The sequence below is a fragment of the Ictidomys tridecemlineatus genome, chromosome 3 (genome assembly GCF_052094955.1).
Source record: "Ictidomys tridecemlineatus isolate mIctTri1 chromosome 3, mIctTri1.hap1, whole genome shotgun sequence".
NCBI lineage: Eukaryota > Metazoa > Chordata > Mammalia > Rodentia > Sciuridae > Ictidomys > Ictidomys tridecemlineatus.
This window is the reverse complement of record NC_135479.1, coordinates 42,997,920-43,486,365: the sequence shown is the minus strand read 5'-3', so window position 1 is coordinate 43,486,365 and position 488,446 is coordinate 42,997,920. Positions and strand designations below refer to the sequence as shown.

The window sequence follows — 488,446 nt, the reverse complement described above, 5'->3', positions numbered from 1 at the left end:
AGGTCCACCACAGACTTCCCAAGTCTTGGTCCCTTGAGCAGGACCAAATGTGTCACCAGTGGCTCTCAACTGGGACAACTTCGTTGCCTCAATGGACAAATAACAATACGAGCATTCTTAGCTGTCATGACTTGGCATGTGGGTGGTGTGGAGGGGCTGCTACTGGCATTCTGCTACCTATCCTAACACACAGCAAATGACCCTGGGGTCCTATGGAGGGCAAGAGGCTGAGAAGCCTGTGCTGGAACGAGGAAGCAGAAGCAGGCAGCCTCTGTAAGGCTCAGGCCCAACTTCCAGCCATCTCATTCCTCAAACTGGGATCCAGGGGATCATGGGTTTTAGTGACCCAATGTCTGGCCCTAAGCAAAACAAAACAACAAATAACCAGGCAATGAGGAAGATAAAAACAACATGAAGGAAAATAAGAGAAACAACCTACCATAGAAACAAACAAGCAGGGTTTTCAAAGATGAAGTTATCAAGTAGAGACTTCAAAGTAACTGCTCAATATGTTCAAGGACAAAAGAATGAAAGTCTGGCAGGGAACTGGATACAATCAAAGAGGAAGTCATAGTTATCCTAATCTAAAAACCAATTCTTGGGCTTGAGATGTGGCTCAAGTGGTAGGCTCACCTGGCATGTGTGGGGCCCTGGGTTCATCCTCAGCACCACATAAAAATAAAGATGTTGTGGCCACCAAAAATTTAAAAATAAATATTAAAAAAATTCTCTCTTATATTTCTTTCTTATAATTAAAAAAACCATTATTCAAGATTCAGGGATGTGGCTCAAGCGGTGGTGTGCTCACCTGGCATGCGCGGGGCGCTGGGTTCGATTCTTGGCGCCACATAAAAATAAAATAAAGATGTGTCCACTGCAAACTAAAAAAATAAATAAATAAAAATGTTTTAAAAAAGATTCAAGGATGAAAAAGATCAATCAGGGTAATAATAAAGTATTTATAAAGGTAAGGGCAAGATCGAGGGAAACCAATAAATTTTGTGAAGCACCTTTTTTTCCCATAGACTTGTAGAGGTAGGAGGTGAAAAAAAGAGAGAGCCATTATGTAAAACCTTGTAGGAGAAGGCAAACTAACTGAGTTATTCTCACCCAAAGCATGAAGAAACCAACTCACAGTCTGAGTCTTATAGGGAGGAATAAAGCAACTTGCTCTACTTGTTTATTCTAAGCTCATCTCTTTGGTGTTCCTTTCTGACAGACCTCAACAAGAAATCACATAACAAGGGGACTTATCATGCAGCCTACAGCATATGTCTCACCAAAAGGTGAAAGATTGAGAAAAAAGTCAATATGGCAGCTACTGGTTACATGAGGCTACTAAGTATTTGAAATGTGTCTAGTCTGAGTTGAGTGTGCTATGTTTAAATAGGCATTATATTCCAAAAAATTACTAGGACAAACAAAATGAACATGAAATATCTTATTAACAATATTTTCTTTGCAAATTATGTTGGTTATAAATTGGGTTAAATAAAAATATATTAAAATTAATTTCTCTATTTTTTAAAAAATAACAAGGTAATATTCTATATCTTGAATATCCATATATATGTTGTCATTTTTTATATTTGTGTTGTCAAAATTCATATAACTATAAAACTAAATAGGCAAATTGTACCATATATAAATTATATCTCAACAAACATGACTTGAAAAAGAAATCTAGTTCATGAAATATTTTAACAGTATTGAGCACATACTAACTACCTAATAAATAATGACTATTATTTTTTTTTTTTTAGAGAGAGAGTGAGAGAGAGAGGGGGACAGAGAGAGAGAGAGAGAGAGAATTTTAACATTTATTTATTTTTTTCTTAGTTCTCAGCGGACACATCTTTGTATATGGTGCTGAGGATTGAACCCGGGCCGCACACACGCTAGGCGAGCGCGATACCGCTTGAGCCACATCCCCAGCCCCAATAATGACTATTATTATGATTCATTAAAACAACCAGCATCAGCCTGTTTCATAGTAGGGTGGGGAGGGGTAGCATATAGACAAACTTTAGCTTAGGGCAAAGGGGTGGGAGGCGATGGGAGAGGGCATGGGGTTAGAAATTATGGTGGAATGAGATGGACATCATTATCCAAAGTACATGTATGAAGACATGAATGGTATGAATATACTCTGTATATAACCAAAGATATGAAAAGTTGTGCTCTATATGTAATATGAATTATAATTCATTTTACTGTCATATATAACAAATTAGAATTAAAAAAAAAAAAAGCAAGCAAGGTGCTAAGCAGCTCAGTGAGACCCTGTCTCTAATAATACAAATAAGAAGAGTCAGGCAGTAGCACAGGTCTGTAATCCTAGTGACTCAGGAGGCTAAGACCAAAGGATTTGAAGTTTAAGGCCATCTTTGGCAACTTAGATCCAAAATAAAAAATAAAAAGGGTTGGGGATATAGTTCAGTGGCAGAGGGCTCCTGGGTTCAATCCCCAGGACCACCAAAACAAATAAACACCTCACAGACACAATACAAAAAAATGCAAATAACAATAAATACTGGCAAGGATGTAGGGAAAGACACTTGGAATACGCATGAATATTTTTGGTGAGATTGCAACCATTTTGGAAAATAGTATGGAGATTCCTTAAAAGACTAGAAATGGAACCACCATATGACCTGGCTAACCCACTCCTTAGTATTTACCCAAAATAACTAAAATCAGTGTATTAACAGTGATACATGCATACCAATGTTTATAGCAGCACAATTCACAATAGCCAAGTTATAGAAGTAACCTGGGTATCTATTAACATACAAATGGATAAAGAAAATGTGGTGTATATATATACATAATGGAGTTTTACTCAGCCATAAAGAATGAAACTGCATTTGTTGGTAAATGGAACTGGAGAACATCATACCAAGTGAAATAAGCCAGGAAAGTCAAGTGTTAGATTTTTATGACAAATGTTGAAGCTAGAGAAGAAAGAAATAATAATTTTAAAAATGGAGGGCCTGGGGTTGTAGCTCAGTGGTAAAGCACTTGTCTAACACAAATAAGGCACTGGGTTTGATCCTTAGCACCACATAAAAATAAAGTTGCTTAAAAAAAAAAAAAGAGTCCAATGTGTGGATGGATCACGTTAAAAAAAAAAAATGAGAGAGGAGTACTGGGGCTGTAGCTCCATGATAAGAGTGCTTGCCTTGCACATGTGAGGCACTGGGTTCCATCCTCAGCACCACATAAAAATAATAGCATCCAGCTACAACCAAAAAAAAGTTTAAAAATTAAAAAATACTTAAAAAGTGGAGAGGAATCTTATGAAAACAGAAGGGAAACCAATGAAGAGGGGAGAGAAGGGGAAAGTACTGGGGAAACAAAATATACCAAACTATGCTATGTCCACATATGATTACAATTAATTCTATTTATATAATTATAATGCATTCATTGAAATAATAGGAGATCCATAGAATAGAGCAAGTAGATTGGGAAGGATAGAGCAGAAAGTGAAGGTCCTGGGGAATGAGAGTGATCTATTATGCCATGTATGAAGGTGGCATAATGAATCCTGGTATTATGTATAATCATAATCACTGATGTAAAAGATACAACAGTATTTCACTAAGTATTCCTTTTGGCAGGGTGGGGGTACAAAGCATTGAACTATAAACCTAGTACTTCTATTTTTTCAGATGATCTCAATAAGTTGCTGAGGGTCTTGTTAAATTGCTGGGGCTGGCCTTGAAACTGTAGTCCTCCTGCCTCAGCTTCTTGGGATTACAGGAATGTGCTACCACACCTGGCATATTCTGATAATTTTGGGCATGGAGTTTCATGAGTGGGACCTTCTATCAAATAAGATTTTTGTAGTTGTTGTTGCAGTCCCAGAAATCTAATTCAAATCAGATCAAGAGAAAAAGAAAAGCATTTAATTATCTTTAAAAAACCCCACAAAATACAAAACCTATACCCACTAGAGCCAGAGATTCAAATCAGTCATCAGGTCTTGGTCCTTCTAACCATCTCTCATTTCCTTTTTAATATGAATTTTTTCAGTTATAGGTGGACACAGTACCTTTGATTATTATTTTTATAATTGTTGATGGATCTTTATTTATATGTAGTGCTGAGAATCGAACCCAGTACCTCATGCATGCCAGGTGAGCACTCTACCACTGAGATACAACCCCGGCCTTCATTTCTGCTTTTTTTTTTTTTTTGTATCAAGTTTATTCTGTTAGGCAGCCAGCTACTCTCACATATAACTCCAGACTTACCTCATCTTTGAAGGTAATGCTAGTAGAAAATATGTCTGTAAATTTTAACAATTTCCAGAATTGGCAGGACTTGATTCACATATCCATTCTGGAGGCTATTCTGCCTCATTTGAATTCCATAGTGAAAGGGTGCTTTCCCCAAGAGAAAACCAAGGTTTTGCTACCAGAAAAGGGAGGAATGAATGGCAGAGGCAAAAACATCAGTATATTTGGGAAAAGGAGATAGGAAAAAACTCTTTAATTTGCAGTTTCTCACTGATATCATCCAACTAGGTTAATAAAAGTTATCTGTAGCTTATTCTATCTAAAATGTCCAAGTTGTTTGGTGAAAGTTTCTGAAGTTCTGGGAGAGGAAACCATATTGTCAATACCAAAGTTGAAGATTCTTATCATTTGTGGCTTTCCATTATCTCACCCTAACCTATTTTTTTTCCCATACTTAATGCTGCTTCCCTCTTGTGTGTTTGGTGTTGCTAAGGATTGAACCAAGGGCCTTGTACATGCTAGGCAACAGCTCTACCACTTAGTATGACCTTATCCTCAAAATCTGGGCATTGGCTCTCTTGTTGTTTTTCCTTCCTGAATTTTTTTAAAAATATTTTTTTAGCTGTTGATGGGCCTTTATTTTGTTAATTTATTTATATGAGTTGCTGAGAATCAAACCCAGTGCCTCACATAGCTAAGCAAGCGTTCTACCACTGAGCATCAACCCCAGCTCCTCCTTCCTGGTTTTAAAGGTATAATAAAATCTAAAAAAGCAGCATCAGAGATATAAACAGACTTTTCTTAATGAGAAGACCTATTAAAGAACTATTTTCTCCAAAGCATTCATTCTTTCTCCATGAATACTTTACATGTACAATTTCCAATGCTAAAAAGTCTCAAAACTTAGGATAGAAATCGCAGTTTTATTTGGCAAACTTGTAATAAGATGCACTTAAAAAAAAAAAAGAGTATGTAAGATATGTTCAGAAATAGGTCACTTGGTTTTTGTTTTTGTTTTTTTTTTGGTACTGAGGATTAAACCCAGCTGTGCTTTATCACTGAGCTATACCCATACTCCTTTTTCAATTTTAAAAAAATTTTGAGGTGCTGGGGTTGTGGCTCAGTGGTAGAGCATTCGCCTCACACTTAGCACCACATAAAAATAAATAAAATAAAGGTATTACATCTAACTACAACTAAAAAGTAAATATTAAACAAAAAACTAAAAATATTAAAAAATACATTTTTGAGATAAGATCTTGCAAAGTTGCTGAAGCTGGCCTTGAACCTGTGATCCTCCTGCCTTAGTCTCCTGAGATGTAGGATTATAGGCATGCACCACTGCACCTTGCCATCTGGATTTTAGGCTAAATGTCTCCATCTTTTCACTCTTAGATGGATATAATATATACATATATAATTTATTAACTTCCAAGGTTTCAGAATTACAAAGTAAAGTGATTTTTACTAAACAAAAACAGGAATTGTGACATAAATGAAATTAAAAAATTAAACATAAAAGCATGAATTAAAAGTACAGGCATATCATTATTTTTATTTGCATTTAGTCAAGTATGTTGTAGGTCAAGAAGTTACTTAAACAAGATGCATGATACATATTTTATACTTTTTTTACAAATTTCAAAACATAAAAAGTTACAATTTTCTCTATTATACTTATCAAACTCACATATTTTTATCTGAAATACAATATTTATAAAACAAAACATATCCTGCAACAAAAGCAACATTATTAGGAGAGTTGTTTATTTTTTAATAGTTGATATAGAGCCAATTTTCCTCTCTAAGAACCTACGGCGGAGGGGGGGCGTTGGCGCACACTCATAGTTCTTGCATACAATCAAGAATGTGCTATTAACAAGGAAATATATACATATAAATTCAGCTAAACATTCAAGATAAAAAGACTTACTTCTAATTTAAACCTAAATAAAAAAGTGAATTTTGGATTATGTTTAAAATCCACTCCTAATATATTTCTTTATGCCTTTACAAGGCAAATTCCAGGAGTTATAATGTTTTGTTCTTCCACAGATCTTCCTGTTGGGAGCAGCCATCAATCATCTTCTTTTTCAATATAGGTCTTTGCATTAACCCGTGCCATTTGCCTGGCCAAGTACCTGTCTCTAGCTGACATTACAGTTTCCTCATTGTTCCGCTTTGCAAACTTGCTCATTGCCTCAGGTGGTCTCTCTTGTTCGTTGTCCTGTTCTTGCCTTTCCTCTGTGAGTCTGTGTTTTGCTCCCAGTGATGTTTCAGAACTAGAAGGTTTGTCTTTTCTTCTTTCTTTGTCCTTTTCCATGTTTCTTATTTTGCTGAATCTTTCAGGGTCAAGAAACTCATCTTTTGCCTTAGAATTTGGGCTGCCTTCTCGTCTGTCTCGATTTCTTTCTGAAGGCTGAACACTTACCTCTTGTTTTTCCCTATCTCTGTACTTATCATTATTTTCATATCTTTCCTTCCTTATTTTCATGTGTTCCTTCTTTGTTTTGCTTTTCTCTTCCTTCTCTCCTCCTCTCTCAATGTATCGGTCATGATCATTTTGTTGTTTATCTCTTTCTTGTTCTCTAGAGGAATATTTCTCCCTATCTCTCCCCCTTTTCCATTCTCTATCGTCTCTTTCTCTCTGATCTCTTCCCCTTGATGCATCTTTTTGTTCATGCCTCTTCCAGTGGGAATCTCTATGACTGGCCTCTCTGTGCCTATGAGAATCCTTTTGTTTTTGGTGGTCACGGTCAGTATAATAATTCTCTTGGTCTCTGGACTGCCTCTCTTGGTGTGGATCTTCCCTCTTCTCATGCCCTCTTGACTTGGAACTTTTGGTGTGGTGTCTGGAACCATGTCCTCTTTCTTCACTAGGTGACGGTGAGTGGGATTTATTCCTGTGGTGCTTGGAGTAATTCCTAGAGATCTCTGTGACCTTTGGCCTTCGGCAGTTCATTTTGTTTTCTTCAATTTCATCATCCTCACTGCTCTTGGTATCAAAGTCACTGTCTGCATCTGGGTTTTCCTCCTTCTTTACACCAGTTTGGATAATGCATTTCTCCTGTAGTACTCTGTTCTCTGAATTTACTTCATCAGAGTAACCTCTTGATTTCTCTTCCTTTATTCCAGTCCTTTCAAAACTATGTAAAAAAAAATAATAAAAAAATAAGGTGCACATTACAGAAAGCAAACGAAGCATTCATATTATTTTTCTCAATATTTAAATCATACCTATTTATTTTATAAACTAGCATGTTCAAACAATTCAGAGTATTTTTAATATTTGTAGAAATGAAATAAGAGAAAATCAGCCGTTCTCTCTTGGACTACTAGAATGTTCATAGACAGGGATCTATACAAGTTTTTCATTTTTTTTTTTTGCTAAGCCAAGACAAAGACTAATTGGGAAAACTGTTTTGGATCAAAGCCCTATTTTCACAGCATGAAATTAAAAGTTGTGATTTTTGTTAGATTTTTTCATTTTCTTTCTTTCAAAAAAAATAAAGAATAATCCTAGAAGTACATGAAGATAATCTTTTCAAAGCAAATTAGTGGCAAGTCCAATTTATTTTTTATACAGGGTCTCACTATGTTGCTCAGGTTGGTCTAGAACTTCTGGACTCAAGGGATCCTCCTACCTTTCAGTCTCCCATGTGATGGGACTATTTACATACATACCACATCTGGTTCCTAAATAATACTAATTAATCTTCCCTGTGCACCAGCAATCTTCACACTGATCATAATAAAATAGAAATATATGAATCTGTTAAGTCAATACTAAAATTACTTGAATCATCTACATTTTTCCAGCTGATCAGTTAGTTAACTTAGTGACAGTACTCACACATTCTGTTTTGTTTTGTTTTTTTCTCTTCTCTCAAAGTGCTAGGCATCAAACCCAAATACTCTTCCACTGAGCTACATCTTCAGCCCTAGAAAGTGCTCTTCTACTAAGCTATATCCCCAATCCTATTTTTAAAATTTTGAGACAGTGTCTCACTAAGTTGCCTTGCAATCCTCCTGCTTCAGTTGCTGGGATTATAATCGTGTGCTACCTTGCCCAGTTGATTTATTCTTATCACACACACTAACAACAACTTTAGTTCTCTTGGAACTCTAATAGAACTACCTTGGCTAAAGAAACTACTACTAGTTAGAAATTCAGTTATTAAACTCAGAAGTGTACTATATAAATGACTCAAAACTACACCAGATGAAACGGAGAAGTCATAATACATTATAACTTCCATTCAAAAGCTAATTCTGCATATATACTTTATTAGACTCATGAACCTCATTTTTTTTTTGGTACTGGGGATTGAACCCAGGAGTGCTTAACCACTGAGTCACATCCCCAGACTTTTTTTTTTTATATACTTTATTAGAGATAGGGTCTCATTGAGTTGTAAGTGATGAGTTGCTGAGACTTGCTTTGAACTTGCAATCCTTCTGCCTCAGCCTCTCAAGCTGCCAGGATTTCAGGAGCGTGCCACCATAACCGGATTCTCATAAATTTTATAATCAAAACCTAGCAGTTTGGGGATGACTGGGGATAAATATAATTCTAGCAACACAGACACAGATCTTCTAAATAGAATGTTTCTTTTCAAGAAAGTCTGCTTATTTACATGTTTAGGACAAATTCTCCTTTTTACCTTCAGCTATATATTTATAGCATAATTACCTTACTATCCCATAATAATACCTTATAATTTTATTTTAAATCCTCCAATCCTTTGCTTTTTAGACTAGCACTGTTTAAAAGAAATGTCTGCAGAAATAGCAGTCTGTGAGCTATCCAGGATGATAATCATTAGCCAAATATGGCATCTCAATACTTGAAATATGGCCACTGTTGATTAAAAGCTTAGATTTCATTTATTTTTAGTTTAAATAGCTACATGTGACTAGTGGTTACGTAATGGACAGTGAAGTGTTAGCTGCTGGCATGTGAATCTTCTGTTTTATGAAGATTGGGTTCTAGTTAAGAAAATAAACCACTGTCCTTTTGTGAACTGCTTTACATTTAAATACTATATAAACAGCACATAGAGTGTTGCATGATACCTCATTCATTCCAAATTTCTCCTTAATTCTCACATCAGTCCTTGTAAGGCACCAGGGCCATGAGAGAAATCTATATTTTGAGTTTAAAACAAAGAAAACAAAACACCATAACTTGACTTTGCTTATCCTTTAAAATTATTCATAAAACCCATAAAACAGATAATTAAGAAATTTGTACATTAGAAGTTTAATATGTCTTTGGTTTTTATAGAAGCTATAACCACTGCTGCTCCAGTTCTAAGATTAGAACCCAGGGGCACTCTACCTCTCAGCCCATTTTCTTTTGAGACAGGGTCTTGCTAAGTTGCTGAGGCTGGCCTCAAACTTGAGATACTCTTGCCTCAGCCTCCTGAGTAGTTAGGATTACACACATACACTATTGCATCTGACATGGTTTTATGATAATATTAAATTCAATGACAGAGAATGTTCTGACATAAATTGTAATTATTTTTGTGAACTGCAGAATAAAAATGATCTTGAAATAAATCTATAGATATTTATATCAAGAAACTGCAAATTCTTAGCTATTCAGTTAGGTCAGTTTGGTGGACAGTATAACATGCAATGCTGTGATACTCTGAGTGTTAAAATGACCCCATAAACCAAGATTATTATCAGTATATTCTAATATTCCATTTGCCACCTCTCACCTAGCTTCACGAAAGCTGCATTTAGGTACTTCCTCTTCTCCAACTGCTTGATTTAATAGGTGCCTATAAAATCCACTGAGGTCTTTCTGTTTGGTTACATCCAAACGTGCTAAGGGAAAGCAAAAGACAGAATATAATATTCAACAAGGCATAATGCATTTTCATTTTACATGTATAGAGTAAATATCACACTGAGATGTGTATGTATTCTGTTCTTCTACATTTGGAGTTGGCAAACTATAGTCTACAGGTCAGATTTGGTCTGTTGCCTATTATTGTTTTTTAGGTACTGGAAACAGAATCCATGGGTATTTAAGAACTGAGCCATGTCCCCTCAGTCCATTTTTATTTGGAAACAGGGTCTTACAATGTTGCCAAGCGTTTCATTAAGTTGCTGAGGCTGGCCTCGAACTTCCGATCCTTCCAAGGTACTGGGATTTTACTGCGTGTACCATTCTACTGGCTGATACCTATTTTTATGTTTTTATTGGAACACAGCCTTCCTATTTGTTTTTGTCCACAGCTACTTGGGCAGAGAGAAAAAGAGTTGTAATAGAGATCAGATAGACAATAAGTCTAAAATAAAATATTTACTATTTGATCCTTTATAGAAAGTGTGCTGCCTTGTGGTCTAAATGAACACATAGTACATGCCTAGACAGAATTTTATAGATTTGTTTTTTTTCCACTTAAGAGTTGAAGAGCACTTACCAAATACATTATTTGTAAGTATATGTTATACTTAGTTCTTGAGAAATGACCATGAGTAAAAAGCACTAAGGTAGAATACTAAGATATTCTTTAGTCCCTGTACATATCTTCTGTCTTTGATCACTATTCTTTTTCTAGCTGCTCAGTTGATGCTTCTTAAGTGGTTACTCTAGGTTCTCATCTCAGCAAGTATTAGAGTTCAAAGTTATATTGTTTCTGACAAATGTTATGGTGTTACATATACCTAGTAATAAGTGTTTTTGGATTCATGTTCTACTGCAATGACTTATGATGATTACAGTGAGATCAAAATGAGAACTAAGTGAAAAGTCCAGTAGAAATAACAGTTACTAAAGTAGAATTCAACTGTTCTTAGTTAAAAACCTCACGTTTTTTGTTTTTTTTAAAAATATATATATTTTTTGTAGTTGTAGATGGACAGAATGCCTTTATTTTATTTGTTTATTTTTATGTGGTGCTGCGGATCGAACCCAATGCCTCAAGCATGCTAGGCAAGCATTTTGCCACTGAGCTACAGCCCCAGGACCCCAAAATCTCATGTTTTATACTACAATACTATATATCTTGAACCTTGAATTCATATACATACATTATGAATACATTATTAAGTCCAAAGTTTGGTGACAGAGCAAATGGCTAACCATAAGGCAGAAATTCTGTTTCCCTCTACCTTTCCCTTTTCCCATTTTACCTTCAAGTGCAGCAGCCCTCTTTTCTCTTTCTTCCTCTTCAGCTCTCTCTTGCAATTTTTTTTTATAAGCAGATGTCACAAATGCCTCTTTATCATCAAATTCTCCCTTTTCCATTTCTCGTTCTCTTTGTATTTTCTTTTCCATTCTTTTTTCCTGTTCCTTTTTTCGGATTTCAACTGCTTTTAGTAAGTTATGAATATATTTTGGCTAATAGAAAAAAAACAAGATTACTTAGGAAGGAGTAAAAAATAATTGTAATTATTCTATAGCTTTTATCATGAATTCACTAACATTGAAACTGTTAGTCCAAACAGGAGTGTCATGTCAAAATTCAATAAAAATCAAGTGCAGCAGAAATAGAAATTTATGTGATTGTGCTTTCAAAACAACAAAACAAACTAAATAAAATACTTTCCCAGTGGTATTTTTTCCATGATAAACTGGTATTCTCTTAATTCAACATATAAATTAATCAGGAAAATTTCTGAGTTTTTTATATTTACTGGAAAATTATTTAAAATAGCAGCTCCAATATAATTTGATATCTCATTCTACTAATAGATATATTATAAGATGTGAAGATCAATACCCTCTCTACCCCCAATTTTTTCATACTAAAATTATGATCAGGATATGTGTAAGCAGATGATTCAATTACCAGCTAGGAAGCAAAACAAAATTAAGAAGACAATAAAACATGAGTAAACATGAACAAGGGAATAGCAGCATAATTTTGGTACACAGACTTTTCTCAGGAAAAAAAATTCAAAAAAGTATTTGCAGAGGTCATTAAAGCAAAACACAGAATTTACAAAACTGTTAGATAATCCACTCTTAGGATCCTGTTAATAATACTATATATAAAGCTTTCAGGGTTCTAAATTCAAATCTATAATCTAAAAATAGGGGTTCTTCACATACTTCAGATATCAACCTTTGGACTCTAAAATATTACTGCACATACTTTTAATCATCTCTCAGATGATTTTCATCTTAAGATTAAGATACAAAATGCTGGCTGAGGTCAAAGAAAGTTTGATTTCGCTACCAACCTTCCGATCTTTTCCCAAAAGCAATTTGGGATTATTTTCCTCCTTTTTTTTCTGCATTTCATCATAAATACTATCATATTCATATACAGTAGAATCTTCTGCAAGGGCCTTCTGAATTTCCAGTTTGGTCTTAAAACAAACAAATAAATAAAATTGAATGTTTCAAAAATACAACCCAGCTGATACTTACTGCCAAAATCCTATGGTTTTTAAAAAAATTATCTGAGAAATTAAAAAGATTCATAAATTGAAAATAAATCATAAAAACTCCTTCAATCACAGAAAATATGAATGTAAATTCTGGAGTCAGGCTGAATTTGAATTCTGGCTCTATGCTTATCATTAGGCAAGTATTCTACTACTGAGCTGCATTCCCCATCCTTTTTTAAAAATTCTGAGACAAAGTGTTGCTAAGTTGCCCAGGCTGGCCATGAACTTTGCCCAGCCTGTTTAACCTTTTCCTCAATCAAGGAGAGGATAATAATTATACTAACTTCCCAAGTTGTGATAACTTAAATAACATGACAACTAAAATAGAGTCTAACAGAATATTATCCACATCAAAAGGTACAGTAGTCTGGCATGGTGGCGCACACATATAATTGAACCTGGGGCCTTCTGCATGCTAAGCAAGTACTATACCACTGAAGTATACCCTCAGCCAAGCTAGTCTTGAACTTGTGTTACTCTTGACACAGCCTTCTGAGTTGCTGGGATTACAGGTGTGCCCCCCCCACACCTGACTTCATATCACTTTAAAAAAAAGTTTGAGCTGCAAAACAAAATGTTTATAGAGTTTTAAAATATATAATGATAGGAAATATTTTATTAGAAGTTCCTAACATTTAAAAAAGTTTCCAAATATAATATTAAAATGGAGGACATTTATAATTTATTAATTAGAATATTACTTATAAATAACTTTTTAGAGTATCAGTTATATAAAATCCTCTGCCTTTGCTTATCATGGTCCCTTCTATCTTTAATGTTCTACATATACTTTCAGGCCACTAAAATCTTACCTAGTTTCAGGGCCAGCTCAACACTACATCTTAAATAAAGGCTTCTTTGAGGACCTTAATCCCCAATGATATGATCTCTTTCTTTTAAAGTTTGTGGAACATTCTATCTATACTGTAGTGTTCAACTCTGCCTCACACATGCTAGGCAAGCACTCTAACACTGAGCTACAACTCTAACCCTTAATACTACACTTAATGTTATTATTTTCTAGTTGTTTCACAAGTCTGAGCCTTTTGCCCAGTTTATAAATTTCTGAGATAGATTTTACATATTTTAACCTACATTAAAATTTTTTGCAATATGGAACAAAAGAAAAATTCTTTAAAGTGTAAGAGTGATATGGTAGTTATTCAAAAGAATCCACCTAACATTCTTAGGTTTTTACATATCTACATTTGCTTTATTACATGTGCTAACTGAAAACCTTTGTTTTCTGGAACACTATTTAAAATATTAAAAAATTAATGTCTTTCCCACTTCTCAATTTTAGAAAAGGAATGATTTTCCTATTCAGATGGTAAACTGGCACTGCTCCATCCTCAAAACAGCCAGGAGAATCCAAAGAAGAAAACATGAAATCTAAAAAATAATCACCACCACCCTTAAAAAAAAAAAAGCAGCCAGGCATGGTGGCACACACCTGTAATCCCAGCACTCAGGAGGCTGAAACAGGAGGATTTCAAGTTCAAAGGCAGCCTCAGCATAAAGAAAGGTGCTAATAAGCAACTCAGCAAAACCCTGTCTCTAAATAAAACACAAAACAGGGCTGGGGATGTGGCTCATTGGTAAGGTGCCCCTGAGTTCAATCCCCAATACCAAACAAACAAACACCCCCCCCCCAAAAAAAAACCCCAAAACCAAAATAACAACAACAACAAATCCAGAAAGTCAGGGAAAAGAGAGACTAAGTTGGTTGTTTAAACTGTCATGTCTTTGTATATGTGATGAAAAGAGCTGCTAAGGTAGTACTTGAGTAGTTATGTTATTAATTTATGTATCAAAGCAAAATATGAAGAGAAAGCAGAAAAACCCATAATTATAGTGGAAGAATTTAGCATATGCCTCTCAGTAGAAGAACAGACAAAAAAAAATCAGTATAAATAAATATAGATTAATATAACTGGCCCAATGTATTCATGAACATTTTTCAAACATAAAAGGAATATTTATTAAAAAAAAACAAAAAACAAACAGGATAGGGGCTGGGGATGAAGTTTTGTAGTAGAACACTTCACTAGCATGTGTGAAGCTGAGTTCAATCTCCCAGGACCACCAAAAAACAAACTATGAAGAAGAAAGATGGCTGGGCACAGTGGTGCACACTTATAATCCCAGAAGATAGGGAAGCTGAGGCAGGAAGATTATGAGTTCAAACCCAGCCTCAACAACTTGGTAAGACTCTGCCTCTAAATTAAATACCAAAAAAAAGGGTTGGGTTGGAGATATAGCTCAGTAGTTAAGTGCCCCTGGGTTCAGTTCAATCCCCAGTACCGAGGGGGGAAAAAAAAAAGAAAGAAAGAGAAAGGTTATCTTGCCACTGTTTAAATTAGTAAACCTTCAGGTCTATTTCTATGATTAGTTGTATCATGATAAGGGAGATTTTTTTCCCTTTTGAGTTTCAGATTTCTTAATCAGGAACGTGGGTAGGTTTGTGAGAATTTTAAAAGATAATTCTAATTCTTCATTGTGTTTTTCTTTTAAAAATCTACAGAGGACATCTGTAATCTATATGAAGCAAACATTTTTATACATTAGAAAAAATGACTCAGCATAAAATTATTTCATTATACACACACAGTGTTTTAGTCTGAGCATCTATGTATCAAAACTGGTCCTTATAAGCTGAAACACACTTCACCAAATGCACTTATTTTACTCATCCACCTTACCTGTTTCATGGCTTGCTTTTTAGCAGCTTCTCTCTGAAGGCTTTCACTCACGGAGGTCTACAAAATAGAAAAATGCTGTCACTGGTTAAACCAATTAAAAAATTCTTATCCAACATTCTTGTTGGCAACTGGTTTCTTATTTATAGTTAAAAAAGGGAAAGATAGCTGGGTACAGCATGCCTGCAATCCCACCTATTTGGGAGGCTGAGGCTTTTGAGGCTATCGTAGGCAACTAAGTGAGATCCTGAAAAAAGGGATATGGATATAGCTCAGTGGTGAATTTATTTTTTTTGGTATTGTTTTTTAATTTGTTCTAATTAGTTATACATGATGGAGTTTTTGACTAGCATTTGTAAAGTCCTGGATTAAATCCCCAGCATTGGGGATTTAATAATAATAATTCCCCCATCCCAAAGTAATGTGAGATAATGAATATGCTAATTTGTTTTACTATAGTTAAGTTTTTAAAAAAATTATCTATATATCCCCTAACAATTTGTTGTTACACCATTAATATACACAATAAAATTTACTTCCTGGGTTCCATCCTTAGCACCACATAAAAATAAATAAATAAAAATAAAGGTATTGTGTTTAACTACAACTAAAAATATATACATTTTTTTTTTTTTAAGTATCACTGTGACCAGGAGTGGAAGTATACAACTGTTATTCTCAGCTACCAGGAAGGCAAGGCAGGTGGACTATAAGTTTGTGGCCAGCTGGTCAAGATAAAAAGTAAAGAGGACTGGGGATGTAGTTCAATCCCTAGCAGTGCCAAAAAAGAAGTATCATCATGTATATAATGTGAATATATTCATTAACACCATATAATGTAAATTTATTAATGAAAACTGAACTACACACTTTCATTGTGTATGAATTGTGAATATATTAATGAACACTAAACCACATACTTAAAGCGAATTTATGGCATGTGAAATTAATCTAAAATATAAAACTACTGATTAATCTATACCTTCCTCTCAATTTTGCTGTGAATCTAAAACTGCTATAACGCACCCCCCCACACACACACTCTCTCAGCCCTAGGTCATAGGTTTTAGCCTACTGGTTATTTTCAGTTGTATAGTATCAATAATTGGTGCTCTCCCTGCCATGGCAACAAACAACAAAATACATGTAATTCCAGTTCCCTATAATCACAGAGACAAACTTAATACCCAAAGGCCATACAAGTATTAGGACACATATTTAATAAATTAAAAAGGCAAAGAACTAAAGACATTTTAGGTGACTGCAAAGTGACTGCAACTGGGAGATGCCGATAACAAACAATAGCAACTAATGCTTACTGAGCTAACTGCTGTGCTAAGTGTATTACTTGCATATTACATGTATTACTCACTTAATCCAAATTTCCCTGTTAAGTGATACAATGTTTTCATTCCTTAGAATATCAATTTAAACATGAAAACTGATGATAATAATAAATATTTCCAATGTATTTTATGACTCAAATTAACATAAATGAGATATATTTTTCTTGATTCTCCTGCGTAAGTCAGGGAAAACAAGGAACTGAGCAAGAAAAGAAACATATTTCATATATGTGCCTGACAAATAAAAGAAAACTAAGATATAAGTGTGATCATATTATTAACTTCTAACTTCAGAGTTTCTACACTGTATACTATAAGAAGTAAGTACAAAATAATGGTCACAAGGCAGACCTGGGGATCTTGGCTGACTTTTAGTCTAACTCTGTTATTCCAGGTATTTTAACTTTTTTCTTGTTCAGTTTCTTCATCTAGTCAAGAGTATTTATCTCACAAGGTCCCCCCTGTCACCCACCTCTTGGTACTGGGCAATGAACTTAGGGCCTTGCCCATGGGTTCATCCCTAGCCCAAGGTTGTTTTGAGGATGAAATGAAATAACATGTAGAAAGCACTTAGTAGCTGACTCAAAAGAGTTAGCTATCATTTATATTGCTATTACTACGTTCATGTTTAAGAACATGGGGCTTGGGCTGGGATGTAGCTCTCTGGCAGAGCTCTTGGTCCCCAGCACCACAAAAATCAACAAAAGAAACAAAAACTAAGAATTTTAAAATGACATAGGGTTTCAGAAATGTTCATATTAAATTTGAAATAAAAAAAAGAAATACATTAAATTAAGGTTTTTTTTTCCCTTGGAGTATGATTGTTAAAACAAACTGTTCACTGTGAGAAGCCATTCTCGAATGTGATTTGAGTTACCTCCCTGGCTGGGTGAGAGGCACTCAGGCAAGCTTTGTCAGAGCCTTCCCCACCCTGTCTCAGGTGCGAGGGCTTGTCCATGTGGGGGTGTGCCTGACCACTGACCTGAAGACCAATCACTGACCCTGACCTTGGAATGCTGCCCCCTTCCATCTTCATTGGATGGAATTTTCCCTTGAATTATTTTGTTCTCCAATAAAAGCTCACTCCTTGGCGTGTCCCCCCCCCCCCCCCCCCCGCGCCTCTTGTGTTAACCTCACTACTGCATTAGGTAGCTGGAGGCAGGAGCTAGGAGGAGCCCTCTCTAAGCTGGGCAAATAAGGTAACTGAGAGTCATGTCTCTTTAATTTAAACTCATTAGTTAATTTCTATGCTTCGAACCTCTATTATAAAGCTAGCGTGCAGGTTGCGTGGCTGAGTTCACCAGAAAAGCATGCAACTACATTCCACTTTGAAATATATTTTTCAGTGTGCTTAATAAAACACAAGGTCCATATCTACTTGAAGTTACATGATATGATCACATTTGCACCTATAAAAATAGGAAAATCTATTTTGTTGACTATTTAAAAGGCTGCCATGTTTCATGTTAAGATTCTTTAAAGTTTTATGTTCAGTATATCAATAAATAGGAAATGAGAGATACATACATTACCATAGGAGCTGTGATTTAACTAGAAATGACTTTCTAGAATTGACAAAGAGATTTACTTGGAACTACTCATAAGTAAAAATACATCACCCCCAAAGCATTAGATTAGAAAGAACTCTCCTTTGAGGGAGTCTTCTACTTTGCTGCTCTAATAACTACAAGCTAGAATCTGACAGTAAGAACAGGCCAACTGAACAGATATCTATCTGCCTTTAATAGTCACCCTGTGGTTTGGGGTGAGAGGGGAGTACTCATTAAAGCAGTTTTATTTTTTCTAACTTTATTTTAAAATAATTATAAATTTGAAAGAAGTTGCCAAGAAACATATAGGAGGTACTATACTCCCTTTGCCCAACCTCCCCCAGTGTTGACAACATGCTTAAATAAAACAGAACATCAATACCAGGAAATTATGTAGCTTCATGAATCTATGGCCACAATCAAGACACATATAACTGAACCATTATTGACATGAACGCTTTGTGCTACCGCTTTACAACCATACCCATCCTTCTTCCACCCTCCCTAATCCCTGGCAACCACTAATCTGTTATCTTTGTAATTACATTTCATGAACATTCAACAAATGGAATCATGCAGTATACACCCATTTGAGATTGGCTTTTACAGCGTTATTTTCAAGGAATGCATTTTGATTAGTTTAGAAATCACAAAAATATCTAAGGTACTACCACCAAATACCCTAGCCTACAAAACCTAAGGCAAAATAGCTGTTAAAAAACAAAAACAAAAACAAAAACAAAAACAAAAAACACCTATGGAATGTGACCACACCACACAATATGATCACTGATTCCAAAATTAGCACACAATTATTTTTATTTTGTCTGAAGACTAGTTCACTGAAAAACTTAAGATGGTAAATGTTCACTAATGGTGCTTTCTCATAAAACCACAAATTATTAGTTTTAAATTCAGAAAGACAAAAACTACTTTCTTTAAGGGTCTTTAATTTTTTGTTTTTTTATAAACAGGTTCAAAAAGTTCAGTTGTTCACTGAAAGTGCAAAATCTACACATATATTTTGAAATAGATTTCCTACCAAAAACCTCAGGAAATTACGTTTTCAAAACTCTGGAAATTGCTTGTAAATGTTTTCTGAATCTACTATGTGTACAGTATTTAGATTAAGTGCTACACAAAGCTTAAAATCTAGGGCTGAGGGTTTATGTAGCTCAGTGGTAGAGTACTTGCCTACTCTTCAACACCCCACGCCACCCCGTTTAAAAAAAAGTTTACAATCTAGTGGAAAAGAAGGCATTTGGTCAACATTTTAAATTTTGAAAAGTTGGTAGTTTCTACTCATTTTAACTTCCAAGAAGAAATGAATACAAAAAAGAAAACACCTAGCCTATAACACACATGATTATAAAAGAGTAAAGATGTGGTCATGTATAGGCCCCATAAATTATAAAATTAAGAAAAAATGTTGCATGCTGGGGATATAGCTTAGTTGGTAGAGTGCTTGCCTCACATGCACAGAGGTCCTGTGTTCAACCCCTAGCATCCCCCCCCCCCAAAACCAAACCAAACCAAAACAAAACACCCCACTGCAACTGGATTTTCTTGTCTTCCATTGTTCACTATAGAGAATAAAATTAACCAATGTAATGTTTGTTTCACTGAACTATAGTTAGATTTGGCTTGACTAGATGGAAGACCTTTTTATCTAAAAGGGAGAAAATAAAACCTTTATAATTAGCTCAGACAAATGGAAGGGAAAGTACTTGATTGTGTACCTTTCTTATGTCATCCTACATGTTTAAATGGGTTGTCTTCTGGGTTGTGATGACTACTAAAGAGAAGTAGCCCTGTAATATTATTAGAACTCCTTCACCAAGAAACAGAATAAAATTACAGATACTAGTCCACTATTTATATTATTAAATTACCTTTTTAAGTACTAACTTTTTAACACTGAACAAATATTTAGAAAAAGATTCTGAATTTTTTTTTCAGATATCAATCTATCATTCCAAAGCTAATAAAGCACAATAAAAAGATTGCTCATGGGTTTCTTTCTAAAATAAGAGGCTTACCTATCCACTTGTCCAAAATAGCTCTTAGCTAAAGAAAAACAGTTCAAGAATCAATCTTTCTGCAAATGGGTTACAGCTACAATTTTCTGTTGTGCTGAGAACTCAGAGATGAGAACTTCCTGTTCTTTTTTTAATTTAAACTTAGGAACAGATCATTTATTAAAAGTCTTAAAACTCAACAATATTTACTATTGGTTTTACTTGCTCCCATTCACAGAACTCCTGTAAATACAAAGCCTGTTTAAGAGTTGTGAAGAGAGGGCTGGGGTTGTAGCTCATTGGTAGAGCACTTGCCTAGCATGTGTGAGGAGTCACTGGATTCAATTCTCACATATAAATAAATGAAGTAAAGAAAAGAGGTTCATCAACATCTAAAAAAATAAATATTAAGGGGCTAGGGCTGTGGCTCAGCGATCGCACACCTGCCTGGCATGTGTAAGGCACTGGGTTAGATTCTCAGCACTGCATATAAATAAATGAATAAAATAAAGGCCTATCAACAACTAAAAGAAAAAATTAAAAAGAGTTATGAAAAGTTATTTTTAATTACATAAGCTCAGACCTAAAACAAACAGGGGAAAATTAAAAAAAAAATGGCTATGAACAAAATTTGGAAAAGAAAATATACATCACTATTAACGATATGAAAACTTAAATTTGATAATGATTTAAAAAATGATATTACCCAATATGGCAAGGTATAATGGAAAGCAAGGATACACTGTGAAGATGTGATAGAGTGCTTCAGAATTATTGTAATTATGAAAATTATACTATCCAATTATACTTACACCAAAAGATTTTAATGTGAGGTTTTGAAAAGTTTTAATAGTTCTCCCACTGATAACTCAATTAAGTCCCACATATATTACTGGGTCCTCATATAAAAGGTAACACCTGGTTTGTTCCACTTTCCTCCAATATCCAAAATTTGAGGTGTTTTGTTTTGGGGTGGTAGTAGGGATCAAACCCAAGGCCTTATGTATGCTAGGCAAACATTCTACCACTGAGCCCCAAACATTTAGGTTTTGAAGAATATACAAATAACCTAAAACATATTCATTTAAAATAATTCCATAGGAAAAAAACAGGTTGACAATTTCTTCCCAATATAATTATATCAAAGAGTATATAGTACTAATACACTATATAGTATTTTCATGGAAAAGAAAAATGTACAGATGCACATATAGAAAACTACTATAAAAGTGACAAATCACTTAGAAAAATTATGAACTATTTAATAATATGTGTCTAGCTTGGAGACAAGGGTTTAGCCTTCTGAATAAAAAAATCAAAACCAATTTCTTACTTTTTTTTTTTTTTGGTGGTGGTACCAGGGATGAATTGAGGAATACTTAACCACTAAGCTACATCCTCAGACCTTTTTTTTTTTTGGAGACCGGATCTCCCTAGGTGCTTAGGACATTGCTAAATTGCCTCAAACTTGTGATCCTCTTGCCTCAGCCTCCTGAGTTGCTGGGATTATGGGCTTGTGCTACTAAGCCCAGCTCAAAGCTAATTTCTAAACTTCACCTCATTCCATACAACAAACACTAAAATATATTTCAGTTGTTATTAAATACCTCAATGCAAACACAAATTGAGAATAATTAAGAAGAAAATGTTTCTTTTTAAAGTAGTAGTATAACCATACCAAGCTACAGAGCAACTAGAATTCTCAGTGAATTAGTGGAAATGTAAAATGGTATGACTTTGGAAAAGAAATTATTAGTTTCTTAAAAAGTTAAATATAGGGGCTGGGGATATAGCTCAGTTGATAGAGTGCTTTCCTCACATGCACAAGGCCCTGGGTTCAATCCTCAGCAACACACACACACACAAAAAGTTAAATACAAGCCAGGCACAGTGGAGCACACCTGTAATCCCAACAGCTCAGGAGGCTGAGACAGGAGGATTAAGAGTTCAAAGCCAGCCTCAGCAAGAGCAAGACACTGAGCAACTCTAAATAAAATACAAAATAGGGCTGGGAATGTGACTCAGTGGCCAAGTGCCCTCAATTCAATCCCTGGTACCCCCCACCCCACCCCCCACCGCCACAAAAGTTAAATATAAGTTTGAGGCCTGTCTCAGCAACACAAGACTCACAGTTAAGACTCGGCAAGACCTTGTCTCAAAATAAGAGATGTGGTTCAGTGGTAAAATACAATCCATGCATATGAATTAACCCAAGAGAAATGAAAACCTATGTCCACAGAAATACTTTAATACAAAAATGTACATAGTTGTTATTATTACTGGTTCCGGGGATTGAACTCAGGAGTACTCAACCACTGAGCTACATCCCAGCCCTATTTTGTATTTTAATTAGAGACAGGGTCTCACTGAGTTGTTTAGCGCCTTGCTTTTGCTGAGGTTGGCTTTGAACTCATGATCCTCCTGTCTCCACCTCCTGAGCAGCTGAGATTACAGGTATTGGCCACAATCATCATTTTTTTGAGGCGTCAGAGATGAAATCCAGGGCCTTATTCACTAGGCAAATGCTCTGCCTCTGACCTATGCATCTATAGTCCTTCCATTTGACTTTAAAAAGTCAAAAACACAATCCAAGTTACCACCAACATCCTATTGATATACATGATATGAATTAATCACAAAATAATTATGCTGAAGAAGTAAAAAACATCACTTCCATCTCAAGTATATATTGCATAATTCCATTTACATAAACTGAACAAAATGAATAGTATTAAAGAAAGCATACCAGTAGCTGTCTAAAGATTAGAAAAGGAATGAAAAAGGGCAGGAGGGAAGAATTATAATTAGGGATAAAGAAATTTTGGGGTGTGATGGCCATGTTCATTATCTTTATTGTGACAATGGTTTCATGGTATAAGCTGACATCAAAACTTAGCCAACAGGGGCTGGGGTTGTGGCTCAGCAGTAGACTGCTTACCTAGCATGGGTGTGGCACTGGGTTTGATCCCTAGCACCATATTAAAAAAAAAACAAATAAACAAAATAAAGGTCCATCTACAACTAAAAATATTTTAAAAAACACAGCTAAATATAATTTTAATAGCAGTATATATATGTCAATTACATTTCAATAAAACTTACTTTTTTAAAGTAAAATAGGCGAGATCTTTCAGGTAGGACTGTGCGTGGCTCCCAGGGTCCTGTGTTCCTTAGGCTGGAATTGTAATTCTGTGGCCTCATATGTCATGCACTAGGATACTAGTGAGGCTCTTCACCCAATCTGGGATCCACTGTTCTAGGCAGTTGGGTCCACATCCTGTTACTCCTGCCAGACAGGGAGCAACCAGTACTGTGTAGGGCCTGGATGGTGGGCTGTGTACCCAACTGCGGTGCCCTGTTCCTGCACTGGGGGTTTGGGACCAGGTGGCCTGATGCTTTTCCAACTCCTTCCTATCTAACTTTGATGGTAATTTGCCAAAATGACAAACACAAAGGGAAAGAGGAGAGGAACCCGATGTATGTTCTCTAGGTCTTTTGGAAAACATGGAGTTGTTCTTTGGCCACATATACGCGAATCTACAAGAAGGGTGATATTGTAGACATTAAGGGAATGGGTACTGTTCAAAAAAGAATGCCCCACAAATGTTATCATGGCAAAATTGGGAAAGTCTACAATGTAACCCAGCATGCTGTTGACAGTGTTGTGAATAAGCTAAGGGCAAGGTTCTTGCCAAGAGTATTGAGCATATTAAGCACTCCAGAGTCAAGATAGCTTCCTGAAATGTGTGAAGAAAAATTATCAGAAAAAGAAGGAAGCCAAAGAGAAAGCACTGGGTTCAGCTGAAGCGCCAGCCTGTTCTACCCCAAAAAGCACATTTTGTGAGAACAAATGGAAAGGAGCCTGAGCTGCTGGAACCTTTTCCCTATGAATTCAAGGCACAATAAATGTTAAAAAAGAAAAAAAAGTAAAATAGGCAAGTGCAGTGGCACACACCTATATAATTCCAGTAATTTCGGAAGGAGAAGTGGGAGTTCAAAGCCAGCTACCTGGTCTCAAAATAAAATATAAAAAGGGTTGGGGATGTGACTCAGTGGTTAAGCACCCCAGGCTGAAAATGAAAAAATGATACCAAAATTAAAAAATAATAATATTATGTCAGGTCCTACACTAAAAATTGTAGAGAAAAATATACCAAACTACTGCTGATAGGCAATCTCAAGTAGTTATTCATATACTTGGAAGGGGAAAAGAAGATTCAACTAGTGACAGACTGACCAACACTGTGGAAAATCAGTTGCAAGGGAGCCTCAATGAATTAAACTCAGGAAGACCAGAAGTATGGACACATTCAAAAATAAGCGAAGAGCCAGAATGTGTTAAGCCAAGTAAATATAGAACACAGGTTTAGAGCAAATTCTGAGGTAGGAAGATGATAGCAAATATAAATTTACAGTACAACAGATAAAGAGATTGTGACAGCTAAACAGCAGGGTGTAAATTCTGTATATAGAGCAAATTATATATGGAGTGCATATACACTACAGTATAAGGATGATTTTAAGAATAGAAAGCAGGTACCCAAAAATAGGTAAAGCTAGAGTTTGTAGCCAAAAATAGGTCAAAATCAAGGAGACTAGAGAATGAACAAAAGAAGCGAAGCTGTGTACAAGAATAGGGGCCCATATACAATTCTTATCAAAGGAAAGCTGGCTGATCAATCTGTCTTTTTTCCTGGTTGCTCAATAAGAAATGGCTTTAATCCTAACAAAGCACCCTTTCTGAAAATTTTAACCTGTCTCAGTTGATAATATTTAGTGACTTGCTTTACCTATATATTCATTTTAATGTTATAGACCAAAATTCTTGAGAGCAGAGATCTGTCTTATCAGTCTTTTCTTTATATATATATATTTATTTTTTAGTTGTAGTTGGACACAATACCTTTATCTCACTGTTTAATTTTATGTGGTTCTGAGGATCGAACCCAGGGTCTTGTACATGTGAGGCAAGCGCTCTACCACTGAGCCACAACCCCAGCCCCAGTCTTTTATTTTCTATTGGTAAAATCTAGTATATCATCTTCTAATCATCAGATGCTTGCATGATAACTAAAAATGTTAAACAACATTAAAAATTATGTTCATTGAAAATCAAATTCTCCATTTTCTGATAACATTTCTGGACCAGTTTACTTCCATTGCCCAGGAACTTTTTGTGTTACCACCTTTCTTCCAAGAAAACATATAATCCCTAAATACAAAACAACTGGTAAATGTTTAAGTTAAATATAATTAGAGCCGGGGCCAGAGGCTGAGATAGGAAGATCACAAGTTCAAAAGCCAGCCTCAGCTACAGTGAGGCGCCAAACAACTCAGTGAGACCCTATCTCTAAAAAAAGAAACACAAAATGTTAGGTTGATGGAGGCGGCTGAGGAACTGAGCATGCAAGAACTACCAATCAGGCCCTGACAGAGCTGCCTGTCAATCAGCCGGCTCTCCTGGCCAATCCTGGATCTTAGCCAGCTCCCTGGCCCCCACCAACCCCAGTAGGAGAAGGGACTCTAAAAACCCCTTTTCCTGTCCCCAGCCCTCCCTTCCTGCCCTAACCCAATAAATTCCAGTTCCACTCAGCTCTGGTGCACTTCTCCTTGGACCTACCCTGTTGGTCTGAGAGTCTCGCGGGGAGCGAAATCTCAATAAAGCCTCCTTCAGCAAGCAGCCTTTTAAATCTGTCTCCTTTTGTTCACCACTGCCTGACCTTACACAAAATAGGGCTGGGGATGTGTTTCAGTGGTTGAGAGTGCTCAGAGTTCAGTCTCTGGTCCTGCCACCCCCCCAAAAAAACATATATTAGAAAAGTAACGTATGCCTCCCAGCCAATTTCATGCATTCAAAGGTCAAATAAATAATTCTTAAAATTAGCCATGTTGAGCTTTCAATTCTTTGGGAATCTTAAGCCAGGTTCCTTCCTCCTAAGATGTTCAATAAGCCAGCAAAGGTGGATTTGCTAAGGAAACACAATAACTGTTTCAAAAAAAGAAAAAGAAAAAAAACCCCTGTGTAGACAGAAGCTGGCTTGTGTAGACGGAGGGAAAGCAGGATAGCAACCCAAAGCTAAAGAACACTGGGCACACTACTTGGGGGGCAGGATGAGAGCACTTCAGAGATATCTTTCCCCAGTTTCTTCCAAGGCAAGAAAGCAATACCAACCTATCATTGGAGGCAATGTCAGAACAGCTTTCTAACATGGGTGGGGTGACAGCCCTAATCTATTTGCTCAACAAACTTCCACAGCAAGAACAAACTCCTAATGAAGTGTCCTGAGGGACAAGGTAGATGGAACAATGGGAAGCCCAGATTGACATTACAGGTTCTCAGCCTTGAGACATTCACCACCATGCCAACACCTAGTTTATTTTATGAGGCTAATATACTTCTAACAGGGGCTGGGGATATAGCTCCACAGTAGAATGCATGCCTAGCATGTGTGAAGTCCTGGGTTCCATCCTCAGCACTACATAAAAATAAATAAATAAGGTATTGTGAAAAAAAAATTTACACACACACACACACACACACACTTTTAACAGTGGTCTACTTCACCTTATTTTTAAAAGGGACTTGTTTTCCTTTTCTTTTTTTTTTTTTAAGAGAGAGTGAGAGAGGGGGACAGAGAGAGAGAGAGAGAGAGAGAGAGAGAGAGAGAGAGAGAGAGAGAGAGAATTTTAACATTTATTTATTTTTTCTTAGTTCTCGGCGGACACAACATCTTTGTTGGTATGTGGTGCTGCTGAGGATGGAACCCGGGCCGCACGCATGCTAGGCGAGCGCGCTACTGCTTGAGCCACATCCCCAGCCCTTGTTTTCCTTTTCCTCTTCACCCTCTCCCCTCAACAAAATTACATTGAGTTATCCAGTGCTCTAAGGGAAGATTATATCTGCCAGAGGATCTAGGAAGTGATTGTCTCCCAAATTAAAAAGTGAATCCTAACACACCTTCAGGGTACACCTGGAATGCAGCCTTTGAAGAGCTTCTTTAAAATCCCCCTATTCTTCCGGATAGGCAGAATCACAGCCTCCAGGACAGGAATCTCCAGTGTTTCTCCTTTGCCAGAAAAGCAAAACTTCTTTTTCCTTTTTCTCCAAACTGTGTTCTTGTTACTGAATTGGCATCAGGGACAAGGACTGAGCTTTTGGTTACATTTTGACTTCAAACTGTTTTGTTTGCCTATTTGGCATCCATTCATTCATCCCAGGCCTAATAATATTAACTATATGTTCTTTAGACTGGAGGCCCTGGTTTGCACTTTGAAGACAGGGAAAGATAGGTCTCCAAGCTAGCCCAAGAGTCTGCCTTTCATATGTAATTAACCAACCCAGAAACCATTCCCCTTACCACCACCTCCAGGCTTTTAAATTCAAGAAGCAAATTCCTCTGCTCTAATTGCCCAGGGCCAGGTATCAAACAACTAGTGGCTACCTTTAACTCCCAGAGCTCATTGACATTATTCAAATTTGCCAATCCTACAGTTTCTTCTGCTCTGCCCTGACTTTCCCCTGGAAAACACAATAAATTAAATAATAATCCTTTTTTCAATGGTATTGAACTCAGCACGTCGCCAATCACCTCCATGTATTAAAATCCCATAGACACATTAAGACAATAAAGCTCATTTCATTTAGGAACATAGACATATTTGAAAATTCTACAGCAAGTATTACCAAACTGAATAACTTGATATGTTAAAAATAATACACCCCACTCAAAAATTACTTAAGCCAGAAACGTAGGAATAGTTTAACATTTGAAAATGCATCAATTTGGGGCTGGGGTTGTGGCTCAGTGGTAGAGTGCTTGCCTAGCACATTCGAGGCGCTGGGTTCAATCCTCAGCACCACATAAAAATATATAAATAAAATAAAGGTATTGTGTCCAACTACAACTAAAAAATATTTTTTAAAAAAGAAAATGAATCAATTTAATAAACTGCATTAATGGACTACAGGAGAAAAAGACACAACTATCTCAACAGACTGAGTAAAGGCTTTTGATACCTTTTTATGATTTATTTTAAAATTGTGAGAAAACTACGAACAGAAGAAAATTTCCTTAACAAACCTACATACTGAAAGTTAAAAACAAATACCAAACTTAATAGAAAAACTTTAGAAGCATTCCATTTTACAAAGACAAGACAGGATACACATGAAGGTTTTGTAACATTATTTGAGGACTTCGCTAATAAATGAGTAAAAGAAAAGAGGAGGTATAAATATTAGAAGAGATGGAGACAGATAAACTGTTGTAGTAACTGAGATTAGAAAGACTGTCAGACACAGAATCAACTTTAACTCTAAAGATAAAGCATAAGATCTTAAAGAGGTAAAAAATTATCTTATAAAAAATTCTAACTGGAAAAAGGTACATTTGTGACTTCTTAAAGATTAATCTAATGTATAAATTCAAGGCAATTCCAATACAAATTTTAGTTAAAAAAAAAAAACTTTAGCAGTTTATTTTTGTTTCTTTTATTTTAACCAAGTTTTATCTCCCCTGGAGGGAAATACTGCAATACCAGGTTGATGTGTGGAGTGGTCAGAGCAAGCTCCATTTAATGTATTGTTCTCAGATTGAGGATGTTATCAGATATTAAATGATAAGAACAGATTATTACACTTGATCTTAGCCAAAAGGCTGAGAAGTGATTAGGAGTTTTAATTTTCAAGTTGTTTCTAAACTTACTCTAAAATGTATATGTAACAAAAAAGATCTACAAATACTTCAATCAAGTTTCAAAACAAATATATAGTAAGGGACTCACACAACTAGATAAGATCTACAACTAAGCAGTAATTTTAAAAAACTGGTATTGGCACAGCAACACATAATCCAATAAAAGCTTGGCAGCAAATTCATGGATATATGGGGAAAAGATGAGCCACAAACAAGTAGAGAAAGTATGTAATAGGAAACCCGGTCTAAGAAAAATATTGAATCCCTACCTCACAAACTATATAAAAGTAAACAACCCGGATGAAAGACTTCCATGTAAAAGTTATTTTAAACCTAACAGTAAAACAAAGTATGTACATACTCCATGATCCAGAAATCCCACTCATATATATATGCTCAAAGAAAATCTTGCATAGGTTTATATTTGGATATGCATGAGAATGTTTTTTCATAGCACTGCTGTGGTAGAAGGAACCTGAAGGTAATTTAAGTGTTTCTCTCAGGGTAAAGAGAGAAAATAGAGTGGATGCATATACCACAGTTAAGAAATCAACTAGGTATGTATATTGTAATGCAGTGTTCACTGAAAAAATGTTATCTATAATAGTATTTACATATATAAAAGCATACACTTAAAAAACATACCTTTTCTAAATGAGATTAAAACAAACTAATATTTGTCAATTTTATAAAGTTAATAAAACACAAAGAAATTTAAAAAAGAAAAAATATATAAAAACCCACTTGAATCAAATGTATGAAATATGATGTCAAGAACTATGTAATGTTTTGAACAACTAATAATAAAAAATAAAATAAAATAAAAGGATACATATATATCAAGCACATATATCAAACATATCATGTTTAAAAGAGATGAAAAAGGGGATCACAGATGAAGAGGAAAATTATTAAAAATTAGCCTGTACAAGCTAATGATTTGTGGGGCTTTTTTTCAGGGGAGGGTGGGTACTGGAGGGTTGAACTCAGGAGTGCTTAACCACTGAACCACATCCTCAGCCCTTTTTGAGATAGGGTCTTGCCAAGTTGCTTAGGCCTTGCTAAATTGCTGAGATTACAGGCATGCACTATCTCTCCCTGGCCTACAAGATAATGATTTGAATATGTCTCGAAATGAAAAGTATGACTGACATCTCTGCACATTATTTCAGAAGTTTACTGCATGAATAGTAGCTCTTTCCTTTATTAAAGCAATACCATAATTTAAGAAAGACAGGTATTTCTATAGACATATAGAAAACAGTGCGTATACGTGAACATTTGTATATAAATGTCATGAAGAATGCAGTTCTGAAATAATAATCTTACCTGTTTTGTGTGATAATTTCTCTAAAATGAAGACATAGCAAAAAATGGGAGAAGCATAAAGGGGAGGTACAAAAGACAACGTGTATTGCTCATAGAAGAATACAGTTCTTTAGCACTCAAATATAGTGTAAGACATAAACAGAAGAAAAAAAATCAGCACATAGTTTCAATATTCTATGTTACATCAGCCAAAAACTGGTAGAAAATGTTTTTAAAGCTTTAGCAAAAATATATGTATTCGAATTAATGTTATCATTCTAATTATTCTTTAATTCACCAATAAAAGAAAAATCATTAGTTTATTTCAATTAAAAACAAAAACTTAATTTCAAAAGGAACAACATTAACCATGTTGGTAATAACTGGTACACTTAGAATGAAAAATCAAAGGTTTTCCTTTGATTCCTCCCTACATCAGGCAAATTTTAATGAAATACACTTGGTTAATGTCCCCCTACCCGCCCCCCCAATTAAAAAAAAAAAAAAAAAGGAAAGAAAAGCACTAGTTTGGCACCTAATATATATTCACAATGACCAAGTCAGGTGTGCAGCATCCCGAGTACAGACTTTATTAGAGTTCAGTTATAAATACACAATCTCTTGACACTGAAGATGTAGTTCTTACAGATAAAAGCCCAGAGGCAGGAAATGAATCTCCTCCCAAATACTGCTTCTTATCTTTAAAGTAACCTTAAATTATTACTAAAGTAATAAAGTAATTTTCTTTCAGAAAGTGATCTGATCTATTTTATTTTGAGCTTTTGATATATCCAAGAGTAAGATGGGGTATTATTGCATTTTGTCTGGCTACCCACACTAAAGCACAACACACACACACACAAAAAGACTTTTTAAAAATGACTTTTATGGTAAAATTGAAAAGGCAATAACAAATCTGTCAGATAAAAATGTATATTGTTTTGGAAAAATAGAAAACTAATTTACTATTTAATAAATCTGGAAGTAAAGCTTTTACTACCTTCTAATTAGAAAGTTTCTGTTACATAGGATAAGTAAAAAGAGTACAAAGAGATTGTATATAAATTGAATAAAATCATAAATAAAAATATAATTATGGATATTAGTGTTTTATTTATGTAATTTTTCTAATATATGGTTCCTAGATAATGGCTACAACCCAAGTTGGAAACCAAGATTCTATTAAAAGGTCACAAAAAGGCCAGGCTGGCAACATGACTATCAAATATAGAGTGGGATGATGACAGCACAGGAAACTTTCATACAATTAACGATTAATAAGGGTAATTACTAAACACAGAGAAGATACCATTATTATTATAGCAATACAGGTACCATTTATTGCACTTCCACTATGTATCATGCTCTATACTAGAAACTTAAGACATAGGGCTAGGGTTGTGGCTCAGAGGTAGAGTGCTTGCCTAGCATGCGTGGGGCACTGAATTCAATCCTCAGCACCACATTAAAAAAACAGTAATAAAATAAAGATTGTGTCCACCTATAAATAAAAAATAAATATTAAAAAAAGAAACTTAATTTTTAAAATAAACTATAAGTAATTGGGTGCAGAGGCCCACACTAGTAATCTCAGCCAACTTGGGAGGATGATGCAAGAGGATCTGAAGTTCAAAGCCAGCCTTAGTAACTCAGTGAGACTCTAAGCAACTTAGTAAGACTATGTCTCAAAATAAAAATAAAAGGGGTGTGGCTCACTAATTAAGTGCCCCTGGGCTCAATACTCCGTACAAAAAACAACCAACAAAACTTTAATAATATTAGAGTTGTTTGTTTTTTTAATGTGGGAGCTGAGACTAATAAGATTTAAACAACTAAACTAGGAAAGCAATATAAAGTTCAAGCTGACAAACTAACACATGCTACAGCTTCCTTCTTCCTAATCTAAACTCTTGAAATGACAGATACATTCATAATCATCCTAGAAAACATGAAGGGATACTCTCAGTGAACTGGATACCTGAAGAAGATAGAAAGCAAGAAATCAAAGTACCTACAGAGGATGAGTGACAGAAAAGTTAAGAATGGTTTCTAGGGTACATGTTCTGACTTAAAAAGAAAGATTAATTGGCCTCTCACAGTAGCATCCCTATGGGGATCATTACATATTGTCTTTTAAAAAAAATATTTATTTACTTATTTATTTTTAGTTATCGGCGGGCACAACATCTTTGTATGTGGCGCTGAGGATCGAACCTGGGCCGCACGCATGCCAGGCGAGCGCGCTACCGCTTGAGCCACATCCCCAGCCCCTACATATTGTCTTCTTTGGAGAAAGCAAGTAACAAATTTAGTTTCTGCCCTTTGTTCAAAGGTGTGAATAAGAAAAATGCTTCAGGGACTGGAGCTGTAGCTCAGTGGTAGAGCAATTGCCTACATGTGAGGCATGTGAGGCACTAGGTTCGATACTCAGCACTACATAAAAATAAATAAAATAAAGGTGAGAGAGAGAGAGAGAGAGAGAGAGAGAGAGAGAGAGAGAGAGAGAGACCTCAGATGATAGGCTTGGGAACACCCAAGAACTGGAACTTTGTTAAGGCTGCAGTATTACATTAACCAACAATAAATTCCAAGCCTTTCCTATAAGTAGGCAATAAATAGTAACAAATAGAGCTGGCCATAAAATCTTCATCAATGTAAGAACAACAAAATGTGGGATAAAAACTCAAAAACTTGAAGAACTCACACTGTGGAGATAAAACTGTACTGAGATAATATTTAAAGATAGAATTTTGTATCCATAAAAATAACGAATTAGAGCTTTAAAAAGATTATGAAAATAAACAAAAGTCAAAGAATTCTTCCAGATGCACTGAACAAATAAAAAAAGGTCAAAACACACACACATATAAACATTTGCTATTCTTTAAAAAAAAATCTTTTAATTATAGATGGTCACAATATCTTTATTTTGTTTATTTTATTTTTTTAATGTGGTGCTGAGGATCGAACTCAGTGCCTTACAGGTGGGAAGTGCTCTGCCACTGAGCCATACCCCCAGCCCACGGTTGCTATTCTTATATATCAGCAATAAATGTTTAGGAAATCTAATAATTTTAAGTGATTCCAAGCATTTGAGCTACTAAGTAGATTAGTTGTATGATTTCCATCGAATTTTACAACTCTACATCTGCCCATTTCTTCAATTGTAAAGTAAGGTTAATGACACTGTATTTCACTGATTCAAGGGCTAGAGGTATATAGCTCAGTGGCAGAGCACTTGCCTACAATATATGAGTCCAATCCCCAGCACCACAACACCCAAAAATAACCGAACAAAAAACCCTAGCATCTTTCACCATTTCTAAAACATGCATTTTTCACATTTAATCTCCAGAAATCAATGATTTCTCCAAACAAACAAAAAAATCTGTCATCCAGGAAACAATAACGATGTACTACTATAGGAAAACTTTCCACTGACATAAAGCATTAGTATGAAAACATCCTAGATTTGAAATTTTGACAAAAAATAGCAAATTAAGATGATTATATGACATAATCCATATAAAACATGTAGAGCAATGCCTAACATACAACGAGTACTCAACAAACATTAGCTTTTCTTATTTTGTCCTACCTTACATCAAAACAGGTTACAATGCCAGAGCAATTGAAATAAGAATACCTCTCAATCTTATATTGCTGTATACCCCTTTTTGAAAGAGGTATTTGTTGGAGTTGGGGATGTGGTTCAGTGGTAGAGCCTAGCAATGTGTGAGGCACGGGATTTGATTCTCAGCACCACATAAAAATAAATAAAATAAAGGTATTATGTCCATCTACAACTAAAAAACATGTTTTTAAAGAGTTATTTGTTTATGTCCCTTATCTACAATGAAATAAAACCCACTCATACAGATCTTCTACATATAATTAAGAAAATTATATATACACAAACACAATAAAAGACAGTAAGTCACCAATAGCTTCTACTTTTATGCAAAATCACTATAATCACCAATGCTATAAATACAAATGCTGAGTGCAGAATTGGTGACTGAAAAAAAACAGAAGTAAGACTGATGACAATGATAAGTTTTCTTATTGGTTATCAACTCTTGGTAAAGTTCTGAACAAAACAAGATAGAATCCTTCCTCAATCTACAAAACATCTTTTAGCATATGTTTTATCATGAAAAAATATTACTTTTAGGGTTGGGGATATAGCTCAGTTGGTAGAGTGCTTGCCTCACATGCACAAGGCCCTGAGTTCAGTCCCCAGCACCATACACACACATTAAAAAAAAAAAAAAAAAAGAAAGAAAGAAAAAATATTAATTAAACAAAGTATTTATTAAACAAAGTATTTATTTTATTAAAAATTTCACTTAATACAAATAAAACACAAAATATACTATGTTATGTGTAAAAAGAATTTGGGTCTTAGGTTCATGGTTCATAAATTATAAACAGCTTTTCATCTATATGCACATTCGCAGAGATTTTACCTATATGAATGGAGGGTCATGAGATTCAGAATATCTACCATCTCTGGCCCACATCAAAAATTGGTGCCAATGGCATACTACCCTTAGTGTTTGTAATAAGCAAAAGCCATTCCACAAATTTCTTAATGTCCTTTGGATATAGTAACAACCCCTTTGGAAACTCTTAAGATAAATTTTTAAAAAACAAAAAACAAATTCTGACCAACTGATGAAAATTAAATAAAGTCCCAACTCCTCAAATAGGAAGTGTTGTGTAATTTTGCATAATAAAAAACACCCTTCCAGAGACTTCTGGTTTCTTTTTCCAACTAATAAACAAGATTGCCTCTTTGAAGTCTGTCTGATCTTTGCCAATTGCCCAACTAGTCCTTTTTCTATTTCTTCTTAGATTCATTCTTTGAAACTCTTAAAATTCCATTATGAACAAACTGCCCCTTCAAAGGAAGCATAATATACTGTTTATAAGCATGGACTTCAGAATCAGGCAGATCTAGACTCAAAATTTAGCTCCACTAATTTAGTATTCTTTGTATAATATGTTCCAATTAACTCCTTAATACCTTAGTTTCCTTAACTAGAAAATTTCTCCTTTCCCTTTAGTTTCTTCCCTTTTAGTGTAAACATAAACAAAACACCTCTATCCTAAGATAATAACAAAAAGGAAAATTCCAGCAATTCTACCATTCTTTCTTTTTTTTTTTGGGGGGGGGGGTCACCAGGGATTGAATTCATGGGTGTTTAACCACTGAGCAACTTCCCCAGCCCTTTTTATTTATTTATTTTTTATTTTGAGACAGGATCTTGCTTAGTTGCTGAGGCTGGTCTCAAACTTGCAATACTCCTGCCTCAGCCTCCCAACTCACTGGGATTACAGGCATGCACCACAGTGCCTGTCATTACCATTATTTCTTAAACCATCATTTCATCTCCTCCTCTCCCTTTCATGTCCAATTTTCAAAATGTGACCATTAATAAAATCCAAAAGTTAATGACCAAATAATAAGAAACAAGAAAGGAAGATTATAGAGCTCAAGAAACATTTAGGACTAAAGTAATACCAATAGAACTATTAAATAAATTAGAAACAGCAAGAAACAGAAGACAGAACTTAAATAGTAACAAAGGTTTAAGATAATAATGGTTAACGTAGAAGAAAAAAATATACATATATATTAATTTTCCAAACAGCTCTCGTTTACCTTGTTCTACTTTTCCATGGCCCTTGTCATCTTTCACACTAACCCCTAATTTATTATTTATCATCTTTCCTTGCTCTAGTGGAATAAGCCCCACAAAGGCAGTGGCTTTTGTGTGTTTCACTGGCACAGAGAAGCGGATCAATAAATAACTGCTGATAGCTGAGAAAGATGGCACACACCTGTAATCAAAGCTACCACACTGAGGGAGGAGGACTGCTAATTTGAGCTTAGTCTCAGCAAGTTAGAAAGACCTAGTCTCAAAGTAAACAGAAAGGGTTGGGGATACAGCTCAATGGTAAAACACCTGTATTCAATCCCTAAGCACCATTAAATAAATATCTGTTGAATGAAAGAATGAATAAATGCATAATGATACAGGAAGACAAAAATGATCCTCCAAAAAGAAAACCCAGCAAACAAACCATAAAAAGTATTCTGATGTAAGTCAATTTCTATGAAGTTAAGGAAAAGCTAATAGATAAAAAATGACAATGTATTCCAGGAAAAAGTAATACAAAATTACTAAATCAAAACATCATATTTAACTTAAATGATACAAAGAAAATACATACTCTAGTTGCCCAAGTCAGTAAGTAGAAAAAAAGAAACCATTATTTTCATTTCTTCAAGAGAATACTCATGCCAGACAAAATGACTAACACCTACTAAGATTTTAAAATAAATTGTTATTCTAGAAATACCATACCCATTCAAGTAGGTATTTAAATGATAAAAAGCAACATACAAGGGCTTAGTGGTACAGCAGTTGCCTAGCATGTATGAGGCTCTGGTTTTGATACTAAACATCACATAAAAACAAAATAAAGGTACAATGTCCACCTACAACTAAAAGAAAAAAAGAAAAAAAAGAAAGAAAAAAAGAAACAGATAAGCATTCTTTAACAAATGAGAACCGAGGAAATAATACCCCATAAGCACATGTTGTAAAACTATGAAATTAAGCCCAAGATCTCAGAAACTAAAAGAAATGGCAAAATGACTATATAGTGAATCAAATTAAATTAAAAAGTAAATTATCACAATAGATGCTAAAAACCATTAATACTCATTTGTGACTTAAGAAATTCCTAGCAAGTTAGAAAATGTAGCAAAAACAGCAAATATCACATTTAATTATGAAACTTTATAAGAAATTACCATTAAAAGAACATGATAAGAATGTTTGTATCACTGCTTCTATTTATTTCTGTATTATAATTTCCAGCCAACACAATATAATACACACATAAAAGAGGCAAAAGATGGGCTGGGGTTGCGGCTTAGCGGTAGAGTGCTCGCCTCAAACGTGAGGGACCCTGGGTTCGATCCTCAGCACCACATAAAAAAGTGAAATAAAGGTATTGTGTTCATCTACAACTAAAATAAATAAATAAATATTTTTTTTTAAAAAAGAAGCAAAATAAAGAAATAGGAGTATGAGGTAAGAATTGAAAAAAAGGACAAAAATACCTTATTTGTAGACAATGACTGTCATAAGAAATTTTTTTTAAAAATTAAAGTATTAAAACCATAGATGCTACAATTACCAACACAATATTCATATTCATCAGTAATAATAAGCTAGAAAATCCCCTCATACAATAGCAACAAAAGCTGAGTACACATAAGTAAAACTAACAAAGAGTATGTGTTATTTTTATGGAAGAAATTATAAAATTTACTAAAAGGTATTTAAAACGTCTTAAAGAAATAAATCATCTTTATAAATGGAAATACTAAATTATTTCAGAAACGTATAAATTACCTCTGTAATTAATGTATAAATTCAATACAATTCCAATTGAAATACCAGAGTTTTCCACTATGAAACTGAAAGTGACCCAAAATTCATTTACATAGTAGCCAGGTGTGGCAGAGCATGCCTAAAACCCCAACAACTTGGGAAGCTGAGTCAGAACAATCATAAGCCAGCCTCAGAAACTCAGCAAGGCCCTAAGCCTTGCTAAAACAAAATAAAAAATAATTTACTTAAATATTCCAAGGCAATCTTTATTTGTAATACTGGGGATTGAACCCAGGGACACTCTTCCACTGAGTTACATCTCCAGCCCTTTTTTGTTTTTTGATACAGTCTTCAATTAGGTTGCTGAAGTTTGTCTTGAATTTGCAATCCTCCTGCCTCAGCCTCCAGAGTATCTGGGATTACAGTTGTGTACCACTCTGTGTGGCTGACTCAAGGTAATTTTAAAGAATAAAGATAAGGCACTACAGTGAAGAGGTCAAGAGAAAACAAGGCAACAGATGGCTTTGTAGGCTAAAATTAAGAATTCTGGCCTTGAGTTGGGTATACAGCTCAATGGTAGAGCCCTTTACCAGAAATGTGTAAAGCCCTATGTGAGACCCTGAATTCAAATCCCTGCCAAAAAAAAAAAAAAAAAAAGATTTTGGTTTTTATCCTAATAATACTGGGGAGTCAATAGTGATTTTTAAAACCAACAAGATCAGGGCTGGGGAATGTGGCTCAAGTGGTAGCATGCTCGCCTAACATGTGTGAAGAACTGGGTTCGATTCTCAGCACCACATAAAATAAAGATTAAAAAAAAAAACAAACCAACAAGATCACTTGAAAGTATGCAAAAAGGTATAATAGAGGCTTAAAGACAACCTGAAAGTTACTGAAACTAGCAGAGCATTGGACTCTGAAAATTTCCTTCCATAAAAGCAACGACAACAATAACAAAAAGTTAGATTCAATTTTTTTAGAACTCTTGAAAATTAACCAAAGGCTTACAGTAGTCCATGGGGTACTTATTCAAGAAAAACCACCTGGGGGCTGGGGATATAGCTCAGTTAGTAGAGTGCTTGCTTCCCATGCACAAGGCCCTGGGTTCAATCACCAGCATCGACCTCCCCACCCAAACCAGCTGGACTTTAGTCAGAACAGTGAGTTTTCTGGTGTTCTAATTTGCTCTAGTTCCTAGTTCCATCATCCCTACACCCCACCCAGTGACATGGTAGCCTATAAAACATCTACCATCATGAAGAAAAACCAGCAGTCTGGCAGCCAGTGCCAAACAGCCTTTTTATTTTTTAGTTTTAGGTGGACATAATATCTTTTATTTATTTATTTATTTTTATATGGTGCTGAGGATCGAACCCAGTGCCTCATGTATGCTAGGTGAGTACTCTACCACTGAGCCACAACCTCAGCCCCAAACAGCCTTTTTTTCCTGAATGTGTCTGTCAAAACCCAAAAACAACTGGCTAAAGATGTAGCTCCGTGTAGAGCTCATGTGCAGCATTAACAAGGTCCTGGGTTCGATCCCCAGCACCAAAATAAACAACATACACAAGGGCTGCTTAATGTTGTGAATAACAGTTACAGTAGTTGGGCAAACTACAAGTTATTTAAAAGTTGGGGACTAGAGTGTATTATACAGGGGTCTTTAAAAACTCCAACATATTCCTGAGAATCTTGATGGTCACATGCATACACAGGCCAATGAATATGACTAGGAAAGACCTAAGAGATCTTAAGTTCTCGAGGCTGACCTTCAGGATCTGCAAGAAGTGTAGGCTAAGGCAGAATAGTAAAATGCTCAGCTGGGAACTGAAGGCATGCTACAACATGTATATTGTCCATCTCCTGGAAAAGGCCAGGAGACTTATTAGTTCCATGTGTTTAAAGAAATCTCTGTCAACTTGTTAGACAAGCACTGATAGAGCAGAGACTTGAATGGCTGCAGGAAACAAAGAATACAGACTTTACAGATTAGTTTTTAAAAAGTTACTAAACAAAAATGGCCTAAAAATATAGGCCAGTGACAGAAGTGTTTGATTTGCATGTATAGCCCTGGGTTTGATCCCCAGCACTCTGAAAATGTAACAAACCCTGAATAGAGGGGAAAATTTCCAGAGTTGTCACATTATATAACTTTAAACTTCAAATTAAAAAAAAGACTTAAAAAAAATCTGACCACGTCAATATAAGTAAATTTGGCCAAAAGCATACAGATATAATCAAGACTCATAAAGCAACTTTACGTATCTAAAAGGACCCAAAATTAATACCACTTCCTTCCTGGGAAATAATAAGAATTTCCACCTCATCTCATCTTCACAATCTGGGTTTTCTCAGGTATTTCTGTAATGCCGTTATCTACTGGGAGAAAAAAATAAGAGGAAAAGAATTCTCTTGCCATCTCTCCCACTCATAAAAGAATTTTATCATTTAGTGCATCCCTTTCTCTCCTTTTGCTTTTTCACTCCTAGACAGCGGGTTAAAAGAATTAATTTTTAGCAAAACTGCAAAATTACTTTAAATCCTTTACTGCTTAAGCTGCAATTTAGATTTATTCAGTAGGAATACAGTTTAGTAGCATGAGAAAAGTTAAAAAATTCTTAGCCATCATTATAATAACCTAAATTTCCTGACATTTTCAAAAGTAATATGCTTTGTCATGTCTATGTAAAATTGTCATTTTATTTGAACTATACCAGACTATCCAGAAAAATAGGAAATTATTTGATTATAACTGATGAAAAACCACAACTAAAACACTTTATTGATTCAGATGTATTATAATGTTCAGACAGATTAAAATTTAAACTTTTTCTTACCATTAGCAAGCCAACAAGCTTCCAGCTAAAATAAAATTAGCTTTTCATTAGGAAAAACAAACCTATAAAGACCACTTTCTCAAAGGAAAAAAAAATTAATTTTTTTGCTTTTGGTAGTACTGGGAATTGAACCCAGGAAGACTTTACCACTGAGCTACACCAAGACCTTTTTATTCTTTGAGACAGGGCCTTGCTAAATTACTAAGGCTGGTCTTGAACTTGTGATCCTCCTGCCTCAGACTCCCAAGTTACCGGTATTACAGGAGTACACCACCATGTCTGGCTCAAGAAATTTTTCCAAAGATTGGACTTAAAGTGGAGAAAGATTAAGAAACAGTGAAAACAATAAAAGTACACTATGTAATCCCATAACTTATTAATTCTTCTTAGGGAATATACAATTATGGTTATCTTTTTTAAAAGCAGTCACTCCCTTCTATTGTGTAATCCTATAACTTGTTATTGCTTCTTACTTAGGGAATATACAATTATGGTTATTTTTTTAAAGCAACATTCTCTGCTATTTTCAAAATTATAATCATAAAATAATAAACACAATTTTGAAAAACAAAACTCATACTGCCACTCTAAAGAGAAAATCATTTTCATTTATTATTTTCTACTTACCTATGCATATAATTTTATACAACTATTCATATTCAATTTTTCATTCTGCTTATTCCATTTTGTTTTTAAATAGTTTTTTTTTTTTAAAGACAGAAGAGAGAGAATTTTAATATTTATTTTTTTTTAGTTTTCGGCAGACACAACATCTTTGTTTGTATGTGGTGCTGAGGATCCAACCCGGGCCGCACGCATGCCAGGCAAGCATGCTACCACTTCAGCCACATCCCCAGTCCCGTTTTTAAATAGTTACCAACATTCTCTTAGTATGTTTTATGTTAAATAAATATATTATTCCTGCTTGTATTTTAATATGATTTGAAAACTAAATCCTCCTACTGAAAATCCTTAAAAGTCACCTGAGTTTTTCCTTAAAAAATAATTTGGATGGGTTGGGGCTCTAGCTCAGTGGTAGAGCGCCTGCCTAGCACATGTGAGGCACTGGGTTCAATCCTCAGCATTACAATATCTTTATATCCTTCTACAACTAAAAAAATATATATATATTTTTAAAAAATGGAGCCAGGTGTAGTGATACAGATCTATAATCCCATGCTGAGACAGTAGGCTTCCAAGTTCAAGGCCAGCCTGGGCAACTTAATGATATCCTGTTTCAAAATAAAAATTAAAAAGGACTTGGGGGTGGTAGAACACTTGCCTACTGTGTGCAAGGTTCTAGATTCAACTCCTAGAACAAAACAAACAAAATAAATAATAACAATAATGATAATTTGGGAAATAAAGTATAAAAAAGTAACTGCTTATAGTTTACTGTCTACTATCCTTACATTTTGTTTTTGTTTGGGGACAAGGTCTCCTAGTTGCCTAGGCTGGCCTCAAATTCCCAGGTTCAAGAGAGCCTCTCATTTCAGCTTCCCAGGTAGACTGGAATTATAGACATGTACCACTGTACCTGGCTACCTATGAAAAAAATTTTGTTATTTCACGATGAATTTAACAGCTATACATAATAGTTGATATCTGTACTGCTTTACTTAGCCATGCTTTCACTGTTGAAAGTGGATTGATTTAAAATTTTGCAATCATAAAGAACTCTGAGATACGTTTGAGCATGTATAAATTTTTATATAGATTTCAAAATCTATTTTTGAAAGTATTATTATTATTATTATTAAAAGTATTATTATTATTTTTAAAAGTATTTGCTATAGCATACAATGCAAAAAATGACAGTGCATGCTGTCTTGGTTTACATTTCTTAAACAGTAAGATTAAATATTTGTAATGGTCAGCTGGGCATGGTGACACACACCTAAAGTTCCAGCTACTCAGGAGGATTCAAATTTGAGGCCAGCGGGCTGGGGATGTGGCTCAAGCGGTAGCGTGCTCGCCTGGCGTGCGTGCGGCCCGGGTTCGATCCTCAGCACCACATACCAAAGATGTTGTGTCCGCCGAGAACTAAAAAATAAATATTAAAAATTCTCTCTATCTCTCTCTCTCCTCTCTCACTCTCTCTTTAAAAAAAAAAAAAAAAAAAAAAAAAATTTGAGGCCAGCCCAGGCAACTTAGACTTTGCTTCAGAAATAAAGTGAAAAGGGCTGGGGATGTTCAGTGATAGAGCCTTCAATCACCAGTACAGAAAAAGAATAGACAGGGATTTTAGTGTTATTCTTCTAGTATTTAGTGCTTTACATCTTATGAAAATGCTGAAGTTGTAAAAGGACTATACTACAGCTTCTGAGTAAATTCACACATGATTTATGTATGTGTGTGCATAAATATACACACACAAATACACATAAAACTAAGTTCATAAATTTTAGCTGTCCTATTTAACTTATATTAATAGTCTCTCTTAAAAAGGTCAGTTTTCTCTGAGAGCAATAATTTTCAGGTTCTCACACATCATATCTTTACAAAGAACATGAATTATTTTGCATAACTGAATCTCAAAAAGTATACTGCTGCCTAGAAATAAACATTTTAATTGGCAAGATTAAAGGGAAAATTCATTATTTTGTCTGAAAAATAAACAAGCATTTATCATAAAATTAACATCAAAAACAAAGTTTCATGTTTAATCTTTCACCCAACATCTAACTATATTTGTCACTAATTACCTTATAATACTTGTAAAATATCTTTTATCACAAGTACTTTTGAGAATAATCATATTCAAGGGCTCAGCAAATTATAGGCCACTGGACAAATCAAACCCACTCATTTTTTTGTTATTAGGGGTTTTTTTCTTTCTTTCTTTTTTTTTATATGGTAGTGGGGACTGAACCTAGGGGCCCCTGAGCTACATTCCTAGCCCTTTATTTTTTGAGGGTCTAAGTCACTGAAGTTGGCCTCAAACTTTTGATTCTCCAGCCTCTGTCTCTAGGCTGTGCCCAACTCCACCTGTTTTTGTAAATAATTTTTTTTAAAAAAATGTTTGTTTTGTATTTTTAGTTGTAGATGGACATAAGACCTTTATTTTATTTTTATGTGGTGCTGAGGATCACCAGGGCCTCACGCATGCTAGGTGAGCACTCTCTATATCCCCAGCCCTGTAAATAAAATTTTATTAGAATGTATTTATTACTCATTTTTCAAAGTTTACATGTACCTGCCTTTTGATTGTAATCCTACACATGACTTATGGTGTGAAATTTTAACTGGCAGTATTATGTGGACACTCAGAAAGTTTCAGAGTTTAGAGCATTCTGAATTTCAGATTAGGGATGTTCAACCTACTTATCTGGCTCTATACAATAAAGACAATTAAACCACCTGAGTAAATAACTTTCCCGATTTTTGGAAGCCAGTCTAGATATCCAGATCCCAGCTCACACTCTAGTATGGTGAAAAAATGTACGCATAGATTTTTAACACAAAATTTAAAATGCTAAGAGCTGTAAGAAAAGGAAAGAGTGTCAAAGAAAGGAAAAATTATTTTCAGTGGGGAAAATGAAAGCTTACAGGAAGTAACTTTTGAATCAGGTTTTGAAGGATGGCTATAATATGGACATACAGAATGTAAAAAATTATGCTGTGAAAAAAAGCAATCTGACAAAAATTACCACCAGACAGTATACTTTGCACGGAGAAGCAAAAGAAATTGCTATTAAGTATTTTAGGGCTAAAGCATTAAATACAATTAAGTTCAGGAGCTGGGGAATAAGAGTGATTAGAAGTATTTTAGGAAGATCAATCAGACAATAATATTTAAAATGAATGAGAAATAAGTAATAAAGAAACCATTTATAAAGGTGTTAAAATAATCCGAGAAGTAATAAAGATGATAATCATGGGATTGGAAAAGAAAAGACAGTATGGAAAAACTGGAATAAATACATTAGTATGATAGCAAAACCACTCAAACATTAAAGTATCAAAATATTCTTTCTTATTCAGCAGGGGAAAAAATTTTAATTTCCCTTGCCTTTGAACAAAGTGATAATTATTTTTAATTAGTTCTGATTATTTTAAAGGGAACTACTTAATAATTAAAAGACTACCATTTTCCCATTTCAAACTAACCCTGAATATAAACATTTAACAAAAAACAATTCATGTGCTAGGGCCCCCTCTGCTGGACCACTGGAGATAAAATGTGATCTTAAATTGGATCGTTGAGGCTGCTGGGGTTGTATAGCTTGGCGGTAGAGCACTTGGCTCACAAGTGTGGGACCTGGGTTGGATCCTCAGCACCAAATAAAAATAAGTGAAATAAAAGGTATTGTGTCCAACTACAACTAAGAAATAAATATTCTTTAAAAATTGGGTATCTTAATTGTTTCTGCTGAATTGATGAAAATAACAACAGTTTTGCTTCATAGCAGTTCCTTTCTAGGGATATCAAATATTTTCCTAAAGAAAAAACATTATTTTCCCAATTCCTAGGGAAACCATAAAGAACCTTTCTCTGTATTTTCCAAAGCACTCCTAACTTTATTATTGCTTAAACTGTTGGATTAGTCATGAAAAAATGATTTTAACATACATTCAAACCACAATAATAAAACTTACTCAACTAAGCAATTTACTTCTCAGCATGAGAATAAGCTGGAATTCATTAAATTGATTTTTTAAAAAATTTAGTATCAATGGACCTTAATTTTTAAAAATTTATTTATATGCAGTGCTGAGAATTGAACCCAGTGCCTCACACATACAAGCAAGCACTCTATCACTGAGCTACAACCTCAGCCCCCAAAATGATTTTTTATAGGTAAGTAAAACTATGTAAAACAAGTTTCATAGTAGTTCATTAAGAACTAAGCTCCCATTTTATGATACTTCTAGTTTGTTAATCTCTATTCTATAAATTGTAGTTACCTATAAATATGTAAATATATTTTTAGTTTAGGAAGTCTTCCAAAATACATGCACTCCTAGTTAAGAGTTTGAGTTAATGATAAATATTTTTGTGGATATTAAAAACAAAAACAAAAAAAAAACTAAGCTCCCTTGTTGGCTGGTTTCTGACTAGGCTCCACCAGGAGGAGTGTAGTGGAGGGTAGGAGAATGCCAGGGTACTTTTTCCTCTTTTTCTCTACATAAAACTCAAATTTTCCCATGAGCCTCAGTTATTTCTAGATAAGTCTAGTTCCCATCTGGTAATGTTCTTTCTTGGCCTCCAACACCCATTTACCTTCTTGCATCCCTCCATTTACCACTACTTGCTTCTTACTATTGCTAATCCCTGGATTGCCTAGTCATCTTCTATTTGGCATCTCAACTCTTCTATCACCTGTGTAATGCTTTCTCTGCATTAAAGTCCCTCTAGGGGAGGGAAGAAAAAAGCTACAACAAATGGCTTAGGTCCTTCTTTTTTGGCTAGCGTACCCCACTCACTGTTCAGCTACCATCACCTTCATTTCACAATTCAAAAGAAATAATAATAACATGAGTAAACACTTTTTAGACCATGTAATCCTGTTCTTCTCAAACTGGGGTACACTGTAATTTGTATTACACAGTATACCAGGTTGAATAAATGTGAAACTACAGGATAAACATGTTCTATCTTTCTGTCATATCCTTGGTAAGTGATTTAAAAATGAATCAAAGACCTAACTTAAGAGCTAACATTACAAAACGACAGAAGGAAACATACTTGTAAATCTCTGTGACTTTCAATCAGGCAATGGTTTCTTAGATATACTAAAGCACTAGCAACCAAAGAGGGGGGAATAAATTGGACTTACTCAAAATTTAAATTTTGTCCTTCAAAGTGCATTATCAAGAAATGAAAAGACAGTTCACAGAATGGAGCACATATACTTGCAAATCTTGTGTTTAATAAGGTACTTGTATCTAGAATACATAAAGAACTCTTATAATAAAATAACAACCCAATTTAAAAATAGGTAAATGATACAAACAGACATTTCTTTAAAAAAAATTTTTTTATTTTTAACTGTAGACAGACACAATACCTTTATTTATCTTTTCTTTTGGTGGGGGGTAGTAGTGGGGATTGAACTCACGGGCACTCAACCACTAAGCCACATCCCCAGCCCTATTTTGTGTTTTATTTAGAGACACGGTCTCACTGAGTTGCTAAACGCACTGCCAAGTTGCGAAGGCTCCTTTGGATTTGTGATCCTGCTGTCTCAGACTCCCAAGCCACTGGAATTACAGGTGTGCAGTCACCGTACTCAGCTTATTTATCTATTTTTACATAGTGCCAAAGATCAAACCCAGTGCCTCACACATGCTAGGCAAGTGCTCTACCACTAAGTCACAACCCCAGCCCCAGACATTTCTAAAGAACCAAAAATTTCATCAGGAAAAAGGAAATTGAAACCATAATGAGATACCATTTTACAGCCACTAGAAGGCTATTAAAAAAGGGGGGGGGGTTGGGGAAGATGTGAAAATGCTGGAACCCTCAATGCTGTTTGATGGAAAAGTGAATGGCGTAGCTACTTCGGAAAACAGTCTGGCAATTCTTTAAAAGATAAAATGGTTATCATATAAATTAACAATTCCACATACATACCTGATTACACGATATAAAGGAAAACACATGTCCACCCAAAAACCTATATACAAACTGCTATACAAATATATATAGCAAATTATTTATTTATAATACCCAGATACTGGAAACAATTCGCATGTCTACCAACTGCTGAATGGATTAAAAAATTGTGGTATATACATACAGTGGAGCATTATTCAGTAATTAAAAAAAAAAAAAAGTTGCCTGCATGAGGCCCTGGCTTCCACGCCCACCACTGGGGGGGCGGGGGGAGAGTAAAGAAGAGGAAAAGAAATAAAGTTGTGATACATGGTACAACTTTGAAAACATTATCCTAAGTGGAAGAAGCTGGCCACAAAAGGTGCATAATCCTATTTATATGAAATTTCCAGAATAGGCAAATCCATGGTCATAGAAAGTTGATTAGTAGTGGCCAGGGTTTGGGGGTAGGGAGAATGAGGAGTGATCTCAATGGGTCCAAGTTTATTTCTGGGTGATGAAGTATGTTCCAAAATTAGATGGTGGTGGTTGTACAACTTTTAAACACCAGTGAATTGCAGAATTAAAAGGGTGAAGTATATGGTTTGTGGATTTTATCTCAATGATTTTTTCAGGGGTTGGGGGCAGAAATTGAACTCAGGGGAACTTAACCACTGAGCCACATCTCCAGCCCTTTTAATATTTTGCTTTTGAGACAAGGTCAAAGCTAAGTTGCTTAAGGCCTCACTAAATTGCTGAGGCTGGCTTTGAAGTCTTTTGATCCTCCAGCCTCAGCCTCCCAAGACACTGGGATTACAGGTGTGCACAATCACGCCAGGCTTAATGATATTTCAAAGGGGGAAAAAGACCAGAAAAATCTTGTATAAAGATAAAAAATACAATAAAGGATAAAATGTCTTTCTTATTTTTTAAAAAATATTTTATTTTTTTTTTTTTAGTTGTACACAATACCTTTATTTTGTTTGTTTTTATGTGGTGCTGAGGATCGAACCCAGGGCCTCGAACATGCTAGGTGAATGCTCTACCGCTGAGCCACAACCCCAGCCCCAAAATGTGTTTCTTATTAAACTACAAATTGGCTAAACACAACACTATGCAGATGTGCCACAATTTATAGTGTGGCTATCCTGATATTTTCAGCTTACGGATTTAAGTAAAAAATATATTTATACACCTAACTTGAACATCATAGCTCAGTAACACAGTATACTGTAGATGGGTTGTTTACTCTCATGATAGTATAGTTGACTGACACCTGTGGATTAACATCTTTGCCCACCATCACACAAGAAAGCACTGAACAGCTGGCCCAAGGAAAAGATCACAATTCAATGTATGATTTCTACTGAATGTTTGTTGCTTCTGAATTTACGATTCATAAAGTCAAAAAATTCTAAGCCAGTGTATATTAACCTCCTCCAAGAAAAAGTTATAAAGATGGCACAAAGAATAAAGCACACAGGCTACAACTACAAAACTAATCAATTCTTAACCTATATTAAATATTTATTGAAAAAATAAAGTATCTTGAAACAAAAAATTCAAGTTGTAATTAATAACTTTCTAAATATGCTATTTGAAAATAATCTAGCTACCTACACATATTCAACTAGAAATCTTGACTCATTTCTTATACTCAACTATTCTTAAAGTGTATGAGGAAATAAAAACAGAAAAATAGTAGAAAAACTTACATAACTATTAAAGGGAAAAAATCTATTTTCAGTACAATGTGATTCTATGACTGCATGGATAATCTCACTGACATACTTAGGAAAAAGAAACCAGACATAAAAAGAGTACACACTGAATGATTTCCTTTATATGAGATTCTCCAACAGGGAAAACTAGTGATAGAACTCATATAAGCAGTTTCCTGGGGCAAAATGTGGGAAGGTAAACTGACTGAAGAGGGGGCATGGAATTATGTACAAAAAAGAAGCTCTACATCTTGATTAGGGCAAAAACATTTATCAAAATCATTTACCTATGTATTTAAAAATCTACAGATTTTTATTACGTGTAAGTTCAACCTCAATTTTTAAAAGTATGATTCAAATATAGCCAATTTCTTCAAAAAGAAGAAAATATCAAATATCTATCTATGCTACTATATAGTTAGTAAAAACTGAAAGAGAAGCTATTTTTCTGCCACAGCAAAAGGGGTACCAGATGAACTGATGCAAAGGTCTTTGTTTTAAGAATTATAAAAAATACAGTATTAGGAAAAACAGACATGTAACTGTTTCTGCTAAAAACTAGGTTTCTCAGAAAAATATTGTTACGGATGCTACAACATAAAATTTTCATATGCTATTATTATTGTAGTACATCAACAATAACTGTATTCACTACTGTAATTTTAACTGTGCAATTAGCTTTAGCAGACACTGAAGTAATAACCACAAAAATAATACCAGAAAGAACTGTTACTCAGTCATGCTAGCTAGAGCATGGTTAACAAATTAAAAATGACTTTGCTAATAAACTTTCCAGGAAATGGTAACATGTTAACAACTCATTCCTAGGCTGCCTGCCCTGCCATTACTAGGGATTGAACCTGGGGTCACCACCTGCATGCTAAGCTAAGGAAGCATTCTACCTACCACTGAGCTACAGCCCCAGTACCACCTTCTTTTTTTTTTTTTTTTTTTTAATTTTGAGACAGAGTCTAAGTTGCCCAGGCTAGCTTCAAACTTGCAAGCCTCCTGCCTCAGCTTCCCCAGTAGCTTGGATATAAGTAGATGCCTCTGCACCCAGCTCCTAGGGATTTTAATAGCAATAAGTTTGTTACCTCAATTTTAGTTATCAAAAAAAATTTTTTTTATTAACTCTTAGAGCAAATGAAGTTCACAGCTTTAGGTTATAAAGAAAAAAAAACCTATTAGGTTATAAAAAAAAATGAGTGGAGCTTTCCCTTTAAACATTCCTTTTGATAATTCCGTAAATTATATTCTAAAATACTATTTACAAATAACAAACGCAAAAACATCTATATCACAACTTAAGATTTTATAAAATTTCTATTTCCGATATAGGAGTAAAACATAGGTTCCCTTACCTCATCATCATCATCAGAATCATTCCCAAACACTGAAGGTTTTTGCAAAACCGGGCGCAACTGCTGTGTTTTCTTTGGCAAAATAAGCCCATACCTGCATTTTTTTTTTTTTGAAATAGAAATTACACCATTATCTTTAAATGTCAAAAAATAATACATCCACTACCTCTTCCAGATGAAGTTATCAGGTCAAAATATGTCAAATAGTCTACAAAAACACACACACTTTTTGATTTTCAGTAACCTCAAAATTCTAATATGCATTAAGATTTTACAATTTCTATTCCGATTATCTGTAGACCAGGGCCAAAGTCAAATATCATTTTTGTCAAGGAAGAGAAATAAATGAAAAGTTTAGAAATGCTTCAGATGGTGAAGTGAAAGTAACATTAAAAAAAAAAAACCTATACACACACATATATTAGTGGAAAGCTCAGTTCATGTCTGCTAAAAATTAAAAAAAGCTAAATTAGCCTTGTGATCTAACAGGAGTCAAGAAAACAACCAGACTTTTTTTCTCCTGCGTACTTCAACAGCTTTTAAGATGTTATTAAATAATGTAACGCACGAAAAAAATTAAAAATTATTCAACTTAGAAATCCAAATAGCCACGAGCCAAGTTCCCATTACACTTTATTAAGCTCACTTGCTTTGTCTTGGAGCATCTAAGAGAACCATCCCATCAGATTCAACTCATTTAGTTTCTCACGTGTTGGCCTCTAAGATGCGGAGATCATGGAAACCGCATCGAAAGTTAAGGATTACACATCAAAGGTAAAAACTTTTAAGTACGTACAATATTTCTCTTTTGCGGCAATGTATACACCAATTCCCTATATGCCTACCCTTTTCTGTGGCTTCTCAGCACAACATTCCTAAAACAAGAAGGGAGGGCGGGAATCAGGACTTGAGCTTCTGCCAAGGAGAACAAGGCCCTCTAAGGAAACCAGGAATTGTCTCTTCTTAGTGCTCCTGAGAGAGCATCCAACCGGGGAGAAACTCAAGCGCGGGGTAGGAAGCAAGACTGAGGGGCCTCAGACCGAGCTTTTGGAAAATAGAAAAGTCTCGCTCTCTGCCCCTCAGCCTAACTTCCTTTATTTCCTCACAAGTTTCTCCCTCAAACTTCGGGCTTCCATCCTGCAAAATGTATGGGGGTGGGGAATCTAGGTTGCAGAGGATTTCTCGCTTTTCCCCGTCTCTATCCCTGACGCCACGGCCCCTTCACTTCCAGCACACTTTAAGTCCTCAGCCAAAGACAAAGTCGCCGTAGCTTTTCTTTCCCCAGCCTGACCCTAACTCCCGGATCACTCACTGCCTGCCCGGAATCGCCATCTTGCTCCTGTCTCCGCTGAACGTGGCCGGCGACGACGTGACGCTGACGCCGACGCCGTCACGTAAACTCTCGCGCGGTTTTGGGCCGCCCGGAAACGGCTTTGCGGTTGAGAATATTGAGTCACTTTCGCATTCCTGGGAACTGGACTCAAAACTGCCTGTTTCCTTTTGGGGCCGACGGCTGCCTTGAAATCAGTGGGAAGAAAGGAAGGACAAAATTCTAGCCCAGTGATTCTCAGCGTGATCATGGAACCAGCAGTATCCACATCACCAAAGATATTGTTAGAATTACAATTCTCGGTTCCCATCCCAAACAGTGAATCAGAAACTCTGGGGTGGAGCTAAGCATCCAAATTTCCATGAGAGCGCTGGGTAATTCTAAAACTCGAATTTGAAATCCGCTACTCTAGCCCGTGTGTGTGTGTGTGTGTGTGTGTGTGTGTGTGTGTGTGTTTTGGTTGGTGTTTTTTTCCCCTGTGTGTTTTGTGTGTGTGTGTGTGTGTGTGTTTTGGTTGGTGTTTTTTTTTTTTTCCCCCTTTCTGGGTGTTAAGATTTAAATATAACTGGCTAAGGATAATTAGGCAGAAAATTAAAATATGTATGCTGATAACAGTATTGTTTGTGGTGCCCCTGGGTATAGGCATCAAGATCATATGATACTTTTTGTTTTATTTGTCAAGGAAGAGAAATAAATGAAAAGTTTAGAAATGCTTCAGATGGTGAAATTAAAGTAACATTAAAAAAAAAAACTATACCCACACATATATTAGTGGAAAGCTCAGTTCATGTCTGCTAAAAATAAAATTAAAAAAAGGCTAAATTAGCTTCGTGATCTAATAGGAGTCAAGAAAACAACCTCCACAGTCCATCTGTATCCACGCAATTCTGGCTTGTTCCAAACTAGTTTTAAGAGGAGCCGAAGAGATAGATCTCAATTACAGAAAGATTGATTTTGAAATCTCCAATCATGGATTTGTATGCTTCCTCTTTTAATTCTGTCAGAAGTTAGGTTAATATTGTGATGTCCTCTTGTGTTAAATTTTACTAAGTGACCCTCAGAGCTAGATTGTAACTCAGTGGCAGAATGCTTTCTTAGCATGCCTGAGGTCCTGGATTCCATCCCTGTCATTGGGGGGGGAAAGTAAGTTTTTATTTATTACTCTCTTAAGTCTGCTTTGATATATAACTAGCTTTTCTTTTTTTTTTTTTTTTTAAAGAGAAAGTGAGAGAGGGGGACAGAGAGAGAGAGAGAGAGAGAGAGAGAGAGAATTTTAACATTTATTTATTTTTTCTTAGTTCTCGGCGGACACAACATCTTTGTTGGTATGTGGTGCTGCTGAGGATGGAACCCGGGCCGCACGCATGCTAGGCGAGCGCGCTACCGCCTGAGCCACATCCCAGCCCCTATAACTAGCTTTTCTTTCTTTCCTTTTTATTTTCTTTTGACTGGTGATTGAACCCAAGGGTGCTTTACCATTGAGCTACATTCCCACCCCTTTCTATATATATTTATTTATTTTATTTTTAAAAATTTTTTAGTTGTAGTTGGACGCAATACCTTGATTTTATTTATTTATTTTTTATATGGTGCTGAGGGTCGAATCCAGGGCCTTGCACAAGCTAGGTGAGCGTTATACCACTGAGCCACAAACCCCAGCCCTCCTCTTTCTATATTTTGAGATGGGGTCTCACCACGTTTTTGGTTTTGTTTAATTTTTTTTTTTTCACCACGTTTTTGAGGACCTTGCTAAATTGCTGAGACTGGCCTCAAACTCTTGATTCTCCTACCTCAGCCTCCTTAGTGGGATTATAGGAGTGTGGCACTGCACTTGGCTTGCTAGCTTTCTTTTTAAATTATTTTTATTTATTTATATTTTGCTGTGCTGGGGATCAAATCCAGGGCCTCATGCATTCTAGGCAAGCACTTTACCGTGGAGCCATATCCCTACGCCCACTAACTTTCTTTTGATTAAAGTTAAAATGCCATATTGTTTTCCATCCTTTTACTTTTAACCTATTTTAATGTATTTATATGGTACTTGTATTAAAATTGTATTTTAATCTGTTTATATGGTATTTATATTAAAATTGGATCTCTTGTTGTTATCATATAGTTGAGCCTTCCCTTTTTTAATCCATTCTGATAGTTTCTTCCTTTTAAAAGGTGTTTCCAGGCACAGTGGTAGACACTGTAATCTCAGTGACTAGGGAGACTGAGGCAGGAGAACCACAAATTTGAGGCCAGCCTCTGCAATTTAACTAGACCTGTCTCAAAATAATACAGAGGGGTTAGGGATCTGGACAGTGGTAAAGAGCTTCTGGGTTCAATCCCCATTACCCCAGCCCCCCAAAGAGGTGTTTAAAACATTTTCATTGAAGTGATTATTAGTATGGTTGCTATTGTTTGTATTTTATTTTTCCCATCTTTTTTCTTTTCTATCCTCCTCTCTCCTCTATTTTGGCCTTCTTTTTGGCTTAATAGATAAATTTTTATGATTCAGTTTATGATCCAATTTCGTTTGTTAGTTTATTAGACATAATTCTTTGCTTGTCATTTTTATAAAGTGTTGTTTAAGGGCTTCTGAGAGACATCTCAAATTTGTAACAGTCTACTTTCAAGTAAGAACATGCTACTTCAGAGGATGTAGCTCAGTGGTAGAGCACTTGCCTAGCATGTTGGGGAGCCTCTGAGTTCCATACCCAGCACCAAAAAAAAAAGTAAAGAAAAATCACTTTATGTACAGTGTAACAAGCTTACAAAAATATATACTTGTAGTGGACCCAGTGGAGCATGTGACTCAGGAAGCTGATCAAAAGTTTGAGGCTAGCATCAGCAACTTAGCAAGACTCTGTCTCAAAAAATAAAAAGGATTGGGGATGTAGCTCAGTGGTAAAGCCCCTCTGGGTTCAATCCCCAGTATCCCCCCCAATTTATTTATTTATTTATTTATGGCTCCTTTGTGCTATTGTTCCACATTTTCTTCTGTTATGAATTGCAAAATAAATTCTTATTTTTTAAAAATAGTCAATTACTTAATTAATTTTAGTACTGGGAATTGAACCCAGTACTACTGAGTTTTATCTCCAGGCCTTTTTATTTTTTATTTTGGAACAATGTCTTGCTAAGTTGCTAAGGCTGGCCTTGAACCTAGATTCAGTCTTCTCACCTCAGCCTCCCAAGTCCCTGGGATTTTAAGTGTGAACCACCATACTGACTCTTTAAAAAATCTTTTTTAAAAGCAACTTTACTGAGATATAATTCACATACAGTTTACCCATTTAAAGTGTATAAATCAATGGCACATATTCAAGGACTTGTACTGACATCACCACAATCAATTTTAGAATACTTTCAATACCCCCCAAAAGCAAACATGTGCCTGCTGGTCACTTACATTTTCTCCCAAATCCTTCAGCCCTAAACAACCACTAATCTGCTTTATTTCCATAGACTTGAAGTTCTATCAGTTTTTGTATTTTGAAGTTCCATTACTAGATGTATAAATGCTTAAGATTGTCATGTCTTCTTAATTAATTGACCCTTTTCACTATGAAATAATCTTCTTTATCATATTAATATTCTTTGCTCTGAAATCTACTTGTGTGATATTATTTTAGCTGCTCCAATTTTCTTTTGATCTTAACTCCAGGAAAAGTGAAAATATGTACAGGAGTGAAAAATTATTGCAATTTACTACATGGCTAAACCCTAAATAGTTTATATAATCATGTTAATGTAAATACTGAATATTGATCTATTTTAACTTAAATGACAATGTAATAATGGAAAAATGAAGGGAAGTTATGTGTGTGTGCACGTATGCTAATAGGAAAACACTAAGAAAGGAGCTAAATCTTTATATTGCATACTGGGAGGCTAATAAATATTTCCTAATTTGGTGGGAAAACAATAGCCACACAGCATGTTATTTAGCAATATGGAGGTCAATGTCAAAACTACAGCCCAAATAGGGATTGGCAAACTTTCTGCATGTAGTCAGATAATAAATATCTAGGGCTTTGTTTGTCATATGGTCTTGTAAACTGCTCAACTCTGCCCTTAAAGTAGGAAAGTATAGACAATATGGGCAAGGCTATTCCAATAGAACTTCATTTGCCATAACAGGCAGCTGGCCAGATTTGGCTATTTACTAACACCTACGCTAAAATAATTGAAAGTAGTTGAACTTAGAAGAAAAGAAAATAGGGATGAGGTGGGACTAGGAAATGCTCTGGTCTCAACAGATCTTTGCATAATAGGATGCCTCTTTAAACTGTGAACATGTGTTACTTTGCTTAAAATAAAAAGAATCAATAAAGAGTAAAAAAAAAAAAAAAAAAAAAAAAAAAAAAAAAAAAAAGCCCCTGACAGGACTGTCTGCCTCTTATGTGAAAAGAATGGAGAACTGATTATACAAAATTACTCAGTAGGGAGCCCAATATCCTGGATAATGTGAATTTTTGAATTGCTGTATTGAGTGTATTCTCCCATTGCCTTAGGGATACTGTAATGAACAGCCACTCAGGAACCTCAGCAATTTAGTGAGGCCCTGTTTCAAAATGACTAAAGGGCTGAGGATACAGTTCTGTGGTGGAGCACTCCCTGGATTTAATTCCTAGTACTGAAAAAAAGAGTTGTTGTTCTTCTTTGGCCATGGAAAGCCATGAGTATAAAAGAAAGTGATCTGGAGAGCTCATACTACACAGTGTCATTTTACTGATGTTCTCTGGGTGAAGAGCCAGTACAAAATCCAATTAACCTGCAGCAATGGGGGGTGGGGGTTTGTTCCCCCAAATTATAAAAACAAGAAAACTCAAGACAAGGAAACCCAATAAGACCAGTGATTTCAATGGTAGGGCAAACTGGCCAATACCAGGAGAGTTAGTGAGCACTGGATCTCAAAAGTGATGATCTACTGATGCCCTGGGTGTCATCTGATGGGAATGTTCAGTGGAACAGGTGACTCACTGAAATGCATTGTAAATACTGGAGCAAACCGTGCTGCAGAGATATAAGCCACCAGATGGCCTTCTATGTGCTCCAGAGCAGCATGGCAGTGGAGATGACCACCTCTGCCACAATGGGAGACAGAGCCAGGGACGGCTGCTGGCATTCCAGGAGCTACCTGCCTTTTTCTTTGTGACTAAGGCCACGTGGCTACTTTTACTTGCAGGGGAAGCTAATTATTATCACTGTGGAAATACTGCAAGATTCTGTCTTTTGTTTCCAGATGTATGTACTTGTGTCTAGGTCAATAATCATAGAAAGAGAGGATTATGTAGCATTTCCCAGCTTGCCAGGCCCTTGGCTCTTGATCTGCCCTTTGCCATGAACATTTCATAACATGTGTTAAGATGTTTTACACAAATGATAAGATTTATTAATGTGGACATTTAAGGGGTAAGAAATTGAAGAAATAAACAAGGGTATTTTTTTCCATTATACATCAGTATAAGTCCTGTCCATCAGAAGAACATTAATGATGGACAGTTTCACAGAAATTTTTATCCATATTTCTTTGTCAGCCCTGTACTTCTAATCCCAACAAGCAACTTGGGAAAGTGTTTTAAAGGTTGAAGAAATGTGACATTGATTGTTTGCTTGTTTTTTAAAGATATAATGGGTGATTGCAAAAGTTAGATTTATTTATTGTATAAACTTGGGTCCAAGATGAAATTTTTAATCAGCTTATGAACAATCATTGGTAAGTTGGATAATATAGAAAATACTTTTTTCCACACAATAGTTGCTGATGCCTGTCAATCCATTAACCATTTATGTATTATTAATAAAATTACTGAGGCTAGCCTCAGTTTCCCGAGTTGCTGGGATTTGGGGCATACACCAACGTCCTGGCTCTTTTTAGCTTCTTAACCCACTTCTAAGAATACTAGCTGTTGAGAACTGGGCAACTCACTCATTCTTTGAGCCTGTTTTCTCATTTATAAGTTGGAGATAATATCATGATACCAACTTTACAGATTGAGAGGATCAAGTGAGCTAATATGTGAAAATACTTCAAACAGGTTCATGCACCAAAATTTTTATGATATTTGTTACCATTAAGCCAGAGGTCATTTAGTTAATTACCATGATAATGGTTAAAAACAGTATTCTGCAAAATCTTCCCTTCCTCACTGCCTAAAATGCCATTTGTATTCACAGTGAACTCTTAATAAGCTTGTTCTGAAACCATTTGGATATGTGCTATCAGTTTAATATCTTCAAGAACACTGTTCCTAGAAATGTTGCAAATCTCTCAAAATGCCCTCCTCCAAATATGAAATAGGCTGACAGGTTAAAACAGGGCATGAGATCATCCAAGAGATGAGAACTGGTAATAACGCTGCCATCTTATCAGAAAAGGTTAAAAAGAGACCTCCAATCTCCAATTATAAGATGTTTAGAACATATTACATTTTGTCAACCTAATAAAGAAAATAAAATTTAATTTCCCAAAATTTTATTAAAAATGGAATCTTTCATCAGATATCTTATTGCAAAGATGAAATCTCACAGCATAGCAGTAAAGTTTGCTTTAATAACAAACTTTAAGCAAATACAAATTCTTTTTGTAGTTTTCAAACTTGAGAGGTTTATGTCATTTAAAAAGAAATGCTGTTTTCTTTTTTGCCATGAGTCATGGACAAACATTTTTCCACAAGAATTTTTGCTCATTAAAAAAGAAAAGGGGAGGGGGAAGGGGTAGCATTCAATTAAGTCTTTGAAAAATTAGAAAAACAATTTCAAGTCCATTTCTTAAAATCTTTATTTGGTTCCCTTTTGATGTAAAAACTGCCATTTTTTTCCTAAGTTTTCCCTTAAAACATATTAAAAGTAACCACCCAATCATCTATAGTAGTTTCATGGTATACACAAAGTTCAAATGAAAAGGGAACTTTCAGATATATTCTATGATGTACTAAAATACTTTTGATTATGGCTACATTAACTGGATATTTTTTAGTTAAATTTTCTCCTTAGGTAGTACTTCTGGATTTAGAAAATGCTGAGGTAAATGTCTAGGAGCAGAATATGTCTATGTGGCACTTCTTTCCCAGTTGAAAATATTTTATAGTTACACTGAACATGAATGACCAATATATTCTAAATCCAGTACCATTTCCATTAACATTATTTCTTTGGCAAAGGTTCCCCAGGCATTTTTGCATACCTACTGCTGTCAGACTTGGAGGGTAATGGAGGTATAATAGCATTATTAACTTTTTTGCTTAGTTGCATAAGAGCTAAACAGACGTGTATCCAGTGATACAGAAGTTCAATGACAGTATTACCAAATTTCCATACTTCAATTCGGGAATGACCTGCATCAAGGAAAAAAAAAAAACAAACCCAAGTTAGTGTGACTAGGTTTGAAATTTTATAATTAAAATGATTAAATTCCAATACTATGATTAAAGTTCATTAGATACATTTGGAGTCAAAACCATAGCAAAATCTTACTTAAATATGTAATTACAAGAATATGGATAGATAACATTTTGATATATACAGACAAAGGAATACTGCACAGCAACAGTTAACAATTAAACATTAATAGACAGCTCAATCTCAAAAACATATTGAGCCCAAAAAGTCATAGAATATTATATTTGTATATAATTTAAGAAGTTTAAAAATCTGTAAAATAGTTCACAAGGATGTAGAAAAAAAGAAATCATGCATGAAACTGATAAATACCAAATTCATAATAGTGTAATGAGAAAAGAACAAGATCAGGGAGAGATAGAGAGCATCAACTGTTCTCTATGTTTTCTATCTTTAAAACTGTCTGACTCAAAACATGGCATAAAGTTAAGGTTGGGTATAGAATATAGCTTTGTAATAATCACACAGGTATTAGTCCCTAATTAAAAATTATTTTTAAATATACAGTTACTCTTCACAGATTTTTAAAGTTGTTAAATTGAAAATTATTAAACTGCCATTCATAAAAAATATTTTTTCTAGGAGTCAGTAACTAATATTCAGACAGAATGGTCCAGTGGAAAGAGTATGTACTTTAGACTTGAGCAAATCTGGATTCCAATTTTGATACTACTCCAACTAATTCTGTGACCCTAAGCAGGTCATTTAATTGTTCTAAACCTAAGTTTCTTTTTCTGAAAAATTGTGGTAGTACCTCAGGATTTTTATAGGATTAATAAGAAAATATATACAAAGATCTATCACAGAGGTATCTCCCGCTCCCAGGTCTGTTTTATTTTCATTATTCATAGTTAACTCAGTGTCTAAACCAATAAAGAATTGCTTATTGAATTGAATAAACCATTAAATGTACTTCTAATTAAGAGCTTTAAATATAAGGTCTTCTATCTCATAACTTATCTATAATAATGACAATTACCCATTAGGATTTAAAAACAGAACACTTTATTTCCCTGTCTTCTACCAATACAAGGAACAAGTTTCCCTAAATTAGGTTTAGCTTTCCTATAGTTTTGAAGGTACTATTACAACAAAAGTTACAATATTTGAAAAGAAAGGGACATAAAATGTGGAAAACATTCACAAGTCTCCATTTTTATCTGAAGCTGACTTAAAACGTGAGTTCAATTAATTTTCAAAGATTCCTTTTTCACACACACATGCAGGCACTGTCTTTCCTCATTCAACTGTAAGTGTTCAATAAATGTTGAGTTGAAATAACATTAAAGAATAATTTAATTTGGTTTTTCAAATACTAAAAATTTTTCCAGATTAGAGCTCAATAACATTAATGACAATTATGAATAAAAACAAAACCAGATGCTAGTCATGAAAACACATTAAAAATATCTGATACATTTCATTTAATGGGCAATATTAGACCAATCAAAATACATACTTGAAATATTTAGGGTGCATTTGTAATAACTGATCTTTCTTTGTACTAATTAGCTTCCTGGAAACTTTATAAGGTAATGCTACTTTGATCACCTTAATGTTTGAATGTTATGATTAAAGTTCACCGTTTGGCACTCCTAAAACCAGTCCTGATTTTCCAGATAAAACAGCTCTGCTGCTCCCCACAGCTTTATTCTACCTTTCCCGAATCCATATTAAGAGCTTTGTTCCACCCATGCAGGCCTCAGTGTTCTTAGTTCAACATCCAAATGAACAGATCCCTGTCTACAGCCATTATGAAGCTTTTTGCCATCTCCATGGTGATTTAAGGACATGCTGATGGGGAGAGAGGTCGCTCCCTTTCACAAGCCCCGGTTGCTTATTTCCTGTCTTATTGTTACCAGAGACAAAGCTCTGAACCCATTGGGAGGTGGTTCTTGTTTCCTGTCTTTTCCAGAGATTGATGCCCTAACAGCTGGCTCTAATGATTCTCTAAGGATGTCTCCTTCGCGCTGCTCGGTTCCCCGTTGACGGTTGAGCGCTATTGCCCTCTGGTGGTGATTAGGTGACAGCTCTTTGCATGTTGGCAGAGACAGCTTATTCGTACAAACTTAGAAATTTTCACGCAGAGGTATTACTTTTATTTCTTTTATAATCATAAAAGATTAAGGGAGTTTTTGCTTTTCCTTGGCAAAGATTATAGTAAGTATTTTAAAAAATAATTATCTTTTAATTATAGGCAGACACATATCTTTATTTTATTTTTATGTGGTGCTGATGATCAAACCCAGTGCCTCATGAGTGCTAGGCAGGCGCTCTAGCCACAATCCCAGCCCCTATAGTAAATATTTTAATACATCCAAGCTATAAAGATTTCTAGGTCAAACCTTTGAATCTGTTCAGGGATCCATTCAGAAAACTTTTATTATAGTATTTTTGCAGGTTTTAGTTTAATCAAAGTTTTAATTGCATAGGGAATTTATTATGCTGGAAACACTAGGTTATAAAAAGGATGTTTTAAAATTAAAACTCCATTTATGAATTACTGCATTAACACTGGATTAATTAATTTAAATCCTTTGGGGATTATAGACAATTAGCAAAAATGGGCAAAGCAAAAAGAATGAAGTATGTAAGCTTCAGGTTTGAAAGCTAGTTTGTAACTGCTCCTTTCAACTACCAACTAACTCATCAGCAGCAGCTTTTCTTGAATGCTCCTCTCCTTCATCATTAGTTCTTTTAGTTTTAGTTCTTTTATTTCTATTGATTTACATGCCATAAATCACTCAACATTAATGCTGCACTCAATGAAGGGAAGGTCCATACAATAATATATGTGTATGCAAATTTCAATAGTTTTTATGTAGGCAAGGAACTTATGTTTGCCAAGAAGCTGACCACTTAATCTGTTTCTGTTAATTTAATGTGGTCCCAAACCCACTGTATGGTGCTGCCTCCCAGGCATATCAGGAAAAGAATCAAAGTTAAATGGAGGAGGTAAAAACACCTTATTTCTTGAGTTTATCAAAGTTTGGGTGGAAGTTTTTTCCAAGATGAATACTGAGCTCTTGCAGAGTACATTAGTTTCATTCCTATTGTAGGCATAATTTCAGTAATATCACATGTACTGGCTTTTTTCCTGATGTAGCTATAAATCAAAAGTGTCACTTGAAATCAGGGTAATTTATCTTTACAAAAATTCACAGTTTAGCCAGGCACAGTGGTGCATACCCGTGTAACTCCAGCAACTTGGGAGGTTGAGGCAGGAGGATAATAGGTTCAAGACCAACCTGGGCAACTTAGCAAGATCCTCTCTCAAAACAAAACAAAACAAACAAACAAAAAATAGAAAGGGCTGGGTTATCTCAGTGGTAGAATTCCCCCAGGTTCAATCCCAGTACCACATGCACACACAAAAAATTTATAGTTTAATGCAGTAACCTTCAAATTTTTGATGATGTACTTTAATTCTTCAAGTAACAAATGTTGACCACATACCCCAAAATATGATTTTTTTAAAAAAAATTGTAGATGGACAGACTGCCTTTATTTTATTTATTTTTATTTTTATGTGGTGCTGGGGATCAAATCCAGTGCCTCACACACTCTAGGCAAGTACTCTGCCAGCAAGCTATAGCCCCAGCTCCTCACATATATGTTTGTTTGTTTATTTATTTATTTTAATTTGGAGGGAGTACTGGGAATTGAACCTAGGTGTGCTTAGCCATTGAGCCACATCCCCAGCCATTTTAAAAAATTTGCATTTTGAGACAGTTTTTCAGTAAGTTGCTTAGGGTCTCACTAAGTTGTTGAAGCTGGCCTTGAACTTGCAATCCTCCTGCCTCAGCCCTGAGTTACTAGGATTTCAGGAAAAGAGGAACACCAATATTTTGCTCCTACTCCTGTCTTCTCAGAGCCACAACCACCTCCTCTCCCATCCTCACACTGTCAGATAATCCTGCTTCCAACTTCATTGTAAAAGCTGAAGCAATAGAAGACAACCTCCCCAGTCTCACCAGCACATTTACCCACTTATTCCCTTCTGCACCACTTACTATATCCTGATCCTGTAATCATAAACCAACTCCTCAATTGGTGCACCAGATGTAAGGTAGTTGTACAATTTATTGTCCAAGCCACTACACATTTGTTTTTTTTTTTTTTGGGGGGGGTGACCAGGGATTGAACCCAGGGTGCTTAGCCACTGAACTTCATCCCCGGCCCTTTTAAAAATATTTTACTTAGAGGCAGGGTCTTGCTGAGTTACTTAGGGCCTCACTAAGTTGCTGAGGCTGGCTTTGAATTTGTAATCCTCCTGTCTCAGCCTCCTGAGCTACTTGGATTACAGGCATGTGCCACTGCACCTGTCCCAAACTGGTACTAAATGAATAAGTCACCAGAACAATAAGCAAGAATTGAAACCGTCTGAAGGTAACCAGATTCCTTCCTCCCTCATCTGCTTGAAGACATTGCTTCAGGAGTTCTCTATCTCCAACATGGTCAACTTTTTGCTTTCCATAGGATTATTCCCAACAGAATCAAACCTGCTGTTATCTCTCTCGTTTTCAGAACAAAACTTCTTTGACCCCATTTCTCTTTCCAGTTACTGCACCATTTATTTGTTCCTTTTTGTGGAAAGACATTTAAAAAAGTTGTCTCTACTTAGTCTTCTCTCCTCCTTTTGCAAACCATCTATTTACCAATGAATCTGAATTTCAGCCTAGAACTTTCTCCAAAATCCCAGATTTATTTATATTCACATTTCTACTTGAATATCCAATAGACACCTTAAACTCTGCATGTCAAAATCTGCATACTGCCAGGCATGGTGGCACATGCCTGTAATCTTAGTGGCTTGGGAGGCTGAAGCAGGAGGATCAAAAGTTCAAAGCCAGCCTCAGCAAAAGTGAGGTGCTAAGCAACTCAGTGAGACCCTGTCTCAATAAAATACAAAATAGGGCTGGGGATGTGGCTCAGTGGTTAAGTGACCTTGAGTTCAATGCAGTAACCCCCCATTCCCATGCAAAAAAATATTTGTATACATCATTCTCCCCCACCAAAGCCTGCCTCACCTACAGTGTTCTCCATCACAGTTGATGGCAACTCCTTTCTTCCAAACCATGGAGTCAAGCTTGGCCCTCTGTTTCTTTCTCATTCCACATCCAAACTGTCAAGATATATTTTGGCTTGACTTCTCATAGACACTGTTTAAAATATGATCTTTTCATCATCTCCATTGGTACCATTGTCATCTGAATTCCTACAACAACTCCTCTAATTGTTCTCTCTGACCCCCAAAGTACCTTTTCATCATAGCAGCAGAGTGATCCTTTTGAAACATAGGTCAAGTTATGACATTCCTCTCCTTAAAACCCTACAATGATTCCACTTCTCAATTAAAGTAAAAGACAAGACATTGTGGTAGTTTTTGAGGCCCTAATTGATTCAGCCCCCAATTACCTTCTGACCTCATCTCCTATTTACCTCCTTCTTTTCATTCTGCTCCGGATACAATGACATCCTTCCTAAGATTTGAACACACTCCTTATTCCTACCTGAGGGCCTTTGCATTGGCTGTGTTCTCTGTCTGGATTATTCTTTCCACAAGTATCTCTATCTGGCTGATTCCCTTACTTTCTTCAAATCTCTGCTTAAATCTCACCTTCCCCTTATACCCAGTCCCAGGAATAGAACACAGGGATGCTCTACCACTGAGCTACATCCTCAGCCCTTTTTATTTTTCATTTTGAGATAGAGTCTTGCTAAGTTGCCGAGGCTGGCCTCAAACTTGTGAACCTCCTGCCTCGGCCTCCAGAGTTGCTATGATTATAGGTGTCACCATCGTGCCTGGTTAAATCTTGCCTTCTCGATAAGGTCTATATGACTACTCAAGTTTGCACTGCCTAGCATGCACAAAGTCATATAGGGTTGGTTACCAGTAGCACAAAAAAATTTTTAAAAACTTTCCTGCTCATGCCTCTTCCCTGCCTTCCACCCATGCACTCCACTGCCTTGCCCTGCCTTTTTTCATCAGCACTTATTTTCTACCTTAGAATATAACTTATTTATCTATTATGTTGATTATGTATTCTCTACTCTCCTTTTTCAGAATGTAAGTTTCTTGTGAGCAGGGAGGTTGATCTGTTTTGTTTATTACTATACCTCAAGAGCCTAAAATAGGACTGGCACATAGTTAGCATTAAAGACTTTTTGTTGAGTAAAGGAGGCAGCAACAAAATTTTGGAAGTGAAAAGCAGAGGAAGGGATGATATCTGGTAGCATTCAGGAGAAAAACAGGATTTTATTTTATTTTTTATTTAATTATTTAAGCACTGGGGATTGAACCCAGGGGTGCTCTATCACTGAGCTAGATCCCCAAGTTTCTTAGGGCCTTGATAAGTTGCTGAGGCTAACCTCCTACCTGAGCTTCCCAAGGCACTGGGATTACAGGCATGTGCCACCATGCCTGGCAAAACAGGATTTTTAAATCAGCACTATAAAAAAGCTTAGATCCAAACCTGACCCATAATTCTTAAATGGTCAGGAGGGTTTGTTGAAGTTGTCTAGGAAAGAGTTACATCCTTAAAAAATCCTCCCCAAATCACCCCTTCCCAACTCTAGAAATTTATTTCTCAGAGGGGATAACATAGAAAGCCTATGAACTGGGGGATACCAGACACAGATAAGAGAGAGAGGACAAGACTAAAAATGGGGAGAGTATGAGTATGTATACTGAATACTAAGGTCCTGTAGACTTCCACATTGTGACAGATTTCCTCTCCAGGCAGCGTACTGTAAGAATCTTCTCAGGAGGCTGATTGCCCAAGATAAAGAACCCAGAGATAAAGATGCTGGAGGTTCCCCACAAGGTCCCCTGGATAATCCCAGTGAAACTTGATTAACAACCCCCCACCCTCCACCATCAGAGCTTTCAGCTTTTTCTTTAGTCTCTTCACTCTAAAATATAAACAACACCTGAAGGAAAACCTCTAGCAAGAGACACACAGACCTCAACACTAAAGCAGAAAGAAAGAGGAGGAATGACAGGGAGAAGATAACTTCAAGAATAAATTATCATTCAGTCCTGAGAAAGATAAGATGAAGCATAAACAAGATGCTGTAGAAACCAATTATATAGAGCGCAACCACCTAAGGTAGGGGTGTATCTCAGTGGTAGAGCACTTGCCTAGCACACTTCAGATACTGGAAGCACTGAAAAAAAAAAAAAACACTGAAATTAAAACTTGCAGAAACAGTCTCTTTTCATCATCTTGGAGCCTGTGGAGGCCACTGGGAACAGGACTTCTAAAAGGCAAATATATCTGGAAGGCTGGTTTGAGGCCATGTTTTCTGGCTATCAGCAGTGTCTCTAGAATCAAAGGAAGTATACAACTCTTCTTAAAATTGAAGGTGTTTATCCCTGAGATGAAACTGAATTCTACTTGGACATGAAATATTCTTATGTGTACAAAACAAACAGTGATTCTTGGCAGCAAACCAAACCAGAGTAATCTGGATAAAGGGAACTTGTACCATTGGAGTATGGAGTATGGTTAGTGCCCAATTCTGAAGTTACCTTCCTGCTAAAGTCATTAGACACAATCTGTGTGAAGCTGTACCATTCAAGGATTTAAACTAATGAAAAGTAAATAAAAGTGGATTTGTGTGCTCTTTCTCTCTCTCTCTCATATATATATATATATATATATATATATATATATATATATAATTTTTTTAGTTGTAGTTGGACACAACACCTTTATTTCACTTTTTTATTTTTATGTGGTGCTGAGGATCGAACCCAGGGTCTCACACGTGCAAGGCAAGCGCTCTACCGCTGACCCACAACCCCAGCCCCTGGATTTGTGCTCCTGTAAACAAAAAATGCAGAAACAAACAAACGAACAAAAATCAATAGAGAGAACAGGACCAGAGGCCTGCCAGTGTGGTAGACACATCGCCCCGGTTGGGGGAGGAGCAGAGCCGCCATGCGCCTGCAAGGTAGGCAGACCTGCGACCCACTGGCAGAACAGGCCCAGCAGCCTGCGGAGGGGCAGAGCCGCTCCCCGTGCCTGCAAGGTAGGCGGAACTGCGACCACCGACAGAACAGGCCCAGTGGTCCGCGGAGAGGCAGAGCTGGCACCCGCGCCTGCAAGGTAGGCGGACCTGCTACCGACTGGCAGTACAGGCCCAGCAGACTGCCGGTGTGGTAGGCACATTGCCCCAATTGGAGGAAGGGTAGAGCCACTGCCTGCGCCTTCGAGGGAGACTTTGCAACTATACAAGAGCAAAATAAATATATAGGGGGAAAATTCAATAACACAACAGTTTCACCAAGTAGAAAGAAACGCGAACAGTATGAAAAGACAAGGAAAGAAAGGACCACAAGCAATGCAGGTAAACTCAACATTAGAAGAGATAATATCTGCAGCAGGTGGAATGTCAGATAAAGCATTCAGGATATACATGCTTCAGATGATCTGGAGTCTCAAGGAAGACATTAGACAGCAAAAAAAAATCACTTCGACAATGAATTACATAAACAAATCCAAGAAGCAAAAGATCAACTATACAGGGAGATAGAGGTTATAAAAAACAAACAAACAGAAATCCTAGAAATGCAGGAAGCAATAAACCAACTTAAAAACTCAATTGAGAATACTATCAGCAGAATAGAACACTTAGAAGATAGAACATCAGACAATGAAGACAAAGTATTTCATCTTGAAAAGAACATAGACAGTTCAGCAAGACTGTTAAGAAACCATGAGCAGAACATCCAAGAAATATGGGATAACATAAAGAGACCAAACTTAAGAGTCATTGGGATACAGGAAGGTATAGAGGTCCAAACCAAAGGAATGAGCAATCTAATCAACAAAATAATATGAGAAAACTTCCCAGACTTGAAGAATGAGACAGAATCCCCAATCCTAGAAGCCTACAGGACGCCAAATGTGCAAAATTATAAGAGATCCACACCTAGACACATTATAATGAAGATGCCCAACATACAGAATAAGGAAAGAATTTTAAAAGCTACAAGAGAAAGGAAGCAGATTACATTTAGGGGTAAACCAATCAGGATAATAGCTGATCTTTCAACACAGACTCTGAAAGCTAGAAGATCCTGAAATAACATATTTCAAACACTGAAAGAAAATGGGTTCCAACCAAGAATTGTGTATCCAGCGAAATTAAGCTTCAGGATGGAAGATGAAATTAAAACCTTCCATGATAAACAAAAGTTAAAATAATTTGCAGCTAGAAAACCATCTCTCCAAAAAATCCTTGGCAAAACATTACAGGAAGAGGAATGGAAAATAACAATGAAAACCAACAGTGGGAGGTAGTACAGTAAAGGGGGGAAAATAATCAAAGAGGAAAACAAACCATGTTTAGTAACATAAATAAACAAATATGGCTGGAAGAACAACCCATATCTCAATAATAACCCTAAATTTTAATGGCTTAAACTCACCAATTAAGAGACACAGGCAAGTAGAATGGATCACAAAACAAGATCCAACAATATGCTGCCTACAGGAGACACATTTGAAAAGACATACATAGACTGAAGGTGAAAGGTTGGGAAAAATCATATCACTCATATGGACTTCGGAAACAAGCAGGAGTGTCCATACTCATATCAAATAAAATAGATTTCAAGCAAAAGTTAATCAAAAGGGATAAAGAGGGACACTACAAACTGCTCAAGGGAACCATACACCAACAAGACATAACAATCATAAATATATATGCCCCAAACAATGGTGCAGCTATGTTCATCAAGCAAACTCTTCTCACATTCAAGAGTCTAATAGACCACCATACAATAATCATGGGAGACTTCAACACACCTCTCTCATCACTGGACAGATCTTCCAAACAAAAGTTGAATAAGGAAACTATAGAACTCAATAACACGATTAATAACCTAGACTTAATTGACATATATAGAATATACCACCCAACATTAAGCAGTTACACTTTTTTCTCAGCAGCGCATGGATCCTTCTCAAAAACAGATCATATATTATGTCACAGGGCAACTCTTAGACAATATAAAGGAGTAGAGATAATACCATGCATCTTATCTGATCATAATGGAATGAAACTGAAAATCAACAATAAAAGAAGGAAGGAAAAATCATGCATCACTTGGAGAATGAACAATAGGTTACTGAATGATCAATGGGTTATAGAAGACATCAAGGAGGAAATTAAAAAATTCTTAGAGATAAATGAAAACACAGACACAACATATCGGAATCTATGGGACACATTGAAAGCAGTTCTAAGAGGAAAATTCATTGGTTCGAGTTCATTCCTTAAAAAAAGAAGAAAACAACAAACAAATGATCTCATGCTTCATCTCAAAATCCTAGAAAAAGAAGAGCAAAACAACAGCAAAAGAAGTAGAAGGCAAGAAATAATTAAAATCAGAGCTGAAATTAATGAAATCGAAACAAAAGAAACAATTGAAAAAATTGACAAAACTAAAAGTTGGTTCTTTGAAAAAATAAATAAAATCAACAGACCCTTAGCCATGCTAACGAAGAGAAGAAGAGAGAGAACTCAAATTACTAGCATATGGGATGAAAAAGGCAATATCACAACAGACACTTCAGAAATACAGAAGATAATCAGAAATTATTTTGAATCCTTATGCTCCAATAAAATAGAAGATAGTGAAGGCATCGATAAATTTCTTAAGTCATATGATCTGCCTAGATTGAGTCAGGAGGATATAGACAACCTAAACAGACCAATATCAATTGAGGAAACAACCATCAAAAGACTACCAACTAAGAAAAGCCCAGGACTGGATGGGTATACAGCAGAGTTTTACAAAACCTTTAAAGAGGAACTAACACCAATACTTTTCAAGCTATTCCAGGGAAATAGAAAAAGAGGGAGAACTTCCGAATTCATTCTACGAGGCCAACATCACCCTGATTCCTAAACCAGACAAAGACACTTCAAAGAAAGAAAACTACAGACCAATATCTCTAATGAACCTAGATGCAAAAATCCTCAATAAAATCCTGGCAAATTGGATACAAAAACATATCAAAAAAATTGTGCCACCATGATCAAGTAGGATTCATCCCTGGGATGCAAGGCTGGTTCAATATATGGAAATCAATAAATGTTATTCACCACATCAATAGACTTAAAAATAAGAACCATATGATCATCTCGATAGTTGCAGAAAAAGCTTTCGACAAAGTGCAGCATCCCTTTATGTTCAAAACTCTAGAAAAACTAGGGATAACAGGAACATACCTCAATATTGTAAAAGCAATCTATGCTAAGCCTCAGGCTAGCATCATTCTGAATGGAGAAAAATTGAAGGCATTCCCTCTAAAATCTGGAACAAGACAGGGATGCCCTCTTTCACCACTTCTGTTCAACATAGTTCTCGAAACACTGGCCAGAGCAATTAGACAAAAGAAATTAAAGGCATAAAAATAGGAAAAGAACTTAAATTATCACTATTTGCAGATGACATGATTCTATACCTAGCAGACCCAAAAGGGTCTACAAAGAAACTATTAGAGCTAATAAATGAATTCAGCAAAGTAGCAGGATATAAAATCAACACGCATAAATCAAAGGCATTCCTGTATATCAGCGACAAATCCTCTGAAATGGAAATGAGGACAACTACTCCATTCACAATATCCTAAAAAAAAATTAAAATACTTGGGAATCAACCTAACAAAAGAGGTGAAAGACTTATACAATGAAAACTAAAGAACCCTAAAGAGAGAAATAGAAGAAGATCTTAGAAGATGGAAAAATATACCCTGTTCATGGATAGGCAGAACTAACATCATCAAAATGGCGATATTACCAAAAGTTCTCTATAGGTTTAATGCAATGCCAATCAAAATCCCAAAGGCATTTCTTGTAGAAATAGATAAAGCAATTATGAAATTCATATGGAAAAATAAAAGACTCAGAATAGCAAAAACAACCCTAAGCAGGAAGTGTGAATCAGGTGGAATAGCGATACCAGACCTCAAACTATGCTACAGAGCAATAGTAAAAAAAACCAGCATGGTACTGGTACCAAAACAGGCAGGTGGACCAATGGTACAGAATAGAGGACACAGAAACCAATCCACAAAACTACAACTATCTTATATTTGATAAAGGGGCTAAAAGCATGCAATGGAGGAAGGATAGCATCTTCAACAAATGGTGTTGGGAAAACTGGAAATCCATATGCAACAAAATGAAACTGAATCCCTTTCTCTCGCCATGCACAAAAGTTAACTCAAAATGGATCAAGGAGCTTGATATCAAATCAGAGACACGGCATCTGATACAAGAAAAAGTTGGCTACGATCTACATACTGTGGGGTCGGGCTCCAAATTCCTAAATAGGACACCCATAGCACAAGAGTTAAAAACTAGAATCAACAAATGGGACTTACTCAAACTAAAAAGTTTTTTCTCAGCAAAAGAAACAATAAGAGAGGTAAATAGGGAGCCTACATCCTGGGAACAAATCTTTACTCCTCACACTTCAGATAGAGCCCTAATATCCAGAGTATACAAAGAACTCAAAAAATTAAACAATAAGAAAACGAATAATCCAATCAACAAATGGGCCAAGGACCTGAACAGACACTCCTCAGAGGAGGACATACAATCAATCAATAAGTACATGAAAAAATGCTCACCATCTCTAGCAGTCAGAGAAATGCAAATCAAAACCACCCTAAGATACCATTTCACTCCAGTAAGATTGGCAGCCATTATGAAGTCAAACAACAACAAGTGCTGGCGAGGATGTGGGGAAAAGGGTACACTTGTACATTGCTGATGGGACTGCAAATTGGTGCAGCCAATTTGGAAAGCAGTATGGAGATTTCTTGGAAAGCTGGGAATGGAACCACCATTTGACCCAGCTATTCCCCTTCTCGGTCTATTCCCTAAAGACCTAAAAAGAGCATGCTACAGGGACACTGCTACATTGATATTCATAGCAGCACAATTCACAATAGCAAGACTGTGGAACCAACCTAGATGCCCTTCAATAGACGAATGGATAAAAAAAATGTGGCATTTATACACAATGGAGTACTACTCTGCATTAAAAAATGACAAAATCATAGAATTTGCAGGGAAATGGATGGCATTAGAACAAGATTATGCTAAGTGAAGCTAGCCAATCCCTAAAAAACAAATGCCAAATGTTTTCTTTGATATAAGGAGAGTAAGAACAGAGTTGGGAGGAAGAGCATGAGAAGAAGATTAACATTAAACAGGGGTGAGAGGTGGGAGGGAAAAGGAAAGAGAAGGGAAATTGCATGGAAATGAAAGGAGACCCTCATGGTTATACAAAATTACATACAAGAGGAAGTGAGGGGAAAGGGAAAAAAAATAAGGGGGAGAAATGAATTACAGTAGATGGGGTAGAGAGAGAAGATGGGAGGGGAGGGGATGGGGGATAGTAGAGGATAGGAAAGACAGCAGAATACAACAGACACTAGTATAGCAATATGTAAAACAGTGGATATGTAACTGATGTGATGCTGCAATCTGTATATGGGGTAAAAATGGGAGTTCATAACCCATTTGAATCAAAGTGTGAAATATGATATGTCAAGAACTATATAATGTTTTGAACAACCAACAGTAAAAATTAAAGGAAAAAAATTTAAAAAAAATAAAAAAAATTTAAAAAATCAATAGAATTAGAAAACAAGAATATCTTAGGAATTGAATCAAAAAGACAAAAAGATGGAAAGGTGTGTGTGTGTGTGCTGCACGCACTTATTTATTTATTTATTTATTTATTTATTTATTTTGCAGTGCTAGGGATAGAACTTAGGGTCTTATGCATGATAAATTAGTGCTCTACCATTGAACTACACCCTAGACAAGAAAGTAGAATTTTTAAGACTGAATCTAGGAAATTTAATGGCCAAATAATAAGAATTGCAAAGAAGGCAGGACAGGGCCACCATCATCCCATAGGTTGCCTTTGTGTACGTAAGAGAAAGGCACCTATCTTCAGTGAATGCACTCTGGGCACAGCTTGGTGAGCAGAAAAAGATGTGTGAAGGAAAGGATGCCGCTCCTTCAAGCAGACATAGCTTCAGGCAATGGCACATTGTTTATTGAGTGTGAAGATACTCATCCAGGACTTCAGAATCTGAATTTCATGATTGAAAAGACCCAGCAGCAAGATCAACAGATGGAAATAGACAAAAACCAAGTCATATCATTATGAAATTTCACAACCTTAGGGATTAAGTTTGGGGGGGAAAAAAAGACCACGTGCACAGAATCAGAAATCAGAAAGGCTACAGATTTCTAAACAATAATCTTGAAAGTTAGAAGATAATGGAGCTATTTCTACAAAACATTAAAAGAGTTACTATGTGACCCAACAATTCCACTCCTCACGTATATGCCCAAGAGAACTGAATACATATCCTTACATAAAATTTGTAAACAAATGTTCATAGCAGCATATTCATAGTAGCCCCAAAATGAAAACAACCTACAGATCTATCAACTGAATAATAGATAAACAGTATATAGTATATCCATATAAGAGATAATTAAGGGCTGGGGTTGTGGGTCAGTGGTAGAGCACTTGCCTAGCACGTGTGAGGCACTGGGTTCAATTCTCAGCACTGTATAATAAAATAAATAAAATAAAGGTCCATTGACAACTAAAAAAAGTTCAAAAAAGAGATAATCAAGCCATAAGTAAGAAATGAAGTACTGATATGAGCTAGAACAGAAATAGACTTTGAAAACGTACTAAGTGAAAGAAGCCAGACTCAAAAGGCCAAATGTATGATTCCATTTATACAAAATGTTCAGAAGAAGCAAATCCAGAAGACACAGAAGACAGATTAGTGGTTGCCAGGGAACAGAGGGAGAGGAGAAGGGAATGAGCACTACTGGGTATTGAGTTTCTTTTTGGAGTGATGAAAATGTCATAGAATTAGATAGTGGTGATGATTGTGCAACTTTGGGTCTATATTCAAAACCACAAAATTGCATACTTCAAAATGGTGAAATTTATGTTATGTGACTTATATCTCAATTTTTAAAAATGAAAATGGAGTAACGACTTCAAAACGATATTCCCCAGAAAAATGCAAATCATGTATAAGGGTTGAATAAAAACATTTCAGACATAAAATGTCTCAAAAATTTACCATGCATGTACTCTTTCTCAGGAAACAACTGTTGGAGATGAACTACTTCAAAACAAAGGAATAAATAAAAAATGATCTAAGAGAATAGCAAAGTAAATTCCTCTGATAGTTTCACAATGAATCTCAGGAAGGTCGCTAACAGCTGATCTAATGGTAAGGGAAAGACTTCAGATAGAAAAAGAAGTGAGCTCTCTGGAAGAGGTGGCTTTGGGAAAAAAATTAAATTGAAACTAAAAATTACCTGCTTAACTGTCCTTATAGAAAATCATATAAATAAAATAAGAAAAGTGGTGGAAATTATCAAGAAGTACAGGTCAGGTTCAGTAATCACTCATGTAATTCCAATGACTTGGGAAGCTGAGGCAGGATGATCACAAGTTTGAGACTAGCCTAGGCAATTTAGCAAGATCTTGTCTCAAAAAATAAATAAATTAATTAAAAGTGGCTGGAGATGTAGCTAAGTGGTAGAGCACCCTTGAGTTCAGTCCCTAGTACTGTAAAAACAAAATAAGACACAGAAACACAAAGAAATCTAAGACATTTAAAAATAAAATTATTGGGGCTGGAGTTATGGCTCAGTGGTAGAGCAAGGCCCTGAGTTCGATTCTCAGCACCACATATAAATAAATAAATAAACAAACAAATAAATAAGTAAAGGTATTGTGTACAATTACCAAAAAATAAATATTAAAAAATAATAAAAATAAAATTATTTACTTCAGGAAAAATCAACAGTAAAAAATGATCAAAATATAGTACAATTGGGCTCAGTGATGCACACCTGTAATCCCAGGGGCTCAGGAGGCTGAGGCAGGAAGACTGCAAGTTCAAGATCAGTCTCAGCAATTTTGTGAGGCCCTGAGCAACTTAGTGAGACTCTGTCTCAAAAAATATAATAAAATAAAAGGTTAGGGATAGGGAGCACCTCTGGGTTTAATCCTCAGTACAAAAAGACAAAACAAGATATAGTACAATGCTCAGCTGTAGATAACACTTGCACAAGGAAAATCATACAAACATTGCATTTTAATTTAATCCCAAATTAAATGGTACATTGGGAAGATGGGGTAAGAGAATGATGGTATACCAGAAGGAAACCCTCATCTGGGACAACAGGAAATGAATTAGTAGGGTTTAAAATTGGTGACTCAAAAGATAACACTGTGTGCATAATATTAGAAATAGACTTGCAAATACCAGAATAAGCAATAATACCAAAAAGGATTGCCTCTTGGGAGGGGATCTGAGGAGAGTGAGAAGTGATGGACTAGTTGCTTTTAAAATGTTTTACTTTTAAAATGTTTATTTGAACTTTTGAAGTATTTTAATAAAAATATACAATTTAAAAATAGTTTTGCTATAAAAGATTGTTTTAACATCCACTAAAGTGAAAAAAAAAGAGGGTTACGTTAAGTAGAAAAATGTTCTCATTAAACTAATTTTAAAAGCTTTTAATCAGATGTCCAAGCAGCAGTGATATTACCTAGACAATTAAAACCATTTTCCGTTGTTCCTCTTAACTTAAAAACTACTGTTGGAAAGCTTTGGAATTTAAAATCAAAAGGAGTGATAAGGAATAGAAAGGTATTTGCTGCTTTAATTGTCTTTCTTTTTTCCTCTGAATAATTTTGAACTGAAAATGGAAGGGCTCTGCATCCATGGGAAATGTGTCAGATAGCTGGGCCCCAGCTCTTTTCCAAACCCTCAAAACTCTTCCTGAATAGTGTATAAGTACATGTTTAATATCTTAGCTAAAAGAACTCTAGAAGAGATTTTGTCCAGGACAAAGGGAATCTTTTATTCCTAGTAAAGAACCAAGCTACATCTCCAGACCTTTTTTTTTTTTTTTTTTTTTTTTGAGTCAGGATCTTGCTAAGTTGCTGAGAGGCTGGTCTCAAATTTATAATCCTCCTGCCTCAGCCTCTCAAGTCACTGGGATTACAGGAGTGCACCACTATGCCCAGCAAAGGGAATCTTTTCTAAAACTGAACTGATATTTCCTCTTCCACAGCCTGCAACCCATGAGCAGCCTATAGAGGGCATACCCTGGGCTCTCTGTTAAATCCAGGTCTAGCTGTGATGGCAGCTCTATTCTAACAAGGAAGAGTCAACAATTCCCAAAAGATGCTACCACCCATGATGGTTAGGTTCAAAGAGATGACAGAGAACTATGATTGAATGTAAGCCAGCATTAGTATATGTTCAAGTTAATAGTGTTAAGAACAATATTGATATCTTGTCCATTTCACTCTCACCCAGTTTAAAGTATCAGGCACGTCCTCGGAGTTCCAGATTGGGGTTCAGTGCTGTATTTCTATTTGTTATTCCTCAATTATTGGTAAGCTGTTGTAAAAAGTTCCTGTCTAATCCTCAGCAGTACAGTGAAAACGAAGGAAAGAGTTGTGTCCGACTTTGAAATGGAGGGGGAGGGAACTAGAACCACCTAATTGCAGTTAGCAATTACGGAAAGATCTCCTGGGGAAGGGGAATCTTGGACAAGAGTTAACTAGGACTGGGGGTCCAGCACTCCTTTCCCTAATGGCAAGGAATCCCCCTCCATTGTCCCTTTGGGAGGATCACAGTAGTGTTTTGTTGAAGAAGCCAGTGGGTTTCTTCATAGATGATGACTGCGCTGAGGCCTTAGCAGAGGAGGACCCTTGGGACTCCTGTACAAGGGGCAGAGGGCCTGGGAAGCTTCTGGCAAGACCAGTGTTGACATGAGAGTGATTCTAGGCATAATTGCAATGAGGGCTAGTTCTAGGGATAGCCTGTAGGTCTGAGAATATTTCCTGTCAGGCTATAGTACTCCAAACCTCCTGGAGTGGGGATAGAGGACAGGTCTGGGGCACCCTACAGAAAGACCAGGTGAGGCTGGCAGCAGAGGTCCAAAATGGAATGACCTTTGAGAAGGTGGTCAGGTCTTTTACCTGGGACTCCAGGTAAAAGAGATCAACTACTAGAAGTCCCTGAGGCAGAGTGACAGAGGATAGCAGGTTATTAATGTGCTCCTAAATGCACAGATGCCCGGAAGTGGCCACTGGAGTCACAGGGTACCCCTCGGGGAAGTCAGCAGCATTCATATCCAATGATTTAACCTTGGGAAGCCAGGATTGCTGAACAAATTGCCCACTGCTCCTTCATAGATGACTGCCTCAATCTAAAGTCAGGGCACAACTGCCTAGAGTTTCACCAGAATACCAAATATCCGCTTCTCCAACTAGGGTGAAGTGGATTAGAGCTGGCTACAGAAACCCTTAGACAGTAAGAGTGTACCACCAGCTTTAATTCTATGCTTTGGATAAAAATCATTAGTTTAGAAAGCTTGGTGGGTGGGTTAGGAGCTCTGCTATGTAGTCTATAGAAAGGAAGCAGTTCCTTCCTTTCCAGGCAGAAACCTACATATACTGTTGGTGGCATTTCATGCTGGGCGGGGTCTAAAAGCTGCTAGAAGGCCATGTAAAAGTTGTGCAATAACAGATTGCCCTTCTAAAAGACTGCTCTCCTGGCACAAACAGAAAGACACTCCAGAGCTCCTCTCCCTTCCCCCAAACAGGAAGCTTAGATTTTCCTGATATAATTGCATCTGAAGCAGAGGAACTGGAATGGAGGGGGGGGGCTATGAACTTTCTCACTGCTGCTGGACTGCGTGATAACACTACAGGCTGGATGGTGGTGGAGCCTATCAGCTGTTGGCTTCTGGGTGAGTGCTGTTCTGTTAACTGCAGTAATTCCTACCACCTGAGGGCACTGTTGGAACACAGAAAGTGGTGGAGAAAGTTGGTACCAAGGCTTCTCAGAATCAGCTAGGATAGTTCAAAGTGGGAGCAAACAGAGAAACAGAAATTTGCATGTGTTCTGAGTCAAAGGAATAGTATAAGAAAACGCAAGGTAGTTCTTGTAGGCGAATCAGCGGCAGGGCTCAAGGAGATTCTCTTGAGGCGTTGGTACATTGCATAAAAGGTGCCCTTGAGCTCTCCTATAGCTAGCTGGAGGTGGGCATATTAAGGGCTGAGAGACTACTCCTGTTAACACCTCTAAAGTGGAGACTGGAGAGGTCTGCTCCTCTCTGACAGAGGAAATGGATTGGACATTGGTGGGTGCCTGAGTCCTTGCCCAAGGAGGGGAACATTACTCTCAAAGGACACAAGGAACCTTAGCAGCAGAAGCTGGCTCTAGATCAAGGGGCTGGCAGGTTAGTGGGAACCAAATTGGAGTAGGGACCAGGGAGAATATAAACTAGACAAGCTGGTTACACCTGGTGCTAAATGCATTCCAAAAAGAAGAGCTCAACTAGGTGGGGCTGAGTCTGGGATTTAGACAGGCCAGAATCACGGACATAGAAAACATTTCTTCTAGACTTGCCTCTGTGAATAGTAAACAAGTACAGAATGAATATATAGAAGTATACAATGAATAAGCATTCATTTTTTTAATATTTATTTTTTAGCCATAGTTAGACACAGCACCTTTATTATATTTATTTATTTTTATGTGGTGTTGAGGATCGAACCCAGTGCCTCACACATGCTAGGCAAGCACTGTACCACTGAGACACAATCCCAGCCCTCCCCCAGTGTCATTTTGACAATATTCAAGTGGGAAGAGACTCCTCATAGGCATGAATAGTAGGTAATGAGAAGAGCAGGGTCCTCTTGGAGGCTAGTTATTACATTTAATTTTTTAAAAATATTTTTTTAGTTGTAGATGGACACAATGTCTTTGTTTTTATGTGGTGCTGAGGGCCTCTCATAGGCTAGGTGAGTGCTCCAAACCTGAACCACAACCCCAGACCCTAAATCTTCATTTTTGTTGATGTTGTTGTTATGGATTCCTGTGACTAGCATTTTAGAAGTTATACATGTAACACCTATGAAATCAGAAGCTCCCATGAATGAATTGAATTACAGTGGTAGCACCATTTCAAATAGTAATTCTAAACTTGACTCACATCACTCATGGTCACATTACTTCATGTTAATTTTTATGTGAATCTCAAGTTCTCTCCTATTCTCTTGCACTCCTGAACTGCTAGAAGCATCTCACCTTCCCATGCTAGATGATATCCCTCACATCCATCCACCTGGTTCACTACTCTACCACCCATGTGCTGTGGATGCCCACAGCCTGAGGAGTGTGGCCATCCTTCCTGGATTGCCTTTTCCCTCCTCTTCTCCTAGGAATCTCTCTGGTTTTGAGCCTCTGAGCCTAATAAATACATTACAGAAACCTCTGATGTGGTCTGGAGTCTACACAGAGAGAAGGAGAAGGGGAGGAGGTGGAGAAGGACAGGGTTAGGCAGTGATTTCTACAGAGCCATTTTCCCAATTAATGATTAACTTTTTATAAGTAACAAAGAGGAAGAAAACTTTACATGCATTTGTGACTGGTTCACTCACATCCATGGCCTGAGTTGTCTGGTGAGGTAATACATATCACTGGAGGAACAGCATGTATTTACACATTTACTTAGATGTGGCCAAAGAGGTTGTCATCTTCTCCAACCTGAAAGTCTTGCTATTCTGCAGTCCTGCTGATTCTCTTCCTCAATACAACTAGTGATCTAATATTTTATTCAATTCTTTACTAAAGATACTAACTAGCCTTTTAATTAAATGTTCCTGTCCTCACTGCAGCTCCTATTAATTTTCTTTTTTTTAATTTTTAGCTGTATATGGACACAATATCTTTCCTCACATGTGCTAGGCAAGTGCTCTACCACTGAGCTACAACTCCAGCCCATCTTTTCTTTCTTTCATTTCATTTCTTTTCTTTTTTAAGACAGAGTCTTATCATGTTGCCCAGGCTGGTCTTTACTTCTGGATTCAAGTGACCCTCCTGCCTCAGCCTCCTACATAGTTGGGATGCCTGGCTTTGCTTTTTTTTTTTTTGAATGAACAATACACATGTAGTCAATAAGAGAGATAGATGCACTTTTGAATTCTCATATATGTGGAATAGACAGTCTTTGGGAGGGAATATAGTAGATTATAAACAGTATCCCTCCTATTAGAAAACTTATAGTCATAACTTTTCTCCTAAAAATTTAATTTATGAACTACTTGCTTTACTCTAATAAAAACTGTTAATTACAATATGGTTTATTATTCTTGGCATAGATTTTAAACTGATTAAGTGGAAATTTACCTTTGATATATTTATTAATGAGCTGTACGTTGACTTCCACATGGCTAGCAGTTGGATCAAAGGAACAAATACTCTCCACTAAATATTTGTTAACAAACTGTGAACAAAGAACAAAAGAAAAAGAATGGGATCAACAGCAAGTAGAAATACGATGCCCAGTTCACCAGTTTACATAATTCTATTTACAAAGAATTTAAAATGGGTACAACTAATCTATGGTGTTAGAAGTCAAGATCATGGTTACCTTTCCTAGGGTGTATGGGTTGGTGGGTAGAGATTATGGGAAAGGATTCAAAGGAGAGTTTAGGGGATGTCAGTAATGTTCTGTTTCTTTCTCTCATTCATTTTTTTTTTCAATCAGGGATTGAACCCAGGGGTGATTTACCACTGAGCCACATCCCCAGCACTTTTTAGTTTTTATTTTGAGACACGGTCTCACTGAGTTGCTTAGAGTCTCACTAAATTTCTGAGGCTGGCTTTGAACTCACAATCCTCCTGCCTTAGTCTTCCAAGCTGATGGGATTACAGGTGTGGGCCATGGCACTCGGCATATTCTGTTTCTTGATGCATCTATTACATGGATGTGTTCATTATGTGAATAATCTTGCATTTGTATACTTATAAGTTGTGTTATTATGATTTGTACACCCAAATCTGTGCAGGTTATTATTCAATAAAAATAGTGATTTTAAGAAAACGTACAAGTTTATCCTTATCCCAATCTTCTGATTCAGATTCAGATTCAGATTCACTTGCAGGTTCAGATTCCAAATCTGTATGAAAGAATAAAATAACTCCCTTCAGGATGTCATGCACTAGGTTTACGTGGGCTTTCAACTCCTTGGCCTTGCTGTCTTTAGAAGATGTTGTCTCTATCTGAGTATTATGATCGTAGAGCAACAGTGTCACAAAGTCCATGGAACTAAGTAGTTTGAGGCATGCCTGCAGTTCCTGCAGCATGATTCGAAAGAAGATAATTCCTGCTCGTTGGACTTCCCCAACTTTTTCCATCTCTGAAAGAACAGAATGACATTGATGACATCACACATTGATGTTGAGTCCCATACATTGCTTTTCCCTAGGATTATAAGCCTATTTCAGGGCTGGGGTTGTGGCTCAGCGGTAGAGCACTTGCCTAATATGTGTGAAGCCCTGGGTTCGAGCCTCAGCACCATATATAAATAAATAAAGATATTGTGTCCAACTACAACTAAGAAAAAAAAGCCTATTTCAGTAAACATCATTTTCCTCAGGAAAAAGACCATGTCCCATGTTTTATTTTATTTTATTTTATTTTTGCAGAACTGGAGATTAAACCCAAGGACTCATGCATGCTAGCATGCTAGGCAAGTCCTTTATCACTGTATATCCCCAGATCTTTTTATTTTTAATTTTGAGACAGGGTCTCACTGAGTTGCAGAGGCTAGCCTTGAACTTGTGATCTTTCTGCCTCAGCCTCCTGAGTCTCTGGGATTAAAGGTATGCATCACCTGGCTCATGTCATATGATTTTAAACTATCTTAGTCTCTCTGTACATGAAATCAAAAGAAATATGGAATTATGCCTGGAAGGAGGCTTTGAGAAAAGGCAAAAACTTGGGTTTCAGAGTTAGACGCTTAGTTATTTAAAAAATATTTTTTAGTTGTCAATGGACATTTATTTAATTTATTTATATGTGTTGCTGAGGATCAAACCCAGTGCTTCATACATGCTAGGCAAGCGCTCTACCACTGAGCCACAATCACAGCCCCTAGACCCTTAGTTTTAATGCATTCTTTCTCTCTACTAGTACCATTGTCTCTTTGAGTATCCTTTTCCTCTTTTGTGAGAATGAAGCTAATCCTATTTCCCTGGTGAGCTGTGGGGATTAAATGAAATAATATACAGAAAAATGCTCAGTCTCACTCTTTACACAGAGTAAACACTCAAAGACCCGAGTTTTCTTTCTTCTTCTTCTCCTCCTCCTTTTAAGATGGGGTCTCACTGTTTCTCAGTCTGGTCTTGAATCTAGGCTCAAATGATCCTTCTGCCTCAGCCTCCCAATTGGCTGGGATTACAAGTGTTTGCCACCACACTTGGCTTTCTTCTCTTTTCTTAGCATACTATGTAATGGCTAACAACCTTTCCACTTAATCCCACATAGTGTTATACTAATTCATTCTTGCCGAAGGTTTCCATGCCTCTTTCTTGCTCTCCTCTCTAACCTAGTATTATGCTCAGATAGTGTGAAGCCACAAGAAATGGGTCTAGTCTTGGCTCTGCCACTAGCTTATAATTGGACTTTAGGCAATCTATTTTTGTGAGCTTTAGATCCTGCATCTGTCAAATGAGATGTTCTGATTGGTTAATGCTGTGTAATGTCTTGGAAAGAGCACCCAAACCTGGGTTCCAATCCAGCCTTTCCCATTTATTGTTTCCTTTCTTTGAACTTCATTTCCCTCACCTGTAAAATGGGTTATCACCATTTAATTTATAAGATTATGGTAAGGATTAAATGAAAAAACACATTTAAAGTGTCAACACAATGACAGGGCATTTGATAAAGCTAGTTCCATCTTTCCTTTATGAGTCCTTCCAGTTTTAAAACTGTATACTTCTAACCAAAGATAATGTGATTCCATTCCTTTTGCTTTAACTTATAAACACTACTCTTCAGGCTAAGACTGCATAAGGGAATTCATTTCACCTGGAAAAACCTACATATTGAAACAATTCATTTTAGAAACTGCATCCTTCATCACATTGCCTGTGATTTCCCCCAAACCTAAGATTGCCTGTGATTTCCCCCATGAATCCAGACCTTCATAATACCTAAGACAATGTTTTTCTTTATCTCTCCGGAGAATTCTCCTAGTATTTCATAGCAGGCAGCTTGGATCACCTTCATCATTTTCTGTAGATCTTTATATTCTTGATAGAACAACATCCTGGTCTGGCCAATGTTAACATCAAGGGCTCCCAGAGCCTCTCCTGTTCTCTCACGAAGGGGAATTACTATATGGGTTTCTCCACGGGCAGAGGCCAGAACAACTTCTGAACTGTCTGTACACTTGAAGAGGAAATCTCTGAAGCTAAATCCAAAGAAGTACAAGGATGTTAAAATCAACCTATTCACATCATTCCGCTCAAACATACTGAATTACTCTCTTGTATCCACCTCACTGCCACAATACCAGTCCTGGTTGCTGTTTCATTTGCATAGAATGCTGCATCCCTCAATTTCACATTGTTCTGTCCTTCAGTTCAACTCAGCTCAAACGTCCTCTCAGCATGAAAGCCTTCCTTGATTATCTGATCTAACTAAAGTAGTAGCACCGGGACACTCTGCATCATGATGCTCTGCTTCATTATCTTTTGCCTTGTACATGCGAGGCAAGCACTCTACCAACTGAGCTATATCCCCAGCCCCATCTGCTTCATTATCTTTATCATATAGGAAATTAGTCTTATCTGAGGGTGTACAGTGTTTTGTTTACTTATCTTGGCCAATATGTGTTAGTTGAATGCAGGAAGGAAAGATGAGTGAGTTAGGTCAGGTTCCCTAGAAGCAAAACCTGTGACAAGGATGCTAATGCAAGTAATTTACCAAGGGAGTGCTTTTGGGTAAAACCCATGAGGGACTGAGGGAAGCAGCATAGGGAAGTGGCAGAGGCTAAGTACCAATGTGATTTCAGGTGAAGTCTAGCCTCAGTCTGATCCAAAGGGGTAAGATCTGGGAGGTGAATGTAGTAAAGAACTTGTCCCACCTTGAGGCAAGGAAAGGGTCTCTTGCATCTTTGTGCTCATCAGTCATTGGTTCTAAGCTGCTCTGGGGGTGAGGTAGCAGTTTGTGGTGGAAGAGTTTTCACAAAACTTTTTTTTTTTTTAAATATTTTTAGATGGAGATGGACCCAATACTTTTATTTTATTTATTTATTTTTATGTGGTGCTGAGGATTGAATCCAGTACCTTTCACATATGAGGCAAGTGCTCCACCATTAAGCTACAACCTCAGCCCTTCACAGAATTCATGAGAATACCTCTGGGCAGGTGCTCCAATCACTGGAGGGCACTCCTCCAGGGAAAGTTATAATGTCAAGTGTCGCTCCCTGCAGCAGTATCCACAGAAGCTGGCAAAAGGCATATTGGGCATCTGGGCAGGGTATTCTTTAGCATCTATTTCAGTGAGAGACTGAGATTTTCATGGAAATACAGTGACTGCTTCTTTCTCTAGTGAATCATAGACACATTTTTCCCCATCTGTATTTGATGTTGGGCTTCCATTCCTTTAAATCATTTGTAAAAATGTTAGTTCTTTGTCTAGCCTCAAAAATCACATTTAATAGTTCAGAATATGAATCCAATAATGACAGGTAAGATTAGTCCTTCTGCCAGGTGCTGTGATGTATGCCTCTAATCCCAGCAGCTTGGGAGGCTGAGATAGGAGTATTGCGAGTTCAAGGCCAGCCCCAGCAATTTAGCGAGGCATTAAGCAACTCAGTGAGGCCCTGTCTCTAAATAAAAATACAAAATTGGGCTGGGGATGTGGTTCACTGGTTGAGTGCCCCTGAGTTCAATTCCCAGTACCAATAAATAGATAGATAGATAGATAGATAGATAGATAGATAGATAAATAAGAAAGAAAAAAATTAGTCCTTCTGCTATTCCCATTCCTTGCTACTATTAAGCCATCACTTTTTATATTTGTGAAGACCACAGTAACGATGCATCTATCAAACTTTCCAGGCATATTAAGAAAGGCTATATAGGTCAATAGCATTCCTCCAAAGGCATATGCTCTGAGTTCTACACAGAATCCAGAATATGAGTCTAGGTGTTAAAAGGAATCCAGCAAAATGCTTGACTAACATAGGAATAACCAAGTGGAAAAAAGCTTGAGACTAAATGAACATTCTGGCATGAGGCCAAATGAAAATTTAATTAACATGTATTTAAATATCAAATTAGCCTACTAGTCTGAGATGGGTTAATGCAGTCAGTCCCTTTTGTAATACACGTGTTCTCAGTTAAGATCTGTTTTGTATCTGTATAGATGAATAATGTTCCTTCCCTTCCATAGGTGACAGTCATTCTAAGTAATGTACAACCGGGGACCTATCTAATTTTCTAACTTTCCCTCTCTTCCCTTTCCTTCTTCCTGTTTTCTTTGAATAAAAAAATGCACATTAAAAAAATATACATTCACAATCTAGCTAACATTAACAGATGAGCTCTATTAAGTGATATGGAGGGATTATTCATAATCATGGGGGATATTGGATACAGTTATTATTCATAATCATTTTTTGTTGAATTCCATACTTATAAGAAAATCAGAAAATAAAATACTGTCCTGCTTTAAAATACACAAGTTTGCAAATTTAATCTAGAATACCAACGAAATCTGTTTTAAAAAGCAGTTGAAAGAAAAGGAGTTACTATGTCCCAGGGAGTCAAATGTTCTAAAAAAGTTTTTGTTTAAAAGCCAACTGATGGAGAATAGATCAGTGGTTTCCAGGTTTAGGAATGGGTTGAAAGACTGATTTAGAAGTGTTAGAGTTGTTCTGTATCCTTTTGTGCTAATGATTATAAGAAAATGTGCATTATTAAAACTTGCAGGTCTGTAAACAAACAAAACAAATGATTTTTGGTGTATATAAATTTTAAAATAATAAATAATGAATGTAATAATAAAGAGTAATAATTTTATAATAATGAGGAATGAGTATGCACTAATAAAGGGCAGAAGCTATGTCTTTCAGATCTACTATCATACCACTAGATTGTATTCTGGCAATCAAAGAAAACAGACACATTTCATACCTGAAGACACATGTTTTCCTGAAGGTAATAGGGGGATTTGTGTGGATTTTTGTTAGACCCAGCTTCCCTGTAACCATCATATTGCGTAAAACATAGTCTGAATCCTTAAAAAGAGGAAGAGATTTCATTAGAGTAGTAATTAGACCTCATATTCTCTTTAAAGCTTTTGGGGACCAATAAATGGAGAAAAATTAGGAATGTGTAGATGACCTCTAGCTTTAAGGGCAGTGACATTTTATTTATTCAGTACCATTAAAGAACAAAGTATTGCATAAGAGAAAATTTTCAAAAGAATAATATTAAATGCACCAACTTATTTTTTGTAATTATGATAAAACTGTGTGTTTATATTATTTTTCTGATTTTAAAAATGCATTATAGGGGCTGGAGTTGTAGCTCAGCGGTAGAGCGGTTGTCTGCATGTGTGAGGCACTGGGTTTGATCCTCAGCACCACATAAAAAAATAAACAAACAAAATAAAGGTATTGTGTCCATCTACAACTAAAAAAGAAATTCTTAAAGAAAATGCATTGTATGCTGGATGTGGTGGCGTATGCCTGTACTCCCAGAAGCTGGGGAGGTTGAGGCAGGAAGATAGAGAGTTCAAAGCCAGCCTCAGCAAAAGTGAGGTACTAAGCAACTCAGTGAGAACCTGTGTCTAAATAAAATACAAATAGGGCTGGGGAGTGGCTCAGTGGTGAGTGCCCCAGAGGTCAATCCCTGGTACCTACTCCCAAAAAAAGGTTGGATCTCTGTCATATGTCTGTAATCCCAGCTACTTGGGAGGCTGAATCAGGAGGATCACAAGTTCAAAGCAAGCCAGGGTAATTTAGAGATTCTTTATCAAAATATAATTTTTTTAAAGGCTGGGGATTTAGCTTAGTGGTAGAACTTTGCTATTATGCAGAAGGCTCTGGGCTCAATCCCCAGAACTGCAAAAAAAAAAAAAAAATGCATTGTAGAATATTTGGAAAACATAGAAAAGCTCAAACAAAATAAATACATTTTTTAGAAGAGCTTCTGAAATATATTTATTTTATTTGTTTATTATTTATATGTGATCCTGACAATTGAATCGAGTGCCTCACATGCGTTAGGTAAGTGGTGTACCACTGACTTACAACTCCAGTTCCAATAGATACAATTTTTTAAAAAAATCTCCAGTGAGGTCTTTCTCCCTACCAGTTCACTGAAACTGTAAAACTGTTCTTGCCAAGGGGCTACAAGTGACTCTTTCATTTTCAAACCCATTGATTATGGATTTGATTTATCATTTTCATCTACCTCTTGACAGCATTTGATTCAGTGAACAATCCCCCTCCCTACCACCTCTTTTTTTTGGGTACTGGGAATTGAAGCAGGGGTATTTACCCACTGAACCACATCCCCAGACCTTCCTCTTCTTCTTTTTAAAATTTTTTTTAGTTGTAGATGGACACAATATCTTTCTTTCTTGATTTATTTTTATGTGGTGCTGAGAATCAAACTCAGTGCCTCATACATGCTAGCAAGTGCTCTACCACTGAGCTATAGCCCCAGCTCCCCCAGCCCTTCTTTATATTTTATTTAGACACAGGTTCTCGCTGAGTTGCTTATGACCTTGACAAGTTGCTGAGGCTGGCTTTGAACTCTCGATCCTCCTGCCTCAGCCTCCCCAGCTGCTGGGATTACAGTTGTGCAACAACATGCCTGGTTTCTCTTCCTGACATACTTTTCTTCACTAGGCTTTTGAGACATCATCTTCTCTTGGTTCTTCTCCTACCTCACTAAACACTCCTTCTATTCTCCTTGCTTCTTCTTTATCTCCTTTACCCCTAAGAGATTTTCAGGGGCTGGGATTGTGGCTCAGTGGTAGAGCATACGCCTTACACGTGTGAGGGTTTGATCCTCAGCACCACATAAAAAATAAAGGTATTGTGTCCATCTACAACCAAAAAAAAAATTTTTTTAAAAGAGGTTTTCAACCTGTAGGTCAAAACCTTTGAAAATATTTTTGAGTCTTGATGAATATTTTTTTTGTAGAAACTAGTTATTTAAAAATAGACATTATTATTGCTGTGGGTATATACGTGACTGCATGACCAATGTAATTCTGCAACCTGTACACTCGGAAAAATGAGAAATTATATCCCATATGATTCAAATGTATGATATATCAAGATCATTGTACTGTCATGTGTAACTAATTAAAACAAATTTAAAAAATGGAAAAAAAGAAACTATTTATAAGGAAGCAATATTAATATATTTAGTAAAATACACTAAACCGTAGGAAAGAACAATTCAATTAAAGGAAATAAAATGAAGTTCTTATATGCCCCCTTTAAAAAAATAACTCTTGGAATAAAAGAGAAACTCTAATAAGGGGATCCATAGTGGCTGTATGCTGAATTGTTCTTGGAAGATGAACAACAGCTTTGTGAAGTGAAACTTTTTCTTGATTCCACACTCCCTGACCTCAAATGTTCTACCAAACTCTAGATGAAAAATGTTTTCTACATTATACTTGGTGTCTTGGTTTGATTTGCACTGCCAAAACAGAATATCCCAGACTGGGTAATTTATAAAGAAGAGAATTTTATTTTTTATAGTTTTGGAGGTTGACATCCAGTATCAAGGTGTCAGCATTTAGTTAAGTTTTTCTTCTGATGGAAGGCTTAGGGTGAGAAAGGGCTAGAGATCAAACTTGCAGTCTCCAGTCCTTTTATAATCAGAATTAATCCATTTATGAGGGTGGAGAATCATGACCTAAACACCTTTCATTAAGCCTCACCTCCCTGCACAACTGGAACTTGTGATCCTCCTGCTTCAGCCTCCTGAGAAGCTGAGATTACAGGTCTGCACTAATATACCCAGAATCCTCTTTTTCTTTCTTTCTTTCTTTCTTTCTTTCTTTCTTTCTTTCTTTCTTTCTTTCTTTCTTTCTTTCTTTCTTTTAAAATTTATTTCTTACATACATGACAATAGTGGAGTGCATTACATTCATAATTACCCATTCTACAGCACAATTTTTTGTAACTCTGTATATAAATTATGCTCACACCAAATTATGCCATTATATATAAGCTCTCTTTTTTTGCATAAAATTCTTAATATATCTTTGTACCACCATTTATCATATCTCTGTTTGTATATAAGGTATGTTGACACCAAATTCACATCTTCAAACAGGTTTTTTGTATAATGATGACCCTCTTCTTCCACCATCCTAGCTATTCCCCTTCTCCCTCCTTTTCCCTCCCAATCCTATTCCCTACCTAGAGGTAATTTTCCTCCCATGCTCTCCCTCCCTATCTCACTTTGAGACTCCCCTCTTATATCAGAGAAAACATTCGGCATTTGTTTTTTTGGGATTGGCTAACTTCACTTAGCATAATCTTCTCTAATGCTATCCATTTCCCTGCAAATGCCATGATCTTATTCTTTTTTAATGCTGAATAATACAGAATCTTCTTTTAAATTAAACAAACAACTCTCATTAAAGGGGCTGGAGTGGGGGTACAATACTTACCTAGCCCATTATGGATTTGATCCCCAGCACTGCAAAACAAACAAATAAACAAACAACCCCAAACCCCCTAGATTCACATGTAACTGTTAGTCCTTTGCCAAATAGGTGGCAATTTCCCCCCAGTTTATCATTAATAGCTTAATTTTATTTACTTATTTTGCAGCTCTGGGGATTGAAGCCAGGGCTTCAAGCATACCAGGCAAGTGCTCTACCATGAGATACATCCTCAGCCCTTTTTATTTATTTATTCTTTCTTTTGAGGCTGGGTTTCTCTAAATTGCTCACGTTGGTCTAAAATCTGTGATCTCTCTGCCTCAGTTTCCTGAGTAGCTGGGATCGTAGGTGTGTACCACCCTGCCTGGCAACAGCTCAGCTTTTTTTTTTTATACTGGGGATTAAATCTATGGGCACTTTATCACTGAACCATTTTTATTTTTTATTTATCTCACTTAGTAAGTCGCTTAGAGCCTTACTAAATTGTTGAGGTTGGCCTGGAATCTTCAATTTTCCTGCCTCAGTCTCCACAGTTTCTGGGGCTGCAGGTGTCCATGCCTCCATACCTGGCAGCTCTCAGCTATTTTTAACATCAAAATCTAACCATAGCATCTTGTACCTAGGAGAAAATCCTAACTAGAGGCCTAGATAGGCTGTTCTGGTCTCGGCCCCACTGTGACTTCACTCAAACCCTGATTGCTGATGGACCTCCTCTCACCTCACCTTTCAACATGGTCTTCTCTGTTAACATGAAACAGCCCTGGGGATATACCATGACCTTTGAGACTTTGTCCATGTTGTCATGATTCTGAGATTATACACCATGGAAGCCAAGTTTCTTGATGATTGCTCTGGGCCATTTTGGCCTTTTCCATGGTACCTACATATTATTTTCCTTAAGGTCCTGAATAGGAAATTCTGAATCCTCCCCAGACCTCCATACACTTTGGCCTCACTGGGGAAGTAGCCCATAAGATGGGGTAGACTACTCCAGACACAAGGACACTTCAAGTCTCCCACTTCCACTCCAAATCATCCCCCTCACAAGAGCAGTTCCAACAATGAGGTATTCTCCACCTCATGGCATGGCTACCCTACCAAGAGCTATGTGATTCTACTTTTCTATGGCCAAGGCTTCATTAGTTCGCCCCAGCCACTGAAGGAGGAAGCCCAGACCTGGTAGGAAGGAAAGGAAAAAAGAAGCCAGGAGGGAAGGACGATGACTGTGGTAGGCGAGGCAAAGAACTGGGAGACAACCAAGATGAGGCCACCACGTGATCAGGCACACTGCAGAATCATTTAGCTTTTCTGAAAGGAAGATTCCTTTCCATTCATTCTCATCATATAAAAAAATCCTTATGTTAACTGTAAAAATGTAAAGCAAACATCAAGAATTCATCATATTATAGATGGGGAATGTAGCTCAGTATAAAGCACCTCTGGATTCAATCCCCATCTCCACAATTCTGGTGGATATTGCCAATTTGGCCACCAGGACATATCTCAGGATGAGTCAAAAAGTTTTCTTTCTTGGGTTTTCCAAATTGGAGTTTTTTACTAAGGCATCTGAGCCTTATGGAGAAAGCCCATCTTTTTCCAGAATGACAAAGCTAACATGCGGAGGGAAGCAAACAAATGTGAGAAGTGGAAAGATAAAGAACATGATTGAGCCCTAATACTATTGAATGACCTGGATCTGGACATGGTGGAAGCCACCTTGATGCCTACCTTTTCTTCATTTGGGTCACAGTCAATTCTCTCTTTTGTCCAAGGCAGTTTGAGATAGATTTCTGACACTCATAACTAAGGGTCTTGAGTTGGAGTCATAAGAAACAACTCTAGTTAGTCTTAATGACTGACTAATATGGTTTTTAGATATTAGTAAAACATCAACATCTAGTAACTCTGTTACATTGAAGGAGTCTAACACTGCCAAGGCTTGCCTACCTGGTGTGGGCTAGGCTCAACAAAGTATGTAGTGATGGAGATGATGTTGGATGTGACATTGAAGAGCCAGCCAATGCCAGTGATCACAATATGAAGGATGTGCTCCCGGCTGTGAACGTAGTGATAGGCAGTGCTAAAGACATTGGCAACACCCTGAAAGGTAGAAAATTCAAATGACCTTTTCTTTTTTAAAAGAGTAAAATAAATAATTATTAATGCATCAATTTGATTATCTTAAATTAATGATAATCTACTTTCTACAAATTATTCATCAGTTCTCCAAAGGTAGTGCTCCTGATTCTACTTATAAAAAAAAAAAGATCACAAAGAAATCAAAGATGTATGGGCTGGAGATGTTAGTTCAGTGGTAGAGCACTTGCCTAGCATGCATGAGGCCCTTAGTCTGATTACCAACATCACACACACACACACACACACACACACACACACACACACACACACATATAAATACACACACACACACAGTATAAAGAGAGATCTACTTAATTTTTTATGCTTTGCTTTCTGATAATTACCCAGTGAAATTTATGATATGTACTAGTGGAGAACAGAGTCAGAAGACTCTAAATTAAGAAAAAAATATTTAAAAGACAAGATTCTAGCCCTGGGCAGATGGGTAGGAAGGAACTGTCCTGATCCAATGCCAATACTAATGTTTGCACATGCCTACTGCCATCAAAGCAGCAGTGTAGGATATGCTTGGTTCCAGGGTTTGCAATATGCTACATGACGTTTTCCTATAGGTATAAAGAGACTTTGATCCACAGAGAAGGGAGGGAAATCTACCAAATCCATCTGTGGTCTTGTTGTTGTAGAAAACTCTTAAGAACCACAAAATCTTCAAAGTTATATGCATTTACAAGTTAGGACTTAAGGCATCTAAAAGTAACCCAGGACCCTTTATCTCCAAGGGCTAGAGAGTCTACTTATAATTTGTAATTCATTTGTATATGTTCACTAATAATATGGCTCACCTACTGATAACTTCACAATCCTCCATGTCATTCTCATGTCAGATGAGAATGACTCTTATTATTAAAAAAGATGTCCAGAGAAAAAAATTCTACCACTTTCTTCAGTTATCCACCTCATAAAGTGGAAAGAGAAAATGAAAAATAATGGTAAATGAACAGAGAGCCAAGGGCTTATAGGGCAACAAATGACAAGGGCAAAGTAAGTTCTTGACTTGCTGCTACATTCTACGGTCCTTGCTTCTATAAAGGCTTTGAATTTTCCTTTATTGTAATTTCTATCCCTAAAATTATATCAAAATGCTTTAGAGGACTGCGGTTATGGCTCAGAGGCAGAGTGCTCGCCTGGCATGTGTGAGTTTCTGGGTTTGATCCTCAGCACCACAGTGGTAGAGTGTTTGCCTAGCATGCATGAGGCACTGGGTTTAATCCCCACTACCACCAGCAAAAAAAAAAAAAAAAAAAAAGATTTCTAGCCTCACTTGCACAAGGCCCTGGGTTCAATCCCCATGCAACCCCTACACACACACACACACACACACACACACACACACACACACACATATACATATAATATATAGTGTCTACCTATAACTAAAAAAATAAATATTTTAAAAAAATGCTGTAGTATGCTCCAGTTATTCCATTGTCTTAAAAATGACTTTGTGTGTGTGTGTGTGTGAGTGTGTGTGTGGGTGGGTGGGTGTGTGTGGTCTAATTTGAAAACATGAATATTTAAGAAATATTTTCTTTATTCTTTGTCCTCAAAAATTGTAACACTGAAATCAAGAGCTATTTGGATGCATGTCATATTTAGCACATTTTGTAGAAAGAACAAAGGATTAGTTAATAAAACACAAATATACTCCTTTTAAAGTTTTATTCCTATTTTATGGGGTCTTAGTCGGTGATTTAATTGTTGGATTTCTGTTCCACAGCATCAAACTCTATTCCTATGATTAATGCATATAGTCCCCAAAAGGCTGAAGCATAGATGTACAACTGAGACTGAGAGTCCTTTTATAAGTAATGGGGGACCTTTCCAAAGTCTGACAAATATAGGGAACAGGAGCAAGCATGATAATATTGTTAACAAGGCTTTACTCTAGTAAAGATTTTCAGGTTTCACTTTTTAAGAAGTATAAAACAAGAGGCCTTTTTAAATATAAGAGAGGCAATCCTACCACTGTTCTTGAAGACTTCTGTGACTTACCTGATAGAATCTGATCTCATGAGGTAAGAAGATGTTTATTTTGTGGGGATCTCTAAGTGTGTCAACTGCCAGGACCCCAAAGATCCTCATATATGCATCATGCAGAGGCAGAGCCAGTAATGACCCATTTCGATCATTCTTATTGCGGGAATGGTTCCAGAAGATGATGTTCCCATGGTACTGTACTTGGGGGACATGGACTGGCTTCCCTTCATCCACTACTGAAAAGCTTAAGAAAAGGGACATCAAGATAGGAATAAGATAGGAGGAGGATTTAGTAAATCACTGAGGTAACTAGATCAATTCTCTTCCATAATTATGGGCATTTATATGTAAGAGCACTGGATTCAAATAAGATTACCAGTTTAGAGGGTCTGATTTGAGGGAAGGACTTAAAAGACAATCTTAGATCTTGCCAGAGAAAATATATATAAACTGAATTAAGGAGACATAATTTATTGAGCTGATACCGTGAAACAGAGCCCCTAGGTGGGGAATCATTGCCAAAGAGTAAGCTCTAGAATTAATCAACCGAAACCATTCAAAACTGGAAACATTAGGGTCTGGGGCTGGGGCTCAGCGGTAGCGTACTTGTCTGGTATGTGTGAGGCACTGGGTTCGATTCTCAGCACCACATATTAATAAATAAAATAAAGGTCTATCAACAATTAAAAAAATATTTTAAAAAAACCTGGAAACATCAGTTCCCACTCTAGAAGCCTGGTAACTTGAGACATTTCTCTCTGGAGCAACTCACTAGGATTTGGAGGTGCTAGTTTGTTGTTGTTGTTTAGGAAGATTAAAACCAATCACTTCAAGGAGTTCTCACCTGATTCCTTCCATGTCCCGGTAAAGTACTCTGTTCAGTACGAATGAAGCGTCATCTAGGGTACAAGCCACATTTCTCAGTAGAACAGACCCTCGATCAGGCAATAGTTCATTTTCTTCTAAGAGGGAAATGTGAGCACTAATCTTCTTATTTCCATGAGCTTCAGCATCCTGTGGCACAACATTTCTGAAAATGTATTTACCAACAGCCATAGAACTCCCCTAATCCCTCCACCACCCAGTTTGTGAACATGGCACCAATAATTTCAATTTATTGAGTACATGATGCAGGCACTACCATTCATGGGCAGTGAGGAAAAGGCTAACACCACAAATGACCTCCAAAACTGAGTTTTCATGTGTGGAATAGATTTTTTTCTAAAGCCAACTAAACTGCTTTACTGAAAACAAAATCAAAACAAAACCAAACCTCTCAAGTCTAATCAAATTAAAGGTTTAAAACTTAAATTCTTTCAAACTATTGTCATGTTTTCTGAGCTTCAGTTAAAAGTACTGGTTTTAGAGAGCTGCATCAAGAAGATGCCTTCATTTCACTCATATCTCTTGGCCATCTAAATATGTGAAATTGAAAAAAAATGCTTCCAAGGAATTATTAACACAATTTACATATTTGATCTATGCCACTTCAGGAAAAGGTTTCTTGGAGCCTGAGGGTTCAGACTTTCTGCATTTACTATTTCTAATTAAAATAATTAAAAATCTCTATATCAAAAAATTAAATTATTAACAGTATTATGTGATAACACACATTGAATATATTCATAAAGTAGGGACATAAGAGACACTTGATATTTGTCTCTTCTTACTATTTATTTAGGTTTGTTTTTCAAACTTTCTTTTTCTTCTGCTTTTATTCCTTTTTTCCACATATAAGTTATATGGAGTAACTAACAAATATAAAATAACATTTTTCTTAGGGTAACACAGATCTCTAAAGCAAGTTGGAGCAATGCCTCCTTTTCTTGAGTGGACTCCTAGTCCTAATTTCACCATTGCCAACAACATGGGAAAATTCGGCTATTCAGGAGATGATTCCAATTTGTGTGTGTGTGTGTGTGTGTGTGTGTGTGTGTGTGTGTGTGTGTGTGTAATGTATAAAATTATGATGATGACTGGCCCAGGTCTCCTGTATCACTGGAATCTGGGATATATGTAAAAAATAGCTGTGATGTTTCTGCTTAAGAAAAGTAGCAATCTGGGAGTTTCTGAAGAGGTGCAAGGCTGTGGGCAATGGCTCTACAGGGCCATGTATTTTAAGTGACAGGATTCTAAAAGTCTCAACTTGCTGCTAGGCAGTACTATGAAATATTGTGTAATGTTGGAATCTACCATAAAGTAGATGAGTTTATGGTGTAAATAGTTCTTTTTTTAATGGTTATATAGTTCCCTGGACATCATGTAAGGAAAATATAGCTTGAACTGTTTGCACATCTCTTTTCTGGTGTTTTTTTCAGTATCAGTCCATTGTCTATTCTTGGCTTATTAGACTCTTAGCACAAATGAAATTAGAAATCCCAAGACTTCTTTTTCATATCTTTTTTATTTAAAGAGAGAGTGAGAGAGGAGAGAGAGAGAGAGAGAGAGAGAGAGAGAGAGAGAGAGAGAGATTTTTTAATATTTATTTATTTTTTTTAGTTCTCGGCGGACACAACATCTTTGTTTGTATGTGGTGCTGAGGATCGAACCCGGGCTGCACACATGCCAGGCGAGCGCGCTACCGTTTGAGCCACATCCCCAGCCCATATCTTTTCTTTACACTTTTCTTCTCTGCTTCTTTCTTACCCACCAGCCATAATCTCAGTGGCATCTCATCTGGGCTTTGGGTCATTTGTAATGTATTAGAATCAAGTGCTCCTTCCACACAACCATTGGATATCACCCACTGTGAGAAAATTCTTTTCCTCTCCTTTCCCTTTTTTTTTAGTACTAGGGATGGGACACAAGGTTACTCTACCACTGAGCACATCCCCTCCCTCCTTTTCTTTTTACATTTTGAGACAGGATCTTGCTAAATTGCCCAGGCTGGCCTTGAACTTGCAATCCTCCTGCCTCAGCCTCGCAAATCGCTGGGATTACAGGAATGCACCACTGTGCCCAGCTCAGAATTTTTTTCTCTTTTAGATCATTTTAGAAAACATACCTGGAATTAGATAGAGGGGAGTGAAGGACGGGGAGGGGTACAGGGGTAGAAACGATAGTAGAGTGTTGCATATATGATTACTACCTGTGTAACTGTATATCATGTACACCCAGAAGAATGAGAGATTATACTCCATTTATGTATGATGTGTCAGAATGCATTCTACTGTTACGAATAACTGATTAGAACAAATAAAAATAAATAAATATAAAAAAAGAAAACATACCTGGGTGAGGGTCTTAAAGGTCTCAGTGTATACTGGCTCCACAGACACTCCACTTGTCTCTGCAGCATGTTGGATTTGGTGCAGCCATTTTCGTCTTGCACAATTCCTAAGACCCTCAATATGGCTCCTCTTTAAAGAATTCATCAGAAATTCCACAATACTTTCCATAACTTGATCTTCATTGCCCCTGAGTTCAGATACTACCAATTCTATGTATTTCTGAAATTGTTTTGAAGACAACTTTACTTCATGTCCATGGTATGACTTTGGAAACTGGAAGTGTAGTTTAGCTAAAAGACACAAACGCAAAACCAAGAACTAATCAACAGTACATTCATCTACTGGGAAAATTTTCTTTCTCCTCTTCAAGCCCAAGCCCTTAACAACTACTGGTCTGTGGAAAGTCAAGTATATCAAAGGCATCTCTGAGATCAGAGGAATATTTCTCAAGCATTTCCTATAATAAATTCAGTAAGACATCTATATCATCTTCTCTTGGTTTTGGTTTGTTTTGATTCTACTCCTTAGCTGGAAAACTCCCAGAGTCTACTTTGACTCCTCCCTACATTTATAAGAAACAGCTTAATTTTATCCATTAAAATTATTAAAATTATAATAATTTTACTCTTTGGCAACATATCTTGTGGCCACTCCTTTCATTTCTATTTTCGTACCCCCACACCAGCTTTTATCACTTTATAATTGACTGGTCAGTACTAAAATACTCAATATGCATTTGTAAAATTAAATTAAAATGGAGTATGCATTATTTAATTCTCTGTTTCAAAGTTCTGTCATATTTCAAATCTATTTCCAATCAAATCTGCTCCTAATACCATATAGTAGTTATTTGCTCTAGTACCTTCATTCTATTCATGGTCCCTAACCATGCTTTGCATACTTCTGTATCCATACTCTTTAATTTTTTTAATTGTGCAATGATGAATCTACTATCAAACTTGAATATGACCAGTTACTTACATTTTCCACTCTGTTCTGCCCTATTCCATCCTCTCCCTTCACCGTTACCAATCCAAAATTTGGTTTTATCATTTCCTTCCCTTTTGTTTTTCCAATAGTGTTAGAGTTATACAATAATATATGTATTACATGAATACTTCTAAACAATATGTAGTTTAGGTTTGACTTTTTAAACTTTAGAAAGAGGTTATCAAGTCATATGCAGATTTCTGAGACTTGCTTTTTTATCCAACATTATGCAACTGTACCAATCTACTGTAGCTGTGATTCATTCATTTTCATCATTGTACGCCATCATGTGAGTGTATTATCCTTGATTATTTTTTCTCCTGGAAATGGATGTTTAGGTTGTTTTCAATATTTTGTTCTTGGTACTAGCACTTCGAGCATTTTTATTCATGTCTTCTGGTTTGTGTTTGCAATTTTTTTGACATTTCTTATAAGTTAACATTATAAGGTAGCTACCCCTTCCTTTTAAAGTATGGTCCTAAGTCTCTCCTTCCTTGTAAAGTCTTCTACTGTGATTTCTCCTTCCCATGAAAGACAATAGCATTTATTCTATGTCATTTATTTGACAATTAACAAATACTACTGGGAACTTATAGTCATTTTATCATGTGCAGTGAGCTTCTCATTTCTGTAGTTGGACACTCATTGATTTTTGTTTTTTAGCTTCCACTCATCTTTGTCTTGGTAGTTCTCTCCAGTTTTGCCACCATTCTACTCCCATCTCAGTTTATGTGTTTGAATTGGATTCCACTCATAGTTCTACAGATTAAGCATGCGTCTTAGACTTATGCCTGAGTGGTTGATTTAGTACAAGATTTATGCAGAATCATTAGGAAGAGGACACTTTCTATTTTATTTCTACTGAGTTTGAATGAATATGTGAGGATGGACCTGGTCACCACAAATGGAGAGGCTTTATAACAATGGAGATAAAACAGAAGAGAGCAGGGGCTGGGCTGAAAACAAGAGAAAGAGAAAGAACCAGATACCTATCCTAATGTCATTATTTGAACTCCCAAACCTAGTTGTGTCCTGAAGTAGTTCTGAACTTTACCATTGCATGAACAAATTTCTTTTTTTCATTGATGCATTATAATTATACTATTTTGGGATTCTTTATGCCATGTTCATACATGCAAATAACATAGTTTGATTACATTTCTTTTTTTTCTTATGTTTTTTGGATTGTATTTTCTATTATTTGAACCCAAAGGATCCTAAGTGACAGCCTCCTATTAGGCTTAAAGTGCTTTATGGTTTCCTCCTCCTCCTCATTATTACTATTATTATTATTATTATTATATTCCTTTCTTTACTTGAGCCTTTTGGTTCTAAAGCCATTATTATTATTATTATTATTATTATTATTATTATTATTATTATTATTATTATTATTATATTCCTTTCTTTTCTTGAGCATTTTGGTTCTAAAGCCACTGGTGGGCCAGAGCAAGGTAAGTAACCCCTCCCGGTCAAGAAGCAGGTCAGGGTATTGGAGTCCAAATGTGTTGAGGAGGTCATCTGTGCAGAGGTGGCTTAGCATGGATTGTCAGAGTGTGAGCAGGGTGCAAAAGGCATGCATATGGAAGGGCAACTTACAACCAATGTGGGTGAAGAGGTTAGTTCAACAGAGAGGTGGTTTAGGTTGGAGAACCAAAGCCCCATGTGGATGTTTAATCCTGACCAGAAAGAAAAGGATATGCAAATAGAGGGGCCAGTGTTAATATAAAATGACCAAGCCAGTGGGTGTAAATTTCACAGATCAGCAAAGCCTTTATTCAGCAGTGGAATCATGCATCTGGTGGACCCTCTTTCCTGATGGAACATGAGCCACCAGCCCAGGGAGGAATCGGTGCTTAATATATGTTACACTGAGAGATGATTTAATTATTGACAAAGTGTGTCAGTTCAGGCACTCAGGGAATAAGTTGTAAGAATTTGAAATTTGCTTTTACTGGGCAATATTTTTATTTGGGGGAAGAATAGAAGGTCTGGGGTCAGCATTCAGTACTTATCTTTTTCCCTTCAGGGTCCCATTGTACTGTCACTAGGAAAGGATTTATTTGGGGAAGGATCAATGCTTTGGCTTCTCCCCAGAGACTGCCATTTTAGGCTTGATAGATATCTCCTTCCCAGGGATTGTCTTATCACTGGATGATGTTTGCTTCCTTCCCAGGGATTGTCCTGTCACTGGGAAAGGATCCTTGTTATCAGTGTGTTGCCTTCTTCCTCACTCCCTCTTCCCAGGCCACACTATTTTGGGGTTTATCATTTTTCCATATCTTACAGACAGCTTGGCCTGGGGAAATCATAATCTAAATAGGATGAAGCAGATGTCAGTGTGGAAGAGAAGTCCAACATGCAAAACTGGCCCAAGTCCAGCATTGGGAGTCAGAATCTGAATACACTAAATGGACTGAGGAAGGTTTGAAAACTGCCTTGTCATAGAGCATCAGAATCTAAGGAATATCCACATTCCAAGATCAGCACTTGGAGAAGGAAATCTCATGTGGAATGTCAACACCCCGAGTAAAGCATGAGGGAAGGGTAGTGTAGTATAGTGTCCTTAAGTGATATAAGAAAGAAGACATAAAGGGGCTGGGGTTGTAGCTCAGTGGTAGAGTACTTGCTAGCACCTGTGAGACACTGTATTCGATCCTCAGCACCACAAAAAAAATAATCGAAGATATTGTGTCCATCTATAATTTTAAAAATATTTTTAAAATGATTTCAAATATACAAGGACATAAGAGTGGGAGAGAGGACAGCAGCAGTGATTGAAGATTTGTTCCATGTAGAACTAATAGACTGATGGGTCAAATAAATAAATATACCCAGGATAACATGAGCCAAAGCAGGGAGCTTCAAAAATGGAAAGGGAGAAAATTAGAATGAATCCTGTTGTGTTAGATTAGACTTGGAGGTATTGGTATGAACTCATGATTTTTAATATTAATAGATGAAATAGAAGCACAGGTGTGAATGTTTTTGTACACAAATGCATGTGCATGTGCAAACACACAAACAAACAAATCCCCTCCTTCTGTTCACTAAGAAACCTGGGAGCAGAGACTTCTGAACAATGAGCATATGTAGAATCCAGATCTTGGCTTTTAAATACTACTTCCCATTAAAAGAAACCAGGATTTTCTGAGGAAATGGATTATCCCTCAGTATAAGAGGGATCTAGAAGATGTCAGTATAGTAGAAATCAAGGTAGTGTGCTAAGAATGATGGAAACAATATTGGCAAATGTATACTGTTACATTGTGTACATGTACAAATACATAACAACAAATCCCACAATTATGTACAACTATAAGGCACCAATAAAAACATGGAAACACATTAAAAGAACAGAGGAGCCAGGCATGGTGGTACACTTCTGTAATCCCTGCAACTCAGGAGCCTGAGGCAGGAGGATCCCGAGTTCAAAGCCAGTTAGCGAGGCCCTAAGTAACTCAGCAAGATCCTGTCTTAAAAGGATTGGGGTTGGGGGAAGCGCTGGGTTGTGGCTCAGTGGTAGAGTACTTGCTTATCACCTGCAAGGCACTGGGTTCAATCTTCAGCACCACATAAAAATAAATAAATAAAATAAAGGTATTATGCCCAACTATGACTTAAAAAATTATATATATATAAAGGGGGGGTTGATGTTGTGTGGCTCAGTGGTTAAGTGCCCCTGAGTTCAATCCCCAGTACCAAAAAAAAAAACCAAAACAAACAAACAAAAAAAAAACAACAGAGGAAACTATATGACAGCTCCTTATAAAACTAAAAATATGGGGGCTGGGGATGTGGCTCAAGCGGTAGCGTGCTCGCCTGGCATGCGTGCGGCCCAGGTTCGATCCTCAGCACCACATACAAACAAAGATGTTGTGTCCGCCGAAAACTAAGAAATAAATATTAAAAAAAAAAAACTAAAAATATGTACCCTATGGTCCATAAATTCTACTCCTGTATATTTATTAATAAGAAATAAACACATATATCCACATAAAGATTAGTATAATAAGATTGTTTGGAGCAGCTTTATTCATAATAGTCAAGAACAAGAAACAACCCAGGTGTTTACAGACCAGATAAACAAACATGGTATATTCATACAGTGGAATACTATTCAGCAATAAATAGAAGCAAAATTCTAATATATGCAACAACCTGTAACCATCTCAAGGAAAATTATGCTGAGTGAAGGAAACCTTACAAAAAAGAGTATATATTGTATGACTTCATTTTTATGTAGTTTTAGAAGAGTTAAAACTATGGTAGAAAAAAACAGAAGAGGGGTTGTCTTGGGGATTAGATGGTGGGATTGAATGGGAAAGTTTTTTTGTTCTTGATGCAAGCATGGAGTACTCAGGTCATGTATTTGCCAAAACTCATTGTACACTTAAAATTTATGCATCTAATTTTATGAAAATTTTACCTTAAAAGAAAAAAAGCTTTTAACAAACACTCCAATTAATGATATGCATGCTGGAGTAATTAGTGAGAAGTATATAATATACTTTGAAATGTGTAAAAATAACAGAGATAGATGGAAAAATAGATGGAGGCAGATAGATAATAAGAAAGGGTAGTAAAATGGTAATGGTAGAATCCAGGTGGTCTACAGATGCCTCGCCATAAAATTCCTCAGTTTTGCTGAATGTTTGAAATTTTTCCTTATAAAATTTTGGGAGTGGGAAAGGGAAGACACAGGAGTCAGATAAAAGGACTTCCCTTTGTTTAAATTTGGGACAATAGACAAACTCTAGACAGGGCAGAGGGGTTGGAGAGGAAGGGTAGGGAGGCATGGGTTTAGAAATAATGATTGAACATGATGATCATTATTATCCAAAGTACATGTATGAAGACATAAATTGCTGTAAATATACTTTGTATACAACCAGAGATATGAAAATTGTGTTCTATATGTATAATAAGAACTGTAATGCATTTTGCTGTCATAAATAAATAAATAAATAAATAAATGATTTTTAAAAACTGTATTATGTAAGCCTGAAAAAAAAATATGTTCACCAAGGAGATTCTGCAGAAATAAAGTAACTGTGCACATAACTGAAAAAATAAATAAATTTGGGACAATATTAGCATCAAAACAAATAATGATAGTTTTGGATTATAACCCATTGAATAAAATAGGAAGACACCATATACTGCTATAAATGAAAAGTTTGACCAAAAATGGAAGGACTACTTACATAGTTTCAAAGCACATTCATAAAATACTTGTTAGATTCAAAGGGAAAAAGAGTGATTTTAGAGAGGAGGGACCTGTCAGATAGCATCAAAGGGAAAAAGAGTGACTTTAGAGTGGAGGGACCTGTTAGATAGCATCTTAATAAACTGGTCAAAGTTATCAGGGGACTTCTGATATCATTCAACAAGAACAGCATTGATTACACAATATATTTCTGCTGAAGATCAATAACCTGAATTTAAGCAAGAAGAAACATTAGACAAATGTAAATAAAGGACTTCCTAAAAACAAGTCTACAATCTTTCAAAGTGTCAAGGTCATGAAAATCAAGGAACAACGGAGGAGTTTCCTATTGATTCCTTATTCTAGAGTTCTAAAGCAAAGAAATTGTCATTTTACAACACCTACTTGCCCAGTTTTTAGTTTCTTTAAAAAAAAACACTTTGTGTGTTTTTTAATGAGACTTTTAAATAATGTTCAAGATTTCGGGATAGAGTAGAGGAAAGGGACTACTGGGAGGGAGAAGAGGGAAAGGGGAAATATTGGGAAAGGATACTGGCCAAATTAAATTATTTCATTGTGTGTTTGTAACAATATATAACAATGAATCCCACCATTGCATACAAGTATAATGCACCCATAAAAATATGGGGAAAAAAGATTTCTGGAATTTGGTAACAGAATGTATTACCAAAATGTTTTAGTTTAACCAGTTGTTATGGCACATGTGCCTGTAGTTCCAGTTACTCAGGACATTGAGGTAAGCTGGGCACAGTAGTACACTCCTGTAATCCCAGTAACTAAGGATCAAAAGTTCAAAGCCAGCCTTGGCAACTTAGCAAGACCCTGTCTCAAAATAAAAATTAAAAAGGGATGGGATATGGCTCAGTGGTAACGTCTCTGGGTTCAATACTTAGTATCAAAAGAGAGAGAGAGAATAAAATTCATGTCTTTGGAGTGTTGTAAACCTGATAATAAGTATTTCTACATATATCATCTTTAATTCCTACAGTTCACCAGGGAAGTAGGAATTAGCCTCATTCTCTAAAAAGAGGAAAAGGCTACTGAAAGAGACAATAGCACTAATTAGGAAGAGAATGTATTCAAACTAAAGGTCTAACTAAAGTCCAAGGATTTTTATTGTTGTGATGTTTTCGTACTTGGGATTGAGTCCAAGCATACTTTACCACTGAGCAACACCTCCAGTACTTTTTTTATTTTTTATTTTAAGATAGGGTCTCATTTTGCTAAATTGCTGAGGCTGGCCATAAATTTGCTATCTCCTGACTCAGCCTCCTGAGTTGCTGCCACAGCACCTGGATAAAACCGAAGTTTTAAGTTTTAATCTTTTCTCAAAGCTTCCTTCCTCTGCGCTGTACCGGGTGTAATTCCATTTCTCTCTTTTGAGTTCATGGCTAGAGAGACTAAGATTGATCAAATTCATAGGACATGGTCATATTTTTCCTGAAAGAAAAAAAGTTTACCATAATATGCTGAGAATCCTATAAAAAATTAATGTGACTGAATATGTATCAACATATTGTCATAGCAAGACCTTGTCTCAAAAAAGTTTTAGTTTTAAGAGTTAAATGTCTTATTTAAATAGAAATTTAAATATTAAAGCAAATCTTATAATTTAAATAGGAAATGAAAGGACATAGCCAACAGCATTAACAGCTATTCCATGGAAAATAATGGGGTAAGAGTAATCTATTCCATTAAATTCTATGGTATTGACAGGTAACATGTTCTATGGCTTTTTATTTGTGATATTTCTGCTCAAAAGATTGATCAAATTCTGTATTAGATAGAAATAAAAAGGGGAGTGCTTGCTTCAGCAGCACATTTACTAAAATTGAAACGATAGAGATTAGCATGGCCTCTGCGCAAGGATGACACACAAATTCATGAAGCGTTCCATATTTTTATTTTATTTACATCTATATTTTAATTAATTAATTAATTTTTATTGGTTCTTTTTAGTTATACATGGCAATAGAATATACTATGACATAATTATATAAAGCATGGAATATAATTTGTTCTAATTCAGTCCCCAGTATTGCCCCTTCCCCTTCTTTCCTCCCACTCCTTCCCTCCACCCCCTACATTAAATTCTCAATGAGAAAAAGAATTTTTTAAAAAGGGGGCTAGCAGGGTATGGTGGCCAGGCCTATAATCCCAGAGGCTCAGGAGGCCAAGGCAGGAGGATCTACTTCAAAGCCAACCTCAGCAAAAGCGAGGTGCTAAGCAACTCACTGAGACCCTGTCTCTAAAAAATAATACAAAATAGGGCTGGGGAAGTGGCTCAGTGGTACTGAACTCAGAGTATCCCTGAGTTCAATCCCCGGTACCCTCTGCCAAAAAAAAAAAAAAAAAAGAGGTGGGGAATGACAACCTAAAATTTCAAGTTTCTCTTTCTATATATCAAACTTCCATTTTGAGAGCACCAACAGAAACATTTCTACAAACTTCTAACCCTGTGACTTTATGATATTTAAATCCCAATTTTTAGAGGAGAATTTCAAGTTTAAGGCCAATCTCAGCAACTTAGTGAGGCCTTCATCAATTTAGCAAGTCTCTTGTCTCAAAATGAAAAAAAAAAGGAGTGTGGGTATAGCTTAGTGCCCTTAGGTTCAATCCTCAGTACCAAAAGTTAAAATAAACCTGGTTTTTTTTTTTTTTTTTTTGGTACTGGGGCTCTTAACCACGGACTCACATCTCCAGACTTTTTTTTTTTTTCCCCCAGAGACAGGGTCTTAATAAATTGCTGATGCTGGCTTTGAATTTGCGATCCTTCTGCCTAAGTCTCCCAAGCCTCTGGGATTATAGGCATGTGTAACCACATTCAGCAACTCAATTTTTAATCTTGGACACAGAAGAAATAAGAAGAACGGAACAAAACAATAAACAAACAAAAGAACTGTTTGAAGATTTGCCAATAATTTGTCAGTCAATACTCAAATTTAGAATTTTCTTTCTTTTTAGAGAGTAGAAACTAACTCTTCTATACTACCGACAGGTCAACAGCTATTTCTGACCAAGTGACTATCAATCCGTGTTTATTGAGAATCATTTTGTATAAGTCTGCCCTTGGAGAGAATTAATGGTTATTTATTCATACTTTCAAACATTTTCATTTGGCAGCATATTCTGCCTCCTCATTTCTTTCTCATTTGCTGGGCTTTACATTTTGTGCTTTTATTTATCCCTAGTGCTGTGTTTCAGTTATATGTAATTCCATATAATCCAATATATGGAATTCACTTATAACATTACTTTTAGATCCCTTAATTCTAAAATTCATCATTTCTCTTATGAAGTCACAAAATACATGTATTTTTTATTTTGACCTGAATTTGTACAGTCCCATTATAAGTGTTATTTCTAATTAAGGATGTAAAATGATATTTCATTTGCAATTGGGAAAAATCCAGTAAAAGGATATTCACTTAAAAATGGCTAAGATCTTTATTAAAAATTTGATAAGAAAATTTTTTTAAAAATTCATCATGGCTCACTCTTTCACTTTACAAACAAAGAAATTTGAGTCTATGGAGGTTAAGTTACAGGCCCAGGTTCACAGGACCCGTTAGTGAAGACCCAATATTGGAACCCAGCCACCCTAACTGATGTATAGGGTTCTCTGTAGAGTATGGTTCTATGCTATGAAATTCGCCAATCTTATAAGTAGGAACCACCTCATTATGCTCTTTTTTAATATTTATTTTTTAGTTATAGGTGACACAATATTTTTAAGTGATGCTGAGGATCGAACTCAGTGCTTCACACAGGTAGAGCGAGGCTCTACCTCTGAGCCACAACTCCAGCCCCTCATTATGTCTTCTGAAATTTCATTAAGTTTGCTATGTAAATAGAAATTTAAATATTAAGGCAAATCTTGTCATTTAAATGGAAAATTAAAGTGCATAGCCAACTCTCTGGGCATAGTCTTAGACAAGCAGTGCAGTGTAATTTAAAGTTTGCAGACTGAAGAGAACATGACAATTGATAAACTTTAGGCAAATTTGAAGATCAACAATGTAAGGATGTTTTGGAAAGGGTTGAAGAACTTAAACAGCCCATGCACTATACACTTTAAAGATTGGAAATCTGGTATACAAAAGTCAACAGATAGACCTTTAAAGCCAGTAAAAAGCAAAATAATTTAAACTGGGATCTAATGAAGAAAGGAATTTATCATACTGGAATAAGAATTTTACTAGGTTTTGATTGGGAAGTAATGTTTAGAAGGGGAAAATATAATAAAGGAGAAAAAAAAGTCACTAAGGAGAGGAAGTTAGTAAATTGAAGAGAAATTTGTAAACCAGTCAGACTTGAGAGAATAGTTCAGACCTTGTGAAGACAAAGAGAGAAAAATAAGAGAAATCAGGCAGAACTGTAGCATGGTTTGGATTCTCTTAACCTCAAGTGAGGGTATTCAGGTCCACAGAAGGAATCTATGAAGAATTAAGGTTTTGGACACAGCACTCTGATCCACTTCTGATCATGTTGACAAATACATGAGGGGTCCAATTTCTCTACATTCTTGCCAAGACTTATTTTCCATTTTTCAAATGATAGCCACATTAATAAGTATGAAGCAGTATCTGATGGTTTTGACTAAATCAATGTTTGGTTTTTAACTGTATATTTCCCATAGTACTGGGAAACTTGAAGCCAAGTTGTGCCACAACTTAAACAAGAACATTCTTATATTTTACCTTTCTTCATACATTCTCTTTCCATTCCCTCCTTGTATGTGTACAAGAGTTCATCAACTTCTCTCAGATCCAGGAAGCCTGAGCCATCACTGTCCCACTTCTGAAAGAGGGCTTCTAGAAGAAGCTCCCGGCGGACTTGGAAAGCCTTTTGTCTAACCTGGGATACAAACAGGTTAACAAGGTACAGAAGACACCATGTTAACTGTGCTAGCTGGCATCCTGTGTTTATACTAAATAATTACAATATCTTTTATAAAAACAGCTTATTTGGGGATTAACCATGATATTAATGGAAAATGCAGTTATTAATTTTAACCTCTTTAATGTCTTAAGATTTTACCTTAAGACCAAAACCACTCAGGCATTCTCTGGACTCAAGCATATTACCTTAGAAAGGATACTGTACTTCTTAAGAATCTTGTATTATTCCTTCCCAAATCCTCCTTGGTCATTATAAAATACCATAAACATGGGCTGGGATTATGGCTTAGTGGTAGAGCATTTGCCTAGTGTGTGTGAGGCACTGGGCTCGATTCTCAGCACCGCATATAAATAAATGAATAAAATAAAGGTCCATCAACATCAAAAAAATTTTTTTAAATATGATAAACACATGGGATGTTCTCACTGGATTCCTAGGGATATTCTGTAGGGAAAGGGAGTGTTGAAATAACTAAAAAATGGTTGTTTTAAAAATTCTCTTTCTTCCTTTCTTTTTTTTTTTTTTTGGTACTGGGGATTGAACCCAGGGTCACTTAATCACAGAGCCACATTCCCAGCTCTTTTATTTTTTTATTTTGAGACAGGGTCTTGCTAAAGTAATTAGGGCATCTCCAAGTTGCTGAGGTTGGCCTTGAATTTACGATCCTCCTGCCTCCGACTCCCAAGTCACTGGGTTTACAGGTGTGTGCCACTGTGCTCTGCCCAAAATTCTTTTCTATATTAATTTTGATGGCATTAATTTTATTTAATTGTATGCTTTCACACTATTTTAATTATATTAATTAGATCATAAATTGAGTTCATATATAGATACATTTAATTGCAAAAAAGAGAGTGAATTATATACCTTTTGTTTTAAGTGGTGGGGAATTGCAGTTGAGGAGGTAAAAATGAAGTCAACTCTGGAATTAGGCTGAGAAAACTCATAAGGCTGATGAAATTACTGAATAAGTTTGGTGAAATGAGTCACATGTTTCACATATGAGAACATAAGTTATTTATATTGGATGACGCATATGCATTTATTTACCACCCAAGGAAGTACTAAGTTCCTAGGAAATATGTGTTACTTGAGTGCCCAAGAATAAAAAACACATATTCAAGCCATAATCATACCCTTAGGTATGTGCATTTGTAAACGCACTCACAGAGCAGATGGTGCACACGTACATCTTCACACATACACACATTTACTCCTCAAGTTTCAGAGAAGGAAAAAACAAAGCTATATTATAAACCATCTCCTGCCAGAGTAATCATGTTATTTTTAGGGGAATGAGTTCTCTGGAGGTGATCTTAGAGCATTCACCAATAAAATAAGATATTTAATGGCTATGCTTATTGAAATAAAATGATAAATTTGGACATAATTTTTTTTAAAAAGAGTGACATGGGGAGCAACTGAAATTGAGAAATTTGCTTATAATAGTGACCTCACTTGTTTCATTGATAAGTAATATTACCCACCTGTTCTAAGGCACTCATTTTCTCTTCTTTTGTTTCAAAATAGCCCCTCTTAAAAAAGGAAATGAGACTCTCGCTGACACTCAAGGGGGCATCTTCACCAACAAATGTCTCTAGGAGCTGCACAAACTGGAGCATATTGAAGGAAACTCCATTGAAGGCACTCCTCCCTCTTATTTCCTTGTAAGACTGAATATTTCTGATAATCGGGTGTAGGTCTATGAAGCAGTAAACAGATACCAAGCAGTTAAGTGAATGATTCTCTCAAATCTTATGGAAAATAAAAGACTATCTATTGTAACAGACATCTGCTATTGCTTTGATTTGTTTTATTCTGGTGCTGGGAATTGCACCTAAAGCCCAATGCATGCTAAGTTGTGCTCTCCCACTAAACTAAATCCCTAGCTATAATATCTACTATTTTTGCCTGTCAGGAATCTATGCTCCCTTCATGAGGACAGCATCCATCTTTTTTCCTTGGGAAAACATTTCTCCTCCATTGTCTGTTCTGAGGAATCTGGTGGTACTATGCATCCACACCCTTGTTCCATGGGTATGTATAAGAGATCTGGCCAATGATTTATACTGATAGCAATGTAATCCACTACAGGCCAATGAGAATTAGCTCCAGGATTTTCAGGAGAACTATTGGGCAAGAATCATTCTTTTTGTATTCTGATTGCTGAACCAGTAGAATGTTAGAGTAGAGATGCTCTGTGGCCAATTTTCTACAATATGGAGAAAACTGCCTAAAATTGAAAGTGACAGAAAGACATTGAGACAGACATTGTTTGGTATTGTTAAACCCAGTTGTATCTGAAGACAGTTACATGCTGGACTCCCAAATTAAATAAATTAGTAAATACCACCACTAAAACTCTTCCCACTAAGAATGGTAACTAAGGTATTCATCTTGAAGCTTAATGTTACAACATGAAGTAACATTACATTAAGTAACAAAATGTCAGTCTAGAGACTTATGTTTGATTTATTCATGCATGCCTTAAACCTTCTATATGAGACTTGATATAACTAAAAATGATCACCCATGCAAATTTTTAAAAAATATTCTTAGTTGTAGATGAACACAATACCTTTCTTTTATTTTTTATATTTATGTGGTGTTGAGGTGCCTCACCTGTACTAGGCAAGCACTGTATCACTAAGCCACAACCATAGCCCCATCCGTGCAATTTTTAAAAAACAGTAAAGTAAAACTGACATAAGGACTAGAAAGAAAAATATTAACTTTGGACCATAAGAGCTGACCAATGCTTGATTTTCTATTTAGTGAAAATATTATTTCACCAGAATTTTTTAGCATAGTAAGTCTGTTATTTAGCCCAGGTTTAAATAAGGAAACAATTTGCAGATAGAAAGAAAATAATCTTGGTCTAACTAGTTCTACTACTTGTTGCTATGACAAGGAAAATATAAAATAGAACTTTAATTAAATATGACTAGAGTACTATTCAAAACAATTATAGTTAAACATGTGATTTGGTGTACACCTGTAATCCCAGCATTTTGGGAGGTTGAAGCATGTTCAAAGTCAGCTGCAGCAATTTTGGGAGGCCCTAAGTAACTTAGCAAGACCTTATCTCAAGATAAAAAATTTAAAAATAAAAAAAAGTTTTGGGGATGTGGCTCAGTAGCTAAGCACCCTTGGGTCCAATCCAAAATACCAATACTACCTTTCTTTGCAACAGTCTTCAAAAACAAAATAGATTCTCATTTGTCTCATATGTTTGGATGTGGACCTACTAGGAAGAGAAATAGCTGGCATAATTTCTATTGAATTCTAATATCTAACATCTGATTTCTTTTGTATGCTTGTACCATATCTTCAAAGCAGTTATAGGGCCATATAATAGCAAAAAAGTCTATTAATATCATAAGTTTGAAAGCCAAGGAATATTCATTGATAGTAGATGTCACTACCAATAGCAGGTCACCATTAGAAACACCCATCTTACATATATTCATATCCATCAGTTCTCAGGAACAAAGCAATGTAAGGATTCTGTTGTGTCTTAGTTAAATTCATTCTTTCTCATGGGATACCACAGTAAATTAAAGTCACCTATGCCTCCTTACTTTCATTGTTAACACATACCTGTAAACTTGGAGTTATTATAGATTAAGTGTGCTTGATCCTCATCTTCAAATTTGACATACTTCCTCCTCCAGTTACAAGCAAAAAATTCACCTATAAAAACACATTTCATAACACAGCAAATTTAACTTCACTTTCACAATGTTTTTGTCCTAGGTAATACATGAAAATAAGATTAAATAAAAAGTTACCTGACCATGATTTTCCTTCTATTTTGGGGGACTTGGGTTCACAGGATCTGTCTTTCTGAATGTCTTTTCTTGTGGTAGCTAAAAGGTATACAAAAGAAAATTTCTATGAATTGGACATTATGTCTTCTATCACATATCCTAAGGTTAATGAATGGGAAAAATACCTTTCATATAGAACACTAAAAACTCTGAGTATTTCCTCATGTATATTGTGTCATAATCAACCACAATTAAATCACTTAATAACTTAAATGGTTGGCAGCAGCTCTGTGGCAAAATCTGTTTGTTGTATCTCAATTTGGCCATGCAAAATGAAACACTTCCCAGTTTCCCTTAGAGTGACATATTACTATATGCCTAAATTATGACCAATGAGATATGACTAAATATTTGAAATGCAGGGTGGGTTTTTTTTTTGTTTGAAATATATCTTTTATTTGAAAAAAAAAACAAGACCCATTTTTTTAGTTAAAAAATATTACAAAGTGGTTTCTAAAAAGCCCCATTTAAAATAAAGGGGCTTTTTCCACCTTTTCAAAAAACCCAGTTAAAACATTTCTACATGTAACACTGCTAGATTTCCTCCTTTTTAAAAATATTTTTTAGTTTTAGGTGGACACAATATCTTTATTTTACATTTATGTGGTGCTGAGGATTGAACCCAGTGCCTCGTGCATGCTAAGTGAGCGCTCTACCACTAAGCCACGATCACAGCCCAATTTATTCCTTGTTAATGAATTTCTAGTACAAATGAAATTCTTGGTAAGACATTCTGGTTTGCATTTAATTGATTATTCAAGGTCTAGACTCATGTTGAGTAGCAAAATATGTCTAAAGTTTGCATGACCTGACATGCCAAAAATGATCCTAATTTAAATGATTATTTTTCTGAAAAGACTTTTAAAATCACTTCACAAAACAAGTAGCTGATGTTGTAGGAAAACTGAATCACTACCTGAAATACCTTTTTTACTGGATGTAGGAAGGTCCTCTTGTAGTTCTTCTAATAATTCCTCTTCATACAGTTGCTCCTTTTCTTGTGAAGGGAATTCAATATATTCAGATTCTGCACTTGTTCTAGAGATTCTAACTTCCCTTGATGGTGAAGTTGAGTCTACATCCTCTTGTTTTTCTGGAATTCTCTCTCCATATAGATCATGCTCTTCTGTGTGTGGTTCTTCTGTTGTTAACTCTGTGCGTGATCCATATTCTGAAAATGATGTTTTGTGTGGTCCTTGCTCTGCTGTTGATCCTTTGTGCTGACTTTGTCCTGCTGTTGACCCTCTGCGTGATCCATGTTCTGAAGATGACATTCTACGTGGTCCTTGTCCTGTTATTGATGCTTTGCTCTTCCCTTGTTCAGAAACTGACTCTCTGTGTGACCCTTGTTCTGCAACTGACTCTCTTCTTGGTTCTTGTTCTACCATGGAGCTTCTGCGTGACCCTTGTTGTGTAACTGACTCTCTTCTTGGTTCTTGCTCTACCATGGAGCTTCTGCGTGACCCTTGTTCTACAACAAACTCTCTTCTTGGTTCTTGTTCTACCGTGGAGCTTCTGCGTGACCCTTGTTCTGCAACAGACTCTCTTCTTGGTTCTTGTTCTACCATGGAGCTTTTGCGTGACCCTTGTGTAACTGACTCTCTTCTTGGTTCTTGTTCTACCATGGAGCTTCTGCGTGACCCTTGTTCTGCAACAGACTCTCTTCTTGGTTCTTGTTCTATCATGGAGCTTCTGCGTGACCCTTGTTGTGTAACTGACTCTCTTCTTGGTTCTTGTTCTACCATGGAGCTTCTGCGTGACCCTTGTCCTTCAATTGACCTTCTGGGTGTTCCCTGTTCTGTCATGGAGCTTCTGCGTGACCCTTGTCCTTCAATTGACCTTCTGGGTGTTCCCTGTTCTGTCATGGAGCTTCTGCGTGACCCTTGTTCTTCAACTGACCTTCTGGGTGTTCCCTGTTCTGTCATGGAGCTTCTGCGTGACCCTTGTTCTTCAACTGACCTTCTGGGTGCTCCCTGTTCTATCATGGAGCTTCTGCGTGACCCTTGCCCTTCAATTGATCTTCTGGGTGTTCCCTGTTCTGTCATGGAGCTTCTGCGTGATCCTTGTTCTTCAACTGACCTTCTGGGTGCTCCCTGTTCTATCATGGAACTTCTGCGTGACCCTTGTCCTTCAGTCGACCTTCTGGGTGCTGACCCTTTGTGCTGTCCTTGTCCTTTAATTGATCCTCTGTGTAGTCTCTGTTCTGTCTCTTGTTCTGTAATTGACTCTGGGATATTTTCTTGTTCTGTGTCTGGTTCTTCATAGGGTTCTTGTTCTGCAGTTGAAATTCTTTGTGGTCCTTGCTCTGCAGTTGTCACTCTCTGCTGTTCTGGTAGGCTTGATTTCCTCTGTTCATCAAGTTCTTGTTGGTTTTCTGATAACTGATTCTGAGTTTTGCTGTCATGTTTTTCAGAAAGTAATGCATTCATCCTTAAAAGCACCTTATCAAAGTCTTCATAAATATGTTTCTGATTATCCATGTCTCCCCAGAACTCAAGCAAGTCTATCTCTTCAAATTCAACAAATGGCCCTAATGCAGAAAATAAAACATTTACCTAAAAAATTGATCTTATATTGTAGAACCAGAGATATTAATGTTTTAAAAGCTGAGCATAGTGATTATATATAGGCTTATTTATTATTCATTATTTAAAAAATTTTTTTGGTACCAGGGATTAACCCCAGGGTGTTTAACCACTGAGCCATAGTACTGACCCTTTTAGTTTCTATTTTGAGACTGGATCTTGCTAAGTTGCTGAAGCTGGCCTTGAACCTGCGATCCTCTTGCCTCACCCTCCAAAATCACTGGACTACAGGTGTATGCCATCATGCTTGGCTAGGCCTATTACTTTAAAATAACATCAGTTATCTTTTGCTGAAATCCCATAAAAAGCAAAAAAAAAATATTCAAAGGAACATTTTAAAATGCTCACTATTATGAATTAAATATCATCCCTTCCTAAAAGGTATAGTTTGAGAAATGAACATATTTTTCTTTTGGTATTTGATATGTTGCTTAGACTGCCAAAGCAAGTAAAATTTGTCCTCTACATTTGTGGTCCTCCCACGATAAGCATAGCTTAGAGAGCAGGAGGGGAGCACATCTTTCCATTTTGATATCTTTTTAGTTTCTGTGATATAAAAATAAAAGCAAGTCTTTATTCATAGCAGTCTTTTAGTGGGGCTATGTTTTTCCAATATTCACTTTCCTTCTCTTCTTCAATCCTCATTTCTTTTCTTCCACAACTTATATGGACACCTGATTCAGAATTCTAGGCAAAGGGACTGGTGAGTATCTCAGTGGGAGTGTGGTGGCACCCCCTTCTCCACAGAAAATCTAAGCTTCTCCAGAAATCTTCACCATAATTGATTTTAGGACTCTCAGCCAAAGAGTCTCTACAAAAGAGTTCAATGTAGTTAAACTTCCTGTTTTCCTGTTGCTGCATTTAACTTGGCCATTGGCCTGGAAGAGATCAGCACTCTAGGTGCTGAATGCCCCTTTACTAGTTTTCACAAACATTTATCCAGTATAGTAGCTTGTAGAAGTGTGTTTGCAAATGCAAAATGTGATTTTAAAAAAAAAGACAGATCCCTTAACAAGTGCTCTGGTCTTGAGTTGGAGCTCCACAGAGATGTCTACATTTCTAAGATAAGTTCCCAATTGGGCTCCATGGTAACAGCTGGCAGGGAGAGTAAAGAAAGGGGAGAAGAAGCTCTCCCCTTCTCAGGCGCTGTCCTTAAAGGGTTAACTTGCCCAGAAGAGTGAAAGAAAAAGCTGGGGGAGGGGGGTATAACGTTCTAAAACTACCTGAAGTTGAGGCTCAAGGGGATTGATTGATTACAGTGAAAGCTTTGCCCTCTGAACCTGGCTATAACTTAATAAACCTGCTTCCTGTTCCTATTTGGTGTCTTGCCTGGCTGTCCCTTCCATCAGGAGAGCATTTGCTCAGCAGGTACAAGGCCCTGGATTCAATCTTCAGAGCAAAAACAAAACAAAACAAAATGAGCAAAACACTCCAGGGAAAGAATGGATAACATTCACCAGAATCCTGCTGTTAAAACATATAATAACAGTGGGGCAGGCGGGATGGTGCACACCTGTAATCCCAGCTGCTAGGGAGGCTGAGACAGGAGGATAAAGAGTTCAAAGCCAGCCTCAGCAAGAGCCAGGAGCTAAGCAACTCAGTGAGACCCTGTCCCTAAATAAAATACAAAGTAGGGTTGGGGGTGTGGCTCAGTGGTTGAGTGCCCCCGAGTTTAATTCCTGGTACTAAAAAGAAAGAAAGAAAGAAAAAAGGAGAGAAAGAAAGAAAAAGAAAACCCAACAACAAAAACTTGGTTTTCAGGGGCTGGGGCTGTAGCTCAGTGGTAGAGCACTTGCCTTGCACATATGAGGCAATGGGTTCGATTCTCAGTACCACATAAAAAATAAATAAATAAAGATTTAAGAAATAATAATGACAAATTCTTTAAAAATAAAAAAACACATACACACAAAAACTTGGTTTTCCGGACTGCAGGAAGTAGAACCATAACCATCCCCTTCAGAATAGTAATTAAGCTATAAAATTGTGATTCCCACAATTTTTAGAAATATTCTATGTATATCACCCATAGATTTTTTTAAGCATACAAGTAGTAAATCTTCACCAAATAAAAAGTTGATATCATTTGGAAAACCCAGTTATGAAAAGATTTTCTCTTTAAAAATACAAGTAAAACTCAATCCATTTTTGTAGAAATATAAAAAGACTATTTTACCACATAAGTATATGAAAGGTATACAAGTAAAATGCATGGGAGAATAAACTATTTTTCTAGAAATGTTAGTATTTTAAGTTGGGCATTAAAATAGGATAACCAATATCAAATTAATTTCCAAGACATTCAAATTGTCACTAAAGCCTCTCTTTATTTAAATGAATTGAAAATTGAGTTCTAGCTGAGTTCTGACAACATTGAGTACTGTACCATGCTGAAAAATACATCTAGTTGTAATGAGGAGTAAATTTTGTGGGAGAATGAGCAAATAAATATAGCCATTAGGACTTAAGGGAGATGTTATGTAAAGGCATTCCACAGGGGTAGAATAATCTTATGCTTTCCTGTCAGTGGACTAGGACACTTCAGCTTGAGCATGCTCCTCCCTCTGAGCGGCACTTACATTGTCTTGGGTTTCCGAGTAAATGCTTACGCCTTCGTTTAAGTCTATCATAGAATGTTTCCAGCAAGGCCAATGTCCTCTGCCGATCCAAAACCCCTACCTAAATAGAAAGATTGTAATTAGTAGACACAGGAGATTTAAGATTTTTATGTAGAAAGAACAATGACTACTTTTTGGATTGAAAAAATTGAGGATTGAATTTAGGGCTCTCTACCACTGGTCTACATCCTCATCCCCTTTTTAAATTTTATTTTTTTGTCAGGGTCTCACTGAGTTAACTAGTCTCAGACTCCTGCCTCAGCCTCCTGAGTCCTCAGCCTGTGTGCCTGTAAGAACTGGCTATCAGCACCATTATCATTATCAAGTATATAAAAGCAGCAGCAGCAAAATTAGGAAAGCTCTATCTTGTCTAGGTGAGGCTTACACTCAACTTCCCTATTCTGTGACATATTAAATACCTTGCACTTAGTAAATGTTAAACAAATATTTATTACTGACTTGTTAATTGCTTGAATTCAACATGATGTTCTGTTCTTATCTAACCTGACTTGAACATGTCATAATTAACAACTCCTCCCTAACTTATTCTTTATTGTGTTGTTCTATTTTGAGAAAAAAAATAATTACAGAAAAAAATAGAAAATGACAAAGTTAACATCTGTGTTTCCAACATTCAGAAATCATGACTATTTAAAGTACACACAAAAATGTACGTGTACAAAACAGAAATAGTACGTGTATCCTTCTTCTTCTTTCTTTTTTTTTGGTACTAAGGATTGAACTCAGGGGCACTCGACCACTGAGCCACATTTCCAGCCTTATTTGTATTTTATTTAGAGACAACTCGCACTGAGTTGCTTAGTGCCTTGCCATTACTGAGGCTGGCTTTGAACTCGAAATCCTCCTGCCTCAGTCTCCTAAACCGCTGGGATTACAGACGGGCTACACTGCACCTGGCTGTACATGTATCCTTCTTCAAATTGCTTTTATTTATTCAACATTGAGATCTAACTTCTGTATATAAAGAAATGTACTTTATTCCTTTTAACTGCTATAGAGTATAATATAATGTGAAAGCACCACAATTTTCTTAACATTCCTCTATTGATGAATATTTAGGTTATTTCCAGTATTTTGATATAAAAATAATGCTGCAACAAATATCCTTATACACATCTTCTTGTGCATATTTGCAAACATTTCTCTAAAGTAAATATGCATTTTCAGTTTTAATAGTTATTGCCAAATTGCTCCATAAGTGTCCCATACCAATTTACATTCTCACTAACAATGAGAGTATCTATCATTTATCCATATCAATACTGATATTGTTAATTTATGATTTCTCCAATCTCATCAATAAAATGGTAACTTAATATTTTAATTTATAGTTCCCTAATTATTAGTGAGGTTAAATATATTTTCATGTATTTACTATGTATTTATCTTTTAGTCTTCTGTGAATAGCTTTTTCACGTCCATATTCCATTCTTTAGTTGGGAAGAGTTGTCTGTTTCTTATTTATTTGTAAAATTTTGTTGATGCTGCAAATATCTTTCCCCAATTTGTTTCTTATCTTTTAATTTAACTTTTGGTGAGTTTAGACATACTAATGCTTTTAACTTTGAGGCAGTCAAATAAAGGAATCATCTCCTCTACGGTTTGTGCTTACTTGGTGTATCTTTTAGAAAATAATCACTTATGCTGAGGTCAAAAGGTATGCTCTATGTCTACTTTGAAAATTTTTAAAATTTTGTTCTCTACATCTGTTTCTGATCATATAAAACTCATTTTTCCTCATGAATAAGGTTGGAATCTAAGTTTATATTTTTCCCCAGTATAAAAGGCAATTGTCTCAATAATATTTATTAATTAGTTTTTTTCTCATTAATTTATATTGCTATACTAAATCTCTACATGCTCATGGGTTGGATGACAGGTATAATATTCTGTTTCATTGAATTGTCTATTCCAGCCCCCAAACCAAGCTATTTTAATTAATATAACTTTATTTTAAAAATCAGGGATACTCTCCCAAACGTATTCTTTATTGTGTATTTGACCTTTTGCTATTTTTGGACCTCTGTTTTTCCCATCTGAATCTTTTAAACTAAACATTCAAAAAATGCAACATATAAACAGACAAGCACAAAAATCCTGTGTATGGTTTTATTAATTAAAAGAAGGTAAACACACCAGGTGCAGTGGTGTACACTACAATCCCAACTACTAAGGAGGCTGAGTCAGGAGGATCACAAGGCCAGCCAGGGCAACTCTGTGAGAACCTATCTCAAATCAAAAATAGAAAGGGTTGGGGAATGTAGCTCAGTGGTCGAGCACCCCTGAGTTCTATCCTCAGCACTGCCCCAAATAAATAAATACACACAGGAACTGTTTCTCAAAGAATAACAAACTTTAATTCAGAGCAAGGTTTTGTTCCAAAACTCAAGGAATCTATACTGTTATTCTACTATTACAGCTTGCCACAATATTTTTAAAAAGCCTACAAAGCCTTTTCTTTTTCTGAAATTCATTCTGGCAGGCAATGGCTCAATTAATGCCTAAGAGCAACACACACAAATTAATTTCTAAGACAAGCACATGCAAATGTAGTAAAGATTGTTTCAAAAATGTAAAGAGGTCCAATCAACATAGTGCCTCTTACTTAGTGGCATGTGGCACAAGTTACAGCAATTTACCTAATTAGTTACAGAATTTATCTAATTCTTAGAACCACTGGACTGCTAAAAATTTACCAAGGTATGTAAACTTGGAATTTTTATGTCCCATACTCTGACACAGATGAGTCTTACCAAGGCATCTAAGGGTACTTCTGATTAATCAAGCCCAATTACCATGATGATCATAATCAATGTAGTGCATATGTGTGATGTTCTGTTATATGTCAATATAATCAACTGCATATCAGATTATAATAGAGAAAAGGAGAGCTTCTTTTGCTCTAAGGCAAGGCGGTGAAAATATACTGCTGTTCCTGATGGGTAAAGTCCTGTATACTCTTATAGAGAAAACAACACATAACAGACCAATGGCCAAGAATAAGAGGACTATGTCAATCTAGTCCCATAAGATTCCACATCTGGAGTGGCTGCTGCAAGCAGAATCACATTAATCTTACTGAGATGTATCACTTCTATGAGGACAAAACAGGAGATTAGGTAAGTGTGATAGGATTACTTTCTCTGTATCCTTTATATATTTTCATATCTAATCTATTTGGGATTTTCTGTTTCAATTTTTTATTTGCTTGTTTAATTTTTACCATTTTGGCAAGTGGGAAATTTAGAAGTTTCTATTTGGTCCTTTATTTCATAATAGTTGTCAGTCCCCAATTTGGAGAACAAATGTGAGGATTCTGTTAGTTATTGAATGTTGTCTATTCCAAGTAAACATTCAGGGATCAGAAATAACCATTGCTAAGTCCTATAATGTAACCTTGGACCATAGCATTTATCACCTGACATCAATAAGTCCTAGCTTTAATCAGTTGACACTTGGGATGTTTGGGGATCTTAGGGCTTAGTGTTAATTTGGAGTCAATTTCTGGTAATTCTTGAAGGTCTGGAGTATTTCCCTTTTCTCAATGTATATTCATCCTGGTAAATGGATGCAAGTCCTTTAAAGATGTAGTATATATGCTTGTGGAAGTCTTGTAGAATTTTTCCTCAGGAGACCCAGCCTCCCCTTCAGACAAAGACTTCTAGATGAATGAACTGACTTCAGTCTGAGGACTAGGTAAGAGGCCAAGACTTTCTACTGTGGCATCTTTCTGGCTTCATATTAGTGAGCCAGTAGTAATCACATAGACATTCTAATTCTTAAGGAAACCATGATCACCATGAAAATCCATGTGTATCTAATCCCCATTCTTCTTTACAGTAATTCCAGTTATATATTCGGATCTAGAGAAATAACCATAGTGTGAATCCTAGACAAACTGGATCCCATTAGAAGATGGATTTGGGGATTAGGTCAAAATGTAACTTATCAATAGTATTTGCAAACATTAATTTGACTAGGACACTTTGTCTCTGGTATTTAAGTGTCATGAGTCTTCTGTCATTCTGGAATCGAATCATTTTCCTTGAAATCAGAAGTTCACCTCAGTGGCAGTATCTCTAACCATTAACTATCACAAACTTTTTAGCATGCTGTCATTCCCTTCATTAATTTCTTGATTATTTCTTAAGGGAGTGTCATCTGGGCTCTCTTGGATAATCTGGTGGAGGTGCATATGTGGTAGGCAACATATGAGAAATCAACGTTAGCAATCTTTTGATTTTTAAAACTTTTTCTTTCCCTATTGTATGACAAGAAGGTTCTAGCATCTCAATCTCATTGAACCTAGGCCACCTTTGAGTTATGGTTTCATTTAATCTACCAAACAAGTTATTCACAGATACTCAAAATATTACTGCAAAGTAAACCTTCTAAGTATAACCATATTGATTAATTTGAGACAACCAATATTATATCCATCCTCCTTATTCTGAAAGTACTATAATAAATTCCCACATGCATTCCTCAGATTTCTGCTCTTTTGAATTAGCAAAATTTTGCTGTTTTTTTTTTAGAATACCAACAATCATTTCTCAAGACAAACTTTGAACTAGTACTCCTAGGGCATACTGAGATCTGACTCCAACATTATTTTTCAAAAAAAAAAATTTTGGGATGGTAGTTATATGTTTAGATTTTTAAATTATTTGTTCTCTTTAGATATACATGACAGTAGAGTGTATTTTGACAAGTTATACATACATGGAGTATAACATTCTAAATAGGATCCTATTCTTGTGGCTGTTCATGATATGGAGTTTCATGGGTGGCGTATTCATATATGTGCACATAGGAAAGTTATGTCCAATTCATTATACTGTCTTTCCTATTATGATCCCCACTCCCTTTCCTTCCTTTCCCTTTGTCTAATCCACTGAACTTCTATCCCCTCCACACACTTATTGTGTGTTAGTATCCACATATCAGAGAGAACATTCAGCCTTTGGGTCTTTGGGGATTGGCTTATTTCACTTTGTGTGATAATCTCCAGATCCATCCATTTACTAGCAAAAGTCATTAAGTAGGGCTGGGGATGTGGCTCAAGTGGTAGCGCGCTCGCCTGGCATGCGTGCGGCCCGGGTTCGATCCTCAGCACCACATACCAACAAAGATGTTGTGTCTGCCGAAAACTGAAAAATAAATATTAAAAATTCTCTCTGTCTCTCTCTCTCTCCTCTCTCCTCTGTCACTCTCTCTTTAAAAAAAAGAAAAAAAAAGTCATTAAGTCATTATTTTTTATGGCCGAGTAATATTCCATTATGTATTTATATCACATTTTCTTTATCCATTCATCTGTTGAAGGGCACCTAGGTTGGTTCCATAGTTTCGCAATTGTGAATTGTGCTGCTATAAACATTGAAGTAGCTGCGTCACTGTAGTATGCTGTTTTTAAGTCTTTTGGGTATAGATGGAGGAACGGGATAGCTGGGTCAAATGGTGGTTCCATTCCAAGTTTTCTAAGGAATCTCCATACTGCCTTCCATAGTGGTTGCACTGATTTGCAGTGCCATCAACAATGTATGAGTGTGCCTTCCCCCCGCCCACATCCTTGCCAACACTTATTGTTGTTTATATTCTTGATAACTGCCATTCTGACTTACCTGTATTCTTTTTAAAAAATATATTCTAATTTGTTATATATGACAGCAGAATGCAATTCAATTCATATCACACATACAGAGCACAATTTTTCATGTCTCTGGTTGTACACAAAGTAGAGTTACACTATTCATGTCTTCCTACTTATATTCTTGATAATTACCATTCTGACTAGAGTGAGATGGAATCTCAGTATAGTTTTAATTTGAATTTCTCTAATTGCTAAAAAATTTGAACATTTTTTCATATACTTGTTGATCATTCATATTTCTTCTTTTGTAAAGTGCCTATTCAGTTCCGTTGCCCATTTATTGAATGGGTTATTTGTTGTTTTGGTGGTATTTTGAGTTCTTTATATATCCTGGAGATTAATGCTTTATCTGAGGTACAGGTGGCAAAGATTTTTTTCTCCCATTCTTTTTAAGGCTCTCTCTTCACATTCTTGATTGTTTTCTTTGCTGTGAAAAAGCTTTTTAGTTTGATACATCCCACTAATTTACTCTTGATTTCACTTCTTGCATTTTAGGAGTCTTGCTGAGGATAGTTTTCCTAGTTTCTCTTTCAGCTGATTCATCATTGGTGTATAGAAAGAACACAATTGATTTATGGGGTGTTAATTTTATATCCTGCCACTTTGCTGAATTCCTTTATGAGATCATGTCTTATAAATATAGAATCATGTCATCTGCAAATAGGGATAATTTGAGCTCTTCTTTTCCTACTTGTATCCCTTTCTTTATTTTGCCTAATTGCTCTAGCTAAGAGTTTCAAGAACTAATTTGAATAGAAGTGGTGAAAAAGCACATCCCTGTCTTATCCTAATTTTTAGAGAGAATGCTTTCAGTTTTTCTCCATATAGAATGATGTTGGGGATAGGAAAGTTAGCAGAATACAACAATTACTAATTGAGCATTATGTGAAATTGTGGATGTATAACCAATGTGATTCTGCAATCTGCATTTGGGGTAAAATTGGGAGTTCATAACCCACTTCAATCTAATGTATGAAATATGATATGTCAAGAGCTTTGTAATGTTGTGAACAACCAATAAAAAAAAAATAGAATGATGTTGGCCTTGGGTTTAATGTATATAGCTTTTACAATGTTTTTCTAGTATTTTGAACTTCAATGGATGCTATATTTTGTCACATGCTTTTTTTGCATCTATTGAGATAATAATCATGTGATTCTTGTCTTAAGTCTTGATGTGGTGGATTACATTTGTCGATTTCCGGGTGTTGAACCAATCTTGCATCCCTGGGATGAAACCCACTTGATCATGGTGCACTATCTTTTTAGTGTTTATTTTACTTTATTAGTTGTTGATAAAACTTTATTTTTATTTATTTATATGTGGTGCTGAGAATCAAACCCAGTGCCTCACACATGCTAGGCAAGCACTTTACCACTGAGCCACCACCTCAGCCTCTTTAATGTTTTGTTTTGTTTTGTTTGGCAACACAAGACAATCCTTATTGAAAACTTCAGTATTAATACATAACAATTCTTGTTACAATAAACATGCTTTAAGAATTTTAAATCTGAGCTCATCTACTCATCAGATTGCATAAAAAATTAAAATACTATGAATTTACACATAATTGAACTGACTCAGGATGGATGGTCCATTCCTTTGTATTAACACATAAGTTCAATATAGAGGCAGGGAGGCCTTAAACACTGGATGACACTGATGACTTAAGCTTAAAAAAATACCAAGGGCTGGGAATATAGCTCAGTTGGTAGAGTGCTTGCCTCACATGCACAGGCCCTGGGTTCAATCCCCAACACCACCAAAAAAAAAGAAAAAAGAAAACCAAGAGAATGGTGTAAAAAACAGTATTTAAAAATCATCTTAAAAAAGGGGGGTAGGGACAGTTTCCTATTCAGGTACAGCTCATGAACTTCCTTGGGGCCTCTCCTTCAAGTGGCCGTCACAGAAACCCTGCTAGGAGCACAGCCTCAGATCTGGCCCAGCTAGTTTATTCTATTGCCTACTACTCTGCACCAGAACCCACATTGCCACCCTGCCCAAGGAGCTGCCTGCTGCACCACTCTGGGACATCTCACCCTGCCTGAAGTGCATCAGGACACCCTAGATAGAGATGCCGCTCCTCTCCCCGTCCCAACTGACTACACTTTATTTAATCCCATGGACTAAAATAAGGTTATTCTATAGATTTTATATTCTTCAGAGGAATGGGGAGTGGAGAAAAGAGACAAACCCTCTGAAATATGCAAGACCAACTCTGCAGTTTCTACTAAGGCCACCCCACCCCATCTGAGTGACATCTGCAGTGTATTCCAAGGTCAGCCACCCTTCAGAAAGCTCAAGTGGAATAGTAAGCAGCTCAGAGAAAACATACATAAACCTGGGGGATGTGGTAGGCAGCAGAGCTGAAGTCTTCTCTCCCTGAAGCCAATCACACTCCTATACTTTAGAGATCCTCTTAGAAAGCACCAGAGAGAAGGACAGGTGGATGTCCCTCCTGCCGCTGCACCCATGGGAGGTCCTATGTTGTGTGGACAATGCCAGGTCAACAATAATTGGAGCAGCCAATTGTCAGCTGCCAGATGAGAAGGTGGCCCAACTAGTCAGAAAATACTGTTTTCAGATGTTCAAAAAGGAGAGGTGACGTTTGGCTTTCCTTTGTAAAGGAGTCCCAGTATTTACACAGCTGGTGTGTGCCAGCTTTTTACCACCCCTAATGGCACACTCAGCCCACGGGCATACAAAGCCTATGTGGGGACAACACTTTTAATAGGTTTTTGTGGTTTGCCATTATTTTATTAAGAATGTTTGCATCTATGTTCATCAGGGATACTGGTATGAAATTTTCTTTCTTTGATGCATCTTGGTCTGGTTTTGGTATCAGGGTGATACTAGCTTCATAGAATGAGTTTGGAAATGTTCTCTCCTTTTCTATTTCATGGAATAATTTGAGGAGGATTGGTGTTAATTATCTTTTGAAGATCTGGCAGAACTAGGCTGAGAATCCATTTGATCCTGGGCTTTTCTTTGTTGGTAGGCTTTTGATGGTATCTTCAATTTTATTGCTTGAAATTGATCTGTTTCAATTTTCTATGTCCTCCTGATTCAGTTTGGGTAAGTCATATGTCTCTAGAAACTTATCGATGTCTTGAAAAAATGCTCACCATCTCTAGCAGTCAGAGAAATACAAATCAAAACCACTCTAAGATACCATCTCACTCCAGTAAGATTGGCAGTCATTCTGAAGTCAAACAACAACAAGTGCTGGCGAGGATGTGGGGAAAGGATACACTTGTACATTGCTGGTGGGACTGCAAATTGGTGCGGCCAATTTGGAAAGCAGTATGGAGATTCCTGGGAAAGCTGGGAATGGATCCACCATTTGACCCAGCTATTGCCCTTCTCGGACTATTCCCTGAAGACCTTAAAAGAGCGTACTACAGGGATACTGCCACATGGATGTTCATAACAACACAATTCACAATAGCTAGACTGTGGAACCAACCCAGATGCCCTTCAATAGATGAATAGATAAAAAAAATGTGGCATTTATACACAATGGAGTACTACACAGCACTACAAAATGACAAAATCATGGAATTTGCAGGGAAATGGATGGCATTAGAACAAGAGAAATGAATTACAGTAGATGGGGTAGAGAGAGAAGATGGGAGGGGAGGGGAGGGGGGATAGTAGAAGATAGGAAAGGTAGCAGAATACAACAGTTACTAACTGTTCCCAGTTCTTTTATTTTTTTATTTTGAGACAGATCTCACTTAGTTGCTGAAACTGGCCTTGAATTTATGTTCTTTCTACATCAGCCTCTCAATTAGCTGGGATTACAGTAGTGGACCACCACTTCTGGCTTCTATAACTTTTCTAATGAAATGAGAGGAAGCCCACCCATTGGCAATGCAATGGGTCATCACTATTATAATTATGGTCAAATGAAGCAGTCGCTCTATCTTTTAATCCTTTTCCTTCAATAGGTACTTCAGCTCAAACAACCATCAATGATAATTTTAAAACCTCTTCATTGAGGAGTAATGTATATGTGATGAAGTATGCAAATCCTGAGTATTTAGCTCAATGAATGTTTGCCTATCTATGTAAATTGCACCAGATAAAGGCATAGTATATTTTCATCATTGCCAGAAGGCCCCTCCATGATTTCTCCCAGTCAATAACTATAGCTACTATTTTGATATTTATCACTATAGATTAGATTGTTCTTAAATGTCATTAAATGGAGTTATACAGTATATGCTTCTTGTGTTTTTTTCTTTTTTTCCTTTGGTAATAAGGGGAAAAAATTACTGATCCATATTCCTCATCTTTTTTATTTTGAGACGGGGGCTTGCTTAAGTTGCTTAGGGCCTCGCCAAATTGCTGAGGCTGGACTTGAACTTGTGATCCTTTTGCCTCAGGCTCCCAAGTTGCTGGGATTACAGGCATGCGCCAACACACCTGGCTTCTTTTGTTCAACATTACATCTATGGATGCCATTCATATTTCACTTGACTGTAATTAATTTTTCATTGCTACATGACAGTTTACTATATGAATATATAACTATTTATTTATTCATCTTGTTATTGATAGACATCTGTATTGCTTTTGGTTATTATAAATGCTGCTATGAATATTCTTATCTTTTTTAATCAGCTATAAATGAAGTATAATTTATGTTCAACAAAATGCACCAATTTTAAGTTTAATGAATTTTGACAATGCATACTACTTATATAGTTACCACAAAGTGAGGATCAGAATATTTTTATCATCTTAGAGCTCCCTTTTGCCTCTTTGCAAAATGTTTCCCATAATATTGTTTTTTGCAGGAAATAGTGATAATTCTTCCAATAAACATCTGCTATTCTTATTAAAAATATAAAAAAAATATATATATATTTTCCTTGGCCAGCAAAATAACCGCAGCAACTCAGGAGGTTGAGGCAGGAGGATCACAAGTTCAAGATCAGCCTCAGCAACTTAGTGAAACACTGTCTCAAAATAAAAATTAAAAAGGGCTGAGGGTGTAGCTTAGTGGTAGAGCACCCCTGAGTACAATTCACAGTACCCTAAATTAAAAAAAAAATTCCTCCATAATCACGGCCCCAGGAAACCACTGATCTGCTTTCTATTGCTATGGATTATTTCCCCCTTTTCTATAATTTTCTATAATGAAATTATAGTATATTCTTCTGTGTCTGCCTTCTTTTACGGAGTATAATTTCAAGATCATCAATGTCACTGACTGTATCAGTAATTCATTCCTTAATTTGTTTCCTTTTATTACCTAGTAGTATTCCATTATATGGATATATGAATATGCTAAAATTTGTTTATCTTTCCACAAGTCAACGTATATTTGTGTTGTTTCCATTTTGGAGCTATTATGAATAAAACGGCTAAGAATATTCATGTACAAGTCTTTTAGTATAATATGTTTTAAGTTCTCTCATTTCATTTTTTTCTAGGTTTAACTAGGAGTGAAATTGCTGTTGTTGGGACAAATGAAAAGGATATGTTTACTTTTTAAGAAACTACCTTGTGCTGGGGATGTAGCTCAGTGGTAGAACATCTGCTTAGCATGCTTGGGGGCCTGGGTTGAGTCACCAGGTAGGAAAGAATTATTGTAAAAAGCAAAGAAGGGAAAATAAAGAAAAAGAAACTACTAAACTCTTTTCAAAACAGTTGCATCCTTCCTACCAGTAATCTAAAAGAACTATTCCACATCTTTACCAACACTGTGATTCTAGATATTTTAATTTGTATTATATTATGGATTTAATTTACATTTCTTTGATGAATAATTTTACTGAACATATGTTCATGCAGTTATTAGTTATAAAATCTCTTCTTTTCTAATATGTCCATGATATTTTAATTAGTTTATTTCATTATGTTGTAGAAGTTATTTTTATTCATTGGATTATTTTTATGTATTACATGTATTGGTATGTGACATATAAGAACATGTGTGTTCTAGGACTATGTTTAATTATGCTCCTTCTCTCAGTAAGAGAAAAACTATTTTGGTATCATATTTTGCATTCTTTACTCCATGATTTTTTTTCTTTCTTAACAGCCCAGCATTTGCAATTTAAAGTTCAGGTTTCCAAACTCTTGTTTCAGCCACTAGTTAAAAACATCCTTTTGGGCTGGGGTTGTAACTCAGTGGAGAGCACTTGCCTCGAATGCGGGAAGCACTGGGTTCAATCTTCAGCACCACATAAATAAATAAAATAAAGGTATTGTGTTCATCTACAACTAAAAGTTTTTAAAAATCCATTCAGAAACTCAACTAATGGCTTTATTCTGGACTCTCTCTATCTTCCCTCCAAGATCATCACATAAGTAGTGTTTGAATGATGGACAGAAAGGCAAGGAGCACAATCAAACTTTCATTAATTCTATTTGTTATTAATTCACTATGTTTGTTATGGCACTTGAGTTGATGTTAAATTGGACAACAGAGAGCAGTTGTCCTCCAGGCATTTTACCAGGAAATAAAATCTTGACATCATGTTACACAATATTTATTACAAGCTCTGTTAAAAGAAGTAATGTAGCCAGGTGTGGTGGCCCATGTCTGTGATCCTAGCAGCTCTGAAGATTGAGGCATAGGGATCATGAATTCAAAGCCAGCCTCAGCAAAAGTGAGGGGTTAAGCAACTCAGTGAGATCCTGTCAAACAAAATACAAAATAGGGCTGGGGATGTGGCTCAGTGATCAAGTGTCCCTGAGCTCAATCCCAGTACACTGCTCCCCACCAAGAAAACAAAAAGAAGCAATGTTCAAGGAAATTACCTGAAAGGCATATAAACATTGCAGATTTTATAGAATACATTCCTGACTTAAGCAGGGATCTGAGTACCTATACTGCAATATATTGGTTTCTTTAAGAATTGCTTTTTGCGGGAAACAAACCAAGTATCACATCCAGAAAGAGACCCAGTTTGTACTAATGTTAGAACTGATGGGCATTTGACTGCAGGAAATATGTCATTTTCTTTTGAGACTCTCCACATTTCCTAGCACTCTGCTCTGAATTTAATTGACTCAAACCAAGCACCAGATAATACCGTATTCTCGGAAGGGAGTAAATAGCATTGACCTGGACATTCATGATAAATGATGATAAATGCATTGCTTAGCTGGGTCTCTAAAAGCCATAAATACCAACCAAACAATAAAAATGACTTAAAAAAATAGTTTAAACTGCTCATACTGTTCCTGATTCAATGTAAAATTCCCAAAACTGTATCAAACCAGTTGTACAATACAATGTATGAAAGTCTGGAAAAAAATTATATTTAGGAATAAGGACTTCAAAGACTTTCCTATGCTTGTGAGGGTCCCAAGTTCATGTCCAATTATTATTTTATCTCTTACTTATTTTATCATTTCATCATTCTCCAATAAATTATATTTACTGAGAAAAAAAAAAGAATTGCTTTTTGGGGGTCTGGGGTTGTGGATGAGTGGTAAAGTGCTTGCCCAGCATGTGTGAGGCACTGGGTTTGATCCTCAGCATCACATAAAAATAAATAAAGGTATTGTGTCCATATACAACTGAAAAAATAAAAATAAAAAAGAATTGCTTTTTCTGAATTTTGGTCAAGTGTGATATCACTTGCCTATACTTAAGGTGGTTATAAGAAACTACCCTAAGATGTCATTGATTCATTTACTGCAAATTGATCAGAAAAGATATTCACTTTATCATATAGGTCCCTTTAATTACTACTATGAGGAGAAAATCCCAAATTTTGATCCCCAAATTTCTTTACTACTTCTTAGCACCAGTTTGTATTCATACTACAAATGTTGTTGATAGCGTGTTTAGTCATGTTTCCTTTTTCACATTTACTGCCCAGGAAGCTTAGATTCAAACTTATAGACAACCCACAACAAATATGTAGGTCTTTATGGCTAAATACAGTTTCATTTAGTATCCCCTCTCTTCCACCATCTCATGAGTTTTTTTCTACTATTGTGTGCTTCCTGAAATCCTTTCAGGAATATGAGAATGTGAATAATTTTAGACACATTTCAGCAAAATTTTCATCTAATTTTGCAAGTCCATTTGGTCTTCTGTCACACAGATGTCCTCCTAAACTCATTCTTAGAAACACTTTTTTATCCTAATTTGTTATCTATGACAGCAGACTGCATTATAATTCATATTACATATATACAGCACAATTTTTCATATCTCTGGTTGTATACAAAATATATTCACACCATTCATGTCTTCATACATGTACTTATTGTAATGATGTCCACTTCATTCCACGTCTTTCTACCCCCATGCCCTCTCCTTTCCCCTCCCACCCCTTTGCTCTATCTAGAGTCCGTCTAACCTTCCCGTGCTTCCCCTCCCAACCCTACTATGAATCAGCCTCCTTATATCAGAGAAAACATTCAGCATTTGTTTTTTTGGGATTGGCTAACTTCACTTAGCATTATATTCTCCAACTCCATCCATTTTCCTGCAAATGCTACGATTTTTTATTCTCTTTTATTGCTGAGTAATATTCCATTGTGTATATATACCACATTTTCTTTATCCATTCATGACTGAAGGGCATCTAGGTTGGTTCCACAGGAAAACTACCCAATTTACAACAGCCTCAAACAAAACAACAAAACAAAAAAACCCCAAAAAACAAAAAACAAAATACTTGGGAATCAACCAAACAAAAGAGGTGAAAGACCTCTACAACAAAAACTACAAAATGCTAAAAAAGAAATTAAAGAAGACCTTAGAAGATGGAAAGATCTCCCTTGTTCTTGGATAGGCAGAATTAACATTGTCAAAATAACCATACTACGAAAAGCATTATACAGATTTAATGCAATTCCAATCAAAATCCCAAAGACATTCCTCATAGAAATAGAAAAAGCGGTCATGAAATTCATCTGGAAAAATAAGAGACCCAGAATAGCTAAAGCAATCCTTAGCAAGAAGAGTGAAGCAGGTGGCATCACTGTACCAGAACTTAAACTACACTACACAGCAATCGTAACAAAAACAGTATGGTATTGGCACCAAAACAGATGAGTAGACCAATGGTACCAAATAGAGGACACAAAGACTAATCCACATAATTACAGTTATCTTATATTAGACAAAGGCACCAAAAACTTACACTAGAGAAAAGATAGCCTCTTCAACAAAATGGTGCTGGGAAAACTGGAAATCCATATGTGACAAAATGAAATTAAACTTCTACCTCTCACCATGCACAAAACTCAACTCAAAAGTGGATAAAGGACCTAGGAATTAAACCAGAGATCCTGCGCCTAATAGAAGAAAAAGTAGGTCCAAATTTCCATTATATCAGATTAAGCCCCAACTTTCTTTTTTTTTAATAGTTTTTTTAGTTGTCGATGGACTCTATTGTCTTTATTTTTATGTGATGCTGAGGATGGAACCCAGTGCCTCACACATGCTGGGCAAGCACGCTACCACTGAGCCAAACCCCAGCCCTCCAACTTTAATAAGACTCCTATAGTGCAAGAATTAAAATGAAGAATTAATAAATGGGATGGATTCAACCTAGAAAGCTTCTTCTCAGCAAAAGAAACATTCAGTGAGGAGAATAGAGAGCCTAAGCTTGGGAGCAAATTTTTACAACTTGTACATCAGATAGAGAACCAATCTCTAATATAAAGAACTCAAAAAGCTAAACACCAAAAAAACAAATAACCCAATCGATAAATGGGCCAAGGAACTGAACAGACACTTCTCAGAAGGTGATATACAATCAATCAATAAATATATGGAAAAATGTTCAACATCTCTAGCAATTAGAGAAATACAAATCAAAACTAAAGATTTTATCTCACTCCAGTCAGAATGGCAGCTATTAAGAATGCAAACTACAATAAGTGTTGGTGAGGATGTGAGGAGAAACGCACAACCACGCATTGCTGGTGGGTCTGCAAAATGGTGCAGCCAATAAGGAAAACAGTATGGAGATTCCTTGGAAAACTGGGAATGGAACCACCTTTTGACCCAGCTATCCCACTCCTTGGTTTATACCTAAAGGACTTAAAAACAGCATACTACAAGGACACAGTCACATCAATGTTTACTGCAGCACAATTCACAATAGAAACACTTTTTGATACAAATTCTTCTGTTTTTAAGAACAGTAAAATAAAGTGATAGGCTTTCTAGCAGCCCTTTTATATAGGAAGTTACCAACAAAGAGAAAAAGCAAAAACAATTTTAATCATCTAGTGATTTAGGAATGGGCAAGAGATACATTTAGAAACAAGTGATAAAACCTGAAACGGTAGTTCCACTCTAGCTACGGTTTGCATGTTGGTGCCAGATACAAAAATTGAGAATAATATCTAGAAATTTTTACAGCGATTTGAGAAAGTAACTGATAATAAATCAGATTTGAATCAGATAATAAAAATGAGGATTGTATTTTGTGTGTCCCTCCCCCCAGTAATCCATTTTCATTGATTACATGTTGATGTACAATTGAAAAATTTAAAACATCATTAACTACAAAGATGCAAAAAACTGGTCCTTCATAACCAATACTGTGAGAAGCAATGGTTTAAAGGCCTTAACCTACCTTCCCAGAGTCACAATATAGAAAGAGGTCAGCAAACATCTGTCTCTGTAAGTCAGCTTTTACAACCTCCCGGAAATCATCTGCACAGTGGCAAAGATGCTTCAGAAGTTCCTCAAAAATTTCACTTTTAAGGTCTGCAATATGTGAAGAGATGTACTGCAGGGGGGAAAAAGAGAGAGAGAGAGAGAGAGGATAAATGATGACTTAAAACCATGTCCTTTATTTGGATTTTCCAAGGGGTTTAGTTCATGTATATGAACTACATTTGCTGCAAAAATGTTCCCATATCATTTTTTTTTGTTTTTTTCCTATAAAATTTCTTATCATTTAAAGGTGTTTTTTGTTTGGTTTGGTTTGGTTAAACTTGGGATAGAACCTGGGGCACTCTACAACCATGCTACACCTCCAGCCATTATTATATTTTTAAATTTTAAATTTTAAAAATTTGAGAGAGGGTCTTGCTAAGTTGCCAAGGCTGGCCTCGAGCTTGTGATCCTCCTGCCTCAGCCTCCTAAGTCACTGAGATCATTATAGATGAATACTACCACATTCAGTACTTAAAAAGTATTTTCATGTGCCACTGTACATGCTGTGCTGCAGAGGGACCAATGTGGTCCCCAACACCATACACCAGTGGGACTAGATATTTTTGGAGCAAATTCACTTTGGGTCACATTGGCATTATATAAGGCAGACTTTCTTCACAGTCAGAAATAGAAGCAATCCTAAAATGTTGCCTGTGGATGAAAAGTTCCAAAATTGAATGGAGCTTTTCTATTGGCATATGGCACGAAAGAGCATGTGAGTCCCAAGGCTGGCTATGTTTAATTATTGTAAAGTATGGGGATTCTGAGTAGTTTTTTATCTTTTGATATTATAGGGTATTCTTTGTCTATGATTTTTTTTAAGTGTAGAAACTAAAAATATCTATGTTCCTAGGCCATTTCTCTTCCCTTGTTGAATAGCAATTCCCCAAGAAGTGAGATCTCTAGCTTAGATGTTAAATATATCTGTATTTTTTGTGGGTTTGACAAAAAGCTTGTGCTCTTTTGCAGTCCCACATCAGCCTTACCATCTGTGTGTTGCTGCCTGAATTTTTGCCAGTTTGATAGGTCAGGAATGTTATATTCTTGATCCACTTCTCTTCATGAGAGCTAGAAAGTATGCTGGATAGAAAGAAATGATCAAGCGCTGGCAAAATCTCTGAGCAGATGCTTCTTGAAGTGTTAGCCCAGTTAGTGAGTGTCTTCACTGCCCCAAAGACAGAGGTAGACCTATTTATACTGCACAACCCTACTTCGGTAGCCATAAATGATTGGATCAGGAGAGGACACTTAACATAAAGAATGCCATTCAGATCTTCTTCTCTGGAAATCGAGGGCTAGGATTTAGTCAGTTGATCTCTGAGTGGGGCTGGACTTTCGAGTGTGTAAGTGTACTGGAGGAAGCAAAACTTTATCTTGACCCTTTTAAGATCTTAGAAAGGCCTAAGAACTAAATTGACATAAGACAAACAGGAGACAAGTCCAAATGTGTAACACAAGTTTTACAGAGCCCTTATAAAGAAATGATGACCTAGGGCCAGGGCTGAAGCTCCATGGCAGAGTGCTTGCCTAGCATGTGAGAGGCATTGGGTTCGATCCTTAGCACCACATAAAAATAAACAAATAAAATAAAAGCATTCTGTCCATCTACAACTACTAAATAAATAAATGAATAAGTAAAGCATGCTGTTCATCTACAACTACAAAAAAAATTTAAAAAGAAATGATGACTCAAAGAAGTGGCAAAATCTTTGTGTTTTTATATTTGGTGGAACAAAAGGAGGCAAACATGGAAAAATAATTATGTAGGGAACAGCATCAGCACTACCTGAGAACTTGTTAGAAATGCAAAATTTTGATCTTCATCTCAGACTTACTGCATCAGAAACTCTAGGGTTAGGGTCCAGTAATCTGTTTTAACAAGCCCCATAGGTAATTCTGATGCATGCTGAAGTTTGAGATCCATTGAACGAGGTGATCTGGGTAATTGGTTCTTTATTGGTTCAATATCCTTAGTTCCTGTTGTTTGACCTTCATTACCTTTTGCTTGAATAGTAGGTGTTTTTCTAAATTGTTGGTATAATTGTTGGAATAATGGCATTTTCTGTCAATATTGTGGCTCACTCCTTTAATGCTTAAAAAAGTAGATACTAGTTCATGAGAACAATTACCCTGTTTTATATTTAGCATTTGGGAAAAAAAAAAAACTTCAAAGCCATTTGAGTTTCTTGGCCGTGGGAATGCTATTGAATCAAGAATTAGTTTAAGCCTTTCTCTGGATTTATAACCTATGGGTTTTATGAGTAAACACATTCTAATTGTTCTATAAAGGTGGGCTGTATGACATAAAGACTATACCAGTTGCCAACATCAACCACAAATCAAATTCTAAATAGAACCATTACAGAAATTTGCCATTGTCTTGTAAAAACAGGAAAAAAGTGAAAATATGTGGTAGCCTTTGTACTTTTATATTCTCTCAAGTAATGAATCAAAATAGGTGCTTGGCTTAATTTAAGAATATAATTAACTACTGCTGTGTGTGGTGGCCTGTAATCCAGCAAATTGGGAGGCTGAGACAGAAAGATTACAAATTCAAGGCCAGCCTCACTAATTCAGTGAAACCCTGTCTCAATATAAAAAAATAGAAAGGGGTAGGAATGTATCACAGAACAATTTATGGTTATGTACTAGCTCCCAATGTAATGATTTCTGGGTGTTTCCTTTCTGACTTAATATTGGGAACATGGTAAATGTCACATTTAATAGATTGGTAGCTACTATTAAGAGTCTACAGTCTGGGCCATTGAGATCATGCTTATTTAATTGTAGATATACTGAAGAATTGATGAAATAGGTGATATAAGAGTAATAGAAAGCTGTGCATGGTGGTGAATGCCTGTAATCCCAGCAACTCAGGAGGCAGAAGCAAGGAGATTCCAAGTTCAAGGCCAGCTTCAACATCTTAGAAACCTGTCTCAAAATAAAAAATAAAAAGGACTGGGGATGTAGCTCAGTGGTAAAGTGCCCCTGGGCTCAATGGCCAGTCACACCCCCTCCAAGGGTAATAGGAAGAAAACTATGTTTGGAAACTATTTTAGATATTAATGTCCAAACTGCTTGAAATCCTTAGTAGTTTACAAGGAGTCCGCAAACAAAGAGTACAGAATATTCAAGTATACAGAATATATCTACTATCTATCACTGAAGAAATGGTGTGTTCTCATAGCCTCTGGGGAGAAAATTAGCTTACTGGTTTCAGAGAAGTAACTTTTAAGAAACAATTATTGAGCTGGGGGTACCCCCCCCCAAAAAAAATTAAGGACTAGGGTTGTGTCCTAGTGGTAGAGTGTTTGCCTTACATGTGGGAGGCCCTGGGTTTGATTCTCAGCACCGCATATAAATATGTATAAAATAAAAATCCATCAACAACTAAAAAGTATTTTTACAAAGTTAAATGTGGAGCCATTTCAGTTTGAAGGCCTCAGACTGTACAATTTCTATAAAACAATTCTATCGGGAAGTGACCATTTCAGAGTGAATCACCACCGCTCAGCAGGAGAAGAATGGGCTGTCAAGAATCAAAGGATGGCCCTCATTTACTACTGGCCAAGGGATACAATAATTCCTCAATGTGGCAGAATCAAAAGTTAATATCTGAATCTTACTAATAGGGTCTATATTTTTTTGCATATGACTATTCTTAAGATGATTATTATTTCAGGAGTGGATCTCAGACTGCCTGAAGTCCAGGCCTACTGAAGGATGTTCCTGAGAAATTGAAAACTGGCCTTCACTTTCTATCATCTCATGATAACAGGAATGTATTAGACTGTTTTCATTTGCTCCTGATGGGCAGGCAGATGTGTTGCCTGTATCTCCTCTATGATCAGGTGGGCAATAAGGTCAGGAAAGGATCCAAGAATAGCAAAGTACACTACTCAGTTAGATTAGCCAACTGCCTCATTTTGCCTGATTTTTCTTGGTTATAACATTAAAAATCCTAAGAAAACTCCTTAGTCCCAGGCAAACCAGGATGATTTGAAACTCCATAACTTAGTCCACTCTGATGGTATAATTCTAAAAAGGAACTTTGGGGGACCTTGTTTGGAAGCCTATTGTCTGTATTCTGTCTCACATTATAAACTCTCTCAGTAAGTATCTGTATCCTTTGCCAAGAAGGAAACTTTACAGCCTTTAGCTGTGTCCACAGCATCAACACCCACTCCCTGGGACAACTGCACTTAGTATCTACATAGAGAGTTCTTCCCCCATGGTATGCATCTGATGATATTCAGAACATACCACCCCCCAAACTTACCACTTTGACATAAGAATCAACTTGAGTTAATTAACTTAGAAAAATAAACAGCAGGTGCAAGAAGATCACTTTGACCTTCCTTCTGTTTCTGAAAAGCAGAAGATGAAATTCCTATAACTAGTCCAAGGGAAACAACATTCTTATATTCAAGGACAGGAAGTTGTGCCAGAGAGAATTATGTAAAGGCCTTGTTAAAATAACTCTTTATCTTCAGCCCTCCCATGTAATTTAGTTGCTTTGTCACACTTACTATTTTTTTTTCCTTTTTGTGGTACCGGGAATTGAACTCAGAGGCACTTAACCACTAAGCCACATCTGCAGCCCTCATTTTGTATTTTATTTAGCGACAGGGTCTTGCTGAATTGCTTAGGGCCTCACTATGTTGTTGAGGCTGGCTTTGAACTCGTGATCCTCCTGCCTCAGCCTCCTGAGCTGCTGGGATTATAGACATAAGCCACCATGCCCAGCATACTTTCTTTTTTTTTTCTTTTTCTTTTTTTTAAGAGAGAGGGAGAGGGAGAGGGAGAGGGAAAGGGAGAGAGAGAGAGAGAGAGAGAGAGAGAGAGAGAGAGAGAATTTTTTAATATTTATTTTTTAGTTCTCGGCAGACACAACATCTTTGTATGTGGTGCTGAGGATTGAACCCGGGCCGCATGCATGCCAGGTGAGCGCGCTACCAATTGAGCCACATCCCCAGCCCCCCAGCACACTTTCTATTCTTTGATAATTCAGTATATAAGTCTTAAACTGCCTTTAGATATTCATTTCCTTATGAAGGTTCCCATGCCACATGAAACTTATATATATTTTTCCTTACTGATCTGTCTTAGGTTAAATCAATTCTTAGGCCCATCAGGGGAAAAAATCCTGAAATGGTAGAGGTAAAATTTTGTCTCCCCTACATACTCACTCATTCTCAATTCTTTTGTTTTATATATATATCTTGATATCGTCACAAGATGAAGAATGTCTGTGTGTGTGTTAAAGATAATTAGGAATGGTGAACACAAATGACAATTTGAGTCAAGATTCTCATAGCTAGAGTAAATAGACCACATGTGTGTAGAGAATAATCCTTTATTTAATAGCCCTTTTCTGAAAAAAGTCCAACTTTGTAGTAACTTGGAGGCAAGGGGTTATAGACTAATAGTAGAATAGACTAACAGTGAAGTTTCTATATCAGTGCAAGAATATGCAAGAATATGACCCAGGTCACGTCCAACTGATCTGATAATTGGCAGTAAAAATAGAAGTGTATCAATCTCTGGAATCCTCAGAGAAGGGAAGGAAGCTCTGTGTTGATAAGACATCAGTTTTCCTCAGCTCCTCATTCTGAGTATTGGAGGGTCTCCCTTACTTCTGTCCATGCATACTCTCACTCCATGAATCTTTGTCACAATAAAGGTCTTGTATGTAGTCAACACTGATTTAGAGATTTTTAAAAAAATCCTTTTCCTGCTAGTGCATGGTGATGCCCTATTCTACAGGGAGCATTTTTTATTTCACCACAAATATAATAATTCTGATTAAAAACTCCATAATACACAGCACCTAGACACTAAGAACCCTGCCTACCATATTAAAAAATTACATCTATTTGGAAAGTGGGTTCCAAGTTCCAAACAACCAACTAGCAGAAACTTTTTGGGGTGTGGGGCATTTTAAAAATCATGTTAATATAACCGTTGTCTTAAAATGTACCAAGACAAATTTAGACATGCTATTATTTCTTTTGGCCTCCCTCTTGCCCCCTGTACTGGGGATTTACCACTGAACTACATTTCCAGTCTTTAATTTTTTTTTCCTTTGAGACAATCTCACTAAGTTGCTGGCCTCAAACTTGCAATCCTCCTGCCTCAGCCTCCCAAGTTGCTAGGATTAAAGGCATAAGACACAGTGCCTAGTACCTTTTAGCCTTCTCTGAAGCAGATTACTAAGAAATTCTTCATCAAAACAGGGGAATTTGTAAAGCTTAAACAGTCTGGGCAGGGGGTGGGGGGTGGAAGGAGTCCTCCTATTTAAAAATGTTAACTAAATTGTCAATAATTGCATTAATAATATTTGGATAAAATAAACATATTTGAAAAGGTTTTCTTTCATTGATAAATTAACCAATCAGTCAATGAAATGAAAAGGGTACACTCTCTGTAAGATTAACAGGAATTTCAGAAGGGCTCCATCTGTTCACACCTGTTTACTCCTGAACTGAATACAAGACAATCCAGAGATAAATGATCAGAAGCAATTGTATCTCACAGTATCTCCACTGGATGGCACTTGTATGTAACATCTTGATTTTAAACCCTATTTATCAACACATTTGCTTCCAGTTTCATTAAATGACTATTGATGAAATAGCCTTAAAGCAAATCTCTTTAAAAGAAGCACAGTGGCATGCGCTTCTAATTTCAGCTACTCAGAGACTGAGGTGAAAGGACTGTGAGTTTGAAGCTAGCCTGGGCAATTTAGCAAGGCCCCTGTCTGGTGGTGGGATGGGGGTGGTGGGATGGGGTGATACGTGGAGGGAAGCAAGTGTTCCAAATACTTTTATGTCATGTCATACAGGATGGCCCAATAATTTGTTGGTTGGGTAATTAAATATGTTCAATAAATAGTTCTATGCAAGTTTTGTTTGTTTGTTTTGTTTTGTTTGAAACAGGGTCTATCTATGTTGCCTAGGCTGGCCTTGAGCTCAAAGCAGTCCTCCTGCCTCTAGCTATAATTATAGGCATTTACCCAATTTAAGAAATACTCTCTTGTTTTATTTGTTTGTTGGTTGGTACTAGGGATTGAACCCAGGGATGCTCTACATCCCTAGCCTATTTTATTTTATTTTTATTTTGAGATAGGGTCTCACTAAGTTTCTCAGGCTAGCCTCAAATTTGTGATCCTCCTGACTCCATCTCCTGAGTTGCTGGGATTATAGTGTGCATCACCATGCCCTTTTTTTGTATCTCTTTACATGTTGTTCCTCTGACTTTTTTTTTTTTTTTACATATGTTCTTCTCCTTAATTAAGATTCAGCTATCTTATGTTATCTGAAACATCTTGGCCTACCTACTCTATTGGTGTGTCTCTTCTGACATGCTGGTATCTCCTAGTATATCCTTCATTACAATAGCTTGTAATTATTTGCTTATTTGTCTTCATGTACAACTGTAACCGTAATACCTGTCATAAATATTAAAAAGTGGAGTCTAAAAAGTTTTAACTGCATTGGTTCAGAGTCCTATGATTGCAAGGTCGAGATTGAGTCTGCTGTGGAAGATAAGAATCAATTGTAATCACACGAAAGATAAATTCACATTATCTTGTGATGTCTCCTCATAGGACCTCAAAATAAGATAGGACCCCAGTCTTCTACAGACTCTTAAGAATATAGGTAAAACACAACTTTAAGCTGAAAGAATAAAAGCAGTCTTAGAAATAACAATCATAATACACAAAATTTAAAACTAGGGCTGGGGTTGTGGCTCAGTGGTAGAGAGCTTACCTTGCAGGTGCGAGGCCCTGGGTTTGATCCTTAGCACCATATAAAAATAATTAAATAAAATAAAGGCATTGTGTCCAACTATAACTAAAAAATAAATATTAAAAAAAATTAAAACTAAACAGAGAAATACATACCAAAGAGAAATTTGTACTATCATGTTCATTGAAGCATTATTCACAATAGCCAAGATAGAGAATAAACCTACATATGCATCAACAGATGAATGGATAAGGAAAATATGACATATATACACAATGGAATACTATTAGTTCAGCTTTAGAAGAAGGAAAATCTAGCCAGGCACAATGACACACAACTGTAATCACAACTCAGGAGGCTGAGATAGAAGGATCACAAGTGCAAGGCCAGTGAAAGAAATTTTGTCATTTGCAACAACATGGATGAAACTCAAAGATATTATATGAAGTGAAAGAAGCCAGGAACAGAAAGACAAATATGGCCTGATCTCATTTATCTGTGGAATCTAAAAAAAAGTTGAACCTATAGAAGTAGAGAGTAGAATGGTGGCTCCTGGAGACTGGGGTGGGGATGTGGGAGTTGATGGAATGGGGAGATGGTGAAGGGTACAAAGTTTCAGAGAAATAGAGGAATAACTTTTTGAGATATACTGCACAGCAGGGTGACTATAATTAATAATACTGTACAGTGTATTTTAAAACTGAATAACAAAAATAAATTTCAGATTTCTTACTAAAAATAATGGAGATGATGAATATGTTAATTAGCTTGATTTAATTATTCTACATTGTATACATATATCCAAATGTCACATTATAGTCCATAAATATATACTTATAATTTCTCAATCAAAATAATATTAATAAAAGCAAGTAAATAAACCCATAGAGGAGTTAAGCAATAGAGGTGAAACAAAAGTTAAAAATGAGAATTAAAGGACTGATTTTAGGAATTCTCCAAGAATACCCATGAGTCAGGATTATTCTAGAAACAGGTATGGCTCAATATTGGGAATTTATTAACATAATACATTACATTCTATCTGAAATTAATATTATCATGATTATCTTAATTCATAAAATAAGGGATTTGGAAATATTTGAAATTGATTTTTTTGGTTTTAAAAAACAGTTAATTGGGGCTGGGGATGTGGCTCAAGCGGTAGCGCGCTCGCCTGGCATGCATGCGGCCCGGGTTCGATCCTCAGCAGCACCACATACCAACAAGGATGTTGTGTCCGCCAAGAACTAAGAAAAACTAAATAAATGTTAAAAAAAAATTCTCTCTCTCTCTCTCTGTCCCCCTCTGTCTCTCGCTCTCTCTTTAAAAAAAAAAAAAAACAGTTAATTTACGCACAGAGGGAAACTCTTAAACTTGATATTTATCAGAATATTCATCATAAACAAATAGCCAAACAAATATTTGTTAAATAAGAGAATAAATAAATGAATGAAATAAAAGATTGTAGAAAGCCCAGGAATTGAAAGACTGCATTAGTTCTGGAGATACTTTCACCTTCCCTCCTCTCTTACTCTAATACCAGTAGTGGAAAGAGAAACTAGAAAAGGAAATGTCAACCCTCTAAACTGGAGATTCACAATGAAAACAAATGGTATCAGGTGGCCCAGGAAGAAAGCACCCATACCACAACAGAATAAATAAAAATTAGGGCAGAACCATCCAAACACAAGGAATAGGAAAAAAAAAAAAAGTATGAAAGGATAGCAACTGCCCAAACAACACAGGAAGAAAAGAAAGTCAATCTAGAAGAAAATAACTCAAGAAAAAGAAAAAAGTATCACACTGCTTTAAGCTATAGTACAACTTAATAAGAACACAAATTCAATGTAAGTGAATTTGGACAAGAACTCAAAGACAAGCTGGTAAAACAGCATAATGAAATGAAATGATACAGTTTAAGTACAAGGAACCAAAGAAAGAATGACACAAAATGGAATTACTACTCGGCACAGTGGCATATGCCTGGAATCTCAGAGGATAGGGAGGCTGAGGCAGGAGGATTGCAAGTTCAAAGCCAGCCTCAGCAAAAGCGAGGTGCTAAGCAACTCGGTGAGACTCTGTCTCCAAATAAAATACAAAATAGGGCTGGGATGTGGAATTACTGACAGAAAAAGTTCAGACCATCATAGTAAATGCAGGTAAAAAAAGAAAGAAATTATTAAAGAATTACTAGATATTATTAAAATTACTAGAAATTATTAAAGAATTACTAGATATGAAATTATTAAAGAATTACTAGATATGAAAGACAATTCTAGTCCCAAATATATATAATTGATTCCCCTGTGTAGACAACCCCAAAAGAGAGCAAAAGATATATTCCAAGGCATAATAAAGAAAAAAAAATCATGAAATGAAAAAAAATAGAACACCATATTTAAGACACTTTTAATTTTTTATTATTTACTTATATATGTTATTATTGTTATTTATTTTTGTGTGTATGCAGTACTGGGGATTGAACCCAGGAACACTACACCACTGAGCAATATCCCCAACACTTTTTATTTTTTATTTTCAGACAAGATCTCGCTGAATTGCTAAAGCTACACTTGGACTTATAATCTTCCTGCCTCAGCCTCCTAAATAACTAGGATTATAGGCATGTACCACCATCTCCCACAATTGCAACTTTTACCATTTTTATATATATGGTCATTTACTTGAATTATTTTAGAATTAATTTGTGAAGATATGTTTAATTTCAATAATTCCTTTATTTTCACTTCAGTTTCTTTTTCTTTCTTTGGGATAAATTATATACATATATATTTTTTAAATATTTATTTTTTAGTTTTAGGTGGACACAATATCTTTATTTTTTACATTTATGTAGTGCTGAGGATCAAACCCAGCGCCTCATGCATGCTAGGCGAGCACTCTACCACTCAGCCACAACCCCAGCCCCAAAATTATATATATATTTTAGATTTATTTTTTTAGTTGTAGATGGACATAATACCTTTATTTTATTCACTTATTTTTATGTGGTGCTGAGGATTGAACCCAGGATCGAACACATGCTAGGCAAGTGCTCTACCACTGAGCCACAATCACAGCCCTATATTTTAATATTTATTTTTTAGTTATAGTTGGACACAATACTTTTATTTATTTATTTTTTTATTTGGTGCTGAGGATCGAATTCAGGGCCTTGCATGTGCTAGGCGAGCGCTCTACCACGGAGCCACAACTCCAGCCCCTCACAGTCCTCTTTTTAGTTTTTAAATAATTGAAAATTTTAATTACTTCTGGTCATCTACATTGCTATATACCTACCCATCTATAGTAATATAGTACATAAAGCAGTTTTGAATGATGGCTGACAATGGTTATTTCTGGGTAAAAAAACTTACAGGATTTTCAAATTCACATCTTTATACTTTTATGTATTGTTTGAATCTTTTAAATATTTATTTTTTTAGTTGTAGTTGGACACAATACCTTTATTTTATTTATTTTTATGTGGTGCTGAGGATCAAACCTAGGGCCTCCCATATGCTAGGTGAGCACTCTACTGCTGAGCCACAACCTGGTCCCATGTTGTTTGAATTCTTAATGGTCATATTTAATTTTTATAAAATGGAATGATTCTTTCATAGGAAAATATGCCAAGGTGGTAAGAATTAATTCTGGGTGATAGGAGTGTGAATATTTGTTGCTTATTTTTGTAATTGTCTATTTTTAAAATTTGTCACCATATCCCATGTTTAAAAGTTTAAAAAAAGCAATTTCTCATCTGATATACATTTACTAGCATCCTATAAAACTAGATGTCAGATATTCACTCAGTAGTTATTAAAGAGAGTATTTTAAAAATTTCCAACTGGTTGGACTTAATTTTTAAGTTTGTTTATTATTTTCCAGTTTTGTTACATAATGATAAGAGAATATAACTTGTAGGATTTCTACTATTTGGAACATATAATGCTTATAATGTTTTCTTGGTGACCATTTTTGATAAATTTTGACCAATAAAACTAGAACAGGGTCACTTCAGGTGGAAATGTAAAATGGTACATCTGCTGTAAAAAAAAAATGCTCTGGTAGTTTCTCAAAGATTAAGCATAGGCCTGGGGCTGTAACTCAGCACTTGCCTCACATATGTGAGGCACTAAGTTTGATCTTCAGCACCACATAAAAATAAACAAATAAAAAGATATTGTGTCCATTTACAGCTAAAAAATATTTTTAAAAGATTAAGCATAAAGTTACCATATAATACTGGAATTCTACTCAAGAATATACCTAAGAGAAATGAAAACATGTACTCATGTACAAACTTATGTACATATGTTCATAGCAATATTATTCACAATAGCCAAAAAATGAAAAGTATATAAATTCACTAACCGTTGAAAGATAAATAAAAAGTGATATATCCATACAAAGGAATGTTATTATCAACATTTTATTTGGAAATAGAAAGATATGAATCTAGAAAACACTACACATGAACCTAGAAAACACTGTAAGAATACATATTATATCATTCCATTCATATGGAATGTCCAAAATAGGCAAAGCTGTACTGACAGAAAGTACATTAGTGGTTGTTGAGGACTGGAGATTGGAGGAAAATGGGGAGTGATTATTTTTTTTTAATATTTATTTCATAGTTTTCAGTGGACACAACATCTTTATTTTATTTTTATGTGGTGCTGAGAATCGAACCCTGCGCCCCATGCATGCCAGGCGAGCGCCCTACCGCTTGAGCCACATCCCCAGCCCAGGAGTGACTATTAATTGGAATGCAATTTCTTTAGGGGATGATGGGAATATTATAAAACTGATTGTTTAGATGGTTGCATGATTTCGTAAATATACTACAAACCATTTAACTGTATATTCTCAATGTGTGTAAGGCATTTAATGGCCCTCAAAGATATCAGGTCCTAATTCATGAATTTATAAATGTTATCTTATATTGGAAAAGAGTTTTTGTAGATGTGATTAAATTAAGGGTTTTGAGATTGGAGATTATCCTGAATTATCCAGATGGGCCCTGAATGTGATCACATATATCCTTAGAAAAAGAAGATTTCTCAGAAAGAAGAGGAGGAGGCAACCTGGCTACAGAGACAGAGATTGGTGATGCTGTCACAAATAATGGAATATCATCTGCTATCAGAAGCAGGAAGGGAAACAGAACAAATTATCAGAGGAAGAGCAGCCCTTCCAACATCTCAGTTTTGACCCAAATGATCCTGATCTTGGACTTCTTTCGCAGAAATATGTTCAGAAATGTGAGAGAATATATTTTTGTTGTTTTAAGCCACTAAATTTGTGCTAATTTGTTACAACAGCCATAAAAAAACACAGTATGTGACTTTTATTTCAATAAAGCTGTTCCCAAAATTTTTAATATCTCCATAATTATTATACAGTTTTTGTTTATTTAACTTTGCATTTTTAATACAATTTTCTTTTGTATTTTCTGTTACAATGTGCAATAAGTTCATAAAGTTTAAGAGAGTTTATTTTCTCTACTATCCTGCAATTTTAAATTTTGTAACTTTTTTAGTACTGGAGGTTGAACCCAGGGGTGCTTTACCAATGAGTTATATCCCCACCTTTTTTTAAAGAGAAAGAGTCTCACTAAATTGCTCAGGCTGGGCTCAAACTTGTGATCTTCCTGCTTTAGCCTCCTAAGTCATTGGGTATATAGACATGTGTCACTGTGCCCAGTTAAACATAACATTCTAACATTTAAAAATATAAAAAATGGTGTTGGTCCCATTAAATTATTTTAAATCTTCAAACTTACTCATTTTTTTTGGTTTGCTTATTTTGTTTATCTGCTATTCATTTAAATGAATAGCAAATAAATTAATTTTTTGTTACTTAATATTAGTCATTTTGCTTATAAAGTATATGTAGTTTTCCACCTCCCCAGTTATCAAAAACCACTAATCATCAGATGGACCATTGATTTAAAGTCAGATTTTGGGAGTTGGAGAAGAGGGGAAAAAATACTATTTCATCAAACACACACATTGCGCTATAAAATGCATCTTGATTTTAGAAATACTGAAGGAAAACACTCATCTTAGAATTGGAGAAATACTATAGCTTGGATTTCTTTTCTTTTTTTCTTTCTTTTTTTTTTTTGTTACTAGCCCTTTTGATTTTTTGAGTCAGGGTCTTACTAAGTTGCCCAGGATGGTCTGGAACTTGTGATCCTCCTGCCTCAAGTCTCTGGAATTATAGGTGAGCATCACTGCAGCTGGCTGGACTTGATTTTAGAAGTCTCCAATCACATAGAAGAGTGGAAGAAGTTACATTTTAACATGCTATTGCTAAAAAAGTTCAAGATCATGCTTTAAAGAATATTAACATAGATAAATGATCAAGAGATGAAGTTAAGTGAAAAAGTAGAACACAGAATTGTATATCAGGCATGACTGAAACTCTATTAGAAAAAACAAAATTAAAATCTCATATGTTTCACTATAAATGTAATAGACACTATGTGGCACAAGGGTCATTTGGAGTCAGTTCAGTCACTTATATCACATGTGAACTTGAGGAAATTGTTCCATCTTCCTGCCACATTTGCAAAATGAGGATAATAATTTTCGTAAGAATTACTTAAGAAAGTATGTGTAATATCCTTAGTACAGTGTGTGGCACATAAAAAACATGATTAAAAAAATCTGAACCATTGTTATTATCCAAAGAAAAATATCACAGTGTTAACAGTGACTATTAGTAGAATCATGGATTTAAATTTTTTTTCTTCTTTTTACTTTCCACCTTTAATTTTCTATAATGAGCCTATATTACTTTCTTATTGGGATATAATTCATATATGATAAAATTCATATATTACTCTTATAATTAAAAAAAATAGAAAAATTTTCTAAATTGTTCTCTTGTAGGAAAACTAATAAAAGATAATTAGGAAAGTAGCACCAAGAATCACTGTTTTGCAAAGTAATTTAAGCTATGGGATAAAGTGATAAAGCCTCAACTATTCCTGAATCATTTTAATACTATTGTTTGTTCTACATATTTTTGTTTTGAGTCATTTATCTCAATTTTAATTCTGGGATTTCAACTTAAGGAGGTGACTGAATGTTGATGTGGAGAGGAATGAAATCATTAAAAGAAGATTTTTATTACTTACAGTTTCCAAGAGAAGGCATCATGTCATGCCATACAATAACAGAGCGAAAGCATCAGGTTTTGTTTAGGAGGCAAAAGCAGAAAGGAGCAAAGGGAAAGCCTAAATAAGAGTCTTTGTGTGTGTGTGTGTGTGTGTGTGTGTGTGTGTGTGTGTGTGTGTGTGTACACATTTAGTTTTATTGTAACAAAGCAACTTGTACACTTTTAACGTTTAAAACTGAGCATCATCTTTCCTTTCCAGTGAAAACAAAAAAGAAAATTTAAAAATAAACAAACAAAATTACAATAGAGAATGTCAATTCCAAATAAAATCCTACAGGTTCTGCTGATTCTCCCATTGAGTGGCAGGGCTCAAGTCATCATTAGAAGAGAATTTTATTTTTTAAAAGTGTCATCTTAAACTGCAAGGATGTCCGTTAAACATCACAATTAAACATGCCAAAGGAGAAGCCATGTTGTCAAAATGCCCACTTAACCCACCAAACATCTCAAACCCACCCTTTGCTGACCTTCTATAACCCCATTTTTTAAAGTTTTTTTTTCTTTTTTTAAACAAGAAAAAGTAGACAGATACATGTTGGTAAATGCTAACTGTCCATATTCACATAGAGACACAGTGTAATCTCTGAGCCCAATATACAGAGAAAGGAGGAAAAAAGCTAGAATTCTATGCACTACTACACAGGGGCCTAGCACCCTCCAGCTTCCAGCAGAGTGAAGGGAGCAGAAGGTTTTTCTTTTTTCCCACAGAGAACGGTGGTGTTGATTCCATACAGTTTTTTGTTTTTTGTTTTGAGACAGGAAGGGACAAAAATGAATTTAGAACAGAAGGGTGTAGAGATTCTTTTCCCAATGTACTCTGCTCAAGGTATTTTCCCCCAAAATAAGTTGAGAAGCATGGTTTGAGAAGAGAGACCTCAAGAACAGGGCGACTGAGCACAAGGGGGTGGGGGGGAGGGGGGAAAAAAAAGACTGCAACTTGCTCCCAGGGACTGAATTAAAAAAAAAAAAAAAGAAAGAAAGAAAAAACACAAAAAACAAAAGAAAGAAAGAAAAAGGTTGGAATCCTTCAGTGTTCAATTAGTCGTCTTCTCCTTCATCCTCCTCTCCTTCCTCCCCTTCATCATCATCTTCATCTTCTTCACCTTCATCCTCATCCCCTTCTTCATCAATATCTTCCAATCCTTCTTCTTCTTCATCATCATCATCTTCTTCTCCTTCCCCTTCTTCATCATCCATATCAGGAACCAAATAGTACTGCAATGGATTTGGCCAAATATCATCTTTGATGACCTCTCCTAACTCATCTGCACCTGCATCAGAATGATCAGTAAACCAGGTAAAGAAGCTCTCTGGTTCTTCATGCTGCCTCTTCCTGCTGGCTTTATTCTGTGTTTGACTTGAACGTTTCGTCAAATCCTTTCCAGATTTCCATTTGATTTCAGTGGACTTTGAAGATGGATCACCACTCTCATTCAGATGAAATTCTTTGGAGAGAACTTTATTTTCGAAGTAAGGATTTTCATCAAAATAAAAATCTATTCTGTAACCTGATTTGATATCTTCAAATTCTGTCACTTCAACTCCCCAAGCAGTGCGGACACTTGTGGTTGGTTGACAAATGTTGTTACCCAAAAATTTGGGATCTTGGCGATCAATTCTGACCTCTTCTGAAAACATGGTTGGCGGAGTTTGTTATATTTCTGTTCTACTTTCAATATCTCCTCACTGGCTTGTTCATTAAGTCTATTTCATTTTGTACTTCATCGATATGTTCAATTGCTTCTTGTTGTTCTTTTTCTCCCTTCGGCAAACCCAGAGAGGCCGATGAATTCGCCTTCTCAGGGGTGGCAGGCAGTTTGGGTTTTTTTGTTTGAGACTGGAGCGAAGATTGGCGTTTGGGGGCCATTCTGTGAGGGAAGTCAAAGAGCGGTCTCACAGCTCACCAGGGAGAAGTGCAGAGGAGAAATAAGAGTCTTTATGGGGGTTTCTACAGGATATATAAGGCAAAGCAGGGAAAATAGTTTGGAAATTACTAGTTTGAATAATTCTGGCAATCTTTACAGCATAGGAGCCATTCACTAGCTCTTCGGGTTGATTTACCCAGGTAACAGCCAATAGCTCCTGGTAACTGACTTGGCGTGTGAAAATTAGTAAAGATGTGGCTCTGTGCTGGAGGTGTAGGTCAGTTAAAGTGCTTGCCTAGCATGCACAGGGCCCTGGATTCAATCTCCAACCCCACCACCACCTTGTCCCATGCACCAAAAAAAGAAAAGAAAAAAAAAAGAGAGAGAGAAGAAGAAGTTGGTTCATAGTATGGATTCTACATCACAGTTGAGATATAAGTAACTGGCTATTAGTTTGAACCTGTGACTAATGAATGGCAAAGAGAGAACCTAAGAAAACACAATGAGAATACAAGTGAGATAAAAATTTGCCAAATTCTGATTCATACAAAAATGAAGGATTCCAGAAATCCTTCATACAGAACTTTGAAACTGTATAAGGTGCTTAGTCTTCACCTTCAATGGAGCAAGGGTGAATGGAAAAAGAAAAAGAAAGTTATCTTGACTTTGAGACTAATGTCATTAGAGGAGAAAAACAAGGGGAAATAGGAAAACATGAAAAATATATAAACAGACTATAAAAGACTCAGGATTTTGGTATCATTAAATTGCTTCTTTCACTTATTGCATGAAAATAGAATCCTACTTTCTCAGATATAATATTAAGTAGACTTTGAAACCAAACAATCTAAATGCAAATTTCCCAATTTGATTGATTGTGAGACCATGTGCAAGTTATTTAACCTTTCTAAACCTCAATGTTTTCATCAATAACAGTAGAAGATTACAAAAAAGAGAGAGAGAGAGAGAGAGAGAGAGAGAGAGAGAGAGAGAGCGCAGATGTAAAGTTGCTGAGCAGATTCCTCAAGTTCATGTATGGAAAATTTAGAACAGTGTCTGGCCCATGAAAATGCTTTGTAAGTTTTAGATCTGATTATTATTTGTATAACTAGATTTTATTGAATATAAGATGCAGGTTTTTCTTGATCTTACCAGAAGGTGTCAGTGAAAGTTTTTCACATTTTCATATCATGAGTGCCACTGAAATAAATTATGACTTTGCTTTAAGATGTAGCCTAATTGCAGAGAGTTAATTTTTTTTTTTTTGTAGTACTAGGGATTGAACTCAAGGTCGTTCTACCACTGAGCTACATCCACAGACCTTTTAATCTTTTGAGATAGAGTCTCAACAAGTTGCAGAGGCTGGCCTTGAACCTGTGATTCTTTTGCTCAGCCTCCCAAGTTTCTGGGATTACAGTCATGCACCATTGTGCCTGGCTAGAGGGGTTAAAATATCTTAAAGTGCATCCCTTAAAAACTGATCAAGAGGGATGGGGTTGTGGCTCAGTGGTAGAGTGCTCGCCTAGCATGCATGAAGCACTGGGTTTGGTCTTCAGCACCACATAAATGTAAAATAAAGATATTTTGTCCACCTAAAACTTAAAAAAATAAATATTAAAAAAAAACTGATCAAGGGCTGGGGATATATCTCAGTTGGTAGAGTGCTTGCCTCACATGCACAAGACCCTGGGTTTAATCCCCAGCACCACACACACACACACACACACACACACACACACACACACACAAAATAAGTTTCTATGATCTTATTTCATTCTAAGTTAATGTATATGTGACATCTACCAAAAGATAGTTGAAACTAATAGAATGATTCAAACATTAAATAATATAACTTCTTACTTCTGAAAATTCCGTTTTGTTCAATCCTGATTCTACGGAGTCAGTAAAATCCAATTGTTTGCAATGTGATTCTAATTTGGGGATAAAAATGTTTGCTAGTTAGTTTGGTTATAGTTTGGTTATAATATAGTCATATTTTGTATTTATATTCTAGTACTTAAAAGAATGTAAAATTATTTCTTAACTAATATCTACCCATAAAGTAAATGATATATAGTTGGGTAGCTTTCCAATTACTATAGTATTATTATTTTTCCTGGCTTTTATTTAACCCAGCAACCCAAGTAGTAAAGAGAATAAAGCTAAATTTTTAATAACTGGGTTGAGATAAAGCAGAAACACATATGCACAATCATATAAAAGACTATAAAAACATTTGTATTAATTTATGCTAGCATTTATGCTAGGAGAATCTAAATCAAAACACCTCTGTAAACTTCCATTTAAAAATCTTTTTTGGCCTTAATGTTTCTTAAATTAACTAGTAATATTTATTATATGGTTAGTAAAACATTCAAATAATACAAAAATATGAGCAGCAAAATGTGAATATCCTCTTTTCCCTCTAGTCCCCCATCTGCACACTCATTCCTCTCTGTCCCAGAAGTAATCACTGTCACCAGCTTGTCACCATCCTTTCAGCAACCCTTCCTATGCATTTCCATATGTGTATGTGTACACGGACATATATATTTTTTCTCTAAATGAATATGATAATTTTGATCTGCAACTTGCTTTTTCACTTACCACTCATTGTAGATCTTTTCATAAATAGCTGGAGCTCAGGGGTAAAGTTTGAAATGGAATATGGATTGGGAATCATCATTGCAATTACAGATTTGAATAAGAAAACAAAGGGAGTGGGTAGTACATAAAGTGAGTCAAAAGGGAAACTCTGGAAAACAACATTTAAGGTTTAAGCAAAATAAGAACCAAGAGGAAAAATGCAAGAGGTGATCAAAGAGAAGAAAAACATAAAAAGAAAATGATATCACAAAAGCTAAGCAAAAAGTTTTATGAGTAACAGAGTGGTCAACAATAGTGAATTTGGCAGTTAGTTCAAGTAAACGTTTTTAAACTTCCATTTGATATGTCACTTACGTAATCCTTATTGATCTTACCAAGAGAGGAAAATAATTCTATGAAAGCCAACAAACTGGCTTCTTCTCCTACTTCTAACAGTAACTCTTCCTGCCTTTCCTGGACTGGCACAAGGGCCCAGGAAAGATTTTTCAGTTATTCTTGGATTTTGTGACTGCTATTTGTATCAGTTATTGTGGCCATGAAGACTCATATAAGCTTATGCATTAAATGCCAATATCCCTATTTCAGACCTTTTTTTAAGCTCCAGAATATTATGCAAACTAGACTGGCTTCTACCAGTAATAGCTGCTATGAATGTTCACATATATCCTCTGATTGGACTTTGAGTAACTTAAGGAAAGGAAGTATGTCTTTGCTTTCTTTGTCCCCTCACAATATCTGGAACTAAGGAAGGATTTGATAAATATTGAATGAATGGATGGATGATATAGAAAATAAATACTATAAGAAAGGAGTAGGGGCTGGGATTGTGGCTCAGCGGTAGAGCGCTCACCTAGCACATGAGAGGCCCTGGATTCGACCCTCAGTGCCACTAAAAATAAAATAAAGATATTGTATCAACTACAACTAAAAAATAAATATTAAAAAAAGAAAGGAGTAAAGAGGGGAAATAATTCCTATCAACTGGAGTAACTTGGAATTTCTCTAATGTTCATCAGGATCCCAATAGTGTTGTCTTTACTCACTCCTTCTGTACCCCCATCCAAAATAAATAAACACAGAAAGTTGTTTCAAGAATTTCTGAAATAAGAGTGGAGGTTGAGCTCACAGGAGAATTACAGTTTTGGGATAGGCTGAGAACAGGGAAGAGACAAAAGGTTGTCACTGACACAAGGTCCAAATCACATTTGGGGACCAGTGATCAAGAGGAGGAGAAGCATATTTCATTTTAAAAAGTGAGAACAGACTTCAAACATTGTCACAATCTATTGTTATCATTGTAATAAGTAGTTAAAAATAAATTGAAATTGAAAAAAAATCAGCTGGATCTAAACTATGTAAATCTCAGGACTCAAAGTCTAGTTCTTTATGTAACAAAGTCATATTTGTGTGTGTATATGTGTGTGTGTGTGTGTGTGTGTGTGTGTGTGTGTGTGTGCCTAGTTTCACATAAAGAAATCTTTCCAAAAACAAATGCATCAAATCTATGGTTCTCCATAGGGGTGGTACTGTTCCACTCTCCCAGCAATATGCATGGTGGGAATTTGTGGGAGAGTTTTTGTAATTACAATAATGGAGAGTAGGTGTAGAGGCAGAACCCCTGCAATTTCTGCAAAATTAAGGCTTTCCCCTTCCTGTCAGACATTAAAGTAAGTGAAAAATCTGCTTATAGCAATTTTGAATCTAGAACTCAATTCTATTTTATATATAAACACAGAGTAGAATTTTGCTGTCGTCTTTGTTTTTTGGTGCTGGGGATTAAACTGAGGGCCTCATTCATGCTATGCACAAGCTTTACCACTGAGCTACACCCCCAGCCCCTAATTTTGCTGTTTAATTTTCCAAGAATGTAACTACTGTGAAAATTTGAGGGAGGTTTAAATGTAAAATTCATCTTGGAACTTAACTAGGAGTTGTTCACCATTTCAGAGAATTGTATTATAGGAGCTAACATATAAATTATATCTGAACTCTAATACAACACATCTATGTCAGTCTGAATTTGTAGCTCTCCCTGTCATGGGATATTCTCTCTCTCTCTCTCTCTCTCTCTCTCTCTCTCTCTCTCTCTCTCTCTCTCTCTCTCACACACACACACACACACACACATACACATACACACACAATTGGATATAATTTTACTTTCCACATATCTAAACACTCATGATAAGTAGGTCCAACTATTGTATTATGTCTTCTAGTGAAGTTGTAACCAAACATTTATATATTGAAATCACAAATATGATATTGTATGTTCCTTTTTAAATTCTCTAAGTATGGCATAGGTTAATAAGGAGATGCAATACAGGGCTGAGATTGTAACTCAGTGATAGAGCACTAGGTTCAATTCTCAGCACCACATATAAGTAAATAAATTCAATAAAGGTTCATCAACGACTAAAAAAAATTTTAAAAGGTGCAATACAGTGGGGCATTGGACTAAAAGAATTGAGAATGATTGATAACTTTTCTATATTGTCTGGATAGAACAGAAAAGCATAATTCATCTATAAAAAGTGCTTTCAATAACATCAGTTTTAATATCAACGCTTCATCTGAATTCAGTGCCCTCCCTGCAAAAAGAGAAAAATAAAAATACCATAGTAGTAGGCATACTTACCAAGCTCGAATTCTGGCTTTTGGAAAAATTCATGAAGAACATTTTGAATCTGCAAATCAGGAAAAAAAAAAAAAAAGGAAGGTAGGAAGGAAGAAAGAAAAAAGGAGACCAAAAAAAAAAAAGGTAAGGAAAGGAACCAAGTATTAATCCTCAATTATCACACATTTTAGACTAAAAGTCATCTATAGTCTTTCTGTCTTAAGTGTTCTGTAATCTTTCTAACCCAAGGACAGAAATAGCAACAATTCACGTTTAGTTTAGAGAATATGTCAAGGTATATGAAGTGCTTTCATATGCACATCTTCAGTGATTCCCAACTTTTTGTGAAAGAACTGGGATGCTGAGAGTGATACTGTTTTGCTCCCGTCCTGGATAACATCTCTAGCTAATGCTCTAACACTGGGCATTGTATTCCATGACTAAACACTCAAAGTCACTCCAGGTGAACTGGGCTGCACGAAATAACCACACAGAAACAGAGAAATACCTTTTTCTTTGGGTCCTGTGATGGCTCCTCCGACCTTAGGGGTCCGTGGAAAGAGAGAGGAGCATGTGCTGAACCCTTTTATTGGGAAGAAGCCATTCAAATGAGGCAAGGGATAGGATTACAAGGGAACAGGGGAGTGTAGCTCAACCTCTCTGGGTGCCGCCTACTCCTAGGGCCACTCCCAGGGCCACACCTTATTACTTGATGGAGAGAAAAGCGGCACTAAGGTGCCAGACTATACTGATCTTTCAGATCCCCATGATGCATCAGAACTTAAAGGTGCCTGCATTTGGACTGGCTCCCCACAGAGCATGGTGGAGCTAAGACACATTTAGCAACCAGTTTGACCATCCTAAGAATCCTCTATTCTTCCTTATTCTTTGATTATTGAAAATAAAATTTCAGAGTTCTTGTAAGTCCATTTTTTTTTTTTGAACTGGGGATTGAGCTTAGGGGCACTAGACCACTGAGCCACAACCCCAGCCCTATTTTGTATTTTTAGTTAGAGAAAGGGTCTCACTGAGTTGCTGAGTGCCTCACTTTTTACTGAGGCTGGCTTTGAACTCTCTATCCTCCTGCCTCAGTCTCCCAAGCTGCTGAGATTACAGGTGTGCACCGCTGCACCTGACTCTTGTTGGTTCATTTTTAAAAATATGTTTCATTTTCTTTAGAGACGTTTTAGGTTTACAGCAAAATTGAGAGGACAGTACAGAGAGTTCCCATATGCTCCCTACCCCACCCCCACAACAGCCTTTTCCACTGTCAACATCCTGCACTAGGATAGTACATTTGTTACAGTTGATGATCCTACATTAATGCCTTATTATCACTCAAAGACCCTAGTTTATATTAGGAGTCACTCTTGGTGTTCTACATTCTATGGGTTTTGACAAATGTATACAAGTATCCACTATAATAGTACAGTTTCACTATCCTAAAAATCCTCTGTATTCCACCTATTTATCCTTCCTGCCCGCTCTGACTCCTGGCAACCCACTAACCTTTTTACTGTCTTCATGGCTTTTTCTTTTCTAGAATGTCATATAGTTAGGATCATCCCATAAGTAGCCTTTTCAGATTGGCTTCTTCCACTTAATGTGATGCACTTAAGTTTCTCCATGTCTGATTGTTTGTTTGTTTCAGTACTGGGTATTAAACCCAGGGCCTTGGAAACGCTAGGCAAGTGCTCTACCATGAACTACACTCCCAGTCCTTCTGGTTTTTTATTTTGAGACAGGATTTCGCTAAGTTGACCAGGCTGGCCTCAAACTTGTAATCCTCCTGCCTCAGACTTTCAAGTCACTGGAATTACAGACATATGCCACTATGCCTGACCCACATCTCCAGAACTTTTCATTTTGCAAACCTGAAACTCTGTACTCACTAAATAAAAACACTTCCCTTCATCTTTTCCCAGGCTTTGGCAACTATCTTTCTACTTCCTATTTTCTGAATTTAACTACTTCAGATATCTCATGTAGGTGAAATAATTTAGTATTTGTCTTTTAAGAATATGTTTAGTTTTATAGAAGACTGACAAACTGTCTTTCAGAGTGGCTGTACTATTTTGCATTCCCACCAACAATGAATGACAGTTCTTGCTACTCTACATTCTAGCCAGCATGACAGCAGTGTTTTGTGTTTTGAATTTTGGCCATTCTAACAGGTGTGTACTAGTATCTCACTGCTGTTTTATTCTGAAATTCATTAATGACATATGATATTGGGCACTGTCTCATAGGTTTATTTGACATTTGCATTTTTTTGAAGTATCTATTCAGTGAAGTATCTATTTAGGACTTTTGCCCATATTTTAACAGGACTATTTGTTTTTGTATTTTTCAGTTTTAAGAATTCTTTGTACATGTGTTGGATAATGCTCTTTTATCAGCAATGTTTTTTTTTGCTAATATTTCTTGTCAGTGTGTGGCTTGTCTTCCTTGGTTCATTTTCGATCATGCACCTTAAATTGAAATATACTTGGCATTGGATTTAACAATTTAAACATTTTCAAATCTATCCACATCTAAAAGAAAATAATTATTAGAGTATAGTTATTCTCTAAAATTAAGAGACAAAAGCAGTCACATACACAACAAACAAATAAAATCTCCATTTTTAATGATTAGCTTGTAAACCATTTGTAATGATTAGTTTGTAAACCATTGGCAGAATCATGATTTTAGGAATCCAGCTAGATTTTTTTTAAATGTTTATGAGAAAATTACAGGAATCAGTTCTCATTGACCAGATAGGTCAAGATTAATTTACTTCAGCAGTACTGAAATATTGAAGGGAGGTTTCTGGCATTCCACTCAGTATTCTAGCAAGTACCCTCTTACCACTCACCCCAAACCCATTACATACACCCTGCTGTCTTACCACTATGGTAGGAATCATTCCTCTAGGGTCTAGAATCCATTCATCAAATTGTTCCTGCAGAGCCTGTTTCCGCACGCTGGCCACCTTGACTTTGATTGTGTTTATGTGGACTCTTTGTTCTCTTTTCTGTGTAACATTCTCCTTCATCTTAGATACTCTGAAGGATGTAGAGACAGAAAATATTAAAACTTTTGGACTTAGTTCAGATTGTTCAAATAACAGAAAACAAGAATCCAGAGTTCCATCTAAACTTTGTACCTGTCTTTTCTCCCTGAAATCCTTCTTGATGTAAGCAAGCAAAAGTGAGCCCTTCTTCCTCAGCACTTTTGCCACATTTGGCAAAAGATCTGAAATTAGTTTGTCAAAAAGACATCTGCAGTATATGTTTACTACTCACACTAGCCAAGTTATGGAATCAACCTCAGTGTCCAACAACAGATGAATGGATAAAGGAAATGTGATACATGAGCACAACAGAATATTATATAGCCTCTAAAATAAAGAAAAGTCTGCCCTTTGTGACAACATAAATAATATTGGAGAATTATGCTAAGTGAAATAAGCCAAGTAGAGAAAACAAACACATCATGTTCTCACTTATATATGGAATATAAAACAACAGAACTCAAAGAAGCAGAGGTTAAGGGCATATGGGGTGAGTGAGGAGAGATAATGGTCAAAGTATGCAAAATTTCAGATAGGAGGAACAAGTTTTCAAAAGAGCCATTGCATACCAATACAAAGGAAAGTTCATTGAATGGAGTTCATTCCTTAAAAGAAGAAAAAGTCAATAAATAAATGACTTAACACTACATCTCAAAGCCCTAGAAAAAGAAGAACAAATAAACACTAAAAGCAGCAGAAGACAGGAAGTAATTAAAATCAGAGCTAAAATCAATGAAATTGAAACAAAAGAAACAACTGAAAAAATTGACAGAACAAAAAGTTGGTTCTTTGGAAAAAAGAAATAAAATTGATAGACCTTAGCCATGCTAAAAAGAGAAGAAGAGAGAAAACTCAAATTACTAACATATGTGATGAAAAAGGAAATATCACAACAGACACTACAGAAATACAGAAGATAATTAGAAATTATTTTGAAAACCTATACTCCAATAAAATAGAAAATATTGAAAGCATTGACAAATTTCTAGAGTCATATAATTTGCCCAAATTGAACCAGGATGATACACACAATGTAAACAAGTGACGAGATAGTAGACACCATCAAAAGTCTACCAACCAAGAAAATCCCAGGACCAGACAGATACACAGCTGAGTTCTACAGGACTTTCAAAGAAGAATAATACCAATACTCTCCAATTTATTTCAGGAAATAGAAAAAGAGGAGGAACTTCCAAACTCATTATATGAGGTCAATATCACTCTGATTTCAAAACCAGGCAAAGACATGTCAAAGAAAGAAAACTTCAGACCAATATCTCTAATGAACATAGATGCAAAAATTCTCAATAAAATTCTGGATCTAATACAAAAACATATCAAAAAGATCATGCACCATGATCAAGTGGGATTCATCCCAGGGATGCAAGGTTGGTTCAACATATGGAAATCAATAAATTACAATAAATGTAATTCATCACATCAATAGGCTTAAAGATAAGAATCCTATGATCAACTCAATAGATGCAGAAAAATCATTTGACAAAATACAGCACCCCTTTATGTTCAAAACACTAGAAAAACTAGGGATAACAGGAACATATCTCAACATTGTAAAGCCTATCTATGCTAAGTCCCAGGCCAACACCATTCTAACTGGAGAAAAAATGAATGCATTCCCTCTAAAAACTGAAACAATATAGGGATGCCCTCTTTCACCACTTCTATTTAACATAGTTCTTGAAACACTGGTCAGAGCAATTAGACGAAAGAAATTAAAGGGATACACATAGGAAAAGAAGAACTCAAATTGGCACTATTTGCTGATGATATGATTCTATACCTGGAAGACCCTACAAGTTCCACCAGAAAACATCTAGAAATAGTAAATAAATTCAGCAAAGTAGCAGGATATCAAATCAACAGCCATAAGTCAAAGGCATTTCTGTATATCAGTGACAAATCTTCAGAAAGGGAAACGAGGAAAACCACCCCATTCTCAATAGCCTCAAAAACAAAAACAAAAACAAAAAAACTTGAGAATCAATTTAACAAAAGAGATGAAAGATCTATAAAATGAAACTTAGAACCCTAAAGAAAGAAATCAAAGAAGACCTTAGAAGAAGGAAAGGTCTACCTTGCTCTTGGATAGGCAGAATTAATATTATCAAAATGACCATACTTCCAAAAGCATTATACAGATTTAATGAAATTCTGATCAAACTTCCAATGACAAACCTCATAGACATAGAAAAAGCAATCATGAAATTCATCTGGGAAAATAAGATACCCAGAATAGCTAAAGCAATCCTTAGCAGGAAGAGTAAAGCAGGTGGTATCACTATACTAGACCTTAAACGATACTACAGAGCAATTGTAACAAAAACAGCATGATATTGGCATCAAAACAACTGGTAGACCAATGGTACAGAATAGAGGACACAGAGTCTAACCCACAAAATTACAGTTATCTTATATTAGACAAAGGGTGCCTAGAATATGCATTGGAGAAAAGATAGCTTCTTTAACAAATGGAGCTGGAAAAACTGGAAATCCATATGCAACAAAATGAGATTAAATCCCTATTTCTCACCGTGCACAAAACTCAACTCAAAATGGATCAAGAACTTAGGAATACAACCAGCGAACCTGCATCTAATAGAAGAAAAAGTAGGCCCTAATCTTTATAATATGTGATTAGGCCCCAACTTCCTTAATAAGACTCCTGTGGTGCAATAATTAAAATCAAGAATCAATAAATGGAATGGACTCAACTAAAAAGTTTCTTCTCAGCAAAAGAAACAATGTGAGGTGAATAGAGAGTCTACATCTTGGGAGCAAATCTTTACCCCTCACACATCAGATAGAGCACTAATACTAATATAAAGAACTCAAAAAACTAAACACCAAAAAAATAAACAACCCAATCAATAAATGGGCCAAGGACCTGAACAGACACTTCTCAGAAGATGATGCACAATCAATCAAAAAATGTTCATCAACACTAGCAATTAGAGAAATGCAAATCAAAACTACTCTAAGATTTCATTTCACTCTAGTCAGAATGGCAGATATTTGAAGACAAACAACAATAAGTTTTGGCGAGGATGTGGGGGAAAAGGAACACTCATACACTGCTGGTGGGACTGCAAATGGATGCAGCCAATATGGAAAGTAGTATGGAGATTTCTTGGAAAATTGGGAATGAAACCACCATTTGACCCAGCTATCCCTCTCCTCGGTTTATACCCAAAGGACTTAAAAACAGCCTACTACAGGAACACAGCCACATCAATGTTTATAGCAGCACAATTTACAACAGCTAAACTGTGGAACCAATCAGATGCCCTTCAATAGATAAATAGATAAAAAAATATGTGGCATATATACACAATAAAATATTACTCAGCAATAAAAGAGAATAAAATCATGGCATTTGCAGGTAAATGGATGGAGTTAAGAGAAGATAATGCTAAGTGAAGTTAGCCAATCCCAAATAACCAAATGCCAAATGTTTTCTTTGCTATAAGGAAGCTGATTCATAGTGGGATAGAGAGTGGGAGTATGGGAGGAATAGACGAACTCTAGGTAGGTCAGAGGGGTTGGAGGGGAAGGGAGGGGGTATGGGGTTATTAATGATGGTGGAATGTGATGATCATTATTAGCCAAAGAAAGGTATGAAGACACAAATTGGTGTGAATATACTATGTATGCAACCAGAGATATGAAAAATTGTGCTCTATATGTGTAATAAGAATTGTAATGCATTCTGCTGTCATGTGTAAATAAAAAAAGAGCCATTGCATGCCAATACATTCAATAATAATAACAATAATAATAATAATAATAATAATAAATTGTACATTTCAAACTTTCTAAGACTATAGGTTTCAAATGTTCTCATCCCCCCCCCAAAAAAAACCAAAAACTAGTTAAGCCGGGCATGGTGGCACATGCCTGTAATCCATTCCAGCAGCTCAGGAAACTGAGGCAGGAGGATTGTGAGTTCAAAGCCAGCCTCAGCAGCAGTGAGGTGGTAAGCAACTCAGTGAGACACTGTCTCTAAATAAAATACAAAAAAAAGCTGGAGATGTGGCTCAGTATTTGAATGCCCCTGAGTTCAATTCCTGGTACCTCGACTCACCCTCCCCCCCAAAAAAAAGGTAATAGATGTTAATTATCTTGGTTTAATTATTCTACATGTATTTATAAGTCATAACATCACATTATGCTCCATAAATATATACAATATAATCATGAATCATCAATTTACAATGTAAAACAAAAAAGAGTCCTAGGAGTTGCCCTATATTACTATTAGGGCAAGACTGAAGGTACTCAGGCATTACGGTCACAAGTCTCTTTCTTTCCTGGACATAGAAATCACCCAGGGGATTCTGATCCCAGGGCTTGGGTAGAAACCTGGAAGATGTATTTATAGAAAGCATCCCAGGTCATTCTTATGTCTTGGACTAAAATTTTGAGATGTCTCTCTCAAAGTATCTTGGCCTATTGCTTCTAGCCTGAGTCAAATCTTTGATAGCTCCTGCTTATGCTCTCAGCATGATAGTTACCCTTGTACTCAGCCAGAGATGCATCACCCAGGTTGAGAACAGGGGAATAAATGTGATTTTAATTGTTCCCATGTTAATCATACCTATTTAGGACTTAAAAAAAACTGTTTTGATTGAAATAAAATCAAATGACTAAGAGTAATAAAAACAGCTGCTAGTTTTAAGTGTGACTTTTTGTCCAACAATGTTTGAAGCAGGTCTTTATCTTTCAAAGAAGAAAGACTAAGACAATCTGACAGATTTTAAAATACAAAAGAATTTTCAGGGACTGGGGTTGTGGCTCAGCAGGTAGAGTGCTCATCTAGCATGTGCAAGATGCTGGGTTCAATCCTCAGCACTACATTAAATAAATAAATAAATAAATAAATAAATAAATAAAGGTATTGTGTCCAACTGCAACTAAAAAAATATTTGAAATTTTTTTCCAGTAAGAACTGGGAAATTGAATGCCTCTAATAATCCAAAAGAAATTATTGAAATTAAAATTATTACTTTAAGCCCATAGAAGGACTTCAGAATTCTCTAAGAAAATAAGCATTCAAAAATAAACTTTGAAGTTTGAAAATAAAAGCATACAAGCAGCTTAATAGTACAGAAGATCCTGTGTCTGTGCTACCAAAAGATTAATTGGTGTTTTAAAGGAAGTGCTAAATTCCTCTGATGCCACTTCTAAACAGCCAAACCTCCCAGTCCCTTCTGCTTGTCTCTCATTCTGCTCTTCCCCTAATCCTTCTCCCTCTGCTATTTTCTCTTTCTTCCTCTCTCTGCACAGCATTGTCTTCAATTTCCATCTTCATTCCTACATGGCTTTCTATTCTGTGCCTCTTACACCCAGCTTTTGCTCATTATGCATTCACTAAGTTCCTGGCTCATTACACAAACATTTATTAGGTAATATGGACTGTACCATTTTTTAATATTTATTTTTTAGTTGTAGTTTGACACAATACCTTTATTTGTTTATTTTTAGGTGGTGCTGAGGATCAAACCCAGGTCTTCGCACATGCTAGGCAAATACTCTACCGCTGAGCCACAACCCCAGCCCAAACTGTACCATTTTTAACTATGAATTCTGCCATTATTAAGCTTATGGTCCAAGGGCAGAACAGATTAGTAAACAGCACAGTGTAATAAATACTAAGTATTTATGGATTCTCATGATGCAAAAACAAATTCACAAATTGGTTTTCTATCATATTTTCATCTGCTTGAAATATTTTTCTCCTTTTCTTTGCCTGACTAGATCTTCCATATGCTGTAGGTTTCAGCTCAGATATCATTTCTTCCTATTTACTGATGCCCCAATTTAGACACAAAATCTTGTTTTGTGCCTCAGAGCCATTGTACATAAGCTTCCAAATATAATCTTAATGGATTTCAAATTGATTGTGTTACTCATTCCAGGAAATGAATAACATTTCTCTTTTGTAGCCTGTATTATTTCATGAGATGTTTATATCAATCAGCAGAATTCTACAGCACCCAAAACTCTGGGCAGTATAGAATAGATATAACTTATAAGCAAATCCTAAATATAACTCTCCATTTAAGGGAACTGGAAGGGAGGAAAATCTACAATGTGGTAGTTACAGAAATGGTCACAGATTCTTCACATTCCCATATGTATAATTCTGTGCGCAATGCAACTTTGCAGCTCTTCCTATTTCTGCATTCCTTATATCTGTGGTTATGTGACTTATAATAAGCCATTGACAAACAGGATGCAAGGAGAAAGTTGAAAAGTACTTAACCATTGGGGCTTGTCTTCTTTTATTGAATTTGGGAGGCCTCCCACCATACCTTGGAAATAAGCCTAGCTTAGCCTTCTAGATGATGATCCAGTTACTGCCATTATTCTTGCAAATAGCCAAACACTAGTAAAATGATCAAGGCTATCAACTGCCATCTTACTACAATGTATAAGGGAGTCTAATCAATAACATGTGAAGCAGAGATGAGTCAGGAACTCAGTCCAAAGTTACCTACCCACAAAATCATGGGCAAATAATTGGTATTGCTTTAAGCTACTAAGTTGGGGTAATTTTTTTAATGCATAAAAGCTAATTAATAAAACAGTTTACTAAAAAAAAAAACATGGGTTTTTTAAAAAAGGCACAGTGTAAATCTACCTGATTAAAGAGTAGAAGCAAAAATGCTTCCTAACCCTGGTTGTGACAATCCAAATTCTGTCTATACATTTAAGCTGTACAAGGAAAATCTTTCACTTATAGCAATATTTTCCTAGATTATATAAAAATTGAAAGTTGAATTTCCTCAAAACTGGTTCTAACCATATTAAGTGGATAACATACCATGAACTTTGAGTGACCCCAGTATACTAGAACATTTTTGGACCTATCTGAAAACTCCTCTTTGAACTGCTAAAAAATGGTACTTGTTTTAACCAATCATGTACAGACCTATGAACAGACTTACTATGACCCACAGTGTGGTAGTTTTAAATTCTTATAACTATCATACAGCTCCCTTCCTAACAATTAAAACCCCCTGAATATATCCTTTCCACAAACTATTCAGTGAATGATCCACTGGTATGTATTCCCTTGCTAGGCAAGTTAATAAACTTATGCTTGCATTTTTTTTTAAAGCTCTGGTAGTCTTAGTTTCACAAAGTTAAATTAAATTAGATTTCTTGTCATTCTGGGAGCATGCCTATGTTGTTACCATGCTAAGTATCCCATAGAAAAATCCATATATTACATGTGTCTACTTTGTCATTATACTTAGTTAATTCTTAGTTTATTTTTGTTTATTCAACATATATCTTACTATAAAATGAGGATCCTGAGAAAACATGCAATGACTTAGGAAAAATCTAAATAATTGGTTAGTCAATGACATTTGAGCAGATAAATACTTAGGCCTATTTGGATTTTTTTTAAATGATGAAGAATATTTAGCACAACATCCTCCTTAAATACTGATGATTAAATCCCAAGACGTAAAAATTAAGTTTTGCTTCAAATTAAGGGAAGTGTGAAAATAAGGTGACTCTCCTATAGTCATCCATCACTCATTAAAACATATCTCATAATAATCTTATATATCTAACATATATTTGTTGAGCATCTTCATAAGACATGGCATTAGATGCTGGGGTAATGAAAATATGATAGACATAATTCCTGTTTATATGTAGCAGGGGAAAAAAACATTATAACTGCAATTAGTCCAATAAAAGAGGAACACGGGATTCTCTGAGGAGCATGAAAGGAAGGTACAAACCCAGTTTCACAATAAAGTGCTATCTGTGCTGAACTTTAAATGATTGGTGAGATAAAGAGGAGACAGGTGAAACAGATAGAGGGAATGCCATATGTAAAGACGCTGAGGTAGGAAGAAGCACAGGATGTTTGAAGAACTGAAATAAATCCCACATACCTGGAGTGTAGAGTGTGAGGAGAGAGTTAAGAGCCAGGCCAGACAAGGAAGTTCTTATGGGCCTCCTTAAGGATTTTGATCTTTATTCTAAAAGTAAATGGATGAATTAAAAGGTTTTGCATTGGGGAACATGATAAGATTAACCTTTTTTAAAAATCACTCCAGTTACAGACAAAGAATAGATTTAAAAAGGGCAAAAGAAGCTGTAAACATACCAATTCAAAGGCTATTGCATGAGGGGTTAGAGTTCTATCAGTGGTAGAACACTTGCCTAGCAACTGTGAGGCACTAGGTTCAATTCTCAGCACCACATAAAGATAAATAAATAAATAAAATAAAGCTATATTTAAAAAAGAAGAAGACTATTGTATGAGTACAGGCAAGAGACAGTAGCCTAGACTAGGATGAAAGCAGTGAGAGAATGTTGGAAAAGAAAGAGAGAGAGAGAGAGAGAGAGAGAGAGAGAGAAAGGAGCCAAAATTACTGGGACCTAATAATTAAGTAGAAATGAGCAGTGAGGAGGCAGAAGGTATCTAAGGTTGATACCTTGGATTTTGGCTTAAGGGTCTGGATGGATGACCATGTAGACATTGACTTGTTCAATTTAGGTGCTTGTGAAATATCAAGAGCAGATTTTGAATAGATAATTGGACGCACTAGTAGAGAGCTCAAAGAAGATGTTTGGGTAAGAGATATAAATCTCTAGGTGGCATCTGATGTGATGGCTGAAGTAGGACAGAAGATGTAAAAATCAAGGCAGTTGGATGTAAGGTCTTCAGCCATTAGAAGACAATCTTTAATGAACAAAAGCAAATTATATCTTCTTTTTGAGGATATCAGTAACTGGACAGTTTAAAAATGAATTAATAGAATTAAATGATAAATCCTAAGAATTTATAGGTATCTTAGAAGGTCTTAGGTGTTTCTACTTTGGATCAACCACACCTTATCAGGCATTATACCAGGTGTCCAGGTTTAGCTAGAGGGAACTTGACTCTGAACTTTACTTCAGTCTCTTGGACATTAGGAATGTTCTATACCACAGAAGCAGATCAGATTCATTCAACATTAAGTTGCATGGTAGAGTATAGAATATTAGGATATCATCTAAAGAGACCATGGTTTCTCAGTTCATAAGAAGAATAATTTCTAAGTACTTAATAATGAGATAAATACACATATAAGTATCATTTAGAGCCAGAAATGAAACTAGTTGGTGTATATAAATTATTATTGGAAGTTGAACAAAATTAGAAGCTACTTGAATAAAGTCCTACTACATGCTCTTGTATATAACAGTCACTTAAATATTTCAAAAAGTATGTCCCTAATCTATTGACTCACTTTTGGCATAATCTGCTTTTTACTGGATTAATACAATCTTGATAATTCAATGCAGACTAACAACGTAATTAATATTACCAATATCACCTTTGGAGAAGCACTTGCAGGATTTCCTAGCATAATTTAAGCACAAGAGTTTGGCTTGGTAAAGGGGTGGCAGGTGGTCTGAAGAGTGAGCAGACAGCTGTCTAGGAAGCCACTGTCTCCCAGCAACTGAGGAAAACCCTATCAAGAATGAAACATACTTTCTAGCTTGCCAAGTCCTAGTGCTGGCAACTTGTAAGGATGAGTTAGACATTTTTAGCTGTTTTGTTTTTTTCTATAAATACAAAGTACTTTGAAGTAAATCTTAGAATGTTTTGCAGATAACACATTCCAATAGAAGCCTACACAATGGATTTTGGCACAGTTTGTATGAGTTTCTTGAACACCATACATGCATTAATCTGCAGGAAATTATAATAAAATTAAGACACGGGTCTCTTCCCCTTTTAATTTTACTTGGTTTTGTGCATCCTTAATGTCTAAGCATTTATACTGACATTCTTCTCTTCTATGTAACTGTGGTAGAGAAAGTAATTCTTTGGAATATCTCTTTATGATTCTTTCTCTTTGTGGATCAAATGTTCCAATATTAATATGTAAGGCTAATGAAGAGAAGTAACTGGAAATAATGTCCAAAACATATCTTGAGATGCAACACAGATCCTATAGTGACTACAAAATAGGCAATAGATTCAAGGATCATAGATCACTTCTAAACCATAACTGGGTAGGCATCACATACAAGTTTTTGTTTAGGGTCTTTTTAGATCTATTTCCTGGCTTATTTGAATTCTTATTCTAGGATCTTCTGTGTCACAGCTGGTGGAGAAAAGAGAGGACATGTATAGTGTAATAGGCCTTATTTCCCTGGAATAGTTCAAAAGGCTAACATTAATAATCTTCCCTGTTTATTATTTAAATTTTTTATTTAAAAAAATCATATAGTAAAATTAAACCTTTTAATGCCTAGTTTTTAATTTTCAACACATGTATCAATATATGTAGCCATTATCATAAATAAGCTATACAAGTTTATAATCTTTTTTTTTTTTTGGTACTCAGGATCTAATCTAGGGACACTTTACTGCTGGGCCATATCCCCAGCCCTCTTTATTTTTTATTTTGATACACAGTCTCACTAAGTTGCTGAAGGCCTCGATAAATTGCTAACGCTGGCCTCAAACTTGCAATCCTCCTGTCTTGCCTCCCGAGTTGTTGGGATTACAGATGTGTACCACCATGCCCAGTTTGTAATCTTATTTTTAAGAGTAAATATTTCATTATCAATTCACAATCAGGTAGTAAGAATGTTTCAAATACTTATGCCCAAGTACCAGAAGTATCTGTCAAATGGAAAAGATACTAAGAGGAAAGAAAACATGTAGAAAAGCAAATTCTGCAAACTTAATCTACTTTAGAGTTGTGCAAAATTTCATATATAAAGAAATTAAAATCAACTTTGATTCCAGACCTATCTTTTAGGAACCCCAGTGAAAAGTAGTAAATTATATTGTATATGGAAACCCTACAAACAGCAGTGATGTTGTATTTTTTAGTTAAGAATCTACCACTATAAAAATATCCAAATAAATAAGAAATGTCTTCTCTATCTATTGTTATAAGACACCAAACAGAGATGAATAAATCCCCTTCTGACCTGGGAAGAAGACAGACAAAAACTTTGTGATAAAGTAGAGGCAACTTTTAACATTATTAACAGAAGATAAAGTCTTGACAAACCAATACAAATTTTGTCTTCTTAAAAATTGAATATAAATAAGAAAAATGCTCATTTCTAAAATGAACTGACCTATCCAAGGTTCTGTAATGAATTGAGGACAACACAATGATACAGGTCAAAGAATTTTTAAGCAGGACAATTTTACTAAAATTGCTGGATATACAAGTTTTAAGTCTGTAGACATTAGGAGCAGCACATGCTCTTGTAAAGCATCCTAAGAATTTCTGAAAATTCTGCAAGTTCCTGAAACAGTCATCTTGATGACCTATAAATCTTGGATTTTTGTCAGAGAGAGATGAAGCTTAAATCCTAGCAAGCCAGATAAACAAAGCATCTTTGATGAACTCTTCTGTGAAATTCCTACAGGTGTTTCGCCCATGGAAACTCAAGTTCTGAGTCTCAACTGAACCTAAGTATTCAACTCCCAATTCAGGAAACATCAGTGAAATAACATGTCATAAGCCTATAATCCTAGAGGTTCCTGAGGCTGAGGAAGGAGGATCATGAGTTCAAGCTAGCCTCAGCAACTTAGTGAGACCCTGTCTCAATATAAAATTAAAAAAGGGATGAGGATGTGGCTCAATGGGTAAGGGCCCCAGGTTCAATCCCTGGTACAGAAAAGGAAAACAAACAAACAAACAAAAACACCTAATTCCCTTGTATTATGTCATTGGTTAGCAAGGGATTCTCACTCATTTGTGTTGTATTTCTTATTATAGATACTGATAAATTCCTAGAGTTTTATACGCTGTTGAGATTTACCTATCTAACAAAGAAGGATTTGTCAATATATTGGTTTAGAGGCTTGATACCAGTTTCCAAATTGTATTTCCTTTTATAGAAATAGATCTAAATGCAACCTAATATATTGCTCTATAAGAACAAATAGTGAGCAGAAATTTCCTTAAGCTATTTATTAAATTCAGTGATACTGCTTCCTGCATGCTGCTGGAACTTTTCATTAGTACTAAAACTCCCTTAGTTGGGTTTCTCTTGAATTCGGTATTAAAATTTTAGTATGCATAATAAACTCCTGTGGAATTTGTTTTAAATGCATTCCTATAGGTTCTGATTCAGGAGGTCTGAGTAATAATCCAGAAATATGTACTTTTCTTTTTTTCAGTGCTGGGGATGGAACCCAGAGCCCTGTAGACAGAATCTGAACATTTAACCAAGTATCTAGGTGATTCTGATGTCCCTGGTAGGCAATCATACTCTAAAGAAACTATTTCGCTTGAAAATAAAATTTCATGGGCTGGGGTTATAGCTCAGTGGTAGAGTGCTTACCTAGCGTATGTGAGTCCCCTCATAAAAATAAATAAGTAAATGAAATAAAGGCATTGTGTCCATCTACAACTAAAATAAAAATTTTCATGCCCACACCCACACATAAAACAAAATAAGAATTTTGTGCATGTATCTCTATGTTCCAGAATGATATATATATATATCATTATATATATATGATATATATATGATATATATATATATACCTAATTACAAAAGAATTATTAGGAGCTGGGGAAATAGTTCAGTGGTAGAACAATTGTCTAACAATTGTCTAGCATATACAAGACCCCAGGCTCTATCCCTACCCACCAACCCCCCGAAAAATTATTATGCTAAAGCTTCTAATTAGTTGTTTATCCTATAGGATGGTCACTAAAACAAGTCACAAAGAATTTTAGGTTCCTTCATAAACGTATAGGGTTCATGACAGAAGGTATTCAAAAGAAAATATGGGAAGAGGTTCAGAAATTCAAAGTGTATTGCTGTCTAGGTCTAGAATAGATGGGGTAGATTTCATATAGACCAGGGGTCAGCAAACCAAATCTGGCCCATTGCCAGTTTTTTATGGCTCAAAAGCTAAGAGTGGTTGTTGTATTTTAAAATAGTTTTTAAAAAAATCAAATGAAGAATAATATTTTATGGCATGGAAAGATGATATGAAATTCAAATTTCAGTATCCATAAATAAAGTTTCATTGGAACACAGTCATGCTCATTTATTTACAGATTGTCTTTCAGTGTTTTTGCACTACAGCAGCAGAATTAAGTAGTTGTGACTCAATTTGCCAAGCAAAAAGCTTTTAACTTTTATGTAATCAAATTTATCATCATTTTTATGGCTTTGAGTCATGGTTTAAAAAAAGAATTTCTCTGGTATAAAACAATTTAAATCCTGTTTTTTTTGTATGGCATCATTTTTCATACACAGATCCTTAGTAGGATATAGTCTAAGGACCAAGAAAAGCTTCCAGTAAATCTTAAACCTCTTTTAGTATTTTTGTTCTCAGTAGGCTTATTGCCATTATTATTTTGGAGCTATTTTATAGAAATCATAGGATAAGGCAAACCAGGTAATTATGTCAATGTTGTTAGGAACCAAAATTTCAGTATTAAAAAAAAAAAAGAAATACAAATGTAAAATCAAGGAAATTATATAAAAATCCTGAAACATTGTATTTTTTGTTTTGTTTTGTTTTGTTTGTTGTTGTTGTTTGTGGTGTTGGGGATTGAACCCAGGGCCTTGTGCATGGGAGGCAAGCACTCTACCAAGAAATGTTGTATTTGATACAATAAAGTTATCAATATGAACTCATTATTTTAAAAGTTATATTTCTTTTTTTAAATTATTTTGTTGTGGGTGGACACAATATCTCTATTTTATTCATTTATTTTTATGTGGTGCTGAGGAACAAACCCAGTTCCTCACACATGCTAGGCAAGTGCTCTACCACTGTGCTACAACCGCAGTCCCATATTTCTTATCCAGTATTTCAATGAAGGAAGTAGAAAAATTTTAATTTATTTCTTCTGGGATCAATGTAGTAGTGTTTAAAAGAGTTATATTCCCATTGTGTAAGCCTTTGGCCTACTGATGCACTGAGTTTTTTTATTCTTATATTATCCAGTCTGCTTCTTTCACGTTATCAATGCTCAAACTAGATGTACTTGCTATTTTTCTTGTAGGTGTGTTTGGCAGTTGGGTTCAGGCCATAGCATTTTTTTTCCATGTAAGATTAAAAAAACAAAAAAATGTAAAAAGTTCACATAGAATAACTATTCCTATCCATTATAGTTAGTTGTTCAAAGGAGACTGAAAAAAATATTTCACTTAAAGATTTTTGTCACACTAAAGGAGTTTCTATCCTATTATTATTCTGATTTGGAGTGTGTATATATACATATTTAAAAAAAATAAATTTTATTAAGGTGAAATTTAAAAATTATATTTCTTAATCCTGAAAGGCCTTGAAACAATGACAATACAAAATGTATGAGCACTCCCATTCATTTCCTGGGGCTGGGGTTATAGCTCAGTGGTAGAGCGCTTGTGTAGCACATATGAGGTACTTGTTCGATCCTCAGCACCACATATAAATAAATAAAATAAAGGTATCCCTCTACAAATAAGTAAAAATTTAAAAATACATTCATTTCTTAAGTTAATTAATAAGTATAATCAGATTGCAATAAAGGTTTTTTCTGGTTTTCTCTCCTCAGGATCCCCAACCCCCCAAATACACAAGTTGTTCATATAAAAAGTAAACACATGATAACTAGAAGACATTAGAAAAAAGAAGAGCAAATAATGGTCACCAGCACTCAGATTAATAGAAATGTTTTTAAAAGCCTCAATGATTAATACAGTGTGGTACTAGCACATAAAAGGGAAACAGACAAACAGAACAAGAATTGGAAAAATCTAGAAATATACTGTAAAATATGCAGGGGTTTAGACTAAAGGTTCTTCTTAAATTGGTGGGGCAAAGATAAACTATTCCACAATTTTTATTGGGACTGCTAAGTAGTCATTTGAAAAAGGATAAAGTTGGATTCCTACCTTCATATTATACTAGGATATATTCCAAATGGATAATATATAAAATGAAAGTTAAAAGCCTAATAATTCCAGAAAAAACATGGGAGAATTCTTTTAATATTTTGGAATATAACACTGATTCAAAATCTGGATGCTAGAAAAATAAAAATTAAATTCAACTCCACATGAATAAAAAAAATAATGCATGACAAAAGATAAATGGTAAGTGAAAATTGGGGAAATATTTGTAACTCACATTATATGCTTTTATGTAAAAGGAAGAAAATTAAGAATTCATATTTTATGTGCTAATCTATGCATAAAGGAACTCTATAGAGTTTTAGAAAACTAAAAATAGTAGTTATCTATGGCAGAGGTGGAGTACTAGGTGGATGGAAGATAAGAATGGAAGGAGAATTTTCCACTTTTTATATAATTTGCCTTTTGAACCAGAAGACTATATCACTTATCTGGAAAGTTCAACTTTTAGGTAGTCCCAGATGTCATATAGCCTACTTTTCAGTGCAAGGAGAATAAATAGAGAAATAAACACATACTTAGCATCCTAGTGAGACAAATCTATGAATACAAAGAACTTTTTATGGACTTCGTTAGTCTTCACAGTGCCTCAAAAAAGTGAGACACTCTTTGAATAACCATAAAATCATTTTTTGAAAGTTCTGTTTATATTAATATTATTGTTCTACTAGATTTTCAATGTAAGGAAATAGAAAATCAATTGAAAATAGTAGAAATTTTACCTGTAGCAAATAGTGTCAGGAACATACACCTTCAGTTCTTCTGTGACATCTCTCATCACCCTCTGGTAACCAGACATTTTTGGAGCTTTGACATAAGAAGGATTGTTTCTCATTAAATATTCTCCCAAATAATTAATTGGATCAAACTTGGTTGGAGTATCAGCTTCTGTCAAAATCTTTTTCTTTTCTAATTGCATTAACATTTTTTCCACTCCAGGAACTAAGGTGGGAAGAAGTTTGTCCAGCAAATATGCACGAGTTTTCAGTGTCGTAGTTTCAGTATCAAACCACTGTTGGGCTAAATTATCCTTAGGGAGTTTTTTTTCAGACTTTTTTTCTAGTTCCTTCTTTAGATTATCTTTATCTATTATTTTCTGCTGTATTTTCCGGGCACTCGCCTCCACTCTTTCCAAAATATTTTTCCTCCATGGTTGTTCTAGCTTTGATTTTGGTTTAGTTTCATCTAAAGAAAAAATCACTTTTTCAGGTTTTCTAATCACAACATTCCCTGAGACTTCAGGGATAGCGTCCTTTGTTGAACTAGTTGGAATTTCTGGCTGTCTCACCAGCTTTGATTCTAAGAGGGAAAAAAAAAAGTGAAATGTAAGAAATATTAGAAGTGGATTTTAAGGGGCTGGGGACATAGCTCAGTTGGTAGAGTCCCTGCCTCACATGCACAAGGCTCTGGGCTCGATCCCCAACACCTCAGGGAAAAAAAAAAAGAAGAAGTAGATTTTAATCATCAAAATTTTAGCATACCATTACAAAAACGTTTTGTACATCCATTTACACAGCATATTGGAACACCATCAGCTGAAAGTGTCAGAAAGTTTGGCAACGGTCATTCAAACCATAAAAACATTTACTGTTACTGTTGACTTATTCAGGAGTTAACATCAGCTCTGTAATCTCATTCAGTACTCAACCTGTTTCTGTCACTCTTAGTCCATTTTTTGCACTTGTAATTTATATCATACGATGGCTCTTACAGTTCCACGCATCACTTTCTCAGAAGAAAGTGGGTCTGTGCATGGTGACACACACCTGTGTTTCCAGCAGCTTGAGCGGCTGAGGCAGGAGGATCTCAAGTTTAAAGCCAGCCTCAGCAATATAGGGAGACCCTAGGCAAGTCAGTGAGACCCTGTCTCTAAACAAAATACAATAAAAGGGCTGGGAATGTGGCTCAGTGGTTAAGTGTCCTCTGGGTTCAATTCCTGGTACCAATAAATAAATAAATAAATAAAAGAAAAAGAAAAAAAGAATTGGGGACAAGAGGGTCTTTCTCCTCTTGAGGATCTGTCTTATTGTTCAAGAGGAGAAGAGCCCAGACTCCCCATTTATTGACAGACTTTATGGTCTGAACATCTAACCCTTCCTCCGTAATCACTGGCAGCAGACTACAGAAAACAGAAACATCCACACAAAAGCAGATAATCTCAAATGCAAATATAATTACACATGCAGAAGACTAGAGGAATATTTAAGTAAAACCATCTCCATGGCTAAATCCAACAAATGAAATAACTAATACAAATCTAAGGAATATCATTAATAGATAATAGTGTAAATCTGTTCACTACCATTATAATTCATATATCTCAGAGCAAAGAAATTAGAAGAAATAAGAAAATATTATGAACATTGTTTTTTAAAAATTAAGAGAACTTGGATGCCTGATGTTCAGATCTTGGTTTCTACTATCATTCTTGAATTAAAAAAGAAAAAACCCAGCGCTTCTTAGAGAAATGGATGATGATTTAACTGTTTTCAGACACAGCTGAAATCTACCTCTAGCTTTGCTCTTTTAAATTAATGTTTTTGTTGATTATTTATATATATATATATATAAAAACATTAGGATTCATTTTGGCAAGCATTTTTTATAACTTTATTTTACTTATTTATTTTTTATGTGGTGCTTAGATTTACATGATCCATGTCATTACTGATTTTCAAAAGATATTTGCCATTAAATTACAGTTTAAAAAACCTGAGAAAGGTTTTAATTGCCTAGGCATAAATTATATGCCTATTTCTGAACCATCCATGAGCATTCTGATTGGACAGATTTGCATCACCATCTATTCCTAGATCTAAAAAGCCAGCATAACCCTCAACTAAACCAAATGGATCAAGGAGGGGAAGGGCTGTTTCCTAATCAAACTGAGTAGACAAAAAAGATATATCACTTAAAGGAAGTAGTCAACAGCGCCAAATGCTGCAGAAAAGTCAAATGATGCAAGAAGTGGAAAGAATACATTTGATTTAGCACTCAGTTGTTTTTCACTAAACCATTTCTGTGTTTAAGAATGGATCCTAGGGACAGCAATATCTGTGGTGAGAATGGAGCCTAGACTACAGTGGGTTGAGGAGGAACTTCAAGGTAAAGTGCAGAGTGAATGACTGGACAAATTATTACAAAGAATGTGACTGTGGGGACTGGGGTTGTGGCTCAGTGATAGAGTGATTGCCTAGCATGCATGAAGCACTGAGTTCAATCCCTGGCACCACATAAAAATAAACAAATAAAATAAAGGTATTTTGTCCATCTACAAAAAAGAATGCGACTATGAAAGAAAAGATTGATTTCTTTCTCTTTTTTCTTCTGGTGAGGAAGGATTTCTCTAAAGATGGGGTTGGTTCGACTATATTTAGAGATTTAGAGGCAGGAGGCAAAGTAAAGAGAAAACAGAAGACACAGGAGAAAAATTAGATGGTGATCCTCAGGGTCGAGGAGATATGCAGGAGGTCAAAAATATATAATAGCCTTGGATGAGATGTCTCTTACACTAAACTAAGATGGCATGTAAGTTGGGAGAATTCCATCTCACAGCCTCTATTTTTTTGTAAAATAAAATAAATATCGATAAAACCAGGAATGGTAGGATCATGAGCTTGATGGGAAAGATACAATTTTGAAGTAACTGTTGTGGGTGTGGAAAGGAGTAACTACAAATATATAAGCATATTTCTAAGCAATGTTCAAAGTATATCAGAGATTAAAGACCATATATGATTGCTGAGGTGATTGGAATGGAAGAATTAATGGGAATTTTAAGGTGTTTTTTTTTTTTTTCTGACATGGATAGAGAGATAAAGTAGTTTCTTTTTTTTTTTTTTTCCTCTTCTTTTTTGAAACTGGGGATCAAACCCAGGGCTTTACACATGCAAGGCAAGTGCTTTACCACTGAGCTACAACCCAGCCCTAGTTTCAGTTCTTTTGAAATATTATCCACTGAAAATATCAGTGCTCAGCCAAATCCCAATAGAATCAGGACAATGTATTGTTGAAGCATTTTGCTTCTGTTTCTTTGAGGATACAGAGAAAAAACAGAAATATATCTGAAAATTATTTCTATACTCATTATTTTTAATGTAACTAGAAAGTAGTTATTGAGACATACTTAATCATTAATAACCCCAGTATATACTGCTACTACAATTAAAGGGTAAGAGACTAGGGCCTCCATAACTTTTGAGCAATGGGATTTTTTTTTTTTTTTTTTTTTTTTTTTTTTAATATTTATTTATTTATTTAAGTTATCGGCAGATACAACATCTTTGTTTGTATGTGGTGCTGAGGGTCGAACCCTGAGCCGCATGCATGCCAGGCCAGCGCGCTACCGCTTGAGCCACATCCCAGCCCCTGCAATGGGATTTTTAACATTATTTATTATATTTATTTTTTAGTTGGACACAATATCTTTATTTTATTTATTTATTTTTATGTGGTGTTGAGGATTGAACCCAGGGCCTCACACGTGTGAGGCGAGCCCTCTACCGCTGAGCCACAATCCCAGCCCCAACATTATTTATTATGAAATATTTAAGACACAAAAATATAAGTAGCCATTTATCTAATCCTAGCTTACAAAAAAATTACCTAGATATTAAAGCCTCTCATATATTCCAACTTTGAATGATGCTATTCTGAGTTTCATGTTTATCGTTTCCATGCATTTGTTTGTTATTATATCTAAGCAATATGATATTGTTCTCTTTTTTTTGTGTGTGTGTGGTGTTGGGGATTGAACCCAGGGCCTTGTACATGCAAGGCAAGCACTCTACTAAGTTATATCCCCAGCCCTGTTCTTATTTTTTAATTTTATAAAAATAATTTTATATCATGTGTATTCTTTAGCCTTTTTTAAAATTAAAATTATGTATGGAAAAATCACCTAATTGATAGATGCATTTTTTCATTGTCATTTTGATAGTCATTGAGTTGTTTCTAGTTTTGTTTTCAGGTTTTACTATAACAGACAATCCTAGTATGAAAATTATTGAATGTATCCTCCTGTGTACATATATGAATTTCTCTAAAGTGTATTATTAAGATTTTATTTGCAGGGGTGCTATGGTTTGAATGTTTGTTTCCCTTCAAAATTCATACATTGGGCTGGGGTTGTAGCTCAATGGCAGAGCGCTTGCCTAGCACATATGGGGCACTGCATTTGATCCTCAGCACCACATAAAAATAAATAAACAAAATAAAGATATTGTGTCCATATACAGCTAAATTTTTTTTAAATTCATACATCAGAACCTAAGACTCAATATGACAGTATTAAGAGGTGAGGGTCTTTGGGGAAGTTATTAATTCATGAGGGCTCTTCCTTCACCAAAGAATTAGTACTTTTATAAAAGCATTGATGGGAAGTATCTAGCCCCTTTTTATTGCCTTCTATCTTTTCGGCCATGTGAGGACATAGCATTCAAGCACCATCTTGGAAGCAGAGACTAAGCCCTCACCAGATACAGAGCCTGCTGGTGCCTTGATCTTAAGACTTCCTAGCTTCAATAACTATGAGCAATCAATTTATTATGTTTATAAATTATTCTGTCTATAGTATTTTATTATAGCAACAGAAATGGACTAAAACACAGGGTCATAGGTATAAGCATTTTCATTAGTTCAATGAGATATTATTAAATTATTTTCTAGAGTAACTGGTACCAATTTAGAAGATCACCAATAAGAGTAAGAATTCCTGTTGTGAAGCAGTAGTTTTTGAAATATGCTTCTTAGGATCCTGAGAAGGAGCTTCAAAGACCATAGGACTGTAAGCAACTTGTACCCTTTGTGACCAGAGCACCTGTGCTCCAATTATTTTTCATAATTGGAGAGCATAATAATATTTAATTTGGAAAAAAAGGTTTTGCTGCCTTAAAATTATCTAAAAACCAAGGCTGGAGTTATGGCTTAGTGGTAGAGCAGTAGCCTAGTATGTGTGAGGCCTTGGGTTCGATCCTCAGCACCACATAAAAATAGATAAATAAAATAAAAGTATTGTGTCTAACTATAATTAAAAAATAAAATATTTAAAAAAGTTATTTAAAAACCAATACTCTGGGGCTGGGGTTGTAGCTCAGTGGTACAACACTTGCTTGGCATGTGTGAGGCACTGGGTTCTATTTTCAGCACCATATATAAATAAATGAAATATAGTCCATCGACAATTTATGTATGTATTTGTGTGTGTGTATGTGTGTGTGGCTCCCTCTCACCTCCCTGGATATGTAACAAATTAACACTTTTTGTGGAGACAAAAATGTTTTTCCCATTTATGTCCTTAAATAGATTTTGCACTGAGGCTATACCCAGTGGGAAAATGGGAAAATGTTTCCATTTTCTTTTTGGTCACAATATTCATTAATACACAATGCTCGCTTATTTATTTATTTTTGTAGTGCTGGGGATTGAACCCAGGATCTCGTGCATGTGAGGCAAGAATTCTACCAACTGAGCTATATATCTCAAGCCTCCCTTATTTTTAAGTGTGAAAGAGAACAATTCTTTTAAGTCTACAGGTTCTAATGTACTTGCATTTCTTTTAATCTGTCCAGTACAAACCCAAGGCAGATATTCTTCTGCTGGCTTTAAGTGTTATGCTATAGATGTATAGCAACTTAACATCTAAGCATCTGCTGTGGTTCATTAGTAAACTCACACATGAACTAGGGCGTTTTCTATCTTCATTGCAGCCTGCTCATGCTCCTGTAGTGTGCTTGGCCATTATAGGTTGCTAAGCAATAATCCTCGTGCTTGCATTGTTTTCACTAATACAGAGAATGGAAGTAGAAATGTGTTTGGTTACAATTCTAGTCAAACACTTTTCTCCTGGAACCAGCAAACCAAGAAAAGAAAAAGAGGAACAGCAGTCAATAGATCAGGATTCTAAACAAGACTATCTGAAGCTGTCTTTTGACAGGTAGACCTCTAAATGCAAGGATTGCAAATTATGGAACTGACCCAAGGGCAAATTAACTTAGAGGTTTAATTGAATATAGATTCAAACAGGTACAGGGTTTTTCAGTAGGTCTGAGTTTGGACATTCTTAAATCTTTTTTACAGATTGACTGATTATTTATTCGCACACTCAATAAATAATTATTGATTTCTTACTACATGCCTGGTGCTATGCTAAGCACTGGAATTCTTTTTCAGGATCAATTTCCTAAATTCTTCATAGAATTAAAAGCCTTTCAAGCTTTCGCCTAACACTAATACCTTCATCTCTCTACCAGTTCACCTTCTACCATACAAAGACCTATTCAGGCCCTAAGGGTATAAGAGCTTTCAACTAAATAAGTAGGTACACAAAAGATTTCCTTGTTCATAATTTGAAAGGTCTAGCCTCATAAGGAACATTTATCATTTTCTGTACCTAGGCATGGCCCACTGCTGGGTATAGCCTCAGTGCAAAATCTATTTAAGGACATAAATGGGAATGAATTACAATTCACATTATAATAAGCCTTAGCAGGCTCTTTCAAATGTTATATAATGTTAGTGGAACTGACTGCTGATTAAACTAGTGAAAACTGAATCAGAAGGGTCACCCAGCAAGCTGCATGATGTTCCTATTTAAACATGGGCCCTGTCTGAAACTTAGGTACCTTGTCTTTATTATCAGAATTTCTCAACATTTGTACATAATGTAAATGACTGCTATAAAAGAAGGAGGAAAAAAACACTAATAAACATTATTAGAATTGAAATTCTATTGGTATAGGAAAAGGTAGTTTCTACAAAACTCTGTTAATCTTTTTTTTTTAAGAGAGAGAAAGAGAGAGAGAGAGAATTTTTTAATATTTATTTTCTTAGTTTTCGGTGGACACAACATCTTTATTTTATTTTTATGTGGTGCTGAGGATTGAACCTAGTGCTCCGCGCATGCCAGACAAGCGCACTACTGCTTGAGCCACATCCCCAGCCCTGTTAATCTTTTTTTAAAAAGTATTTTTAGTTGCAGATGAACATAATATCTTTATTTATTTATTTTTATGTGGTGCTCTATCACTGAGCCACAACGCCAGCCCCAAAACTTTGGTAATCTTAGGCTTGTATAATAAGGATAGAGTTGGGTAAACTGATAATTTAAAAAAAAGATTTCTCAAAATGCAAGATAAGCTTATAACCTAAAAAGACAAATAACTAGAATAAAAAAAAACTGATACATATTTTTTGATACACATTTTTTCATAACTTTATTTATTTATTTTAATGGGGTGCTGAGGATTAAACCCAATGCCTCACTTGTGCTAGGCAAGCACTTTACCAAGAGCCACGGCTGGAGTTTAACCACAGTATTTTTTATGCAAAGGAAAGTATTTGAGTGCAATTTGAGAACTGCTTAGCAAGATAATATCACTTGAATTTTGACAAGTTTGTAACAAGGATTATGACACTTTCTTTGACATGTTGAAACTGTCAGTTCAATAGCAGTTCCTCTTCCTACTTCTTTTACATATTTATATATATGTAAATTCATATATTTGTACATAAAGGAAGGATTCAGAATATAAGGTTGAATAGTGGCTGATCACTAAAAAAATAAGTATCTTGCATTGCATTTAATATCACAGCACACTGTGATGTTTTTAGTAAATATCACATACAAAAACAGTTGATGTGAATAAATCAACAAGCAAAATATCCTTCCCTCTATATGCTTTGAAAAGCAATAAGAGAAATTAAAAATACAAGAATAGCAAAGTCTACAAACTCTTGATATTCTCTAAGGAGGCAATAAATTACATGATATAATATATACATGAAGTTTTGCAGGTGCAAATTTGACCACAGACCACTGAATACCCAATTAAATTTATAACAAATTAATTGATCACATTTTGTTTGGCATGTTTAGAATGAGTTAATCATTATCCTGGCCTAGTAATTAAGATCAAGCCAGAGTATATGTAAGGTGTGTTGGTGGTAAAATGGTGGGATGAGGAGGAAGTAAAATCAGGAGACTAAGAAGTGGAGTCAGGTGGAGGAGAACAGTTAAAGACTTGACAGGAAGAAAAATTTTTAAAGTTTGTGAAGCTGTAAAAATAATACTCAGTTTATAAGAAAGGCAAACTAAGTGTCAGGAAGTTTAGTTCTTAAAGCACATGTATTACAATAAGTATTAATAAGAACAAGTAGTAAATAATTGCTCTTAATTGGCTTAAAAGACAAAAAAAACCAAAAACAACAACAAAAAAAACACCTCAGAAAAAGCACCTAGAAGTTATAACTAGGATCTACACAACAATTAATAGTTTAGAAAATACTTTAATAATTATTATTGTAATTTAGCCTGGTCAAGCCTAGCACATACTAAACTCTCATTAAGGTAAGTTGAATTGATGTGAATTTAAATATTGTAAAGATTTTCTCTTGGGCTGGGGATGTGGCTCAAGCGGTATCGCGCTCGGCTGGCATGCGTGCGGCCTGGGTTCGATCCTCAGCACCACATACCAACAAAGATGTTGTGTCCGCCGAGAACTACAAAATAAATATTAAAAATTCTCTCTCTCTCTCTCTCTCTCCCTCCCCACTCTCTCAAAAAAAAAAAAAAAGGATTTTCTCTTGGTACAGGGTTTCATTAAATGTCTGGAATTAGATGTTGCTGTAGTGAAAGAGATAAATGTCTTGTCCACTTATTTATTGTCTTTTTGATCCTGTAAATTTTCAGTTTGCATGATTATGTGGAATTTAGGTAAAGAATGGGGATAGGAGTCAAACTTTGGATCACACAGAACAAATGTGTGGTCAAGTACAATACTAAAAAGAATAAACAGGACCAAGAACAGTAATCAGCCCAAATGACTACAATTCATTTTATTTTTTTATTTTTCTTAAGAGAGAGAGAGAGAGAGAGAGAGAGAGAATCTTTTTTGTAGATGGACACAACACAATGCCTTTATTTTTATATGGTGCTGAGAATCGAACCCAGGTCCCGCCCATACTAGGCGAGTGCTCTACCACTGAGCCACAATCCCAGCCCAATTTTATTTTTATATTAATGGATTATCTACTAGGCATCAGTCAGCTCTCTAGACTATGTTTTTCTCTTTAATTAAGTAGCATAAGATGGAAAGTCATAAAGTTTCCTCAAAAAATGTTAGTAGAGTGTAAAGGGACTATACTTTATTTCCCAAATGGCATTTGAATATATCAGTGGAATATATTTTTGAAACACAAAATCTTACAGAATGATTCCCCAGTGAAAATTTAATGTTAGTTTTAGATCCTATTGTGTGTGACTAGTTCTCTACCTTGAGATTTTATTTCATCTGTTGCTTCTTCTGCCACATGGTTGCTGGTCTCTGTTGCAGAAACATCTGGTAAACTCTGCGAGCCCTTTGAAAGGAGAATACAAATACTAATTTCAAAATGAGTTGCTTTTCATCAAAGTTGCCTCAACTCTCCTACTTACTTTTTCTAGGATTTAATGTTACATATTAGAAGCAAAGCAGTAATCACAGTCTATTTACTACATTCACAAGATGAAATGTGTTGACTCAACAGGTCATCTTCCTATTGCTAACAGTCATATGCTAGCAACATCATTCCTGTTGTACATTAATCCTTGAATTATACAATATTTTCAACAAACATAATTTGAGAGCATATCATAATGAAATCAGAACTCTGAGAATGCTACTTTAAAAAAAACACATCTTCCATGGTTTGTGGTATAAAGAAAAACATTTCATCTTCACTGAGGAAACTGAAGATCAAGTTTATGAATAATAGTAGCAGAACAGCTTTTTGTGTTCCTGGTGTACTTCAATAATAGGATATTTAAAAACTCATATTAGTCATCTTGATGTAAATTCATATAACTATTTTATTTTTCTTTACAGTACTAGGTGTTGAATCCATGCTTGCATATGGCAGGCAAGCATTCCACTCTAGCACTGAGCTACCCTCCCTGATTTAATCTATTTATTATTTATTTATTCGAGACCAGGTCTTTCTAAGTTATTCCAGCCTCAGCCTTCTTAGAATCTGGAATTAAAGCAGTGCATCAACATGCCAGGCCTATAACATTTTAATTGCCTCCTTTTAAATTAAGTGTTCGTCCTCACTATAGTTTTGTGTTTATTTAAACACAAGGTTACTTAAATGATTAACATGGAAATTTCTTCTTCAGCAGGACAGCGAAGTTACCCTAAAAACTGGTATTTCCTGTAGTTAGGGTAATAGTTCTGATTTTAGAAAGCAGCCTTTATTTATGTGTAATTTATAATTGCTCTTCACAAATAATTTACCTATCTATGGAAATTTCCTATAACTGAGTAAGTCTGATTAATAGTTAACATGAATTCGCCCTTTTCCATTTGCTATTTTGCTCATCTTTTTGAACACCCACATTTTTTTCCTTCTTCATAAGAAAATTTTATCCTACTGCACTAAAATCTAATTGTCCATGACAACTCTACCTTAATAGGCTCTGTCTCTTCAGTTGAATCCTCTTTCTTTTCTTTGTTGTCTTTTCCATTTTCCTGAAAAGGGAATAGTGTTAGTAAGTGGTATTCAAAAGCAGCTGGGGATTAAGCTAACATTTTATACTATAATATAAAATTTTATTTTAGCTGGGTGTGATGGTGCATGCTTATAATCCCAGCAGCTCAGAAGGCTGAGGCAGGGGGATTGCAAGTTCAAAGCCAGCAACTTAATGAGACCCTAAGCAATTTAGTAAGACCATGCCTCAAAAAAAGAGAGAGACAGACAGACAGACAGACACTGGGGAGTGTAACTCAGTGGTAAAGTGCCCTAGGTTCGATCTTTAGTATAATAACAACAATAACCACAACAATAATAATAACAACAACAAAAATCACATAATGAGCAGATATCATTCAGAATAAAATTAGTTGTGTCAACAAATTCAAACAATTAAGTCACACTATATTATAATTAAGAAAGGCCAACCCACTAAAAGCAGGTTACTGTGCTTCAACATTATTTTGAGCCAAGTTTTTCAGCATTTCTGTCAAAACCTGATGCAGAATATTTTGACTATAAAAAGAGAAATAATTAAGTGATAGAAATGATATTCTATTTCAATTTCCCAAGAATGTGGAATTTCAAATCCTCTCATAAATAGTTAGAAACCTAAATAAGGCCAGGAACCTGAGCAGATTTGGCTTCCTCTTGAAATGGTGACTCACTCATCTGGACCACGTAAAAATATCACCAAATTGCATGGAAAAGATCAATATTACCAGATCAATATTAATAACATAAAGAGAGAAAGAAAATGTTGATAAACAACAAAAAGTGTCCTGGAAGATCAAAATTTTCCTCACCCCTCCCCCACCATTCTATTGACCCGTTGTAAAGTCTCAACTGCTGAATTTTTCAAACTGTACTAGTGTTATTACTTTTCTTACTGACCCAAGCTGTCAGTGCTAGACCAGAGGAAACTCACAGTAACTGACACCATTATCACTTTTTTTTTTCCAAAACATACTAAGGCAATTGAATTTTTAATGTTATTATCACTTTATTAATTTTTGAAATAATAATCAAGGTAAGGTAAAGTGCACTCTGATGGCTATCTAATCCCTGTGAGAAAGGTAAACAGAATAATGACCTCCTTAAAAAGTTTTTTTTTTGTTTGTTTGTTTGTTTGTTTGTTTTTGTGAGAGAGTGTTCTGGGAGTAATATGATTTTTCTGGTTTACTTATATTTAGGAATTAAAATGGATAATTACCACATCCTCATTTCACTGCAAGTGATCCATGATTTCAATCACAAAAAAATCACTGCTGTGCCAAAATTCATTGAGTTTGTGTATAAAAGGGCTAGGTGCTGTGTAAAGAATAAATTACATTTATGTGGTCTCTGCCTCCAGGGCAGTTACAGTCTAGACTCTCTTTAATTAGAAATAGCATATATATATTCTGGAGTATTCATTTTCTATCGATATAACACTTGTTCTAGTTGAATAAATCCAAAGTATTGCCTTTGGAGACAAAAGGTTCCAACACAAAACAGCTGCCTCAAAGTCAATTTTAAGTAGTTCATAAATAATTAACATAGATTTTTGTGGTATGTTTCAACTATACATTCTTTGCTTATGGTGTCTACCTCTTGGATTTGCTAATAAGCTTCCTTCCTCTTTTTTTTTTTTTTTTTTTTTTTGTTCCTGGAGATTGAACTCAGAAGTACACTACCCCTGAGCTACATCCCCCGTCCTTCTTGTTTGTTTTGGAGATAGGCTCTCACTAAATTGCCCAGGCTGGCCTTGAACTTACAATTCTCCTGTCAGCCTTGAGTTGCTGGGATTATAGCCATGTACCACCACACCTGGCTTCCATTTCTTCTGTTTTGTTTGTACATGTCTAGATATATTCAACTAAATAACCTTCATTGAATGCCTTCTATTTACAAGCAGATGTTGGGGTTAAAAAAGGATAATTAAAACCTGCCTTTGAAGAGTTCTAAGTTTAATGATGGAAAACAATTCAATGAACCTTCGAAGTACAAGAATAGAGGTACATACAAAATGTTAAGAAACAAAAGGAATAAACAATCATTTTTCTCAGGGCAGTCTGGTAAGTTTTCATGTAGTAGATTTCCAAGCTGAATTTTAAAGGACTAATAAGAATTTTGTGTAAGGAAAGGGGAAAGGCTATTTAAAACAGAAGAAACAATACACTCAAGGGTATGAAAGTTTAAAAAGTATTCATGTAACAGAGCATAGTTATGTAAAAACAGTGGCAGAAGATGAGGCTAAATAGGTGATTATAGTCAATATGTAAAGAATTACTAGTGAAAGGAAAGTGACCATAACACTTGAAGCGACCAACAGCTCTTTATTGCAGCAATGCAAAAGAGGAGAAAAGGGGGGGTAGAAGGCGGGGAGAGCAAAGAGAGAGAGAGAGGAGAGGAGAGAGTGAGAGGGAGAGAGAGGGCAAAAGTGAGAGAAGAAAGAAAGAGCAAAAGCAAGAGCAAGAGAGAGGGGCCTGGCAGGAAGGAGTTTTTAATAGCCAAAATCTAATGGGGTCTTTGGGTCTGCAAGCTGCCTTGTTGGTGTACAGTGATTGGATCATACAGTAGTTGCTAAGGATGTCATCTTCTGCCTTCAGGCAGATGGGGCAGGAGTCAGATGTGGGTTTTTGTTGCACCATACCCGTGAGGGTTGGGTGTTCAGCCTTGAGTGGGGTTGAGTGTTCAGACTTGATGCAAACAGGTGATAAAGGACCAGACTGAGGAGGGTTTGAGGGCGTGGGTTATCCTGCAGATAACTTAGTTCAGCCTGCCCTGCACCTAACAACTAGCTTTTGTACTTTTTTCTGTGCTCTTAAGTGGAGGACAAACGTTACCAAATATTGGTGTTTAAAAAAAGTTAATTCCTGCCAGGCACGATGGCACACGCTGGTAATCCTTGTGGCTCGGGAGGCTGAGACAGGAGGATTGTTAGTTCAAGCCAGCCTCAGCAATGAGGCACTTAGCAACTCAGTGAGACCCTGTCTCTAAATAAAATACAAAACAGGGCTGGGGATGTGTCTCTGAGTTCCATCCCTGGCATTAAAAAAAAAAAAAAAAAAAAAAAGTAAACTCCCCCAGCAACATAGAAGATGGGTTGGAAATGTGAAAGACTGAGGAAAGTGAGAAGATAAATTTTGCATCTTAAATGTTGCATTCAAGGTAAATCCAGCCCTTGCTGTAGTATAGAGTTTGCTGGACATTGTCAGTATAACCCAACCATATCCCCTCAGGTTTACCTTTTCAGTACATGCAGATAGACTGCAAGCTCCTGCAATCCTGCTTCAGGATTTTCTCTAAATCCACGTGGACAGACCAGAAGTGCTTGGAAGCTAATACCTATGAGAAAAGCCCTTAGCCAATGATGGATAGGAAGTTGACCCATGGGTGGGAGATTTCTGAGGTAGATTTTATACTGTTTTCCAGAGTTTCTCAGTGATTAAGCCTCAGCTGCCCACAGTGTAACCTGCCCTATAAAGAATGTTGGGCTTCCTTCACATCTCTGTATTACTTTCCTACTCCCTTTACCATTGTTTCTTGAAACCATCTTCCAAATGAACTTGTGTTCAAATCCTTAGGTCAGGATCCTTTCCTAAAACATATATAATCAATAGGATTGGGGGGCGTAATTAAATCTAAGGACTGAAAGAGAAGGAGCAATTAGGAACTTACTGAGTGTTTCTTTTCTTTCTTATTCAAAAAGCTGGCTAGGTGTGATGCCATTGAATGAAATAAGGAAAAGAGAGAGAAATGGGTTTAAAGAATGATTCAATGAGTTTGTGTTTAGACATTCAAGATACCTGAAGGATTGCCTGATGTAGTTTCCAGCAGGAGTCAGAAGGTCACTGAAATGTATTATGATGTATTGGAAGAAAATTATATAGAATTAAGTCCGCTGGAATATGATGGGGGAACTGTCCATTCAGAACACATTACCTTGCATTTTCATTACTCCAAGTAGATAATACTCTGTATGCTTCACACTCTTTCTTATGAGAACCCAGAGTCATTCATTTAGGTTGTTGGCTATGAGACAGAGCTTCTATAGATCTAGTTAAGAACCCTCCATACTTACTTTCTTCAGATTTGTAACTTGTCGAATTGCAGCATTTGGCATCTTAGTATGCAGGACTGTTAATCATATATGATAGTCAATTGTCCTTGAAGAAGAGGTTTCCCAGTATAAGAGAAAAATCAAAAATCATTCTGATTACTCATTCTAATAGAAGAACTGTGTTTTATTTAACTTCCTTGAGATTCTTGAACACTTGAGTGTCAGCTGAATTTGCAGGATGATGCTACTTGGTAGTATCTTGTGGGACTGAGCCCTTCAACCTGTGGGATCTGTATGTAGATAATGCCAGAACCAAACTGAATTATAGGATACCCAGTTGGTGGCTGCTGGAAAATTATTTGGTATGTAGAAACAAAGAAATAAAACCCCCACTCATCTGTTCATAAAGGTGTTCTGGGTTACATGTGAGAATAGGAAAAACACTTTGGTTTGAAGTCTATGGTGCATCTAAGGTAACTACAGCAACAACAAAAACCAAACTCAATTACTGTCAGATTAACACAACTCCACTTACTAGTGGCCTGAAAGAAGAGATGTACCTATTTCTCAAAATAAATTCTATTTACCTCAGTTCTACTACTTGTTTACATATAATGTCCAGCATTTTAACACATTATGAGACTCATTAAACAGCAAGAGAAAAAATGACCCATTGTCAGAAGATAAAGGCACTGTGTAGAACTAGAGAAATGTTAGAACTATTCAATAGAGACTTTAAAATAACAATGATTAATAATTATATTGATAATTGATTAAAATGTATAACTAAGATCTATATTTTTATATATGAATATATATGTATACACACACACACAGACACACACACACACGCACATTTTTTTTTTTTGGTACTGGGGAGTGAACTCAGAAGTGCTTTACCACTGAGCCATATCCCCATCCCTTTCTATTTCTTTGTATTTTGAGACAGGGTCTCGATAAGTTGCTGAGAGCCTCACTAAATTGCTGAGGCTGGCTTTGAACTTGCAATCCTCCTGCCTCAGCTTCCTGAGCTGCTGAGATTACAGTCATGCACCAACATGCCTGATATTATTTTTATAATACATATAATTGCAATTATAATATATAACAATATAACTTTTAATCCTGTTAATATAAATATTTAAATATTGCAATAGCTATTAAAATAATTACAAATAAAGAACTTAGTGGAAATAAACATCCATAGTTATGTGTTTTCAGCACAGAGATAGAAACCATAAAGAAAAGCCAAATAGAAATTCTGGATATAAAAATCATGATTATAGCGGTGAGGAATTCCTTTGATAGGTTTATTAGTAAACTGGACCCAGCAGAAGAATCAATCAGTGGCTTTGAAATTAGGTCAATTGAAATTATCCATTCCTGAAATCAAAGTGGGGGAAAGAATAACAGCACTTAAGAGCTATGGGGCAATCTTAAATAGTTTAACTTACATGTAATTAGAATCCCAGAAGAGAAAAGAGAGTGAGATGAAAGAAGTTTGAAAATAAAATTACTGATAACTTTCCAAATTTATGAAAGATAACAAATCAGCTTCAAAAAGCTTTGAAAATTCCAAGCAGGATAAATACAAAAAAAGCACACCAAGGCATATATACAAAAAAAACTGCAAAAATCCAAAGATAAAATATTGAAAATAGCCAGAGAAGTAAGAAACATTACACACAGAAGAACAAAGATAGTAAGGCCAAATAATTTCCCATCAAAAACTACACAGGCCAGAAAACAATAATGACTTTGCTAAAATATTGGGGGGGAAAAGAAGAAAATTCTATACCTAGTAAAAATCTTTCATGAATAAAAGTAAAAAAAAAAAAGTAAGACAAAGGTTTTTTTTTTTTTTTTTGCAAAAGAACAAAAGAGAGGATGTATTACCAGCAAAATTGCACAAGTAAAGTTGAAGGAATTTTTTTAAGACAATATTTGATTAACAGGTGGAAATGTAGATTTACATAAAGAAATGAAGAGTGCTGAAAATGATACAAATATGGGAAATATGTTTTTAATCTTATCAAAAGATAACTGGTTGCCTAAAGCAAAAAATAGTATGCATACATTGTGGAAGATATAATATATGCAGACATATGTTATTATTTGGTAATTGTAGCATAAATAATGGGAATTAGGCATAATGTTGTAAGTATATTGTTAAGTAATATAATACATTAAGTATACTAAGGTAAGTTAAAGATTTACATTGTAGGGCTGGGGTTGTGGCTCAGCAGTTGAGCGCTCGCCTAGTATGTGCGAGGCCCTGAGTTTGATCCTCAGCACCACATAAAAATAAATAAAAAAAGGTATTGTGTGCAACTACAACTAAAAAATAAATTAAATCTCAAAGCATCTACTAAAATATAGTATGTTTTTGCTTATATCATTATTATATCATAATGATACAAGGAATTTTATCATTATATTAATTTTATAATTTATCATTTTAAGTTTTTGTTTACTATATTTTAGTAGAAACAAAGAAATAAAAAACAATCCATAAGAAGGCAGGGAAAGAAAAAAAGATTATCAAGAACAAATTCATGCATATCAAAAATTACATTAAATGCCACTGGTCTAAACTTTTCAATTATAAATCAGAGATTAGATTTTTAAAAAGATCCAGCTCAGGGGCTGGGATTGTGGCCCAGCAGTAGAGCACTCATCTCGCACGCCCAGGACCCCTGGGTTCCATCCTCAGCACCATGTAAAAAATAAATGAGTGAAATAAAGGTATTATGAATAAATATTAAACAACAACAACAACAATAAAAGATCCAGCTCAGTGACATAAGCCTGTAACCCCAGATATTCAGGAAAGTGAAACTGAGGCAAGAAGATCTCTTGAACCCACTTCTTTAAGGCCGGACTGAATAACACAGTGAGAACTTATCTCGAGAGAGAGAGAGAGAGAGAGAGAGAGAGAGAGAGAGAGAGAGAGAGAGAAATACAATAATAATTTTTGTATAAAAATGTATTTTAGGGCTGGAGTTGTGGTTCAGTGGTAGAGCACCTGCTTAGCATGTGTGAGGCACTGGGTTCCATCCTCAGCACCACATAAAAATAAATAAATAAAATAAAGATATCGTGTGCATCTCCAACTTAAAAAATTTCAAAAAAATATACTTTAATTATAAAGAAAAAAGAAAAAAAATATATATATCATGAACACTTAAAGGAAAGCTGGAGTGACTATATTAATATCAAAATCAATTTCAGAAAACAGAATATTAACAGAGAGCTTCCATGGCAGTCATAAAATAATCTTTTTTTCCCTTATGGCTACAAAACAAATATTGGTAAAATAATAACAATAATGCTAGTAGTAGTAAAATTTAATACAAAACTTAACTATGTGTGCTGTACAACTGTATTGTTAATTGAATTGAGAGCCCTTTTTATTCATGTGAAATAGGGACACTGACTGAGGAAAAGGAAAATACTGAATTTTGGAATAGAGACATCCATAGCTGATCTAGGAGATACAATCATGAACTCCTTAGTCACTGTGAGCCCCTCTAGACAATAAAAAGTCTGTCCTCTGGTATTTAAGGAGACTAGCTTTCTTTTCATTGAAAACACTGTAATAATCTCTGCCAGGGAAGTTGCCTTGCAAGGAGAAGCCCATTTTCCTCAAGACATACCCCAACCATCTCCTACTGCTAGAAAATCAAAACTAAAAGTCAGACCTTAAAATGCTCCAGTGAATAAATGCAAAGCCTCACCAGGAAGAAATAGCCTTTATCAAAATAATTTCCCTATTTGTTTATATATTGGCAGAAACCCAGAGAATATGTGTGGGAGTATATTATAAGGAAGTTAAAGCAATAAGGACAGAATGCTGGATCGGGCAGAATTTATTGATATGGGTATATTTATCAGCAATTATAATAGATAATGGATTTAATGTGTTAGCCTATACGGCTAGAAGTGTTGCTAACCATTTACTTGATAGGTTCATTGAAACTTGGATTCTACAGTTACCTGTTGCATGAAATTGAAACACCAGAACTTCCCTGGCATAATGTAGAGAAAAATCCAATATCTTGGGGAGATAAACATGTTAGAATGAAATTATCACATATGACCTGCATATCTTCTTTAAGAAGACTCAGATTTACTAAGGCACTGAGAAATACGTTTGCAAGTGGGAGTGCCTGTATCCTCTGTCTGTCTGCCTGTGTCTCTCTTTCTTTACTTCTTTCTCTGGGGATTGAACCTGGGCCTCATGTATGCCAGGGCACCCAAACTGAAGGGAAGGACAAGTGTCTTTGAGGAACAATCAGTTGCTATGGCTGTAACCCTAACAGTCTTGCCTCACAGCCACATTAGTTCTCTTGCTCTCTGCTATAAATATAGTCCACAAAGATACTGAACATCTTGACCTTTTAAGCAGCATCACTTTGATCCAGTGATACATTGATGACAGAATGCTAATTGTATCTGAGGAGCAGGAAGTCGTAAGATCTTTAATTGTCTTCATGAGTTATATGCAAACAAGAGAGTGGGAGATAAATTCCATTTCTGGTATCAATTTCCTTTTCAGTCAAGTATCAGTTATTGAATTATTGTTTCAGCTCCAAAACCACTCATTTTTATTCTTCTTTGATGCTGGAGCTGAGACTCTGAAAACCATGTTTTTTGTTTTTCTTTTTTTTTTTGCTTTGCCAGCTGCGTTCTTCTCTACCTCCTGATTGCTTCTTGTAGACTTATAGTTCCTACATGCTTCACCATAGTAATGTTTCTGCATTTTGATAGAAGCATTTCTTTCTGTAGCAATGCCTGAATCCAGCTTGTAGTTTTTCTATCGTTCTTTAGTTTCAATTGACTCAAAGACACCAACATCAGTCAGCCAAGTGCTCTTGTCACAGAAGACTGGGTTCTAGACTCTGGATTCATGAAGCCCCTCCTCCAAGCTCAAAAGCACCAATACCAGCTGAGGAGTGCCTTCTTCCTAGAGACCTGAGTGCCTTTTTCCCACATCCCAAAAAATAGTAGCAATTGTTACCTCTGTGATACGGGTTTTTTTTTGTTGTTGTTGTTGTTGCTTGTTTTGTTTTACCTTTTAGTTGCTTAAGAACTTTATAACTAGATAATAAATGTTTGTTAAATTCTCCTTGAAAATAACTTTATCTTTTGGGTTTTTTCTCTCTTTCTTTTTCCTTTCTTTCTTTTTTTTTTTTTTTTTTTTTTTTTTTTTTTGGTGAGGCTGGGCATCAATACCCAGGGTCTTTGCATATGTTAGGTAAGCACTGTACCACTGAGCTACATCCCCAGCCCACTGGTGTATTTTCTATCTTCTGTCTGAACACTGACAGTTATATGGAGTAGGTAAGATTATTAAAATTTAAGAAACATTACAGAAAGGTAGAGGCAACACTTGATAATCACAATCCAGTTACTTTTGGATCTTATATATCTGTGATAGACTGATTTATACTCATAACAAAGCTCAAGTCATTTCAAATGTAAGGGATTAGATTTTCAAGGATAGGACCATGATTTTTATTATTTTTCTTCTTCTTCTCCCACTGCTTTCTCCCTTATATCCCCCACCCTCTTTGAATAAACTTAGCTATGTAAACTGTAGTCATACTTCATTCTGCTTGTGATGAATGAGTTACATATATACTGCAAGATAGTTATCCATACTAGGAGTAGCTTGGAAAAACTGGAGTGCTTAGTACTTCTAAGTAAGTCACTCTTGGCCAGAAGCAATATGATCTTCCCAGAGAGCACCCTCAGGTGAGATGCCTGCTCTAGTATGGCCTAGGGTTCTACTGGTCGCAAGCACAATAGATCTATGGGACTGTGGCTCAGTGGTAGAGTGCTTGCCTAGCATGTGTGAGGCACTGGGTTCGATTCTCAACACCACATATAAATAAATAAAATAAAGGTCCATTGACAACAATATTAAAGAAAAATAAGTGAGTTGCTGTGCATATTGATGCTCATCATAAACACTGAGCTTTAGAGGTACTGGAGGAGTACAAGTTCCAGTTAACCAAGGAGCAGGACTTAGCCTCAGTTGTGGCCAAGAAAGTGGGAAGCCTCAGGGGCCACCTGACAAATACTCATAGATGGATTCAACTCCCTATTTCTCTTCATATATATTGAATTTTCCCTGTATATGTCTCATGTCCCCTTTTAGGTATGTCCAAGTTAGCTGCAGAATTATTGCTCTAGTAACAAGGTTATATTCTGCAAATTAGAGAGATTTTTCACTATTTTACAATGTATACTTGATATATAGAGTTTGAGTGGATTCTAAATCCAGTCACATTATAAGAGATTATGTTTGCCGATGGGAAAATTTTACTTGCAAATATAGAATTGTGGCAAAAACTGTTTAATTTTTTTTTATCAGCTACATGTATAAACTGTTTTCATCAACAATGATTACCAAGAACTTGAAGAGACTTGTTCAGGAACTGTACACAGTGATTTTAGTCATAAAACCCTAAATAAAAGTGTTGAATTAACAGAAGAAATTTCAGGTTTTTCATCAAAATTTTTAGAAGATTTAATTTATAGCTTATACAAATTCAATATTTAATATCCTTAATACACTAATTTTATTTTCTCATTAAAAGTATATGATTGGGGCTGAGATTGTGGCTCAGCGGTAGAGTGCTTGCCTAGCATGTGTGGGGCCCTGGGTTCAATCCTCAGCACCAATAAAAATAAAATAAAGATATTCTGTCCAACTACAACTAAAAAATACATTTAAAAAAATGATTTATAAAAAAATGTATGATATAAGTCAGGTGTGGTGGTGCATGCCTGTAATCCCAGCAGCTCAGGAGGCTGAGGAAAGAGAATCATGAGTTCAAAGCCTGTCTCAGCAAAAGCTGTCTCTAAATAAAATACAAAATAGGGCTGGAATGTGGCTCAGCGGTTGAGTGCCCCTGAGTTCAATCGCCAGTATCCCAAACACACACCAAAAAAAAAAAAATATATATATATATATATATATGATATAGGGCTGGGGCTGTAGCTCAGTGGCAGTGTGCTTGTCTAGCATGTGTGAGGCATTGGGTTCAATCCTTCGCCACATAAAAATAAACAAAATGAAGGCATGCTGTCTATAAACACCTACCAAAAAATGTTTTTTAAAGTATATGACATAAAGAAAACATTTTCTTTTTTACCAAGCCCCATATAGTTGTCTCCAAATCCCCTTTAATTTATCCCAGTGTGCTGTACAAATATAATTTCTGTGGATGTCATGATATGAATAAAAGGTTGACAACTATTGTTTTAACCTGCAAATGGATTCTTACCCTGAGCTTCCTCAATGTATTTTGTGAGTTTATGAAATATGCAAGAACATTTTTCTGGAAAAAAGGTCAATAGTTTTCATTAGATTCTCAAAGCTTAAGAATCAGATGATCTGAGGCTTTTCAAGTAATCCTCAAAGAAGTAATGATACAAGGGTTAAATGGACTCCAGAGATACAACAAGCCCTCCAGTACTATGGGTATAAAGAGTAAAGTTGCTATAGATAGAAAAGGACTTTGGTTTTTTTGGCTCCATCTTTGGGGAATTCTGTTTTGGTCTCTCTTAAATTTAACTAGCATAGTAAGAGGATCCTAGGATCTTTAATAGTAGCTACCACCTCTTAGATCACCAGAATACCAAGCAAGAATCAGGGTGAAGCCCAGGGAAAAGTAAGTATAAATGGCACAGCGAGAATAGATTTCAAATGTTCAGATGTGATATAGCATAGTTCAGAAAGTGGCTATATTGGAATCTATAGCCAAAATCCGAAAGCCAATATCATAAAAAGTACATTTGCCCAGACTGTCTCCTCTGTGTTTCTATAGAAGTTTGTACACATTTAGACTTCTCCTATATATGTATATATTTCTCCGGGGGTGACTAGCAGAGTGACTGAAGCCAGTAAATTATACTGCAATTATTTTTTACTTGTTTTTTCCTGCTCACAGGTTATCAGACTCTGACAGGTAGATAAACATTTATTTTTATCTTAAAGCAATATCTAGTATATAACACACACTTATATTTCTTAATAATAAATTAATAAACATGCACCAATAATTTTTAAATCTTAGTTTCCTTTGATGGTAATATACTAGGAAGAGATATATCCCTTGCAAATTATTAAGCTAACTTCCTGATACAAACTTAATGTGAATTTGGGTATCTTATAATCTAATTTTGACGGGAATCTCATCGTCTTAGATATGTTGAACAAAAATGTTCTATAGTTATCTACAGATGAGACATGTCTTGACCACTAATCTGTTAAAAAAGGTATGAATCATGTCTTTTTGTTCTTTTTATTCCTTTTTTGCTTGAAGCTATTTTCTGCACATAGGGTACATTCAACAAAAGCTGACTGAACTTGGAACAAACTATAGGAAACAGAAAGTTAATTGCATGTAGGGCTTTGCAGTTTATACTTTACTATACGTTATCTTACTTGATCATAAGAATCTTATGAGTTATGGTTCCATCTTGGAGATGAAGAAGTTAAAACTCAAAAAGTTCAAGTAATTTACCTAAGGATATACAAAGCTAGAACTGGAAATTAGGTCTCCTGACTTCTATGGTAGTGCTCTTTCTAACTCTAAGATTAATGGAATGAAGCTTCTCACCTTCCAGATGGATTCATCACAACTTACTCTCACCCCTAACCTGTGTTGAGGATCAAATTCAGGCCTTGCTAGGCAAGTGCTTCACCATTGAGCTGAATCCCCAGTCCCAGATGAATTTCTTTCTTTCTTTCTTTTCTTTTCTTTTCTTTTTTTTTTTTTTTTCAGTACTGGAGATTGAACCCAGGGCACTAAATCATCGAGGACATTCCCAGCCCTTTTTATCTTTTATTTCCACACAGAATCTCACTAAATTACCCAGAGTGGCCTTGAACTGGTGATTTTCCTGCCTCAGCCTTCTGAATTGCTGGGATTCCAGGTATGTACCACCACACCCAGTCCCAGTTGAATTTTTTAAAAAAAATTTTTAGTTGTAGTTGGACACAATACCTTTATTTATTTTAATGTGGTTCTGAGGATCAAACTCAGGGCCTCACACATGCTAGGCAAGCGCTCCACAGCTGAGCCACAACCCCAGCCCCAGTTGAATTTCTTAAGAAAGTGTTAGTACACATAAGTAGATAATCAGTATTGTCATTCCTAAATCAGTAAAAGAATCAAGATACATTACTAAGACCTATTGCTTTGAGTAATCCTTTTTCTAGAATAATACTTTAGTTTATAACCACATATCTCATTTATATGAGATCATTTAGCTTTCAACTATATTTCTTGGCTCTGTACAATAGCTTCCTGTTTGGTCTCAAAAGCAGTAGTTCAAAGTTCTTACTTCTGAACCTTGCCTTTTCTTTTCCTGTTTACTACCTCGCTCCAGGAAAAACAGATTGTTTAATCTGTGAACCATACATCTTTGTTTAATTTTGTCTCGCAGGCACTCTTGATCACCACCAGGGGGCAAAAGCCTACCAGCTGGCTTCCCTGCAATACAGCCCATATAGGACTGTGCAGTACAGGGACCCTCAGTGTCTGATTCGTGATGGAACCTCCCTGCTAATTATTTCAACCACAGGGCCCCAGGGAGAGAACAAAGGCTCAGCACAGAGGGCTCTTGTGGCACTTAACTGTACAGCAACCAGAAAGAGCTCATGACAGCCCTGTGAGTTTAAAAGGAGCAGAGATCCAAGAGTGTTTGAGGGACAAACAGGAGGAGGTGGGCTTTAATAGCTGCAAACTCCTGAGTGTGTGTGTTTTCAACAGCTTTGATATGTATGGGGGTGTTTACCAGCTCATCCACTCAAATGGAGAAAAAGCTTTGTCAACTCTGTTTCTCAGTGTAAATAACCAGTGGTATTTGCCTTGTGTGATTTCTTTTTAATCTTGATTTTCCATTACATTCTTTGCTTAGGTTCCGTCAACGGTTTATCTTTTAGAAAACTGTTCCTTTAATGCATGTACAAATATGTAACAACAAATTCTAGCGTTACGTATAATTATAATGTATCAATAAAACCTGGAAAAAATGTTTACAATTATTCCTTTGAGATTTTTTTATTCGACATTGTCACTCATTTGACCATAAAACAATGAAATACTGAGTCGAAGATGAAAGTTCAACGAGCAAATCCTGTTTAATTGGCAGAATTTCTTCACAGCAGGATGTAAATGGGAAGTAAATAGCAGGTTGGACCTTTACAACTCTGTGAGCCCAGCTTTCTCGGCCTCCAGGCTCACTCACAGCTTCTTCCACCTTAGGAATAATGAATGACTTAATAGAAAATCGAAGAAGCATGAGGGTACCATGAAGTTTTCCTGGGTTTACAAAAGAAAATCTTACAAAAAGTCTCATTAAAAAAAAAAAAATGGACAGAAGGGTGAGAAAGCTCAGATTCCCCCGTCCCCCAAAATCCAGGTGAAAGGGGGTAAACTGGTCTCATGGGCTCGCCCAGCCTCATCCACACCCAGTGAAAGCATCTAAAATCCCGCGGAGTCCTTTCCCACCGGAAAACGCGCTTGGCCTCTGGATTTTCGCCTCGGTTTCTTTTCTCGCAGGTTGGTTAGGCTGTGCGCCCCACCTCATAAAATGGTCGTCTCTTAGGAGTGAGGACTCCGGCAGCCCCCGCCCGGAGACCCCTCAATGGGCTGGTTTCCGTCGGCCGCTTCCGCCTACCCCACCCTATTGCACCCCACTCCCCCTTCACTCTGCAGCACCCCGCGCGGTCCGGGCGGCTACGAAGGAAACCCGCGAGGGGGCGGCGGCCCGGGGCGCACGCACCCGGCCTGCTTCCGGCAACTCAAGGGTTACGACAAGGCGGCGGCGCGCGCCGAGGGGAGAGGCGGTTGCTGACAGGTGGCGCCTGCGCACTGGGAGTGCTCATTGTGCCCCGCAGCTGCCGAACCGCCCGCCCGCCCGCCAGCCGCCCGTTCGGCGCGTCAGTCTGCGAGAGTACGGTGGTGGGTACGGAGCGTGCAGCCGTTCCCGCGGCCTCCTCTTCCTCTCCGTTCTCCTCACTCCTACCCCGCACCCCTTTCCCTCACCCCGGCTCCGTCACCTTCCCGCCCCCCACACTCAGGACAAGAATGCCCTGTCCGGAACAACCCAGCAGCGCCTAGATGGCTTTGGTCACGGTCCAGCGGTCGCCTACCCCCAGCACCACCTCCAGCCCTTGCGCCTCGGTGAGTCCCTCCCGGCGGTCACTCCGCTTGCTTCTGTCACTGCGGCTCCGCTTTGCCTCAGCGGGTCCCGCCGAACGCCACTGCGCACGCGCCGCGCCTCTTCCCAGGCCTTGGCACTCCGCTGCCGCGAACCCCCCACGCCATCGTCTTAAAGACGAGCAGCTGGAACTACAAGACATTGATTTTTTTTTTTTTTTGCCCGCATCAACCTGAGCGCCCTGCCCCTCACAGTCCTCTCCCTGAAATCCCCCTTGGCATGCCTTCCTATAGCTTGAGCACTTCCTTTCGGGAATGAGTCATTCTTGCTTTTCACCCTCCCCCCTTCTTTACCTCTGTTGCTCTGATGCAGGGAGGGGACCTGGGGAACTCCTGCGTTGCCCCTTACCCACATCCATATGCTCTTACCCATACCATTTCAGGGACCCGTTCAGTATTTGCACACTGCACACCCTTTTTGGGACTCTCTGGGATGTGTGCATTCCCTCTAGTCACTTGCCTTTTTTCTTGTACTCTGTACTATTCAGGCTTCATTGGACTGCTGAACCATAGTTACTCGTTGGTTTTTTTCCTTCAGCTAAAAGGTGGCAGTGCTTTCCTCTGCTTGGACTTCTTACCTTTCTTCAGTGAGGTCTTGAAGCATCTGACGCTGCTTGATGGCCAGTGCCAATTCATTTCCATCTTACAGACATTTATGCCTTACACTCATTGCTGATGATCGTTCTTGTTCTTGGTCGTGTTTGAGAGGCTTATTACTTAAGATGCCTATGCCAATAAAGCATTCTTCCAGAAGGAAGATACTCAGTAACCAGCCTTTTCGTGCTGGGCCCGTCTTTGCCTTCGCTCCTTGCTCCACCCCCACTCCTTTACAACTATACTCTTAGGCTTAATTTTTTGAAAATATTTATTAAAAAATAAATATTGCACTGGTGGGCAAAATAGACTTTAAACAAACCAACATCTACATGCTTTAGGGAGAAATAGACTGAATGAAAATATGAACAGGAAAACTATCTTGAACTTCCTATAGAATTGTAATGGTGGATTTAGTAGTATCAAGTTGCAAAGAGGTACTCAGTAAACAATGTGTAAAAAAAAAATTGGGTTAATGTGTGAGGTTTGATAGCTTGAAAATATGTTGGTTTGTGATTTCAATATAGTTTCCTGAATTTCAAAATTTTGTTGTGTATAGTGGTGGTTTCTTGTTTTCTGAGTTTTCGTCTGCATTTTGTAGGATTAAATTGACAATTCTGTCTTAATTCCCAAAGTTATTGTATTTCAAAGGTTAACTTATCTTGTGTTGCTCCAGAGACTAGAATTAGGATCCTTGGGTAGAAGTTCAGGGAGGCATATTTTCAATGATTATAAGAAACAATTTTTGCAACAATTTCAAATACTGCCTTGCAAAATAGTGAGCGCTCATTTCTGGAAGTAGTCAAGCAAAGGCAAGAGGACCTTTTGCTTGGCAAATTTCTGCAGTGGGAGGCTTTTAAGTCTCTTCCAAGCCTTTAAGATTATGTGATTTGGGAATAATTGTATTTCCCAGCTGGTAAAACATTTTAGGGTCCTCTAAAGACAGATAACATAAAGATAAAAATTTGGTGAAATTTTTTTTAATTTTATTTTTAAAAATATTTTTTAGTTGTAGATGGACACAATACCTTTATTTTATTTATTTATTTTTATTTATTTTTATGTGATGCTGAGGATTGAACCCAGTGCCTCACATGTGCTAGGCAAGTGCTCTACCCCTAAGCTACAAACCCATCCCTGGTGTAACTTATTTTTATGTGTAGTACCTAAGTGTACATTTTGGAAATTCATTCACATACCATCAGACCATCTTAATTCACTCAACTAGTAAACTTTTTTTTTTTTTTTTTTGTACCAGGTGCTTAACCAGTGAGTCATATACCCAGGCCTTTTTATTTTGAGACAGGGTCTCCCTAAATTGTTGAGGTCCTCACTAAGTTGCTGAGGCTGGCCTTGAACTTGCAATCCTCTTGTCTCAGGCTCTTGAGTTTCGTTGGCATTACAGGCCCAATCCACTATGTTCAGCTATTCGTAAACTCTTTATTTAGTTTGCGGTTACCAAACCTAATTTTTGGCAAGGGAAGTAATTGAGGGTTAATAGATGCTTATAAGTAAACTCACAAATATTATAGTAACTTTATTTGGGGGGGGTATTGTTGAAAACAGTTTCTGCCGTACTAATATATTCATTGTTATTATCAGATAATATCAGTTTTCTTGAGGTGAATGATGAATATGAAATAAGGGCATATCTACTTGATATGACTTTATTAGTCAAACTGGGTTACTTTAGAATCTTGAGGTATGCTAATAGTCACTTTTGACACAGGTAATTATATTGATCATGTGGTAAACTCAGTTGTTAAAACTAAATGACGGATACTTCTATATCTAGTAGCCTGGTTTTTCAGTTGTTTATTCAATGTGCAAAGGAATCCTGGCACTGGTGTGGATGAGTAACAATCAGCATTGTTAGCATGACTGATAAGCCAGTTATCTTTCTTTTTAAATTGTCTTCCTATTTGACTTCATCCAGAGCTATGTTCAGCTGAGTTGTCTCGTGGTGCTTGTGCTCCAGTATTTAACTGCTCTCTAACCTGTATATATTTTGCTGTTGTATCTGCTGTTGCATGAATAGGTTGGGTTGTCTTAAAGGAGAGAGAGTGCAAAAGAAATCCAGAGAAGCATAATAGGAGATTTAAATTTGTAAGGCTGGAAATTTAATTTTTTAAATTAATTACTTTAAGCATTCTTTGATTTTTTTTTTACTGTAGATTATGGGGCATTTTAATATTGTCATCTTGTCAGTATTCTTTCACTAGGCACTAAACATACTATTGATCACCTACTAGGTGAGAATGACCATTATACTATTAAGATATAACGTTTAGGACTGGGGCTATAGCTCAGGGGCAGAGCGCTTGCCTAGCATGCATGAGGCACTGAGTTTGATCTTTAGCACCACATAAAAATAAACAAATAAAATAAAGGCATTCTGTCCATCTACAACTTTTTTTAAAAATTAAAAAAGGATGTAACATTTACCTGTCCATCAGGATCTTAAAAGTCAAGAAAGAAAGAACAAGGTGTAGAAAAGGAAAGTGAGGAGCATGATATCAAATATGCATGAAGAACCAGTTCATACTTCTCAAAAGTATCATCTGAATTCAGATTAAGATAAGTTCACTGAAGTCAGTAGTAATAAGTGTAATGATATTTAACATTTCTCGGGTTCTCATCTATGTCAGACATCGTGCTAAGTGCTTTATGTATGTGAATTAACTCATTTACTCCTCACAATATGCCTAAGGAAAGTTGCTCTTATCCCCATCTTATAGATGAAGAAACTGAGACAACAAGATAATAAGGGATGTGCCTCGAATTATTCAGTCAATGATTGAAGTTGTAATTCAAACCTAAGTTGTAACTTTAGAATCTTCCATCTTTTCCTCTTCAGTGATCAGGGATTATATCATAGTAAAGTGGCTCTCAAACTGGTTCTTGAAGGATAGGTCTTCAAGACCTATTTTATAGGATTTCTATAGGCCAAGATAGAAGCTGGGAAAAGAGTATCACAGATATATCTCAAGACTTTTAGAGACAGAATAGTACAAAGCGTATCTAAAGGAATTAAACAGATCAATTTCAGGAAGGATTTCTTTGGAAAAATAGTAAGAGATAAAGGTGAAGAGCTAAGGCTGGGAAGCTTAGGTGTTTGAACTTGTTGGAGTCCTTAGAAATTTTGAGCATATATTACAGTTGTATTTTAAGAGAATTGATCTAGGAGCTATGAACCAGAGGGATATTAGGAAGAGAGCTCATGAGTGAAATTAGTTTAGTTAGAGGCTGTTGTAGCCCAGGTGGGCAATAATATAGGCCTGAACTGGAATTTTGAAGTAGTATAATGGAAAGAAAAGGACAGATACTAGTGATTATGGGAAAGACTCAAAGAGTTATGGACTGATTGAATATAGGGGTGGGGGAATCAGAGATGCCAACTGTTGGGATTTATTGTTCTTCCTAGAAAGTAGATGTTTCCTAATTAATAGAAGCAATTTAAGAATTCTCTGGGTGGGGGTAGTGGTCGTGTGTAGCTTATAGTAAGAGTGTGTGCATAGCGTATGAGCAGCCCTGGGTTCAGTCCCCAAGAACACCACCAACAAATTCTCTCCCTCTATTCTTTTTTTTAAATATCATTGTTTATTAATTTTTTTTTTATGTGGTGCTGACAATCTAATCAGTACCTCACACATTCGAGGCAAGCACTCTGCCACTGAGCTACAGCCCCAGCCCTCTCCCTCTGTTCTTTCTGGTATGAATTTTATTTTGGTAATTTGTTTTTGACTTTTACAAATTTTTTATTTTTTATATTTTTATTTTTAATTGACATATAATTTTGCATATTTATGGGTATAGTGTGATAATTTGGAACACATATACAATGAGTAATGATCAAATCAGGATAATTGGCATATATATTACCTCAGAAATTTATTATTTCTTTGTGTTGAGAACATTCAAAATCCTCTCTGCTAGCTATTTTGAAATATACAATGAATTATTGTCAGCCATAATTATCCTATTGTGTTATAGAATATTAAAAGATATTCCTCATATCCATCTGCACCCCTATTCCTATTAACCATCATATCCCAATTCCCCTTTCCCAGATTCTGGTAATCACTCTTCTTTCAACTTGCAGGAGATCCACTTTTTAGTTTCTTTTATATAAGTGAGAACATGACATCTTTGTCTTTCTGTGCTTAACTTATTTTATTTATTTAACATAATGTCTTCAGTTTCATCCTGTTGCTGCAAATGACAGAATTTTATTCTTTTTTTAGCTGAATAATGTTCTGTTGTGTATATATAACATATTCTTTATTCCTTCATTTATTAACGAACACCTAGATGGATTCTATATCTTGGCTGTTGTGAATAGTGTTGCAATAAATGTTTGTGCAGATATTTCTTCAATATACTGATTTCATTTCCTTTAGATATACACCTAGTAGTGGGATTGCTGGATCACATGACAGACCAGTTGTAGTTTTTTGAAGAACTTCCTTGCTGGTTTTCCATCATGGCTTCACTACTTTACATTCCCACCAACCGTATATGAGAATTCCCCTTTCTTCACATCCTTGCCAGTAAAAAAAATTATTTTTTTAATGACAAAAATTGTGTGTGCGTGTATGATGTACCATACATCTCAAGTATGTATACATTTTAGAATAATTAAGTGAAGCTAATGAACATATCCATCACACATATTTATCTTTTTTTGGTGATGAAAACATTTAAATTCTATTTTAGTAATTTTCAAGTGTACAAAACATTATTAATACCTATAGACACCATGCTGTGTAATATATCTCTAGAACTTATTTCTCATAACTTAAACTTCAACTTTTTGGCTAACATTTTCCCCAATCCTCCAATCTGGTATGAATTTTATAAATTGATTCTTGTATTAATCCAAAATCACATCAACAATATAATACTATAATAATCTTTTACTTTTGAGTAGTGCCTTATACTTCACAGAATGGTGTGTGTGTGTGTGTGTGTGTGTGTGTGTGTGTGTGATTTAATTCTAGAGCAACCTTACAATGGACAGGTACCAAGTTTAAAAAATACTGAATATTATAAAACTGTTTGTGTAAGAACCTGCACTAGAATAAGTGTTTTGGTTCCTGGGCATTCTCTTTCCATGTTGTGATAAGACAAACAGCATATGCAATTTCTGATCCTGAGTCTAGTCTGCCAATTGAGTAAAGGAACAAGACGAGATAACAATCAAGAACTCACACTGTTTGTAGTTCATTTATATTTCGACATTAACAGCCTAGAGCAGAATCATCTAAGTCTTTACAAGTAATTTTTAGGCAATACCCTTATTTGGAACCTACTAACTGTGAATTTATATAGAATTCTTGTAAATTTGGATATTTAGTTTCATTACTCTTATAAGATCAACAGCAAATTAGGAATGAAAGATTATATGTACTGCAAAAGGCAGGCTCCTATAATGTTGGGAAATAATAATTGATGGTTTGACAGCAAGGGAGGAAGAAAAACCATGGCTGGTATAAGGGAAAAAATTGTAATTCTTTGCTACTTAATGTGGGGACAGATGTCTCTCTAGGACCTGGTAGTTCTGAATATCATAAGAAGGCTTATATATTGTTTGATTTAAGCAATCAGTATTGAGTGTAGAATATTTTTAAATAGATGCCCATCTAAGTTTCAGCAGTTTTGGTATTTGGGGTACATGCTTCACCTGGTTCCAATGGTGGATGCCTGTATTCCCAGCTATTGGAAAAGTTGAAGCAGGAGGATAGAGAGTTTGAGGCTAGCCTGGGCAATCTAGGCAAGTAAGTTTGTGTCTCAAAAAAAAAAAAAAAAGGCATATTTCAATTAGTTGGTAAATTCATTTGCACATATATCTTATTTCCTGATGACAGGATATTTTCGAGTTATATATAATCAGATTGGCCACATTTCTCTCCCTAACCAGAGAAAATAAAACTAAAGGAAACATGAAATTGATTTCCATGAAGTGTAAAATACTCCAAAGTGATGCTTTTGGGTTTTTTTAAAACATTGCTTAAGAAACTTGCATAAACTCAAGGAATAACACAAGACCATTGTAGGAAATTTGGGAATACAGAAAAGAGATATTTTAAAAAAGTTTCATTATATTTTATAAAGATGAAATGCTGCTATATATATAATTTCATATTTTTTTGAAATTAAACATTGGTATATATCATAGATACTTGCCCCTATCATTTAAATGGCTGCATTGAGTAGTTATTTTATGATTTATTCTAACCACTCTGTTATTGGTGGGAATCTAGCTATTTTCCCGTTCTTTTTTCTATTACAAATTATGTTACAGTGAACATCATTGGGCATAAATATATATGTATTAGGGGTAATAATTAGTGTAATGCATTCCACTATTGTTGTGTATTTAAAAAAAACCTATAATTTGAAATAAATATATATATATTGGTGCTGGGGACTGAACCCAGGGCCTTATACATACAAGGCAAGCACTTGAACAACTGAGCTATATCCCCAGTCCTAGGCATAAATATTTGACTGCAGTTTGGAACATTTATTAAGATTTCAAGAAATTCAATTACTGGACCACTTAGTATAAACAATTTTAAGACTTCTGTTATGTATTTATGCCTTCTGAAAAGGTTATTCCAATTAACCTTTATTCCAACCAACATAGTGTAAAATGCTCATTTCTCCTGGCCTTATTATTGCTGAATATTCTCATTTCACTTTTAGTCATTATTAATTTTTGAGAATAGTTTTGTGTTTTATTATTAGGTAGATTGATATTTTTCAGATATTTGTGGGCATTTATGTTAACTTTTAAAAATGGTAAATTTATTGAGGTATAATTTACAAACTCTAAAATATATCTGTTTAATAAATGTACAATTCAGTGATTTTTAGTAAACTTAGTTATGCAGCTTTTATTTCAACCCTGTATTTCCTTTTTGTGAGCTATTTGTTCATTTAAAAAAATTTTATATCCTCTTGCTATGTTATGAATATTAATTTTTACATTTATTACAATTTTCTTTTTAATTCAATTTTTGTTACTCTTAGGATAAAGTTTCCAATAAAAGTTTTGGTAGTGAGACCTTGAATGAGCTAACCTTGCTTACTTACCTCTTCAGCCTTGTCTTTTCCCAAGTCCCTGCATTGCACACTGCTCACAGTTAAGCTGACATGCCATGCTCCTTTTGGTTTCCAGGCTTTTGCACATGCTGTTCCCTTTACCTGGAACACTTGTCCTTCATCTCCTTACCTAACTAATTCCTACTCATCCTTCAGGTCTCAGCTTAAATGTCACTTCTTCTGGGAAGCTTCCCTGACTCCATCCCCAGACCATGGTAGGTGCTCCTTCTATGTGCACCATAGCACCCTATACTACCCATGGTGGCTCTTATCTCTTTGTTGTACTTGATGGTTGATTGCTTATCTCCTCAGCTAAACTTTAAGTCAAGGATTGGGTCTGTCTGAATATGTTTGTATCCTGAAGGCTCAAAAGTAGTCAAAGGATGGGCCAATGAGTATTGTCATATTTAGCAGGGTTTTCTTTCTTTTTTTATTTTACTATTTATTTTTTTAGTTGTAATTGGACACAATACCTTTATTTAATTTATTTATTTTTATGTGGTACTGGGGAATGAACCCAGGGCTTTGCACATGCTAGGGGAGCGCTCTACCACTGAGCCACAACCCTAGCCCATTTAGTAATGTTTTCTATTTTCACTGTTTTTAAGCATAGAGAAACATCCCAGATGCCCCCAAAATGTGACCACTTTTAAGACTTTTGATACATGCTGCTGTCCTCTAGAAAGGTTGAATCATTCTTTCTTTACAACCAGTATATAAAAATATTTCACTGTACCCTTTTAAGCCCTAAATATCCTCCTCCTCATCTATTTTCTTTATCATAATAATAGTTATTATTTATTAGACACATTGTATATTAGAAATCATGCTGAGAGTTTTTTCATATGCTAGGCAAGTACTCTACTACCAAGTAACCTCCTAATCCCCTTAACCAACTATAGTACATTCATTGTTATTAATTTCTACATCACTCCTGTGGGGTATGTATTGTTATCATCTATATCTCTCACTCTCTCATTCTCTTCTGTCTGTCTCTTTCTTTGTGCTAGAGATTGAACCCAGGGCCTTATACATTTTAAGCACATGCTGTACTAGTGAGCTACATCTCCAGCCCTATTATTTCTATTTTATAAGGAGAATCAAGGCTCAGAGAAGTAAATGAATTGAATAAGGTTATAGGTGTGGAATCTGACTTAAGAATGCCTTCTTTTAACTACTAGAATTTTATTGTTGTTTTAACATATATATATATATTTTAAAATTAGAGGTTAACCATTTGTTTTTTTCAAACATTTCCCATTAGACAGGGAAGGAGGCACATGCCTGTAGTCCCAGCTACTGAGATAAGAAGATTACTTGAGTCTACAAGTTCAAGACAAGGCTGGGAAACAAAGAAAAAAGACCCTGTGTCAAAACAAAAGTTTATTATTGTATATTTTATATTCCTTGTTTTGATAATTGTCCTTATGTTTTGCCCAGGTTTCTCTATAGGTGCATATTTTTTTCCATATTGATTTCTAAGTAGTCCTTGTATACTAAAAATATTAACTTTTTGTTGTTATGTTGGAAATTATTTTTCTCTTACTTTAATCATCTGAAATTAATTTGATTGCATTACATTTATTTTAACAACATAGTTCATTTTATGAAGTGATCACTCATTTTTTTCCTACTGATGTGTAACTCTACCTCTGAAATAGTAAATTTGGTAACAAGCTGTGGTATGTTCCATTGAAGTTCTATTGCTAGTCTCACAGGGATTTAGTTAATTTAGCATGTATTTCTTACTACTTATTAAATTGCATGGATGGAAATTAAACTTAAACTAGCTTAAATTTTAAAATTTGAATGAGTGCCTGGGATGTCCAAAGGAAGAATGCGTCTTTGGCATTTAAAAGGTATCTTTAGGTCTCTGATCTTTTCTTTCTGGCTTTATGTGGGTAGGAGAGTCTAGGTTATGATGCGTCTGAAATGACACTGTGCAGCACTGCTCTTTTATGTAGCACCATTAAATATTACCCCTGGTTCCAGAAGCTTATAACTTTACTTTTTTTTTTTTTCATTAAGTACCTGCTGTCATGTTGGCTACAACACTGTCTGGCATCTTATAGACTTTCTTGTATTCCTATATTTTATTCGTTCATTCAAAAAACCTAGTTGTTGGGCTGGGGATGTGGCTCAAGCAGTAGTCCAATCGCCTGGCATGTGCGGGGCACTGGGTTCGATCCTCAGCACCACATAAAAATAAAAAAAAGATGTTGTGTCCACCGAAGACTAAAAAATAAATATTAAAAAAATTTAAAAAAAACCTAGCTGTTACAGGAAAATTATTTCTGACAGAAAAAAAAATGATTGTTGATAAGACCCTTTATCTACCTGAAATATTGTAGAGACAAGGTGTACCTGGAAGAGACAGTAAGAATCTTATCAGCAAATATTTAATTAGTGTTATTAGATGCAGGTAATTTCATCAGTTTTCTTTTAGTTCTCAGCTCTAAATTCTTTTCAAATACTTTCACAAACTGCCCTGCATTTTCTTATTCATCTGAGTAACATAGCTGCTGATCACAGTGCCCCTCATTTTCTTTTTTGTCAAGGGAAGTTCTAGTGAAACGCTCTTGGCTCTGAAATGTAGTGAAAGATCCCATGGTTCCCTAGATTTCCTGAAGGACAGGGAGAAATATTTAATTTATTGAATGGGAAAGAATATGCTTAGAAATATGCTAGGGAGAGGTAGGACTATGTTCTAGTCCAGGTTTTTATGGAGCTTGTTGGATTCAGTTTTTTAAAAAAAGTTACTTGATGCTTTTTTTCATTCTTCATCATAGTTTAGTTTGAGGCTATTTATTTATTTATGCTACTACTGGGGATCCAGCAGCCAGTTAGTCCCTGGCCTCAAGAAATTTAGAGTGGAAATGAAAAGATTGACATTAAACAAGTATTAAATTTCAGTGTAGTTACCACAGATAGATAAGCCTTGAAGAAGAAAGAGAAGATCAGTAAGAACTTCTGATTGGGCCTTCAAGAGTGAGGGGATTTATCAGCAGAGGATTAGGGGTGAGTAGCAGGAGGGAGGGAAGCATTCTTAAATATAAACTGAAGGCCCAGGACTAAAAATGACATCATATAGACTGAAAATCACAAGCAGTATAGTGCTAATGTCACGTTAAAATATAGAAAATGAGGCGGAGAAGTAAAAATAATTTCATCTGACTTTTAATATTGTAGCTTTATTTTCACCTTGAATACAGAGTATATATGTTCTTTTGACTTATCTTTAAAGAGGCTTTGTTAAAATTTGTGAAACCTTAAAGTATAACTTTTAGTAATAGTTATCACATTTTAAGTGTCTGCTGTACAGTATACACTGGATTTAAGTAGGCATCACATCTATTTGAAAGAGTACTACATTATTATTGTTCCCATTTTACAGATGAAAAAAAACTGGTTCTCAGGGAGATGTCTAGATGAACAGTGTAATTCAGGTAAGAGTGGCAGAGCTGGGGTTTAAACTTTGGTTGCCACAGTCAGAGAGCAACTATTAGACTAAACTAACTTTTCTGTTTTAGAATTAGTGTCTGAGTTTATGTGTGGTTTGATTCCATTTTTAAAATAATTTAGCTCATGTTTGCCCTGTTACAGTTTGAATCACTGCAAGTTTGTTGTTTTGCTGCTGGTTCTTTGCTACTTGAGAAATTCAGTTCAGCATAATATTTTCTCAGATATTGTGGGATGTGATAGGCCATCATTATCGTTGCTTAGAACTTAAAAGTCAGTGGAGAAAACAGCTATAAACTAAGCCTGTGTAATCAAAAACCTAGTATGCTGAGTACAGTAGGAGAGGCACAAACCAAATGTGTAAATGGGAAGACTTTAGTTCTGAGAGGATAACAGAGAAGGAGTATAGAACAGACTAACTAGAAAAGATGGAATTGCAAAATATCTTTGTAACTAGGAAAATTAAAGATTATTTAAAAAAATTTTTAGATATTAATCCCTTTCATTTCCATTCACAATTAGAAGCCAATTTTTTTCCCCACAGGATGATTTTGTTGTCTAAGACATGGTAGGTATCAAAGCTTCCGTCTTTGGAAATTCTGTTAGTATTTATTACCTTGCTCCTCACCTGTATTTTCTCTCATTTGTAAAGCTTCTCCCACTTAAAGAAAATGAAACAACCACCACCACCACCACCACCACCACCACTACCACTACTTCTTTTTCACTGCTGCAGCCAGATAGGGGAATATAAGAAACTATATTTAAGATAAAGGAAGCCATCTCCCTTGCAACTTGATGACTGGAACAATGATTATCCTACTATTATAGAAACTTACTTATAGAAACTTCAATAATTTAGGAGAGTCCTTTCTTCATGATTAATATATTGTATTATCTCAGGAAAGAATTAAACTACATATCAGCATCTTATAACTATTATCTTAATCTATAAGGAAGTCCATTGATTCTTTTTTTCATTCTAATTTGTTATATATGACAGCAGAATGCATTTCAATTCATATTACACATATAGAGCCCAATTTTTCATATCTCTGGTTGTACACAAAGTAGAGTCACACCATTTGTGCCTTCATACATGTACTGAGGGTAATGATGTTCATCTCATTCCACTGTCTTTTCTACCCCAATACTCCTTTTCCCTTTTGCCCTGTCTAGAGTTCATCTAATCCTTCCACGCCCCGACCACCATATTATGAATAAGCATCCTTAAATCAGAGAAAACATTCGGCATATGGTTTTTTGGGATTGGCTAACTTCACTTAGCATTATATTCTCCAAATCCATCCATTTACCTGCACATGTCATGATTTTATTATCTCTTAATATTGAATAATATTCCATTGTGTGTGTGTGTGAGGGTATACATATATGGCACATTTTCTTTATTCATCTACCAAAGGGCATCTAGGCTGGGGTTTCAGAAGGTGATCATGTATGAAAGATGATATGTCTTGAGCTCTGTAATGTTTTGAACAATCAATAAAAAAAAAAATTCATAAGAAAAAAAAAAAGAAGGTGATCATGACTTAGAATAAAAGTAATAACTACCAATTATTCTAATATAGGCCATGTGAGAGTGGAGAAGCCTTAAAAGTATTTTCATTTTTCTCTTCTTTGGCCTTCAAAAATACCTGTGGTAATGTGGAGCAGTCTAGTATAGTATTCAAAAGGGTAGGATCTGGAAAATGCCTGCATCTGAATCCTGGCTGTATAATTTTCTAGTCTTAGACCACTTAACTGCTCTGTGCTTTTTTTTTTTTTTTTTTTGGTCCATCTGCAAAATAGGGTTAATAGCAGTACTTCTTTCATGGAAATGTTCTATGCATTAAATAAAAGGATGCATTAGTACCATGCCTGGCACCAAATAAGCCTGTATTCACAAAGTATTAGATATTTTTATAACAATGGTGATTTAGAGTTCCTATTTAGTTATTAAGCAATCTTAAAAATTATAACCAGATTTGATGGAGAAGATATTTCCTTTATGACAATGTAATTCAAATGGATAACCTATTTGAGAATTTAGTTTGTCTTAAAAAGTTAAAAAATATCTGTTCCAGTTCCCAGTCTCCATGGCAAAATATTTTATAATTTTATAATGACTCTGGAATTCCACACAGAATGATTAATGCAACTGTGATCTTTAAAAATTTCCTTCCCAGGGATGGGGTTGTGGCTCATTGATAGAGTGCTTGCTTAGCATGCATGAGGCACTGGGTTCAATCTTTAGCACCACATAAATGTAAAATAATGATATGTGTCCACCTGAAACTAAAAAATAAATATTTAAAAAATTCCTTTCCCTCAGGGTTTATCATTTTAATAGTCCATGCTTAGTAGCATATTAATTTATTGAACATTTGATATATAATAGGAAAGATCACTACAAGTGGTCACCTTATTTTATATAATCAGATCATAGACTAAATGCATTGGTGTTTTTAATGATTGAGGCCATGAATCGTGTGACAAAATAGAACAGAAATTGCCAGATATTTTTTTTAAATATGGAGAATCCAAAGACACTGAATGTATTCATGGGTTTAAATATATCTTTGTACAAGGAAACAATAGGTGAGAAGAATGATCTGTCTAATCCAGCTATTCCAAGCAGTTGGCAGTTGAAATTGAATGCAGCTCTTAGAAGATGCATTACCAAAGCAACTGAATGAACTCATATGTGATATAACAAGAGGTCTTTGGTTCAGACTTTGGTTGCATTTTGATTACAGTTTTTATTACTGAATCCTATCAGAAAATAGAGACACCATATTTCTTACTGTAAAGAGTACTGAAAAAAATTACACTAAGTTTTCTTTGAACACACTATAGTGATTCATCTTCTTTATCTGTTTATATAAACTGTAGCTTTCTTAACTGAGTATTTTTATTACTGATTCTGTGGGTTTCTGTTAAACTTAAAACTGTATTGACTGAAAAGGAAGTCTAACTAGGCAAAGTGCAGCTAAAACAAAATCTAGGAACTCTAATACTTTCCTATTTCTTTCATGATATACAATCTCGAAAATTAAATCCAGGGCTTTTAGGAGAAAGAAAATAATCTCAGAATATTTCCATTCAAACCCCATTTTTTGGCATTTTAATCTATAAGATATAGATTATAAAAAATAAAGAAAATTTTTATTAAAAATCTTGAGAAGTCTTTTTGTGTTCTTGAAATTGTCTTACAGAAAATTATAGTTGTGGTCTCAAAATGAAAACTTAAAGACACAAGGATGATTTGGACTTCTTCATTGATGAGCTTGTTCAGAATACAAATTGGCTGAAGGTTAGAATGTTGGTCTCCAAATTGATCTTTGGTTTCTTTTCAGTTTTTTTTTTTTTTCTGATGACTGAGACACTGAAAGGAAGACTTTGTTTTAACAACTCCTAGGCTTCTACTCTTTTTTTTTTCCCTCATAGTTTTTTTCCCCTTTTAATAGAATTAAGGAACTCTAATACTTTCATTTGCAAATTTGTTATTCAGTTTCTACTATGTACATGACTTTATTATTTAAACTGCTAGTATAGTCTACTGTTTTAAAAATAAATTGCCTTATTTTGAATATGTGATTTATAAAATTGGATGGTTGAGGTTCTGTTCTTTATTTATACTGCGGATATGTTGAAGTCTCTCTCCTGATTTTTCTTTCTTTCTTTTTTGTTTGTTTGTTTCTTTTTTTGTTCTTGTGGTGCTGGGGGATAAAACCCAGGGCCTCATACATACTAGGCATGTATTATACTACTGTATCCCCAGCCCCCCTGGTTTTTAATCTTTTTATTCTGTACTTTGTGGCTCATATTTCTAAAGTAATCATGGTAATGATTCTCTAGTTAGAAATGATTATGTGGACTCCAGAGTGAAACTTGTTAAAAAGATCATCCTGCCTCAGCCTTCCAAAGTGATAATTTATTGTGTATGTTTAGGGTTTACAACCTTAAAGTGGTATCTATCACCAAAGCAAAATATTATAGAATTAGGTCATATATAGATTTAAAGTGAAAGACAAAGGAAAAAATTGAATGGACAGTTAGTTGCCTTTGGAAATTATTCAAATAGACAAAAAATGTTATTTGAAAACTTATAGGTCAATAGTTGAGAAAATTTCCTGTAACATAGTTTTTTTTTTCACAGCTATTTCTTTTTTTTTTTGAGAGAATTTTTTAATATTTATTTTTTAGTTATCGGCAGACACAACATCTTTGTTTGTATGTGGTGCTGAGGTTCGAACCCGGGCCGCACGCATGCTAGGCGAGCGCGCTACCACTTGAGCCACATCCCCAGCCCCTCACAGCTATTTCTTAACCCCTAAAATTAAGAAAGTTCTCTTTCTTATTTTTGTTTATTGCCTACTTGATTTATTACTGACTTTGTGAATTAAAAGTTGGAAATTAAGAGCAGAATTTCAAGATCGGTAAGCCATGTGACAATGATAATGAAATAATCAAGTTTTTTAATGCTTCTAAATCTTTTTTTTGAGATCATATAAGTTACTTTTATTCATTTATCAAGATGTTTTGAGTGCACAGTTTGATCCTAAGACTTTTTTTAAAAAAAAGTTTTAAAATCTTTCTTATTACTAAGAATAAAGTGTTTTGTATAGAGACCATCGCTATATACATTTCTATCCTGCCAAATTCAGACCCAAAAGGAGAGTTTCCCACTCTAGCCAATTTAATAATGCTTGTATATCTTTAGTACTCATTCTTTAGGAAGTAGGCTATACTATAAAATCATGGTTAATTGCTTTTAGGCCTTGGAGCCAGATTCTGGAGTTAAAATCTCAGTTAAAATCTCAGTTCTACCACTTACTAGGTATATGACTTAGAACAAACTAATCTTACTAAGCCTCAGTTTCCTTATCTGTAAAGTGGGGTCAATTTTTTGTATCAGGGATTGAACCCAGGGGCACTTAACCACTGAGCCATATCCTCGCACCCCCCCCCCCGTGTGTGTGTGTGTGTGTGTGTGTGTGTGTGTGTGTGTGTGTGTGTGTGTATGTGTATGTATTTTTTTTTTTTTTGAGACAATTTGCTAAGTTGCTTAGGGCCTCGCTAAGTTGATGAGGCTGGCTTTGAACTTGAGATTATCCTGCCTCAGCCTTCCAAAGTGATAATTCTAATAACCTATTTTTACAGGATTATTGTTGGGTTTCATGAACGAACTAAGTGAATGCTTAGTACAGTGTCTGACACTGTTGCATAAGGAGTGATTCAGTGATTACTACTGTTATATAGATTTATTTCTGTGCTTTCTACACAGTATTATATGCACTACTTAATTAAAATAAATATATATAATGGCTTTCGTGTGTATTTATTATAGGTGATATATTTTGCTCTTTACTAAATTGTGTGTCAGTATATATTTGAAATATAAGACTTTTCTCAGGTCTGAGAATATAGCTCAGTAGTAGAGTATGTGTTTAGTATGCACCCAGCCCCCATGTTTAATCCCCAGCACCAAAACAAACAAACAAACAAACAAAAACAACAAAAAAGAAATGTTACTTATAAGAAATGGTACACAGTATACCCTGGATTGAAATTGGTGTAACCATCTTTATAAGGATGTACATTTGAAGATAGGACTTTTCTTTGTGGTTACCTGTAGCTACCATTAAAGTGATCAAAATACTTTTTAGATAGAGATTCAGTGAACGTTTACACTATGCATATGAGTTCCCATTTTAATACTCAGTGGGTACAACTGAAAGATTTTCAAATAATTTGACTCTATTTTTCTATAGAACTGACTAGAAATAGTCTGGCAGTTGAGACAGGTACATCATTTTTTGCTTGCAGTAAGTCTGGTTTTTAGCTGTCCTATACAACAACCACCTTGAAATGCCCCAAAACATCGTTCCTCACCTGTGACATTCTATAAAGTTTTTGTGAAATTCTGGCTCAGTGACTTTGAGTACCAGAATCCTAAACTTTTACCAGGAAAGTACAGTGGTGGTACAAACTTTCTTTGCTAAGACTACTAAATCACAACCCCATTATCTTGTTTGGAGGATTTAGGAGGCTATAGTTTTTTGTCTCCTTGTTATTTCTTTATTTTATTTTTGTGGTGCTGGATCTTGCCCAAGCAAACACTCTACCACTGAATAACATCCCGCGCCCCACCTTTCCTTGCCACTTCTATGTAAGAATTCTAGGAAATTACTTGGACTTTTGATTACTATTGGAATTCTATAGTTTATTTTATAATATTGCTTTGTAGAGGTTTATAGAATTTCAATTAGAAAATTGACTACTATAACTTCTTTTACTGTTAAAATAATTTTCAGAGTTTGGCTCAAAGGATAAAGCTCAGAATTGCTCTTGGGCAGTTTTTAGAGACCTTTGTTACAGTAAAAACCTTGTTCTACGTCCTTTTTGTTGTAATTGATTGGTAAGTTTCCGGAGTTTCTTTGCTTCTCCTGGCAGATGGGATCTGTACAAGCTGTAGGCCTCTGCAGCCTAGAACTGTTGCAGCTCTTAATGGCTCACTATGCCCTCAAGTGTTGTAGCAGACCCCAGCAACTTACCCTCAATTTCTTCTCTCTTGGTTCTTGAGAGTTCAAAGAATGAAATCTACAGACAAAGATGAATGAGTGTAAGAGTAGGATTTATTGAAAAATAGAAACAGGAACAGAACTGTGCCTGGATTTCGGTCTCAGTGTCTAAGGGTTTACATAACACTTGGGTCAATTGCTATTGGTCCAAACAAATGCTAATCAGGGTCTGAAAAAAGTACCAATGCTATTAGTCCAAAATCATGCTAATTAGAATTTGTAAAAGTACTAACCCTATTGTCTGAACTTCCATTCAGGTCTCTCCCACTCCATCTTCTCATCAACTTATCTGCAATGGCAGTTTCCCAGCAGGTTGGGATTAGTGGATTCCAGGGCTCCAGCACTGCATGGAGCAGGCTTCTGCAGCACCATACCCAGGCCTCACCTCTTGGGGCGACAGGTTGGCTCTCCCTTGCTCAACCACTGTGGGGCCTGTAGTGTATTAGCCCGCCATTGTCAGCATGATGGGCTCAGTGCTGTGGTGCAGGGCTTCCTGCTCCTACTCTAACCCACGCAGGCCTCCACTCTGCTCTAAGGACCAGTGGGTCAGCTGCATGGCTTGGCGGCCTGGGAGCTGTGTCTAAATAGCCCCATGGGTTCTAGACCAGACTTAAATTGAGGCATAATTCAGAAAGTCACACATTTATGGGCTTAGGCAGTTGATCTAATTAGTAAAGTTGGCCAAAGAACACCTGTCGTAAATTGGAGACTATGAGTCCTATCTTTAAGGGCTGTCATTTGTGACTCAGTGTAGACATAGTGTTGCCAGAAACTCTTATTATTTCAAGACACACTAGTATTCAGATGATATAAAATCTCCTTATTTTTTTTTAAATGTTGGCAGCTGAATTGGCTGGGAATAATTTTGGCAAAAAGTGACGAAAGACCAAGTTTAAACCACAAGAATCCATGTTCTTTTCTTACCATGCTAGGGAAGCTCTCTACCCTCAGTTCTTGCAAGATCCAAGTTCATTACCTTTCTGCCATTAATTTGGATTCCCATCTTTATGCTTATTTCCACATAAAAGAAGGGTATTGTATGGGGCTGGGGGTTGTAGCTCAGTGATAGAGTGTTTGCCTAGCATGTGTGCAGCATTGGCTTCGATCTTTAGCACCACATAAAAATAAACAAATAAAATGAAAGTATTGCATTCATCTACAACTTAAAAAAATTATTAAAGAAAGGTGTTGGAGGTGCAGTGTCAGCAGTGGCTATTTCACCATTCCTAGGAACTAGGTTTCATGGTTCCCTCTAGTTGTAAGAGAATCTGGGGAAAGCAACTATACGGCTTTCAGTCTTGATGACTGTGTGACAGCAAGAGTATGTTTGGAAAAGCTATTGTCAAACTCTGTCAATCTTAACAACTAATGCAGTTTTAAAGAACTTGAGAGCCAAATAGAGTATGTCTGTGACCCAGAGTTATCTAATGGGTAGCCTGTTTGTGGACACTGTATTTTTTTTCATATTTCAATTATCTTGTTATCATTTCTTACTTCATTCAATTTGTTGTTGCCAAGGAACTTGAAAACAGAAAGCTTGAGTTTAAATACTAGAATAGAAACTTGCTAGCAGTTTAATATTTGACAAGTTTGCTTAATCTTTCTAAGCTTCCCATTCCTCTCTGGAAAATGGGTATATAATATTGCAATACAGCATAGTAGTTAAGTGTTGGTGCTCTGGAATCAGAACTGAACTAAGTTGGAAACCTTGCTCAACTTGCTCTGCCAAGCAAGTTGCATAATCTGTGTTTCTTCCTCTCTGAAAGGGGGCTACCAGTTGTACTCTAATTTAAAGAGTTTTTATGAAGACCAAATGAGATACAGAAAAGTCATACCTTAGCAGAGCTCTAAAGTGAGCATACTAGGCAAAAATCAAATCTAGTAAAAATTCTCCTTTAAAAAAATACCACAAATCACCCATGAGGAATAACGTATGTGATTTTAAGCACATACAGCTCTGTAAATGAGACTGCCTGAACTAGGCTGTCTAGAACTCAGTTTCTCATTATTACTTTGTTACATGCACTTGTTAAGTGGAATGACAGGTAAAATTATATGCACTATAACATTTTATTCTCTACCCAGCACATAAAGTCCAATTAGCATAAATGAATATTTGATGGAACTCCAGAGTTCCTTGGCATATAACCTGGCCCTTTTAAATTTTTTAAGTTATTTTTTTTACATAGTACAGCATATGATTTTTGAGGATGAAGAAATTGAGGTTGTCCAGCCAAATGTTGTGGTCTATACCTGTAATGCTTCTGACTTGTGAGGCTGAGGCAGGAGGATCACAAGTTTGAGGCTAGCCTTATTAACTTAGTGAGGCCCTAAGCAACTTAGTGAGATCCTGTCTCAAAATAAAAAATGAAAAGGGCTAAGGATTTGGCTCAGTGGTAGAACATCTCTGGATTGAAATCTATTCAGTCCCCAGAATAAAAAAAAAAAAAAGATAAAGAAAGAAATGGAGGTTATCTAGGGCTCAGATTGGCTTCTTACTATGCAACATGGACCAATGATGGGTTTTTTTTCCTTGCCATATCAGTCAAGATTTAAAAATGTGGCCATGGGAATAATGTCACTATTTTAGAGATAAGGATACAGGATAATCAATTGTATTTCAAGGAAAAACTCTTGTCTCCAAATTTATTGGCCAAAATTAAAATTATCCCCCAAATATGCTAATATTATATTTTTCATTATTTAAGTTGTGAAGTATATCATTCACAAAGAATATTTTGGTTTTTAAATGCAAAGATTCTACTTCCTCTCAAATTTGTGATATAAAGGTTTTTAGAGGACAAAGTGATATTAAGTGGAATGCAAGATGTCAGGAAGCCCTAATGATAAAATTCATCTGGGAGTCATTCATCAAGGATGTTAAACATTGCAACTAAAGCTATGCCAATCATGAATAGTTATAGATGATCTGTTTTACAGTGTTGACACTTGTATCTAATAAGATCTTAAACCACTGATAAAAAGCATTTATTATGTGTTTAATGATATGATAACCTTAGTATCTCACTCTCTGAATAATATGCATATTCAGTTGTTTGGGTCAGAGGCAAAAATAGAGCTTAAAAATCCCCAGCATTCCCCCACTGGAAAACAAATATGACCTTCCTTTTCTTAGTGCAAATGTTTATTATTAACAACAGGCAGGGGTATACCCTCTGAAAGTTTTTGTGGAGGATCTAGAAATTTTAAGGTGAAAATGACACTGAAACTCTAGAACAATAATATACGTTTAATATACTTTTTTTTTTTGATAGTACAAGGGATTGTACATAGGTACACTACCATTGAGCTACCGTGACCCCAGTCTTTTTTATTTTTTATTATTTTTTATACTAAGTATTTTATTGTATGTTGCTTCCGGTGTATATAAAATAATTATCCTTGTGAAATAGAAATTCATGAAAATTTAGAGAGGTAGATGTTAAAGATTGAAAAGTAGAAGATTATATTATGGCACATGTGTTATAAGGAAGCTTTTTGTATAGTCTTCAAATTTATCTCTCGAATATTCACTGGTTCTTGAACAGTGGTTTGGGAAACCTCAGTAAGATTCATTTGACTATAAAAAGGAACAGACTTTCTGAGATCTGAAGAGATTTGTACTTGAAGATATCTATTCAGCAGGGGATCAGGCTGGTCTTGAACTTGAGATCTTCCTGCCTCAACCTCCTGTAGTCACTGGTAGTATAGGTGTGAACCACCACGCCCAGCAATAACATGCTTTGTTCAAGTGCTGTCAAGTGTTTTCTACTGAAAGTGAAGTTGTCTAAACTTGTACCTTACCATGTGTTGCTTGGTATAGGGTTGTCTTGTTTTTAAACAAAGGAGGAAAATCTTGTTTTAAAGTGACTCATGTAGTGACATAGTAGGTTAGTAACAGGGTGGTGTTTCTTTGCTCAAAATGAGCACCACAAACAACAGATACTGGTATTTTCCCATAGAATTAACTCTTATATTTGGGATTTTTTGTTGTTGTTTTGTTCTGGGGTCTTAAGGATTGAATCCAGGGCCTTGCCCATATAAATGGGAATTCTTAGGAATTTCTGTGTTACAGATACTTGTTGGTTCCTTGAGAGTCTTAATAGTAAGAATGATTTTTACTGTTACATGATATGGAAACTTAAGGCATGGCTTTTATAATATGAGTTATAATCAGCTTAAACTTTTAAGTCTTTAAATATGCAGTATCTCTATTACCAATTTTATAGCAGGGTAGAGTATACTCTTTAGTAAATCATCTAAATCTAAAGTTTGGATAAACTTTTAATGAAAAACTTAGAAATAAAATTGGAAAGCAGTTAAGGTTTTTCAGGGTTGATGCATTATAAAGTTCATTGGTAGTTTTATCTGTGATTATTTTTTTTCTCCTATTGTCCGTTAAGACCCATTCATCTGTGATTGGATGATTTGTCTTTTTACAAGTTAATTAAATTCAACTACTAAGGCTTATTTTATGATTTTTTAAAAATCTTAATACATCTATGAAACGAGGTCTAATGAAAACTTAATTTTGTCATTTTTGTAGCTATACAGATATTGCCATGATACCTATAAATGATGTTTGTTAGTTAAAACAAGAACAGGTGTAGTTAATGGGAAGATACCTAGAAATTTATTCTCCTAGTTATAGAAATTTAGAGGTTTTTATAATTTCCTGTAAGAATTTGTATTAAAAATTAAACTCAAGGGGTTGGGGTTGTGGCTCAGAGGTAGAGTGCTCACCTAGCATGCAAGAGGCACTGGATTCAATCCTCAGCACCACATAAAAATAAAATAAAGGTATAGTGTCAACCTATAACTAAAATAAATATTTTTAAAAAATTAAACTTAAGCCAATTTTATAGCAGGGTAGAGTATAGTCTTTAGTAAATCATCTAAATCTAAAGTTTGGATAAACTTTTAATGAAAAATTTAGAAATAAAATTGGAAAGCAGTTAAGGTTTTTCAGGGTTGATGCATTATAAAGTTCATTGGTAGTTTTATCTGCGAGAGAAGAATTAGAAATGAAATTGAATCAATTTCAAAATGAAAAATGAAATTGAATCCCTTTCTCTCGCCAGCCACAAAAGTTAACTCAAAATGGATCAAGGAGCTAGATATCAAAACAGAGACACTGCGTCTGATAGAAGGAAAAGTTGGCTACGATCTACATATTGTGGGGTCGGGCTCCAAATTCCTTAATAGAACGCCCGTAGCCCAAGAGTTAATAACAAAAATAAACAAATAGGACCTACTTAAACTAAAAAGTTTTTTCTCAGCAAGAGAAACAGTAAAAGAGGTAAATAGAGAGCCTACATCCTGGGAACAAATTTTTACCCCTCACACCTCAGATAGAGCCCTAATATCCAGAATGTACAAAGAACTCAAAAAATTAAACAATAAGATAACAAATAATCCAATCAACAAATGGGCCAAGGACCTGAACAGACACTTCTCAGAGGAGGACATACAATCAATCCACAAGCACATGAGAAAATGCTCACCATCTCTAGCAATCAGAGAAATGCAAATCAAAACCACCCTAAGATACCATTTCACTCCAGTAAGATTGGCAGCCATTATGAAGTCAAACAACAATAAGTGTTGGCGAGGATGTGGGGAAAAGGGCACACTTGTACACTGCTGGTGGGACTGCAAAATGGTGAGGCCAATTTGGAAAGCAGTATGGAGATTCCTGGGAAAGCTGGGAATGGATCCACCATTTGACCCAGCTATTGCCCTTCTCGGACTATTCCCTGAGGACCTTAAAAGAGCGCACTATAGGGAAAGGCCTCATCAATGATTATAGCAGCAGAATTCACAATAGCTAGACTGTGGAACCAACCTAGATGCCCTTCAATAGATGAGTGGATAAAAAAAAATTGTGGCAGCCATACACAATGGAGTATTATGCAGCACTAAGAAATGACAAAATCATAGAATTTGCAGGGAAATGGATGGCATTAGAGCAGATTATGCTAAGTGAAGCTAGCCAAGCCCTAGAAAACAAATGTCAAATGTCTTCTTTGATATAAAGAGAGCCACTAAGAATAGAACAGGAAGGAAGAGCATGAGGAAAAGACTAACAGTAAACTAAGATGAATGGGGGGAGAGAAAGGGAGAGAGAAGGGAAAGCATATGGAAATGGTAGGAGACCTTCAGTGATACACAAAATTATAAGAGGTTATGAGGGGCAAGGGGGAGGGGGAAAAAAAGGGAGAGAATTGAACAACAGCAGAGGAGGTAGAGAGGGAAGATGGGAGGGGAGGGGAGGGGAGGGGGGAGAGTAGGGGATAGGAAAGGTAGCAGAATACAACAGTCACTAATATGCCATTATGTAAAAATGTGAGTATGTAACAGAAGTGAGTCTGCAATATGTATTTGGGGAGTTCAAAACCCAATTGAGTCAAATGTATGCAAGATGATATGTCATGAGCTCTGTAATGTTTTGAACAATCAATAAAAAAATGAAAAAAAACTTTTATTATATTTTATTATATTTATTTTTATGTGGTACTGAGGATTGAAGCCAGTGCCTCACATGTGGTAGGCAAGCAGTGTACCACTGAACTACAACCCCAGCCCAGATTTCGAGTTTTTAAAGGTAATAAATTTTTTCAAGGCCAGATATTGATGAACAGAATAGCCAATTTGGCTCTGAAACTTAGTTTTTTCATTTTGTTTATTTGGAAATTTTCAGATAATTAAGGAGTTATGGGTTTTAGGGAAGTACAACTAGGGTAGTTCTTTCAACAGACATAACAGCATATATATTCAAAAGAATATTGTCTCATCCCTAAGGAAAACAGATAATGTGTTTATGTAAATGATGCAATATTTGCTCACCATCTTTGGAGTTCCTTTTTTTTTTTTCCCCACCTTGCATTCAGTTCTTTTAAATATCTCCAAGGGTAGCAAATCTTCCTTTGAAGATGAATTTGATTTTTGGAAATGGTAAAAAAAATAATTATATCTATATTACATGAATATTAATTAACCAATCCAAAACATTTTAAATGAGTATTTTTTACATTTCAGGCTCTAGGGATTAAAGAATGTCTAAAATAATCAATTTCTGCTCTGAGGGCTGTGGGAGAATGATTGATGAATAATCCTGGGGCAGATGGCACATCAAAGGACTGTCCAAGGAATTTGTCAGGAGCCTTATTCACAAAATTAATAATTTTAGTAAAATAAAGAAAGTGAAAATAGGCTTGTTTAAAAGTTAGATAATTTTTTAAAAATTATGAACTACTTTAAACAGTCTCCAAGCAGATATCCTAAAAATTTTTCAAGTGGTAGATTATCATGAACTTCCCAAGATGACTATCTGAAGAACATTAATTTTAAAATATGCATTAAATTGTGTTGCACTTTCATTTGTGTATTATTTTATTCAATTTCATTGAATTATTATCTATTTTCTCTTTCAGGTATTCTGAAAACATAGAAAAATAATATAGATTTTGTCTATTTTCTTACCTCTCCTAGATGCCTCTACAACCTCCTTTTAAGAAAAAAAAATTCTGGGCTAAAGAAGATAAGAGTCCCCTTTCATAGCAAATATGAGATAGAGAAAAAGAGATAGTAAAATTGGGGGGGGCAGGCAGTAGATGATAGGGTAATCTTGTAATTTATTATTTAAACCAGAATAATAATATCGAAGAAGTACTATTAATTATTTTACTGTGCAGCAAGTATTAACTAGGATGGGCAGATGAGGTTATCTGACCATCCTTGTAATGGGGATTCTAGAAAACATTATATATGTATATATATTTGAAACAATCTTAAAGTCAACACTAACAGGGGTTGCTTTTTTACAGTGGTTGTGACATACTCATAACAGAGGATGTTCTTATGTAACTATATGAATTTGTAATACTTTGTAACTGAACAGAGAGCTTATAGCATATTAAATGTGAATTTTTAAAATTTCATACCTCTTAGAAAGTAGTATGCATTAATTGCTATTTTTACCTATGTTAGTTAAGGAATAGATCAGGTTGCTATAAAAAAGAGACTTCAATATACTAAGACATGTTAATAAGGTAAAGTTAATTTCTTTCTCATGTGGCATTTGCAGAGCCATTTCTTTTTAATAAGAGGTCAAAGAACTGCTTAAAAATGGAATGTTTAGACTTTTCAAAACTATATTTTGTTGATTTTCCTGAAAACTTATGTTTGCCTTTTTGACTACTTAAAATCTTTACTTAAAAGTCTGCCCACATCCTGTTATCCTTGACACTTTGTATCACAGAAATTGTCACTTAAAGAGTGAAAAGTTTAGAAACTAAATTTATGTTGATGTTTATTGGGTAAATTTTAATATATGACTCTAAAAAATTTCATTTTACTGGTAGGGAAAAATATTTAGAGTTTGTTACACACACACACACACACACACACACACATATATCTGTATATGCATAGTTAGATACACACACACACACACACACACACACACACACTGGATTCAATCCCCAGAACCAAAATATATATAAATAAATACACACACACACACATTTTGGAACTGTGGATTGAATCAAGGGACACCTTGCCACTGAGTTACATCCTTGGTCCTTTTTATTTATTTTTTAAATTTTAAGAAGGGGTCTCACTAACTTAGGAATCTTGCTAAATTCCTGGGGCTGGCCTCAAACTTTTGATCCTCTTGTCTCAGCCTCCAAAGTTGCTGGAATTACAGGCATGTACCATCACATCTGACTCAGTTATGTATTTTCATAACCATTTAGCATATATTAGTTATTTATTCCTCTATATTCTCATGGAAATATTATATATAGTCACATTCTTTATAGTATTATATTAGGGTTTTTGTTTTTGTATAAGACAGTCTTCCACATTAGTCTGAGATCAGGAATCTTTCTTGTTCTTAGTGTCTGAAATATTTGATAAATTGCTATATTTCATAGTATTAAATAGCTTGAGAATGAATATTTAAATGGATAAGCTGAAATTTATATTTGATAAAGAGAAAATTTAAAAGATAAGAATGGGATAACATACAATTAAACTCATGAAAAAATCCATTTGGAATTAGCTAGCTATAAAGTGGATGCATGGCCAGGCACTATGGTGCTTGCCTGAGGCAGGAGAATTTCGAGTTCAAAAGCCAGCCTCAGCAATGACAATGTGCTAAGCAACTCAGTGAGACCTTGTCTTTAAATAAAATACAAAAATTAAAAAAAAAAATAGGGCTGGGGATGTGGCTCAGTGGGCAAGTGCCCCTGAGTTCAATCTCCTGTACCTAAAATAAAATAAAATAAAAATAAAGTGGATGGATGGAGATTGAATGGATTACATATAGAAGAAGAGAATGTGTAAGGTATGACAGTTATATCCATTTGTAGAAATACACATAATTTTATTTAGTTGGAGTGAAGAGTGTTTTTTAGGGTAGGAACATCAATGAGAGATGTGACAGAAGAGATATGATTATGCAGAGCCTTAGGTGATAATGTTAGGAGATTGAATTATATATAGAAAACCATGAGAAAACATTGAAGAATCTAAGTAGAAGAGTAATATAATCAAATTTTCACTGTAAGAAGATAGCTATCTGAAAATGTATTGGAGGAGAGCCAGATATACTTGCTGCTGTATTGGGACAAGGAGCAGGAGGTTGAGAAGAAAGGTCTAGAATATGGCTTCAGAGTTCTAAGTTTGGCTAGCTGTGTGGAGAGTGCCATTCAGTTAGGCAGAGAATACAAAGGCCAGATCAGATGGGAGGTGAGCATCTTGAGTTGAGATACATATGAAATAACCAAGAGAAAGCCTCAAGGTAGATGAATAAATCTGTTACTCAGCAAGGAGATCTTGATTGGAGACCGAGAAAATGATAGAGATTGTTTATTGGGTCTTTTGCTTAAATGTGTCAGGCACAGTGGTAAACACTTTATATATCATATCATTTACTTCTCATGAATTATTATTATTCCCAGTGTATAGATAAGGAAATCAAGATCCAAGATTTCATAGTTAGTGGCAGAGTCACTTGTTCATTCTAGGTCTGGCAGAAGCCAAGAGGATATGAATACAATCACTTACACAGATTGTATAGGGTGAGGCAAGTGGAGAATCAAAGGGAGACTGGGGTGTGAGAGAAGAGTGGACTAAAGATGGATTTTTGGGAAGGGGCCATTTGGGAGTCTAATGGAGGAAGAAGATCCTATAATAAGGATGAAAAAGAACATCAAGGGCAGTATTAATAAAATGTGTCCCCAATTCATTTCTCATATAAGATAATGCTTTAAAAGGAAGGGTAAGAATGTTTATATTCAGTAACTTTGTAACAATGCAGAACCCCATCTTGTAGAGCTACACTTCACATTAATATATTAAATATCTGTGAAATTCTATTGTAAATAAACTTGTTTAATCTTTTTTTTTTTTTTGGTACCAGGAATTGAACCCAAGAGCACTTAATCACTGAGCCACATTCCCAGCCCTTTTTATTTTTTATTTTGTCTTGCTAAGTTACATAGGGCCTTGGCAAGTTGTTGAGGCTGGCTTTGAACTTGTGATCCTGCTGCCTCAGCCTTCCAAGCCACTGGAATTACAGGTGTGTGCCACTGCCCTGTTTAATTTTAATATCAAATTTCCTAAATCTTTTTAATCATGAATGCTTTCTTAGTTCATTCCTGATACTACAGCAAGCTACCACAGATTAGATCACTTATAAATAAAACAAATTTATTTCTTACAGTTTTGGAGGCTGGAAAGTTCAAAACAAGGTAACATCAAACAAATTCATTGGTGAGGGCCTTCTTGCTGTGTCCTCAGCAGAGTAACAAAGACTGTATCCTTACACACTGGAAGGGCAGAAGGGATGAAGAGCTCTTTTATTTTATCTTTATTAGAATAAAGTCATTAGGAAAGAAAAGGAAGAGAGGATGATTCATGCAACAACATTTAAGACACATGGAAAGATTAGCTTTGGAGAGGTGGAAGTATTACACTGAGCTCTAATAGAGTAGTGCCCTTAGGAACTTCTTTTCCAAGTAGGATTGTTTTGATTCTAGTGTTTGGTTTGAGGCTTTTTATAGTTTTACTGAATCTTCTTATTGTCATTGTGACCTCCTCTAATAGCTCTTTAGTTTTACTAATCATATCTGCTTCCAGATATGGAAACCAGAAAAACAATGTTTTCAGGAATTAAGAGTAAATAAACTGGGCTGGGGATGTGGCTCAATAGGTAGCGCGCTCGGCTGGCATGCGTGCGGCCCGGGTTCGATCCTCAGCACCACATACCAACAGAGATGTTGTGTCCGCTGAGAACTAAAAAATAAAACATTAAAAATTCTCTCCTCTCTCTCTCCTCTCTCCTCTCTCACTCTCACTCTCTCAAAAAAAAAAAAAAGAAGTAAATAAACTGGGGCTGGGCTTGTAGCTCAGTGGTAGATCACTCGCCTAGCTTTTGTGAGGCACTGGGTTTGATCCTCAGCACCACATAAAAATAAATAAATAAAATAAAGGTATTATGTCCATTTACAACTAAAAAAGAGTAAATAAACTGAAGATTTCAAAAGCACTCATCCTGCCTTCCAGTGAAAGGAGTTCATAAGCTTTGGGGCATCTATTTTGTGTACATAGAATGCCCCCTCCCCTGCTTTTTTTCCCTGGTGAAGTAGTAGGGTGACATTTGCTTTGGAAACTTAAGTTTTTAATTTTATATATTTACTACTGAAAATATTCACTATTTCTACTTTTAATTCTGAAAACTATTTTCCTCATTTAAAAAAATAAAATGAGAATGCTTCCCATTTCAAAAAAAAAAAAAAAAGCTAATTGGAGGGCCTGAGGTTGTAGATCAGTGGTAGAGCACTTGCCTAGCACTTGTGAGGAACTGGGTTCCATCCTTAGCACCACATAAAAGTAAATAAATAAATAAAGATATCGTGTCCATCTACAACTAAAAAAAAAAAAAAAAAAAGGCTAGTTGTAGCAAGGTGTGGTGGCACATGCCTATAATCCCAGTGACTCTGGAGGTTGAGGCAGGAAAATCGCAAGTTGGAGGCCAGCCTCAGCAATTTAGCGAGACTCTGTCTCAAAACAAACAAACAAAAAAATTGAGGATGTAGTTCAGTGTTAAGGTATCCTTGGATTTAATCCCCAGTACCAAAAAGGTAAAGCTTTTTGGTCATGGATGTCATTAAGCTTTATGTTGTTCATACAAAATCTTTCAGATTTTGAAGATAGGTTTTGATTAGAAGCTAGGAAATGAGCAGGACGTAACATTCTGAAGTATAGGCATTTTTGTGGGGTTTAATTTTTTTTTTTAATTTAAAAAAAAAATTTTTGTTGATGGGATCTAGTGTAATCTCTATGTATAGTTTATCTCATTATCTTCACATTGGCTAGTCTGAAAAAACATTCTATGCTATAAGATTATCTTAGTTTTTATCAAATTACAGTTGAAAACACTTTTTAAAAATTAATACAGTATTTAGTTATAGTGCCCGTAACCTCCCTTGCGGAAGATCATTTAAATGTTCCTATTCCTTTTGTTATGATGACCAAAAAATTGCTTCAAAGAGAAAGAAATAAGAACAACCAACATTTCCCGAGCACTTTCTCTGTGTCAGGCACTATTTCTGAGCTCTTTGTAGGTATGGTTCAGTCCTCACAACATCCCTTTAATGATATGTACTATTATTATATCTCTTTTGCAGATGAGGAAATTGAGGCACAGATAAGAGGTAGAATAGGATTCAAATCTAGTCAGTCTGATTTCAGAGCCTATTGCCTTAACAGCACATGCCAGAAGTTGGCCTGCTTTTTAATATTTATTTTTTAGTTGTAGTTGAACACAATACCTTTATTTCACTTATTTATTTTTATGTGGTGCTGAAGATTGAATCCAATGCCTCACGCATGCCAAGCGAGCGAGCTACCACTTAAGTCACATCCCCAGTCCCTGCTTTATCCTTCTTAAAATTGAATCTTGAATTCCATGTTATTTTTGGTGGGTATAAAAAAGAAGAGCTAGGAAATAAAGTTTGTGTGCCCTAACCACTGCCCCCACCTCCCCAGTAGTGGGAATCGAACCAGGGACTTGTGCCTGTTAGTCAAGTGCTTTACCATTGAGCTACATCCCCAACCACTTTTTTAGAAATTTTCTTTTGAGATAGGATCTTGCTAAATTGTGCTGGCTGACCTTGAATTTGCAATCCTTCTGCCTCAGCTTCCCAGGTAGCTAGGATTATAGACATACACCTGGCCCCTATTTTGTTTTTTCCTACCAAAGTTGATGCTTATCCTCTTTTAATCCTTATTAAACAATTCAATAATGACAATATGTAAAATGTACAAAAACTTAAATGCATGCTTCAAGACTTTCATGTTATTAAGTATATTCTATGCTAATAGCTTACTTTTTTTTTTTTTTTTTTTGGTACCAGGGATTGAACCCAGGGGTGCTTTACCACTTTACCACGGAGCCACATCCTCAGCTTGTTTTAATTTTTGAGACAGAGTCTTACTAAGTTTCTTAGGGTCTCACTAAGTTGCTGAGACTGGCCTTGAGTTTGCAATTCTCCCACTCAGCCTCCCAAACCAGTGGGATTATAGGCATATGTCACAGTGCCTGGCTGCTAATAACTTACTTTATAGCACTAATTAATTACTGGTCCCAGGTACTATATTGTTATAAAATATCCACAGGACTATTACCGAGTAAAACAGCCCAGAGTAGTACAAGCGGCGTAATGTTGAAGAAATAACATTGACCTCATCTGGATTTGCTGTCATTTAACTTTTACCCTGGCCATTCTCTTCATCTTTGTAGTCCTAGCTTTCTCATCTGAGATATAAGACTTGAATCTCTAAGGTCTTGTTGAGCTATATACTCTTAGTAAAATGTCTTTAGAACCATGGAAAAGAAGTTGATGGAATGCTATAATTGTTTTGTTCTCTGGATTGATGGTAAGTATTGGCAGGCATACAGAACCAGCTGGGAGATAATTCTGTTAATTGACCTCTGCATTTATGGAGTAGAACCTCTGTCCCCACACAGGAAATGTCTTGGAAATGTATTTTTAGATGCTGTTAGTTATTATTAAGGATCTGCCCAGAAGCTGTTCAAAGCTTAAGTATCTTCTCTAATGAGTTAATATATTACTGACTAAAATTAGATTTTTAGAAACTTGGCTTTAAAATAATTCTTTAAAATGAAACTTTTAGGGGTTGGGGTTGTGGCTCAGTGCTGGAGTGCTTGCCTAGCACATGGGAAGCACTGCATTCGATTCCCAGCACCACATAAGAATAAATAAACAAATAAATAAAAGATATTGTGTTCATCTACAACTAAAAAAATTTTTAAAATGGTACAAAGGTGGAACTAAAAAGTGGGAGGTGAGACCCACTTTTTAGTTGAATTTTTTCATTTGAAGGACAAATTAAGATCCAGATTGAGTTTTGGCCTAGGAAACTGACCATGGTTTCTTTTTGGGGGGGTACCAGGGATTGAACTCAGGGGCACTCAAAACACTGAGCCACATCTCCAGCCCTGTTTTGTATTTTCGTAGAGACAGGGTCTTCCTGAGTTGCTTAGTGCCTTGCTTAAGTTGCTGCTGCTAGCTTTGAACTTGTGATACTCCTGCTTCTCCCTCCCAAGCTACTGGGATTACAGGCGTGCACCACTGCATCAGGTCTGACAGTGATTTCCAATACATGTTCTCTTGTTTGTTTTTCAATTTTATGTAACCAATTATTGTACCTAACAGAACTTTGACAAAAAAAAAAAAAATCCTCAGAACCTACTTGAAGCCTATTGAAGGGTATAAAAAAAAAAACACAAAAAACTCAGTAAATATCAAACTATGCATGTTCTTAGGGGAAGACTTAATATTACAAAAATGCTACCCAAATGAATTTATACCTGCAATGCAATTTCAATCAGAATCCCACCAGGCTGTCTCTTGGAACTTGAAAAGCTGATTAATTCTAAAATCTATGAGAAAGAGAAAAGATAATAAAATCAGAGAGAAGGGATATTAAAATATATTAAAAATTATAACTAAAGCAGTATATATTAATGAAACAGTTATAGATCTGTAGTTTATACAGGGGTTTATTATATGCTCGAGATGGTGTTTTAAATCGGTAGCAATGGGAAAAACTATAATTTCTATGTGGAAAAAAATAAAGACTGATATTATTTGGATAAGTGTCCACCAAAAATCTTTGTATTAAAGAATTGGTCTTCAGAGTAGCACTATTGAGAGATAGTGGGACCTTTAAAAGGTGGAACCTATTGGGAGGTATTTATGTCACTGGGACTTGCCATTGAAGAGGATTGTGGGACTCTGGCCAGCTCCATTGCTCTCTTCCTGGCCCTGAGGTGAGCAGTTCTGCTCTACCACATGCTCCCATCACTAGATGCTACCTCACCACAATCCTCCTGCCTCAACTTATTGAGCAGCTGGGAATACAGCATATACCATTGTACATAGGAGGAAAGACCTCAAGTAAGTCTCAGAATACAAAAGCCCTGAAAGAAGGATTGGTAAATTTGACTCTGTCAAAATATGTGTTAATATAGCAAAAAATAACCATAATTACATTAGAAACCAAGCAATAATGAGAAATACTGGCAATAAAGCAAATGTTTAATATTCAGAAAACTCCTATAAATAGTAAGACTATTAAAAACTCATAAAAAGAAACATACTTTTCAGAAAAATAAACAAATTCATAGGAGAGGGAATAAAAATGGCACATAAGAAAACATGTTTATCCTCATTAGTAATTAGGGAAATTGAAACAATAAGGTAATATTTTTCATCTATTGATTTAGGAAAAAATACCTCGGTTGATAATATCTGGTGGCGTGTGAAGTATAATAAATTATTTGTGAAAATATAAATTAGCTACTTTGGAGGGAAATTTGGCATTATTTGTTAAATTTTAAATGTTTTATGATTCATCATTTCCTTTTCTTATCTACTCTTGAAAAAAAAATTTTTTTTAACCAATCTGGCTCTGAATTTGCAAGCCTCCTACCTCAGTGTTCTGAGTAGCGGTGATTATAGGATTGTGTCACTGCACCTGGCTGAAAAACGTTTTTACCTGTGGCACATGCATGTGTTATAAGGACAATAGTTGTAGCATTGTTCATGAGAGCAAAACAAGACAAAAACAAAGAATGACCTAAGTAATGGGAAATATTTAAATAAATTGTGGAGCACTATGCAGTACTTAAGAAGAATGGGGCGGGGTATGGCTCAGTGGTAGAGTGCTTGCCTAGCCCTGAGTTCGATTCTCAGCACCGCATATAAATAAATAAAATAAAAGTCTATTGACAACTAAAAAAATTTTTTAAAAAATGAGATAAATGTATATATACTAACAGAGAAAGATATTCCAACTATACTGAGAAAGAGAACAAATTACAGAACAGTATATACCATACAATGCTATGTTTATAAAATATTATTTCCACAGCTGCATAAGCATACACAAATCTAAAACTCTGGCTTATAGGTGAAGTTACCTCTGGGGAGGAGGTTGAACTTGCAGTTCGTGATTAAAGGGAACTTTAGCTTTATTAGTATAGTTAAAATTTTATATAACAAAGTATTAAACTGTTTGTTTAAAATCTTTGTGGGGCAGGGTGTTGCATACCTGTAGTCCCAGCTACTGGGGAGGCTGAGGCAGGAGTATTGCTTGAGCCCAGGAGTTTGAGGCCAGACTGGGCAACAATAGCTAGACTGCTCCCATCTCTAAAAAATAAAAATAATTAATTAAAATTTTAATAATATGCTGATAGTAAATTTTGGTTGGGAAAAATGACAAAACACTATGCAATATGAACTCATTTGTGAACACAGTGCAAACACAGTACAGTGTGAACCCATTTTTGCTTAATGTATATTTTTTATATATACATCTAGAAGGTAATATATAAGAACAATGAATCTCTTGGGATGGTAGAATTATGAGTGGTTTTTCAAACTTGATGAGTTTTTAAATTTTTTTTGTAGATGGACAGCATGCCTTTATTTTATTTGTTTATTTTTATGTGGTGCTAAAGGTCAAACCCAGTGCTTCACACATGCTAGTGTGAAGTTCTCTGCCACTGAGCTATAGACCCAGATCACTTAATGTGTTCTTAAAAAAAAATGTTGTTTTTTTTAAAAAATATGATACATTTATTTATTTTTATGTGATGCTGAGGATTAAACCCAGTGCCTCACATGTGCTAGGCAAGTGCTCTAACATTGAGCTACAACCCCAGCCCCCTTGATGTGCTCTTTATTTTTATATTTTTTAATGTTTCTCTGTAACAAACAGTGAACATATTTATTTAACAGAAGCAAATTGTATTTGCAGTATTGGGGTTGGAACCCAGGGATGCTCTACCTCAGAGAGACATCCCAACACTTTTTATTTATTTATTTGAGACAGGGCTCAAAATAAAAATAAAAATATACTATCATGTATAACCAAAAGAACAAATAAAATTTAAAAATTTTAAAAAACCAAAAGAAATAATATGCAAAATGTATTTGCATACAATTCTTGGGATCAAATATGCATAGTGGAAAATATGGAAAAGTTGAATAGATTGGAAAATGAATGTAGTATGTAAGATGTAGTAAAAGCACTATAATTAAAATGAAAACAAAAAAGAAGCATCAAGAAGGTAAAAACCACCTTTCTGTATGTGATATAAAATACTTACTACCTTCAAGAAATTAAAGAATAAACTATTGCTTTTTTACTTAAGAAAAAATAAGTTGCCAAGACTGTGTTCAACTTATTTTTTTTTTAAAAAAGAGAGTGAGAGAGGAGAGAGGAGAGAGAGAGAGAGAGAGAATTTTTAATATTTATTTTTAGTTCTTGGCGGACACAACATCTTTGTTAGTATGTGGTGCTGAGGATCGAACCCGGGCCGCACGCATGCCAGGCGAGCGCGATACCGCTTGAGCCACATCCTCAGCCCTGTGTTCAACTTATGATTCTCCTGTCTGAACTCCCAAGTTGCTAGGATTATAAGTGTGTACCACCACACCAGGCATGGACGCAGATGTTTTGTTTTTTTGTATCAGAGATTAAACCCAAGGACGCTTAACCATTAAGCCACATCCCCAGCCCTTTTTGAAATTTCATATTTCATTTTGAGACAGGATCTTGCTGCCTTGGGCTTTGCTAAGTTGATGAGGCTGGCTTTGAACTCACAATCTGGAAGCAAGTTTTTAAAAGAGAAAACCAAGGGCATATGATAAATGTTGAACCTCCTTAAAAAGTTCACTTGAATCTTTAAAAAAAAATTTTTTTAATGTGTCGATGGAACTTTATTTTTATTTATATGTGGTGCTGAGATTCAAACTAGGTGCCTCACATATGCTGGGAAAGCACTTTATCACTGAGCTACAACTCTAGCCCCTTCACTTGAAATTTTTTTTAAAGGGGGTGGGGAGAGAAAGAGAGAGAAAGAGAGAGAATTTTTAAATATTTATTTTTTTTTAGTTTTCGGCGGACACAACATCTTTGTTTGTATGTGGTGCTGAGGATCGAACCCGGGCCACATGCATGCCAGGCGAGCACGCTACTGCTTGAGTCACATCCCCAGCCCCCTTCACTTGAATTTTAATGTTTAAGTTTCTGTTAAAGTTACTCTTAGTCAAGTCTGATATCTATTGATATGTTTTTGGAGAGTGGTGGTAACCCACATGTTGACATAGGCTTTCCTTTTAGGAAATTATCTAATTATAACTGTAATTCACTTTAATATGTTCTATGAAAGGCATTGTTGCATTTCTTTTTTATGAATTCCAGTTTCCTATTGGCAATTTTAACAAGTCAAATGGGGTAGTTCATGGATTGATTATGAAAATTTTATCAATCGAAATTACCAGTGTTGTTCTTTCTTACTATGTGGATGTATTAGAGTATGAAATACCTTTAGTTTTTGCAGATTATTAATAAGCAAACAAAAGTAATTTTACTTCTATTCTTAATCACAAATTCATATACTTCAGAGAATGCATGTGTTTCTAAAGACAAGTGAGAGATAGTTTTTTCTCTTAATAAAAGTCAATTTTCTGATTCTGTGTGAACACCAACTGAATGTGCTATAATTAAACTTAATTCTTAAACTAACTACCCAGAGTTAGCATCAAATTCCACATCATTAAAAGCTTGGTTCCACAGGCTGTCTTCAATTCAGTCACCTGTAGTAGGTGGTTTACATACTGTGTTAGTTTTTTGTCACTATTACAAAATATGTGATCTCCAAAAACCTTCAGACCTCTCACCAAGCCCCACCTTTTAAAGCTTCTACTACTTCCCAATAGCACCAGCTAGGGATCAACTCTTTAACAACTGAGGCTTTGAGGGATACTCAGTATTCAAACGATAGCACCCACCTTTCTCTCTGAATTGACTGTAAAGCAAGGAGTTCTCACAGTTCCCCTCATAGGGTTTGATAATTTGCCAGAATCACTCACAGAATTTAGGAAAGTACTTATTTAAATGTTACCAGTTTATTATAAAGATGACAATAACAATATGGAAGAAATGTATAAGGCAAGGTTTGGGCAGAAGGGCATGGAGTTTCCATGCCCTCTCTAAGTATGCTGCCCTTCAGCACCTCAGTGTGTTCACCAACCCAGATGCTCTTTGAACCCCTTTTTTAAAGATTTTGTTAAAATAATTTTTATATTATTTTTTAATTTAGAAGTTTCTTTATGTAGGGATGTCTGATTAAATTGTTAGCCATTGGTGACTAGCCCTTTCTCTTCCCACAGTTAGGTGGTGGGGTCGAAAGTTCTAAGCTTCTAATCAAGATGTGATCTTTCTGTTGAATAGCTCCCATCCTGAAGCTATCTAGGGGCCAGCCAAGAGTCACCTCATTAGAACAAAAAATGCTCCTATCATCCTTATCATTCAGGAAATTCCAAGGTTTTTAGGAGTTCTGTGTCAGGAACTGGGGAGAAAAAAAGCCAAATTTCTTTTTATGATACCACAGTAAGAAAGTTAACTTTTTAGATGAATAGGGTTTGCAAGTGAGTGCCTTTGGTAGAAAAAAGCCAGGTAATAGTGGACCTTCTTTCATAAGTCTCTAAAGATTAAGACTTGATGAAGTGAAGAAAGGGGAAGAACAGTAAAGGCATGAAAGCCAAAGATACTGGGATAAATGCAGGCATATCTAATATTCTAGATAATAAACCACTTGATAGGAGGAAGAGGGATGTGCTAGATAAGAGAGCTAAGTAGAAAAGGGCCAAGTCCTACAAAACCTTTTATGCATTGGTTAAAAATTGAACTTTAGCCCATATTCTCAAGCTTTAAATTGCATCAAAACCACTTGGAAAATGTATTTATTGAAGATTAACCCATGAATATGCATTCTTGCAACCATTCTCAAGTAACTCAGACATAGGAAACATTCCTTTTGGTAATGAAGAACAATAACAGTTTTATGCACAGAATTATGGTTAATGGCAGGCACCATAGCAGACACCTATAATCCCAGCCTATTGAGTAAGTAGGCTGAAGCAGGAGGATAGAAAGTTCAAGGCCAACCTGAGTAACTTAGTAAGATCCTGTCTCAAACTAAAATAAAATGGGATAGGGTTGTAGCTCAGTGATAGAGTGCTTGCCTAAGCATATACAAGACCCTGGGTTCAATCACAGCACTACCAAAACCAAACAAACAAAAAAGGAATTATGATTTAGAGTGACTCATTGCAGTTGCTAAGTTCTAGAAATAACAAAGTCTAAGGCACTTGGAGTTGGGATAGAGAGGAAGAAATATATAAAGTGGTAAAAGGATTGATGTGTGATTATGGGAAGTAGGGAAGAGGGAAAATTTGTTAACTCTTTTGAAGATTGAGTTTGGTTGAGCTAAGTAAGTGGTGGATGCCATTAACAAAGTTACAGGAAGTGAAGATGAGTTCAATTGTGCACATGTTATGAATGTAATTCTGTGGACCATACAATCAAATATGTTCCCATTAGATAGTAGGGTATCAGGAGGCCTAGGGATGAATCTTGAAGTATTAAATGAATAAGCTCATGTTGAAATTCTGAGAGAGATGATCACTGAATGCCAGAACCCTAAGAATCCCATATATAAAGGATAAAAGTACAAAAGGAATATGTGACAAGGTGGCTGAATAGGAGCAACCAAAAAGCAATTTGTAGAAGACCAGTAGAGAATAATATGCCAGAAAATTTAGGAAGGATTGAATGGTTCATTTCTGCATTTCTGTCAAATACAGCTGAAAAGTCCAATAAGATAATGAAAACTGTTTTGAATTGGTAATGTGGAAGCCATCAATGACTTTGGCTGGAGTAGTTTTAGTGGAGATGTGCAGCAGAGAGCCTGATTTTAGTAAATTGAAGAAATTGATTTAATAGTAACTGAATATAGGATATACCTTTCCAGAAATGTTTCTGTGAACAGAAAATGAATTGGCTAATGAAGAAATGCAGGATGAAATGATTGTCTTATATTTGAAGTGTTCAATACTTTTGAAAATGTGTGTACACCAAGGGGAATGAGCCAAGGAGATGGGGTGGAAGAGATAGAAGATAAAAATGAGAGGATAATTGATGAGATCAGTTTCCAGGAACTGAATAGGAAGTTAGTTTGAAACTGAAGGAGTTATGGTTGAATCTTTCTATACAGGGTAACTTTCTCCTTTACTCCTAGAAGAATTTAAAATATATGCTATGTGTTGTTTGTGGGGGTTTTTTGGTTTTGTTTTGTTTTTCGGTTCTAGGGATAGAATCCAGAAGACTTCAAGCATGCTAGGCAAGCATTCTATCACTAAGCTGCATCTGCAGCCCTTTTTTAAAATTTTATTTTGAAACGAGATCTCACTAAATTGCTCAGGCTGGCCTCAATTAGTGATTCTCCTGCCTCAGCCTCTGAGTAGTTGGGATTATAAGCTTGTACCATTGCTTCTGGCCAACCTGTTTTATCAGTGGGTCTGTATAAAGATAAAAGTTCCTATGTATAACTACTATTTATATATTATAGTATGTCATGTATAATTAAATTAACATTAACCTATTGCCTTGACTGCTGTAGACATTTGCAAACTCCATTCTGAAACATGACAGGAAAATATATCTCTAGTATTTTTTTACAGTTGTTCAGCACATAATAGACTCCCAGTAAAATGAAAACTAAGAGATGATTTGGAAAATATTTGAATTACAAAAATATAAAAGGTGCTGGGTGCAGTGGCACATGCCTATAATTCCAGTGGCTTGGGAAGCTGAGGCAGGAGGATTGCAAGTTCAAAGCCAGCTTCAGCAATTTAGCGAGGCTCTAAGCAACTTGGCAGGACCCTCTCAAAAAAAAAAAAAGTAAAAAGCTGGGGATGTAGTTCAGTGTTTAAGCGTCCCTGGGTTCAGACACTGGTACAAATATGTATGTACACACCTACACCCCTAAGAGGTACCCATAATTGAGAATTTACATTCCTTGAACTTATTAACTCTACAAATTAATACCAAATTTAATTTTTAATAGGTATCTTTTATTATACCAGAATCCAACTTGTCTTCTCTATGCATAAGAATATATTTAACCATTAAGGGAAAAAAAAGTCTTTGATTTTAAACTTATAGGTTGGAACATATATTATTAAAAAGCGTGGGGCTGGGGATGTAGCTCAATTATAAGAGTGCATGCATAGCATGCACGAGGCCTTGTGTTTGATTATGATAAATACAATAAATGAATCAATGAGTGAATGAATCAATGAAATAAAAAGCATGTATTATAAAGTTCATTGTGAGAATAGAATGCTACCCTGAGTATATAATGGTGGGGGGAGGTCTGATTACCATCTTAAGACCAGTTAAGTATCTTTGATGATTTTGACTTTATTGGATTCATTAAGTAGTGATGACAGTGGGTGAAAGAAACATAGATATCAAAATAGAAATTTGCTAGAAAAAAAGGCATGAACTGCTGGGCACAGTGGTGCATGCCTGTAATCCCAGGGGCTCAGGAGTCTGAGGCAGGAGGAATATGAGATCAAACCCAGCCTCAGCAAAAGTGGGGTGCTAAGCAATTCAATGAGACCATCACTAAATAAAATACAAAATAGGGATGGAGATGTAGCTCAGTGATTGAGCACCGCTGAGTTCAATCCCTAGCAACAAAATAAAATAGAATAGGCTATGAACTTTTAAAAACTTTATTTTATTTATTTATTATTATGTGGGGCTAAAGATTGAACCCAGTGCCTCACACACATGCTAGGCAAGTGCAGTACCACTGAGCCACAAACCCAGCCCGGGCTATGAACTTCTTAAAGGCTTTTGGCAAGTGCATCCAATTGCTTTCTAGAAAAGTTGTATTAATTTATACTTCCATCAGTTATAACCATTAGTATGCTCCAAATGTGATTTTCCAGATATTTAAAGTTACATTCTATTTTAAGAAAAGCTAACAAGATTGGCATTGTATAGCTATTCAGTTGACAGGCAATGTTGATGGCTGTTTAACACATTCTGTATCTCATGAAGCCTCTAGCTGTTGAGTTCAGTAACCAAACTACTTCCTGTACTTTTTCTTTTTTCTTTTGCAGTTTGAACCCAGGGCCTTGTGTGTGCTAGGCAAATATTCTGCCACTGAGTTACACCCCAAGCCTCTATTTCCTGTTCATTTTAAGAAGCCAATTATATAGTTTGATCCTTGATATAGATGTTTAATTTATTTTTCTTCATGAAGCCTTTAAAAGTTTTAGTTCGTTTTACAATTTTTAGGGGATTTTCAAGTTCTAATTTTGACTCTCAGGTGCACTTTTCATAATTACTGTTGTTAATTAAGTACTGGGGAAAATAGGTGCTGTAGGTAGTTCATAATTCCCTAATTCCATTTGGCATAAGAATTTTATATCTCTTTTTCATTAAAAATTATCCTAATTCTTTGGTGGCTGTAAATAATGAAGATTTCCCAAACCTTCTGTAACTGAGATTTGGGAAATCTTCATTATTTCACATGTGTAGATATTGGCAGGGTATCAATTTCTAGTTTCTAGTCTTTATTTATTTAAAAGGTCTTTAGTCATTTAACATTTTGTTGTTCTTCCATTCTTGTGATGATTGGTTTCACACATTTGTATTTGAAGATTTTAATCACAACTTGAAATATATAATAGGCACATAAATACTATTGTGTATCTTTTTTACTACCTTATACATAGTGAAATATATTATTCAGAATTTAATAAGTTATCTTTAGTTTGGTATAAAGATTTTTCTGAAAAGAAGGAATTGAGCTATAGATGAATTGTTAGGATCTTTTGAGTTCAAGGCTTAGTAAAGATACCTGTGGGGCTGGGGCTGTAGCTCACTGGTAGAGAGCTTGCCTAGCCTGTGTGAAGCACTGGGTTTGATCTTTAGCACCACATATAAATTAATTAATTAATTAATTAAAGGTATTTTGTCTATCTACAGCTAAAAAGAAAATTAAAACAAAGGGGCTAGGGTTGTAGCTCAGTGGTAGAACACTTGTCTAGCAAGCATGAGGCACTGGGTTCAATCCTCTGGACCACGTAAAAAATAAATAAATAAAGTAAAGGTATTATGTCCATCTACAAATAAAAATATTTAACAAAACAAAACCCAAAACCTTCTGAACTGAGCCATGAATCCCGAGGTGTAGCTCTATAACACTGTCACTAATGAGCTTTATAATCCTAAGCAGATCACTCATCTCTGTTTTTATAAAATATCCTACACGAAAAATTGAATTTATATGAAAGTTTACTCAAATATGAGTTAATGTTATTAAGGAGAAGGAAAAACCTTAGCATTTGGAATTTGGGATGGTAGAGAAATCATTTCCTTGATTGAAATCTAGCACCTAGGATGTTGTAGCACATACCTGTAATCTCAGCAACTCAAGAGGTTGAGGTAGGAGGATCAAAAGTTTGAGGCCAGCCTCAAAGTTGTTCTTACATTCTTGTGATGATTGGTTTCACATCAATGGGCGTGTAGCTCAGTGGTAATTTGCCCCTGGGTTCAATACTCATTATACACCCACACACAAATTAAAAAATAAATAAATCCAGCACCTATTATTAGAAAGCAGCATGGTATGAAACAAGAATCAGAACTCATTTGCCTACCAGAGCCAGGCAGGAAGCATGAATATGTGAATTGGACTTATATTAAGATTTAGGGAAATTAATATCACCATTATGTATAGTATTATGTATAATTACAGTGCACCAATAAGGAAGATTTTTTAAATTAAGGGACTGGATTGAATTTGTTACAAATCAGTCTCTATCTCTTGCCTAAAATTTTTAGATTAATTAAAAAAAAACTGAGCTACAGAGAGAAATTCTGTAGGTAGGATTCTTTTCGTGAGCTTTTGGTTTTCACCCTCTGGTATAAAGAAAAGAATATTGGACTAGAAATAGAAATCCCAGGTCTGCCATTAACTAGCTGAGCACTCTTGGGCAGATTATTCTCTCTTCCAGCCTGCATTCCCTGATCTCTGTGATTTGAATTAAATTTATTGTAATATCCCTTCCATTTTTTGAGAATTATTTTCCTTTACGTAAAGAATTGACATGTATCTTGATGTGGTGCATACCTATAAACCCAGTGACTCAGGAGGCTGAGGCAGGAAGATCACAAGTTTGAGGCCAACCTGGGCAATTTTGAGAGACCCTATCTCAAAAAGTAGAAAGGGCTGGGGATGTAACACAGTGGTAGAGTGCGCCTGGGTTCAATCCCTAGGAGTGGGGTGGGGGCCTGACATTCTGGTGGTAACAAACTAATTCACCTGCGTATTTTTTGCCTTACTAATTCACTTCTCAGGTAATTGCTATGTCTTAACCTCTGCTGTTAGCTCAGTAAGGTTAGGACGCAGATGAGGAGACCAAAGAATTCTATGACACTCTGAGGAATTATTCTCTTAGTTTTATTTTCAGATTGGCTAGATAAAGTAACTATGGCTTATGCAAATTTTATTAAGGAGAAACTACGAAAGAGAAAGTAAGGTGTAAAGCTATTTTCCACCTTTTAAAATCCAGGAAAAGAAACTTATTCATTGTATAATCCTCTTTTGTATTAATTATTTCTCACAAAATCCCAGTCAGGGAGGAAGGTAATCTTATCTTCATTTTATAGTTTTGAAGTAGGATGTATCTCAGTGTTTATGAGTTAAGTGGACTAAGTTAATAGCAGAATTCTGGATGAAGACTGGAATTCATGCAGCCTCTTCACAGTATCCAGCCCACTTCCTCCCCCCAGACAGAATGCACTAGTGTACTCTCTCCTCACAGGTCACATCTTTTGTGTGTGTCAAGGGATCATTCAAATACCTCTCCTCCACAAAAGCCCTCCCGAATCCTTGAGCAGTAAATAATTTCTTTCTATTGTGTAATTTGTTTTCCTTCCAGTGATAAATTGAAGGCTACTTACAAGTAGAATACATATGATTCATTTTTGTGTACTCTTCAACAGTATTCTACATGTAGCAGGCACTCAACCATGTTCATTAATGGCCAGCTAACCAGATGGATAATAGGCAGATGGGTGAATGAATGAACGAATCATTGAATGACTATGAGGCTCTTTATCCTAGCAGCATGTGCATATGGTATATTAAGTATGTCTTTGATATTAATTTTGCTGTCATTTTTTTCTTTGATTATCAGGAACAAACTTTTGTAACAGTAAACTTTTGAAAATATCCTTGGTCTTTCTAGAACTCTTCCATCTTTAGGTGTTAAAATTTAGTAAACCCAAATTTGTGTCTTTTTTTTTTTTTTTTGCATTATTGGAGATTGAACTGAGGAACACTTCACTACTGAGTTACATCCTGGCCTTTTTAATTTTTAATTTAATTTTATTTTGTGGTGCTGGGGATTGAACCCAGGGCTTGTGCGTTTGAGGCAGGCACTCCACCAACTGAGCTCTATCTCTAGCCCAATTTTTTTTGAGACAGATCTTGCTGAATTTCTGAGGTCACCCTTGAGCTTCTGTCTCCTAAATTACTGGGATTACAGGCATGTGCCACCATATTTGGCATCCAGCTTAATTTTCATGAGACATGTTTGGAACTTGGAAATACTACATCTTGTTTTGATGATATGATCCAGAAGTGGATGGATGTCATATGCTGTTGGAGCAAATCTAACAAAGAAAAGAGTTTATTCTCTTTTTTTTTTCAAGTAGTATGTTCTTTCCCTTCCTGTCCCTTTATTCTTTCTTCCCTCCTTCCTTCCTTATTCCCTCTCTCTTCCCTTCTTTCCTCTCTTCCTCTTTGTTTTCTTCCCTCCCTCAATTTAGTTTGGTTCTGAAAGTATTTGTGAACTTTAAGGATGAGCTGTAATTTCTTTTCTACTACCCATTTATTAACAATAGCACCTAGTATGTACTCAATATTGGAGTGGATGAAAAATAAACAGCATATCAGTTGTAACAAGTGGTAGGGAATGTTGATAGTGGGAGGTGGGGGCGTATGTGAGAAATCTTTGTACTTTTTCATAGTTTTGCTGTGAACCTAAAGCTGCTCGAAAAAATAAAAGCTCATTTAAAAAAAATAAAAACAGCAGAAAGCACTGTGGCAAAGTAGAAACGCCATGAGCCTCTGCATAAGAAAAACCTGTTTAATACAAATTCTACCTATTTTATTTATGTTGGATAAATTAGATGACTGAATCCATGTATCCTTATGTGTAATGTGGAAATGATAAAACTTAACCTGTATAATGGATTTTCAATATTTTTAGTTTAAAATATTTGTCAATATACATTCAGGTTTCTGTTTGGAGAATGTGGTCATATTTTATTTTTTACATTTTTCACCATAGAATTTTAAAATTATGTTCTTCTGGACACATTATTAAAACTAAAATGTACAGCCCAGTACCGTGGTGGTGCACGCCTGTAATCCTAGTGGCCAGAGGCTGAGACAGGAGGATCATGAGTTCAAAGCTAGCCTCAGCAAAAGCAAGACACCAAGCAACTCAGTGAGACCCTGTCTCTAAACAAAATACAAAATAGGGCTGGGATATGGCTCAGTGGACAAGTGCCCCTCAGTTGTTCAATCCTGGTATAAAAACAAACACAAAAAAACTAAAATGTACAGACATGAGATTTAGCCACCAACTTATATATTATTATATACAATATATACTTATATATTAAATTTATATATTAATATATATTATATATGTATATATGTATAGGCACATATATATATATGTATGTATAGGCATATATATATATATATATATATATATATAAATATATTTTGGTCCTATGAGTTGAACCCAGAGATGCAAACACTGAGCTACATTCCCAGCCCTTTCGATTTTTTTTTTTTCTCACTAAGTTGCTCAGAGCCTCACTAAATTGCTGAAATTGGCTTTGAAATTGAGGTCCTACTGCCTTAGCTTCCCAAATTGCTGGAATTATAGATATGTGCCACCATGCCTGGCTTAAAACTTGTGTAATTATGAAAAATAAGAACATCAGATGCTGTTTTTATTAATATATCCTAGGATTGACACCAGAAAATCAATCTTAATCCAGACTTTTTCAATTGTTCATGTTGCTTTGAAGTTGTTTTTCTACCCATCATGATTGATACAGTTCAGAAAATTAAAAATGTGAGATATTGAGTTTCATATTACACTACTGATTTATTATAATTATACCACAGTATTTAGTAGGATACAGGCAAATCTTATTTTATATTCTTTTGTGTATGCTTTACTAATATTTATGACTAATAACTTGTTGTAATAGAAGTGTGGAAGAAATAGAAGTGCTGAGAAAGGTAGTATGAAAGATTTACCATCCAAAGTTTTTTTATCTTCTATTTATTTCCATTATTTTTTCTTTCAAAAATCTTATTGATTTATTCATTCTAAAAATATATATTGAGCATTTACTATGTCTCACACACTGTGCAAGGCAATAAGTATGCAATGATAAATAAAGCAGACTATTCCTATCTTCATGAAGCATACTCTACCTATATAATGTTAAAGATAGAATTAAACATGTTTACAAATATATAATTTCAAATCATGATAATTCTGGGACTGAAACAAATAGGCAGCAGTACTTAAATTGGATGTTAGGAGAGGCTTCCTTGAAGGAAGTTCTGAAGTATGAATAGAAGCATAATATAGAAAATAGGAAAGCAGTATTCTAAACAAAAGACATGTTCAAAGGTCCTAAGGTGGGAGAGAGTGAGTTGCTGAAGGGAAGCCAATGTGGCTGGATCATAATGTACTTGGGCTGAATGAGGAAACTAGAGAAATAGGTAAAGGGCCAGATCATGTGAGATAGATCACTATAGGAAGTTTGGACACCACACCACCATACCCCATAACACCAAGAGCTATGGAAAAACTTTGAAAGATTTTTAACATGGGAGATGGCTTTGGCTGCTATGTGGAGAACAGACTACAGAAGGTGAGGGTGGAGACAAGTAGGGAAGTTATTCTAGGTGGGAGAGGATACATGGAGATGATAAGAATTGGATAGATTTATGACATATTTTGGAGATAGAATTTGTAACACACACTGATACATTGAATAGGAGGCTCAAGGCAAGAAATAAGTCAAGGACATGTCCAGATGTTTTTGGAGTAAGGATCCCACTGAGTGCAGATGTATTTGCACTGTTTCCTGAGATAGAGGATACTAGGTCAGGGCAGTTTGGGGGAGGGAGTGGAAGTTGGAATCAGGAATATGATTTTAACAATAGCTTCAGATAACAGATTTCCAGTGGAGATGACAAATAGACAATCAAATATATGAATTTGGAGCTAAGAGAGAAGATTGAGCTAGGGATGTACATTTAGGAGTCATCAGTGAATAGTTGATATTTAGCATTCTAGGACTAGTGAGATCACTTAGAGGGAGTGTATATGTGTGTGTGAGAGAGAATGCAAAAAGAATTGTGTTTTTGAGTTGTATGCATTATAATTAAATTAATTTTATGACCAAGTTAAACGTTATCTGACAGAGATCTCTGCATTTCTGTGTTCTCTTTTCATAGCTCATAAAGACAATAAATAAACCCAACTAATAAAAATTTTTAGTTAACTGTGTTAATTTGAAAATCCCATTTAATAAAATATCTTTCTTTAGTATATTTATTAACTTTTCTGGAAACCAGTATTATTTTGAACTCTTTAGGACAATATAGATGTTGAAAGTGGAGAAAACCGTACCAAACATAAAAATTCCAAGAACTTTTTTATTATGTCAGTTAATCAGTCTGTTACTGATAAAAATTTCTGTTCTTGTCCATAAGCTCTTTTAAATGCAGAATAGAGGGCTGGAGTTGTAGCTCAGTGATAGAGCACTTGCCTAGTATGTGTGAGGCCCTGGGTTCTATCCTTAGTACCAAATAAAAATATATGAAAAAAATAAAGGGGGACTGGGGTTATGGCTCAGCAGTAGAGCACTTGCCTAGCACATGGGAGGTGCTGGGTTCAATCTTCAGCATCGCATAAAAATAAATAAATAAAATAAAGGTATTGTGTGTTCAACTACAGCTAAAGAAATTTTTTTTAAAAAGGTATCATGTCCATTTACAACTAAAAAAAATGTTAAAAAATAAAAGAATGGAAAGGGGATGGGAACTTTCCTTTGGATTGGGGTTTACAATTAGTTTAAATTTGCTTGCTGCAGCTCAGATGTCATACTCATAGTAGAAGTTGATTGATGTTTGCTTTGGTAGGTAAAAGTTCAACTTTTCTTTTGTACATATGGCTTTTAAAAAATATTTCTGCATTCATTCATTTGACCTGTTTCTTTGGAGGCTTTTGTGCTAGTTGTATATTTTAAAGCTTTTTTTTATTAAAAAGCTATATTAAAATTTATTCAACACAGTTTCATTTTTCTAGGGTTTTTTTAGGTAGCCCATAACTAATTATGAACATTTTGTTTTTGTTTGTATGCTGCCTTGCTTTGCTTGTTTCATTAACCTAGTGACTCTAATCTTATCAAAAGTAATTTTCTAAATTTTTATATCTTTCAAGGCTCCAAGTTCAGTCCCCAGCACAACAAAAACCCAGAACTTCTGTCTAACCTGGAACATTTCAGAGTCCTATCACTTTCACCTTATTGTCTAAAAAATACTTTTTAGGCTATGAAGAATATTCACCTGCCACTAGACATCCTCCTTCTATAGTCTATGCTACCATGTTAATAAGAGCACTTACTCCCTTTCCTTCTCCTTTTTTAGCAGGGAGATTTGGCTTTTCTTTTTAAATGTAAACTCTCGGCATAGGAACACATACTAATTTTTATTATTACTACTTTATAGTTTCTTGGATGTGAACCAAGAGTTCATGCTAGTGTTATACTGTATGCCATGGCCAGTGAGGACTAATAGTCATCAATCCTATTATAAGATACTAAAACGTACCTCTATAAACTCTCAAGTTTTCAAGGATTAAAGCTGGAATGAATCTAAAATAACATGTGAAAAATTCAAAAGAAATCATTTTTTCCTTCTATAACTTGAAAGCCAGAATAAGCCTGATGTCAGTGTTTTTCTGTTTTTAAAAAAATCAGTCATATTTATTAAAGTAACTGGTTGAAATAAGTGTCTTGCCTGTGTTTTACTAAGTAATTCACTTCAATACACTATAAAATTTAACTATATTCTCCTGTTGGACATTTGGGTTTCTTTGTCTCTCTTTTTTTCTCTCTCTACACACACACACACACACACACACACACACACACACACACACAGTTCTGTAGGGAATATTTTGTACATAAATCTTTAGGCACATTTCTGATTATTTCTTTAAAGTTGTGAAATCTGAGAACAAGGTAATGAGCAAAATAAATAAGTAAATTTTTATTTTATTTTATTATTTTTTTTAATGTGGTGCCAAGGATTGAACCCAGTGCCTCACGCTTGCAAGGCAAGCCCTCAACCACTGAGCTACAACCCCAGCCCCGGTGATGAGCATTTTTAAAACTTGATATGATGTTATATTACCTTTCAGAAAAATTTTACTATTTTATGTTCTCAGCCATTAGATATTTGAGTTCTCTCTCTTTTCCTAGCTTTGGAAACATTTAGTCTCTTAAACATTTAGTCTGAAAGATGAAAATTATATCTTGCTTTTTTTTTATATTTTGAGTAGGACATGTTTATTTTCTGATTTCTTTTGAATCAAAAAGCACCGGTGTAGAGAGAACAATATATCTTCATTCTACATTGACATGAGAAGGAATTGCCTGCAAATGGCTATAAGAGAATATATTTTCAAATCTTGCTATTCTAAAAGTTTAGATATAAATTTCAGTTCTGCTATGAATATATCAAGCCCGACCAGTGTTCAGTAAAATATTAACATGGAGTCTAATGTTTCAGAACATACATTTGCCAGTTCTCTGAAAATACTTGAATACAAACAGAAAATTTAACAATCCTGCTTCGGTGATTTTCTTACAGTCCACCAGTGGACAAAAAATGCAGGCAGGATTGCCAGCTGTTCTGCATCTACAAACATTTGTGCAGAACTAATTTTAATAGCAGATGTTGGAAATATTTAAAACAAAAACAAAAAAATTGTGGCCTCTGCTCTGAGAAAGTTGGAGATATCACGTGACTTCTCATATGCCCCATACCCTGTTAGTCAGAATTTCATTCTTAAAATACCATATTTTTCTTTCTTTCCTTCTCATGTGAGTTTAGAAATGCTTAAGGGAATCTTAACTTGAAAAGTCTTAGTACTTCTTCACTTGGCCCTATATGAAGTTGTCATGAATAGAGGATTCCTTATCTACAATTAGAGTTTACCCCGAAAGATTCCATTTTGATCTTAGAGGTGTCCAGACCTCATTTGTATTATCCATCTAAAATAAAGCCTGTTTCTACATTTCATATAGAAAAAAAATGTAATAAAGAGAAATTTTAAGAGAAGATTATTTTTGTTTACCAAGTGGAAAATGAAAACACAATAATTCAATAATTTGCTGAATCAGTGTTTGAATGATGCCACATTTGGACTTTGGGTTATAATATCCGTATTTCATTCTAGGTATCCAAAGGAGCTTACTCAGGCCTGGATAGATGCCTTTGAGACACTAGTTAGGATCCTTGCTTACATGTCAGAGTTTAATCACATCTGATTCTCTCTGGGACTTGCTTACTATTGAAAGGCTAAATAAATTTTGTTGTTGCTTGATTTTTAAAATTTAAATTTCCTTAATTTTTAACTAAGTAATACATTTACAAGGGTCAAAAGTAAAAAAGTTATTAAAGGGTATCTCTGCCCTTTGGTCATCCAGTTTTCTTCATACTAAATGTTGGTTTTCTGTGTCTTTCTAGAAGTGCTGTATGCATAGCCATACATGTGCATGTGCATGTGTGTGCATGCGTACTCTTTTTTTACACTAGTGGTAGCATGCTGTATGGAGTATTCTGTACCTTATTTTTTCATTTCATTTAGTCTGATTTAGAAATATTTGCATTATAGGACACAAAAAGCTTTCTTATTTTCATTTATTCCTAGATAGGATTCCATTGTATAGATGTACCAGAATATATTCTGTACATATATCCAGGCTGTTGTTATTACAATAAATGCTGTCATGAATAACACTGGGAAAATGTCGTTTCACATTATTATGATAAATTCTCAGAAATGGAGTTGCTGGACCATAGGGATGGTCTAGTTTTTTTTCCCCCATTTATGTATTTATTTATTTTTGGTACTGAGGTTTGAACATAGGGGGTGCTTTACCACTGAGCTACACCCCAGCCCTTTGAGATAGGGTCTCACTAAGTTGCTTATGGCCTCGCTAAATAGCTGAGGTTGACTTTGAATTTGCCTCTTGAGCTGCTGGGATTATAAGCATGTGCCACCAGCCTGGCTAGTTTTATTTTTAATAAACATTAAGCTAGTGTGGGACCCAAGGGTTCAATCTTAAAAATGAAACCTGAAAAGAGATAAAGGTCATAGTTAGCTGACCAGAGATTCTGATCTGTTTCATTAAATGAGGTGACTTTAAAATAATTTTCTTCAAGGGGCTGGGGTTGTAGCTCAGTGGTAGAGTGCTTGTCTAGCATGGGCAAGGTCCTGGGTTCAATCCTCAGCACCACATAAAAATAAATAAAGATATTGTATCCAACTACAACTAAAAAATAAATATTTAAAAAATAAAATAAAATAATTTTCTCCAAGCAAGTAAAAATAGCAACAAAAATGATAAATGATTACTTTGAATTTGATGGCACTTTAAATTATTTCCTTGTTGCTGTGGATAGTGGAAGGATATTATAATTCTAAGGAAGTTCATTTATTTAATTTCTTATCATTGAAGGATATTATAACTCTTAAGGAAGTTCATTTGTTTAATTTCTTACTATCCTAAATACTGCTGTGTGGATTTTGATTAATGATTGGCATAATGATAATATCATGATTTTTTTTTTTTTTGGTAGAGATAGAGTTATGTTGCCCAAGTTGGCCTCTAACTCTTGGGCCCAAGCAATTTTTCTGCCTCAGTCTCCTGAGTAGTGGGACAATGTGTACCCCCTCATACCCAGTTAGCATGGTGATTTTAAATTCATTTACAATACACTGGGTATAAACATTTTTTTTAAATATTTATTTATTTTTAAGTTTTCGCTGGACTCAACATCTTTGTTTGTATGTGGTGCTGAGGGGTATAAACATTTATTGAGTTCCTATTACATAAAGGCATTATCCTTGCCTTTAAGGAACAAATTAAAACTTATAATCTGTGCAAACAATTCAGAAAGGATTCTTTTTATCCTTTAATGTTATATCATAATCTACATTATTTGTCTATTTTCCCTTCAATAAGTGGGATGCTTGGCTGGTATCTTTTCCTGTATTTATTTACTGTTTGTCTATTTTCTTAGTGAACAGTCTATCCAAATCTTTTGTCCTTTTTAAAAGTTGATATGCTAATTTCAATATTTGTAAAGATTATATATTCTATATTTCACATATCTTGTGTTTTGTGAGATATATTTTATAAAATTTCCCCCAGTCTGTAACTTACCTTTTGCTTTCTTTTTTGTTTTTGCAGTATTAGGGATTGACTCAAAGAACGTTCTACCACTGAGCTACATCCCCTGACCTTTTTATTTTCATTTTATTTTTAAATTTTGAGACAGGATCTCCCTAAATTGCCAAGGCCTACTTTAGCTTGTGATCCTTCTACCTCGGCCTCCCAAGTTACTGAGATCATAGGTGTGCACCACCACATGTGGCTACTTTTTGCATTCTTTTTTTTTTCTTAAATATTTTTAGATGTAGATGGAAACAATATCTTTATTTTATTTATTTATTTTTATGTGGCGCTGAGAATCAAACCCAGTGCCTCACACATGCTAGGTAAGCACCCTACCAATGCGCTACAACCCCAGCCTACTTTTTGCATTCTTAATATCTTTCAAAGAGCAAGAGTTAAATTTAAAAAAATATTTTTTTAGTTGTTGATGAACCTTTATTTTATTTATTTATTTACATGTGGTACTGAGAATCAAACCCAGTGCCTCACACATGCTAGGCAAGTGCTCTACCACTGAGCCACAACCCCAGCCCAAAAGTCTTAAAATTTTTGAAATCTGGGCTGGAGTTGTGGCTCAGTGGTAGAGCACTTGCCTAGCATGTGTGAGGCACTGGGTTCTATCCTCAGCACCACATACAAATAAGTTAAATAAAGGTATTTTGTCCATCTACAACTAGAAAAATTTTAAAAATATATTTTTTGAAATTAGTTTTATAATTTTTTCTTTTATAATTTGTTCTTGTTTTAGTTAGCTTTTTCACTGCTGAGACTAAAGGACCCAACTAGAATAATTATGGAGGAGAAAAAGTTTACTTTGAGATCTTATGGTTTCAGAGGTCTTAATCCATAGAAGGCTGGCTCCATTCCTTAGCGCTGAGATGAGGCAGAATATCATGGTGGAAGAAGTGTGGCAGAGGGAAGCAGCTCACATGGTGATCAGGAAGCAGAGAGAGACTCCCACTCAACAGATACAAAATATATATTCCAAAGCCCTACCCCCAGTTACCCATTTTCTCCAGCCATACCCCCCTGTCTCCAGTTATCACTCAGTTAATCTCATCATAAGGAGGGGGGCGTTAATTCACTGATTAGGTTAAGGCTCTAACCCAATCATTTCTTCTCCAAACCTTGCATTGTCTCACAGGTGAGCTTTGGGGGACACCACATCAAAATCATAACAGTTCTTTTTGTGTTTTTTTTTTAAATCTTTGTATAACCCAATGTCACAAAGATTTTCCTTATATTTTCTTCTGGAATTTGCATTTATTATTTTATTAACCCTTTTATAGTTATCACACTAGGTCCTCCCAGTTGAGAAAGTTAGGCTCAGAGAGTTAAAAAGATTGTCCAAGGTCATTTAGCTATAAATTGCCCTCATATCTTCTGATTTTAAATTTTGTGCTTTTCCCACTGTACAGGTCTGTGCATGACAGATTATGTACAGTAGTAAGATCACTATAGTAATAAGCCCCATGATGGCCTAATATATTTTGGGAGTGATTATTTGGTTTCAATTCTAAAGGCCTTTATTTCTCATTTCCTGTTAGGATCTATCATTTGTTTAGTACACAATCAAAGGGCTAGTAAGAAAAATGTTAAACTTACTAATCAAAATTTTTTAGTGCCCACATAAAGAATATTTCCTAATTACTTGAACTTAATAGCAATATGATTTATAAGCTGTAAATATAAGAATGCATGTTGAATGCTTAGCCAACATATATTTATTGAGTGCTTATTTTAAATGCCTGGCATTGCACACAGTTAGCGAATCAACAGTAATGAGTGAATTAGGTAGACTTGATCTTTTTCCTCATGAAACCTGTAGTCTAGAGGAATAGCCTTCAAACTCTTGTGTTTGAAATTCATATTAAAAAATGCATTTTACATTATGATCTGGTATGTGTGTATGGTAGGTGCTCATTCATGTACACATACACACCTATAGCACAATTTTTAAAAGCAATTCTCCCTCTTTTATGCATGCAGTGAACTCTGATATTTTCTATTCTATTATATTAAGAAAGGGGGATACTGAGGGTGTAATTCAGTGGTAGAGCACATGTGTGAAGCCTTGGGTTCAATTCCTTGCACAAAACAAAACCCTACATTGCTGCAAACCATTTAATTGATTCTACAAAGCGTTAATGGATCATAGCTTGCAGTTTGGAAAAAGCACTCATTTGAGTAGACTTGTTGCTTTCTACAATGTGAGGGAACTTTCCAAGGGGGTGGAATGTTGCCAGAGGTCTTGGTGGGTTAACACAAATGTGGTGTTTACCTCTTTAGGTTCTGGCTGCCTAGTGGTAAAGTGGACAGAGAGTACAACCGAATATTCTTCCCAAGCAACCAAAATGATCAAAGTCTCAAAGGAGGTACTAACTTCCTTAATAATTTGTAACCCTGGAAGCAATACTTAATTGCTGCTTCTCAAAACTACGTGATCTATTAGAGATTTAAAAGTGGGAAGTAACTAGCTCAGAGAATTCATCATTCATTTTCTCTCCTGTTAAAACATATTTACATACACAGAAAATCTGAAAAACTATTTCAACAAGAAGATTAAAAGGTAACTTTCTTTGCCAGGCATAGTGGTATATGCCTGTAATTCCAGTGGGCCAGGAGACTGAGACAGGAGGATTGCAAGGTCAAGGCCAACTTCAGCAACTTAGCAAGGCCCTAAGCAACTCAGCAAAACCTTGATTCAAAATTAAAAAATGGGCTGGGGATATGACTCATAAGTTTAGCACTTTGGGGTTCAATTCCTGGTACAAAATAATAATAGAGACTTTTTAGCTGAAGTGAACTTATATTCTGTTTAGTCTAATTTCTGCTTAAATTGAACCTACAGTTTGTTTTTTTAAAAGTGTACATTTTTGTTTTCTTAATTCCTATTGGAAGTTTAACTATAATAGTAGGACAATTTTTACTTTGAATCTTTCTAACCACCTTCCTTTTGTTAAATGAACATGAGGTAATAACATTGATCTGAGGTCTTAGTAGAATATATGATCCCTTCAACATAGTCCTTGAAACCCTAGCCAGAGCAATTGGGTAAAAGAAAGAAATTAAAGAGATATGAATAGGAAAAGAAGAGCTCTAACCATCCGTATTTGCTGACAACATGATTCTATATTTGGGAGGCCCCCCCTCAAAAAAAAAACTCCTCCAAAAAACTTATAGAATTCATGAACAAATTCAGAAAATCGCAGGATATAAAATTAACATCCATAAATTCAATTGTATTCCTATATAATAAATATTTGAATCAGCTGAAAGAAATTAGGAAAACTATCCCATTCACAATAGCCTCAAAAAACAAACAAACAAACAAACAAACAAAAACAAACTTGGGAATCAATCATACAAAAGAGGTGAAATACCTCTACAATGAAAACCACAGAACACTAAAGAAAGAAATTGAAGAAGACCTTAGAAAATGAAAAGATCTCCCATGTTCTTAGATAGGCAGAATTAATATTGTCGAAATGGCCATGTTACTAAAAGTACTATGTAGATTTAATGCAATTCCTATTAAATTGCAATGATATTCTTCATAGAAATAGGAAAAGCAATCATATAAAATTCATTTGAAAAAACAAAAGTCCCAGAATAGCCAAAGCATTCCTTATTGAGAAAAGTAATGTCGGAGGCATCACAATACCAGACCTTAAATTACACTACAGAGCCAAAATAACAAAAATCGCATGACACACACAAAAAAAGGTTTATGGTGCAAAAACAGGCAAGAAACAGGCAAGAAAACCAATGGAACAGAATGGAAGACCCAGAGACAAACCCACATAAATACAGTTATCTCATTCTAGATGAAGGCACCATAAACCTACATTGGAGAAACGATAGCCTCTTCAACAAATCGTGCTGAGAAACCTGGAAATCCATATGTAATAGAATGATATTTAACCTCTCTCTCTCACCCTGCACAAAACTCAACTCAAATTGGATCAAGGACCTAGGCATTAGACTACAGATTCTGTGCCTATTAGAAGAAAATGTAGGCCTGACTCTCCATCAAGTCAACATAGAAACTGACTTCCTCAACATGCTTTTAAAGCATGAGAAGTAAAAGCAAGAATCAATAAAAGGGCCAGGTGCAGTGGTGCATGCACGTAATCCTAGTGGCTTAGGAGGCTGAGGCAAGAGGATTGCAAGTTCAAAGTCAGCTTCAGCAAGGGCGAGGCACTAAGCAACTCAGTGAGACCCTGTCTCTAAAATACAAATTAGGGCTTGGGATGTGGCTCAGTGGTTGAGTAGTGCCCATGAATTCAGTTCCCAGTACCTGCCCCCCCCCAAAAAAAGAACCAATAAATGAGATGGTATCAAACTAAAAAGATTCTCCACAGCAGAAGAAATAATCAAGAATGTGAAGAGAGAGCCTATAATATGGGAGAAAATCTTTGCCACCTGCACCTCAGATAGAGCATTAATCTCTAGGATATACAAAGAACTCAAAAAACTTAGCACCAAACAAACAATAACAACAAAAAACAAAATAATCCAATCAATAAATGGGCAAAGGAATTGAATAGGCACTTTGGGAAAGAAGAAATACAACTAGTCAGCAAATATATGAAAAAATGTTCAACTTTTTAAAAAGTATTTCTTTTTTTTTAGTTGAGGTGGACACAGTATCTTTATTTCACTTTTATGTGGTGCTGAGGATTGAACTTAGTGCCTCACATGCGCTAGGTGAACACAGGTACCACAGAGCCATGACCCCAGCCCCTATTCAACTTTTTTAGTAATAAATGCAGATTAAAACTATACTAAGTTTCCATCTCACTTCAGTCAAAATGGAAATTATCAAGATTACAAGTAACAATAAATGTTGGTGAGAATGTGGGGAAAAGATTCGCTCATACATTGCTGGTCGGACTGCAAATTGGTGCAAAGCAGTATGGAGATTCCTCAGAAAACTTGGAATGAAACTACCATTTGACCCAGTTATCCCATTCCTCAGTATATATATATCCAAAGGACTTAAAATCAGCATATTACAGTAATGCAGCCACATCAGTGTTTATAGCAGCTCAATTCACAATAGCTAAGCTATGGAAACAATATAGGTGCCCTTTAACAGATGAATGAATAAAGAAAATGTGTTATATATATACACAGTGGAATATTACTCAGCCATAAATAAGAATGAAATTATGGGGTTTGCTGATAAATGGATAGTACTGGAGACTATCATGTGAAGTAAGCCAATCCCAAAAAAACCAAAGGCCTAATGTTCTCTTTAATATGTGGATACTGACACACAATAAGTGGGGGAGAGGGAAGAATAGAAGTTCATTGGATTAGCCAGAGGGGAATGAAGGAAAGGGAGGGGAGATTGGAATAGGAAAGACAGTAGAATGAATCAGACTTAACTTTCCTATGTTCATATATGAATACATGGCCAGTGAAACTCCATATCAAGTACAACCATAAGAATGCGTTTCTAGTTAGAATTACGTTATACTCCATGTATGTATAATATGTCAAGATACACTCTACTGGGGCTAGGGTTGTGGCTCAGGAGTAGAGTGCTCGCCTGGAGCATTGTTTGGTGCTAAGCTTTGGGGAGTTTTTCACCACAATGACTTTCATGATTATCTTCCAATTGTACTTTAGAAGATAAGACCCCTTGCTATTTTTATTTTTCATCCCCCTCTGGAATTTCTGGCCCTTGAAGCAATTTCTGAATTCATCTTCAAAATACTTTTCCTAAAGCAGAAACTAAACATAAAGAAATGCCCTTTCTTTTATGGACTATTCCTCTCTCTACCCTGTTGCTTCTCTGTTCTCTAGCCCTAAAGCACTGCTATTTTATGGCTAGAATCTTTGAAGACACCTCTACTCTCATCCCTTTGCTCATTTCCTGACATTGTTCCATGTGTAGTCAGCTCTGGGCTCTGTCTTCATAAAGTCCCATTTTTTCCAAGTCATTTTCTAAGATGCTGGATGAGAAGAGCTGAAAACTGCTTTCCTTCCCATTCAGAGAAGGTAGGAGGATTCCACTGACCCAAGACCACCATTTGATAGAGACTCTTCTCAGAATTCTCTGATGGGGAATGAATTTTATGTGATTATCTTATCTCCCACCTGCATGAGGACATCTTCCAAGGAGTTTGGTAACCTTACTATGATGGCAGCCTTTGAAATGTAGGTAACTGAGGAGAAAATGGCAAACTAGGGCAGAATCAGAATCTGTGCTTCTGGCACCTTAAATAGTTTTATGTACTCAAGAATCACATGATACTTCCAAAATATAACTTTTTAGTATATGTTAAGGATTTGGATCAGGGAAGGAGAACTTCAGAGGGGTGTTTAGGTGATTTGATGGTTGGTGTTACTATTTCTCCAAAGACTAGAGACTGAATCCTCTTGAAAAAGTATACCTGAGGTTTTTATAACTTTATACTCAGCTCCTTCTAAGCAACTTCTCTTACTGATTAATCCACTAGAACTTAAAAATGACCTTACTATAGTGTGAGGAGATCTTGTGGTCAGAAAGCTACATAGGAAATTAATTACAAATGCAAACTAATCATTCACTTCCAGTTCTGCCTATTTCGCCTTAATTTTAGGTAGATCTACCTTCCTTGCTAATCAAAATAGATTCCTCCTTTAGTATTAAAACTAAATCTTTCAGTTCTCTTATTTATTCAAAAAAGAGCAAGTTTTTTTTTTTTACTTGCAGAGAAATAGGTCTAATACTAGGTCCTAAGTAAAAACTATTCTTTTCACAGTTTTCTGAAACCTGACTTGATAGTGTCTCAGGATTCTATCTCAGTAACAATGCTCTTTCTGCGCTTATCTTTCTTTCTTGGCACATAGCCCCAGACAAATATCCAAGGGAGACTTTTCTCTGCTTTCTTACTCAGTATCTCCTTGTCTAAAAAATTCCTTTTGCTTTCTTAAGTCCCCTGGTTTCTCTAAAACGACCTTCTCTTTGCTATTAAACCACCATTCCCCAAAGAAATAATAGAACTTCACCTCTTTGCACACACTATAGAAGTATACAGTGATCATATTACATAGTATACACATTAACATCTTTAAAACCTGATTCACTTCCATAGCCCAGGTTCTAAGTCAAACTACACAAACATTTTTTTCAAGGCATTTATGTGGTAGGAGTTGGGGAAAATTGATGGTTATTTTTAACCTTAGATGGTTCTCATATATTGGTCTGGAAAAATAAAGAACTAGAGTTCTAAGGTTATAAAGACCATAAAGATAGTACATAGGGTGATTTAACAAATGGAGCCAACAAGAGTTATATGCTTTTAGCACACTTGGAGTTAAATTTGTAGTACTTCCTTTCATTAGTCTGCTTTCATCTCATGAAGTTGACAGAACAAATTTAAAAAAACAACAACAACAACTTCTACATAGAACAGGAGAAAAATAAGCAGCTAACTTGTTAATAACAGAGGTCTAATAAAAATGGAATAGAAAAGAACATTTGGTTTGCCTAAATAGAGACAAATCAGCCTCTGAGTGGATAATATTTCACTTGTGAGCCTCTTAATTAGCAACTAGAGACATAAGCCTGAAGTTTTTCTTTCATATCTTGAGATTCTATGACTAGAAGTTCTGAGATGTTGCTGCCATAGTTTTCTCTTTGTGGACTTTCAGTAAGGATTAAACACCTACCACTGGCTTATTTGCTTTTCCCTGTCTTTACAAATACATTATTTTGCTTTTGTGGATGATTATTCTTCACAATTTGCCATAATACTTAGTATGAGTCACACTGTAGAGGTGTTCATAAAATGTAGGCAGTGCTCTCCTACGTAAATTAAATAACCTGTATACATGAATGGCTGTTTTGCATCTCACTGGAGACATACACTTTCCTTTTGGTGGTTTTGTTATGAATTGCATATTTAGAAATCTAAGTGTAATTTAGGAATGTTTCTGTGAGAATGCACATAAATTTCTGAATAATTTTGTATAAATTGGAAACTGCTTGTTTCTGTTTTTCTGTACTGGTCTCAACATTTTTCAGCAGTTTCCTTTACTCCCTTATTTTATTTTATTTTATTATTTTTTTTAGAGAGAGAGAGAATTTTTTTAATATTTATTTTTTAGTTTTCGGCGGGCACATCTTTATTTGTATGTGGTGCTGAGGATCGAACCTAGTGCCGTGCTCATGCCAGACGAGCACGCTACTGCTTGAGCCACATCCCCAGCCCAGCTCCCTTATTTTTGATCGTTGTAAATTTGTTGTCCTTTATTCTTTGTTATTCTTATGAGAGTACTAATTTTTAATTAGTCACAAATAGACTTTGTTCCAGACCTCTTTACTGTTTTTTCTCCATGTTCAACTGTTTCTGTTTACCCTAAGTTAAAAAATATATGTTGAATTTAGTGAAATATCTAGTAGAATTAAGGCCCACAAAGTCTTATTCCTCTTCCAAGAATAATTTTTTAGAGTTATCCTTATTTCTACTTGGTATCTATGGTTCTTCCTTACTTAAATTTGAGGAAAAAGTATAAAAACCAAAACAACCTCAACAAGATAACAAGGTTTGGTGGGATTTAAAAAAAAATGTTCAGATCTTTGTATGAGACTATGAATTTGCTACTGAAAGTATTATGGCATTTGTTGGAATCCTTACTTAGATGTCTGACAAATGATGCTGTGTATTTTAATTTTGATAATAAGTTATCCACAGGGAGAGTTTGAATCTCAAGTGCTCCCTATCCCTGATCTTTCATTGCTTTATAGATTAAATTGAAATTGGAGTTTAAAGCTTTCCAACTGGGGCTCCCTAATTTTCCAGGTTAAGTTTAAGGAGTGTTTCTTTTTCTTCCCTCTAAGCTTGGATGTTAAAATAATAAATATGGTTATCTCTCAGGACAGCAGCAGTGATCTTTGTGGTGCTGTAACAATCTTTAGTTGCAGGAATTACTTCACACTTTTTAAATTATAGACTTATGATTTTAGAATTTTAAGTCTATTTCTGTATCTGAGTGAAGTATATACCATAGAGAAGACATTTATCTCTTACTTCAAATTTGGTTGTAGAAAAACTATTTCTTCTGTGCCTGGAGAAATCACTAGAATTTAGAGTCCTACTGCTTAATTGTTTTCAGGGGAATGATGTGATTGTATCGTTCTGGTTTTAATGCAGTGATTAAAATGTTACCTGCAGGCATACTTTATGCCAGTGGTTCTGAAACTTTAATGCATATCTCAATCACATAGAAGTCTTGTTAAAAACACATTTCTGGGCCCTACCTCCAGTTTTTAAAATTTTATTTTATAGTATTGGGGGCAAGATTTTGCATTTCTAATGAATTCGCAGATGCTGCTGGTGGTAGTCTGGGAATCACACTTTAAGAAAAACTGCTTAGAAGACTTTAATTTTGGGCAGAGAGTAAAAGTAGAAAAAGTTGAGGGAAAAAGTATAAAAACCAAAACAACCTCAACAAGATAAAAAGGTTTGGTGGGATTAAAAAAAAAAAGTTCAGATCTTTGTATGAGGGTATGAATTTGCTACTGAAAGTATTATGGCATTTGTTGGGATCTGAGCTACTGTCATATATGAACGTTCAAAAAATAAGAAGTAAAATGTTTTATTACCACTGTTAATTGTGTGCAATAAGACCTAGAAGTGGAAGGGAAAGATAGTGGAAGAGTATGAATGTTTTACATAAGATAAAAAAAATCTTTGCCTCTTAGGTTTAATGATGGTTTGGAGTGTATAAACTCACTGGATTGTTTTAGGATTAAAGGAGATAATAAGTGGACTGCTTGTGGTAGTTATCCAACAAAATTATTTTCAGAGAAATTGGCCTCCAATTGCTTTTGTATACTTGGGAATCTTTTCAAACTCTATGGGTAATAAGTTTTTCAAAGTCATTACTCACAAAATGATTGGATTCCAGCAGGCACAGCAGTGTATAAGCTACAGAAATCAGGCAGAGAATATGCGGTGCCCTATTCTCCAAGTGTACAAGATCTGCTTATGGAGTTAGGATTCTTTCTGTTGAAAGATTTAGAATACCCTATTTATTTATTTATTTATTTGTTTGTTTATTTATTTATTTATTTTTAAAGAGAGAGTGAGAGAGGAGAGAGAGAGAGAGGTAGAGAGAGAATTTTTAATATTTATTTTTCAGTTCTTGGCGGACACAACATCTTTGTTGGTATGTGGTGCTAAGGATCGAACCCGGGCCGCACGCATACCAGGCGAGCACGCTACCACTTGAGCCACATCCCCAGCCCTAGAATACCCTATTTAATTTAATTTAATTTAATTCAAAAAGTGGGGTAAACTGACATTTTTAATATCAGAAGCCTGGAGGCAAAGTAGCTTCTGAGTTGATGCAGTGGTTCATGCTGTTTTCAGGGTTCTAGGTTCTTTCCATGTTTTCTACTTTGCCGTCTTTTGCATTTTGCCTTTTGTCCTTGGGCCTCTCCTTTTGAGGTCACAAAATGGTTACCATAGCTCTAGACATTATTATCTGTGCACAGCTACTTCCAAAGGCATGGAAACATCAATTTCTTCCCTCAGGTCTCCTTAATCAATGTGGAAAGCCTTTCCCACAAGCCCATGGCAAACTTACTCTCAAGTTTTATGTCCTGAATTAGGATATATGACTAAGCATTGGGTTCCACGGAGGCTGAAAAGGCAAGTATCTGGCGTTGTCTGTCAGAGTAGTGGAACCTGGTAGGTGAGAAAAGTAAGAGATGTTGTTATGGTTTGGATGTGAGGTGTCCCCCAAAAGTTCACGTGCGAGACAATGCAAGAAGGTTCAGAGGAGAAGTTATTGGATTGTGAGTTTCTTAACCCAGTCAGTGAACTGAGTGGAAACTAAAGGCAGGTGAGGTGTGGCTGGAGGAAGTGGTTAATTGGGGGTGTGGCTGTGGGGTATATTTTGTATCTGAGCTGGAGTCTCTCTGCTTCTTGATGACTATGATGCTGCTTCCTTCTGCCACACACTCCACCATGATGTTCTGCCCCACCTCAAGCCCCAGGAATGGAGCTAGCCTTCTCTGGACTAAGATCTCTGACACCTCCCTTACAGTTGTGCTGGTCAGGTCCTTTAGTCACAGCAGTGAAAAAGCTGACTAAAACAGATGACTACTTGGTAAACAACAAAGAGGATCTGCCACAGGGAAACAAGTTCATGCATAGATTACAGAACAGTTCTAGGCAATTTATCATTAGGCTAAATTATGTGCTACAAGCCAGGGTCAACAAACTTTTTCTGTTAAAAGCCAGATGGTGCATATTTTAGGCTTTGTGACCACATACAGTCTCTGTTGAATATTCATTCTTCTTTGCCCTTTTTAAAAAATATTTTTTAGCTTTTTTTTTTTTTTAGGTGGACACAATATCTTTATTTTATTTTATTTTTTATGTGGTGCTGAGGATCGAACCCATTGCCTCACGCATGCCAGGTGAACGCACTACCACTTGAGCCACATCCTAAGCCCCCTTCTTTGCCCTTTTTAAAAAATAATAGTTCTTTATAAATTTGAAAACCATTTTTTAGCTTGCTGGCTATATTAAAAACACCCTAAAGATAATTGCTAGATGATTTTGGCCTATAGGTTATAGTTTGCTAGCCTCTTCCTTGCAGTCAAGGCTTAGAGGGAAGCTCCCACTTCAATCAGGCTAAAATCATCATTTTGAAGCTTCATGAAATTCTGGGATTTGAGAGATGGTTTGAAGAATGGATAAGATTCTAATTGAAAGATATGTTCCTTCTGAAGGGAACAACAAGTGCAGTTACCATGATACAGCTCTGTTACATGTAAAGCGGTAGACAGCATTACCTTTGCAAATGAAATGGACATACTGCAGGCGAAAGGCAGAGAGTACTCTGGCATGGGTACCCTAACTGCCTCAACCACTGACAGTCCAACCTGCTAAGTAGCTCTGAGAAATGAAGATGTTCTTTTGGCTTAAAGCCTCCATGTTGATTTGGAGTCCAAGGAAGGCAGTGTTTCATGTAACCAACTGGCTCTTCTAGTAGGAGCAGTTGCTACTATAACTAATAAAAAGACAAAAATCATGTGTTTAGGAGAATGAGAAATGTTAGTCTTTTTTTTTTTTTGGCATAGGGATTTGAACCCAGGACTTCATGCATGTCAGGCAAGTACTTTACTGCTGAGTCACATCCCCAGCCCAGATTGTTAGTCTCTTAATCATACCTATATACAAAAAATTATAATTCATCTTCAATTAATTTTATTGGCAACAAGAAAGAATTGCAATGACTAAGACTAAGTCACTTATTGATTGAACATCTGTGGAATGCCTACTATGTGGCAGGCCCTAGAGATATAGCAACTAGGGCTGGGGCTGTAGCTCAGTGGTAGAGCACTCGCCTCACATGTGGAAGGCAGGCACTGGGTTCGATCCTCAGCACCACATAAAAATTAAATAAAGGTATTGTGTCCATCTATACCTGAGGGGGGGGTACAACAACTGTGGGTATCTAGAAGAGGTACCACCCAGTTTTTTCCTGGTTTAAATTTTTGAATTGATTCAGCCTAATTATTTCTGTACTTCAGTAAACACATTTTATTTTTCATACTAGACAATTATCTGGTAGGTCTGTACCATTAATCATAAAGAGGCCTATGTAAATATACTATAATTGGTTCAAATCCAAATCACCATCACTCTTCACAAATAGCAATTTTAAACATGCTGCTGCTCCTTCTAAAATTTTAGCCTTCTCTTCATATATAAAATACATAGCTATAATGTTTCCCATTACATTGCACTTAATTAATTTGTGCTTCCCAATGTAATGGTATGAAAATTGGTTCTAAAAAACAATTGTTTAAAAATATTGTTTTTCTCAGAAAAACCTTCAGAGAAGATTACCCTAGTAGGCGGAATGGCCCCCCCAAAAGAGAGTCTCAACCTAATTCTCTGTGAACCTGTGAATGTTTTACATTACATGATATAGGAGAAATTAAAGCTGCAGATGGAATTAAGGTTGTTAATCATATAGCTTTAAAAATAGGGAGATGATCCTCCTGGATTATAAGGGTAGGAAGCAATATAATCTATCACAAGGGTTGTTAGAAGTAGAGGAGGATACAGAAGAGGAGGTTAGATTCATGTAATATTAGAAGTTACTCTACCTTTGCTGAGTATGAAGATGGGGCAAAGGAGCCACAAGTCAAGGAATGTGGACAGCCTCTAGTTGCTGGAAAAGGCAAGAAAATAGATTCTACTTGTATTAATTGTTAGGACTGCCATAACAAGTTACATAGACTGGTATCTTAAACAGCAGAAATTTATTTCCTCATGGTTTTGGAGGCTAAAGAATGCCATCAAGGTGGTGGTAGGGTTGATTTCCCCCAACCCCCAGGCCACTCTTCTTGGCTTATAGATGACTGTTTTCTCCCTATCTTCTCCCTATCCAGTGCTTTCCTATATGTTTGTCTTAATCTCTTCTTCACATTTTTTTTGTTTGTTTTTTTTGGTTGGGGATACTGGAATAGAACCCATAGGTAGGTGCTTTACCACTGAGCTGTATCCCTAACCCTTTTTGAGATAGGGTCTTGGTAAATTGCTGAGGCTGTCCTCAAATTTGTAATCCTTCTGCCTCAGCCTCCTGAGTCACTGGGATTACAGGTGTGCATTACTGCACCCTATAGTTCTAATCTCTTTTAAGAACCCAGTCATACTGGATTAGGCCTACCCATTAGGTTATTAAACTTCATTTTAATTTAAGTGCCCCTTTAAAGACCTTGATTCCAAATGCAGACATTCTGAGATGTAGGGAATTGGGACTTCAACATAAGAATTTTGGGATACACAGTTTAGCTCATAACTTTTTCCTAGATCCTTCAGAAGGAACACAGGTCTTCCAACACTGATTTGAGAACTCCTGATCCCTAGATTACAAAATAATAAATAAATGTTAAGCCACCAAATTTATAGTAATTTGTTTCAGCAAACTAGAAAACAATATAATTACAAATAACCTGAATATATTAATAGGAGACTAGACCAATTAATTGAAGAGTGGAATATCTATATAATGGAATAGTATGTGGCAATAAAAACAGTGAAACACATGTCCATATGGATGAATGGATAAATAAAATATAGCATATCTATACCATGGAATATAATTCTGCCTTTAAAAATAAGGGAATTCGGGCAGGGGTTGTGGCACAATGGTAGAGCGCTTGCCTAGTATGTGTGAGGCACTGGGTTTGATCTTCAATACCATGTAAAAATAAATAAAATAAAGGTCCATCAAAATTTATGAATAAATAAATAAATAAGAGAATTCTGCTAGGCAGTGTTGCATGCCTGTAATCCTGGTGATTTGGGTAGCTGAGGCAGAAGGATCCCAAGTTTGAGTCCAGCCTGCCCAACTTAGTGAGACTCAGCAACTTATGAGACCCTGTATCAAAATTTTAAAAAAGGTTTGGGAATGTAGCTCAGTGGCAAAGTCCCCTGGGTGATCAATTCCAGTGAATGAATAATAAATAAATAAATGGAATTCTGACATGTACTACATCATGGATGAACCTTGAAGACATTATAGTAAGTGAAATAAGCCAGTTTCAAGAAGACAAATACTGTATAATCATATATATGAGTTATCTTGAGTAGACAAATCTATAAAAACAAAAGTGAATGGTTATTGCCAGGTTTAAGAGAAGGGGATAGAATTTCAGTTTTATGAGATGAAAAAGTTATAGAGATTGGCTCTAATAATGTGAGTATGCAACTACTATATACTTAAAATGGTTAAGATTGTACATTTTCTGATATTTTTCTACAATTAAAAAAAATTTTAATAATAAAATGATACCAGAAGTGGTAACACATACCTGTAATCTCAGTGACCTGGATGAGGCAGAAGGATCACAAGGTCAAAGCCAGTCTTGACAACTTAACCCACACGCACACACACACACACAAAAAGTAAATAAAATATAGTCAAATGAAGATAAATTAAGGCAAGGACAGAAAAATAGACACACTTCTTTCCATTTGTATATTTTATAGAAAGGACATATAGACATGTAATGCTTGTATATACATAGATTATTTCTGGATAGTACTTAAGAAACTGACAAAGTAATTATTTCTGGTAATAGGGTTATGGAGAACTAGGAGGTAGAAAGACAGGGGTGGGAGGAAGACTTAAATACTCTAACACCTTCCGAATTTTGTATAAAAACAAAAGGAGGAAAGGGAAAGATTAATGGAAAAGAGAAAAGAAATAGTCAATAAATTTTCTATTTCTTAAAATCATGTAATTTGTGACAGGAATACAATGAAAGAAACTTAACAGTAGTAACAGGTTTTGAGTCTTGTGGGATCGTGTCTAAAGATTTCTGCTTGCAAATTGTTAGGTAACCACAAAGTTAAATTTTCAAAACACCCTTCTTAGTACATAAGTTCTTACACCATACATTCTATATAAAGATTGCAACATTTTTTATGGTAATTATTATTTAGGAGCTCTTCTGGATTGAAACTTCTTACTATGCTTAGATGTTTTTCTTCCTAGCAATTCCTTTAATATTTATTTTTTAGTTATAGGTGGACACAATATTTTTTTTCGTGTGGTGCTAGGATCAAACCCAGTGCCTCACGCAGTCTAAGCCAGCACTCTACCTCTGAGCCCCAGCCCCAGCCCTCAAGAGCACATACGTAGTAAGTAGCAGAGCCAGGATATAAACTCAGTTTACTTTAGGATTTAGGCTTGGTGCTTCCCAAGCAACAATATGAGCCTGATTTGGTCCTTTACAAAGTTAAATGGAATTTGAGAAGTGGCCAAGGGGGCATTTTTTAAAAAAAGAAGGAAAGAAAGAAAAGAGAATCGATAGCTACAATGTAAACCAGGGAATATTACCATTCTCATGCTAGAAAAAATATTAGGGGAATTTTCTACAATATAAATTTAAGGCAAGACCAGGTTGAGGTTAAGGCCCTACCAACCTGAGAGGTACTATATCTGAAAGTCTACAAGGGAGAGAATTAAGGAAGTATCTTTTATTCCTAGCTTACTAAAAATTTTTAAAATCAGAATTAGCTATTTTTAATTTTTAAAAAATATTTACTTTTTAGTTATAGGTAGACACAATATCTTTGTTTTATTTTTATGTGGTGCTAAGGATCGAATCCAGTGCCTCACATGTGGTAAGCAAGCACTCTACCTCTGAGACATAATCCCAGCCCCCAGAAATAACTATTAACTGTTAAATAGATTCCTTTTAGCACCCATTTAATCCTATGTTTTTTCTTATTTGACTTAATAACATGCTAAATTTTAGTAATTGAGTTCTTAAATATTCATTTATCCCTGTATTCTTGCAAATAAGTCTTATACAGTCATGACCAAGACAGTTCACTCAGGAAAAACTTAGAAATTGGAATTATGAGGTAGTTCAGAAAGCAAGGAAAAGACCTTGAAATGTCCTTTGCTTTCCTTTAGGATCCTTATAATTCACTTTAGCAATAAATATGTTGGTTGCAGGTAAATTCTTTTTCCATGAACCAGTTATATTGTAATTCTATCAGTATCCTTAAATGTATCTTTTTATATATATTTATTTTATTTTTATTTTTTAGGTGTAGTTGGACACAATGCCTTTATTCTTTATTTTATTTACTTATTTTTATGTGGTGCTGAGGATCGAACCCAAGGCCTTGCATGTGCTAGGGGAGCGCTCTACCACTGAGCCCCAGCCCCAGCCCCTTAAATGTATCTTAATGAATTGTTTTAATAAGTATATGGTAAAGTCTTTAGAAATGCAGGCATGGTTACAGGACTTTTTCCTTGAAGGTCATTTTGAAAGAGCATAAATATGCAGAAATATTTACATGAATGAAAACTGTAAGATCTTGACAAAGGTAATCTGGATTAATTAATTTATAAGTTTCTCTTTTCAGTTTGTATGTACTGTGATCATTTTTGATATGCTTAATATCTATATTATCATGGTATGAGAGTTTGGGAGAATTGAAAACAACTCTAATGTCTACCTTATTTTTATTATTTTAAAAAATTTTGTAAAAAAAATTTGTGGTACTGGGGATCAAATCCAGAGATTTCAACCTTATTGATTCCATCAAATATTTTATTAACCTTAGCTCACTTCCTTTCTTTTTTTACTTACTTTTTAAAAAATTAAAATTAATTGTTTTTTGGCACGTGAATTTAACCCAGGAGTGCTTTACCATTGAGCTACATTGCCATCCCTTTTTTAATTTTCAATGTTGAGACAGGACCTTGCTAAATTGCTTAGGGCTCACTAAGTTGCTAAGGCGGCTTTGAACTTGCAATCCTCCTGCCTTAGCCTCCTGTGTCCCTGGGGTTACAGGTGTATGCTACCACACCTACAAATCCTTGGCTTTTCTTAATGTGACTTCTAGAAGTCTTTGTGTATTTTATAGACTGATTTATTTAAAAAAAAAAAAGCCAGGGGGATTATTTTCTAAAAGATGAAGAGAAAGGTATAATGGCCAGTAAGACTTGTCTGTGAGGAGGAAAATCAAAAATAGGCAAAGGATTGGAGTACAGAAAAAAGTAAGAAGGAATTAAACCAGGAACAAGGCAATTAATGAAATAGTAACTTTCTTTCACTCAAGTTCATTTGCACTCTCAATCTTCTCAGGTATTCTGCAGGTTAAAACACAGCCTTGTTTCGAAAAATCAAAGTAGGTGTCAAGTAGGCTAGCCATCAGGTAATTATATATGACTAAGTTTTAGCCAACAGTAGTGAGATGTTTTGGTGACATAAGCATATGTATCAATGCTTTATCTAAGGATAATTCCGTTTCCAGCAGCTGTTGCCCAGACAGCAAACATTTGAATGAAATCTAATGTTCAGGGTTGGAGCTTTTTCTGTTTTGTGTTATTAGTCACAGGGAAAATACTCTTATGTTACACCAGCTAATTGTTTCACTCCCTTGTCTCATTGTTCTTATCTATCTCCTAGACAGATTTTGAAAAAGAGATTGGAGAATGGAAGAAAAGGTTTTAAGTTGTTTTCTGGCATCTGGCAGGAGACTTGAGTAGGGTACATCTTTTGGCTCTTCTTATAAAGAGGCAAGTAAGTAGAGGTCTAAAGAGGCAAGACTAGTGGTCCAATCCCCTAATCAGGCCCTATGTTATATTAAAGATAATTGGATACAAATCTATCCCTAGTCTGGGAAGAATTTAGAATGTGAAGGATTAGTAGCACCATGTTTACAGGAGTGTGTGTGTGGTGGGGCGGGGGGCATTGCCCAAATTGGGAAACCACAGAAAATGCTTCAGCTAATCAAACGTTCCTTAATCAATTTTCCAACCACCTAATTAGTCACCTTGATGGCTGTATTCTCTCTAAAATAGCCATCTCTAATCAGAGTTGCAGCTTTTCACCTTTGAGCTAACACTCACTAAGTGATTTCAACTTGCTTTTCCCCTCATGCTATGAGCCCATTCATCTGGATCTCTCAAATGATCTTGTTTGCATTACAGAACTCTCATTTGGAAGATATTGAATCAGCAGCATTACTTTGCTGTGAATGTGAAGAATCAGAAATTTTTAGTGGTTCCAATGTACGTAGGTATATATTTTTATACAGCCTTTGGTTATTCAAGTTAAAACATTTCTGGGTAAATGTGTTCTTAAATAATTTAACTGATATAGTTTCTGTTATTTCACCTATTTAACATATCCAGCCAAATAGTCTGGGAGGGAAATATGACTGGGAATGAGTTTATATATAAATAATATAGTATATTTATATGCATAGTAATCTCTACTTAAAGCATATCTAAGAAAGTAGGAAAAAATATTGCATCCTGGAACCTTGATGAGACTCTTTTATTAAGGAATATGATTATCTTTGTGGTTTTTCCCCCTTATGCATACATTTAAAAAAATTCAGTAGTGTCCCTGTGGCAACTGCTTGATATTGGTGCTGCCAGTGGGCATTTATTCCCCATGACAGAGGCCAAACATGTCCTGATTGTTGATAATGTAAAGCCAAATAGGATTGTCTCAAAAGTAGAACATTAAACTACCTAATCATATTTCATTGGATGTTATACATTTTATTTATCCTATCCAGCCCTCAGCATAATTACCCAAGGAGTCAGGCTGATATTAGAGAATGACTTTAAGTGGTTTTTTTTTTGTGTATTGCCATGGGCAGTGAGATTAATCTGGAGATTTTCAGTATATCCTGAGATATGAGTAAATTTCCCATGTATCAAATGGCCCGGTCGTTATACACATTGTTCTCCTTAAAGGGATGCTAGAAATACCCTGGAGAAAGGGAAAGGAAAAGCAATGGGTAGGGAAAATGAGTAAGCTGTATAATTGTCAATTAAAGATATGCATCTCTAGACAAAAGACAGGGAAAGACAAGTTTCTGGACAAAAGAAGGAAGGAAGAGAAAAAAGGAAAGGGAAGTGAGGGAAGAAAGGAAGGAAAAAAAGGGGGGCAAAAGGAAGGAAAAAAAGAAAGAAGCAGGGAGTGTGAGGATGACAAAGAAAGAAAATCTATGAGGGTTTGGGCCAGAAGAATGCAGATCCAGTCACAGTTATGTTAATGAGGATTAGAAATTGAGACGACTAATTCTATGAAAGGCCCTGGTCTCTGCCCTCAGCTTCTCCTTTCAACCTAGATACCTGGCTTAATGTTTTTATCCCTTTGCTTCCCAATTTTTCTAAGTAAAAGTCTCAGTTGGAGATGTGCTGCTTTTTTGCCATGAAGCTTAATGCAGATTTGGAATGGCAAGTTTATTTTGTACTGTCACACCCCATAGGAAATTGGACTACTCTGAATTTTTCCCCCTTATTTTATGGGTGGTTCAAGTTGGCTCTATATCAGATTGAAGCTTACAAACATGGCATACCTTTTTCTCATTTGAAGATTTGTTCTGTGTCTTGCTATATAATAAATCCTGCTTAATAAGCTAAAAAGTATAGTTAATACAACATGCTGTATATAGGCTGAATTGGTTTTGACTGATTTGACTTTTTTCCCATGATTTTACTGAACCTAATCTCTGCCAACACATAGTTGTGACAGAGTTCTAGACACTTTGACCATCAAAGCTAAATTCTGTTTTGCGTTGTTTACTATGCATAGTAGCATTCATAAACACTCTCTCTCCAAGTAATCTGTGCTTTTCATGTATGTCACCATAGTGCTGCCTGCTCTTAACCTGTCTTCATCTTCCTGACACAATTTTAGGACTTTAGTCACTAATTATTTCAACTTACCCAGTTGTACTTCATTTCATGGTGATGAAAAGTCTGAAATGGCATAAATTCACTTATTGTTACTCACCAATAGCTGAAGTGGTATTCATGTCCCTAAGTCTTACAAATATTAACTGATGAATTCACATGAACACTCTTCTATTATTAACATTTTGCAGATGCCAAGCCAAATGTGGAAAGGTTCTGTTCTTTGCCCAGGGTTGTGTGATAAGCAGGGACAGTGCTGACATCACATCTCAGCTGACAACTCTTAATGAACTCATTACCAGAGGGCAGCATCATTGATGAAATATGTGCCAGGCTCCTTATGTAGTATCCTACAAAATTCATTTTGTTTGATGGGCATTAGAGTCCTAGACTTGAAAGGACTTACTGTTTTTGCTGATTTTGTCTTGAAGGAACCCATGCATGAGAATCTACATAGAAAGTATTTTTATGAAGTTGGACATGCAAGGAAAGGGTGACTCTAGTTTTAATATGTTTTCTTCCTTAGAAACAGTTAAGTATATGTATTAACAGATTATTCTTTGCTTTATTTCATTGTCAGAACTTTCATTCATTTAAGTCAGGTTTATTAGGTTTTTCCTCTTTTTTTAATTTTTTTTTGAGAGAGAGAGAGAGAATTTTTTTTTTAATATTTATTTCTTAGTTTTTGGCGGACACAACATCTTTGTTTGTATGTGGTGCTGAGGATCGAACCCGGGCCACATGCATGCCAGGCGAGCACGCTACCGCTTGAACCACATCCCCAGCCCAGGTTTTCCTCTTCAAGAGGCAAGAGTGGTTACATGAATTGACTAGTTCTTTGAAGGTATTGGATCCTCCTGTTTTGCTTAATCAGAGTAGTTCCCTTGTCCCTTTTCTCTTATTATTCCACTCCCATATCAAACAGGATTGAAGCATTTCTTCCTAATATGAAGGCTTAACTTACTTTGGGGGAAAGGGGTGATTTGTAGAACAATTGCTTGAAATCCCCATTATTTAATTTTCTTTAAGGAAGTGATGTGAGATCAAATTTTTAAAAAATGTGTTCTAATTAGTTTTACACAACAGTAGAATGCATTTTGACCCATTGTACACAAATGGAGCATAACTTCTCATTCCTCTGGCTGTACATGGTGCAGAGTCACACCAGTAGTGTAATCATACATGTATATAGGGTAATAATATCTGTTTCATTTTATCTTCCCATCCCACCCCTCCCCTCACTCCTCTCTGTACATCCAAAGTTCCTTCATTCTCTACCCCACTTCCACTGTGAATCAGCATCTGCTTATCAGAGAAAACATTTGGCCTTTGGTTTTTTGGGGATTGGCTTATTTCACTTAGCATGATATTCTCCATTTACCTGCAAATGCCATAATTTCATTCTTCTTTAAGGCTGAGTAATATTCCATTGTGTGTATGTACCACAATTTCTTTATGCATTCAAGATGTGGGATCTTGATAACTATTTAAAATAGAAATACTGATGAAAAGAGGAAGAGTAAAAGATTAAGTTAGTAACTAAAGAACTTTCTCTTCAATCCTGGCAAGTTTATTTTGTACTGCCACACTCCATAGGAAACTGGACTACTCTGAATTTTTCCCCCTTATTTTATGGGTGGTTCAAGTTGGCTATATATCAGATTGAAGCTTACAAACATAGCATACCTTTTTCTCATTTGAAGATTTGTTCTGTGTCCTGGGGTAATTAAAGTGTGAAAATTGATTAGTTGTATTCATTCACCAAATGCACAAATCACTGGGCAAAGATCTGTGGAGGTTTGGCCTAAAAATTTTTTTAAAAATCTATGTTTGAGATTATATAGTCTATATGTCAACAAGTTAGTTTCATGGAAAGCCATGAAAAATAGAGGGGAAAATCATTACATGCAAAACATGGAAAGAAAAGAAGAAATCTGGATAAGTGGAAGGAAATTTGGCTGGATGAATGCCTGCCTTAGATCTCCTGAGACTTTCCGGGAAGAGAAGGAGTATCAAGGAGCCCCTACCCCTTCTCTGATTCCACTCAGCTTCCATGGTGCCAGATAATGGCTAGACGCTATTGTGCACAAGGTTGTTGGAGAGAAGGACAGGGTGACAGTAGACTGGTAGAGGTCACAAGGAGATAATGGCCCTCATTGCAGGAGTTTTACTTTGGCTCCAGATAAAAAATGTAGGTAGTGACTAGAGCAGGTTGGTGTACTGGTGTAGCCACTGGGTCTCCTAAGGGATGGGGGAACAAATAGGAACCTCAAGAACCTTATCTACTGCTATCCAGCCTAAAAGAAGAAAAGAGTAGAAGAAAAGAATACTGTGGAGAAGCTAGTATTCCAATTATTGTGCTTATGGAAGTTCAGCTAGGAACAACCAGATTCATTATTATTGCATTATCATCTCTTCCTCAGAAATAGCTTATATGTTGTATTAGTTTATTTCCTATTCTTTATTTCTCTAATATACCTTTTTTTTTTTTTTTTGGTACTGGAGATTGAACTCGAGGGCACTGGACCACTGAGCAACATCCCTAGCCCTATTTTTATTTTATTTAGAGGTGCTTAGTGCCTCGCCATTGCTGAGGCTGGCTTTGAACTTGCAATCCTTCTGTTTTAGCCTCCCAAGACTCTGGGATTACAAGTGTGCACCACTGCGCCCAGCTTCCCTATTCTTTTGACCCCCAACACTACCTGACTAGATAGGAAGAGGGACACGTAGGTGTCATACTATTTTTATGTTCTGTTTTATACCTTTGCTTGGTTTATTATAACTTTGTAGGGAATGCATTTTCCTTCTATGCAATCAAAAAACCTTTTATGATTGAATAGACCAGTGAAAGGAAGAGATATATTAGCCTTTTGTGTTATTACAAAAAATAGGGAAAAAAAAAGTCCACTTTCTAGAATCAAATGGGAAAAGACAAAAAGAAAGGAAAAAAATGTAAGAATTATTTGGTTTAGGGCCGGGGTTATAGCTTTTTGGTAGAGCGGTTGCCTAGCATGCTTGGGTTCGTTCTCTGGCAGCACATAAAAAAAAATAAATAAAATAAAGGTATTGTGTCCATTTACAAGTAAAAAAAAAAAAAAGAATTATTTGGTTTAGGCTAGAGATGTAGCTCAATGGTAGAGTGCTTACCTACCTAGCCTGAATGAGGCCAGAGTTTTATATATATAATGTTTAAAATACTTTTACATTTGTTTTGTTTTGGGGCATAGAACTTAGGGCCTTACATGCTCCACCAATGAGCTACACCCCAGACCCCTTTTACATTTTTCAACTACAGATTTGCATTCTCTTCAAGGTCAGGACATTGTCTCAGAAGACAACAGTATGCTTTTAGAAATTGCCTTCTATGGGATTTTTCACATGGAGTCAATTTTGTGAAATGGAAGAATGGCTTTGGGGAGAGATAATGTTTAACTTAATAATAAGTTCAAGATGAAAGATTTAATGGATGGCGTTAGAGAAAATAATGCTTAGTGAAGTTAGGAATCCCAAAAAAACAAATGTCGAATGTTTTTTCTGATATAAGGTGACTGACCCATAATAGGGTAGGGAGGGTTAGCATGGGAGGAATAGACAAACTCTAGATAAGGCGGAGGGGTGGGAGGGGAAGAGAGGGGCAGGGGATTAGCAATGATGGTGGAATGTGATAGACATCATTATCCAAAGTACATGTATGAAGACATGAATTGATGTGAACATACTTTATATACAGAGATATGAAAAATTGCTCTATATGTATAGTAAGAATTGTAATGCATTCCACTGTCATGTATTTAAAAAAATAAAATCAATTAAATATTTTTTAAAAAACAATTTAAGAATTTTTTAAAATTATCACCATTAGGGCAAGTTCTAATTCAAAGACTGCTGTGGACTAGCCAATCCATATGGATTAGAGATTAAAGGGATTGGGAAAAGTAGCATGTAATCCTAGTGATTTAGGAAGCAGAGGCAGGAGAATTGCAAGAAGGTCAGTCTCAGCAACTTAGTGAGATCCTGTCTCAAAATGAAAAGAAAATAAAAAGGATTGGGAGTAGCTCAGTGGTAGAATGCCCCTGGGTTCAGTTCTTAGTATCCCAATAAAGAAGCAAGTAAAGAAAAAGATTTTAACTTTCAGGAGTCTTTTAAGAAGGCTTGTCTTTCTTATGTGTTTTAAGTTTTTGGAATAGTGTTTGGAATGATTCAGAACATTAAGTGAAAGAAAAACTTCATTTAGGAAGGGAAAACTGTGTTGTCATTGTGTTAGTCAGCTTTTAGTCATTATGACCAAAATATCTGAGAAGAACAACTTAAAGAAGTTTATTTTGGGTTCATGATTTCAGAGATTCAGTCCATGGTTAGTCAACTCCATTGCTCTGGGCCTGAGGTAAGGCAGAACATCATGGTGGAGGAAAGCTACTGATCTCATGACAACAAGAAAGAGCAAAGAAAGAGAGGGGAAGGGACAGGGATAGAGATAGGCGAAGGCCATGCCCTGCAGTGACCTACTTTTTTCTAGCCATGCTCCACCTGCCTACAGTTTCCACCAAGTATAGTAGTCTATTCAAATTATTGGACTGGGGATGTGTAGAGGTCTTGCTTGAAATGTGTGAAGCCCTAGGTGTGATCCCCAGCACCACAAAAAACAAAACAAAAAAACAAGAAACAAAAACAAACCACTGCTTAGATCATAACTCTCAGAATTAACCATTTTACTTCTAAATGTTCTCATATTGCCTAACATGAACTTTTTTGGGGGACCCCTCACATTCAACCCATAATAGTCGTTAAATCTGTCTCTAGAGATTATAAACACAAACAAGATAAACCTACATAAAAAAAATGACAACAAATTGGTTGACTGGTATGTAGGCCAAAGAGCAAACATGTCCTACCAGTTCTGATAATTTGCATTTACCCTCTTCCTTTCTGCTCTGTCATGTGTATTTTATATTTCTTTTTTTTTCATAATCATTTGCAGAAACAATTTTTTCTAACCAACATACCCAAATATAAAAAGGGAAAAAGGAATATTTGTTCCTAAGGTGATGAATTTTATTATAGGTTTCAAATGGGCAGTTGTCAACAGCAAATAACTGTTCCATAGGAGTTCAGCATTGTTTAAATTGTTTCTGCATCACTTCTGATGCATAGTAGAGAGATTGCTCATTAGAACATGTGGTTAGAAAAGGCAGGAAAAAGTGTTGTTAGTGGCAGACATACTTTCACCATGAAAAATATTTCTATTTTTTTCCTTTGGAGGGGGATCTGACTCTACTGGTAGGAAGCCTCTTGAGCTATTAAACTTATTTTCCTTTGTTCCAGGAAAAGATGTAAGAAACCACAGCTCAACTAATTTATCCTTAAATAAATATTATGAGAAATAATTTTGTTTTTCTTTTTTAAAGATCTTACTTATGAGTGCAATGGCACATGCCTGTAACCAATCCCAGCTACTCAGGAGGCTGAGGCAGAAGATGCAAGTTCAAGCAGCCTCATTAACTTAGTGAGACTCTGTCTCAAAAAAAAAACAACAACAAAAAGACAGGGATGTGGCTCAGGGTAAAGCACTCTTGGGTTCAATCCCCAGTACCAATAAAATAAATCTTACTGTCTTGAATGATATTTTGAGGAGAAATTAAATTTGTATTAATCTTGGGTGCAAATGCTATTTTCAACATTGGCCTTCATTCAGTGATTCTTATTGTGGCTGCATTTTAGAATCACCTAGTCACCTTTTAAAATAATTTTCATAATAAGCTTTTACCCCAGTCTGTTAAATCAGGGTCTCTGTGAGTGGGGTTCAGGTATTGGTATTTTAAAAATGCTCCCAGAATTATTTTAATGTGAATCAAGTTTCAGAAACACTGTTTTAACTCTAGCTATGCTATTTTTTTAAAAAAAAAAGTTTTAGTTGTTGGTGGACCTTTATTTTATTTATACGTGGTGCTGAGGATCAAACCCAGTGCCTCACACATGCCAGGCAAGTGTTCCATCATTCAGCCACAGCCACAGCCATAGTCACAGCTAGCTATGCTAATTTTTGCACCTCCAAATCAGAGGTCCAATCAGCAAAATGTTTGTAACATCTATTTTCTTGAAGAGCAGATGAAATGTGAAGTAACTAGAACCTTAAGAGTAGACTTACGCATTTAACTACTAGGGTACAAGACACTTAACTTCTATCAAGTGAAATTCTTTGGTGAGGCTTCTGTTAAAAGAGGAAATTAATTGACCCAAATCTATCTAAATGAAGGGTAAAGATTTCTGAACCTCATGAAAGCATATAAAGACTTACACTGCCTGTGTGAACACTTCTAAGGAGCTAAAGAAAAAAGAAGTAATGAGCACTTTGTACCTTGTATAATATATTTTATTGAAATTAAATATAAATACAGAATAGTACACTTATTTTACACTTTTCACTTTTATTTACTTGATAAATTTTTATAAATTGATGTTTTCACAAATACAGATCAAGAAATCCTATACCAACATTAAGAAATGGAATATTACTATTTATCCCAACCAGTTCCCCCTTCCACTGATTTTATTCCTCCTTTCCAGTCACCACACACCCTCCCTACCACCATGCCCAAGAATAACTACTGACATTTTGACTGCGTGCTTTTGATGTGGCCATCAGGCTGTGCTCTTAAGAGGACTCTCTGTGACTTCCTCAATCAGGGCTCAGAACCATGCAAATAGTTAAAGAGCTCTGGCTCAATGTTCAGACAACCTGGGTCAGAAACCCAGCTCCACTACTTACTGGCTATGTAACTCCACTTCTCCAAGTCTTACTTCCCAAATGTGTAAAATGGGGATACTAATAATGGTCTATGGATTCGTTGTTAGACATCATAAATGAGATAATTTATATTAAGCACTAGGGAGCCTCGCACATTATCTGAATTGAGTAGAGAGCTGGGACAGTTTTAAGATTCCCCTGTGTCAACTGAGGCAGTGTTGCTATTGTCTGGGGGTGCATTTAAATTCATACTTCAGGTCTGGAGGGAAAGAGAAAAGTGAGCATCCTGACCAGCTTTCCTTTTCATCAACATCCCAATTTTGGCTTATGTCATGACTAACACATGGTAACTTCTAAAATATATTTTTTTAAATTCATAAAATGGCAATCTATTGAAAGGCCAAATAGTTCTCATTCATTTTTATATTCCCCATAGCTCCTAGCACAATGATTTGCAAATTGGAATCAAATAATGATGTTTCAGGCATGTCATGCTTTCCTGTGCTGGATTTGTATCTAATTTCTCACAAACCAGAGTCATATTTTTGAGACTTCTGGCATTAGATAATTCAGAATGTGCAGAGAAACAATTGTAGGCAAAAACCAGGCATTTGGTCTAATTTGCACTGTTGCCCAAATCAAAGCTCCAACTAAGTTATTTTGCTTCCATAATCTGAGACAAGACCAGCTGAGGCATACAAACTGCTTCTTTTAGCTTGAGAAAGCAAAGGAAACAGGATTTGGTGGGACTTGTAGGTTTTTATCATTAATAAAATTTACAGAATTTTAAAGATAATATCTTGGAGGAAAATTTAGCCTTTAGAAGGGGTGGAGCAAGCAAGACAACTTATTGAGTACTTACTATGTGACAGAAATTGTGCTCAATAGTTTTTATACAATTTTGTATTGAATCTTTAGGGTAAATACTTTTGGTAGTCCCTGTTTAAATGTGAGGAAGCAGGCTTGCCTAAGGTATGTGACCCTGTTGATAATTGAGAGCTGATTTTACAGGACACTTCCACTTTGAGCTCTTAACCTTAAGGTGGATTGCTTTTCCTTGAATGGAATATTATTATTTTGGTGCTTATAGGTCAGGGACAAATTTAATAGTGATTTTCAACTCTGGCTTAAAGCTTTTTTAAAAAATGCATAAACAGAAGTATTACTTTAGGAGGTCTCTCATTTAGTAGGTCTTGGATGAGGCTCAGCATTTTTGTTCTTTAAAGGTCTATAGGTAGTTGTGCAGCCGGAATTGAGAATCGTGATTCTTAGAAATTTACTAGGGAGGAATTATAAGATTATAGATTTGGAAGCATCTGAAAACTGAATTTAGAATATTGTAAAGTCTGTTGGTAAAGTGTAGAGAGGAGGAGATAGGTTAATAAATCAAATTTTATGTTTTGGGATGTAAGATGGTGTATGTGACTGGAAATTGGATGTATCAGTGAGGTGTTTCACAGATTAATTCTCCATTCTTCCTCTGGATTATGAGCGCAGTTCTCTACATCCACATCCCCAGCTCTTTTTCCTATGAATTTCTAGGGTGCTTCCACTGTCACCGTCAAGCATAATCTTTCTTACCCCTGGTTTGCTCTCTCAGATCTCTCTCATCAAAGACCTACCTACCATTTTCTCAGTGCTTCCATTGGAGCTGTTATTTCAGGGCTATTAAGCAGGAATTACTGACTGTGGAGAGAACAGGGGATATCTCTTATTAAGACAAATGCTGTAATAGAGTTTAAGTTTAATAAATTCTTTTTTTTTTTTTTGTACTAGTGATTGAACAAGGGCACTTAACCACTGAACCACATCCCCAGCCCTTTTATTTTGAGACAGGATCTCTCCAAGTTGCTTAGAGCTTCATTGAGTTGCTGAATTTGCTATCCTCTTGCCTCAGCCTCCCAACTTGCTGAGATTACAGGCATGCACCACCATGCCCAGTGAGTTTAATAAATTCTTAATCTGAGTAGATCCTGTCTTCCAAGTCACTCCCAATGTCTTTGTATATTTTCTCAAAGTTTGCTTTGGTGGTATGGAAATAGTAGTAATTCTTAAGTTGAATTAAAAAGGCCACTACTTGCTGAGAACTATATATAACTAAAATAATGGCTAACATATGTTGAGTACCAGCCATACACCAGGCCCTGAACCAAGTGTTTTTAACATGTTTTTAATCATCTCACATTGCATTTTTGATGTCAGTAGTATTATTTATCCCTATAATTCCATAATTATTTGAGTCTCCTCTGTGGTAGGCACCAGTGTAGGCATATCCAGTGGTGAATAAAGCAAACCTTCCCTTTGTGGAATTTGTAGTCCATTGGGGAAGACAGATAATAAATAAATATTCAATTATAAAATTTGATAGTGCTAGGATAAATATAAGTAAGGAAACAGTTATAAAGAATAACAAGACAGAATAGCCATTTAGATAGGGCTGGGGATGTGGCTCAAGCGGTAGCGTGCTCGCCTGGCATGCTTGCCGCCCAGGTTCAATCCTCAGCACCACATACAAAGAAAGATGTTGTGTCCACCGAAAACTAAAAAAAAAATAAATATTAAAAAATTCTCTCTCTCTCTCACGCACACACACATAAAAAAAAGGTGTGTTTTTTTTTTTTTTAATGTTTTATTTTTTAGTTCTCGGCGGACACAACATCTTTGTTGGTATGTGGTGCTGAGGATCGAACCCGGGCCGCACGCATGCCAGGCGAGCGCGCTACCGCTTGAGCCACATCCCCAGCCCAAAAAGGTGTTTTTTTTTTTTAAAAAAAAAACAGAATAGCCATTTAGATAAAGTATGGTCAAGAGGACTTCTCTAACAAGATAATGCTTTAGTTCAGAATAATTAAGGGATTTGCTTAGGGTCACACTTATAGTAAGTGATGAATTTTAAGTGTGATTCTCAAGGCTATGCTCACTATGCTCAGACACATGATTGGAATGCACCCCAGACTGTGATTCTTCTTTCTGATTTTCAAAAGGGCATCATAACGTTTATAAATATAATAATAAGATAATTCTTTCAAAAGAACCTGTCTCTTGAAATGTTCTTTTAAAGAGAATCTTTGGAGGCAGCAAAAAAGACTACAAACAGGATATGAATTTCAGCAAATGATAGACTTAGCAGAAAATCTGCTAGGTACTGGGCTAGGTACATTTGCATGGGAAAGTGCCCTCCTGTCATACATGGGCTAGGAGCTGGAGTTCCACTTTGGATCAACATCTCATTTCCTGGCCTTACTTGAACTTAACATGCAGGGCCTGAACCAGGAGCCCAGCAGAAGACTGTTCATGGAAGAAAGTAACCACAAGGTGTTATGTTAGGTGATGGCTAGAACATCCAGGTACTTGGAAAGAATGTGGGGACAAAGGGAAATTCTACCCTTGGGAAAGAAACAGTGAAATACAATCTTGAATTTAATTGCTATGTTCTTCTTCCGACTCCATTGCAAGACTTTGTTAGGCTATTACTTTTTTAGGGTTTTCCAGAAGAATACCTCTGAACTACCCTTTGTTCCATAAAAAAAAATCTATTCACATATTCTTTTTCTCCAGGAAATAACAGCAATTCTTAGGCTGGTCAGATTCTGTGGACATGTAATACAGGTTTTCTGACTCTGGATTATGAGCCCAGTTCTCTAGACTTGAATAATGCCTAGAATAAACTGGAGAGGATTCATGTATCATATTTATATAAGCATATGACTTAATACTTTTATTGGTGAAGATTATAAATTAGTTTGATCCTGGAAATCTTACAGTTTAAAGTTATAATAATGTTCAAATCCTTTAATCCAGAAATCTAATTTTTTAAAAAAATTTTTTCTTAATTGTAGTTGGACAGAATACCTTTATTTTATTTATTTATTTTTATGTGGTGCTGAGGATCGAACCCAGTGCCTTGCATGTGCAAGGCGAGGGCTTTACTACTGAGCCACAACCCCAGCCTCCAGAAATCTAATTTTTAAAATTTTTTTGTTTTTTTATTATTAAATTATTTATTCTAATTTGTTATACATGATGGCAGAATGTAATCATGTCATATTACACACATAAGCACAATTTTTCAAGTCATTGATTGTACACAAAGTATTTTCACACCATTCATGTCTTTATACATGTACTTAGGGTAATGATGTCTCTCTCATTCCACCATCATTCCTACCCCGTTACCCCTCCTTTCCCCTCCATCCCCTTTGCCCTATCTAAAGTTCCTCCATTCCTCCCATGCTCCCCGACTGTTGCCATTATGAGTCAGCATCCTCATATCAAAGAAAACATTCAGCCTTTGGTTTTTTGGGATTGGCTTGCTTCACTTAGCATTATATTCTCCAACTTCATCCATTTACCAGGAAATGCCATGATTTTATTCTCTTTTAATACTGAATAATGTTCCATTGTGTATATATGCCAAAGTTTCCCTGAATATGTTTAGTAACAGGGGGAGGAAATGGTTAAGTAAATATGGTAATATTAACTCAATGAAGCCATTAAAATTGTAACTTTAAAACTATAAAAAGCTATAGTTTCATGAGAAATTGTATATGAAACATTAAGTGAAAAAGGCAAATAAATGGGAAAAGTAAAGTTGCATCTTTACTTCACAAAATAAATTACAGATGAATCAGTTTAATGTAAAAAAAAAATTGACACTGTAAGGAGGAACACAGAGGAGAAAAATTGTAAATTGTCTTTGAATAGATAACTTTTAAAAATGTGACACAAAACCCAGAAAACACAAAAGAAAGTATTGATAAATTGAAGTATCTGAAGTCAAAAAATTCTACATTAATAAAAGATTGTAGCCAGGCGCAGTGGTACATGCCTATAATCCCAGTGGCTTGGGAGGCTGAGGCAGGAGGATCCCAACTTCAAAGCCAGCCTCAGCAAGTTAGTGAGGCTCAAAGCAACTCAGTGAGACCCTGTTTCTGAATGAAATATATATATATATATATATATATATATATATATATATATATATATTTTTTTTTTTTAAAGGCGCTGGTTATATGATTCAGTTGGTAAAGTGCCCCTGGGTTCAATCCCTGGTACCCCCCCACCACCAAAAAAAAAAAAATTGTATAGACAAAGTGAAAAGAAAAAAACCAACAAATTGGGAAAAGATTTTCAACACATGGTAAAAGGTAGTTTCTATAATAAACAAGAGGCCTTAAATAAAAACAGTTTCAGGTAGTGAGAATATGAAGGGCCTTTGGATAGTTTGATATTTATATTTTAGAGTCAATTTTTTAAAAATTCACTGTAGATTTTTAATAATAAAGTAATCTAGGATTCTTTGGGGCCTTAGGTATAACTTAGAATCTCTTACAGTTTTAAGGATGGGAGAACAGAAAATACTGTATTTGCCCTAAGTTAATTCTGGAGAGAAGAGGCTTTTGTCACATTTATTTCTCTACCACATGAGCTTGAATCTATAGGTTACTGTGAAGTCTGGGAACTGGTTATCATAGTTTGTCTGTGGAACTGTTTAGTAATCCCCAGAGGCAATTTCTTTCCAATTTTTTTAAATACATATACACCTGCTTTTTTTCCTTCTCAAGAAATTTATTTAACAATAGCAGACTCACACCTGGGCCATTTTTAGATGCCTTAAGGGTAAGCTACAGAACAGCCAGGACTATTTTAAGCAACTCTGGCTTTCAGAATTTATGGTCCTTCCTGTTGTGAACTCCATAGAACAAGAAAATATCGATTAAAATCCACTGTAACATTAATCAAGTGTGATATTGCTTTGTAGTAATATTTTAAATTCTATCATGCAAAGTTATGTTCAGGACAAATGATTAGTCTCCATCTCTCATTAAGTACTACTGTTTAATTTCCTTTCTTTTTTGTGTTTTCCACTGGTCTGGTTCTATAGCTGTACCTTGAACTAATTAAACTGGAGCATTTACATCAGGCATAATACCAAAAGCAGAGCAGAACTAGCCTGGGCACTTCCTTCATGGACTGTATTCACATTTTCTTACCAGATGCCTATGTCTTAGGGAATGACCATAGTTTAGTTTCTACATCTTGTGTATATGGTTAGCTTTAACTCATTTTTTTCTTTTAACAAAAGTGTACAGGGTACTTCCTATGTGCTAGACACTGTACTAGTTGCTAGGGATATAATGTTGCATGACAAACATGGTTCTGCCCTTTGAAACTTAAGAACTAATGGAGAAAGATGGCATTAAACAGCTAATTTTGCAGTAAATTTAAAAATTATGATAAATTCTGCAAAGTCAAAAGCATACAATACTATGAGAATACTGCTAGCAGGGACCTAAGTCACTTTGGAGGAGGAGAAATGTAAGGGTTAGTGGTCAAGAGAAAGCTTCCTTGGGGAACTAATATTTTGAGTTGTACGCTGAATGATGAATCGGAATCAATCAGGGAAAAGTCAGGTGAGGAGAGTGGGGAAGATAAAACTTAAAGGTCAGTAAACTGCATTCAAGGAACAGAAGGAAGACCAATGAGACTAGAACACAGAAAGTAAGGGGCAAAATAACTCAAAATGGTGCTGGTAAAGTCAGCAAAGGCCATGTAAGTGCAGACTCCAAAGAGCAAAATTAAGTATCTTGATTTTTATTCCTTTGACAATAAGAAGCCACTTGGTTGGGGTTTGACCAGGTTGACCTTTTTTTTTTTTTAAAAAAAAAAAAAAAAGGTCTCACTGGCTTTACTATGGAGAATGGGCTGGCTGGCTAGCTTCCTTCCCCTCTCTCTCTCTTTCTCTTTCTTTCTGCCATTGATATTTGGGGCTTCATATTCCTGTGATTTGGTTTAGTTTGCTTAATAAAAGGGAAGTTGACAGAAAGGGAGTATGGTGTGCTGGTCAAGAATGTGTGACCCTGGATAAATTACTCTCTTTCTCTTAGTCCAAATTTCTTTGTCCAAAGAATGGAAATAATAAGTAGTATATCTGCCTTTTAGGATAATTGTGACAGTTCATTAAATAATGCCTGTTGACACATTGTATAAGCCTTTAAAAATGTTAATCACTGTTACAGTCCAACAATCTTATGAAGGGTTCAGATAGTCCTCTGGAAACTACCTACTCTTTGAGGCTGGATGGAATAGCATTCCATCCATTGGTCACATATGGACTTGTCTAGCCACCACTATTGGACTTTAGGAATTGCGCCTCATAGTTTAATTCTACAAATGTCATTTGGAGATGGAAATGGAAGCTAAGGAAGAGTTGCTTTCTTTAACCCTAGCTGTGGTTTTCTTTGAAGTTGTTGTTTTGTTTTGTTTTGTTTTAAAATAAATACCAATGAAACTGTTGCTGTTGCTTGCAGGAAATTTGTTAGAATGTAGTTAGTTGCTTGGAAACGTCTATCTCTTTGTTTCCCACAATACTAGGTATCTAATGTGTGTAATTATATTGCTGAGCAAAGCTTCAGGTTGATCAAGGTTAATTGTTGACAGTATTTGAAATGTTAATAATGTCTAACCAAAACTGCTTTTCCAAAATAGATTGTTCTAGCTTCATAAGAGATTTAAATACTATTGATTTCCTCATTCAGCAAGATATAATTCTAGGCCTGGAAACTGGGATCTTCTGATTTAATGTCTTCTAAGGAATTAGTACTCAGAAGATGTGCTTTCTCTTCCTCTTTTGAATTTACATCACTTGCTTACAAGGATTTTAACTACCTGACTTTTGTTATCTTTAACCTTTCCTCTAAAATATACATTTTTGCCATAAGTTCATTTTGTGAAACTAGGAAGAGGGACAAAAGCATATCCTTTTTCTGTAAGAGTCCTGGGGAGGGGATCTTATAATAATAGAAGAGAGGTCAATAGAGTAGAGAAAGGGGATTGAGAGAAAGGAGAGGAGGGGATGGAGAACTACTAGGGAATGCATTCTACCAAACTGAGTTATTTGCATGTATGAATACATGACAATGAATCCTGCTTATATGTATAATTTTAATGTACTAATTAAAATAATAATGATAATAGAAGGAAGGAAAATCAGTAGGGTATTAGGGGATCAGAGAGGGTCTAGGAGGAGAGGGAAAGGAAAGGTATTGGCGAATGTGCATGTACAAATGTGTCATTATGAATCCCACTATTATGTATAATTACAATGCACACTCAAGAAAAAGTCCTGGGGAGTTTTGAGTGGGTGACAGTCTATTCTAAAAGTTCACAGATTCTGCCCAGAGAGTCTGTTTTGTGTTTAACTTTGCACTGTAGCTTAAGAACATAAGAGGGCTGAATTTTAAAGAAAATGATACTGCCAAGTGCTATGAAAAGGAAAAATTTAGTGTCTTATGGAGTCAGTGAGAGTTCATTGTAGTCAAGTTCATTTACTGAATTTACTAAAGACTTCTTGTGGTGATATAGTTCGCAGATGATGAGTATTCCATTTTTAAAAATACAAGTGAGCTTTGATCTTTTTCTTTCTCTTGTCCAGAATGATGGCTCTACCTACATCATTGCCTTTTCCATTACTTAGCACTCAAGACCCCAAAGCATTGGCTAAATTGTTTGGGCTGTGGGGAGAGTGTTAGGTGAGAAAAAAATTGACTAAAAATAAAATTTTATCTAGCTGTTATAGAAAGCTAAACAGATATCCTACCATATGTGACTATCTTCTTTAAAATGATTAAGTAAATACATGAAGTACTAATAAAACCTGAAGTGTATAGGCTTATATTGATACAGACCTCTGCTTTCTTCTTCTTAGAAGACTATCTCCACCAACCTTATTGTTATAGGTTGGATCTAGAATGTCCTACAAAAACTTGAGTGTTGGGGCTGGGGTTGTGGCTCAGTGGTAGAGCACTTGCCTTGCACTCATGAGGCACTGGGTTCAATCCTCAGTACCACCTAAAATAAATAAATAGTAAAACAAAGGTAATGTGTTCATGTTCAATTTTTAGAAATTTTCCAAAAACATTTAAATAAAAAAAGCTCATTTGTTGAAGTCTTGGTCCTCAATGCAGCCATGTTCAGAGGTGGGGTTTTTAGGAAGAGATTGGATCATCAGAGCTTTAATCTCATCAGTGAATTAATCCATTGATGGGTTATTATTATTATTATTATTACTACTACTACTACTACTACTACTGTTGTTGTTGTTGTTATTATTATTTGTACCAGGTATTGAACCCAGGGATACTCAACCACTGAACTACATCCAGCCTTTTTTGTTTTTTGATCTTTTTCTTTCTCTTGTCCAGAATGATGGCTCTATCTACATCATTTTTTCCCCGTTACTTAGCACTCAGGACCCCAAAGCATTGGCTAAATTATTTGGGCTGTGAGGAGAGTGTTAGGTGAGAAAGAAATTGACTAAGTTGCTTAAATTGTTGAAGCTGGCCTCAAACTTGAGATCCTAATGCCTCTGCCACCCAAGTCACTGGAATTTCAGGTGTATGCCACTATGCCTGACTGGATTCAAATTTTAAGGACATATTGGGAGATATTGGCTGAATTCATAATTTTAATGAATTATTGGGAGATAATAGAAATTATAGGAGATAGGACCTAGTTTGTAGGGTGGGTCCTTGTGGGGTTTATCCTTGGAAATTATATCTTGTCTACACCCTGTTCTTTTTCTTTCTACTTCTCTGCTGTCATGAAGGTGAGCAGCTTTCTTCTGCCATGCCCTTCTGCTATGTTTCTACCTTGGAGCCAGCTGACAATGGATTGAAACCTGTGGGCCAAAATAAATCTTTCCTCCTTTAAGTTGATTTTCTCAGGTTATTTGTCACAGCAACAAAAAACTGACCAATATACATACCATGTACATATTAGTATGTTGTAGCTATGTTGGGTTTTATTTTCTGTAGTCATTCATTCTTTATTTTTTAATCTATATTATTTCTTTTATTTGTTTCAGTGTTTGTCCTGCCCAGCTCTAAAAAGCTGTGCTGAGGATTGTGTTAGGTCACAATGTGTGTCACTTGGAACTTTCTAGAAAATGAACATTTTATTCCTGTATAAATTCCAAATTTTAGAAGAAATGACAATGGGAAAACCAAGTTCATTTTGTTTCTGTTGACTATACCTATAATTGAAAAAGGAATTATTTTTTTAAAAAAATAGATCTTTCTTTATGTGTGGTGCTGAGAATCAAACCCAGCATCTCACAATGCTAGGCAAGCACTCTACCACTGAACTGCAACCCTAGCCCAAGAAAAAGGAATTCTGAATGAACCACTTAATATGTGCCAAGTACTTTTCTAGTTGCTTAAGATGCATCTGGTTAACAAAACCAAAAATCACTACCCTTGTAAGCAAATAGTTTGATGCCTGTTATCATTTCTTTCCTCTGCAAGGAAAGAATTAGACCCAAATTCAAATGCTAGCACTACTACATATTGTCTGTGACTTTGGAAAGTCACTTCTCTTACTGTGAGAAGCCTAGTAATCATGTTGTCTTGTTATCATTCATATAGAATCTCAAAAATCATGCATTGCATTAATTCTATAAAGGGGAATTTCCTTTAAGTTGCTTGAATTTGTACTCAGAAGTGATCTATGTAGAAACACTTAGGAAAATTTGCCCAGGATTTACCCATATGTGTTCCCTAGTATGTGTTTTTACAACTATTCTAGCTTAATATCAACAATAATTAAATTTTTAGCATGAAAGCCAATACTATGTGATTTTATATTTATAGAATTTAGTCTCACACATGTCATCAGTGTTGAGAGAAATGATGTAGAAAATGAAAAAAATGGAGTTCTTTGGATGGATAGTTTTTTGTTGGTATGGTATGTATCTCTTCCTTTTGGGATCTCTGCATTACTCCATATGGTTCTGGTGGGACAAAAAATCATTAGGCTTTGCTTTTCTATCATTAAATGGTCATATCCCCATAAATTCATGTCAAGTTGGTCAATCAAAGTACTACTTTTCCCCAGATATCATGGTGGTGCATGATCCAAACAGAATCAATCTGTTATATTGATATAGATGTTAGAAGTAGAAAGGATTGATTTTTTTTTTTTTTTTTTGTACCAGAGATTGAACTCAGGGGCACTCAACCGCTGAGCCACATCCCAGTTCGATTTTGAATTTTATTTAGAGACAGGGTCTCACTGAGTTGCTTAGCACCTCGCTTTTGCTGAGGCTGGCTTTGAACTCACAATCCTGCCTCAGCCTCTCCAGCCTCTGGGATTATAGGCATGCGCCCCTGCACCCGGCAAAAGGATTGATTTTTTTAAAAATATATTTTAGTTGTCAATGGATCTTTTATTTTATTTATTTGTGGTGCTAAGGAACAAACCCAGGGCCTCACACATGCCAGGCAAGCACTCTATCATTGAGCCACTACTCCAGCCCCTTGATCCCACCCCCCCACCCCACCCTGGGCTTTGATTATGTATACTTAGAATGGTTGGTGGAGACAGTCTGCCTGAGAATAAGAAAAAAGCAAGGGGTGGGCATAGGGGGGAGGAGTCTTAATAATATCATTGCACTTTTAAATTTTCCCTGAGTTTAACTGTGTGAAACTTAAAGCTTTTTTGTTCTTCATAAGTCAGATTGTTTCTAACTGAAAGTATATTAAATAACAGTATTTTTGTGATTGTGAGTAGCTATTTGTGTTTGCCAATATTTCTGGTTCTCTTTCTCTTACATACTGGTAGTATTATACTTCCTTGGAAATTGGAAATAGTCATGTAATGGCAAATGATATATAAATGATATTTGTCATTGCTAATTGGAAGGCTTTAAGTCTTAAGAACTGAAGCATGATTCATTAGATTCAATTCTCCCTGCCATAGAAACCAGTCTAAAGAGAGGACAGCATGGAGCTGATTCTCCACCACCCTATTTGGATATGTAACATAAATGAGAAACTACTGTTATTTTAAGCCACTGAGATTTTGATGCTGTGTTATTATAGTCCATCTGACCAATTATGTATAGAATAGATTTTTCTATATTAAATTTTTCTAAAATTTTAGGTGAAAAATATTTTAGTAAAACATCTAAACACAGGATGAGACAATATTTTAGTATACATATATTTTAGTATACATAGTTGTTCTGCTTCAGTAATAAGCTATAGCAAGCAGTAATGTTTCTGGCTTAACATACAGGAACTAAACCTACTTTTTGAACTGTCACCTCTGACCAAATTATAATTGCCTTATTTCATATCATTTGGCAGGACAAAGTCTACAGTGATAGGTATGTAAGCACTTTAGACTTGACCATTACAGTTCCTCTTATGTGGGCAGGATAAATGATGGCATCTCCTAAAGCAGGTCTTACTAGTCAAAATTAGAGAAACTAGACAAGTAGGAGGAAAGGGTTCAAGGACAGGTTGAACAAAAACCTGATTTGTAGCCACATAATGTTTCAGTATTGAAGCCTTAAAGTGAACAGAACCCTTGATTGATAACTTACATCAAGGAATATGCTTAGAGTCTGCAAAGTTGATATTTAATATAAGTAGTAGTAAGCTCTGCGAACATGAACATCCTGTTTGAGCTGAATTAGAGTATTAGTGCCATTGCCATTTATTCATGTCATATAAAACAGCATCTCTTCTACCCCTGCCTCCATCCATCCCAATCCTCGACTTATAGGCAATATATAAATTTTTTTCATGGAATTTCAGGGAATAGTTTGCAAAATATTTGTATAATTATTATAATAATTATAGTTTATAATGAGGGACAACATATTCTTATGGGCAGAGCACACTCTAGTCATTTGTCATTTAATCTTTGGGGTTTACCTTTCTATACCTGTAATATGGAAATAAACATTTTTCTTCTTACCTCTCTCTCCTTGGGAGAATGGGGAGTTGTGGTACATAATGTGTTTATCAGAAATCTTGGTTAATAGAAACTGACCAAAAAAAATAAAGGTTATTTTGGAAGTTAAATTTAAGATATAATTGGATTTAGGGCATCACATTATTTCATAAGGAGAATCTCTCTTCACCACATACCTTTTCTTTTTATCTGTGTTGGTTTTATTTTTGTGGGGACCCTCCCTATGAAGCAAAGAATACAGCTATTTACAGTCCTTTATGTATTTATTTTTACCAGCTTACTCACCCTAATATAATGATACCGTGTGTGTGTGTGTGTGTGTGTGTGTGTGTGTGTGTGTGTGTGTGTGTGTGTGGTATTTGTGTTACTGGGGAGAGAACCACAGGGATGTTTTACTCCTGAGCTACATCGTACCCAGGTCTCCCAGTTCTGCCTTTTTTTTTTTTTTTTTAATGTTGTGATCCTGTCTAAGTTGCTAAATCTGTCCTTGAACTTTTGATCTTCCTGCTCCAGTCTCCCCAGTAGCTGAGATTGTCACCATGCCCTGCAAGATATCTTTACTTCAGTAGTTCCAGCAGGAGAATAGAAAAGGATGGTTCCCTGAAAGAAAATAAGGGTATAATTATCATCAGAAAAGGAATTGATGGGGCAGGCAAAAAGAACAAATTTTCATTATATATAAATTAAACTTGTAGAGAATACAACTATACTACAGATATAATTGTCTGTAGCAGACAGAGGTGATTGAAAATTCATGTTCTTCCACCATTCCTAATAGAAACTTCTGTTTTGTTCAGATAGGTCTCCATTTCTTCTCTGTAGCTACATAACTCAAGGAAGATTAGACCAGTCCAGCCCATGAGTCCTGATTAGACCCAGTCAGCCAGGGAGTATAGTCCCATTGTCATAGCTTGATTTGGGTATGAAACATGATCCAGTTAAGGACAGTGAGATGAAAAAGTATGCTTGGGGGTGGGGGTAGATTTCTCAGATAATTTTCCTTGTACTTAAAAAAAAATGTGAAGATCTGTTTTCCTCAACTGTTGTTGGGTATATATGTAATCTGGCCATCATCTTGAAGCCATATTAACCTGGCAAAGCAGAAACATGAGAAAAACTGTATCCTTGATAGAGTTCAGACACTGAATTTCCTTTTATTATGTAACATTATGTTTTTCCTTATTGTTTAAACTATTTAAGGTAGTTTTTTTTAACTACTTGAGACTGAAAAACATGAGTCATAGTACAGGTAATTGTGCATTCCTCAGTGAGGAAAAAAGCTCTTAAAGGGCAATATAGTTCCCCTGGACCTGTTATAGAGCTTTACACATCATTGAAGCTCAGTAAAATATTTGTTATATAATCATGGTTGTTTTTACTTGTATTTGAAATTAAAGCAATAAAAAAAAAGACACCTTTCTTTCTCCTTCTCTAACAATTTAATTCAAAAGCCACTAGATAGAACTAAGAAGGATAGGTGTCTGTGGCCCAGACAGGGATACTGGAATTCAACTGAAGTGAGAAGGGCATTCACATGGGGAGGTACCCTGAAGCTGGATGTGAAAGCCTGAGCAGGGTGAGGATGGGACCCCTGTGGGAGAGGAGGTGTTAGAGCATAAAAAATCTGAGAAAGGCATCCACAAAGAGGGGCACTGGCTTAGTGCAAAGTGTCAGAGCCTGAGTGGGGTGTGCTTACTTTTTTGTTGCTCTGGAAATTCTGTTACTTTATAATAGAAAATAGGTGCTCAAAATGCACCTGTATTTTATTTTTTTAAACTGTGATATTCCTAATGCCTCTTTTTAATATGAAACTATTGTTTGTTTAATTATATTATGTGAAATTCCTCAAATATGTCTGAATAAAGCAACCCTACCTTCACAGAAAGCATTATTTTCTATAATGCATAAATTTAATTAATTATACCTAATCTACTTTTCATCTCTATAGAAAATGTTTTTCATTTTAGTCTTCACTGGAGTAGAACTGAAGTATTTCATTTTCTCAAAATTGTACTATGTACTTTAAGTTTCAAAGGCAACCTGGAGGAAATTGTCTTTTGAGGAAAAAAATATCAGGCTCTCTGGTTTCCCTCCCAAATTCTTTGATTTTTGTGAGCAAAAGTTTCTGCTCATCATTAATACCAACACAACAGCAAGTGTAGTTGCAGTCACTTTGCAACTGTATTAAATAGTCAAGATTAAATAGTTAAGATTACTCTATTTTATTAATGATAAATGTGGTCAATCTTAGGTTCCACTGTGATCTTCGGCAGAGGTAAAGTAAGGTTGATTTTTCCAAAGCCAAGAGCTGTATACTGTTCAATCAAGATGCTTTTGTGAAAATAAAGGTTATAGAAAATGAAGATCCAAAAAAAAAGGGGTTTTTTTTCAATAATTATGTGGCTTTTTAACAAAAGCTTTCTATATCTAGTAATATATACCACTTAAGATATGTTTAATGAAGCCAAGGAACTGTAATACATTTTAAACTAAATGCCAGTCTTGGGTGACTAGTAGGCCACATGTCACTGGGAATATTAAAGGGAGTGAGGTACTGCATAAGGAGTTTACAGCATTTTTTAATTCACAGAACAAAATGCATTGAATGTCAGAGCATTGGTGTTTTTTGTTTTTACAAAATTAACCCTGGTTATTGTTAACTTGTTTCTAGTTTTGTTTTTTTACATGCTGGGGATTGGATCAGGGCCTTGGGCATGCTAGGCAAACATTCTACCATTGGGCTGCATACCCACTCCTTCGTTTTTTTTTTTAAAAAATTCATTTTTATTTATTTATGTATTTATTCATTCATTCATATGTAGTGCTGAGGATCAAACCCAGTGCCCCATATGTGCTAGGTGAGCGCTCCACCACTGAGCCACAACCCCAGTCTCCCAATCCTTCCTTTTATATTGGGCTGACCAAATTTCCCAGCTGACCTGGAGTTTGTAATCCTCCTGCCTCAGCCTCCCAAGTAGTATGGGATTGTAGGCATGTGCCACCATGCCCAGCCTTCAGTTTTATATGGCCATGAATTCCAAAGTTTATTAGGTTATAATACATTTAAAAATCCTTTTATTTCTTAATAGTGCCTCCAGTGGTTTTGGTGTTTTTTGTTTTTGTCTTTAAAAACTCCGGTGTATAAAAAGTTTCCTTCTTCCATGATTTTTCATTATTTAAAACCCAAACTCATTTTTCCTTTTCTTACTTAAAAACTTTTTTTCTGTAATTTTTTGTTCCAATAATTCACCCATTCAGTAGATATTTGTAGACTACCTATTAGGATAACATGTGAGTGTACATGATTATAATACAAGAAGTAAGATATCTGTGAGAACAACAAGAAAAGGGAAGCTTGTACCCAGTTGAGGGAGATCAGAGACTGAGTTTTGCAAGATTTTCTTCCTGAAAACCAGGAATCAGGTCCTTGAAAGAGTTTCAAAATAAAGGCATTTTTGGGGGGATATGGTTCTAAGAATAACTTGAAATGATTTGGAATTCTGAATGAACTTTTTTAGATGCCTTGTAGACAATATATAGAAAAAGACAAATAGAAGTTCTGAAGTTCTTATGGTTGATTATTCCCCTAAGTAACAAAGGCATAAACTGGTGCAAAGTCCAAGGACCTATGGGAAGAGAAAGACAGCAAGAAAGCTGAGTTCAATCTAATCTGTGTTTCTTACATATTGAATTCCTTTATTTGTGTGTGTGTGTGTGTGTGTGTGTGTGTGTGTGTGTATACACATCTAATTTCCCAATAGATTTCTTTTTAAAAAAATATTTATTTTTTAGTTTTAGGTGGACAGAATATCTTTATTTTTATGTGGTGCTGATGATCGAACCCAGTGCCTCATGCATGCTAGGTGAGCACTCTACCACTGAGCCACAACCCTAACCCCTCCAATAGGTTTCTTTATAAATTAAAACCCAAAATCTACAGTAATTGCTTCTATTTTAGGTAGTCTCCAGGACAACCCTTTTTATATAATAAATTCAATGGAAATATTTTGTTTAAATTTTTTTTTTAATTCAGTAAGCCAGTAATGAGGAATGAAAGGCTGCCTGGAGGAATATTTTCAGGGATTTAACCACAGATGGTACACCCCACCAGGGTCCCAGTTCTTATGCTGTCTGTGTGTATGTATAGTAAGTACCAGTTAATTGTATTTCAGCTATTTGTAGTTGCAGTTTTACTTTTGCTATGTAATTATTTGCTTGTCTCCTTCATCACACTTAAGCAGGGCCTGCATCTGTTTTATCCCCAACACCTAGCATAATGCCTAGAAACATACATGTCTTTTGATGGTAGGGTGCTTGTCTAGCATGTGAGAAGCCCTGGGTTCAAACCCTTGTACCCCCCGGCACACACACACACACACACACACACAGAGATGTCTTGAATGAATGGACAGGTGCGTCTAAAGGATCATATCCTGTCTTTCTGTCATGGATTCATTTGGAGTAATCAAAGTGTTAAGAGTTATATAGAAACAAGAAATCTCCATACTGTTTTCCAAATTGGCTGCACCAATTTGCAGTCCCACCAACAATGTACAAGCAGTATAGAGATTTCTTGGAAAGCTGGGAATGGAACCACCATTTGACCCAGCTATTCCCCTTCTCGGTCTATTCCCTAAAGACCTAAAAAGAGCATGCTACAAGGACACTGCTACATTGATGTTCATAGCAGCACAATTCACAATAGCAAGACTGTGGAAGCAACCTAGATGCCCTTCAATAGACGAATGGATAAAAAAAATGTGGCATTTATACACAATGGAGTATTACTCTGCATTAAAAAATGACAAAATCATAGAATTTGCAGGGAAATGGATGGCATTAGAGCAGATTATGCTAAGTGAAGCTAGCCAATCCCTAAAAAACAAATGCCAAATGTCTTCTTTGATATAAGGAGAAAAACTAAGAACAGAGTAGGGACGAAGAGCATGAGAAGAAGATTAATATTAAACAGGGATGAGAGGTGGGAGGGAAAGGGAGAGAGAAGGGAAATTGCATGGAAATGGAAGGAGACCCTCAGGGTTATACAAAATTACATACAAGAGGAAGTGAGGGGAAAGGGAAAAATAATACAAGGGGGAGAAATGAATTACAGTAGAGGGGGTAGAGAGAGAAGAGGGGAGGGGAGGGGAGGGGAGGGGGGATAGTAGAGGATAGGAAAGGCAGCAGAATACAACAGACACTAGTATGGCAATATGTAAATCAATGGAAGTGTAACTGATGTGATTCTGCAATCTGTATACGGGGTAAAAATGGGAGTTCATAACCCACTTGAATCAAAGTGTGAAATATCAAGAACTATGTAATGTTTTGAACAACCAACAAGAAAAAAAGAGTTATATAGAAACAGATCTTACTTTTCCTCCAGTAATTTTTTAGAGAAAGAAGCATAAAAAGTGGATGTTTACAACTGGTGATCTACCCTTTAGTTTACATTCAGTTTATATTTATTTTGCCTCTTAACTATTCATATAACTGTTATTGTCATCTGGTCTTGATTTTAATCAATATGAGGGCAAGAACTGTGTCTTTTAAATTACTTGCCCCAGCTCCCTGGTATTGAAATGTCATAGGTTTAGTGCATGTAAAATACAGTAGTTTAAAAAGGATTTTTACTTTACTGGAGAAATATTTAAAAATAGTTTTTATGTTTTACTCATGTGGAACTATTTTAAACTCTTCACTTATGTAGGTCAAGAATGAAGTATTTATGAACATTTCATTGATTAATTATTTAAAGTTATCTATGCAGTGGAGTTATTCTAAAGGCCAAAGATCAGATTTGAATATTTTCATAGCCTTCATAATTGTTAACTGTCTATTAATGATTGCTTACTTTCCAGTGAATTGTGCATACCAAGTTTTCAATTCTGTGACTCCTGAAATGTATGAAAATTGGTAATTATCACTGTAAAAATGAAATTCAGTTCATTGCAGCCTCTGGAAGCACTTCACAGTAATATTGAATGTGCCCATGTGTTTACATCATGTACATAGACACACCTGAAAGCCACTCTTGATTTTCTTCTGCAAGGTTTAGTTTATCTTGTTGTAGATTTCTTGGATCTTGCAGAAAATATAGCATGAAAGCATTTTGTGTGTCATCTCTAATGGTTTGAGAGGGTTTTTTGTCTTAATCTGCAGCATACCTATTTTATCCCATATTTTCAGTTGACTCTAATTGTGTAATGTTTCATTTTACCCTTTCTTTTTAAAATATTTTTTTAGTTGTAAATGGACACATTTATTTTGTTTATTTGTTTTTCTATGGTGCTGATGATCAAACCTAGTGCCTCACACATGCTTGGCAAGCACTCTACTGCTGACCTACATCCCCAGCCCCATCATTTTACCATTTCTTGGTAGCCTGGAAGTATTCAAGGCATTGATCAGGAGATGTTTTTAGGAAATTAAGCAAGTTTTAGCTATTTCATGGTAGGTACTCAGAAAGGGTTTTTGCTGACCAGGATATTGTCTGGGTATGCCTTTTTATATTTACCTTTGCTTCCCAGAATCATGTTTTTGAGGATTTGCTAGTATCTTTCACAGGTCTTTTAAATTTACACATATAACTGCAAGGACTGTGCTAGTTTCTTAAGAAAAATATTTAATGACAATGAGGATGGATATTTTAAAAATTATTCTTTATAAAGTTGATTATAGCACTTTCTTTTCTCTTATTAAACTTTTAATCAGTGTGTTTAGGGAGGGGGTGCATCAGTAATTTTTTTCTTAGGATTTAGAGCATAAGTAATAAATATTTTCTGAAATTACCTTAGGATATAAATTTCAAAGATCAAGGAGAGATCGTCATAAGATTTTTGCACATGGGAGGGAAAGACTTGTGGGAACCTTCGGGAAAAGCAAGAATGCTGCCAGAGAGAATAAGACAGTGGAGAAACAGTCAATTAAAAACAATAAGTGCTTAAAAGACTGCATAGCTGGGAAGCTTCTGACTGTAAGTTGACAATGTATGATGCTGATTTTCAGCAAGGGAAATTCAGATGACTGAGTGCTTCTCTCATGAAATTCTACCTTCCTCTTACACAGCATATCCTATTTATGCAGTTCTAGTTAGACCTATATTACTAAGGAGGTGATTTTTTTTTTGTTCAGTTGGTGAGTTGTCAAGGTTAATGAGGATTATAAGTATAATTAAAGACTTACTGCATTAAGTTGTCAATTAATTTTTTTCTTAAGTCACCATTTCCATGAATAAAACCAGGAGCGTAATAACTGTAAAAGGATGTTAATAACTGGTTTCCTGATATTCAGTGTATTAGTAAGGATCACTAGCAGGCCTCATTTATATTAAGAGTTAGATCACATTCTCATTTCTGACCCCTTTATTTCAGTACCTATGCTCCCATTTCAAACAAGAGTTTTTCCTTTTCCTCTTTCCTGCTGCCTGCCTTCTTTTGTGTGTGTGTTGGGGGGGGGCGGGGGGAGGATGGGGGGAATGCGCATACTACTTTTCCAGCCTTTTGTTTATGGAAGTCTTAACAGTGACATGCCTGCTGTCTTAGTGGTATAAAGGAATTACACCTAGACATTTTAAGCATCTGATCTTCTCCATATTTATTAACCTACCCTGCCCCCAGCTTTTAACTTGTATATTAACTGCTCATAATCAGGCACAGGCTTAATTTTAAAGTTACAAAAAGCAGTCTTCCGCAGGGCTCCTCAATTCTTTTCACCAGAAATTTCTTTTAACAGAGAAAAGTGAATGAGAAACTCCTGACAGTTAATATAGGGTCTCAATAAGTTGCTTAGGGCCTCAGTAAATTGCTGAGGCTGGCTTTGAACTTGCCATCCTCCTGTTTTAGCCTCCCAAGCTGTTAAAATTACCACTACTTATCTTCAAGGTTTTTTTATAGTTGTAATACATAAATTATAAATGAATTAGTAAGCTAAGTTTTTAGGAAAATTTTTTAGACAGGCACGTAAAAACCCAGGTACAGGTAGTGTGAGCATTGTTGTACTAGAGTGCTAAAGAAGGAGCCATGCTTGCACTTGGAAAAGCATGGAATCCCAGTCTTAGAGGCAAGGAAGGTCTCTATAGAGAGAGAGGAACACCTAAGCTACAAATCTGAAGGATGAATAGAAGTAGGGAAGCAAAGGGTTCAATTTCCATGAAGATTGTTCTATGGAAAAATCTAAGAGACAAGATGGTGTGGCTCATTGGAGACACCACAAGAATTTCAGTATAGGAAAATTCACTTGCAGTTGAAATACTTAATATCTGAAACTAAATAGTATCATTTTCTAAGATGTAAGAAATAGAAAATGCTTGTGATACTAGCATTGGTTGGAAAAAAGGAAAACTACTTCTAGCTAATGGCAAAAAGTCAACTTACTAGATTGTCCTTGCATCTTTAATGACAGATACATGGCAAAAATTTAAAGCAGAAAAAGTTCATGATAGTTTGCAAAATCTAGCTTTGGCTTCTAAAAGGTTTGTTAAGGGGCTGGGGATGTGGCTCAAGCGGTAGCGCGCTCACCTGGCATGCGTGCGGCCCGGGTTCGATCCTCAGCACCACATACAAAGATGTTGTGTCTGCTGAAAACTAAAAAATAAATATTAAAAAATTCTCTTTCTTTAAAAAAATAAATAAATAAAAGGTTTGTTAAAATTCTCAACCCTTTTAATTAGTTGTAAATGATGATGATTGATTGTCATAGTTAGTGAGAACTGAAGACTCCCACCATCACCCCCCTGCCCTCAATTATGTCAGCTCCTCAGCCTGCTGAGGCAAATGCACATATCAGAACATCTCTTCAGCAGCCTCCCCTCATCTCACCTCTGATGAAGAGGTATGAGTCCTTAAGACCAAACATTTCTCTAAATGACCAAAAGGAAATGGAAGAACTTAAATTGAAATTTAGGCTATGTTTAAGATATGTATGAGATGGGTGATTGAGTTGAGTTTGAGGTAAGGTAGCCAGTAAAGCCAGTAATGAGTGCTGCTGTTGGATATCCAGGTATGCTTGCCCTATATAATCACCTATACCTATCAGTTCAATCAATTCCCAAAGCTTCCTGGTCCATTTGGCAATTAAGAAATGTTTTATACCACAAAAAGATTTTTGTGGAAGATTGGTCTCATAGCTTAGGCTCTGTCCAAGGTTAAAGGCACTGTAACTGGTCTTTAAACAACAGCAGCATATGAAGTGTTCTATCAGTATTTTCTGTGAAAGCAGTGCTTTCTCCAGTTTTACAACAGTGTAAACTTGGGTTTGTCTGCCCTCTAGTGGACATCTGTGGTGACACTAACCAGTGTTTTCTAGCTTTAGGGGGAAAAAAAAATGATTGGCCTTATAAATTTTAGCCTGTTTCCATAAAGAAGTTTTTGTTATTGCCATATTTGTAATTCTACCCAGGTTTTTAGATGCTCGTAAATACCTTCCCTGGCTTCTCCATCAATGGATCAGATTTAAAGCCCTGCCCCCTCCAGTTTTATCTTTGGTGCCTACCCAAAGGCAAGCCCTGGGTTTCAACTAAGCTAATGAGCTCACTGCCACCCACAAGGTGTCACAGGTATTTTTGTTGTTCTTTCATTTTCTCATGTCTCAAATTGCCTATCAGTCCTTTAAGACATTCAAGACTGAACTCAAAATCCAGTTACCCTGTGAATACTATATCCTCAGTGAGGGCTCTCTTCTGAATTCCTGTGGCATGGTCTTCTTGTGCCATGCATTTATACTGTATTTTTATCAACTTTTAAAATATGTCTATCTTCCTCTTGAGTATGATATTGGGTCATACCTTTTTGTTTCTCTTATGGACTCTAGCAGCTCTCAATGAATGTGTTAGTCATTTGCCCATCAAAAATTTTACCCAGTATCTTTTCCCCTATTGAAGGCTAAAACATTACTTGTATAGCTTTAAATATGAATATTATCATAGTAGCAACTCATTTCCTTCTAATTAAAAGTATATTACCAATATACCTACTTGTTAAATATTTGAATTTCTTTTTGGTCAGAGTCATTAACTGCATTTGTTTACTCATTAGTTTAAAAATGATTTTAGGAAACTTGAGAACATGCCTGCTGTGGTGGCAAACTCCTGTAATCCCAGTGGCTTCAGAGACTGAGGAAAGAGAATTGCAAATTCAAAGCCAGTCTCTGCAACTTATCAAGGCCCAAACAACTTAGCAAGACCCTGTCTCAAAATAAAAAAGGGCTGGGAATGTGGCTCAGTGGTTAAGGGCCCTGGAATCAATCCCTGGTACCAAAAAGAAAAAGAAAATTTTAGAACATCGTGCCATCAGTTTAATGTCTCTTCATTACCTGTGTCTGTGTGTGTTGGTCTAATGTTTTCATTTGTAACCTTGGTTATTTCTAATTTAATTTTTTGTATCCATAAGTAATTAGAATGTTTAATATTGAAAGAAAACAAAGTAGATGTATTTTATTTCACTTCCCCTAGATGTTATTATTGCCTTTTATAATTTTTAAATTTATTTATTTATTTTAATTAGGTATATATGACAGCAGAATGCATTGACTCATTGCACACAGATGGAGCACAACTTTTTATTTCTTTGACTGTACACAACATAGTTGCACCACATGTGCAGTCATACATGTACCTAGGGTAATGACGTTTATCTCATTTTACCATTTTTCCTACCCCCATACCCCCTTCCCATCTCTCCTTTCCCTTTGCCCAATCAAAGTTCCTCCATTCTCCTTATGTGCGCCCTCCCTCCCCCATTTTGGGTTAGCATCCACTTATCAGAGAGAACATTTGGCCTTTGTTTTTTGGGAGATTGGCTTACTTCACTTAGCATAATATTCTCCAACTTAATTCATTTACTTCAAATGCCATAATTTTATACTCTCTTAATGCTGAGTAATATTCCATTGTGTGTATGTACCACAGTTTCTTTATCCATTCATCTATTGAAGGGCATCCAGGTTGCTTCCACAGTTTAGGTATTGTAAATTGAGCTGCTATAAACATTGATGTGTCTGCATTACTATAGTATACTGATTTTAAGTCCTTGGGTATAGACCAAGGATTGGGATAACTGGGTCAAATAGTGGTTCCATTCCAAGTTTTCTAATCAAGATGGAGTAGTAGTAGCATAAGGATTGACAAATAGATCAGTGGAACAGAATAGAGGCCAAAAGTAGACTTTCATTTATTACTGTCATTTGATATTTTACAAACAGACCAAATATTACAATGGAAAAAGGAAAGTATTTTCAACGAATAGTGTTTGAAAACTGGATATCCATATTTTTTAAAAAAGGAACATCTATCTCTATCTCACACTACAAACAGATATTAAATTTAGATGACCTTGTATACAAACCCATAAAGCTTTTGTAAGAAACTACAGTAAAATATCTTTGTGACTAGAGGGTAGGCAATTTTTAAAAAATATTTTGTTTTTAGTTGTACATAGTTTATTTATTTTTGTATGGTGATGAGGATCTAACCCAATGCCTCACGTGTGCCAATTAAGCACTCTACCACTGAACTACAACACTTGCCAGGCAGGTGTTTTTGAGAATGCAGAAAACAATAACCATGGAAGAAAAAATTACTAATCAAACCTCAATTGTAACTCTTCTACATTTTTGATAAGACTGTAAAGTGGTACACTTTGGGAAAAGCCTCATAGTTTCCTATAAAATTACAAATACATTTACCCCAAGATCTAAGAGAAAGAAAAGCATATGTCTACCAAAAGAAAAAAAACACAAAATATGTCCATATTGTAACTATTCAAAATATTCAAAATTCAAACAATCCAGATGTATCTAACAACAAGAGAATGAATAAACAAACTATAGTATATTCATATGATAGAATCCTCAGCAATGAAAAGAATGGAAATAATGTTGATTGCAACATCATGGAGGAATCCCAAAATATTGTATTGAGTAAAAAAAAAATACTTCCCATTAAAGAGTACAAACTATATGACCCCATTTTTTTTGGAATCATGTAAATAGAATCATATGTCAGACACTAATCTTATATTTTCTTTTATCTTTTTATATACTAATTTTTCATGGGAAAAATGTAGTGGAAAAATAATCAGAACAATGTTTTCCTCTAGATATGAGTGGTGCCATATATTAACTGGGAAGGAAACATAAGAAAATATTCTGAGGTGACAGAAATGTCCCATTTCTTGATAGCCAAAAATCTGAGTTACATAAGTGTACACATTTGTAAAATATCTTTGGATGGAGCACTTAAGATTTGTGCATATTTAGCCAGGCTGGTACATGCCTATAATCTCAGACTTGGTCAACTGAGGCAGGGTACTCATAAGTTCAAGGCCAGCCTGGGCAGATTAATGAGACCCTATCTCTCTTTTTTTCTTCATATATTTATTCTCTTTTCAAAAATGTTTTGGTCTCCTGCTGTATCTCAGAAATGTACTAATAGCTGCTTTTAAGTTACAATATACAAAATAACAATTTATTTCTTGGAGAAAATCTTGGTGATTACCATTAAAAAATGAAATTTTGAGTTCCCAAAGGCTTTCTTTTTGTTAAGTCTTTGAACTTTCTCATGGCACACATGTAAGGCTGCCTGTGGTACTCTAGCCTCCAAATAGACATAATTGCATTTATAGTTTATAGAGAAAATACAAAGTCAAGTTCTGAAAATAGCCTTAAAAGAAAGTGACCTTTGCTTATAGAAACATCAAAAGCAAATTGGACTGTGCAATCAGAGCCATGAGTTTTAGGAAAACTACTTTCCTTTCACATCTTTTGTGAAGATTCTTTCAAGAATGCCATACCCATGATCATGTAACATTATTATAATTGTGAAATAACATTATTACATTCGTAAATTAACATTATCCAATAAAAGGCACATCTTTAAATATTAAGAAAATCTAAAAATCAAAATAGAAGTAGAGAATACATTAAAAATCAATCACTTAATTTGTAAACCTTGAGAAAATAACAGCGTATTCCAGTTTCTTCAGAGGCTTGTAAGCTTTTTGTAAGAGTGGTCAGGAAGTATAGAACAACAAAATGGAAGACAGGACTTGGAAACAAGGCCAACATTAATTTAAGAATTTACAACTTACTTTCTTTTTTTTTTTTTAAATGAGCCAGAAGTATTCTTTTATAATGTTGATTCAGGTCAGCATCTTATTATGAAAGAATACTTCTGGCTCAAAAGTGATAGATATTGCAACCTGATTCTTCCTACTAATCTAGCATAATGGTTTCTTTCAGTAATAAGTGTATCTTCATTAAGTGCTAGTAAATTTTAAGCCACCAGAAATCTTTCAGTTATGATAAGTACTTGGTTGTAATTACAAATTTCAGAGTCTGAATATTGGAAAAAATCCAAGAAAAAAACTTTTTTGAGGGAGGGCCTATAGTAGAGAAAATAATGTTCTAAACCTGTTTTATTAAATGAAATATCCCACTACCCTTAAATCAATTTCACTGAAGGTATTTGAGATGGGTGAGAGGAAGTCAATAGGATTTTCTGCTACTAGTGTAACATCTATGTGAAGAGTTATGATGTTACTCCTAATGAAGAAAACACATTTCATGGGATTCCAACTTTAAAATTGAATCCTTGCACTTTCAAAAGTTTGAAACTCAATTCAAAATGAGTTGAGTTTTAAAGGACTTGGTCATATGGTCCCATTAATGAAAGCTAACAATGGTATGGTATAATACTATAATACCCAAACTCGAAGAATAAAGACTTCATGGGTAAAAAGGAATATATGGAACAGACCCTATCTCAAAATGAAAAATAAAAAGGGCTGGGGATGTAGCTGAGTGGCAGAATGCCCCTGGCGCTTTGATCCCACTGCAAAAAAAAAAAAAAAAAATATATATATATATATGCATTTCATTGTAACTTTTACCTTAAAGAAAAAAAAAGAACTATAACAAAATACTGAATTTTAATTAGTGACATGTATTTAAGGACAAGAATATTTATATAAATATGGGTTTATGGATTGATAGATGAACAGATATGTGAAAAAGCAAGTATAGACAGTATTCATGCTAGAATTCTGATGGTGGACATACAGACTCCTGTATGTTTGAAATTTTTTATAAAATGGGGTGATAATTATAAACTTCAGGATACTAGTACATGGGATAGGAAATAGGAAATAGGAAATAAATACACAGGTGGATGCAAAGGTCGATATTATTCCAGCCCAATGGTGGAATGACATTCACAGATATTCATTTTACTATTGTATCTCATAACTTAAATATGTGTTAAATACATTCTTCCTTATATAATATTTCATGCAATAAAAATAATTTGAGGGCTGGGGATGTGGCTCAAGCGGTAGCGTGCTTGCCTGTCATGCGTGCGGCCGGGTTCGATCCCCAGCACCACATACAAAACAAAGATGTTGTGTCCACCGAAAAACTAAAAAATAAATATTAAAATAATAATAATAATAATTTGAGAGGAGTACATCAGAATTTGAGGTCTGTTAATCAATAATAATAATGAAGTACTATTTGTTAAATAGGAAATAATTCCCAGAAAATTATTTCTATGTATTACAGTTCACTTGGACACAAAAATAGTACATCTACATTTGCTGATTTGAATCTTTTCATTTTATTTTTCCAGGTTTTGACCTTTGATTCCATATACAGTTCTTTCTCATTTTAATGCCTTTCTTTTTGAGTTGCTAAATATATTCTGAACCTAAAACTTCTCTTACAGGCAAAAAGTATTATGCTCTATATAATGCATATTGTACCTGTCCTCCCTCTGGGAGTAGAATGTCTGTTCTTCCTTTGGGGAAAATTGTAAGCATCCTTAAAATTAAAATTGTTTTTATACAATTTGTAAATAGTTATTAATCCCCATTTCCTATGGCTCACCCAAATGATGTAGGAACAAAAGCGATTGATAGATGGCAATGGAGAGACTGGGAAGGGACTTGACAATGGGTTGCACAAAGGGCTTTAAGTAAGTTTCAATGACATCACCACTGGGTTGGAAGAAGTCACCTTTTGTGAAGAGAATTTAGTTTAAGTGCAGAACAATATAAATACACTATGCCCACATATAAAACTTAGTAAACATTTCATTGGCGATACCATGATATGAAACTTTTAGGTTTTAATTTTTTTTCATGTTCTATTTATACAGGAGGCAGATAGCGGGGAGGAAGAATGCCGGTCACAGCCCAGGAGGTATGTGTATTCATTATATAATATTTTTTTATAGAAATTGTATTTGGTCTTGTCAAATTAGTTTATCCTGGATTCCTAAGATGCTTCATTGATCTTTCAAAAATGGGACTGCTTTAAGAATCCAATTACTGACTCAGAAATATTTAAAATGATTGATTGTTTTAAAAGATGCAGACTCAGTGGGAGAGAGTTCTTCTGTAGCATGCACAAGGCCCTAGGTTGTATCTCCACACCATTGCTGCAAAAAAAAACCAAAAAATCATTTCTGTTATTTCATTTAAATTGTCTTTAAGTATTCCCACAAGAGTGAGCCCTGGTAAATTCTAGATAGTCATTTAAATATTAACAAAACTTGTATCCTCTAAATTCAATCAGTGAGCCATTTCACATGATACAAAAAATGAATACAATATGCGTGCTCATTGTAAAAACCTGGCTAAAGGGAATGTGTCTTTTTTTTGATAGAGAATTTTTTTAATATTTATTTTTAGTTCTCGGTGGACACAATATCTTTGTTGGTATGTGGTGCTGAGGATCGAACCCGGGCCGCACGCATGCCAGGCGAGCGCGCTACCGCTTGAGCCACATCCCCAGCCCTGGGAATGTGTCTTTAATGATTAATTATCAGAAATTTCTTGGTATATACTTTCTTCTTTTACACTACAACTTTAAATAAAAATAGTTCCTTTTCATCAGTAACTGAGGCTACTGTCAATATTTTTCCTGTCTTGGTCTTCATATAAATTTTTGCTTAAGGCTTAATTTCTTACTCTCTGTTAAGGAAGATATGACAGTAAAATGCCCTTCTTTTGCATAGGGTTAAGAGGTAGAAACCCAATGGAAGTTTTATCAGAGGAATCATAACTTTATTCCCATTAGAATGAAAAAAGATTCCAAAGGATCTTGAAATTTCTAGTATGTCAAATTTAAAGATGTTTGGGTTAACTTCAAGCTTTATGTATTGACTTAGAATCCACTGGAATAATTTCTGTTCAAAAAATTATATAATGATGAAACAATGAAAATCTTTTCTATTAATCATGGTACTGAGTTGTCATGTCATTAAGAACCAAAAGACTAGGGCTGGGGTTGTAGCTCAGTGATAGAGTGCTCACCTAGTACATATGAGGCACTGAGTTCAATTCTCAGCACTACATAAAAATAAACAAATAAAATAAAGGTATTGTGTACATCTACAACTAAAAAAATATTTTTAAAAAAATAACCAAAGACCTGTTTTAAAGTTGTTGGCAATAATTCATTAATATGTGCAGCAGAGAATTTTTGCAAACTTCTGTTCACAAGAAAAGGATCACTTATAGAAATAAGAAATAAAGAAAAACCTAGTAGCACCCATTTTTGAAAATCATATTTTTCTCATCTTATAATACAATCAATCTGTCAGGCTGTTTCTCAGTATAATGGCTTTAGCCTAACTCAAAGTAATTTTCTTACTTGCAATTGAATGTCCTTCGATGGTGTGGAAGAGGTTGACTTTTTTCTGTTTGCTACTAAAATTTTTTTACTACTAAAAATCATTCTCCATCATTTACTGTCACCATCTAATCAAGCTGGCAACCTATGCTGGATTCACAAAATCTGATTACATCAGTAACTGAGAAAACGGGGAAGAAAGCATACAAGCACACAAAAATACCTTTTCAAAATCCAGGAGGGCTCTAGACCCTAGGGGTCTGTTAGAAAGAGAGAGAGTCACCTGAATTCTTTATTTTTATATGGGGAGACACACAAAGGGAGGTTAGATGGAATGTTCTTTCCAAATAAGGCGAAGGGTCAGGGTTGAGTCTAGTTTCGTGGTATCTTGTGGTCAATAGATTGATTGACATCTGGGCAAGTCACACCCATTTCAGGTGCTGTGTGGCATCAAAAGGCAGAGCAAGAGAAAAGGACACATACGTGCACAGCCCAGACAGAGCAGCATCATCAGTCCAGTCCACTCATGCACTCAGAATGCTCACAGCTCACACACACAGCCCAGGCTGGCTCACGACAATTTACCACAGAATAAACTATCATTGAGTCTTTTTTTCGAACCTGCCTAAATTCATCTTGCCACTTTGTGAGTTCAAACGTGATTTGTAGTAGGGCCTTGAATAGTAAACAGCATATCATTACAACTAAAGGAAGTTTCAGGTGATTAAAAAAAATTTTTTTAAACAAATACTGCTTATTGAAAATCATAAGTTAAAAGTAATCTTTTAATATAATCAGAAAATTATGATGACTTTAAAGACCAATGTTTACAGGCAATAATAAGAACAAAAATAAATTAGATTACATCTAAGTTTAAAACTGGGGCTGGGGTGTAACTCAATGATAAAGTACTTGCTCAACATGCTTAAGTTCCTGGGTTTAATCCCTAGTATTAAAGGAAAAAGAAAAGATTTAATAAAACTTTTATAAAAGGACAGAGTCAACAGAAAGAAAAGGTAACCCATAGAATGCAAGAAAATATTTGCAAATCATACAGCTGATAAGGGGTTAATATCCAAAAATATATAAAGATATCTTAAAATTCAACAATAACTAATCAATGTTGGCTCAGGTTGCTATAGCAAAATGTCTAGACTGGGTGGCTTTAAACAACAGATATTTATTTCTCATAGTTCTGGAACCTGGGAAGTTCAAGATCAAAGTGCTGGCAGATTCACCAGTTCTCTGGTGAGAGCTCTCTTCCTGGCTTGCAACAGCCACCTTCTTTCAGTGTCCTCAATGGCAGAAAGAGAGAACTCTGGTCTCTTCCTCAAATAAGGACACTAATCCCATTATAGGTGGCCTGCCCTCATGACCTCATCTAATCCTAATTACTTCCCCAAAGGCCCCATCTCTGAATTCTATCACATTGAAGATTAAGACCTCAACATATGAATTTGGGGGAGTGGGAATACAAACATTCAGGCTGTAACTTTTTACCATGAAACCATAACATAAGTTCCACTTTCCATCCCTGGGCCCATAAATTCATTTCCTTCTCACATGCAAGATATATCCATTCTGCTGGGTGTGGAGGCACCTGCCTGTAATCCCCACATTTGAGTTGCTGAGGCAGGAGGATCAAGAGTTTGAAGCTAGTCTAAGCAACTTAGTGAGGCTCTAAGCAACTTAGTGAGGCCCTGCCTTAAAATAAAGAATAAAAAGGGCTGTGATGTGACTCCCTGGGATCAATCCCTGGAACCCCCCCCAAAAAAATTCTTCTTCCTACATCCCCAAAATCTTAACATGTTCTAGCATTAATTCCAAAGTCTAAAGTCCAAAATTTTATCTAAATATGAATAAGACCAGATATGATTCATCTTGAACCAAACTCTATCTCTATCAATTAATCTGGCTTTGAGTAAAAATTTTCCTATACTGAAGAAATGTTCCAAAATACATTGGTGGCACAGGCATAAGATACATGTTTTCATTCTGAAAGGGGGAAATCAAAAGGAAGGTAGGAGTGTTGTGTCCTAAATAAGTCCAACACTTAGCAAGGTAAATTCCATTAGGTCTTAAAACTTGAGAATAATCCTATTTCATTTGAGGCTCTGTTCTCCATATCCATGGAATGGCCCAGTTTCTCAACTCTGCTGGGTGTGGTCCCATACTTTCAAATTGAGGTAGAGGCAGCTTTACTTCCCCAAGCCCCAGCAAACTTACTCCCTAAATCCCACACTGGGCCTGGGGTGGGAGTAGCAGCCCTGATTACCTCTGAATTGCTTTAGGGGTTCTTCCCTTTTTTGGAAGGGAGAGGAATATTCACAGCTTTCCTTCATTACGTCTCATTTTCTGTTTCCTTTAGTTCCAGCTGATAGTGTTTCTGCTTACATAATATCATATGTCTCCTGTCTTTTATTAAGAGGGATGACGAGTCACTCATATTCACCTCCTTATCAAATGGTATATCAGCCACATCTTTGGTGTTCTCCAAATAGTTTCTCATTTTTTGAAATATAGTCAAACTGATAGAATCTAAGTTTTGGTTCCTTTTTGTTTAACAATTTCTTCTTCATTTCTCTCTTCTTGAATTTTACTATAAACATTCAAAAAGAAGTACTCCTTTAGCACTTTACTTAGAAATCCTTTAAGCTAAATATCCAATTCTGTTGCTCCTAAGTTCTACTTTCCATGAAACACTAGAAAACAAACACAATTCAGCCAAGTTATTTGCCAGTTTATAACAAGGATCACCTTTTCTCCAGTGTCCTCGAATGGGCTTTTCCATCCATGTGTCTGCCAATATTCTGTTCATGATTTATTTATGTCATTAAGAAGATAGAAATATTCTCTCTAGCTCTCTTTTGTTCTTTCTGAGCCCTTAAGACAGATCCTTCATAGTATCTTGTTTTGTTTTTCTAGTGTGCATCTTAGAACTCTTCCAGCCTCTATCCATTACCCAGTTTCAAAGGCACTTCCTACTTTTTTAAGGTATTGTTATAGCAGTACTCCACTTCTCAGTACCAAAATCTTTATTAGTCAGAATTCTCCAAGGAAATCAGACCAATAGCAGATGTGTTTGTGTGGGGTGGGGGAGGGAGAGGAGAGAGAGGGAGAGAGAGAGAGAGGGAGAAAGGGAGAAAGGGAGAAAGGGAGAAAGGGAAAGGCAGGCAGGGTATGTGTGTGTGGGGAGGGTGGAGGGTGAGATTTATTAAAAGAAAGTGGCTTTACATGGTCATGGAAAGTGAAAAGTACCAAGATCTGCACATTAGAGATGCAGGAAAACTAATTGTATAATTTCAGTCCAAGTCCAAAGGCCTAAGAATCAGGACAGCCAATAATGTAAGTTCCAGTCTTAGTCTGAGTCCAAAAGCAGAAAACCAGTGTTTCCACTCAAATCCTGTCAGGCAAAGAGAATTATTTGTTACTCAGCCTTTTGTTCTATTCAAATCTTCAGTGGCTTGAGTGAGGCCTACCTACATTGGGAAGAGAAATCTACTTCATTGTGTCTAAGTCAAATGTTTAATATCATCTAGAAACACTTTCACAGTCAGAATAATGTTTAACCAGATATCTGGGACCCTGTAGCTCAGTCAAATTGATAAGTAAAATTAACCATCACACTGTTGTGGATACCAAGATAAAGCAATTTCTATCCTAGTGCTTCTCTCAGATGGAGTCTAGCCTTTTGCCTAAATTACTGCAACAGTCTCCTAAGTAGTTTTCCTACCTACACTCATGCCCTATATGACATTGCCAGACTCTCTTTCATTTATACAATTCTAATGGCATATTAAAAAAACAGGAATTATTTTTAATTAAAACTAATTAAAATTATTTTAAAAAGGAAAAGAATTTGAATGAACATTTCACCAAAAGAAGACATGCAAATGGCTAATAAGCTTAACATCACTAGTCATTAAGGAAATGCAAATCAAAAATATAATAAGAGCCAGGTATGGTGGCACACACCTATAATACTAGTGGCTCGTGAGGCTGAGGCAGGAGGATCTCAGAGTTCAAAGCCAGTCTCAGCAATGGTGAGGCACTAAGCAACTCAGTAAGACCCTGTCTCTAAATAAACTACAAAGTAGGGCTGGGGATGTGACTCAACAGTTGAGTGCCCCTGAGTTCAATCTCTGGTAGCAAAAAAAAAACAAAAAGATTAAGATGGTTTCATGTTATATACATTTTTAATTCTGGCTATATTTTCTTTCTCAGAGGTTAGTCATAAAAATATAACATAATTATAGAAAATCAGATTGTATACTATTAACTTTTTGGTAAAAGATAATTGGTTAAGTTTGAATGCCAGTTTTCCTTTGCATATTTATCAACTCACAGCTTTCCTTCTTGAATGATGACCTACTTTACTAACTGGAGAACTACCAGGAATATAACTATAAAACAAAAACATAAGATATCAATATTCAGCCATTCTGATTTATAAAGAGCTTTCATATGAGCCAACCTAATAAAATTATAAGTAAAAATAAACAAAGGGAATATACCACTGAAAAAGATTTTTGAAATCTCAAGATACTTCTTTAAAGATGAATAACAATGATAAGAAACAAAGTACTTTGGGCTCTTAGAAAATAAATATTTTAATTGTAGTAAAGTTCTTCTTTTCCTCTGTATACTATCTCCAAGCTAAAAATTATATAAAATAAGGAATGACTTTTAAGAAATTGTCTTGGAACCAGCAGTTTATAGAATTGTACAATAATATATCAAAGATCAAGGGAAATTGTCCTTTCCAAACAAACAAAAACCCAAATTTTCAAACAAACCCAAACAAACAAAACCCAAATGGATGCTTAAGCCATTCAATACCTTTTTTACCTTTTCCATCTCAACACATAGTAGGTTACAAAATCTTTTAATTATTCCAAGAGTGAAGAAATTATTTTTTACTCTTTTTAAGATTAATTTATTCCTCAAGTCTCTCGTGGATAAAAAAGAACTATTCACCATCTACTTTAAAAAATCTACACCTTTGAAAACTTGATCTTCTCCCTAGATTTTAAAAACATAGCTATGAAAATAAAATTTGCAGTAGAGGGGAGGGAACAACGTAGATAAGAGGTATTTTGGAAGAGTTGGGTCTTGATGAAAGAATGGGATTTAGATAGGAGAACAGAAGAGCACTTCAAACACAAGTGGATGAAGAGTGAAAGGAAGTCTGGGAATAGGTGCTAATGTGTTTTAGGGACAGTAATAAAATAATTGCCTATTATCTTAAAAGCAGAGAAGTTTTGATTTGATATATCTGTATGAAAAAGAATCACATAACTTCCAGAAAGAGAGTCTGGCAATGTCATAGGGACATGAGGGTAGGTAGGAAAACTACTTAGGAGACTTGCAGTAATTTAGGCAAAAGGCTAAACTGCATCTGAGAGCATCATCAGGATAGAAACTGCTTTATCTTGGTATCCCCAGTAGTCAGCATATATTTGGCACTTAGTAAATGCTTACTGAATGAATTAATTAAAATACAAGAATGTTGGGCTGGGCATTTAGCTCAGCTGATAGAGTGCTTGCCTCGAATGCACAAGGGTTAGGGTTAGGGTTAGTACCATGTTGTTTTTGTTACTATTGCTCTGTAGTATAGTTTAAAGTCTGGTATAGTGATGCCACCTGTTTTACTCTTCCTGCTAAGGATTGCTTTAGCTATTCTGGGTCTCTTATTTTTCCAGATGAATTTCATGATTTTCTATTTCTATGAGGAATGTCATTGGGATTTTGATCGGAATTGCATTAAATTTGTATAGTGCTTTTGGAAGTATGGTCATTTTGATAATATTAATTCTGACTATCCAAGAGCAAGGCTCTTTTCCTAACTGTTCAACTGCAGTGATAATTTTCATTATCACTACAAACCAAAATGCTTTTGGTTTCTGAAGAATGTATTCTTAGACCTTATTTATTTTACATTTCTCTGACCTTGACTGCATGCTTCTTAAATCTGATTTGAAAAGTAAACCTAATTATCATAGACATAATGAAATTAGATATATCTCTTAAAGCTAGGTAAAAAATTTAACTTTTTCTCCCTTCTAGATGTTGTTATTTATGTATAAGCAAAAAGAAAAAAAAAGTAAGGTAAATTTCCCCTCAACTCATGACTTTCTAAAACCAATTTTTAGAAAAATTATTTTCCTATATTATAAAAATCCAAGTACTAATAAAGTGTCAAATACCTATCAATACTGATTATTAAGTAGTAATAGTTAATAGTTAAGTAACAGTTAACTAAGAGTTAAGTAACAGTTCCTTTTAGTGATATGACATATGCCCTTTAGATTCTTGTGGACTTCATACTAGAGGGGAAAGTGAGACTTTCTTTTCAGCTATACTTTCTCTCCCATTACCAGGGCCAACGTTTAGCAGAAGTTACATATTGCAGAGTGAAAAGATCTGAGGCAGAATTCCTCAGCTAGCAGAGAAGTGAGACATGGACAGCTGTGGAATTGTGCCCTTTATTCTTTTCCCACAAGACAAAGCATTAACACATCCTTAACTCAGTTCTCATTGACCAACTAAAAGGTGTTAGAAAAAATAATCTCACACTTAATTTAGTATTTATTTTTTTCTGGCTGAGGACAGAGGAATGGAAATGGGGCAATAGTGTAACTGTAATAGAGGAAGAAAGTTCCAGGAGAGTGAAAAGGCAGAAAGTAAAGAACTCTTGGAGAGCTAGATATGGCTGACTAAACTGTGGCACACTCAAGAAGAATCCTTAACAATTTATTTATGTACACAGACCACATGAAGGGGGACAACCCTGGGAAGTCTCTAGGCTTTGGGCTATCATTTTTTGCTAAGTCTACCACTGAACTGACTTTCAGACTTCCAGACCCGAGAGCAGAAGTGCTCCGAGGACCTTGGTAGGAAATGTGTCATGCTAAAAGGAGTCTAACAGGCAGTTGATCATGGTCCAAAAGTCTTTTCCTTAACAGACTTTTTGAGGCATTTGAAGAGCTTTTTTCAGATTATGTTTCAAATTAAAATTCAAGGGCCAGGATAAAATACTGATGATTTGTGGTGGCATGGCTTTACCAAATCAGCAAGACCATTGTCTTGAGCTGAGACCTGTCCTATAGATAAAATAGTATAGCCAAGGAAATCTAGAAAATGAGTTTGATTGCATACATCCAGGAGAGAAAAGAATTTTCTATCAATTAAAAAAAAATTAGAATGTACAAATAAAGGACAAGTGTACATCCCCAACAAAGACATATTCCCAGGATAGTTTCCTCACTGATGAAAATGTTTTAGTGAATTTGCTGTTAATTTTACTTTAAAAAACTATGTTGATTTTTGCAGATCTATTATTACTCAGTGACTCCAAAAATTAATTTATTTTCCTTATTAAAACTAAGGAAACTTGTTTAGCAGTAGGCACCTTACACACTTAAAGGTAATTTGCTTTTTGAGATGGGGTTTCACTGTGTTACCTAAGGATCTCAAACTCCTGCTCTCAAGAGATCTCATCTTAGTCTCCCACTACTGGACTGCAGGCACATGCATGCCACCATAGCCAGCTAGATGATTAGCTTTTTATAGTTCTATTACCTTTTCCCCAAATGATTTTCCCAGTTAAGTAAAAGGTAATTAACTTTGTGCTAAGTAGAATACAAATAAGAACCAAGGATTTGTCCCACTTCTCTACCCTCTAACCCCAGAGCCCAAAATTAGAATCTTACTTTCCTTCAGAAAGTATTCAGGGATCATAAAAAATAAAGTTTGGTCTGGGGATGTGTTCCAGTGGCAAGGCACTTGCCTAGTATGCATGAGGTCCTAGGTTTGATTCCTAGCACAAAAATAATAATAATAATAATAAATTAATATATTTTTCTTGTTCACTACAAGTTATTTGTTTGGATGAAAGATTAAGTCTGGGGTTGGGGCTTGGCAGTAGAGCACTCAGCACATTCGAGGTGCTGGGTTCCATCCTCAGCACCACATAAAAATAAATAAATAAATAAATATATTAAAAAACAAGAAATATTAAGATTTTAAGATTTAGAAAAGATTCCTATTGAGAATGGTGTATTATGAACAGTTAATTTAACACTGCCTAATTCAATGTAGGTCAAGTTTTTATTTTTCTTCTGGTATTCTTATATTTGTGGGAATAGAAACACCTGATAGACATGATTTTTTTCACCTTAGTACATATGCATGTGCGCACGCGCGCGCGCACACACACACACACATTTCAAGGTAAGAAAAATTGTGTGTGCTTGTTTTAAATTATTTTAAAGGAAATAGTCATTCTAGAAAGGTTTCCTATTATAATATGAATTAACTCTCAAATTTATGGTGTTTTCATATCATGTCATTTAACATATTTCATTAACTTTCATGATCTTAAAAGGTGAATTTTTACAAAGTGAAATTAAAGAGCATTTAATAAACTTAGATGTTGAATGTTAGCATTATTTTTAGAATATTGGTGTTAAGAAAGATAGCCAAAATATTTGTCACATTTTCATCAGGTCTTTAGAAAATAAGACTTCTGAAAAACAAAAGATTTTCCTGATAAAAGTGAAAATTTATCCCAGAACAGTTTCTATACTATAAATTGTGACTAAACAGCAGGTGTCATGGTACAGACTTGTAATCCCAGCAACTTTTAGAAGCTGAGGTAGGAGGATAGCAAGTTCAAGGCCAGCCTCAGCAGTTTAGTGAAAAAATGAATCAAAATTTTAAAGGGGCTGGCAGTGGAGCTCACTGATAGACCACTGGAGGGTTCAATCTCTGATACTGGGGGGTTGGGGAAGACTAAATAGGAAATGAGTATAGGTATATAACTATTTCCTATCACACTGTGTAATGACAAGGAGTAGGACCAATTTTTTAAAAAATATTTATTGTTTTTTCTTTTGTTGTTTTGTTCCAGTGCCAGGGGTACTTTAACACTGAGCCACATCCCCAGCCCTTTTAATTTTTTATTTTAAGACAGAGTCTTGCTAAGTTGCTTAGGGCCTCATCAAGTTTCTGAGGCTGGCCTCAAACTTGTGATCCTCCTGTCTCAGCCTCCAAAGCTGCTGGGATTACAGGCATGTGTCGCCAAGCCCTGCATTGTTGTATTATTTCTGTGGATAAAAACTCACTATGTTTTAGTCTCTCTAGTTAGAAAGGACTCCCAGTATACAATGTGAATTTTCTTTTTATACCCAAAGAGGTCAGAAAGGGAAATGTGGATGTCTAGCAATGTATTCATTATGCAGATATAAGCAGGGTAGGGGGGAAAATTTAGAGTAAGAAGATCTGATTTTAGTTTTCTTGCACTTTATAGCATGCTAAACCTCATTTGTAAAATAAGGATGACATCTGTCTCTCTATCCTAGAGTATATTTGTGAAGTAAAATAACTATAGGATAAACCTAACAAATTAAAGCACCAAATATCAAGACAATAAAGTGATGGTACTTTCATTATTACTTATCTAAATTCTTTTTCACTTTAATTTTGCAAACTCAGTCCAATTTCTGTAACTTTATACTATGACTGACACCCCTGACATCATATAGTATTAAGATCATTTACTGAGGAGCTGGGGTTGTGGCTTAGTGGTAGAGTGCTTGCCTAGCATGTGTGAGGCACTGGGTTCAATTCTCAGCACCGCATATAAATAAATGAACAAAATAAAGGCCCATCAATGTCTAAAATATATATATATATATATATATATATATATCTTTTTTAGGAAAAAGGATCATTTGCTGAGGGCTTCAGATACTAATTTAAAATATTGTGCCAGGTGTGGTGGTATAGTCCTATAATCTCAGAAGGTTGAGGGAGGTAGATTCAAAGTCCAAAGCTAGCCTTAGCAATTTTGGAAGACCCTGTCTCAAAATAAAATGTAAAAGGGGATGGGAATATAACTCAGTGGTAGAGCCCCCCTGGGTTCAATCCCTAGTGTTGCAAATTTATTAATTAAAATTAAATTATTGTATTTAGTACAAATCTAATCTTGAACTAGAAACAGAAACTTCAGTAGGTCAAAGCTGATTTAACCTGGGTACCTGGGTAATTACTTAATGTCATAGCTATTGGATGTTATTTGGAAAAACTTGTTTTAAGTATTGATCATCTTGATTAATTCATTCAATGAATATTTATTAATCTTCTGTGACTCACTGAGGCAGAAGGACTATATGAATAAACATAAGTGGCACACTGTTCCAATGTTAATTTTTCACTGAGAATTTCCCCAAACCAAGCAGCCTTTTGAAGAGAAGAAAAAGACCTGTTATCAATTACTTAATCTAATTCTAAAACAGCTGTTGTGGTGAAGCACCAAACAAAAGGTCGGAAAGTTTCAAAGTTCTTTAAAACACACAATTGGTTGTGAGCCATTTTTTGTTTATAGAAATCCTTACTATTCAGTGGAAAAATCCTCACCTCAGTGCTCTAACAGAACTTATGCTTTCCTTTCATAGTACTTTCAACACTGTTATTACACATTGCTTGTTTACTCTTGCCACTTATGAAAAGTGTGAGGGCAGAGACAGTCTTTTGTCAGGTTCATAATCGTGTCCTTGAATCCTTGCATTTAGAAGACACTCAGGAACTTTGTAGAAGAAATGCATTAAAGAACTGTACTTCCCAACCTGGCACTGTTGCACGTGCCTCTAATCCCAGTGACTCGGAAGCCAAGGCAGAAGGATTGAAAGTTTTAGGCCAGCCTTGGCAAGACCCTGTCTGAAATTAAAAAATAGAAGGGACTGAGGATATAGCTCAGTGGTAAAGTGCCCATGGGTTCAACCCCAGTACAACGATTTTAAAACAAACAAAAACCTATTCATCTGTTTACAGGTATTAGGAAGCTGTATTTGTAGCCTCTGGAGCCCATTTTCTCCACTGTCTTGTAGGAACAAGAATATTTTAGTTTTTCATGAGGAGAGAAATAAAAGTGAAGTGTCTGTTGTAATACAACAACCAGTAGCCATTGTTACTCTATTTTTTGTGATTATACTGAGTTCTTCCACAATTAGGATTATAACTTTGTAACAACTTCATGGTACATATTTCAGAAACCTTTAAAATCACTATATCTTAGTACTTCGTTTTTTAAAAATTTTGAAAAGAGGCAGGGTTTTTTTGTGATTGTTTTGTTTTATTTTGTGTTTGTGGTACTGGGGATTGAACCCAGCGTTTCTTTACCACTGAGCTACATTCTCAGCCCTTTTTAAATTTATTTTTTATTAAGTTAGGCTAGACTCCAGCTTGCAATCCTTCTGCCTCATCTTCCCAAGTTGTTATGATAATAGGCCTGCCCACCACTCCTGGCCAAAAAAAAAAAAAAAAAAAGGCATTGTTAATATAAAGGTTAAAGCCGTTTTCCAGTAAGTTAAAATATACTTGGCAGGTTAGCCTTTTGCTATTCTAACTGTCCCCAAGCCTTTTTTTTTTTTTTTTTTTTTTTTGCATAGCTAGAGATCAATCCCAGGATTTCACATGTGCTAGGCAGTTGCTCTACTACGGAGCTATGGCCCTGTCCCTAACTCCCTAACTGTCCCTCTTCTTAAGGACTGAAACATGTAATCATTGAAATTACTTTCTTGGTTTGGTTCAGTTCATTTTGGTTTCCAGTCCTTTTGTTGTAGTTGTTCTTTTGAAACAAGGGTCACCAAGTTTTAAGGGTTTCACTAAGTTGCCCAGGCTGGCCTAGAACTTAGAATCCTCCTGCCTTAGCCTCCCAAGTTGCTGGGATTACAAGCAAGTGCCACCATGCCCAACTTTATAATTAAAAAATATGATTCCATGACATTGTTTTCACATCAATCTATAATTTTATTTTGATTTCTTGAAAGGACATCCTGTTTTTCTTAAATATTTATTTTTTACTTGTAGTTTGACACAATACATTTATTTTATTTATTCATATGTGGTCCTGAGGATCAAACCCAGGGTCTCATGCATGCTAGGTGAGCGCTCTACTGCTGAGCCACAACCCCAGCCCATGGACAGCCTGTTTTTATTGCCTCGTTTTAAAATTTCATGCCTCAACCAACTTCTCAAACTACTGTCCGGTTAAGATCTCCAGTGAATATTTTTTAGTCTCCATTTTAAATGACACTATTGACTTGACTTCTCTGTATACTGACTTCCTTTGCTTGTTCACATTCCTTGCTGATTTTCCTTATATCATCTGCTCATCACCTCAGTTGATTTCATCAGCAATTCTTCCCGCGTCCATCTTCTAAAAGTTACCTTTTCCCAGGGAGCCATGATTGTCTTTCTTTTACTTTATAATATAAAGGGAAATTTTCAACCTTTGGGGAACTTGGAATTATGTGAAAATGTGATGAATATTCAACATTTTCCTCAGTGTACATATAGCTTAACTTTGCATTCAAGTTTAAGGGTGCTCATTTTCCCCTCCCCTGTTCTATATATTGTACCTGGGTGACTTTATCCTCTTCATTCTTTATGCCCATTTGCCAAGAACTCTCAAACTGAATGATATACCTCACATTTCTTTTTGAGCTTCAAACCCTTATTTCTAACTGCCTACAATCTCTATAATATCTCTATTATATTCAGCAAGTTTCTCTTGCAAAGTTTTTTCTCTTCCTATTAGTGACTCCACCATCTGTTGCATTCAAAAAACATTGTATTCAGGGCTAGGGATGTGGCCCAAGTGGTAGCGCACTCGCCTGGCATGCGTGTGGCCCGGGTTCGATCCTCAGCTCCACATACAAAGATGTTGTGTCCACCGAAAACTAAAAAAATAAATATTAAAAAATCCCCCCCCTCAAAAACAAAAACATTGTATTCATCCCTGACTCTTCCCCCCCCACCATGTTTAACCATTACCTTTTTGCCTCTGAATCTTTTACTGATAAAAAAGAAAAATTTAAAGACATGAAAATGGTTATAGATGTTTAGGAATTAGTGCAGATAAACTATTTTAAATTAATGAAAATAACTTCTTGAACAAACATTTAAGTAGGAACAGTAGACATCAGGTTTAACTGGGTTTGGACTGACTGATCCTTTTATTCTGTGGTAATACTGCAGGCTTTATTATCTGAGCTTTCTCTACCATTTGTCAAAACATCTTAATCAAATTTGAGAAACTATAATATGGTTTAGAGTTTATTTTAGTGGCAGTACTTATGTCAGAAGCTTCATAAAGGACTTTAATTCTCTAATTATAGAATCATTAAGGGCAGAAGGGGTTACTTAAAATATATGTATGGTTTTTTAAAATTGCAAAACTTTCCTCTTTCTCTTCAAAAATCTCAAAGTTACCATATGCCTTTCAGCATCAAATTAATATATTAAGTTCATGATCTCAGTTCTTACAGTAGTCCTAGGAAATTATTATGGCTCATTTTATAAATGTGGAGGATGAGACTCAAAAGAGATTAATGATACCCAAATCATATAGCACAAAACCCAGATTCAAATTTTGGTGCACTCAACTCTAAAGCCTTTCCTACTTTCTCTCTCTTTCTCCCTCCCTCCCTCCGTCCCTCCCTCCCTCTCTCCCTCTCCCTCCCTCCCTCCCTCTCTCTCTCTCTCTTTCTTTCTTTCTTTATGTTTGTTTATAGTTGTAGATGAACAGCATGCCTTTATTTTATTTGTTTATTTTTATTTGGTACTGAGAATTGAACCCAGTGCCTCATACATGCTAGGAAAGAACTGCCACTGAGCTACAGCCCCAGCCCCTTTCCTACATTCTTTAAAAATGTCTGTTTCCCTTTCCATTCATCCTTTAAAACCTCTTTTGTCACCTCCATTGGAGAGTTTTTGCTTCATTCATTTCACCGTATAAACCTTCATTGAGTACTTTTGAGTATTGGGGAAGAACCTAGATTTTAGAATTAAAATTTTCGAGGAGTCAGTGGGATTGTCCTGATTTACATATCATCTGATTCCTTAACTTCCTTGCATAATCCACACCCATAATACGTAAGTTGTCTTTAATTTCCACTTTTGATTTTTTAAGAGTGAGAATGTATAGTTGTTTGTAAAAAGCATTGACTCCAGAATCCTTTGAGAAATGTAGGATTTTCCTGCAGTCTGTAATCCTCTTAGCCATATGTAAATTCAGTAGCAATTTTTAAAGTAACTGTCCTTCTCAAAAGCGTTCATATTAATTTTTGTAGAAATAACTTATTTTTATACTCATGTAATGGTCTTACATAATAGTTAAATTTTACAAATAGTTAATTAAAGTATGCAGTTATAGTAAGAAGTGAAATGGGCATCAACAGTTTTGAAACAATCAAATTTTTTAAGCATACAGTTTAATTAGTAGAAGTAGCAGTATGGTCATACTAGAGGAGTAACCTGTTAGGGAAGAACATCTCCGCTACTATGGCAGTATGCTTATTTACATAGTTTGGGATAGTGCTTAACACATGATAAATGCTCAATAAATGTTATTGACTAATAATTAAGAACCACCATCAGCTTGACATTCCTTATAGAAGGGGTTTTGAATAATGCATTAGCCAAGCACTTTGGGGTAGTAATGAGAGAAGGAACGTCTGTAAATGTAGACTTGTAAAGTTCATGCCATTCACAGAGAACATAAGGTATTTGGTGGGCCATTTTTTCATGTATCTCATCTATCTTCCCTACTTAGTATGAGCTGTTTAATATATATAAAATATATTCTCATACTTCTTTGAATGCCTCACACTAACCCAAAGCCTGGCCAGAGTTGGCACTCACTATTTTGGAATACCTATGTTAACCAATCTGGCATAACTAATAAATATAGTATATGTCAAAATATTAACTTATCTTTGGAAAGGATTTTGAAAGCCCTATTTTCAAGGTTCAGTGTAAGAACTTCAATATTCTATTTCCTAGTCTTCTTTTTTATTATTATAGTTTTCTTTAGCTTCTTGTATTTATTCTAGAATGTTTGCCTGTGTAAAAATATCAGCAGCACTTCTTTCATAGTTAATGTTTTATTTTGACTGACAAAAGCTGCCCTTCCTCTAGATTAAAAACAAGGGTCCTTGGGGGAAAACATTGTTTTGTTTTTTGATGCAGAGGAAAATTTTAATTCCTTCAGAGGTGAGAGTTTAAAATGTTTGATTTTACACATCTATCAAGCATTATCACCCACTGTGTCCAATACCAGTATGGCCCTTAGGAGATAATAGGGCTGTGAAATTAAAATGCTTTTTAAAGAAACTGCATTTGTACAAAAAAAGGTTATCTTCTAGCTCAAATATAGATTTGTGTGTTTGTTGCTTTTTTATTTTTTAGCAGTAGAACTTCTTTTTAAGAGAATTAAATTTTAATGTGTACTTGGGTGTCACTTTAGATTACATAAAACTATAAAAAGTTTTAGAATACAATGTTATGGGGAGAGCTGTGTTTTTATTACAGTTTCATTGACTGTTTAGCCATCCACATGTTTTAATAATATCTAGAATAAATTACCTCCTGAGAATAACGTAAGAAGAAATAAGTTTATTTAATTGTAATTTGTTTAGTGTTAGCTAAATCTAACACTAGGTTCTCACTCAAAGCCCAAAATTTATTTTCTATCATGTGAAAAAGTCTGTAATTAAAAGTGGGTTTTAAATCAATAAAATTTCACTAAGGACTTTATTTTTGACAATTATTTCAATAAGTCTCCCTGATTGTTCTGTTTTTAGAATAATTGATGTCCAAGTTGAATTTTAATTTAATAGGTAATTTTTCTTTAAATTTTTTTTTTCCTTGAGGGGATACTATCTCTCCTTTCTCAAAGTGGAGCTGGTTTTGTTTTGCTTTGGAACTGGGGATTAAACCCAGGAGCACTTATATTTTTAATTTTTTTTTTTTTTTTTTACTTTGAGACAGGGTATTGCCAAGTTGCTTAGGGCCTCACTAAGTTCTGAGGCTGGCCTCAAACTTGGAAGCCTCCTTCCTCAGCCCAATCACTGGGATTACAGGTATACATCACCAAACCCAGCTGGGGCTACTATTCTTAACCTAAAACCATCCTTTTCCTTGGAGAACTTCTTTTGGAAGTTTGTGTGCTATAACTGAAACAGCATTCCAGCTTGGGTTTATCTGAATCTGTTACTTTACTTATAAAACTATGAAAATACCCTTAAATTAGACTGCTTAAGGGTAAGATACTTCACAAACAGCAAATGATATAATATCTGTAATGTGGTAATTTTAAAATGCCACTAAGAGAAAAATACTATTTAAGATTTAATTAGTATACAAATATGAAAATACCTCAAGTAGTAGGCAAAGTAGGATTGTCTAACTAATGTGCTTATAATAGCCATATCACCATGAATTAAGCCCCAAACCAGAAAACTACTTTTGGTTGATGAGCATTCCTAATAAAATGAGTATATTAAATAATTATAAGAGATGTTTTTTAAAGTTTTTAAAGGCTTTTTATTATATTCTCACAAACTTAACTCATCTCAGTACTCTTCTACAAACTGACCTGAGAATAAGATCAAAGACATTCAATTAATAAAAAGCCTTGTAATATAACTTTATTTGGTACTGAGGATTGAACCCAGGGGCACTTTAGCACTGACCTTTTTAAAAAAAATTTTCGAGACAGCTGACTACAAACTTGCCATCCTCTGTTAACTCACAATAAGGGAGTTGGAAGGAGAATAGAAATTCACTGGATTAGACAAAGGGGAATCAAGGGAAGGGAGGGGGATGGAAATAGGAAAGACAGTAGAATGAATTGGACATAACTTTCCAATGTTCATATATGAATCCACAACCAGTGAAACTCCACATCACATACTACCACAAGAATGGGAAGTTAGGGCCGGGATTGTGGCTCAGTGGTAGAGTCCTTCCCTAGCATGCATGAGGCACTAGGTTCCATCCCAGGTGCCACATAAAAATAAACACATAGAATAGAGGTATTGTTTCATCTACAACTGAAAAAAAAATTTAAAGAATGGGAAGTTATATTCCATGGATGCTTTTTCTAAAAAAAATTTTTTTAGTTGTAGATGGACTCAATACCTTTATTTAATTAATTAATTTATTTATTTATTCATTTATTCATTTATTTTATGTGATGCTGAGAATCGAACCCAGCGCCTCACACGTGCTGGGCAAGCACTCTACCCCGGAGCCCCAGCCATAGCCCCTCCATGTATGTTTGATATGTCAAAATACATTCTACTGTCATGTACAACTAAAAAGAACAAATTAAAAATTTAAAAACAACAAGAAAAACTTACCATATCCTGCCTTAGCCACCAGGCCCAGCTCTGTTGTGATATAACACTTATGTAATTATTTTTAAATAATTTAAATGACTAAAATTATTTAACATACTAATTTTATTAGGGATGCTCATCAGCCATAAACAGTTTTCCAGCTATGAACTTAGTCATTTCGTGAATTTTACAGAAAAGGGTAGAAAAGTAAAATCTGAAATAATAGCTTTCCAGAAGTGATTATGGAACTAAAGGCACTAGGCTTTTCTCTTTTTGTTTGACAATATAATGCAAGAGCTTAAGCTGAAATTACACCATCAAGCTTAATTATTGTTTTCTGTTCATATACTAGATCCTTAACCAATAGAAGCCAGTTAACACCCTTCCCCATTCAGTTTTTTTAGGCAGAAATCTCAGAAATTGAGATTTTTGTTGTTTTTCCAGCATTTATTATAAAAAATTTAAAACATGCAGATGAGTTCGAAGAATTGTGTAATAAACACCCAAATACACCCCCCTTCTGTGATTAACATTTACTATATTGGGTTTGTCACTATCTACCCATCTATTTCTTCCTGTACTATTAAGCTTCTATTTAAGAAAAATTTGCCTGCCCATCTGTATGTATTTTACATATAATCCTTAAGAAACTTTAAAAAATCAATTTTAGTGCTGTATCAGCTATAATTTTTTTAATGAATTTTACATTAAAGAAAGATTGCTGGGCATATGCCTATAATCCCAGCTATAATGGAGGCTGAGGCAGGAATGATGCAAGCTCAAGGCTAGTCTGAGCAACTTAGTGAGAACTTGTCTCAATTTTTGAAAAAGTAAATAAATAAATAAAAAGGACTGGGAATGTAGCTTAGTGCTAGACCATTTTCCTAGCATGCATAAGGCCCTGGGTTCAATCCCAAATACAGCTGGAGGAGATGCATTGTTTACCTCGCTTTTCTAGCTGAGGTGGATGAATAGAATCTGACAAAACCATATCTTTAAAAAAAAATTCTTTTAATTTTTTTTAAATTCACTTATTTTTAATTAATATTTATTTTTTAATTATAGGTGGACACAATATCTTTATTTTTATGTGGTGCTGAGGATCAAACCCAGTCCCTCACACATGGTAGGCGAGTGCTGTGCCTCTGAGCCACAATTGCTCATTTACTTTTTTTTAATGTGGTGCTGAGGACCGAACCCAGTGCCTTACACATGCTAGACAAACACTCTACCACTGAGCCACAACCTCAACCCCAAAACCATTCTTTTCTCAGTTAGCTGATGTAAGAGCTGAAGAATGATACAAAGTACTCTCTTTCTAGCAAGGATTAAGAATCATAACTTTCAGCTGAGCATAGTAGTGGTACACACCTGTAATCCCAGCTACTTGGGAGGCTCAGGCAGGAGGATTGCAAGTTCAGGGCCTGTGTAGGCTGCTTAGCAAGACCTTTTCCCAAAATAAAAAATAAGAAGGGCAGGGATGTAACTCAATAGTAAAATGCCCCTGAGTTCAATCCTTATTACTGAAGAGGGGGGTGCGGGGAGCATAACTTGCATACTTCTAGGTTTTGCCTAATTCAGAAAACACACTATCAATATTGTGCATCAATTCTTTCAACGTTTGACATGGTTGTTGAGGTGTATAATTATCTAAGTATGTAACTTTGCATATTCACCTGATTTAGGAGAAGAAAGATATGACAAGTGAAATATAGCCCGATTTAGAGAGATAATGATGCTGCTCATCCAAGGCCTGTAAACTTGACCATTCTAAACAAACTGCATAGTACTAAACTTCTTGTGAAAGGGCTGAATCAATCCTACTGTAAGTTGGATAGATCCCTTAACTTTTGAGCCTCAGTTTCCTCATCTTTAAAGTGAAGCTGATTATCAGAGCTAGCTCTCACAGGATTTTAATAAGAATCAAGTGAGGTTGGATATGAAAACACTGTAGAGCTGAGAATGAAACTTACACCTTAAAATACAGATAAGAATTTGAAAGACTGGATAAAAGTGGTCACAGAGAGGGAATAGTTTGAACACAGAGAATGAGACTTGGATATGGAAGACTGGATAGAAACTATGTAATTGTAGCAAAACTTAGTTTCAGGAGAATGGGTAAAAAGTGTTTAGAGGGGATGAAGTTAAGGGTTATACACCATAATGACTGGAGTATGGCAGGATTCGAATTTTAGAGGATCTGAAAACTTGAGGGAAGAGATTGAAGTTAATCTGAAAGGGAATAAGAAATTATTTGGGAGTTTGAATAAACATGTTTAGCTCATATTCATTTGTAATCAGCATTTGGCAAATGGTCTGGCATACAGGTATTTAGGATTTGATTTGTCAGAATTCAGTTAATCTGTCACAGTCTGGGCTTCTTATCAACTAGATGTTAGTATTTTTCATCTTTAATTGTATCAAGGAATGATAATACCTGACCAATAGTAGGTTTATTTTAAACATCAAATAGGATGGTGATATATCATCATTATCCAAAAATAGATTAAATGCCTTCTTTATGTAGGATGTTGTGGAGGAGAAAATGTCAGGTACAGTAAAGTAGATGTTCAGGGTCCCCAAAAGTTCTTCCTGTTGCATATAGGTTTAACCTATTCTGTAATGAACCTCCATCTTCATGAAGACAGTGTAGAATACTGGTTCAGAAAGGGGTTTCTACCTGGCACAGTGGCACACACATGTAATCTCAGCTACTTGGGAAGCTGAGGCAGGAGAATCACAAGTTCAAGGCCAGCCTCAGCAACTTGGCAAGACCCTGTCTCCAAAATGTGTGGGGATGTACCTCATTGGTAAACAACCCCTGAGTTCAATCCCAGTACCAAAAGAAAAAGGAAATCAGGTTTTGGAGCAAGAATAAGTAACTCAGCTTGAAATACTGCTATATAAGCTTGGGCAAATTATTTAACCTCTCTGAGTCTCACAGAGATAATAATACAATCTAGGGTTGTTTATGAGAATTAAGTGAGATAGTATATGTAAAGTCTTAATAGAGCACTTGGCACACAGCTCATTAATTATTAGTTTATCAGTTATTGTGTTGTTTTTTGAGATCTTATCCACCTTTCCAACCTTCATTTTTTTGTTATTGTTGTTACTCTCAAATTCACTTCCAATTTTTCTGTCTCACCCGATTCTAAAATATTATTGACATTAGGCCATTATTTGACTCGTTTACCTGTATTGTACAATATTAACATTAAAGAGATCTTAAAATAGCTTATGAATTCAAAATTATAATATCTTCATGGGCCAGGGTTGTGTCTCAGTGGTAGAACACTTGCCTAGCATAGGTGTGAGACACTAGGTTTGATTCTCAGCACATCATAAATAAACAAATAAATATACTATGTCCATCTACAACTAAAAATATTTTTAAATTATATTAGTTTAAATATTACATATATTTAGTTATGTCTAAGTGATTTTTGGAATCAGTAATTTGTGATATAGTTCTTCTTAATATTTTTCTTTATAAGTTTATTTTTCTAATTTCTATAGCATATTTATTATATATAGATGTGCATATCTATCTATATAGTTTTTAATGTAATATGTAAAATATGTGATATAAAGAAGGATCTTGAGCCCTGAGTTAATTCAGTAAATCATGGGGCAGGAAGAAACAATTTGATTTCATAGGAAAATAAAAAACTAAACTCTTTAGGAGAACAATTTGACAATATCTACCAAATCTTATGATCATGGTTTGAAAAAGTGGTTTTATTTTTTTTGTTTGTTTTTGTTTGTTGTTGTTGTTTTGTTAGTGGGGATGGAACCCAGGGGTACTCTACCACTAAGCCACATCTCTCCTTTTAATAGGGGGTGGGGGGGACTTTTAAAATATTTACTTATTCATTTTTCAGCCCTATGGATTAAACCACAGTGCTCTATCACTGAGCTATATCTCTAGACTTTTTTATTCTTTGAGAATAAAATATTTTATTCTTTATTTGAGAATAAAATATTTTTATTCTTTTTTTTATTCTTTGACTGAGTTACTTAGGATGTTGCTAAGTTGCTGGGCTGGTTCACCAGCACACCCAGCCTGTGTCTGAAATATTTTAAACTAACTGCCAACTCCACTTCTAGGTATCCATCCAAAAAGTATATACATAAAAAATGTGTAAAAGGATTGGAGTATGGCTCAGTGGTAGAGTGCCTCACTAGATATTTTATGTACTAGCAAAGACTGAACACAACTTAAATGGTCTATCAGTAGAGGAATGTTTGAATAAATTATATATGATCTTACAATAGAATAGAGCGCTTGCCTAGCATGTGTGAGGCACTGAGTTCTATTTTCAGTACCACATATAAATTAATAAAGTCCATTGACCATACCATATATATATATCATGGTAGATTCATATAACCATGGAAAAAATATTCACAATATAGTGATAGGTGGTGGGGTAGGGGGAGAAGTAGAATAATATGTGTAATATAATTCTATGTGAGTTTCTTACAGTACAGTTACAATATATTGATGTTTGCATATGTGAGGAAATTTTCTGAAAATATTAATCACCCAGTAAGAAGGATGGGAAGAGTGGCTTTCATCTTACCGTTGTGATAGGGGGTGGGTGGGGGGGCTTAATCATTCAGCATATATTACTTTTATTTATTTTTTAAAACCAGTTTAATAAAATAAAACATTAGGTTGGGAATGTGGCTCAGTGGTAGAATGTTTGCCTAGCATGTGCAAGGCCCTGGGTTCAATCCCCAGTACCACAAAAAACAAACAAAAGGAACAAAATGAAAAGAGAGTGGGAACTAAATAGTTAAAAGTTTTGTAAAGTGTGTTGGATGTGAAAAGTGATCTATAGGGCTGGGGATGTGGCTCAAGCGGTAGCGCGCTCGCCTGGCATGCGTGCGGCCCGGGTTCTATCCTCAGCACCACATACAAACAAAGATGTTGTGTCCGCCGATAACTAAAAAAAAATAAATATTAAAAAAAAAGTGATCTATAAATGCCTATTATTTTAATTAAACAATAGAATGAGGGGCTTTTGTAATCTGAAGAAAGCAGCATTTCAACATCTTTTCCTACAGGAACATATGGTGGTTAAGACCATGGGGGATGAATGCCTTAGAGTTCTGCTCTCTTAGAATTGATACACAGATCTTTTCAGTGTTCCCCATTGCTCTTATGGTGGAAACATCTATGGAAATGATTGTAAAGGCTCAGTGACATTGTTCAATTCATGTTTAAAACTCTTGTCAGATACTCTAAAAAAAAGAAAAGAAAAAAATAGCTACATGGTGATTGCAAAAACATGATTGCTTTTAAGTTTTAAAAGCCTTAGTTTAGAGTTTGGTTTGTTGTATTGTATGAAGAGTGCCTTTGACTAAGAGTAGTAAGATACCTCTTACCTCTGGTGTTTTCTGGGCAAGAAATTTGAAAATATGAGTATTATCTTGAGAGTTTTATCCTAGCATTTTACAGATTAACAGGAGACAGAAGGTTGTGTTACTCTAGGTAACAGGCTTTTGTTTTGTAACTTTTTAAGTGTTCGTTTTCTCCCTTTTGACACTTGGGATTAATTACGATTTATATTGTAATTAGATCAAGCCCTTAAGGAAAACAAAAAACACAAATAGGTCCTCTGAATGGTATAATCATTTTTTCTTATGACCAGGTATTTTTAAAAAGTTATATATTATTTAAGAGCTTAAAAATGCAAGTAGAATAAGCACTGAAGATTTCACATTACTGTAGGTTGCAATAGTTAATGCATTAACCACCTGGCAAAGAGAATAGTAAAGACTTCCTAGATGAAAACAGTGGTACATAGGGGAAGTTTGTATGTATTTCAGTTTTCCCTCATTCTTCAATTCTTGGGTAATAAAAAGATTAAAAAACAAAACAAATGCAACTATTACTTAAAGCTGATGGGGCAATTTATGGATGATGATACTTCATAGTGAAACCTTGGTGTTGTCTTGTTCGCAGAGAACTTTCGTCTGTATATCTTAAGCCTGTAAAGTAAACATTACCATCCCTAGTTTTAGAGTAAAGAAACTAGGGCTGGGACAGATTAAGGTTTGCCTGTGAACAAAGTAGTTAGTATCTAGAATTTCTGATACCACAGTCACTGCCATTTTTTCATGCCACTTACTTTAGCTATTTTTCAGATTTGTGGAAAAGAACATAGAGGATCATCTCTAATCCAATATTTTCATTTTCTCAGTGGACAAACTAAGGCGCATAGTGGGTCTTAATTTAGATTGTCAGATATTAAGACCAGAGGGTAGATTTTTGTGCCAGGCTTTCTTTTAGGATAGAAAGAAATACACACACACACACACACACACACACAAACACACACACGTACGTATATGTATATACACACAAACATACATCTGTGTGCATATGCATATATATATATACATGCATACACACATACACATATATATCAACTCTTTAGAATAACTTTATAAATTAGGAATAATGTCACAAATTGAATAATTTCAAAATTCACACCTAATGGTGGCACCAGGATTCAAACCTAGCCTATTAATTTCAAGTCCAGGGTTTTATTTATTTATTTATTTGTTTATTTACTTATTTATTTTTAAGAGGGGGGGGGAGAGAGAGAGAGAGAGAGAGAGAGAGAATTTTTTAATATTTATTTTTTAGTTGTCTGCGGACACAACATCTTTGTTTGTATGTGGTACTGAGGATCGAACCCGGTCGCACGCATGCCAGGCAAGGGCGCTACTGCTTGAGCCACATCCCCAGCCCCAAGTCTAGGGTTTTAAACTGCCCGTTCTATTGCTTTAAATTAAGTGACTGTTATCTTAAAGTGGACTAAATGAATTTATCAGGATATTTAGATTAGATGAGAATACTTTCTCTAATGTTCCTGAATCTCAGAAGCACAGCTCTTGGGTTATTTCCTAGGGTTTTATTAACTCTTTTACAGATAAAGTTAAGTGACTTGGCCAAAGTCTCAGTTTATTAAGTGACCATGTTAGAACTAGAATTTGTGTACTCTGGTTTCTAGCCCACTGCTTTTGGCATCAGTTCAAATGATTTACCTATGATGAAATTTTGTCAGCAGCAAAAGCATGTCTACATCCTTCATCACATTGCAGCATTAGGTCAGGTCTCTTCTGGAATACAGTTACATCAGCATGTTGAGTTTCCAGTGTTCGGTACATACTTTATGAATGTATACATAGTAATGGAAGTAACTAATGGATACAAGAGTCATCTGTTACTTTTTCATTTTAAATCTTCCATCTCAGTGAAAGTGTAAAGAAAGGCAACAAATTTTCCTCAGGGCCTTTGTGCAAACATTTTTTTTCTTTCTTTTTAAATAGAAAAGTCCCTCTGACTCCATATGGAGTAGAAAACTAGGTTAGTTTATTGAATGCTACTCAATCTAATTTAGAATAATTTTTAAATTCCTAAATGCTTGGGTATAGAGAGCTTGCTCCCTAGAGTCTTGTTTTTGTTTTTTTTTGTTTTTTGTTTGTTTGTTTGTTTTTTTAGAGAGAGTGAGAGAGGAGAGAGAGAGAGATAGAGAATTTTTTAATATTTATTTTTTTTAGTTCTCAGCGGACACAACATCTTTGTTGGTATGTGGTGCTGAGGATCGAACCCGAGCCGCACGCATGCCAGGCGAGCGCGCTACCGCTTGAGCCACATCCCCAGCCCCGAGTCTTGGTTTTTAACATTGGAGCCTAGAGGATTAAATTGAGCTGAACTGAATTGATTGGCATTTTGACACTGCGGACCATGAAAAGAAATGGAATTTGTCCAACTTTTAAAAACAGTCACAGAGCTAGGGATGTGGCTCAAGTGGTAGCGTGCTCGTCTGGCATGCTTGCGGCCCGGGTTCGATCCTCAGCGCCACATACAAATGAAGATGTTGTGTCCGCCGAGAACTAAAAAATAAATATTAAAAAATTCTCTCTCTCTCTTTAAAAAAAAGTTCTCTCTCTAAAAACAGTCACAGAAAGAACCATTTCCTTAAATGTGTCCCATTTTGCAAAGATTTTTTTCTTAAGAAACCAAGAGGCATTTTCTAGCACTTTATCAATCTCGTATATTACAATTCAAAGTGAGAGTTTAACTTTGAAAGGCTTTTGTAAAGGCCTGGATGGAGGCATTAACATGGTATCCTTACCTGAATAGGCACTAATAGAGGTCTTTTGAGGACTGTGCACTTTGGGGGAATCACTATAGGAGCCTTTTTATAAAAGACAAGCATACATATTTAAGAAATTGATATCTATGAAATGTATTGCTAGCATGTTAAAATGCAAGAGACAAGTTAGAGTTGAATAAGATATATTTCCTGCTGAATTCTTTTCCAGACAGAGATGATTACCATGTCATCATTTTTCTTAAAAGGGCATTATTTAGTGTTGACTTCAATAAAATCCCATCTCTGTGTGTCATGAAAAGAACTGGTCTTACCTTAACATTGCTGTTCTAAAGTGCTGCTGCCTTTTTTTTTTTTTTTAATCACAGGAGGAGACTGTCATAAGTTACAGTCTGGAAGAAGTTTCAAACTGGCAAGTTTGCCAGATATTTTAAGCAGTTTATTTTGGGGTGTATCAGCAGATTTTTTTTTTCTTACATTGCCATTTGGGTGCCTGCTGACACAGCCTGAATAAATCTTTCAGACATTTTCCTTCCTAGAGATGGATGAAGATGATGAAACTCCAAGATCTGGACCTTCCATTAACTCTTCACTTACCATCTGGTTCTATTCTATTACCTGATCTCTAGGAAACAGATATTTATTTACAGCATGAGTTTGCAATGTTTGGGTCTTTCAGTGTCTTAGCAACTAAGTTTAAGTTTTATGGAAAGATTGATAAACAAAAGAGTGATTCTGATTTCTGTCATACAAACACACATATGCACACGTAGTTTTTTTAAAGATTATTGTTTTGTTTTATTTAATTTATTTATTTTTATATTTTTGTAGTGCCAGGGATTGAACCAAGGGCCTTGTACATGTGAGGCAAGCACTCTACCATCTGAGCTATATCCCCAGCTAATTTAGATTATTTCTCAACTAATATTTTGAAAATTGCCAGATTTTCCCACAGAAAAGGAGACTGAACATTTATATAAAACAAAGATTTTTTTTCTTGATTGCAGAATTTTTAGTCTTAAAGTGACTCATTTCTAATTGGTTAATGAAGACTTTTTTTTAAAAAATGTTAATTTCTGAACAGGCATAATGGTGCACACCTGTAATTCTATTTCCTGGGGAGACTGAGGCAGGAGAATTCCAAGTTCAAGGGTAGCCGGAGTAATTTAAACCCTTTCTCAAAAAAATAAAAAGGGCTGGGGATGTCTCTTCGTGGTAAAGTGCTCCTGGGTTCAATCCCTAGTGTACACACACACACACACACACACACACACACTTTTGGCTTTTGGATTCCTAAAGCAGCTTCATTGATATTTATTTTAGTCAAGTATTCATAAATGCTAAAATTACTGATGCCTGAAAATATTTGCTCTAGCATCATGAGACTGGAAGTGCAAGAGATAAGAGAGCTAATTATTGAGTACCTGCACTGTGCCAGCCCTTTTTGTATGCCACTACATTGCATGCAGGAGAGAGAGAAGAGTCTCATTTTACAAAGAGCTGGTTGCTGGGCAGATGAAAGGCACTGCTCAGTGAGTTTGAAGAAACATAGTAAAGACTTAAGCCTGTAAAGGCATCAGAGAATACCTTTTGGTGGTAACAGTTCTAAATCAGGAGTCATAAAACCTGGGTTCTTGTCCAAGTGACCTCATTTATTAATCTGCCTGGACCCTGAATGTTTCCATGTCTGAAAAGTGAGGATATAAGCTCTAGCCTGCCTTCTCAGCTGTGGTTACAGGATGGAATCACCAGCCCAGGAGAGAGGGAGCTTTGAAAATATTGATATTTAAATCCCATCCACAAATAGAAAGTTTGGTTTGGTTCAATTGGACCCTATTAGGCCTTCTAAAAATAAATTTATGTGAATGATTCAGAAATACATGTCTGTTGTGAAAAATTCAAATATACCTAAGTATATGGGGCCACAGAGGCTCCCTACAGTACCCTCCCAGAGATAAAATAAAATAAAATCCCGTCCTCAAATAATTCTGATTTGTTCTAAGGTTCAGTCTGGGCATAGCTATTTTTTTTAAATGTCCACAAGTAATTCATTTGTACAGCTACAATCTCTATGAGGGATGACAAGAAAAGTCCTCTTTACCCATTAAGCCTCAAGTTTACAATTATATACAAGACAATGGTACCTAATGGGTTAAATTTATTTACAAGGGTTATCTACAGAGTAAGATAGCATTTTCTTTTTTCCCCACCATAATTTCAATGGTTAGTTAAAAATTTAACCTCTGAATTTCTCCCAGCACATAGAAAGCCATTGGTAAGTATTTGTTTCATTTATGAATGTATAGCTTTTAAAATTTTTAAGATTATTCCAAAAATGGATTTGTTTGAGCTACAATGAATGCATGGAGCTGGCGAAGAAGCAGGACTTTTCTGTTGAAACATTGCCCCTTAGAGAAAAGTGAGCCTTTCTCACACATCCCCTGCTTGCTACAATCCTGCACCCAAGCAGCAGTGTGTTGGGGTGGCTACTTGTAGGGCAGGCCCTGAGGCGCACGCTGCGGGATCTGTGTGGGTGCAGCGACCTCCGGGGAGGGGCGTCGGCCAGGCCGACCCTCCCGGCTCTCTCAGGGCCCTCCCACCATCCGCCCCGCCTTCGCCCAGGGGCCCCGCCCCGGACGCGGGTGGGGGCAGGTTGCTGGCGGAGCCCGGCAGCCTAGACTCCACAGCCGAGCCCCAGGGCTTCGGCGGCGGCCTCCAAGCAACCTGGCGGGCCCAGCTCAGCCGCCTGGAGCCAGCTTTTCTGGCTCGGCGGAGTCCAACTCAGGCGCCTCGTGGTGGAGCCCAGTGGGGTACACCACGCAGAGCTATGCGCCTTGAGTGGGTCCCATGACCCTGAGCACTTTGGTCCACGAGAGTAAGGCGTCCCCAGCCTGCACCTGCAGCCTCTGTGGCCCCGACATGATCCCTTATTTCTCCGCCAACGCGGTCATCTCGCAGAACGCCATCAACCAGCTGTGAGTCCGACTCGCGCCCTTGCGCCGCCGCGAACGCTCGGAAAGTTTGCTTTTCAGCCGCTGCTTTCCCCAGCATTCTGGGGAGCGAACTAGCTAGGGAGGGCAAAAGCACAGCCTGAGTGCTCGGAGGTCTTGCGCGACGGAGGAGTTGAGCGACGGGTGGAAGTGTTGGGTTACTCTTGGAGACAATAGTGTCCCGGAATGGGGTTGGGTGGAAGAATCCTTTGGGAGGATTTTGTAGAACTTTGAGGGAAGCTGAAAGTGGGGTAGTCCCAAAGAAGTCTGTGGCGACCGAGTGACAGCCTAGCCGTAAGGCACCTGGTAGTTGGGGAAAAGGAGGTGGTAGAGTCGGAATAACCGGCCGGAAACTCAGGGACTTGCTAAGTCCAGTTGGAGACAAACCTCCCGTGGTGGCCGGTTTTGTTTGTTTAAAGTAAATTTGTGCGAGACTAAGTTTCTGCTACAGATGGTCCAGACAGAAAAAGGCATTTCATTCTTTGACCCCAGTGGTTGTACATTAGAATTCTTTTAGAAAACTAGTTTTCGGTAGTTTGGCTGTTTTTCTTTTATTTCCCTTTTTACTAGTACATGCTAATAACTGGGGTAGAGGAATACTCAAGCCTGGATGCGTTCTTTGACTCACTGAAGTTCAGGATTCATGTGCATCTTTAAACCGTCACTAGTTGGTTCCTCTGAGAGAGGGGTGTGTGTGTGTGTGTTTGTGTGTGTGTGTGTGTGTGTATACGTACGTACACATACGTACGTGCTCACGCACGGTACTTGGATTGAACCCAACCGTGCACCCCCACTGAACTGCCCTTCTTTATTTTTATTTTTATTTTGAGACCGGGTCCTAAAACTTGCCCAGGTTGGCCTTGAACTTTCGATGCTCCTGCCTCAGCCTCCCCAGTCACTGGGATTCTTTACAGGTGTGCGCTGCCACCCTGGCTGTTTTTGAAGTCTCTAGAGTTGCCATTCCCTTCCGTTGTGGTTTAGCTATTTGTGGGAACTGACAGTGTGTGCTAATGCTTGCGGTTAATTTCAGCTCACAGTTATAAAGCTCAAAGTAGAGGAACACCACCTATTCAAGTTACATCCTTAAACCAGTAGAGTGGTTTAAGGTTACTTTAGATAGCAGCACTTTGGTCAGCGTTACTGTATTGGCACTCCAGAGTGTCTTCAGAGGAGTCACCTGCTGAGATTTTTCTATGCTCCCAGCACTTAAGTGAGGCTACTGTCCCCCTCTTTCCTGAAGAACTCTTTTTTCTTTTTATTGTCCTAACAGAAACTTTCCATTATCCTTTACTCACTAAAAGTCTGTATAGTAGCATGTAAAGTGATTTTTAGATATCTTACACCTAATTTATTATTTTAATTATCTGTCTTGTCCTCCCAAATAAATTCATTTGAATTTCAGCTTTTTTCCTGATGCTCCCCCCAAATTAGCATATGCAAAAGGAAAAAAGTGATTTTTACTGCCTTCTGCACAATAAACTCTCATTTTTCCTTTAAAAGGGGTGGGAGTGGGGTGAAAGAGAAGGAAAGGAGTGAATAATCTGAAACAGGATAACCAATCTCAAAGAAATCTGTTAACAATACTTTTTAAAGTTTTTTTTTTTTTTTTTTTTTAAGTACCAGGTGTGGTGGTGCTGGCCTGTAATCCCAACTATAGCTACTCAGGAGGCTAAGGCAGGAGGATCGCAAAGTTCAAGGCCAGCATGGGCAATTTAGCAAGACCTTGTCTTGAAATAAAAAGAGCTGGGATGTAGCTCAGTGGAAGAGCATTGTCCTGTGTTCGGTCCCTAATATGGCAAATAAGTAAATAAATTTTAAAAAGTAGTGAAAACATCCCAGGTGTCCAAGGATGGCTGAATGGGTGAATAAAATATAATATATACATATAATGGAATATTATTCAGCTTTGTAAAAAAGGAAATTCTGATACATGTTACAACAGGAATGAACTTTGAAGGCACTATTCTAAGTGAAATAAACCAGACACAAAAGGACAGATAGTGTATAATTCCATTCATATAAGTTACCTAAAATAGTTAAATTCAGAGACAAGAAAATAGAATGGTGGTTTTGAAGCTAATGGAGAGGGTATAAGTACAAAGTTTCATTTGGGGAAGATGAAAAAAATTGGGGGGTAAATAGTGGCAGTGGTTGCACATTGTGAAAGTACTTAATGCCATAGAGTATGTGATTAAAATAATAAATCTCGTGAATACTTATTGACAGTTTAAAAAGTGTGTGTGTGTGTGTGTGTGTGTGTGTGTGTGTGTGTGTGTGTGTTTGTGTTTGGTTCGGTTCGGTTCTAGGGATTGAACCCAGGGCCTCATGCATGCTAGGCAAATGTTCTGTAACTGAGCTGCATCCATAGCCCAAAATGTTTTAAAGGCAGAGCTTCTGAGCTTTGGAGGGAGTGGGGGAGAGGGAGGGTTTTGAATTATATTTCCTGTGTAATCAAACAAGTCCAGGTACCTTTTAGTACTAATTAGTATCTTTGGATAAATCATTTTACTTTGATTTCTTAGACTATCAGTGGGGGTACAGTGAATAATTTTTACTGATAGGATCATAAGACATCATATATATTTGGTAACACTTTGTGAACTTTAAATCCCTACACAAAAGCAAGTTAATTAAAATTAACAATAATAGCTAACATTTATTGACCATTTGTTACTGTACTAAGAATTTAATATATCTCACTTAATCCTTACACTAGCTCTTTGAACTAATTCTATTTATAAATGATGAAACTGAGGCTTAAAGAAGTAATTGCTCAAGGCCATATAGCTAGTAAGTGACAAAACTTTCCTTAGAATCCAGATCTATTTCTTAGGTCAGTGTTCCTAACCACTATAAAAATGATATTTTGCTGGGCATGCTGGTAGACACCTGTAATCATAGTAGCTTGGGAGGTTGAGGCAGGAGGATTGCAAAGAGCCAGCCTCAACAACTTAGCAAGGCCCTAAGAAATTTAGTGAGACCCTGCCTTTAAATTTAAAAAAAAAGAAAAAGAAAGGGGCTGGGAATGTGGCTCAATGGTTAAGCACCCCTAGGTTCAATCCTTAGTACCAAAAAGAAAAAAGATATTTTGTCTTAGTAGTTACAAGGTCACTTTTGAGACTTGACTGTCTTAAGAATTATCTTTGCCAACATCTTCAATTTTAGTAAAAAAAAAATGTATTTGCTATATGGATTTTACTGTTACATAGATTAAACTTTCAAAGAATTTTCAGAAAAAGAAAATTTTGTTCAAAAAGAAAAAGAAGAAATTATTTTAAAGTGTTTCAGAATATTTTTGTCTTTTTTGCTGCTGTTTCTTGCTGTGAAATTCATTTTGAAACTATTTATTAGTATAACTTTAGATGTCATGTTTGTATGACATTTATAATGTTGCCCAGCTCATCATTAAAAAATATATATATATTAGGGCCAAGCAATGTGGTTCATACCCCAAATCCCAGGGACTTAGGAGGCTAAAGCAGGAGGATTACAAATTCAAGGCCAGCCTCAGCAATTCAGGGAATGTGGCTCAACTGTAAAACACCCCAGGTTTCAATTCTTAGTACAAAAAAAGAAAAAGAAAAAAAAATCTTGGAACTTGCCAGTCACAGTGGCTTACACCTATAATCACCTGGAAGTTGGGGAGGATCACAAGTTCATCAGCCAGAGCAACAGAGTAAGACCCAGTGTCAAAAAGAAAAAAAAGTCTCAGATGTTAGGCACTTGAGACACTGATTTGTTACCTTGTGTTTTTCATCCTTGACCTAAAGTAATTGTATTTATTTATTTGTTTTCGTAAGTGATTTTGACTTCCTGCCTGTACATTTGTGCTTTCTAAGTAAGCTCAATAAAAGAGAAGCATATTGAGATGGTTATGCAAAATATTCCCTTTCATGTTGTTTTGTTTTAGTAATAATACTAGTGCTCTTTCAGTTTAATTTTGTAGTTGTCCAAGTAAATTCACAAGTGCTCTTCTCCAAACTTAAGCTTGCACAGAATTACATGGAGGGCTTGTTAAAACACAAATTGCTGCCTGCAGCCCCCAGAGTTTCTGATTCTGCAATTTGGGTATGGATAGAGACTTGTTCCTAGATGATGTTCATGATGCTGATCTGGGGACCACTACCCTTTTAAAGTATTCCTCTGAGGTAGATTGGGCAAGTCATCATCCACATTTTATAGGGCAATTAACCAGAGAAATCATAATGATGAAGTAATTTGCACTGAGCTACATGGCTTACTATTGGTAGAACTGAAACTAGAACCAGCATTTTCCCTTCTCAGTATCCTGAACTCTTACATGCTGTGCTTAAAGTCCTAATATGTATATCTTTGTGTATGTGTATCTCTGTGTCTTTAGGTATGAATGTATGTGTGTGTGTTTCTTTGTGTGTTACTGGGGAGGGAACCCATGGCTTCGTTTCTGCTAGGCAAATGCTTTACCACTGAGGTATGATCTCAGCCCCTTGAATGTTTTTTTTTGGTTTTTTTTTTTTAATAAAAATTTCTAGCAGTGGAATTTCTTCGTTCAATATTATGTATATGTTAAAATTTTGATGAATACTGCCATGTTGCTCTTTAAAAAGTCTTTGCCAGTTTGCTTTACTAGATACAAGAGTGTACCTTAACCTGGTGTAATGGCACACACCTCTGGTCCCAGCAATTTAGGAGCCTGGGGCAGGAGGATCACAAGTTCAAGGCCAGCCTCAGCAATTGAGCAAGGTCCTAGGTAACTTAGCCAGACCCTGCTTAAAATAAAAAAGGCTACAACCACTCCTGAGGCTGAAGCAGGAGGATCAGGAGTGCAAAGCCAGCCTCATCAGATTAGCGAGGTACTTAGCAACTCAGCGAGAGTGTCTAAATAAAATATAAAAAAGGGCTCGGGATGTGGCTCAATAGTTAAGTGCCCCCAGGTTCAATCCTTGGTACCAAAAAGGAAAAAAAAAAAAAAAAGGCTGGGGATGCAGCTCAGTAGTTAAGCACCCCCCTGGATATTCAGTCTTTCCCTATATCTTTATCAACCCTAGTAATAGTAATAACAATATTAACTAGCATCTAATTTTTTACTGAGCTCTTATTCTCTGAGAGATACTGTTTTGAGCACTATGCATATTATCTCATTCTCCTGTCTTAGTAATCTTATGAGTTTAATATCCTCAATTACAGGTGAGAGACACAAAGATATTAAGTAACCTATAAATTTAAAATTATATAGCCAGTATGCAAACATAGTCTAACTCTAGAGCCCCTATTCTTTTTTAATATTTATTTTTTTAGTTATTGGTGGACAAAATATCTTTATTTTTATGTGGTGCTGAGGATCGAACCCATACTTCACGCATGGTAGGCGAGTGCCACAACCTGAGCCACAATTCCAGCCCAGAGTCCCTATTCTTAAATACTTTATTTATAATTCCCTTATTACTATTGAGGTTTAGCATTTCTTTATATTATTATTGGTCTTTTTTCATTTTTCATCTGTGATTTGCATGTTTGTACTTCTGATCACTTTTTTATTGGTATTTTTCTTCTTCCTTATTCCTTCCTTTGGATTAAATCCAGGGCCTCATGTATACTAGGCAAGTGTTCTACCACTAAGATAGATGCACTCCCTTATCTTTTTTATATTCTTTGTATATTATGAATACAAGACAAAAATACTTTTCCTGTCTTATTGCTTGCCTTTTTTCTAATATTTATTTTTTAGTTGTAGTTGGACACACTACCTTTATTTATTTTATGTGGTACTAAGGATCAAACCAAGGGCCTCGCACATGCTAGGCGAGCCTTCTACTGCTGAGCCACAACCACAGCCCCTATTGCTTGCCTTTTAAAAAATTTTTTTTTTAGTTGTAGATAGACACAATACCTTTTTTTTATGTATTTATTTTTACGTGATGCTGAAGATCAACCCCAGTGCCTCACTCATGCTAGGCAAGCTCTCTACCACTGAATTACAACTCCAGCCACTTTTTGCTTGCATTTTAACCTAGCATTTCATTTAAAAGTTTTAAATTTTTGTATAGTCAAACCTGTTAGTATTTTAGCTTATGGTTTCAGAGTTTTGTATCTTGCTTTAAAAAATCTTTATCCACTCCCAGGATTATGAATGTAGTATTATATATTTTTTCAATTACATTTACATTTTAAAATATTTGCTCTTTAAAACATCTGTAAATTATTTTTATTTATACTGTTAGGTACGAATTGAACTTAACATTTTTTTCCAAAATAGTTTGTAAGTTATTCAAATGCCATGTATTTTAATCTATTTTTACTTCACTAATTTTAAATACCATATATATTATATATTAAATTCTTATAAATGGTTGCTATGGCACATGACCATAATCAGAGGGATTCCAAAGGTAGGAGAAGGATCACAAGTTTGAAGCTAGCCTGAGCACTTTAGCAAGACCCTATCTCATAAAAGGGCTGGAGATGTAGCTCAGTGGTAGAGCACCCCTTGGTTAAATTTCCAATATCCTTTTCCCTGTTAAAAAAAAAAAAAGAAAAAAATTTCTTTTAGATATCAGTATCTGCTTTTTGTATCCTCAAATTATGTTGCTGATTTTTTCTGTTTATATACCAATACCACACTGGGCTTAGTGGTGCATATCTGTAATACCAGTGACTCAGGAGGGTGCTAATTCCAGGCCAACCTCAGCAACTTAACAAGCAACTTAGGGAGACTCTCACTCAAAAAATAAAAAGGACTGGGGATGTAGCTCTGTGGTAGAGTGCCAGTTGTTCAGTCCCACTACTAAACAAACAAACAGCAATATCATGCCATTTTTACTTACAGATTTAGTAGATATTTTGATACCTTTTAATGACAAGAGCTACATCATTGTTGTTGTTGTTTTAATGTCTTAGCTATTTTTATTTTCTAGGTAAATCTTAGAATCAGCTTGACTTTTAAAAATCCTATTGAAATTTTGATTGATATTTTACTGAATGCATTTTGGAAAGAATTAACAGCTTTATGAAATGAGCCTTCCCACTGAGAAACATGGTGTGTATTTTATTCATTGCTTTTTCAATGTCCTTCATTTAACTTTTTCTAGTTTTCCTCACATGGTAGGAAATACATTCTGTAGGTATATTCATGGACATTTTCATTTTATAAAGTTTTTGTTGTTAGGGTTAGGGAATGATTCATACCATTTTCTAATTAAGCCATTGCCAATGTGGCTTTTCACATTTGCTTTTTTATCAGACCACCTTGCTGAGCTAGCTCTTACTTGACTATAAATCATATATATATATAATATATATATTTTCTTTCTTTCTTTTTTTTTTTTTTTTTTTGTTGGTGCTGGGATTGAACCCAAGGCCTTGATGCATACAAGGCAAGCACTCTACCAAATGAGCTTTGTCTTGTTCTCCATTGTAAAAGGAATGTTTTTATGTTTTGTAAATAAGTATACTTCATGCTAGAGATCATTTGTCAAGTTGAGGGCATTTTATACCATTGCTAATTTACAAAGATTCTAAATTTGATATAGTTTTTGAATTTTATTAAATACTCCTGACATTTATTAAAATAATATTTTTCCCTTTTATAGTAACATACTGACATTGAGTTGCTAAAGTTGAATCATGAGCTACACTCTCTTTGTATTTATTTAATATCCTGCTAGATTTGGTTTACTAATATTTAATGTTTTGCATTTGTCTCAAATATTTGTTGAATCTTTAGTGCTATCTTTGCCTACCTTATGTCTAACTTATAGAATGAGTAGTTTTTCCCTTTTTTCTGTACTCTAAAACAGTTGTTTAGCAGGATTACCTGTATTTTAAAGCCTGGAACCAATTTGTTTTTCAAGTGTGAAAATATAATGAAAATTTTTCCTCTCTATTTTAAAATTTTCTTTGTTCTCATTGAATAAATGTAACTATTATCCATGATGCTATTAAAATTTAGGTCTTTTACTGAAATGGGCAAATATAATTAGAGTAATTCAGGAATTTAAACCAGGCATTTATTTATGGTTTACGGGCTCTCCCCACCCCTAGATGGAGAGAGACTAATACTTAAGAGAAGCATTAGGGGCTGGGGTGTAGCTCTGTGGTAAAGTGAGTGCTTAGCATGTACAAGGCCCTCGATTCAATCAAAATAAAAGAGGCATGAGATATTTCTCTGATTTTAAATTAATACTGTTTTTGTGATTATTTCTGATCCTTGGAGAATATAGCCTTAAAAAGTAGTATGAATATTCTGGATGTTATGGCCTCAAAGGTTAATGACCTACTTTCAGGGTATAAAGGTACATTTGTGTTTTCATTATTAATGATAAGTTTCTATGGTTTTATCCACACTTGTGCTCCTTTCAAGTCAATAGAGCAGAAATGGAAATAAGTAGGGAGAGCTGTCACCTTTGGCCTTCTTGAAATCATGCTTAACTAGGTTAACTGAAGAGTAAATCTGCACAGTGAAGATGAACAGGAATGATGAGGCAGTGATGTGCTCCAGTCAAGATTTCTTTTCGATAAATCTATAGTGGCTTTCCCCCTCCTAAACTATTGCTATTCAGCTTATTTTTTGATTTTTTTTAGTTGTAGATGGACACAATACCCTTTATTTTATTTATTAATTTTTATGTGGTGCTAAGGATTGAATCCAGTGCCTCACACATGCTAGGCAAGTGCTTTACCACTGAGCCACAACCCCCGCCTCTGCTATTCAGCTTTTTCACCTGTGCTTACTACGGAAACTGGACAATTTTTCTAAACTTACACTGAGAAACCACTGCCCAAAGCCACATGATTAAAGTTGTTGGTCTGTTTCAAAAGAGCTTTTGGACCTTGGAAGTAATTGAGGGACTCAAATTTTTACAGATCATTTTTCACACACCTTTTCTTGGGTCTTTCCAGTAAAATTGCATTATTTAGTTACCATGTGTTAAACTGCCTTAGGGCTAAAGAAGATCGATATAGATGCTGTCACATAATTTCTGAACTTATCACATAGTTTCTGAATTTCTAAAGTGAAAGCAGAAAAGAAAATTCATATCCTAACTAGTTTCAAATAGGATTAGAGATAGCTTTGTATTGTTGAATGAAGCAGGATGTTGCTCTCACTAATTTAGTTATGTTTAACTTGAAGAAATATGCTAAGAATCAAGGCCTTTTTAGGTGTCCCAATGATTTGAAAAGGATGTAGCAATGATTTTGTAAATAAATTGCAAGCCTTATACACAAAGGGCAAATTTAGGACCATCTCCCTTTTGCATGTTGTGTGAATTTAACAAATTTTGTTTTTTGTATTAATCTGTTTTTAGAAGGACTATAACCCTTCTTTTGTATTCATTATATCTGATAAAGCAACAAAATCTAGAGACTTGATCACTCTCAAAGAGAAACATTAGTATTAACCAATTCTAGAGTTTTAAATTTTTATTTTTTTAGTGTTTTGGGCAGTACTAGGGATTTAAAGGAGGGATGTTCTACCACTGAGATACAACCCCAGACCTTTTTATTTTTATTTTGAAATAGAGTGTCACTAAATTGCCCAGATTGGCCTTGAACTTTGATCTTCCTGCCTCATCCTCTGGCATTACTAGGATTATGGGCATGCACCAGCACATTCAATTTGTAAGCTTTTAAAAATATTCTAACAGTTTAGGTGTCTAGGCAGAGAAGAAATACAGTTGTATTATTTTTTAAATAAAAGCTAAATGGTCCAGATTGTTGCTTATGTTGCAGATAACATCTGCCTCATTTCAAGGGACTGTAGAGATCAAATAAGATGTTTCATAAGAAAGACTAATAAAATTTTTCAATGTGATTGTTACTTTTATCATCTGCACTTACTATTTATTATTCAAGATTCACATCATTATTCATGATCCATAATAGGGTATTTCAAGCCTGAGTGCCCTAATTGTGGAATTTATATTGCTTATCTTCTGTAATAACTGTGTAAGAGTTTATTCCACAGACAACTTTATCTTTTTGCAATGTTAAGCATTCTTCATCACCCCAGCAAAAGGTTGGTCAAGTTTATGAGCTCAGCATCTTATCTGTGCATCTCTGTGTTGTTCTCTGAATTTTGTATAGTAAAAGCCAGTTGATCTCCATGAGAGCTAAATCAATGAGAGCTAAATCACTTTTCTTAACTGATTTTAAGTAATTATACTTCGAGAGCTCTTAAGAGAAATGTCATTTTTTCAGGACCCTCTTCTGTCCTGTGTGTCCCCTTAAACTAATGTGTTTCTCTGGATGGTGATTTTTATCCAGTTTTCATAAACATTGAAATTTTTAATTTCCTATAATTATATAATCTTAATTTTTATGGAGACCTTTAGTTTGAGAACTTTTTGATGGGGGGATGTGAATTCTCAATGTAAACTTTCTAAGAGATGAGTGAAATAATAGCTTTAAACAATGAGTGAAACTGAACCTCTTTGAAATCCTTTTGATCAGGTGATTTAGGTATATTTCATTTGATCAGCTTCACCCCAGTAAAAAAAAAAAATCACACTTAATTCCTAAAATATCCCATTCCTTGAACATCCTCATTTTCTGTCCCCCACCTCCTTCCCTAGCACTGGGGATTATACCAGTGTTTCTCTACTATTGAGCTATATTTCCAGGCCTTTATTTGTAATTTTGAGATAGGATCTCACTAAATTACAGAAGGTAGCCTCAAACTTGTAATCACCCTGTCTCAACTGCTCTAGTCACTGGGATTATAGGCAAGCACTACAACACCCCACAAAACATTTTCTTTAAAAAAATGTTCACATGTTCAGAATAATTATTTGCTGTTTGTCCTTGTTCCTAATAGTAGTAATGTGGTATTTGGAATGAAACAGATCTGAGTTACAGAGTTTCACCCCTTCTTAGCTGTGTGGCTTTGAACATATTTGACAACCACCTTAGGACTTAATTTCCTCATCAGTAAAATGGAATTTATAATACTTGTTAAGAATTAAATGTAGCCAGGTACAGTGGCTCACACCTGTAATCCCAGCGGCTTGGGAGGCTGAGACAGGAGTTCAAAGCCAGCTTCAGTAAAAGTAAGGCACTAAGCAACTCATTGAGACCCTGTCTCTAAATGAAATACAAAAACATCTGGGGTAAAAATAAAGGTGTCCAACTACAACAGAAAAAAAATTAAAAAAAAAAAATCTGAGGATGTGGCTCAGTGGTTTTGCACTAACTTCAATCCCCAGTATCCAAAAAAAAAAAAAAAAAATTAAATGTAATATTTGTGAAATACTGGCAATAGTGAGCAGTCAGTAAATAGGTTTTTTTTTTACTTTTTTTCTTTATCAACATAAGCCAATTTATGGAATTAGAATATAAAATGGAAATGGTATCTCACCTGATGATAAAAATTGTATAATTTTCATTATTATCATAATTCTACCTGTTTTGTATAAGGGATGGGAGATAAAAAGAAATAATGTACAAGATGTGGTTCCTGCAGTCCAGATGCTTAGTGTATTGAAGAGGTAAGACTTGTCAGTAAAGGATAAATAAGAGTACAATTCCATGCACACTAAGTGCCAGGTGAGTGGTGCAGTTGATGCTTTCAGAAATCAGAGCACATAGGGAAGGGAAAAGTAGGAAAAGTGGAAGTACTGGGATTTGAAATGGGGCAAATTATATTCCATGTATGTATGATTAAGATGTCAAAATGAACCCCACTATTATGTAGAACTGTAATGCACTAATAAAAACATTTAAACAGAAAATTGTAAATAAGCCAGTTAAGAAAGGATTTGGAGACCCCAGTTGTGGCTCAGATAGAATGCTTACCTCGAATGCGTGGGACATTGGATTGGATCTTCAGCACCGCATAAATAGATAAAATAAAGGTATTGTGCCCATGTACAACCATAAAGAAAAAAGAAAAGAAAAGGATTTAGGGCTAGGGCTGTAGCTCAGTAATAGAGCAGTTGCCTCATACATGGGAGGCACTGGGTTCTATCCTCAGCACTACGTGAAAATGAATAAAATAAAGGTATTGTGACCATCAGCAACTAAATAAAATGTATTTTTAAAAAAGAAGAAAATGAAAGGATTTATAGCCAGACCAGGGCACAAACCTGTAATTCCAGTAACGGAGGAGGCTGAGACAGGAGGATTGTGAGTTCAAGGGCAGCCTGGACAATTAGTGAGAGCCCATCTTTCTTTCTGAAGGGAGAGGTGGATGAGGAACAGTGCTGGAGAGTGCAGCTCAGAGAATGCTCCTGGGTTCTCTTCCTAATACCACAAAAAAGAAATAGAAAAGGATTTATGGAAGTAGGATTTTCTCTAGGACACTGAGCTTTATTTCTGGCCCTCTTCAATGTCTTGATTTATCTAAATAGTGGTATAGGATACTTTATGGTTTTAAAAGGGGGCTAGGGAGACTATTGTTACAGATGTTATAGCCATATTACAAAGAGAAAGTTTTCAAGTAATAACTGTTATTAATCATTTATGGCAAGGCAAATCCAAAAAGTTTTTTTTCCTTAGAAAATTGTCATGAGCATGTTTTGAGAATGGGCATAGTTTTTAATCTAATATCCACTGGGTACATAGTATAGTAAGCAGAGTTTGCAAACTTTACATAGCTTATTTAGGCAGGCTGCCAATTTTGCAAATCTGTTGTTATTGAATCTGTACTGGTGGCTGGGAAAACAATGCAAAATCCCCACAGGCAACATAAGAACCGAAATCATTAAACTATCTGTTAGTAGCTTTATGGTTAAAACACACACACACACACACACACACACACACACACACACACTTTCAAGTAATCTAAAGCAAAATCTCATTCTCTGCTTCCTCCAGGTGCTTAGCTCTAGATATTATTACATCAGCATCATCTGGTAGGCAAAGTGTTGCCCATGGCACAGAAGGCTTGTATTATTTTTAGTAGAATGAGCTATAAGGGGAAGGGTGTGCTGATTGCTGTTTTTCCTTGTTCTTACTGGTTTGGTTACCAGTTTAATGGCCTGGTTTGGCATTCTATGTAGGCAATCTGCAGCTCCTCAGTTTCTAAATCAAATATATATTAAAACCATTCTAGTGGATATGGCAGTCCTTTACATTAATAGTGTGCCTGTGATTGTATCAGTTAATAAAATTTAAGAACTATATGTACATGCCATGTTACACTAAGCCCAGATGATACTTTAATATGATATTAAGTTAAAATAAAGTTATTGCAACTACTAAAAATTTTGTTTATGCCTTAATAACTCTCCTATGCTGAAAGAAATGGCAAAGTGAGACTAGATAAGATAAAATACTTAAAAATACTTATTTATTTCCATTTAGTGGTTCTAACCAAATGAATTTAAACCCATAAAAGCATACTTTTGTATTGCTTACTTCTTTGAAAGTACTTGCTTTTATCTGCTGGGAACCCACTTTAGTTCTGGCCACTAGTGTGTTGAGAGCACCTGTGGCTCTCAGTCTCAGTAATGATAATCCACACTCCCAGAATTTTCTTTCTTTATTTTATTGCCATCTTAAATGCTTGGTGAAATTCCCACAAGCTTATGTGCCTTGTTTTTCAGAAAATCATTATGCGAAAGTTATGGTTTAAAAAACATATTATCTCAATGGTAATGGCCAAATTATATTATTATGTCCATGTATTAATATGTAACAAGGAATCCCACCATTACGTATAAGTATAATGCACCAATAAAAAATATGGAAAAAACAAGTAGAAAAATTTAATAAAGACCAAATTTAATAAAGACTATTAAAAATAAAATAAAGACTAGTCTCTTTGTCAATTAAAATTAAAAAATATTGAGTGTCAATGCTTTTCTTTATGGCAGTCTTATAAATTATTTTGGGAGAAATTTCCAAATGGAGAATCCTTTTGACGTTGGGGAGGGTGGTACTGGCAATTGAAGACAGGGGCACTTTACCACTGAGCCCCATCCCCAGCCCTTTTTATTTTAATTTTTTTTTTTAAATTTTGAGACAGGGTCTTGCTAAATTGCTGAAGTCCTGATAAATTGCTGAAGCTGGCCTCTAACTTGCCATCCATCCTCCTGTCTCAGCCTCCCACATCACTGGAATTACAGGTGTACACCACTGTGCCTGTCAAGAATCCTCTTGACTCTTTAAAAACCTGTTTTCCCCCATACATAGTAAAGTTGTTAGTATCTTCAATTCTCTACCACACATACTCATCTTGTCCTGCCCAGAGTGGTGACACAGTCCTGTAATCCCAGCAGTTTGGGAGACTGAGGCAGGAGGATTGCAAATTCAAAGCCAGCCTCAGCGAATTAACGAGGCCCTAAGCAAACTAGTGAGACCCTGTCTCAAAAAATAAAAAGGTTTGGGATGTTGCTCAATAGTTAAGCACCACTGGGTTCAATCCCAGGTATTGGGGGGGGGGGGAGGGTGGTGGAAGGTCCCGGGTGAGGAACTTGGTTTTTTGTTTTGTTTTTGTTTCTTAAAATCAAAATGGTCTAATCAACAAAGCAAAATGCACTGGGGTTTTTTTGGTTTGGGGTTTTTTGCTGTTGCTGTTTGTTTTGGGTACTGGGAATTTAACCTAGGAATGGTTTGCCACTGAGTTACATCCCCAGCCCTTTTTTAATGTATTATTTTGGGACAGGGTCTTACCAAGTTGCTTAGGGACTTTCTTAAATTACTGAGGCTGGCTTCAAACTTGAAATCCTCCTGCCTCAGCTTCCCAAATCACTGGGATTACAGGCGAGCACCACCATACCTGACAGTTACTTTTAAATAATTGCTGATAAGCATGTTTAATATGGAAAATCCAGAAAATACTGAGTTGTTTCTTCTCCCCTTGGAGAGCATTACTCTTATTCTTATCTTGCAAAATATTTACTGTTAATACTATCAAAGGTTTTTTTCTATGTATGTGTATGCTTTTTAAAATGGGATGTCCTTTGTCTAATGCTTTGTAACCTCATTTTTTTTTTCACTTTAGCATATTGTAAACATCCTGCCATTGTCCTAAAATGCATTTCTTTCATATCCTTTTTACTGGTCATTTGTTTTCTTTCCTTCTTTCTTTTTTTTTTTATTTATTTTTTTATTTTTTAATGTACTTAGTTGTCAACGAACCTTATTTTATTTAGTTATTTATATGTGGTACTGAGAATCAAAGCAAGGCAAGCGCTCTACCATGGAGCCCCAGCCCATGGTCATTTGTTTTCCATTGAACTGTTTCACATTCAGTCCTACTGAACATTTTGATTGTGTCCAGTTTTTTGCAGTTATAAACAAAGACTCAGTGAATGTCGTTGTGCCTAACTCATTACATGTGTCCCTTAAAAATATATATATATATATCTTGAAGCTCAATACTGGGATTACTAGACTAAAAGATTTATATATTTTTAGGGCTTTTGATACAAATTATTAGCTTGCTTATCAGTTGTATACTGTACTGCCACCAGCAATTTTAGTAATTAATTTGTATAATGTTACTGAAATTATAAAAAATAAAATCAAGGTAAATACAATTTATCTTCAGTTGATCCTCACTGTCATTATTGTCATTGCTATTTGAGACCCTGTTTAATATTAAGCACTGGTGAAAAATGCTTGATTTAATCTGTTTGACTAGAACTAAAGGAAAGATGAAATAATAGTATGAAATAATAGATAGTTAAGATGAAGAAGCTAATTATCCCAAGGTGCTTTTGAGTATATATATACTGTTTATACATTTAGGCTTGCTGCTCACATTTTCATTTTATTCTAAAATCATCACCATTATAGGCTTAGAGAACTCTAAAGCCAAAAGATAAGCAAACAAACTTACTTTAGTTAAGGTCCTACAGCAAATTAACTCAGACCTTAAACATTTCTTTACTTTCTTCTTAGGATATATTAAGCATTATTGAGATTTTCCATAGTCCTCTGTGGCTAATGAAATTTTAAAAGATTGATCAAAGCTGGGCTGGGTGGTATGTGCCTACAATCCCAGCAACTCCTGAGGCAGAGGCAGGAGGATTGCAAGGCCTGCCTCAGCAATTTAGCAGAGCTCTAAGCAACTTAGTGAAACCCTGTCTGAAAATAAAAAACAAAAAAGGACTGGGGGTGTGACTCAGTGATAAAGCACCCCTTGATTCAATCCCTAGTGCCACAAAAAAATAAAATATATAAATAAAATATGATCAAATATATTAGTTTGTAGAGATTAATAAAGTTAGAATGTCTTATCCTATTTAAAATGAACATGTTTTACAAAAATTGAGATGAACTTTTTAGGGAATATGCCATTTAAATTCTAAAATTTTCCATCTTTGGTGCTATGAGAGTTATAGAATAAAAGAAAAGAGTGTATGTTTTTAAGAGTCTCTTAATTTGAATCACCAGCTGATCTAGTCAGTATCCCTAGAGGTCTGTAGCATATTTACCAGAAAGGGGGGAAAAAAAGAAAACATCAGAAATAGCAAGGCAGGATGGAGAAAGGAGGCCATAGTAGTATACTGGCTTCACTATGATTGATTGCCTGCCTTTCTCTGAAACCAAACAGCTTGCGCTTTGCGCGCTTGCGCGCGCTCTCTCTCTCTCTCTCTCTCTCTCTCTCTCTCTCTCTCTCTCTCTCTCTCTCTTCTTTTCTTTCTTTTTTTTTTTCTTTTCTTTTCTTTTTTTTTTTTTTTTTGGTGTGTGTGTGTGTGTGATGCTTAGGATTGAACCCAGGGCCTTGTGCATACAAGGCAAGTATTCTACCAACTGAGCTATATCCCCAGCCTGCTTTCTTAATGAAGGTATGTGTTTAAATCACAAGCAGAGAAAGTGCTTTAGATGACATTTCACTTTTTATAGTGGCAGCAGTCCTGCACATGCTGCTGAAACAGAGGATGAGTTTACTACCTTCTCTTCAGACCTTATCTGTGCCCACAGATCATCTCTTTTACTTAGCAAGCCTTTGTTCATTGGAGAGTGGACCTCTACCTTCTGCCTTTCCAACTGCTGTCAGAAACCAAAGGTGACAGATAAGGCATCCAAAGGTCAAAGTGGATAATGTGGGGTCAATCTGGCTTTAAGGGTTGGGAAACATCTCTGGCCTACAGAAATACAAACCTGAATTGCAGCCTGGGAAAAACTTAGTTCATCAACTTCAGCCTTTCAGCTCCCAAGAAAAGACACTAGCTGTTTCTGTAGTCAGCAGGAACAGAAATGAAAAGATCTAGAAAGGGTGTGATTTAATTAAATCAGGTCATTGGTGATTTCAAATTTCAGAGAGATGGTTTTTGTGGGGAATGTTGCTTTGCTTTCTGTGAGATCTCATGTATCAAATCAAAAAACCAAAGGTAAACCACAATCTCAAGGGTTTCAGAATGGAAAGTCAATTAGATCAGATTCAGGTATTTTATTTACTAATATTCCCTTTTGGTCTGTTATTAGAATGTGCTGGAGAAAAAAATAGGAAAAGGAAATAACATTTTGTATTTCTTATTAGGGATTTCACTTTTTAATTAAATCCGCTTTTACTAAGCATTTGGCTAACTTCGGAATTAAAGTACTGCAAATATGTGATCCTCAGCTTGATTAAAAGTCTTTTTTAGTGCCAGTCCTTTAAGTTAGCAGTTGTCCATGCACATTGTCCCTGAAACCATAAACCACTGTCCTGGTCCTCTAGTCTAGTGAAAAGATAGTTAGTAGGACAGGTTTATGATATTCATGACCTTTTTTATTTTTTATTATTTTATTTAGTTGTAGATGGAAAAATACCTTTATTTTATTTTATTTATTTTTAAGTGGTGCTGAGGATCAAACCCAGTGCCTCACACATGCCAGACAAGTGCGGTACCACTGAGCCATAACCCCGGCCCCTTCATGGTCTTTTTAAAACATTAAGAATTTCAAGCATTAATATTTGGTACCCTTCTAAGCACCAGACCCTGTGTGACTGACTATACAGATCACAAGCCCATGAAACTGGTTCTGACTTTGAAGTGTGCAGTTAAATAGAGGCAGACATGATCAGAGTTCTGCTACTTAACTGTCTTTTTGTTGTTGTTGTTGTTGTTTTGTTTTTTTTGTTTTTTTTGTTTTTTGTTTTTTGGTACTGGGATTTAACCCAGGGGTGGTTTACCACTGAAACACATTCCTAACGCCCTTTTATTTTTTATTTTCAGACAGGATCTCATTAAGTTGTTAAGGGCATTGCTAAATTGCTGAGGCTGACCTTGAACTTTTGATCCTCCTCCTAAATTGGCTGGGATTACAGGTGTACACCACTTTGCCCAGCTCACCTGTGTCTTTCTAAACCTCTGTTTTCTCTATTCTTTTTCTTCCTGTAAAACTTTTCCTGTTCCATTCCATCCTTCTGCAATGGTTAGAGAACCTGCTGCCAGATTTGGGAATATGTATAATTCTCTTAGTCCACATGAAAATCTCTGAAATAATGTTTCCTTGTATTTGGCTGGTGGAACAATTAAGATTGGGATATTGTTTTTAGAAAAAAAAATAATTAATTGATTTAAATAGAAATATATATACCTCATTAAGTTTTAAAAATTCACAATGTAACATTTGAGGCAGGATTTCAGTATAATTTTAAATGAATGAGATTGAAATTCAAAGAGATTAATTTACTTGTTCAGGGTTATTTAATTAATGAAAGGGCAATGACCAAAACCTAGATCTTCTAACTTTATATCACATTTTTTTCCTCTGCTTTCTTTGCCTCTAATTAATATCATATCTCTACTTAGTAAGTGATCATTCTTTATTGATCACATACAATGTCCTGGGCACTAGCAAGCATCAATGAACAGAGAAAACCAAGTCACTAGCTCTTAGAACATACATTACAGAGTGCAAATAAATTGTTATAAAATAATCATCTGATGACATAGCTCTAAAAAAATAAAGCAGGAGAAAATGATGGAAAGTAAGCTGAGAAAGAGAGTGCGTGCTATCTTAGAGAAAATGGAAACTGATAAATGTTATTTGAGTTACAAACTGAAGTCTGCTATTTGGTGTGAATGTACAGATCAATTTTTAGGTATAACAAATAATCTAATATGAGGCTACTGCATTTGTGGACATAATAGCAGTAGGTGAGGATTGTTATCTGTTAGTAAATATCAGTCACTTTGGTAACTATTATACTTTTAATTTAAGCTACTTTCCCAGGCAGCATAGATTACAAAATCCTAAAATAAGTAAAGCTGTAAATCTAATCATTACCTTTCATGCAGAATCACTTATTACATAAAGCAGTGCTTAATATATTGGTGATGTTATATTTCTCTTACTGTTAGAAAATAAGTACTATAATTAAACAGCAAGCTCTAGGTAGCTTTTTTTGTTTGTTTTTGACAGGGGTGGGGCTACTGGGGATAGAATGGTGCCTCCCACATACTAGGCAAGTGCTGTACTACTGGGTAGATATTAACATTCCTAGAACATCCAAGAGGTTCAGAAAATGTAAAACTTCATTTGTTGGTCAGATTTAATCTTAATGAATTTCAAAATCTTATCTTTTTTTTAACTGAACTCCTGCTGTCTAGTACTGTAGAGCTTCAATAAGTGAACTTTCACTTAATGCTTAGAAATCTTTATATAAAAATGTTTATTGGGGCCTGGGGCTGTAGCTCAGTGGTAGAGCGCTTTCCTTGTAGGTGTGAGGCCTTGGGTTTGATCCTCAGCACCACATAAAGAGAGAGAGAGAGAGAGAGATTTTGTCCTTCTAAAAAAAAATTAAAATGTTTATTGTGGATGGGGAGAGAAGGTGGCAGCATGAGGGATAGATAAACTTCATAGAATTGTCTGTTGTGTGCTTTAAAATAACAGAGTCCAAAGTATTAATAGAAAAACTTTAGAAACTTCCAAATCTTATCTATTTGTGTTTCCTGTGGTTTGAAAATTAAATCCAAGCATAAATCATTCAGTGTTTGCCTCTTGTTAAAGCTAAGCTTTTATCTGCTAAAAAGTGAAATGCAGTAGTGAAGGCTGTTAATTCCCAGCTGTCTATGGTTTCTTTGAGCAATTACCAGGTACCTTTAGTTCTTAGTTTTAGGAAATTAATGAGTACACTAAAATGATATGCACAAGTGGTCTATAAATAATTAGTACATTAATTTTTCTGGAGAAAAAGGCCATAGCTTTCTTACAATTCTCAAGACACTATTGACATCCCTTACCACAACCATCTACCATCTCAGCAAAGAGCCTGAATCTGGACTATTTCAGACATTTGAATTAGAGATCAGGAGAATTTTTTTTAAGTTTTTTTGAACTTACCAATGAGATTCATTTATCTTCCCCGCCCCACTTTCAGTCCTGGGGATTGAACCCAGGGCCTAGCATATGCTAGGCAATTGCTCTACTGGAGAACTACATTTCCAATCCCTCATTTATCCATTTTTTTAAAGCAATCTTTCATGATTTCCCTATGCTGAAAAGAATTTGAACTAATATATTCTATTACAAAGAATTGTGCAGATTTTTGAATGTTTTTCCCTCTTAATATTCTCAGAGTGGCTATTCCTAGAATAGTATTTGTTTAAAGGAAACTCGGAATATTGCAGTAAAGCCTGAAAGTTCATGTTTCTCAGCAGATACTCACAACTTGACTAGAATGCTGCTTGCTTGCTTGCTTTTCTTTCTTTCTTTTTTCTTTTTCTTTCTTTTTTTTCATGAACTTTTGGTCAGAGAAAAATGCACAACATATTCATATGACACTAGTAAAAACTTTGGGAAAACATCCAACATCTGCTTATCTTTCCTGTAGTGGAAATGTTCATAATTGCAATGTGCAGTTTCCTTTGAATGAAGATAAGCAGATTTCTGTTTGCTATACAATGTTTCAGAAGTGTGTTTACTGCATTCTTTAAATGTACTTTTTTTTTTCTCCTGACAATCAGGAGGTTCTAAAAACATCTGGTTATTACTAGGGTTTTCTTAACTTTCTGTTAAGTATATCTATATTTTTCAAGATACTTTCCTCAGTCTCATCTCAGATTCCAGATTTAGGGGCCACATAGGAAATATGTTCATCCTTACAGGTTTCCCCCCATTACCTGCATCACTACCATGGCCTTGATTCACTTCAAAACAATCTTTTTTATAAAATTCAAGTTCCACAAAGGACTTTTTTTTTCTTTTTCTTTTTTTTTAATGGGTGGAGTAAATATACAAGTCAGCTTTGTCCTTATTCTGTTTTTCTTTGGCTGGATACTGGATCCAGAAAGCTCTTAGCTGGAAGACTGCTGAGGACTCTCCCCCAGTCAGTCCTTGGTGTTTCTGATAGAGGGGTGATTCCCAGGATGAAAATCTGTTTGTTCCAGTTCCCAGAAAACTAAACTGCTAAATGTTTTTTTAAATTTATTTATTTATTTATTTATTATTGTTGTTCAAAACATTACAAAGCTCCTGACATATCATATTTCATACATTTGATGCAAGTGGGTTATGAACTCCCATTTTTACCCCTTATACAGATTGCAGAATCACATCGGTTACATATCCACGTTTTTACATATTGCCATACTAGTGACTGTTGTATTCTGCTATCTTTCCTATCCTCTACTATCCCCCCTTCCCTCCCCTCCCATCTTCTCTCTCTACCCCATCTACTGAACATTGTAATTCATTAAACTGCTGAATATTGTATCCTGTCAACCTGGGCAGCTCTTTTGTCTCTAGCTAAGGTGTAGTAGCAGGCTATCCTGGCAAGTGAGTTACTCTAAAGGTATTTCATTGCTTTGCTTCAGGCACACACCACTATGCCCATATTAGAGATTATATATCTATTCAAGATGAAAGAGGGGTTAGAGTTGTAGCTTAGTGGTAGAGTACTCGCCTACCACATGTGAGGCACTGGGTTCAATCCTCAGCACCACATAAAAATAAGTAAATAAAATAAAAATACTGTGTCCATCTTCAATTAAAATTTGAAGAAGAAAAAAAAATAAAGACGAAATAAAATTGAGCATTGGTGGTTCTCCTGGTTTCCAAGAAATGCATCACTACAATTTTTTTTGTGTCTTTCCCCTCATTCGATATAGTAGTAACCACTATTGTGAGCCTAAGTCTAGAACAAGTCTCCTATCTTTAATAGGATGTGTGTACCTTATCTAAGTATAGCAAGGTGTGTACTGGCTAATATAGGAGAGACAGTAGAATGACCTCCCTGGTCTTTGTTACTAGTGTTATAATTATATTTGAGTAAATGGGAACACTGCTTTAGTTCTACTCCTAAGCTGAAATTTCTTTCCACTATTCAGTTTCCTTACATAAAAAGTTTTCTGCACTAGGGCTGTGGTTGTAGCTAAGTGGTAGAGCGCTTGCCTCGCATGCATGAGGCCCTGGGTTTGGTCCCCAGCACCACAATAAAAAATAAACAAAAATAACGATTGTGTCCATTTACAACTAAAAAAAATTTTTTTTAAAAGTTTTCTGCACTAGACAAAAAAAAAAGTTGTAAAAGTCTACTTAAAAAAGAAGCTAGGAATGGGGTCTGGGGTTGTGGCTCACTAGTAGAGTGCTTACCTCACACATACGAGGCCCTGCATCCAATCCTCAGCACCACATAAAAATAAATAAAAGTATTGTGTCCATCTACAAGTAAAATTTTTTTAAGACTTTTGGCACAATACCTTTATTTTGTTTATTTATATGGTACGTGTGAGGCACTGGGTTTGATCCTCAGCACTACATAAAAAAATAAAGGTATTGTGTCCATCCATAACTTAAAAAAAATGTTTTAAGTGAATTTCTTTTCATTTCTGTGTAAGAAATTCTCCCTTCCTGTTGTCCCTTTCCTTTTTTAACTTACCAACTTTGGTGTAGAGAGGGGACAGATTCATTTTTTCCCCGTAATGATACTGGGGATCAAACTCACACCTTGTGCATGCTAGCGAGTGCTCTACCACTGAGTCCAGCCCTGCAGAATTTCTTGTGCAGAAAAATTTTCTGTGGAAACATAGATCCAGTGAATGAATTAAACACTTGGTTAATAGCACTTAATATACCCTACTCACTTTGAATAGACATTTGCATAGTATCTCAGCATGTTATACTGTTTAGAGGCATTCTTTAAGAGTTGCCTCCAGGTGGGAGCGGTGCCGAGTGCCTATAATTCCAGTGACTCAGGAGGTTGAAACAGGAGGATCCAGAGTTCAAAGCCAGGTTCAGTAAAGGCAAGGTGCTAAGAAACTCAGCTTTTTTTTTTTCTTTTTTAATTTTTTTTGTTGTTGTAGATAGAAAGAATGCCTTTATTTGTTTATTTTTACGTGGTGCCAAGGATCGAACCCAATACCTCACATATGCTAGGCCACTAAGCTATAGCCCCAGCCTGAGACTCTGTCTTTATTTAAAAAAAAAAAAAAAAATAGGACTGGGGATGCGGCTCAGTAGTTGAGTGCCCCTGAGCTAAATCTCCAGTACCCCACCCCCCAAAAAAAGTTGCCTCTGTTATAGAAAACCTACTTGGTACTTTTGCTTGTTTTATACTATATAATATGATGATCTCATCTTGAACTAGTGGAGCATTTTTAAGGTTCAAACTTCTAAGAGTTTTTAAAATGTTATATGAAGAAATTCAGATCTGGATTATCTCTGTATTATATAATTTGTTAGTGACAGAGCAAGAACTCCAGGTCACCTTTCAGTCCCATACTTTTCCTCTCTACATTTACATGTTGCCCTAAAACAGGTAAAATTCTAAACTTCTCTTAGAAAAACTGTCTAAAGTGGTAAAACTGATTTAAAGGTACTCAGCCATAGGTGAAATGATTAGAAAGCCCTGGTTAGTTGACTTCTGCCCAAGTATGTATCTACTGTTTGCTGTCTTCCCCAAGTCAATGACAATGTGATCTAAGAACTAGAAGTGAAAATAATTTGATTTAGGGATATTTTGAACTTCAATGTTAATAATCCCCTTTTCAAATGGCTGGTTTCTGAATGTAACAGCCACTTTGTCTAATTTTTTTAATCATATTTTCCTCAGCATCAATTCCATTTATAGAAGTAGGAAGCAAAGTTAGTCGCCCATTATAACATGGCAACTTTTCTGTTGGTTAGGTATAATGTGGATCAAATCTCATTTCCTAGATTACTCTACTAATCCTTTCTGCGGATAGTCTGTGGATCATCTTTAATTCAGGTTCTCTTTTAATTCTCCAGCAATCAGTTTTTACACAACTCCTGATTTTAGAGATGAGGAAGTCAAGTTCCTGAAAACCCTCTTATAGATGTTCTTTAATAATGGATTATTTAATTTATTTGAGAGTTAAAGAAATTTAGTGTTACTTGCTTACCAATTCTTCACTAACATCCTATTCCAATGCAATACAGATGAATTTCTAAAATTCATTTGCCTTCTTTTGATTAAAGTTGTCTTCAGGTTTCTGATTCATCTTTTGCTTGTTACTATGTTTAAAAAACTAAGCTTGCTTTCTTATAGTTTAAAATGGTGGTTTCAGAACTTAGCTACATTATCATTCATTTAATCAGAGTCCATTGGTATACTGTCATATCCTTTGAATCTGGGATAGGAAGGAGGGAAGTCCTTTGTGTAAAAGCATTCTCCTCAGCTGGTCTTCCTTAATGCTGAAAGTTTGCTGCCTGGCAGGAAATGATATAGACATATGTGATAACACAGTGACATGAGAAAGAATTGCTTATAAGGCCCTGGGTTGTCCAAATTAATTGGCTGTCAGCTGGCAGATATGTTCAGGCAGATTTGATATTCAAATCCAAGGGTTAGCAAACTGAAGAGAAAATTTAGATAATGAAGAAAACTATTTTGAGAAAAGTTTGAGCAAAAGCAAGTGGTATGAAAGTTAAGCTTCCTGGTGCAATGGCTCATGCCTGTAATCCCAGCTACTTGGGAGGCTAAGCCAGGAGGATCATAAATTTGAGGACAGCCTCAGCAACTTAGTGAGTCTCGGTCTCAAAAAAGGCAGGGTGTATATGGCTCAGCAGTAGAGTGCCCCAGGTTCAATTGGGGTGGGGAGCAAAAAGAGAGGGCATGGGAGGAGAGAAAAGAAAAGAGAAAGGGAGAGAAAGGAATGAAAGGAAATAAGTTCATAGCCTTGTAAATTCTTTTTTGACCTCCTGGGAAAAAAACCTTAAAGCATTAGTATTTGTTTGAAGGCAAGGACCTGACAGAATAGTCAGGAGGAACAAAGAAAAAAACATTCTTTGTGATTGGAAGGAATTTATATATATCAAAGCATTTCTTTCTCTGGTTTTTCTTACAATAGCTCTGTGAAATAAAATTTCCATCATATCAGAAATACTATTAGACAGCCCCAGATATCTGTCATCTTTCTATTTCCACTAGCTCAGATCAAATCACCCTTCTCTTTTGCCTATAATACCAAAGTAATATCGATCTCTCTATGTCTAAGTCTTACTCTACTTTCCAATCCATTGTTAGAGGAATCTTTCTGGAAATGCAAACTTTTGCTGAGGATAAAGTCCACATTGCTTGGTTGGTGGTGTCAGACCCTTCAAGATCTGTGCCATGCTTACCTCCTCTCATCTTTATTGCAGCCTTCCTTTACTTTTTCACCGTACAGTAGGACTGAAGTTATTTCTGTTTATCCCTCCAACCAACTGGGCCTTTGTGGGATTTTTTTGTTTTGTTTTGTTTCGGGGAATTAGGGTTAGGGTTAAACTACTTTTCAAGAATACATCATAGAAAGGTTTCAGCTGAGTTTTTGTACATGCTGCTCCCTCTGCCTGAAAGCATCTTGGTTTTCCTCTCCCAGCCTCCTTTCAGGGAGCTGCCCAGGCTCCAAGACAGATTGCATAGGCAGCCTTCTCTGTAGGAAAAAGAACTCTGAATTTCCTGTGTTCTGAAGATGGCAGTGAATTTGCTCGGGTTATTGTTTATTTAACCCTCTGGTATAATATTGCTTTTATCAGAAAGTCCATCCATGATCACCATACAGCAATGCACCCTTTTTTTTTTTTTAGCCTTTTAACTGTTTTCTTCAGAACATTTGTCACCTAACAGTTTACTTATTGTCTCCTTCTACTTCAACCCCACAAAAGTATTAGTCCCTTGACTTTTTCATAAAAGTGTATTGCTATATTCCCAATGCCTAGAATGGCACCTGTTACTTAATACATGGTTGTTGGGTTGTTTTTTTTTTACCTTTATTTTTTATTTTTATATAGTGCTGAGGATCGAACCCAGCACCCCGCACATGCTAGGGGAGCACTCTAATACATTCTTTTTATTTTTATTTTTATTTTTTAGTTTTTGGTGGACATAACATCTTTATTTTTTATTTGTATGTGGTGCTGAGGATCGAACCCAGCGCCCCGCACATGCCAGGCGAGCGCGCTACTGCTTGAGCCACATCTCCAATCACTCTAATACATTCTTAATAAACACTTGTTGAATGGAATCTATGATGTATTCTTGAAAAGTAGTTAACAAACCTGAGTGAGTTTCAGAATCAACTAGAGCATTTAAGAAAAATATTACCAAATTAGGTTTCATGGAGTAGGTTCTGACATCCACATTTCAAAACCATTGTTAGATTATATAAGTACAGAAAGATTTGTTATCTCTCTTTTGCATGAATTGCCTGTGAGTTGGAATTTTCATGTACTTAACTATAGTTTGATTTCTCTATTTGTAACTTTCTGCTCTGGTTGGTAGTTTTACCAGTGGGAAAATGTGGGTCCTATGAGCTATATGGAATTAACCAAGAAATTAGATTATCAGGTAGTTTTTTAGCCTAATGTATTTATATAAACCTACAGATGATAGGCTCCACTATCATGAAGGAAGAAGAATTGTTACATAGGACCTAGCAGAAACTACTGTGTCTGAGTGAGAAGTTTCTAAATTTTTTTTGTAGTCAACTCACACAGAAGGCAGATGTAGAGCAATAACCCATAAGACAGCCAACTTCTCAGAAAAAGGAAGTTCAAGACCATACCAGATATAAGTTTGCAAGTCAGTTCAAAGTTCTTTTGCAAGGGGAAGAAGTCCCCACTAGCATCAGGCATGACTAAAGGCTACAAACAAGAACAAGTAATGCACCCTCTCTTCTGGTTTTTGTCACACACATGTGGGCTTTCACACCTGCCAGGAGATACCAGAGAACACTTTCATACTTTATTATCTCCTGGAGTATACTTTAACCTTTTTTTTTTTTAAGTTATAGATGGAAGCAATACCTTTATTTATTTATTTATTTGTTTGTTTGTTTATTTATTTATTTATTTTTATGTGGTGTTGAGGATCAAACCCGGTGTCTCACATGTGCTAGGCAGATACTCTACCACTGAGCTACAAACACAGCCCCTGTTCTGGAATCTTAAGCAGCTCTGTTATCATTTTCAAATCACATTTATTAAGGACTCTGTATATGGCATGAAAAAACTGGATGCTACATAAAGCAATATGAATGATGATCTCCCTGTACTACCTTACATTCAAAAGCAAACAATTTAGCTGGGTGTGGTGGTGCATTCCTGTATCCCAGTGGCTCAGGAAGCTGAGGCAAGAGGATCACAAGTTCAGGGACAGCCCTGGCAACTTAGAGATGTCCTAAGCAACTTAGCAAGACTCTGACCCAAAATAAAAGATTTTTAAAAGGGCCAATATAAAATTAAAACAAAAGGGCTAGGAATGGGCTGGGGATGTGGCTCAAGTGATAGCGCACTTGCCTGGCATGCGCAAGGCATTGTGTTCTATCCTCAACACACATAAAGATAAAATAAAGATATTGTATCCACCTAAAACTAAAAAATAAATATTAAAAAAAAAGGCTAAGAATGTATCTCAGTGGTAAAGTGCCACTTGGATCAGTCCCCAGTACCAAAAACAAACAACAACAAAATTATATGTGTACACCTAGGAGAATTCACCTAACTAAACAGAAATAAAGTTTAATATACTCCAAAGTAAAGCAGTAGAACATATGAACAATTATGTCATCTTTGCTTTTACGTGAGTTTTTCTGCACATGATAAGCTTTCTGTTTGGAGTTGGATCGAGAGGACAAGAAAGGCAGCTTGAATCCCTCCAGATTTTTATACAACAAGTTGTACCCTATCTCTTCTCCCACAGGGATGGACTATCTGCTAAGGGGTAAGTAGTGCTGCCAGCAAAGAACCTCAGTCACTTGAGTGGAGACATGGGCAGCCTTAGTTCTTCCTTATTTGAGTAGTAGACATAGTTGATGGCAAAGTATTTTGGGCAGAGGTAGCTCATAAATGAGGAACTTAATCTACGAAACATTGTTTTTCAGCCCTGTGGGTTCTAATTATTGGTTTCTTCACAGCTTACTTTCTCTCAGGCCCCACCCCTCACTGCAGAGAACTTGTTGACAACAGCTCCACTTTTTCAAGTCTTGCACAAAGGCAGATGTCTCTGAAAATGTAGCTTACGCAAAACATCTGTGTGCTTGACTCTGTTCCCACGATCGTGTATTTTCCTGTACTGCCTTTTCTCTCTTTTTAATAATTGAAAACACAGATTAACATTGTTTAAGAAAATTTGCAAAAATAAAAAAATCACCCCCAATGACACCATCTATTATTAATAGCCATTTCCATACTAGCCATAATAGCTTCATAAGTACAGTTTTTTGCCTAGTTATATCCTTTTTCTTAAGCAGAAGTTCAGATATTTTGTCATACAGCCACTTCCCTGTTTTTTTCCTGATTCTAGCATCATCATTTGGTTTTGGTGGTGAGTTAACAAAAGGGCATTGCAGCTAATCAACACACCATCAGCAAGTTCTTGTTTTTATTTTTTTGACTTTTGGGACCCAAGTATTCTAGTTTTTGGAGTATGGATGACCCAAGAATAGACAAAAACAAAGAGTAATCCTTAACATGTATACAATCTCTGCTCTAATTAAAAAAAAAAAAAAAAAAAAAACCTGTGTCTTAATATGTATAGAATTTTAATTCTCTCAACACTTAAAAATTGCCATGGTGGTGAACGTCTGTAATCCCAGTGGCTGGGGAGACTGAGACAGGAAGATCTCAAATTTAAAGCCAGCCTCAGCAACAGTGAGGTGCTAAGCAACTCAGTGAGACCCTGTCTCTAAATACAATACAAAATAGGGGGCTGGGGATCTGGCTCAAGCAGTAGCGCACTCGCCTGGCATGTGTGCGGCCCAGGTTCGATCCTCAGCACCACATACAAACAAAGATGTGTGTCCGCTGAAAACTAAAATAAGTAAATATTAAAAAAAAATAGGGCTGGGGTGTGGCTCAGTGGTTGAGTGCCCCTGAGTTCAATCTCTAATACCCCGCTCCCCAAAAAATTGTTATTAAATGACATTGACTATTCAGGACAAGTTACAAGCTACGATGCCCATCTCAGAGCAGATTTACTTTCTTTCTTTTTTAAAGTTCATTTTTTTGCCCTCTGTTGTGTTGCAAACCTCAACTCTCCCAATATCTGACTAATCTTGTCGGTGGCAGTGCTCCATTTCTGTTTGTCTGCCTCAGAGCTGTTTAGGTCTCACCCTTCATCCTCTTCTTAATAGTGAACAGGCCATTATTATTCTCACTTTCTTATTTGACAAAAGAAAAAAATAAAATGGACTGTCTCCTTGTTTGGTTAACATGATTAAATACTGAGTATCTTTAACCACCTTCCTTTTAGTAAGCATGGTTCTCTGTGCTTGAATGTTTAAAATTAGATCTGTGGTAGGTGGTATTCCCTGATGGCTTAGGAAGTCTGTAGGACTTAACATACAGTTTTGCTAGTTGTTTATTACTGTGTAAGAAGACAAATGACCCTCCTTAGGATTGTGGCTTTTCTTCTAATAAGATAAATTCTGCCTTTGGTAATAAAACTGGTGTTTAAAATAAATTCTTTTGATCCTTATGTTTTTCTGCACCCTGAAGAATTACCATTGAGGTAGGTTATTGAACCTAGCTCAACCAGGAGCTAAAAGCAATATAAGCAGCAGGTGTGGGATTGTACTCCAATATCTGTTCCTACGTAGGAGCAAATATATTATATGAATCTTAACTCCACAACACATTTTAGACACAAAATTAAATTTACTCTTGGATCATTTTGATTTGGACATTTTCCTCTTACTCCAAATCTTAGTTAAAGTATCTGAAATTCTTATAGTTTCACGTTGCCCTGTTTTTGTACTACAAAATACTACCTTGGCAATCTCTTGTCCCCTCCTCTCTGATTTCTTCCAATCATTCTCTGGAAAATAGAGAAAAATGTGCTGTAGATCATTGTTTCTTTGAAATTTTGCTTTACAATGTACACTTCATAAATTTGTAAAATAACTGTTACACAATGGATTGGCATCAAGAAAGCCCCAAAAATTAAATTTTCAAGGAACAAGAAAGTTTTCATCTGAAATGGTGGGACAATCTATAATAATTCTGGGAGGGGGAAAAGTATAGAAAGCAAGGGACATCAGGTTGATTAAAAATTATGAACTAATTAAGAACAGCAATTGCTACTTTATTTCTTTTTCCTTTGACAAATCCTTAAATCATCATTTGGACTTTACTCTTTTGCTCTTTTTTTCCTTCCTCCTTATTCATTTGGGGAGAAGTAGTCATTAAAGAGAGAAAAGTGACTTTGGAAGGAATGGAGTCTAGGACACAAATGAAAGGATTAACTTTTGACAGCTGAACACATTATTCTCAGATGGAGAAGCACAATAATGATATTAGCTAGCCACCATTTTCTTGGTATTATACAAGGTCAGGTTAACTATGGAGAGTTGAAGGAAGTAGGAGTCCAGAGTGGGGAGTTTGGGGAATAACATGCGAAGGGAGCTTTCCAGAGATGTCAATGCACCGCTGGGTTAACTCAGTGTTTTTGCTGTTGTGTCTGGTATCTTTGTTATTGAGACCATGAGTGTGCTGTGACTTCCAGAGGTGTGATTTCATAATCTTCTTCAATTACTTTCATGTACATGAAATATATATTTATTGACTGTCAGGCAGTATGCTAGACATTAGAGAGAGAACACTAGACAAGATGGTTAAAGTTTTTCTGCCAAGAAGCCCACTCCTCAGACAGATAATAAATAACTCTCTAGCCACACATGATGACACACACCTGTAATCCCAGCTACTCAGGAGGCTATGCCAGGAGGATCAGAATTCTGAGGCCAGCCTGGACTACTTAATGAAACCCTTTCTCAAATAAAAAGGGCTGGGGGTATAGCTCAGTAGTAGAGCACAACTGGGTTCAACCTTCAGTAACATAGGGAGAAAACAAAACAACCTCATTGAATCCTACAGTTAAGCTATAGTATTATGAAGGGAATTCAGGAGCAAGGAGAATAAATTATAGGGAAACCAACTAGGAAATAGGACATGAGATAGTTAATTAGGAAAGAAAGAAAAGTCCAAAAAACAGTTGGCCGCCTGGAAAAAATTGGGGAACTAAAGGGACTAGGAGTCTCCTTCAGGTTGAAAGAGGATTGAACACATCGGAGTCTCAAGGAGAAACAGGTTGGTTGTTGCCACAAAATATGAGTTGTTGGTTTTTGTTTTTTTTTTCCCCCTGAAATCAAATCTATCACCATTGCTTGTTACCGACACATCTGTAATCCCAGAGACTCTGGAGGCTGAGGTAGGGAAATCACAAGTTCAAAGCCAGTCTCAGCAACTTAACAAGGCCCTAACCAAATTAGTGAGACCCTATCTCAAAATAAAAAAAAAAAAGGGCTGGGGATGTACCTGAGTGGTACTATGCCACTGGGTTAAATCCTCAGTACCCCCCCACCCAGAGTTCATCAACATCTCATGCTCTCCAGAGGGACCTTGGGAATTAGAAGTCTCAGAGTCTAGGTAAAGGTCTTTGAGGATCAGAAAGATGAGACTCTTGGTGGCAAAGCTCTTAGAGATTCTATTGTTCATATAAATGAACATCTAAGATTGTAGTAAGGGGCTGGGGTTGTGACTCAATGGTAGAGCGCTCGCCTACCATGTGCAAGGCCCTGGGTTCGATTCTCAGCACCACATAAAAATAAAATAAATAAAATAAAGGTATTGTGTCCAACTACTTCTAAAAAGTAAAATAAATAAAAAGATTGAAGTAAGAACCAGAGTGAAAAGAGAGTGAGCCAGGATAAGGGATAAGTAAGCAATAGCAACAAGAATGTCAAAAAGTGACAACAACAAATAGAAGATGACCTGAACCTCAGGCTTTTCCAAGGGTAAAAGAGAAAGGGTCTGAAAGCAGTGTTTCACATTTCCGGTTAAATAAAGACTAACTTGCATTCCTTCTACAGGTGTGTTTTAAATACCTAAGAAGGAATTTGTTTAATCATGTAAATGAAATTATTTTTCAAATGCTGAACAGTGTTAATCTTTTGTTTTATTCTCACATCTACTTGAAATTTAGTGCCAAGTAATGTTGGGTCATGTCTCTTAGTAACCAATAAGTAACCAGTATATGTAACATTTTAAATGGGGCGGTGGGGGGGGGGGGACTGTGCAGGTCATTTACTTTTGGGTCAGAGAGCTTTAAATTTTTTTTCTTCCAAAAGAAAAGTGTCCAAATTTAGAATTTAGAACCAAGAAGCTTTGTTAATTCAGCCTGTCATGGAAATGTACTTTTTTGATCTGAGACAGTTTCTTCTCTTCTTGAAGGAAGATCTTCTAAACAAAATTCCCTACCAGTCAGTCATCAGAAGACTAGGGTCAGTTGTGTTTGAGGAAGTTCCTTGAGACTAACTCATTCATGGGCATCTAAGTGTGTTGTTGTTGTTGTTGTTTGTCGTGGTGATGGTGGTATTTGGGAGGGTTAGTTTTTGGACAACTATTGAAGACAAGACTGAGGCTCCGTCTCACCAGGGCAGCTGCAGAGAGGGAAACTAGAAAGGCAGCAGTGCTGTCATGGGAGGTCTAGACTTAGCTCAAACTCAGAAGTTTGGGAGTCAGGCAGTTGTGGAAGTTCAGGATTGGTGGCAACCTGGAAAAAAAAACAGAATATATGTTCTTCTCGAAGGTATTTTGTCATCAAAGTTATTTTAAATCTGTGCTGGCCTAATAAAATGTGCTGAACTAGGTCTACCGGTGACCATTTGATGCCCTGCCCTAGACCCTTTCCAGACACCATCCACCTCTGACATTTGATTATTTGGTAGTGTTTTAAAAACCTAAACCAAAAACTAAATGCTTTGTATCTCTGAAAGGAGGTCAAGTGTATGTGTAGCCATTTAGCTTCTAGAAGAAAATGCTTTTAGCCTCAGACAAGACTGAAAAGGAACCAAGGACTGGGCAGGCAGCCACTTTTTGCCCATGTAGGCTTTCCTGTATTTCTTTGTAGATTCTGTGACCCTCCTCATATTTTATTTTTGAGACCTAGATTTTAATATTGGGGGGGCAGGACTGAGGATATAGCTTAGTAGTAGAGTGCTTGCCTAGCATTTGCAAGGCCCTGAGTTCAATCCCCCAATGTTTAGTTTTATTTGATTTTTTGATACCAGGAATTTTACCCAGGGTGCTTAATCAATGAGCCACATCTCAAGCTCTTTCTTATATTTTATTTAAGAGTCTCACTGAGTTGCTTAGGACCTCACTAAGTTGCTGAGGCAGACTTTGAACTCATGATCCTCCTGTCTCAGCCTCTCAAGCTGCTGGGATTACAAACGTGTGCCACCATACTTGGCCAGCCCCACAATATTTAATATCTAAGAAACTTACTAAAAGAAAAAGAAGCAACTTTAATAGACAGGATGAAAGTATGTGCCTCATGGGAATATGTCTCAGTCTTTTCCCACTCAGATCTGAACTTTTGTCTTCAGGAAATGGTGAAAAAATAGAACAAACACCATACCAGGCTTTGCAGTGAAATCCTGCCTTTGTTCTCTTGGGATGAATTGACTTGATGTGTTTTTAACTGCTATTTGCTTCAGCCTATTAAGTCAGCAACATATCATATTATAATAACATCTAACATAGGATAAAGGGTTAAAGTGCCAGCCTGAGTGTCAGATAACATGGGGGGTTAATTCTGGCTCTCCTGAAGACTAGCTGTGTGATTTGGGGCAAGGAATTAAATTCTCTGGACTTCAATCAGATTCTCTGTTGCACATTCAAAAATCAATTTTATCTTTCATAAGTAAAATATTTATCAAAAAATTTTAGTGGTCACTTAATGAATGGGAGACAAGGGGACCGAGCTCATAGAACAGATTAAGCCAGGGGCATTCATGGAAAGCTAGAGAGCTGGAGCAGACTGGCACATACCTCACCACTTTCTCAACAGTTAATGACTGTACCCCACTATACCTATTCCTTTTGGTTATTTGCCTAAGATTTAGAGTTCCAGGGAAAAATATGAGACAGGCTAGACCTAAACTACATTCCAGCTTCTTGCAAAGCCCCAGTTCAAAATCTGGAGGCCACCAAGTCCACATATATCCAGAAGAGGACTGGGGTGATATTAGAAAAGAGAGATCTGTTGCTGGACCCAAAATACAAAATAGCAAATGTCAAACCAAATGTACCCCATCTATGAAAATTGAATGATTGAATTGTATGACTGACCAATGTTAAAGTCATTGTTTCTATCAAACCTTTTTAAGATGCAAATAGTTGAGGCAAAAATTTTAACAAGTCTAATAAGTTTATAAACATTCAAAATGAACAGAATAAAAGGAATTTTCTAGGGTTTTTTGTTTGTTTATTTTGTCTCTCATTTATGATCTGTAGGAAAAGACTAGGAAGGTTAGTTGTGGCTGGAATTTGTCTCTTGTCCTTAAACAAACAGACCTTTTTCTTTTCCCCCACTTCAACCACAGAAAATTAGGAAAGAGGAAAGCAAATAACTGCACCTTTGGAGTATAGTTGTGTGGAGCATTGTGCAACAGAGTTAAGGGGAAGATTAGCTGGAACTAAAATGGCCTGATGGTTGTAGTTAATAAATAAGAACTAGAATCCTAAGCCTTTCTCTGCTTTACTAGTAATTGATCTACTGATGTACCTTTGTTTGAGCTCTGATAAAGAGAGAAATAATCCTGCTGCCTGTATTCATAGGCATGTGTCTGGAAGTTAATACTCTAGGGAAGATGATTCCAGGTATGACTTGATGCTCTGATATTGTCAAATGAATGTTTGGCAATGTGTGGTAGGAGTGAAATGTTTAATTATGGAAAACAGTATAAGATATATGTAGTGGTACACGCCTGTAATCCCAGCCACTCTGGATGCTAAGGCAGGAGATTGCAAGTTCAAAGACAGATTCAGCAATTTAATGAGGCCCTAAGTAACTTAGCAAAACACAGTCTCAAAATAAAAAGTAAAAAGGGTAGGAGACATGGCTCAGTAATGGCTAAGTGCCCCTGGGTTAATCCCTGGTACCAAAAAAAGAAAAAGCAGTATTATATTTGGGTTGGATGTCTCCCATTGTGATCTAAATTCCTTTAGGAATAAAAAGTCAAGTTTTCCTCATTACCTGAAAAAATGCTTTTTGACATTGTGCAGCCATATTTCATACATCAAGGCACAATGATGTACCTTCTTTTCTTTCCTGTTTTGAATAGGTAAACTTCAGTAGGCATCTATATTGATAGTTCTATAGTCCCTTGACCTCTGGTCTGTTATTTAAAATTTCTTGTTATAAAATTCCCTTTCATAATAAGAGACTCAGAATAGCTAAAGAAATCCTTAGCAAGAAGAGTGAAGCAGGTGGCATCACTATACCAGACCATAACCTATACTACAGGGCAATAGTAACAAAAATAGCATGGTATTGGCACTAAAATAGATCGGTAGACCAGTGGTACAGAATAGAGGACACAGAGACTACCCTCACAATTACAGTTGTCTTGTATTAGAAAGAGGCGCCAAAAACATACATTGCAGAAAAGATAGCCTCTTCAACAAATGGTGCTGGGAAAACTGGAAATCCATATGCAACAAAAATGAAATTAAGCCTCTATCTCTCACCATGCATAAAACTCAACTCAAAAGTGGATCAAGTACCTAGGAATTAAACCAGAGACCCTGCACCTATTAGAAAAAAGAGTAGGTCTAAATCTCCATTATGTTAGATTAGGCCCCAACTTCCTTAATAAGACTCCTATAACACAAGAATTAAAATCAAGAATCAATAAGTAGGATGGATTTGAACTAAAAAGCTTCTTCTCAGCAAAAAAAACAATCAGGTGAATAGAGGGCCTACATCTTGGGAGCAAATTTTTACCACTTGCCCATCGGACAGAGCACCAATCTCTAAGGTATATAAAGAACTAAAAAAAACTAAATACGAAAAAAAATGAATAAAATGAATAACCTAATCAGTAAATGGGCCAAGGACCTGAACAGAGAAGACAATTATAATTGAGAAGACAATTATAATCAATCAACGAATATATGAAAAAAAATGTTCAGCATCTCTAGCAATTAGAGAAATGCAAATCAAAACTGATTTCATCTCACTCCAGTCAGAATGGCAGCTATTAAGAACACAAATAATAAGTATTGTCGAGGATGTGGGGGAAAAGGCAGAACCATACGTTGCTGGTGGGACTACAAATTGGTGCAGCCAATCTGGAAAGTAGTATGAAGATTCCTTAGAAAGCTGGGAATGGAACCACCAGTTGACCCAGCTATCCCTCTCCTCGGTCTATACCCAAAGGACTAAAAAACAGCATACCACAGAGACACAGCCACATCAGTGTTTATATTTATAGCAGCACAGTTCACAATAGCTAAATTGTAGAACCAACCTAGATGCCTTTCAGTAGATGAATGGATAAAGAGAATGTGGTATATATACACAATGGAATATTACTCAGCAATACAAGAGAATAAAATCATGGCATTTGCAGGTAAATGGATGGAGTTGGAGAATATAATGCTAAGTGAAGTTAGCCAATCCCAAAAGACCAAATGCTGAATGTTTTCTCTGATATAAGGAGGCTGATTCATGGTTGGGTTGGGAGGGGGAGCATGGTAGAAATAGATGAACTCTAGACAGGGAAAGGGGGTGGGAGGGGGAAGGAGGGGGCATGGGGTTAGAAATGATGGTGGAATGAGATGGACATCATTATCTAAACTATATGTATGAAAACAGGAATGGTGTGAAGACACTTTGTATACAACCAGAGATATGAAATATTGTGCTATATATGTATAATATGAATTGTAATGCATCCTACTGTCTTATATAACAAATTAGAATAAAAATTTTTACAAAAGAACATTCTGCTTGAAGAGTAAACTATTCAGCATACTACAATGATGCAGCCACATCAATGTTTATAGCAGCTCAATTCACAATAGCTAAACTATAGAACCAACCTAGGTGCCCTTCAACAGATAAATGGATAAAGAAACTGTGGTATATATACACAATAGAATATTACTTAGCCTGAAAGAAGAATGAAATTATGGCATTTACCAGTAACTGGATGGAACTGGAGAATATTATGCTAAGCGAAATAAGTCAATCCCAAGAACCAATGGCTGAATGTTTTCTCTGATATGTGAATGCTAATTCACATATAGAAGGGTAGAGGGGAGAATAGAGGTATTTTGGACTAGACCGAGGGGAGTGAAGGGAGGTGAGGGGATATGGGGAAAGGAATGATAGTAGAATAAATTGGACATTATTACCCTTTGTGCATGTATGAGTACATGACCTGTGTAACTCTACATCATGTACAACCAGACGAATGAGCAGATATACTCCATTTGTGTATGATGTGTCAAAATGCATTCTGTCATGTATAACTAATTAGAACAAATAGAAAATATATTTTAAAAATTCCCTTTCATTATGATATGGTCACACTAAGTGAGGGCATGAATACTTTTCCCATTTAATGGGATTGGCAGAGGCTTCCCTAGCACTTCAAGTCTGAAAGTTAAATAATAAGCAGGGAAAGTTTATGAGGAGAGGGAAAGTAAAATGTTGGCTAGGTGGAATGTATTTGAAAGTTTATCTAGGTCAATATTCTTTAAGGCAAAAAAAGATTATGTGTCTTTGAATTTAACATAAATGCCAACCAACCAACTCTGTGTGATAATATTATGTATAGTCAGTATTACAAAATAATTTACCTATAAATTTTGGCTTCAGGCAGGAATACCAAATAAACTAGGGAATTCAGCATTTACAAACATTATAAACATGAGATCTACTTTCTTAATTTTAACTTTGAGATAAAAGTATTACATTCCCTTTTTGAAACTTGCCTTCTCATAGTAAACTATCACATGTATTGCATGCATTTAAAACATAGATTTTCTATTCTGATTTTCAGCAGTTTGGTCAGGTGTGTTGTTTTGCTTCCTTAACCTTCCTGCTGGTCATGGATGATCACCCTGATTACATTCCTCAAAGATCATTCCAATGTTACAATAACTAAGTTTTTCTTCTCTGAGTTGACCTTTTCCTTTACACTTTGCTTGAGAAGCAACTACCAGTTAATGATAGTAAGACTTGAGGAAATGTTTTGATCATAAGGGAATGATACAGAAAGCTTCTCAGATATATTAAAAGCACAGTGCTCTTTCTTCCATTTTTGCGACTAAAATGCTACTATCATTCCTAGCAGAGATACAGTTCCTAACTGCCCATCCCAACTGGATTTATTTCTCATTCCAGATGTTCTTCATTCCCCTTAGTATAATCTATTTATGACCTTTGGCGGGTGGGAGGAATGAGAAGAGTTGAGGTCTGAATTGATTTCAGTCCTTTTCTCTCACTCTGTACTCCATTTTTAAATTTTTTTTCAAAAAGCCATGTAGGGAGGACATTGTATCTCATCTATAGTAAAGTGTTTCCTAAAGCTAGAGCAACATAGGAAGAAGCGAGTGATTTCAAGTCAGGTCTTGGTTTGAATTTTTGCTCTGAGGCTTCCTAGCTGCTTAGACTCTTGCATGTAAATTAGGAATAAAAATAGTACCTACTTCATAGGTTTATCATGAAGGTAAATGAAGTACTCAATGCCTAGCATACAGTAGGCATCTAGTCAAGTTAACTATTATTAGCTCTTTTCACTTATCTAACCAGAGATGCCTTTCCCCTTGTTGAGCAAGTGATTTTATGGCAAAGAGAGGAATAGACATTCTTCAGTTATGTGCTAATAAAGACTCCAGAAGACCTTAATATCATTCTGTTAGAAAGGTGATCCTCTAAGTGTTGTTTTCCTATAAGCAATTAGTCATTTTTCATCTTTATATCATAAAAGTAGCATTCTCTTTATCTTGTTTCTTCTTTAATATAAGGGTTCTTTAGTCTTTGGGGGTTTATCTTTGACTTAGGCATCTATGCTCACATCACTCTGTAGAGTTATTTGAAGAAGTCTTGTTTCTGGGCCAGACTATAAAGAACTTGTCAATTCAGAAAATGTGAATAAGTTTTCACTTTCCCTTGTAAAGAACAGATTTTTAATTAGAGAACAATTCTATCAGTTGTTCTCTTCAGGCAGCTCTTTCAGAAAATCTTGATATTTACTTCAATAAATCTTTGGATATTCTGGCAGGATATGCTAAGCTTTTACCTTAAACTGAAGTATCTGAGATGAAATTTATTGCAAACAGAGCATTTCATTTTCAAGTTGAATTTGATCTACCTAAACTTTGAGAGTTGTGAACTTTGATTTTTACTTCCATGCCACTGTGCTTCCATCCTATCTTTGTTAGTATGTATAGAGCTTCCAACTTTTTTCAATGATGATAAAGGATTTTTTTATATTTATTTTTTAGTTTTCGGTGGGCACAACATCTTTATTTTATTTTTATGTGGTGCTGAGGATCGAACCCAGTGCCCCGAGCAGGCCAGGCAAGCGCGTTACCGCCTGAGCCACATCCCCAGCTCCGATAAAGGATTTTTTAAAAATATTTTTTTAATTACAGATGGACACAATGCTTTTTATTTATTTATTCATTCATCCATTCATTCATTCATTCATTATGTGGTGCTGAGGATCGAACCCAGGGCCTCGAACATGTTAGATGAGCGCTGTACTGTTGAGCCGCAACTCCAGCCCCATGATAAAGGAATTTAATAAACAGCCACACTCTCATTCCTGGTCTCCTTTTGACCAGCATTCTGTCACCTTTATGATAACGGAGGGGCCATAATTTGAGGCCATGGAATAAAGATGACTGATTATACCATCCAGAGATGTATGCCATGGTTCTCTGGGAGCTTGTATCAAAACCTAGTAACTGCCTCCTATTTCAGCTGTGTCTGCTGGGCATTTTGTTATGTCAGAAAAGTGTGCTGAGATTTGTGAAATAATTCAAGTAGGAGAGTTCTTTTTCTTTATTTCTTATGTGAGTGTGATTGTTGGTGTTATCTTTATAATTTTTGGAATCTAGTCAGCTTTGAATTAACCCAAGGGCCCTTGTCTACCACCCCAGCTCTCATCTTGTTTTGAAAGCACTACATATATTTTAAAGAACACATTTAAATACAGTTTACATAAATATGCTTAAAAGCATAAGCATCGGAAGTATGTAAGGACAATATTACAGAACTCTCAAAACCAGGAAGTTAATTCTTAAACTATTCTTTGTCAAAGAGAAACTACCTCTATCCCACAAAAGGAATGACTGAGTATGCTCAGCTGTTTTAAGCTCTCAACAAATATACTTCATTTTTAGATGTAGAGAACGGTTTTATTTACTGAAAACCAAAGTGCTGAAAGCTGTTATTTTTTTCCTGGTGAATAGGTAGATTATTTAGCCTTTATTTTAAAAAATATTTTCATTTAGTAAAGCAGAAGGCTGCTGTGTTGGCAGAAATGTGAATTTCATTTCCTGTCTGTGGTATACCCCACTCATCCTGTCACTCAGACATTTTGTTTTAGGTTGTTCCTGTAATGTGAGTGGAACGGTGGCCCACAGCAGGGTAGCATGTGTACACCACGATATAACAAGAGACAAGGCTTGTGCAATAGACCACAAGAGAGCAATGCTTTATTTAAAGATGAAAACAAAACAAAAAAATCAAGGCAGCCCCTCCAAGTCAACATGCAGATTATTTTAAAGTGGTATCTATAGATTGCTGTTTTGTAAGATATGTTTCAATTGAGTTGGCAGGTTACCTGAAAAGTTTTATCAGTTTCATGCCACTTTATTAAAGGATAAAATTGAGTCAACAACTGACAGCATTGAACAGATGATTTACATTTTCCGATTAATTTATCATCATACATTTATTTTATAGCTCACTAATCTGTCCTATGCATTGAATTCTATATTGCTTTTTATTTACTTGTTAGGCTCATCCTAAATTATAATCCTGCTGAAGAGACAAAATAGATATAACTGTGGGGAAAGCCCCAAGATGAATTCATTCATTCATCACATCTTTTTTTTTTTTTAAGAGAGAGAGAGAATTTTTTTTTAATATTTATTTTTTAGTTCTTGGCGGACACAACATCTTTGTTGGTATGTGGTGCTGAGGATCGAACCCAGGCTGCTCGCATGCCAGGCGAGTGCGCTACCGCTTGAGCCATATCCCCAGCCCTCATCACATCTTTTGAGCACCTAATGTGTGTCCAGTATTATTTCTAGTGCGGAGCAAAGTCAAGTCCTTGCTCTCATAGAGCTTATATTCTCTTATATGGAGATAAAGCAATGAAGGATACCAGTGGATAAATATAATTTTAGTTTTTGAGAAATATCCTGAAAGAAACAGCAACAGGATAGAGTATTTATTATTGGGATGAGAGAGGAGAGAGATGGTGATATTGGATCTAAGACCGACCAGGAGAAAAATCTTCCAAAAAATACAAAGGTCTTAAGAAAGGGGCCTGGAATACTAAAGAATCAGAAAAGGCAGTTCAACTAGTTCATAGTAAACAGAAGGGGAGATAGTGTAAGATCAAAGAACTTGCCATAGGGTGTGACAAGGGCTTCAAAGAACAAGCCAAAGATTGGCTTTTTATTTTTAAGTATGAAAGGAAACCTTTGGAGGGTTTTAAGCAGGGAAGTGATATTATATGATTTTATATTTTTAAAATCACTAATTGGTGAGTGAATAATGGAGAGGGGAACATAAATAGTTTCAGACAGACCTATTAAGAGGCTTTTGCTGAAATAATGTCTATGATTTGTTTCACCTTTTAGGGGCAAGGTGAGGAGGATGAGTACATAGAAGAAACAAAATTAGCCATAAATTAAAACTGAATAGGAATATGGGGGTTTATTTTATTATTCTTTCTGTTTTATGTATGTTTGAATTTTTCTGTAATAAAAGGCTTGGGGAGGAGGGTTTACAGCAGTACTAGTGAGAAATGATGGTGCAGTCAGTGGACCAGAGTCAGTGATAATAGGGTAAGTGGGAAGATTCGAGATATATTTGAAAATAAAGTTCATAGACTTACTTATGGATTAGACGTATACATAGGAGGGAAAAAGAGAAACCAAGGATGACTACTATGTATTTGCCCCACACAACTGGTGGATGAATCTAGAATTCAGTTGGGGCAGGGGCCCAACAAAACCCTCTTAAGAGAGTTTTGTTTTGTTTTGTTTTTGTTTTTGCAGTGCTGGGGTGGAACCCAGGGTCTCCTGCATGCTAATCAATTACCTTATTGCCAAGCTACATCCCCAGCACAAGAGTTTAGTTTTGGCAATTTAAGATTCCAGTTAGATTTCCAGGTGGAACTATTGAATAGGCAGTGTCATTTACAATACAATAGCTAACCCTGAGTAGCAGTACCATACTCAAAAGCAAACTTGGAGCCCTCTATTATGTGTTTCTAAATTTTGCCATTGGTGAATTAAAAGTTCTACCCTTTGCAGATTCTGTGGGTAACACTGAAAGAGTTGTTTATTCTATTAATGTGAAATAAGAGAATAATCCTAAAGTGTGTCTCCATCCTCTTTAATTTATTAAGTAATTTATTTTCTCTTGATTTTTTTTCTTTACAGCATCAGTGAGAGCTTTTTAACTGTCAAAGGTGCTGCCCTTTTTCTACCGCGGGGAAATGGCTCATCCACACCAAGAATCAGCCACAGACGGAACAAACATGCAGGTAAAGCTACACACATACCAGTCCTTTTTGTTACCTTGCCTTTTGTTTTATTTTAAAAGGCTCATCCCCATTTTTCCAACAATTCCTTAATAATGAAAAAAAAAATTTTTATTCTGTTCTTTAATCACTTTTTCACTCTCACAGCCCATTTTTGTAACACTTAACCAAAGTGCCTTACACATATAGTAGATGTTCAGTAAATGTTTGTTGGAACAATAATGAGAAGGTACAAAAATACTATAATGAAAGGGTTTTTTGTTTGTTTGTTTTTGTGGTGCTGGGAATTGAACTCAGGGCCTTGTGCTTGCAAGGCAAGCATTCTACCAACTGAGCTTTATCCCCAGTCCCTAGAGTTTTTATATCACAAATTAAAATAGCCATCCTTAAATTCTAGAGTCTGCTTCTTGAATGTATACATAATAAAAGGCTAGAAATTTAGTTCACAAGGCTTTGGTAAAACAAGGAGGCATCAGATAATTGTGTTTCTAGGAATAAGTATAGAACTCTGATTTTTAAATATCTGCCAACAATAGTATATACATTATATTTCCTTTTGTTGGATTTCTCTAAAGTCAAATGCACCTATGGTGTTAAAAAGAATCAGATAAAGTGTGTCCTAGGGAGAGAGGGTTCTCATTGTAGGCTATTCAAAGTTTAGGAAAATAACCAGCTTGATTATTCTCTTCTGCCAAACAAACTCTGTGTCATTTTGGGGAGAAAATAAAAGACAACTGAGGACAGTAATCTTGTTCAATACTATACAAAGAGATGGTAGCTCATTGTTTCAGATGTGCAGCTTTGGTGACTTGTGACCTGCAGGATTAGAAGAAATTGCAGTTACTAGGAAGGAAACAAAGAAGACTGTAAACTTTGAGTGTGTAGGTCAGAGAGAAGAGCCAGAAATATGAGATCCCATTGAGCCAGTAGTTGAATTTAGCTCTAGTCAAGATATGCTCAGCTATTTAAGTGACTGTCCTACTTCTTGTTTGGGTTTTCATAGTTAAAAATGTAGCAGCTCAGAATTTTAATCCATTTTGTTAGATGGTATTTTCTTCCTACCAGGACTCTCCACCAGTGGAAATATTTTTTTAAGTAAGAAGAAATATTTTTGAAAATTATTTGGCATTTATACTTTTTAAAACCTTCTTCCCCAGTGCCCACTGCTGAAGGTAGAGGAATGGGGAAAGGAAACACTTCCCAAAAGCTTGAATGTACAGAGGAAGTAGTCCCAGCTGAGTTTTATATTTCTGTTTGGCAATTTATCACTTATAGTAAAAAAGAAGACAAATGTTGGTTTCAATCCAGTTTGTCTAAGATGTTGGGCAAATTGCTCTGTGCCTTATAATTTTTTCCCCCTTTGGATACCAGGGATTGAACTTATGGGCACTCAACCACTAAGCCACATCCCCAGCCCTATTTTGTAATTTATTTAGAGACAGGGTCTCACTTAGTTGCTTATTAGCACCTTGCTTTTGCTGAGACTGGCTCTGTGCCTTATAATTTTAAGCAGGCTCAATAGCTTTTAAAGTTCCTGCCCTTTTTGACTTTTTCTTTGGTCAAACTTCCACACTCAACTCAACTGCCACCTCTATGTCTACTTGACATTGTTCACTTAGCTTTCCTCGTACTAAAAATGAAAGTAGAGCCAGATGCGGTGGCTCACACCTATAATCACAGCAACTCGGCAGGCTAAGGCAGGAAGATCCAGAGTTCAAAGCCAGCCTTAGCAAAAGAGATGCCCTAAGCAACTCAGTGAAACCCTGTCTCTAAATAAAATGCAAAATAAGACTGGGAATGTAGCTCAGTGGTCAAGTGCCCCTGAGTTCAAACCCCGGTACCCAAAAACAAAAAATGAAAGTAGACTTAAAACAAGCTGAATGGGCTTGATCTGTGATCCAGATCACAACAGATGAGGCAGTGTAAGTATAAAGGCAGTTCAAAAAGCCATAACTTTACATAAATTGAAGCTGCCTTTGCTAAGCTCATAGAAACTGGAAGAGGGTGACAGAACAGAGAACTGATCAATAGTCTAATTGTATTTTTTATTCATGTTTCATCAACTGGTTAGAATTTTTTTTTATCTGAGAATTGCATTTAAAATATCTGAATACAGACAGTATGGTGGTGCATCCCTGTAATTCCAGTGGGTAGGGAGGCTGAGGCAGGAGAATTGTAAATTCTAGACTAGCCTAGGTAACTTAGGAAGCCCTGTCTCAAAATAAAAAATAAAAAGAGCCAGGTATGTATGTAGCTTAGTGGCAAAGTGCTCCTAGATTTGATACCCAGTACCACAAAAAGATAAATAAATACTGTTTTGCAATTTTAAAACTATGGAACAGGCATGGTGGCACATGCCTGTGATCCCACTTATTCAGGAGGCTGAAGTAGGAGAATCATACATTCAAGTCTAGCCTGGGCAACTTGACAAGACTGTTGGAATAAAAATTTTAAAGAAAAGATCTAGGGATTTAGCTCTGTAGAAAAATATCTCTGGTTACAATGCCCAGTACCACACACCAAAAAAAAAAAAAAAAATGTTGATAAATGCTCGAATTGGCAGCACATATACTAAAATTATAATGATACAGAGAAGATTAGCATGGCCCCTGCACAAGGATGGCATGCAAATTCATGAAGTGTTCCATTTTTTTTCTGTATATCAGTGACAAATCCTCTGAAAGGAAAACTACCCCATTTACAATAGCCTCAAAAAATAAAATACTTGGGAATCAATCTAAAGAGGTGAAAGACCTCTACAATGAAAACTACAGAACACTAAAGAAAGTAATTAAAGAAGACCTTAGATGATGAAGAGATCTCCCTTGTCCTTGGATAGGTAGAATTAATATTGTCAAAATGACCATACTGCCAAAAGCATTGTGCAAATTTAATGTAATTCTAATCAAAATCTCAATGACATTCCTCATAGAGATAGAAAAGCAGTCATGAAGTTCATCTGGAAAAATAAGAGACCCAGAATAGCTAAAGAAATCCTTAGCAAGAAGAGTGAAGCAGGTGGCATCACTATACCAGACCATAACCTATACTACAGGGCAATAGTAACAAAAATAGCATGGTATTGGCACCAAAATAGATCGGTAGACCAGTGGTACAGAATAGAGGACACAGAGACTACCCTCACAATTACAGTTGTCTTGTATTAGAAAGAGGCGCCAAAAATATACATTGGAGAAAAGATAGCCTTTTCAACAAACGGTGCTGGGAAAACTGGAAATCCATATGCAACAAAAATGAAATTAAGCCTCTATCTCTCACCATGCACAAAACTCAAAGTGGATCAAGGACCTAGGAATTAAACCAGAGACCCTGCACCTATTAGAAGAAAAAGTAGGTCTAAATCTCCATTGTGTCAGATTAGGCCCCAACTTCCTTAATAAGACTCCTATAACACAAGAATTAAAATCAAGAATCAATAAGTAGGATGGATTTGAACTAAAAAGCTTCTCAGCAAAAGAAACAATCAGTGAGGTGATTAGAGAGCCTACATCTTGGGAGCAAATTTTTACCACTTGCACATCAGATAGAGCACTAATCTCTAGAGTATATAAAGAACTCAAAAAAACTAAATACCAAAAAGACGAATAACCCAATCAGTAAATGGGCCAAGGACCTGAACAGAAACTTCTCAGAAGATGATTACAATCAATCAACAAATATATGAAAAAAAATGTTCAGCATCTCTAGCAATTAGAGAAATGCAAATCAAAACTACTCAAAGATTTCATCTCACTCCAGTCAGAATGGCAGCTATTAAGAACACAAACAACAATAAGTGTTGGCGAGGATGTGGGGGAAAAGGCAAAACCATACGTTGCTGGTGGGACTACAAATTGGTGCAGCCAATCTGGAAAGCAGTATGAAGATTCCTTGGAAAGCTGGGAATGGAACCACCAGTTGACCCAGCTATCCCTCTCCTCGGTCTATACCCAAAGGACTAAAAAACAGCATACCACAGAGACACAGCCACATCAATGTTTATATTTATAGCAGCACAGTTCACAATAGCTAAATTGTGGAACCAACCTAGATGCCTTTCAGTAGATGAATGGATAAAGAGAATGTGGTATATATACACAATGGAATATTACTCAGCAATACAAGAGAATAAAATCATGGCATTTGCAGGTAAATGGATGGAGTTGGAGAATATAATGCTAAGTGAAGTTAGCCAATCCCAAAAGACCAAATGCTGAATGTTTTCTCTGATATAAGGAGGCTGATTCATAGTTGGGTTGGGAGGGGGAGCATGGTAGAAATAGATGAACTCAAGATAGGGAAAAGAGGTGGGAGAGGAAAGGAGGGGGCATGGGGTTAGAAATGATGGTGGAATGAGATGGACATCATTATCTAAACTATATGTATGAAGACAGGAATGGTGTGAAGATACCATGAAAAACAGAGATATGAAAAATTGTGCTCTGTAATATGAATTGTAATACATTCTGCTGTCATAATAACAAATTAGAATAAAAATTTTTTAAAAATGTTGATAGAAGGCTGGGGTTATGGCTCAGCGGTAGAGCACTCACCTTGACTGTACAAGGCCCTGGGTTCGAGCCTCAACACCACATAAAAATAAATAAAACAAAGATTGTGTCTATCTACAACTAAACAATAAATATTTTTTTAAAATGATGATAGATTCTGCAATAATGGAATTGGTCAGAAGCCATCTATGAAATTGAGGAGGGAGGCAAGAAAACTATTCTTTGAGGGAAGGAATAGGCAGGAAAGACTTTTAGACTTAGTGACCATCTAGATCAACACATCTGTTTCTAGTCTACTTTTTTCCTTCCTTTCTCTACTTTTTGCACATATCATCCCATAATTAACAGCTATGAGATTAACATGATGGAAATTGTATACGTATTCTCCCACTTCTAATGTGAGAACAGGTTATATTAGCATCCCTGATTATATGGTCGTGTCAGTCACATTAGATTCTTAGAAAAAGCTGGGCCTGGGTGGACAGGTATGAAGTTTTTGGTTCTTAGATTGTCATATATATAACAGCGCATTGTCTAATTGTCTTCTGTTAGCCAATGCCTCAGATTTCCTAGTATATAATGGGGAATATGAGGAAATTTGTTATAGTACAAAAAAATTTCAACTTAGTTTTATAAAATGCATAAGAACAAATAAGGATTGGAATAATGGCAATTTTAAAGCATGTGATATGTTTAAGAAAATAGAAATTCCTAATATACTATATTTAATATATACTCTCAGCCACTAACTATTGATATTATTCTAGGGAAAATCTAATAGTCTTCTTAGGTTAAGTATAGCTGAAGATTACTATACAAAAATAGAAATGATACAAGGATTGGCTGTTTAAAAGTTAGGGGTGATTCTTTGAACATTAGATCACACATCATATTTTCAAAATGCCCTCAGTGCTACCTTCAATGGGCCTGAAAGCTTAGCCAGCTGCCTCTGCCCAGCAGGTCTCTCATTCAGACATTATACAAAACTGTGATTGGTCCAAGTGCACTTTCCATTGGTCAAATGCAGATTTTAATGTAGTATAGACTAAAAATGAATGTATAAAGATGCAGATTACCATTCTTTCTGCATTTAAAAAAAAATCAATAGTCAAACTTAATTTTTGTGTCTAATTAATCCTTTAGTGAACCAGAACTTTCCTTTACAATTTGATAGAAGAATCTTTTGTCTTGATACTAGAATGGAGAATAATTATCCTTTATTATAAATTTCACCAGGTGATCTCCAGCAGCATCTCCAAGCAATGTTCATATTACTCCGCCCAGAAGACAACATCAGGCTGGTAAGTTAGTAGTATCATCATAATTCTTTTCCTCAAAATATTGTCTAAAATATCCAACATTTAATACATTTTTGTGTTCTGACACAACACTGAGAACTATGTAGAAAAGAAAAGAAGAATAGCACCAGGAATTTAGGATTTAATTGTAGTTATAGACTAATGGAGAGTTATGAAAAATAATTAGATGGTTCAAGGCCATTGATAAGTATCCATTTGTAAGTTATTGCCCACAATAACTTAGTTTTGGAAAAAGCAGAGAAAACTTGGTACTTTTACCTAATAGAAGAAGATTTTATGTAGATAATGGAGGTTGAATGGGTCTTGAAAGATAATGAGATTTGGATTAGTAGAAAGAAATTGTTTCAGGTGAGAACAAAACTTAAGCAAAAGCATACATAGGGAGTGACAAAGAGGGAGTGAAATCATCAAGGATTGATGCTGAACTCAGCATCAGGATACCTGGGCTTAAGTTTATGCTAATTATGTGATGTTGGACAAGTTACCTTCAGCTATCTGTGCCTTTTTCCTCATCTCCTGATTACCTTTCATAGTGGACAGGATCAAATGTACATGAAAACGTATTGAAGAGTGTGAAAAGGGCACTTTTGTTACAATAGGTAAAATAGAGACTAAAAGAGCAGGCAAATTGATTTAATGCTATAAATTGGTGGTCTCAAAAGTGGCAGCTCACAGGCAGAGATATGTTTTGTTTGGACCACAGTATTTTTTTTTTTTAATGTTTGTAAGCATTCTGCCTCTGAAATACACCCACAACCCTTTTAAAAATTTTTCTTTTAAGATAGGGTCTAAGTTGCTAAGGTTGACTCTTGAACTTGCTATCTTCCTCCTGCCTCAATCTCCCGAGTTACTGGGATTACAGGTGTGCACCACTACATCTAGCTTTAGCCAGAATTTTAAAGCTGAATGGATTCATATAAAAATCCAGATTGGGGATGGGTTGGGGCTCTCACTTAGCAGTAGCACACTTGCCTGGCATGTGTGAGGCATTGGGTTTGATTCTCAGCAACATATAAATAAATAAGATAAAGGTCTATCAACAACTAAAAAAAAAATTTTTTTTTTAAATCCAGATTGGGGACTGGGAATGTGACTCAATAGTATAACACTTGCATGTCATGCACAAGGTCCTGGTTTTGATCCCCAACACTGCAAAGGGGGAAAAAAAATCCAGATTTTGGTCTTCAAAAGTCAAAAATTTCTGGCAACACTGAAATTTTATTCTCACAAGGCAAAATGTGTCTAGACTGGGGTCGGGAGAGGTTTGGTGCAGATTCTTTTATTCTTATTGCTATCAGGGATTGTATCCAGGGACATTTAACCATTGAGCCACATCCCCAGCCTATTTTTTTAATCTGCCAACTATTTTAATATGAATAATATTCCAACACTGAATCTTAACATTATTTTTTCATGTTTCTAGAACACTGTTTCTCACTTACATTAAAATCCCTTGGGGTTGTAAGTTAAAGATTTAGATTCATGAATTTTACTGAGAAATACTGAATCAACATCAAGGGAAAGAGCATAATGATCATATGTCTCTCATGTGATTTTAATATCTGAGAATTAATTTTTTCTTTATTTATTTCTTACATACATGACAATAGTGGAGTGCATTACATTCATAATTATCCATTCACAGCATAATTTTTGTAACTATATATTATGTTCACACCCAATTATGCCATTATACATGAGCTCTCTTATTTTTTTGCATATAATTCTTAATACGTCTTTATACCACCATTTATCATATCTCTGTTTGTATATAAGGTATGTTGACACCAAATTCACATCTTCATACATGTATATTGTATAATGATGACCATCGCCTTCCACCATCCTTGCTATTCCCCTTCTCCCTCCCTTTCCCTCCCACCCCTATTCCCTTTCTAGAGGTAATCTTCCTCCTGCTGAGGGCCATTGTCAAGTAGGAATGATGCTTCAAAATTTCCTTGCCAGCATACCCCATGTTAAATGGATTTTGCTGTTGACCTTGCTTGTGTATTTGAGAAAGATGACCCTGCTCAATGACCAGGGTGGATCCAGGATTAGGGTGTATCCTACAGGAAGTATCCCCGTCCTTGGGTTTAGGGCGTGACAATAGGAGTTTTAGGGAAGTTGGAGGTTGAAGATTATTCCTGCTGGGAGTAGGGCGTGCCTGCTGCCTGAGTTCCCGCTGAGTTCTCATGGAGAGAAAATATTTAGGACGTGAATTGTTGGGGGGGGGGGATTGGGATTGCCCCTGAACCTGTGTGGAGGCGGTGTGAGATGGGGAATAAAGAATTGCTGTGTGAACCTACAAAGCTGTGTGGTGGCTCGTGATTCTGTGCCAAGCCGAGACATTGGCATTTGGCACCTCCCATGCTCTCCCTCCCTCCCCCATTTTGAGTCACCCCCCCTTATATCAGAGAAGACATTCGGCATTTGTTTTTTTGGGTTTGGCTAACTTCACTTAGCATAATATTCTCTAATGCCATCCATTTCCCTACATATGCCATGATCTTATTATTTTTTAGTGCTGAGTAGTATTCCATTGTGTATAAATGTCACATTTTTTTTATCCATTCATCCACTGAAGGACATCTAGGTTGGCTCCACAGTTTAGCTCTTGTGAATTGTACTGCTATAAATATTGATATGGCTGTGTCCCTATAGTATGCTGTTTTTAGGTCCTTTGGGTATAGTCCAAGAAGAGAAATAGCTGGGTCAAATGGTGGTTCCATTCCCAGCTTTCCAAGGAATCTTCATACTGCTTTCCAAATTGGCTGCACTAATTTGCAGTCCCACCAGCAGTGTATCAATGTACCTTTTCCCCGTATCCTCGCCAATACTTGTTGTTTGTCTTCATAATGGCTGCCATTCTTACTGGGGTGAGATGGTATCTTAGAGTAGTTTTGATTTGCATTTCTTTGGTTGCTAGAGATGATAAGCATTTTTTGTATATTGTTGATTGATTGTATATCCTCTTCTGAGAAGTGTCTGTTCAGGTCCTTGGCCCATTTATTGATTGGATTATTATTATTATTATTTTTGTGCTTGTCTTGTTGAGCTCCTTATTTACCCTAGAGATTAGAGCTCTGTCTGATGTGTGAGGGGTAAAAATTTGTTCCCAGGATGTAGGCTTCCTGTTCACCTCACAGATTATTTCTTTTGCTGAGAAAAAAAACTTTTTAATTTGAATCCATCCCATTTGTTGATTCTTGGTTTTAATTCTTGTGCTATAGGAGTCTTATTAAGGAAGTTGGGGCCTAGCCCCACAGATGAATATTAAGGCCTACTTTTTCTTCTGTTAGACGCAGAGTTTCTGGTTTAATTCCTAGATCCTTGATCCATTGTGAGTTAATTTTTGTGCATTGTGAAAGATGGAGATTTAATTTCATTTTGTTGCATATGGATTTCCAGTTTTCCTAGCACCATTTGTTGAAGATGCTATCCTTTCTCCAGTGCATGGTTTTGGTACCTTTGTTTAATATAAGATAGTTGTATATTTGTGGGTTAGTCTCTGTGTCCTCTATTCTGTACCATTGGTCTACCAGCCTGTTTTGGTGCCAGAATCATGCTGTTTTTTTACTACTGCTTTGTAGTATAGTTTAAGGTCTGGTATAGCGATACCACCTGTTTCACTCTTCCTGCTTAGAATTGCTTTAGCTATTCTGGGTCTCTTATTTTTCCAGATGAATTTATGATTGCTTTTTCTATTTCTATGAGGAATGCCATTGGGATTTTGATTGGAATTGCATTCAATCTGTATAGTGCTTTTGGTAGTATGGTCATTTTAATAATATTAATTCTGCCTATCCATGAGCAAGGTAGATCTTACCATCTTCTAAGGTCTTTTTCTCTCTTTAGGGTTCTGTAGTTTTGATTGTATAGATCTTTCACGTCTTTTGTTAAGTTAATTCCCAAGTTTTTTGTTGTTCTTGTTTTTTTTTTTTTTTTTTTTTTTTTTAGTATATTGTGAATGGGATAGTTTTCCTCAATTCCTTTTTAGAGAATTTGTCACTGATATACAGAAATGCCTTTGATTTATGGGTGTTGATTTTATATCCTGCCACTTTGCTGAATTCACTTACTAGTTCTAGAAGTTTCTTAGTGGAGTTTTTTGGTATTCTAGGGCCAGCCTATTTTATTTATTTATTTGAGACACGTAAATTGCTTAGAACCTCGCTAAGTTGCTGAGGCTAGGTTTAACTTGTGATCCTACTGCCTTAGCCTCCCAAATTGCTGGGATTGTAGTCATGCACCACCACACCCAGCTAGTGTGGATTCTTAGTTTACCATAATCTCCACATGACTCAAAGTCAACTGTTAACGCTTGTCATCATTTTTGAAGTTAGTTTTCTTACAGTACTGCCTTTAATAAAAGTAGAAAAACAAAAATGGATTGAGTATGTTTCTTTGTGGAAATTAAAAAGTATTTCTACCCATTTAATGCTGACATGGCTTACTTAACTCATTTACATATACTTAACCCCTAGATTACTAACTAGAGGTAATACCCTTTTCTTTTCAGTAAGTGGTTGTGAAATGTTACTGATTTTTTCAGCCAAGGAATGACATGAGGCAGCTACAGTATTTAAGAAGCTAATACAGCTTAAAGAGGAAGCCAGGCATGTGTTATATGCCTGAATCACAGCGACTCAAGAGACTGAGGCAGGAGGATCTCAAGTTTAAGGCCAGCCTCAACAATTTAGTAAAAAAAGTAATTTAGTGAGACCCTGTTGTAAAATAAAAGATAAAAAAGGGCTGGAATGTGGCTCAGTGATAGGATGCTTGCCTAGCATGTGCAAAGCCATGGGTTCCATTCCCAGAACCATCTCCTGCAAAGAAAAAAAAAAAAGAATGAAAGAAAAGAAATTGACTAAGGGCCATAGACAGATTAAGTTCAAATAGTTGATCTCTGCTTTCTGTTTAGGAAGAGAGATAATGAATAGAATATAAGCTTGGTTGTGTAAAGTTGATCAACAGGCCTCTGAACTCTGTGGTAATCATTGATTTCTTTATTTACTTAATAATTCTGTGTTTAAATTTTGTCATCCTTTCATGTTTTCTCTTGTATGCTGCTTCTACTTGCCTTTGTTATTTTTTAGAATCCAGGGCCTCCTGTATGTTAAATGTTCACTTTTTCTTTCATATCTGCTGAATCTAGGGATCCACAACGGACTTTTGCTTTTTTTGTTTTCTTTTGTTTTGTTTGGTCCTGGGGATTGAACATAGGGCCTTGCACATATGAGGTAAGCACTGTAACACTAAGCTACATTCCTAGCCCTCTTTATTTTGTATTTTAAGACAAGGTCTCACTAAGTTGCCCAGGCTGACCTCAAAATTGCCTTCCTCCTGCCTTAACCTCCTTAATAACTGGGATTACAAGTGTGCACCACCATGACCAGCTACTGCCTTCTTTTTTACATGGCTAGAAATTCCTTTTAAGAAATTTAATTTGAAATTTCAAGTAATCCTTTCATAATTATTTTATATACTGTTTAATTATTTTATTTTGTTGAAAATTTTATATCCTAATCCAAAAGTAGCATTATACATAAATATAAATCTCATCTGCATTTCTTTCATCTGTGTGTGTGTTGATGGGGATCAAGCAAGCACTATACCACTGTGCTACACCTCAGCCTTTGTCTGTGCTTCTTAATATACTTTCTCAAACAATTATTTAAAAGTAAATAAGAAGGACTGGGTATACTGATATATGCTTGTAATCTGTGACTCAGAAGCCAAGGCAGGAGAATCTCAAGTTTAAGGTCTTGGCAACTTAGCAAGACCCCATCTAAAAATTTTAAAAAGCAATAAGGATTAGGATTATAGCTCAGTGGTAAAGTGTCCATATTTGATGCCCAGTACTTCAAAAACAAAAAAAAAATAAATAAAATAACTGAGTGAGATTGGGGGAAAGCGGGTACAGCACCTTTTCTTTTCTTTTTCTTTTTCTTTTTTGACCTGGGGATTGAATTCAGGGACACTTAACCACTGAACTACATTCCAAGCCCTTTTTATTTTTTACTTGAGACAGGGCCTTGCTAAATTGCTGAGGCTGGCCTCAAGCTTGCAATTATGCTGCCTCAGCCTCTCAAGTCATTAGGATTACAGGTATATATGCCACCATGCCCAGAGAGGGTGCAGCTCTTACAACATTAATATTCTAAAGCAGTGATTCTCAAACTTTAAAATAGATCAGAATCACCTAGAAAGCTTTCTTAAAACACCAATTGCTGGTTCTACTCCCAGCATTTGGTTAGAAGAAGATAGTAATAATCCATATTTTTAGCAAGTTTCCAAATGATGCTGATGCTGCTGGTCCAGAAATCACACTTTGCGTACAACTCAACTAAAACCAATAGCAGTAGTCCCTTGCATACACAGGATACTAAGTAGATACTTGCTGATAGCCTCCGAATATTGGATGGTTTGATAAAGCTAAAGCTGGGGTCTTATCATCACTCATTTTATCTTTTTCTTATTGAGAACTTTTGAACTTTGGTAAAATAATTTAACCACAGAGACTTGGGAGAGCATGAAGGATGCGGTCAGTAAGACATAGTTGACAATTAAATCTTCTCTTTTCCTACTAAAATATACAGCTGCAACTGCCTTACATTTATAAAATATAAACTCAGAAAATGTAACTGCCTCTAAATTAATTCAGAATTCAAATAACAAGCCATTTTACAGTTGTTTTGAATTGTTACAAACACATAGTCATTATGTTTCAGATTATTGAGTGAGTCATCTTCAAGAAAATGAGAGAGTGCATTGTATTATTTTGAACAAATTAGCACTTTTCTAACTGAAAGGAGCATTTGTAGACTTAAAGCAAAGGCTTTTGTTTCGAGTTAAATTTAGAATGTTGAAACTCTTATCTCAGGGCTTGTGCATAAGGTTAAAAGTTTGATAGTCAACTGAAAGTCCTGCCTTTACTATTATTTTGTAAATAACCCTACCAAACCCCACAATTTTCTTAAGCACTGAAATAAGATAAAACCAATATTTTCTTCCTGGGAAGCTTTGAGTTCCAAATACAGGTATTGAGCACTAACTTTTAGTACTTAGAAAAATGTAGCTGGTAAAATAAGGAAGTCTCTTTATAGTACTCTTACACATTATCAAAGATGCTAGGCAAGTGCTCTGCCACTGAGCCAGCCTTATCCAGCCCCTGAATTGATTTTTTTCTAAGAATATAATGTGGTTTTTTGTTGTTGTTTTTGATTTTCCCCTAAATCAAATCATTCAAAAAGATGTAAAGATGAAATCACCATGTCCTAAAAAAATAACAAAAAACATATACTCTGGGAAAATCATTCTTAGCAATTTGGATAAGTATCCTTCAAGATTTTTTTGTTTGGTTTTGGTTTTGGTTTTTGATAATACTGGGGATTGAACCACTGAGCTACATCCCCAGCCCTTTTTAATTTTTATTTTGATACAAGCTCTCACTAAGTTGCTGAGGATGATCTCGACCTTAAGATCCTCATGCTTCAGCCTCCCTAGTAGCTGGAATTATAGGTGTGGGCCAACATGCCCAGCTTCCTTTCAGTCTTTTTTTGATCTTTTTAAATGAAAGGGGCAGAGAGAGAGCACAATAAGTGAACATGCAAGGGAGCACATTGCTGTTTTTTGTTTGTGATACTGAGGACCAAACCCAGGGCCACTCTACCACTGAGCTACATCCTCAACCCTTTTTATTTTGGTATGAAGTCTTGCTAAATTGCCCGGCTGACCTTGGATTTTTGATCCTGCTGCCTCAGCCTCCCAAGTCTCTGGGATTACAGGCGTGTGCCACCTTACCCAGTGCTATTTGGTTTTGGGATTTTTGTTTGGTTTGGTTTTGGTTTTAGTTTTAAATACAAAAATAAGATAAATACTATTTTCTAACCTGCTTTTTTCTTTATTCACAGTTTGTCATGAATATCTTTCCGTATCAGTGAATAAATTATGGAAGTGGTGGTTTGGTGGTGCTCGACATTGAACATAGGACCTTGTGCATGCTAGGCAAATGCATTACCACTGAGCCACACCCCTAGCTCCTAAATCATGGCTTTTAATGACTACACAAAATATTATTTATGGATTATTTTTTAATTTAAGAAACCTAGAGACTTCCTCAAATTCTAACCTATTTCTTTTTAAGACAGTATTGTTTAATTTATTTGGGTCACATCTGAAGTCTATTTTAATCTTAGCTATTGACTTTGTTTTGCTCTTTTGGCTAGAACTTAATATTTACATACTTTTGAAACCTTTCTCTCTGATGAATTGGGTGAGTTGCCTGTCTAGACATTGGGTCTTCATAATGTGGCTTCATTAAAGATAAACATTGCATGCAGGGGCATGATGTAAGACTCTTGGTGAAAAGAAATTAAAGGCAAAGGTGCAGTGTAAGCCCAAGAAAGACTATTTCTGGGTATTAGATAATACTAATGAGATAAACTCTTGGACCAGGTGGACTCTAAACTGCTTATACTTAGCTTAAGCCTTTAATAAAAATTAAATACTAAGGGAAGTTTTAACATTATATGAATGATGAGCTTTAAAAATAGATTGGGTGCTCATCTTTAGGAATAAGTAGGGGCAGGAGATAACTTCTCAGACTTACTTCAGTCCTAATATTGCTGGATCAGTTCACTGAAACTTGGAATTGGAATTTCAAAGTTAGGCAATAAATGAACTTTCTTGAAATCGTTACCTCAATTGTGCTATTGCTGTCATATTTTAAAATCAGGGATAATTGTTTGGTTTGGAAAATTAGAAAGGATTTTAGTATTCTTTTCAATGAGAATTTTATTTTGTTAATTAAATGCATCTCATTTGTCTTATCCCGGTCATTTTATTTCTAAGTACTAGGGACTGAAGAAACATTGTAAATGCTGCAGTTTCCAGTAGTAGGATATTATATAAAAACTGCCACTTTAAAGTACATTTCTCTGATTGACTTGATAAATTAGATTTTTTTTCACTAATCTCCCCAACAAAGGGGAGGTTTAGAGTTTCTTTCGGAAACCTTAAACAGTGTGGAGGGGAGCATATAAGATGTTTCTTTATGCTTATGGCCCATAGAATTTTATTTAATTCTTCAACCTAGGATCTTGAAGCTTAAAAGAAAATTTTAAAGTGTCATTCTAACCTGTGACATTTTAGAGTTTGTTGTTTTTGTTTGTTTTTTGAATATTTCATCTCATTCTTTGACTTAGGATTAATGTCATGACTTCTGACCTCCTAACTAAAGTTTCACTTCTTTTTAGTAAAAATTTATTAACTATACATTACAGCATTTATAATGTTTCTTTAGATATTATTAGAGGCCTGTGATCAGATTCCAAGAATGCTCAGGTGCTGTTCTTCCACATAAGATATTTAAAATTGAATGGATCTAAGATGTGCCTGTAATTCAAGCATAAAGTCAGTGTGAGATGGCTAGGTCCTTTCCTGTGATATTTTAGGTTTTCTGTTATAATTAGATTAAGCAACAGAGAGTCAAACATTTGAAATGGCACTTAATTGGGCGCAGTGATACACACCTATAATCTCAGTGGCTCGGGAGGCTGAGACAGGAGGGTTGTGAGTTCAAATCCAGCCTCAGCAAAAAGCGAGGTGCTAAGCAACTCAGTGAGACCCTGTCCCTAAATAAAATACAAAAATAGAGCTGAAAATGTGTCTTTGTGGTTGAGTACCCCTGAGTTCAATCCCCAGTAACCTCCAGCCCCTCAAAAAACATTTGAAATGGCACTTGATATTAGAAGTAAAAAAATAAATAACTTAGCATAGTGGTGCATGCCTGTAATCCCAGAGACTCAGGAGGCTGAGGCAGGAGGATCACAAGTTTGAGGCCCTCAGTAGTAAACCACCCCTGGGTTCAGTCCCCCCATACTGTAAGACAGATAGATAGACAGATATAAATACTTTTTTAACAAGAGACAGCTATTGTTTGTACTGTATATCTCTTACCAAAAAACTCTTGCTTCTCGACTTAACCTGATACCTTACTTTATATGTAATATTTATGAAGAATATTTTTTTCCTTTTATCAGCTTTGACTTGGCCAATCAATTGCCACTAATTGATATAGTAACTGTAGATAATTTGTCAGAAACACAGTTCATTTGTTCCCATGCCATTTGTATTTGAGTCTTGCCAGAAATTCTTAGAGCCTTGACAGAGAATAAAAGAGCCTCTAACACATGCAAAAAACTGAACAGTTAGCTCAGAGCTTGCCAAGGCATGCCCAAAGTTAAATATATAACAATATCTGAAGTCTTGTTTATAAGAAATTCTAGTTTACCTGTACCAGGTTTTCTGGTTAATTTAACATGTTTTAGAGTGTTTCTAAAGTCAGTCAGTGCTGAGTGCCACTATTATTATAGCTCTGTGTGTTTACTGCTCCTCCCATTATTTCAACCAACTGGATCTAGATCTTAGTCCATTTAAATTTTAGTTTCTCTTAGCTTCTCATGAGTTAATTTGGTTTTGAATGCTCTATTCATCATGCAGCATAAAGTCAGCAGTACAGTTGTCTCCTACATTTGGCATCAGAGTAATGAGCCTTACATTTTTATTATATCAGCTTTTATTAGAAATAGGCCTTAATGTGGCCACTTATGCTGCTTGTACTTCCCTAACTTTTCCTAGGAATATCAGAATAGAGACACAAAGATAGCCAGGGGAGTCTCACCTCTGCCTTGCTAAATAGGTCACTTGAGCTGTGTAGTTATGGGTTTTTCTCTTTGCCTGACCTTAGAATAGTGACCTAGTTAAGGAGAAAGACTCTAAGAAGAGCAGTACTAAAAGAATTCCAATAGAAATTTCTGTCAAATTTTTAACAACTATCTTGAGCCAGCTAATGGATCAGAACTTACTGTTTCTCTTCTGAAAAGAGGTACAGGGGCTTATACAGGGGAAATTGCCTTCAGAGTATATTTTCCTTGCTTCAAATGATCTGTATTACTACCACTACTATTACTACTGTTAACAACAGAAAACAAAAAGAGTAGAATGACTATTCATTACGTGAGGGAAGAGAATACATCTCTCTTTTCCATCATTAATTCTTCAGCCCTTGAACTGCTGTATACACAATGTAAATATTTCAAATGAGTGTTGCCTAGAAGACATTTTCTTTTTTTTTGGAGAGGAAGAACTGGGGATTAAACCCCAGGGAACTTTACTACTGACCTACATCCCCAGTCCTTTTTATTTTTTATTTTTTAAATTTTAAGACAGGGTCTCACTAATTTGCTGAAGCTGGCTTCGAACTTGAAATCATCCTGCCTCAGCCTCCTGAGTCTCTGGGATTACAAGCATGTGCTACCATGTCTGGCTTTTACCTTATTTTTTAAGGTTTATTCAGTATCTTTTTGAACATCTTATTAAGAAAATTTCCAAACATATCAAAGTAGAAATCATATCTTTATGTACTCAGTACTCAACTTTAAAAATTCGGCCAACATTTTGCCTGAAATCTTTCATCTATCTCCTCACCCTTTTTCTTTCTTTTCTCATCAGAACATTTTAAAGTAAAGCTCAGACACTGTCATTTCATTGCAGATACTCAAGTATAAAGGTATAGTAACCACAGTACCATCATTACACCAACAGTAAATCCTAATTTCATCTAAGATCCTGTCTATTCACATTTTTTGGAAGCCCCTTTTAAAAATAAGCAAAGAGCCAAGCCAGGCACGGTGGCTCACACCTGTAATCCCAGCAATTGGGGAGACTGAGACAGGGGGGTCTCAAGTTCAAAACCAGCCTCAGCAACTTAGTGAGGCCCTAAGCAACTTAGTGAGGCCCTACTCGGCGAGACCCTGTCTGTAAATAAAATACAAAAAAGGGCTGGGGATCAGGGATTAGGCTCAGTGATTAAGTGTCCTTGGATTCAATCCCTGATGCCAAAAAATAAAAAACTAAAAAGCGATGAAAACTTTTGATGAAAAATAATTTGAGAAGCTTCTGAAAAAGGAATCTCCTTTAATTACTATTGAAACTAAAGAAGAATATCTTGTACTTTATAAATGTGCAAAACTTTAATAAAGCATAGTAAGTAACCCCTTGGATAATGCTAGTAGTTTGCTTCATATTATAATTATTTGTAGAAATTACATCTATGAAACCAGTATACACATTCATATTCCTCATTCTCCCCTCTTCCATCTTTTGAACATTTCTCTGGCAACTATTATTATATATTATACTAATAGCAGAAATTTATTGATCTCTTGCTATATGCCAGGCACTATGCTTTACATGCATTATTTTGTAAGATTCTTGAAACAACCTAATAGGTAAGTATTATTATATCTCCCTCCAGTTAATTTAGCAACTTACCAAAGGTTTTATGACTATCATGAGTTGAGATCTGAATTAGGTCTCCTAACTAGTTGTTCTGCTGCCTCCCTTAGTATGCTTTAAGATGCTGATGCAGAAGAGTTAAATGATCTAAAATTTCCTTTTCTAAATCTCATATTTTTTTTGTCATCTATTAACCACCAGGCTGTAAGACTGGAAAGTACTTACCAGAATCGAACACGCTATATGGTGGTAGTTTCAACTAATGGTAGACAAGATACTGAAGAAAGCATCGTTCTAGGAATGGATTTTTCTTCTAATGACAGGTATGGTACCACAAAAAAAGAGGATGTGAAAACTTCCTTTTTAAATAACCTGTTCCTGTACTCCCCCCACTGCCCCCCCCCTTTGGTATAGGGATTGAACCCAGAGATGCTTAACCACTGAACTACATCTCCAGTCCTTTTTATTTTTTATTTTGAGACAGGGTCTCACTAAGTTATTGAGTCTGACTTTGAACTTTCAATCCTCCTGCCTCAGCCTCCCAAATCGCTGGGATTACAGGTGTATACCACCCGCCACAGGCTCTCTAGTTACCTTTTGAGCTATCACAAAAATATCTTGTGTAGCTCTTAAAGTTCAAGGCATAAAATAAAAGAATACGAAAGCATCTTAGCAAGTCTTGAGAGACAGGCATGTTTAGTGAATGTGTTTGGTTGTACATTTCTAATTTATGACTTATTCCTTACCTTTCTTTTATCTTTAATGTTATAAAGCAAATGATTAAATTTATCTCTTCAAAAGAAAAGCTGCTTTTTCATGGCCATCTACTTTATTGTTGGAGAAACCGAAATTTTAACTTTATTTAATTATGTATCATCATTGTATTTTATTTTTTGTTTTTTTAAATAGCCACATGTAGTTAGTGGCAACTGTATTAGAAAGGAAAAATCTAGAGAATAAAAACCAAAACTGAGATTCTAAAATTCTAATGAATGTAGACAAAGTAGGCTTTCTCACAGAAGAATAGTTACTGAAAGATCTGTTTTTTAGGTAACACCAAAAGTTAAAACTGCAGGACAAAGCTTCCTATATGTGTTTGGTGATTGTAGGACACATGTCCTTTGTGGTAATGTAACAGAGATCATGGGTTTAAAGAGATCCAGTCTCATGAATTTATCCATGGTCTTAAATCTTACATTTAGCAAATTGTATGCCTCCCTTTTTCTTCTTCAAAGTTAAAAGAGAGAATGGTTTCTTAAACTCAAAGCAGAACCTTTTATAATAATCCAATAAGGCTGGGAATGGTGGTGTACACCTATAATCCCAGTGGTTCAGGAGTGGTCGAGTTCCCCTGAGTTCAATCCTCAGTATTCCTCCCAAAAAATAAATAATGCAACTTTGGAGTTAGCTGTACTTCACATTCTGTGATTAACATAGAACTTGGCTTTTTTGTGTCCATAAGATTTGAGGCTTTTTTATTTTCACACTTTTTTTCTGGAGGAACCTTGGGAAGATTGTGGAATGCAGCTGCTAAGCAGATCTCTATACACTCTGAGATAATAAGCTTCAGGAAATCCTGCCAGATGTCTCAAAGCATTGACTTCCTGGTTCAGGACTAGAATGGAACTGTAGAATAGCTAGGGGTGTGACCCAGGCTGGGGGAATTTAGCCACAAAGTGAGAAGAATAGAAGTAATTCCTATTGTCCTTATATTGGGGGGGGGGGATTGGAGGGAAATCACTAATTTCACAAACCAGTGTTGAGCTTGTACATAGAAATCAACCTGAAAATGACTTGTTGATTCATAGGGATCACAAGTCTAGAATTGATAGCATACACCATTTAACAGCATTTAATTGTATGCTTTGAATTTACATAGGCTTGTAAACACATTTAGGCTTTCTCCTGCAGTTTCAATTTCTGGTGTTACCTTAAATTTTTTTTCTTTATTATTATTATTTTTTGGGGGGTTGTATAGGGAATTGAACCCAGGGGCACGAAACCACTGAACCACATCCCCAGCCCCCTTTTTGTTTTTAATTTGAGACAGGGTCTCACTAATTTTCTTTGAGCCTTGCTAAATTTCTGAGACTGGCCTTGAACTCCAATCCTCTTGTCTTAGCCTCTCAAGCTGCTGGGATTACAGGCATGCCCCACTGTACCCAGCCCTAATAGATTTTTAAGTAACTACTTTTCTGTAAGAACTTTCACATTGTCCACATTCATTAGGATTTTAAGACCTCTGGTTTTGTTTTTTGTCTCTATAGATCTGTACTGTGAGCACTAACCATCTGTTGGTATTTAAATAAATAAAAAATAAAATAAGCATTGGTGTTGTAGCTCAGTGGTACAGAGCTTGCCTCTCACGTGTGAGACACTGGGTTCAATCCTCAGCACCATATAGAAATAAATAAAGATATTTGTCCATCTGTAACTCAAAACTGAAATGACATTACATAAATAAATAAAATTTCAGTTTCTGTGTCATAACTAGCCATATTTCAAGTACTCAATAGCCTTATGTAGCTAGCGGTTCCCATATGGGACAGTGCGTGTATAGAATGTTTGAATTACTTCAGAAAGTGCAGTTGGACAGTGCTGCACTATCTCATATTTCCTTTTGTTCAGGTGTCCCTGACCTTTCTCTTAGAAACCCCATGCAACAGGAGCTAGAGTTGCATGGATACTTCAATTGAGTCTTCCCCTAGAGAGAGAAGGCAGTAATTGCAGATTTTCCTGACCCCAAGTGTGACAATCAGATGTCTAGCAATTTCTTTCATTTTGTCCTAAACTTTTCAGAAAGAATGCTAAAGGAGGCCCAATAACTATTACTCAGTGAACCACATCTATCTGCTGTAATAGTCTTGCCTGAATTACATCTAACAATTGCCATTAACAAAAGGAAATTTTAGTTTGTAGAAGACAAAATGGGACATGAAAAGTTAGAAACTGATTTTCATTCTGTTTGATAAACTTGACATTATGAAATTCCCATACATCTTCTACTCAAGTGAACCTCTTATACAGTAAGAGAAATGCTGCCTACTTCAGAATTCTTGTGATCAGGTAATCAAATGTCATTTCTATCTTAATTTCTATTAAAGGAATTTGTATCATTTCATATCTTAGAACATCATAGGTTAATGTTTCAAAATTAGATTAAACCAAAATAGAACCCAGATTGTTTATAACAAGTATAAATAGTTCTTAAAATGTTTGTCACCGTTTCTTTAGCCCATCTGAAGTATTATCCTGTATTTTAAGTAATAAATTTTTAAAATATACATCGTAACTTTGGTTTCTAAAGTATACCATGTGTATTTCAAGTTATAAACTAATAAAGCTTCTGTTGTCTAATTTTGGTTTTAAATCTTTGTATCCATAATATCTTGAAATGTTTGTTGAATGAGATGAGTATCTACTAAAATAAATAACTGTACTTTAGTGGAGAAAAATCTCATGAGACTCAGGTAAACTATATAAATATACCAGGTGTGAGGCAGCTGTAGTGGGGCATGCCTATAATATCAAGCGATTTGGAAGGCTAAGGCAAGATGAATGCAAGTTTGAGTCCAGTCTCAGCTACTTAGCTGTCTCAAAAAGGAGATTTTTAAAAAGGGCTGAAATTGTCTTCTAGCAGTACTGTGCTTGCCTCGCATGTGTGAGGCCCTGGGTCAGTCCCCAGCATAAATACACACAGAGACAGATACACGTGGGCACACAGAGATGCCCATAGACAAACACGAAAACACAGACATACACAAGCAGACACACACACACACACACTCACACACTCACACACACACACAACTAGTTGTGCCTAATTCAGACTTCTCCTTTCAGTTGTGTGGAAAAACTGCTACTTAATATTTTAAAAACAAAACACTCGAACCTGAATACCAGCTGAAAATGTGATGTTGATTCCTACATATCATTGTTACTTGTCAAAAGGTTGACTGCTATTTGGTCACCAGCTCATAGGTCATACTCCTGGAGCTCCTGTAGTCACTTAATTTCTAGATTTGTCACTGGGCTTCATATTTATACTCCAAATTTGTTTTGTTGCTAGGAACCTAGCTAAGCACTCACTAAATTAAAAAAAAAAAACTATTTAAAAAGTAATCCCATTCTACCTTAGGAAACTATTTTCAAAACAAATTTTCATGTGCTCACTCATCTTGTCAACAAAAAGATATCTATTTCCTTCATGATAGCTGCACCTCTGGTGTTCAGACCAAGGGTTCCAATGCAGACAAGCTATTTCAGTCTTGATTTGAGTGTCTTAAGCTCTAGAATCACTAATAGGATTTTGAGTAACAGGGCCAGAAAGTATAGCAAACAGCCCAGCTAGAGGCAAGCCTTCTTTAGCCATATAGTAATTCCAAAAATTTGACCTCAGTATTCTTCTGTTGTTTTTAAATCATTTACACAATGCTGTTCAATACCCCACTGTATCACTTTCAGATATAGTAGAGCATCTACCATAGATTCATATTCAACATTTGTCTTATAGGACAGTACATTCACATGTATCGTATTACTTTACATGTTTTAAATCTTTAACTGTATAAAAGTTTAGTTTGTTATCTGCATTTAAAGATGAATAAATTGAAAGCTGAAAGAGGTGAAACAACTTGTCAGAGGGAGTTATCATTTTGAAGGAGATCAAATCGAGGTATTTTGTCACAGTAGATACTTAGTAAGTAGAAATTATTGTGTTTTAGGTATTCTTGCTTGCATTTTTTGTTTATCTAATTTAATTTTAAAACAGTCAATGATGAAAGTATTTTTATCTCAGATTTACAGGTGAAGAGACTTGGACACAAAACAATAAAATCATTAGCCTGATGGGCTGGGGATGTGGCTCAAGCAGTAGCACGCTCGCCTGGCATGCGTGCGGCCCGGTTTCGATCCTCAGCACCACATACCAACAAAGATGTTGTGTCCGCCGAGAACTAAAAAATAAATATTAAAAATTCTCTCTCTCTCTCCTCTCTCACTCTCTCTTTTTAAAAAAAAAAAATCATTAGCCTGAGGTTATACAGTTAGTACCAGAGCCCATGCTCTTAACCACACTTCGTTGTTCACCTCCCACATTCAGTGTTCTTTCTACTACATCATGCTGCCTCTCTAGATATATTGGGAGGGATCAGGTACAGGAGCCTTTAAAAGAATAGAAAACTGTTGGGACAGTCTTGAGATAGTGACAAAAGTCTGGCATAGGTAACAGTTGTCCAGAGAAGGGATGGGATAGAGCACATAGTCAGTTGGGAATCCATGGCTTCCTATACCATTCACTTAAAGCCTGGTTTCCTTCTTGGACTAGGATGTAATTGAAATTGTGTTTTGATTATTTGTTTTTCAGTGTTCTGGATCAAACTCAGGGCCTCAACCTTGCTAGCTAGGCAAGCACTCTACCACTGAGCAACATCCCCAGGGCCCAAAATTCTAGGGCTATCCTTTTACAATTTTTGGCATTTGCCCATGGTAGTTCAGTACACAGATACCAAGTACTATTTTATTTATTTAAGTTGTATTGTTTATTTTTTTCTAATTTGAGCACAAATCTTCATTAATTACATTTTGATATGTAGAAATTTTAATAATTATACGATAGAAATTTTAACACTCGTGCCAAAATTTAGAGTTTAGGAGTTTATGTTTTGTGTTAAGAGAGTTAATAAACAAAGATAGCTTCCCAAATAGCAGGAAATAATTTATGGACTGCTTCTTGTCTTGCAGTAGCACTTGTACCATGGGCTTAGTCCTGCCTCTCTGGAGTGACACCCTAATTCATTTGGATGGTGATGGGTAAGTGCTTTCCCTTTTAATTTTCCTTCAGAAAGCCAAGAGGTAGGGTTCCATCTTAGTGAACTAGTCAACTGAGTGGGAGGCCCAGTATGCCCGACTGAACAAACATGTCAGTAGCTCAGTAGGTGCTTTTAAACTCCTGTTTTGTAAAGTGAAGTAAAAATACAACTTTCCAATTTCTTATTCCTACCATAGTCAGCCAGATAAAGAAGGAGTAGTTTATTGCTCACTCTTTAATCTGAGCTTGTAGGCTATTGCAATGCCCTCCCAGAGAATATGTTCTGTTTCAAATAACCTCTTGCAGCCTCTGCCAGCTGTCAGCCTACAGTATAACTCTTTCCTGTGCCAGTTCCTTCCACTGACCTTCCAACCCCCACCTTCTGGTGTTTTTAGAATGTGTCCCCAAGAGACTAAGATGTTTGCTCCAGTTTATAAAACCAGGGTCAGGTTTGCTAACAACCCAGAAGACTTCCAAATGGAAATATACAGAAGAAGAGTTTGACCATATCTACAACTGGGAAACTTTTAATTGCCTACCAGTTTATCGAAGCTTTTCAGTCAAGCCTTAGTTAACTTCTAAGTGATGTACTTGGTAATTCCTTCTATTGAACCAGCTATTGCTAGCCCAGAAAATAGGCTTGAAAACTCAAAACTGAACTAATTTACCCTTATTTGTGAATTTTTGTTTTGTTCTCTTTTGTCTTTAGTGGGTTCAGCGTGTCAACAGATAATAGAGTTCACATATTCAAACCTGTATCTGTGCAGGCAATGTGGTAAGATGACTTTTAATACCTCTACAAAAAGTGGGGTTTTTTTTAGCTATTCTATAAGTGTTTTAAAATATGTTATTAGAGTAATACTTTGTGAGAATTAATATTTGAAAGGTCCAATTTACTGTTAAAATGCTGTATGCTTTGTTTAGGATTTTTGTTATCGGTTTGACCATCACAGTTAAAGATGACCTAAAAGTGCAATTTTTAAATTGTCACAGTGGAAGGCCTTGAGCATTGGTCTACAAGTGAAATCTAGAGGTATTCTTAGGCTCTGGTGGAGACAGTGGATCAAATACAGCAGATTAGAACTGAGTTTTATAGGAACACATTGACTAAGTTACTTAGCAGTCTTAAGAGCCAAGTCTAGAACACCTTACTGCTATGTATTAGCTCCCTGGTACCAAAAATAAATAAATAGTGAGATAGGGACCATAAATGAGGTATTTTTAGGTATATTTTGGGAAGGACTACAAAGCAGTCTTAATTCAAGTAATAACCTTACATCAAGTTTTGATGTTCTGAAGTAGACTGACTATTCCTCACTGTGTTAGCTTGTATTTCCTAGAGGAAGAAAACATTAATTATCCAGTATATCACACTAAACTGGCCCCTACCTTTGAATCTATATAATAAAACAAATTCTCTAAGAATTTGGCTTACTTTGAGTAATAGAACATATTTTTAAAGATTCTGCAACTTTATTTTTAAACCACAATCTTTAATAAAAATGGACTATTAAAAATTTTTAATTTATATAATATGGAATTGACAAGGATTTAAGGAATAGACAATCATATGCTATTGATAGAAGAATAAACTAGGAAAGCCTTTCTGAAGAGTGATTTGCCAGTGTGCCTTATCATTTTGCATGCCCTTTGACCTAGGAATTCTACTAAGAATTTACTCTGCAGTAATAACTATGGGTGTGTGCAAAGATTTATATAAGAATGATTGTTGATGTTCTAATAATAGCAAAAAATAGGAAACAATTTAAATGAAAAATAAAGATCAGTTAATTTATGATACATATGTTATTGAATATTATGCAGCCATAGAAAATGATCTAACTTAAGAATATTGAGGGGTTGGAGTTGTGGCTCAGTGGTAGAGCACTTGCCTAGCATGCATGAGGCACTGGGTTTGATTCTTGGCACCACATAAAAATAAACAAATAAAATTAAGATATTGTGTCCATCTACAACTAAAAAAAATATTTCTAAAAAGAGAATATTGATATGGAAAGATGTTGATAAAGGCTGTAAATTAAAGGATAAATGGTATGAAAAATAAATTAAAAAGCATTTTTAAGAAAAAGATGTAAACAGACTGACCACAGAGTTTTATATAACTGTCCTTTAGGAGAGACACATTAATTTGTAGCATTAAGACATTTTATTTGACAGATACTAATTGAGCTCCAGCAATGAGATGAGCCTTCTTTTAGGTACTTCAAATACATCAATAAACAAAACATTGAAAGGTCTTTGTTCCTGTGTAACTTACTTTCTACCATTTCTGACTTAAGCTCTTCCTAAGCATATAACCAAAAAATACTTTTCAGTTTTGTTTACCCTTCATGGGAGTTCAGAATCAGAAGTCTCAGACTAACCAAAGCTCAAATCTGAGCCAGGCCCAGCGGCATATGCCTATAAACCCAGCAGTTTTGGTGACCAAGGCAGGAGGTTCAAAAGTTCCAGCCCAGCCTCAGCAATTAGTGAGGACCTAAGCAATTAGCAAGACCTGTCTCAAAAATAAAAAGGGCTAGGGATGTGACTCAGTGGTTAAGTGCCCCTGGGTTCAATCCCCAGTACCAAAAAAAATATAACCAAAACTGTTCTTAGAAGGTATTTCATGTGTATGAATAAATGGTTTTTAAAAACTAGGAGACCAAATCACCATAAATGATAAAACATCATTAAATAAGTACTTTCTGGATATTGAAGGGATGTCCTCATGGCTTAGGGACATCTATGTATGTGATCTCTGTGGAGCCTCCAGGAACCATGGGGAAATATATGCTGTTTTGTAATGTCTATGTCAAGAGGAAGAAATCTTGGGCTGGGGATGTGGCTCAAGTGGTAGCGCGCTCGCCTGGCATGCGTGCGGCCCGGGTTCGATCCTCAGCACCACATACAGACAAAGATGTTGTGTCCCCCATAACTGAAAAATAAATGTTAAGAAATTCTCTCTCTCTCTCTCTTTAAAAAAAAAGGAAAAATTATTATTAAAAAAAAAAGGAAGAAATTTTTATGTAGTATTGTTGAGATCTTTAGTTTTCTAGTAATACAGCCCCAGTGTGGTTCCAACTATATGATCTTGAGCTCTATAGGTACCTAGATCTTTTTCACTAATGGATTGTTAGTCTCTTCCCCATCCCCAACGTTAAGGTTACATCATATCTTTTAGTAAATGTCTAAATAATATGGGCAATACCCATATCATCAGGATTAGAGGATCTTGAATTCCAGGGAGTAGATTCTCCAGAGGTCAAATGCTATAGAATTTAAAAATCAGAAGACTTTGAGATACACATGGGTTATTGGCCTTTTAGTACCCCACCATTCTGCGGTGCTCATTTCCCAGTGTATCTTTCAGGTCTGCTCTACAGAGTTTACACAAGGCTTGTGAAGTAGCCAGAATGCATAACTACTACCCAGGCAGCCTTTTTCTCACCTGGGTAAGTTATTACGAGAGCCATATCAACTCGGATCAATCCTCAGTCAATGAATGGAATGCTATGCAGGATGTGCAGTCCCATCGGCCTGACTCTCCAGCTCTCTTCACAGACATGTAAGTAGCTTGCTGAGAGTTGGGAAGGTCCTCTCTGTTCTATGCTAGGCAGCATGTTCTTCCCTGATTTCTTATCTTTAGGATTCAATCTTATCCACTTTTATTAGACACTATCTACATCACATCTCTGCCACACTCTTCAACCCTGTTAATTCTGCTGCCTGCAAAGGCATGAAGAATTTTACACCTGAGTACAGTGGAGGCTCCACAATCAAGAATTGCAATACCATCAAATCGATTATTCAGATTCTACTAATTTGAAATCTGAGTTTAAAGGAGTTAGGCTGAAGTTTGTATTTGCTTTGTCTGTGAAAGGAATATTAGGTAAGCAAATTAATGGCAAGAAACTTAGATGTTTGTCATACTTAACAAGATGTTTCCAATCAATTTGAAAGAATACATAGGTTCTAAGCTGATTTTGAACTTATTACTGTTTAAAAATTTTTTTAGAACATCCTATCAGTCCACCACTGCCTTAAGTCCTTGTCAGTGAGATTTTATTAAATCTCCCTGGTGCACTGTGAGTTGGATGAAGGCCTAAGGTGGAGCTGATGTTTATTTCCTTTTTAGGTTTATGTGTTGAAACTTCTGTGACTATTTTGGAAATTTTTTTACACTTAGTTCCTGCTTTGGAAATTAAGTACGGTGTTTATTTTTCTCTGAATTGGTCTTTCTGCACTTACAAGGTATTCTACAGCTTAAAAGAAAAGTAGTTACATACTATCTGACCTTACAGTCAGGATTTGTCTTAAGATTCCTAAAGTCTTGCCAAAACAGTTCGTGATTTTTAAGAAAAAAAAAAATGAGCTCAATGCAGATAATAGTCTAATAAATAACTTTTATTAGAAAAGGTGAAATATCCAAGAATTGTATGCAAGAAACAGTCAAAAAAGCACTAGAGGGGCTAGAGTTGTGGCTCAGTGGTAGATCGCTTGCTTAGCATGTGTGAGGCACTGGGTTCGAGTCTCAGCACCTCATACAAATAAATAAATAAAATAAAGGTCCATCAACATCTAAAAAAAAAAATATTATAAGGGCTGGGGATGTGGCTCAAGTGGTAACGCACTCACCTAGTATGCGTGAGGCACTGGGTTCAATTCTCAGCACCACATAAAAACAAAGTAAAGATATTGTGTCCACTGAAAACTAAAAAATAAGTATTAAAAAATATATATAAAAAAAGAAAGTCGTTGTTTTTTAAAATATATATGTGTGTGTATATATATATATATATATATATATATTTTTTTTTTTAAAGAAAGCACTAGAATCTTTTTTGCACAGGGTGTTGTTGGCACTAGACTCTACTTTTCAATGACCTTAACCCTTTTAGTATCTTATAATAATATTATTCATAAAAATATTATTCATGATTTTATGCTTACAGCTGGTTAATGTGTTTCAGAGGAATGTTTCATCTAGCTCAGGGAAGTGCATTCTAAACCATACTTACATGAGAAAAAGAAAACCTGTTCACATTTTTTTTCTGATTTTGAAAAAGAAGATTTTGAGACTATAGCATAAAAATAAGCGTGAAAAGGAAAGAAAAGAAAATTATAAGTATATAGAGTATAATCCCAATTTTAAGGTATATTTCACCAATAAATGACTACATATTCACAGAAAAAAATACACGGAAACTACAGGTCAAAGTATTATTACTGATAGAGGAATTTTTAGGTTTTTTAACTTTCTTTGTATTTTTAAATATTTCTCCAATTTTTCCAATGAAATCAATGAAGAGAAATATGTGTTGTAATGCTTTTTTTATCCCACCCTCCTTCCTAAAGTGATAAGAAAAGCCTATAAAATGCTGAGAACCAGGTGCAGGAGCACACGCCTATAATCCCCATGACCCTCCAGAGGCTGAGGCAGGAGGATTACAAACTCAAGACCTGCTGCAGTTGAGTAAGACGCTGCCTCAAAAGTAAATGAACAGGGCTGGGGATGTAGCTCAAGCGGTAGCGCGCTCGCCTAGCATGCATGCGGCCCGGGTTCGATCCTCAGCACCACATACAAAGATGTAGTGTCCGCCAAGAACTAAGAAAAAATAAATAAATGTTAAAATTCTCTCTCTCTGTGTCCCTCACTCTCTCTTTAAATAAATAAATGAACAAAGGGGCTGGGGATGTGGCTCAAGCGGTAGCGCGCTCACCGCGCTCATCTGACATGCGTGCGACCCGGGTTCCTCAGCACCACATACAAAGATGTTGTGTCCGCCAAGTACTGAAAAATAAATATTAAAAATTCTCTCTCTCTCTCTCTGTCTCTCTAAAAAATAAAAAAATAAATGAACAAATAAAAAGGGCTGGGATGTAGCCCAGTAGAGTGCCCCTGTGTTCAATCCCTAGTACTGGAGGACAGAGGGGGAACAAAGCTGAGAATATAAGAATATGTGCTAAAATTGACTAAAGTGCTGTACTGTGAATAGTTTTATATTTAAAATCCAAGGAAGTGGGAGAAGAAGAAAATATACATGCATGGTATTCCCATTGTACATCTAATTTTATGCCAAGCCCTTCATATATGGTATCTTATTTAATTCTCATAAAACTCTATCAGGAGACAGATATTATTAGTGTCCTTATTTTATAGAAAAGGTAACAGGCTCAGGGAAAAGAGGGAACTTGTTCAGTTTTACATCAGCAATTAAGTAGAAGGGCTGCAATTAAAACCTAGGTCTGACTTACTCCAAACCATTGTCTCAAGGAAGTCTGAAGTATTGAGAGAAGTATCGCTAAACTAGGAAGTCTAACTCATGCTTGAAGCCAGGGGCACTTAACCACTAACTCACGTCCTCAGCCCTTTTTTTAATTTATTATTTTTGTTTTATTTGTTTGTTTGTTTATTTATTTTTGAGGTAGGGTTTCATTAATTAGGGTCTCACTAAATTGCTGAGACTGACTTTGAACTTGTCATCCTCCTGCCTCAACCTCGAAAGTCACTGGGATTATAGGCATGCACCACTGTGCTCAGCGAAAATTTGTTTTTACCAATATGCTTTTTAAAAAAATATATATTTTTTTAGTTGTTGATAGACCTTTTATTTATATGTGCTGCTAAGAATTGAACCCAGTGCCTCACACATGCTAGGCAGGTGTGCTATCGCTCAGCCCCAGCCCCCAATATGCTTTTAAACAAAAGACTGAAATTATACATTTATTTTGTACTTTGAATTATCTAGGAAAATTAAGCATGAATGAGAATTTTACTCCAGTGAAGACTGTGATGCCTTTGCTTGTTGACAGGGAAATGACACAGTTATTAGCTGTATTATGCAGTGTATCTGAAAAGCTAGGAGCCCAAGTGGTATGGAGCTCCAAGGTTGTGGGGTTAGAGCATCCATCTTTGGAGATTATTGAAGCTATTTTTGCCACCAGTGATAAAGAATGTAGGCCCCAAGGGCAGGCAAGATGCCTGAAGGCTTAGTCCATTATCCATCTCCAAATAAGGAGGTGTGGAGCAGATACCTTTCTTGAGTTAGGGGGAAAGATGAAGTAGACAGTGCTCTCTGACAGCCTCACTCACATTCTACATGAAATGAAATAGTGCCTTTAAAGAGAAACATCCAGTTACATTGAACCAATACTTTTCTGGTAATTGGAGAGTCAACTCTTTAGTCTGATTTCATATTAAACTTCCAAGAGTAATTTTATGTTTATGAAAACTGAAGGAAGACAACACAATCCTTTAAGTAGAGTGTTAGACTAGGTTAAACACTGATTTTCCTGCCAGTGTATGTGATCATCAGTATGTCTTGTACCATGTTTGGTTTTTTTAATCTGTAAAATGAGAATAACAACTTCACAGAGGTAGTGTGAGAGTTGTCATGAAAAGGAAAATATTTTGGACAAAAGTACTCTAGGTAGTACTCTAGTACAAAAGTACTCTAGATAGAGAAGTTTCCTTACTGAATTCAGAAGGCAGGATCCTTTTCCTTCTTTCATGTTTTCACTTCACAATGAGTGATCAGCATAGTGTGGTATTTTAAGCTACAGAAGACCTACTACCATAGTGGGTCACACTGCTGGTCTACCCAGTTTGGTATTCTAGCTCAATTATCGATACCCAGGGGTACTTCACAGGGAAGCATGAATATGGTCCTCCATTAAAAACTGCACTCCCTATAGCAAATTTGTCTTTGTTTCTTCATGGATCTATATGTATTTAAGAGGCAAAGCTTGCCAATTTGGAAACATAATCAAATGGTAATACTGAACTTCCTGATTAAGAAATATCACTTCCCTATTTTCAGACCAACTGAACGAGAACGAACAGAGAGGCTAATTAAAACCAAATTAAGGGAGATTATGATGCAGAAGGATTTGGAGAACATTACATCCAAAGAGGTAAGAGACCTCAAGTCTTCATTGTTCCAAGGCTAACAGTGGGTGTGGGGCTAGAAATGGTACATGTTTGAAAGAGATTAGTAAAATATGTCATCTTTGTTTCAGATACGAACAGAGTTGGAAATGCAGATGGTCTGTAACTTGCGAGAATTCAAGGAATTTATAGATAATGAAATGATAGTGATCCTTGGTCAGATGGATAGTCCTACACAAATATTTGAGCATGTGTTCCTGGTAAGTTTTAAGGGCCACTTTAAGTGGTATGTTGAAGTACTGTATGGACTGATGGATAGAGGGAGTAATTGTTTAATTTTATTATATTTAAATAAAATGTAACTTACATTCAAAAAGAAGATTGTAAGTACTCAAACCTCATCACTTCCTAGTCGTTTCACTGCATTTTAATATAATCTCTGCTCTTAAGGTTATATACATACATCTATCATAAAGTGAAAGTGATATAATGGTGTGCTAATGCTCATCTCCTTCCACTTTCTCACTCAGTAACATCAAACTGGTACATAAATTGGGCATGGTGATGCATGTTTGTAATCCCAGCAGACTCAGTAGACTGAGGATTGCAAGTTCAAGCCAGACTCACCAACTTAAGGAGACCCTGTATGTTAATTTAAAAAAAAGGGGCGGGGAGGCACTCAACCACTGAGACACAGCCCCAGCCCTATTTTGTATTTTTATTTAGAGACAGGGTCTCACTGAATTGCTTAGCACCTTGCTTTTGCTTACGCTGGCTTTGAACTCATGATCCTCCTGCCTCAGCCTCCTGAGCCACTAGGTTTACAGGTGTGTGCCACTGTGCCTGGTTAAATAAAATATTTTTTTAAAGGGCTGGGGGTGTGGCTCCATGGTTAAGCACTCCTGGGTTCAACCCCCGATACAAAACAAACAAACAAAAAAATTCACTATAGTAGAAATATTTACACCAAAGAAATTGGCAAATGGTATAAATTAGCCTTTTCTTCCCCTGGATTGTTAAATATTTAATCAGCTTTTCATAGTACTTATCAAAAACACCAGTGGGCTATAGTTTTATACAGTGCTAAATAGGATGATCTTTAAAATATTTCTTGCAAGTCTGTCAAATGTATATTTGAGCAGAACAAGTAGGAATTATTTATAATTGAGAGACCACTGGACCTTATTTATTCATTTTTTGAGATTCTGGGGATTGAAACCAGGGACTCACACATGCCAGGCAAGCAGGCAAGCACCTACCTCTGAAATATAACCCCAGCCCTGGATTTTTAAACATATGCAATTTTGTAGCTACGTTTTGAGCAAACCTCCCCCCATGCTTTTCCTGATTACCAAAACATCAGTGACTAAACATTGTTCTTCATAGTTCCTGAACACTCAATGACCTATAATTAGCCCAAGGAGATCTCTCTGACAGATGAATTAAGAAAGCTTCTAATATCCTAAGACCCATTTTCCTTTCAAAGGTTAAAAACTTCTAGCTTTCATCTGTACCCAGTAGAGTGAACAAGGTTAACAAGAATAATTAAAAATCAATGAGGAATGCTATAGGAACCTCATTTTTTTTTTTTTTACTTCCCATACATTTTGGCCCAAAATGTTAACAAGAAACTATATCAACTGGTTTGTGTTTCATTTCCTTTCTCTGATGAGGACATTTGTGAACTGTGAAAAGATTATAAGGTGGAAAACAGGAGAGAAAAGGAATAAATGCATAGCAACTGACTAAACTGGATCATCTTACTGAGTATTTAAGAGTTTATTTCACCGGGCAATTAAACTTTGTGCTGTAAAAGGGTTCTGCTGAGTTAATCTGTTGACGTTCTGGGTATGTGTGTCTCTAGAATGATTCATACTGAATTATAACTATGAAATTACTCAGAGCTGGGAGGGAAACTTCTTTTCCAGGTCTTTAACTTGACTAATATGTGTTGCCATTTCCGCATGTAGATCATACTGACCTATTTGTAAGGTCAGTATGATCTACATACTGGTTTATGTAGAACATACTGTCTACAGTTTTACTGTCCCTTATGTATACTTCCATGAGGGCTCAAAGATATCATGCGTATATATTGCTGGGAATAATCTTAAGTGTTAACTGTATAAAACTTACAAGTCATTCATTCATATGGGCCCTGCTCCCCCCGAACTGTAGCCATGAAACCTGACTCATGTTTTGTTTTGTTTTTTATGAAGGGCAAATGCCTGTAACCAAAAGGAGCTCATATTAGAAAGTGACCAGAGTTACACTTGAGTCACTTTCAGTGTCCTTTTTTTTTTTTTAATTAAAATTATTTTTATTTTTTTATTTTTATTTTTTTGCCATGCTGCAGATTGAACCCAGGGTCTTATGCATGATAGGCAGGAGCCATGCTTCTGTATTATACATCCCCTTCCCTGAGCTTGGATTTTTAGTACCTTCAAAGAATATGGACATGATAAATATCAAATACAGCCAATTTCTGATTGGTCATCCTATTTTGTTCTAGACATACTTCCTTATAGTTCTGTTGCCACCCTCTCTAATATTTCTTCCTTTTTAACATTTTCTCATATGGTATATCTGAGGGCAATTGGTAAATTTTAATAGTACTTTTTAAAAATTTAATTCCTCTCAAAATTGTATTTCCCTAATCAACTACAAAAGCATTCAAGTGGGCTGAGGTATGGCTTAGTAGTAGAGCAGTTGCCTAGGATGTGTGAAGCACTGGGTCCTATCTCCAGCACCAAAAGAAGCATTTATATTCCTAGATATATCTTATGATTTCACAATTCTTCCTTTTTGAGTTTTTTTTTTCTTATTACAAAAATAATTTGTTTATTGTAGAAATTTTAAATGACAATAAATCTTATTTAATTACCACCAAAACAGATTGTCTTTGTCACATTTTGTGCCTCCACTAGCTCCCCCGTGTTTTTGTTTTTGTACTGAGGATTAAACCCAGGAGTACTTTATCACTGAATTACATTTCCCTTATGTTTTTGTTTGTTTGTTTGTTTGAGACAGGGTCTCACTAAGTTGTTGAGGCAGGCCTCAAGCTTGTGATCCTCCTGCTTCAGCCTCTTGAATTGCTGGGATTACAGGCATGTGCCATTATGCCCAGCTTAATTTTTACTTTTATTTTTACACACACACACACACACACACATATCATATATGGACTTTATATTTTAGAGCAGTTTTAGATTTGCAATGAAATTAAGCAGAAAAAAAGATTTTCCATATACCAATTTTCAGGCCATAATAAACATTCAACAGAGTGGTAATGTTTATTACAGTTGATGAACCTACATTGGCACATTCTTTTTTTTTTTTTTTATTGGTTGTTCATATTGGCACATTCTTAACAACCAAAGTTCATCATTTTCATTAGGGTTCATTCTTGGTGTTATATGTTGTGTGAGTTTGGATATGTATCCACCATTTATATATCATTACAATTTTTACTTATTTTTTGGTACTAGGAATTGAACCCAAGGGCACTTAACAACTGAGCCACATCCCCAGTCCTTTTTTATTATTTTGAGACAGGGTCTTGTTAAGTTGCTTAGGACCTTGCTAAGTTGCTGGTGCTGACTTTGAACTTGGCAATCCTCCTGCCTCAGCCTCCCCAGCCACTGTGATTATAGGTGCGTACCACCACTCTTAGCTCAGTTTTTATTTTTAAAATCCATATCTTTCTTTTTTTTTTTAAGAGAGAGAAAGAGGGAGAGAGAGAGAGAATTTTTTTTTTAACATTTATTTTTTTAGTTTTCGGCGGGCACAACATCTTTGTTTATATGTGGTGCTGAGGATCGAACCCGGGCCGCACGCATGCCAGGCAAGCGCGCTACCACTTGAGCCCAAAAATCTATATCTTCCCACATATTTTTGAGCAAAGGAAAATCTCTTCAACTATTCTGTTTTCTAAAGAATGGACCTCCTATCCAACAAAATTAAATATATAAACAGGTTACCTAAACATCTTATACCTGTTTCTTGGTGGTTTCCGCCCTTTGTTTGCACTATCTTATCCGGCATCTTCTCCAGTGAGTCTGTATACTGCTGTCTTTCCTAGCAGTTGACATGGAAAAAGAGATCTTATCTTCCACTGCAAGTGGTGTGGTGTTCATTTTCTGCAAAGTCATCTCATCTTGTGCATAGCTGCCATGCTGGGAACTCAACCAGATTGTGTGAAGACAGGCAGCAGGATTTCCCCCTCCCTCTGGAAGAATGCTCAGCTCTGCAGTATACTACCCAGAGATCTATTTATCTGGAAAGATAATAGCTGGTGAACATGTAGAACATAGTTTAGAGAAAACTTGGTCCCTGGTTCACTCCCAGGTTGCTGCAAACAAAAAGGAACTACAGTACAAAAATAAGATTGATTGATGGGAAGGAAGAAAAAAGTATTTTCTTACTCTATAAGTATATGTGTACAACTTCTCTGAGCTGGAAGCCTTTTCCCAACCAAATTTCAAAGTCAGCAGTAATCCTGGAAGATCTCTGATATGAATGTGGCTGGGTGCAGTGGCACACACTTATAATCCCAGTGACTCTGGAGACTGAGGCAGGAGGATCAAAAGTTTGAGGCCAGTTTTGGCAACTTAGGAAGACCCTGTCTCAAAAAATAAAAAAGCCATGTGTGTGTCACATACATGTAATCCCAGATGGTTAGGCTGAAGCAGGAGGATTGTAAGTTTGAGGCCAGCCTTAGCAATTTAGTGAGAACTTAAGCAACTTAGCAAGACCCTGTCTCAAAATTAAAATTAAAAGGGTTGGGAATATAGCTAAGTGGTAAAGTGCCCTGGGTTCAATCCCTAGTATGGAAAAATTCAGCCTCAAACTAGTTACTTTTACTTTAGGTGCAGTGAAATGGAGAGTGTATGAATAGATGAGACAGTAATCAAGTGAGTTATTTTTATCATATTCCTGATTTTTATCTCTGTACTGAAGATGTATAATAGAAAATTCTCTTAGAATGAAAAGTTAATAGTATGTGCTTGGTATCATAGTAATATGACTCTTACATCATGGAAGTTGTAGGTATAATATGATAAATAAGATATGGACAGGGATACCTGTCCTTGGAGATTATGTCAAGTTGGATTTATCCTAACAGAACCCCCAGTATACTCCTTATCTGCTGTAACTGTGTTCTCTTATTTTTCTTGGAACTGTTAGAGTATTTCCTAAACACCAGGGCTATTTCCTAAGGATATCATTTGAAAAGAAATCAGTTACTTGGGTCTTTGTGTTGGTGCACAGTGTGGGAGAAATCAGAGTGAAAGATGGAAATGAACTTACTTAAAAATATATTATAGCCCTAATCATTTTACATTTCTGTAAGATTCTGTTTTGCATAATTATATAGAATAAAGTAAAAATCCCTAAGGAATTATGTCATTGTAAGCCTGAAAAGCCCGAGGTTAAAGAATAAAAATTTTTTAAAAAGATTTGTTCTGTGGAGATCCCAGGCGTCTGAAATTCCTATGTAGAGGACAGAAAAGTAATTACAAGTTGATTTCAGTTCTTTCAGACTAAGCCTGAAGCAACACCCTACCCACAGCCCAAGTCACTTTATGTGGGCTTCACTGAGTCAGCAGCCAGTGTTTTCAATTTATTTTGCCTCTGGATAGGGGTCACTGTAGATTGTAGATTGAATTCTCTCTGGACAAGTAGGTAATACTGTGGACTATTCCCATCACACCATGGTTATTTCCATCTAACCGGACAGAGTTCTAAATTTAGAAGTGAAGTGGTCACATTTCCCTGGCTCCAGTTTAGCTGCTTGACCCTTATTGTTTGATGTCTGCCTCCTTGAAGTCCTTTGTAGTTCTCTAGTATGGGAGCTAGGTTTCTAAGGTTGAGCACAGAACCTTCAAAACCTTCCTTTTTTTTTTTTTTTTTTTCCACCTAATAAGTCAAATGATGTTTTCTTAAATGGAACTTCAGCACAGTGTCCTTGAGATCTCCCTGTTCAACAGTTTGATTGTAATATGATAGTGTTTATATAACAATTGGCAGTTTTCTAAATGCTTCATTCACTTATTTGATCATTCGTTCAACAAACATTTGTTGATCCTTTTTATTGTTCCAGGAATGAAACTAGGTATTTGGGCTATCTGAACCACATCAGAGAGATACTTAGAGAAAGCCAATAGAATGAGGATACAGAGGTGACCCTTTATTAGACAATTAGGAGAGATCACCAGTTAACATTAGCACAAGTGATAAGGGCTGAATCCAGATTGTCAGGGGTTGAGACATGTAGGAAATAAGGAAGTAGAGAAAGCATTAGATTATCTTTCTATGCATCTTGGCTATAAAGGAAAGATAGAAATAACAGTATCTAGAGAAGGACTCTGGGTAGAGAGGAAGTTTCCAATTTAGTTACTTACTTACTTATACCGAGGATGGAACCCAGGGGCATTTTACCACTGAGCTACATCCCTGGGCCTTTTTATTTTTTATTTTGAGACAGAGTCTCGCTAAGTTGCTGAGGCTATCCTCAAACTTGCAAGCCTCCTACCTCAGCATCCCAAGTTGCTAGGATTATAGGCTTGTGCCACCACACCCAGCTTCATATTAATAGGGGATAAGCTTTTTTATAATTTGAGGGAAAGGTACCCATTAAGTAAAAGGACTGGAGTGGAAAGGATATTCATTTTACAGATAAGAAAAGGGAAAAAGTTCAAACATTTGAACTTTGTCCCACAGTAAGAGGAAAGTCAGAACTTGAACTCAGGTCTTCTTTTTTTTCTTTTTTAAAAATTTTTATACCTTTATTGAGGCAAAATTGAAATATAATAAATGCACATTATTGATGTATAAAATTTTAACAGTTTTGACGTTTTGACACATGTAACCAATATAATCAATATAAAAAGCATTTGCCTTTTTTTTATTTGAAATCATGCAGACTGTATTTCCTGCGTGATTTATTATATTAGAAATCAACCACCTTAAGATATGTAGGGGATGAGGTTGTAGTTTAGTGGTTGACTGCTTGCCTCACATGCGTGAGGCACTGGGTTCAGTCCTCAGCACCACATAAAATAAAAAAAAGATATTGTGTCCATCTACAATTAAAAAGAAAGTTTTTTTAAAAAAATGATATATAGAACTTCACTCCCACATGTCAACTACTTCAAAATTAAATGGCACACTTGGGGGCTTGGGGATGTGGCTCAAGCGGTAGCGCGCTGGCCTGGCATGCGTGCAGCCCGGGTTTGATCCTCAGCACCACATACCAACAAAGATGTTGTGTCCGCCGAGAACTAAAAAATAAATATTAAAATTCTCTCTCTCTCTCTCTCTCTCTCTCTCTCCCCTCCCTCTCTCACTCTCTTTAAATAAATAAATAAATGGCACACTTATAAATATCTCACAGATCAAGGAAGAAAAAACAAGAAAAGTAAATAAAAAGTGTTAAATTAAGTAATAATAAAAGCTTAAAATATCAGAATCTGTGGGATAAAACAATACTCAGATGAACATTAATAAAGTACTTGTATCAGAAAAAAGCTAAATTAACAAATTATTTTCAAATTAGGTAGTAGGAAGGAAAAAATAAGTAGGAGCAGAAATATGTGAAATAGAGAAGAAATAATATAGCTAAAGGTTGATAAAAATGAAACAAGTCTAATCAAGAAAAAGTAAGAACACATAAATTAATATCAATGGAAAGGGAGCTATCAAAATAATCCTACAGATGCTAAAATTATGTTAAGGTAATATTACAATTGCATGCTAACATATGGTAGCTTACATTACATGGTCTGTATTAAAGAAGGATCCATGTGCAGCTGAGAAGAAAGTGTATTCAGTCATTGACAGATGAAATATTCCATATATGTCTGTCAAGGTCAAGTGTAAATTATCAATTATATTTTTTAGTTCTCTAGCTTCTTTTTTTTTTTTTGGTATCAAAGATTGAACCCAGGGGCACATCCCTAGCCCTTTTAAATTTTATTTAGAGACAGGGTCTCCTTGAGTTGCTTAGGGCCTCACTGAGTTGCTGAGACTGGCTTTGAACTTACGATCCTCCTGCCTCAGCCTCCTGAGCCACTGAGATTACAGGCATGCGCCAGTGTGCCCAGCTATAACTTATTTATTTAGTTTTTGTTTGGAGGATCTATCCAGTGGTGACAGAGGCATGTGAAAGTTACCCAATATTATTGTGTTGGTCTGTTTGATTCTTGAAACTGAAAAGGGTTTGTTTGATACACATAGATACTCCATGGTTTGGGCACAAGTATTTACGATTATTGTGTCTTGTTGATGTATCATTCCCTTAAACAGTATGAAATGTCCTTCTTTTCCCTTCTGATTAACCTTGGCTTTTGAAGTCCACTTTATCTGATATGAAGGTAGAAACCCCCAGCTTGTTTACGAGATCCATGTGAATAATATGGTTTTTTTCCATCCTTTTACCTTCAGTTTGTGAATGTCTTTGCCTATAAGGTGAGTGTCTTGAAGACAGCATATTGTTAGGTCTTGTTTTTCAATCTAGTCTGCCACTCTGTCTTTTGATTGATGGGCTTAGGCCATTTACGTTCAATGTTTGCCACCCTAGACCAGCGCAGTGGGCTAAACTAGGGGTCACTAGAGTGAATTTCCTAAGGTATCAAATAAAACACAGACACACAATTTACCTTTAATTTAAGCCCAGGATGGCTTCTCCGCCCTTGGCCTCAAGCTCCCCAAATGGGAGAGCAAGGAATGTCACGAGAGGCTGGAGAGAGAGAGAGAAAGAACTTTTGGGAGACTCTCATTCTTTAGAAAGTTTAATCCAATAAAGATCAAGAGGGTCGGGGAGGGGGCTGGGGATGTGGCTCAAGGGGTAGCGCGCTCGCCTGGCATGCGTGCGGCCCGGGTTCCATCCTCAGCACCACATACCAACAATCAAAGATGTTGTGTCCGCCGAGAACTAAAAAATAAATATTAAAAATTCTCTCTCTCTCTCTCTCTCTCTCTCTCTCTCTCTCTCTCTCTCTCTCTCTCAAAAAAAAAAAAAAAAAAAAAGCTGGAGGGAACTAGCTAGATCCCTTTAAAAAAAAAAAAAAGAGGGTGGGGATACAAGGTCAAGTAAGGTAACTTAACCCCTGGGGCTGTAGGAACACACGCCCATGCATGGAGACATTTTTGTCGACATTTTATGACTTTCAAGATCAGGAGCACCGTTTATGGCCATTTTGATGAGGCCAGATCACAGGCCAGCCTCACCAATCAGGAAAGGAAAATGCTGGTCACATGACATGGCGGCCTCCCACAAATGTTATTATTGAGAAATGATTTTTATTCCCTTCCATTTTGATTTATTTCTAGTTTTTATTTTGAATTAGTTTCTTCTTTAATCAATTAACTATTCTTCTAGTTAGTTCCTCCCTTTGCTGGTTTTCACTTTTACTTCCTCTTTATGAAATATTTTGTTGAGAATGTTTTGTAGTGTAGGCTTTCAAATTGTGAATTCTTTTAACTTTTATTTATCATGGAAGGTTTTTATTTCATTGTCAATTCTGAAGCTTAATTTTGCTGGGTAGAGTATTCTCAGCTGGCATCCATTTTCTTTCAGAGCTTGGTATATATTATTCCAAAACCTTGCTCTGAGGGTCTGAGTTGAGAGATCAGCTGATATCTGAATTGGTTTCCCTCTAAACATTACCTGCTGTTTTTCTCTGGCTGCCTTTAAAATTCTATCCTTATTCTATATGTTAGGCATTTTCATAATAATGTGCCTTGGTGTGGGTCTGTTGTAATTTTGTATATTTGGGGTCCTGTAAGCTTTTGTGTTTGATTTTCTGTTTCATTCTTTAGTTTGGGAAATTTTCTGATATTATTTCATTGAAAAGATTGTACATTTCTTTGGTTTGTACTCTGAGCCTTCATCTGTCCTGATAAATCTTAAATTTAGTCTTTTCAGGTTAGCCCAAGTTTTCTTCAAGGTCTCTTAACATCTTTCTCCATGGTTAACTTTGTTTTCAAGATTATATATTTTGTCTTCATTCTTGAAACACTGTCTTCCAAGTGGTGTAGTCTGATGGTGATATTTTCCAATGAATTCTTTGATTTTTCTTCATTTTGAGGATTTCTTCTTGATTTTTTTTTAGAATCTCTCTTTATTGAAGTGATCTTTCACTTCCTGTGTTTTGTCTCTGACATCAGTCCTCACATCGTCCTTTACCTCACAGATTAGTTTAATTACATACATTCTAAATTTCTTCCCTGACATTTCTTCCACCATGGTATCATTAGATTCTGTTATTGAAGTACCTTGGTTTGTTTGGGGCAATTTGTTCTCTTGCTCTGTCATGTTGTTTGTGTATCTACCCATCCAGCAGAGTGGATCTGAGGTAGTAGAATTTCTGCCCTTTGGATTTGTAGTGTCCCTGAAGGTTTCCAGTACCTTACTGTTTAGGGGAAGACAAATAATAACCACCAATGCAAACAGTATACAGCATTAAACCAAATAGTTCCTACTATGATGGCTACAGTGTTAATTATCACAGGGAACAGAATTGATGTGATCAATTATTGCCTGCAATAAAAACAGCAAGTTTGGAAAAGGGTTTACAATTTCAAATGGTGAACAGGGGAGAACAGAAGTGGGATAGAGGATATGATGATTATGAGGGAAGAGGAGACAAGGTAGAGTGAAAAATTAAAGGAAGAGTGAAAGAACAATATAGATTGGGGCTGGGGATGTGGCTCAAGTGGTAGCGCGCTTGCCTGGCATGCATGCGGCCCAGGTTCGACCCTCAGCACCACATACAAAGAAAGATGTTGTGTCCGCCGAAAACTAAAAAATAAATATTAAAAAAATTCTCTCTCTCTCTCTCTAAAAAAAAGAGATTGACTGCTAGCAGAAGAAAAGAGAAAGCGTCAAGAGAAACAGAAAAGTGAAAACGTGTAATTAAAGTAGAATTAAAGGGGCTGGGATTGTGGCTCAGCGGGGTAGAGTGCTCGCCTAGCACATGCAAGGCCCTAGGTTCAATCCTCAGCACCACATAAAAACAAAGATATTGTGTACAGTTACAACTAAAAAATAAATATTAAAAAAATAAAGTAGAATTAAAACTAAAATATACTAATCAAACATCTTAGTCCTTAAAAAAAACTGATCCATGAAAAATGACTGGCTTTAGAAATGGTAGAAATGAAAAAAAATTTTCCATGTACCATTAAGGTCACAATTAAACAGGGAAAGGAAAAGAGAAAAAAAATTTCTATGAAAAGATAAAGATTTCTTTTCATTGGAGTTCAAAGGATTCTCAGCTTCTCAGCAGTTTTAGGTGGGGGTCCTCTGTAATGTGATGCTATACCCTCGGAATTGCTGGAGTGAGAACAGTAATCCTGTAGGCGGAATTCCTAGAAGCAGGGTGTAGGCTTAGGTGGGCTCCAGGCTCTTCAATGAATGCCAGTTGGTCTGGAGATTTTAAATCAGCACACCTCCAGGGCCTAGTAATTGCCAGTTTATACTGGAAGACTATACCTCAGGGATCTTCCCTGGGTTCCACTTTTGTGGTGGGGGAGCCAATTCTTAATCCCCTATGTCACCTGCAGCCCCTTCGTTTCCTAGTCTTGGGTTCAGTCTCCAAACTCAATCTGTCCCGCCCTATCCTTCTGAATTCCTGGCCAGATGCATTTTTCGCAGCAGGTCCTGCAAGCAAGCAGCAGGTCCTGCAAGTAGCAGGTTAGAGAGGGAGGAGGGGTAGAGCAAGGTGGGTTTCCACAATCATGAACTCAGGCATTCTGATGCCAAGTTCTATTTGGTGCATTTAATTCTGAAATAGGTAAAGTCATATTTTAAAATATTTGCCTTTTCAAAGGGTATGAAAAATGGTCCAAAGATTGAAAATTGACCCAAACATTGAAAAGTTCATTTTTTTTTCTTGTAGAGAAATATAAAGGAAGCTACCCTGAGATATCAATTCATATGTATCATATTGGCAAAAATTCAGAAGCCTAACCACACATTTTGTTGGCAATGCCATGAGCAAAGTGGAATGCTTATACATTCTACATTGAGAATGTAGAACTGTTTCAGTTTCTGTGGAGGGGAATTTAGCAGTATCTAACAAAACTAATTTAGCCAGCAGTCCCACCTCCACAAAAATTAAACACCACTCATAGGAGACTATTTGAATAAAATATTATATCATTACCTAATGAAGCTTCTATTTTATTCTCTTCTGCCACACTCTCATAATCCTGCCCCCCCCAACTTATTAGAGGGAATATACTACACTAGAAATTGTGGTCTTAGGAATCAAATCTAGATTTAATTCATAATAATGCTGCTTTGGTCATAACATTCATATCTAGCTTAGATCGGATTAGTCAAAGGTATCTCTCTTCCTTTTTGATCTTGAGGAAAAATTATTTGAATTTTATAAGTACCTCTTATCTATAAAAATGAAGATAACTATTTGTGAAAACGACATATAATAATTAAATTGCCTGCACTGTATAGATATTATTGGCTCTCTTTTTAGAAGCTCTACTTCTTCCTCCTCCACAGTACTTCTTTTCAAGTATTGTATTTAGTTGAGTTGCTAATACTCCCTAACCTTGTCTTCTTTGCTCCACAGGGCTCAGAATGGAACGCCTCCAACTTAGAGGACTTACAAAACCGAGGGTAAGCACACAAAGCAATTGCTTTCTCTCCTTTGTGACAAAAGCCCCTATTTAGTCTTTATGTTATCATAGTATCAGTGGTTGATTTTAATCTTAAGAGTTATTTCCTACTGATTCTAATCAAGTGTAATCTAATAAAAGTTAAAAGTGGCTATTTTCCACCTGTTCCTGTTTCATTCCAAGACAGATCAGCCATTTTAATGGAAGACTTTTAAGAATAAATATGTAAGTCTTTGGTGCTCTTTAAAATCAAATGTAGGGCTGGGGATATAGCTCGTTGGTAGAGTGCTTGCCTTGCATGCACAGGGCCCTGGGTTTGATCCCTAGTACCCCCCCTAAAAAAAATCAAATGTAGTTTTTAGTTCCTGGGGGTTTTGTTTGTTTTATTTTTTGTTTAGGGGAGGTGGTAGTTGGTTGGTTTTGGGGGGCAGGTGATACCAGAGATTGAACCCAGGGGCACTTAACCACTGAACTACATGTCCAGCCCTTAGGGAGACCCTCCAGCTCAGGGTCTCCCTAAGTTGCTAAGGCTGGCTTTGAACTTAGAGATCCTCCTGCTTCAGCCTTCCTAGCTGCTGGGATTCCTGATGTGTGATACCACACTCAGCTTGGTTTCTGTTTTTATGTAAGAGGACATAGATTGCATATTTGGGGTTCATAGAGCTGTTCGTTCATATTTATTGGTATTTTTTGTGGGTCAAGCACTGTACTTGATGTTAGGAATCCACAGACTCAAATAAGACTCAGACCCTTTTATCCTTTCCTAACTGTTTGAAAAATAAGTAGGTTATGAATGTAAAATAGGCAAGCTTCTGAAATTGAATAAGAAAACTTGTATTAATAAAAGTGTCCCTGAGCAGCATGGTTATTAAGTTTGATTGTAGTAACTGAGACTACAGTGACAATTCAGCAAGCAAAAGCTGCCATTTTTCCCTTTTTACTTCTTAGCTAATGCCTACTAAATTTCTTATTGAACCTCACTTTAAAAGAACAGATTATCCCATTAAGAGAAAATTGAGCTGGAGATGGAGTGTTTGCACAGGACATGGGTTCAATCTCTAGCAAAACTGTTTAGGGTTGGGGGGGCCTTCACTGTGGACAGAGATAAGACCAACAGAGACTTAAAGGTAGTGATGACTTGCTGGCTGCTTGTTTTCTCGACTACCAGGCAGCCTTCTGATTATATTTAACATTATTATATACATACTCCCTATTTTCCCCCTCCAGAATAAAGGTACTTTATAATTGTTAAAATGAACTTGGAATGGGGCTTGCGTGAGATGGTTATACAAAAAATTCCAGAGAGGAAAATCTGGTTGCTTAGTTTAAGATTTGAAAATAAATAGAACTTGGAACTCTTAATTTGATAAAGACTGGGTCTGAAGTTTTATATATTTTATTTTATTTTATTTTATTTTATTTTATTTTATTTTATTTTTGGTACCAAGGATTGAACTCAGGCATCTGATCACTGAGCCACATCCCCAGCCCTATTTTGTATTTTATTTAGAGACAGTGTCTCACTGAGTTGCTTAGCAACTCACCATTGCTGAGGCTGACTTTGAACTAGTGATCTTTTTGCCTCAACCTCCCGAATCGATGGGATTAAAGGCGAGAGCCACTGTGCCCAGTGAGCCTGAAGTTTTTAAAGACAGAGGTTATATCCTGGTCTTATGAATTGATGTCTAACTCAGATCTTTATACCAAGGGTGTACTCGGTAAATATGAATGAATAATAGAGAAATTCACACATAAATATAAGAATTGTGACTTGCCTAATGGTAAATAAGGAGAGGAAATCAATTAGTACCTGGCTGGGAATTCCAAAATCTAACTTCTAATCCTATGTCTGCTGTTTGCCCTTTTTGAGCCTGGAAAGCATAAGCCTACATAATTGTTTACTGCTTAGGATTCTTGAGTGTGGGGGCCACTTATAAAATAATAACATTAAATCTGCTTTATGCACAAGGTCTGTGCACTTTGACTTTAGAACAATCCTAGCAGGTGATAAGACCCATCCTTCTCATATTTTTTGAATTTTTAATTTTTTAAAACTGATACGTATAAATGGTACATATTAATGGGGTACCGCATGATGTTTCAATACATGAATCCATTGTATAATGCTTTAATTAGGTTAAATGTATTTATCGCCTCATAAATTTATCTTTTCTTTATGGTAGAAACATTCAAAATCCTTTTCTTTTTTTAGCCTTTTGAAATGTACAGTATGGTATTGTTTTCTGTAGTCACCACCCTAGTATGTCATTTACTTCTTATAAGGCTTAATTATAAAATGCAACATCTCATTGTGTAAAAGACAGAATGGTTAGATGTTCAGACACCTGTTTAGATATCATTTCTTAAATTCAGTGTTTTGTTTTTTTATTTTGTTTTTGTTTTGTGATACTGGGTATTGAACCCAGGAGTGGCTTTACCACTAACCTACATCCATAGCTGCTCCCCACCCTTTTTTTAGGCAGGGTCTCACTAGTTGCTAAGGCTCTTGCAGTTATCCTCAAATTTTCCATCCTCAGGAGAAATTACCACCATGTGCCATGGCACCCAGGAAACTCAGTGTTTCTTAAATTTTAGTATATGAAGAATTATAGTTCAATGGTCTATACACAATCATGTGTTCTGCCCCTTGTGGATGATTTGTGGGATTTTCAAGTGTAATTTTGGCAATAAAGCCATTTCCACACAACCTATTGACTTTAGAACCTAACCCCAAGTAAAGTGCTGCTCCATATGGAGTCACTTACTGCTGAGATGGCAAAAAAATTTCAGAGTGCCAGTACAAATTGGCAGGGGCTGTTTGAAACTAGGTAATGAAAAGAATTGAAAATCCCTTTCTGGCCAGCCAAGTAGGTAATGTCATGATCCATTACTGAGGTATGGGATCGGATGTGGGAGATTGTTTGTTTTTATTTTAAGAAAATAAGAGAAGTACACTTGCCTTTTTTTTTTTAAGTTTTATTTAAGTATAACTCATATACCATACAATTCACCCATTCACCAATTTAGAGACAGAGTTTCACTGAGTTGCAACTTCCTCGCTAAGTTGCTGAGGCTGGCTTTGAATTCTTAACTCAGCCTCCCAAGTTGCTGGAATTACAGGTGTGCACCACCATGCCTGGCAATTTAGAACATTTTTTTTCAACCCAGAAGACAGCTATAGCCTTTATTGGTCACTTCCATTTTCCTTCTTCCCCCATCCCTGGAAACTGCTAATGTCTGTCACAGACAGTTACTTTTTATCTATCACAAATGAAGCTGCTATGATCATAGTGTCTAACTTTTGGGATGGACATGTTTCCCATTTCTCTTGGGTTGCACCTAGGAGAGGAATTCCTGGGTCATGTGGTAACTGTGTTCAGCTTTTTGAGGAACTGCTAGACTATTTTCTACAGTAGTCATACAATTTTATGTTCCTACCATGTGCTTGACTTTCAAATTTTAAAAAATCCCTTCTAGTAAGAGGTTTTGATACTAAGTTAAAACAGATTGAATTCATGTCTCAGAAAAATTTTAGCTACTTGGCCTTAACCATAGAGTTGGTTAGCTGTGGCTTTCTTTCTGTAGTCATTTCTTTGACTTCAGACACTGGGTTTGTAGAACCCCACATATGGTTCTCAGAAGAAAGCAGCTTCTACGTAGAGAAGTGAGTTAATCTGTATTCTGTTGTTGGAGTAAACTAGTGATGTTCAAGTCCACACAGCACTGAGGAAAAACAACCTCTGGTAAACTCAACCCTAATATCTGTTGAGATGGTACAGTCAGAGAAGAAATAGAAGAAGTTTTTTTTATAGAGAAACCCTTTTCTGCAAGCATTGTCTGCATGGGAGAATCCTCAGACACATCTGCTGCCATAGCAACCAGGAATGCTGCCAGATAAAGTTAAAGGAGTTTCAAGTCCAACTTTCCTCTGACCCTCCCAGGCCTGACCTCATTTGCCTTTCATGTAGTTTAAGAGAGTAATAGTGCAAACCTAACAATTTGGCATTTAGAAAAATAGGACAATGGTGCTATTAACAATTAAACTTGTCAATTATAATAACTTAAAAATATTATCTATGCTATTAAAAATAGCAAAAAAATGCTGTTATATCTGGAATAAACATACTTGATATTCAGGTAAAAAATCCTTTTCTCTTTTTTTAAATTCAGGTACATGTTAATAGTCTGATTTTATACAGATAACTTCTAACAAAAATTGATATTGGTAATGTTACAGAAAGAGAAGCTGTTAGGTTATTGATCTTACATTGATTCTTTGGAGTAAGATACAGGCCTGTGTTTTTTTAAGAGATTATCAAAGATGAGGTTGTGTGATTACACATAAACTGAAAATGGAATTTAGATGTTGACATGGAAGATAGTTTTTTACTCAGTGACACCCTCATGCCCAGGTGTGCCCTGTGAAACAGCTTCTCTACTTTTAGTTTTTTTTAGCTTTTTATCATTATTTTTGTATTTAATTTCTGTCAATTGCGTAAACAAGTTTTGAATAAGAAAAACAGTGCTGAGGGCTGGGAATGTGGCTCAGGCGGTCGTCTGGCATGTGTACGGCACGGGTTCGATCCTAAGCACCACATACCAACAAAGATGTTGTGTCCGCTGAGAACTAAAAAATAAATATTAAAAATTCTCTCTCTGTCTCTCCTCTCTCACTCTCTCTTAAAAAAAAGAAAAACAGTGCTGAGAGTTAGGGATGTAACTCAGTGATAAGAGTGCTTGCCACCTTCAGCAAGGCCCTGGGTTCAATCCCAAGCACTGTGGGAAAAGAAAAATAGTGTTGAGAATTGGATTTAACCTGAATAATAGAATATATATTCTTCCTTGGTTTCCTGACAGGGTACGTTATATCTTGAATGTCACTCGAGAGATAGATAACTTCTTCCCAGGAGTCTTTGAGTATCATAACATCCGGGTATATGATGAAGAAGCAACAGATCTCCTGGCTTACTGGAATGACACTTATAAATTCATCTCTAAAGCAAAGTAAGTAAATAGCCCTGCATGGTCTGACCACAGTTCCTCATGATACACCACACATGGCTGGGGCCAAAGGCTATAGATAATTTACTGATGATATTTAGGAAAAAGGTTGTAAAGAGAAAAGATTTTGTAATCCTAGGCAAAAGACTAATGACTTAATACTTTTCCTTTAAGTAAATGAATCCCCCCAGAAGTGACCTCATATTGACCTCATGTTTTCCATTGAGCACAAAATTAAAGAAAGTAGCGTAATGCTTCAACTAAAGAAATAGAAATTAGATGTACAAGAAATCTGAATGAAATTCTTAAAGTTTCCACATGGATGAATTTGTAAGTTAGAGAACAGAAATTATTCTGAATAGCTGGAATACCAGTTCCTCCTCTCTGAAGGCAAGGAAAGAACAGTGAACTTAAGAAATCTTTTCCTGATCTTTTTTTTTTAACATTTTTTTAATTGTTGATGAACATTTATTTTATTCATTTATTCATATGCAGCGCTGAGAATCGAACCCAGTGCCTCACACATGCTAGGCAAGTGCTCTACCACTAGGCCACAACCCTAGCCCTGCCAATTGTTTACCTTATTTTTATCATATTTTTAATGGTAGAATTTTTCTCTGATCCTTCATGGATATCTTCCTTAAATTAAGTAGCTCTTTTCGTGAAATTATTTAGTATTTACTTAATGTTTAGTATTAGTTAGTCTTAACATTAACATGACATTTTTGAAGTCCCTGAGGATTTCCTTGCCATTTGTATTCATTCCTTCACTAGAAGAAACTATAAATGAGCTTGTTGGCACATCCTCCTGCAGTTAGGACTACATTCATACCATCCCTTTCAAATGAAAAATGCTTCTGTTCTTAAAGTCCTCCAAGAATGATTATACCCTTCTCTTAAGGAACCTCATAGTCAGTACATTCCTCCTCGTGGTTACCCTGAATTCTCATATTCTAGCTTTGAGCCTGTTCCTTTGGCCTCTAGCCATTTATTACCTGAAAGTGTTTTATATTCTTGAAGACTACTATTAAATTATTCCCAGTAAAAATACCATTTATGGTATACCTACTTTGTGCCAGTTACTTTATGTGCATTCTCTCATTTGATATTTTCTAAAATCCAGAGAGGCAGATACTGTCATCACCCGATATGAATGAGAATAGACCACACAAAGGAGATTCATAGAGTGATTCTCTTTTCATAACAAGTGATGGAGATGGGACTTGAACCAAGGTTGTGTCTATTTTGAAATCCATAAGTATACAGAAATAATCTAGTTCCATAAGGAAAGCAAACTAGAAAGACTAGGCAAGTTGTCAGGGTCACAGCTAAAGAGGCTAGAGTTCAAGGCATGGCCCCAATTGCAATGAAAATAGAGGCTGATGCCAGTTAGGGTGGGGGGACACATGAGGCACTCATGGCACAAATGGAGGCACCCCTACTCAGGCTTCTACAAGTGTGGGTCAGCATGTGAGAGGGGGTAATTAAGCCTCCTTAAATGCTGTGCCCTGGATGCCTCCTATATCTAATGTATCAGGACCCTGATTCCCAATATGAGGCCAGGCTTAACTGAACGATTGATTGATTCTTCATGCCAGGAGAAGGTAGCTCAAACTGAAGTGTGGAATAGGGTTAGGTGAGAACTGACTTATATCTTTCATTACATGAGTTAGAAGCTATCCTCTGAAATATCCTGTTGCAAATATGCTAAAAAGATATTTTCATAGAACTAGATTTCATAATTTGATTTTTTAAAAAAATATTTATTTTTTAGTTTTAAGTAGACACAGTCTTTATTTTTAAGTGGTGCTGAGGATTGAACTCAGTGCCTTATGCATGCTAGGCGAGCATTCTATACTAAACCACAACCCCAGCCCCTCATAATTTGACTTGGTTATCCAAGTTTGCGCTCCTTCCATGCCTACAGGCATAAACCTGAAAATTGATATTTCAGCATTGTCAGAACTCAGTGGGAAAATAAAGAGCACATGTCTAAACTTTCATCTGAGTCACTGTGCATTGGCTTTCTAACTGTAGTTTAAAGGAAAGTGCTAGTGTGTAGTAAGTAAAACAAATAATTCTTAGTCATTGGGATAATACGTAAGCACACAGAGTGACATTCATGCCATCCTTAAGACACCAAAATTTTGTACCTGATTGACAAAAGGCTAATCTTCTTTCTTTCTGCAACTGTTTCTGTTATTCCAAGACTATTCTCTACATTCTTGTAGATTATCTGGCTCACTTATTTCAGCACATCACCTCTTGCTTCATTATACTGATGACTTAATAATACGTCATGAGTCTCTTGTCTCCAGAAGCAGTGTTTTAAGCTTCTGGGAGGAAGCTAGTCTACCATCATCACACAGTGAATAAGTTACGGATTTTCCCTGATCCTAATATGTACATACTTTTGAATACTTTTGATTTTTTTTTTTTTTTTTTGGAATAGGCACTTGGGAAGGATTCTAGAACCCATGTGCACTAGCAATAAATGGTTCCTCACATGCTTCCACTCAACTCCCTGGATTGTATACCTGCCAATCTCTAATCATAACACATGTTGTGAAAAGTAATATTCAGAACTATGTCTGAATAGGGAAGAAGGTTGGGTTCATTAGGTTTGTGCTTTCCTCGAGGGACAGAACCCTTAATGAAACTTAAACTGAAAATAACTCAAAATATTTGAATAAATTAGATGAATCACATCTGTAAATCAAAAGAGTGTCAGTCATGAAATATGTTCCTGGGGCTGTGAGGGAACTAGCTTCCACCAAACACAGATTAGGATATAGTCTCTAAATTCAAAGTGCTTCCTCTATATTCTGTGACCATCATTGCACTGACCATATTAAATTTTAATTGTTTATTCCTTCTGCTGAATCCTATTCTTTGGGATAACAGCTTTGTGTGACATATGTCTACATCTTAGCACCTTGAACATTGTCTTACATATGGTAAATGTCTGGTAAATATTTGTTGAATGAATTAAAGAGACTTAATATTGGTAAATATTATTTACAATCACACTTAAGACCTGCTTACTTTATTTTTTTTTTTAAGAGAGAGTGAGAGAGGGGAGAGAGAGAGAGAGAGAGAGAGAGAGAATTTTTAATATTTATTTTTTAGTTTTCGGAGGACACAACATCTTTGTTGGTATGTGGTGCTGAGGATCGAACCCGGGTCGCACGCATGGCAGGCGAGCGCGCTACCGCTTGAGCCACATCCCCAGCCCAAGACCTGCTTACTTTAAACCCATATTTGATCATAGCATACATAAGTGTACCAAGCATGGGGATTACATAGTAAGAAAATAGAAGGACAGATCAGAAGACTTGGGGAAAAAAATCTAGAATCCAGCTTTTTAAATGAACTACTGTTTTCCTCTATTCTTTACCTCAATTCCTAAACTAGGAAACATGGATCTAAATGCCTTGTGCACTGCAAGATGGGTGTGAGTCGCTCAGCCTCCACCGTGATTGCCTATGCAATGAAGGAATATGGCTGGAATCTGGACCGAGCCTATGACTACGTGAAAGAAAGACGAACAGTGACCAAGCCCAACCCCAGCTTCATGCGACAACTGGAAGAATACCAGGGGATCTTGCTGGCAAGGTGAGTCCTTCAGTGATTTTCTTAAATTTTCCCTTCTTTATAATAAGGCAAGGTAAATGTCCTTCTCAACAGGTAATAATTCTCAGCCTAATTTGGGTGTGATCTTTTTCTTAACTTGGTCTTCTTTCTCTGTCAAAGTTTCAGATAATAAGGACTGGGAATGTGGCTCAGTGGTAGAATATTTTTTCTTAGTTTGCACAAGGCCCTGAATTTGATCCCAGCACTGAAAAAAAGAATTTAAATAAGTATAAGCATTTAAGATTAGTGTGGAAGATTAGGCATTTAGTCTTTCAGAGTCATATTAGGTTGATATAAACTAAAAGATGAAAATACTATTAGTTCTCAACAAGGTACAGATTTTAATAAGTACTTCTCAATATCTATTTTTGTTCTTTATAAATATACATGACAATAGAGTGTATTTGGTGGGAATACTGGGTATTAAACTCAGGGGCACTTGGCCACTGAGCCACATCCCCAGCCCTATTTTGTATTTTATTTAGAGACAGGGTCTCACTGAGTCACTTAGTGCGTCACTTTTGCTGAAGCTGCTTTGACCTCGAGTTCCTCCTGCCTCAGCCTCCTGAGCCACTGGGATTACAGGCAGGTGCCACCATGCCCTGCCCAGTAAAGTATATTTTGACACATTATACATACATGGAGTATAACTTATTCTAATTAGGATCCATTCTTTTTGTTTGTTTGTTTGTTTGAGGAGTTTTTTTATTCTAATTATACATGATAACAGGATGCATTTCAATTCATTGTACACAAATGGAGCACCATTTTTCATTTCTCTGGTTGTACATGGTGAAGTGTCACACCATATGTGCAGTCATACATGTAAGTAGGGTAATGATGTCCATCTCATTCCACCATCTTTCCTGCCCCCATGTCCCCTCCCTTCCCAGGATCCCATTCTTGTGGTTGTACGTGATGTGGAGTTTCACTGGTCACGTATTCATACTTGAACATGGGAAAGTTATGTTCAATTCATTTTATTGTCTTTGCCATTCCCATCCCCCCTTCCCTTCATGCCCTTTGGCTAATTCAATGAACTTCTATTCTTCCCTCCCCTACCCTTATTCTATGTTAGCTTCTACATATCAGAGAAAACATTTGGCCTTTGGTTTTTTGGGATTGGCTTATTTCAGTTAACATGATAGTCTCCAGTTCCATCCATTTACCAGCAAATGCCATAATTTCATTATGGCTAAGTAATATTCCACATTTTCTTTATCCGTTCATCTGTTGAAGGGTGCCTAGGTTGGCTCCATAGCTTAACTATTGTGAATTGAGCTGCTGTAAAAATTGATGTGGCTGCATCACTGTAGTATGCTGAGTTTAAGTCTTTTGGGTATATACTAAGGAATGGGATAACTGGTTCAAATGGTGGTTCCATTCCAAGTTTTTTAAGGAATCTCCATACTGCTTTCCATAGTGGTTGTACCAATTTGCAGTCCCACCAGCAATGTGTGAGAGACTTCTCAGTATCTTAAAAGGTAGAACATAGCTGCTTTATCAAAATGATACCATTTACTCCTAAGGTAATACTGAATTAGGCTTAGCTGAAATTCTTGGAAATTTTTTGGCCCATTGTGTTTAAAAAAAAAAAAAAAAACCTGCTATTACTTTGGGTATTTTTTTTTCTTCAGTACCTGACTTCACTGAGCCCTTTCTAGTAATTTTGGTCATGTGGAAGATGTGTATAATTTGTGTATAATTTCATGTGTATGTGATACTTCCCAGAAACAGCTCTTTCTTATTTTCTTTAAAAAAAAAAAAAAGCTTTTAATCTAATTATACACATATGTATGTTGCAAAAATGCAGAAAATTATAATGGGATAAATAACATATAAGCTCAATACTCGGTCAGCAGCTGACATTACATTACCTGGTTTCTAGGTTTTATCACATATTTTTAAAAGCATTTTTTTTACACAATACTTTTATTTTGTTTGTTTATTTTTATGTGGTGTTGAGGATCAAACCCAGGGCCTCACGCATGCTAGGCAAGCGCTCTACCGCTGAGCCACAACCCCAGCCCCTTTATCACATATTTTGATGGATATTTTTTTCCACAAAAACTGTTTTACAACCTGCCTCTCCATCCAGTACAGGTCTTGAATATATTCCTGTATCAATAAGAGTCAGCTGTTTTAAAGTACAACTTGGTAAATGGTTACTAAAATGAGTAATTAATTTCACTACATTATTACCCTTTTACAGGTGAAAAGCACCTTCAGCTGTTCTTGGGAACAAGTGCCAGATTTTAGATGACTTGAGGATCAGTTTCTTCAGATACCACATACTGAAATTTTATGGGCTGCTAGATTTTGCTTTGTTGTTTTCCATGTAGGCATGTTCTAGGTGGTTTTGTTAGGGTGAAGGCACAGCTGTCTAGAAGCAGTTGGGGTTGGTGCCAGGGTTTTATTCCAGCAAGTCCCATGACTTGGTCTTGACTCTTGAATCTGGGCTGTATTTCCCCTGAACAAAATGTTAAATAGCCTTCCAGCCTATCCAGGCAGAGGGACCACCCTCCCACCCGCAAAGTATTGTGAAAATGTGGCCACAGCATAGCATTATGGTTTCCACTAAAAAACCCCTCCCATTTACTCAGCACTTGGCATGATTTCATCTGAGCCATTCTTCTAGCAGGCTGGAGAATACTGAAACCTCTTCTGTTTTTGAAAAAAAATTTATAGGTCTTTAGGGCCAGATTTTGATGATGCTTTTCAATTAAATCAGAAGATAGGACACAGAAATCCTTTTTGGCATAAGAAAGAGGCATCTAAAGGTTTGATGAGACATGAATATATATTCACAGACATACCCATGACAGATATTAGGCAATGTCCTCACGTGACCCATGAGAGGAAAGATACTATGTGTCCTGCCAATTTCAGTATTTATTCTGGAATCCCAGGCTACTGCAAGCTGTTGGGCTAAGTTTTTTAGCATATGTGGTTTTTCTTAGATGTTAAAGAAATTTCAGAAAAATCTTAAATGAGGATAAGTAGAACAGCATAAACCCCCAAATCACCCTTCCTCTTCCCTTTCCCTTTCTTTTTCTGTTCCATCCTAATTTCCTGGGCTTGATTCACGGAGGGAGGGCAAGCCCGTGGGAGAGAAAACCACAGAAGTTGAGTCAGTAGATCTGGTTTCCGTTCCTGGTTCACCCTGTTGCTACAGCCCTGAGAAGTTACTTCACATTTCTGATCCTCACTTGACCCCATCTATAAAATGTAAATCAAGAGCTCTACCTCACAAGATTATTGTGAGTTAAAATGTGTATAAATGTTTACTATGTATTGTTGAAGATTATTTCTCATCAACTCCTTTCTCCAGGGTTACCCAGAAAATATGCACGTGCCATTTATTTCCTCCCCCATGACATCAACAACTGCCTCCCACCACCCATAAGCACACTAACTCTACAGAAACTAGAAGGGGAAATGTTCCTGGAATTTCCTGTATTGTGATATTTCCTGGATTTTAAGTACTAGAGTCCAGTGTAGAAGTGTCATTTAGGCTGCTTTTGGCTCCAAGTAGTAGAATACCTCCATCAATCAGGATCTCAGCAAGAAATAACACATTCAAGCCTGGCACATTGGCACATGCCTGTAATCCCAGATGCTTGGGAGGCTGAAACAGGAGGCTTGCAAGTTCAAAGCCAGCCTCAGCAATTTAGCAAGACCCTGTCTCAAAATATAAAATAAAAAAAGCTGAGGATGTGGCTTGGTGGTTGAGCACCCCTGGGTTTAGTCCCTGTTACCAAAAACAAAAGAAATGAAGGAAGGAAAGAAAAAAAATAGTACACTCAGATTAGGGTTATTGAAGGAAAGTTTTATAAAGGACCTATTTACAAAGATGGGGCATTTTAGCAGAATCAAGGGAGTTGTATCTGCAGAGCTGTTTGGTAATAATGCCTGTTCCAAAGAGAGAGACCCCATTTACTAGAAACTGAAAGGATATCCTATAGAAAAAGTACCTTCAGAAACAAGCAATAACCTTCAATCAAAGGGATATAGCTAGTCTGAGGTGCCCAACCCTCAGGGTCTTTCTTCCAATGCCCTTCTGAGGCTTCCCATTAGGCAAACCCTGTGAGAGAAGAGGACCTCCTATGGTCCATTCATCAGCCTCCAATGCAGAGAGAAGAAATAAGAATCTGAAGAGCATACTCATAGAGACAAATAGAAGATATCCTGCCCAATACCCCACTACATGTAGTTTTAGAAGTTAGACCATTTATCACCTCCTCTAACAAAAGCACAGAAATAGACTCAAATGGCCTGATAGTAATGTAATCAGGGACTTTGATATGTACCTCTTTTTGCTCTACCTGCCTCAGTTAATGATTTGGTTCCTTAGGTTGTCTCCATGTGATTGCTAGATGTCTGCTATGTTTGTAGACATTTACATGTAAATTGCCAGCATATGGCTGAAGGAAAAGGACATTTAAATGAGGGAGAATGACTTTTCCCAGAAGCTCCCATAGACTTCCTCTGGGAACTGGGGTTGGAGAGAGTGGGTCTTATGCCCAAAGCTGGTCACTGGCAAGGGAAATAGGATTTCTAAGATTTGGCTAAAATATATTCACATTTAATCCTCTAGAGAAGTGTCACATTCCCTGGTCCTATGGGACAGGAACACCCAAACCAAATTATGCCCGTATACACATAGGTATACAGCCATTAGGGTCTGCAGTGCATGATGTGTTATCCAGTAACCTTGGCACTTGAAGGTTAACTGTGAGGTAAATTGTGCTAAGCTGACTCTTGCCTATCCCCAAAGTCCTGTACCAGGCAGGACCTGATGCTTAAAACACTGGCAGTGGTGGCGGCTGATTGTTGTTGTTGTTGCTGCTGCTGCTGTTGCTGTGGGGTCTTGCTCAATTACTGAGGCTGGTCTCAAATTTGCAATTCCTCTGCCTCAGCCTCCTGAGTTTCTAGGATTACACATGTGCACCACTGTACCTTGCCACCTGCCTGTTTAGAAGAGAAAAGAAAAAAGAATCCCCAGATTCTTGTGGCTATCTGGAAACTCTGTCAAGCCTTGCAGTTCAGGTAGGAAAGGAAAGCCCTTAGAAAAATCCCACTCATTCTGTTTGCAAAGAAATTCTAAGGCTGGAGTTGTGGCTCAGCGGTAGAATGCTCGTCTAGCACATGCAAGGCCCTGGGTTCATCCTCAGCACCACATAAAAATAAAATAAAGGTATTGTATCCAACTACAACTAAAAAAATAAATAAAATATTTTTAAAAATAAAGAAATTCTATTTCCTGTCCATATTTTCTCCTGGGTTGTATGTGGTAATTTTCTCAAGGAGATTGTTCCCTGATCCGAGCATTCACTAGCTCTGTGGTTATCCAGGGTAACACTGGATGCTTAATTGCAGGTAGAAACCCTCTGTTTGAAGGCATTAGTTTAATGCTTTGAGGTCTTAGTAGAGAAGGTTACCAAACTAATACCAAGTTCTTGTAGAGATTGTAGTTGATTACAATCTTAATTAGTGTAAAAGGGTGTGAGCCAAGAAAATGACAGACCTCTGAAATATAAAGGACGCTGCACTTTACAAAATATTATTAAGAGCTTGGAGAAAACTTATTTAATATCCCCCTTTAGACCTAAGAAGGAGGGTTTCATAAAGCTGTAATACTGTTCATATCTGATTTTTTTTTTTATAGTTGGGGAGTGGAAGACAGAAGAACAAAAGAAAAGTTTGTGTGTGTGTGTTATAATTCTCCATTAAACTACCATGATCATGCAGGTATCTGGCAGATTTATGTTCCTTTAGACAGGTTCAGATTTCAGGCAGACCATTTGCAAGCTGGACCATGTGTCTGTGGTATTAGATTACAGAAAAATTGGACGGTAGCCAGGGAAATTTGTGCCACATGTCTTCAGAAATGGCAGTTTTGATTCTTTGAAGGCCCTGTCTCAAGGTTAGAGGAGGCAGGGTTGCCTTTTACGCTGACTTTGCTAGTGGAGATTTTGAGGTTGTTCTAGTGCTTGGTGATCAGCCAGCAGCAGGGGACCTAAGAATAAAAGAATATGGATTTCTGCTCAGGTGACAGCCAAGCTCAATTGAGGTTTCAAAGGATTTTCTTTCCCTGTTTTATTTTATTTTATTTTTGTAGTTATAGATGGACAGCATGACTTTATTTTATTTATTTTTATGCAGTGCTAAGGATTGAACCCAGTGCCTCATGTATACTAACCAAGCACTGTGCCACTAAGCTATAGCTCTAGCCCTCAAAGGATTTTCTTAATAGCTTTTCAGTTAAATAATCCTAAAGTATCTAGGGCCATGCCTAGCACACCAAAACTTCTCAATCAATGCCTTTTGCCTTTCTACCTACAGATTGCCTAATTCCCTAAAAAGTAACCATAAGCAGTCAGATTTTCCTGTAAACTGGTCCTCCTTTTTAATAGTATTTTCTTTTGTATACTTTTCTTGATGCTTTATCAAACATAGTAAGAATAAAAGAGAGATGGAAAGAAAGGGGAAATGGGAAAATAAGGTGTCTTACATATCTTGTCATTTAAATTTCCTTCTTATTCATTACTGTCAAAAGCCAAATTTTTATCCAGAGTAGCCCAGTCATCTTGTATGTGTCTGTGTGTTTACATGAATCCAAATTCAGGTCAGAGGCCACTCAAAGGGGGAAATGATCTGAGGCTTGGTTGCATCATTCAGGCCACAGACCAACTCTGAAGTTCTTTTATGGCAGCTTGTTTACTTGCTGCCTGCCTGGAATAGGCAGAGGAGAGTCTGCTGAATTTAAAAGTTAACAGTTTAAAATAATACAAATGATCTAATGTCTTACATCTATCCCTACCGGTGATAGAACATTAAAATACACTGGCTCTGGGCAAAGCTTCTTTGGAAAACAATCTAATGTTGCCATATAAAACTGATGATGCATACATACCCTATGACCCATGTTTTCCACTTCTATATATAACAGTCTGAGAAACTTAGGTATGTACCAGGCACTAGAATGTCCATGGAAGTGTTGTTTGTAATAGCCAAAACTGGTAACAAGATGGATAAATTGTGATATATTCCTTACACTCTATGAATCACATTAACACACAGTATAATTGTATTTATAAAAAGTTTAAAGCATGCAAAGCTAAGCAATATCTAAGAACAAAATATGTGATAACACTTTAAAAAAAAAAAGGGGGGGGGGCCAGACATGGTTGCACAAGCCTGTAATCCCAGCAGCTAGGGAGATTGAGGCAGGAGGATCACAAGCTTAAAGCCAGCCTCAGCAATTTAGGAAGGTGGTAAGCAACTCAGTTAGACCCTGTCTCTAAATAAAGCACAAAATAGGTCTGGGGATGTGGCTCAGTGGTCAAGTGCCCCTGAGTTCAATCCCTAGTAACCCCCCCACCCCAGAAAAAGAAAGGGAATGAATGATAAGCACAAAATTCATGGGGGGAAGTTACCCCTGAGTAGGGGGTGGGGGAAAGGGGGTCAGGAAAGGACTCATGAAGTAGCAGTGCTTCGGAGGTAATGGTAATGACTGGATTGTATCAAAGAGCTCCCTGCTGCTCTCCCTGCAGGTCCTATTGCAAAGGCAACAGCAGTAGACCAATCTTAGGATTAGGATGTGTCTTTTTGCTTTATAAGTGTCAATTTAATTCCAGAGCCTCAACTCAATATTTTCTGATGATTATCTTCCCTAGAAGAGAAGGAAATCCCGCTGGGCAGCAGACTATGATGTTAATGCTTCCTCTGAAACGTACTATTTGTGCCCATAGCATAGCTTCCATCTCTCATTCCCTTGTAATGATCCAGATATTTTTAAAAACTATACTTTGGAGGATTCTTGGAATCATGAAAACTGCTAATTAGTCTGTTGACCAATAAAATCAGCTTTTTTCTTTCTTTTCTTTTTTTTTTTTTTTTAACTATTAGAACAGCTGTGAGAACAGCTACCCTCTGGGCTGTCTTCCCAGTCATGTACATCACAGGTATTGTTCTACCACATGAGCAAGAGGAGTTGGTACAGGTTTGAACATCCTCATGATAGGTGACAGAAATTAGAAAGTACAGTCATATTTAGTTCAGGGAAATAGGGGTATCTGAATATAAGAGAAGAAGTTTTAAAAGGAAACAAACTGAACTTGAATGATCATAATATATGACTTTAGGCCCCACTTATCCAAGCACTCAGCTTGCGTCCTTGCTCAGCCACTCATTTGAGAAGTGTGATATGTTGTCTCCTCCTAGGGGTGGCTGGAGTTTATGCAGCTTAGAAAGAGTGAAAACCCCACCTTGCACCCAGCTAATTGATTACAGCTAGTCTTCATAAGAGCCTGACCTGCTTCCTACATGGGAAAGCACCCCTCTGCTAGGCAGGCCTGAGTCAGAGCCCCACCAAAGTAGCAGACAGACAGAAGGAGCTGAGAGCAGGTGCAGAGTTGAGAACAAACAGGGGGTCACATTAGTGCAGGCGCATGACTCGGCAGAGCTCGGGTGTGGCCCCAAGCCTGGGGCAAGTTGTTTTGGGCCAAGTTTTACATTCCACCCAGTGGTTAGGTAACTCTTAATAGGCTTGTAAGTAGTGGAGACCTGACTTAGTGGCCTGCTCACTGTGTAGGTGATCCTGGCCCACTACACAGCCAGCTTTCCCCTTTGGGACAGGACTTGGGGATTTTTGCTTCCTGTGAGTGTGTAGATTGAAATGAATCCCATCCCCACCTCAGAGCTTCTCTCCATGAAATAACCAAAGAGTAATTATGGAAAAGTGGTCCTTTCGTTCGCCTGCCTTTCTTTTCTTCCTTTTTTTTCAGTACTGGGGATTGAATCCATGGCCCAGGGGCATTTTACCACTGAGCAACATCCCCAGCCCTTTTATTTATTTAGAGACAGGGTCTTGCTAAGTTGCTGAGGCTGGCCTTGAACTCATGGTCTACCTCAGCCTGTGCGCCACTGCACCTGGCCCATGTGCTTTTCCAAGTATCACCTTAGCTTGATTTTCTTATCCTAAGGTTCTTCTGAAAATGGCCTGTTCTTCATGTTTACCCTCTTCATTCTGTTGCAGAGCATTCTCTCCAGATTTATAAGCCCCACCTTTGTTTTCTAATTAAAGATCACCATCCTCCCCATACCTCCATGTCAGCCATTAACCCTGTATAAACTCCTTATCCCAGTTATGAGGAGTTGGTAATGGACTCCATTAGACTATTTCCCTTTGTATGATATGTATGTTTTTTGGTTTTAGGGTGTTTTTCTTCATTTATTTTTTGATACCAGGGATTGAACCCAGAGTCATTCAACCACTAAGCCACATCCCTAGCCCTTTTTTTTTATATTGTATTTAGAGACAGGTTCTCACTGAGTTACTTAGGGCCTCAGCCTCCCAGGCAGCCAGGATTACAGGCCTGGGCCACCATGCCTGGTGGGTTGTTCCCCCCACCGCCTGTTGTAGTTGTTAAACATGCTTATATTTTTAAATTCAAAGTTACAAGAATATAAAATAAAGAAACTAATAGCCTTCCCCAGAAGTATGTTTGCCTTCCTCGAAAGAATCACTATTACCAGTTGATGATCTTCCTCCAAATTTTTTCCTATACAAACATATACAACTTGCTTTTTACTTAATAGTGTGCGTTGAACATTTTTAACACAATTTTAACAGCCTCATAGCATGTAGATATATAAAGTATAATTTAAATAAATTATTTTTGGTGTCTAATTTTTAGTATCACAGTGTTATATTGAAGATCCTTATATGAATATATTTGTGCACTTGTAGTATTTCTCCAAGAAAAATTCTTAAAGGAAAATTGCTTTAAGGTTAAAAGATTAAATTTGGAGCTGGGCATGGTGGCACACGCCTGTAGTTCCAGCAGCTCGGGAGACTGAGGTAGGAGGATAGCAAGTTCAAAGCCAGCCTCAGCAACTTTGTGAGGCCCTAAGCAACCTGGTGAAACCCTGTCTCTAAATAAAATACAAAAAAGGGCTGGGGATGTGGCTCAGTGGTTAAGTGGCCTGGTTTCAATCCCTGGTACCCAAAAAAAAGGTTAAATTTGCCATCTTTGACTCAGTATGTTCTATAATTCACACTTACTATCAGTGTATAAGAGGGATTGTTTGGCCATACGATTATCAACAATGGTTGTTATCAATGATTTTATTTCCTGTCAAACTGGTAGATTAAAAAAAAAAGGACCTCATATTGATTTATTGCTATTTTGCTTTATTTTGGTTTTTGCTATTAGTAAAATTGAGCATCTTTTGAAATGTTTATTGCCTAGTTCTGTTGAGCAATGTAAGAACATTTTACAGGTTAAGCTTTATCTGGGAGTGATTTCCTGGGAGGGTGTTGATTATTTTCACAAACCAGAGTAAGTTATTTCCTGTGTACATCCACAGCAAACAGCGGCATAACAAACTCTGGAGATCTCATTCAGATAGCGACCTCTCAGACCACCATGAACCCATCTGCAAACCTGGGCTAGAACTCAACAAGAAGGAGATCACCACCTCAGCAGACCAGATTGCTGAAGTGAAGACCATGGAGAGTCACCCACCCATCCCTCCTGTCTTTGTAGAACATGTGATCCCACAAGATACAAATCAAAAAGGCCTGTGTACCAAAGAACGAATGATCTGCCTGGAGTTTACTTCTAGAGAATTTCATGCTGGACAGATTGAAGATGAATTAAACCTAAATGACATTAATGGATGCTCATCAGGGTGTTGTCTCAATGAATCAAAATTTCCTCTTGACAACTGCCATGCATCCAAAGTCTTAATCCAACCTGGACAGGCCACTGAAATAGCCAACAAGTTCCCAGACTTAACAGTAGAAGATCTGGAGACAGATGCACTGAAAGCAGACATGAATGTCCACTTACTGCCTATGGAAGAATTGACATCCCGACTGAAAGACCTCCCTATGTCCCCTGATCCTGAGTCACCAAGCTCCCAGCCCAGTAGCCAGGCTGAAATCTCAGATTTCAGTACAGATCGCATTGATTTTTTTAGTGCCCTAGAGAAGTTTGTAGAACTCTCTCAAGAAACCCGGTCTCGATCTTTTTCCCACTCAAGGATGGAGGAACTAGGTGGAGGAAGGAGTGAGAGCTGTCGACTATCAGTGATAGAAGTAGCCCCATCCGAAGTGACTATTGATGACCAGAGAAGCAGCTCTTTGAGTAATACTCCCCATGCATCTGAAGAATCTTCAGTGGATGAGGAACAGTCAAAGGTAAAAACTATTCTTATAGTTTACCATTTAATGAAGTTCTTTCCAAAGACAAAATATTTGAGGTTCTGTTATGGTCACTTTATTTTTATGTTTGTAAAGGTTTAGGAAGCAGGAAGGAGGAGATGGTCTACTAAGATTTTTCTTCAAAACTTAGGATTTAAATATTTTTTAAATCCTCAATTGCCTTTTGAGTATATTATCTTTTTTCAGGCCTTTGGTATCATTAGAAGCATTTCTGAGGGGATGACAGAGGAAAGGATTAGCCAAAACAAATGTCCAATGTCCTGGCTGAACAAGGAGAGATCCCCTTTGTGGACCTCTACAGTTTATATCAAAACTTACCAGTAATGAAGTGCCAGGGACTCAGATGCTGCCTGAATGGGACTTGTGCCTCCCTGAGAAGATAAATTTGTCTGGAAAATTCTCTTTGTCTCAGAAAATTCAAAAACTAGACATGAATAAATAGTTGTTGGAGTAGCAACTGATTGCCATGCTGACATCTCCCTGTTAATAAAGTTTCTGAATTTTTCAGATCCACTTGTATGATACTCAAGAATTAGAGACCTGGCCCAGTGGTGCACACCTGTAATCCCAGTGACTGGGGAGGCTGAGGCAGGAGGATCACAAGTTTGAGGCCAGCCTCAACAACTTAGCAAGATCCTATCTCAAATTTTTTTTAAAAAGGACTGAGGAGGGCTAGGGTTGTAACTCAGTGGTAGAGTGCTTGCCTAGCATGTGTGAAGCACTGGGTTCAATTCTCAGCACCACATACAAATAAACGAATTTAAAAAAAAAAAAAGTCCATCAACAACTAAAAAAAAATATTAAAAAAAAGAACTGTGGACGTAGCTCAGTGTACACCACCCTTGTGTTCAAACCTCAGAAACAAAAAAAGAAGTAGTTGTAGAGTAGGGGTGGAGGTATACTCAGTTGTAAAGTGCCACTGGGTTCCATCCCCAGTGCCCCCCAAAAAAGGAGTTGGTTTGGGAAAATGAATTTGAGGAACAGACAGAATCCTAAGATTCTTTTTAGTCACATATAGTTCTTATAATAAGCCATCTTATTATAAGACCAGGGGAGAAAAATACTATATATTGTCACTTCTAAGACTCATTTTCATTTTGACAACTCCTAAAATTAGGATGCCTCTAACAAATAATGGTTTCTTAATACCATGCAGTAGTTGGAGAATAAATGGTGACAAATTTACTGTAACAAATTTTCACCTAATGATTTTAACAGAGCTGACTAGATTCTTGACATCTCCTTATTTACACTTCATAGTTAGCCCACCTTGTCCGTGACTCATCTGTTCTCTCTTCTTAACTACCCCAGAGCAGCTCTTGCCTCTCCTTTTCTTCCCTCATTCCCAAAGACTGTGCCTCTGTTTTGTTTCTACTGGGAAGTCAGAATACTTGAGCTCTCCTTTAGACTAGCGGGTGCAGCAGCGCTGACAGAAATAGCTTTCCTTCAGCATTCCTGGTCATATGAGTCCTCCCTTCATACTGGTGCACACACCAGGCTGGCTGTGGCATCTCTCTAGTGTTGGCAAGTTCATTTCTGCCTGATGTCCTGGCATATTTCCCCAAAAGGCATGACTGACCTTGTTTGTTTGTGCTAGCTCTGAAACTCTTTTGAAGGAAAAAAATGAGAACAATTCCTATGCAAATACTATACTTTGAAGTCTTACATAAAAGTGTTAACAAAGTAGATTGATAGAGTAATCCTTTAAGAGTATCCAAGGACCATTTTCAGATTTTGAAATTCTAATTTTTTTTACAGTAGGATCTGATTTTGCATTGGCCAATTTTCTTTGGTCTTTTTCTAAACCCATCTGGGAATTTGTAACTGGTAAAAGAGTAAAATGTCCAAGAGTGGTTGTTTCTAAGTTTGCTTAGGCACATGGCTGCATGAACAAAGGAGCCTTTTCCAGAAAGAACCCTGTGAAATTAAGGGATTGTGCAATCGGATACAAGGTGCATTCTCCCTGCCCTTCTGTTCTGGGATGCTGCCACTAGAAAGAGCAGGGAAAGATATGGATGAAAGTTAGCAAGACAGGAGATCACAGCCACATCCATCTTTCCCTGTCTCATGCTGGGCACGTCTAAGGTGGCCACTGAGTCTGAATGGAACTCTTCTCTTGAACAAGTTAGGATTCAAGCTGGAAGTTGATTAGAGAGGGAAGATTTCATTTACCCCAGGATAGCCTGAATTCTGGTGGCTTGTGGTCCTAGGACAATATAGATTATGGAAACTCCAAGCTAATTACTATTAAAGTAAGGTACTAGATTTGAATCCTGCTTGAGTAAACAGAACAGAAAGATTAGTAGACAGCAATACAACCTATAATGAGTATTCTTTCACTGGCCTTGATGAATCCCAGTTTTTTTCTTATAGTCTGACAAAACAGATAGGCAAAGTATGGTACCAGCCATTCCAGGACACATGTTCTCACAATCAGATAAATTCTCCTGGATCAGAAGATTAATAAACAGTACAGTAGCATTTTCAATTAGACTATTATATGCCATAATCTTCTCACTACTTCCTTTTCTTAGGCAATCTCAGAACTGGTCAGCCCAGACATCTTCATGCAGTCTCATCCAGAAAATGCAATTTCAGTCAAAGAAATCGTCACTGAAATTGAGTCCATCAGTCAAGGAGTTGGGCAAATTCAGATAAAAGGGGACATCCTGTCCAACCCATGCCATACACCAAAGAAGAGCACCATCTATGAACTGCCCCTTGAGAAGACCCAGGCCCCAGAGAACAAACCTGAACCTTTAGAACAAGATGAGGGTTTCTACACAACCCAGCCTGAACTAGCCAAAGACTCAGGGAAGTACAACCCAGAAAGCTGTCTCCGCACACACTCGTCCACAGCAGACTCGGAAGACGAGGAACCAGCTGAGGGGGAACACGAGCTGTGGGGCCCAGGGATGCAGTCAGGTGCCAAGTGGTGCTCTGGGTCTGTGAGGCGAGCCACCCTGGAGTTTGAAGAGCGCTTACGGCAGGAGCAGGAGCACCATGGTACCACCCCTGCATGTACCTCATTGTCTACTCGCAAGAATTCTAAAAATGATTCTTCCATGGCAGACCTGGCACCAAAAGGAAAAAATGATGAATCCACCCCAGAACATTCATTTGTCCCCGAGGAACCAGAGATGAACAAGGGCAAAGGGAAAGGCAGCGGGTCTGAGGCTGGCTTACTTTCCCATTGTGAGCAGAGTGTCGTCATTCCAGCACTTGAGCTGTCAGACTATCACCCCTTGCCAGCTCCCAGGGAGTGCCCAGGGTCAGATACTAGGACAAAGCAGGAAGGAGTCCCAAAGGAGCAGAGGACTGTAGTTTCATACCAAGAATCTGAGACACAGGCCATCCCTCTTCCTTTTCCTAAGAGGATAGAAATCATTGAGTACACCCACACAGTTACATCACTTGATCACACTGGGTCAGGTAGTGAAATAGCCACCAGTGAAGGGAGTGGGGAACAAGGATTAAGGAATGTGAAAGTAGAGAAGTCTGTCACTGTTCTCTGTGCTCTTGATGAAAATCTGAACAGGACTCTGGACCCCAACCAGGTTTCTTTGCACCCTCAAGTGCTACCTCTGCCTTGTTCTTCCTCTCCTGAACATGATAGACCCACCAACCCAACCTCTATGAAGAGCACCCCTGAAGACAGGGACAGCATCCCATCAACAGCCCTGGAGACAGTAGCACCTTTTGTCAGTTGCACAACCCACATACCATCTGCCACCTTGGATTACCTGCATCCCCATACCGTGGTTCACCTGGAAGGCTTCACAGAGCAAAGCAGCACCACAGACAGTGAGCCCTCTACAGAGCAGGTTAGCTGGGAAGAAAGGCAGGAGGATCCCCTCTCCAGGGGATATGAAGTGACCCACATGGGTTCTCAGTTCAGTAGTGAAGACCTAAGTGTAATTGGCAAACTCAGTGATAGCATTGGGGAGTTACAGAAAAAAACAGACCCATCACCTGTAGCTTGTCGATTCCCACATAGCTCCAGTAGTGAAGATATAAAGAATCTCAGTCACAGCCCTAATGTGGTAAAGGAGCGTGCTAAAGAAATTGAGTTGCGAGTGATTTCCCAGGCAGGGTTCACCAAACCATCCCAAATGAGGCGATCAGCTTCTCTCGCCAAGTTAAGTTACCTGGACCTCTGTAAAGACTATTTACCAGAGTCCCCTCATCTCAAATTGCTTCAGCCTTTCATCAGAACAGACTCAGGCATGCATGCCATGGAGGCCCAGGAGCTCCAAAAAAAACCAGGTGCCCCCCAGAACCCAGAGCCCACCAAGTATTTTGTAGAACAACTCAAAACAACAGAGTGTATTGCACAGAGCAAGCCAGTGGAAAGGCCTCTTGTGCAGTATGCCAAAGAATTTGGTTATAGTCAGCAGTGTTTGCTCCCCAGGGCAGGACCGGAATTGACTAGTTCTGAAGGAGGCCTTCCTTTGCTACAGACCCAGGGACTGCAGCGTGCAGGCCCAGCTCTAGGGGTGGCTGTGGCAACTCGTCAGCAACATGGCAGAACTCACCCCCTTAGGAGACTGAAAAGGGCAAATGATAAAAAACGGACAACCAACCCCTTCTATAACACCATGTGATTCTGAGCCTACACATGTGATTTTCTTAGAGAAATGTTTGTAAAGGGGCAGGTGTAATATGTAAGGAACATGCACTTTATTGGTTAATTTTATAATATTTTGGTCATATTACTGTTCCTGGCGCATGCAGGGTTTGGGTTTTTCTTGGTGTGTATGTGTATATGTGTGTGTGTAGAGAGAGGTTGATTTGGACGGCAAGACCATTTCATCATTTTTTATTTTTAAAAAATTCTCAAACCTCAAAAAAAAGAGCTCATTTTCAAAGAACACCTTTATCAAAGGCAAATTGCTGTTTTTCAATGAACTGCCACCTGCTTCTCATTTTGCTGTCATGCTTGCTTGATTGAGGGAAGGAAGCAGATGGGGAGGGTGGCACTGAAGCTGGGAATTGGAAGTGCTGGCCTAGGCCTTTGCAGTGATGGTTTCTAGACCTGAGGCATCAAATGGGCTGAAGAGCAGCCAGGACATTACGGTGCCCTCGACCTTCGTCTCCACTGTAACCCTGTGGAGTTCCTGAAGTAGGAACATTCCACTCTGCTTTAAAAGGAGTCTTCTAGAACCCATTTCTTCTGATATTCCAGAGCATATCAGTACAGAAAAGCATGTTGGCTTTGTAAATTTACCAAGCAAATAGTTTTTTCCCCCAGATGGTAATTTTTGAAATTAGATTAAAAAGGAACCTGGAGTGAAATCCAAGAAGTCTTCTGTAGAGGAGAACATGATAAGAGGGAGGAGCATGATAAAAGCTAAGGTTGGAGAGGCTGCTGCTGCTGAGTAACTTCTGGCTTGGTACAGTCCATGCAGCTGATCACTCTGGCTCCACCTGCCAGGAAGTGTGCTCTGCAGCACCCTCTAACTGAAACAAAGTAGACAAGTTTGAAAAACAGCAATCAAGTCCATGTGTTCTTGTAAAATGAATAAATATGTAGGGTTTTAACCCTTCCATTACTTGAATAATCTATGGGCCTTTTAGTTTAATGGCCATATTTTTTTCCAATTTCTTTTCCTCCTCCATTCTGTTTCCCCTATCCTGTTTTTTTAATTTCTTAGATTATATTTGAATTGTTACATATGTATAACCTCCATTGAATGCAGAGTTTTCTATATTATCACTGTTAACACTTGACATAAGATTCCCCCCCCTTCTGGAAAGTTTATCATTTCTCTAAAGTTTATACACAGTATTTATGTACATAATGTCACTTTCTTACAATGTTTTGTTGTTAATATTGTGGGGTCTTTTGATTCTTTTTAAAGAAGGAGTAGAGTTGCAACTGGAAAACAACACAAAGACACCAGAAATAAACTTATAGTTGTTGATAGGAATCTGCGCAGTACATTGATGGTGGTTTTAATTGTTTAAATGGAGACTTTAATCACCAGCTCCTGCCAAATGATGCATTAGTAACTTCCTCCTTAGAGAAAACCCTAAAGGCTCCCATTAGATCACAGTGTGACCGAAGGCTGATTTCTGTTCGAGACTAAAATCCCACAATGTTGTTTGCCAGTAGCAGAATCACAGCCAGGGAGTATGTGTTACCCAGAGTGGAAGCTCCTAATAGAAGCCTGGGCCACAGGCAAGCACCCATAATGACTCCATTTAGGATATTGTTGCTTTGCTGCTGTGTGGAGAGCCTTAACACAGGAGCACCTGCCATAAACAAGCCTCTTTGAGCTTCTTACAGAAAACATATTTAGCCTGGAATAAAATACCCACCACAGCTCATCAAAACTGAAAAGGCTTGCAAGTTTGCTTCCTGTTTGCTTTGGTTGATGTCCACATTGCTGAGAATTGGCTGAGTACAAACTTGAGACTTAGGTTTTTGGCTCACGAGAGCCCTGAGAGGAAGAGACAGATGTACAGACTTCAAGGTGATGTCAGAGGCCAGAGTTCAGAGGGGGCAGGTGGTAGAATGACCCAAAGGTCCAGATAAACTTGACCAAGGCCATTTGTAGGCGCTCCAGAGGAGCCATGGACCCAGTTGCCATATGGAAGCCATGGTTGTGTCTGACATCACTGCCAGGAAGCAGGTTGGACAGCCAGCCCCGTGTGGAAAGTATCTTGTGATATAATAATTTTGTGTACCTGTGCTATCCTTCAGTAGTTCCCTTATGTGTTAAAATGTGTCATCCACGGAGCTTTGTGATTCCTGGATATTTATGTGTTGTAAAATATTTTGTTAGGTGGTATGTACCAGTGTGAAGAGGCTCACAAGACAGGGTGATGAATTCCAGGACTCATCTGTCTAAACCACCCCGTTTTGTTGAGGCTATTCCACCACCAATAAGATGGGCAAAGGACAAGAAATTGTGGTGGGGCTGGGAAGGGGGATGTGCATGGAGGGTGAGAGTAGCATCCACATCCCACACATTAAGAAGTAAAGCAGTGTGAACAACATGGCACTGTGCGTGTTTCTCACCTGCCACTGTGTTTAATGCTCACTCAGTGCATTAAATACTAACAAAGTTGGGCAGGAAACCCTCTAATGCTGTGAAAAAAAATAAAACTTTATTTTCATAAGGAGCAGAAAAACAGTCTTGCTCTGCTTTCCTTTTTTAATTATATTTTTTTAATAATTTAACATACCTACCTAAATGAACGCCTTCTACACAACCATGCCAAGGGGTCTTGCCAGCCCTCTCAAACCCCCACACTTGGGTGTTCTTGAGTTATGTACATGGTTGAGCAGTGTCAGGTTCAGGGGGCAGTTGAGAACTTTCCAGACTTTCTTTTCTTCAAACTTTTTGATAATACTGGGTGGCCGGTCTCCCTTTTCTGTTCATGGAAAACCCAGACCTGGAACAACAGGTTTGGTAGATTAATAGAGATGAATGGGAAACCTTGATCTCTTGTCCAGTGCCTCTCTTTATCTCTTTCTTTCTTTCTTTCTTTTTTGAAGATCACCATAGTCTTTCAATAACTGGAGGAGTATGTGTGCATGTGCATGCATAAAAAGAGTTGACATTTTGGTACATGGGGTAAAACTCCCCAGGAGGACACAGCTGTAATCTAGGTAGTTACCTGTGATCAACAGGAAAGAAATAACAACCCTTTCTTTTGGAAACATTTAATAGTGTACACCACAGTTCTGTAATATGGTAGTATTCCTCCTCCTCCATTTTACTTGCCTTTCAGATTCTATTTAGAACATCTGTTTGAGATCATTCCTAGAATCTCAGTCTCTGAAGCCTCTTTAGTGTTTTCCTGGTTCTGTACCTTTGTCCCAACTTGCATTTCCTTTTTTCTCATTTTGGGAACTACCAGAATCTCTGAGGACAACCTGAGGATGATACCTCAGGCTTTAAAGTCCTTCTTGCTCACGGGCCCCAGACAGATGCTGTCAGGTAGACCTGAAGCTTCCTATGAGAAGCTTTAGAGACATAGCAGTTCACAGAAGTTCTTGCCTACTTCTCTGAGGATATCACTTCTGAAGTGATCTAGGCATGTTTGGTAAAGATGTTTTGTGGGAGTTGTTTCTTTTTCCTAAGAAAGCATTATGCAAAAAGTCACTTTAAAGGGCATTTTAAAATAAAGCCATCTTTGGCTTTTACAGACAACTTTGTGGGTACTTGGTTTACATTGTATTAAAATATGCATCATCATGTTGACCATTCAGTCCTGTAGGCACCCAGGCCCCAGCTGTCCTATGGGTCCTCACATAAAGCAATGCCATGTCAGCCCTTGTGGATAGGTGGGTAAAACCTGGAGCTGACTTTCATCTGTGTCCTGCACTCCCGTCCAGCGCTGTCTATTAAATAGTCGTCATTTCTTCAGTGGCAGTGTGTCTTAATAGTGATGGTCGTAATGGTGAATGACTAGTATGGTTTTTGTTTAATATTGCTTTGCTTTTTGATAGTAGACAACATGAAATTTTATTTGTTTTAGCACCATTGCAACTTATAGCATTGTGGACTTTGTTTTCCATTCCAAACTAAAAGATCAAGGCATGTATTAGACATAAGTGTATTTGTTGCCTCAACTCACCCAACATCCATATTAGAAAAAGACCTGCCACCAAAGCAGGAAGCTGCACACTCCTAACCTTTCTCCCAGAGATTGGGGTCCCTTGACGCCATGGAGAGCTATTGCAAGGTGCTTCTGTACTTTTCTAGCCTGGAAATGGAAGATGACTGAGCCTGGTTTTTGCTATGAAAAGAAAACCAGCCTCATCTTCTCAATGCCCCAGAGATCTAGGACAGGATTTCTAAACTGGAATCATCCTTATTATCTTGAATATCCCCCAAGAGGTGTATGGCTGGTATTGCCATCTGTGTCCTCACAGCAACACTGGTGGCAGCATACTGCATACACATGGAGAACTAATACCCAGCCCTTAACTCAAGCTGGTAACCCAAACTGAAAACTGGGGAACTGGTCCTTAAATGTTTTCTAATTAATAAGGCCACGGAATTGTTTGATGTTTATGTTTTGTTGGATTTTGGTTTCCTGGCATTGCTAAAGGTGCCTTTTTTGTTTGTTTGTTACCAACTTTATTTTGTAGAATTTGTTCTAAACATGGAAAACAAGTCCAGAAGACTCACCCACTGACTGTTACCTTTGCCCAGGCTACCCCAAAATTTATGCTCACATTTTATTAAATAAAGCAGGTGCTCCCTGGAATCTCTGGGACCTTTTTGAGGCATTTGAAGCAGAATATAAAGAGTGGTCTCATCTCCTTCCTTAATCTTCCTGGTGTTGGGATGTTCCACTTGTATCATAGATTTTTTTTTATTACTGATGTGCTCCACTGTTTTTAAATGTGAACTTGTGCGCAAATGTGCAGATTCAATGTTCTTGTTACAGATTGAATAAATTTTTATTTTGAAGATGAAATGTGTATTCGATTAAGTGTTATAAAGGAGGGGGGGTGCTGAGAAAGGTGGAAGGGTTGGAAGAAGAGGACACAAAGAACAGGTGCTCTTGATCTCAGTCAAGCACACCCTAAAGAGATCTAAAGTAAAGAACGTAACCTTCTACCTTTCATAAAATAGAAGACTGGATAGGAAATGGAATCACTAAAAATTAAGACAAGCCAGACACAAGGGTTCACTTATGTAATCCCAGTAACTTGGGAGGCTGAGAAAGGAGGATCACAAGCATGAGGCCAGTGTCAGCAACATGGTAAGACTCTGTCTCAAAAAAAAAAAAAAAGTGGTGGAGTGGGGCTGGGAATGTGGCTGAGTGGTAAAGCACCCCTAGGTTCAATCCCCAGTACGGAGGGGAAAAAAAAATGGTTTCAGACAGTATGACTCCAGTCAAGTGACCAAGCTGGGAACTTGCCTGGTCAAAGACATTTGCCAAAGCTACCACCTGAATGTTAGCAGAATGAATAAGCAAAGGGACCAAAATTCTTCCACCCTCTGTGGTGCAGAGTGACTGGATAGGGACAGCTGCAGTGACCTGCCCTAGCAGAGGCAGAATTTGGGTGAGTGACCTCTCTATAGACATTAATGAGAGAGCTAACATGCTTTTAGCACAAGCTCACTGAAAGCAAGGAGACATGAGTTTCCAAAGAAGTAAAAACTTTTAACTCTCCCACCATAGAAGAGAAATATTTGATGTCAGTGACATAGGGAGAAGACAGAGCCTAAGAGCAATTCTAACAAATGAGCTGGGGGTTGGGTGTCTCCTTCCCACCTCTCCACAGATCCATCAGAGATATTTAGTGATGCTTTTCATCACTACAAGAGAGTACAACCATCTAGAGAGAGCTCACTTCCCAGGCCCCAGCAAAACTGGCTGAAGCTTCCAGAGAAAACACTGCTGAACTAAACTCGGCCTGCTTCATTCTGAATAGTGTATGTCAAGTGGGAGGGGCACACCACTGGTTACTAAGAGAGTACAGATCTGAAACCTCAAATCTTGCAAAATATCCCCCCCTAGAAGATCAGAGAACTCACAACTTGGGACATAGTAAAAGATAAGTTCACTTCACTAAATGTTCTAAGAACACTTGGGGTCCCTAACCAGTCTAATAAGCTAATCTTGGCGTTCTAGCTGAAGCAAGAGGATGAAATCAGAGCTAACTTGCCAGAAAAATGACTTCATGAGATGAAATCCCAGCCTGTCTCTGTGGAGTGCAGTTCAGAACCCATCTGGGAGGGGAGGTACCAAGCCCAAACGGCTTCTTCCGCTGATAAGTTCTTCCGGGCCTTGGCTCTGCTCACCCACAGCTCGACCAGACCTTGGCAACCTTCAGAAGGCTGGAGGGCTGGACTGAGCCAGCCAGGGTCAAGCAAATACCTGTGAATCCTTGCTGCTGTTCTCAGAGCACCCCTCTTCCCAGGTAATGAAACTGAAGGCAAGATGGACTGAGATCGGGGCTGGGGGTGTGTCTCAAGCAGTAGCAGGCTCACCTGGCATGCGTGCGGCCCAGGTTAGATCCTCAGCACCACATACAAAGATGTATCTGCCGAAAACTAAAAAATAAATTAATTAATTAAAAAAAAGAAAAAAAAAAGATGGACTGAGACCCCTGTGTCCTAGTCACATACCCTTCCCTCTAGAAGGAAGTCCCCCAGCTGTCTTGAAAGTAAAAGAAGGGGTAGGGTGCCATTTCAGAATAGGAGACAGACGTCAAATCTCTTCTCTGCCAACAAATGAGCTAGAACTCCACCCAGTCCACTTCATTTTATAGCCCAGAGAGCTGCAAAAATATGGTTGAGCCAGGATTGCCACCTCAGTTTTCTAATTAGTCCAAGCAATCTTTCCTCTTCATTGTGCAGCATCAGATCCTTAGAGATACTTGAGATAAAGTGGCACTGCCCTTCAAGGTGAGGCAGAAATGCATACTGTTGAAAAGCATGGGCCTATATGTCAGACCCTGGGGCAAGAACCTCAGCTTCACTAATCACCAGTTAAGTGATGGATAAGCTTCTTAACTTATTTGTGCCTCAGTTTCCTCATCTGTAAAATAGAGATAATCACAGTACCATCTCAGAAGCTTGTTACCAGAATGTTATTAAAATGTGTAAAGCCCCTAAATAGTGCCTAGCTCATGGTGTGAATTATTGATATCATAATATCAATAACTGAGTCACTCTGGTCTTTTTCTCCTATACATGTACCTGGAATCATTTTAGGTAAAAGAGAGACTCCTCATCCATCCTCATAGTCCCCTATGCCATGAATTATTTCTGGAGCATCTGTGACAGTTTCTGATTCTGTTCCCCTATGAGCCACTGAATACCTGGACTCATCCTGAAAAACAAAGGAGCCTTGTGGTGACCCTCATGGTTTCCACCACCTTCATTCCTCCTCTGCCCATTGCTGGTTTCTGCCTTCCAGAAGGCTGTATGCTGCTGATTCCAGCTCTTTAGGCCCCAACCAAATTTGCTGAAGCTTCCAGAGAAAACACTGCTGAACTAAACTCAGCGTGCTAAAGTGGGAAATAATGTTTATCTCCTCCTTGACCTTGGTAAATAGATCTGTGGGTCTTGGGGGAGTGGGAGGAGGCTTCCCTGGAACGGAGTTGGCGCCAGCTCATGCAAGGTCCATAGGACATTAAGAGGCTAAGCATCAGCCTCTGAGGTGGCTACTCTGACCTCTGAATGTGTTGGAGGGATGGACACCGGTCTCTAAGCTGCTTCCTGTCCTGCTCCATGGAATTGTCTCTAATGGGCGAAATGTCTAACATAATGCCATGGTCTTAGGTTTTCAAATGATCACTGTCGCTATTATTAACAGTAACATTCACAGTCCCTGGTAAGGTATCCTCGCTGTTGCCCCGGGCCAGTCTAGGCTTTTATCCAAAAACTGAGATTCCCACAGAGCATCTTCTGGGGACTCTTCCCTGCGGGACCTGGACGTGCAGTCCCGCAATTTCGGCCCGCAGGACAGGTTAAATTACGAGAGTGACTGTGGCAGGAATGCGGCACGAAGGCACCTGGCCTCGTGCGCTACCCTCTCGGGGCGTGCGCCCACTCGTGAATTCCCTCCCTGGGTCTGAGGACCAGCCTACCTGGGAAGCGCGGAGGGTAGGGTAGGAGCTCGCGCAGCCCGCACACCCACGAACACTTACTTTCGACGTTTTTCCGAGGCCCACAGACCCTGGGCTGGAAGTCGGAGGCGCTCCCCTTTCCCGCCGCTAAAGAGGGCGGGGCAGTTTGGGCCCTGGCCCCGCCCCCGCCCAAGGCCCCGCCCACTCAGGTTGATGGCAGCGGCAGCTGGGACTGCAGCGGACCGCGGCCCTGGAGAGCCTCAGGCAGCGGCCCGAGCCTGACACCCGGGCCCCAGACACCCAGAGAGGCAGTTCTGGCGCCCTGACGCCTTCCTCGGCCCCCGGCGAACCACGGCCCGTTTGGCGGAGGAGTCGCAGCGTGGGCACCCCGCAGCCCGGCTCGGGACCAGGTACACCCCCACCACCGGCAACCGCAGCCAGCGGAGCGGGCGGGGTCTCTGGAGAGACAAAGGTCTGCGCCCCCTCCCCCAGCCGCCAAATTGGGTCCCAGGCTGGGCGGACTCGGTGTCTATATTTGGCCGGACCCAGGCTCGCGCGCAGACACCTTTCACAGGAACGCAGTGCTGGGGCCGGAGGCAGGAGGAGGGTGCGGGGAGGCCGGGCCATAGGCCTGGGCCGCAAAAGTGTTTTGAAGGGCACAGGGATGCTCCGGGCTGGGAAAGGGCAGGAGTCAATGCCCCTTTAGGAGAGCTTGGTGTGCCCTTCGGGAAGAGTAGCATAGCATAGGCACTGGCTCATCACTCTCCCCCCCCCTACAAATCTGGTCCTGCCACCTAGGGACCCCACCCCGATGCGAGTTTACAGGAGGAAGGCCCAAGATAGGGCAGAGAACCCCAAAAAGAAACTGGACCAAAGTATGGTAGGCAAAAGCCAGAAGACATGTTTCTGGCCTCTTGAAGAAGCAAGTGCAGACAGGAATGGAAGGGGGAGAGGTCCACCTTACAACTATGCCCACCCTCTCAACAGCATGAGAGGAAACTGATGAAAATGGTAGCAGGAAGGACTCAAGTTGGCTGATAGGAGGAACTTCTTGGCAAATTTAAGAATAAAGCAAAACCCCATTTTCCTGAGATGCAAGCTTGGATCTGGGGTGGGGTGGGGGAGCCTGCAATCCTAGTCCCATACTAGCCTTGACACAAGATCCAGTGGCCACCAGGCGCAGGGGTTCACCTTGTAATCCCAATGACTCAGGAGGCCGAGGCAGGAATATGACAAGTTTGAGGTCAGTCTCAGCAACTTAATGAGGCCTTGTCTCAAAATAAAAAATACAAAGACTGGGGATGTAGTTGAGTGGTCATGTGTCCCTGAGTTGGATCCCAGGTAACAAAACAAAACAAAAAATCCAATGGCCAAGCTCTGTGATTCCAGACAGGATGCCTCTAGGAGATACGGTGACTTTGGTGAAGAGATGTTCATACAAGGAGGATCACCTGGCTCTTCACAACACCATTCTCTCTTCCAAAGAGTATCTGGCTTGGGTCTCTAGTCAGGTCCTAAATCCTAGCTCTTTAGATTAAATAGCACTTGACAGGTGGCAAAGAACCGTCCCATACTTTGATCACTTTGAAGAAAGTTGCTTCCAGAAGCTAACTCCTGGCCAACTACCCCTTCTCACTTACTGTTCTCTCCACTCCTCCTCCCTCCCACAGCTCACAGGACTAAGGACCAAAAGCACTCTGGGCACTGAGATCCTCCATCTCGGCCCCAGCCATGAGCCGGCGTGTGGTTCGGCAGAGCAAGTTCCGCCATGTGTTTGGGCAGGCAGCAAAGGCTGACCAGGCCTACGAGGACATCCGTGTGTCCAAGGTTACATGGGACAGCTCCTTCTGTGCTGTCAACCCCAAATTCTTGGCCATTATCGTGGAGGCTGGAGGCGGAGGTGCCTTTATTGTCCTGCCTCTGGCCAAGGTGAGGGATGAGGGGAAGGAAGCAAGTGGGACGATACTAGTTGGGGCCCCTGGGGATTCCTGACAGCAGCCTGCGTTCTCACCTTAGTTCATTCCTTAGTCAGGAGGACAGTTTGTGTGGACTGACTACTTGCTCTTCTGTAAGCCTTCAGGAACCAGTGGGGAGACTCCCTCACCCACTCTGAGCAACAGTGTCACAGGGACCTACATCCGCTCCTTAGCCCATTCACCTCTGCATGCAGCATCCTGTTCCAGCAGGAACCAGGACAGGGAGTCTGGTGATAGAAATGATTGGGATGCACTGGAGCCAAGGCATGGCCAGATTTTGTCCTTGGGTTTCCTAATGTCATGCCATTCCCCCATATTTTGGACTGGAGACCCTAGTCCCTAGTTCAGGGTGACTGATTAAATCTCAGAGTAGCACACTGAGGACAGGGTCAGGCTCTGTCCAAATAGTCCCTGGGTACCTACACCACCACTATGGTTCTTGCACTGAGGTAGAATGACAGCAAAGCATAGGGGGACATAAAACATAAGGTCAGAGCCCACCCTTTCCTAGGGAAGGGAGCTAAGTAATGACTGACCTTTGCTGACCCTTCACCATCTCTAGCCCCAGAATGGGCACCCCAACACATGACCTTGACCTGGGTTCTGGCCCCTATACCTTGTTGGGGAGGCCCCTTAAGTGGCAGGGTCGGGCCTGACAATAGCTGGTGACTCACCCCTGACAATGCAGACACCATCCAGAGACACCATCCCCGGGGATCAAATTTCAGCTAGAGCTGCCTCCTCCCCCAGTCTCACTGCCATTTCAGTGCCACATAGCCACCTCTCTCCCCTACTGCCTAGTCTGAGCCAATGCTGGCCCCAGCAGAGATCTCAGAGCTGCTACAAGTAGTCTATGAAGACCCAAAACAGGTGGGCCCCCAGCCCCAGTTTAGGAATAGTAAGTATCAGGATTGTCTACTTCTTGTGGTCCCAATGTTAAGCCAGTGACAGGGAGAGACCTGCCAAGGCTGGCTTGGGGCACTGCACTAAATACTACCTCACCTTAACCTCTTCTACCCAGGGCTTCCCACAGATATTCCAATTGGGGAACAAGCTCAAGAATAGTCTCTTCCAACTAGATATCCTTTGAACTGCACTGGACTGAGAATGCTGGGCTCTACCAGTACCTTGCTATGGGTCCTTGGTTAAGACATCTTACCTCAGTGTTAGATTCCCTAATATTAAATGATTTCAACTCTACCTGCCTTCAGCATTCCAGGAAGTAGACTGGACAGGGTGGAGATACAGAGAGCAGTCTACAAAGAGAAAGCAGATGATGGAAAATTGAGATGTAAACATTCTCTACTCCAAAAAAATACACAGGACAGGCTGGGTGGGGATGTAGCCCAATGGCAGAGCGATTGCCTAGAATGTGTAAGGACCTGGGTTTGATCCCCAGTACCACACACACCAAAAAAAAAAATTAACAAAAAAACACAGGTGAGTGGCCCCCACATCTCCTTTCTCTAACCACTCCAGACAGGAAGAGTGGATAAGAACTACCCCCTGGTCACTGGACACACTGCTCCTGTGTTGGATATAGACTGGTGCCCACACAATGACAACGTCATCGCCAGTGCCTCAGATGACACCACCATCATGGTAGGAGCCAGATGGATGCGGCTGGGCAGTTGGGCAGGGGAGCAGGGAGAGCTGCTTCACCTGTGCTAGGGAAGGTGATAAAGAGGTGCAGAGTCCCAGATCCCTGCCCAGCTCCCAGGCTATTTTTAGCTACCTGCCCACTCCCTCCCAGGATGCACTGCTCAAGACTAATTATAGCCATGAACAACTTGGGGCCCAAAGAGCAGGGGGCAATGCTCTGAAGTCTCTCTGCTAGAGTGAATGAAGTCTCTGGAGAGCTGACAGTGCCCCCTCCTGATTTCCAGATGCTTCTGCCCCAGACAGACACCACCACATCTTGCCCTGTATTTGATCCTTCGCACTCAAAGAGAGCCAGTTAAGTGGAGGCAGGGGAGGAGAGAAGGATCAGAGTTGGCTACCTTTACTTTTTTCTCCTACCCAGGTGTGGCAGATTCCAGACTATACCCCTGTGCGCAACATTACAGAACCTATCATCACACTTGAGGGTCACTCCAAGCGTGTGGGCATTCTCTCCTGGCACCCTACAGCCAGGAACGTCCTGCTCAGTGCAGGTCTGAGGGCCTAAGGAGGGTTCTTACTGTAGATGAGAGTCAGGGGGACAAAGGCAGGTACCAGGTGACCATGCCTGTCTACTCTGGACAGGTGGTGACAATGTGATCATCATCTGGAATGTGGGCACTGGGGAGGTGCTGCTGAGCCTGGATGAAGTGCACCCAGATGTCATACACAGTGTGTGCTGGAATAGCAATGGTAGCCTGTTAGCCACCACGTGCAAAGACAAGACCCTGCGCATCATTGATCCCCGAAAGGGCCAAGTGGTGGCGGTGAGTGCCTGGCCTGGCCACTCTCTAGCAGCCTTTCCCAGTGACCAGCTGTTAGCACCCTATACCCACAATCATCAGAGCTGCTAGTCCCAGCTTTCACCTGCCCCATCCCTATCCCACTAGTCTAAAGACTAGTCGTCCCCACCCCCACCTCCGCACCCATTCCCCCGCCCCTGCAACCAGAGGTCCCTTCCTAAGAAAGCCCCCAGCCTGCAATTCTCTGCCGTGGTTCCTGTTCCCTCCCCTCCCCTGCATCTCAGAAGCTCAGAGAAGGGCTCCTTGCTTTGAGATTGAGGGGAGAAGCTGGAAACTCCACCCTCCCACCAGAACCTGCATGAAACCTGAGCTCCGGGACCCTCTCCTCTCTGCCGAGGACCCTCTCTCCACCATCTTCCAGGGTCTGGGGCCTGCCCATTGAATGGAGGACTGGCCCCTTGCCGCCTTTGTTGACCTGCTGGGCGGGAAATGGGGGCAACCCTCGCGCATTGCTTGTCGCAGCTGGGTGCCCTGGGAGGTCAGCGGTCTTCGCCCATCCTCAATATAATCTGGAGTGTGGGGTGCATGGGGCGCGTGCAGGTCTGCGTAAAGCACGCAAGTCTAACGCGGCGGGGACAGTGAGTGGGCGGGCGCTCTAACCCACTAACCCCGCAAGCAGGAGCGAGCCCGACCTCACGAGGGCGCCCGCCCACTGCGGGCCGTCTTCATCGCTGACGGAAAGCTGCTCAGCACCGGCTTCAGCAGGATGAGTGAGCGGCAACTCGCGCTCTGGGACCCGGTAGGCCAGGCCGCGCCGGGCGCGCTTGCTCGCTCTTCTATTGGGTCAGCCAGGAGTGCCCTCCAGGCGGTGGCCCACACCCAAGAGGCCCGAACGGAGCAGGGAGCTCCCATTTGGGAAAATTCTCGCTGCGACCCCGGGAGCCAGCAGACATCGCCTGCTCTAGGGATCAACCTTTGAGGGAGCTTGCGGGCTCAGGATCTGCTGAGAGCCGCGCGCCACCTGCTCTCTCCGGGCCCAGACGTTCTCCATGCCAGGAGCCAGCCTTTGGCCCCGGGAAGCTGAGTTCTTAGGACCCTTTTTGTCTCTCCCCCGCCTTCAAGCCCCACACCCAAGTCAAGCAAGCTGGTTGCTCGGCCCTCCATGCTCTCCAGGGCAAGCAGCTGGGTGACGCCCCTCCCTTCTCCCCCTCCCCCAGGAGAGGTTTGCAGCCCACGAGGGGATGAGGCCCATGCGGGCTGTCTTCACGCGCCAGGGTCATATCTTCACTACGGGATTCACCCGCATGAGCCAGCGAGAGCTGGGCCTGTGGGACCCGGTAACGCAGCTGGAGGCTTGGGGTGTGTGCCCCAGGGACTGGCATCACGGGAGAGGGGCCAGGCGCCCCCGACCCGCAGGGCATGCCCAACTTGGCAGGGCTGGAGGCTGCTGCCACCTCTGCAGCGCCTGCCATCCCCACACCCACCCCTCTGCCCAGTTTTGCTGCGTCGCCTGAAGGAGCTCGTGCTGGTGCCCCCACCTGGTGATGCCGAGTCCCTGGGGGTGGTTTGCGGTGACTGCATGTGTTGGCGCTGAGGGTTAATGTGCCTGGGAGGGCGAGTGATGTGTCCAGGGAAGGCACCTGTAAGCTCTCTGCCTTGGGAACGCATGGAATCGGGTGGACAGGAAGCCCCAAGGGGGTTCCGAAGTAGCACGGAACAATGGGCAGGGCTGGTCACTCCTCCTGTGCTCGGGCAGAACAACTTCGAAGAGCCAGTGGCACTGCAGGAGATGGACACCAGCAACGGAGTCCTACTGCCGTTCTACGATCCCGACTCCAGCATTGTCTACCTGTGTGGCAAGGTGCTCGCAGCTGGGCGGGGAGAATTTAGAGGGCAGGCTGGAGATATGAGGCCTGACCCTGAACCGACTGGTTTTGCAGGGAGACAGCAGCATTCGGTACTTTGAAATTACTGATGAACCACCTTTCGTGCACTACCTGAACACGTTCAGCAGCAAAGAGCCGCAGCGGGGCATGGGTTTCATGCCCAAACGGGGGCTGGATGTCAGCAAGTGCGAGATCGCTAGGTCAGCAGTCTTGGCCCCTCTGTCCCCCTACTCGTGTCAGATCTTAAAAAAACTGGGGCTTCCCTAATAGTGCAGTGTTTTGGAAAAAAGAAGGTGGGTGGTAGGATCAAACATGTCTTTTTCAGCTGGGTGACATCCCAGCACTCACTGGCCTGTCATTTTCTGAACTTGTTTCCTCATCTGAAAAAAAGATAAGGAACACGCCATCAGAGGTGTTTTACCCCAGAATTGATAATGTGTGTAAAGTGCAATGGGCATGGTAGGCGTTCACAAGTATTGACCTCCAACCCCTTGTTCCCAGATAAGAGAAGTTAAGGGGGTGGGAGTCTGCAAGGGTGTTGAACACATTTCCCTTACAGGTTTTACAAGTTGCATGAAAGAAAATGTGAACCCATCATCATGACTGTGCCCCGCAAGGTGAGGAACGGGAAAATAGGTCCGGCAGGGTTCCCCGAGGTGTTAAGGGAGCGCAGCAGGCCGGGTGCATAGACTCATACGGGACCTGTCCACCCACCCCCGCAGTCAGACCTGTTCCAGGACGATCTGTACCCGGATACACCGGGCCCAGAGCCGGCCCTAGAAGCGGATGAATGGCTTTCTGGCCAGGACGCCGAACCCGTGCTCATTTCGCTGAGGGACGGCTACGTGCCTCCCAAGCACCGAGAGCTCCGAGTCACCAAGCGCAATATCCTGGACGTGCGCCCGCCCACCCGCCCCCCACGCAGCCAATCGGCCAGCGACGCATCCCTGTCGGTAAGATTAGGCCTAGCTCCGCGTAGTCCCAGTCTGCACACCCCCTACCACCCTTCTCCGATAAAGGCTTCTGTCCTCTGCGCCTCAGCAGCAACACACCCTGGAGACGCTGCTGGAGGAGATCAAGGCTCTTCGCGAGCGGGTGCAGGCCCAGGAACAGCGAATCACGGCTTTGGAGAACATGCTCTGCGAGCTGGTGGACGGAACGGACTAGACCCGCTTGCTGGGAGGAGCTCTGCGCTCAGCTGGCTGGATGGGGCGGGGTGAATGGACTGGCCTTGCCAATGCTTTAGGTCTGGGACTCCGGACCCCACCTCCCTAAGCTGGGACCAGGGATTCAAATAGGAAGGAAGCCCCGCCCCTCACAGGAGACCTGAACCAAAGGAGTGTCTTGCAGGGGCAGGGCTGAATGCTTGGTCCAGGACTCAACAGGAGCTGGCCTAGGGAGGCTCAGGGTAAAGGGGGCCTCAGCAATGGTGCTGCATGGCGAGGTGGTGTCCCCCTCTGTCCCTCGCCCAAGGCAAGGGAAGTGCTTAGTGCGATGCTTGGGGATATTAGGGGGCTTGGGCTTGATGTCAAATGGGTGGTCTCCCCACACTGGCCCTTCTCCTAATCGGCTCACTTGATTCTACCACCCCACCAGACGGACAGCACTCCAGTTCTGCATACAGATACAGACACAAATCCGTTCCCCCACAGAGACCTACCCACTGGCAACATTGTCAATGGCGGAGAGTTCTATTTCCACCACCAGGGGCGAGGTGAGCTTCCTCAAGACAGGCCCCTCTGGAAGAAATCTCATAACTGACATGAGGAAACAGGTTCAAAACACACACACACACCCATACCCACACGCACGCACTGCTCCCAGCCCTTTGGAGACAAAATGAAATCTTTTACCGAGTGCAAGTTTGGGCCTCCAGCATCGGTGGGGGTGAGGAGATGCCCAGCCTCTGTGAATGTGATTCCCCAGACTCCTGGGGAACCTAACAAATGCAACCCTGGGCTCAGGACTCACTAGGGAACCTCTTACCCAGAGCCTTCCTCAAGGCAGGTTTGGCAGTACCTGAACCCCTACCCACTGTGGGTACTCCTCCCCAGTAAAGTCAGGTAGGAAAAGCCTCCAGTTTGAAGCCTCTTTTATTTGTGCCTCATAATCAGTCTGGTGCCCCTGGCATCAGGGAAGGGAGTGGGAGAAAGTTTCTCTTTGTTGCTCTATTCTTCTGTCCTTCTGAATCTCACTGGCTGAGTCAGGGAAGGTCAGTCCAAGAGAGACCAGAGACAAGGGTGTACTGTGGGTCCCTTCCCCTGACGGGGTCTGTGCTTCTCTGGGTGGGTGAGGAGGGGCAAGGGAGAGCCGGGGGTTAGCACCATTGGATGAAGGGTTTTACAGTCAGCCCCTGAATTGGGGCAATAGGGATGCACAACCACAGAGGGCTAGCAGCAGCTGGTGGGAAGGGGTGGGTGGTGGTGCTAGGGCCCTGGGCGACCCCTTTATATCCAGTTTTGTGTCGGGTCTAGTGCTTGCCCCCAGCCCAATGTGCCCTCCCCCGCCCCTACTACTCTCCAAGGCACCATGAGGGAGTCCGGTCTCACCCAGGCTAAAGGCCCACCGTGGACACACTCCCTGATCACAAAAAACGTGCCTTGGGGATAGGGACTTCAACTTCATGCTGCCCAAGGCGAAGCTGGGACCACCCTGAGACCCTGGACGGGTGGGGGGGGCTGGGGGAGCCGGACACCCCGCTAAGTGCACTTGACGCTGAAATGCCGGGGTGGGGGAGGGGCTAGGCTCTTGACGTGCTGGTTTGTGTCTGGGACAAAGCAGCGACACAGCACGCAGAGAGCTCCGCTGCCTCCCAAGGGCGAAGAGCAGAGATGCAAAGGCTTCAGGGGCAGTGACCCAAAGAGGAGTCAGTGAGCAGAAAGGAGGACCCGCCAGGAGCAAGGGACAGGGAGGGACACTGCTCCTCTAAGGATTCATCTTCCCTTCAGGATCGCTTAGCTCCACCCTTGAACAGATTGGAGCCCAGAGGAACGGATTAGGAGCCAGGATATAGCAAAGCAGGGGAACCTGGCCGTGCCCGTTGCCTCCCTGGCTGGAAAGCTACCCTGCACCCATGTCAAGCCCCTCCCTGTCTAGTTCCTGGTGCACTGCTTCACCCCCCCGCCCCCGGGAGGTGGCTCCAGACTTCAGACTCCAGCCTCAGTTAGGCAAGGGGGGCCTGGACATTTTCTCTCCCAGATCGGGCAGCGTGTGGGGTGGGCAAGGGGCCCAGCAAGGGGCGCTACTGCTCAGTCAGCGAGAGCCTCAGGATGCGCTCCAGCTCCTCCTCCTCCTGGCGCGCACGCCGCCGCCTCTCCTCCTGCTCCTGAGCTGACAGTTCCATTGCCAGCCGCAGCTGCTCGTCGTAGCTCCGGAACACGTGGCCGCTGGAACCCCGGCCGGGACTGGGCCGAGGGCTGGGCACCGGCGCTGGGGGCGTGGGCTGGCGCTGAGGCGTGGGCGGGGCGCTCCTGGGGACCGGAAGGATTTCTCCAGCGCTTCTGGCGTACCTGCCCATAAACCGGGCAGGAGACCCTGGGACACGTGGCTATGGGCTGCCCTGGCTCCATCCAGTGATGGCAGATCCTAGCACGACATCCTGTCTGGTGAGGTTCTGAATGCCCAGAGACCTGGATTTCACCTGCCACCGGAGCACTGCCCACCCGCCAAGTGCAGGGAAAGGGTGGTAGTAGACGCCATCTTAATTAGCAGGTAGGGGCCCTGCTGAGGGGACCTTGGTTCTCTGGGTCTAGTATCGGGGTAATGGTGTACTCTGTGCGTGGGTGTTGGGGGGTGGGGAGAGGTCAGGTGTCTCCAAGCCCTCTTTGGTCTAGCTGGTACTGACCTGTCCTGACGGCGTCCCTCATAGGACATGGGGTGTGTGCCTGGCTTGCTGTTGGTTAGTGCCTCCCAGATGGTGACCTGGAGGGGAAAGCCTCTTAGCTGGGCAACCTTGCACACGCATGGCCTGGCAAGGCAGCAGGACGCACCTGGTCATACTCACTACCCGCCTCAAGCAGGCTCTGTTGGATTGCAAACTGGAGCAGGTCATCATCATCATCGCGGGTTGCTGCCTCCCGCTGGCCACCCAGCACGCTATAGCCTCTTGGGGCCTCGAATAATGCTGGGGAGATCTCACAGCCGCGGCAGGAGGCTGGGGGCATGGAGCTTCGAATCAGACATGGATGTGGGCCTTTCCAGCACAACTCAGTGTAGTGGGAAGGAAAGCAAGCCAAGGTCAGAAGGGAAGACCCAGGGTAGGGGCAAGGCTCACTTGTGGAACTGGAGCTGCTGACACTGGAGGAGTCGCTGCCTGGGGAAGGGGTCTCGCTGCTGGGGCTGCCTCGAACCGATGGCACAGGCTCATCACAGCCATTGAGGTTCCCAAAGGTGATTCGGGCATTGAGAATGTGGAAGATCGGGATTTCTGAGGATAAGGAAATCATCAGGTGCCACCACCTAAACCCTCACACCTCAGGCCAGCTCCTCTAACCTCATCTAAACTCATCACACCCCTCCAAAAGGGATAAGGGGAAATGGCGTGGGGTCTCACCAATCTTCACTGGGAAACCAGGAGGCAGGCGCAGGGTAATGAAGTCCCGGAGCTTGGCGAAAAGTGCATTGCTAACAGCCATGAGGTCAATGATGGGGGCCACCTGCTCACACAGGGACAGGGGATGCTCCTCACACAGCCACAGCTTGGCCTTGAACCTGCCCCCCCAGATCCCAAGGGGTGAGGGATGCTTCAGGAAGCCATGGCCTCCCAGCACCTCCTGGAGCCCTAGCCCTGCCCACCCCTCCCCAGCAGGAGCGGGGTCCTCACTTCTGTGTCTTGGTAGTCAGTTCCATGGGCCGGCCCATGTCCCGGTTGCCAAGCTCGAAGTTGGGGTTGAAGTATTCTTCTGCAGTGATGGCAGTAGGGTTGGCTTGGCTCAGAGTTTGAGTGATCAGGGTCTGTTCCACATGAGGAAGAGCCATGAGCCCTTCTCAGTCCCTGATTCCAGACCAGCCAGTTGGTACCATAAGGACCCCAGGTCTCCCTGCTGCCAATGTGGAACTGACATAGGCTTGGGCATTATGGAAGGAAGGTCCACATAGGCAATGATAGGCAGGACACCTCCCAAGCCTCCTCCTGAACCACATCCACACCCCTCCATACAGTGACACCCCTGGCACACACTCACCCCATTTTGGGGACCCCCATGCTGCTCAGCAATTCCCAGGAAGGACTGCAGAGGTGTCTTACAGCCTACAAGAAATGCGGTATCTCAGGGGACACTGTAGCCCTGCACACATGTGGACATCTCATTAGAAGTGATAATATCGAAGACCTAGGAAAAAGGCTGGTTCCTGGGATGGGAGAACTGCTCACCCATACTTAGGTACCTTTATCTAAAGGTGGTTGAGGACTCCATGGGCAGAGGCCAAGAGCATAGCTATAATAAAAGTAGGCATAGGGCCCAGGAGAAACTTCCAAAAGTGCCACTCTCCATGTTGGTGATACCTCCCTTTGTTAAGTAATATACCTCCCTTTGTTAAGCAGCTTTGGTGTATGTACATGTGTTTCTCTTCAGGTACTTCCATATTAATGATTTCATTAATGATTTTGTTCTCCTATGTGGCAAGTATTATGTGTTTCTACCTGCAACAGATTAGCTGATGCCCAAAGAATCAGATGTGATACCAATGGGCACACAGAATCATGGCAGAGCTCCTGACTTCTTACCTATATAAATATATAAATTGTGCATGTGCAACATTTCCCTTCCCTCTGAAATGCAGCGCAGATATTAGTAATCAATTATAGGATGTCTTTCACTGAGCCCAAATGAGCCCTTAGAATCTTCCTAACAGTACCTAGGCAGCTGTATCAATCATTAGGGCTTGGGACTGAAACTGAAATCTATTTGCTTGAGTAAAACAGCCTGGTTCTTGCTGGACTGCCAGAGGGAATACCAGTGGAGGTGCTGAAGTGGGAACTGATTCCTCTAGTGCCACAGCACCTCCTCCCATCTGCCATGGCCCCATTACCTTTGACCTTGCCCTTGTGCTGTTCTGAAAGGTGCTCTGTCCGAGTCCGAGTGATGAGCTCTACATTGGATGCCCCATATACCTGAGGAAAGAAAGGAAAGGGCTCAGAGGCAGTTCTAGAACCACCACCCAAGGAAATTCTAAACAAATATATGATACTGTTCATTCGCTTATTCATTCAACAAACATTTTTTGAGGAGCTATTATATGTCAGTCATGAAAGTAGGCCTCAGGGATACAGTGGTGATCAAGACAGATACAATTCCTGCCCCCATGAAGGTCACATTCTAGTTAGACAATAAAAGGCAGTTATAACTTACAGCTTTGCAATTTGTTAGTTATACAGTGACTATACATGGTCACTGAACTACTCTAAGCCTCAATTTCCTCATTATAAAATGGCTAATAATTCCTACTTCATGGAATTGCAAAGAGTAAATGGGATACTATGGAAAGGGCTCAGGAAACATTTGTAAGATGGGGATAATAACAATACCTGCCTGAAAGGGTTGTGATCAGGATTAAATGCGTGTATATGTGTGTGCACTTGTGCGTGTGTGTGTATATCCATACAGCTATATAAAATGTCAGACCAGTGCCTCAAAGTGGCTCAGTAAATGCCAGTATAATCAGACGACTGTTAGTCTACTGTCACTTCTTCCTTGCAGCATTGCCTCTGCAACCTCCAAGGCTGGGGAAGCATGCTAAGGAAAACCCCTGCCCAGTCTGCTACAGCCTTACCTTGGCTTCATACCCGTTAACCATCTCTGTCTTCTCACTGCGCCAGCCCAGGATGCCGGTCTTATTCCTGGGGAAGTAAAGTGGTCCAGGTGAAGTGAGCACTGCACCAGTCTGGCTCTAGGCTGGCCAAGGCCATGCCCACTCACCTCTCAAAGGAGATGTTCTTGGTGTCAAGCTGCGTAGTGACCACAGGTGCGGTGAGCCGGCTCAGCACCTGCTCCTCTGTGGGCTGGGCGGCAGCCAGCAGCAGCTCCCTGTCCTGCCCAGCCAGTGCCAGAGTCTCTGTGTACACCACCCGGCGGTCATGATCAATCTCCATGACCACAGCACTCGTGTCTGCCAGCCACGGAATAGCACAGAGGGGTCAGGGTGGCATGGGGCTGTCTCCCGTCCTCTCCACCCTTCCCCACCTCCTGCCTGCCTGACCTTGGCCCCTGAAGACGAAGCTGCGGTTCCCTCGCTGCCATGTCATGTGGTCAAAGCCCAGGAGCGTGGTGTCTACCCTCAAGTTCTGTCCGCTCTTCCACACTTTGTAGGTATCACTAGGGCAGATCTTGGACACCAGGGGCACTGGGTGGAAGTGGAGGTCAGAGGTAGCTTCAATTTGTCTGGCCCATGCAGCCTGGGCCAGCTCAGGGCACAGGAGTTGGGGGTCATTGCTATGGCCAGGAAAGGGTGAGGGAACTGGTGGGAGGGCAGCCCTTCCTCCAATCCCCACCCCCAGACACCACAACAAACGTAGACCACACTTCTTCATATGTGAGCAACCTGAGGCTGGGGACAGGCGTGTCTCAGTCACCACTAAGTCTCTAGTATCTATAGTGTGTTAATTCATTCGCTCAACCTCTCATTCATTCTTTCAACAAATATTTATTGAATACCTACTACATGCCAGGCATTATTCCAGTCACTGGGGATACAACATTGAATAAGATAGGACTCCTGCCCTCTTGGAGCTTACCTTCTAGCAAGGGGTGACAGGTAATAAACAAATGAGCAAATCAGTACGAAAGAAACAGTAGTGGAAGCAAGCCTATGTGAGCAGTCTGGAAAGACCTAGCTGAGGAGGCAGCATTGAGCTGAGAGCTGAAGAACCAGAAGGAGTCCCATGAAAAGCCCTGGGACAACGCTCCAGGCACGCAGACAGCAAGTGCAAAAGCCCCAAAGTCAGAGAGGGCCCCGCTCAGCCCCTCTTACCCCAGCTAGTGAACTCCCATTTCATCTCCACGTAGAAGTCCTGGGCCTAGAGGATGAAAAAGAGAGTGGATAAGCTGGCACTAGAAACAGGGCACAAGGGCTCTGGTCGGGAGCCGGGAGGCTAGGCCTTACTTTGCGCAGCTTCTCCAGGAGCACAGGGATGCCCGCCAACCTCTTTACCACCCGCTGGTAGTCCCGGTACCGCAGCACCAGCTGCACCAGCTCCAGGTCCCGGGTACTTACAGCCTCCTGAAGCACTGGAAGGAGAGGCAGTGTCACAGAGCAGGACCTGTTAGCCAACCTGAGGTGATTTCCTGATGCTGGGGAGCCTCTGGCCGTGCAGTGGGGTGAGCAGGGGTACCCACCTGTCCAGCCGCTGCGATTCTCCCTGCCCACGTCTGCGCCGTGCGCCAGGAGCACACGGGCACACTCCAGGTGCCCCAGTGTAGTGGCCAGGTGCAGGGGAGTCCTACCACGGGGATCCAGCTGCTCAATGTCCACCTGGAGAAGATGTTGAAGTATAGCCCTGGTCACTTCTAAAGCGGCTAACCTGAGCCCAGCAGCTACTAAGCAGGAGTGACCCTCTGGCTCTGCCACTCTGGCCACCTCACAAGGCCATGGGAAAGACTGATATGATGAGCTGGTACCAGGTGAATGGAGGGGGACTTAGGAGACAGGGCAGAAATTAACTCAAGGAAAGGGAGAGGGAGGGCCTTCCTCCCTTCCTCTGCACCTTGGCCCCTGGCTGGGTTTCCTCCTCTAAGCTATGTGAGCTGTCTGCAAAGAGTAAGCCAGACAATGAAGGGTGGTCCAGAAAGGCTTTGGCCATGAGGGCCCCTAAGGCTGGACCCATCCTAGGGGTCCCAGACCACACCTTCAGTTTACATTACTAATATTACTGAGTGGAAGTTTATAAACAAGTACAGTAATACACTGAGTCATGAAGACATATTCATAGTACAATCTCAAAGCCATGTTCTGTGCCTGTGGGACACAATGTATTAACATTTTGCATAAATCATATTATTTTGTGAACAGCATGGTTACATTGCATGAGATTTTTGTTGTATGAGAAAAGCATATGTTTGTTAAACATAGATTTAAATATATCTTAGGAATCTAGGACTTGTAGTTAAATACAGTGAACTGATGATATGCATGTAACCCCTTTCCTTCCCAAAACCTGATTAAAATGCCAGAGAAGTTTCTATTCCAATCATGATAAATTAAATAAAGTTGGGGCACAGAGGAGCTTGTCTATAATCCCAGCTACTCAGTAGGCTGAAGGAAGGAGGATCACAGGTTCAAGACCAGCCAGGGTAACTTAGTAAGACCCTGTCTCAAAAGAGGCTGGGGATGTAACTCAGTGGTAGAGCACTTGTCTAGCAAGCACAAAGTCCTGGGTTCAATTCTGGGGCAGGGTCGGGGAAGAAGTGTGTTTATGAAATTACTGTTTTCCAGACAGGCAACAGGTAGTCTAGGACTAGAATCCCTGAGATAAGAGAAACTAAGTGAGCCCTGTGATTTCCTTGGATTTCTGCCTAGAGGAACAATCCAGACTACAGTTCAGAGAGGGGAATCTCCAGCAGAGCTTGGTGGTCTCACTGAGTTGAGGAGACAGGAGTTCAGGGAGGCCAAGGTAGCTAGAAGCTTCAAGGCAGAGTTGTGAAAAGGAATGGACCTCGAGAAAACAAAAAAGCCTCCTCTGTACAGGAGTCCTTTTGACTCTTTGCTGAATACTAAAGTTCACATGTGTCCAGTAAAACTAAAATGAGTTTGTGCAAAAAAAAAAAAAAAAAAAAAAAAGCAATGGATTGAGTTCTCAGACCTCACCACCGGCAGAGAGACATTCAAGCTCCAACCTGCTAGAGTTGAGATACTTTGTTGAAAACCCAGCATTTTCAATAGAAAATGAACACTTCTGGGTAGATGTGTTATGCCTTAGTAGTAGGGCTAAACTATACCTAGAGAAAAGGCTCATGAGATGCCCATAACAGATTAAAACAGTCTCAGTCAAGCACAGGAGACACGGCTATAATGCCAATAACTCAGGAAGCTGAGGCAGGAGGATGGAAAGTTTGAGGTCAGCCTCGGCAACTTAAATGAGACCTTGTCTCAAAATAAAAAATAGACATCATAATGATATAGAGAAGATCAATGGAGAGAGATAAATAAAAGAGAAGAAGGAAGGGATAGGGAAAGAAATAGAGAACAAATCTAACAGAATTATGTTATATACAGATATAAGTGAGCCAAAGGGAATATCTCCTTTATGTATCTATAAAAAATGCCAATAAATTAAAAAATAAAGGTGTTAAAGGAAGATAAGTGGAATACAGGAAAAAGAAAAGGGGGTGGGGATTGAAATCAAATTCTTGAATGTATAATTATTTCAAAAGGAACCCAGGTATCATGTATAAATATAATGCTCTAACTAAAAAAAATTAAAAAAAACAATTACAAAACAAATATAGCAAAGCCTAGGGATGTGGCTTAGAGGTAAAGTGTTCCTAGGTTAAATCCGAAGTGTCCCCAAAATAAATAAATAAATGAAACAGCCTCAAAAGATCAAACTCATTTGCAAATAATTTACATGGTCTACAGAGCAAAGCCTAACACTCTTTAAGAGAAGACAACAAAATCCAGATGCTTAACTCATGATATTTATCACATCCAACATCAGGTTAAAAATAATTAGCTATGTCATCCTAAACATGACCCATAATCAGGAGAAAAATCATTCAATAGAAATGATAAAGATAATGACTTAATATGCTCAAGAATTTAAGGAAAAATTCGAACAAGATGTTCATGAGGAGAGAAATAGGAGACAGCAAAATGAACTCTATAATCCATCTAGAGAGAACAAATATAGTATCTGAAATGAAAATGTCCCTGGCTTTAATTAATAGTGGATTAGGCATTTAAGATTAAAAAAAAAATCAGTGAATTTGAAAACAGCAATAGAACCATCCACACTGAAGCACAGTTGGACTTAAAAAAAAAAAAGTGAAAAAACATTGAAAAAGCTCAGTCATCTATGAGATACTATCAAGAATTCTAATGTGTGAGCTAGGTGTGGTGGTACACACCTGTAATCCCCGCAGCTTGGGAGGCTGAGGCAGGAGGATCACAAATTCAAATACAGCCTCAGCAATTTAGGGAGGCCCTAAGCAGCTCAGTGAGAACTGTCTCTAAATTAAAAAAAAAAAAGAATTCTAATGTGTGATTGGAGTCCCAAGGGACAGGATAAGAGTATAATTTAGGGCTGGGGATGTGGCTCAAGCGGTAGCGCGCTCACCTGGCATGCGTGTGGCCCGGGTTCGATCCTCAGCACCACATACCAACAAAGATGTTGTGTCCTCCGAGAACTAAAAATAATAAATATTAAAAATTCTCTCTCTCTCTCCGTCTCTCCTCCCTCCCTCTCTCTTTAAAAAAAAAAGAGTATAATTTAAAGAAACAGTGGCTTAATTTTTTCCAGATAAAGCTATTATAGGAGTTGAATGATAGTGCCCCCTACAAAGATATGTCCACATCATATCCTGACCCTCAAGACTCTTGAATGTGACCTTATTTGAGAAAAAGGTCTTTGTAGATGTAATTATATTAAGAATTTCAAGATGAGTTCACCCTGGATTGTCCTGGTGGTTCCAAAATTCAGTGATAAGTGTCTTTATAAGACAAAGAGAGAAGAGAATGCTATGTGCAGTCAGAGGCAAAGACCAGAGTCATGCAGGAACACGCTAAGGAACACCTGGAGCCACCAGAAGGTTGATGAGACAAAGAAGCAGTCAGCCCTAGAGACTCTGGAGGGAGGGCTGCCTTGCCAACACCTTGATTTGGACTCTGACCTCCAGAATTGTGAGAGAACAAAATTTTGTTGTTTTATCCCACCCAATTCCTGGTAATTTGTTGTGGAGACAAATAACAAATGTGCAGAGCATGAATCTCAATGAACCCCAAGCAAGATAAACACAAAGAAAAATACATCACAATCAAATACAAAAAGTAGTGACAAAAAGAAATTCAAAGAAATGAAATCCTTTCTGTATAGAAGAACAAATATAGAGCCAGGTGTGGTGGCATGTGCCGTAATCCCAGTGGCTCAGGAGGATGAGGCAGGATGATCTCCAGTTCAAAGCCAGCCTCAGCAAAAAAGTGAGCCCTAAGCAACTCAGTGACACCCTTTCTCTAAATAAAATACAAAATAGGGATAGGGGGCGCTGGGGTTGGGGCTCAGCGGTAAAGCACTCGCCTAGCATCTTCAAGGTGCTGGGTTTGATCCTCAGTATCACATACAAATACATAAATAAAATAAAGGTATTGTGTCCAACTATAAAAACTAAAAAATGTTTTTTAAAAAAAATAGGGCTGGGTGAGGAGCTGGGGTTGTGGCTCAGCAGTAGAGCACTCACCTAACATATACGAGGAGCTGGATTTGATCCTCAGCACCACATACAAATAAATAAATAAAATAAAGGTATTGTGTCCAACTACTACTAAAAAAAATTAACATATATGTTTGTTTATATATATATATATATATATACATATGTATATGTGTGTGTGTGTATATATATATATACACACACACACATTAGAAAAAAAATAGGGCTGGAGATGTGGCTCAGTGGTCAAGTGTCCCTGAGTTCAATCCCCAATATCCACTCGCCAAAAAATGAACAAATATGGGAAATAATACATATTTCCCCACCAGAAGCTTCAAACCAGAAGATGATGCAATGAAATCTTTAAAATGCTGGGCAGGGAGCAACAAGTCATCCCAGAATTCCATATCCAGTGAAAATATTCTTCAAAAGTACAGAAGAAATAAAGACTTTTGCAGACAAATAAAAGCTAAGAGAATTATTGCCAAGCCAGGTGCAGGAGTGCCTGCCTGTAATCCCAGCAGCTTGAGAGGCTGAGGTAGGAGGATCACAAGTTCAAAGCCAGCCTCAGCAACTTGGCAAAGCCCTGAGCTGTGAGACCCTGTCTCAAGTATATAAATAAAAGGCTGGAACTGGGGCTCAGTGGTTAAGCACTCCTGGGTTTAATCTCTGGTACTAAAAGAAAAAAGAAAAGAATTTATCACCAGATGTGCAGGAAATGTTAAAGGGAGTTCTTCAGGTAGAAAGAAAATGATTCCAGATGGAAACTTGGATCTATACAAAGGAATGAAAAGTGCCAAGAATGTTAAATTTGTAAGTATAATAATGTCAGTAAAATATTTAAAACTCCACAAGAATAAAGAGAAGAGATGTCAGGGGATGAACAATTTCAGCACATCTTTAGAACATGGAATGAGGCTGAGGTGTCACAACTGACTTAGGGGAGCAGAGGAAGCCAAATCCCAGGCAGTCACAGAGGGGAGCCCTGGGAATAGCAAACTAGGCCTCCCCCACACACACCCCTGAGAGTTATCAGACCTGCCAGCAGTGGGGGTGAGGCTCATAGCTGAATACAGGAGACTGGTTAAAACTCAGAAGCCCTTGGCCCCCTCTCCAACCTCATGAAGCTGCAAGGTACCCCCTACTCACCACAAAACCCAAGAGGTTTATTCTCTATATAAACTAAATGTGAGATATACTGGCTTCAGGGACACTGGCTACAGCAGAGGATGCGGTCATGCAGCTACCTGAAAACCAGTGACAGTGAGACCCCAACCCCTTCCTTCCTTACCTTGGATCCTATGAGCTACTGATAGCCAAGCTGCAGCCACCCCCAACCCTGCCAATTCCAAGAGTGGGGAAACTGGAAAATTCTTCTTTGGAGAAAAACTAAACTCCCTAAGGATCGGATCTCTGAAGAGGTGGCTGGTCCCACAATGAGGGAGTCAGCTTGCCACCCAATCACCTTACAGTAGCACCTATGCATCAGTAAACTGCACACCCTCGTTTTTAAATATGCCCCAGCAGCCAAAGGCAACTGACACTGGAGGAAAGCCTCCATCATGAAATCAACCACACACACAAATAGATGCTGAAAACCAAGAGGGAACACTGTCAATGCTGAAAGTGAAAGAAACTATTGTGGAGGAAAACTGTTGTTTATTTTTGTGTGTGTGGAACTGGGACATGAACCCAGGGGTGGTCTACCACTTGAGCTATGTCCTCAGCTCTTTTTATTTATTTTTTCTTTTGAGACAGAGTATCACTGTGTTGCTCAGGCTGACCTTGAACTTTGGCTCCTCCTGCTTCAGCCTCCCTAGTCCCTGGGATTAGCATGTGCCACCATGCCCAGCTGGAAAACAGTAATTTACACCTCAGAAAAATAAGATCCTTGAATTCACAAAATGAAATGAAATGAAACATCCAGGCCTCCCACAACTTCTGCTCTTTCCCTCACCTTCTTCACTCTGGACGTGCCTTTCTTCACCTTCCCTAGCCTTTTTCATTTCTGGATAGCTGCGTGTGCCCCTCCAACATGGTAAACAGTACCTCAACTCTATCACCTTCAGCTTAAAAAACACTAAGCACACATCCTGCCACCAACTACATCCTCAGCTCCTCCAGAACACCGTGGCAACTGTCTTCATGTCTTCTGTCTCCTTCACCTTCCACATCGAATCCATCAGCAGAAACTGTGGGCGGGTTCTACTTTCAAACCCATCTACAGACCTCTCAGTTTCATCACTGTCAAGCTACCGTGATGCTAGCAGCCACCACAGCTCTTCTGGGGCAGCCTCGTAGTCCCCTCATTGGTCTCTTTGCCCATTCTTGTCTCCACATCCCCATGGCAGCCAAAGGAAAATGTCACTCGGGTCCTGAGGCACTTCAGCTCAAATCCTTCCAGTGGCTTCCCATTGTGTTTAGCACAGAATCCAACAGCCCTGGATTTCTCTTGAAACCCACTTGCTCTCCTGCTGCCACTCCACTCCTGCCCCCAGCCTTCCCTGGAACAGCCTCCTGCATACCTTAATGCTGTCTCCCCAGGGTTCACAGCTGGAAGCTTGAAGCTCAGTCCCAGTGTGGCCAAGGTTCAGTGGTGGATCTTTAAGGGGCCTAGTGGGCAGTTATCTGGTCATGGGGACTCCATCCTGGGGAAGTTTTAATACCCTCTCATAAGGACAGATCAGATCTGGAGGGGCTGAATTAGTTCCCACAAGAATGGGTTGTTTGGAAAGTGAGTTTGGCTTTCTGCCTTTTTAAAATTTTAGTTCTGGGGATTGAACCCGGATGTAGATCTACCACTGATCTACATGCCCAGCCCTTTTTATTTTTTTTATTTTGAGACACAATCTGGCTAAATTGAAGATTCTGCCATTGAACTTGCCATCCTTCTTCCTCAGTCTTCAGATTAGCTAGGATTACATTGGCTGGGATTCTAGGCTGGGCAACTGGGGCTGACACCTTTCTTGCCTCCTTGGCTCCCTTGTTTCCACTTTCTCCCACGTGTTCCTTCTGTGCATGCATGCTCACCCATGACTCTGTGACACAGCTGGGGGCCTGGAGCCTATGCTGGCACCATGCTGTTGGAAATTTTCAGCCACCAGCATCATGAGCCAAATAAACCTCTTTTCCTTGTAATATACTAGCTCTCAACTATGTGGGAGAGTTGTTTTGTTTTGTTGGTGCTGGGGATGGAACACAGGGCCTAATGCATGCTGGGCAATGAAGTCCTTGAGTTATAGCCCCAGCTCATCAGGTATTCTGCTGCAGCAACACAAACAGGATGAGCCACCTAGAGAATCACAAAGCTCTCTCCCTCACTCCAGGTTGCTGCCCAAATGTCACCTCCTTATATTAGTTTTCCCTGAAAATCTGAGATGACAGTAGCTACTTATCTATTGACGGTCCCTTATTCTGCTCTAGTTTTCTGCGAACATCCCATGCTTATTTACTTTTTCATTGTCTTCCTCCCCTAGAATGGAAGGCAGAGGTGCTTTCTGTTTTGTTCACTGTTAGCTTCCCAGCCTGGAGACAGCACCCGACAAGCAACTAGTGTTTGTTTTTGTACCAGGGATCGAACCCAGGGGAGCTTAACCACTGAGCCACATCTCCAGCCCTTTTTATTTTTTATTTTGAGACAGGGTCTCTCTAAGTTTCTTAGGGCTTTGCTAAATTGCCGAGGCTGGCTTGGAACTTGTGATCCTCCTGCCTAAGCCTCCCAAGCCGCTGGGATTACAGGCATGCAATACTACATCTGGTGAAACTGGTGTTTAACAAATGTGTTATATTCATAGTTGACTATATTGGAGGGGCACAAGCAATGGAAGGTAATAAAGTGTAAAGGTGATAAATCAAGAGAGAGTTGTTGTCATATATTGCTTATAAATATGGAGACAAATAACAGAAGAACCCAGAGTTCAAAGTGGTTGCCTCTGGGGAATGAGATGGGGAGTTATGGAGTAAGGAAGGCTGCTTCTCATTAGAAGCCTTCTAGCAACAGCTAAATATTTTAGAATATGAATATGAAACTGGTGTTTAATAATAATAGTAAGACTCCTTTGTCAAAAATAAGACATTTTAAATAATTTAAATTATATCATTTTTTGCAACCTGTGTTGGCATTTCTTCACTTTGAAAAACACTGGGGAAATTGAAAAATAGGTGTCTCAACTTCTGAGCTAGGGCTTGGAGATGTGAGAGGCCCCCTGCAGCTCCTCTGTAACAGCTCCTCACAGAGAAGTGAGCTCTTTGCCTGTCCTGGAGTGAGCTGGACCCACCCCCCCCACCCCAAGTCCCAACCTTGGTGGGGTCCGGAGCCCTCAGATGAGATTGGTGGAGGATCCACAAACCCTTATCTGGCTGAGGAAGTCAGGAGGTGGCATCCCCATGGCACTAGAACTGAGCCACAAGGACCTCCCCCAGTCCTTCCCTGCCCCAGATGCTACTGATGCTAACAAGGCCCCAAGGAGCTGGCAGGGCACCCTGCCCAGCCCCAGGGCCCCAGATGCTGCATATCCTCCCTGTCAGGTGCCTCAGCTCCAGGTCAGGGAGAGGTTGGTGTAGCCTGCCAGATTGGTCTCAGCATGCCCCTACTTTTCAGGGGTGTTTCCAGCAGCCTTCCTCAGGGCATCATTGATTACAGAGTCAATGTGGACCCCGTACACCCAGCCAGGCTCCAAAGCAGCTCCCCCACCTGCCCAGAGCAGGGCCTGCAGCCCAGGTGGGAGAATTTATTAATCTCCACAGCAAAGGCCTACAGCAGTTTAATTTCTGGAATGAAAAGGTTTCCCATGAAACCCAACACCCAGCCCTCCCCACCAAGAGAATAGAAACTCCTCTCCCTGACAGACCTCAGTTGGAGTCAAAGCTGGTATCTTTGGAGCTTGGGGCTGTGGCTCTCTGGGAAGAAAGCCTCCCTGCCTCCACTCAGGAAGGAGCACACATGCGCACACACATACTCCTACATACTTCTGTTTCCACACGTGGTACCTGTGTACCCCTAAATGTACAAGCACGTGAGTGCACAGTTGCCCTCTGGCTCTGCAGGCATCTACTCATGTATAATACAACACACATGTTCATTGCCAGAATATCTGTACTAAACACCTCTCACACCCACATGCACTAGCAGGATATTTTTCAAACTCTTTTAGCATTGGCAAAATCCTTTTGTCAAGTGAAACCTTAAAAGCACACACCAAATGTATAGACTAAGCCTGGTTGCTGGAGAAAACGGGCCCAGAGTGTGTGTGAAGCCTTGCCTGCCCAGCCTCTGCCCCCTTCCCATTCCGAGGGAAGATAGCTAGAGTTTGATCTGGCTATTGCTTCTAAGCTCTACCACCAGACGCACAGTTAGGGACAGGCATGTCTGAGCTCTCTCAAAGGGCAGCATACGAAGGGAGCATGCTCAGGTTGTGTAGGAGGCTCTGGGCAGCTGGGGACAGTGCTGACTCTCCAGCTCTTCCCTCCCTGGGCAGCTGCTTCGCTCATCCCAGAACACATTGATTTTTGGTTTCTGGGGTTTGTGGCTCCCTCTCCTAAACATCCTAGCTCACCAGCTGTGGTGATACCCCACACCCAGGATTGCCCACTTTAGGGCAAAGAGGGGTTGTAGGTGCTCCCTAAGGTCCTGGAAACAACCAGTACTTTTAGTAAGGCAGCATCTGAGCATCCTTGTGCCACCCCCCCCCCATCTCCACCACAACCTCACCTAGCCTGTCCCTAGGTGAAAAGGATTAACAGGGAAAGCAGAAAAGACTGTGGCAGAGGCAGCCCCAGGAAGAAGGAAAATGTTTCACTGGGACCACAATCTGTCCCTGTTGCCAGGAGAAGAATCCTGCTCTCCAGGCCTTCCCTGCACGTCGCCTCCCACAGGGAAATGTGCAGTCTAACCCCTACTCCCTCACCCCCAGGGAACACCGCGGACTCGTGACTCCAGAACCAGGGCTGTGCCCAGCTGGCTGTGCCAACCTCAGGGCTGTGTCAGGCAAGGGGGAACTGGCACATTCTCTGACTACAACCAGCTACCCCTCCTAACCTGGCAGGGTGCCAACCAGGGTGCCAACTAGGCCCTTTCCCTTTACCCCAGCATCTCTTACCTGCTTACTACTCCCAGAAGAGCTACCAGGAGGCTGAGCAAAGCCTATGAACCTACTCTGAAGGCTGCCATGCTCTCCCCTCCTCAGCCAGCCAGCATTGCAAAGCTTGCCCATGGGAGGGCCTCTGCAGGGCTTTCTTGGAGTGAGACAGAGGCAGCTGTGCCAAGTGAAGATCAGGGAAACCCAGCAACCAAGTGCTTTAGGGAAGCCTGGCTGTTTCCTGTGGTGGCTGGCCCCAGGGGGACCAGAGGTCAGGGACCCCCCAGCTGGGATGCCAAGAGTCTACATGATTTTCATCATGGTGTTAGATGGCTCACTCCCAGGACTGTCCCCCACAGAAAACAGAGCCTGTTGCCCTGAAGACAGGACAGTGCACATTTGCATACAAGCATCACTCTGGGCCAGTCTTAAAATTGCAGTGTAGCCAGGAGCTCTCCCACCCAGACTGACTGATGCCCCTCTGGCTTCTCTACTGTTGAACAAGGGTTAATCTCAACTATGCCCCATATTTCCCTGGCCTGGATTGAGGGTATGGCAGGTGATGTCTGTTTCAAGGAGATGTTAACTCATCTGGGAGGGGATAGGGGTGAACCTGGTACCAGTTTTCTATGGCAGCCTGAGAGAGTGGAAGTGGATACACTCAGCAGCCCCAAGCCTTGTGCTCCCCGCCCAGCCTCTCTAGCAAGATGGCTGCTGACTTCAGAACTGTCAACAGTGAAAAAGTCCTTTCTTCCAGGGCATTCAGCCTCTCTCCAGTCTACAGGAATTCTTCCTTGTCCCTGGGGCAAGGAAGTAGTATTGAGAAATTCTAGAGATTCAATCTCTAGCCTGCAGTCTAATAATCCTTGGACCTCCAGAAAATTCCTCTCAGATCACGTTTAAATCCCTCCAGTTATAACTTCTGTGGGGGGCTTCTTTTGCCCTCGGGAGAAAAGCAAAGAACAGCCAGCGGACTAGAGAGTCTGTGTTTGAGCATCTTGCACCTTGAACTGTAATCGCCTGTCCAGACATGCCTCCCCAGAACCCAGGCTCCTTGAAGGCAGGCACATCATTGTTTGCCCAGGGTACTCTACCAGGCCTCTTATGGCTGAAAACCACAAAATAAATAAAGCACCCAGGCTGAGGGACAACTTGGAGACTTCTAGTGTAAACAGAGGTAGAAAGGAAGTAGCCCGGTGCCTGTAATCACTCCGGCTTGGAAGACTGAGGCAGAATTCCAAGTTCAAAGCCAGAGACTTGGTGAGAACCTAAATAACTTAGTAAGACTCTGTCTTAAAATAAAAGGTTTGGGGAATGTGGCTCAGTGGTTAAGTACCCCTGGGTTCAATCCCCACCAAGATAAATAAATGAAGGAAAATGGAAGTAAACACTTGGTCTAGCCCAGAAGTTTTCAAACCCAGGTCACCCTACTATTGATTGGGACTACCATGCACAGCTGGATGCCTGGGGGTTCAGGGAGGAACTTCCAGGATAGTCTGAACCTCCCCTGGCTCAGTCTCATGTCCAATCTTCAACTCTTTCCTTGGGAACTGGACAGCTCCTCATACTGAACTTCCATGGCTCAAGAAGTGGCCTTCAGAAGATAGACCTGCACTGTGGGCAACTCCTAAACTAACTACTCCCAGCCAACCACCCCAGAGTCTCAGACCCAACCAAGTCTAGAGGTCTTAACCTGAGACACCCAGGGCAAGCTGTACCCATCTCTGGTCACTGCTCCCCACCTTAAGGTAGGTCTTCTGCACCATAAGTCCCTACCTGTGGCCTAAGTGCTAAAGAAAGAATTACAGACTATCTGTGACCTATTCCTACCTCTGACCTAAAGTATGGCCGGGAGCCAGGGCCGGTGCCAGTGGCTCAGGAGGCTAGAGCAGGAGGATCTCAAGTTCAAAGCCAGCCTCTGCAACTTAGCAAGGCCCTAAGCAACTTAGACCCTGTCTTTAAATAAAATATTTTTAAAAGGTCTGGGGATGTGGCTCAGTGGTTATGTGCCCCTAGCTCAATTCTCGGTACACCCTCATAATAACCAGGAGACCCCACCCTTTCACCTGTCTTCTTGGAGGCCACTGCACACCTCCAAGCTGGCTGATCCATTGGTCCTCACTGACAGTAAGAACCAAGGAGTCTATTCTCTGGGCAGAACTTCAAGTTCTTCCTGAGGCCACTGTCCCCTAGCTTAAAAAACAAGCCCCAGCACCAGAGGGCAGGAGAGCGCCTTTCAGCACCTGGACAAGGTCCTTGGAGGCCTCCCAGGAGGGTCCTTCTCCACTCCCATTCCTGAGCCTTGGCTAAGGTGGAAGGCTCTGCCCTGTCTGAGCGAACAGAGAAAGCACACAGGAAAGAAGAGGGCTCTGGGTGGGGCTGGGATGCCCGGAGTGTCACACAACCTATTCCCTGACCTGTGGCCCCCACCCCACTCAGGCGTTTCCCACCTCCACCCACTCATGCGGAGGTGTCGCGGCTCACGCGAGCCTGGACGGCTCTTTCACCACATGGAACACAGAGCCGTCAGTCCCTCCCCGCAGCCCTCACTGCCCCGACGAAGAAGGGGTACAGTGTCCCCCTACCCCAATCAGGGAGGGCCTGGAACTCGTGTGGGCCGCCTGTCCCAGCAGGAAGGGAGCGGGCGGGGGCCGCTACCATCACCCTCTCCTGGTCAACAAGCACAAAAGCGGCGGCTGCAAACAAAGAAGCGCTGCAAACTCGCCGGGGAGGCGGGACAGCTGGCGCCGCGCCCCCTCCCCACGTCGGACGGGCGTGCCGGGCCGTGGGGTCCCCGCGATGCCCCGACGGCGCTCCTACCTGGCCCGCGCGGACCTCTTTCTCCAGCTCACGGTGGCGGTTGTGCCACACGAGGTAGTGCAGCGGGTACTTGCCCTCGGGCCCCTTCCTGGTGGAGGCGTTGGCAGGGATCATCGCCCGCTCCTCATGCCGGGGCCGCGGCGCCCAGCCGGGGAGGAGGGACGGCGCCGGAGTGCGGGCCCGGGGCCGCGGGGCGGGCGGCCGGCGCTGCCTGCTCGCAGGGCTGAGGCTCGGGCATGTGCGAGCGGCGGCGGCGGCGGCGGCAGCGGGCGGGGGCGACGCGCCCGGCGCGGTGCGGGCGGCGCGGGCGGCCGGCGTCCTCGCGGGGCGGCGGCGGCGACTGGCGGCGCGGAGAGGCCCCCACCCGCCCTGGGAGGGAGCGGGCACTCGGCGGCGCGGCGCGGACTCGCGCGTCGCCTCCCACACCCCCGCACACAAAGACTCCGTTCCGCGGAGGGAGCAGGCGCCCGCAGCGGGGGCGCACGGGGCGCGGGCCCCGAAGACGCCGCCGACGCCGCAGGGACGCGCGCCCGCAGCCTCCGGCTCCCCGCAGCCGCATAGCCCGGCGCTCAGCCCGAGCGGCCGGCAAGGGATGCAGGGACTAGCGGGAGAGAGGAGGGGACCAGGGTGCCCGGGGCAGAGCTTGTTACAGCTCGGCCCCGCGGAATCATGGGGCTTGTAGTCCGTCTCGTGGTACCGAGCGTGGCGGGTGACCAGAGAGGGTCTCGCACTGTCCCCTGATTCCCTAAGAGACTAGGCAGGGAGTCGGGCCTGGCGAAACAGAGGCACTGCCCTGACGCCGGGTGGGCTGGGGCACGCCTCTTCCCGCTGGTATTTTGCCTTTTACTAGAGAGGGAGGGGGCTACACGCCACATGACCATTTGGGGGCCGGAGGGAGGTGTGGCCTTCAGAATCCTGCACAGGTCCCAGGGCCCTTGAGGAGAATTCCAGATTCTCAGAAGAGAGTGGCTTATGCAGGACACTTGAGAAGGATGCAGGGAATCAGTACCAGAGACACTGGAGAAGCCAAGGGTCTAGCACCTGAAATATTTCCTCAAGATATTCCCTGCCCTCTTAGAAATAAACTCACATTCCACACATGACACTGGAAAGATAATTGCTCAGCAAGAACCAGAGTGAGGTTGGGTGGAGAAAGCAGCAGGTGGCAATTCCCCACCTCTACCCCCATGTGGGCCCCTCAATAAGGGAAGTTTACTGATTCCAGACTGCTTCCTCCCTGGATGACCCAGGGCAGAGGTCCTTCCAGAAGGGTCCCTGCAGAGGGTGTGGTAAAAGTGGAATTGGCCTCTGGAGCCGCCAGTTGCAAGAGCTGGAAGAATCGAGAGGCTTGGCCCAGCCCCTGAAGGAAAGAGGAACTATGATGTCAGAGACCTGAGTTTGAATACCTCCTTCCTAATTGCTGGACCTTAAGCAAATGCTCATATCTTCTGTCCACTCACCTCTAAAAACAGACTGGATACTACCTCCTGGGGTGAGCTAAGGATAATAACTGCCCTGGAAACGGGCGCCTCCCTCCCACAAGCAGGCAGACTGAGACAGGTGGTACAACCAGACACTGACTGAGACAGGTGCTACAACCAGTGCCTTCTTGAGCCCACCTTAAAACAAGGCAGGAAAAAGGGATTCCACATCAGCCCTACTTAGAACAACAATCCAAGAAGTGTTTGTGTGGGAGGTGCCAGAAAAAGCTTGCAAATTCCCACGCCTTTCTCAGGTTTCTTTGTGTGGTCTTCTCTTCTTCCTCCTCCACACCCTATGGTGCCAGGCCCCGGCGGGAAAGGATGAGGGCGGAGCGGACTGCCTCGCCCCTTTCTCCAGCCTGGGAGGAGTCGGCTGGCGTCTCGGGAACTCAGAACCGCTGCCCACCTTCACCACTAGGGGTCAGCAGAGTGTCGTGGCTGCAGCCCGAGATGGGTAGGGCTAAAGCGAGGGAGGGGCGTCGAGGAGCGGCCTGGAGAATGCCTGTACATCTCATTAAATTGTTTTTAGACTCTTGTGTGTGGTCCCACTTTAGTTGTCCCGCTTCCTGGGGTGGTGACATCTTCATCGAGAAATCAAAAATCCTTTTATCCCCAGCCTCAAGCGTAGAAGCTTCGCTATGACGAGGCTAGGGGTTCTGGAACAAAGTTTAGACAGTGTGTCCATGCCAGGACCAATCCAGGGGCCAACCAGGAGATGGGTGGGGACAGGGGGTGAATCGTTCTTCTTTCTCTGCACAACCCCGAACCCGAAGGAAAGGAAGGTTCATGCTGGGTTCGAAGGCAACTGTTCCCTAGGCAGCCCGGTTCTCTTTTTGCCAGGCGGCCATTGACACTAAACCCAAGTCGCTTTCTCCTTGGTCTGAGCGCTCTGGCTGCCACGTGCTCCAGACGCGCCCACACAGCGAAGAAACAAAGACAACCAAGCGGCTGGACTGCCAGCAGCCGCCTCGACATTTAATAAATGAAATTCCATAGCTGGGGGTCGATCGGGGGTGAACCGGCGGCCACCGTACGTGGGCTGAGCGCCCAATACTGGCTTCCAGGCCACTCCTCCAGTGCACCCCTCCTCCCTTTGGAGCTAGAAGCCCATGGACTCCTTGGAGCGAGTGCACCACAGGGACTGCAGGTGGTGCTTCTCCCGCTCCTCAAACACAAAACCCGCGACTTATCTGCTTGCACAAACCTCACCAGCTGAGCTGCTGGGGAGACGAGAAGTCTATTTTTTTTTAAGGTGCGATTATAAATATATCCCGTGGATCGCAATTTCAAACAAACTTGTCAATCTGGGCTGCAGTGAAAGGCGGTGGAAGCAGCTTTGCATGTATTTCGGGTGGTGTGACTCATAAGCATTCCTTGTCTTCCCTAGGGAAGGAGTCTGCCCACCTACAAGTCACTGCTGCTCTGGCACCGCTGGGATAAATAGACCCATTCGGGAACCATGCCCAAGGACTCCCCCTAACCCCTGCCCTGTTATTGAGCAGGAGTCCCTTGGCCAGGGGGCGGGAGGAGCTCTCCCTTAGTTGTGTCACCACTGAGTTGGCCCCCAGGCCTCGTCTTAGGCACCTCTGCCTTCTCCCCACAAGCAGAAAGCACTGGCCTTTTGCTGCTGCACAGGGATGGGGGCTGGGGCCACAAGAGGCACACGTGTATGAGGGAGCATGCTCAGTGCCAGGGTGCACCCACGTGCGGCCGGTACTTGGGCTCTCTGCCGGCCCCCCACAATGTCCCCTCCTTCCTCTCCATGTGAAGTCTAGGAAGAAAGGCCCCACAAGAAACGGCCTGTGTATTATATGCACAGTCTCTGTACACACACACCTCTGGTGGCCTAGAAACACCATGTATACATACAAAGCAGATTTTAAAAAGGGGAGGATATTAATGCATACAGGCACACTGGTCACTCCTCAGGAGGGCTTTAAAAACATCCAAATGGAAGCAAGAATGAAGGGATAAATGTATTTTTAGTCTGGATGCAGGGGGACACACTGCATGACCTCTCTGGTACCTGGGCATCCATATTGTTGGCAGTGTGCATACAGAGCAAGGGTGTGACCAGATACCCACCTAGTCACAGATGTGGGCACACGGGGAACCTGGAGGTGAACCTCGCCCCA

The 488,446-nt window shown here is 37.2% G+C and overlaps 5 protein-coding genes, 2 non-coding genes and 3 pseudogenes across 24 annotated transcripts; 5 read left to right on the top strand and 5 right to left on the bottom strand.

Moving 5' to 3' along the window:
- Positions 1–5,772: 5,772 nt before the first annotated feature.
- On the bottom strand, positions 5,773–51,538 carry Nsrp1 (nuclear speckle splicing regulatory protein 1). 5 transcript variants are annotated; one of them, XM_040269250.1, is made up of 8 exons: positions 51,458–51,492; positions 50,991–51,020; positions 50,146–50,239; positions 15,362–15,418; positions 12,450–12,578; positions 11,397–11,604; positions 9,974–10,082; positions 5,773–7,390 (listed from the first exon to the last, which is right to left on the bottom strand). In XM_040269250.1, exons 1-8 carry the CDS (start codon positions 51,475–51,477, stop codon positions 6,322–6,324), a joined length of 1,716 nt encoding a protein of 571 aa, XP_040125184.1. In that variant the 5' UTR covers positions 51,478–51,492; the 3' UTR covers positions 5,773–6,321. The 5 variants fall into 5 exon arrangements, with proteins under 5 accessions (XP_040125184.1, XP_013215282.1, XP_077898724.1 ...); XM_013359828.4 differs by lacking the exon at positions 50,991–51,020 and having other exon boundaries at positions 51,458–51,538; XM_078042598.1 differs by lacking the exon at positions 12,450–12,578.
- On the top strand, positions 23,631–24,178 carry LOC101967195 (large ribosomal subunit protein eL21 pseudogene; annotated as a pseudogene).
- LOC120884676 (U2 spliceosomal RNA) lies at positions 28,775–28,941 on the bottom strand (annotated as a pseudogene).
- A 6,638-nt stretch (positions 51,539–58,176) lies between the features above and the next one.
- Efcab5 (EF-hand calcium binding domain 5) lies at positions 58,177–188,942 on the bottom strand. Its single transcript, XM_078041082.1, has 21 exons — positions 188,901–188,942; positions 184,771–184,833; positions 183,601–183,685; positions 174,052–174,628; positions 158,237–158,393; positions 133,230–133,385; positions 116,954–117,053; positions 112,715–114,319; positions 111,751–111,828; positions 111,560–111,652; positions 109,447–109,661; positions 107,758–107,914; positions 96,838–97,127; positions 94,452–94,621; positions 93,623–93,851; positions 91,414–91,570; positions 85,966–86,062; positions 82,975–83,228; positions 80,866–81,176; positions 80,164–80,260; positions 58,177–58,803 (listed from the first exon to the last, which is right to left on the bottom strand). Exons 1-21 carry the CDS (start codon positions 188,940–188,942, stop codon positions 58,613–58,615), a joined length of 5,124 nt encoding a protein of 1,707 aa, XP_077897208.1. The 3' UTR covers positions 58,177–58,612.
- On the top strand, positions 104,859–104,960 carry LOC120884718 (U6 spliceosomal RNA). Its single transcript, XR_005727129.2, has one exon. It is a non-coding gene; the product is annotated as a U6 spliceosomal RNA (small nuclear RNA).
- Positions 148,793–150,139, bottom strand: LOC101966906 (protein SET-like; annotated as a pseudogene).
- A 10,829-nt stretch (positions 188,943–199,771) lies between the features above and the next one.
- On the top strand, positions 199,772–454,204 carry Ssh2 (slingshot protein phosphatase 2). Of its 5 annotated transcripts, none has more exons than XM_078042588.1 (16): positions 199,772–200,083; positions 271,387–271,467; positions 307,761–307,804; positions 380,330–380,433; positions 386,178–386,242; positions 398,762–398,883; positions 404,306–404,371; positions 405,079–405,144; positions 407,740–407,934; positions 412,190–412,283; positions 412,389–412,517; positions 424,854–424,900; positions 429,757–429,903; positions 433,315–433,515; positions 443,908–444,742; positions 447,301–454,204. In XM_078042588.1, exons 1-16 carry the CDS (start codon positions 200,021–200,023, stop codon positions 449,368–449,370), a joined length of 4,329 nt encoding a protein of 1,442 aa, XP_077898714.1. In that variant the 5' UTR covers positions 199,772–200,020; the 3' UTR covers positions 449,371–454,204. The 5 variants fall into 5 exon arrangements, with proteins under 5 accessions (XP_077898714.1, XP_040125175.2, XP_021583814.2 ...); XM_040269241.2 differs by having other exon boundaries at positions 199,773–200,083; positions 404,303–404,371; XM_021728139.3 differs by lacking the exon at positions 271,387–271,467 and having other exon boundaries at positions 199,773–200,083; positions 404,303–404,371.
- LOC120884717 (U6 spliceosomal RNA) lies at positions 382,978–383,084 on the top strand. Its single transcript, XR_005727128.1, has one exon. It is a non-coding gene; the product is annotated as a U6 spliceosomal RNA (small nuclear RNA).
- A 3,293-nt stretch (positions 454,205–457,497) lies between the features above and the next one.
- Coro6 (coronin 6) lies at positions 457,498–465,649 on the top strand. 8 transcript variants are annotated; one of them, XM_021728135.3, is made up of 12 exons: positions 457,498–457,720; positions 458,981–459,239; positions 460,766–460,888; positions 461,310–461,439; positions 461,531–461,712; positions 462,368–462,487; positions 462,906–463,025; positions 463,445–463,549; positions 463,629–463,774; positions 464,134–464,191; positions 464,297–464,527; positions 464,619–465,649. In XM_021728135.3, the coding sequence occupies exons 2-12, from the start codon at positions 459,042–459,044 to the stop codon at positions 464,739–464,741; spliced, it is 1,536 nt and encodes a 511-aa protein (XP_021583810.1). In that variant the 5' UTR covers positions 457,498–457,720; positions 458,981–459,041; the 3' UTR covers positions 464,742–465,649. The 8 variants fall into 8 exon arrangements, with proteins under 8 accessions (XP_021583810.1, XP_021583809.1, XP_013215258.1 ...); XM_021728134.3 differs by having other exon boundaries at positions 464,616–465,649; XM_013359804.4 differs by lacking the exon at positions 462,368–462,487 and having other exon boundaries at positions 457,499–457,720.
- Positions 465,650–485,082, bottom strand: Ankrd13b (ankyrin repeat domain 13B). Of its 3 annotated transcripts, none has more exons than XM_078042596.1 (15): positions 484,831–485,082; positions 471,908–472,043; positions 471,675–471,799; positions 471,543–471,588; positions 470,772–470,915; positions 470,492–470,681; positions 470,346–470,412; positions 469,605–469,686; positions 468,758–468,822; positions 468,397–468,527; positions 468,127–468,284; positions 467,848–468,000; positions 467,564–467,727; positions 467,419–467,495; positions 465,650–467,159 (listed from the first exon to the last, which is right to left on the bottom strand). In XM_078042596.1, exons 1-15 carry the CDS (start codon positions 484,942–484,944, stop codon positions 466,823–466,825), a joined length of 1,989 nt encoding a protein of 662 aa, XP_077898722.1. In that variant the 5' UTR covers positions 484,945–485,082; the 3' UTR covers positions 465,650–466,822. The 3 variants fall into 3 exon arrangements, with proteins under 3 accessions (XP_077898722.1, XP_077898723.1, XP_040125182.2); XM_078042597.1 differs by having other exon boundaries at positions 465,650–467,083; positions 484,831–485,081; XM_040269248.2 differs by having other exon boundaries at positions 465,650–467,044; positions 484,831–485,080.
- Between the last annotated feature and the right edge of the window lie 3,364 nt (positions 485,083–488,446).

Coding starts and splice junctions, on each gene's coding strand:
- Nsrp1 (XM_040269250.1), bottom strand. CDS start 51,477: ATGGCGATTCCGGGCAGGCA. Junction 50,240..50,990: donor CTGAGAAGCCACAGAAAAGG/GTAGGCATATAG, acceptor AAAAAAATGCAG/GTATGGGCTTATTTTGCCAA. Junction 10,083..11,396: donor GAGGGCTGCTGCACTTGAAG/GTAAAATGGGAA, acceptor GCTTTCCCTTAG/CACGTTTGGATGTAACCAAA.
- Efcab5 (XM_078041082.1), bottom strand. CDS start 188,942: ATGCCAAATGCTGCAATTCGACAAGTTACAAATCTGAAGAAA. Junction 109,662..111,559: donor TAATAACTCCAAGTTTACAG/GTATGTGTTAAC, acceptor ACTGCTTCATAG/ACCTACACCCGATTATCAGA. Junction 97,128..107,757: donor AAGAGAATGTATGAAGAAAG/GTAAAATATAAG, acceptor TGTGTCTTTTAG/CTAAACTACACTTCCAGTTT.
- Ssh2 (XM_040269241.2), top strand. CDS start 200,021: ATGGCTTTGGTCACGGTCCAGCGGTCGCCTACCCCCAGCACCACCTCC. Junction 412,518..424,853: donor TATTTGAGCATGTGTTCCTG/GTAAGTTTTAAG, acceptor TTTGCTCCACAG/GGCTCAGAATGGAACGCCTC. Junction 433,516..443,907: donor CAGGGGATCTTGCTGGCAAG/GTGAGTCCTTCA, acceptor GTACATCCACAG/CAAACAGCGGCATAACAAAC.
- Coro6 (XM_021728134.3), top strand. CDS start 459,042: ATGAGCCGGCGTGTGGTTCGGCAGAGCAAGTTCCGCCATGTGTTTGGG. Junction 461,440..461,530: donor GAACGTCCTGCTCAGTGCAG/GTCTGAGGGCCT, acceptor TACTCTGGACAG/GTGGTGACAATGTGATCATC. Junction 463,775..464,133: donor AGCAAGTGCGAGATCGCTAG/GTCAGCAGTCTT, acceptor TTTCCCTTACAG/GTTTTACAAGTTGCATGAAA.
- Ankrd13b (XM_078042596.1), bottom strand. CDS start 484,944: ATGATCCCTGCCAACGCCTCCACCAGGAAGGGGCCCGAGGGCAAGTAC. Junction 471,589..471,674: donor TCCTGGAGAAGCTGCGCAAA/GTAAGGCCTAGC, acceptor TTCATCCTCTAG/GCCCAGGACTTCTACGTGGA. Junction 470,413..470,491: donor AAGAACATCTCCTTTGAGAG/GTGAGTGGGCAT, acceptor TTACTTCCCCAG/GAATAAGACCGGCATCCTGG.